This window comes from Eumetopias jubatus, unplaced genomic scaffold (genome assembly GCF_037043125.1).
Source record: "Eumetopias jubatus isolate StellerSeaLion01/CBP00866 unplaced genomic scaffold, mEumJub1_p1.0 scaffold_16, whole genome shotgun sequence".
Classification (NCBI taxonomy): Eukaryota; Metazoa; Chordata; class Mammalia; order Carnivora; family Otariidae; genus Eumetopias; species Eumetopias jubatus.
The window spans coordinates 47,632,566-48,104,371 of NW_028274822.1; the positions used below are offsets into that span (position 1 = coordinate 47,632,566).

General features: G+C 43.2%; 6 protein-coding genes, 1 long non-coding RNA gene, 1 other non-coding gene and 1 pseudogene across 14 annotated transcripts; 3 read left to right on the forward strand and 6 right to left on the reverse strand.

The window, feature by feature from the left end:
* Nucleotides 1-787: 787 nt before the first annotated feature.
* Nucleotides 788-257,126, reverse strand: LAMA3 (laminin subunit alpha 3). 2 transcript variants are annotated; one of them, XM_028098310.2, is made up of 76 exons: nt 256,845-257,126; nt 231,504-231,656; nt 198,997-199,114; nt 198,157-198,275; nt 196,519-196,689; nt 193,703-193,794; nt 189,139-189,254; nt 186,179-186,297; nt 172,479-172,569; nt 170,267-170,398; nt 168,851-168,913; nt 162,549-162,683; nt 147,666-147,803; nt 146,027-146,073; nt 145,204-145,303; nt 143,836-143,888; nt 143,502-143,607; nt 142,688-142,787; nt 136,027-136,183; nt 131,332-131,464; nt 129,340-129,482; nt 126,948-127,045; nt 126,089-126,242; nt 115,799-115,959; nt 112,587-112,695; nt 110,497-110,594; nt 109,445-109,589; nt 107,671-107,797; nt 107,444-107,583; nt 105,785-105,900; nt 104,383-104,594; nt 103,182-103,386; nt 90,212-90,356; nt 89,402-89,542; nt 87,962-88,123; nt 85,406-85,504; nt 83,119-83,202; nt 77,586-77,816; nt 76,210-76,263; nt 73,565-73,678; nt 68,657-68,766; nt 66,217-66,297; nt 59,703-59,809; nt 56,684-56,734; nt 55,639-55,790; nt 51,559-51,669; nt 51,341-51,452; nt 50,952-51,119; nt 49,588-49,784; nt 48,258-48,374; nt 47,483-47,637; nt 47,059-47,200; nt 46,169-46,271; nt 44,325-44,441; nt 44,061-44,240; nt 43,402-43,544; nt 39,834-40,004; nt 36,971-37,122; nt 36,665-36,827; nt 36,099-36,232; nt 35,125-35,269; nt 32,349-32,468; nt 31,837-31,970; nt 25,670-25,787; nt 25,141-25,281; nt 22,790-22,929; nt 21,889-22,020; nt 20,635-20,788; nt 16,159-16,328; nt 12,239-12,422; nt 10,498-10,638; nt 5,715-5,874; nt 5,488-5,618; nt 3,059-3,152; nt 1,681-1,800; nt 788-933 (listed from the first exon to the last, which is right to left on the reverse strand). In XM_028098310.2, exons 1-76 carry the CDS (start codon nt 257,124-257,126, stop codon nt 788-790), a joined length of 10,059 nt encoding a protein of 3,352 aa, XP_027954111.2. The 2 variants fall into 2 exon arrangements, with proteins under 2 accessions (XP_027954111.2, XP_087875782.1); XM_088019656.1 differs by lacking the exon at nt 76,210-76,263.
* Nucleotides 247,219-247,776, reverse strand: LOC114204973 (selenoprotein S pseudogene; annotated as a pseudogene).
* Nucleotides 257,127-287,191: 30,065 nt separating the features above from the next.
* ANKRD29 (ankyrin repeat domain 29) lies at nt 287,192-338,261 on the forward strand. Its single transcript, XM_088019489.1, has 10 exons — nt 287,192-287,306; nt 298,088-298,198; nt 310,376-310,474; nt 314,211-314,309; nt 317,624-317,722; nt 320,632-320,730; nt 328,204-328,302; nt 329,882-329,977; nt 332,429-332,527; nt 338,178-338,261. The coding sequence occupies exons 1-10, from the start codon at nt 287,286-287,288 to the stop codon at nt 338,259-338,261; spliced, it is 906 nt and encodes a 301-aa protein (XP_087875615.1). The 5' UTR covers nt 287,192-287,285.
* On the reverse strand, nt 304,415-305,777 carry LOC114205109 (Y-box-binding protein 1-like). The gene is given in 2 exon segments (XM_088019500.1): nt 304,415-304,909; nt 304,911-305,777. Coding segments are annotated over 2 exon segments (963 nt in total). The 3' UTR covers nt 304,415-304,813.
* Nucleotides 338,262-353,541: 15,280 nt separating the features above from the next.
* On the forward strand, nt 353,542-402,202 carry NPC1 (NPC intracellular cholesterol transporter 1). The gene is made up of 25 exons (XM_028098151.2): nt 353,542-353,719; nt 367,950-368,072; nt 368,704-368,810; nt 370,810-370,985; nt 373,838-374,005; nt 374,580-374,829; nt 377,243-377,316; nt 377,857-378,227; nt 379,086-379,312; nt 382,276-382,376; nt 384,916-385,018; nt 387,951-388,140; nt 388,768-388,950; nt 390,082-390,196; nt 392,191-392,318; nt 392,412-392,552; nt 393,967-394,056; nt 394,499-394,686; nt 395,453-395,568; nt 396,213-396,342; nt 397,620-397,820; nt 398,784-399,015; nt 399,748-399,861; nt 400,472-400,634; nt 401,416-402,202. The coding sequence occupies exons 1-25, from the start codon at nt 353,663-353,665 to the stop codon at nt 401,496-401,498; spliced, it is 3,831 nt and encodes a 1,276-aa protein (XP_027953952.1). The 5' UTR covers nt 353,542-353,662; the 3' UTR covers nt 401,499-402,202.
* LOC114205127 (U6 spliceosomal RNA) lies at nt 387,610-387,716 on the reverse strand. The gene has a single exon (XR_003608327.1). It is a non-coding gene; the product is annotated as a U6 spliceosomal RNA (small nuclear RNA).
* Nucleotides 399,180-422,285, reverse strand: RMC1 (regulator of MON1-CCZ1). 3 transcript variants are annotated; one of them, XM_028098153.2, is made up of 20 exons: nt 422,052-422,285; nt 421,242-421,318; nt 419,046-419,130; nt 417,619-417,675; nt 416,451-416,537; nt 413,986-414,126; nt 413,553-413,656; nt 412,287-412,376; nt 412,093-412,198; nt 411,193-411,304; nt 408,056-408,100; nt 407,739-407,792; nt 406,423-406,551; nt 405,564-405,670; nt 403,980-404,096; nt 403,637-403,714; nt 403,258-403,362; nt 403,093-403,161; nt 402,779-403,004; nt 399,180-400,226 (listed from the first exon to the last, which is right to left on the reverse strand). In XM_028098153.2, the coding sequence occupies exons 1-20, from the start codon at nt 422,151-422,153 to the stop codon at nt 400,177-400,179; spliced, it is 1,941 nt and encodes a 646-aa protein (XP_027953954.1). In that variant the 5' UTR covers nt 422,154-422,285; the 3' UTR covers nt 399,180-400,176. The 3 variants fall into 3 exon arrangements, with proteins under 3 accessions (XP_027953954.1, XP_027953953.1, XP_027953955.1); XM_028098152.2 differs by lacking the exon at nt 399,180-400,226 and adding an exon at nt 401,908-402,070 and having other exon boundaries at nt 422,052-422,284; XM_028098154.2 differs by lacking the exon at nt 399,180-400,226 and having other exon boundaries at nt 402,902-403,004; nt 403,258-403,450.
* Nucleotides 422,286-422,507: 222 nt separating this feature from the next.
* Nucleotides 422,508-425,105, forward strand: LOC114205107 (uncharacterized). Its single transcript, XR_003608313.1, has 2 exons — nt 422,508-423,275; nt 424,040-425,105. It is a non-coding gene; the product is annotated as an uncharacterized LOC114205107 (long non-coding RNA).
* An 11,981-nt stretch (nt 425,106-437,086) lies between these two features.
* Nucleotides 437,087-461,784, reverse strand: RIOK3 (RIO kinase 3). 4 transcript variants are annotated; one of them, XM_028098307.2, is made up of 14 exons: nt 461,540-461,784; nt 460,789-460,906; nt 454,440-454,555; nt 453,689-453,834; nt 453,488-453,595; nt 453,168-453,277; nt 451,031-451,174; nt 450,347-450,474; nt 444,376-444,573; nt 443,012-443,171; nt 441,259-441,339; nt 441,078-441,167; nt 439,987-440,094; nt 437,087-438,776 (listed from the first exon to the last, which is right to left on the reverse strand). In XM_028098307.2, the coding sequence occupies exons 3-14, from the start codon at nt 454,502-454,504 to the stop codon at nt 438,669-438,671; spliced, it is 1,446 nt and encodes a 481-aa protein (XP_027954108.1). In that variant the 5' UTR covers nt 454,505-454,555; nt 460,789-460,906; nt 461,540-461,784; the 3' UTR covers nt 437,087-438,668. The 4 variants fall into 4 exon arrangements, with proteins under 4 accessions (XP_027954108.1, XP_027954109.1, XP_027954107.1 ...); XM_028098308.2 differs by lacking the exon at nt 461,540-461,784 and adding an exon at nt 461,070-461,248; XM_028098306.2 differs by lacking the exon at nt 460,789-460,906.
* Between the last annotated feature and the right edge of the window lie 10,022 nt (nt 461,785-471,806).

Consider the following 471,806-nt stretch of genomic DNA (forward strand, 5'->3'; position numbering starts at 1 on the left):
TATAGGATGTATGGCCATCTCAGCTCCCCTCCTAGATAGTCTTTGCCCTCAAGGAATTGATAATCATAACTGAGACTTGGTTGGTAGCAGACTGTACGTGGGAAACCAAAGGGAAATAGAGGTTCATTAATTCGGTTTGTTAGTTATTTACTATTTTATGAATATTGTGTGTCTCCCCAATAGGACTGCATATTCCTTCAGGGCAGGAATTACTTTTTCTGCCTGATTGTGTGTCCAACATTGAGCACACACAGTACCTTGCCAGTATGTGCGTAATGATTATCTGCAGAAAACTGTGTTGTAGGTAGCACACTGAACACATGCGGAAGAATTAGTATGATTAACAATGCCCATCAAGCCATCGGTTTAATGCTAATAAAACATCATCATTTAAAGAGTACACTGCCTTTATTTAACCCCATAAGTTATAACCCCTTAACACATGTACAATTTTTGTGTTTTTAAAGTGCTTTAAAAGATATTTTTTTAACAGGTGGAAGACAATGTTCTTTAAAAGACATTTCATTTTTAGTGGGAAAGGAGATTACCAAAAGCGTGTAACAATTTGTTCATCATCTTCAAGAAATGGGATTTCTATATAAAATACACATGGAGCACTGAGTGCCAAGATGATGAGTTATGTGTGGTCAGAATTCAAAATGAGACTTGCTAGCAACCCGGTCTACAGGGTGTCTTAAGTCAAGAATGATCCTGCAGGGAGAGAGGGAGGTGTGTTGGGGAACTGGGCTCTTGGAGGTGACTTCCCTTGCTGTGTGATGGGTTTGAGTTAGTGGTCAGGACAGCCATTCAGACTGACAGTGCCCTGGGTGTCCACGGCTTCTGTGACAGGGATGGGAACGTGGTTGACTTGAATGTTCTTCAGACAGCCAAAATATGATTTCCACACCGGGAGCTTCAGTGTCTTCAAACCAGCTTCAAGAGAAAAGGAGAGGCATTCAGTGGATAATTCATACTGTCAAGTCAATGTACCCAGTTTAAAAAATAGTCTTCTTTGAGCTCAAGGGACAGAGGGTCTCAGGCTACCCGATCACCTCCTCCTTTGAGCTGGCCCCCCACACCCCGGCCTGCTGTGATAAATCAGCAACAAGGCTACTCTTCAAGTTCTTTGAAGGAGCCAATTCCACAGCCCAAATCAATAAATAATAACTCTGAACTCTTGTGCTTTTTATGGGTCATGGAAGACCCATAAAATTAACAAATCATTTGGAGGAACGTAAAAGAAGGAAGAATGACAAGGCTCCTTCCAGGCAAAATTCCAGAACCTGCATGATCCTCCCATTCTGATCCCCTAAAGCTTAATAACTCACCAGTAAAACGAAACACCTGGAGGGGAGAGACCAGTTTCTCGGCCCCTCTCCTGACTCTTTGCTGATATCAGGCTTCTAGGTTAATGCAGCCTCTTAAGAGGGGCTTATAAATGATAGGCTTGGGACAGAAGAAGCAGCAGTAAGATGGCCTGGGCTATACAATGTGCCCATTGCTAGCAATTGGGTTTTCCCATGTGTTGGAGCAAAGGGCCTCTCTGTCTCCATCATCCAGCCAACCGCTGCCTAGCTAATCACCCATGGGCAGGGGCACTGGGTTTGCTGGGTTAAGATGGACATGTTAAGAGCTGACGTGGGGCAACACACAGGTGTAGAAGAAGCCAAGACAAGTTACCTGGGACACCTCCAATGTGTAGTGGCTCAGGAGCGCTGCCAGGCGGGAAGGGGAGCTGTCCAGCTGTGTAGCTATTCTCTGCGTCCAGCTCCAGGTGTAGAATGTGTTGTTTCATGGTGACTGGGGGAAAAGGAAGCCCGTCAGGTCAGTCCCCCAAGGAGAGCCCTGCCCAATGGTTAACGTCTATACTAGGGTGTCACCACGGGCTTCCGCTCAACTCATTCCCACGAGAGCGCTGTTGGCAGGAATTCAGTCAGCCTAGACTCAAATTCAACTGATTTCTCAACACCAAGTGGTATTTAGGTGTTCCACATACATTACAGAACTTAATCCTTAAAATGAATCTGTGAGGAAGATATGATTACTCTTCTTTCCCAGAGAATACACTACGACTCTCAAGCACTGAGGAGCCTGACGAGACAGCTTGGTTATAAGTTGAATGAGTTGGGAATTCCGACCCTCTGCTCCAGAGGCCATGTTTATTTCATGCGATCTTAGCTTCTTTCCAGGGAGATGCTGACTTCTAAAAACTGAGTCGCTTTTGACCCTCCACATAAAATTCCTCCAATATTAACAATCGTAACTAATCGCCATGGATTTAGCATTCCAATTAGACAGGGAGAGACTAGCTTTTTTATAAAAGGTATTTTAGCCAATGTGGTTTAATGTATCTCCAAACTACCGTGCCCAGGTTATTCATCAAACAGCAGATTCGGTTTGGGAGGCTATGCCTGTTTTCCGCCCACTGGTGTATCTACATCGCTCGCTGTAATATTAAGTGGTGGTTGAAAAAAATAGCCCAACAATGAACTTGAACAATTAAGAGCAAATACTTACTGGGCACTTACTACATATTGGAACCTGCTGTGCACTTTACATACATTATCCCATTTGATTTTCACCCTGGGAGGTGGATGCTACTTTCACCTCCATTGTGCGGAGAAGGAAACTGAAGATAAAGAGCAATTAAGTGGCTTTTGCCCAAGGTCACTTAGGTAAGGGCTGGAACTGAGATTTGACCTTTGTTCTTCTTGATTTCAGAGCCAAAATCTAAATCATAATGTTGTACTGCCTTGAAAACAAATAGAGCTTATCAGTTTTCTGAGCTAAAAAAGAAAGAGAGAGAGAAAGAAAAGGAAAGAAAAGAAAAGAAAAGAAATTCTCTGTAGGCGATGGAGGATGGGCGGCAGCAACCCCGAATGGCATCGATACAGCTGGAGCTGACCATGGACATGTGCTCACCATTGTTAACCCGCGGGGGCTGAGTCTGGTCAGACACTAATGGATTGAGGAGCTGAGGCTGCCTTTGGGACATTCAAGTCCAGAAGGAAAGGGAGACTGTTTCAGGGTGTGAACAACAGGTCACCGGACATCATACCTGTCACGGAGTGCCACCGTCCGTCACACAGAGACCGCTTTGGTGTGACCGATGTCAAGATCCCACCTGCCTCACTGTCCACAGAGGCCGTGACCTGGAACACACATGCATTTTCCCTTCAGAAGGGCTGGTAGAGCCAACTTCCCTGGCTTCTTCCCTTCCCAAGCCCTGTCACCGCGCCAGCCCCGAAGCACTTTAGACATAAGCCCCCTCCCATACCAGGTGATCATACGGGGGCCAGTGTTTGCAAGAATCTCTCGGCTGCATCCCTCCTAGGCAAGCAAGCTGCAAACCCAGGGCCCAGCCTGAAGTTGCTGCCAAAGGCCATGTCCTCCCAATGCAAACCCCTCCTCTGTCAGGCTCTACTCAAAGGGCACTGATTAGCATTGAAGATCCTCCTCAGCTATTAATACGTGACGGTGGCTCTGTTTAGAAGGATGTGAAATTTGGAAGGCAAAAATGCTGGCTGAGGCGTACACCCTGCTGCAAGGCCCAGACAATTATAATAATTCCATGAATGCATGCCTTCACAGGGTTCTTGTTCAAGGAATTTAGCAAGCTCATGGATGGCATTTGACTGGGCACACAGCAGGGGTCAGGCACTCATGCTAGGGTGTAGAATTCTGCATTCCCACTCTGGGCCAGGGCCAAGGGCTGAAGCAAGGTGAACGAATGCGAGGACTAAAATAAGCGAGTTGGTAACTAATTTGCATTTAATTTGCATGTAGCTAGCCAGTGCGGCCAATTCTCTGGCAGTTTTCCAGCTAAACAATGTCACAGCCGTTATGAAGGTTATCAGGTCTCGATTTTTGTGTGCATGATTATTTCCTCTCCAGAAGCCCTCCCGGAGCCCCTCCCCTCCCCTGAAAAGCCAGCCTTCTCTCAAGGCCGGCAAGCCGCTCCTGCCTCTAGCCTATCTGAGGCCTTCTTAAAGGCTGCATCTCAAATACAAAGAGTTCTAGGAGTTTGGGCTATTTTATCTTCTTCTGGGAGTTTTCCTCTCACCGTTAATAAGCTGTGGAAGGGTAGAGGTAAAGGAAAACTGCATATTATGGCTAAATAGAAAAACAAAAGCCCAGAATGGAGCCACTTAAGGCAAGTCACCAAACCAGTGCGGAAGACCTAACCTAAGTAACGTCTCAACCTCCCCCAGAAATGTAGTCTTAATAGATCAGTCAGGAATTTTCTGAACAGCACCCACGACATTGTAATCTGTCACATGGGCCTTCTCCAGCACCAACCCCCCAACCCACCCCGAAAGTTAGGTGAGGTAATCCACCTACTAAGACCCCCCTGCCCTTCCCCTAATGGAATGTGACCTTGCCTGGAAGAATCCTTTCTTTTCCTTTTCTAATGACTTCCCGCCCCACCCTCATTCCTATAAAACCCTTCTATTTTGTACAACTCAGAGCCCTCCTCTACTTGCTAGATGGGATGCTGCCTGATTCATGACTAGATTAACGTCAATGAGATCTTCAAATTTACTCAGTTGAATTTTTGCTCCTTAACATTATCATGATTTGCTCTTTGCCTTAAGGCCTTCCTGGAAGGATTTGGTTTTTAAAAGAGGTTTTGAAAAGGAAAGAGACAGGACCCCAGTGGTGAGAGTAGGGTATTGACCAGGCCCATGAGGAATGGGCAGAAGGCCGCAGAAGCCTACACTAAAAGAGGATTCCATGCCAAGCCAAAGGAAGCCTGGGGAGCAGACCAAGGGGCCAGCCTGGCTGCAGAGGCCAGAGATGCTGGTGGGTGGTATAGGGACAATAAGGGAAATCTGAAACTGACTCAGTGGACACCAAGCCATGGGCATAGAGCTGGTGTAGACAGCTGTTGGGCATAGAGCTGGTGTAGACAGCTGTTGGGCATAGACCTGGCGTAGACAGCTGCTGGGCAAAGACCTGGTGTAGACAGCTGTTGGGCATAGACCTGGTGTAGACAGCTGCTGGGCAAAGACCTGGTGTAGACAGCTGTTGAGAACATCTACCCCACAACTCCAGGAACCGCCCTTATGAATAAAAGTAGAGATGTGACGAGGGTGAAGGGGAAGAGAGAAAAATGAACATTTATTGAGTATACCACAGTTTCTATTCTCTTGACAAAAGCCCTAAGATATAAGCATTATGATCCACATTTTAAAGATAAAGAAAATGAGTCTGAAGTAGGTTAAGTAGCTTCCCTAGGGCCATATAACTAAGTGGTGCAGGTAGAATTCAGCCCGCCTTGTTTGAATTTTCCCAGTTGTAAAGATGATGAACAGGAAACATGATGACGAACTGACTTGCTTAAGGAAAACACTAAGTCAGCCCTGAAATCAGGTCTCTTAAAACAAGATGGGATCCCACTCCTTCACAACGCCCCCTGCTGTGGTCTCCGGAAATGAAGGTGGTTCTAACGGAAACCCACAGACCCTGTCATCACACGGTACACACCTTTCCGGCCTCCATATAAACACATAAGTGCCTCCCCGGCTGACTCCCGACGTGTATTAGGATGCCAGTGAGGCTTCTTGGGCGAATGCTGAAGACCAGCTTAAATTTGGGCCCCAACAGCACAGAGTTAGCTTTCAAAAGAAAAAAAAATTAGAACATCATAATTCAAGAAAAAGGACCCAGTTCTTCAGACTCTAAGACATAAACTCTTCCAAACTGCCCCTTACCTAGGATGACATGACCTCCTTCCTGGGAGAAATAAATGCCTTTCTCCAAAGAGCCATCCACGCAGGGGGACACACCAACGCTCACAGAAGGGGTGTCCAGGGGTTTCAGATCCAGCTGAAAGTTCCTCAGGCATCCCACAAAGCTGTTTTGGGGGAGGCTCTGCAACCAAGCGGAAGAGAAAGCAAACTTCATTAAGTCACACCTCCCAGACACACAGGGGCAGCCAAGGTTAAGGGCAGGGCAGTTGTCTGCAAAAGCAGGCAGGTAGGGGGATTCAACCATCCTGCCCGAGTCAGGTGGGCCTGACGGTTGTATTTGGCTCCCTGCCCACACTGCCAAGAAAAACCTGCATACCAGATGTCCGGTGGGTGGCTGAAGTTTGAGGGGGCCACCAAACCAAGCGGTGTGTGTGCAGAGGGCAGGGGCGGCGGAGGCTGCTGGCCAGTGCTGGTCAGGGACCTGACCCTGGTCTGCACAGACAGGGCTGTAACGGGAAATTTCCGCCTTACACTGTACATAGCTCACTGTCTCTTTGCAGGTACAAACCACTTCTGAAGTTTTCATGAGCCTATGTGATTGCTTAATGCAGGGCAGCTGACTGAAAAAGAGGCCAAAACATTCCAAAAATAATAAAGTGTAAAAAAGCTTCCTACATTGTTGGGCTCAGTGCACCACCAACAAATCACGAATGCCGTGGAGTTAAAATAAGACCCAATGCCCAGCCTCGGGCGCATGCGCAGAGCACCTCCAGGCACCTGGAACGACGACCCAAGGATGCACCTCAGGATTCTGTGATCCCTGAAATTATATACCAATGTTCTCTGTATGTGCATTTTTCTGGGAAGCAAGACTGTAACTTTTAAGAAACTTTCAAAAAAAAAATGAAAGAATCACTGAATAAAATCCTTAAACTCCCTTCCAGAATAAATGCTTTTAGGACCCTGGAATCCTACACAACAGACACAGTATATGATAATTTTAAGACATGGTGACATTAGAGATGCATATTATCGACAATAAACTACCAACTGGACTCAGCGACGAAATTTTTAGTTTCTTAAGATTTACCATCTAATACAATGAAGAGCCTGTATCCAAAACCGAGTTCAGACGGTCCAGGGAAGGTCATCACCTAACACTGGATCCCTAATGGCAGACTGCAGATTTTGGTATTCAGAGGCAGACGCTGATTGGATGTTGCCTGCCCTCTGAGAAGATATGGAGGAGAGTAGTCCATGGTTTGCACCCTCAAGGGGGAGGAATGCAGCAAAAAGAAGCTTGGTTTGTAAGAGTGATATACATGGAGTACTATGGGTTGTCCCGTATATTACGATGCTGAGTGTGACTTACTCAGGTCAAAAGAATACCCATATTGTGCTCTTGAATAGCTACCCCATCCTATGATTTCTCTGAGAGGGAAACAGGTACAGAGGTTACAGAAAAGCAAACATTAACATTGAGGATTCTCTCTGGCAATTAATGTTATCTATTATATAAGTATTATACCTTATATCACATAGATATTACACAATATTATATAATATTCATTACATATAATACGTATGTATTATTATGTACAGTATTAATATATACTGATTATATATAACTATATTATATATTATAAATATATGTATATTATATGTATAATATAAACTAAAGCAAAACAATACTTTCTGACTTGCTGGGGCTTCGGCCCAAACCCCAGTGCAAAACTCAGGTGGGCCAGGCTGAGCCTCTGCCCAGGCTGAGACATAGCGGCCGAGGCTAGGTCAGCCTGACCGCCTAGAATCCAAGTTGGCTGAAATTTCCTCTTCTAATTATGTCCATTTCCAGGCCCAGATTTGAGTCTTGGCCCTTCCTCCCTCACTGCAAGCAAACATCACAGCAGGACGGGCCAGCAGCCCCGAGGAAAGGGGCAAGAGGGGCTGAGTGTGGGGCAGCACATTCTGGCGAGGGCGGTCCTAGGACTGAACTGTCGACAGGACCCTCTTCCTTCACTGTGTGGGAGCGAAAGGCAAATCAGGGAGAAGACAGACAGCTGCGTGTGGTGCCCCATGTAAGGCAGGTGTGGTGGGGCCTCTGCTGGCATCGGAGTGGGGAGGAGGGACAGGGCACTCACGGAGCCCAGGCTTGGAGCCATGGCCACATCAAAACCTTTGCACTTTCCTAAGTTTGGTTCTTGAGATAATCTTATTTCAGACACCAAATAACATTAAAACACATATTCACTTATTAAGTTAGTCCTTTTCCACTTCCCTTTCTAACTTTCTGATTAGGACAAGGAACGCACTCTAGTTTTGCGTTAATATGTCTTAACTGCCACTTATAATTACATAATATAGCGATCACTTGTCAAACTTTTTTTCTTCCAAATGGAGTATAACCACACTATCTGACCAGACTTTAATAACACTGTTTTGTTTACATATATTTATATTTATGGTTACCTACTCTTTATGGTAAAAAATACTGGGTTTCCATTTATGGGGAGACAAAAACATCCTTTAAAAATAAACTTAAATTTGGGCGCCTGGGTGGCTCAGATGGTTAAGCGTCTGCCTTCGGCTCAGGTCATGATCCCAGGGTCCTGGGATCGAGTCCCGCATCAGGCTCCCTGCTCCTTGGGAGCCTGCTTCTCCCTCTCTCTCTCTCTCTCTCTCTCATGAATAAATAAATAAAATCTTTAAAAAAAATAAAAAAATAAACTTCAATTTGGGGCGCCTGAGTGGCTCAGCTGATTAAGTGTCCCACTGTTGACTTTGGCTAGGTTGTGACCTCAGGGTTGTGAGATCGAGCCCTGCCTCTGGTTCTGCGCTGGGTGTGGAGCCTGCTGAAGATCCTCTCTTTGCCCCTCTCCCCCCAACAAGCACATCAAAAACAAAACAAAACAACCCAACAAAACAAAACAAAAAAACAACAAAACTTAGTGAGTTGACCAAGAGCAAGCTATTAAGTAATTTTTTTACCTGTGTTTGGCAAAGATGATGAAGGTGACACAAATTGCTAAAGTTTGGAAAACATTATCTTAAACAGAAGTCTCCATCTACAACCTAAAACCTACGTTTCTGCATTCCCTGGAAGAGAAACTAACAGATTCCTATCTATAAAGACATGGAGAAGCCTTAGATTCATTCCTCCAGGCCTGTGTGTCAAGCTGAACCTTAAAGGTGAAGGGTTGGGGGGGTGCCTGGGTGGCTCATTGGGTTAAGCATCTGCCTTCCCAGGGTTCTGGGATCGAGCCCCACATCAGGCTCCCTGCTTAGCAGGGAGCCTGCTTTTCCCCCTCCATCTCCTCTGCCTGCCCCCCTCCCCTGCTTGTGCTCTCTCTCTTGCTATCTCTCTCTCTGTGTCAAATACATAAATAAAATCTTAAAAAAAAAAAAGTGAAGGGTTAGGAATGGGGATTATTTCTGTGGGCTTTGGGACATTAATTAGGTATTTTAAAAAATTATTTACAGTATTTTGAGATTCTTGAATATCTTGTATCTTATATAATTATAATGATTATATATTAAAATGTTTTTAATTGAGATATAATTGACACATAACATTATTTTCAGGTATACAACATAGTGATTCTCTCTCTCTCTCTCTCTCTCTACATATATATATATTTATGTATACGTATATAGTGGTATGATTACCACAATAAGTCTAGTTAACATCCATTGCTACACATAGTTACAAATCTTTTTCTTCTTGTGATAAGAACTTTTATGATTTACTATCTTAGCAACTTTCAAATATGTAATACAGTATTATTAACTATGGTCACCATGTTGTACATTATATCCCCAGGACTTAATTATTTTATAACTGAAGTTTGTACCTTTTGACCACCTTCATAATTATATCATAAGGTGAATTATTTTTATTTATGGTTTTAAAACATAACTATTTTTTTTGCACCAAATGCTCACCATGCTAAGTGTACTCACCGTCCATCACCAAAGTTATTACAATATTATTGACCATAAACCTGCTGTACTTTTCATACCCATGACTTATTTATTATATAACTGGAAGTATGATCTCTTAATCCCTTTCTCCTATTTGGCCCATCCCCAACTCCCCTTCTGCCAACCACCAGTTTGTTCTCTGTATTTATGAGTCTATTTCTTTTTTGTTTGTTTGTTCACATGTTTTGTTTTTTAGATTCTACATATAAGTGAAATCATATGGTATTTGTCTGATTTATTTCATTTGGCAAGATAGCCTCTAGGTCCAGCTCTGTTGTTATGAATGGCAAGACTTCATTCTTTTTTATGGCTAATATTCCAGTGTGTGTGTGTGTGTGTGTGTGTGTGTGTGTGTGTGTGTGTGTGTGTGTGTGTGTGTGTGTGTGTGTATGTATCACATCTTCTTTATCCATTCATCTATCTGTGGACACTTGCATTGCTTTCATATCTTGGCTATTGTGAATAATGCTACAATAAATGTAGGGTTGTATATTTCTTTTTGAATTAGAGTCTTTCTTCATTTTCTTTGGGTAAATACTCATCAGTAGAATTTCTGGGTTGTACAGAATTCCTATTCTTAATGTTCTGAGGAAACCTCCATACTGTTTTCCAGAGTGGTTGCACCAGTTTGCATTCCCACCAACAGTGCAGGAGGGTTCCCTTTTCCCCACATCCTCACCAACACTCGTTATTTCTTGTCTTTTTGATAACAGCCATTCTGACAGGGGTGAGGTGATATCTCATTGTGCTTTAGATTTGCATTTGTCTCATGATTAGTGATGCTGAGCATCTTTTCATGTGTTGATGAAGCATAACTATTTACCTTTGGCTTCCCTGAGGGAGAGGATCCCAGGTAAACTGGTGCTCTGAGGCTGATGGTGGAATTTCCAGGCAAACTTCCCTCCTGGGCCCTCAGACCATCCACAACCAAGTGCCCCTTCTCTCCATCTTGCCCAAACACCACCTTAAGAGTAAAAAAATATATATTAATCATGTTTTACCTCTGACAATTGGTGATGTATTTTATTACTGGTCACAGGATATTTTTTAAAACAATGTTTTTCTGTTTCTTCAAGGAGCTTTAAAAAATCAGAAATTTTTCTCCCTAGTATTATCATCATCATCACCATTTTGTGAGATTATGTTAGATACTAAACAGAGTAAGCTAGAAAAGTGAGCTTTATAAGAAGGATTCCTTAGTGTGCCTGGGTGGCTCAGTCGGTTGAGCGTCGGACTGTGGGTTTCGGCTCAGGTCATGATCTCAGGGTCCTGGGATCGAGCCCCACTTTGGGCTCCATGCTCAGTGCGGAGTCTGCTTGTCCCTTTCCCTCCCCCTCTCCTCCTTCCCCCCTCATGTTCTCTCTCTTATAAATGGATAAAACCTTAAAAAAATAAAAAATAAAAGTCCTTTGGCAGGGCTCCTGGAGCAAGGGGCCATGGCTACTTCTTTACTAACAAGGGAGGACACATTTTCACCGCTTTGCTAAAAGGCAAGATCCCTGGGCTCTAGGGTGGACTCCGCCATCTCACGGCTATGAGACTGTTCACTAATGCCTCCCCAACTTATATTGCCAGCTGTGACCTCTGGCCTTTACTATCTAGAATGGTGGGCTTGAATGTCTGACAGGCCACTCCACCCTAGGAGGTTCACAGCAGAACCCTGGCTCTTCCCCAGCTCTAAATTGCTCCTTCCCTGGCCACACGCCCCTTCTCCTCATTTTCTGCGTCTCAGTAGCAGTCCCTCTGGCGTCCCGACGGCTGGTCCCAAACCACAGGACTTGATACGGACCCCTCTTTCTCTCACTCTCTACATGTGACCCCTCAGCGAGCCCTCTCAGTTTTCGGAGCACATGCTAGACAGTGTACTTCTGTCCATGTTCCCCACCGCCTCTTGAGGCGAAGGCAGCGGCATCCACCTGGCCGCTCTTACCCCCATTTCATCTCTTCAGCTAAAGACAGCTTTGAAAATATCCATCTGTTCATGCAATGCTCCTTATTTAGTTGAAGATTCTTCCGAAGCTTCAGAGACACTCAGAATAAAATCCGAATCCTCACCTTGGCTTCAATGCTCCCATGATCTGGGCCCTGCCCGCCCCTTGAATCCCAGCTCTTCTCCTTTCTTATACTGTATCTCTTGTAATCTGGGATGCCTTCAGGCAAGATCTGGAAAGCTAGGGATGTGGGTCTTTAATTAAGCTCGTGTTATGCAGAAGGCATTCCCGGCTCAGAGAGGGGCCCCGGAGACCTGGACAGTGTCTTGACCGGGAGAAATGGTCCAGGCAGCGGGGGTGGGAGGGGAAGGGGACAGAGCCCAGGGAGGCATGGCGGGGGCTGAAGAAGCAGTGAATAGAGCCCATCTTGGCACCGACACATCACGCCCGACCTCCTTGCCCGGTGTGCGGAGCAATCTCCGCTGCCAAAGCGCTGGGGTGCTCGGTGCCTCTGAGCACACAAGCTCGGCCAGTGGTGGGCTCCGTGGCAGGCAGGAGGCTGCGACCCCTCTCCAGGTTAGTCCGGGGGGACTCTGCGGCAGTGGCAGCTTCTCACGCAGCCCCGGCTCTCACCGTGTGCCACTGCCCGTCGTTGCACTTCTCTTTGCTTTTGAGCCTCAGCTTCTTCCCTCCTGCCCCCAAGGCAAAGACGAGCCGTCCCTTGGAGAGATACAGCGCCATGTAGGAGTTCTGAGAGCCCGAGTAGAACACAAGGCCTCTGGAGGAAGCCGTCCGCACGTCCACAGCAAACCGTGACCTGTCAGGAAAAGAAAGCAACAGGCAAAGAAGGAAAATAGAGGTTTTTAGTGTTTTTAGTGTTTTTCTGAGTCCCCGAAGCCGGAAGAGAGGGTGAGGCGCAGACACCCCAACCCCCGTCATTCAAATGAATAAACTAAGGCATGTACTGATTAAATGACCCATCTCTTTGGGAATTTTTAAAAGCTATTAGAGTCCAGCTATTAAAAGTTGTGCATACGATTTTCTTACACTGTTGGGGAATAATGAGGAAGCTCTACGGCAAACCTAGCTGCTGGTATAAGGGCTGGCACATGGCATGAAAAAAGGTGCCTTACTGTTTAAAAAACATCCACATTTTAAAAAATCATGGCAAAGTATATACATAACATAAATTTTGCCATTTTAACCCTTTGAAAGTGTATAGTAGGGTTGAGTACACTCACATTGCTGTGCATCCAGTCTCCAGAACTCTTTCCACCTTGCAAAACAGAAATTCTGTACGCATCAAACAACACCTCTGCATTCCCTGTGCCCCAGCCCCCCGTGTCCACCATTTTCCTTCCTGTCTCTCTGAATTTGATTACTCTAGGTCCCACATATAAGTGCAGTTATATAGTATTCGCCTGTCCATGACTAATGGCTTATTTCACTTAGCGGCCTGTATCTTTTTAACCCAGTGAATATGCATTCTATTTTGTACACACGCAAGGAGAGGAAAGTTGCAAGGGGAAGTGCGTGGGGGCGGGGTGCGAATGGAATAACAAGGATTTGATTTAAGCAACAGGTAAGCATTTTCTTTCTGCAAGACATAGGCAGAGGCAGAAAAGTACAGATCTACCTTCTCCCACCCGCTTTTATGTTTCTTGGACCTTAATTAAGACCCCACTGATGATGGAACAGGAATTAAGCGAGCACCATGCTGGGAAAGAAGAAAAGGAAAGTTAATAACTCCTTTGCATGGTGGTTACATATCATATGCACATCTGGCTGAACAAGATTTACTTTGCATGAGAATTTACATTCACTCCTTTACCCACCCACCCGTGCATCCAACAAATATTTAATGAGTGTGTAGCATGCGTAAGGCACTGTGGTGAGCCCTGGGAATGCAGCGATGGGTGTTTCACTCTCGAACTGTTTCTGGTGCACACGTGCACTGACAAGGATCCCTAAAAGGACAGCGTGCAAAGGTGATGGGGGGTCCAGGTATCAGCAGGCTGTCATCACCCCCTCCTTGGGTGACAGAGGCAGAACCTAGGTCTCTCCTGTTTAAAGCTGCATCCCCACGGGGTGCCTCATACACAGCAGGCACTCGACAAATAGTTGAGTTGAATTAAGCAGTTAATTGAATAGTTGAATGAAATGGTAAATGGAAAACTTGGAGGCAGAATCAGGAAATGAAAGAGAAAATGGCACTGTTACTTCTCTTTGCTTTTTAATATCGTGAGGCTGAGCAAACACCGAGAAAGTTGAATCTTTTAGATTAGGGAGTTTCCTTGAGGGTGATGTTCTTCAAAACAAAAGGGAAATCTATATATGTTAAATTAAACCAACCAGATGGTGACACCGCTCAATATTTCTCTTGGTGTAGCTGTGTGCGGAGGTTTGGAGAATGAGGGTTAGCCAATTTAAGGAGGATATTCGAACTTGCTACAGAATTAAAGTACTTTACATATGTGGGCTTGGTTATCAGGCTTGACATTTGCTTTCCAGAGTTATTTCTTAAAGCAGCTTTCTTTCATAAAAGGCTAACTGACTAACACCCAAAAAAGACGCCAGTAGATTCAAATCCCAGCATATGATACAGCAGCTCAGACTCTTCATTGCTGCTGGATGGGAGAATAAGGCAGAGAGTGAAGTGGCATTTTTATACATTCACCAAAACGATAAAATAGTGGTGCAGCATTTTAAAGGAGAGGCAACGAATTGCTAGAATATAAATTAGAATGAGAACAACGGAATAGCCCATATTCTGGACTTGCCTCATCCTGAAAATATACTCTTGATGGCTACAGTATTTGAGACTTCAATAATTTAAAAATTATATCTACTAGTGATTGCTTTTTACCACTTCCCCGTTAAAACGTTCCTTTTCCCATTTATTATGTATACATTAGTGCTGCAAGGGAAGGTGCTGGGGTTGAATCATCAGAAGAAGCCAGAGAACTCACCATACTGAGTGTGCTCTGAGAGGAGATGCAAGACAGGAAGGGGCTTTGCAGGGTGGGGGGAGGGAAGCGCTGGTGGGGGAGCGCCAGAGCCCAGGCAGGAGGGCGGGGAGGCTGGGCAGCATCTGCACAGAGACTTGATCTTGACCAAGAGCACGGTGATGGGGAGTGGGCCTTCCTCCCGAGAGGTAGCCCCAGGAAGGGCAAATAACTGAGGGGGACCTCACTTCTCAGTCTCCGTTGGCAAATCAGGGATCCCCAGCCTTTCTGTGGCACAAATGGAGATGGGGGGCTGCTGGCATAGGGTTCTCCTTCCGAACGCCACCCTTCCCTTTTCCGGCCTTCACATCTGCCTGTGAATCGTGCACTTGGCTCATTGAGTGGGCCTCCCAGGGCCAGCTCCTTGCAAGCTACTGCATCCCTCCCTGCAGGGAAAGCATTATCAGCTCCATTTAACTGATGAGAAAACTGAGGTTCAAAGAGATGTAGCAACTTGGGAAAACATCGATGATGCCAAGTTCATAGAGAGAAAGCTGAGGCTTAAAAAAGTTAAACAACAGCCTGTGGTATCCATCGACTTGCTGCTCCAAACCCCTTTTGAGTGAACTGGCTGCGGGACACCATGGGTGGCAGCCCCCAGCCCCCGTGCCCTCAGATCTGCAATGGCATATGGGTGACTCCCAGCCAAGGACTGAGCTCAACAGCAAAACTAGAGCCAGGCCATTGATGCCCAACACTGGACTCTTCTAAGGGGTGACCTTTGCTTGCGGCGGCCCCATCATTCGCAGGTGCTGGGCCCCTGTCTCCGCGGAAGGCTCTTCCCACCAGCCCCTGCTGCCTCCGCCTTTATCTCCCACAGGAACAACACATCTCTTGCAACATCTAATCCTATCTTCACGTCTGCATCCCAGAAGACCGATCTGGCAAATGGCCTGAGGTCACAGAGCCAGCAAGTGGCTGAGTGGGGATTGAAAGCTTGGTCTTAAAGCCAGGCCATTCTGACCCTGGGAAATTCTGCTTCTGTACATAAATCATAAAGGAATTTTGGCACCTTGTTATTTATGTCTCCAAATCACATGAAAATGACAAGCCTTGTTTTCCTACCTTTTTTCTGACATAATTAATATCTCTGTTCACTCCCTCCTCCCCAGAAGAGAGGCAACTTGTTAGCACAAGAAGTCCAAAAGTGCTCTCTAAAAATGATCTATCTGGCACTGAGTCTACTTACAAGAATTATTTTTCTCTGACTATAGAATGTAGAGAAGAAAGGTGATTTATCATAGAAATAAATAGCAGCTTTGAAAGGAAGTATCAGTGGTATTTTTAGAACGCCGTCAATTCTACACCAGAGCCCAGCGGATTGTTTCAGCCTCTGAGCAGCGCACGTGTGCCTTCTGGCAGCGGAGACGGAGCACGCTTGGGGCAGTCACGCACCATGTCCTGTGCAGGCCAGCACCTCTTTCCACAAAAGTGATGTTGCCACTTCATTAGTGACAGGTGTGTGGTGTCCTGCCAGCTGGCCTGCTCTGGGATACAATTGTGGAGTCAGGTTCTGAGTCGGTGTGGGGGCAGGAATATTCAAAATACCTGGGTTTCACCAACTCCTGGGGAATCGTGAATAGCAAGTGGCTGGTGGGCCTGTCCCCAAACCTGAGGGCTCCATGACTGGCCTGGGCCCGGGGAGGTGGTAGGCAAGACTGAGCCTCTCGCCACATGTCCATGCTCCGTGGAAAGGCCACTGGCGTGTCCTGCAATGGCTGCAAGGCAGAGAAGCACAAACTTAGGACAGCTCATTATCAGAGAAGAGTAAAGAATACTTATCTTGCTAAGAGCCTTGCTCAGTTTTTACTTCGATCCTAGGAGATTAATTCAATAGAGATGAATTCATCCTTGGGGAGGATGCATGTTCTTCCCATCTGACACAAGTCTGGTCTCTTTCCTGACAGCTGCCGCACCTGGGATGAGTGGGTACCCAGAGCCCCTCCCCACCATGGAGCTGTGGAATAATCATAGTGTCTCTTGGGAGAGCCAGCATTGGGCCCGCAGCCTGAGCGTGCACAGCCAGTCCCCAGGCCATGCAGCCGCCAACACGCCACCTCTCCTGGAGCCATTCACCTGGGTTTCTGCAGCAGGGCAGTGCAAAAACAGACAGCAGGAACCAGAAGGGGTGTGTGTGGCAGGGCGGGTATGTGTGTGTGTTGGAGGGGAACCCCGGCCTGTCTCCACTTTAATTAGAATTGATCCATACACAGAAGTGTGTCCTGAGCTTAGACGATGTGTTGAACTTTTGAACAGAACAAAGTTTTAATGCTGAAAAACAACTGTGATAAATATCAAGTAGGACTAGCAAAATTGTTGTTAGAAACTGAGACTCTCCAGCCATTCCTCCCTTTTTCTTGGCTAGGAAGAACCCAGATTTTGATCCCATGTCCACAACTCCCACAAGACCAGAGCTCAGCTGGGATCTCTATTTGTCGAAGGGACGAGCAGGGATTCACTGTGCCAGGGATTGGATGAGAGAGGAACATGTGACCTCCCTCTTGGCCAATGAACCTGGAGGGGACGTGGTGGTGGAGCGGGGGGGGGGGGCCTCTGAGAAATAATATCTTTACTAATAAAGCCGAGCTGATCCGTGGCTCTGGTGCTGGGCATTGTCCCGTCAGTATATGAAGCTCCAAACTACGCAGGGTGGAGCTGAGGTGAGCTGAGACCAGCCAGGCCTTAAGCCTACCTGTCCTCAAGCTGTCTGTTATGTGACTTTATAGATCCTCTTATTGTTTAAGTCATTTTACACTTGGAGCTAATAGCTAAAGGATCCCCAACAGATTTAAATTCCTTCAAGATCAGGTTTTCCTCCCGGGCCCAATTCCTGGACAGGGTGCTCAGAATGGAAACCTGATACCAGTTATTTAAAACATCCTGTGCTTACACATTGCTGAGTGGAGATGAGCAATCATGGCCACCAGAAAGTTAGATGAATTGCTTAAAACCACTTCAAATCCAGTCAAACCTGGAGGCTAGTGGAGCTTCCTGCCTGGGGCTCGCAAGAGTGGGTCCTCACTCCCTCCCTGAAAGATTCTTCTTTGTGTATCAAGAGCAGTAACATCAAGATGAGCAGATTTCATAAATAACTTTTGTCACCACCTCTTCCTTCTCATAATGGCCCCCACGTGTTCCGGAGCATCCAGGCCCTACATCCTGGCCATGGTGGACACCCACCTACCTCCCTTGCCTCTTCCCCGAGTTTAGCTTCCGTGTCCTCCTTTATCTCTGTGACACGATTGCCACTCCTTCCTTTTCAGCCCTAATCCCCCTGCCCTGAAAGGCTCTGACTCTCTTGCCTGGACTTTGTAGTACTTCGCCAGCTTGACTCCTTGTCTCTAGAACTTTCCCTCACCAAACCATCCCACAGGCTCCTGCCAGTTTATTTAAACATGGCTTAAAGCAGGCCTTTCAATGGCTTCATGCTGCCTATAGAAAAATGTCAAAATTATGTCAGGCCATCCTCTGCCTGATGTGGCTCAAACGTGGAATTCTGAGTTGACCTTGTCACTCCCCACCCTTTCTCCACCCAATTTCCCCTGTTCACCAAGCTTTCCAAGCCAAAGAAGCCACAGGACGTAGTCTGAAGAGAACATTTGAGATCTACAGCCCTAAGTCTGAATTCTGAGTCTACCATTTACTGACTGGGTGCTCTTGGGCTAGTTGGTTTTGTTTTTTTTGTTTTGTTTTGTTTTTGTTTTAGCCTCCCTGAGACTCAGTTACCTACCTATAGAGTTGGTAGTTTATTCTGCTCTCAGAGGGGTGTGGTGAGAACTGAAAGAGAGAGACTGCAAACTACTGAAGATCAGAGAGAATGCATGGAATGGGTCTTGTACCTGAGGTGCACCCACATCCCGCCTCTGGGCTTTGGGCTTCTGCTCACGTAGCAGCGACACTCACTTGTCTAAATCCAACCCATCCTCCGGGCCCAGCTCGTGTGTCACCTCCTGATCTCTGGGGCAGGAAAACTCCTGCCACCCCAGGTCTGTTGCATGTTTCGTGCCTTTCACTTAGGTTATTAGGGTATATAATGATCACAGCTATGCTTACCATGTGCCAGGCACTTTGCTACGTGTTTTGTGTTTATTACCTCATTTAACTCTCACAACACCACTACAAGATATTACTTTATATATCCCCATTATGTTGCAGGAAATAGACCCACAGAGACGTTATATAATCACTCAAGGTCACACACCTAGTAAGCCTGATGCAAACCCAGTAAGTCTTACCCCAAAGTCTAGTCCTTAACCACAAAGCTTTGTGGCTTGTTTGCTTTCTTTCCGTCAGTGAGCTTTTGGAGGCAGAATTAATGTCTTATTCTACCTAATCTGGGGGCTTGCACAGAACAGGGGCACAATTAAATACAGTGTGTTCATGGCGGCTCCCACAGGGATAACTCCAGCCCCTGCGCCCGCCATCCGCTGAGGCCCACTCAGCGACATCTGACAGGCCCCCGCCAGCTTTCTCCCTGTAGATGTCCTGCGGGCACCTGTCACTCAATATAAAACACACTCCACTCAGTCTCTTCCTCTGAATACTTGTTCTTCTCCTATCTCCATGAACGGCACCTCCATCCATCCAATAACCTGGACCAGATGCTTCGGAATTGTATTAACTCCTGCCTCTCCCTTACACCCACCGTCAATCATTATCTGGGTCCTGTACATTCTATCTTCTAAACAGCTTTGAATCCATTTCCTTCTCTCCATCTCTACCATCGCTGTGTTAATTTAGTCTCTCCGTAACTTTCAGCCTTCTGATGAAAAAAGTGAATTCATGTGATTTCATTCCTGATGGAGCCATCCTAAAGATGTTCTCCTAACAGTAAAATGACTACCCTCTCTGAACTATACTTCTTCTTAATAGCGTAGAACATTTCTGATTATGTGCTATCTATTCAACTCCTCCAAATCACTGTGCCGCAGGGAAAATATTGGCAGGCAAGTGGCATGGGGTTGATGGTGAGCGAAAAGTGTGCTGAACAGAAGTGCGTTGCTTTTAAGAGGCACAGGCTGCGGGAGGAGGCTGTCGGGTTTTGAATTCCAACTCCACCTTCTATCTGTGGGAGCTTGGGCCAATTGCTGACCTTTCTACACTGCAGCATCTTGTTCTGGAACATGTGGCTGGTCATATACTCACTTGCTACTATTACTTTAGTATGGTGACATGAAAGTACAGAAGGATAGTAATGCTACTTCCTTCACAAGGTTACTTGCAGATTTAGTAAGAAAAGCCACTTGGCTAGCACATAGGTAGGTGCTCAGCCTTATCCATTAATCGTTTTAATTGTAACCTCCAGATATGGGGAGGTCAGACTGTTGACTTCGGGCACAGCAAGGAATTCTTTAAGTCCTAACGCTGTGTCCAATTCATTATGATGCTTCTGCTCCTTCAAATCAGAAACTGTTCTTCCTTTCAGCCTCTCTTAGTGCTGCACATTAGGATCCCCTGGAAGCTTTATAAACTCCTGCCGCTTGGACCCACTGCAAGAGCATCTGACCTAATTGGGTGGGATGCAACCCGAGCATTAGGCTTTTAAAAGCTCCCCAGCTGTTTCTAATGTGCAGTCAAGGTCAAACCGCACTGGTCTTGGCAAGGCCTGGGTGCGTGCATGCGTGCTGTCATAAGGGGCAGGGTGGAGGGGTGTCTGTGGGCAGGGGAAGGGGCATGATTCCTATATTCTAGAGAAACTCATTGTGCCTGTTGGAGACACAACAGAAGTGTCAAAAGAGCAAGACCTCATCTATAGGACTTGAGAAACCTAGGATTTAATTTGTTCTGCCTGCAAAAATTGCTGAATTTTCACCAAGATACAAAGTAAAAGATTTTTTACCTTTGGTATAATGCAACTGTTGCTGACCCATCGATCCCACTTCCTGGAGGCACCGACCACCAAGAGATCAGGCGATCTACACCCCTCCCTCCACTCCCACCCCTTCCCCAACATCTCACATGAAGTAGGATTCACTTCTGAGAATCCCCAAGGGAGAAGCAAAAGCCAGTGTTGGGTACACTTACCTGATTGATATTCAAAGTGTGGGATTTGTTAAACCTCATAGAACCTCTGAGCAACAGGAGGAAAGGTGGTGGGTTTAAACTGCAGCCTCCCAGGGACACATCTCTCTTGAAAGTTTTACTGGCCAAGTCCAGGACCGCAGGGCTCCCTGATTGCCTGGAAGGAGGGTGAAGAGGCAAACCACTGTCCAACTCTGAAATCTCAAGGAAGATGCACTGGCAGAGAGAGCTTCAAAACTATGCATTCTTACTGTCAGGCTTTAGGTGAACTTTCATCTCCTACCTGCACATTATATCTAGAGGAGACACCAGGCTCAGAGAGGAGGATGGGCTGTGACCCACTTCTGCATTCCCTATAATACCCAGCACCATGCCTTGCCAGCAGGAAGGCTCAAAAAATTTCATTGACTTGAATGGTTAGGGCTGGGGCAAAGCCAGAGTATGATAGTGGTCTCTTTGGAACAAGTGTCATTTAGAAATGTGAAAATGAACTATGCAGAGAGGAGAAAAGTGGGCACTGATGACCTAGAATGATGGTGAACACCAGGAAACCTTAGAGGTGAGTTTGCAGAAGGGTTGATCTTGCTGCATTTGAGCAGGAGAGTCTCACAGATAAATAATCTGCTTATCTCATGATTGTTGTCTGAGCCTTGATGGACAGCAGGAGCCCCAAGCTCCCCATAGGTTGCCGAGGTTCCTGACCAGTCCTGGGCCCTCCTTCTGCCTTGGGGAGGGTTTTGGCTTTTATCTAAAAAGCGATCATTTTGAATCAAAAGGAAAGAACATCTAAACATTTGTGTGCAAGGACCAGGCTTCTCTCTCTATGAAAAGTCCCGGTCGGGTTCGACACGGTGGTGATTTGGCTTCCCAGCAGTGCCGGCCCATGCAAGTCCCCAGCCCCCCAAAACAGGGGAGCACTGATGAAATCAAATTGCATGACCTTGATTAAAATGAAGTAAAATTTCAGTATGGAAAATCTTCAGGGCCATAATCTGAAAGTTAACTTTCACTAGACCTTTCCCAAGGTTATGTGCCAAAGCTGCTCCTACAAAGGGAGGCCGGGCCCAGGTGAGGTGTTCCTGGGAGGTGGTTTGTTTCTAATGTGCGTATCTTGTCTAAGAAGTTGTTTGAAAGTTGGTGGAATGAGAGCCTCAGGCAGCACGTGCTGACAAATCCAACTCCACTACCAGAGCAAGGGGCTGCCCTCCCTGAGGCAGACCACGCTCAGCAGCCGCACCCCCGCAACAGGGCACGCACCTCCGGATGAAGATGTTGCTGATGCAACCCTCAAAGTGACTCCCGCCCAGATACAGGGGATGCTGGGAACCCGACAAGTCCTGTAGCCTTTGGTTACTTTTCAGAGTCTGGTCATCAATGAGAAGCCGGAGGCTGGACGAAGAGGAAGGCAAAACAAGAGTGAGAACGGCAGGGAAGACAAGTTTCTCACCATGTGGCCCACTGAGGCTCTTCTATTCGGACTCCACGTCTTTAACCTAAAGGAAATTGTTAAACTAGATTTATTTTTAAAGAGCATTTAAATTTTTAAAAAATTTTTTTCATGTATTTCTTTATTATATTTTTATTAAAGCAGTCTATATGTACAGAAAGTGAACATACCCTGTGTGCTCAGTGAATTTTTTGCAGTGTGAATACACCAACGACACCAGCACCCAGCCACAGAAGCAGAACTGACCAGCACCCAGGAACCCTGCCTTGTGCCCCCTTTTCCCTGTCTGAGAGTATAACCCCCGAGCCCTGAATCTGACAGAAGAAATTAATTTTGCCTGTTTTTGAATTTTATATAAATGAAATCATAGGAGATGAATTCTTTTATGCGTGACCTCTTTCACTCAGCAGGACGCTGTGAGGTTCATCCATGGCATTCTATACGGTTGTAGATCTTTTGTGCTCATTACTCCGGTTTCATTCCCACATTTTGAATAAACCACAGTTGGTTTATCCATCCACCTTTTGGCTGACTGATTTTTTTATTATTTTTTTTTAATGAGGACATTGATACAGAACCAGGAAGAAGGCTAAGACTTACTAGTAAAATAGCGTTAGCATCAAGGACACATACTTCACAAAAAAATACTAGAAAATTCCATTAAGCTAAACAAAAGTCTTAGAGCTCTGGCGAAAGTGCCGTCGCACTCACCCAGAGTTGTCACTTATGACAGATACATAATGCAGTGAACCATCCGTGTACGTCTGCGGAGATCTAAAAATTGGACTGTTGCTATCCCTGGTGTTCAGTTCAATGTGACCATCTTCCAGGGAGACCTGCAGGTTCCGTGTCTGAAACCACCACAGAACATACCCATCAATGTCATTAACTTCCAATGAAAGATTATGACGGTGTCAATACTGAAGTTATGATCAACACTACAGATAAGACAGGATGTTTTGGCCCAAATGTTTTGACTTCACTATTTCAATCTAAAGATTATTTTTGAATATTCTGACCCTGTGTTTATGAATATAAAAGTCTTATGCAAAGTATTTTTACACTTGAATCTGTCAAAAGCATCTTATGGATCTACATCCATAAACCAAATTTTTTTAAAGATTTTATTTATTTGACAGAGAGAGACAGAGAGAGCACAAGCAGGAGGAAGGGCAGAGAGAGAGGGAGAAGCAGACTCCCTGCTGAGCAGGCAGCCCCATGTAGGGCTCCATCCCAGGACCCTGAGATCATGACCTGAGCTGAAGGCAGATGCCTAACCGACTGAGCCACGCAGGCACCTCCCCTTTTTTTTCTTTTTTTTTCCCCATAAACCAATTTAACTTCTCCATCAATGATACGCCAATCTGTTGAAGTTATTTTCATCAGGATCAATTCTTTTCTGAATCAATTTTGTGATGAAGACTTGATTCATCCATTTTTTAAAATATATGATTATAGCAATGATATCTTCTCTTTAGTCATTATGAATTTTTTATTTTCTGGTCATAATTCCTAGGAAGTTCAATTTTCTGATGTCAAACTCTGCAGATCTAAATTTTGGCATGATGATTCAGTTCTGTTATTTCTTAATAAATGTGTGTAGTTTTTGCAGTTGTCATTTTAATTTTGATTTTTTTTCTACCAAGTACAATTTTTGCAATTTTCAACAAGATGTGATCATTCAGTGAGCTTTTAGTCTAAAACAACTTTTATATGGCTGCCTGGGTGGCTCAGTCGGTTAAGTGGCTGACTTGATTTTGGCTCAGGTCATGATCTCAGGGTCCTGGGATCGAGCCCCACGTTGGGCTCTGCACTCAGAGGGAGTCTGCTTGGGGATTCTCTCTCTCTTCTTCTGCCTCTGCTCCTCCCCCACTCATGCTCCCTCTCTCTCAAATAAATAAATCTTTAAAAAAACTAAATAAAACTATTTTTACAGTGTGTGGTTGTAGCCACTGTCAGTTTTATTTTGATTTTTTTCAGTTGGCAATATTCATTATGAGTTGGGTAAAGGAATGCCAATTTATATGTATGACTTAGCTAACCCATTATGAAGTTGAGGGCAGTGTTCCTGGGGTATTTCTAGGATCCCTCCATTGTCTAGGAGTGATCCCCTCTTTTGCTCAGTCAACTCTTCTGCCAGTTTTTAATCATTCTGTATATTGTGTACTCTGTGTCCCTACCCTTGGCAGGGGAAACAAGCACTGGGTGTCAAAAGAACTAGGTCGAAACATCCTACTTTGATAGAAAAGGCACTCTTGTAGCCAAATGCTGGCACATGTTTCTTCAGGAGGTAGTTTAAAAAAAAAAAGATCTCTAAAGGCTGATGAGGAAATATATATCAAGAGAGACAAGGCCTTCTAGTATGACATTGCCACAGACTCAGCTACTGTTGTTTCTTTCAACAAATACTAAATGTCTGTTGTGCTGGCAATCCTAAAGAAACAAATCCAAGAATGTCAGTATTCTACTTCTACTTCTACGTTAAAATCCCCCTCATTCTACAAGGGGATTTCTAAATATTCGTTGACCTCTATACCTATATAACCACACAAATGAAATCCTATGAAGCTATAAAGGGTACCTTGTCGCTCTGTTGTACATGAACAAAGAGCCAAGGACCCTATTTCCTCTCATTCCCCAGATGTAAATATTGTCTAACCAGCTACTGCTGCAAAAAAGGAATCTGAAGAGCTATCTTTTGTGGAATCAAAAAGGAACAGTGGGGACACATTCGGATTTTTTTCTTAGATCTAAAACTTTAGGCTACATTATTACTTATAACAGTTATAATTCACCTTAACTCGTGAAATAAACCCAAGAAGAATGAAAATAAGTCCATGAATACATATGAATTCAACTCTGTAAACTCTAATGTACTTTCTTATTTTAGGACTTGCCTCAGGATGAAGAGTAACCTCCACGGCTGAAATACGCAATGTCATTTACCGTGTGATGATGGATAAAATGCCCAACTAGTTTACCATCAAAAATCTCTATTGTTTTTGACATCAAACTTTGAGTCAGGTTTAAGTCTTGTTCAGTATTCATGCAATATTTCATACCTGTGCCTGGAGATTAAATAACATGCCACCCGGTTGAAAGGTCTGAAACCCAAAGGAGGCCTGGAATTCGTTGGGCAAAGGGAGGTCCAAATTGGTGAACCTCAATTGTCCACCCCTGGAGAATGAGGCAGATCGCACGAGCTGAAATGCAAACGTGGAATAAATTACTGGCATTGGAATGATTTGATGGCTGAAATCCAGGATCTTATCCTGTATCGCTTCACCTGAGCTGATTAATGTGGTTTGTGTTGCCTCAGGAAGAAACTGTTTTTCTGCATGAGTTTTTGTGTGTAGAGTTGGTATTTCTTTCTTCTTACAAATGTAATATGCAAACCTGAAGGGGTTGTGTGTCTTGCAAATATGTGGGAAGTGGAAATGAACCAGTTCGTGCAAATATGTGGGAAGGAGAAATGAACCAGTTCGCCATAATACTGTGTGCTACCAGAAAAACTCTAGAGCTGGTCTATAAATGACTATAAGATAGGTTGGCTGGGGAACAGCACTGCTCTGGAAGGTTTTGAATTCTTACCTTCCAGTCTTCTGAGCATTTTTTTGTGACTCCCACAGTATCATTCAACCTAACAACACCGCTGGTTTTCTTCAGATTTTTCATGCAGCCTCGGAAACCAGGTGTAGAAATGTTAAACCTGATTTGGGGTACAAAAAAGGAAGAGATGTACCAGACCCGGCTTGTCTGAGAATTGGAGCTGAAAACTCTGCACTGTCTGGTTCTTCTCACCCATAAACGAGTATGTATTTTATGGGTATCTGTTCTCATGGGATTTCTATAACTCTATTTTGTGAAGCTGAGAAAATTGACTTCCTTTCTCTGTGATTCAGCATTCTCAGCTTTAAAAATTAACATAATAGTGTTGACAGAAGAATGGCCAGTGACAAAAAGTACAGCGACAGAAAATGTACAATATCCAGAATTGCTCCCCACCCTCCTTCCAGAGTCATGGTAATACGTGGTGAATAGGAAGTGTATTAACAAATTAATATACCATAAATATTATATCAATACATATTAATAAGTACATTATTTATTAGAGCCAAGAATGCCCTAGAAAACACTTTGCTTTTTCTCCTGTCCACTTTTAAGTTAGTTACTGTTAACTCAGTAGAAACAATCAGTTGCATTCTGGTTCTAGTCAGCGATGAAAAATGTGGCTTGGTATTTAATCAATGCCAGGCTGGAACAATGGAAAGCACTGTGAGGATTAAACAAGTTAATGCACAGGAATTGCTTGGTACCATGTGTGGCCTGCAATCGTGACCACTCAGGAGCTGTTTCTTTCTTTTCTTTTCTTTTCTTTTTTAAGATTTTATTGATTTATTTGACAGAGAGAGACAGCGAAAGGGATCACAAGCAGGGGGAATGGGAGAGGGAGAAGCAGGCTTCCTTCCCGTCGAGCAGGGAGCCCGCCGATGCGGGGCTCGATCCCAGGACCCTGGGATCATGACCTGAGCTGAAGGCAGATGCTTAACGATTGAGCCACCCAGGCGCCCCCTCAGGAGCTATTTCTGAGAGCTGAGCGCTCTGCACCCACATTGCCAGGGTTCAAGCCGTATCCCTGCTGCTTGAGCAAGCGACATAACTATTCTGTGACTCTGTTTCCTCCTTTCTACAATGGGAATGTGTTAATCTGTTTTATGGGGTTGTCACGAATTTAAATGAGTTAGTATGTGCGACGCACTCACATGGTGCCTGTAACAGAGTGAGGACTCCATGTGAGGTGGTGGGGTTAGTAACTCTCCCATGATGAGGAGAGTCCTGATAATGAGAGCAATTTCTTTCTACAGCAGCTCTGCCTTCGTGGCTACCTTGGCATTCCGCCCCTACCCTTTCTTCTTCTTCTTCTTTTTTTTTTTGGCCTTTCCCCTTTGATTTGACTTTTGGGTCTGTCTGAAGCTGACTTCCCATAAAACATTAACACAGATGAACTGACTGGAGTCCAGGCAAATATTTGTGTTTCTTAAACAAGTGACGTACGAAGGAAAACACAAAGCTGATTTCCTTACAAATCCCTAAGGCGGCTCACCTTTCTAAATGGAAAGGTATCTGCATCCATTTTTATTCAAATCATTATAAATAGTTGAGCTACAGGTAATGCGCATGAAATTAAATTTCATTAGAAGGAAAAGGAAGAAATGAATCCTCACTGGCATGGCAGCTTGAGCTTAATTATTTTATAAAGATGGCTTTTTGCCTCAGAAAAGAAGGAAAGTTCGTATTAATTCCTGGCATTTGTCTGTTTACACATATTTTAAAATCCATTCTCTCTTGGGTTTCCGCATGGTTCGGACCCATTGCCATCCCCCGATGTCCTTCTTTCCATATAGGCTAGGTCAAAGTTAAAAGAAAAGCAGAGGGGGAGGAAAGGCATTAGGCAGATAGATATGGAGCCCTGTGCTGTGGAAGGCACTGTTATTCTAGCCTCACCATGACCTTTTGAGGGAGGTATTTTGCTCTCTAACGTTCACCAAGCTCTTACTGCACGCCTGGTGCTCGCTAATTCCTTGACTCGCTTTGAATCCTCACACAGCCCTGAGAGATGGGTAGCTACTCTGACCCTGTCCCAGAGGTTGCACGGGGAGGCGTGGGGGTGGTTAAGCAACTGGTCTAAGGTCATGTGGCAAGGAAGTGGCAGCTCTGGGATCTGAGTGGTCAGTGTGTCCCACGAACTAGTGTGACTCAAAGTCCCTGCTCTTTACACTTACACAGTCTGTGTACCCATAGTGCTCGGAAGAATTAGGACCCTTTCCTACAGAAGAACAGTCATCGCCAGCAGAGATGTTAAGATGGAAAATTTATTTCCACTCTTCTTTGGGGTGTTCTGGTTACTCTGGCTCATCAGAGGGCCTAGACTTCCACGTTTGCTCCAGGATGCAAGGGCTGAACACACTTGCTGGAGGAATGTGATCGTGCAGGGGTGCAGGCAGCCGTATGGAAGGATTAGCACACTGGGGTGTGTATGCGCACCGGGGGCCGGGCCATTCACAAAGGCCTAACCGGTCCAAGCCTGTGGTAGGCAGATTTCAGAGCCATAGGAGCCAAAGGTAATCCTAAACTGTGTAAATGTCCAATAGATCCTTGACTGATTTTTACTTTTTGAATTATTTTCATTTTAATGGTTTATTGTTACACTGACACAATGGGATAGGTCCTCAGCAAAGGTGTCCTGTTGGCTTGAGAGCCTCTGGCATTATCGGGCTGATTTTCTCTTCTCATGGGAAGCAGATAGGATTAACAGATTGTGATTTCTGACTGGAATCCTGAAAAAGTCATTCCCAGAGCTGGGCCCCCCTGCCTAGAAGACACACTGTAGTGAAAGAGGAGAAAACAAGGCATCCACAACATCTCTTGTTCAGAGCTGCTTTAGAGATGATGCTGGCTTGCTTTGCTCCAGACTAGGCTTAAGTGCTACTGTCTGTAAGAGCCTTCTCCTCATGCCGGGTCAGAACACCTGCCTCCTTTAGGAGAACTGCTTGCTTGCCCCTCAGACCTTGGTCAGGAGTGATCAGGAGTCCTAACTCCTCTCTGCCCACCCACCCCCCGGTGACCCACATCAGAGGGAGTTTCAGAACTCTCTGGACCATCAAAGATGTCACCAGAAGGATGCAGCCCGGCCAGAAACAGCCATTGTTTAGCATTTTATTTGCAAGGGACTAAAAGGCCAGTGAAATCTTTTGACTGGCTTCTACCTCCTACATTTTCCATGTTCTTGTGATTTTAATAAAAAACCTCAAGGTATAAACTTGCCCAGAAAAAGGAGTAATCCCTTGTTTGGAAGACTCTAGGACAGATTACTAGGAAAATTCTGTATGTACATCTATCTGTATATGCATAACTAGATCCATGTATGTATTTCTTAAATGGATAGGGATGAGAAGGGAAAGAAAGGCTGAGTGCTGACTTAACTCAAGGTCACATTGCTCTTTGGTGGCTGAGCCAAAACTAGAATGACTTCTTTTGGTTCTCACCCACTACCCTTTGTTAGGAAACCCTGGCTGACCGGCACCCGCCTTGTTATCTGGGGGTCTTGTGCTAACACTGCACAAATTCAAACCACTGGCCAGTGACTTCCTTGTTGCCTCCGGAAATTCCTCAGCCCACCTGCCCTAGAACCCTGACAAGCACCTCTACCTGAGCTGCATTCACCCTTTCTCCAGCTCAGACTTCTCTGAGGAGGGCCAGACCTTTCGACCCACCGCTCTCCCTCATCTCCACCTGCTATCTCTCAGGCTCCAGGAACTCAGCCTGTCTCAGCCTGAACCCGTCCCCCTGCCCCTCTGCTGGTGCTGTCCACCTGCCCAAGCACTGGAGCAAACCCCCGGTGTCATCCTTGAGCACTTTCTACTTTCCTCCCCAAACCTAAGAAATCGCTCAGTAGTACCCAGCCACTGTCCTAAATATATTGAGAATCCGTTCCTTTTGCCTTATCTGCACCGCCATTTCCCTGCGGCTGCCTTCATCTCTCGCCTCTGTGAAGATGTTCATCTTCTAACCGCTCGACCTGCCTCTGCCTTTTCCTCTCGAATCCAATCTCTGCCCTGCACCAGTTGAATCTGATAATGTCCTTTCTTTGTGTCCCCCGAGTGATGGCTTACTGTGACTTTCAAGATCCTCTGTGTTCAGGCCCCTGCTTCCCACACCAGCCCCATGTGGTATCCCCGGCCTGCTTCACTGGTGTTCTGCAGTTCCTTGGAAGGTGACACTTTCTTCAGCTCTTGGTGCTTCCCATATGTTGATTGCTCCTGTTTTTCAGGTCCAAACCAGAGGCCACGCTCCCGATGCCCCAACTGGATTAAATTCCCTCCCTGGGCCCCAGAGGACCTTGAGCTTCCCCTCTTGCGGCACCTGCCACACTCTATGGTCTCCCTCCTGCTATGCTTGAGGTTCTGGCCTGTTCACCATCACCTTCCCCACACCTGCCACACTGGCTGATGTCCCTAGACACTCAATGAGTATTTGTGTAATGAGTAAATAAACGGGAACCTCAGATGGACACAGTAGTGCCGACTTCCTTAAGTTAATCTATTTTATCACATTTAATTGAATAAAATCAAGATTATTGCTCATTCATAACAGCAATTCATGGTTGAGTGGATATGATATTGATGATATTAAATATGAATACCACCTCTTTGGTTCTCGATTTCTTCATCTATCAAGGTCAGCGGTTATGTCCCATGCAAGGTCCTTTCTAGTTCAAAAAAAATCTAAGGAATTCACTCCCAAACTCTATTAAAGTGCTGAGCTTTCCCATCTGCATTTTTGTGTTTGAGGGCAACCTTAAGAACTTTAAAACAAATATTAGTTCGTCTTTACTATAGATGGACAGATGCCCAAATACATAAGGATTCTTGAAGACAGACTACCTTTGCACAACACCTTATAAATCACATCTAGTACTCCTTCCAACTGATTTATAAATTAGGAAAAGAGTTAACTGGCCTGAGATCTCATATAAGAATAATCACAATCGGGCACCTGGGTGGCTCAATCATTAAGCGTCTGCCTTCGGCTCTGGTCATGATCCCAGGGTCCTGGGATCGAGCCCTGCATTGAGCCCCGCATCGGGCTCCCTGCTCCACGGGAAGCCTGCTTCTCCCTCTCCCACTCCCCCAGCTTGTGTTCCCTCTCTCACTGTGTCTCTCTCTGTCAAATAAATAAATAAAATCTTTAAAAAAAAAAAAGAAGAATCACAATCAAACATGGACGTGCTCTTCACTCAGTCACAAGTCTGTACTAACCCTTCCAGAAAATCTTCTTTCCACACATTATCATCAAGCTGTTAAAAAGCCTTTTTGGAGGATTCAAACACATTTAAATGTAAAAGTTATTTTTAAGTGCATTCTTGAAGTGGTGCTGTTTTTTTCTCATTCAGATTAGGCTTCACTTCCTTTCCAATTAACTTAATTCATCCGTGTATTCATTATCCAAGAAGCAGTTATGCACCTGTTCCTTACTTGATAACACGTAAGGGGCAGGTAATACAAACACACCTTACATTCTAGAGACACTTCCTAAAGGCAGCAACCCCAGCTTTCAGTGCCCAGTGCTGCTTGTCAGGCCACAGAACTGCCTGCGCTCTCCTATGCTACCGTTAGGGGCCCCAGGGCCACAGCCTCCCTTCTTATCAGCAGCATTGTCAACACTAACCATATTCCCTATAGTTTCTCTCTTCCCGAGAATGACACTCAGGGGTGACCCACGGTTCCCTCACTCTTCTTCTTTCAGTGGCCAGTCCCATAATCCAGTGTTTACAACATGACTGACTCTGTTGGCTATCACTGTGAATACTGAAAAGTTAAACTTTTTGTGTTTGTTTCTTGCTAAATTTTATTTTTTTAAGATTTTTTTATTTATTTATTTGACACAGAGAGAATGAGAGAGAGAGAGAGAGAGAGAGAGAGAGACAGAGACAGAGAGCAAGCACAAGCAGGGGGAACAGCAGGAAGGGGAGAAGCAGGCTCCCGGCTGAGCAAGGAGCCCGATGCGGACCTGAGCCCAGGACCCCGGATCATGACCTGAGCCGAAGGCAGACGCTTAACTGACTGAGCCACCCAGGCACCCTTTTTGCTGGATTTTAAAAAGTCAAACTAATCAGTAGCAATCGTAACCATAATCACTCAGAGAGGTAATCTGCTTCTTTGTTTGTTTGTTTGTTTTTAAAAAAAACATCATCTTACCTTTCCCTGATTGAAACTGGAATTCCTCCCAGATAATATGTGCTGAAATCAAATATGTCACCAGCAATTATGCTGTTATACAAATCCACATTTATCCTCATAAGTTTTTGGGTTTTTCCGATTATGATCTGTATCTAGAATAAATGAGAGATGAGTCAGTAAGCAATGGGGAATTAAAGAATCCTATTCAGCATGGGTCAGGGCTGTTATGTTTTTATTTCCTTCAGACTGATTATATACGTGGTAGGAAGACTTTGTGCAGTAGCACTTCTGGATAAAAATATAATATTGAAACATTTTAATAGAAACGTTTGCATTTGAAATTAATCATGTTTTATATATGCCATATATATATATTTCATGCCCAGGTACTCAGATTTTGAAAGGAGGTATCCCTCCTCCTTTAATAACTGTAAGTTCGTCTGGTAATAGAAAAATGTTCTGGGCACTGACTTAATTTTAAAGAACTGAGGATATTTAATAATTCACATGAACAGACTGAAAGGACATACCGAATGGTCTTTTCCATTGTTGACAACCTGTGTAACTTCTTTTTCTTTCGGTGGCTCTGAATTCAGTTTGTATCGCACCAGGAGCTTGCCATCTTCTATATTTAGAGATATGAAGCGATCCTAAGGCATGGAAACAATGTAGATTTATCAGGAGATTCCACTGAAGAAGACCTAGAGGCCTGGAACTCAAAATACTCTCAAGTCACAAACTGCTCTCAGCTGCAGCCCCCTCCTCAGTTAACAGGGACAACAGTGCTGTAATATCCACCTGCCAGGTTGGGCATGATGTGTAAATATTCTAAGTCGTGTTCAACATCATGCTCAGTGGCCGGCATGCTGGAAAGACGCAATAAATGCAGCTATGATCATGATTTTGTTTCATATGATCCATAACCAGCATGCACAAATGGGAAGGGAAAAGATACAGGTCATTAACACCATTTGAAAAGATGACTGCCAACTTTCGGAGAGCGGTATGGTCTTCGTGAAACCCCCGACATTTGCCCCCCTCTGCTTACCAACTGCTTGCTCTCTCAGCCTCATTTGCTGGCTCATCCCCTCCAGTCCCCCTCCTTCCATTCGAACGTGGAGGGTTCCCCGAGGGCCCGCAAAGACCTCTTCTTCCCTCCCACCCTCTCTTTGCTTCAAAGTCAAGGTCACTTTTGTAGCCCCAATGCAGGTGTGTGCCCACGAAGCCCAGATGCTTCTCTCTAGCCTAGACATGTCTTCTCGGGGCCAGGTCCGCACATCCGGTAACCTTATTGTTACTGCAGGTGACTCGTGGATCCCTCAAATTTGAATACCACAAGCAGGGCTTGAGATCTACATCCCCTCAGCTGCCAAGCCTGTCTCTCTGCCCTTCCCATCGCTCTCCCTCCTCCTTTCTCTCTCTCACCAGTAAGCACCTTGCTGAGCCAGCCACAAACCTACTAGGAGTCACTCTGAAACGTTCCCTCCTCTCCCTTCCTATCAAATCTTGTCAGTTCCCCCACTTTTTAACTCTGTTTCATGCCACCCAGGGTCAGCCACGCTTGTTTAGCCAGACTACACAGCAATAATGCCCCGTCCCCCCCTACTCTGTCCCTTCCTGAACCCACTTGCCACTCTGCAGCCAGAGTGCTCTGTGGGAAAGGCCATTGAGAGCTCATTACCCTCCTTTGCTCTCAGGGGGAAGCCCCAGCTCCCCCGTACATGCTGTGGGGCTCTGATCATCCCTTCAGCTTCTTCTGCCTCTCCTTGCCCCAGCCACACGGGCCACCATTTTGTCCCTGAGCGCTCCCTGCCCTTCCCACCTCCAGGCCGTCTTTATGCCCCTCTCCCCACAGCGATCACCCCTCTGCCCTGTTGCCTCCAAATGCTGTCTTCTACTTTCCTCCCGATCTCAGATTACCCAGACTTTGCTCAAGTCTTTTATACATCTTCATTCACCCCAAACTTTCCCTCTATACCACTCATGGCCATTGTGATGAATTAATTAACCAATTAATGAGTATAGCTTTGTGAAATATTTGTCTTCCCCTCTAGACTAGAAGGTCCTTGAGGGCAGCAACGGCTTGTAACTGCATCCCTATCCCTGTGTAAAGCACATACTTGAAGCAGGCCTTTCCTTAGTTGAAAGATACACTGAGGAATTTCTGATGTAGGGCTTAAAGGCTTATTCTTCCACAGTTCCGTAATGACAAGAAGACCTCTCTTTGACATCTATGAACAGAACCCTTACTTAAAAGTAACATCAGTCCTTATCTGGATCCTAAATCTTGTCCTTGGGAGGCAGTTAGGGTTCATCACACTCAACAACAGCCAAGTCACATCAGCTCACTGAATCATGAGCCACTCTGCCTAAACAGCATTTCTGGTTCTTGGTCTCCAAAATGTAGTACAAGGAAGACCTTATTTTGGAAACAACCCCCTTGCCCTGAAGATGCTGTGTGACTTCTTGGCTCCTTGCATTCTATCGGCAGGTCAGGACCTTCCCAAATCCTCAGAACTGGTTCAGCCTTGGAATCTGCCAGAGGGTCAAGACCAGCCCCAGAGAAGAGAGTTGGATCAGGTCTCTCTGTCCCCACCCTGCAGGTAGAAGGGGTTGGTCAAATCCCAAGCTCCGTATCATTCCCATGTTCTCAGACAGAGATCCCATGAGCTGATCCACACTTCTCCTGTAGAGCAACCACAGAAGGCCCCACGCCTAGCAGTCACTCCAGGCCCATCACCCAGAAGGCCCTACACCTAGGAGCAGTCACTCCAGGCCCATCTCCCAGCAGATGGCGCTGACCATTACTTGCAGAGTCACTTTGGATTTCTCCAAACTAGACTTAAGAATGGCCTCCAGAAACTTCAGCGGCTTGAAAACTCAGAAGCTTCCAGGCCTTGGAAAGCCAAGGATCAGACTGAAAAGACATACTTCCACAGAGCCTGGCAAAAGTTGGACCAAGATGCAAACAGCAGGAAGTCAAACAGTCTGACTCTCAGAGACCCTGGGAGGTTGTCAAGTGATTTCAGGCAGACTAAGTATATTATCAGGCAAACCATGGTTTTCAAAGAATAAAACTGACAATGACATGTTTGAGTGGCATGTTCTCAAATTCCCAATTACTTGCCTCATTAAAACACACATTCCCATAGCCAAAGAAAGCAGAATTGGGCCAAGAGAAAAGACGTAGGTAACATTTGCACACTTTTTCAGATCTAGTTAACTGTTTATAATAACCCAGTTACCCCAAAGTTGCTTAACTGAATGGACGTACTTGGTACTATTTGGATGTTTGTTATAGAATACCTTGTTTTCTGCAAAGAACAGCAGTCCTCTATCCACAGTGGTCTGAATCGTCTGTCCAAAGGTTGGGATGGGAGCATTTGGTTGAGTTGGAATTCGAGCGTAGCCTGTACCTTCAAAATAATTTTTGTCTGACTCTTCCTTTCTCCTGTCAACATCAATGATCACACGTGAGAACACGGCAGCAAATGACCACCGCTCAAGTGTGCTTATTAATACAAGATGCTGCTATCCGAAAAACAGAGCAAAGCCAATGCAATGTAGCTGTCATGATTTTGTTCAAGAAAAGGAAACATCTTTAGAAGGTTAAAAGAGCCAACCATTTCTCCTGGATGTGCTCTTATGCTCTCTGATAATCAAACCCTAGCTCAAAAAAGATAATAGTTAAGAGTCAGCCTTTGGAAATATCTACTTAGGAAGACATGGCCTAGCTGAAGACCTGAAATGTAAAAAAATTATTAACTTGAAATATAGTTTTATTCTGAGTAATAGTATGTCCAAATCCTTTTAACTACAGGGAAGGTCAGGAGCTTAAGACAGCAATTTCCAAATAGGTCCAGCTGCCAGAGTACCTTGAAAGTTATGGTATGTTTCATGGACTAATATTTTTTTTTTGAAACTTACAGTAAATACGTAATTTTGTGCCTGAATCAGGTACCATCTAATATTGAATATTTTGGGGTAGTAAGCACCAAAAATTTAAGAAGGATTCATTTTTTTCAGAATTGAGAAAACTCTATCAATCTAATATTTTATACAAATGAGGAACTTTTAGGGGTGGACTAGCAGTATTGCATGCAATCATAATTTAAGATCTACTGGCCCAAAGCTATCAGTGACACCAAAATCACATCTCATCGGCTCATCCCTTTATTATATGTAATATAACAGCAAGTTACCAAAAATCACAGTTACAGAGACACTGGTCCCTGGTTGTTTGGTTGTTGTTGTTGTTGTTTGTTTTGTTTTGTTTTTACCTTCTACAAGGCTCTACTTCAGTTGTGTTGAGATTGAAAGTTTTTTTGAAGTTGTACAAGCTCAGGACATTTTCATTGAGGTCATCTAATTCAATACAACCTTTGTATGAAGGCAACCTCAGTCTAGCAGGAAGCTGAAAAAATGAAACAAAAAATCTAATTCAACAAAGGACACTGATCAGGCTGGGCAAAAAATAGTATGAATCCATCACTTTCAACTGTCATTGTAGCATAGGGATTAAGAATGTGGACCCTGGAGCCAGAGACCCTGGCTTTGCTATTTACCAGCTGTCTGACTTTGGACAAGTTATTAAACTGCTCTGTCTCAGTTTCTTCATCCATGAAATGGGAATGGTAATGATGCCTATTTAGATTCATATACTTAAGTCTAGATCACTGCACATAGGAAGTACTCAAAAACTGTTAGTTTTTATCACTGGATATGCTTTAAGAATATATAGTTAAATCCATCTTATATATAATGGATAATTGAAAAGAGACCTGAGGTTCTTATGCCAAATTCAAACGTAAATATTTTCACTCAATGAAATGACATTTACACTTACTCTAAAGTCAGGTGGGTAACCTCCAACATAAAATACAACATTTTCAGGATCCAGATTGAGAAGCGTGTGGCTGCTTCCACCATCCATTTCATGGAATTGGGGTGTTCCTGGTTTACTGGATGTGGCTTTTTTGGTGTAATTTAGAGTTGCAAACTGATAAACTCTGTTTAAAAATAAATTAAAGTTATATTTAAAAATTATACAAACATTGAAGAAGTCAAAGCCAAGATACTGAAAATGGGGTTTAGCAGCACATACACTGGGGAGTTTGGTAATATTATCAGATTAAGAAAGAGGGACTTGTACCTCTGAAATTTCACCCGGTCCATTACTGCCTCCTGAGTTTCGCTCTTGGTCACGCTCTGGTCCACTTGGAGTTCAGACTCCTGTTCTCCCAGGTTGTAAACACACGTGAGCTTGCCGTCTACAACTGCCATGCCGATGTAGTCCCTGGAGGCCTGGAGACATCAAGGCCACCTCAGAGCACTTCGCACACACCCTGGTCCTCTCAACTTCCCATCCCAAGAGAGTGCATTTCAAATAACTAATGGGTTTTACACAATAACCCTTGGGCAGACTGAATAAATGAGGTACCTCCTTGTACAGAACAATAGAGACAGAACACTTAATAATGTCTGCACTGTCCTCTCCCAGATCATTGCACTCACGGATTCACTCCCCCATTCGCTCAATCTGCAAATATTTGCCAAGCACTTGCCATAAAGATGAACCAGATACAGACTCAGGTCTCCATTGGATTTTAGTCTGGAAATAAGCCATTTTTGTTCTCCCTGTACCATACAATGATCTCTTAACACTTTGCACATGCCTCTGTTATAATACCTAGAACCCTCTGTTACAATACATAGAACCCTCTGTTACCATGGTCAGCTACATATATATCTTTTTTTGTTAGCATATCAGCACCTGAAGATACATATGAAGTTTTAAAATTGTGGTAAAATATACATAACATGAAATTCACATTCAAGAAACAAATTTTTGTGTATCATACAGTGTTGGTACCTTGTAGGTAGATGGTATAAAATTGTTGAAGGAATAATGTGCATTTTGTCACAATACAAAGCAGAAAGTCATGTCATAAGAAAGCTACAAATAAAGTACCAACACTTTAAAGCATTAGAGAGTGATTAATAATAGTGTCAATTTTAGGAATCTTTAAACACCCACACACACTAATCACAGCCAATTACTTTCTAATTGACCAGAATTTTCCAGAACCATGTTTCAGACATTTTTTTTCCAGCAATTATATCCTAACCCAGCCAGCGATTACTTTTTCCTCTGACACTTAAGTTGAAAAAAATGTATTTTAAGAGGAGGGACTAAAGGCTAAAATGAACTGTTCAATGGGTGCCTGGGTGGCTCAGTCGGTTGAGCACTGGACTCTTGGTTTCAGCTCAGGTCGTGATCTCAGGGTTGTGAGATCAAGCCCTGTGCCAGGCTCTGCGCTGGGCATGGAGCCTGCTTAAGATTCTCTCTCGGGGAAGAATGAAGGGGAGTAAGTCAGAGGGGGAGACGAACCAGGAGAGATGATGGACTCTGAAAAACAAACTGAGGTTTCTGGAGGGGAAGAGGGTGGGGGGATGGGTTAGCCTGGTGATGGGTATTGAGGAGGGCACATTCTGCATGGAGCACTGGGTGTTATGAACAAACAATGAATCATGGAACAGTACACCAAAACAAATTATGTAATATATGGTGATTAACATAACAATAAAAAATTTAAAAAAAAAAAGATTCTCTCTCGGGGCACCTGGGTGGCTCAGTCAGTTACGCGGCTGCCTTCAGCTCAGGTCATGAGCCTGGGGTCCTGGGATTGAGCCCCATGTCCAGCTCCCTGCTCAGCAGAGAGCCTGCTTCTCCCTCTCCCTCTGCCTGCCACTCTGCCTACTTATGCTCTCTATCTGTCAAATAAATACATAAAATCTTAAAATAAAAAAAAATTATCTCTCTCCCTCTTTCTCTGCCCCACTCCACTGCTTGCTAAGAAAAAAGAAAAAAAAAAAAGAAAATGAACTGTTCAAAATGCCTGTAACAGTAGTGGTTTAAAGAATTTAGAATTAGAAAGAGATAGGGCAACTGCATGCCTTATTAATTAGGCAGGAGAGGCTTCATTTCACTCCAGTCCTCACCCACAGATGGTGCCATCCCTGCCGACTTGAGGAAGGTTCTGCAGCTGGGCATTCTGAGGAGGAGGGCAGGGTCACGATTTTGTGAGAAAGAACCACTGATGATTTCCATGAAGCCTTGATATTGCTGCCCTGGTTGTTTAGGGAGGGGTGCTGAACTTCAACCCCCGGTGTGCATGTGCTCACATGTGTCATGTGCTGAGCCCACTGGGCAAGGCCTCTCCATCAGATAAGACCAACAAATAACAATTTGCAAATGATGGGTGGCCCCTTGGGATGCCATCAGAGGGGGTGGAGTCTGCTGACATATTGGTGGGATTTCTTCCTGCTGTGCCAATGGCAATGGCACACTTGTGACATGTATCTCAAAAACCATATTCTTTTGGGCCACAATTCAACCCACAAATAGTGGAATTCCCCAAGGTGATGGTAGCATGATCACCCCAACAGCGTTCCAGGGGAACTTTCAGACATTTTTTTTCCAGCAATTATATCCTAACCCAGCCAGCGATTACTTTTTCCTCTGACACTTAAGTTGAAAAAAATGTATTTTAAGAGGAGGGACTAAAGGCTAAAATGAACTGTTCAAAGGATGCCTGGGTGGCTCAGTCGGTTGAGCACTGGACTTGTGTCATGAGGACACTTAACAGCCCTATGGAGAGGACCTGTGGCATGAAAAATGCCTCCTACCAACAACCAGCACTAACTTACAAGGCGTGTGAGTGAACCAAACTGAGAGCAAATCTTCAGCCCCAGTCGAGCCTTCAGATGACTGCAGCCCCAGCCAACATCTTGACAGACAGCTCATGAGATCCCCTGAATCAGAACCATCTGGCTAAGCCACTCTTGAACACTGCACCATAGAAACAGTGTGAAATAATAAACATTTACTGTTGCTTTGGGCCACTAAGTTTGGTGGTCATGCAGCTAATACAAAACCAATATTCAAAAAAAAAAAAAAGATCCCCAAACCATATTATTTTTAAAAACAAGAGAAATGTCAAAGCGATACCTACATCTTTATTTCCAAGGTACATCACAAACATATTCTCAGTCCTCCCATATTCTCTTGATTCAGGTCTTTGGAGAAACAAAGAAAGAGATGTGTATCCTTTCAAATCTTCTAGGTCATTCGGCAGCCGGACTTCAACTCCAGATTTACCATTGAACCTCATGGGGACAGCAACCTGTAAAGGAAAAGATCTAGGTCATTAAAGATTCTTCTGTGAGGAAAAGGGGTGTGCTCAGAGGGACAGCCTGGGACTGTGCCACAACTCCTTTCATCTCTATGTCATCATTTCCCAGTTGTTATGATAAAGAGCAAAGGAGTGTGTGTGTCTACTAGGTCTGGGTTATAAACTCATGAAGCTGTTTCAGGAGCTGAGTAATAAAGCTTTCATATTCTTTCTGTTTACCAGCCAGGGGTCTTTGAGAAGTGCATCTAATTCTCTGTACCAGAAATGATAATCATTATTATAATCATAGCTGCAACCCTAGGAGGTTTTTGTACAGATGACCTAACATGTATGGAAGCACTTAGCATGGTGCCTGACGTGTTGTACATATATAATACATCAAAAATATTTTTTAAATAAATTCTTTAAGGAACCATTCCCCATTAATATATTACATGTTATGGTTGTTTTTATTATAGGCATTCAGTCCTTAAAAACAAGTGCATCAGGGCTCTCTAAAACAGTGCTTCTTAAACTCAGTGGGTGAAGGACCATTTTTTCCCCTCTCTAATCTGCCCTGGACCAATACTTTTGTAAATATATTAAAAATCAAATTATTAGAAAAATGAAATAAATAAGGTGTGCAAAATACATGCCTACTATCCCATGCTTGAATTTTGAGGCAATTCGAATTATTGAAAGTTTTTAGACATATACATTCAACTTTATATTTACATATAATGGACCAGTAACAAAATTTCTCTGACTAGTGCTGGTCTGTGGACCAACTTGGGTAGATGGCATTCAAACACAGAAAATAAATGTTCCTTAATAATCTAAAGAATAACACTCCTGGAATGATACTTACACCAACTATATTTTATCTATCAAGCATTTAAATATTTATGGAAAACCTGGTTTATGCAAGGTATTATGTTGGAGTGGGGTACTTAGCGATGGTGTAGGCTGTCATTTCTCGAACGTGCTTGTGACTGAGCACCCCTCACCCATTTTACAGGCTCATTTTATGCCTCTTTCTCTACACCCCTCCACCCTCCAGTCTACCCAATCACATCCTGAGTCTTTCTTGGCATGCCCTTTGTCACCTGGAAAACTCTCAGTCTTTTTAATTTTTTTAATTAAGAAGCCATCTCATGGGGGCGCCTGGGTGGCTCAGTTGGTTAAGTGACTGCCTTCAGCTCAGGTCATGATCCTGGAGTCCCTGGATCGAGTCCCACATCGGGCTCCCTGCTCAGCGAGGAGCCTGCTTCTCCCTCTAACCCTCTCCCTTCTCATATACTCTCTCTCTCTCTCTTGCTCTCTCAAATAAATAAATCTTAAAAAAAAAAAAAAGAAGCCATCTCATGTATACATAAAAAGAATGGAGAATATACCTGTATATTCATTACATTCTTAAGAAATTAAACATGAGTGGTATAATAGAAACTCCTTGCATATCTCACCTTGTCCTCATTCTTCTCTCCCATCTCAGAGGCCACCACTACCCTGGATTTAGATTCCCATGCACGGTCCACGCATGTTGCAATATTTTTACTAAAATGCATCTAACTATAAACTGTAATCAGTTTTATTACTCATGTTTTAAATACTTTAATATAAATGGTATCTCCACATATCCATCTGCAACTTGCTTTCTTGGCCTCACTCTGTTTGTAGATTTATCTGTATTGACACACCTGCTGGCTCCAGCTCATTTATATTTATTGTGGTGTGGTCTTTCATTGTATACATTTATCACAATTTTATCCATCTCCTATTGATGGACATTTGGCTTTTTTCCAATTATCTTTGTGATGACAAGCTGTGTCGCATTGAACATTCTTCTACACGTCCTTTAGTACCATTCTGAGCCTCTCCAGGTAGAAATGAGTGTTGTCAAGACATGCTTAACACAGTTTTATCCAGCTTCTTAGTGTAGTCTGCTTACCAGTTGCCACATTGAAGCAGCTAGTGAGTAACCCGAGGTCAAGACTATGGCTTACTAATCTCTGTGTCCTGGGCACCCAGGAGAGCGCCGCACAACCCAGGAACTCCAAAGCGCTGGCTTATTTTTAAGTTATATTTTATTATTTTCCACTTACATGGCACTATTAGCCAAGAACTATTTTACATTACCTAGTTTAATCCTAAAAATCTCATGGGGACAGTCTTATTATGGACCCTGCTCTACAGATGAACAAAGTGAGGCACAGAGAGGTGAAGTGGCTGGCCCAAAGTCCCACAGCTCAGAAGTGACAGAGCTAGGATCAAAACCAAGACAATCTGGTTTGGTTAACAAGCTCTTGACCATGGTGTTATTATATGCTTCAAATTTTGTTGGATAAATTAGTGAATGAACTTCTATAGAAGGGCAAAAGCTAGAAACATAATAGTTTTCATTTGGTTTATATAAAGCATGAGTCGGTGTGAAAAAGTAGTGTCTTCCAACTGTGCCTTATGCTCTTTGTTTTCCTGTTAAAGGTTTTTTTTTTTTTTTTTAAGATTTTATTTATTTATTTGACACACACAGAGAGAGAGAGCACAAGCAGGAGGAGTGGCAGGCAGAGGGAGAGGAAGAGGGAGAAGCAGGGTCCCTGTGGAGTGCAGAGCCCGATGCAGGGCTCCATCCCAGGACCCTGGGATCATGACCTGAGCTGAAAGCAGACGCTTAACTGACTGAGCCACCCAGACGCCCCACTGTTAAAGGTTTTACGTTGGGAGTATTCCTCTTTCCCAGATGTAAGGGCTCAAAAGAAGTAATAGTGAGCCTTGGAATCAACCACAGTGTCCTTAGGGCAGTGATACTCTGACTTGGTTTCCCAACCCTCTGTCTCTGAATATCTCCCAGGGGGTAGATGAAAAATGGAAGATGTTTCATTAATATTATTTTAGGACAAAACAAATTCTTGAGAGAGAAGTGTCAGGAATTCAGGTAAACACTGTCAGGTGAAAATGAGAAAGGCTGATGAATTTGTGTTCCAATGAAGAAAATCTGCTATAATCCTCTGTCCTTAGTAAAGGTGGATTCTACAACTTTCAAGCTGTAATAAGAAACTAGGGCCTGTGCAATATCACATCAGCACATTCTGATGATAGAACCCTTACTCGAACTTGCAATAACACTTCCCAACGAGGGTCTGGAGGAGACCCCTTCTTCCCGCCTGCATAAACTCAATGGGGAGGAAACTGCTTCAGGTCTCTGACATACCAGATCATTTACGGCATGAAGGTAACGTGCACTTTTGAAGGTTGACAGGAGGAAGTCAACTTTCGCATTCCAAACAACCAAAAAATTAGAGCAAGAAGGACGACGAGTTCATGTGTAAACAAATGCCTTCCCTTTCTTGATGAATGTAGTGACTTCTCAAAGACGGAGCCTTAGTGCCTAGCAATGTGGGGACATGCCTACCTTATTTGCAGCATCTCTGGCCTGCTGAATTAGCTCCCGGATACGGTCCACATTATCAGAGATGTTGCCCAGTGGCAACAGCTGTTGGTTGATACTTTCAATCTTGCTCAAAAGATCGGGCAGTTTGTTGGTTAATTTATTTACTGTGGGTGAGATTACAAACAAATTTATAATTGCGAGTTGAGAAAAGGTTAAATACAGATTTTCTCATTGACACTATTTGTCAAGTGTTATGTTTGGTTCCTAAATATTGGATAGGATGGCTCAGAGTCAGGTAATACCTTTCCTAAATACATCATGGATTTTAGCTTGCTATCTAGTTATCAGATCATCTTTCTTGACCACTACAGAAGAAAATAAATCTTTGTTTTTTGATCCTTAATATCAATTATAATTTAACACCTCATGATTAAGGGATCTGTATCTCCACTCTATAAAAGAAAAAATCAATAGCAATGTTAATGGGTTAAAAAAAAATCCTACCTAGTCTTTCCAATTAATAGAATGCCCATATTCTTTGAATGTATTACGTGAAGCTGCTTTCTAATATTTTAATTTCTAATTTTGGGCTTTACAAGGGAAGAATTTAAATAAATCAACCAAAGCACATAACAATGCAGAAACTGGATAAGATGTCCTGGCCAAAAGATGCCTGATACCTGAGTTATCCACGTCGGTGAGAGCCTTGTTGAAGTCTTCACTTTGTGTTCTCCCATAGGTATCCTTAATTCTTGTCACATCTGTCTGAATGGGGCCGAGCCCGTCGAGCACCTCATTTGTGATGTCGTTGGCATTTCTGACCATGCTCTTTGCGCTACTGATCATACCACTGATGTCATCTAATGCACACACACAGAGGGAGGTGTAAGTATCTGAAATGCTCGACAAAAGAAGCCAGGTCTGGTGGGTAGGGAGATGCTGACCTCTCTGTATCCCACGAAGGTCGTCGCGGATGGCAGTGAGATTGGTGTCAATTAGCCCTTTCTGAACTGTCAGAACTTTCAGAGTCTGCTGTAGGTTGTTGAGAGCTGGGCTGATTTCTACAATAAAGCATCATGAGGCAATTACCTATGGATTTTGACCTTCCATTGGTATTGGTGGCGCCTGAAGTAGCCAGCAACGGCAGACCACTGAGCAGACCTGCATCTCAGAGATGCCCGCTGTGTGTGCCTAGACCCACAGCTCCACTGGACTCTGGTTACAGAGGCCAGGAGCATTCCCAAGCCTGTGGTCCCAGACTCCTCAGAAATGCCCATGAAGAGAGGGAGAGGTTTAACTTCCACATATCATTTAGGGGAGGTTTAACTTCCACTCTGCTCAGGGCAATTGTCTCTGCTTAGGGAAGGAAAGGGAGGCGATTGTCTTATTCACTGCTGTGTCACAGTGCATTGTCTGGCACTAGTCTGGGCTTAATATTAGTACATACTTACTGAATGAATGAATAATGCAGAAAGGATGCCTCTTCAGTCGGAATATAATAAAGAAGTGCTGTTGAGAGAACCTTATCCAAGCAAATAGACATACAAAGTAGGCATTGTTTCTGTTCATTTCCAGACTGTCACATTTAAGGCGATTCAGTGAAAGGGAGGGAGTTCACAGGCATTCCTAGCTGATAATATTGCCACTTCGGGGTCATGCAAAATGACCAGTGAATGCTTTAAGACCCAAGTGATGATATATGGCTTAAATTATGATTCCAGGACTGATTTAAATAACAATGTAGACAAATACCATACGATCTCTCTTACATGTGGAATCTACAAACATGCCCAAAATGAAAACAACAAGCTCATAGATACAGGGAACATATTAGTGGCTGCCTGAACCCGGGGGTGGGGGTGGGAAAAATGGGTGAAGGGGATCAAAAGGTAAAAAGAAGCAAGCAAGCTGGTAGAAAACAAAAGAAAAAAATACCAGTGTAGTTAGCATCCTTAACCCTATCTAAAACACCAATCCTCACCTCTTAGCTCAGATTCTGTAAAGGGAATAGATGTTATACCAGGAAATTTTAATTCCTGCAACTTGCTAAGCAAATCATTCTATGTCACTACACATTTTTTTGGATGTAATTTTTCATGCATTGAATTTTTTTAAATGAAAAAAAGATAAATACATTTATTTACTGTCAGAAGGCATCTAACCACTAAAGGGCCTAAGATGATTTCTTGGCCATGAAGGAACAGGAGAGACCAGAGAAAAACCAAGAGATAGCATTTTCAGAACACTAGAATTTCGTGAGGTTGAGATGGTTTAATTGTTTTGTAAAAAATTAAATAAATGGGAAATTTTCAAAGATAAAATTTATGATTCAAAAATTCTCATGCTTCACAGTGGTAGTGATTTTGGTACTTTTACTTACTAAGGTTCTAGGACTTAAGAAATTTTAAAGCACCAATGACCTGGAACTATTATCTGGGCCTTCAAAGAGAAACCAGACCTGCACACACCTCTATGCTGTGTGGGTCTCCAATGCCATGGTCACATGTGGATTAAATGAAACAGGCCCCCAGGTCCAGGCCCAAACAGGTCTGTCGCCCTCAAGATTTATGTATACTCATGAAGTTCTAGTTAATTTAGTATATGTGAGAATGTTGGGTGGCAACAATAAATCTATAAAATAGACCATGAATTTCCAGAGTGTCATCTGCATTGACACTGAGATTCAAGAAGAGCATTAGCTGCTAAAATTTGCTGCTTCTCCTGGTCTTACCGGTCGTTTTCAGGCCCTTGGCTATCCCAGCCACCCCCTACCCACCAACTCTAATACCTTGCCGGAGCTGCTTCTGTGTTATCTTGGCTTGCTTTAAGAGTTTATCACTGTCGGAACTCAGAGTTTTCGCTTTTCTTGGAAGATCTTCCTTTATCACTGTCTGAAAGCAAAGCATTTATCAGCCTTGAGCATGTGGCACGCCTTAGGAAATGTGGAGTGAGATTTTCATCCTACTCTGAAAACCCTATCTTCCGCCTTTAAAGGATGAGGTTCAAAGGTGGGGAGGAGCCTTAAGACTGTTTCTTAAAAGATACAGTTAGGGCTGTAGGTAGATACTTGTCTCTTGGGGAGGTGGACCCTTCCCTGGTGACAGACTGACAAATTATGTGACACCTGTCTCATTTTTCTGCCTGTTGTCTGCACAATACCCTCTACAATAACTGAGACAGAACTGAATTACTTTTAGGTTTTCAATATTTGGGAGAGAAACATCTTTAACCTTCCAAGAAGGCCTGTCCCATAATTCTTTGATGTCTACTATTTTGTTCTTTATTTTTAGGTATAGGACTATTACATGGTGCAGAGAAGATCCCATAGGACTCCAAGACATGCCTAGGTGTTATGACAAATGACAGGAAATAAATGTTTACCAAACTGTATATAAAATCTCTTTTTTGGGAAATGTCAATACTTAATCACAGCCTATATCATTCCTAGAAAGGGGCAGGATATACTACTCATCATTGATAATCAGTGTCATTTCCATTTGGTTTTACAAATTGTTCTTTTAACTGTGCTACACATATCAAAACAGTCAAGTGAATACAGAAATGGTCCACATCTAGAGCAAGTTCAAGTCTATTCAATACAGGTTCTGATTTAAAATAATGCTTGGTTATCTTCCTCAGTGCATACAAAAAAGAAAAGGTGCCAGTGCATGTGCCCACCTGGAGGGCTGCCTCGGACGCGCTGGTGGCCTTGTTGGCAGCATCCTCAGCCACTTTGATTGCGTTGAGGATGTTCTCATAGGCGGTGGCGGCATCCACCGCACAGCGCACCAGCTCATTCCCACTGGTGTTCCTCTTGATCCTGGAAGACCGTATGGGTGAAGGGCTCCAGCAGCCCCCACAGCTTGCAGCTGAGGCCCCTTCCATCACCGCCCCTGCCCCGCCCCAGCCTCTCGGATTCAGTGGGCAAATGGGAGACCAGAGGTGGCAAGGACGCATCTGGGAATCAAACCCCTGTTGCAGGTGGGGCTGGGCCCTGGGCCCTGGGTCCCACCCTCTACCCTGTTCTGGAGATCCAGCTGTCGGGGAGGCTTTCACGCTAGGCTCCAGCTACCCGTTCAGTTAGACCTCGGGGGTAACTCACTCCTCCAGCTGCTTTGCCAACGCTTGTAAGGACTGTGCATGCGCTTCTGCCTCCGCCACCAGGGACGCTTTGCTGGTGGACTGGGAAAGTTCTCTCACTTTGCCACTTAGCCCATGTCTTTCTTCATTTAAAGTGGCAGCTAACTTTTCATATTCCTATGTTTTCAGGTAAACAGAGACAGTGTCAATTTAAGCAAAGAATGTACATGCCGTTTTCTTAAACTCTGTCATAAACTTCAGGCTCCCAGGATGCATTACTTCAGTAGTGGTGCTGATAATATTTTTCTAAGTTTTCCCACCATTTGAACATTTTTCTTATGATGGGTAGCCCCTTTGATAAATTTTATAAAAGCACACAGTTATCATTAGTGTAAAGTTGTTTTTTCTGGCTTAGAAGTTTTTTTCTGATTTAAAAACAGCTATTATAAAAGGTATTTTCCAAATACCCGTTGGGCTGCTAATGTGGTCAATCTTTGATCAGTCCTAAATAGGTTCCGCTAATAAAAGTAGGCTTGATATTTTAAAAACAGCATTCCAATTTTGTTTTGTTATCACAAAAGCAACATTTGCTCACTGTGGGCTAATTAGGTGGCACGAATAGACATAGGGAGGACACTTCATTTGCACCCCTGCACCCCAAGGGTAAACACTTTGGTTTATTTCCTTCCATCTAAAAGACATATGTTGCAGAAAAAACACAGGTCAGTCTATCTCCTGGTTTCCTCGGATATGATCTGAATGTTTTTTCAATTTTCTGGAGAACGAGTTTCGTCTACCTCCTGGCTTTTCCCTATCCGCTGCAAAAGCATGTTGGTCTGCAGTAAGGAAGAGTCCGCGGTGGCTAGGTACTTGGAGAAATCACTCTGCAGGGAATTCATTTCTTGAACTTGCGTCTGGAGAGAATAAAAAGAATATCTGCTTGAACTGCATGGTATGTTATCAGAAGGCAGAGGCATAACTAGACCACAGCATAGAAGTAATTTCAGAGCCAGAACGTTCTCTTGAACTTAAAGATCATCTAGGCAACTACAGAGTGAGGGGAAATCAGTTCACTTTGCTGTGTGGGTGTGTTGTCATGGTTTCATGGTTTCCTCAAACTCCATGCCCGGGAAACAATAGTTAGCACTGTAGAAGAAGCTTTCTATACCAGTGCGACTCAGCCAGTGAGGTGAGTCAGCTCTGGTTTGTGAAGCAGAATGAGGGATTGTCACTAAACAAATCAGCACCAACCACCACCATGCTCTACGTGCCAGGCCCCACGAGGACACAGAAGCGCTTCAATGTCCTCAACAAGAGAGCACACAGGACCTGGGAAGGCCAGGCGAGGAGCCGCTAAAGCTCCGAGACCTACAAAATTGGATCACACTCCCATCATCACCAGTGACTTCCAACAGCAGAGTTGCTGTCTAAAGAGGCTTCGGTAGTTAAGGGTATTGCCATCTACTAAGATATTATTTATTTTCTTTTACCAAATTCTTCCTGTTGGGGGCCAGTCCTGTGTTATTCCACTCTGACCTTACTGCCATTTTATAACGCCTCACACTCGTGTTGCTATCTCAGCATACAATGTGCACCACTGGAAAAATATATATACTATGAAATCTCGAGCCCTAAACCCTGTCTCTGCAGCTCCTGCATGAGGCCCGTATTTTAATCTACTTCCTGTAAGGCAGATAAAGGCTTAAAATGCCTTTGCTGGTGACTATGATAATGATGTTTACCCAGCTGACACAAAAAGTCAGTTATTTAAAACATATATTATATACATGGATTTAATTATAGCAATATTGATTTCATTTCTCGTCTACTTGGCAACATTATTCCTCCAGTACTCCATTAGCCCGGGGCAGGGGTAAAGCAATTTGTTCCACTTTCTCTGTGGTTTAAGTTCACAATCTTTTCTGGTGACTGAGGAGGAGTAAGAATGACTTTGGTGTTGCCTTTAATTCCTGATTCCTGTTCGATGAGCATCTGTTGGATGGACAGGTGAGCACAGACTCAATGTACAGACGGGCCCCCGGCCAGGCCACTTTGTTAATGATAAAGATCCCTGCTTCCTCAGCCTTGTCATTAATGAAAGCGTGCAGATGCTGACCGTGGACCCACCTTGATGGACTCCAAAGCCTTCTCATTCTCTCGGTTGAGGCCAGTGGCCTGCTTTGCTTGCGCAGCTGCCTTCTGTAGCACGGCACGCAGGTCACTGAGTTTGGCTTCATAGTCATGTAAAGAATCCCGTATATTCTTAACAAGTGCCCTGTTCTCCCCTTGGTGGTCTTCCAGCCAGCTCTTTATCCGAGTCAGCACTGGAATACATCACGTTTTTTCAATTGAGAGATGAGTACCTTGAAGCTCAACTATAAAGACTACAGAAGAATTGAGTTTCCACTCATTTTCATGGTTTTCCTTGAACTTGCAAGTGAACAGGAAAGGAAACTAACATTGATGCGGTGGCTGCTGTGTGCGTGTCTGTGTGTGCACACATAACCCACATGAAAACAGTCACATCAGTCTTAGGTTTCGGATACGGAAAGGACAGCCCGCGAAACTCAGTTGTATGGCCAGTCCGTCTTGGCATCTGAATAAGACCTGCAGAGTATAAAGCACATGCTCCTAACACTACTACTAACACTACCAACTAACTACTACTACTAACTACTACTAACTACTACTAACTACTACTAACTACTACTAACTGCAAACTAACACTGTCTCCTCAGTCAAAAGCAAAGACTAAGATTAAATTTGACCACAAATGCTAAAAGAAAACTGTTACCTTCTGTATATTAACCATTGACATACCATTTTACTAGAGAAGAAAGATCAGTACTTGAAAATCTATGCAACAGACTTATTATTTCTCACAGTTTTGAACTAATGAAGCATTTTCCCTAAGCAGAACCTTTAGATATATTCAGGATCTACACCCAGTGTTTGGTTTCTGCAATAGTAGTGTTAATATCAATTTGTGATTCCAAACCCCAATGGTGGTGAGGTGACCATTAAAAAATGATATCATGAGAAAGTTGGGTAGAGCTGAGTGAAGGAAGAATAAAGACGTAGTTAAAAAGGAAAAGAAGGTCTCAGTATCTAATGTCTTAGGAGAAGAATCTTTTTTTCTTGCATAATGGTAAGATGTTATATTCTTACCACCTCTTGGAAGTGTGGAAGGGCTACCCATTCTCACATGATGCTCTAAAAGTCGTGTATGCTGGGGCACATGGGTGGCTCAGTCAGGTGAGCGTCCAACTCTTGATTTTGGTTCAGCACAGAGTCTGCTTGAGATTGTCTCCCTCTCTCTGTGCCCCCCCCACCTCTAAAATAAATACATAAATCTTTAAAATAAAAAGAATCCTGCACGGTGAAATGACGAGCCTCTCCACCTGTACCCAGGGACCTGACATTGTACTTAGCACGCTGTATTTCAAGCCCATTAGAACGGACTGCAAGCAAGGATTTGGGAATGTCCTTACAGAGCCGAGCCTCTGTTTTTTCAGCTTCTGCTTCTTTCAGGTGCTTTCCAAAGTTGCGGTTCCGTAGCTCTGTCATCATGCGCTCTGCTTCAGCCCACTCTCTGGAAAAATCCCCTGAAGGCAGGTTGTTTCCTTCCCCACTTGTCCCAGAGATCTGCTTCAAGAGAACTAGAAAACATTGAGTAGTTTATTAAACTGGGAATTCTGGACTCCAGTCGACTACTAAAAAACAAAAAAATACAGATTTTTATGGAGGGTTCATATCAGTTTTTTAGTGTCACTACAGGATCTTTTTCATAATGTTGAACTCTTAAGGAGAAATTCTTTCAGGGCACAGAACAGGCTATGTAATAAAAAAACATATTTAATTGGACTGAGTAACTCCTTACTGTGCACATTCTGGATGACATTTTTAATCTTTGTGTCCAGCTCTTTCGCGCTTTGGGTTGTCCGATCAACATTGTTGTGTAATGCTTGTGCTTTTCTAGAATTTACTTGAACCTATATGAAAAATACATTGATTAGCAACAAACCATGTTGATGGGGGAATACAAACAATATTTTGGGGACAACAACAACAGTTAACATTATTGAGTTAACACATTACCTTTTCTTGCAAAGTTTCAAATTCGCGATTCAAACTACCCAGTTCCTTTCCTAGACCATCCATTTTTAATCCATGATTTGAAATGGCAGAACGGTAGGTGAGCAACTGATTCTGAAAGTAACATGCAAAGTTATTCTCACACTAGAGCAGAAATTTGGCATAAGTCCTATCCACTTGGTAATCCTGGTAACGATACAGAAAGATTCATTTAGCAAGCCCAGTGCTGGTCCACAGGAAAAAACTGGATTCTTTGAAATCAGCTACTTGAAGAATCTACTTTTTTTTTTAAGATTTTATTTATGTATGTATTTATCTATTTATGAATTTAGAGATAGAGGGTGTGGGGAAGGGGCAGAGGGAGAGGGAGAGAGAGAATCTTAAGCAGAGTTGGTGCTAAGTGCAGAGCCCGACACGGGGCTCCATCTCACGACCCTGAGATCATGACCTGAGCCAAAATCAAGAGTCAGATGCCCAACTGACTGAGCCAAACAGGTGTCCCAAGAATCTACTTTATGACGCAAGTTGTGACAAGGTTCTAAAATAAACTTAAAAACATAAGGAGACAAGAGATACTTTACTTGAGTTAGTGACCTAACCTTAAAGAAATGAGGGTGGTACCACTGGTACCACCACCAGTCTGGATGTATTACTTTCCAGACTATAATACATTCCATTGCTTTTAACCTATATTCAACTTTATGAAACTAAAAGCAGTGCCTAAGGCTACTCTAATAAAGGACCCATTCGATTCAAAGAACCTAATGGCAGGAAGGGAACTGAGAGCTCATTTAATCAAATGCTCTCATATCACAAATGAGAAAATGGAAGCCCAAAGAAATTGGGTGACTTGTTCATGCCACAGCTGTAGGGCTGATCAGTGATTGCTTAGGGACCAGAATCCAGGTTCCCTGTCATTTTGTGCATTATTGCACATAATATCTAGAGTAGTGATTGTTTTCATTTTTTTGGAAAAAAAAACTCGTTAATACCTTGAAGAAATGCACAGGAAAAAGCAATACTATTACCACCACTTGCATGTGAGAGAGCCAGTGTTGGGGGGAAAACACAGGTTTTACAGCTTAGGTCCAAACCCGAGGTCTGCCGCTTTGTAGATAAGCCTCACTGAGTTTTAGCTCCTTCATCAGTAAATTGGGGAGTATAATATTAAGCTGCGGGGTTGTTTTGATGATATTGTAAAGGGTCACGTACACATGAACATTCAAAAATGTTATTCCCCTTCTCACACTTATTCTTAGGGAATTTTCACAGTGTATGTGTGATCTAGCAAGAAGATAGTTCTATTTTAATTCTACTATGGGAAAGCTGAGGCATATCATTATATATACCTGGATAAGTACAGTGGGTAAAGCGTGGTCTTTGGAATTTGACCTTGGCTCGAATTCTAGAACCACCTTGTACTAGCTGTGTGATGGTGGGCAAGTTACTTAGCTTTAACATGCCTGGTAAATGAAGATAACACTATTTTCCTCATAGGACATTGTGAGAATTCAATAAAGCACTTATCACAGAGTCTGGCTCATCAGGCCGGTACTAAAATGCTGGTTCCCTGTCCTTCACTGAAGAAGTGCAGGGTTATATTGATGACATCAAAGTGACTCCAGTGACTTCTTTTTCTCTCAAAACAAAATGGCCTTTTTCCTCTCTATATTAAGCCTGTAAATCATGGGCTAAAATTTACCCTGATGGGATGGAAAAGAGCCATTTTTCTAGCATGATTTTTTGCCATATAAAGTTCACCCTTGAACAACATAGGTTTGAACTGCATATGTCCACTTACAACTGGATTTTTTTTTCAATAAATATTTTGGAAAATTTTTCGGAGATTTGTAACAATTTGAAAAAACTCAAAGATGAACCATGTAGCCTAGAAACAACAAAAAAAATTAGAATAAGTTAGGTATTATTATAAGAATACAGTATATAATACTGTATTGTGTTAATGTGGTAACTATTTTTGCTATTGCTAAGGCTTCTGGTCATCAGTAGCTTACTAATAGTTAAGCTTTTGAGGAATCAGAATTTATATGCAGATTTTCAACTGTGCAGGGGGTCAGGGCCTCAAACCTCCACATTGTTCAAGGGTCAACTGTATACTCAGTTATAAGCACTAATGGGTTTAGAATCAGCCATTTCAAGAGCACTTATTAAACTTTCCCCAAAGCCTCTTTCACTATGTCTGGTTTAGGGTTTATCTCCTCCACTGAATTCTTTCACTTCAATGAGTAAATTTTTTTTTTCATTTCCATGATTTTTAACTGGATCTTTTCATATCTACCCCTCTTGTTTGGTTTCTAGTGTTTTTAACAATTTTCTAATTTCTGTTCTTTCGACTGAATTGTTATTCTTCAAAGTAATTTTCAGATTGTCTTAGGATTTTCATTTTATCTAGAGGGAACTCATCTCTTAATGGTTGCTTCTGTTGGATGTCTTTTGTGTTGATATTTGTCTATTCCAATGTCTGCGGTAAATATTGTCTCCCTTTCTCTCTGCGCTCTCTGTGCCCTGACCAGTGACCTTAAGGTCATCACCACTCCCACCCATGATCCCCAAGGCCAGAACCAGGTCTTACATTGGCAGCTTCGGACTTGTACACTATGGTGATGTTGAGGATGTCACATTCCAGTACAGACCCTGGTTTGTGAATCATGTCCAGGTCTGTAGCTTTTCTAGTTTCTCATATACTCATTGCTCAACAATGAACACTGGGCATTTCAAGGTTTTTTGTTTTTTTTTTTTTAAGGTTCCATTCATAGGAGAAGTGCCCTCAGTTTCCCCCAGAGAGCCTGACTCTGGCTCTGTGGGGCACTTCAGGCCCTATTGCTTCTCCTCTTGGGTATCCTCTGGGCCACCTTCTTTCCAAGTGCACATAGAATATTGTCCCAGAGGAACCATATCCTGGGCTATGAAACAAACCTCAACATATTTTTAAAAACTGGAATCATATAAAGTATGTTCTTTGAACACAATAGAATTAAATTAGAAATCAATAACAAGAAGTTACCTGGAAAATGCCCAGTTTGGAAATTAACCAACACATTTCCAAATAATTCAGGGGTCAAAGATATGTCATAAGGAAATTAGAAAATCTTTCGAATTGAACAAAAATGAAAACACAACACTTCAAAATGTGTGGAATATAGCTGAGGTAGTGCTTTGGGGGAAATTCATAACATTAAATGCTTATATTAGAAACAAGAAAGGTTTGAATCAGTAAGATAAGATTCATCTCAAGAAATTAGAAAATGAATAGCCAATTAAACCCCCAAGCAAGCAGGAGGAAGAAAAAATATAAAAAAACAGCAGAAATCAATGAAATCAAAAACAGAAAAATAATGGGGAAAGTCAATGAAATAAGATCATTAAAACTGATAAACCTCTAGCCAGAATAATCAAGAAAAAGAGCTAAGACATAAATTATCAATATCAGGAATGCATGAGAGGATATTACTACAGGATTTTGCAGATATTAAAAGGATAAGATGGAAAAACTATGAACAGTTTTATGTCAATACATTTGATAATTTAGATGAAATGAAAAAATTATTTGAAAGGCACAAATTACCAAATATCACTCTAGAAGAAATAGATAACCCCAACAGTCCCATATCTATTTTTTTAAAGATTGGACTTATGGTTTATTGAAAAAAAAAAACTCAAAAAACAAAAAAAATCTTCCAACAAAGAAAATCCCAGGCCCACAGGCTTTCATTGGAAAATTCCAATCAAACATTTAAAGAATGAATACCAATGTAATACAAATCTGTTTTCGATTCTTCTGAATGCAAGATACTTAGCTAAGGGTTCTAGAAGAAAAATTAGCCCAGAAACATGCAGTAAGTAAAGAATGTTCACTTAGAAGCATCAGTTTTGTGTGTTCACTAGTACTTTCCAGCAGTAAAAATCTAGTCATCATTTGGATCAAAGGAACGAAAGCCCCCTGAGCCTTAAACAGTCAACATCTCCCCATCTCCTGCTTGAGGGGTACTCATGCATGCAGCATCTATCCACCAAGGAGCTATTCTGGGCCTGGCATTTGTGCTGGGTGCCCAGGGTATTTACCCTCAGGTCCTTGATCTGGGTCTCCAAGTGTTTCATCTGCTCCAGAGAGCCAGTACTGGCACTCAGGCCGTGCAGCTGAGACTTGACCAGGTGTAGTTCATCACCCATGGTGGCCAGGTCGTTCAAGAGTGTCATCACACAGCTGTCACAATCTGTAGGGGCCACAATCAAAGGCAAACGTGCTGCAGGCTGGTGCCCCAGGAATGCTAACAGAACACAAAAGCTGTACAGCCCAGTCAATATGCACAGAGGACATGACAGGCAAAAATCACAATCCTGGACGTCTTGGTAGGGATGCAGATTCTGCAAAAGAGAGATCTCTAGACGGGGAGCATTTTAAAAAGAAGTGGTGGAGTGGGGGAAATGGGTAAAGGGAGTCAAAAGGCACAAACTTCCAGTTATAAGATAAATAAGTCCTGGGGATGTAATAATGTACAACAGGGTGACTATAATTAACAACACTGTATTGTATATTTGGAAGTTGCTAAGACAGTGTGTCTTAAAAAGTTCTTATCACTAGAAAAAAAATTTGTTTAACTATGTGAGGCTATTAACTAAACTTATTGTGATAAATCATTTCACAATATATACAGATATCAAATCATTATGTGGCACACTTTAACACATGTTGCACGTCAATTATATCTCAATAAAATTGGGAACCATGGTGATTCTATGCAACATGTTACTGATTTTGTATGTGGAAAAATAATAATAAATAGCTTTTATTTGTCAAGAGCTTGCCATTTACCAGGCACTGGGATAAGAGATTTATCAGCATTTTCCCAGCAAATCTGTGAGGTACGTATAGTTATTATGTCCCTTTTACAAATGATGAAACTGAGGCTTGGAGAAATCAGGTCACTTTGCCCAGGGTCATACAGCTATGAGTTGACAGAGGCCGGACTTGACCCTAAGAAGTCCTCCCCCCACTTCCCCCCACCATTGCTTTCCCAGCCCGGAAATTGCACATCCCAGCACGAGGCTCACATATCTTAAACTAAACCCCACAAGTCAGAAAGGAGAGGGGGCTTTCTTTTCTCACCATTACATTCTTCTCCAGGGCCGCTGTCTTTGGGCTCTTGGTTTATACAGTCTGCAAAGAGGGATAACCAAAGAAGATATTATTATTAAATTTCCGCTTCATCTGCTTTTTAACTTGGCTTTCAGAAAAGCTAGTTTGGGAAGATTCGTCACCCAACTATCCAGCATCGCTCGCTCTTCCCTTTTCCCTTCTTTAACCATAACATTGTTCTGGGAGCTTTCCCATCTCCCACCAGTCTTGCTGCAGGAACTTCTCTCGTGATCTCCCTGACCGACCATATATTCAGTTTCTTCTCTAAAGGGTCATGATATTTTTACCTCATTAAAACCCTTAATCATTAGTGTTAAGGCTTTATTTGATAGCTTCCCATATAACTGTTGACATCTCTCCCAGTGGCATTCAAGAACATTCAATAAACATTGACTGAGCACCTTTGGGCGTCCACGGTGTGCCATGGTGTTGTGCCACATACAGGAAATACAAAGCTACTACGACAAAAATCCCTGCTGTCGTGTAGTTCCCTGGTCCCATGGGAGAGGCAGAAAAATCACACAACAGTATGACAGATACTGAGAGAGAGACATATGCACACAATGTTAGTGGACCCACACGGCTAATTACCAGAGATCTAAGCTAGATTTGAGGTTCTCAACTGTAGTCAGGAAAGTCTACTGGTCATCCTTGGACACTCTTTATTCTTTCCATTTCTACTCTTTCTCCCATACCAGGCACCGTTACAATGAACGGTCCTCTCCCCTCCCTCTAGAAAAATAATCTTAACTTCACCACAGGAAATCTCAAAGCTCGAAATTTTCCTAGACACGCTACAAGGAGACTTTCATGTTTTGTCTTCTCAGCAGCAGGCAATAATCCACACTTTGTGTGTATATACATATATTTTAAACCACATTTATTTTTAATTGTAAAATAAATAATGTAAGTTCACCATGGAAAATTTGGGAAAATCAGAAAAATAATATAAAGACATCACCTTTGATCCCACCACTCAAAGACAATGTCTCCCTTCTATATATTTGTAGACTTTTAAATTTATTATATATGTAATCATAGGTTTTTCTTACTCATCCTTTTTTTAAACTCATTATTATGTGTATGTATTGTTACGTCACTTCCATTTTCTCGATTAGACTATAAATGCCTTAGGGCCAGGAAACATGATTTTATTTTCTTCACAATCTCCCACAGCATCTCGAATAGTCTAGGGGGGACTTGGCTCATGCAGAGGATTGATTTATCAGTGCAATTTTATCAACAAGTTTGAGTTTTTAGGTTATTAATTAAAATATGAGTTTTAGGTTATTAATTAAAAGAAAAAGAAAGAATGAAAAAGAGAAAGACAAAAAGCTCGCAGGAACAAAAAGTCTCATGTTGCAAGCATTTTGTTCCATTTGGGAAACACAGAGTTATCCTCACTTCAGGCTGCTTTCGTTGTTGTTGTTGCTGTTGTTGTTGTTGTTGTTGTTGTTGTTGTTACAGTAGGAAACAAAGAGGGTTGAAAAGATACTAATCTCATGAATATGCTGTGTGTGATGTGGAAGCTTCTCTTTGAATAACTCCAGTCACAGTAGAAACTCATTTTTTCTAAAACAGTCCTTTTCATCTTTAAACCCCTGACACGTCTTCCTTAGGATGATTTAAAGTAGATCTCCCTCTAGCTTCCACTCCTTGGGTTCTACCTCTTATGCCACATGAACAAAACCAACCCTTCTCCCACACATCAGCCTTTCAAATACGTCCTTTCCAAGTCTTCACGGTCCCGGTTTGTTGATCCTTCATGTGACATGGCTCTGAGTTTTTTCAAAGTCTTACCCTCTTTCTGAACAAACTGTAGCTTGTCTACTGTCTCCTAGAGACATAAGCCTCAAATGAGGACTTAACATGAGCAGCACACCAGGGAACGGCAGACCACCTGGTTTTAGACTAAGATCATATGAGGCGTCCGTCCTAGGGGCCACCTTACTCTCCTGAGCCATATTGAACTTGGGGCCAATTAAGACCTCAGTCTTTTTCACCTTTTGCCACTAAGCCACATCTCCCTTATCACACACTTATTTTTATGCCATTCAATTATAGGACCACGTGCTTATCCCTAACATAATGGTATCTTGTTAGCACTGGCCCATCGTTCCAGACTGTTGAGTCCCTTGAGTATTCTAAATGTGCCATAGGAGGCATTTTCTGTCTCTCCCAACTTTGTGTCACCTGATAACTGGATGAGCATGCCTTTTATATTTCCATTTAGGTCAACAGTGTTGAACAAGATGGAGCCAAGAATTAAGTCCCAGTGCATGTCAACAGATAACTCATTCTAGACTGATAATAATCCATTTACTCTACATTCCTTTGGAACAGTCACTTGAACAGATCTAATCCACACATTCTGCGTTTAGTTCTTCATCCTGTCCATAACCATAAAATAAGATGTTTAATCTAAGGTTTGGCATTAGATATATCCATGATATTTTCTTGGTAAATCATGTTAATATTCTCTGTCAAAGAAAGAAGAAAACCATCTTCCTTTTTCTTCCAAGTTGTTCCTAATGAACCCATACTAACTCCTAGTAATTGTCTTTTCCTTGGCATGTGAAATCCATCCCAGCTATACCACCCACATCCCAGACATTTACTGCTATCTGAGAAAGAATGTGTTGACTTCTTTAGTTACACACATGAAGAAAACTGATGTGATGATAAGCTTATGATGCCAAGGGAGATCTTAGCAAAATCACCAAAGTAGGAGTTGAGGTTAGTTTGGCTATAATTAGTTGAGTTTTAAAACAATTTATCTTTTTTAAAAAAGCTGACTTGAAGTAAGTTATTTACCAAACTGTAAATACTACCTAAGCATTCCCAAGGTTGTCAAAACAAGGAGACAATTGACAATTTGTTCACTGGACTTGTGTATTATGCCTCCTGGAAATCTGTGCCAGGGTTCCTCGCCTGCTATTTTACACCACACTGATAAACGCAGGGTAACAAAGGTGTCAGTCCATCTTACCTCCAGTCAGGGGGTGACAACTGCCCGACTGGCCATTGCTGTTACAATTGCATGGTTGGCAGCTACCTCCAAGCTTCTGGGGATTCCCAAAATATCCTGGTGCACACCTAACCCAAAATAAAGAAGAAGTGGAGAAACACCCAAAGAACGCATCATTTGTTCCATCCAATTTTCTTCACCTTCTAACTCCCTGTTTGGGACACTGTAACCCCATGACAGAACGGCTGACACTGCCTTGCAGGAACGAATGTGTCTCAATACAGAGATACTTATGACTTGAATGAGAACAGAGAAAGTGGAAGGAGGGCAGAGCTTGGTCCCTCCTCCTTGATATCAGGACAACAAAATCCTCAATTACCCCTAGAGTTGAAGGGCAAATGAACAAAATACACACAGGATCCAGTGGTTTGACCAATATGGAAATCAGGGGTGGATGAATTTTATGCAAGAGTTATGTTCCTGAGGATATCACACAATGAAATATTGCTTACTTTATGGCTAATTTCCTCAAAGAAAAATTTAAAGTAAAATTCATATAATTTCAAAATTTGTTCCAAAGGGGATTTTATTAATATTTCCTACTGGACTATTTCAAGCCTGCATAATCCATATTTGCACTAATTAATTGCTGTGGTGCTGTATTTAACCACCTTAAACAACTGAGAGCAGTTACAGTGCCTACCCTTGGCTTGGAGCCTTTATTATTCTAGATAATTTAGTGATGAGAACTCAGTTCCATATCTAAGTTAAAAGACATTTCCTTGATTCTGAGTTTCTATTTAAAAAAAAAATGACAAACAGGGGCGCCTAGGTGGCACAGTCGGTTAAGCATCTGCCTTTGGCTCGGGTCATGATCTCAGGGTCCTGGGATAAAGCCCTGCAGCAGGCTGCCTCCTCAGTGGGGAATCTGCTTCTCCATCTCCCTCTGCCCCTCCCCACGCTCGTGCTCTCTCTCTCATAAATAAGCAAAATCTTAAAAAAACAAAAGACACATGTTAATCTTCTGGAATTGGGATGGAAACTAAAATATTTCCGTCTATTAGCAAAGTTCCACACCCACTCTATCCCCCACAAATTGTCATTAACTCGATGTGTGTATGGTATCTTATCATCAATGGAATTGACAGAATCAAAAGAATATGGTATTTGACTCTCTTCCCCAAATTTAAGCTTTGCATCAAAGAACTGTTAGGTAATTTACACAGGCTTCACCAATGGGGACACTGGTGATACAGAGCAAAGGGCACAGGCTCTCAGTCTGGGAGATCTGGCTGGACCCCCACCTCCACCATGTGCTGTGTAGCCGTGGGCTGTCATCTTCACCCTTCAAGCTTTGGTTGCCTTCATCTACTCCTGTCATGAAAATGTGAACTCCACAGGGGCATGGATTCTCTGGCTGATACATCGCTAGCACCTGGGAAAGTGCCTGCGCCCGGATTAGGTGCCAGGTAAGTATATGCAGAAGGAATAAGTGAATAATTGCACTAACAGTACCTGTTCTGATGGATGAATATGAGATAAAAATGTAGTGAAGAATCTAATACAATGCCTGCCCATAATAGACACTCAATAAAAAGTAGCTACCATTTTAAGACATGATGAAATATTCATGTATATATGCATCTATATATAATTAGTATCATTTGGAATTATTACATTTCAGAAAGTAGACCAGAAGCAGAAAACCCATGTATTCCCTAATTACCAAGAAGGTAACTATGCAGAGACGGCTTATCTAAGTCTACTGAGCAAGTTGGCGTAAGGCTTTCCTTTGTGTGACAGGCCCCGTATTCTACTTAACAAACCTTCCTATGCAAAAGATCTATTTTTTTTTTTAAGATTTTATTTATTTATTTGAGAAAGAGGTAGTGAAAGCGACAGAGATGACATGAGTGGTGGGGGGGAGAGGCAGAGGAAGAAGGAGAAGCAGACTCCCTGCGGAGCAGAGAGCCTGACACGGGGCTCCAGCCCAGGACCCTGGGATCATGACCTGAGCCGAAGGCAGACACTTAACCGACTGAGCCACCGAGGCGCCCAAAGATCTGTGTTTTAAATACTTTATTTTTAGATGGCTCACCTATATCTAAACTTTCCACGTAAAAGATACATAATTACAAAATCCTTCATATTAAAGTCACATAAATACTCAGGAAGTTTGATTCCAACTTTTCCTTACTCTTGCCAAAAGCGTTAATTACCCATTACAGAAATAACTGGTTCCCTTATTCTCATTTTAAGGGAGTGTCCAAACGCAATGGACTGAAGTGAAACTTCCTGATTTCCTAGATGGCGTTGGGACAACAAATAAAGAGCAGAGAACATATTTGTCGTCTCTGGCTCTGAGGGGCCGAGGGAGAAACGTGCCCCAGAGGACAGTGTGAGCTGGGAAGCCCTTCCTACCCCAGTCCTCGAGTGGCTGCTCCCTCCTCTGCCCCGCCGGCTCCTGCTTATACTTTCCCTTTCACCCTATCCTGTCCTGGTACCTACTGTGGCATCGCTAACGACTAGTGCCAGGATGCTGCCTGGCACAGAGCAGGTCCTCAAGAGATGTTTAACAAATGAAAAAATTTGACATTAATAGGGCATTTACCTGCGGAAAAGTTTTTTTTTTTTTTTAAATTAGGAAGCACTCGTTTGCTTTCCTGAGACAGCAAATGTAACAAACATAAGCCGTGAGAACCGTTAATTACGAATTTCTCTTCTCAAATCTGTGGCCTGCCAAACGGATGTCTCAGCCAGTCTGTTGCCGCTTTCTGCTTCGTTGTTTGTGAAGGACCGTAAGGAGGATTACACTAGGATGCCTCTCCCCGGGGGGAGTCTCACAGCTTTTCAACCGCAGAGCCTGGAAGAAACTGCCCATCGTCTATCCTACCCACCATCCTTCCTGCCTCAGTAGAGCCGCCCCTTCCGGCCCTCAACCTCACCCCTCGAGGCTGGTTGGAGACCCCTCCCACAGCAGCCCCACCCAGCCCGGTCACGGTCCTGTTCTTGGTCACTGTTTCAGCAGCTGGTTTGTGTACCTGCCCGCCTCGGGACTGTACAACCTGGAGGGCAGAGTCTCTGCCCCAGCTGCTACCCTCTCTCTAGTGCTTAGTCCAGTGCCAGGCATATACTAGGATCTCCATACATTTTTCACTGAAAGAAAGAATGAATAATAGACGTGAGGCAATTGTGGGCAATGTTCCTCCTGCGGAAATGGAAACTAGAACCTTGAAATTGCTTCTTTTTATCACAGGACAGTGCCCAGCCCCGAAGCTGACGCTCAGGGATCCCCATGATAAGGCAGTCTGCCCCTTCCTCCCATGCCAAGTACCCTAGAGGCCCTTGGGTTTTCTTGCCGTACTTCACTGACTCGAGCCACCTTCCAGCCCCACCAGGCTCTTGTTATCCCTTAGATCTACCTAGGTCCCACGCTGTCCATCAAATGTCTCAAATAACCCGAGTCTAGAGTGGCCCTGCCTTCTTCCTATGAAATCCAGCTGAATACGTTTCCTGGTTATTGAAATTAGGTAAAACTCTTCTAAAGTTTACCCAGGAAAATAACATGCCAGAATGGCCGAGGAAAACATTTTAAATAAGGGTTATGGGGGAAGCCTTGCTCAACCAAATATCGAAAGGCATTTTATACTTTCAGAAATGACATGGAAATGATGATGGCACAAAGATCAAATAAAATGTACAGAAACGAGTCTGAGTTCATGTTGAAATTTTGTAAATGCACATTGACCTTTAGTGAATTCAACTACATGTACTTGACAAAAGAGAGAGAGGCGGGGGAGAGAACAAGAGGGCGACAACGTGAGAGGAAGAGAGGGGAAAGCTGCCCCATTTACTCCGTGCGCACACATCCTGCAATGAGTGTGACATGAGGGCTGGGAGTCTGCCAGGCCCCTAACTGGCCTACTTTCCTTGTGCCTCCCCTAGTGTGAACATCTCACCCTACTGAGTTCGGTCCTGGGATGCAGCCGATTGCTATGTGTATTTCATGCAGCCTGGGCCCCGGGTCATGGTGATGGGATCCTGGGATAGTCAGAGTTACTTGGACCCTGGCCCATTCTGGCTGTACATGTCGACCCTAACTCTACCTGCCATGTGAGATGCCATGACACCACCAAAAGGCCAGCTTCCAAATTTTTACCAACATGAAGAAATAAAACCCTCAAAGTACTAAAAAACTGCATAAACATTTTTATAACCTCCCTAAGCATAACTCCAATGACTGACTGCCTGAAGAATACAAGGATACATATAACAAAACAGAAAGCCAAAAAAAAAAAAAAATCATACAAACAAAAAACAAACTGAGAAAAATATCTGCAACATATAGTATGAAAGGTTCATCTCTTTCCAAAGAATTTGTACAAACCAATAAAAAAAAATTCCACTAGGGAAAAAAAATAAAATGAGTTAAAAGACCCAGAAAGCGATCCAAAAAATAAGAACTACAAATGGTCAATAAGCACATGAAAAAAATCCAATCTAATTATTAAAAAAAGAAATGCAAATTAAAATGATACACACTTGCCCCCAACAAACTGGCAAATATTTTAAAATTTGATCATTTTGGGCACCTGGGTGGCTCAGTTGTTAAACGTCTGCCTTCGGCTCAGGTCATGATCCCAGGGTCCAGGGATCGAGCCCCGCATTGGGCTCCCTGCTCCGCGGGGAGCCTGCTTCTCCCTCTCCCACTCCCCCTGCTTGTATTCCTGCTCTCGCTGTCTCTCTCTCTCTGTCAAATAAATAAATAAAATCTTTAATAAAAAATAAAATTTGATCATTTCTAGTGTCACTGGCAGCAGCGCTTGCTCCTTTGCTACTGGTAGGAATAGAAACAAGGATGACTTTTCTGGAGGGCAATTTGGCAAAATGTATCAAAAGCCTGAAAAACGCACCTATCCTTTGATCCAAGGGACCCACTTCTGTTAATTATATCTTGAGGATTTATGCACACAAATAATTCGCTGCAAGGATTTACTTTTAGCGCTGCTTTGAATGGAAAACAGTAAAAGTATCTCAAAGACCAGCAGTAGATTCCAGAACTTCTTGGTTCTGACACAATGTTATCAGTGAATACACTGATATGGAAAGACAGTGCTACCCTTCCACTAGATGAAAAAGCAAGTCGAAACAGAAAGTAAAACGACAATCTACTCTTGTTTTTAAGAAAACATCTGTGCACACAGATTGATTAGTAAGAATATACAAGTTTTAACTGGGGTTTTCCGTAAATAAAATGACTATAAGTAGGATTATGTAAGCATGCACAAGTATATAGGGCTACAGAGAGGTGTAGTGGGCCTCCCATCCAAGTACTAACCAGGCCCGACCCTCGTTGGTTCTTTGCTCACCTGTATTATATCATTTTTATAAGTATGTATTGATTTTATGATAAAGTTATTTTAAATTTAATATGTTGTCCATATGATTCAAATGCTATACTGTTACTTTTTCAAATATGTATGTGCTATCTTCCCCAGGTAGACTGTGAATACCTTTTATAGCCCTTATGATGCTTGGCAGTGCCCTATGTATGGTAGCTATTCATGAAAATTTATTCCTGAATAACTAAAGCTTGGCTCCACGGCCCTTCATAATTAAGTTCATAGTTTCCATTTTGCAACATTTATTCTTTTGTTTCATTACTGAACACCTGTAACATGAACAGTGCCACAGTAGGCAGTCGTGATTCAGAAATGAATGCCACAGACTGTCCTGCAGGTGTTCATAATGGGTGGGGATAGAGAAGAGATGATGTGTAGGGATAGGTGTGTGTGTGTGTGTGTGTGTGTGTGTGTGTGTGTGTGTGTGTGTGAATATTTAGGGCTGTGGATATGTGTGTGCATATAGGAGTATGACGAGTTGTGTGTGTGTGTCCAGGCAAGTAGGGATGTATGTGGGGTAGGGGTGTCCAGGCAAGTAGGGATGTATGTGGGGTAGGGGTACGTAGGGATGCATCTGTAGGGCAAGGAGTATGTAGGGATGAGTTTCTATGAAGCTAGGGCTAGGTAGGGATATGTGTGCCAGGAAGGGATATATAAGGACACGTGTGTGGTGGGTGGGGATATGTAGGGATGTGTATAGTGGGGTAGGAGTATGTAAGGAAGAATTTCTATGAAGGTAGGGGTAAGTAAGGACACGTAGGGGGTAAAAGTCTGTAGGGATGTGGAGGGGGAGGGGTACGAGGGAGTGTGCAGGGGGATAAGAGTATGTAGGGATGTGTGTTAGGGGTATATAGGGCTATGATATGTTGGGCCTCATTCTCAAATTTCTGAAACATGTGAAAAGAAAGAGAAGGAAGTTAATGATTTATTAAGCAAGCAGTCTTGTATTTTTCCCTAGGGACCTTTTTCCAGCCTCAGTGAACCAAGAGCCCCACCCAGCTCCAAGCCCCGACCCAGCAGGGCCCCACCCACAGCCCGAGCCTGCTGCAGCCTGACTGCAGAGCCCACCCGCCCTGGGGGCTGGGGGGATGAGGGAGGCGAGGGGTGGGAGTGGGGGGAGCGGCCGTACCCACCTTTCGCACTGTGTGCCTGTGTAACCGGGTTTGCAGAAGCACCTCATGTTTCCCCCATTCACAACACAGCCAGTGGCAAAACTTGAAGGAAGACAGAAAAAAGCCTCAGTAAAAACATAAATCGATATGCTTCCTGCTCATTATTTTTTTGCCACAAAGCACTGACTTGCGTTAAGTGGAAATAGACATCAAGAGTCTGGTTGCTTTTTATGTGAAGAAAACTGTGTCCATTAAGACTCGTATAGATAATGATGTACTATTTCAGCTCACATCGGGCGTATCTTGGTAAATACGGACTGAAGGCATTATCTGGTTTTATTTTTGGTTTAGAGAAATACATTCCTTCACTTGAGACAAAGCAAGGTAACTCACTTTGGAAGAGATGATTAAACAGCATTTTTTCCAGGAATAACAAGGAAGGAATAAAACAAGTCTAGGCAGAAAAAAAGAACAGAGAGTTCTGATTCTTCAAAAAATTTTCCTCGTTTGTTCTAGTTCCTTCATATTGGGCATATTATCTCCCAGAAAGAAAAAGGGCCAGGCCAGAGGGACCAAGGTACAGAGCAGGCTTGCCCCTCTAGGTATTTCTGTGGGCACAATCATTGGTGATTTTTACATTTTCCAAATCAAGTTGTGGCATTCTGATTCTCTCTTTTCATCCTAAACTAGTGCATATTTGAGAAGCTTTCTTTTTTTTAAATTAAGTGAGATCATGAAAAAACTGTTGCCTTGGGAAATGTCTATGAACATTACACTGAGTAAATCTGAGGGAAAATAACTCCATTTATCATTTGCTGATAAGAGAATTTTTATCTAGGAAGCTTCTCTTGGCCAAATAGATGGATAGAGTTATACCTCTAAAGGGACAGTTAGAAATTCGTCAACAGTACGAATATCGCTGGAGGGAAAATTAGATAGTGTTTCATTGATAAATCTGAGGAACTGTGCGTTACTTCGACTTCATGAAAGCCAGAAGCTGGCCTTCGTGATAACAATACGTTTTGCAACCAAAGATGAAAAGCTTTCGCCGAGTTTTGCAACCAAAGATGAAAAGCTTTCGCCGAGCACCCCATGAAAATCTTGTTTCTAATCCCTCTGGCTTCTGTTCCAACAAGTCTAGGCAAGTATCAAGTGATAAATCCCTTTGCAAATAAAGCCACAGGACTGGGCAGGTTTAAGGAGTATCAAATACACAGAGAGCAAAGCAGGGTGCACATTTCAAATACACATCTTCAGAAAAGCCACAGCTGGGCAGTGACTTCTGGCAATGTTGCCAATTTGTCGGATACTGGCCTGATATTAATCAGCCTCGTGGTCTGCACTTGTTCCTGAGCCAGTGTGCTGCTGATACTCTTTGAGGTAGCTTCCTGACTTTCAAATCAACTCTGGCTTCGTTTAGTTACATGTTATATTTTGCTTGGACCCACCGCGAACGTTTCACAATGAGCAAGAATAGGACAAGGTACCAAGCCCAGAAAGAATATGAGTTACCATGAAATGTAAGTGGCAGGTTGCAAGCTACGTAATGTATCTGCCGTGCTGGAGTCTGAATGACAACTCAGGTCACATCACTCTGTGGCTCAGGACTGGCCTGTGGCTTCCATCACACTGAGGTTAAATCCGGTGTCTTACTAGAGCCTGCGAGGTCCTATGGGGTCTGAACCCTGGGTGCCTTGGCCCCCTTGCCTCCTGGCCCTCTCTCCCACACAGCGCTCCAGCCACCTCCTTACTCCACGAACACATCATCACAGGGGCTGTCTCTTGTCTTTTCCTTGCCTCAGATCCTCATTGCTGAGATATTGCCCAGTTTATTCCATTTCATTGTTCCCTGGTCCTTGCCCAGGGAACCCTCCTACTCCTCTGTAAAGAGTCTGCTCACTCGCTACCAATCACATAACCCTGTTATCAACCGCATAGCCCATCTCTATCTCAAATTATGCTTATTTATTTGTGCATTTACTTCCTGAGTGTGACAACTGCCTCCACCCACATTCTCCAGGTGAATCCTCATGAGATCAGAGACTTTGCCAGTCTTCTTTACTTTAGTTGCCCCAGCACCTAGAGAAGGCTAACTCCCAGCCCTGTATTGGGTGCTCAGTAAATAATGTTTAGCCATTGAATGAAGAGTGAAAGGAAAGAAGAAAAGGAAAAACGCACAAATGTACACTTGAAAAAACTGTTCTTGTTGGTTTTGCTTTTGTTTTGCATTTTTGTATGTTCTTTTTAAAATATAACTGCTTTATTGAGCTATAATTCACATACCATGCCACTCGCCCATTTTGAGTGTACAATTTGATGGCGTTTAGTAGATTCACAGAGTTGTACAAACTGTCAGCATGATCAATTTTAGAACATTTTCATCACCCCAAAAAGAGATCCCACACCTTAACCACCAAACTACTTCCTGTCTCTACTGATCATTTTCAAGCTCCCATAGTACCTGTTTGAATGAGGACACAGGCAGACGCTACAGGACCCCTGGATGGCATTCCCATAGTGACCCTCTCTGCAGCGCTCACAGTGTTCTCCCGCAGTGTTGTGCTGGCAGTTCTTGGGACAGATGAACATACAATTAATAGCAGCCGATTACATTTATTATTATTAACATCATTATCACCTTCATTACTCACACAATTATAACTCAAATCCTCTGACTTGGTACGGTGATATCAGTCCATGAATGGTATATTTTTCCTGTCTATCCAATTATTGTTGGTGCTAAAAAAAAATGTAAGTAAGTGCCCTTCCATCAGCTATTTGGTGCTTGCATTGGGAGGATGAAATGGAGGTAGACCAGCTGGATCCAAACTCAACACCAATGTTTCATAGCTGTGCCGTCTTGGGCAAGAATCTTCACCTCTCTGAGCCTCCATGTTTTTTACAAATCAGTTTTATAGATGTATGATTTACATACATCTATAAAATGATGGCAAAGGATGAAGGGCAAAGAATTCTAATTCTCTTAAGATGTATAGTTGAAATAATACCCATGTTCTAAGGTTGCTGGGAGCATTTTAAAAAGTATACTAGAGCCTCAGCAAAATGTAAACCCCCTTCCTCTCCCCCTAAGAATAGCTTCTATGGAAATTAACTTGATATTGCTTTGTAATTCACTTAATGGTGATATACTAAAGAGGAATATAATTGCAGTAAGTTTTTAACATGTGGAATTTGTTAAAACAATGAAAAGCTGCACCGTATCTGAAGAAAGCCCTCAGTTTAATTCCAGTGTCTCAAACAAGCAAGATAAGTTTATCTACGTTGTGTGTTTACATAAATCCAATTATTTTCATGTCAGAGTCAAAATCTGTTGGAAGTTGTTCCATAAAGCATTGAGATGAGACAACTTTTCAACTGAACAGTCCAATGGGACAAATCCTAGCAAATTGTATCAAATTTATTTTGTGGAATTTTTAGCCCTGTGTGACATTTCTTGGTTTTACTCTAGTGATAAATATCTAAATGAACAAAACTATCCAGGAAAACTCCCCTTACTATGGGCGTTCGAAAATGCGGAGATACTCTGTGTTAATTATATGGCCTGGAATAAGTATAATATTTTAAAAATTGCTCATAAATCTTACCTCTGTATGTAGAGATGGGGCTTGGTAGGAAACCTTAATGGATGTGAGTTTTCAATAATATCTGAAGCCAGGTTGCGAGAAACAACCCACATGTATATCCTAAGTGGGTGTGGTCCCGCTCAGAATGTGAAGCTGCCCTTTCTCATCATGTCATCAGTTTCTTTATCTTAAACAGATCCATCTTTCACAAACCTTTGAATAACGGCCAATTACACAAGCCACTAAGATGTTAAGAGATCTTTTCATATCTTCTCTAGATATGAAATCGTGCTGTACACACAAGGGAGGCTGCTCACCGATTAACATGGGATCATCACCAGAAAGCTCATCCCCGCCCGGAATCCTTCCCTCTTTCCCCAAATGTCCCCACCATGGAGGTTTCTCCTATAGGCCTGGAGGATAGGAACAAATCCACGCTGCAAGTGCAGATCCACAGAGGGGTCTCTCCTTCACCTTGCTCCACTGTCCTCATTTGCTCACAAAACAGTCATTCTTTTGAACCAATTATTTACCTCTCCACTTTAGTTTCCTTTCTTTTTAACTCTAAATGGCAATCTTAAGGAAGAATATAGCTGCTGAATAGATATATGTTAATCCTATATCATTTAGTTCTGAGCTGACAACACTGGGACCCAGCAAGGACGTGGAGAAACAAGAATTGAGATGTGGCCATCTGTGACCTACCGGAAACGCCCTGAACTCTGGTCCTCCTCAGGACTGGGGAGATGACTGTAGAAAGGGGTGAGAACCTGTGTTGCTTGATAAGGTCCCATAAGAATGTCTGAAATAGGGTGCCTGGGTGGCTCAGTTGGTTAAGCAACTGCCTTCAGCTCAGGTCATGATCCCGGAGTCCCAGGATCGAGTCCTGCATAGGGCTCCCTGCTGAGCAGGGAGTCTGCCTCTCCCTCCGACCCTCCCCTCTCTCATGCTCTATCTCATTCTTTCTCTCAAATAAATAAATAAATAAAATATTAAAAAAAAAAGAATGTCTGAAATGCCCCCACCCTCAGTTGAGAGCATCTACCCTGGAAGATGTCTTTCTCAGTCCTGCAAAATTGAGACATCTGCCTATCAAGTTTCCTTGTGGTTTACTGTGAATGAATGAATGGAAGAATTAATGAATGAGTCTACATCCACTCCCACAGCATGTGCTCTCCTAGCTCCATCTGACACCAAACATCCATTGGGCATTTACTATGTGTCCACCCCTGCTAAGTACCATGATGCAAAGATGGATCAGCACCCCGACCAGGGGGCAGACAAACCCTGCGAGTGGACACGTTCAATATAATGTGGAAAATATGATGACCAACGTGTGCCGGCACGTCATAAGAGCAAGAGGAACCTCCGGGAAGAGCTTCTGGAGGTGATGATGCCTCCTGCGTGGAGGAGAAAAGGAGAGGAATTGGCTGGGTAGAGAAGGGAGGGGAGGGCCCACCAGACATGGGGAACAGTGTGCATAGCAGCTCAGTCTTGCAGGAGCCTAGCAGTGTATGTAGGCAACGTGAAGCAACTGTTATCCTGGAGGGTGAAGGGCAAAGCGGGGCTGGATGCAGCTGGATGCAGCCCGCACCAGGGAGTGTGGACATCTGGCCGTGAGCCTCAGGGGAGCCCTGTGTCGGCTGTGAGCCTCAGATAAGTCATGCTGTGGGCTCAAGGGGAAGGGAGTAAAAAATGAAGGAAAACCAAAGGCAGAGGAAGGGACACGGGAATACAGAAGTAGATGAGGGGTGACAGAGACAGTGGAAGGTGAAGGGAGTAGGGGAGAGGTGGAGATATGGGGAGAAAGCTGGCAAGGAGAAGAGGGAGAGGCAGGGCCTCGGCGAAGAGAAGAGGCCTGTCCCTGCAGGTCCTCAGGGCCGACAGCGCCCACGCAGCACATGACCTGCTGCTCCTGGACGCACACAGCTTTGCTGGCAAGGACCCAGGCGACTTTCTTTCCAACTTCAAAGTTTGTTCTTGAAACAACATGGAGATTTGTGCATGTGTGAAGGTCCCAGATTTCAGAAATTGACTTTGGACGTTGAGCAGTGAAAGCCAGTCTGCAGAGGACCCAGCCCACTCGATGGTGACAAGTACTTGGTCTCGTCATTCCTGTTCTTTGAGAATGAGGGCTGCATCCTTGGCTGCCATGCAGTGGGCACCTCCCCCCCCTCCCCCGCCACGAGAGTAATGGCAGCACTCAGGGCCTGCCGCTGAGCTGAGCAGTTAAGTGAGTGCAGGCAGGGGCTCCGTGCCTGTGTGTGTGTGTGTGTGTGTGTGTGTGTGTGTGTGTGCACATGCACAGACACATTCCCCACTGGACAGCAGGCCTCTGAGAGTGGGGATTATGTCGAATGGTTTTAACCACAGCATTTAGCTCAGTACCTCCCACAACAGCAAATGCTCAGTAAGGGTTTCCTGAATGAATTCTTTCTAGAGGCCATATGGCCATTAGGGACAAGTAAAGACAGAGCTACAAAGAAAGGAAATGGGAAAGAAAATCTTCCTGTTTGATTAAAACAGATGAATTATGACTCACCAGTGATCCTTTCACTGGGTGAATGGACTGCAGAGAATGCCTACTTTGTTCTTTGGCAGCTTTTGTAAAATGGACTCGACATCTAACAATAGGTCGGTGACAAGATAAATATGTATTTTAAATGAAAGCATCTACCTGTGTTACACACAACATACAGTACGAAGCATAAACTATCATATAAGAATACTTATGAGCTGAAAAATCGTCTGTCCCAATGTCTTTTACTCCTTTTGAATTTACAAGGCTAAAGTCCTACAGAATATTCTATCAGGCTCTGTACAACAATGTTCTGTCCTGGCCTGTCCCATCTTGCAGAGGAAACAGTTCCCTGGGACATGCTGAACTTGGCTTAATACAGTCTAGGAACTCAAAGAGTTGAAACACACTCTCGATGCATTACACAATGCACAGGAAATCTGTGCCAGAAGAATGTATTTCCAAATAGCACCGCATAAGTAGGGGCTTGTGTTTCTGGGGGGTACTGAGGCTCTCTCCTTTTCTCTGTCACTGTCCATTCTCCTTCAAGGTAGGGAGGCCCTGGTTCCCAGGGATGAAAGAGAGGAAGGCAGAATAAAAAATGTCCAAAAAGGATACAAAAGCAAAGTTTCCTGAAAATCTAATTTTCTATGGGAAATATTTTTTTAAATATTGTTAAAGAAGATTGTTTTCCAGGGGATAAGCCATAGACAGCAAGGACTCACTTCAGCTGTCTTCCTATAAGCCCACTTTGTCTCAGTAGCCATGGAAGATTGGTGTTTGAGTGATTGAGAACACCCCTTAAGTCTTTCTTAGCATCTTCTCCCCCATTACTTGCTTAAGTCTATGGCTCATCTAACAGCTACAATGCTCCCCTCCTGCAACTTCCTGCCACTCCAACAAAATGGGGGCCCAAAGTGGTGATTCTGATTTGCCTATCTTCCAGCAAGAATTAAGTCCCAGGATGCACCCACTAGCAATATTCAGTGAAGCAGAGATTTAGCAGCTAATGTGTAATTTCATTGTTCACAGACAGAACTTCTCCAATGGCACATGTTAAAATGGAGGAAAAAGAAGAATGTAAAATATTTCAGCCTGATCATCACACTGGAGCCTCCTACGTTTACATAGCAACCTCTATTTAGGGTTTGGTTGGAAATGTGACATTTGATGTCTCAGGACCCAGGGGAGAGGGGGTGGGCAGGGGGAGGGGACAGAGACACAGACAGATTGCCTGCTAGCAGCACTAGAGTATCAATTTACTCACGATACATATTCCCGAGCCATCCTGACATCGATTGGAATGTCCGTTGCAATTGCAGGGAACACATCGTCCGGTATACGGGCCTTTGTTATCGCGATAGTACCCAGGGCTACAACCCTATTTTTCAAACAAAGCATTTAGTCGATATAAAGAAAGAATTATTATCCAAAGCATGTGACAATTCTGACTGTCAAGCATTCACTTGTTCAATCTTTTCTCCTTTAGTTGGTATGTGGATTTCTACTTTCAAACACTAGCCAGTCCACTGGCTCTTTTTTGTCAGGTTCTACCTTGTTTCCACACCACGGCAGGAATGTGTGCTTGTGCCAGAGCAGTAGATGTGTGGGGGGACATCAGAGAAAGGGGAGGAGTGGAAATGGCTTCCTCTCCTTCGACTGATTTAGGGCAAGTGGAGGGCTGGATATCAGTCTTTAGTGGGGAGGGTCTCTAGGCAAATCCCTTCAAGTTCTCTTTGGGCTGGGTAGGCATTTCATCTCCCAGGGTCGGTTTGGACTGGAGGGCGAGGCGGTATGGGAAGAAGGAGGACTAAAGAGTCTTCACTGGGATCGATGTAATAACGGCAGAAGCAGAGGAATCATGTCACGGCCACTCACTGGTCTATGGACAACAGGGAACCCCGGGGAGGGGAACATGCTTGCATTCTCTACAGAACCCTGCAGGGGTGTTCGGTTCCGCTGGGACACCCAGAGACCCAGCTGGAGGGAATCTCACTGGGCGTGGACTTCTTCTCTAGTTCAATACTGCTTTGATTATTTCTATCTCTAGCACATTGTCTCTTTCCAGTATGAGCAATTATTTTTCATATGGATGAAAGGAATTACAGTTTTCTTTTGATGAACTGATATTTAAAAAAAAAAGAGTCTAGTTAAGAATGCTGCCCAAAAGAAAAAGAAACAATTCTTCCAACACCAGCCATTAAAAATTATTTAGATATTTTTCTGTCTTTAAAGAGAATCACAGACATTTTGCTTATTTTGGCAGAGTGCATCAGTGCACTGATCAACACCAAATGCTGCCCCCAGTTTCTTTAACTGACCTCCTCACATGCCCTATCTAAAATATCCAGAAAAAAATAATATTTCAAGATAAAAAATCATCTTTTATTTAATCCTCTTTAAACGGTACTATGTCTGTAAGACTCTGAAGCTAAAATCAAGGGAAATTTTTAAATGAACAGTCCATTGTAATTTATTCAAAGGCTCTACCTGATCACATGGGAAAGAAGAAGCAGCCAACCTGATAGGGCTGGAGAGAGAAGCCTCGTGTACTCCCCAGAGTAGAATATCCCAGTTTCTGATTGGAGCTTCTCCCCAAATTACCAATTACTACATACTGTACACAATAACAAGATTATCATTTCCACTATATTTTTCCCTTCAGCTATTAGAAGCCATGTTTAGGCAAAAGAAGCTATTGCAAAAAATGAGATTGCTTTATGTGTTATATGAATAGGCTTGTCTACAGGAGAATCAAAGTATGAAAGGAATGTTCTTTAATTGAAAACATGACTGAGAGATACGTTCGAACAAAATTGAGCCACTGGTGGTGATATCTACAAGCAAATACTCTCTACTTCTAAGAGGTACTACTAAGTACCTCTTAATTACCACCATATATCATGTTACATGCTTATGAAACAATCATATTTGGTAAAGGACAAATTACCCAAATAAATATATGTGGTTCATTTATGACAACGTGCCTGAGTAAAAAGCCTCAATTAAACATGCTTTGGAGGGAAGATAGTCCAACCTGATTAAAATGAAACCACCCACCCTAATTTGCTTTTGATTAGAAACAGAAAAAGTCCCCTGCAAGAGTTATGTACCTATCACGTGACTCTTAGGTAGACCGTTTGTCAGTTACTGAAATATAATCATTCTCTCACCTCTGTAAAGCGCACAGATTGTACTGAAGACTTACCCTACATGAAAATGAATGTATCCTAGTATACAATTTCAGTAAAGTGGTTTAGCAACTAACCATTTTTTTAAGTGACAATTTTTCAGGATAACTTTTCCAATAAACTTTTGTAGTACAAATGAGAAAATTATGTCCCTATCATATTTTCAGGGCTATTTCAGGAGCCATAGGATCTATTTCTCTGAGTATACATGTAAATATCCAGAAAGTTGAGAGACAGAGAGAGAGAGCGAGAGAGATCGAGTGCACAGAATTTATGAGTGTTTAATGCCTGGCAAATTGAAGCATGTCTTGTTAGGTGTTCCACAAACTTGATCTCATCACTTTTCTTAAACACGGATTTCACTGATTCTCGTTGTTTACTCTATAGGTAAATTTTCTTCTAAGCGGAATTTGGAGGTCTACTGGGGCTTGGATTACTCTCCAAAGGGCACAAAGTTTCATAGTGTACTAACATCCCACAAACATTCAAACTCTGGCCTGTCTGGGCATTTCTAGGTGGGCTGATGTTTATAGGGTTTGTGGTTAACAGCTCAGGAGAGCAATCTGTCAGACACCTTAATAAACCCTGCCAGTCAACGGGACAAGGAGGCTCCGGGCCCCTCCCCCAGCCCACCCATAACTCATTCATCCCCTTAACTTCCAAATGTCACAAAGCTCGGAACCCTTCCCCATCCCAAACCAGAACGTAAAAGGGATGTTACCTGGCTGGGTTTAAAGTCCACATAAGTTGCTTGCAGATGGCTTTGACCGGGAAGCTGAAGAAACGCTAACTTCTGCTGCTGTGAATTATATCCCAGACACTGCCCCAGGGCTGCCCCCAAGATCCACAGCCATCCGGCGCTCCTGGCTGACCACCTCACTGCTGGGGGCATCCTGGTCCCTGGGCGTCCTGCTGGCTGCGCGCAAACCTCTGCCTCTTCCTCTTATACCTGCCCTTCCTGCTCGGTGCCCAGGCCCGCCTGACTCAGGTGAGGCAGGCCGTCTGCGGCAGGAGGCCCCACCTGTAAACTTCACCCATGAGTCAGCCTGTGAGAGAGCACACATAACAGTCCCACAGGGAAGCATGCCGCTCTGTAATTCCTGCGAGGTGGGGCAGGCATCACCCTTCTACCCACCTTACCCCACAGACGGCACTAGCCGATTAGAGCCGCTGTAAATCACAGGCTGAGTCATGCGCAAAGAACACGCCCTGGGCAGGAGGCTGGTAATGGAGAGCTTCCACTCCTTCCCTGGGGCTAGGATTTTATTTAGGCAGGCTGGAAAAGAGATAGAAGGAAGGGGGAAAGAAGAAGGAAGGCACCTGTGGACTAAAGGTTACAAGACGGAAGTCTCTAGAAAACCAGAACAGGTCATCTATGTGCAGGTTAAAAAAGGAACTTGCACACAGATCCCCTGGAGGCTTCCTGCTACGGAGGGATTAGGAGAGAAAGGGAAGGATGTTGCTGAGTGTACACACACCAGGTGTAGGGAATACGCTGAGTGACAATGTTTGCTATTTCCTAATAACCGCACTAAACGTTGTGCTTTCTTTCCCTCCCGTTAGGAAGAGAACATACTTACAGCTTGAGATATGAAACGGTTTCATTTTATGGCACATTTTAATCATCTGAGGCCAAGTCAGCCTGGCTGAGCCTCACATGAAGGTCTGCTGGGAGCAAGGAAATTGGGCCGCAACTTCCCCTGGAAGGATCAGGACAATCTCTGGGCTCTGAGTCTAGCAGCGGCAGGTGTCAGAGGGACCCTCCATTCGAGAACAGCCTGAGAACCCCAGGTCACCTAATGGGAAGGCAGTGGCTCAAATCCTGGGATGCCCACTGGCGGGCTCCTTCCTACTTCCTGGAAAGTCCCGATTTCAACAACCCCCAGAACCCATCATCAGGTGCCTGTGGCCTTCCTGTGGAATTTGAGATGTTTGTCATTTCTTTTTCCTATGTAAGACCTGGAGGTGGTCCAGGGACGATAGAGGCTAGAGCCCAGTAGACACCGGTCCGGCGGGCAAAGTGTTGCAGACCATCCAGCAGTGCCGGGTGCCACACAAGCCCCAGGGCATATTTTACAGGCGAGGAGAATTTCCTACCTGGCATGAGTCACCAGTGTAGTCAGGGGGGCAGGCACACATCTCGACGTTATGTGATCTGCGTCCACTTCCTGTGTCAGAGGCCTCCTCCAGCCCCACCCCGCTCAGAGAGAGCCTCTGGGTCTCAGTGAAGTAGAGGCCTCGGAGGCGCACATCTTCCAGTCTAGACAGTACCATCATCAGCTCTTCCCGGGACACCGGGGCACCGCTGCTGGCGTGTCGGAAGTTTCCCTACATGTGAAAACAGAGAGGCACGGTTTCCCTTCGGCAAGCTCACTTCTGGGGGTTTCAGAGAGGCAGACACCCAGCACAAGTCAAAGGAAAGACATTTACAATGCATATGGAAGAACGGAACAGAACAGAATAGAATGGAGTAAGAAGACAGTGGATTTGTATTCAGAAGTCAGGTGTCCCGCGTTATTCCCAAGAAGAGAGTGCCATATGAAAGGGGAAAAATGAAGTCAGGAAATAAGGAACAGTAAAATGAAATGAGATTTCCCAGTGTTATACTTATTTTAAAATGTACTTTTGTGGGTGCAAGCACACACTGAGTGAGAATGAAATGGGAGAGAGGCACACGGAAACCCCTGGGTCATGCAGTTAGATCATCCATTAAATGTAAATAATTGGGACAGAAAGCACAATCTTTTCTTGCACATACACACTTATATTATTTTATTTTACTTTTACAGTAGTAAAAAAACACATAATGTAATATTTACAATCTCAACCATTTTTAAGTGTACAGTATAATAGTGTTAATTTTATTCACATTGTTGTGCAACAGATGTCTAGAACTTTATCACCTGGCAAAAGAGAAACTCTGTACCTATTAAGCAATAACTCCCATTTCCTGCCCCCCCCATTCCTGGCAACCACCATTCTACTTTCTGATTTTAAGAATTTGACTACTTTAAATACCTCATATAAGTGGAATCATGCAGTATTTGTCTTTTTGTGACTGGCTTATTTCGCTTAGCATAATGTCATCACATTATTCTCCAGCATCTACCTAACTAGAACTGTCATATTCTAGCAAGTGACAAGATTATAGAATATTCCAATATATGTGTATATCATATTTGCTTTATTCATTAATAGACATTTCAGTTGTTTCCACCTCTGATCTACTGTGAACAGTGCTGCAATGAATATGGGTATGCAAATAGCTCTTCAAAACCCTGTTTTCAATTCTTTTGGATATATACCCAGAAGCGGGATTCTTGGACCATATAGTCATTCTATCTTTAAATTTTTGAGGAGCCTGAATACTGTTTTCCACAGTGGTTACACTGTCTTATAGTCTCACCAACAGTACACAGATGTTCCAATTTCTGCACATCCTCCCTAACCCCTGTTATTCTTTTTATTTTTATTTTTTTTTAAGATTTTATTTATTTATTTGACAGAGAGAGACACAGCAAGAGAGGGAACACAAGCAGGGGGAGTGGGAGAGGGAGAAGCAGGCCTCCCTTGGAGCAGGGAGCCCGATGTGGGGCTCGATCCCAGGACCCTGAGATGATGACCTGAGCCGGAGGCAGACGCTTAACGACTAAGCCACCCAGGCGCCTCTGTTTTTTATTTTTTTAATAGTAGCCATTTCAATGACTATAAGGTAGTATCTCATTGTGGTTTTAATTTGCATTTCTCTTATGATTAGTGATGTTGAGATCTTTTCATATATAACTTTATATTCTGCTGCCTCCTTTAAACTTGGTTTCCACATCTCTTAAATGGGCATAGTAATACCTAATCTCTCAGAACTATGATGAATATTAAAGCAAATTAAATAATATAATGTATATAAAGTGTTCAGCACAGTGCCTAGCACATAGTCACCATTCAATAAATGGTAACTACTGTTATTTACATATAAATATGATAGTAATATGATTTTAGTTTAAATTTTTAACAGCTTGAGGTATGATTTACATACAGTAATAGTCCCTTATTTTAAGTATACAATTTTTAGTAAATTTATAGAAGTATACAACCATCACCACAATATAGTTTTACATTTTCATCCCCCAGAAAAAGAACCTTTGTGCCCATTTGTATTTACTACCTAGTCCCACTCAGAGCCCCAGGCAACCACTAATCTATATTCTGCCTTTATAGATTTGCCCATGCTGGGCCATTTATGTAAATATGAACCGGATTTCAATAGTCCACAAAAACTTTGCTTCTATTCACTTCATTTCCTCCCCCTCTCTATTGTGCCATTATTGTCATATACATCATGTCTTTATAAATTGTATGCCGATCCACACAGAACAATAATTATTGCTTTAAGCCGTTACCTTTTAAATCAGAAGAAAAAAAAGTTACAAACAAAAGATATATTTTTACTACCTTTTATATTTACTTATATAGTTACCTTTACTAGCACTCTTCATTTCTAATACGTATTGAAGCTATTGTCTATAGTGTCCTTTCATTTCAGTCTAAAAGATTCCCATTATTATTTCTTACAAGGAGGGTTGGTTAGCACTGAATTCTCTCGGTTTTGTTTATAATGTAATGTCTTCCTTTCTCCTCCATTTTGGAAGGACATTCTGCTGTTTATGTAATTCTTTGTTGACGGTGTGTTTCTTTCAGCACATTGAATGCCACCCCATGGTCTTCCAATTTCCATGGTTTCCGGTGAATAGTCAGATGTCAACCTTATTGAGAACCCTTGGATGTGAAGTGCTTCTCTCCCACTGCTTTTAAGATTCTTTGTCTTTGTCTTTCAGAATCTTTACTATGATGTTTCTGTGTGTGGATCTCTCGCATTTATCCTAGTTGGAGATGGTTGAGCTTGGATGTGTAGATTAATGATTTTCATCAAATCTGAGAAGTTTTCAGCCATTATTTCTTCAAATATTGTTTCTCTCCCTTTCTCTCCTCTCCTTCTGTTACTCCAATTATGCATATGTTGTACAGTTGATTGGGTCTCACATGTCTTTGAGGGTCTTTGTTTTCCTTCATTCTTTGTACTTTCTGTTCTTCAGACTGGATAATCTCAGTTGATCTTCAAATTTGCTGCTCCTTTCTTTTGCCTGCTCAACTCTGTTGCTGAGCCCTTGTCTTAGCTCTGGCTGCCATAAGAAAGTACTATAGACTCAATGGCTTAAATAAGAGAAATATATTTTCTCACGGTTCTGGAGGCTAGAAATCCCAGATCAAGATGCCAGCCAGTTTGGTCCCTGGTGAGAACTCTCTTGCTAGCTCACAGATGCTTGCCTTCTCACTGGGACCTTAGTTGGTGGACAGAGAGAGTTTTCTGGGATCTCTTATAAGGACATTAATTCTATCAGATCACATCTCTACCCTCATGATCTTATTTAACCTTAATTACTTCTTTGTTCCAAATACACTCAAACTAGAGATCAGGGCTTCAACACATAATTTTGGAGAGGACACAATTCAGTCCATAGCAGCTCTTCTAGTGAATTCTTCATTTTGGTTATTGTAATTTTCAACCCCAAAATTTCTATTTGGTTCTTTTTAATAATTTCTATTTCATTATTGGTATTTTCTATTTGGTGAGATATTATTCTCATATTTTCCTTAAGTTCTTTAGACATGGTGTTCTTTAGTTCTTTGATGTATGTTGATTTAAAGTCTTTGTGTAGTAAGTCCAATGTCTGGGCTTCCTCAGGGACAGTTATATTTATTGCCTTTCTCCCCTGTGTATGGACCAGGCTCTCCTGTTTCTTTTTCAAGTCTCAAAAAAATTTTTATTGTTTGTTTGTTTATTTATTTACTTATGACAACTGGACATTTAACATAATGTAATGTGGCAATTCAGGAAATCATATTTCTTCCCCTCCCCAGAATTTGTTGCTGTAACTGTTTACTGTTGTTGTTTGTGTCTTTGTTTAATGACTTTTCTGAACTAATTCTGTAAAATCTGTATTCTTTATCATGTATGGCCACTAAAGTCTCTGCTTGGTTAGCTTAGTGGTCAGCTAGTGACTGGACAGAGATTTCTTTAAATGCCTAAAACCAAAGTCTCCTAGTCATTGCAAAAGTGTTCTGTGGGTATGTTGAGGGACCCCTCAACACTCAGCCAGGCAGCTAACAACTCTACTTTAGCCTTCACTTCCTGCTTGCTCAGAGCCTCAAGGTGAGTCAGAGGTGAAGGCTTAGGGTCTTGTCAGGTGAGTCAGAGGTATATGGCCTTCTACCTTTCCACGATTGTGTTGGAGCTTTTCAAAGCCCCTAGATGTATACCTCATTCCCAGATTTTTATTTTAAGCTTTGTGATTAGCCTATTATTAGCCCCAACTATTATCTGTCACCTCAGCCAGCTACGAAGTTAAGCAACTACCTCTAAAGGTTTTCAGTGACACCCCTACTAGGGAAAAGGCTTTTAATTTTGGGGAAGCTCCAAGTCAGGTCAAACAAAGGCAGTCTTGGAAGTAGCATCTTCCAGAAAACCTCCAGGCAGGTCAACTCATGACAGTTCTCTGGGAGTGAGGCTTTGCATAAGTTCCAGTACCATTCTGTCTCCCTTCGTGGCCACTGGGCTACTGGCTTTCACCTTGCTGGTGGGCTATTGCTTTTTAAGGCTACTGTGGAGGTATGGGTGAGGAATGGGAACAGAGTAAGCCGACTGCCACAGGGCCTGAGCTTCTTACCAAGATTCAGCCAGTTTTCTTGATTAAACACTTTTCAGATTGCTGCAAGCCTATGGTCAATTTCCAGAGTTCTAAACAGTCGATTCTGACCATTTTTGCCAGTTTTCTCATTGCTTTAATGAAAGAGAATTTCTGGGGGTTCCTACCCCACCATTTCTGCTGGCATGGCTACTCTCATATAAATAGAATCACACACTATGTGGTCTATGTCTTGCTTCTTTCACTTAGTATGTTGCTTTGGGGGTTCATCCATGTTGTCCTAGGTATCAATACTTTGTTTCATTTATCACCAAATAGGTTGTATGGATGGTCCATCCATTGTATGGATGGACCTGTGCAGAAATGTTAAAATAGGTCTACAAGTTCAAAGTACTTGAAAAGTATCACCTTGAGGTATTGGACATATTTAATAATACAAACGGAATGCTATTTTAAAGAAGTTCTCATAACCAAGTAAATGTAATATAATGTTTTATGATTTGATAAGCTTTCCTTTATTTATCTATGTTAGTCCTACTTCTTTTGGTGTTAGACGTTTCTGTGGCTTTTCTATCCGTTCATCCCAAGCATTTCTTGGCCACTGAGGAAGGCATGAGGATGAGAGAGAGGAACATAATAGCATTTACAAGCTCACAGGGTTTATAAGACAAGGATAATTACCTCTAAGACAGGGGAGGGGAGACTACGTTAAGTGCCATACAGATAATATAAACAAAGCCCTGTGAGGATGAAACTCTGTATATTTTATATAATTTATATTTTAAATTTATATATATGAATTATATGTATATAAATATAATTAACATTTTAAATTCATAAAATAAGTAAAAAATCATAATTGCTTGAAAGAACTAAGGCGTAGAACAAGAGGATCATCAAGAACGATTTTATGTACATTTTTCCTTTACCTCCACCACCTGCACACGCACATGAAACAGCCGGTCTGGTCGTGGGTTACTTGGTTCCTCATAGATGATGGACATGTGCTGACCCTGTGTAAAGAAAAACATCAATGCCATGGTTGAGATATTTTGAGCTTTATAACTGATAAGAACAAATTTCTATGGATCTGCATTATATGGAATGCCTGATTCTAATAAATAGTGAAATGAACAGACTGGCAAAAGGATTAGTGAATGGAAACAGAAAAATAATACCTAATACAGTGCATGTTCACAAATAGGAAAATCCCCTTGACTGAAAGTGGCCAAAAAGATGGATGATGATGATTTACAAAAACCATGCTTGGCAGTCAATGTATGAGGTGCATTCCATTACAGCTGATAGAACCACACTTTGGTAGCAAGAAACTGCTTCGGTGGCTGAGTTTGTGAGGAGGGTGGGGTGGGAGGAAGGGCTGTGTAGACAGGGAGCCACAAAGAGGCCACGTGCAAGAGGGAGAGCCCTGCAGCCCACTCCCTGTGGGATCCAGCCTTGCTCACTCTCAGCCTCTGAACTCCCCCTCTCCATAGCAGGGGTTCTTTAGGGATTCGTAACAGGGCATAATGGGAAGGTCAGCCCACACCATCAGCACCTCCACCCCAAACCCACACAAAAAAACCCCGGCTTTTCTGCTGTAGCCCCAAACCCAAAAGGGTTCCATACACTAGTGCTGGTGTTTCAGAAAGAAGACCATTATCTGCCATCACAAATCACTGAAAACCTTCATTTAAGAAACATGCCCCATAGGCTTTTAATTACAGTGGTTTGGAACACAGCAGCAGAGTGAATGTTTCATGAGCCTATATTATTTTCCATGTTCAGAGTTAAAATTAAGGAGAAATTCTGGTCATTGCTCTTCCATGAATTCCAACTGTTTGTGTAATAAACTCTTTGGCAATAAATATACTGGTATACTAATGGCTGGAGCTTGAGATATTCTGAGAAAAATAGGAAACTGAAATACAGCACTGCCAGGATGGTATCTTTATGGTGGAGCTATCTTTCCTCTAAAATCTCTGGTGCTTCATTTTCAAGATGTTTTACGAAGGTTCCTTGTAGTTTTTAAAACAACAGTTCAACAAATTTGGGTGCCAGTAACAACAAAACACAACACAGCAGTGCCTAAACATGAAAATCTACCAGAATGCAAGGCTCTCAGCTGTGACAAGATGTGTGAGACTTGCTAGTCCCTATCCTACGGTGAAGGACACACAAACAGGAACGTTCAGGAAGCTGTAATTGCACTGCATTAACCACAGCACTTAAGCCAGAGACAGAATCAAGTTCAGGCTTGGGCACTTCAACCTGTGTTCAAGACACTGGGCTCTGGACTGTTGGAGATTCAAAGCAGAATATGACATGGACACGGAATGTGACAAGGAATTTTCTAGATTGCAGTTCTAGATTGTGTAGCTGGTACATAGTGTATAGATGTCACTTCTCTTCTCAAAAAACCAAAGTGGCTCCCTGCTGTCTACATGAACTCAAATTCCTTAGCATAGCATTAGACATCCTCTTTTGTACCCTTCCAGGCTTGTTTTCTATGACTCGGGAATCAGTGACTTCCGAGTCATAGTCACAGCCAAGTTGGACAGGTCACCCCTTGGGCACTGCCCCCTCTGCCGTGGTTTATCTTCTTCTTTGCCCCTGGGAGGGCGCTTCTCCTGTCATGCCCATGCTGAAAGGTCTGGCTCAAGATTAACCCTTTCCACGAAGCCTTCTGAGGGTTTCTCAACTACATAAGACCGCACTTGGACCCCAGCTCCAACAGAGCCTTGGCTGAACCGCACCTCAAATACATACTGTTCAGTGGATCATAGCTATATGCATATTTCTTCCATCACCTCTCTTAGCTCACACTTTAGTGAAGAACAGGGATCACCTGTCCTTTATGAGCCCAGCAATGTGGCCTTGCCAACAGGAGGTCTCAAAAACACTGGTGAGACTAAATTGAAAGATAGAGACATTACATGAAGCAATAACTTAGGAGAAGCAAGCATGAGATACAGGTATGCTCTTTGGGAAGGGGAGACAAGAGAAACCATGGAGGCTGGATGGGCAGGGGAAGCAGAATCTTGAGGAGGGGTTTACCTGCTCTCAGCGTCCCTTTCAACTTCTACAAAATATTGGAAATGACTTAATCCAATCTTTTTATAGGCCATTTAACAAAATGTCCTAAAGTTGGATCAGCAACCAACTACCACTGCCCCTTCCAGCCCCTTCCAGGCACTCAGGCTGCGTTCCAACACCTACAACAAGCTGCACATCCGGCATCTTCTCCAGAAGAACCATGTCCCCAGGAAGGCCAAAGGACTTGATTTGGTAGGTGAGGTAGCCACCATATGAAGAAACCTAAAATTGAAATTACAGGATCAGAGCACAAGCATTAGAAGAGCCTATGGCAACATCAACCCGCATAAAAAGCACACAGGCACGTAAGATCTGGAAAGATATCATCAACCTGTTCGTAGTCATCTTGGGAGCAAGGAATTGAAGATGGTACTTTAACTTTCTACTTTGTACCATTTTATATTATTTAAAATGTTTCGCGTGAACATGATGGTTTTACAAGCAAGAAGACGCTTCTCTTAAAAAGAAAAAAACTAGTCACACAGAAAGAAGTAAGATCCTTCTATTCTCGATGACTACTAAACCAGTGTTCGTTTAACCTACAGCTATCCTAAGAAATCTAGGTCATTTGTTTCTTATTTCACTGAGAGAATTAGTTAATATCTATCTGTTACAAAATGAACCTCTAGAAATAAATTTTTTTTAAAAACTTCCCCTGAGAGCAGATGGTGTTTCCTACGTGATCATACGTAAGCCATATCCGACTGCTCCAGCAGTTACGGGACCCTTTCTCAATGCCACCTTCATGGCATGATCATGGTGGAGGCCTAAGGTTATAGTTTTGTGACAGCTACTTCACCTCCGGTCCTGACCCTTCCCACCCTCAAGGTAAAAACCAGTCAAGAGAAGCGTAATTGAGAGATGGAGGCAATATCACCTCAGGGTGGGGCAGGACAGAATGCCCTTCTTGAAAAACACAAATAACTTGGAGCAGGGCAAAGGGAGTAGCATTTCTGGGCCCCCAATTTACTGAAGTCCCCTAGAAACTGGAACCTGACAAAGTCGCAGTTATGATCTTAGAGTCTGGAAGTATTCCAGGATAACATCTTAAATCATCCTATGGAGATTAAATATTGCCTTTCTGATGGGCTAAGGTGGTTTTTAAAATATGTCCATAAATTCTTTGATACTCTTGCCTTCAGGAGGTGGAGCTTCATTCTCCTCCTCGAGTATGGACCGGACTTAGTGACTGGCTTCTAATGAATAGAATATGGCAGAAGTGAGGGTATGTTATTTCTGAAATTAGGTCATAAAAAGACTGTGGTTTCTATTTTGAGTTTCTTTCTTTTTTTTTAAAGATTTTATTTATTTATTTGAGAGAGAGAGAGACAGCAAGAGAGAGAGAGAGCACAAGCAGGGGGAGTGGGAGAGGGAGAAGCCGACTCCCCACCGAGCAGGGAGCCCAATGTGGGACTCGATCCCAGGACTCCAGGATCATGACCTGAGCCAAAGGCAGTTGCTTAACCAACTGAGCCACACAGGTGCCCCTATTTTGAGTTTCTTTCTTTCTCTCTCTCTCTCTTTCTATTGGTTATTTTAAGGTAAGCCAGGTGTCCTGTCAGGAGGACCCTCAGGCACCACCTGGGGGCCTCAGGTGATGAGGCCCTGAGACCTTGGCTCAGCAACCAGCAAGGAGCAGAAGCCTATGACAACCACATGACTGAGCTTGGAAGTGGACCCTCCAGTTCTGGTGACTCCAGCCCTGGCTGACATCTTGCCCACGACCCTAGGAGAGACCTTGAGCCATCCACTCCGGAATTCCTGATCCACAGAAACTGGGCAAGAGGACTATTGCTTTAAGCTGCACCATTTTGGGTCAATTGTTTGCATAGTGATAGATGAGCTATATGTGGGCTCGCATGTGGAGGTGAAGATGGGCATTAAGTGAGGGGAGGAGAGGGGTTATATAAGAGGAGCAACGTTGCTCACACTCAAAGGTCAAAACCCAAAGTCCTTCAACCAGAAGATAGAATTACAGACCTCAGGCTGACAAGGCCCTAATATTTAGTGATTCTAAGAGAATATGGTGCCTCCTGCGCTGGGCCCTGTGAAATCTACACCTTCTAGAACACTCTACCCTCTGCTACCCAGATGCATATGTTACCTGATAATGTTTCTACAGGAAGCCCACACGTCTGTCCTCCAAAATGAGTGTAGGGGGCCAGGCTATGCCAATTTATGCAGCAAAGGAAGAGTAACTCGTTTATAAGCTCCCCGAGGAGTGTCTCGCTAACTGCATGTGATTCGGCTAATGACAGCCAAGCTGCCTGCAGATCCCGCGCTTCTTTTAATAAGCTCGTGAGTCACTTTTCAGCTTTTGTTTTCCTGACAAGGAGCCTTTCTTCTGCTTTAAAACAAAGAATTCTTAGCACTGACATTTAAAAGCACACATGTCCCATTTGCAACAGATATTATTTAAATGGTTAAGTAAAAATGGAGAAAAACATTATGCATGATTTCCTTCACTGGCGGAGCTAACGCATGTTGGGTACATGAGGCTCCTAGGCCCTCAGCCCCTCCCAGGGGAGGGCAGCATCTTTTCTGCATTTGTAGCTCATCTAATTTCTTCAGTTTTAGTAACCCGAACTTCCTGATGCTTCCTTCCAAACAGGAAATGATGCTCACGCCATGACGGAGGAGGCGCAGTGAGGGCTCAGGAGAACAAAAGGATGTCCTTACCTTGTCTCCCAGGTAGGAGAGAGGTGCAACCCAGGATGCACTGTGGACTGTGGAGGGCAGCTCCTGGAGGTCTGCAACCACGCTTCTGCTGCCCGGGTTGAAGGAGACAGGGATGTTGGCTCTGTCTGCCGTCTCCAGGCACCAACCTATCATGTCCACAAACTGGAACACAAGAGCAAATGATGGAAACATGTGTGTGCCTGCAGCATCTCTGGTGATGGCTGAATTACGCAGAATAGAAAGAACCTTGGGGCAGCCATCTTGTTCCAGAGGTTTCCTTTATATGCCTCCTCCTGAGCTTGCACAGAACTCTCAGCCAGCACTGCCTCCCGCTGACGCATGACAACTAGGAGTTCTCAGACAGCGGTGACCATACATATGTGGGATTTATCTTTGTATCCCAGCACCCATCCTGGTTCTTGACATTTAGTAGGTGTTCAATAAATGTCCGAGCAATAGATATAAATAAGTGTGGGAATAATAACTAGGACTGTGGGCACATTTTAATGGTGAGCTCCTTAGGGAGCAAATGTGAGGGGGAATACAATGGCCTGTTATCATTACTTTTCTCAAAATAAATCCTCATAACTAAATATTTCCCTGATCATCAAGGAAGCCAAGAGTTAAATAATGGGGGAAATAAAAGGAACTGACAGGACATTGATTAGGAATAATGCTTCCAGGTTCCTCTGTGGGTAGAAGACTTCTGTGGATTTACAAACTAATTGCTTTTCCTTAACTACAAGCCTACATTCCTTTTGGGAATGGAATATATAAAATAATCTTTCCTTGACTATCTGTTGGACATAAGACATTACTCATACAAAGAAAGCGAGCACGAGACTGCTGGTTCATGGAATAATGGAGGCAACAAAAGTTTTAGTTTTGTGGAGTTAATTTAAAAACACATAAATAATTTAAAAATTTAACTTAAATATTCATGTAAAGTAGGTGAGACAGAAAGAAAACAAGCAGATAAGAAGAAGCGAGGGGGAAGATCAATTAACTCTATTTAGCTGATGAGTGTTTATTGAGCACCTACTATATTCTGGATCCTGCTGTAGGCACCGGGAACGTATCAGGAGCTTACATGCTAGTGTTGGAGGAAGCTACATAATAAACAAATTTTATAACTAAATGTATAGTATGTCAGGGAGGGATAAATGCTAGAGTACACTAAGAAGGGTGAGCTTCATAGGGAGTGGTGAGGGAAGGCCCCTCTAAGCCGGGGACGCTTGAGCCCACCAGACAAACTGAGGCACTGAGCATGAGAACATCTGAGGGAAGAACACCGCAAACCAAGGAACGGCGTGGGCAAAGCTTAACCCTTTAACAAAGTAACATATAAAATCTCCACAAGCCCTTCATGCTTCATGACAATCCACTTCTTCCCCATTCGGAAGTACTAACTAAAAACAAAACTTCTAATCCCTTGCATACCTTAGCTCTTCTTTTATGTGTACTGTGACAATGATTATTTATTCCAAAGCAAAAGCAGCTGGTACAACCCTTGGGATTTGCTGGGTCCAAGTAGAACGATCCTTCTCGACACACATTACATTCTGTACCCTCCACATTCTCCTATTGAAATAAAACATGAAACGAGAGATCATTTCCTCTGAAGTTTCCCTGATTGCAGCTAGCTTAAGTGCCAATTCAGATGTTAGAACGTGGATGCTAACAAAATATGAATAGTTACATCATTGTTAAGCTTTTCTGTCACATTAATTTTTTAAACTCTTCTACCACACTCAAGTGAAAAGAGAGAATTTTCTAGATCTCACAAGATGCCCCTTGGAATCTTGAAGGTAGAGAAATAGCAGCATGAGGATTCACAATATGGGGGTCTTGGTTCACCCCACTTACTACCACCTCAAAACATCTGCTGGGACTTAGAAGCTCTCCTACCACCTGACAGAACACCCTGGAGCAGATTATTAACCTGGAGTCTACGAGCTGGGAATAAGCTTCCCGGGAATCTATGAACCTCTTAAAATTGTAGACTAAGGTTTGTGTCAGTTTTTCTGGAAAGGGTCCATACCTGTCTTGTGATTCTCCAAAGGATAAGAGGGGTCTTCCCTTCTAACTATTTCTATCAAATGAGCTAAGAACTCTTAAATGCTACATGCATTTTGGAAATCAATTACAGGTCAGTCCCACTTCCCATATATTTTTATATGTTGACTCAACACGAAGAACTTCCTCACTGACCAGTGGCTGACGTCCCTGATATTGCATGTTCTGTCTTACCTTGCAGAGGCAAGCTCCAGTACCTGGGTCACAGACTCCTGGCTCAGTCCCATCCCTGTTGCAATGGCAAGGAAGGCACTCGGGGAAGCGGTGAAACCCGGAAGCACACCGGTCACACTGTCGCCCTGTGACTCTGGGCTTGCACCTATATTCGAGGCAAAGGAGGCAAAAGCTTTCATCATCTTTCCCACACAGTTCTGAGGTCCACCTGCGCTGTAGCAGAGCAGCTCTGACTCTGCTTCCCTGGGGGAGGTGATGCCTGAGCTGAGCCTAGAAGGACAAGTGTCGTGGGGGTGGGTGTCCCAGACAGAAAGAACAGAGGGTGGATGAGCGGAAAAAGCTGACCCATGAACTGAAGAGGGAGGTCCAGGAGGCAGCTCATGTGGATGGACGGAGATGCTGGCCCTTCTGACACAGTCCATTGGCAATGGAGCGAGGTAGTTGAGCCCTGGGCACTGAAGGCCCTCTGGCCGGAGTAATGAGCAGCTCTGGCACACAACAGCTACAGTATCTTAATAACTTGCTAAGGCCTCAGATCCTCATCTGTGAAAGGGGAAAATTGCTAGCTGCTGCCTCGCAGGACCCCTGTGGAGTCAGATGAGGCTGTGCCTGGCACATGGAGAGCTCTTGGACAAGGAATCGCCATCTTGAAAAGTTTTAAGTAGGAAAGAGTGTGGCTGGAGTCTAGAGGGAGCGGGGGCGAACTAGGGCAAAGACACTTGGCATGGAGAGGAGGGGTGGGTTCCAAGCCATTTTGGGATGAGGTTGCTGGGGCTTATAATGTTCTGGACGAGGGAACAGAAGAGGGGAAGGCAAAGAAGACCCTCGGTTGTCCAGCCTGAGCACCAGAGTGGATGCTGGAGTGGGCAGGGCTGTGCCTGGGCTCCAAGGAAGGCTCTGTGGGGAGCAAGGAGCCATCCACACATCTGTGCACTAAACCACAAGAGTGGAGGGGAAAGCACAGAAGCTGACAGAGGGAGAAAAGCGGCGGGCTGCTAGCAGAACAGAGAAGCTCACCACCCCGTGGGGTGAGGACAGAAAGAGGAAGTGGGGGCCAGCCTTCCGAAGCTCAACCACAGAGCTCCACGGCTGATGTCTGGTGGGACCCACATGCTGATCTTTTCTTTTGTAGGTCTAAAGAAAGTACTAGGAAATGTGCTTTATATCGGAACGTTGGGAGTATATTCTTTTTTTAAGAGATCTTTTTTTAAAGATTTTATTTATTTATTTGACAGAGAGATAGAGAGAGAACACAAGTAGGCCGAATGGCAGGCAGAGGGAGAGGGAGAAGCAGCCTCTCTGCCGAGCAGGGAGCCGGATGCAGGGCTCCATCCCAAGACCCCAGGATCATGACCTGAGCCGAAGGCAGCTGCTTAACCGACTGAGCCACCCAGGTGCCCCGGGAGTATATTCTGATATGAAATATTTTATCATCAACTTCTACAATACCTGTTAAAATATCTTACCCAAGGGACCATCCTGAAAAAGAAATCTAACTTGATTTCCCACTAAGTTTGTCTTTGGCAAATATCTGCTTATAACGAGTACAGAATTTTGTGTTTGATTAAGAACACGCACTGGAGACCAGGCAGCCTACCTTTGAATCCCAGCTTTGCTACTTACTGGATATAGAACCTTGAGCAAATGAACTTCTTTACAGCTGAATTTACTTATCTGTAAACATGGAGACAATAATATCGACTTTGTAAGATTATTGTGAAAATTAAATAAAATAATATATGGAAAAGCCTTAGAGCAGGGCCATGCACACATATAAGAATTTGCTATTATTACTCTTGCAATGGCATTGGCTAAGGGAGTGAATGGGACTCCCTTTATCCCACTTTGCACACCTAAAAAGACACAGTGTTTTACCTGCAAGGCCTGTTGGCTGGCCAAATGTCATTTCAGGTCCAGGCCCATCCCCTTGTCTTCCTCCCCACCTGATACCTGTAGAAATTATTTTTGTAAGGAAGCAAATGGTCTCCAAATCATACATATGGCAATATAGATAGAAAGGGTCAACTTTCTGCTTGAAGTGATCACTCCAGTGTGGTGGATGGAAACTTTGGAAGAGGGTCAGAGACTCTTCTGGGAAGCTGGATAAATTATGGGCCACTCACAGATTTCCTTCCTTCCTTCCTTCTCTTCCTTCTCTTCCTTCTCTTCCTTCTCTTCCTCTCTCTCTAATACACACAAATTTGCATTCACTCTCAGAGTGTTCCTAGGCCCTGATTGATAATACCTGCTCTCTTCTTGTGAATCTCGGACTAAATGCAATCAGACAGTCCAGCAAAAAAAAAAAAAAAAAAAAAAGACTGTTGCCAGATGACTATTTCTGGAGGGAGTAGTGAGGGTGGAGCACAAGACTCTGGTGGTCTAGAGATGGGAAAGAAGAGAGCACGGACAGCCCCAGCCCACCAAAATTGTCAGAAAGAGGAACCTTCGACCAGGAGAGGAACCTGGAGATGGCCTGACTTAGCCTGAGCAGGCTCCACTCCTCTCACCTGGCTGGCAGGAAAGGATGCTGTGCAGGCTCTGCTATTGTCACAAACCGCCAACTGTGCAGCTTGTCGAACCAAAGTCCATGTTTCTTTTAGCAAACACGCAGGGCTTCTGGCTTACAGGTGCCTTAACTGAGTGCTGGTGCCAAGGGAGCCACTCACATACTGAATGCCCTGGGTGGACAAGGCCGAGAGGGGCCCCTGAAGCAAATGACCTGGACCCGGGCCTTGAAGGCGAGGACAGGCATAGAGGAGCCTATTTTTTATATCTTCACTTGAGTGGAAAAGAAAGGAATTGGAGTGTTTTGCAGGGAGGGCAGCATGGAAGCTGCTTGTTGAGACGAGGAGAAATGGAAGCAAAATCATTCCTTGCCTCTGTATTTCAGCATGCTGTGAGATGGTGTTGGCGAGGACAGGTGGGCTGAGGCCATGTGGCCACATCAGTGACATAAGCTAAAGCTCTGGACCTCACTCCACACCCAAGTAGCAACTGAGCGCATAGGAGTGGGTGAGAAAAAGCAAAAAGCCGAGCAGAGTGAGGAGAGTGGGGACCTATGAGTTGACCCTGAGGACCCCAGATGGCACTGACAGGGAAGGGTTAACCAAAACACAGAGAATATAACCTCAGGATTCCTGAGCACTGAGCATATGAATCCTGGGCAAAAAACAAGCAACCAAAGGACTTTTTGGTGGTACCATGACAACAGGGAATAAAACTGTAAAGTCTGGCTGAACATCTCTTAGAAACTACCTAAAGTCAGCCTGACCTTGACACATTTCTCTAGAGAGATGCTGCCCAAGGAGCTGCCCTTAGTGCAAAGACAAGAAGTTTCCATCAGAAGCTGCCTCTAGGTGCGGAGTGGCAGAGCTGGGGGTACGGGTCAAGTGGATTCATCTCCAAGGCAATGGGCTCATGGCCAAACCTTATGTAACAACATCTGTGCATATGTGGGCGCTCTCCATGTGCACAGACAACTAGAAAATCAGGTGTTAGAATGAACTCTACCCTTTGCTCATTAAGTACAGTGGATCTCTTAATATCACACTCCCATCAACTCCAGTCATAATCTAGAATCCAAAGTCTACTTCTGCATTCATCGATTCATTCAATAATCACCGGGTGCTTCCTACACACATACCCTTGTGTTAGGGGATGCAGGAGGGAGGGGAAAAGTAGAGTAAGTCTGTCTTGACCTTGGCACATTCTCATTGAGAACGCAGGACAGAGATGCAGGAAGTGAGGTAATCATGTGAGAAATGGGAAGATTAGCTTGAGGCACTGAAATGAGGAGGATGTCCCTGTGGCTCACAGAAGGCTTCACGCCTTCCGGAGTTTGTGCTTTTCACACATAATCCTTGAAGGATATGCAGAATTTGGGGTAACAGTAGAGGGGGGAGGAGAACTGATACCTGGAGAACTGAACATCTGTAAAGTGTTTAAAGAAAGTAAGAAAACCAAGCCAGAGAAGAAAGCTGAAAAAAGGCTTAAGTTAGGGAAGGTGGGGGCCATATTACCATGAAAGCTCATCTTTATTCTACCAGGGAGTTGAGACAGGTTCTTGTGCAGAGAGATGTGATGGAAGTGGCACCTGGCAGACCCAGGTGCCCCCAAGGCAGCCCGCACACAATATGGCGCTCGCCATGCCACACTGCCATTAGTGGCTAGTACAACTTCCCCTGCCAGACCATGCCCTCTGATGCATGAGGCACAGCACCCAAACTGGAGCAGGTGCTAGATATAGTTTGAGCAATAAAACATGCTGGTATAACATAGAATTTAAGGCAAAAATACATAAGTATAACACAACATAGAATTTAAGGCAAAAAACAAATATCACAGTAACTGAGAAAAATGTTTCACCCTAGTTAAATAAAAATACTGAGAAGATAAAATCATAAACCTATATGCATTTATCAACATTGCCTCCAGTTCTGTAGACTAGATTAACAGTTCTATGTATTAGTGCCAAAGTTATGGGGAAAAGAGATTTTTAAATCCCAGGATAACTGTGTACTTGGCATATTCCCTTTCAATTAAGGGGTCAAAAAAAAAAAAAAAGGAATGAATGAGTGCATGAGTAAACCAGGAAAAGGAAGGTCAATTAGGAGACCACCAATATCATTCGAAGATGAGGGGGTCAAAGAACTTAACCAAGGTGGCAGCAGAGAGCAGAGAGCCATGGAAAGAAAAGGGATAATACATACTTTGCCAGAAGTTGACACCTGATCAACTGTAGGGAAAAGGGGTTGATTCTAAGATGGTACTGGGATTTCAGGCTTTGGGGACTGGGAAGAGACTGTCACCAATAAGTAGAATTAAAAAAAAAAAGTCAAAGAGAGAAATGGTTTGAAAGGCAAGACAATGACATGGGTTTCTGCTATGGAATCAGAGTTGGAAGAATTTTGCAGTTGTGAGGGCCCTACAAGGTCATCTAATACTTCATCATACATGTGAGGGGACAGGTGCTCAAAGAGTTTAGGGGACTTGTCCAAGGTCCCCTAGGTAAAGCCTATAAAAGAACCCAGGTTGAACTGATTTGCAATGAAGGTGGGATAAGCTAGCCATCGAGGGTCGGGACGAGAGCTCTGGATCTGGAATCATCCAGGAGTGGGGGTGGTTGAAGCCAGGAGAATGGTCGTGGTTTCAGGGGGACAAAGTATAGAGGGAAGAAGGCAGACAGCCAAGTACTTGGCAAATAGTAATAATAGCTAATACATACTGGGTGCTAGTGAGTCAGATACTGTTCTAAGGTCTCCTGCACAGCATAATCTTCTAAAGAACTTTATGAGATAGGTGCCTCTAGCACCTCTATTTTATAGATGAAGAAATAAGGCAGAGAGAGAAGAACTGTACTCAGATTATCCAGACAGTGAGAGGCTGTGACAGATGCAACCTTGTGCAAACTCACACCACTCATCCTCCCAGTCGTCAGGAGACTGAACCAGGGACATAGCCACAGAGAGACATGGAGAAAGACACTGGTAGTTCAGAAGATGAAGGAAGACACAGAAAATGTAGGTAAGAACTCTGAGCTCCATCCCTGTGGCAGGAGCCCCATCCGCCCTGCTCACCACCATGGCCCCATGGCCCCCCGACACTGCCTGGAATTTACCATTCCTATTAATCGATGAAGTGCATCAAAGGAATTGCTTCTCCACGTTGGTGGGGCTGACGGAACAATGCCTATAGCTGGAAGCACTTCGTCCCAAGAATGCCAGTTCTATGACCTTTTCGGGTATTTTATTTTTACATCTAACACAAACATTTAGTAAATCTATGAGGATTCTCGGAGATAGAGGTCCCCCCCAAAAGGCATTCCTTTTGCTACTGCTCTTCTGAAAAGGTGTATTTGTACATACGGCTTCACTGAAAGATCCAGGTGGATCACCATCTCCTTTAGTTGATCTCAAAATAGCCTGAAAGTGGTCGGTATCATGCTAGTTTTTAAAGCAGTGATTCCCAGCTTCTGGTATCTGTCAGTGATTGAGGAAATCTTCAGAGGATATTCTAGCCCTTTTGTTTGTTCACAGAACCCGATGACATAATCTTCCATTATTAAAAGCGAGGCAAAATACTTTTTCCATTGGCCTTCTATCAGATTGGATTAGTGTTGCTATTAAAAACAAAGTCTTGATCAATATAAGCAACTTTAGGTCCTCAGTCTAGCATTGACCAAAATGGACTCTTTGGCATTTGTACAATTTTGCAATATTTTGCGTGTTACAATCAGAGATTGAAGAGGAAATAGAACAGAATTTTAAATGTAGGTAGGAAGGTAGAGATAATTTTACCAAATGTTTAATGGCTTAGGAAACTGAGACCCAGGAAGGCAGAATAACTTGCCCAGTCTTCTAGCTAGTTTATGACAAAGGTGAGTCAAGGACTCAGTTTTACAGCCCCAACTTAAGTTATTCCCAGTTGCCTCTAAAATTACACCAGTTTTAATTAGGTAGAGATTGAATATTGTGGATTGCTACAATTATTTTTCTAACATTTTAAAGTAGATTAATATTTGTAACAGTTTCATTTTCTTTTAAGTATGATAAACTTGAACACTTATAAACAGTGAAATAGAATATGAAAATTCCAATTTTGAAGCTTTGTGATCTGTGACAATTTGTACAACTGCAAGAGAGTCTGTTGTATCTGAGAAAGGATGTGTTTTTCTTCTTGTTGCAAGTTCCAGGTAGCTTTGAACATTTCTTTCCCATGAACTTTAGTTTCCTCTAAACACATTCTTCATTTTCATTAGGAAATTTCCTTTGGGGGTGGGGAAAGAACATTCTTTCTTCTAATTTTTTTTTTTTGCATTTTTGCCCAAAGGGTTTTCTTAATTTTATTTCTTTTATTTTTATTTTTTTAAGATTTTGTGTATTTATTTGACAGATAAAGAGACATAGCGAGAGAGGGAACACAAGCAGGGAGGAGTGGGAGAGGGAAAAGCAGGCTTCCCGCCGAGCAGGGAGCCCGATGTGGGGCTCAATCCCAGCACCCTGGGATCATGACCTGAGCCGAAGGCAGACGTTTAACCGACTGAGCCACCCAGGCGCCCCCCTTAATTTTATATTTTAAAATACCATATGGTAAAATTGACGTTTTCTTTTGTTGTAGAGTTCTATGAATTTTAACACACACAGAAATTCATGTAACCACCACCATACTTTAGGATACAAAATAGTTCCATGACTTCAAAAATCTCTCTTCATAGTCAGATCCTCCCTCTACCTCTTACCCCTGGCAATCTCATATCTGTTCTCCGTATAAATCTGTCTTTCTGGTATTTCCTAAAGAACTAACCCTTTGGGTAATCAAAAGCTTTTTCAGCATCAACAGTGGAATTAACACGAGCAATCTGTGTAATTTATAGTCATAATAAACTGAAAGTTTTTCTTACATTATCTGCTAAGGGCCTTTTCATGACAAATCTACTTTGATCATAGAGAGAGAATTATGTCATCCCATCAGGTTAGTATAGTCTCCTTGGTAATTTCAAGATAAACAATTTCACCTCTTGGTGTAGGTGTGGTACAGGATAATGAGATTCCATTCCTGTTGATGTTTCCTTGGGTTTGGGCAAAACTATGCAGCATGCCTTGATCCTGAGTTAGGACTTTTCCAGTCTACTGAACTGTCATTGTTATTTGCAACTAATGAATCACTGAACACTACACAAAAAAACTAATGATATACTATATGTTGGCTAATTGAATTTAAATTTTTAAAAAATGAAAAACAAATTGTCATTGGCTAGTGAAAGTTTGTTAAACACCCCTTATGATTTCTACCTCAGATACTATAGTAAATCTATGTATCTATCACAGACGGCACCCCAATGCATTTTTACAATTTTTAATGCATTCTTGATTTCCTTTTTCTGTGGCAGCAGAATTCAGAAACAATGTGTGAGGTTGTGTTTGCAGCAATTTATTCTGTTGGCCAGTTTTTCCTTCTTAAAATTCTCCCATTATTTCTGAGACAGAGAATTCCTCTCTGTCTCCTGCCTGAAAACTCTTTCTCCATCTCCTTGGTTCCTTTGCCTCCTACAGTTAAACAAAGGTACCCCCGCAGAACACACACCTGCTGTTTCCTCCTGCGTGTCCACACCTACTCCTGGGGTCCTCATCAGTCTAACCTATTCCCAAACTTCCATTCCAGCCCCAAGCTCTTCACTTGTATGTTCTGCTTTCAAAAGAAAAACCGAAGTAGTCATTATGGAAAAACAGCACTCTGTTGGTCTGCCTTACACTTCTTTTTGTGGCTTCGTTTTTATTTTAATTATATATGGGAGTACTGTAATGTGTTCAGGATTTAGGGCCTTAAGTTTCTTCCTGCAGATGTGATGGAGTCCACTACAGAACCCTGGGCTCCATCCCCTGCCAGGACTCCCACTCCCTCAGAACCGTTCCATGCACACTTGTTGATCTTCCTCTCCTGCTCCTCCCAGAGTTTTTCGTCCTCCAGGTTAGGCATTGCTTATTCCGCTGTTCAAATGGAACCTGTTCTTTGGCCCTTTTTTTTTTTTTTAAGGTTTTACTTATTGATTTGAGAGAGAGCATGCGCATGAGTGGGGCGGGGCAGAAAGAGAGGGAGAAGCAGACTCCCCGCTGAGCAGGGAGCCCCATGCCAATATGGGGCTCGATCCCAGAACCTGAGATCATGACCTGAGCCAAAGGTGGACACTTAAACGACTGAGCCACCCAGCTGCCCCTCTTTCAGCCTTTCTATACCCAGATTCCTGCTATGATACCTCTTGAATGAGCAGAGGATTTTAATGGTAAGGCCTCCCCTTCTGTTCATCCTGCATCTTCATCAGACTATTCTTTATGCTGAAGGATTCACACAAATCAATTCCACATAAAGACACTGAATTATTTCCTCTGATTTGTTCTTCAAATATATTAAAATGAAAACAGTTATTCCTAATTCAATCTGTTTGCCTTTTTAGTAACACCTTGGATTTCCTTTTCTGAAGCCAGTTCTAATTCCACGGTTTCCTTTGGTCTGCTAGATGTACTAGGGGAGCTCTCAGGATGTTTGTGTTTTTTTATTTATATTTTATTATGTGTGTGTGTGTGTGTGTGTGTATTTTAGGGGGGAGGGGCAGGGGGAGAGGGAGAAAGAGAATTTTTTTTTAATGTTATATTAGTCACCATACATTACATCATTAGTTTTTGATGTAGTGTTCTATGATTCATTGTTTGCGTGTAACACCCAGTGCTTCTTTCAGTACGTGCCCTCCTTAATACCCACCACCAGGCTAACTCATCCCCCCACCCCCCTCCCCTCTAGAACCCTCAGTTTGTTTCTCAGAGCCCATAGTCTCTCATGGTTCGTCTCCCCCTCCCATTTCCCCCCTTCATTTTTCCCTTCCTACTTTTTTTTTAAACATATAATGTATTATTTGTTTCAGAGGTACAGGTCTGTGATTCATCAGTCTTACACAATTCACAGCACTCACCATAGCACATACCCTCCCCAATGTCTACCACCCAGCCACCCCATCCCTCCCATCCCCCACCACTCCAGCAATCCTCAGTTTGTTTCCTGAGATTAAGGATTCCTCATATCAGTGAGATCATATGATATTTGTCTTTCTCTGACTGACTTATTTCGCTCAGCATAATACCCTCTAGTTCCATCCACGTCATTGCAAATGGCAAGATTTCATTCCTTTTGATGGCTGCATAATATTCCATTGTGTGTGTGTGTGTGTGTGTGTGTGTGTGTGTGTGTGTGTGTGTGTGTGCCACATCTTCTTTATCCATTCATCTGTTGATAGACATCTTGGCTCTTTTTGTAGTTTGGCTACTGTGGACATTGCTGCTATAAACATTGGGGTGCATGTACCCCTTCGGATCCTACATTTGTATCTTTGGGGTAAATACCAGTAGTTCAATTGCTGGGTTGTAGGGCAGCTCTATTTTCAACTTTTTGAGGAACCTCCGTACTGTTTTCCAGAGTGGCTGCACCAACTTGCATTCCCACCAACAGTGTAGGAGGGTTCCGAGAGAAAGAATCTTAAGCAGGCTCCACACCCAGGGCTGAGCCCAACGCGGGGCTTGGTCTCATGACCCTGAGATCATGACCTGGGCCAAAATCAAGGGTTGGACACTTAACTGACTGAGCCACCCAGGCGCCCCATGTTTGTGTGTGTTTTAGACAGAGGTACTGCTGACATGTTTCAACAGCAACAGACCGGCTTGGCTGACTAATCTTTCAACTGTTGTTCTAACTCTCCCTTGACCACCTTTTCATAGTGGGGTTGGAAGACTTTGTTGATGTTGCTCTCTTGGCTTCCTGGAGAGAAATATTCCATCCTCCTTAACTTGTGTCTGTTTCCATTGAGAGCCACACATTTTATTTACAAATACTCTGGAGCTCTGGTGTCAAATGTTTATGACTGGTTATCAGCTTGCTGTCTCTAAGAGAGTACTGATTTTCAAGAAAGGGAGATTGGTACCCCTGGGAACATGAAAAGGGAGAGGTCAGTGGTAAGGGAGTGATGGAAAATAATAGTGCACGTTCGCCATTTGAGGGAAGAAGACCCTGGTAGAGACAGAAAAGAACAAGAAGAAAAGCATAGTGGGGCTGATAGCCTCCGACGGAAAGTGATACCCATTCCTGAAAGAACAGAAGAATAAAAAGATAGCTCTGTGAAATGAAGAGGTCAGGAGAGATGTCAAGAGGAGTACCAAACAGCCCCGCTAAAATGAGGCAGCATGGCCATGTGATAGACCAAATTTACGAGATTCTGGCATTCGTCCAGCTACTGTTTTGGACCAAGGGCTCAAAGAGAGGGAATGGAGGCAATTGTCCCTGGGGAGGCAAATCTAGGTCAGTAATGAAGTCACAGGATCACACACATCTTGTCTTCCTCTCTCCCTTCCATACAGTTGATTGCATCATGATCAGCACAGCCAGGTTCTCCTAGCCTCCCAATCCTGTACCCTCTGCAGCCACAAGCCCGCAAGCATCTCCTGGGCACGGTGCATCTCTGCTCCTAAGCATTCCGGCAGGTCTGTGCTTCCAGCCCAGGTGCCATTGTCTTTCTCCATCAGTTACTAACTGAAAATAAGCTAGATGTTTTCATGAGCCCATGGGTACATTCGAGACCCAACGTAGCATCTTCAGTAATGAGCTCTAAGAGCCTGACTTCCGTCGGAGAATTGCTTAAGCACTGGAGGGAACAGAACCTGATATATGTTAACTAATGGTGATGAAACAATTCTGGATATCACCTCAAAATCCTTTGTGCAAATTGCCTTCAGTGTAGGCTCACAGTTTGAGAAGGATGAGCAACTGAGTCGACTCAGGGTGGACTCACACCTGTGGTTTTAAAGACTCGGAAGGTTTCATGACTCAAGTTGTCACTCAGCTTCCTTTCTTGTAGCACAAAGGGGCTGTGAGGCCCCCAGGCAACAATTAAAGGTGTGGTGAAGTGTCCTTCCTTAGGAAAAGTGAACGTCGCTGTTACGGAGAGTTGGATTTTGTCCCCAAAAAGATATGTTCAAGTTCTAATCTCCAGTACCTGAGAAGGTGATCTTATTTGGAAAGAGGGTGTTTGCAGATATAATCAGGTTAAGATGAGGTCATGCTGGAGTAAGGTGGGCCCTAATCCAATATAGCTGGTGTCCTAAGAAGAGACACACAAAGAGAGGAGAATGCCATGTAAGGACAGAGACACACCAGGAGGATCCATGTGATGGCGGAGCAGAGATTGGAGTGACACGTCTATGAGCCAAGCAACTGCAAGGATTGCTGGCAGCACTAGAAGGTAAGAGAAAAGCATGGAACAGATTGTCTCCCAGGGACTTTAGAAAGGGCACGGCACTGTCAACACCTTGATTTCAGGCTTTTAGCCTTTAGGACTATGAGCAAATAAATTTCTATTGCTTTAAGTCACCCTGTTTGTGGTAATCTGTTAGAGCAGCCACAGGAAATGAACACAGCCGCCCTTGAACTGGAGTCGTGGATGCCTGCCACCAGCAGCAACGGCCTCCCCACCCCCCCCCACCCCGGCTGTCACACCCAGATCACCCACACAGACCCCATAATGTCTACTCCCCCATAGGTGGGGGGAGGAGTGTAGGGCAGGTGGTGAGCCTCACACTTGCTCCTGCACACTGCCATACTGGCCCAGATGCCAAAGCCCTGGCTCAGTTTCCCCCCGACTTAACACCCTTGTCGACTCCTTCCAGCCTCTTTTCCTAGAAGACTGGATCCATTCTGCATCCCCGGGGCCATTCTCCAGTCCTGCTGAGATCAGGCTGATCACCTGCAATCGTGTGACATTGGCCTCTAGTTCCCCACGTAGAGCTCAACCCACAGAGCCAAACCTCTTAGCGACACAGCATCTGTGGGAGCCCACCTTTGCCACTGTCCCTCACCAGCCGTGCACTGGGCCTCTCAGTCAGCCCAATGGCAGCCCCACTCTCAGGTAGGGCTCTTCAGCGCATACCTTCTTCCCTTGCCTGCCCACCGCCAGCCAAGGCCCACTGTGGACGCTCTAGCACCCCTTCGAGTTGCCTAAGAGCGGCAGGCCTGAGGCCTGCGGACTTTGTCACTCACTGTCCTCAACAAAAACGCCATGAAGACTTGGAGCCCAAACCTAAACACCGATAGATAGGTGCTCACCACACAGTGACACAGTCAAAGAAAGGATAACTTAATTATGCATACATATGGGCCACCCCGAGAACAATGCTGCAGGGCATGGGCAAGGCGGCTTATGACCCCAGGTGCCTGGCCATCCACCTGCCGGAGCTCTGCCAGGCTACCCTGAGCCTGAGGGGCCCAGTTACTCCACACACCACAGAGCCCATCCAGGGTGGGGAGCTCCACCCTGAGGTGAGCACAGTGCTGTCCTTGGACCCATGAGACACAGGAAGGAATGGTGACTGGTGTGTGCAGAGGACATCTTCCCTTCCAATAAGACGACCTAACAGCTTAATCCTCCCGGGCTCACCTGCACTGCCCGTGGTCCCTGTCGCACTCCGGGGTGGCGGCCCCAACGGTGCCCCTCCTGGAACAGTTGCAGCCTTCGCAGCCAGCCAGGGGGTGGAAGCTGAAGGAATGCGTGTCACACACCTCACACTGGGGCCTGACCGTGTGGGGAGGGCAGAGGCACTTCCCCGTCATCTCTTCACAAAGGCGTGGGCCACAGTTGCATGCTGGCCAGGGAATCAAGAGACACGGTGTAAGGGAGAGATGCCACCTGGCCTCCAGCAGGATTTCACCAACTGCCAACATTTCCAGAAGCTTCCAAGGGGTCTGGGAGAAACGTCTTGCTATTTCTTCATTATGCCATTATTGAGTGTGGCTGATCTGAAAAGTACCTCTCTTGGGGCCCAGGCCAACTATACCAAACGCTCACGGCAGACACAGCGTGTGAACGCCGACCGAGGTACAGCTGGACCCACTGGCACCAAGACAGGAACTCAAAAGGAAGTCACCCAGCTGTAGTTACAGGCCATTCTAATGAGCCGCCTCTCATCTGTCAGAGGAGCTTCTTCTTACAGGGCCCCTGCAGGGGCTCCACGTCACCTTAGCACAACGGAGCTCAAGGTCAGGGCATTAACGCAGCAGCAGGACCCTCATTAGACAAAGGCTAGTCTCCAGGTAAAGACTCTGTTTGCACCACATGTGCACCCCTCGCTACCACCCCACGGCCTGTGCTGACCCTTTGTCTCAGGCCACAGGATGGTTCTTCGATAAAAGTCCCTAGGCTTCCCATTCAGAAAGCACTATGCTCCCGTGACCCTGGCTCTCCTCCTATTTCAACTGAGTTTTGGTTAGGCTGCACAAATTGAAGGGGCTTCCATGAGGAAGAGGGATGGAGGGGTCCAATAGTTTGATCCTTAAGGCTCTTTAAATTCACCTGCTCTGCCAAGCACATGGGTCACATAGCACGGGAAACACAAATTTTATCTTCTGGAACCTACCTACTCAGACTGTGGTCCATAGACCACTGGCATGGGCATCATCTGAGTGACCAAAAGAAATGCAGACTCTCGGGCCCCAGCCCAGGCCTCCTGAATCAGAATCTGCTCTTTCACAAGACCCCTGGGTAAGTCTCCAGCACAGTGAAATTCAAGAAGGTCTGCCCTAGATGAGCGGCACCCACCTGGGACCAGAGACGACTTTGGATGCCCTGAACGTGCACTTACGCTTGCAGTGTGGGAATCCGTAGTAGCCCATTTGACAGCGGGTGCACTGCCGCCCAATGACACTGGGCCGGCATGGGCACTGCCCCCCCTCTGGGTTGCAGTGACGGCCAACGGCCCCGGTAGGATGGCACTCACAAGGCAGTGCGCCCTTGTGGTAAAGGGCCACCAGGGACCTGGCGGAGTTCTTGCAGAATCCAGAGGCCGTCTGGGGGCTACGAAAACAAAAACAGCTCGTGGCATTATCCCGGGAGGCATGCCCCACAGTAAAAGTCCCAAACTTCTCCTTCCCACTTGCTCCACCAACTGGTGTTTTAGGGGAGGGACTCTGGCTGTGGAGTCTGGGAAGAAATGAGAGACTACCCCACCCCTGGATTCACAGCCAGTGACAGCCAGCCATCCTTCCACCCATCCACTCCAGAACACATCCCAGGACTGGTGGGTGGGAACTTTTGGTGGCTGAAATAAAAGGGTGAAAATTCACCTATAGGATGAATTCTATGGTATGTGAATTATGTCTCAATTAAGCAGTTACAAAAAAATTGTACCTAGATGTGTATGCACCAATAACAGTAACAATGGGAGGGGGAGGCAGCAAGGTGTCTACTTTTATTGAATGTTGTGTATTAGAAGTTTTGCCTACATCTCACTGAACCTCACAACCATCCAACCAGTAAGGCCTAAGCCTCATCTCATAGATAAGACAACTGAGGCTTCTAGAAGTTAAACAACACATCCAAGGCCACAGAGCTACAGAGTGGCCAAGCAGACATTCAAACCCCCTAGCTACTGGACTTCAGAGCTTTTACTCTTAATGTTTTCTCTACAGGAGACTTCTGCCCACCAGGGCCCCCTGGAGTTCCTGGGTCCCTCAGGAAATCTGCAAGGGGACAGGGTGGGTCTGCAGAAGAGAAGAGCAGGTGCCCATACTCAGGGCTGTCCTAGGCTCTTGGCATTCAAGGATCCAGGGAGAGGGGACAGGGAGGTCCGCCTCTCTGTGACACTCCCCACTCAATCAGATGGCAAAGGAGAGGGAGAATCCAGGCTGATGTGCTTCCCAGAGGAGGGTACCCCACATGGTATCTTTTAGGAATCTGAGTTGGACAACAGGACGCAGCAAAGAGGCCAAGAAACTCCTAAGCAGCCCGTGGATCCCAGCTCAGAGAGTGAACATCTGGAGGGATCAAAGTTGAGGACAGTAATCTTGCCCAAATGGGCAGCACAAGGTCTGGTGTAGGATGGTGTATGCAGAGGAAAAGCATCTCCCTCCCCGGACCCAGGACGCACTGCCACTCCCATGGGCCCTAGGAGGAAGAAGACAGACCCAAGGGCCAACCCCACCGTGGGCCTTGTGCTGAACGTGAATGTGGGAGAGGCTGAGGAAGCTCCATAAAGTGATACTTACTCAATATAAAAACTGTTTCCTCCACAATTGGTGATAAACTCAAATGACTTGTCCACTGATTTTTTGTGAAGTATTTGGTAGTCGTAATCCTCCACAGGCACCACTAGAACACGGACCTAAAGGAAACCTGTCAGCATGGCTTTCGATTTCCAACAGCAGGGCACACCTATGGCTATTTATTATATTTTCTCTTCACTATGACCAGCGTTCTTTATTGTGAAGCCCAAGACCACATGAAACAGGATTTATGAGAAAAGAATCGCAAGAACAACCCTAAGCCAGTGTTAAAGGTTCAACCCACGTTCCTATGTTAGAAATGGCGTGTGCTGGGGCAGATCCCTCAGAGCACCTGCTCAGAGAAGCAGCAGCCTCCAGTGCTCGGTGGGGACAGGACATCTAAGGGGTCATCAGGGGCCTGTTAGGAGGGCTAGGGCCCCATGTGATCTATGCCAGGGATGACGCTGGAGAGCCAAAGGTCACATTTTGTATTTTTAAAGGTGAACAAACCAAAATGGCAGAACCAAGGGGGAAACTCACACCATGGCTTGCCCTCAAGCTTATATCATGTCAGATATTCTGTTATGAATAACTGTAGCCCTAGTCTTTAAAAGTGCTGCTCGGCTCTCTGTGCCAGTTTCAATCAGACTATTCCAGTAACAAATGCTATAGGAAATTTCCAATGTCTTTGTCAAATAGTCACCAACTTATAGCTTACAGAGAGCTTGCTGCTCTCGTGTTATTCAATCAGTAAGCATTTGCCAAGCACCGTGTGCCAGGTGGTATCCTAGGCACAGGGGATACAAAATGCATAAAGTCAGGCCCCTCTCTCTAGGAAGATGGCCTCCTCACAGACAGAAGGGAGCATGAGCAAGAAACTACAGGGTCACACAGCAGGGCCTGGACAATGTTACCTGGCTCTCTGGAAGGCTTTACAGGCATTGAGTGACCTTGATTCCATCAACCAAGGTAATGAACAGGGTAGAGGATACCTGGGGTTGTGCAGGTAACAGGCTTAAGTTTGATGGACTCATGAGGTCCCCAGCTAGGCAGATATGCAGTAGATGGTCCCATACTGGGCCCGGAGCTCAGGAAATATCAGAGATGAATTCAGAGATGTGGTGTCATTCCCCCTCCACAAGAGAGAACAGAATCAACAGATACAGATGATGTTATCCAAAGAGCAATGACAGAACAAGGGGCCTCAACATCACACCCAAGGGAACGCCACCGTATGTGGACAAAAGGAAAGAGAAATCACTGAAGGAGCACTAGAGAAAGTGGGAACAAAATGAGAGAAAGCAGCTATGGAAGCTCAAAAAAGAAAGTTTCGAGAACAAAGGAAGATTAAATGCTTCAGAAAGAAACCAGTCAGGTGAGGTGTGAGGAGGGACTGATGCAGAGTGAGACCCTGGTTCACCAGAGCTTCCTGCCAGGAAGTTTTTTCTTCCTAAACACTTACCCATTGTTCCAACTTCCCTTGACCTTAATTGTCACCAGCTTTTTTTTTTTTTTTTTTCAAAAGGTAGCTATAAAATTTAAACATTTTTCTATAAGACTTCAATTCCTTGGAGGAATTATTGTCACAAGCCAAACAGACACACAGAACGGCTGGCCAAGGCAAGCACATGAAGAGCAAGGTGAGGGAGAAGCAGACCATACCAATACTAAGGACTTTCCTTCTGGAACCTTCACAGTCACAGCCACCTCTGGCTCTGAGATGTCAAACTCAACTTGATCTTCAGCAATGACTTGGTCCCGGCAGCCAAGTGCATGGGGGCAAAAAGAGGCACGGAAGACACCTGGAGGCAGAGCAAGAGGAGTTCCGGTCATGGTCCCGCAAGGCCCAGCTGGGCACGTAGCTATGGTGCCTGCTCCCCGATGCTCACCTGGCCACAGCCGCCCTCCGTCCACAAAGACCTGTGTGGGAAATGTTGGGTGTGCTGCTTGATAAAAATGGATGACAATGACATACCGGCCTAGACGTGGTACAAGTCCTCGCAGGGTCACTTGGTTCTAAGTAGAAAAAAAGAGGATAAAATAACTCCCCAAGTTGCAGAGTTATGAACATTTAGAGTTTAAAAACCAAAACCATCTAGATATTTAACCAGGTGAAATGAAAACCTATGGTCACACAAAACTTTCACTTGAATGTTTACAGCTGCACTCTTTGTAATCAGAAATCCTGGAAACAAACCAAATGACCTTCAACTCAGAATGTATGAACCAACAGTGTGGTCAGCCATAAGTGATGTTGGAGGGAATGTAATTTGGTACAATTACTTTGGAAAACTGTCTGGCAGCTTTTACCAAAGTCAAACATATCGCTGAGCAATTGCACTATTAGGTACACACCCAGTAGAAATGCATAATGTTTGCCAAAAGGCTGTGCGAGAATGTTCCCAGCATTCACATACCGCTTGGAATAACCCAGTAAGAAAGAGTCAGGCTCCATCTTGGATGTTTGACTGACAGGTGTCAAGCTCCATCACTCATTTTAATCTTTTGCCCCACACCTGCACAAGCCAAAAAGAAGGCCCAGGTGCACATCCCTTGGCACAGGCAGGAAGTTCAAACCACACTAATTCTAGCACATGGGAGGGGGGTCCTTACCTTGCACTCCTCCACCTTCCCCTCACCCCTGTCCAACCACAGGGAAAACCAGAGTCATGCTCCCACTTTTGATCTAGCTTGAGTGTGAGTCCTGCTCTCTCTAGAAAATCTCACTCCGTGAGGTGTCTTTTCAAACCCTCAAAAAAACAGGAAAAACAGCAGCAATAAAAGATTATCTTCAGTTTTCAGTTGAGAACCGTGACTTGAAGCAAGCAAATAATTTGATAAACGTCATACTCTAATTTAAGAGCAAAACCAGGACTAGAACTCCCTTGTCATGATTTCAAATTCATCGCCCCCTATGATTCTGGGTGGACTTCCCCATACAGGCTCTTATTAAATTTTCTCTCTCAGATCCTGTTCATTTTCTAACTTGATGCAATGTGAATGGACATGAGCCATCTCTAGGATTAAAAAGATATAATATCATCAGGGCAAATGGTAAGTCCTGCAATTTCATAGTTTACAGTGAAAAAAAATACAGTCCCTTACTATATTTCATCTTTATGCTATTGACTATTAATCAATAAATGTTTATTGAGAATTTCCTGCCTGCAAAGCATTTTGCTGATATAGTTGGGGATGCAAAAACTCTGTTAGCCAGAGCAGCTTTTGCAAGTGCTTACATTCCAACTTGGGAAGACAAGTGATCATCTCAACAATATTACATAGCAGTAGTCCATGAAAATACGACCTATCACAAAATGGGCCACGAAAAGTTGCCAAATGACTGTGTAGGTAGAGATACAGAAAGAAAAGAGAACATCAGGATGGGGTGGTCATAGACAGGATTAGCCAGATGCCTCACATCCAGGATTCTCCACAGTTGAGAGCAGAGGACCTCAAACTTCAGGGGCATCCAAATCCCCTGGAGGGTTTATTAAAACACAGATTCCTGGGCCCCACCTCCAGAGTTTCTGATTCCGTAATTCTGGAGTGGGCTTGTAAACATGCATTTCTAACATGTTCCCAGGTGATGCCGATGCTTCTAGTGAGGGCCATGCTTTGAGAACCGTAATTTAGAAACAACACCCTTGAGAGGAGTCCCACCTGTGGTGCCTTCAGGGTGACTCCAGTAACAACATCTGCAGAAGGCGAAGGATCCTGGGGCAGGAAAGGAGAAGACTCACCACTCGGGACATCCAAAATTAATGCTGTTGGAGGAGTTTCAGGGACCAGGGAGACACAAGAGGCACTGAAAAAAAAGAATATTAAAAAACAACCAAAAATGGAAGAACCATCCATTGGTGAAGATAGCGACTGTGAGCAAAAGACTGTGTGACACCAAAAGGATCTAGTCTCGAGAGAACCACAGGACTGTGGAGGGATCTTTATACAAAGATTCTCAGTGTAGTCAATTGGACAAGTGTATTGCAGCAAACCTGGTCAATACAATGAGCTAAAACAGAAAGAAAATCTTAATTTTGAAAAATAGTAACCAGACAGAAACTCATAGAAACTTTCCCTTCTAGAACTAAAATTCATGTTAAATGGGGTCAATGCAATGAAACATTATTATTCACCTCCAAACATAAATGTCGACATAAAATCATATAAAAACAAAAAAGACAAATGCACATCATTTCTTTCAGGCACAGGCAGATTTCACTGTCTTGGTGGCTTCTATAGTCCTAACCATATGCCCAAGATTTCACAACTGTGTCTATAAGTTATTTTTGAATCTACAACAAAACAACCCTCCTGAAAACCTGATAATCACTGGTTAGCTAATCCTCATAACATAGTGATGACATGGGTCATTATTTTCACGGTTTTTTAAATAAGGAGCCTCAGACACAGAGATTAAAGGATTGGAACAAAGTGAGTCTTTGGGAGGGCTCAGAACAGCACTCAGTAACTGCCATTGAGGGCAAAGCTTAACCATTCCCCCCAGTTGGTACTGTGTCAGCTTCCTGATATTATGGAATACTGGAAAGACTGCTGGGGGAAATGATTTAACTGATTTTTTATTTTAACCCATCATCAGCCTTTAGTACCTTGGCCTATGATCCCTTCTGAAGTTAAGCATGAAGTTGCAGCCTTACAAGCATTATAGTACCACTCAGAGCACAAACAAAGGAGAAAGGAAGGAAACCCATTACCTTGGATTAACATAACCCCCGTAACTGGCAATGCATTTGACTTGAGGTCTCAAATATTCAGTTGAGAATTCTTCAATGGGTATGATACAAATTTGATGCTGTTGAGCAAATACAATGCAAAAAGGTAACATCACGGTTATCGGCAAAGCCAATGGTATGGTCAAACATACTCTTAAAAAAGTTGTTAAGTAAAGAAATTACAATAGCTATTTTAAAGCAGAAAAAACTGCAGAACGGCACTCCCTATTGCATCATTATGTGCAACAAATCCTTTTTACTGTTACACAGAATCACTGTTTAAATGTTCTTGGAATAGTCACAGGAATAAATAAAATCATGAAATTCAAAAACAACTCTTTGTCAGTGACTTTTAGTGCCTGTTTTTCTCTCCTACGCTGGGCTGATGCTGGCTTTTCAAACCCCTTGGGAGGGAGAGGGGGTACATGGTAGGCAGCTAGGGAGCCTGCTTTTCAGAGCCTGTTGTCTGTAGCTCCTGCTACAAACACTCTTTCTTAATAGAGGATAACCTGAATCTCAGGTACATTTAGACTTCATTGAAGGAAGGGTCTCCAGAGCTAGTTTTTGAGTCACACAAGAAACTGTTATTAACTTATCAATACATTTTATTTTAATCAAAACTATATTACCAGGGCGCCTGGGTGGCTCAGTTGTTTAAGTGACTGCCTTCGGCTCGGGTCATGATCCTAGAGTCCCAGGATTGCCTCCTGCATCAGGCTCCCTGCTCAGCAGGGAGCCTGCTTCTCCCTCTGACTCTTCCCCCTCTCATGCTCTCTCTCTATCATTATCTCTCTCAATAAATAAAAATCTTTAAAAAAAAAAACTATATTACCAGCTTGATCACAAACCTATTCAGTAACAACAAAACTTTTTATTGAACACCTACTCTATGCCAGGCACTAAGACTAAGGGATCCTATAAGACCAGGATGGAAAACACCCCTGCCCTCATTAGCTTATATTCTAGTTAGACATCCGAATGATATTAGACTATTTCAAAAAGGGCAAACTTATGCTTAAAAGATGAAAACTGGGTCACTACATCAAAAACTAATGATGTATTGTTTGGTGACTAACATAATATAATAAAATAAAATAAAATAAAAAAAGATAAAGACTCAGCGCTGTTATAATTCCCAAAGATGAAGAGGTTAGATTCACTCGGATTGTTATCTCTAAAAAGAGAGTCACAATTTTTAAAAGAACGTCTTAAGTTATTATATAATTTATGTAATAACTTTTAAAAACTCAATTCCAGATAATTCTTAAGAGAAGGCTCAAAGTTTTTAATACTGTCAAGAACGAATATTTAAAACACATTAGAACAAGCTGGCCTAGCATTTCTCAGAGTGTGATACATGCTTAATATTAACAGTGACAGGAAGTTGCTTCATACGTAGATAATCTTCTGTTCTCTGAGACATTTATTATAAATCTGGCCACCCCTTCCTAGCCCAGTCCCACTGCCTGGGTTTATCACAATTCTCAATATTTAAGTTGCGTTATTAAAAGGGAGGCATGCAGATATTTAATCTGCCAAACTTGGTATTTTTAACTCTTAATGGTATATATCTAATTAACTGAAAAATATACTTTTTGAGATAGAGTAACAGTAGTCTGGAAAAGAAATACCAGGTGATTGCAACCTTGAAAATTCTGAAGGAGTCTGCCAAGAAGCTAATAGACATAATAAAATAGTAAAATGGGCAAGAAAATAAACAGTAACTAATGGCATTTCTATACACCAGCATAAAAATAAACTAGGAACTATAATGACAAAAGAGATTTCACTCATAATAGTAACAATGAATAAACATTAATGAAATAGAGTTCTGTGAGATGTGTTCAAACTTAATGAGCAAACTTTACTGGGTGCTATAAAAAAAAGGCTCAAACAAATGAAGAGACAAGACAGAGTTCTAGATGGGAAGAAAACACATCATTAAACTGGCAATTCTTCACAGGTTCATTTTATAGATGAAATACAAATCCACTCAAAGTTTTCATAAGTTGTAAAATATAGAGATATCACCAAAATGCTTCTAAAATTCAAAGGGCAAAAGAGAAGCATACCAGAAGGAACCGGGCCCTGTGCGCTTTGAGCCGAATGCCTGCATCTGCTAACAGCTCAAACACAGCGAGGCGACTCCTGCCATCAGTCACAACACTCCGGCAGAGGACACTGTAAGAGGAAAGAGTGTGCTTAGCCTGACTCCGTGCCTCCTTGTGCGGTAGCTGATTGCTCTTCTGTTTCTCCTGTTTATAACCAGGCCACTGACAGTGCATCTTCCAGCACAATGAGTTTAAGAGAGATGCAGTCCACAATCAGTACAAGAAAAAAAACCTTCTGACTGGGGCACATCTCAGGGCTAAAGGCCTTGCTCACTTTTTCCACCTGGCTTTATGCAATACTTGGTCTAATCACTGGGAGAAAAAGCCCCAGGGTCAATAATGTCTGATCTCCAAGACACAACCTTCTTGGAAATTTATCAATATTCTTGGTACCGTCAGTGATTAAAGTTGCCTATTGGCCTCAAAATGATCAATGATATACCACACCACATCAGCACTGGGGCTGGCCTTACTCCAGTCATGAGAAACCAGAGTTTGCCATTGGAAGCTCAGTCTGCTCCTCCCATCCCTCCTTCCTTGTTGTACCAGCTGCGCTCCTTCCTTCCACCCTATCAGGTGAAATAGGGAGTTCAGAAAAAAAGAAAAAAGAAAAGAAAAGAAAAGAAAAGAAAGAGGAAGGAAGGAAGGAAGGAAGGAAGGAAGGAAGGAAGGAAGGAAGGAAGGAAGGAAGGAAGGAAGAAAGAAAGAAAAAAAGAAAGAAAGAAAGAAAGAAAGAAAGAAAGAAAGAAAGAAAGAAAGAAAGAAAGAAAGAAAGAAAGAAAGAAAGACGGAGTTCAGGAACATTTAAAAGGCCACGGTTTGAAACCAAAGAATACACTCTAACCCATTAAGGAAGTATTTTTTGAGGAATGTTTCTGATTTCATATCCTGTAGCAACTTTTCTGTCTGTAAATATAATATGGAAACTAGTTCAGAGGCAAACTAAAAGAAATGACCATCTCTGGGAAATATTTGAAATAATTTATGCAATGACTTTTGGGTAAGGATTAAAATGAGATGGTATATAAAGAGCCACAGTCAGAAACTCAAAGAACAGCTGTTTTCTTTTCCCTTTTGAGCACATGAGTGTGCACGTGTGTGTGTGTGTGTGTGAAATTAAATGCATTCCTTTTGGTTCAAGCATAATCCTGGGAGTTAAATATATTAGGTGATTCACTAAGATTTAGTTTTATCCATATCCTTTTCAAATTCTTACTAAGAATAGACTAATGATAATAACTGGATTGATTTAATCATGAGTGAACATCTCTTACAGAAGGGTGATCAGATTTATCACAACACTGTTTTGAAAAGTGGTATTTTAATTAGCACCACTACTCTTCTGTTGGGATATTTTTTTAAATAACACCATTAGAACTCACTTGAGAAACGCTAAGAAAGGTTCAACCCTCAGCAGGAGAAGCTGCAATTGCTGAAAGGGCCTGTCATTTGAAATAGGCTTTTATGGGTCAAATATTTTCCAATTGCACCATATTTTTGGACTACAGTACTTAGAGCCTGTTCATTTTCACTTGTCCACATGACAGCCAAAGTAGAGAAGGAAGAAATATTTTAGACTAGTGAAACAGTATCACGGCACATTCCTGGAAATAGTTAAAACACAATAAAAGGGAGTCCTAGTCTAATACAACCCTGTCTTGGAATTCTAATGTCCCTGGTAAAGAAGAACTTGGTGCTGTCATGCCCAGAGACAAAGTGATCTACAGAATACCGCACAGTTGTCTGCCTCAAAGCCATTCAGACAGAGGTCATGAAACCAAGCTCGTGGCTTATGGAATCCTGGAAGGGCGCCCTTTCTTTCTTTAGCTTTGAAACCACTCCTCCGCTTGGTCTAGATGTTCTCAGACTCTTCTGAGATGGGTCAGAGAGCCACCAGGGACATTAGGAGTGTTTCCTCCTGGGTCCTTAGCCATCGCCACCTTGTATCCTGCGGAGCAGGGATCAAGCGACATAATCTGGAAGGTGGAAGGAGTCAGACGGCTGAACCAGAGGGTGGACAGGGTCTGGAGAAGCCCTGCACCAGCCCTGTGGCCAACAGTCTCCAGGACTTGGGTGGTGAGGTGACCCACCCACCCGGGAGTGTACATTCCAGTGGTTGCTGATGTCATCCACAGATGAAACTAACATTTTCAGGTAATGAAAGAACATTCTGGGGAACTTTTTTGCCCCATTAAAAGTCCAAATGCAATTATATTCTTTGTTTTTTTTTTTTAAATCACCACCCCAGAAAAAAGGGCTGATTAGATTTTTTTAAAGATTCTTAAATGAAGCCCTCACAGTTTCCTTTTTAAGGTTGCTGAGAGCATGATGTTAATGCAATAACCATTTCATTAAGTCTCATAAAAGTTTCCATTCTGAGCTCCTAAAAGTAACTCTTTTCATAAGTTCTTTTATTCGCAAAACAGGAAAAATGTCCAACTACTTCAGGTCATTTGGAGCTTGACAAAAAGTCATAGGCAAGTCGTGGTAACAAAATTGTTTAAGGCCTTGGCCAAGAACTGGGTGGGTTCACTGCAGTTCTCCACCTGCTGTCTGAAGAGACTGACTCCCAGTGCCATTTATTACACAATTAATTTCATGTTGAAAACACCCCTTGCATATTCTGGGCATTTGCATAGATCTTGAAATAGTATAAAAAGAAAACAATTTTTAATAAATCTTTGTCAAAGTTCTTAGAAAAGAGTAACTGAATCAGGGTGAATTTTTAAATACAGCAATCAGGGTTAATTATTTTTCACCTGATGATCATCAAACATTAAGTATTCCCAGTCTCCAAAGGGCGTGTTGTGAAGGCAGTTGTGACAGAGTCTTTTCTCCTTTCCCATGTGCCCATGTGCTCTACCCAGCATTTGAGGTGAGACCACTGAGTTCCCTGAATGACCCAGGATTGTGGTTGCTTCATGGGAATCTGAGCCAAAGTGGTGAGTGGAACACACAGCTTTTCAAGAAAATGCAACAATTTCAAGATGTCCACAGAGAAGCCTTCCAATACTACACTGGGGGTGACACCCGAGAGCATAGTCTCCTGCTTGTTTTCAAGATCGGCCTCAAAAAGGACACAACTTCCCAATCCAGATAAAAAACCAAAGGTCCCAAGGCTGACCTCCGGATTGTTCCAGTACAAAGGAATCCCCCATGACAGGACTGATTACCTGTACTTGCAGCTGTAGATGTTCACCTGGCTGACCAGGACAGACCCAGGGCTCTCCATGTGCACATCAACCACAGACAGCTGGTCTACCTCCGTGGCATACTCGACCACGACCACGTAGTTACCAACCTGCGGGACCTGCAGCCGCAGGTGCAGGTCCACCTGTGAGAGAACCCGAGCACATGGACATGAAATGTACTGGATGCATTTACATAGGCGACAGTGAAACCAGGGCTAAGCAGACACCAGGAAATAGTTTTATATGTTATCATAGTAAGGAATATGGTCCTCTAGCTAGGAATGCCAGATAAAATACAGGATGTGTCATTAAATTTGAAATGCAGTAAGCAACACATAACTATTATTTATCTGCAATTCAAATTTAAATGGAGCATTCGTAGTTTTATTTTCTAAATCTGGCAACCCTAATTATAGGGGCTTCTACTCCTTTCACCCATATATTTTCCTTGTTTCTCAAGGCAAAAGACACTCTTAAAACTTGAGGTAAAAAAGAATCTCCAATGGGTGATAAGAGGAATAGAAGTATGCCTTGAGGCTCTTCTGCTGTTCTTCAATTTAAAAAATGAACTTAAAATTTTGTGTATGCAGATAATGAGAAGTGATACATGCACCCCACTCCTGGGACAATAACTAATAATAGTTTGGTTTTCATACTTCCAAACCATTGTCCATGTCTGAAAATGTACACGAATGTATTTTTTTTTTTTTTTAGAAAACTCACAATAAGCAATCATGGATGCTTTTGTGCCATCATGGCAGAGCTGAGTAGCTCCAACAGAGTCCATACGACTCTCAAAGCCAAAAATATTTACTATCTGGCCTTTTACCAAAAAAAAAAAAAAAAAAAAAAAATGCCCACCCCTGGTTAGGAGCTTGGAGTCTGGAATCATACTGCCTCCAGCTGTGTGACTTTGAGCAAGTTACTTAATGTCTATATGCCTCAGTATCCTCCAGTGTCCAAATGAAGATAACAACAGTATCCACCTCTTAAAGTTATTATGAGGATTAAATGAATTAATATATGAAGGACTCTTAGAAGTGTATTTGGCATGCCACAAACACTACATAAACACTACATACTCCGATGATTGTAATTGTGATTATTGCCTTTTGCCATGACTTGTTTTTTTTTACTCAACAATATTTTCTGTTTATAGCAGCACAAGCAGATAAACTTCATTTTCCTAATGGCTTCCTACCGTTCCATATATTATGAGCATAAAATGATTTAACTAATCCCCAACTGATGGACACTTAGGATGTCCCTAATTTTTCCTATAACATATAAAGCTATATGATATATATATGTATATATATATCATCATATATATGCACATCCTTAGGCTAGTATTTCTGTAAGATTCCTAGAAGTAGAATTGCTGAGTCAAAGTATATGTGCATATTGAATGTCTGAGCCAATATTACAACTACATTCGGTAGCAGTTTAACCCCCTTCAGTCTGTAAGCTCAGGCTCAGCCAAGCTTTACCACACTTAATTAAAATCTTCCTGCCCCTTGCCTTCAGGAAATTCACATTTACTGTTCTCTCTGCACAGCCCTGAGCCACACAACTAATATTTTCCACAGTGATTTTTCTATCACTTATATAATAGAAAGACTTCCCTCAGGGATAAAAAAAAAAAATGGATTATCCACACCACTTTTCCACTCTGTTACAAAGTGAAATATTGGTCCATGTGTGGAGGTTATTACCAGCATTTCTCCCCTGGGCATCTCCAAACAACGGTTTGTCTGTCTTCACCCACCATAAAGCCCACACAGGCCAATGATGTATTCACTTCTCTTCCAGAAGTTATTATTGGCTGCCAGTTTTATCACAGCACTCTATTATAAATTTCTATTGTTCTTTCCACTCTGAGTCCTATAGATTGATTTTTTGGAAGACTTGTAGGAAGGCTTTTGAATACATCTGTTGGTAAAAGTAGGTTTTGGGAAACTCAGATAAAAGACAAATCATGGCAAGTAGAAATTTTATTATTTGCTGTTTGTTATAAGTGATTTATCTTAGTAAAAGGAAACTTCATCAGAACCAGTGTCAAACTGGAAGGATCCTTCCAGTTTTATGGCATAGAACAGCCCTCACCTAGTTATGAGTGTTTCAAATGAAGACATAAAAGGTGGGCATATCAAATCTGATGCTTACACAAAGCTAAGAGGGCTGGTGAACATATCTGATGTCAAAATGAGTCTTCAAAATGATTTGGTCAACCTATACTTATTAAACACCTACCCTATGCCAGCTCACCTGATGGGCATACAATGGGAAACAATACAGACCTGGTCTCTATCCTCAGACAGACTTTAATCAAATACTTAGAAAATTAGACCAACACAATGTGAAATTATATGTATGACGAATGTTCTGACTAGGTGCTCAGGGGGCTGCCTGAGCTGGTCAGGAAGACTACGGAAGGGGGGAGACTTCCTGAAGAAGCAACAACTTAGTTGAGTGCTTGAGGACAAGGAACAGATAGCCAGGCCCCAAGGGGAGGGAGGACCATTCAGGCAGAGGGAACATCCTGCAGGAGGAGGTTACCCTATGACATACGGTGCTGGAGGGTAGCAATATGTAAGACCAAGAGACTGAAGGCAGGCCACAGTGGCGAGGAACAGAGAGCAAGAAGAGCTATGATAAAACCGGGAGGTAAGAGGGGTAGCCTTAGAGACCATTAAAATCTTTTGTCTCTCTTCTAACAGCAATAATATGTTATTGAAATTTTCCAATTATGTATGAATTAGATGGAGTGAGAGGGTCAGTGATGATTAGATATTTCTACCAACATGAGTATGCTGACAATTGTATGGAGTCAAGATTGTGAGATTCAGTGGGCAAGAGCCAGTGTGAATGAGCTAATTAAGAGGTTACTACAGAGATCCTTATGAAAGATGATCATTTATTAGGCAAGAAAGATACATGGAGAGAAGTAGAGACATTTAAGAAAAGTTTGGGATGTAGATTCAGAGATGGGTTGCCTTTGGTGAGGGAGGGAACAGAAGAAGTCATGGATGACCCTAAGGATTCTGATTTATACAATTTGATGGATGGTGGTAGCATTTACTTAGGTAGGGACACTGAAATGTAATTTGAGATCCCTCTGAGACACCTAAGAGGTAATGTCAGGAAGGAAGTTGGCTATGCTGTTCTGCATCTGAAAGGACAAGTATGACTAGACACACCAATTTGGTAGTTATCTATGTAGAGTTGGTATCTAACCCAACAGGCACGGAGGAGGCTGCTTAGGGAGAGAATATAAGGTAAAAAGACAAAGGCTAAGACTAAGCCTGAACAAATTCCAATATTCAATGGCTAAACAGAGGTTGAGCCTGTAAATGATATTCTGAGGAAGAAGCCAGAGAGGTAGGAAGAGATCCAGACCACTCTTAAATTATGGAAAACAAAGTAAAAGAGTATTTTAAGATGTAAGGGGTATTCAACAAGTATTGAAAGCTGCTGAGAAGTTGAGTAGATGAATAGGTGAGGAATGAAAAATATCCACTGGATTTAGTGACAAGAACATCACTGGAAACCCTGGGAAAGAAAGAAAAGATGGAAGGAGGGAGGGAGGGAGGGAGGGAGGGAGGGAGGGAAGGAGGGAAGGAAAGAAGGAAGGAAGGAAGGAAGGAAGGAAGGAAGGAAGGAAGGAAGGAAGGAAGGAAGGGAGGGAGGGAGGGGGGGAAGGTGGGAGGGTGGGAGGAAGCAAGCCAGCCAGACTGGTGTGGGTTGAGGTGTGAATGGAAGTGAAAGAATTAGAAACAGTATAGAACTATCTAATTCTTTGGAGAAGTCTGGTTGTGAAGGAGGGAAGCGTTATGGCTGAGGGAATGTGGGAAGGGAAAGGAGGGTTTTATTAAAAAAGAGAATAGAATTTAACATCTTTAAAAGGTGACAGTGACTTCCAGGTCAGATGGCACAGTGAATTCACTTTTTTGGCACCCCTTCTGCTCCAAGAGACAGCAACTATGGATAAAATGTTTTAAAAAGAAAACAAAAAGATATGTTTGAGATTAAAAGTGATGGAATATAAGTAAAAGAAAAACTCAAAACGTATGGGGGCTGAAGTCAGGGGCCTGTTGTCCTCCAAGTCTGGAAGCACACTGTTTTGGTCAGCAGTTCAGCTCATGCAGAGTAAAGAAAACTAGAGATGACTCATATGAGACAGTGGTCAGATCCAGGCTCATTTTTTTAAGACAAAGATAAGTGTTCCCTCAAATCATGAAAAGCTGAAAAAGTTGCTGACAATCTGCCACTTAGATTTCAGCGTTATAAGAAGCTGCAGAATTTGGGAATCAAATATCAAAGATGTAGTCTCATGACCAAGAACTGATTTAAGCCACTCACTGACTCAGCATCTGAATCTGTGCTAACACTAATATCACAACAGTAGAAGTGGCACGTTTTAATGCTTGCCTCTGAGCTAATGGTCCAGAGGACTGTTAAGACATTGCAAAACTACAAGGCTGAGATGGGTATAAAGAAAAAGGGAGAGGATAAAAACCTTCCATTCAAAATAAGCCAGTAAGCCTGCAAACAAGATAAGCCTCTAAAACACATGAAGAAATCTAATGTTAGAAACAGGCAACAATATCAGCAATCAGAAGATGAGTTTACTTCAGATAAAATGAATTTTATGGGACAGTCTGATAAAGACTTTAAAATGATTATACTGGTCCCTAACCTGAAATCTTCAAACTTGGGAAAGGAAATTATTTTGGATCTTCTCTGGTGGCAAAACCTAATCTCACCTAACCAATTATCACTTGGTGGCAAAATGTGACTTGAATTAAGTCCATGTACACAGTCTTCATGTATTTCTCTTGCAGCACCTACTCATGCTTTTCATTGGGGAAATATTAACATGTTTGGTTATAGCGTGTTGGCCAGGACCCCCCTGGAGATGGTGTGTGTGTGTGTGTGTGTGTGTGTGTGTGTGTGTACAGAATCTTAAAAATTCTGAATTCTGAAACATACCTGTCTCCAAGGGCATTAAGATACTCAAAAATATAAATGAAAGAGGAATGTCTTTAAAAAGTAAATAAAGTTATGAAACTAAATTGACAAAAAAAAACAAGGAAAAGTAAATATGAGTAAGAGCCAATTAGAAATCTTTGAGATTAACAGTATAAATTAAACTGAATCAATAGGCTAGATAAAATCTAGACTGGAGATACTGAAATATTCATGCATCCTAAGGAAGTCTTGAGGAATTCACCCACAAAGTAGCACAAAGATCCAAAGAGATATAAAAATATGAAAGAGCAGTTTGGAGATTGTGAGGCTCCAACATTCATCCAGTCTGATTTCCAGAAAAGAAGAATGTAAGGAATGGCAGCAAAATTATACTTGAAATGATAACATAATGAGAATTTCCCAGGGTGAAAGATATGAATCTTCATTCTGAAAGTGTACCTGAGGACTAAATAAATAAATAAAAATAAATCTACACCTAAGCATATCATAATGAAACTTTAGAATGTCACAAATAAAAGTCCATCTTAGGATTTCTGGTTAAACATAATGGATTAAACACTTATATTTATTGATCTTCCCTCTCAGAACTCTGAAAAAATTAGAGTCAGTTTTTTTTAAATCATAAACCCACAAAGAAGAAGAGAATAGGAAAGAGGAATAAAAACCCAATAGACCAGAGAAATCAACAAAATTTTGGAAGCTGGAAAGCAGATGAATGTCAACTAATTAGACCAGAGAAAGCTGAAACCTAAGTGTCTGTATGAGCAGAGCTGGGGTGAGGATTGGAAGAAAAGATTGAAGAAATCTCCCAAAGCATAAAACAAGATCAAGAGATTGTAAATATTGATTAAAGATAAAGAAATAAATTATCAAAGAAATAACTCAAGAAAGTTTCCCAGAATGATGGATAGAAGGTTCCAGGCTAAAAGGCTGAGAGCCCAGCACACTGGCCAAAACATTATCTATATCAAGGCACATCCTTGTGAAATTTCAGAACACAAGAAATAAAGAAATGACCTCAAAAGCTTTGAGAAAGGAAAACCAGATTGCAGTCAAAGCATTGGGAACCACAATGTAACTTCTCAGGAACAGGACTTGAAGCTAGAAGTCAATGAGGAAACATTATCAAATTCTGGGGAGAAATGATTTCTAATCTAAAATCCTATATCTAACCAAGTAAAAAATCAAGATTGAGAGTAAAATAAAGATAGTTTCAGATATGCAAGTTCTCAACAACAACAGAAAGTAGCTCCTATGTGACCTTTCACAGGAAGCCTCTGGAGGATATAATCTCCAAATCTACCAAAATGAGGAAGGAAAAAAAAAAAAAGAAAGTTCCAATAGTCAGAAAAAAGAAGATTCAATACAACAAAGGTTAAAAAGAGAATATTTAAGATGGTGGGTGTGGTGGTGAAAAATTTCAGGAAATGGCTGTACCTCAAGCCCAGAGACTATATTCCAGGGTAGAGAAGAGAGATGAAAGATTCCAGGAGGGACATCTCCATGAAGAAGTGGAGAAGAGAAAAAGGAAGAAAGGAAAGGAGAAGAGAGGGAGGGACGGTATGTGGTGTATTTGAATTAAGATGAAACTTACAATCTATCTGAAAGTCTGGGGAAAGGGAAAAAATTAAATTTCTGGACAACAAGTTGGAGATTGGTTTACAATTGGTAAGTAAGAATTCTAAAGTCTGCTTTTTGTAAAAGAAGAGATCAGAATTACTGAATAACTTTAGACTTTTCTGGAAAATATATATTTAAGAGCATATGTTAAAATATTAAGGGTAACCACTAAAATATCAGAAAACAATCTATACCTATCAAACAAGGAAAAGACAGAGAAAACTGTCTCAATCAAACAGAAGTAGGGGCACCTGGCTGGCTCAGTCAGTAGTGCATGCTACTCTTGATCTCAGGTTCATGAGTTCAAGCCCCATGTTGGGCCTACAGCTTATTTAAAAAAAAAAAAACAAAAACACAACAACAACAACAACAAAACAGAAGCAGGAAAATTAGTTTTAAGAAGGTAAATTAAAAGCAAGTAAACAGGTATAGCCACTTTGGAAAACAGTATGGAGTTTCCTCAAAAAGTTAAAAATAGAGCTACTCTACAAACTGGCAATTGCACTACTAGGTATTTATCCAAAGGATATAAACATATGATTCGAAGGGGCACATGCACCCCAGTGTTTATAACAGCAATGTCCACAATAGCCTAAATATGGAAGAAGCCCAAATGTCTATCAACAGATGAATGAATAAAGAAGATGTGGGGTGGGTGGGTGTGTGTGTGTGTGTGTGTGTGTGTGTGTGTGTGTGTGTGTGTAATGGAATATTACTCAGAATATTACTTCAAAAAGAATGAAATCTTGCCATTTGTAACGACATGGATGGAACTAGAGAGTATTATGTTAAGCAAAATAAGTCAGTCAGAGAAAGACAAATACCGTATGATTTCACTCATATGTGGAATTTAAGAAACAGATGAACATAGGGGAAGGGAAGGAAAAATAAAATAAGATGAAAACGGAGGCAAACTATAAGAGACTCTAAACAATAGGAAAACAGGGTTGCTGGAGGGGGTGGGGTGAGGGATGGGATCACGGGGTGATGGGCATTAAGGAGGGCACTTGATGGAATGAGCACTGGGTGTTGCATGCAACTGATGAATCACTAAATTCTACCTCTGAAACTAATAATACAGTATATGTTAATTAAATTGAATTTTAAAAAGCTAATAAAATAAATAAGATGATAAAAATAAGTCCAAATATGTCTGAAAACACAATAAATATAAATGGATTAAAATCACATTGTAAAACAGAGATGATAAAATTGAAATATAAAAAAATATATAGCTATAAATTTGTTTACGAGAGACAGAGGCTTCCCTGGTGTACAACAGTGTGATCTGACTTTAAAAGATGAGCTGTCTCTTTCTCAGAAATGATCTTTCTCTTTCTCAGAAAGAGAAAAGAAGGGAGACTCAGGTGGCAGTAAGTGCCAGAGCTAGGAGTTAACAAAGAAATGGGACCAGAGCAGCCTTCATGGTATATGTGTGAGACAAAGAGCTATGAGTAAACAAAGGAGGCCATTTAATAGAAGGAGAGGGGAACAGGCAAACACATGGAGAGAAGGGAAGGCTGTGAGAGCCAGGTGGCTCTGTCCCTCGAAGATTCCTAGGAGACCTGAATGTACTCAGTTCCTGCCCTTGAAATTCTGCCAGACCTCCCTGTATCCTAGAAAAGGAAAAACTGTTCATATGAGCTAGACTTAGTGGGTTGCTCTTTCAGCCCATGGTGTGACTAGAACACATAATAGCAGTATGGCTAATGGTTAGTAAGTGATCACTTGATCACAACAAGAGCCCCTCATGGATTATTTATTTAATAGTACCCATGGGGTAGCTACTTTTGTATACCCCCATTTATATATCCCCAGTTTGTATTCTAGTAAATTCAGACCTAGAGAGATTTTACAGCTAGTTACTGATGACCCAAGACACGAAGGCAGGCAGTTTCACTCCAGAACTCTCTTGACCATCACACCACACATGGTTTCCAGAGGAGGGATTACTCTGCATTGCTCCAGGTGGCTAATGATGACCAAAAGTTAGTCTACCTCTAGAAGAAGTGACTCCTCCATCAATTTAAGTATTCAGTAGAGGCTAAATTAATGTTTAATAAGGATAATTTAGAAAGGATTCCTAAACAGGAAGGGAAATCAAATGATTTCTAAGACCTCTTCTAAAGCCATTAGTCTTTGAATTTTAGCACAATGATCTATTATAGCACTGTCCAATAGAACTTTCTGTGATAGCAAAAAAAAAAAAAAATCCTATAATCTGTGTTTTCCAATAAGGTGGCCACTAGACATATGTGATTACTGAGCACTTGAAATGTGGCTAGTGCAATTGAGGAACTGGATGTTTAGCTCTACTTAGCTTTAATTAATTTAAATTTATATATAGGCACATGGGCTAGTCACTGCTGTACTAGACAGCACAAGTCTGTAAGCATTTAGATAAAATGGTAAAACAGACTGTTAAATAAAACTGGACAGCTCAGGGCTTAGTTTTATGCATCATGCAAATATGGCCCTGCCCAACAACTCAGTGCTGTGGCTCTGGGCTAAATCAGAGGCAAGGACACTTCCTGATGAGTCATCAGCATCATTCCCTGGAGGTTGGCCCTTCTCAACAGCACCCCCCTGCTATCTGGGGAACACACACACACTGTATGTGTGTGTGCATATTTATGTATGTAGATGCATGTGTGTGTGTATATACACAGCATGGGTTGGGAGGGATACAGAAGACTGTTAGAATGGAGTGGAAATGAGGTCATTAGTTTTTCTTTATGCATATCTGTATTGCTTCACTTGTTACAACAAGTATACATATGCATATTTTTTTGCAAAACAAAAACTCAAATAAAAAAATGAAATGAAGACTAAAGAAATATCCTTAAAATCCTATAATAGCTACCCTGGAAATGTGAGTAATAAAGTTTACAAAAAGGTACACATCTATTCAGTGAGAATTAATACCATATATGTTATCAGCCTACACATTTAAGCATGAACATTGGCCTCAAAGGTACAAAACAGAGAATGCTGTAAAAAGTCAGGAATGGAAATATAGTAAAGGAAGTTTTTTTTTCGGTGTCTTTTTTTTTGAGGTGTTGCACTGTGTGTTCTTAGTGTTGATACACAGGATTTCTAACCCAAATCTTAAGTCAGTAGAGTCTTAGATTGTTTTGAGGCTTACAAAACTCAGGGAAGAAAAGCAATGTCCAAACCTGTAGTAACCTGTCCTCTAAGCTACGAGGGAGGTGCATTGGGATGCAGCAGTTCCAGATTCTGAGCTCCAAGAAATCAGCCCTTACAAACTGCTTGCCTGAGGGGATGAACAGTCAGTGAGCATTGCATCCTTTTAGGGTAAGCTGTGTAGTTTCTGGAGGCCATTTAGAAAGATCTTGCCCCAGATCAGGTAGAGCAAGACAGACCCTTATAAGTCTAGGGAATAAAAAGGAGAGGCTTTTGTGATTGCCCACATTCCCTGCCCTGTCTAGGAAGTGTTCAAAGATGAACCTTACTATGCTCCGTGTGGCGTACCGCCCAGCCACAACCTGGATCAGAGAACTCAGTACACCTATAATTAACACCTCTGAGAAATTCTTCCAGGTTCCCCTGAATTTGAGAAGCAACTGCAGCCAAGGGTTTTCAGCAGACACAGACGGGGAGGTAGTAATAGCTTTGACAGTAAATAAAAGGCTGCCCCACCTCTCTCCCACTGAGGTCCACCAGGACTGGGTGTGCGGGGGTGGGCTGCTTCACTGCCAAGGGTCTTGGCTCCCCGTCAAGCAGGAAGTGTCTGGCCTCACAAGCCAGGGCACAGGGGAATCGGGTCACTGGCAAATGCTGGTAAAGCAAGCAACTTCAACAACAACAACAACAAAATACAACAGTTACAACTGAGAACAAAACACAACATCAAAGTGCAATCCCCAAAGGACTCTTTCCATTCCATTCACTCCTCACTCCTTCCACAAATTCCTACCATGTGCCTACTGGAGGAATCAGGTAGTAAATTGTCATCTGCATGAAGAATAAGAAAATGAAAGGTCCATAAACCCAGATTCTATGTTAAGCCCTTCCCCTCAGCAGATGCACGACCTTGAGGGTATTACTTGGTCAAGCATCAGTATTTCCACATACTAGAGGGTGGACTTCACTCTAAATGCCAACCACAGGGTGCAAAGTGCTCTGTGATTCTTGTATATAAGACAGTTGACGGCCTCGGGCGCCTGGGTGGCTCAGTCGGTTGGGTGACTGCCTTCGGCTCAGGTCATGATCCTGGAGTCCTGGGATCGAGTCCCGCATCGGGCTCCCCGCTCAGCAGGGAGTCTGCTTCTCCCTCCGACCCTCCCCCCTCTCATGCTCTATCTCATTCCCTCTCTCAAATAAATAAAATCTTTAAAAAAAAAAAAAAAAGACAGTTGACGGCCTCAGAGAAAGACCACAATTAAATAATCATCCAACGCATCTTGCTGCAGCTGTGATGCTGAGGCCTCTCTCAAATCCTTGCACCAAAGGTTCCTAATTCAGAGGATCCAGATGACGCCCCACTGCCCATACTAACTTCTCTTGGGGAGGTCCTGAGTCGGCACACGGCTGGGTGACTGGCAGCTGTAGGGAGGGGGCCTCATAGTAGTCTCTGGGAAGCAGCACCAGGTAGTCCTAGGAAATGGAGACCAAGAGGTCAATCACTCAGATGACGGTGGCCCTTCTTGAGTAATAAAACAGTCAAGCACGCCAGCTCAGTTACTAATAACCAGGTGAAGCTCGCTAAGTTAAACTCTCCCCAGCAGCTGCTATGTTCTGCCCCCTGACTCACCAAAACACACAAAGCAACCTGTCCCAGGCGGGCTCCAAGCATCTGAGAGAAGCGTCTCAAGGTGGACATATTTGTATTCACAACTCGGGGAAATTTTACCCTCCCTTCTGGACTGTGTATAAATTCAAAAATAAACAAAGATAATAAACTATCAGCTGATAATCTGGTCCTTTGAAATACCTGTTGCTTTCATCACCACACATCAGAACTCTGAATTGTGGGTTGGGCATTTCGGCTTTTTTATTCCCACACCAAAGCAACGCTCGCCTGGCATGGTATAAAAAATGATGTTTTGTGATCCTGGTGAATCACAGGCTGAGACTGGCTGACTGCCTGTCCTAGGAGACGAGCAGAAGAATGTGTTCCATGGAGTGTGCCAAATGAAGCCCACAGCGTAAATCCAGCTAAACAGCTCTTCAGGAAAGAGCAGAGCTCCAGGTTTCTGAGACGCTGATGGTTTGACAGCTTCAGAGGAATGTTGGCACCATTGGCTGTGTGCGGAGGGAAGGAGGGGGGATGTCTGCCACAACTGTGAAGAGACTCAGACACCGGCCATAAGGCTTTTTCTCTTGTGAGGGCCCTTAATTTGTCTATAATGGAGAAGAAGAGAAATGCATGGAGAGGAAAGGTAGCAGATGGTGGCCCAGGGGGCTCCGTGGTCTACCACGGGGGTCTCACTACCTACCTCAGTGGGCTTTAATTTAACAGTGGTGATTGTTCGCTTACTGAGTTTCCTTAGGTTGGGACCATAGCTCTTCATTGCTTTATGGTTCCATAGATCTTAGAACAGTAAAGGTTGATAGTAGGTGTTCAATAAAATATCTCTAGAGAAAACGGGATCATAACATGGAAGCATATATATGAGTCGCTATACAACTGCACTAAATGTCATCAAGCATCTTCCATGCCTGTGGAGTAACATAATGACCTTCTTCCCATTAATCCAACTTTGTACTCATTATTGGCACCAATGGGATTTTCCTTGTCCTCATTTCTAATGTCTATGAAAAATTCTAAAATTTTTGTAAAGCAACAAAGTTTGCTACCAAGAAGACGCAAGAAAAATAGGGACTGGATCAACAGGATAAACTGTCACATTATCCTCATAAGATCCCAGATTTGGAAAGGACCTATCTGGATAAACATTGTCCCTATTTACAAGGAAGAGGCAACTGAGGCAGGCTTGGAGTTAAAGAACTTGCGTAAGATTTGCTAACATAGCCAATCAAAAGGATTGTGCCAGAAGGAAAAGCTTGCTGTTTTCCACTCTGGCCAAAACCAAGCTTTTGCCAAAGACTTCATTTTCAGAAGACTTTTTGTAAGATATCAATATCTCAGAGAGCAGTTTTCATCTCTTAATTCCCCACAGTTTCTCTGGCTATTCTATTAGTGTGCAGGGACAGAGCTTTGCCCCGATGCGGGATTCTTTGTCCAAGTTCATCTTTGTGGAGACTATTGCCTATATTTGAGGTAGAAGGAAGGAATGTCAGAGAAGCACGGGCTCTCCCTTCCCTTTCCGCCACCACCAACTTCACTGATATTAGGATCTGCTCTTCTCGTAGCTTCTTCTGATTCATTCCGCACAATTCCCAGAGAGGCTGATTTTCAAAGAAGTCCTTCTGATTCATAATGAAAAATCCCAAAGAAACTTTTGAAGGGTGGGGATACATGCACATTAAGGTTTTGCATTTATTCTGCTATCTTTGAGTCATTATGAGTTATGGTTGGTTTGGTTTTTTTTGTCTGGGATGAGCTGGCTGAAGAATACAAAAGATATTTTAGGGGCGCCTGGGTGGCTCAGTCGGTTAAGCGTCTGCCTTCAGCTCCGGTCATGAACCTGGGGTCCTGGGATTGAGCCCTGCCTCGGGGTCCCTACTCAGCGGGAAGCCTGCTTCTCCCTCCCCCACGCCTTTGTGCTCTTTCTCGCGCTCTCTCTCTCAAATACTTAAAAAAAAAAAAGATATTTTAAGTCAGCCTCTCTGTCATTTGAGGGCAAATGTCACCATAGTTTCTTACATCTAAAAGGGAGCTGCCTGTGATTTTGATATCTTATGGTCACTGTGGGTCACTGTGGGTGGGACCATGCTAAGTAGGGGGGAAGAATCCCACAGAACTCTCCACGCAGGAGGTCTCTTACCAGAAGGACTCCCTCTGATTTGATACAAGCAATCCATGTCCCTGGTACAATTGAAAATGGGTCTGCCAAACCATTTCTGGGGACGGTGACAAAGGCTGGCTCCTTACTCGGCGGGAAGATGACTTCTTTGCTTTGAGCAGCACCTATCAGAAATAAAAGAACTGCCTAAGGCACCTGTCTAGCAGTCACTGTTAGGATTTTGGATATTCAGTTTTAAACATTCAATTTACATCTGAAAAAGTTCAAGGTGGTTACTCATCATACTTACTGATCAGATTTATTGATTTTATATTTTTTAATTGTATACTTGCATCGCATATGTGTAAAATAGACCAGAAAGATATTGATGTTAGCAGTGATTATGTATCCTGGGATTGTGAGTACTTCTTAAATTTGTTAAGTGATTAAGTATATTAATACATGTAAACTGCCTAGAGAAATTCATTGCACATAGTAAGTGTTCAATTCATTACATTTGATATTAAATTATTTTATTCTTTTAATTTCTATTGAAGAATACGTGTTCGTTCTGACATAAGAAAAAGTTCTGGTTTTCTGTTTGTTTGTTTTCAGGATGCAAAGGTTTTCTTCTGCATGAAACACAGAGAGGACCTCCTACAGAATGTTCAGAAACAAACCAAACGGCTGTATCTGAGCCCACCTGAGCCTTTTCCTTCAGAAGAAACATTTGCTCCAAATCCTTGCATTTTCTCTAGAAACATTCATGAGATCTAGGTTCAGGACAGGAGGCCAGGCACATAGCCAGCACGGCCTTTGCTCCCAGATGGTGGGACAGGAACGGTGAGGGATTACAGGCCAGCCAACAGGAGAATGCAGCAGAGCGTGAATAGTCATATTTGGAGGCATAGGTTACCACAGGAATACACAACGAAGGCCCCCGACTCAGATGTGGGGGCTTAGGAAAGATGTCCCAGGGGACGGGAAAACAAACCACAATGTCCTCCACCTGTTTGAGTTAACAGAGAGCAAACTGCTGACGAAACTGTCATCTAGGAGGGACTGGTGCCTATGAGAAAGAGTTTGGGGTCAGAAGATTCCAACTTGTCTACAAAGACCAGCTGTGCACTTAGGCAATTTACTAAACTTCTCGGCTGTTTCCTCTTCAACCCTCCTCAGTTCACAAACTTGTCTTGTGAGTAAATCAATGCCAAAATACTTTGTATATGATAAGGCAAGCTTGCTAGTTCTTCATATCATTCATCATCGTCCAGCCTCACGACCTGGCTGACACAACTCAGGAGCATCATCGCTGCCCCCAATGACTTTGCCATGGATGCTGAACAAAGATGCTTGTATTTTGATCTTATATTAGATTTCTACGGGCACCATTTTGTGTCCATGTGGGACTCCTAGTGCTTCCTGGAATCTGTTGCCAGGAATGGTAGAAGCTCTAATTCTTGCAGAACAGACTTCCAGGCCTCAGCTCTGATGAGATCTGCCCTCTAACAGGTTTCTCTCCTCTGCCCTCAGGAATACTTCACCCCTCAGTGAAGTTTGCATGTTCCTCTCCGGAGCTCTTTTGGGCTTCATGCTTTACAGCATTCACCTTAAAAATTCCTCTCCTCACCCATTTCTCCTTGACCTATTTGGGGTGCCTGAAAACAATGGGAAAATTTAGGGCAGTAGGCCAAGCTCCATCCGATACCACCCCAAAGGTGACACCCACTCTACCATGAATTAGTGATAAATTAGCTTTACCTTGTGGGGATATCATAACCCCTGGGGTTCAGCCAAGACACACCGGTTGTTGTATCAATTTTTTAAAAAGAGTTAGTGATAAACTTCACAGCAAAATGTGAATAAGCAGAATGTTTACAGATTGAAAAGGTAGCAAAGACAGTGCACCTAGGGCACCACCCTCATCAGATTATGCATCAGACTTCAACTTTCCTCAGAAGGTAACTCTGGAAATTGGAGAAAATATTTCACTAATTATTTCTTAATCCAAAAGAGGCTTGAAAATTTACCTACCTGCCTCAGCCCAGGATGGATAAAGAGACACACGGCCAGATACGGCTTCAGTTCCAGGGTTAATGTATTTCAGAATAACACAAAACAAAGAGAGACTTGACTTCCCCACATTCAACATGATCCTCACTTCATTCTGAAAAATACCAAAAAGTCATACAGTATAAGAGACAACTGGCTAAAAGAAATGCTAGCCAAACAGTGAGTATACTCCATTCAGGTTTCACTAGTGGACTTGTAATGTGTACACACACTCACTCTCTCTCCCTCTCTCTCACTCACTCACTCTCTCACACTCAGCAAGCACCAAATAACTACCTCTATGGAAGATGGAAATAGGCAGGCCTAACGATAGATTAAAGACACTTATAATTAAAGTTACAGTGAAAACCTGTGCCCTCAGCAACTGAGATCTTCTTTGGGCTCTTCTGGAATCAGGCAGACAGAGTGAATAGTAGCTGGACTAGTTTAAGGAAAGCAATAGTGACCGGGGCAACCACCATGGGCTGGGAGAAACAAAAAGGCAGAAGAGAAGGAAAGGACAGTATTATTGGACACCACCACCCCTGTAGAAGGACCTCTCCAGGGCCCAATTCACATACCTAAAATTCTAATTTGTCACAGAAACCTATGTTGGCTAAACAAAAGTTAAAATACCCCAAACACATTAGTGATAAAATCTGGATGTAACTACAATATGCTTAAGTCATATGCAATTGTTCTCAGTATCTATCCAAAGAGAATGTGGGCTGTTTAAAAAAAATTATTTTATTTTTTTTATTGTGATGAGTGTACTCTTTCAACCCCATCACCTACTTCCCCCATCCCCCTCACCCACCTCCCCTCTGGTAACCACCAGTTTGTTCTCCATAGTTAAGAGCCTGCTTCTTAGTTTGTCTCTCTCTCTCTTTTCCTTCGCTTGTTTGTTTTGTTTCTTAAATTCCACATGTAAGTGAAATCATATGGTATTTATCATTCTCTGTCTTATTTTGCTTAGCATTATACTCTCTAGATCCATCCACGTCGTTACAAATGGCAAGATTTCATTCTTTTTATGGCTGAATAATATTCCATTCCAATAATAAAGGGGACAATCCAACAAAAGGATATAACAATTATAAATACTTATGCACCCAACATGGGGGTACCCAAATAAATAAAAGTTATTAACAAGCATAAAGGAAATAATCAATAAGAACACAATAATAGGGGACTTTAACACCCCACTTACACTGACGGACAGATCTCTCAAACAGAAAATCAACAAGGAAACAGCGGCTTTGAATGACACACTGGATTGGATGGATTTAATAGACATGTTCAGAACATTCCATCCTAAAACAACAGAATACACATTCTTTTCAAGTGCACACAGAACAGTCTCCAGAATAGATCACATATCAGGCCACAAAACAAGCCTGAACAAATTAAAAAAGATCGAAGGGATACCATGCATCTTTTCTGACCACAACACTATAAAACTAGAAATCAACCACAAGAAAAATATCTGGAAAGAACACAAATACATGGAGGTTAAATAACATGCTACTAAACAATGAATGGGTCACTCAAGAAATCAAAGAAGAAATACTGTGTGAAGACAAAGGAAAGTGAAAATACAAAGGTCCAAAATCTCTGGGATGCAGCAAAAGCTGTTCTAAGAAGGAAGTTTAGAGAAACACAGGCCTACCTCAAGAAGCAAGAAAAATCTTGAATAACCTAACCTTACACCTCAAGATGCTAAAATAAGAACAAACAAAATCCAAACCCAGCAAAAAGAAGGAAATAATAAAGGTCAGAGCAGAAATAAATGATACAGAAACTAAACAAACAAAAAAGCCCCCCAAAAACAATTGAACAGATTAATGAAACAAGGAGCTGGTTTTTTGAAAAGATCAACAAAATTGATTAACTCTCTAGCCAAACTCTTCAAAAAATATGAGAGAGAGAGAACAAAATTACTAATAAAAGCGGAGAAATAACAACAAACACCACAGAAATACAAACAGTTGTAACAGAATATTATGAAAACCTGTAAGCCAACAAATTGGACAGCTTAGAAGAAATGGATAAATTCCTAGAAACATATAACTTACCAAAATGAAAGTAGGAATAGAAATTTTGAACAAATTACCAGCAATAAAACTGAATCGGTAATAAATAAACTCCCCAAAAACAAAAGTCTAGAACCAGACGGCTTCACAGGCGAATTCTACCAAACATTTCAAGAAGAGTTAATACCCATTCTTCTCAAACTATTCCAAAAAACAGAAGAGTAAGGAAAGCTTCCAAATTCATTCTATGAAGCCAGCATTACCCTGATGCCAAAACCAGGTAAAGAAACTAGACACACACACACACACACACACACACACACACACACACACATACACAACTGCAGGCCAATATCTCTGACGAACATAGATGCAAAAATCCTCAATAAAATATTAGCAAACAGAATCCAACAATACATTAAAATAGCTATTCATCACAATCAAGTGGGATTTATTCCTGGGATGTAAAGGTGGTTCAGTATTTGCGAATCAATCAATGTGATATATCACATCAATAAGAGAAAGGATAAAAACCATATGATCGTTTCAATAGGTCCAGAAAAAGCATGTGACAAAGTACAACATCCATTCATGATAAAAACCTTTACCAAGGTAGGTTTACAGGGAACATACCTCAACATAATAAAGGCCTTATATGAAAAACAAACAGTTAACATCATATTCACTGGTGAAAAACTGAGAGCTTTTCCCCTTAGGTCAGAATAAGACAAGGATGTCCATTCTCACCACTTTTATTCAACATAGTACTAGACATCTTAGCCACAGTAATCAGACAAGAAAAGGGAATAAAAGGCATCCAAATCAGCAAGGAAGAAGTAAAATTCGCACTATTTGCAAATGACATGATACCATATATAGAAAACCCTAAGATTCCACTCAATGTGGGCTTTTTAACTTGACAGAATCTATCTCTAAGTGTTAGTTCCATATTGGAAAATAAAAATGCAAAAGTGTATAAGGAACAAAGTTAGAGGTGATTTGACAGACACCACCAAGTTCTGTTGTTGAAAAATACTTAGAGAAACTCCATCATTTGAAATTCATTTCCTTTGCAGGACACCTGGGTGGCTCAGTTGGTTGAGTGTCTGCCTCTGGCTCAGGTCATAATCTCAGGGTCCTGGGATCAAGCCCCGTGTCAGGCTCCCTCCTCAGCGGAGAGCCTGCTTCTCCCCTCTCCCTTTGCCCCTCCCCACCACTCGTTCTCTCTCTCTCTGTCAAATAAATAAATAAAATCTTTAAAAAAGAAATTCATTTCCTTTATGTTAACTAGTCATTCTTTCAAACTGTAAACACCTGTGAGAAGGTATCCACCTTGACTGGACTCTCATTCACATCCTATTATGACTTAATGGACTCCACTGCCCCTTTTCTGAATCATGAAGGTTGGAATGCTAAAGAAACTGAATTTTATATTGGGGAGAAGGAGAAAGCAGTGAGGTCTTAAGATCCTAGGTACTGTTGGGGCGACAGGGTGGCTCAGTCAGTTAAGTATCTGACTCAGTTTCAGCTCAGGACTTGATCTCAGGGTCGTGAGATTGAGCCCTGCGTTGGGTTCCATGCTTAGCGGGGAATCTGCTTGAGATTCCCTCTCCCTCATCCTCTGCTCCTCCCCCTGCTCACACTCTCCCTCTCTCTCTCTCTCTCTCTCTCTCTCAAATAAATAAGTATATTAAAAAAAAAAAAAAGATCCCAGGTACTGTTTGAGAAAGCAGCCTGATGGGGGACCCTGGTCAGGCAAGAAGCAACATTAGAACCAATAATGGCTCCAAGAGAACTGTGACCCTGTCCCTGTTTCTCTAAGGGGTGACTTAAAGGAAACATAACAAGTATTAGTCCTGGGTCTGCTACGGACAAATATTGGGTTACCCTGGTCATCAATTTACCTCTTTTGTTCTGAATTTCTCCACTGAGAAACACAGTTTGAAGAGACCAACCTCAAAGAGAAATCCTGAGAACAAAATTTCTCAATGGCTATACAGAAATTGTTGGTTAGTAAATATTGCATAAGTTCTAAAGGTAACGAGAAAATGTGTAAATTCCATTACTATTTCAACACAAAGCCAAGAGAGATGGATATAGTAGAGAAGAAGGAAGGAAGGGAGAAATACAGGAAAGAAAAATTAAATAGCACTAAAATTCCTCATTTACCTTAGTTTCTATTCATAGAGAAGTTCAGGGTTTAAAAAAGCAAAAAAACAAAAAACAAAAAACCAGCACTGGTCAAATATCAACAACACACACACCATTGGAATTATTTAATTTTACTCATTCTTATTCTCTACAAATGTCTTTAAAGAAAAGTGTCTCTTGTTTTAAAATTTAGACTAATCCCACTTGGGAAACAACTTCTTATAACAAGTCTCTAGAGATAAATACTAGTTTTCTTTAACCCCTTCTTTGTTTGATTTGGTGACCAAATTAAATTAACAATAAACTGTGAAACTGATACATATACTAATTAGTTAAAATCCAATCCTACCCCAAACCCCGTCCATAGTCTGGAGAAAAAGAATCCTGGAGTCAGTTCTGGGGACAGTTCACCTTTTGGGGGGACTCACTGAGAGTGTTGTGGGTCAGTATATGCCCTACCCTGCCATGAAGCAATTTCTTGCTGGCTACATACCTGTACCGAGGTCATCCGAGCATATCCTCTCCAGCTAAACTCAGGGAACTCCAGTGGATCAAATCCAAACCGAAGTTCTCTTCCATTAGGTGTGGTGCCATCTTCAATCTCATACTTCATATGATGCAAATCCGGGAAATAGTAGTTGTTTTCAGGTCTTTTGTAAGTAAAAAGTAAACATGGATACAGCAAGTTAGGTTCACTGATAATCCAAATATTCAATCTCAATAGCTACTTCTAGAAGAACTCCTACCCAATCAACAGAATACAATAAGAGAAGAAATGAAAGAGCCACCCCCCTGCTTTTTCTTTAAATTATTGCTTTCATTCATGTAAACATTCACATAAAACATACCCAACACCTATCAGTCTAAGCAATTAAAATGAGAAAATCACTTAGCACAACCCATAGCAGTAGCATCTTTTAATTCTAAATGTTCTAAACGGTTGCCAACAACTTAACAAAATCAGATCAGGTTATTTACTATAAATCCATTCATTCATTTATTCATTCATTCATTTATGTACTCATATTCACTCATTATACAAATATTAATATATATGTGCCAGGCACTGTTGCTAAGTACCATATATGCAGTAGTGAATGTGACATAAAATATTTCACATGCTAAGTTTACAAGTTAGAGACATTTTTCTCTATATATATATTTTTTAATCATTAGAATGACTTTTTTATGCCTTGTATTTTTTTAATTTTTTTAAAGATTTTATTTATTTATTTGACAGAGAGAGAAAGACAGTGAGAGAAGGAACACAAGCAGGGAGAGTGTGATAGGGAGAAGCAGGCTTCCTGCCGAGCAGGGAGCCTGATGCAGGACTCGATTCCAGGACCCTGGGATCATGACCTGAGCCCAAGGCAGATGCTTAACGACTGAGCCACCCAGGGCCCCTGCCTTGTATTTTCTTAAACTATAAGTCTATAGATGGATTCCTTTCAAGAGTCTAATAATGGCAATCACAGAGAAGGATCAAAAATACGATACACCGCTTGTGTGACATCTCATATTCAAAGAATCTGAAGTTCTTCAAAATGACAAATTTGACAATCCAGTCACAAACTAATAGCAGCTAGTGGATTTAAAGCCATAAAGATCATTTAGTCAAAGGAAATAAACGGTCATGGCCCAATACTGCAAGCAGAATTACAAAGGCTTACAATTTCTCTGGAAGTGATATATAAAGGTCCTTAAAAATGTTCATACCCTTTGACCAGAACTTCCAGGAATACATTCTAAAGAACAATTTTATATATAGTATAAAAAAATTAACATAAAAGAATGTTTATAATAGTGAAACCTTAGAAACAATCTAAAAGTACAATTATGAAATAATTTTTAAAATAAGAACTATTATGCAACCATTAATATTTCTGAAGACTAATGATAATGGAAAATGTATGCAATATCATGTGAAGAAATGGATACAAATTTTATGAAGAAAATATACTAATTTGTATTCATAGAAAAAGCCTAGAAAAAATATACAAACAAATATTAAAAGGGGTTATCTCTGGGTGGTGGAATAGGTCGGTCTTTTTTTCCTTTTACTTTTCAGTACTTATTAAAACTTTACGATGGACATATGTTACATTTATTATCACAAAAATTATTTAGAAAACAAAGTGAATGCCTTCTAAACTTGTAAGAAAAATGAACAATGCTCAGATAATATCATAAACAGACATTTGGCAGGAATTGAGTATAAAAGGACAAAAGGTTTGCCAACCCGGAGAAAAGGCGATATGGCATCTTTGATGCTGGTTTGCTATCTTTGTATCCTCGTTACAATTTACCACTAAATCAAAGGACATGTTCTAAATTTCCTATGTACGTAATGGCTGTAATGTCAAAAATCAGTATTTCTGCCTCAGGCTGGGTAATTTAATTCCTATTTGGTTGCATTATTTTTACCTGAAAAATAGCCAATTGCCCTACATAGGTGGAAGGAAAAAAACTTAGCTGGTTAAGTGGGGGAAAGCTCACTTTATCCACAGGAAGGTGGAAAGAGATAAAACATGGGTGGAAAATATTTCTGAACCTATATACAAAATTCCTCTGGTCCATCATGTGCCTTTTTAGTCTGCAGGAAAATATACCCACAGATGGGTCCTCCTTCACAGACCCTTTATTATGTGGCCCAGCAGTGACTGACATTTAGAAATGACTGAAGAGAGCTCAGCTGGGTTGCTGACTTTTAGAATTCAAATGCTGAAAATATCAAGGGAAAGGGGAGAAGTGCCATGCTAACTAAATACAGACAATTTACTTTAACTACACTAAAGATTTCTTTATTACTCTGTTGATAATGCAGAAGTAGTGAAGATACTTGCAATTTAGAAGCTGCACTTCACAGTTTCCAGTCTATGATTAAAAGCCAGAATATTAAAAATTAGCTTTTTCTTCCCTGAGAGAAAATTATGATGGATCATGGTTTCAAGAAAAAATCTATATTGATCTAACAGACATATTCAGAACATTCCACCCTAAAACAACAGAATACACATTCTTTTCGAGTGCACACAGAACAGTCTCCAGAATAGATCACATATCAGGCCACAAAACTAGTCTCAACAAATTCAAAAAGATTGAAGTCATACCACGCACCCTTTCTGACCACAACACTATGAAACTAGAAATCAACCACAAGAAAAAATCTGGAAAGAACACAAATACATGGAGGTTAAATAACATGCTACTAAACAATGAATGGGTCACTCAAGAAATCAAAGAAGAAATAAAATATTACATGGAGACAAAGGAAAATGAAAACACAAAAGGCCCAAAATCTTTGGGATGCAGCAAAAGTTGTTCTAAGAGGGAAGTTTATAGCAACACAGGCCTACCTCAGGAAGCAAGAAAAATCTCAAATAAACAACCTAACATTACACCTAAAGAAGCTAGAAAAAGAAGAAAAAACAAAATCCAAACCCAGCAAAAGGAAGGAAATACTAAAGACCAGAGCAGAAATAAATGAAATAGAAACAAAAAAACAATAGAACAGATCAATGAAACCAGGAGCTGGTTCTGTGAAAAGATCAATGAAACTGATAAACCTTAACCAGAATCATCGAAGAAAGAGAGAGAAGTCAAAATCAGAAATAAAAGAGGAGAAAAAACAACCAACACCACTGAAATACAAAGGATTATATGAGAATATTGTGAAAAATTTTATGCCAACAAATTGGGCAACCTAGAAGAAGTGGATAAATTCCTAGAAATACATAACCTCTTAAAACAGAATCAGGAAGAAATAGAAAATTTGAACAGACTGATTACCAGCCATGAAATTGAATCAGTAATCAAAATAAACTCCCAACAAACAAAAGCCCAGGACCAGATGGATTCACAGATGAATTCTACCAAACATTTAAAGAAGAGTTAATACCCATTCTTCTCAAACTATTCCAAAAAACAGAAGAGGAAGGAAAGCTTCCAAATTCATTCTATGAAGCCAGCATTACCCTGATGCCAAAACCAGGTAAAGAAACTAGACACACACACACACACACACACACACACACACACACACACACACACACACACAACTGCAGGCCAATATCTCTGATGAACATAGATGCAAAAATCCTCAATAAAATATTAGCAAACAGAATCCAACAATGCATTAAAATAGCCATTCAGCACAATCAAGTGGGATTTATTCCTGGGATGCAAAGGTGGTTCAATATTTGCAAATCAATCAATGTGATATATCACATCAATAAGAGAAAGGATAAAAACCATATGATCATTTCAATAGGTCCAGAAAAAAGCATTTGACAAAGTACAACATCCATTCATGATAAAAACCTTTAACAAAGTAGGTTTACAGGGAATATACCTCAACATAATAAGGCCTTATATATATATATAAAAGAAAAAACCCACAGCAAACATCATTCAATGGGTAAAAACGCTTTCCCCCTAAGATTGGGAACAAGACAACGATGTGCACTCTCACCACTTTTATTCAACATAGTACTGGAAGTCCTAGCCACAACAATCAGACAACAAAAATGGACTAAAAGTCATCCAAATTGGTAAGGAAGAGGTAAAAACTTTCACTATTTGCAGATGACATGATACTATACATAGAAACCCCTAAAAATTCCACCAAAAAACTACTGGAACTAATAAATGAATGAATTCAGTAAAGTTGCATTGCATTTCTGTACACTAATAATAAAGTAGCAGAAATAGAAATTAAGAAAACAGTCCCATTTACAATTACACCAAAAATAATAAAATATGTAGGAATAACCTTAACCAAAGAGATAAAGACCTGTGCTCTGAAAACTATAAAACATTAATGAAAGAAATTGAAGAGGATACAAAGAAATGAAAAGACATTCCATGCCCATGGATAGAAAAAACAAATATTGTTAAAATGTCCATATTATCCAAAGCAATCTACACATTTAATGCAATCCCTATCAAAATACCAACAGCATCTTTCACAAAACTAAAACAAATAATCCTAAAATGTGTAGGGAACCACAAAAGACCCCAAATTGCCAAAACAATCTTGAAAAAGAACAAAGCTGGAGGTATCACAATCCCAGATTTCAACATACACTACAAAGCTGTAGTAATCAAAAACACTGTGGTACCTGCCCAAAAATAGACACATAGTTCAATAGAACATAATAGAGAACTAGAAATAAAACCACAATTATATGGCCAATTAATCTTCAACAAAGGAGTCAAGAATATGCAATGGGAAAAAAAAAACAGTCTCTGACAAATGGTGTTGGGAAAACTGGACATCTACATGCAAAAGAATGAAACTGGACCACTTTCTTACACCATATACAAGAATAAACTCAAAATGGATTAAGGACCTAAATGTGAGACCTGAAACCATAAAAATCCTTGAAGAGAGCACAAGACTGTAATTTCTCTGACATTGGCCATAGCAATTTGTCTAGTTATGTCTCCTGAGGCAGGGGAAACAAAAGCAAAAATAAACTACTAGGACTACATCAAAATAAAAAGCTTCTGCACAGCAGAGGAAGCAATCAACAAAGCTAAAATACAACCTGTGGAATGGGAGAAGATATTTGAAAATGACATATCTGATCAATGGATAGTATCCAAAATTTATAAATAACTTATACAACTCAACACCAAAAAACACATAATCCAACTTAAAAATAGGAAGAAGACATGAAGAGGCATTTCTCCAAAGAAGACCTGCAGACAGCCAACAGACACATGAAAAGATGCTCAACATCACTCATCATCAGGAAAATGCAAATCAAAACCACAATAAGACTCATACCTGTCAGAATGGCTAAAATCAACAACACAAGAAACAACAGGTGTTGGCAAGTATGTGGAGAAAGGAGAACCCTTATGCACTGTTGGTGGGAATGTAAACTGGAGCAGCCAATGTGGAAAACAGTATGGAGGTTCCTCGAAAAATTAAAAATAGAACTACCATATAATCCAGTAATTCCACTTCTGGATATTTATCCAAAAAATAGGAAAACGTTAACTTGAAAAGACACATGCACCCCTATGTTTATAGCAGCATTACTTAAAATAGCCAAATTATGGAAGCAGCCCAAGTGTACCTCAATAGAAAAATAGATAAAGAAGATGCGTTGTGTGTGTATAAATACAGCAATATTATTCAGGCATAAAAAAGAATGAAATCTTGCCATTTGCAACAACGTGGATAGATCTAGAGAATAAGATATAACACTAAGTGAAATAAGTCAGTCAGAAAAAGACAAATACCATATGATGTTACACATATGTGGAATTTAAGAAACAAAACAAATAAATAAAGGAAAAAGAGACAAATTAAAACAAAAACAACAACAGACTTAACTACAGAGGAGAAACTGGTGGTGACCAGAGAGGAGATGGGTGGGGGGGATGGGTAAAACAGGTGAAGGAGATTAAGAGTACACTTATCATGATGAGCAGAGTAATGTATAAAATTGTTCAATCACTATACTTTACATCTGAAACTCATATAACATTGTATGTTAATTATACTGGAATTAAATTTTTTTTTAAATCTAGAAATTGTTAAATATGACAGGACACGGAGACAGGATGCTGCTGTACCCGTAACAGCCCCTCTGGGAGCTCAGTCTCCACTCGCTCCCTTGTTCCTATAGTTCATTTTAATTAGCTTCTGCATAAGAGGAGGGACTTCGTCCCGCTTCTAGAGTTTTCTTCCCCTTCCCTCCCACCACACCCAGTATAATGCACGCATCCTCTCCAAGCCTTCCATCATGGGTCCCAAGGGAGAAGCTGGACCTGCATCTCCTGGGCCCAGGAACCTGCCCATGTGCTGGGTCCCCCCGAGCTGCAACTTTGACATGGAGGTTCAGCCATGGGAACCCACCTCAAGCACCCAGCTCTTGTCCTGTCCACCTGGCTTTTTGTACCTGTGGGAACTTTCCAGTGAGGCGGCTCTGTGACCTCCAAAGTGGATGTCTTTAGGGCAACCTTACCTCCTGCTTTAATTGGGGCCCCTGACAAGCATCCAGATTTCAAATAACAGTACAGCTTCATCTGCCTTCTCTCCTTAGGACGGCCTGTCTCCTCACCGGGACTGTCGGCACAGACAGGACTCTCCGAGAATCTCCCACCACATCAGTACGGGAGGAGACCTCCCGGAGACTCACTGTTGGCACGCCTTCCCCACGACATGCTCTTGGCAATAGCATGTTCCCGAGGGCCCGCCGCACAGGGGGGTGACGGCTCCACCGATGTCACACTGACACCCTGCAGGTCAAGGAACAGTAGCAGTGACCCATCACAGCATCTCCACGCTAAAGCTTTCCCTCCTTCTCTGAGAAGCAGAAATCAGTAAGGACAGGGCTGCTTCTTAGCCCTGCCACATCTCATAGCCCGCAGATGTTAGAAACATGTAGGGAGATGGGAGGTGCCCCCCAAAGCCCACTTGTAAGCTGGGGGTACGCCTGGACGTCAGCCCCAACACTGCTGTCCAGCGTCAGGGGCCAGGAGCCTGGGAGCTAAACACGATGTAGCAGCACAATGCTCTTGTAACCAACTCTGCTACTGAGAGTCTGTGGGAGAGATCCAACAGAAGCCTTGTGGGGCCACACGCCTGCAGGTGTATTTAACACAGTATTACCTCTAAAATCGGGTGCAAGCTGTTCAGATAATACAAAATACATCCTCCAAATGACCAAATCTTGATGCTATCTATGAAATTAACAGACGCCTCCCCCTCCGTCCCAATGACGTTTTCTCTAATTAAACCAACAACGTGCTGGGAGAAGAGAAATAGAAGCAGCCCCAACTGCAATTTACCACTCGTCTCGACTGAGTATTTGGCCAAATTCCCTGGAACAGAATTTTTTAGCCCCATCCCATCAGAAAGACTGCAGGAAGAAAAAACTGAGACGAGAGATAATCCCAGCAGTCTTTGCCCGTCAACACTGGCTTTCCTTGGGAGCCACTGGAACTATTTACCTTGACACCCAAAGTAATTGCTCTTTTCCAAAGCAAAATATCCATCTTCACACGTATCACAGGAATCGCCACTGACATGGGACTTGCAGTGACAGTCACCATCTCGCTGCAGAATAAGCCAGATGACACAATTTGGTAAGATCGCACAATTTGCTCATCTTCAAGATTTAAAAGTGACTCACTGTGTAACATGAGCAGTTAGCAAGGATCTGAAAACATCCAGAGAGATTAGCACCCCCCCGTACAATCACACAGGCACTAATCCCCTCCCACAGACACCCCACCATCCACTGCTCTAACGTTGCCCTGGTTTACAGACGATGGGCTGCGTTACCTGCCCACACTCCCCGATTCCGCTCACTGTTCCCGCCACGTGGCACTGGCATTCTGTGAAGAGAAGAGAGCGTTCTTGGACCAAGGCCGCCCAGAGGACAGCCCTTGGCTCTGAAAACATGACACAGCAGCTACGTGACATGTGGGGTCACTGTCAGGCACACCTCAGCAGAATTCCCGTTGGCTCCACTGAAGCCTAAAATGGAACTGCTTTTTGGGGTCAGCAGAACCACCAGATCAATACCATCCACCTACAAGGAGTAATGGCTAGTTGATGACCGCTCTAAGACAAAGGCTGCAAAATCATGGGATTTTTAAATGATTCTAATGTCAAGGTCATTACTGATATGCTTACATGAAAACATACTCTAGGGGTCCCTGGGGTGCTCATTTGGTTAAGTGTCTGCCTTAGGCTCAGGTCATGATCCAGGGGTCCTGGGATCGAGCCCCACGCCCCAGTGGGGCTCCCTGCTCAGCGGGGAGTCTGCTTCTCCCTCTGCCTCTGCCCCTCCCCCCTGCTTGTGCACTCGCACTTTCTCTCTCTCAAATAAATAAATAAAATCTTTATTAAAAAAAAAAAGAGGGGCGCCTGGGTGGCTCAGTCGTTAAGCATCTGCCTTCGGCTCAGGTCATGATCCCAGGGGCCTGGGATCGAACCCCGCATCAGGCTCCCTGCTCCGCGGGAAGCCTGCTTCTCCCTCTCCCACTCCCCCTGCTTGTGTTCCCTCTCTCGCTGTGTCTCTCTCTGTCAAATAAATAAATAAAATCTTAGAAAGAAAGAAAGAAAGAGAGAGAGAGAGAGAGAGAGAAAGAAAGAAAGAAAGAAAGAAAGAAAGAAAGAAAGAAAGAAAGAAAGAAAGAAAGAAAAAGAAAGAAAGAAAGAAAGAAAGAAAGAAAGAAAGAAAGAAAGAAAGAAAGAAAGAAAGAAAGAAAGAAAGAAAGAAAGAAAAGAAAGAAAAAGAAAGACAGACAAAAACATACTCTATTTAAGGACATATCCACTCCACTTAACCACCTTTAGCTTGGTGTTTTTAAGTTCCTGTCCTGGCTTCAATAAGCATAAAATGAAAATAAAACCAAACCCAAAAGAGGGGTTATAAAAAACAAGGCGGTATAAACAATTTATCAAGTAGCTGCCTTTGCAAACAACAAAATGCATATGGAAATGGGATATAAATCCCTTGCTGAGATTTTCAAAATGACAGAAGTTCTGCCAAAAGCAGAGGAAAAAATATCAAAACATTTACACGAGATTTCAGACAAATTGAACTTATTAAATAAATAGCTCTTTTGTGGGTTTAGTCACTGAAGTAGAGAAAATTAGGAGGAATTTGCAATATAGTAAATTATTATGTATAAAAAACCTCACCTGAACATCCATTGGGGTTTTCTTTGGCCAGATTCCAATATAATGGTTTGCAGATGCTACAAGAAGGACTTTCAACATGAGCCTTGCATTGGCAATATCCCTTTAAAAGAAAATCAAATTAACACTTGACATCTCAAAATTAAGACATGTTTTCAAACATATGTTCTGAACAAAGCTTGCCACAGAATTATATTTTGGCCGTGAAAAGTAAATTAAGTGTACCCAGAGGGGGAGAAAAAGTACTCTGTTGATTTCAACAGACTGCCCATGGCTTTAGTTTTATTCTTCATTTATTTTTTTCTACACATAGTCCATATTTGTGGTTAAAACAAAATTGGAAAGTACAGAAAAAGAAACATTTAAAAATCACTTTTATTGTTAACTTTGTCATTATCTGTTGATTCTGGGACAGCAAGAACTACTCCTTTAAATGGAAAAGTATCTGAATATTTAACATGTTGAGGATCAGTAGAGAATGATGTTTATCTAAAAGTACTTTTGTAAGATGCACTGCCTCATTGTAAGGACGCAGAACCTCTCTTCCTCAGTCCCTCGAATGCTTGGAGGTCCACCATCTCCAGGCTTTGAAGCTAAGAAGACAAACCATTTCTAAAGCACTTAGAAACCTCCTCGGAATACCACGGTATTCACAATATCACATATGCACTTTGAACAAGAACAATGAATGACCTCTTTTGCAGTTTGGCTTCGGGTCTTATTTTAATTGACTTTTTATTTCGGGAAGCTCCCAAATGTGTTAGTCTGTAATATGTATCCAAATACATCAGTTAGAATTGCAACCCTTTTATAATCCTCTACTTACCGAACTGGAGTCCAGGGTACCGGCTGGGTCACAGGCACTGCTGGAACCTGCACATGATTTAGAAATATGGCTTGTTTTGGTGTTTTCAAGTTTTAAAAGTTTTATTTGTTTTTAAAAACAATGCACCTACATTTGTATTTCTTGATAGATGGGTGGCAAGGACTTTGCATGCAATTCAGAAAAAGGCACACCCCGAATAACCTTTAGGGTCCTTAATTCCCAAAACACCCCTTTTGCCACTTACCTCCATCCCCCTGCATACTACTCATTTCTGACTGATGATGAAGGAGATTGGGGAAAAGAGATTCCAGAATTTTGAACGTCTTTAGGATTGTCCAGAAGAGGGCAATATTGTACCAAGAGACTTTTTCATTGTCCGCTAAATAGAAGCTACAGATTTGTTTAAGTACATATTTTGGTCAACCAAGACGTAATTCTTTAATTATCACAATCCCCTTGTTACCCACCTGTACTACAATTATTCCTAAAACGAATTAGCTTGTTTTCCTGCCTTAGTCAATACAGTATCACAAGCCCAATAGAATCTCTCTTCAATAAAGGGGGATCTTGCAAAGTCTCAGCATTACTATTATACAGCAGTATGGCTATTAGAAGGAAGAGGGTTTGGGTAAGAATGCCCTAGCCTTCTCGAAAGCAAAATGTCCGCTCTGACTACTGGCTACAGTTTCTACCGGCAAGAAAACCCAGTCTCTTGAGGATTCTTGTGAGTGAGGTTCTGTGGAATCAGGTTGGCGCTGGGGCCCTGTCTTCAGACAGCTCGGAATGCAGAGCTCAGAGCACTACCAAGAGCAGGAAGGAGTCAGAGAAAGCCGTAATCGCCAAGTGGAAAGTCTGGTGCAGCCTTCCTCAAATACCTCTTCTCAACAGGGAAAGGGGCCTCTAAAGTCGTTGCCAGAGCTCCTTGCCCCTGGAGGCTGCATGCCCCCGAGAGCACAGGGAAATGTGACGGGCATCTTATTTCTGTGCCTCCTGCCACAGAGTACGGCAGACTCTCAACGTCTCCTGGCGGGGTGGGGGGGGGGAGGGTATTAAGTAGTGAGGATGGCCCAAGGCAGTGACAATGTTTCCCTCTTGGCTCACTCTTTCCAAACCAGACTCTAGGTCACCCCCCTCCCCTTGCACCTGTGCTGTGTGAGGACAATGCCCCCAGGAGGCGGGGCAGCGACACAGCATAGGTCCTGCTCTGCCTGCTAGCAAGGGGACCTGCTAGAGTCACCCCCTCAGGGGATTACAGAACAGCCAGCATCAGTGCTGCGAGCCTGGAACCAGAGAGAAGCCAGGGTGCCTTGGGAAGGGGTCAAGGAACACTTGGTGTAGCTCAAAGGAGTCACCTTGGCCACACTGTTATACACAGGAATTGACATGCAAATCAAGAAATATAAATTTATAATGGGGAGAATTTAAAAAATTTTTTAGGAATAAATCATTTCCGATTTCCTTTGAGGACGCGTTATCGGATACGTGCATTTTCAACAGACACAAACTGGGGAGGAACCAGGAAGATGAGGGTCAAATGTGTAAAGGCGACCAGTGGTGGGTCCCCCAGGCGTGTCTGGGAGTCTGGCTGCACACATTTCAGAAAGGAACCCGCCCTCTGGCATTCTGATGTCTTCCCTACCTTGGCAGTGAGGGAAATCATAGGCTCCTGAGAGACACCTGTCACACCGCTGTCCTGTAATCCCTGGAAGGCATTCACATTGTCCCGTCACCGGGTTGCAGGGCGTCTGGTAGGAGCCAAGGACTGAACACTGGCAGGCTGGATGAAAAGACATCTGTCAGACCCAGGGCAGCGGGGTGTGGGGCCTGGATAGAGCACGGCAGTGGGCCAGAGAGACCCAAATGCAAGTTCTCGCTATGGGATTGGTTCAGAGAGGCACAGCTAGGTAGTGACAGACCCAGAGCATTTACCACCACTCCACCCTCCCACTTTATATTCCTCCATCCAGCAGACTTGGATCAAAGGCCTACTACGCTCAGTGGCACCAGGACTAGATGTGGGGGTGGAGGTAATTAGGAAAAACACACATTCCCTGACTCAGAGAGCTCAAAACCCAGAAGAGGGGCCAGGGAGTTATTGACATAGTATGAAGCACCTCCCCCGCCCCCACCACTGCCAAGAAGCTGTAAGAGAAATGAAGACTCATGCCCAATGCCACTCAGCCGGCTCTTGGCAAATAGCAGGACAAGGCCTCCGATCTCCTACTGCCTTCTGGGTCAGAGTTCTTTCACAGCCCCTTGTTACCCACCACCCCCCCACCGGGGCCTATCTGCAGAGATCATGTCCCCACCAAGGGGCACATTATTGAGGAAGCGTTCTTGGGTGCTGTGATAGTTAATTTTCATAATGCCAACTTGGCTACACTATGAGGCTCAGATGTGTGGCCAGCATCAATCTAGATATTGCTGTGAACATTGTTTCTTCTTTTAAGATATAATTAATATTTCAATCAGTTGACCTTGAGTCAAGCAGATCACCTTCCACAATGAGGGTAAGACCTCATCCAATCAGCCGAAAGCCTTAAGAGAAAGACAGAGGGTCCCAAGGAAGAAGGAACTCTGCCCTCAGATTTGAACTTGCAACATCAGTTCTTCCCTGGGTCTTCAGCCCACCAGCGTGCCCTGCAGATTTTAGACTCGCCAGCCCCCACAATCATGTAAGCCAATTCCTTAAAATAAATCTCTCCCCATACACACACACACACACACCTACATCCTATTGGTTCTGTTTCTCTGGAGAGCCCTGATTAACATAAGCTCTTTCTGCTATTTCTGTCTTAAAGTAAAGTGAATACAAAAACACTGGCCCAGTGCCCTAAACAGCCCAGCCGTGGCAGCTCCAACCAGCATAATGTGGGGGACATGGTCCCTGGCTCCTCGGGCCACAGACGTTGTCCTCAGGAAACACAGTTACCCTCCAGAGGTGAAAACAAAGACCCAGCCTTAAAGGCCCGCACATTGTTTTAAATCACAAATTCCTCAGTCTGGCATCACACGTCTCACTTCAATCCAGCTAGCAGGGACAGCTGCCAAATTCCAAACCCAAACTTCAACACTGGTAGCCCCTCCTCCCTCTTGGAAATGCTATAATGTCTTACAAACACTCTCATGCTGCTCTTTGTGTCAGTCCAGGTCCTTTAAAGTTTCTGGAGTATTTTTACCTCTCGCCACCTCCTCATTGTTTCAGCTTTAAGACATTTTTACCCCCAAAGAGTATACAAACTAAGGACAGTCAAGCTCCAAAGGGACAAGGAGTGTGTCTGTTATGCTCCCCAATGTCTTCCAGCATCACATGCAGCCCTGGTCCCAGTATATGTTCCTATTTGTTCACTGAAAGAACACGTAACTACTGAAACCTTCCCCAGGTCCACCCTGTGCGGGCATGCATTCCTTTACTGAATCCTGCAGCACTGCCAAGAGACAGGTATTCTATGAGTAATGCCGTCCTCTTCTCCATCAGTAAAGAAGCTCATCGGATGAGATGAGGCTCCACAGACACCATGTAAATCACAAGGTAAACATTGCTCCTTATTGCTTCCGGGATGCAGATGCTACCCAGGACTTTGGAGCTTTTCCTTCTGTTGGAAAAGCAGGCTGGCACCTTCTCCAGTCAAAGCCACAAAGCCGGCAGCTGGTAACACAGCACCTACTACCACCCACCTTTCTGGTTACCTGGGCATCGGGCAGATTCAATCTACAGAAAATTGTCAGGTTTCTTCCAACCAACCACCTCGATGTTCTCCTAGACAAAAACTGAATTACAAAGTGAAGGACCAGTTCAAGACCCAATGGCACTGAACATGGCTTCAGACTTCTCCCCACACCCAGCCCTAGGGTTTTGTCTCCCTTCTTGGGAAAGTGGGGAGGGGTCTCCCGGGAGCATCCTGAGCCATAAACCTTCCCTGCAGCAGCATCCATCATTAGCTGGGCCCATCTGGCCTCTTCTCTTGTTTGGTTTGTCTGATTCATGGGACTATGCTGACAGGTAGGAGGTTAGTCTTGCACTGGCAACCTATTTATAGTTTTCTAAGGAAAGATCTGTCACCACAACCCAAGGACTACAGCAAACTCCAATAGGGACAGTTCCTGGCCCCGGGTCAGGTCAGTGTGGTTGAGGTTTGGGGGCAGCTCCACTTAGCACCCCTTCGGTTCCAAGGCATGGGAGAACCACTTGTTTCCACAACCCACACCCTCCTAGCCTCTGTTCTCAGTGCTGACTAGTTCCTGCCAGCAAAGTGCACCAGGAAAGGAAGGGAGAGGGAGGAGAAGCATGAGGGAGAGGAAAACAGGAATGAGGGATGGAGGGGAGAGGAAAAGCTGGGGGTGTGGTGGGAGGAGGAAAAGGGGGGAGCAAACCCCCCAAATGACCAAGTTAACTGAGAGAATTATAGTTGTATGCTGTAATTGAAGATAAAGAGGTGAACCAGATATCAACGTAAACACAAGTTTTAAATACATATAGACAATTCTCCAATGGGGTCTCCTATCTATGATTTGACTTTCCCCTATGAAAAAGAAAACTGCAGGGCACTTGCATGAGTTGAAATTAAAATAAGAATATGGCACTGTATTTAGAGAGGTCTGGAGCAAATTAAGTTAATGCGAAACATGAATGCAGAACTGCTGTTGGCAAGAACAACTTAGAAGGGTTTTAAAATTCCTCCTCAAGATTTTTTAAATCTTTGAAACAATATAGAGCAAAGCCATAAGAACATTTTTTTGGCTAGAATATACTGGACCATCTGATGTAGCATTTGGGGTCATGTTGATTTTATTCTAAAATTCAGTGGCCAATCAGTTTTGTCTTAAGAAAAAAAAAAAACAGATTAAAAATACTGTGTTGGACCTCACTGTTAGACTAAGCTCAGATTTCAGTGAGTCTGAGTCTCGGGCACTAGCCTCAAAGCCGCCCCCAAGGGAAAATTGTAAAAGATCACAAAAGTTGTTAGAAAAAGGAAAGAGCAAGAGAAGAGAGACTATCACAGACAGAATTCTTCCAGAACCTAGCGGTCCAAATGGAACCACAAGCTTCAAGGTACACGCTTACACCATGCCAGGGATACGGTGGATGATGCATTTCCTGCAAAACTTGGCAAACAGGGGTGGTAGGCTCCTCTGAGGCTGGATGTGCTCTGGCAGGGTCCACTGAGACAGGACTTGAGGTGATCTGCTCCCCCCTCATCCCCCTGCTGGAGTTCCAAAGCCTGAACAACACTTTCTCCCGCAAGGGCATGGGACTAGTGTACACAATGAACCTGCCCCTCTGCCTCATTATGTGAGCCTTTCCTTCCACTTGAGCCATGACTTTGAACCACAGCCAGAACCCAAAAGAGACCGGCCGCACACAGTCACCCAGGGAGCCAGGGAGTACCTGCTGCTCTCCCCCGGCCCCACTCTGCAGCCCTTGGCACACCTTCTCAGTCTTGTGTTTCCCTGGCCTGCCTTTTGGCCAGTGAGCTCAGATGACTTTGGTTGACCTTTGGAAGCAGAGCTCCAAACCAGCTGTACCAAAAATATAAATGAGAAGATACATTCTTATTTTTCTTAAATCCAGACTCTATCATTTAAACAAGGAATGTGGCATTATGCACAGTGGCTGATCGAAGAGTTTTCTTATCAGGTGTCATCTTCTTAGGAAAGAAAGATGCTACAGTTAAACCTCATAGGTATTCCTAATCTCTTATAGGACTGGTCACTTTGGGGAACTAGGTTTTCTCCGATTGCTGATGATTTTAGCAACACACAGTTCTGCCACCCTGTTTTGGTTACGGCATCCTGATTTTGCAGTGGCGGGATGGCGGTGAGGGTGGAGCAGTTCTTCTCCTTCCTCCACCGTACTGTTCAGACTATGGACGTCACTGTGGTTCCCTGGATGTGGGGAGACTCGGGCTTGGCCAGTCAGAGCACAGAATGCCACGGCCATGGGCTTGGTTCAGGAATGGGCACATGATCCAGTCAGAACAGACTTGGCCTGGAGGAATGCATGCTCTTTTTCCCTAGACTTGAACCTGGAAGGATGAATGTCAGTCTGGTCAGGCTGCTGTAATAAAATACCATAGGCTTGAACATTCTCACTGTTCCAGAGGTTGGGAAGTCCAAGAGCAAGGTACCAGCTGCCAGCAGATTCGGTTCCTGGGCACTCTCTTCCCAGCTTTTGGACAACCGCCTTCCTCCTGTGCCCTCACATGGCAGAGAGAGTGTCTGTAAAACTCACTGGTGTCTCTTCTTAGAACGACACTAACCCTGTCAGATCAATGGTCCAACCTTTGACCTCATGTAACCTTAATTACTTCCTTACTCCAAATACAGTCCCCTTGGAGGTTAGGGCTTCAACATATGAATTTGAAGGGGACACAATTCAGTCCATAGCGACGTATGTCTAGTATGTCTAAGAAGTGTCAGCTACCATCTTACCACCACCTGGGACCTCAAAATGAAGCCAATCTACAAGACAGCAGGCTTGAGAGATGGAGAAAAACAGACCCTGCCAACATCTTCTGAGGATCAACCTGTTCCTGAAACCAAATATGCCCAGAACTATTCAATTACAACAAATAAATTCTTTTTGCCTTAAGCCAGGTTAGGTTACATTTTCTGTCACATGAAACTATGGAGTCAAAATTGACTCATCAATCACCAAAATATTCTCATTTTAAAAGTACTCTTACCAAATTGTGCTCTTACCAAAATGTATGATGTATCTTCCTTCCTCCTGAAACACATATTCAGACGTAATTTCACTACTACACCATGATCCAGAGCCATTATTATGGTATTCATTTCCTTATTCTAACAGTGACATCCTCTGTACCTCCTGAGTTGAGGAGGATTATCTGCTCTTCACCAAATGGTCCCAAGCTGCTATACTGCTTCAGTTTCATGTCTGCTTTGGTTTCCTCCCTTACTGTCAGTGTGTTGCCTTAGCAATTTTCCCCTCCCTTCTAATTTTATGTTTCTAATTCACCATGGGTGTGGCTTAGAAAACAACCAAACTTAGCACAATTATTTAAAAAAAGAGAGAGAGAAAGAGAGAGAGACATAGGTAGAGAGGGCCTATGAGACTCTTCTAGTAGTGAAATGCATGGATTTTAGTGCGGATCTTTGGAAGTGTCCTTTTTCACTTTACAGAGGCAATTGGGGGCTGAGGGGTCTTATTGCCCCGTTCTCTCATTTTAGCTCCAGATGCATGAGCAAGATAAACAAATTCCATCTAGATGGAATAATACTGTACTGCAGTTCAAAGAATGAGGGCATATATTTAAAAAGTCATCTTTTTTTTAAGTGGAAAAAAAAAAATGACCAGGGACGCCTCGGTGGCTCAGTTGGTTAAGCGACTGCCTTCGGCTCAGGTCATGATCCTGGAGTCCCGGGAATGAGTCACGCATCGGGCTCCCTGCTTGGCGGGGAGTCTGCTTCTCCCTCTGATCCTCCCCCTCTCATGCTTTCTCTCTCTCTCTCAAATAAATAAATAAATAAGAAAAAAAAATGACCAGAGTTTGAGGTTTATTATAGAAATCCATGTTTCAATAGGCAGAGCATTAAAAATAATCACAGCTCCTATAAGCAAATCAGAATCATGGCGTCCCTTTAAAGAAACTGCAGATTAAGCCATATTAAGGTGCAACTGAATGTCATATAATTCATGTATTGAAAAAGCACAGCTGCTGTAACTAAACCCGTGGCTCTTTTCTACTTCACTCAGTGCTGATGATTGTCCCCCTGCACCTACATGAATACGCTAGCAAGTTCTAGAGCTTTTCAGCACTCTCTTAGGTAAGGGAGCAATCATTAAGTCAAAACCCAGTTTAAGGTCAAATCTCAGGACATTAACATTTATATTCTCCCTCCTTCTTCCTGGGTTTAAGGCAAAAGAGTAAAGAAAGACTATGGATTAAAGATGAAACAGGGGATGCATCTCAGATGAGTTCCTCATGCCCTTTGGTCCTTACTCCTGTCCTATAGAGAAAGTATAAAAAATAAGACAGAGTGGTTGCTTGCGCCCTGAACAGGTTTAGGAAGGAATTATGCAATGTAAACTGGCCCAAGTGAAACGTAATCAGATGATTGCTGCAATCTACTGAGCAACAGTTTCCAGGTGAAAGAGGAATCCTAAATTCACCCAAATACTCCATGATTTTCAGACAGTAACTATTTGAAAGTCTGAAGCCACAAAACCAAAGAGTAGAATTAAAGAAAAGTGACCAACTACTCAGAATCATAGACAAAATCCTCCAGGATTACATAACACGGTAGCTTTCAAATTTTTTTTTAGCTACATCCACAGTAAGAAATTTTATGATGTACTGTATGGTGACTAAAATAACATAATTTAAAAAAATAAAAATAAATTTAAAAAATTTTTAAAAAGAAATAAATTTTACACTGTAACCCAATAAACATACACAGAGATTGACAGATGATAAAGATGTAGAAACAATGATATTTATTATTATAGGAGATAACTATGAACAACAAGAAATTTGCAAAACAGTTCTTTACTGCTTAGAATGCATATTCTATTCTATTCTATTTTATTCCATTCTATTCTATTCCATTTTAATGCTGGTCCATACTCACTGAATTGATTTCTCCGTGCACTGATGGTGACCTGCAGTGTGAAAAATGCCGTCTGAGAAGCATAGTCTTCATGCTTTTTGAGGTCCTGGGACCTCTAGCTGCTGCAGATGTGAAGGAAGAGAATATAATTCCTAAAGGTACACCGGGGTGAGGGTCAAGAAATGTGGTGTTACTCATCACCCTGCAACTACCTAGCTTTCCCTGCATCTCAGGTTAGTAAAATAGGTAATTTCAATTTCTTTTAACTCCAAAATTCTAATGCATATCATTTTATCACTGTTGTAAATAAGATACCAGGAGAGATGGGTGCAAATTTCCAGAGAGATAAGGCTGATGTGTGTCTGGAGAGGCAATACCCTGCTTTCATGTGCTGGATTCCCCCACCCTTATCTTTTTGAAAAAGAGGTTTATTGAGATACTATTCATATACCATACAATTTATCCATTTAAAATGTACAATGTTTTTTAATGTATTCAAAAGATTCAGCATGATCTAATTTTAGAATCATTTTTGTCCCCCCCAAAAGAAACCCCATACTCATTATCAGTCAATCCCCATTGCCCCATCCCCACCACCCCACCCACCTCCATCCCAGCCCCAAGCAACCACTAATCTACTTCCTGTCTCTATGAATTTGTCTGTTCTTGACATTTCATATAATGGAATCATGCAATATGTGGTCTTCTGTGACTAGCTTCTTTCACTTAGCATCATGTTTTCAAGGTTCATCCAAGTTGTGGCATGTATCCATACTTCTTTCTTTTTTTTCCCAATAATATTCCATAATATGGAGAAACTACATTTTATTTATCCATTCATCAGCTCATGAACATGTAGTTTGTTTCCCCTTCTTGGCTACTCTGACTAATGCTGCTACAGACATTGGTATACAAGCTACTGTGTGGTTGTGTATTCTCATTGCCTTTGGATATATACCTAGGAGTAGATTTCTGGATCATACGGTAACCCTAGGCTTAACATTTTGAGAAATAGCAAAACTGTTTGCAAAATGGCTGTATCGTCGTGCATTCCCACTAGCACTGTAGGAGGGCTCAAATTTCCCCACATCCTTGCCAACCTTTGTTACAGCCTGCCTTTATAGTGGATAGGAAATGATATTTCATTGTGCTTTTAATTTGCATTTACCTAATACCTAATAACTGATGATGTGGAACATCTTTTCATGTGCTTATTGGTCCACTGTAGATCTTCTTTGGAGAACTATTTATTCAAATATTCTGTCCATTTTTTAATTAGGTTGTCTTTTAATTAGAATGTTGTAAGAGCTCTTTAGATATTCTTGATACTATATATCTGTGCCTTATCAGACACATGATTTGCACATACTTTCCTTCATTCAATGGGTTGTTTTTTCACTTTCTTGATAGTGTCCTTTGAAACACAAAGGTTTTTAAAGTCCACTATCTGTTTTTTTCTTTTGTTGCCTGTGCTTTTGGTGTCAAATCTAAAAAATTATTGCCTAACCTAAAGTCACAAAGATTTACATCTATGCTTTCTTCTAGGAGCTTTACAGGCTAATAAGCTCATATATCTGGGCTTTTGATCCACTGGGCTTAATATTGGTATATGGTATGCTGTAGAATCCACTCACATTTAATGTTGTTATTGATACAGTTGGGTTTACTTCTGCCATTTTGCATTTTGTTTTCTACATGTTTCATATCTTTTTGTTTTGCTATTCCCCTTTTATTGCCTTCTTTTGTATTAAATGAATATTTTCTAGCATCACATTTTACTTCAACGTTTTTAATTTTTTGTTATTGTCTTAGTGGTTGCTCTAAAAGTTGCAAAATACATCTTCAAAGCATCAACTTCAGATTTATACTAACTTAGTTCCAGTGACAATATAGACCTTACTCCTACATAACTCCATTCTTTCTGTTTTTGTGCTGTTACTGCTAGACGTATTACGTCTAAATACGTCAAAACCCAACAATACATTGTTATACTTATTTATATAATCTATATCTTCTAAAGAAACCAATAGAAGAAAAGAGAGAACATACATATGTATAGAGTATCTTAATAAACTTTCTTATTTATCCCTTCTGGTTCTCTTCATTTCCTGCCATAGATGTGATGTCACTTCCTTATTCCAATCCGTAACTTCATTCTCACCCATCTCCTCTGTGCTATTACTGTTAAACATATTACATTTCTGTATGGGATAGGCATACACACACACACGTGTGTTTATGTATATATATGCTATGTATGTTATAGGCCCACCTAACAGACATACGTGTATGTGTGTGTGTGTACAGTCTTGTGCAATTTCTTTTAAAATCAATCAAGACAAGAAAGGATAAAAAATATGCAATTATACTATATTTTCTAATACTTACTATTATGGATTGAATTATGTGCCTCCCAAATTCATATGTTGAAGCTCTAACTGCTGATGTGACTGTAATTGGATATAGGACCTTTAAGGGGGTAATTAAGGTTAAATGAGATCATAAAGGTGGGGTCCTAATCCTACAGGACCGCTATTCTTTTAAGAAAGGCAGAAATAACAGAGATTTCTCTCTCTCTTTCTTTCTGCCCACACAGAGAGGAAAGAACATGTGACAATACAAGGAGAAGGCAGCTGTCTGCAAGCCAGGAAGAGTACTCACCAGAAATCAATTTTCTTTCTTTCTTTCTTTCTTTTTTTTTTTTTAGAGAGAGAGAGCGAGCATGCACCCACACACAAGAGTATGGGGAGGGGCAGAGGGAGAGGGAGAGAGACTCTCAAGCAGACTTCATGCTGAGCTCGGAGCTGGAGGTGGGACTCGATCCCACAACCCTGAGATCACAACTGGAGCTGAAATCAAGAGTCCTCGGCTCCACCCACTGAGCCACACTGGTGCCCCCCCCCCCCAGAAATCAATTTTCTAGCACCCTGATCTTAGAATTCTAGCCTCCAAAACCATGAGAAAATGAATGACTGTTGTTTGGGCCACACAGTCTGTAGTACCCTGTTATGGAAGTCCAAGCAGACCACTACACCTACCTCATTACCTTTACCAACACTCTATATTTGCAGGTGGACTCCAACTACTGTCTGGCATCACCTGCTTTCAGCCTTGAAGAACCTCCTTTACTATTTCTTATAAGGCAAGTAGGCTACCCTCAAATTCTCTCTTTTTGTTCATCTGGGAATATCTTTATTTGGATTTCATTTTGAAAGATAATTTTGATGGATATAAAATTCTTGGTTGACCAAATTTTCCTTTCAGTTCTTAGACTGTATGGCCCCACTGCCTTGTAGGCTGCATTGTTTCAGATGAGAAATCGGGTAGCATTCTAACAGATTCCCTGGCGTGGACTGAGTCATTTTTCTTTTGCTCTTGTAAGACTTTTTTCTGTCTTCCAACATTTAAACCATGAAGTCTGAGTATGGCTCTCTTTGCAGATATTCTGCTTGGAATTCATTAAACTTCTTCAGTGTGTAGATTGTTTTTCATTAGATTTGGGGAGTTTTCTGCCATTATTTCTTAGACTATGTTTTCTGGCCCTTCCTCCATCCTCTCCTTCCAGTACTCCCATTACATGGATGTTAGTGCACTTTGGTGTCTCCTGTTTCTCTGAGGCTCTGTCCATTTATCTTCATTCTTCTTTTCTCCGTTTTTCAGACTGAATAATCTCTATTGATCTGTCATCAAGTTTGCTGATTCTTCTGCTGGCTCAAATCTACTACCGAATCACTTTGGTGAATTCTTCATTTCAATTTTACTTTTCAACTCCAGAATTTCCATTTGGTTCTTTTATATAGTGTCTATCTCTTCATTGATATTCTCCATTTGATTAGACATTATCATTATACTTTCCTTTAATTCATTAAGCATCGTTTCCATTACCTCTTTGTACATATTTATAACAGCTATTTTGGTCACAGCTAAATCTACCATCTGAGCCTATTCAAAAGCTGTTTCTATTGCCTGCTTTTCACCTGTGTATGGGTCATACTTCCCTGATTCTTTGCATATCTCTCTTTTTATTTTTGAAAACTGGACATTCTAGGTGACATATAAAACACTGGCTACCACAGGAATTGTTCTTTGTTTGCTTAGTTGGTTGGTTGTTTAATGATGTGGATGAATTAGTTTTGCAAGTTCTGCTTCCCCTCCAATGTCCAGCCTCTGATGTTCCCACTCAGACATTCCCCCTTGTGTTTATCTGCTGGCCTGGCTACCCCAGCGGCACCCCTGGATCCACACAAGCAACTGATTGGTTGAACGTTGTGCTTGAACCTGCTTGGCCGGTCAGATTTTTACCCTTTCCCATTACATATGTGTATAGCTTGGAGGCTGCTACCACAGTGTGGAGAATTCACATTTTTCCCTTACATTCAGCCAGGGACTACTAGTTTCGATTTTTCCTCTCTGGTCACTCCTGAGAGGGCACAGCCTTGAGCACCACACAGTTCTAGATAACCATCGATGACTAAGTTAGCCTTTTTAAGCCTGACTCCTTAGGAGTTACCCTGTGTCAGAGCAGCTTATTTGGTCAATGTTTGGTTAGAGGTTGTGCTTAAACCCCTTCTGCCAGTGTGACTACGACCCTAAGGTAATGGATTTGTGCGCAGCATGGGGATGTTTCTGAGTCTTCCCCCGTCTGATTGGACTCCTCCTGAAGAGGTGCAATCTAGCACATGCACACAACCTTCCCAACCTGCAGACTTATCTGTGACATCAGAAGGGCTCTTCTTGGCTGAACTTCCTCTGATTCTCTCTACTAAACTTCCCGCTGCTCTGCCATCCTGCTTATACCAGAGCTACCAGCCTCCTCGTAATTGCTCCACACCAGGATCTACAATGTTTTCTTCAACACCCTCTGGCCCCTTCTATTAAAATAATTCCCTCAGACAGAGCTTCCGAACTCTTTATCATTATGACTTCCCTGTCCTCCAGGCTGTGCCGAGCCCCTGGACCACCAGACTTGAAGCTGAGGACCCGCTTTTCCTGGCATGACACCCGTGCTCTACGAGCAGGCATCGGGCATAGGAGTGGTAGCTCCTGGTCATCTCAGCTTGCCTCTCCTAGCTTGGGACCTCCACTCTATGAGCTAGCTGGGGTGCAGATGATCGGGTTCTAGTATTTTCAGCCTGCAGGGCTTGGTGTAGAGTCTCCACCACACAGGTGGGGCTGGGTGGAGAAAGAGAAGACATGGTCCTCTCTGCTGAGCCTACCTGGAATAGAGCTTCTATAACACAAGCCAGGGGGCAATGAGAAATGCCAGCAGCCTGCCCCTCCTTGGGTGAAACTGTAGCCCCAGAACAGAAATTTAGAAGAAAGTGAACCCCCATCTTCTTGGCTGTCCATGCCCACGGTAGAGCTTCTACAACACACAGTTGGGGTGGAGTGGGTAACGGAGCTCAAATGTCAGACTTGACCTTACTGATATTTAGATTTTCTTAAATAAATGTTTCTTCATTTGCTCTTAGGACAATTTCCAGAGATTTTAAATGATTATTAAAAATTATTTCCCAGCTAAAGTTTTGTTTTGTTGGAGAGAGAGTCCCACTGAGCTCCCTACTCTGCCATTCTGGAAGTCTCACCTTCCTCTGCTCTGTCATGAATACACCTTTGTATTTTCTACCTGTCTTAAAATGAATTAGTTCTAGTAGTGAAGAAGTGTGGAAAAAAGAGCATTCTTAAAATTAATGTATTACTCCTCACCTTTATATCCATAGACACAAAAGCACAATGTGACAGCCTTGCTCAAGGGAATGACTAGGTTGGAATATTTGGAATTCATTCTAGCAGAATGAGGCTGGAGTTGGGGCTGGTAAGGAGGAGGAAAAAAGATAACCTTTGGGATACTTTCAGTCACAAGCATGGCAGCTGAAGCAGAACTAACCTGAACGTCAGCAGATTATTAGAAAATTAACGAGACATTCTGTCCATGCCTTGCCCCCAAACAGCTTACGTCTACAATATAATTGGGGGAGTGGTCGACAAAACAAAAAGCAGCTAGAAAATGCTTGCCTCGATGAATCATGGAACACTACATCAAAAACTAATGATGTAATGTATGGTGATTAACATAACAATAAAAAAATTTAAAGAAAATGCTTGCCTGTTACAGGAGGTGAGTGAGATAAACTACCTGGCTGCCCCAACCCTTCTCCAGCTTTTGGTGAAAAGACCTCATTTTCACTGCTCATCATCTTGCCTTCTCCCACCATGAGCTCCTCTGGGCTTGGCCCTCATGGACATCTGAAATGGAGAGTCTCCACTCCCTCTCCCTCCCACTGGTTCCTCACGTGGGGTCTCCAGCTTAAAACAGAAATGTAATCATCCCCAACTTGTGCGCAAAACTTCATGATTTGGAATATCTTTCCGCAGAAATAATACCAGGAGCAAGGACGAGGTTACCATGCAACACTGTGGAGCCAGTTGAACAGAATTTGCCTCTAGTGGGATTCACACAATTTGAACATGAGCATCACCCGTACTGATTATTTCCATGGGAAACGTATTGGGCGCTCCAACCACTAATAGTGAATTTCTCTGGTTGAGGGAGAGTTTCTGTGGCTCCCAGTGGCAAAGGCTGAGACAGCGGGAGCAGAGGATAGAGGTCTGTGGACAGAGTGTGACAGGGGACCAAGAGGAGAAGGGAGCCGTTTCCTTTTCCATACAAATGAGTTCTTCCGAGGCACTAAGAGCTTCACAGTCAGTGTGTCTGTAATCTGCACGATTACGACGCAATTGAGAAACAGAGGGGCTAAGCAACTTGCCCCAAGGGACACCTAGTATGAACCTGGTGTTTCATCACTTTAGCCTCCAGCTCCAGGATTGGGGTTGGGTCGGCCCTGCCTGCACCTGCCTCCCTGGTTTTCTAGTGACTGACGTGGCAGATGAGATTGCTCAATACTGACTGTAGCCTCCAACTGTGCTCAGGGGCTGGCAAGCTCCAAACAGCACTTTCCAGATTCTCCTGGAGTTGGGTTCTGGATGTCTGGATGCCAACTTGGTTTTGCAAATAATTAGTACTCGAATAAGATTAGAAAGGTGGAAGTGAAGAGAAGGCTGCCTTCTGCACCTACTGAGCATTTCCGCAGCTGAGCCCCAACTAGCTTCCCCGGGACCAAGCGATGGCTGTGGAGGCAGCAGGACTGGTCCTTCTGTCCTGGAGCTGTGCTGCTGCAATCCGGGCATAATGCTCAGCCTTTCTATTGGGAGCCTCCTTGAAAGCCCCGCCTGGAGACTGCCCTCCAGCCCTTAATGACTGAGCTGAGCACCTAAGGACCGATTGCAAGTCCCTGTCTGTTTATAACACCTAGAGGAGTATTCAGTTCCTGCCTTGAGCCCTGACTGGTAATCCTCTCTTCTTCTCTTCCCTCCCTTTCACTGCTGGGGTAAGAACAATGGCAGGCTGTGGATCAGGAGGCAGAGGAACACTTGGGCAAGTTCATTCATTCATTTGCTCATTCACCCAACACTCACTACATTCCTCTTTTGCTCTAGGGACTGGGTCAGACACCTCCTCTTCCCACCCTCCATCTCCTTTGGCGACTCTTACCAGGACACAGAACAAGTAGTGGGGAGAAATGAGTGGTTTCATGCTTGCTGGTCCCTCTCCCTGGAATCCTGCCTCCTCTCCTCCTCTGCCCATCAGGCTCCTAAACACTGCTCAGCTACCACATCCCTTCCAGAGTCAGGATTCCCACCCAGGGAAGCTCCAGAGCCCATGTGCTTACCACCGAGCAGGAGGAGGGGTAGGGTGGGAAAGACAAAAGAAGGGAGGTGACATGGCCCAGGTAGGGGGACAGTCACCTGTAACACGCATATATAAGCCAGGGGCTCCCTGGCTAACCTGCAGGCCACACAGCTGTGCCAGCAAGTGCTTCCGCATTTCCTCAAGAGGAAACTGATCTCAAGGGACAGATGATCACTGTGCTGTGTGCTGCCCCCTTACCTTGGCAAATAGGGAATGAGTAGAAACCCAAGCGGCAGGCATCACACCGAGGGCCCTCGACCCCAGGGCGGCAAAAGCACCTTCCGTAGGCATCACATATTTGGGGGAGAACACCTTCCAAGTCACAGTCACACCCTGCAAGGAGAAAGGACTCTCAGAAGGGGGCCTCCAGTCTCCTTCCTTTCTCAGTTCCTGCCTTCCCTCGGGTGTCTGTCATGTAAACATAGATAATGAGTCATCTATGGCTTCTAGACATTCTTGACCAAGAACACTACACGTTAAAGGGAAATAAACAAACATGAAGGAAAGGTCTGGGATGCCATTAAGAAACATCTAGGGTGGGCACTCCTTTGCAAAGCAGCTACAATCTTTCAACATCTACCCCTGGGGAAACACTTTGCTTTTTTTTTCCAAATCAGAGCCTTATGCAGTAAAACTTCAATTTAATAGATTCCTATCTCACGACCATAATTAACATATTTCTACCTTCCACCATTTTTTAGAAGAAAAGAAACTAACATAAATTCAGCCCTACTATGTGCCAGCCGTGGCTTTCGGGGGGCTACGCTTGGGTTGTCTTGCTTAACCCTCCAGGCACAAGGCCTTCCCAGCAGCCAGGCTGCTTCCTATCCCTCCAACCAGCACTTCCCTGCCTCAGGACCTTTGCTCTGGCTGTTCCCTCCACCTGTAATGCGCTCTCCTGGTTCTTTCTTGTCCCTTAGGTCTTAGTTCAGAGTCAGCTCCTGGGAACACCTTCCCCAACCCATCTGCATGAGCAGGCTCCCTCCTTCCTTCTCCTCTATCTTAACTACGCTGGTCTTTCACAACACTTTTTTTTTTTTTATTTTATTTATTTATTTTGAGAGAGAGAGAGCATAAGCGGAGGCCGGGGGGGCAGGGGGAGAATCTCAAGCAGACTCCACGCTCTGTGCAGAGCCCGGCATGGGGCTCCATCCCAGGACCCTGAGATCATGACCTGAGCTGAAACCAAGAGTTGGACTCTTAGCAGATTGAGCCAACACTTTAATTACTGAAATCACTCAATGGCCTCATGACTTGTGCTCTGACCCATAGAAGCAAGTGAAAATGCTCTGGTGCGACTTCTGAGCCCAGGTCACAACAGGTTTTGCGGTTTCCATTCTCACCCTCCAGGAACCCTGAGACCACCATGTGAGTCCACAGGAAAGAGAAAATTTGACTGTCAGGTACAGTCTGGGCATTAAAACCAAGCATTGGAATTCAATAAGATACTTGAACTTTATGTTGGCTTCAAGGCCCGAAGAATCCTGATTTACAACCACCTATAAACAGAAAAGAAAGCATCTAGTACCTATGCATTTTTTTAAGTTGTTTCTGAAATTCACTTTTCAACATTTCTTCTTCCTTACGTAGCAAATCATCCCACACAGAGTCAGAAACCTGGAGGCCCCCCTCACGACTCCCTGACCCTCACTTCCCCACACCTCACCATCAGGTCATAGTGATTATAGCTCAGGAAAGTCTCTGGAATCTTCCCCTGCTTCCAGAGTTCTAGAGCCTTCGTTCAGGGCCTCATCCTCATTCGCCTAGATTATTTTGAGAGCCTCCTAACCAGGCTGACTGCTTCCCATCTTGCCCCTTCCAATCCATTCTCCCTAACGGTGTCAAGACTGATCTTTCTAAAACACCAACCTTCTCATACCATTTTCCAGTTTAAATTCCTCAAAGGTGAGACAATGCCTTCAGGACACAACCCAACGTCTGACATGCGTGACATCGTAAGCCTAGGAAAAGCGTCCCTTCTCAAGATGCTTTTCTGACACTTGCCGTACAATGGTCACCGTAAAGATACAAATCTTTGGCGTCCTCCATGGATACGGCGCCCCTGTAGATGGGGTGCAGCTGCGCCCTGCAACCCACACAGCTGAGCCTGGCTGCCGGCTCTTGTCTTTCCCTAATTCTCTCCTCTTCCTGAACTTCTCCCCCCACCACTGACTCAGCCCCAGTGACCTACCTGCCGTCCCACTCCTGTCCCCATGCCTTCTCTCAGCTGTCCCTCTGCCTGGATAACTCCGTCATGCCCCACGACTCAGAGCCTTCTCCCGCTCTGGGGAAGCTCCCCCACAGCTCCCACCCTCCTCCTTCCTGCCTGCCTCCCTCCCTCCCTTCATTCTGTAAGGACACCCCTCCTGCTGGCTTCCCCCCTTTGTGTTCTCGCCCAGACTTAGCATTAGCTCCTGCTGTTTTAACAGTTTACCTGCCTGTGTCTTCCCTAGGAAGGAGCGTCCAGGGAGCAGGGAGTGTACCTAGTACAGAGGAGGCACTTAGGGAATGTTTAATGAATGAAAAACACACTAAATATACTCTTGAATACCTTCAATTCTTTTTAGTAAACACCATCCCTTGAATTCTATTGTATAGGCATCCACACAGAGCCTCCAACAGAGATACCAGGATTTGCCTGTCCGTCTTTAAGCCTTATCTGACAGGTCTCTGCAACAACAGCGACTGGCCCACCTGCCAAGCAGATGACATGCCTGGCCCCGGGGAAGGACACAGCCAGGAAAGCATGTCCTAACGGCTGTGGCCCCCACCTCTGAGTTCCCATAGTGAACATGTCCTCCAGCCCCAACCACACTGACCTCAAAGCTCTGGCAAAGGCAAGTAGCTAATTATAAAGTGACTGGAGGGACTCAAACCCTTTTCATGATATTTGTCAACAAACCTCCTGGGCACCCATGTCTTCAGGCCCCATGGGCATAATCGTCCCCAGATCGCCTCGATCTCCTAGGTCAAGTTTCTGCAGCTGCTGTTTTGCTGGTCCCCGCTCTTTGAACTTGGAGGCATAAACATGTGCATGTGCCTAGAGTGTATGTTTTGCATACGCTATCATTTTCAAAGGGAGCCCTTGAAGATGTGTCCATGATACACTGACTTCCTAGAAATAAATCTTAAGTGGATATAAATGATCCCTTGGACCCAGAAAACCTCAGTGATATCCAAGGTCATGAAATATAATAAAAACAACCTGAAAACATTCTGATCTGCAAAACTGCTCTGTTCTTTTGCTTCACGTCATCCTGTCTGGAACTGAGCATATGGATTTTCCAGTGACGTGGTTCTCAATCTTGGCTGCACTTCGGAATCTCCTGGTAAAATACAATTGCCTGGGTACAGAATCCTAAACCCTGAAATTCTGATATAATCTCACAATCTGTAAAGTATGGTCTGAGAACCAAATCCATCCTGTTTTAGTAAATAAAATTTTACCGGGACACAGCCTAGATCTTTCATGTACATGCTGTCTACAGTCGCTTTCCTGGTACAACAGCAACATCGAGTATTTGCAACTTCACCTACAAATCCAAAAACATTTATCATCTGACCATTTGGGGGTAACGGTTTGTCAACCCCTAAATGGGATTTCCAGTAACGAGAGCAGTGGTTCCTAACAAGAGACATACATCAGTATCATCTGGAAAACTTGTTCAAAATACAATCCTGGACTTCATTCTGGAAAACTAGATTAGGATCTGGGGTGCTACAGAGGAATTTCTACTTTGTAAAAGCAAGGGATTCTAAAACACAGTCCTGTTTAAGAACCACTGTACTAGGGGTGCCTAGGTGGCTCAGTCGGTTAAGCATCTGTCTTCAGCTCAGGTCGTGATCTCAGGGTCCTGGGATCAAGCCCCATGTTGGGCTCCATGCTCAGCGGGGAGCCTGCTTCTCCCTCTCCCTCTGCCTGCTTCTCCCCCTGCTTGTGTTCTCTCTCTCTCTGTCAAATAAATAAATAACCTCTTAAAAAAAAAAAAAAAAAAAAACCACTGTACTAGAAAACATGGAAACATGAAACACCAATGGGCCTTAATGAATTAAAATGCTCAGGGGTAGGAGGGTGCTCAGTATTAGCCAGTGTTCTGCATCTTCTGATGTTTGAGCTTCTTTTTGTTTTGTTTTTAAGATTTATTTATTTTAGAGAGAGAGAGCGAGCATGAGTAAGAAGGGCAGAGGGAGAAAGAGGGAATTCTCAAGCAGACTCCCTGCTGAGCAGGGAGCCCGAGGTGGGGCTCGATCCCAGGATCCTGAGATCACGACCTGAGCTGAAACCAAGAGTCAGATCTTCAACCAACTGAGCCACCCAGGTGCCCCAAGATGTTTGAGCTTCTCATGTTCACTGCTGGGAGTCAGGCCCCAAAGTGTATGTTTTTAAAATGCAATAACAAAAGACCAAATTGAAGTGATATGTGTGCATTCAAATTCCCAAACAGATCTTACTGCACTCGTTGAAACTTCTTTTCCCTGAGGTGGTGTTCTAAGACTTCCCTTGTATTTTGTAACAGATGTCTGAACATCCCTTCAAATTCAATTAGATTTCTTCCCCCCTGCCCCCAAGTCACTGCCAGTCTTACCTGGGGAGGAAAAGGAATTGAATAACAAAAGGATTACTGGAAACAGTAAATGGGAGATCTAAGACATTCTTGTGGAAGAAAACCCAAGATGCGTGGTGTAATCAAGGCTCAAAAGCTGAGTTCCACTCTAGTCAATGAAGAAACATTAAGGAAACATTTGGAGACAGCCACTATGGTCAGGATCCCACCCGCTACGGGCAGGGTAGATACCGCAGGAATTAGAAGCATAGCTGCTGTCCTCAGGTGACCAAGTGTCTGGTGAAGGCTTACGGAAATAACTCCGCGTAACAACACAGAGCACCATGGTTTGGCCAGAGGAGCTGGCTATGCGCACGTAAGCCCTCTGCGCTGCCCCCAAATCCTACAACATTCCCCAAGCCCATGCTCTCCCCCATATCCCAGGATGACACTTTCATACCTTCTATATCTTCAACGCTACAGCTTCCTCCCCAACCTCACCTCCTGCCCTGACCTTGAAACTTATTTCACAGAGAGAAAAAAGGAACAGCCAGAAGAGAGGGTCTCACAGCATCCGCCTGTCCCTCCCCCAGCCCTGCACTTCGCCTTGTCTTCTGCAGCCTTGAGCTGCTATATTGTTACAAAAGAAATGGAAGTCTTCTGTGGAAAAGAACTCTCTAGAGACCATCTTCTTGTCTGGTCCCAAGTGCCCCTTCTCTGCCCACCCACACACTGGACACACCAGGAGGAGGGGCAGGTGTACTCACACACCCCTGGTACTCACTCCCTTCCCTCGTCATGTGACCATCAGGCTGCTACTGGTGCCCTGGAGGGGGTGAGAAGCTCAGTGGGTGAGGTCAACATGGTCCAGATGGGGCACAGTCATGGGCTGTGTGCGTGTGCTGTGCCTGGATGTTGGAGCAGTGTGCCTTCCTGAGTGGGTGTGTCCTTGCGTGTGCTATTGTGGGCTTACCTAGAACACTGCCCCCAGCTCCAGAATCAAATCTCAAGATCTAGAATATTCCTCGTATGGGTTAGTTTATATCTACAATGTGAAAGGCTCCCCCGCCCCTTAAAAGTAGCACCCTTGTGCAGGGCGCAACCCTGCATATCATAATCTAACATATCAGAGATTTCATTTTTTAGTGGTTTGTATATATTTTTGTTATTGTATGAGTCCCTCCACTGGAATATAAGCTATAGGAGAGCTGGGGACTTTTCTCTATTCTGTTCACTGCTAAGTCCCCAGCAGCCAGAATGGTGCTGGGCACGTGACAGGTGATCCTAATACCTGCAGAATGAATGATGAGGTAAGTGTAGCACCCACACCCTCCCAGTACTCACCACCCTACCCCAAAGGCTGCTCCCTGCACACTTCTGCCCAGGGGAACCTGTCTGGCTGCAGGAGCTCCTCAGCCTCCCAGCACACCAAGCCCCAGAAGCAGCCCTCCGTCGGCGGCAGGTAACTGAAGTTATCCTGTCAGCTGGGATAATGCCGAGCGAATTCTATGTTGTCTCCTAGAGATGCCTAGAGGGATGGAGCTCCAGGTGCTATGAGGACCTTGCTTGCTAATGCATCTTCATACTGGATCCCTTTACTCCCTGACTCACCCCCTTACTGATGTCTCCTGGGATCACCTCCAGGATCGACTGCTTGGGCTCAAATCCTTTCTCAGGGTCTCTGTTTGTAGACCCCAAACAAGGCAGCAGGCAACTGATTGCCACTGGAAGTTTCTGAGGAAGCAAGTGACATACAATCCAAGCTCTGTTTAGTCTCCTTAATCAGGGAACATCATGCAAAAGACAGACTGGCATAGAGAATGATACCTGCAAGGCACCTGCCAGGCTCCAGTAAGGAACACTTGAACTTGGGCGTAGTAGCAGGCATAGGAAGTAAAAAAATAATATGGAGCACAACATTTCCATTGAAGTTAAACCAAAAGAGAGGGTACTCGCCTTTTATATCTCCAGCTACTGGATCTTCTGGACTTGGAGTAGAAATAGGGAAAATGGGAATTCCTAGAAAAATCGTTTTTAAAAAAATACAGAGAAAGATTAAAGAGACGATAAAGTAAAATATTAAATTGCATGAACTAGAAAGAAGCCCTTCTAACTTCGTGAAAAGTAGCATGTGGAGCCTAATTTAGAGAAAGGCAATACTGCTATATATGTATATATACATGCAGCTGAAACCAGACTGGTCAGACATTCTGATTTGTCTATTAAACTAACAGAAATGGGTATTTTGTGCTCACAATAGCTATGTCTCAGGCTAAGCAGGGACGAGCTTGGTTTCTTTAGCATCTTTATTGGTTTTTTTAATGTAAAATTGAGAACAGTTTTTTTTTATTTTTTTCAAGTTTTTTTCCCCATAAAATTTGGTTAATGCCATAAAATTGTTTCAGGTTTCTTTTTGTCACTAAAAAGGCAAGTGCAGTTTCTGCTCAGGCTGTATCTAAATAGTTACAGATTCTAAGTGGATTGAGCCTCAATTCAGTGTTAACTGAATACCGCTGCTTAAAAACTTAGTTTCTTTAAATATAAGATGATCATGTAATTCATCCTCCAAACTAGGCTACTGGATGGTGAAAGTGGGAGCTAGTTTAACGATTCCCCTGGGACAGCAGGTGTGAGCCAGGACATAAAATCACCCCATTCACATGTGTCCTGCCCCCATGTCCTACAACACATGATGCTTTCCCTGCCCCGCCAAGCTGGGAATGCAAGAACGAATTCAGCAAGGGGGGGTGGGGGGGGGGCGTTGAGACAGCGTTTCTTTGTCCTAACACAAAAGAGCAGTTTTTACACTTTAGCGGAACAAACAGAATCATGGCTCTTGTTACAATTTGCAGAGCTGATTTCAGACTCTCCTGTTTCATATTCTATGGTGTTTCTACCAGATACCTATATTCTCTCTCTCAGATGCTGAGACATTCCCTCCGATCACTGCAGTAGGGGAGGTGGGAGCCCATGGTAACCTGGCCAATGCTACAGTGGGCAAGGGGCAACACATCCCCCAGACACCCAAAACACTGACACACACTATGTGTGTGCACACGGACATTTGGCACCCTTGACACTTCTTCCAAGTTCTTTTGTGAAGAGAAATCACACACACGGATCACTGTTTTCTGACCTCCTGGGATGGCAGTCTCTATGGCACAACCTAACCTAATCATCGGGCATAAATAAGACTAGAAAGTGCAGTCATATAAATGTTACGCTCTGAACTTCTGCAAACACTTTCATGGGAATACAGCCTATGTGGCCCCGTGTCTGTGGTGCCACCACCCTGCCCGCTGTGCCCTCGGGTGTGAATGCACCAGCTACGTGCCAGGAACGGACGCCTCTCCACCTGCCGGGGCTACTTACTCAGGCAAAAGGGGAAGTGATAGTATCCAACTGCACACTTCTCACAGTTGTCTCCGCGGAAATTCGGCTTGCAGGTGCAGCGGCCTGAGCCCGGCTCACAGGCTTCCGCATGCTCGGGGTTACAGCTGCAAGCTAGGAGAGGCGCAGCCATCAGTGCACTCAGGAAGGTGGCCCTGTCCCCAGCACCTCTCACGCAGTGTGTACTACTTTCCTGTTGGCCCCGGTTATTCTTGAAAGGGCACAACCTGTTCTCCACTTCATACCTGCTTAATCGTTTGCATCGACCAAACCCCAGGGACCCTCAGAGATAAGCTTTAAAAGGCATCCGCACTGAGTTCTCGAGAATACAGTTTATTACGCTGAGCACTGTCTGGCTCATGCATTGGAGGCAAGGTGTGCACAGACTCCAGTCAGAGGGGCTGGGGGGGGTGGGGGCGGTGCTGCAGCCCCTGGTAGGTCTGTTGGGCACAGTCCCCCTCTCCCCCTCCCCCGGGCCACAAGCCAACTGCGAATGTCCACGTGGTGGTCAACATCACCTAGGTGCAATGTGGTCACGAGTGCAGGATGCGTCGACATTGATATATAACATGTGGACAGCACAGCAAGATTGTGCCCATAACCCAAATGTTAGATTCCAGTGACGGGACTTACTGAAGGCAGTTTGGCAACCAACACGACTGTTAGGTTTGCATTCCAGATAGACATACTTGGGGTACAAGAGGCTTGGTAACCCCTCCCTTGGGAGCTTCCCCTGACCTGGCAAGTCCTGACCTTGGACAGCAAAAATACTATCAGAACACAGCGAAGTACAAGCCCCGTGAGGAACTGGGAAGCTAGGGAAGCTGTGGGCAGCAAGTACCACCCCAGGCTAGCTTCTTCTGGTGTCCTTTGCTTAACTTGCTTAGAACTGATGCATCCTGTGGATTCTCTATGCTACGTCTGTAACATCTTTGCAAGACTGCGAGACCACTTCAGTGATGAAGAAAGAACCTAGAACAGTCATGGAGAGCCGAGAATCACCAAGAACAGTGATTCCGGGAAAGGGATTCAGGATGCATTTGCGATGTCCTGGTCTCCTTCGCTAAGGCCTGTTCTTCGCGGGCCCAAGAAAAGTGATGGACATACCTCGTGGGATGATGTGGGAGAGGGAGGGAAAAGAGGAACACTCTTTGAGCAAGGATGAATGCCCAACAGAGAGGCAAATCAGAGTTCACACATTCTTTGGACTTTGATGCCCTCCAATGTTAATGATATGATGAGTGAATCTGGGGGGACAGTGGGCACAGCAGCCAACTTCAGGCCTGAACTGTTTCCAACGGTGACAGCCAGAGAGCATAAAACGGATGACACAGGTAAGGCAAAGTCCATAGTCTGACCTGTGACTGATAATTCCCCAGGGAAAACCTGGTGGCATTCTGCTATATCATGGATGCGGTATGGTACAGAGCCATCAGACAGACAGGACCTGGATCCTGGAGCTACCAGTTAGTAGTTTGGGCAACTGGGCCAACATAGCGAACTACTCAGAGCCTTTGGTTTCCCTGTATCTAAAAATGAAACTAATAATACAGTGTCCTAAGTTGGTTGTGATAATTACACATCTGTGAAATTACTTCAAAATACCTTGCATATAGCAAGTGCCCAAAAAATCACAACTGTTTTAGATAACATGACCATTATTAAATCCTTGTGAAATCATTACTATATTGTCTGGATGCTAATGCAGACAAAAATTTGAAATTATTGGAGATCACAGAAACATGTCAAAATGACAGAAAACAGAAGAACTACCATTTGTTAGATGGCCGGTGTGTGACAAGCCCAAAGCTTAGTGTTCCCCAGGTGCTTCTGCCAGCATGTCATTCATTACATCTTAGAGAATATGCAGGCACACCTCGTTTTATTTTCTTCATTGTGCTTTGCAGATATTATGGGTTTTTTTATGAATTGAAGGTTGGTGCCATCCCTGCGTCGAGCAAGCCTATCGGCACACTTTTTCCAACAGCATTTGCTCACTTTGTGTCCCTGTCACATTTTGATAATTCTCACACTATTTCAAACTTCTTCACTACCACATTTGGAGCAGAATCAACAATGTGAAGAAAGAGGGAAGGAAGGAAACGACTATCCCATCAGAGTTCAGCCCAATGAGCGCCCTGAAACAGTACAGTACAGACCGTCCAAGACATTCCAAGTCAAAAATGAAACTTACGGATGCAGCCGTGAGGGGCGTCGACTGGAACACCATAGGGGCGGTAGAAACCTTCAGCACAGTTTTCACAGTTTATACCAGCTGTGTTATGCTAGAAAGAAATGCGAGAAACTTAGAAAGAAGAGTCCTGGAAAAGTCCATACTTTGTGCTATTCATCCAGTGAAACCATTCTGTCATACACTATTGTAATTTCAAAGTCAAAAAACTAAGCGTTGATCTTGACCTTGAGTCTCCAAGATTTACCACAGGGCACTGGCTTACAGGTGGCTCTGGATTTTTTTTTCCCCATTGAAAGAGGAAACGAGGGTCAGTTCCATGAACTAGACAGCCCGGGTTTTCCCCTCTACCCCAGAATCTGCTCCATGAAGCACCTGACATTTCAGTGAGGAAAAAATTCAAGAGCACTACCCTTCCCAGTTTCTATCAGAAGGAGTGAGTGGATAACAAATCATCCTTAGGTTTAACCAGGGAATAAAGGGCCATGTGTGTATTTTTATCTTCCCTGATTTTGGAAGAGATCGCACACACAGATTTTATTTGTGCTTTAGTCCTGAAACCATTACCAACACTTCTGTTACGTGAACGGGAAATGTAGGTGCGAGTCTCATGCGCAGAGCTCATTTTAAAGTACAATACTAGGCGGGTTTTTATATTTCATGGTTAATCCTTGTAATTGTCACAAATCAAATTGCCTAACGTGCATCATCAGTTTCCAAGAACTGCACACCATGGATCTAACTCAAGTCTGCCTCTCTTGCTCTTTAACTTGGAAGCAATTAGAAGGCCAGTGTTCTCTCAATGTAAAGGAAAGCAATAGGAAGGTGAAAAGAAAACACAAATATAACACACTTTGATCCAAAAGGAGTCTGCATAGAATCAGAGTGGAGAACAAAGACCCTTTTCTGAATGCTCTCCCCCATTTTAGATGGTTTTATTAATTACAGATTTTTATTTATTACCACTCCTTGTCCTGTGGGCTAAAATCTGAATTCACTTTAACATTCAGGTCTAAAACCGCACTGGCCACTTCTCTGACTTAATATTCGCATGCATAAACATTTGGGCAAATAAGGAACAGCTGTAGTCCACCTCTCTTCGATCAAGAGCCAATTGCTTGCCACTGTGACTCATCATAGGACATCAGGTTGACCTTGGCTCCCAATTTTTCCCCATTGAAGAAGGAAAGTTTCTCTGAAGTGGGCAGCCCCACCTCTCCCTTCTACCACAAATTTTGGTTAATAAAGCACCTGCCACAGAGAACTTATATTTTTAAGATGCAAAGAACAGCAACAAATGACCAAAAGAGAGCCGCAAATCACCGTGCGGATGGCATAGTGCCTGTAGTTTGCCTCCAAATCTTGAGTATTCTCTAGGACCCTCACCTTGCCTGAGGGCAATGACATACCACTTTACCCATGGATACTATTGCCATGGCTGGACCAAGGCCAGATGGAGCCCCGAGGACAGTGGTGGCTCCGGATTTCTATACAGGGGCTGCTGGAGAAGCAACCTCACTGGGAGGAACGGGGGCCTGAATTTGCATTTGCCTGACACTTCACACAAGATGAGAAAACCTCAAACCAAGGAGTGAGGTGGGGGCTGATGGAATCTATGCAGGAAATAAGTCTACCCCCACCCCACTTACCCCTTCCTTTGGTACCACCTAGAGAGGCTTTCTACAGAAGGCTCACCTAAAAACCCCAGGCTCTGATCATTGACAATAATCTAATTCCTCCAAGCATAACATTTCCAAGATGCTTTTCCATCTTCAGGTAAACCCCATCTCTCCCTTTTCCTCTCAATTCCTTGACCACATCTACAACACTGTCGCTGGCTTCCATTTCTGTGAACCTCAAGTCCACATGGAGACGATTAGGCTACTCAATGGCCACACTGTCCCAGGAAGCCCCCTACCTGATTTTTCTTCCAAAGGCCAACATGATCTGGCCTCTGTGACGTCTCCAACCTATCTATGCCTGCTCACTCCCCTCCAGCCACATGGCCCCCTTTCTCCTTCTCAGGGCCTTTGCCCTGCCATCCCCTCTGCCTGGAACGCCCTCCCCCACACAGACGCCTGACTCATTCTCTGGCTTCTTTTGGGTCTTTACTCTAATACAACATCCTAGGGAACTGGTCACCCTAATTTAAACTTCACATACCCCAAAACCAATACTTAAAATAGTAAACTCAAGAAATAAAAATAAAATCAACACATATGAGAATGTGGCCATCTTTGACAACTGCTTGCCCTGCAGGATAATGACCTGGCTCTCTTACGGGCTCTCTGATTGGCCACCTGAGCGTCTCCAGGCGCAGCCCAGAGCTGCTGTTGGATATTTCTCATTCTGCCATTACCGGCACTCCTTAGAAAAGGTGGGAGATGGCCAGGTTAGGTGGTACCATGGGCTGAATGCTGGTGTCCCCCCTCCCCAAAATGCATATGCTGAAACCTAATCTCCAATATCATGGTATTTGAAGATGAAGCCTTTGGGAGACAATCAGATCACAAGGGTGGAGACCTGATGATGGAACGGGTGCCCTTAAAAGAAGAGAGATGATCTCTCTCCACCACGTGAGGATACAATGAGAAGGCAATCATTTGTGAACCAGAAAGTGGGCTTTTACCAGATATTGGATCTGCCAGCACCTTGATCTTAGACTTCCCAGCCTCCAAAACTGTGAGAGGTAACTGTTTATTGTTTAAGCCACCTATGCTACGGTACATCTGTGATAGCAGCCTGAACAGCTGGGTTTCTGATAGGCATACCTTGCCATAGGGCATGTGTATTCTACAAGTAAATTCAAACTTCATCTTGAAGCATCACCTTGCAGCTCACCAAGCCAAATGACTCCGCTATGGCAGCACCCCCCCTTCCCTTCCTAGTTAAGACTCCCCATATCCCTCTATATATGACATAGGATAGGCTACATTTTTTACCTCAAATGAAGAGCCAATTGTCCCAACATCATTTATGTAACATCCATCTTTCGTTTCCACTAGAAACGCCAATTTTACTGTAAACCAAATTTAAACATCTACATGAATGTGTTCCTAGATTCTCTATTAGAGAATGTTTTGCTATCTTGGGAGACAAATTCCCTCATAACTCTTCATCTGTTGTCTATCCTCTCATGTTCTTTTATTGATAAGAACTTTAGAATCACTCTGTCAATTTTCATTAAAAAAATCCTATAGGAATTCTGATAACAACTGTACTTAATTTATAGGTTGATTTTGAAGAAATGGTATATTTATGTATTGAGTCTGGAAACACATGATGCCTCTCCCTATAGGTCTTTTAATAAACTCCAATAAGGTTTCATAGATTTGGACGCAGCCCCATAGTTAATTCTTCTGTTGTTTCTTGGAGTACTTCCAAACCATTCCATCCGTTTGTAGCTATGCTCTCCTGCATGGATGTGTTTCTACTTTGCATCTTTCTGGAATCTCCTGAAATCCCTGGTCTGTTGGTGACACTTTTTCTTACTTTTCATGCTATTGTAGATTCCGGAAGGAGAGGCTATTTTGCTTGTTTACCATCTTTTCTGTCATATTGTGGGGATTTGGTGCAGGAGGGAATGTGGCTGCATGTGCAGTTCTTGGTGCCATCTCTTAGCTTTATGGGGTATATGTATGTGGAGGAGACAAACAATTTGGAAATAGGACAACCAACACATCAAGAACAACAGCTAGGGAGTAAGCTCAAGACTTAGATCATAATTTGGGGAGAATTGATATCTTAACAATATTGAGAATATGTTACAACTTTCCATTTATTTAAGTTTTTCTAAATTTCTCTCAGCAGTGTTTTTTTAGCTTTAGTATAAAAGTCTTGCATGCCTTTTGTTAAATATATTCCTAAGCATTTTATGCTGTTGACATAATTTTATTTTTTTTAAGATTTTATTTATTTATTTGACAGAGAGACACAGCGAGAAAGGGAACACAAGCAGGGGGAGTGGGAGAGGGAGAAGCAGGCTTCCCGCTGAGCAGGGAGCCCGATGCGGGGCTCGATCCCAGGACCCTGGGATCATGACCTGAGCCGAAGGCAGAAGCTTAACGACTGAGCCCCCCAGGCGCCCCAACATGATTTTATTTTTTTTTAAGATTTTATTTATTTATTTGACACAGAGAGAGACAGAGAGAGAGAGCACAAGCAGGGGGAGCGGCAGGCAGAGGGAGAGGGAGAAGCAGACTCCCCACTGAGCAGGAAGCCCCATGTGAGGCTCGATCCCAGGACCCTGGGATCATGACCTGAGCCAAAGGCAGACGCTTAACCAACTGAGCCACCCAGGGGCCCCTGACATGATTTTAAATTGAGTTTTTATTCCATTTTCCTATTGATTGCTGCTAGAATATAAAAATACAATTAATTCTTATATATCACCCTGTATCCCACAACCTTACTAAATTCACTTATTAGTTCTAGTAGTTGTTTTGTACATTGTTTAAGATTTTTTACATAAATAGTTATGTCATCTGCAAATACAGACAGTACTACTTTTTCTTTCCAATAGTAATGCATTTTATTTCTTTTTGATTAAGGCATGCAACGGTTAGGACCTCCAGGGCACTGTTTAATAGAATTGGTGAAAAGCAAGCAACCTTGCCTTATTCCTAATCTTTAGAAGGAAAGAGTTTAATATTTCACCACTAATATTTTGTTAGTTGCATGTTTTTCATAAATGCCATTTATCAGCTTGCACAGTTTCACTTCTATTTCTAGTTTGTTAAGAGCTTTTATTGTAAAATGGGAATTGGTTTTGTCTAATGGTATTTCACATGATCCTTCTCTTTTATTGTTAATATGATTAATTATGCAGATTGATTTAATTTATTAAGTTTTTATTTTATTTCCAGTATAGTTAACATACAGTGTCATATTAGTTTCAGGTGTACAATACAGGGATGCAACACTTCCGTACATCACCCAGCGCTCATCACAACGTGTGCCCTCCTTCATCCCCACCCCCTATTATACCCATCCCCCCACTCACGTCACTTCTGGTAACCATCAGTTTGTTCTCTATAGTTAAGAGTCTGTTTCCTGGTTTGTCTCTCTTTTTTTTCTTCTTTACTCATTTATTTTGTTTCTTAAATTCCACATGAGTGAAATCATATGATACTTGTCTTTCTCTGACTATTTTGCTCAGCATAATACCCTCTAGTTCCATTCACCTCATTGCAAATGGCAAGATTTCATTCTTTTTGATGGCTGAGTAATATTCCAGTGTGAATATATACCACATCTTCCTTATCCTTAATTTGCCTATTGTAATGCTGCTATAAACATCAGGGTCATGTATCTCCTTGAATTACTGTTTTTGTATTTTGGGGGGGTAAATACCCAGCAGTGAGATTACTGGATTGTAGGGTAGTTCCATTTTTAACTTTTTGAGGAACCTCTGTACTGTCTTCCACAGTAGCTGCACCAGTTTGCATTCCCACCAACAATGTAAGAGAGTTCCTTTTTTTCCACATCTTCACCAACACTTGTTTCTCATGTTTTTTATTTTAGCCGTTCTGACAGGTGTGAGATAATATCTCATTGTACTTTTGATTTGCATTTCCCTGATGATGAGTGATAGTGAGCATGTTTTCATGTGTCTATTGGCCATCTGTAGGTCTGAAATGTCTGTTCATGTCTTCTGCCCATTTTTCAATTGTATTACTTTTTTTTTGGGTGTTGATGTATTTTGGATACTAACCCTTTATCAGGTATGTCCTTTGCAAACACCTTCTCCCATTCTGTAGGCTGTTTTTAGTTTTGTTGATTATTTCCTTTGCTGTGCAGAAGCTTTTTATTTTCATATACTCTGAATACTTTTTTGCCTTTATTTCCCTTGCCTCAGGAGACACATCTATAAAAATGTTGCTACCAGGGGCACCTGGGTGCCTCGGTTAAACATCTGACTCTTGATTTCAGTTCAGGTCGTGACCTCAGGGTCACGAGATCAAGCCCCACATCAGACTCCACGCTGGGCATGGAGCCTGCTTAGGATTCTCTCTCCCTCTCCCTCTGCTTCTCCCCCCACTTGTATTCTCTCTCTCTCTCTCTCTCTCTCTCACACACACACACACACACACACACACAAATTGTTGCTATAGTCAACATCAAAGAAATTACTACCTGTGCTCTCTTCTAGGGTTTTTATTGGTTTCAGGTCTCACATTTAGGTTTTTAATCCACTTTGAGTCTATTTTTGTGTATGGTGTAAAGGTGTCCAGTTTCATTCTTTTACGTGTAGCCATCCAGTTTTCCCAACATCATTTGTGAAAGATAAATTCTGTGGTGTTGCTTGTTATTTCTCCTCTCTCATTTGTGATTTTGTTTATGTGAGTCCTTTTCTTTTTTTCTTTCTTTTTTTTTTTCTGATGAGTCCGGGTAGAGGTTTATCAATTTTGATTTTTTTCAAAGAACCAGTTCCTGGTCGCATTGATCTGTTCTGTTTGTTTGTTTTAGTTTCTATATCATTTAGTTCTTCTCCAATCTTTATTATTTCCTTCCTTCTTCTGCTTTTGGATTTTGTTTGTTCTTTTTCTAGTTCCATTAGGTATAAGGTTAAGTTGTTTATTTGAAATTTTTCTTGCTTCTTAAAGTAGGCCTCCCTTTTAGGACAGCTTTTGCTGCATCCCAAAGATTTTGGACCTTTGTGTTTTCATTTTCATTTGCTTCTACATAATTTTTATTTATTCTTTGATTTCTTAGTTGACCCATTCATTGTTTAGTAGCATATTATTTAACTTCTATGTATTTGTGCTTTTTCCAGATTTTTGATTTCTAGTTTCATAGTGTTGTGGTCAGAAAAGATGTATAGCATGACTTCAATCTTTTTTAATTTGTTGAGACTTGTTTTTGTGGCCTACCATGTGATCTATCTAGAGTCTGTTCCATGTGCACTCGAAAAGATTGTGTATTCTGCCATTTTAAGATGGAATGTTCTGAATATATCTGTTAAATCAATTTGGGCCAGCATGTCATTCCTTGTTGATTTTCTGTTTGGATGATCTGTCCATTGAGGTAAGTAGGGTGGTAAAGTCTCCCCTACTCTTATTGTATTATTATCAATTAGTTCCTTAATGTTTGTTATTACCTGTTTTATGTATTTGAGTGCTCCCATGTTGGGTGCATAAATATTTACAATTAGTATACCTTCTTATTGGATTGTCCCTTTATTATTATATAGTGGCCTTCTTTGTCTCTTGTTATAGTCTATTTTTTTAAGTCTATTTTGTCTGATATAAGTATTGCTACAAAAGGCTTTCTTTTAACATCTATTTGCCATGATAAATGGTTCTCCGTCTCCTCACTTTCAATCTGCAGGTGTCTTTTGATCTGAAATCAGTCTTATGTAAGAAGCATATGGATGGGTCCTGGTTTTTTATCCACTCTGTCACCCTTTGTCTTTTGACTGGATCATTAGTCCCTTTATATTCAAAGTAATTACTGATAGGTATATATTTGTTGCCATTTTGTTACTTGTTTTGTGGTTATTTCTACAGTTTTTCTCTGATCCTTTTTTCTCTTGCTCTTTTTCATGGTTTGCTGACTTTCTTTAGTGACCTACCTGAATTCCTTTCTCTTTATTCTTTGCATATCTATTCCTGGTTTTTAATTTGTCATTACCATTAGGTTTTTTTTTTAAGATTTTATTTATTTATTTGAGAGAGAGAGATAGTGAGAGCAGGAACAACAAGCAGGGGGAGTGGGAGAAGGAGAAGCAGGCTTCCAGCCGAGCAGGGAGCCCGATGTGGGGCTCGATCCCAGGACCCTGGGATCATGACCTGAGCTGAAGGCAGATGCTTAACAACTGAGCCACCCAGGTGTCCCACCTTTAGGTTTGTATATAACATCCTCTGCATCTAGTAGTCTACATGAAGTTGATGGTCCTTAAATTTGAACCCATTATTTACTCCTCTCCCACACTTCACATTTTAGATATATGGAATCATATTTTACATCCTTTTAATCTGTGAATCCCCTGACTAATTTTTAAAAATGTACTTATTTTTCATATTCTAATTTATGGTCTTTCCTTTCTACTCAAATAGCCTCTTCCTTTAATATTTCTTGTAAGTTATGAACTCCTTTAGTTTTTGTTTGACTGAGAAACTATCTTTCCTTCTATTCTGAATGATAGGCTTGAGGGCTGCAGATTTATCTCTTTCAGCACTTTGAATATATCATGCCACTCTCTTCTGGCCTGCAAGGTTTCTGCTGAAAAATCCACTGATAGCCTTATGGGATTTCTCTTGTATGTAACTGTCTTCCTTTGTCTTGCTACTTTTAAAATTCTTGTCACTATTTTTTTTCCAATTTAATTACCATGTGTCTTGGCGTGGACCTCCTTGGGTTGATTTTGTTGGGGGATCTCTGTGTCTCTTGGATATGGATATCTGTTTCCTTACCAAGATTTGGGAACTTTTCAGCTATTGTTTCTTCAGATAAATTTTATGCCCTCTTTTCTGTCTCTTCTTCTGGGATCCCTATAATGCAAATGTTACTATGCCTGGTGGAGTCACTGAGTTCCCTAAGTCTATTCTGTTTTTTGCTTTTTTTTTTTATTCATTTGACAGAGAGAGACAGAGTGAGAGAGGGAACACAAGCAGGGGGAGTGGGAGAGGGAGAAGCAGGCTTCCTGCTGTGCAGGGAGCCCGATGCAGGGCTCGATCCCAGGACCCTGTTATCATAACCTGAGCCGAAAGCAGACGCCCAACAACTGAGCTACTTAGGTGCCCCAAGTCTATTCTCATTTTGCATAATTCTTGTTTTTCTCATTTGCTCAGCTTGATTGATTTCCATTACTCTGTCTTCCAGGTCATTAATTCATTCCTCTGCTTCCTCTAGCCTGCTATTTGTTCCATGTAGTGTATTTTTAATTTTATTTATTATGTTCTTCATCTCTGATTGGTTCTTTTTTATTTCTTCCGTCTCTTTCTTAAGTGTCCCACTAATGTCCTCCACTCTTTTCTCAAGTCCTGTGAGCATCTTCATGATCATTGCTTTAAATTCTCTATCCACCATATTACTCATATCCATTTTGCTTAGGTCTCTTGCTATGGTTTTGTCCTGCTCTTTCATTTAGCACATATTCCTCTGTCTCTTCATTTTGTCGAACTCTCTCTATTTCTGTGTGTTAGGAAAGTCAGCTACTTCTGCACTTGAAGTAATGGCCTTATGAAGAAGAGGTTCTGTAGTGCCCTGCAATGCAGTGTCCCCCCTTTCACCTGAACCTGGCGCTGCATGGGTATCTCCTATGTGTGATGCATGCACCCTGCTATTGTGGCTGAGTTGCTTTTTCCTTCAGCCCAGGCATCTGCAGTGGCTCTCTTTGCTCTTTTGGGCAGTGCTTTGTCTTAGTGGGTTAGGGGGTCAGTCTGGGGCCACCCTGACCTTGAGTTTAGTCAGACTAGGCATTTGCCAGAGATGCAGTAGCACCAAACTGCAGGGTGCCTTCCCTGTATTGTCCCCTGAGAAGCTTTCATTGGTGGGCAGGGCCTGCAATCAGAGCAGGTGTCTGCCCTCGGCCAACTGTTGGGGCCTCCATCTGACTGGTCTGTGCAGTTATCTTTCCCCCTCTCCAGGGCAAGAATCACTTCAGAGTGGTGCTGGCCATTGTAGGGGCTGCTTACATACTGCCAAGCCTACAGCACCATCCTGTACGGCCTCTGGCCAAAAGCATATTGGAGGAGGTGGGTCCCCCAAAGCACAGTGTGGAGGCAGTGCTAGCAAGCTTTGCATGCCATGAGAGGGACCCTGCAGCATCGGGACTAAAGCAGCCCGTCTGGCTCCATGGAAGCCAAGTGTGGGGTTGGGGGTGCAGGGGTTATAGTGCCAGTAAGCTTTGTGCCCCTCTGTCCTCTACAGGAGGGGCCCAGCAGCACTGAAACTGAGCCACCATCCAAAGGAGTGGATCCTTGGAAGCACAGTACAGGGTGGGTGTGGCAGCCAGGTGGTGGTGCCAGCAAGCCTTGCGTCCACATCTGGTGCAAGAGGGGCCCTGCCATGCCAGACTGAGGTGGGCTATCCAGAGGGGTGGATTGGTGGAAGCACAGTGAATGCGGGTGGGGCAACAGTGCTCGCAAGATTGGTAGCCAGTCCCTCTGGTGCCCATGTGTTTACACTGGGGGGCAAGGGAGAAAAATGGCGTCTGCCAATTTCTTTGTTCATGGAGGATTTCCCCAGTGATTTCTGTTGCCTCCTGGACAGGCTCTGAGATGAGTAAATCACTCTCCCTCCCATGTCCCCCAGGCTCCTTTCAAACTGCTGCTTCTCTGCTGTATCTCCACAGACTGTTTGTTGTGCTGTCTCTTTAAGGGCAGGGATTCGGTTTCCTGTTGCCCCTGGCACTCCCAGAACAGAGCCTACTGGGCGATTTTTTTTAAAGTCCAGGCTTTAAGCCCTGCTGATTGTAAGAACTCATGAAATCCAGCCTCTCTGGTTTTCAAAGCCAAACGTTAAAGGGGATTCAGGTGTCCCTATGCCCCTCCCCCAACTGACAGTCCTGTGAGTCCATTTAGCTCCCTATCTCTGCCCTTCCTACCCTTTTGAGTGTGACCTCTTCTCTACACTGAGTTGTGGAGTTTATTCTGCCAGTCTTCAGGTTGTTTTCTGAGTTATTTACGCCGCCGTGAGTGTTCTCTAGTTATATCCATGGGTTGAGGTGAGGCTAGGGTCCTCCTACTCCACCATCTTCCTCAGCCTGCAGATTGATTTTTGAATGTTCAATCAACCTTGCTTTCCTGGGATAAATCTTACTCATCTTAATATACTACCCTTAGGCTATATTGCTGAAGATCTGAGTTTCCATCTGGTATCATTTCTCTATAACCTGAAGAATTCCCTTTACCATTTCTGATAGTGCTAATCTCTCAAGTAACAAATTCTTTCAGTTTTATTTTATCAGAAATATTTGCCCTTTTGCTTTTCTTGTTGAAGAACATTTTTGTTAAATATAGAAATCTTGGTTAACAGTTCCTTCTTTTTTTGGTTAGCACATTTAAGGTATTTTCCACTGTCTTGTGGCCTCCACATTTCTAATAAGAACTTCACAGTCATTGTGATGTGTTGTTTTTCTCTACTTTCAAGATTTTCACTTTTTCTTTGGTGTTCAGCAGTTTGACTCTGCTAGGCCCAGGAGTGGTTTTCCTTGTATTTATCTGGCTTGGGAGTCACTAAGTTTCTTGAATCCTAATCTACTGAAAAATTTGAGAAATTTCTTGCCATTCCTGCTACCATCACCACTGCTGATGCTGCTTCTGCTGCTTCTTCTCCTGCTCCTCCTCCTCTCTTTCTTCCTTTTCTTCCTTTTTTGCTACATTCTCTCTCCTCTCTTCTGGGACTCCAATTACATATATGTTAGATCTGATATTGTCCCACAAGTCTGTAAGTTTCTGTTAATTAATTTTTTTAAAAAATCTTTTTCTTTCTTTTCTTAAGACTGGATAATATCTATTGATATATCTTCAAATTTACGGAATCTTTCTTCTATTACATCCATTCTGATATTAGCCCCATCCATAATCTAACATATTCTATGTTTTAGTTCTAGAATTTTCATTAAGTTCCTTTTATAGTTTCTAGTTCTCTCCTGATACTTCTTATCTTTTCATTCATTGTGAACATATTTTTATATATATTCTTAAGCAAAGTTATAATAGCAGCTCTAAAATCTTTAACTGCTCATTTCAACATCTGGATCATTTCAGGATTGTCTCTATTGAATATTTTTTTTCCTGAGAATGGGTCACAATTTTTGGTTCTTCAAGTGTCAAAAAATTTTGGCTTGTATCCTGGACATAATAAATATTACATTGTAGAGACTCTGGGTTCTGTAATATTTCTCTAAAGAATATTGAATTTGTTTTGTTTTGTGACATAATTAACTTGACTTTTCCCAAACTGAAAACTGTAACTCTTTGTGTGCTAATTCAAATCTCAAATAAATTATGTTACTCTTAGCTGAAAGCCTTTCTGTGCATAGATGGCTCAGGGGTCAGTGAGAAACTTGGGATGATTCTATACACAGAATCAGAGATTCTTTTCTCTCTTGATTTCTTTTTTCCTGGACTCCCCAGTCACTTTCCAAAAATTGTCGTTGTTCCATCCAAGGTCTGCACTCTTGTATGTACTTCAGGGCAGAAGGACTCTAGATTTTCTAGAGGAATTTTAGCTACACCACAAGGCACCAACTTCGGTCTGTCCTCTGGCTAAATGTCAAAAATATATGTAGCTCACCCTACACTGATCCTTTTTGCCAAGCAGCAGCTTCCCTCCAGTACCTTCCTGCTCATATGTACTCCCCAGTGTCTTCAGATCACTGGTTGGGGGAAAAGGACTTCCTGTTTTTTTGTTTTTGTATTTTGTCTATAGTTTATAGTTATTATCTGTGGAAACTTTGGGTCCTGTTGGAGGTACTAATCCATAACAAAGGCAGAATTCTCTACTTGTTCATGGATTATAAATATAAAAGTTAATTATGCAGAGATATATACTTACAATGGCTAAAATGGTAGATTTTATGTTATGTATATTTCACAATAAAAAAATTTAAGTTACTTATGCTAAGTATCTAACTTAAACAAGGCATTTTAAGTTTAAGTTGGAAAAAAATGCAACGAACCTAAGCAAATTTCAATAATTTCTTACGCAAAAGAAAAATGCTTTCACAGAGCCACTATGAAAAAAAGGTCTATACTGATGGTTTTCTGGAACAGCAAGGTACAAAACAGAGTATCTCTGAGAGAAGGAAGAGGAAGAACAAGGTGTTCTAAAGACATATGGAAGTGGCATACTCCTTCATCTGGAGAAAGGATTCTACCTACACATCCCAGTCCAGTGCTTCTGCAACTTTAATGTGCCAGTGAATCACCTGAGGGTCTTAAAGAGCACAGTCTTAAGAAGATCCTGGGATCTTTCATTTGTGCAAAAAATCTATCATTTGTAAGAAACTTATGACTTATATTTTACTTGTAGTTAATTACCTGCATTGACAAATGATACAAAATGGAGTGGGAGAAAGGTGCAGGATGGTGGGTCCCTAAGGAGTTGTGGCCCTGGTTCCATATAAATGGACATCTCATGAAAAGAGTACCTTTTTAAAGGCAACATTAACAAAACATCACTTTAAAAGCACACAACACAAAGTGATAATATGGACCAAATTCATGAACATTATATCTTCCTCTACCACATGTTCCTCTTGGCTAATTTCTAGTGAACCCAACTGTCCTACAGAAGGGATGAAAAATCAATGTTTCTTATTAAGTGTCAATGGCAGACTTCATTAATTGATCATGATGTACTTCCTCATGGTGTCTAGATTCAGAATCTGTCTGAAAACAGGATTTAGGATCAGCACAGAAGTTGACACCTATTTGCCCTACTATCTCAGACCTTCCTACCACAAGATGGATAGCATCCATGGTGACAGCCAGCAATTCTCCTCCCTATTTAGGCAAAGACCTAAATGAAGAATCTAATCAATAAAATTTGGACAAACCTGTCTCAGTCCATTTTCCGTATAACCCCAAAATTATATCCAGCTAACAAGGACTTTTGTGTATAAAAGTAGAGAAATGTTTATAGAAAATACTTTCAGTTGCATATCACTTTATTGATATCTCTCTGGGAGCCTGGCTTAATGGATGCTCCTTTCCTACAGTGACATATCCACTTTAACCTAAATTGTGACTCACCTGACAATTAATGCAGACCCCTCCACCTGCATAGATGCCGTGGCTATTCAAGCTGGCCTGCTGCCTCTCAACATCTGGATCATAGTAACAGTCGAGGGCGTGACCATGGCAGTTGCATGCTGAAAAAGTCATTCTAAGTTAGTATTCCATCATTACTATGAGACATTTCGTAAATTCCCCTAGATAGTATTACCACTCATCGCACCACTTTACTAAGTCTATTCTGGACCACCATATTCTCAGTGGAAAATTTTAGGGATTTTTTACACAAAGATTCACCTATAACAATATGTGATTAACAGCTTCTTTCATTGGGTATTAAGTGGGAGAGGCTTTCTCTCTCTCTCTCTCTCTCTCTCTCGCTATATATACATTTACAACAAATTAAGATAAACCAAAATGCCAACTAGGCTTCATGCACACTGCTATTACTACTATTACCAAGAATAACTGAGCTCTTGGTACCCCGTGAAAAGTGTTTTACATGCATTATTTCATTTAATCTATGCAACAAGTCTCCAACGTAGATACTATTATCCCCAGAGACCAGATGGGGAGGCTGAGGCTGAGGCTCTGAGAGGCTAAAGCATGTCTCCAATAAGAGAGGCAGAATCCTGACTTGTATTTGACTCCAAAACCTATTCTCTTAGCCAATATTCTAAGTTTCTCATCTCAGCACTATTTACAGTAGCAATAAACTGGAAATAATCTTAATGTCTAATTCTAGGGAAATGGTAAGCAAACAATAGTATCTTTGCTTGACTGTCATTTCTATGAAGGCAGGGACCCCTTGTGTTTTGTTTGCAATAGAACCCAGTCTGCAGCACATAGTGAATACTCAGCAAACACTTGCTGGATACGCTTGACTCCACAGAATGACAACACTGTGTGCCATCAAGAAGGATGCTGAAGGGTTTTTAATAAAACGGGAAAATATCTAAAAGTATAAAGTGAAAAAGAGTTGGACATAAAATTATATAAATAATTGTATAAGTAATTACATAAATAATCTAATATATATTAAATAATAATATTAAAGTATGCATGAAGAAAACACTAAAATGCCTAACAAAATGTTAATAGTGGTTCTCTTTGGGTAACAAAATAATTGGTGATTCTGTTTTTTTATAATGTCCAAGTTATCTACAAGTAATGTATAATACTTCTAAAATTTAAGAACAAAATCTAAAAGCCATCTAGGATTTTCATCGTTGACAAGATGAAAAAGATCTAACATGAGTAAAATTCTTACTCTCTTTTAGAGAGAATATATATTCACTGCATTCCACGTAGATCAAATTTTCCAGGTCTTTCTAGTAATTTGTGTTTTAATCAAGTTTCCAGATAAATCTATTAGGGAAGAAGAGTGAGTTAGAATTTCAAGTCACCTTGTTTGTAACAGGCTGAGTACCTTCTTATTTTCATTTCTCCAGTGGTGCCATGATTTAAAAAATTCAAGGCATTTATATTAATTAAATCAGTTATTTCTCAAGAAATCCGTTCATTTTGAATTGCACTAATTCAAATGGAATTGAGAAAGCACCTATAACGAATGGATCTTAACTGGTCCGATTTCCTTATGCTATTTTTTTTGTAATTTGTAATCCCTTTGACAAGTTTACAAAGCTTAAACTCTTATGAAAGGAAATTTTAAAAGTTTTCCTGTGTGCTGGAGTTAAGCATGTCATTCACTGAAAGGTTCCATTAACCTGGAAAACTAACTAATTTGTTAATGTTGGAGTTCATGTGATAACACTCATTCAATCAAAATAGCCGAAACCGGTACTCGAAAGCACTGGAAGACATAATTCCTGATTATTAGCTTTCCTTCTTTCTGGTCCCATTCTCCAGGGAGAGGGATGAGGAAGTCACTGAGAAGAAACCTATTAGATATGACTATAAAGAGAAAACGGCCAACCAGCTAACACCCCTGGACCTAGAGATGCACCTGACCGTTCAGCTTGGGCAGCATCAACACCTCACAACAGTGTTAGAATCTCTCAAAGTGCCCTCAGAACTCCTCAGTAAAAATCCTTTTGAGTGTTTGCTAGTCATAGAGATCATATCAGTCTTATCCCTTAGTTACAAAAACCATTTGGCCAAAAAGTATAAAGTACAGATTCTTTCTTACCCACCTAGTTCATCAAACCTGAATCCAAATATCTTTTGGTCATTTAAAAAAAGCAAATCCCTCTCCAAATGCTAAAACTATTCAAAAAAATCAATCGATAAAATAAAAATATTCAGAAAAAAATAGGCCACAGTCTCCAAAGCCAATAACTAAAACTTACAAAAGTGTTTTCAGCAACTGGAATAAATGTGTGGCTTCCTAAGAAGATCAGTTTACAAGGGAATCTTCAGTTGGATGTCTGAGGGCTTATTTGTTAAAAATAACAGTTTTCTTACTTTATATTACACCATAATTAAAAACAGCCTCTCATCTTTGTTCCTTCCTTCCCTGGTCCCCTCCACCCTGCAGCTGCCCCAATCCTACTGCAGTTTTACCACACACACACCCCCACCCCGCCTCTGGTCATTGCTTCCAGCTCTCTGTTCAGACACCAATCTCAAAACCTTCTCCCGACCTCCGTCCTCACAAGAGTTAGGATTCATCACAAGGGTATCACATCCTAAGAAATGGAAAGGGTTTACAGTTTAATAGTGGCTACATGATATTTTAGACTACTAAAAAGAGAGGCCAGCATTAAGTGAACGCTTAATACATATTAGTAATTATTACTAGCTGTTATTTTTGTTCTCCTGTTTATATCTGAATTTAGAATGGCGCACTTTTACCCCCAGGCTGTGTGTTTTTCATTACAATAGACAGACCTGAGTCCCTAAGACTAACACAACACCACCCTCTTCAGAAGCACAGGGAAAACCTAGCATCAGGGAGAAATGGGGGGAAAGCGTGGGCGGGGCCTCGCTCCCCAGTACCCCCTCCCCACCGCGCTCACCTTCACACTCATTGCTCTGCTCCCACGTGGCGGGTCGCCAGCGCCTCTGGTTGTACCCAGCACAACAGCGATCACACGTCCTCCCACAGGTGTGGTGCTGGCATTCACACCGAAACCTGGGCATGTGGCCAAGCACATCTCAGTTATTCAAAAGTTTTGATTAAGATCAGTTGTTCCTGTGTGAGAAACTGACAGTCATGGTGGTTACCCAAGGCACCATTCATGGAGTAAGTATGAGAACAAAGCACTTTGCATACATTATTAGTTCAAGTCTGCTTATTGTCTCTACTTTGTAGATGGTGACACTGAGATTCTGAGATACTAAAACACTTGCCAAAGGTCAAGCGATGATAAATGGAGAGCCAGACTTCAAACCTAAGTTTGTCTTGACTCCAAAGTTCCAGCTTTCTTCTCTACCACCTTCCAGAACAGGAAATGAACACAGGAGTAAGCAAGTGCCGAGTTTACTGGGAGGTGTTGAGTATCACATCTTCAGGAAGATCTGGAGCAGTCCCATGAGAAAGGTCTGCTCAGGTGCCTTTGCTCTCACCTGGGGTCATGCACAGAGATTCACCAAACCCAAGAGCCAGTCCCTAACAAGATCTCAGAGGACCCTGCTCCAGAAGGCTGCCCCAACTCTAACAAACAGCTCCTTGCAAGGCCAAAAACAGATTACTCAGCAAGGCAGAGGGGTAACAATCTAAAAATCTACCTGCAAAGAATTATACATCTGCACTAAAACCATTCCAGGGTATAATGAAATTGTTGCCACGGCACTGGATTAGAACTCCTAAGCTCTTAGTTCTCACTCCTCTGTGCTTAAAAGAGGATTCAAAACAGTTGTCTAAGGCTGTGCCTGTGGAGATTCGCTCAACTCTTCTGGGGGGGGTGGGGGGTGGCATATATTCAGTTACATTCCGGAGGGAAGGTACCATCCCTCTAGCAGCTCAGCTGCCTGTTACAGCAAAAGGACACAGATTTTACTGAGAACACAAAACAGCTGGTATCCAAATGGACTTTTGTCAGAGAGACAATTTCACCTCATTGCCAATAAAGTATATGCATAAGCTGAATTGAAAGAAGTATTTAGGGTATATTGCTTGAAGAACATATAGTCCAGCTACTCTCATAGAAAGATTAAAATTGAAAGCAGAAAAAAAGATGGGTACTAGTCTGAATTATATTGGTATCACCCACAAATAATTGCTTTTTCTGATTCTTTCTCAGCCTAGGCTGATGGTTGTTGATATAGAAAACTCATCCTTGCCTCTGCTGTAAGGATGTTATTGAAGAGGTTGCTGACTAGAGAATCCTCTTCATGATGATCACCCCACACCACTTCCAGAGAAATTTCTTATCTGATCCTAGTGTCAACATTCATGCTTCTCCTAAACAACGGATCACTTCTTAGATTATGATCATAGTGAGAAACTAGGCAGTTTCCCCTTTTGAGCTGACTGCTAGGAAGCTCAGAATTAAATTTGTGATCCACCCACATTTCCATGAACCAAGTCATCACGGTAGACATGCTTAATTCAAGCCCTCTTCTGCCTCTTCATGGGTTCTACTTGATTAACAACTAAATTTTCTGATTGCCAGGCTTTACATCACCTTAAATATGTTATAAGATTTCTTCCTTTGACCTTAGCCCAACAACTTCTTGCTAGATGTGTCTCCAAAGGCAAGAGAAACAAAAGCAAAAATGAACTATTGGGACCTCATCAAAATAAAAAGATTTTGCACAGCAAAGGAAACAGTCAACAAAACTAAAAGGCAACCTACAGAATGGGAGAAGATATTTGCAAATATCTTATCAGATAAAGGGCTAGTATCCAAAACCTATAAAGAATTTATCAAACTCAACACCCCAAAAAACAAAAAATCCAGTTATGAAATGGGCAGAAGACATGAACAGACATTTCTCCAAAGAAGACGTACAAATGGTCAACAGACACATGAAAAAATACTCAGTACCACTTGGCATCAGGGAAATACCTATCAAAAGCACAATGAGATACCACCTCACACTAGTCAGAATGGCTAAAATTAACAAGTCAGGAAACAACGGATGTCGGTGAGGCTGCGGAGAAAGGGGAACCCTCCTGCACTGTTGGTGGGAATGCAAGCTGGTGCAGCCACTCTGGAAAACAGTATGGAGGGTCCTCAGAAAGTCAAAAATAGAGCTACCCTACAATCCAGCTCTTGCACTACTGGGTATTTATCCAAAGGATTTGAACATAGTGAATCGAAGGGGCACATGCACCCCAACGTTTATAGCAGCAATGTCAACAATAGCCTAAATATGGAAAGAGCCCAGATGTCCATCAACAGATGAATGGATAAAGAAGATGTGGTGTATACACACACACACACACACACACACACACACACACACACACACAGTGGAATATTACTCAGCCATCAAAAAGAATGAAATCTTGCCACTTACAATGAGGTGGATGGAACTAGAGGGTATTATGCTAAGCGAAATAAGTCAGTCAGAGAAAGATAAATACCATATGATTTCACTCATATGTGGAATTTAAGAAACAAAACAGATCAACAGGGGAAGGGAAGGAAAAATAAAATAAGATGAAAATTGGGAGGGAGGCAAACCATAAGAAAGGCTGAACTCTAGAAAACAAACTGAGGGTTGATGGAGCAGAGAGGGGTAGGAGATGAGATAACTGGGTGATGGGCATTAAGGAGGGCACTTGATGTAATGACCACTGGGTGTTATATGCAACTGATGAATCACTAAATTCTACCTCTGAAACTAATTTAAAAAACATTTTTAAAAGATTTTTTTCCTATTTGTGGGTGTGGATTTCCTCAGCATTTACATTAATAAGCCTGCTGGGCAGAAGCAAACCAGCAAGCAGTGGGAGACAAGGCTGTTGTGTTGGCATAAACTGAGGCAAGGGGAAACAGTTTGTCTACTCACCTTGGTTTCTCACTCTGTACTACCCAGGATAGAAGCCCTCCAGGTCTGCCAAGGTCAACAGGGCTTGGCAACCCTTCCAAGCAGGAAGCTCAGACCTTCTCCAATGACTTCAACTCCTCTCCCACGTGGTGCCATTTTGTCTCAGGCTAAGGGATATTAGACCGACCTCTTTTCTCCCCTCTCTCTCCAACTCAGGACTTCTCTGATCTGACTGCCAATGTCTTAGGTCCCTACCCTCCAGGAGGCAATGGATTAATCATTAATAAACTAGTGCTTGCCAATTAAAGGCTAGTCAGGTGATGGATTCGTGTCGCTATCTCAGCACCGCCTGATCTCCGAGGAGGGCTGACAACATTCGGGATTGCTGCTGGTCAGGGACAGGGCTCCACACTACATAAGCTGGTAGCTGGCACCTGTGCCTGAGCATGAAGCCTAATAATGTACAAACCTCATCTGACTAAAAGTAAAACATCTCTGGTAAATGTTGCTCATGGGGAATCATAGACTCTAAACAAAACATTGAGAGAAAATTACTGCTATATCTCGCGTCCAGTCATTTCCAGCCACAATAGCATCCCTCTTGTGTTGCTAACATGAGTGTATACAGTTGCTGAACACTTACGAGTTAATATCCACGCATCTTATTGTATGTAAAATAGACCTCAATAAAAAAAAAAAATGGGTACACCCATGTTCATAGCAGCATCCTTCACTATAACCAGTAACCTAAACGTCCAACAACAGATGAATGGATAAGCAAAATATGGTATATGCATAAAAAAATATTATTCAGCCTTAAAAAAGAAGGAGATTCTGACACATGCTACAACATAGATGAACCTTGAGAACATTATGTTAGGTGAAAGAAACCAGTTGCAAAAAGACAAATATCAGGTGATTCCACTTATATGAAATACCTAGTCAATTTTTTTAAATTTTATTCTATTATGTTATGTTAGTCACCATACATTACATCATTAGTTTCTGATGTATAGAGTAGTCAAACTGATAGAGAAAAGAGGATGGTGGTTGCCAGGAGCTGGGGAAGGAAGGAGTGGGGAGCTGTTGTTCAACAGGAATAGAGTTTCAATTTTGCAAGATGAAATGAGTTCTGGAGATTGTTTGCACAACAGTGAGAATGTACTTAATCCTACTGAATTTAAACCACTACCACTTAAAGATGGTTAAGATAGTAAACTTTATATCACGTGTATTTTACCACAATGAAAAAAAATATTTGAAAATGTATACCCTCTGCTATCATTAGACCAGGAATAACAAACAAGTTTTTTTTTTTTTCTCTTGCTAACTCTAATCAATTATTCATGGATGCCTGGGGCACTGTCTGGGGATGGGGGGTCGGGAGGATTTGGTGGCTTCATCCTAGATCATCCACAGAGCACTGTGATTGATTAGCCATGCCTGCTATGGGCTGGTTGGGGCATCTAGAAGCAAGTGCAGGGCCAGAGGAGGGGAGAAATATACACACCATTTTTTTGTTGACAATGAAACATTCCTATGGAGGGCAAGAACTTAGAAACATTTAATGGGATGCAAACATTTACTGAAACAATGAGACTTATTCACAGCAAGGCGAAAAAATGGGTACAGTGTACTCACAATTTTTCAGGATTGTTTGCATTGCATTCTTGGGCATGGCCATTGCAAACACATCGCCCACCAATGCTGATATCCTTTATGCTGTAATAATACTATATAACAGAAGACACAAGTGTCAGTTTTACTGAAGAGCAACAAACTTTGCTTTACTAATCTGTAACTCACATCTGTATTGACCGTCTTCCTTTTCATCCTGTATTCTTGAGCCTACCTTAACACAAAAGGGAGCAGCGTCTGGATGTAACTTCTCTTACAAAATAAATGCATTCCTCAACCAAATGTAATAGCATACTGCCAAATTTGTGCATTTTAAAAAAGTCAAATGCTTTAAATGCATGGAAGGAAATTGCCTTGGAAAACAGGCATGCCCTATAGCCTTTTGGAATAGGATTAAGTGATTCCCAGATTACTTTTTTTATGTAAGTCTGGGTTTCATAAGTCGAACATATCTATTTACCAAAAATAAATTTTTATATCAAATTTTGCCTACTACGTGCAGGCTCCAGGAAGGGAGAAAATATTTACAATGACAGAGCAAATACAGTGCCGAGACTGGCAGGGTCCACCAGCAGTTGTAGAAGCCTTGCTAACCCAAGGTTAATAAGGCCAAAGGCAGAGTTCAAGCTCCAAAGGGCCAGAGAGAGCAAGCTTCAGACTCAGCTGAGGAACAGCCCCTACACCAGGCCACAGCTATGGGAAACCAAGTCATCCACCAGGCACATCTCCAGTCCTCTGGAGACCTCCCCACTAGCAACGACAGGTGGCAGTGTCCACCAGCTCCCTTACTTCTCAGACTTGGCAGGGGAAGCGCAGAACCCAGAGAGAAATTTGGGGGGTGTAGAAGGATCTTTCTCATGAGGTCATGCTGCCAGTGAGAATACCTGTCAGCGAGGAAGTCTTTGAACTGACAAGGACAAGAAGATTTTTGTATCTTGTTGTGGTTGCTGTTGCATCAGTCACCTTAAAGCACTCTAGTCCCTCAATGTAAGCGCTCTGTTCTGATTTCCACACTAAAAACTGCTAGAGTCTAAGCGTCCTGACAACATCTTACTTAGTCTGAAGACATTAACAACCCCTCTTGTTAAAGATTTTATTTATTTATTTGAGAGAGAAAGAGAGTGAGCACAAGCAGGGGGGAGGGGCAGGCAGAGGGAGAAGCAGACTCCCCACTGAGCAGGGAGCCCAACATGGGGCTCGATCCCAGGACCCTGGGATCATGACCTGAGCTGAAGGTAGATGTTTAACCAACTGAGCCACCCAGCACCCAACAACCCCTCTTGTTAATATGGATAAATTCAGTATTAGAGGACTTTGTATAACAAGTTAACCCTAGAAGCTCTCGTGCTGATCACCACAGAAGTTTCTCCCTGCGCATTTTATCAAGGACAGCAGTGGCAGAAAGAGAGAAAGAGCACTCAGACCTCATCCCAGCAGCACATGAGGGTGTGACAGGACAGCTAGTATGCTGTTCCTTCACTTAAAGAAGCCACCTAGATTGGGATGAGGGGTCTCCTGATTATATGTGAGATGAGCCCCATAAAAACGTACTTCATAGAGAAGACTACGTTCACCTAAGTGAAAAATATACATACATACAAGTACAAATCTTGTAAACTCCCCCCCAAAAAAAACAATGAAAGGAAAAAAAAAGATGGTGAGGTACATTTGTGGCAAGGCTCCAAAAATACCTGGGGAATGGAAACCCAGTCTGGCTACAGTTTACCAGAAAGCCCAGCACTCCCCTGTAAATTTCATTCAAGGTAGTCACCACCTACAGTAGCTCAGAGAGAGCTAAAGGGGCAGAAAATGCAGAAGACAAGCCACCTACACCCAAGACGACTGGCCTTTCTGGAAAATGCTCAAAACTGTAGTAAAACCTGCTTTTCTCTTTGCCTTCCTCTTGCAGCTCTCTGATATCACCTACAGAAGCCAAACTCTATAAGGTACACTGGGCATCTTCTATTTACCCTTCCAGGTCCACTCTCCAGGACCCCCTTTCTCTTTCTCTTTCTGACCTTTGCTCAGGGGCTGAACTTTATGGGCTGCAATAGGATCTCTTGCCCACTGGCTTCCCATTGGGTTTGGCCAAATGGGAGTCACCAGCAGGAGATTAGAGGGTAGGAGAAGAGTGAGATTAAGACATTTATTCTGCTGGCTCCCCCTCTGCCCAGGAGACAGGATCTCCTGTCAGACTGTCCTGATACTGAGAGTGACAGATGTTCACCCAATGCAGTACACAGCACTGGTGCTCCCCAATGCCTATGTGTCCTCCACTGTGGTGACATTACATTACCCAGCCTCCTGCACATAGGTGGGCCTACACCGCCAATTCCTGCCAATGGAGGTGACCTGTGTGGTCAGGAGCAGGCAGGTATTCTCTAGGCTCTCGTTCTTTCCTCATCTACTGACCGTGTACAGGGGATACAGAGGAGAACTCTGAGGTCCTACAGGATGGCTGCACCTCTAGATAGAAAGAGCCTGGTCCCCTGAATGACCACATAGAACTGATCCCACCTGCTGACCCACACTGGACCGCGACATGAGCAAGAAATCAACCTTTTATTTTGTTAAGCCTCTAAAACTTGGGGATTATTTGTTATAATAGCAGTAATATAATAACACATCTTTGCCTTTCATCCTCTGAATATCATAACTTTTCTTCAACAAACTTCAAAATTACATCTAGTATTTCATACAAGAACAACTCCTATGCCTACACCATTACTGGCCATAAAGATTACTTGAAAGGCAATTAGTTTGATAAGCAAAAATAAGTTTAAAAAGCTGCTCTGTAGGCATGTAAAAACATTACTCACCCGCCGAGTGACAGTTGGATCTCTCTGTGCTTTGGAGATGAGGTGTCCAAGAAGGGTATTGGTTCGGAGAAAACATAGGCGGATGTTTGTAGCTTTGGTGAACTCCCTCAGGGTGTGAGAGAAAGTAAAATTTTTTGCACCTGGTCGACCATTTATCAAGGACACCACAACCTAAAATAACCACACAACACACACAGGAGAAAAAAGTCCCTTCATGAAAATATAGCCAAAAGTAACTAAAAATAACTCATATGCCCCAAAGCACTTGGTTTCTTTGAGCCATTAGATGTTTGTAGGTGGTCTTGGATCTTGTTTATGTCTAAAAATATCATTGCTAGTTCTGTCTTCCCTTCTTGTTCCTAGTTCCAAATTCTGGCAATCTCTCCGTAAGACCTGGGCTCTCCAAAAATGTTATCATTTCGTTTTCAAACCCTTTGTTCTATCAGTGTAGTTATGGTGTTGTAATACTATGAAATGTTGAAAATATAATGTTAAAATCTATAAACAGAAGAAGGGCGCCTGGGTGGCTCAGTCGTTAAGCGTCTGCCTTCAGCTCAGGTCATGATCCCAGGGTCCTGGGATCGAGCCCCACATCGGGCTCCCTGCTCCACGGGAAGCCTGCTTCTCCCTCTCCCCACTCCCCCTGCTTGTGTTCCCTCTCTCGCTGTGTCTCGCTCTGTCAAATAAATAAATAAAATATTTAAAAAAAAAAAAAAGAAAACAACTTTTGGTTACATCAAAGGAACAAAGCTAAAGTTATCTAAAAACCTAAATGAGGTTGAAGAAAAGAAGTCTCTGGATAGAGTTGACTGTGGAGAGGACAAAAAAAGATCTATACAAAAGCCAGGTTTTAATGCTTTAAGTGATGAAGTCCACGTGACAACAATTAGAGACACTCATCAATCACTGAAAGGTACTGGATAGAGCTGCTCAAGAAAGTTCTCTCCACCTAAAACAGGGAGACTGACACCCTTAAAGAAGGTCATTTGAAACTCACTTCATGCTCATGATGGCCTCACAACTTCCATGGAATTCTTCTCCGATTTTCCCCATTCTGTTTTCCCATGTCCCAAAACCACAGCCTAGCTGATTGTACCAGGACCAAATGCAACCCCAAAGGGACAGCCATTCTTTCCTCCCTTACAGATGATGCCCACCCTGCCCAGAGGGACCAGGGATTTGTGCTATCACCTTACCCCTCATCTCCTCATCCTTATGGGGGATATGTATTTGTGAAGCAGTGAGGGGAATCCTCACTTCAATCACCAGCAGCCCACATTCTAAACATTCCACCAGAAAAGACAGTTCAAGACCTGTGGGCCTTGAATCCAGAATCCTGACTTCCAGAAAAGAAGTTGAGACCTCAAATAGAATTTCTGATGTCAATTATGCCTCAATTTAAAAATAAATAAATAAATAAAAATTAATTAATTAATTAATTAAAAATTTAAAAGAATTTCCAACCCAACTCGTTCTGGGAGTCTTCGATGTGATTCCCTCACTAGTTAGTTCCAAGTTCTGGTTTCTATTGTGATCTATCTTAGATCTTGAAAGTGCAAGTTTCACAATTATGCAAAATTTTATATCCTCGTGTTGATTTCTGAGTCTCATCTCTCCCTTCCCCCCACATCAGCTTACCTCACCATTTTCCAAAGGTACAATCCGGGAATATTCAGTAGTACAAAGTACATCGTCATCTCGGGTGATAGCCATATTTGCCTCCTGCCCAAATTGTTCCAAACAATCTACTTTAGAGTCTAGGAAGAAAACATTTTAATACTATAAAGTAAAATATTATCATCTTGTCATAAAACTTTTAAGGAACCTTATGTTTCCTTAAGGAAACACATCAGAAGGAAAGAACAGAGATGCATTTAAGATTTTTAGACAAAAGCTAAGAATAAAGTTTTAATTCATGAAAGAAAATATCAAGCCATTTTAGGCCACTTACTTTCAATAGCAATGTTTGGAGATGTGGTTCTAACTCCTCACCCCTCATTAGGCAAATTTACCCTCTAAGGAGCATTTATGGAAAGCCCAGTGCCTTTGTAAGCAAAACTCCCATCACCTCAATTCATCATAGGGTTCAGAGACACCGACATTCTTCATTAGTTGAAGATGACAGGGTCAAGGTAAATAATGTGAAATGCAGGATCCATAAAGATGGAACTTAGTCCCTAATTCTAAATAAAAGGAAAAGGACTGGAGCTATGGCCCAGTTACAGGTACCCCGCTTCTTCCTAAATAGTGGCAAAAACTGTTAACATAAAAGGCATTTCAACTTCAGTTCTGCATGTGTATCCTTGGAATTAACGCACACATGCTTGAGAAATAGGGATGTTTGAGAGTAACCTAGAGAGTTAAAATTGGCCAGCCCTTAATTAGCCAAACTGAGAGACTAACTTTCCAGTTAAACCCAGTGTTGATCTGTTGCAAATAATTAAAGCCCTGCATAACATGGTAAGCAAGATTACTTACGAGCAAAATATTGCCAAGGTGAGTAGGTGCTTCCAAAGTCTACAGATCTTTCTAAGACCCAAAGATCAGGGCGAGGAGAATTTGCAAATTTGATGATAAGATAGGCCACATGGAAAAGCTGTTAAAGCAAAGGAGATACAGTTATTAAAGTCACCTCGTCTATCTGCAACCTTGACCATCTTTACATGATGCTGATCCGAAGACACTATCCACCCCTCTCCCAAGATCCAGATTCTATTTCTAACTGCCTATTGGACAACTCTCTCTGGGTGCAGACTCTCAAGCCTACCATGTTCAAAACCAAATAATCACTTTTCTTTCTCCTCCAGATCTACTCATTAACCTTTGTCACATCTTAATCATTATACCCTTGATTTTTAACCAACCTACAGAGCATCTTAAAGTCTGTATCTTTGAGAAATCTGATTTTGAGCAACAAGCATCACGCGCTAAACCTTCCCAGGATCAAGAGCCAAGAGTGTCTCCCGGGAGTGTCATGACCTTTGGTTGGCTCCAGGTCTTAGAGAGCTCACAGCTGCAGAACTGAGAGCAGAGCAGCTATTTGGTAGCGTGATAGCACCTCCTTCCCCTGCACCATCTCCACTGTCTCCTTTTATCCTGATTATTCTCCCTTTTTAATTTTCTCGTTCATCCTGATCACTCTTTTGCCCATGGCCAAGACAGTACGGAAGTATGGAAGAGACAAGTGGAGATTTTGTTCCTTTCTTTACCTCCCACTCATGAATCCCAGCATGTCTCCCACAGTGGACCCCAGGAGCTCCTACCCCTTCCCCCAAAACTTATCTGGCTTGGATTTTGAACCCCGAGAGTCTATATATTTCCCAATGATCCTGGTATGACAACAAATACAGGTGTTAAATGTGTTAATGTGTTAATGAGTGAGGATTATCTGTACCCCCACATTCTCTCCACCTCCCACATTCCCTGACCCCAAGTAACAGATCCAACCATGACTTTCAGAAGAGGACTCCCCCACCTTATTAACTAGCCCAGGAGAGCCATTTGGACGATGAGCACATCCAGTTAGAGACAGAGGCAGTACTCAGATTCTGTGAGATCCTTTCATTTCTTGGGGAAAAAATAAGGGAGTTTCCTCTTCATATTTTTTACATACCATAATATGGTAAGAGTCATATATTTAAAAAAATAAATTCTGAGAACTAGTAGCTGCTTGTAAATGTTCCAAACCTGGTACTAGAAGCCAAAATCTCTGGGACAATGATTCTCCAATCTTAGTCTTAGGACCCCTTCACACTTGTAATAGTCATTGAGAACCTCTAAAAGCTTCTGTTTATGTGGATTATATCTGTTGGTATGTGTCTATATTAAATATAAAAGTTGAGAAAATTTAAAAATATGTATCACTAATTCACTTAAAATAATAAGAAACCCACATGTTTAAACATAAACACATTTTTGTGAAAAATTACTGTATTTTCCAAAACTTAAAAATTGTACAAAGAATAGTGGCTTTACATCTTTAAAGTTTCTTTAAAAGTGTGCATTGATAGAGACAGCTGGATTCTCCTATCTGCTTCTGCATTTAATTTGTTGTGACATATTGTTTTGGTTGAAGTATTTAAAGAAAATCTGGCATCACATAGATCTGTTATGGGGAAAAGGAGGATCTCAACGCTTGTGGACCTCCTGAAAGGTCTTGGGGACCTCAATGGGTTCTCAACCACACTTTGAGAACCAGTACTCTTGGCCACAAAGGTTCCTCTTTGCTCTAAGAAGCCCCTTGGCTTACTCTCTGCAGAAGGACGAATTGTCACACCAATTACTGAAAAAGTTCAGCCAGTTCTATCCCAAACACTGGCTCTTTGATCTTGAAAAAAAAAAAACCTCTCCCTGGGCTCAGATTAATGTTCCCAGATTGTTTACCAATCCTTGGAAAAAATGATCCAACCTCATGGAGAACAACCAACTAGGAATTGTAAGGTAGTCTAAAAACCATAAGGCAATACCTAAAGGTAGGAGAAATAATTTCCAAAAGACACATACCATTATCACATAGTGAAGGAACTCATAGGAAATCCCAGAACTCCAAATTTGGAAAAATCAGAACAAATGTATTTCCCTGAAAACTGTTTGCATATCTGTCTTAGACCGCATCAAAGTAAGGCCACCTTTAGATATGAGTAAGATAGAACACAAAGGAAACATTTTTGGATACAGGAATCGTTCAAAGCAGTCTTAACCTCTTCCATCAAAATTCTACAATCATAGCATACACACACCCCAAAAAACCTATTTATCTAATAGTTTATGATTTAGGGGCACCTGGGTGGCTCAGCTGGTTAAGCGACTGCCTTCGGCTCAGGTCATGATCTTGGAGTCCCAGGATCGAGTCCCCCATCGGGCTGCCTGCTCAGCAGGGAGTTTGCTTCTCGCTCTGACCCTCCCCCCTCTCATGTGCTCTCTCTCTCTCATTCTTGCTCTCTTAATAAATAAATAAATAAATAATAAAACCTTTTAAAAAATAGTTTATGATCTAATGGTTACTATGTTCTAGGTACTGTTAGACAAGTCACAAACATTCTCTCTCAAGAGGTTAATTAACATGTCCAAGTATTCTAGGCATAAAAACCCTGAGCCTGCGTGTATTCTACTCGCTGATCATTAGCTAGGCCACAGAACCTACGAGATACTTGATATTTGACCTGTTTTATCCCAGGGGAAATAAATTGTCAGAAAACTTCCAAACACCATTATTTCTAAATATACTATGATTGCACTACAGGGAGCCTGGAGATGGGGAGCTATATTATAGTACATCTTGAGGATTATTTGAGTGCATTGATTTTCCAAAGTTACACTTTCTGCTACTGAAAAATCCAAATACATGAAATAGCCTCGGTGGCTCAGAAGGGATACTCTTTTTGTTTCACTTCAACCTGTTCCAAGGTAATATGTGATTCTTTTGAGGCAGGCACAGCAGTTAAAAATTCCAACTCTAGGCACAGGTGCAGACAGGCCTGTGTGCCTCCCTCCCCACCACCTATGTGAGCCTGCCACCCGGTCTAATTTAATAAGCCCGCTGATTCCACCAACTCATCTTCCAGGGCTCCTTGGGATGGGACATTCCAGCAAAATGCTTCCCTCCTTTTCGTCATTGGGAATTTGTTTCTGATGTTCCTCAACACACATCTGAGTGCCCTGACTATTGCTAGGGTGCACTTCCTTTCTTCTGACTCCAGACCCTATGGATTCTCCATCACCTCCACTGCTATGTAACTTGCAGCCGATTCTTGCCGAGTACTCCAGCTGAGACCTGCAGATTCAAAATGTTGCTGCAGGGCAGAGTGAGTGGTCCCCAAAGTGGATTTGCAGCCTGGCTCATGCAAGTCAAACCAATAGGTATGAATTTATTCTTTTCTACTTGATCATTTAAAATTATGCACCTTTTAAATGGCTCCTTCTATTAAACTCCCATTATCAGTTATTTATGTTTGCTTTTTGATCACTCAAAATTCTTCAAAGCACTCATGAATGACGCATGAGATTCACCAATCTAAACGAGGGCCCTTCATGAGGCTAGAAAGTGCCAGACCATGGAATCACTAGAAGCAGAAAAGCAAAGGCAGAGTTGTGCATTTTCAGAAAAATAACATTTGGGAATCAAAGATAAGGAGGAAGAAATGCCCAGGAAGGAATGAGTTGTCATCTTCTCTCCACGTGCTTTTGGACTGAGCCGAAGATGGCTTGAACTTTGTTCATGATCAATCAGGTAGAAATACAAAGTAATCTTTCAAATAATGTTTTAAGAAGCAGATAATAATCATAATAGGTGGAATGTGAGGCCCTCTGACTTCAAAAGCCTTCAAGGTGAGCAGGTGAGATGAGATGGCATCAGGTGACCCGGGCTTCTCTGCCAAGGCTCACCATTCTGAAACCTCTGAGATTCCAGCCCATCATTTCAGGGCTTTCCCAGATGGCATAGTATGTGTTCAGTAAATGTCATGGATGGATGGACAGACGGACGGACAGACGGACGGACAGATGGATGGATGGACGGACGGATGGATGGATGGACAGACGGATGGATGAATGGATGGACGGATGAGTGGATGGATGAATATTAAAGTTGTGCAGTTGCCTCCAAGTTCAGGAGGCAGAGATGAACCCCCAAGTCGTCCTGTCTGGTGCCCAGGCTTGGTGGGGCACTTTTAAGGCTGTAGGAGAACCAATCCCCTGTAGTAAATCCTTGCCCTGCCACCCACCAGGCATGTGACTCTAAGTGTCTCACTGAACCACTTTGAGATATTATTTCCTTGCCCACAACATAAAATGATCATAAAAATTATTTGTTACGTAAATACAAAGTTTATATTCTCCATCTCAAAGAGTACCTATCATGCTCTGTGGCACATATTCATTTTCATCTGTCGTTCCCACATTTGTATCTTAATCACTCCTGTATCCTCAGAGTAGGAGCTTAATAAATGTTGTTGAATTGAAATGAAATTAATAAATGGAACACATGAAATTGCAAAATGTTATGCAAATGTATTTAAAGTCATATCCAGAATAAGCTTCTCACTCAACTAAATAATATACCCTCCACCAAAAAGTCTTAACTTTATGATGTGAGATTAGTCTGCTTTATAATTTGAATAACATATCGTTCCACAAAGTGGTATTTTCTAATTTACTTTTTCCAACATTTTATTTTGCATCATTTTCAAACCTACAGGAGAGCTCAAACAGCAGTACAATGAATATCCATATACTTTTCATTAGATTCACCAAACATTAACATTTTGCCACATTTGTGCACTCTCTCATGCATGCTCTCTCTGCTCGCACATGCACACGCACGCACACGCACACACACCTTTTTTTTTGAGTTTTTGAAAGTAAGTTTCAGACATCATTATGCTTCAATTCTGAATATTTCAGCAGGTATATCCCAAGAACATGGGCTTTTCTACAGAAACCCAACATTTTGATGCTTAAGAAATTTTACCATTTGTACAAAAATATTATCTAACACACCGTCCATATTCAAATTTCCTTGATTCTCCTAATAATGCCCATTGGGTTCCAATCCAAGATTACATGGACCATTTACTTGTCAAGTTACGAGTCTCCTATAACCTAGAGCAGCCCCCGCCCGTGGTTTTTGTCTTTCCTGATACTGACATTTAGAAGAGTCCAGGTTTAGAAGAGTCCATCTTTCTATCACAGAATGTTCCCCTATCTGAATTTGTCTGATTATTTTTTCATGATCTGATTCAGAATAAGCATTCTGGCAAGATTACTTTCTGTGTGACCCCTTCTTCCCATGGCATCATGCTGGATGTCAGGTGGTCCTATTATCAGTGATGCTATGTTTGATCCTATGTCTATAAAGTTGTCCACCAGATTTCCCCATTATTAAGTTACCTTTTACCTCGGTCATTAATCAGTAACCTGTGGAGAGGCACTCTGAAACATTTTTATTAACTAAATTATAAACATTCCCACTATCCATGTAAAAATACAAATACAAGTTATGAAAAATAAGTCCCCAAATATGGAACCAAACAAACTTCTTCTGTGCCTGGTGCCCATTTGAAAAACTTACTAAGGAGCTAATTTTATCACAAAAATTTTAATTGAGAAAGAAAAATGCAGATCGAGTGAAATTAAACTCTATTTTAGTAACCTTGTTTGAAAACTTTTTACAAAATGAAATACAATCCTCATAAAACAATCAAGGCACAGTGATGAAAATACAACTCAACTGGCCTGAAAAAGGATCCTTTTAATCCTGGCCCGAAGAGCACATCTGCCAATGGCATAGCAAAGGCCCATCTTTCTTATAGGTTTATCATCACCTGGGCTGAAAAACCCAGTCCCTGGCACCATCAAAAAAGACTGTGCTCAGGAGGAAAGTCACTTTGTCCCTCAGTGTGTCTTACTGTGTCCTGGAAGCACCTGCTCACCTGTGAGGAGGGAAGATGGATCATTCCAGAAACTTACAGGAAGGGACTCAAGAGGTCCCTAGGTCAACCTCTCACCCAGGTTAAGAACCTTTACCCAAGAATCTTTTTTTTGAGAGGAAACCCCCTGCATTGCTGACAAGTTGTGGCCATTATGTTGCCTTGGTGTTTTGTCAAAAACTGTCTCTCACAGGTCCACCTCCCCTACCTCAGAGAAGCACACATTTCTACTCTTTATTCCCCGTGACAACCTGCCCAGGATTTAAATACCAACACCACTCCCTAGGTTTCCTTTAAGGAATTAAGATTCAAGTCAGCAGGAGGCCAAGATTAGGGTAGAAAGTGGAAAGGAGAGGAGAATTAGAGTCTCTTGCTTCCTCATTAAAAATAACTACAATAGTCTGAGAAATAAAAACCCTAAAGCAAAAATGAGTCTAAAGATTTGGATCACTCCAATAGCCTGGAAAATGACAAGCCTGCTATTTTTTTTTAATGGACGATTTCAAGAAAAAAAAATTGAAAGAGAAAAGGTGAAACACTTGAATCTATATTTTATTATTGATGAATTCTTAACTCTGGAGGAAAAAATGATTAATGACATAAAGTGTGATTTTCGGTCCTTGTGGACTTTAATCATTATTCCCTAAGTAGACTCAAAGTGCAGAATTTGAGACTAGCATATGTTACTCAATAGCATTTCATCTACAATTAACAATTTACAAATAGATTTGGTGATGGTTTTAAAATAAGCTAAAGCCCACTGGAATCCAAGAACTCTTGAGTAAAATTTCCTAACGAAGTCTTATATTTTATCTTACTCTGTGTGATTGCTCTGTCTGAGAATTTTTTTGTCTAGGCCCTGATTCTCCCTGTAACACTCACTTTTTCTCATTCACACTTTTTTTGCTAATTTGTAAGAAAATTGCCTATGACATTTGGTTCACTCACTGAACTGAAAAGTCGCCTAAGAATTTGTCTGACAAACTGTACAGAACAAGGGAAATTATATAGTCATGCTCTTTCGAGGCAAAGAGGCTTCACTAACCCAACTTTAAGAACCAGCAACTAAGTTATGTAAATCCTCCTTGAATCGATCTAAAATTGTTTTGACTCAATGATTCCCAAAAATAGATTGATTTCTATAAATGGCTTACACCAGGCTTTAACAAAATCTTTCTCAGTGATGGTGATTGGTCCTAAATCAGATTCCAAATGGTGTGACTGCCATTTCTCATTAATAGGACCACACCCTCCATAATGTTCCAGACTCCTCCTCTTGACCAGTATCTTTCGACCGAAACAGTTGTAACATTTCTGGCCTGAGTTCCTAAGAGTCCTTTCCTACTTTTATTTTTTTTAACTTTTTTTTAAAGATTTTATTTATTTATTTGACAGAGGGAGAGAGAGATAGCAAGAGCTGGAACACAAGCAGGGGGAGTGGGAGAGGGAGAAGCAGGCTTCCCGCGGAGCAGGGAGCCCGATGTGGGGCTCGATCCCAGGACTCTGGGATCATGACCCGAGCTGAAGGCAGACGCCTAATGACTGAGCCACCCAGGCGCCCCACCTTTCCTACTATTAATTGGCATATCTATTTTCCTTTTTCTTCTGTTACCTCTTTCTTAAGTTCACCAACCATGGCTAAATCGGAGTTTTACCTAAGGCTAAAATGATCCTTTTGGCTGTGTATCCAATGCCCTTACCAATGACAGGCACTTCAGAGACCTTCTCAACAACAGCTGTGCACATCTGCAGGGCATAATGGTGGTCACTTAAATTTTATTAGTCAGCATATTCTTTTTTTTTTATAATGAACTTTAAGCTGATGTGTCATTTCAGATCAGCTGGGCGGCATATTAAATATTCTTGGAATTTATCCTTTGGCCAAAAGCGGTCTTCCCCTCCTGAACACTAAATCCTCTAGTGTGGTTCTCCAAAGGAATGGCCCCACCACCTGGGGTGTTCGGAAAATTTAAGAAGACATTTAATTGGTTGTCACAATAACACACCCAAATAAGGAAAGAGACCATGCATCTGCAGCAGTATCATCTCCACCCTGAGAAAGATCCCAGGCAGCTCCGGGTAAGGAGCTGGCCTCCAGGTGTTTGGATCTGCCATCCAGAGTATGGCTGGACAGGGGGCCATGTCGCAGAGGTGTCTGTCTTTTGTTTATTGGACTTTCGAGGGCCTGAATGCCCTTCCCACCTTATGAATCTTGCTGGGAACAGAATGCCTCTTCCAACTTTAGCAGCTGAAAATGCCAGCTTCCTGGCTCCTGTGGCAGGTAAGGCAACGTGAGTACATGACCTGGGCTCAGCAAATCAGATGTCTCCTTCCAAGATTTTGCTTCCAGAGCAGGTGATACAAAAAAGTAGGAACACGGACACTGAAGAATTCTTTCTAGAAGCAACAAAGATGGCAGCAGCATCTGGCTTCTTGGGGCAGCAGCCGACCCCAGCAGGGCTGTACCGAGTCCAGAGTCCAGGCTCGGAGCTGACTGTGTCACCGGTTCCTGCAGCTGTGTCCTTGCAGACCAGCCTATGGTCTGGACTGTACACAACCTTTGCTTCCGCCCTTTTTCTGAGCCCGACTCTCCACGCTCCTCAAACCCCCTCCCACTACCCTACCTCTGCCCCTTCCACCCTCAGAGTTGACTTTCTCTCTTTCACCAGAACAACCAGAAAGGAACTGCCTCCCCTTCCCTTTGCAGATCTATGAGCCATTTGCAACTACACATCCTCTCCTTCTTCCCCTGGACTGATGGAGCGAGGAGCCTCGTCTTGTCAAAAGTCAATCCCTCCCTTAGCACTCTGGGTCCCCTCCTGCCTTCTGTTGGATCCTTCCCATCAGCTTTGAAAGTCCCTTCCTTCCCAAAGACAAGAAGAGCCTCTCCTCCATCCAAACCCCCTCCTCCCCTCACAGACTTGTTTCTTCCAAGAGTGTGCACTGGCCCGTGCCCCCCCACCTCTCCCTCACCCCTAGTTCCCCCAGAGTTCAGTTCTCAGCCTTTCCTCACCACGTGCCACGCTCTCCCCACCTTCCACCGTAACTCCCAATTTATCTCTGTCGCCCAGACGTTCACAGAAGCTTCGACCCACATGACAGCTATCTGCTTCATCACCTGAAATACCTCACATCCTTCTCAACTTGACAGGACCCAGGGAAGCCTCATCCCAGCCCCCGGAGCCTGCTAACTCCTGTTTAATCCCTGGGGCTCAGCGAAGCCTTCTCTCTGGTTAGTCCTCTGGATTCTGTGCTTTCTGGAGCGTCGTGCTTTTCCTTTAAAATACTCCCCATGGAATCATTACATAAATACTCACAGCTGGAGTGCTCTGACCTCGTGGATACAGACGTGCGCCTGACTATCCTGCCCACTCATGAGCTGCAACAGGGATCCCCTGGCTACATGTAGCTGGAGGCCAGGGCAGCGCCCGCACTCTGCCTGGATGAGGGCGAGGCTGGGAGGCAGCCAAAACATAAGGATTGCACTTACTTGGCATTAAACAGGACAGCTCAAAGTCACTTTCACCGTAATGAAAAGGTGCCTCCGGGCTGAGCTCTCAGACCTGGACAGGAGGTGGTCTCTAGTGTCCCAAATGCTCCCACTCTAATGCCCTGGCTCTTGAGGACCCTAGCAGGCACCTTCGTAGTCAGACAAATGTAGGCAAAATGGTGAAGCCATAGGGTAGGCGGAGGCCTGGGTCTGAAGGGTCAGAGTGGAATGGGGTGAAGGGAGGTGGTGGGCAGCAGATGCCGTGTGGACGGGCTCCACGCCTGATGGCTATCAGGAAGAGTCGGTTCCGTGCGCATCTCAGCATCTGCCAGAGTCAGGTGACCTGGGGTCAGTTTCCTGAAATCCAGCCCCAGGCAAAACACTGTCAGGAATGAGAGCAGGGATTCAAGGCTGCCCCAGGCAGGATGCGGCGTGGAACCTGAGGGGAGTGTGCAGGGTGACCACACACAGCCACTGCAGCGGATGCCGGTTAAACCGAGAACCTGGGGGCAGTGGCTCCAGGTGGATGGGGGAGCAGCAACAGTCCACCCTGCCTGCTGGCAGAGAAGGGACTGTGGTGGGGAAGGGGGACAGCTTCTATGCCCATGGGAACCCTGCCACCAAATGCCATCCACCACCTTGAGGGAATGAGGTCTGGGTCTGAAGATGGTAGATGAGACACAAGTGGCTAGGCATTCTAGAAAGGTGGGTCTGGGGTTGGAGGGTGGGGGGAGCCCCAAGTTCCATCATCCAACCTCCACACAATGACCCACCCCCTCTCTCACTTCCCTTGAACCCATCTCTACCCTCCCCCATTCCCTTACTTCCTGGTCTTCCCGAAGCCTCTCCCCAGTGCAGGGCACCTTTTGTACTTTGTACCCCAAAAGCTACACAGAAAGGGAGGATTATACCATAATGTTTATGCCATTCCATCCTGCAACTGTGGCATATGATAGCTGTTATAGCTTCTCAAGGTACTACAGGGGCTTTTAAGACCTAGCTTAGGAAGTCCTTCCTTCTATAACAGTTTTCTGGGAGAAAATGCAATAGGAGTTCTAAATATCTGATGCAATTTTTGGCACACACCTCATTTATACCTATATATGACTTCTCCCAAGGCAATATTCCATTAAATAAATCAATGTGAAAGATCACCTCACTAACAACCATACAAATACCTCATGGTGGTCAGAAGCAAGGAAATAGATACATCTACGGTATCAATGATCTTTCCTAACATAAAGTACATGAATATGGCAGACATCAAATCAGAGGTTACAGCACATTTATATAAAGTATATGTACATATTGATATAAATATATATTCATACACATGTATGCCATACATGTGTATGATAGCCATACTCATTAGGATAGACTGGCTGCACTGCAGTTAACAATCAACACAAAATCTCAGGGATTAAATTTGTTTGTATCTCAATCACACTACAGGTCTATTGACAGTGGGCTCTGCTCTGAATCCTCCTAACACAGCGACACAAACTGATGGAACACCAACTCTCTGGAAACATCACTGAAGCAGGGAAGGAATGTGGTGCCTCATACACCAAATCAGGTCCCAGGGCCGGGCTTTCCTTCAAAGGCATGACCAAGTGCAGCCCTACTTTGAGCCTGGAAAGAGAAGAACCTGGAATCCTGGTGAGCTAGAAATGCAGAGGTGCTGATGCTTACAGGACCCCATTTCATCCCAGTTTAGACCCACTGCCCCTGCTAAGTTGGAAATCAATGGTAGAAGTTGAAATTTCAGAGGAGTTGACTTCTCTTTTTTCACCCACACTGCCCATGGTGGGCACAGAACACAACCGAGGCAGAGAGAAGATGTATTCAACTCTGCGCACTCAGCCAAGCTAGGGCACAGAAGGACCCTGCAGCGCTCTCAAACTTAGGGGTGCATTTGAGGCAGCTGGGGAGCATGTTGAAGTGCAGATTCCCAGGCTACGATTCTAGAAACTCAAATTCAACGGCGAGGCCTAGAAACAGGGACAACTAAATTTGCAGCGCTTAGAGCAAAATGAAAACACAGGGACCCTCGTATAAAATGCACTTTTTCCTTCCCTTCCATAGTTTCTTTCTTGGCCAATCATGATGTTTTTTATTTGCTCCTTAATGTTGTACTCCCTTGGGCCAGAGGATTCTCCGTGGATGAGTGCAGACCCTCACGGGCCCCAGGGGACTTGACCCTGCTACCAGCTGTGTACGTGCCAGGACCCTCCTCCCTAAAGCTGCTGGGTTGATGCAACACACCACACTGTGCCCTGGTCAGGGACAAAAGGTCCATCTCCCCTTCCTATGGACCCACCACCTCAACCCACACAGCCAGGTGACCCCTGAGGGGTTAGAATCTCCACACAGAAACGTGCTTGGTACCTGGATGTGGGATGAGTGAGAGGCTCATTCTTGTCAGGCTGCCCATGGCTCCACTAGCTTGAGATGGGGGTGGCACTACCATGTCCCTCCTCAGCATGGTGTGCATGCCACCAAACCTCCAGGCACCTGCTCTCACAGCCCAGCCAGGGGCAAAGGATGGCAGGGTGGAGGCAGGGAGGAAGGGGAGGGTGGATGGATTGAGGCACCAGGGCTTAGGGGAGCAGATGGCCGAGAACCTGTCCAGGCAGGAGGAGGACTCATGAGCTGGCGTATGCTCCATTGTCCCCAATTACAAAACACAAACTCAAACATGACATTATTAAGACTTTCAAGATGGCATTAAGCCCCAAGCATGGGTCCCTCTTCTGAGCACAGGGATTCAAGGACTAACTTTGGGAAACACTGACCTAAAGATAGGCTCATCCAGGAGAAGAAGGTAATCAAGAAAGGTCCCAACATCAAAGAGTAGAATGAAAATGTGGAGACTCTGGCAGCCAGCGTTACTCCAGGCAGGGAGACCCTCCATGTTCTACAATTTGACATCAGGGTCCCAGCCACAGACTACAGGTCTCATATAACTGGTAAGAGAAAACAAGACTCTAAGATCCAGACAGAAGATCATGGTGGACTGGTAGGGATGACCAACCATTCGGGTTTGTCTGGGACTGTCCTTCAGTTTCCCTCCGTCTATATCTGCTCTCTCTATTATCTTCAGTAAACTCTACTCTCACTTCCTGCTGGGTCGAGTTTGATTCCATCCTACTCAAGGCCAAGGACCCTCTTGGCTGGTCCTGCAGGACCCCTTCTGGGTCCCCAGACCCAGCCTGCCGGCACCACCTCTGCAGTAGTTATATTTATCAGGATGCACACTGTTTCTTTAAAAAAAAAAAGAGGGGCGCCTGGGTGGCTCAGCCGGTTAAGCGTCTGCCTTCGGCTCAGGTCATGATCCCAGGGTCCTAGGATTGAGCCCCTCATCGGGCTCCCTGCTCAGCAGGGAGCCTGCTTCTCCCTCTCCCTCTGCCCGCCACTCTGCCTACTTGTTCTCTCTCTCTCTCTCTGTCAAATAAATAAATAAAATCTTTAAAAAATAAATAAATAAAAATATTTTATTTATTTATTTGACAGAGAGAGAGAGAGAGACAGTGAGAGAGAGAACACAAGCAGGGGGAGTGGGAGAGGGAGAAAGCAGGCCTCCCGTGGAGCAGGGAGCCCGATGCAGGGGCTCGATCCCAGGACCCTGGGATCATGACCTGAGCCGAAGGCAGACGCTTAACGACTGAGCCACCCAGGCACCCCTGCACACTGATTCTTTACTCATGCATTTGACTCCCCAAGAAGAATGTGAAGTCCCAGAAGACAAGGAGGGATCCTATGGTATTGTCATTTATAAGAAATATATATTTGGTCTTGTCCCATTTCTGGCACACAGCTCTGAAAACCCTTGGAGTTTCCTAAATGATAAGAGTGCTAAATGTGCCTTTTGTTATATTAATGAGATTTCTCGGAAAGCCCCTCGGTCACCTAAGGGTGGGGGCCAGCTGCCAGAGCCACCAACCCCAGTGCTTATAGGGTTGGAACTTTAAGTCCCAGCCCCTGACCTTCCTAGAGGGAAAAGGGGCTGGAGGTTGAATCAATCACCAATGGCCAATGATTTAATCAATCATGCCTGTGTAATAGAGCTTCCATAAACAGCCAAAAGGACAGAGTTCAGAGAGCTTCGGGGTGGGTGAGCACATGAGGATTTGGGGAGAGCGGCGCGCCCCGAGAGGGCAGGGAAGCTCCAGGTCCTTTCCCACACACCTGGTCCAAGGCATCCCTTTCATCCAGCTGTTCCTGAGTTCGACCCTTTTATAATAAACTGGTCGTCTAGCAAATAAAATGTTTCTCTGAGTTCTGTGAGCCACTCTGGCAAATTAATCGAACCAGAGGAGGAACTTGCAGGGACTTCCAATCTATCACTGGGTAGGTCAGAAGCACAGGGGACAGCCCGGACTGGCCCCTGGGGTCTGAAATGAGGGTGGGGCGGAGTCTGGCAGGACAGAGCTCTTAATCTGTGGGATCTGATGCTATTTCCAGGTAGACTATGTCAAAATTGAGCTGAATTGTAGGACACCCAGCTAGTGTCCAAGAGTTGCTTGGATGTGTGGGGGAAACCGCACACATTGGAACTGGCGTCAGAATCGGAGATCCCATCCCAAATGCCCGGGAAGGAGAAGGGGGACAGAGAGGCCCCAGCTGCTAAGGTATGATGCAGGGGCCTGACGGCAGTGGGGCACCAGGCCAGTTCAAAGCCAGCCAAGTGCCGCTCACTGAGCTGGAAGCCCCAGGCTCCTTTGCTCTGCTCCCTGAGCTGCGGCTTAGTCCCAGAACCCGAAGGTCTATCCCTGCTGGGATTAGTGCCCTGAGCATGAGGAAATGCAGGGTCAAGAAATAGAAGAACCGGGCAAGTGGTTGCAGCAGCAAGTGAAAGGACAAAAAGGTGCCACCTTCAAGAAGGATGAGGCGAGTAGAATCACGAAGATAATAGTAAGAAGGAGAAGGAGAGGAAAAATCCTAGCATTTACTGAGGATTTAGATGTGCTTATATGTTTCAGCAGCTGTTACCACACATAACCCTGGCCTATTGGTACTAATATTATCTCTGCTTCATAGATGCAGAAACCGAAGTTTGGAGAAGATGAAGAACATGTCTATAGTCACACAGTGAGTAAGTAACAAAGCACAGACCAGAGCCCACGCCTGTCTGATTCCAAAAACCTGGACTTTCATACAATTGGTGACCCTGCTGTTGGGGACAGTTAAGGGCCCAAGAGGGCTAAAGCTGAGGGGGCTTGGTCCTTTGTTGGAGGAGGCTCTCCTCCTTGGTGGTTCTGCCTGTGTCAGAAGTTGCTGCACAGCCTGATTTTCCAGCCCCTGTGTGTACCACGCTCTAGAAGGCCAGGAATGACAGGAATATAATGAGTTACTTGGCTGCCAGGATGCTTTGCCCTAATCCCTGGGTCAGTGTGTCCCTAGCATCGTGTGCCTTTGGGAGGTTTTGCCTACTCCTCCTAGACTTCATCTTGCATTTTCTCCACCGCCCGCCCTGCTTCCAGCTCATGCTAGCCTTGCTCTTCGCCTCCCAGGGAGGCCTGATGACAAGCAGGGTGTCCTCCAGCCCCCTGCTGCTCAGAGCGTGGCCCGCGGGCCAGCAACTGGGACATCACGGGAGCGCATCTCAGAAATACAGAATCTAAGGGCACGCCTGCAGCCTTCTGAGTCAGAAATGTTATTTGAATAGATGACTCAGATGTCCATTAAAGTTTGAGAAGCCCTGGCCCCGCCCATAATATACATCCTTTTTCCCATCAGGAGTGCATTGCCAGTGTTCCTGTTTCTCCTATGGAAACCTGATCTCAAGCGAATTGTATGTCAGTGTTTGTTTCCTCTCTCATCATTAGCCTTTTAACAGCTTTATTCTCAGCTAAAGGAATTCCAGGCTTGGTGAACAGCCTGCTCCACATCCGGAAATGACACCATGCCCACAGCTGCCAGACCATTGCTACAGAAAGCTGAGCGTGTTTCTCTTGCAACGGACTCTACGTCTTCTCCATGCCGTGGTTACAGACCAGTTGGGGGGCAAAATAAGTATCTTCAAGAAGCCAAATTACAATCTATTTGTGCAAGCCTATCTTCTATGGGATAACATGTCGAGTAAGAAAATTCAGCATAGAACATACTCTATTAAGCCCCAAATGTTCTCCAAAGTAAGCAATAACTCTTAACAAAAACGGAAATAATGGCTAGGAAGAGGTACAACGTGGGTGGCAAGGGGTCTCTGGAAAGAATGCCTTGAGGAGACAGTATGAGTCATGATCTGACTGCTTAGGATGAATCCCTATGTATTTAGAAATGAACCCACTCTCTGCTATCAACACACCCATTATTTTTCCTACTGTCACTGGAAACATTTAAGAATAAAAAAAAAAAAATCTGGGAGTGAAACAATACAATAGCTAGTGAGGCCTTATAATTAAAAGATATATTTGCCCTAAAGGGGGGAGGTGCAAATCAGTAATAAAAGAAAATAGCTGAGTAAGAGCAGGCTCTTTGTCCATTATGTATTATCAAAGGAAAATTATAACCTGGCATGCTTGCCACAGGCCTTGGTGCTTGGTCATTCAGCTTGACGTTGCATATTACTGGAACAATTCACTTAGAAAGAAACAAAATTCAAAACTGAGCCACACCAGCTAACAAAGCTTGAATGGTTTCTACAGAATTACAGTGTGCTTCCCGAAATGACTCAAAAATATCATTTAACACTATAAAATAAGAAACATTTCTATATGAATATACAAATATACAATGTTTCAGACTTTGGAGAATCATTAAGTAAGGTAAAATATGTCTTGACAGTTTATTCTAAGTGGCAACCAAATGTATGACTAGAATGAAAACAGAGATTTTATTTTATTGTTTCATTAATCTATTGCATGTACTCATCTACAGCCTTTTTGTTTAAGAAAAAAAAAAAAGGTGGAGGGGCGCCTGGGTGGCTCAGTCAGTTTAGATATCTGACTCTTGATTTCAGCTCTGGTCATGATCTCAGGGTAGTGAGATCGAGCCCAGAGTCGGGTTCCATGATCATCATGGAGTCTGCTTGAGATTCCCTCTCTCTCTCTCTCTCTCTCTCTCTCTAACAAATAAATAAATAAAATCTTTTAGAAAGAAAAGATAGGGAGGGTTATAAAGCTCTAAATCCTAAAGGATGTAAAGAAATTAATAAAAATGAAAAACAAACAAACATAAATGAGTAAAAGGAAAATTATTGGTAGGGATGAACTGTTAAGCCCATAATGCAGTTGGCACACAAAATGCAGGTCATGATGCTCTATGGACTCGCATGGTAGAGCCAGAAATTTGCCTCTAGTAGCCAATATAAAGAAGGAAACTGGACCCCAGGATCCATATACTTCGTTTAGGGGGTTTTTTTGTTTGTTTGTTTCAGTTTTTTTTTTTTTTAAGATTTTATTTATTTATTTGAGAGAGAGAATGAGATAGAGAGAGAGAGCATGAGACAGGGGAGGGTCAGAGGGAGAAGCAGACTCCCTGCTGAGCAGGGAGCCCGATGCGGGACTCGATCCCGGGACTCCAGGATCATGACCTGAGCCGAAGGCAGTCGCTTAACCAACTGAGCCACCCAGGCGCCCCTGTTTGTTTCAGTTTTTAATGCCACTTAGAAGTACAACTATTTGGGGGAATCTCAAACGGATCCTCACAAGGGAACTCTGCGGAAAGTGATGGACAACATTCTGAGCAAGAGATAGCAGTTACAAGCAAACACGGAAAATGACCAAAAGCCCAACTTTTCATTATGTCTTCAATATGCTTCAAGTTATAAGTGATACATGTTTTAGTATCTATTTCATATGTATTGCTTTTGGTATGTGAGGGACATCTGCAAATCGGGCAGATAGTAGAAAGGGACTCTCTGCATCCCTAATTCATTCACACATTAAACATATATTCACTGAATTATTTCAATGCACCAGGCATCCTCCATAGCAAGGAACAGAACGCCATTCCTTATTTCATAGTCATAATTCAGTTAAGCTTGGGAGCTTCCTCTCTCTCTCTCACTCTCTCTCACACACATACACATTATATGTACTTTTTAAAAACTTCCGCTTAGTCACCTCCTCAGTAATTCCCTTTCATTCTTTCAGAGATGACAATTGAGGTATTTTGGTAAATTTCAGTCACTTGAAAAGCCGCCTTCACAAGTCAGAGTGCTGGGTGTCACTCAGAGCTCAGCGGGAGACAGAGGACTCTACTAGAATGAAGTCACTGGGGAGAGTTTAATCAATCAGCTGGTTTGCAAAGGAGTGGGCAGGGGTGATGGTGAAGCCCCTTGGAGTTAACGACATCTGAGAGCTCTCCCCACCATGGATTTCAAGGGCAAGGAGAAGAAGCAGAGCCTGGAGCCAAGACAGGGCTGTTGCTGTAAGACCAAGTTGCCGGCCGGGAGCCAAGAGCCTCAATAGAAGACCTGCGATCCTGCAATGGTGGGGCTGGGGGGCGGAGGTGGCGGTAGGGAGGAAAGGGGACCATCTAGGTCACAAGAGGGCTCGGGGCCACATCTTAAATAATTAATAAATGTATCTGGAACAGCATGACCAAATTCAAGCCAGGGAAGAGTCTTAAGGTCACAGAAATGAGAGGCAGACTTTTCAGGAGGGGACACAATGGGCGTTAATATCGTTGAAGAAAAATTGCAGTCCGGGGTCTAGAGTGTGGCCCGTGGGCTGTTTGGTACTCGTCTACAATGAAACAAGGACAGAAATGTGGAGGAAGCATGTCGAAGCCTTTCTAACAATTTGGAAGAATAAGTTGTTTTGTATCTAGGTTTTTTTAAGATTTTATTTATTTATTTGGGAGAGAGAGAGCACGTGCCCTCTTGAGCAGGGGAAGGGGCAGAGGGAGAATCTCAAGCAGACTCAGTGCTCTGAGCTCAGAGCCCAGGGCTGCAGGGCTCAATCTCAGGACCCTGAGATCATGACCTGAGCCGAAATCAAGAGTCGGGAGGCTCAACGGAGCGGCAAGGGTGGGAGCTGCCCAGGCTGAAAATGAGCAGGATTTTCAGGGATGGGAATGTGATCAGGCCGTGGGCTGGGTGGTGGTTTGTGTAGCTGTGCGGACAGTGGGGGTGGGGAGGCATGCATGGACAAAGGTGGGCAGGAAAGCAGCGTCCAGGACTGTGTGGATGGCTGGCCAGGAGAGTAAGGAAATGAGTTTAAACGGGCATGTGTGCAAGCCATAGCAACCCCACTAACCGGGGCAAGCTGGGGCAGCCCGGGGAAGGTGTCAGACCCACCTGTCCTAAACACCAGGACTTTCAGGTCCAGCCTTGCCCAGGCCTGAGCAGTGTGAGGGAGATCCAGATCTCAGATTTCCCCAACCGGAAAGAGCGCTACCGCCTCTCCCAGTCCCTGGGGCGCCCTGGCCAGGGCCGCCCCCTCCATCTCTCCAGGGGGCTCAGGACACTGTGTGCTTGTAACAGGCCCTGTGGGAGGGATGAGGGACGAGAGTCTGCTGAGCTAGGAGAACTGTGAGAGGCAGGTGAAAGAACCAAATGTTCCACACCAGTTATTCTATGAGGTTGAGAAACGACAGAGGTAAACATACCATCTCATTGCTCAGGATGCTTGAAACCTATGGAACAGAGCACGTCACGGAGGATGGACTGAGTTGGGAATTCCTCACCTGTAGAATGTTCACAAGGGTGGTTTGAGAGTCAAAGAGAGAAGTGCAAATAGCCCAGGAGCTTGCTGTTGAGTCAGAGAGACCGGAGCCTGAAGCATCCTTGTCTGCAGGCTACACAGCCAAGGAATCCACCTGTGCAAGCGCAGCAGGAACTGCAGGATCACTGGGACCTGGGGAAACGGGACCGGCCCCTCTGGTCTGGAGGGCACTGCAGGAGTCCTGGGGAGGCACGCCGTCCACACTGCCTGCACCAGGAGGCCACCCATAGGTCCGGCCGTGGCCAGGCAGACAGCCTGGTCTTTGTGGAACCGAGCCACCTTGGGGACACCTGACCTTCCCAACCAGCTCCATGGGACACCACTCTGGGGCTGGGCGGGGACAGCCAGGGACACACACGCACAGCACCCCTCCTGAAGGCCGGTAGTGACACGAGAAGAGGTGCTGGTTTGATTCGGCTTAAGTTTTTCCCTAAAGGAAAGAAACACATGGGGCGCCTGGGTGGCTCAGATGGTTAAGCATCTGCCTTCGGCTCAGGTCATGATCTCCAGGTTCTGGGATCGAGCCCCAAGTCAGGCTCCCAGCTCAGCGGGGAGTCTGCTTCTCCCTCTCCCTCTGCTTGTGCTCTGTCTCTCTCTCTCTCTCTCTCTCAAATTAATAAAATCTTTAAAAACAAAAAAAGGGGGGGCACCTGGGTGGCTCAGTCGTTAAGCGTCTGCCTTCAACTCAGGTCATGGTCCCAAGGTCCTGGGATCAAGCCCCGCATCGGGCTCCCTGCTCCGCGGGAAGCCTGCTTCTCCCTCTCCCACTCCCCCTGCTTGTGCTCTCTCTCTCTCTCGCTGTGTCTCTCTCTGCCAAATAAATGAATAAAATCTTTAAAGAACAACAACAACAACAACAAAAAAAAACGAGAGAGAATGTAAAGTGAAAAAGCAAAAGTGAAGCGAAACATAGAAATTGGAATAGGGAAAGAAGGGCCTTCAGGAAGACAAGAGTAAGGAAGGTCGTTTGGTTGCATATGGAGGCTCCAGGGTCACTGAGTGGAGGCGGGACCCGGGCTCTATGGGGCCAGAAGTCAGCTGGCAGAGGGAGGGGGCATTGGGCCCAAGGACTCCCCCGAGACATTGTATTTAACTTGAGCTTTCACTGGAACCATGGTGAAGAATTTGTGAAATTCAGTTTTTCCCTAAATATGCTTGCTAATAATAGTAATAGGAAAACTGCTATGATTTAAGCCAAATATGCCTGAAATCACAGAAGGTTCACAAGGGAAGAAACATAAAATAGTTTTCAAGATTAGCTGAGGAATAAAATAGGCTCTTTAAAAAAAATCAATTTCCATTTACTGGGCATTTTTCTGGTTCTGTTGACTTTTAAAGATCTCTAGCAGGCCGACCTCACTCAGGATGAAGTGGTCAGAAGTTTGTATTGGGGGATGGAGGGCATCAAGAAAATGCCAAGTAAGCTTTTTCATCAATACCTCAAATCTCACCAGGAATAATTGTTCCTTTTGTCTTCTCTATACCAAACTCTTCTTTTTTTTCCCAAAAGGGAAATATCTTCCTAATTAGCTTTATTATCTTTATGTACAAGCTCATTGAAAAAAATACAGACATAATAACTAATATGGACTGAGCTCTTACAGCATGTGAGGCAAAAAGATTTTTCTATATTACCTTCTTAATTCCTCCTGATAACCCTACGGGGGTGGTACTAGGTTCATCCCCAAATTTCAGATGAAGACATTAGAGAAGCCCTGGAGACAGTAACTAGAGGGTCTAGTGTTACACAGCTTGAAAGGTGTGAAGCCAGATTTGTACCTGAGAAATAATCCACAGCATCAGTATGAACTACACTGTAAATGGGATTTACAGAGGAAAGTAAAAATCACCAAATAATCCCACCATCCAGAGAAAAGCATTCTTAGCATTTTAGATTCTCTCTTTTCTGAGTTTTTTCTGTGCTTACATACACAAAGAAAATGAAACCATACCACACTATATACGCAGCTTACATAACAGTTTGATTTCTCTTCTTCACGACTTAGCACAGACATAGCGTGTCAGTAAAAATCCTGTCAGTGGCATCATTCTGATGGCTGACAATCCACTGCATGAATCAGTCCCTTTTTATTGGACCTGAGATTCTTTCCCAGTTATGTTATATGAACAATGCTCCTGAGAACACCCTTGCTCAAATATTTTGAGCATTTATCTCATTGTTTCCTTAGGATAAACTCCTAGCAGTCCATGACAAAAATAGAGAGTAATTTTTTTAAAATGCAAACATTCTCGGATGATACAACATCAGCACAGAGTTTCCAGAACTTTAGTGTGAATATATTTATATACTTCACTCGCTTAGAAGAGATAAAGCAGTGTAAGCTTATTGGAAGCACAGAAAAGGAGAGAAGGAAGTGTGTCGATAATGATTTCTCTAAGTAGTAATAATAATAATATTCCACGTTTGTCTCATGCTTTTTGAGGGTCAGAGCACATTTACATACATCATTCATAAGCATCTCTAACCATAGGTTTCACTCAGGGGTGAAGGCCTGATTTCCCAGACATTGTTTCCTCTAATAGTGTTTAAATATCTTGGAACCTATTGACTTACATATATTATCAATGCTATTTGAGATAGTGATCCACAGAGCTAAACAAAGTTGGCACCTCAGGGATTCCAATCTATTGCTCTGGATCCACGCAGCTTCCTTGAATTTAAGGAATTAATTTAATATAAAGAGAAAATTCCAGATTGCAAGCCTCTTCTTAATGTATAAATCCCTTAAAAGGCACTTTAAAGGCAATTAACATTGTTTAGGTTACTAGGCAATTAACATTTTTAGGTTACTACATAAAGAATAAAGAATTAGCATAAAGAATAAAATTGAAAAAAATTAAAAAATTGAGAAAAAGAATAAAATTGCCTCCCCGGTAGCCCAGGAGATTTTGTTGCTCCCTATTCTATCCACTAACAAATTATTTGCTTTCAAAGGTTGAGTCTCATGATTATATATGTCTGTTAATAGGATATTTAAAAATTACAAATTTGTTCTGAGTAAAATCTGTATCTTCTAATGATGTTACAGCTGTAAAACACTTAAATGGTGTTGCAAAGAGACCCAAATGTCGTAAGTGGAACCAACCACGTAGTTAATTACAGAGCCAAGGCTGGTCTACCCTATCCTAGAGATTTGGTCTCACGGCAACATACTTCCACTAGTACTATACTCTGGGAAGTTCAGACTAACCCTGAGTCATCCTTGTTTCATTCTACATTCACTTGGTATATTTACTGAGCATCTACTATGTGCTGAAAATTGTGCAAGATACTGGCAGCAGGACACCATATAGTGAATAAAACAAGACACAGTCCCTGTCTTTCTGAAGCTCATAGTCTAGACAATCCCTGGAATCTAGAAGTTCGGGTCAAATCTAAGAGTCATCCATTTTCTGGATGGAACTACATCCACCCAGAGACCCAATTGAGTCAGACTTTTAGTGACCTCGTCTGCCTGGCATCCCTAGAACCAATTTAATCTCCAAAACGCCTTAGCCCAAGAAGAGGCAGAAACCAACCCAGGCCTTCCTCCCATCTGAGTCAGAACTGACAAGGGCTACAAAGAATGTTTTGGATTCATCCGCCGAAGTCTCATAAAAGTTAAAAAGAAGGCAAGAGGGAAAAAAAGATCCTAGGCCTTCTACATACTAAATTCACTCTCAGATGGTTGGATACTGTATTTGCCCTTGGCCCCTGGGGAATTCACTAAGTTCATGAAAAACGAGAGTAATGGCACATTTCTGTGTGACCTATTTTTTCTTTAAAAGTTATAATGCTTTTTCCTTTGTTACTCTTAATCTGAGAGCATTAGAACCATTTTCTGAATTTTCTACTTACTGCATTCTAAATACCTATTTCCTAGTGTTTGCTTGTGCAGACACCTATAGGGTGCTCAGAGTCTTGGCCTAAGCCCCCTTTCGTCCCTGCCTTCATTTGGGTCCTCTCTAAACCCAGCTTTGAGACAAAGACTGGGTAGTTTATTTGGGAGTAGATCTCAAGAAGCATAAATGGGAAGCGAGGGGGACACAGAGGAGGGAGAAAAGCCAGTGGCTGGTAATTCTAGTGGAGATTCTCTGAAGAACTGTCCCTTGGAGAGGCAGGGAAATGGGGAATTTTTCCACCAATTCCTCTTCCTCCTGGGTTGAGGGATGCCCCTGGGGACATTAAATCCTGTACTTCCCAGCTGGTCTGTACGCAGGCTCAGAAGCTGAACTCATTATATTTGGCCAGATGAGATGAAAGTTTCCTATAAAACACTGTGTTCTGATTCTAAAACTGATGACTACAGCACCATTGAATGAACCTGAACAGCCTGAGAAAATATAACTGTCTCTAGTGAATCACAGAAACTTCCTACATTTGCCTCCTTGTAAGGGGGACACTGTCCTTCAAGACTGAGTCCGGAAAGTGATGCTTTTATTTGCGAAACAGTGTTGTCCAAGAAAAACGACCAGGAAAACCACCAACTAGTCCAAAAGGACACGGAGAAAAGTGACAAGAGAAGCTGCCAAATTGACTACAGCACATTGAAATCAAATGTCAGCTCTCAGTAGCTGGGAAAAAAAAAAAAGTGACATGGTAATAACAAGTTTAGGGCCTATAGTTTATGTCCCAACCATGCATCAAAATTCACACTTCCAAAAAAAATATTCACACTTCCCTCCATCTAAGGTCTGTAGGTCACTATTCAGTTATTCAGTGACACTTTCGTGGCTAATTTCAGCAAAAAGAAGAAAATACAGATCCCGCCCAGAGGGAATACATTATGAATCTTACTAGACCAAACCTACTTGTTAGAACCTACTTGCTTCGACACCAAGAGGAAAGAAACGTCTTCAGTCTGACATCATTGATGTTGCTCTTCCTGTTTCTGGGCTTTTCTAGAGTATTTTCTACAGTACTGTATATAGTGTTTTCTAGAGCGGCGAAGTAATGAGGCTGCTTAATAATGAGTGTTTATTGAAATTCACTTTATGTTACTAAATAAAAATTTATTTCAAAACCACTGGCCTAAAGAGGTTTAAAAGTGAAGCAGCTCACTCGTTCAAACCTCAGAGCAATCCCATGGGATAAGTATAATTATTATCTCCCTTTTAAAGGAGGAAACTGCAGCACAGAGCGCACAAGCATGTTGCTCAGGGTCACACAGCGAGTAAGGGGGGCACCAGAGCGCAAACCAGCACAGGCTGACTCCAGGATCCACCATCAACCCCCACTCAGAGCAGCCTCCCCAGTCTGCTGACCCAGTCGGTCAGGCGTTGGGTGAACACCATCTTCATGCAGAAGGAGGCATGGCTAATGTCTGTCAGCAACCAGAAAGTTACTGAATTGTTCCCACGTTGATATTTTTTTTAATTCAACTGTCTTAATTAGAGATTTTTCAGTATATCAAAAGGGTGCTTTTAAAAGGTAAGTTTTTAAAAGAAAATAGCTTTAGGGGAGAAAAAGTAAATCCAATAGGCATTGGTATGATAACTACACATCATTTTGATGGGTTAAAATTCCCAGCTAACTACAGAAATCTTCAGTTAAATAACTGGTATAATAGGTAAATTCTGGTCATTATAGGCGAAATCTCTAATGAATTAAGGACAGAGGTGAGTTATTAGAGGAAGAAGACTAATTCATAGTTGAAATTGGACTCAGATGAAAATTGTTGGTGAGGGCGCCTGGGTGGCTCAGTCGGTTGGGCGACTGCCTTCGGCTCAGGTCATGATCCTGGAGTCCTGGGATTGAGTCCCGCATCGGGCTCCCTGCTCACCAGGGAGTCTGCTTCTCCCTCTGACCATCTTCCCTCTCATGCTCTCTATCTCTCATTCTCTCTCTCTCAAATAAATAAATAAAATCTTTAAAAAAAAAAAAGAAAAGAAAATTGTTGGTGAAAATATTCTTAGAAGAGGGCTAATCTCGCATAACATATGAGTTGAAGAGGTGGACCGCCCTTCTATCACCAAACTATCCCCAACCAAAATGAAGATAACACACTCATTGGAAGAAATCTCACTATCATTCAATTTCCAGTCCTTGGGATGCATTGCCTTTTTGATTGCTTTCAAGCAATACTGTTTTGGAAGAAATTTTTTCTTTCTTTTCAATTGAAGTATAGTTAACATACAATGTTATATCAGTTTCAGGTGTACAACATAATGATTCAACAATTCAATACATGACTCAGTGCTCGTCACGGTAAGTGTATTCTTAATCCCCTTCATCTATTTTACCCATCCCCCCCACCTCCCCTCTGGTAACCATCAGTGTGTTGTTCCCTCTAGTTAAGAGTCCTTTTTTTGGTTTGTCGCTTTTTTTCTTTGTTCATTTGTTTCGTTTCTTAAATTCCACGTATGAGTGAAATCATATGGTATTTGTCTTTCTCTGACTTATTGCACTTAGCATAATATCCTCTAACTCTATCCATGTTGTTTCAAATGGCGAGATTTCATTCTTGTTATGGCTGAGTAATATTCCATCGTATATATATATACCACATCTTCTTTATCCCATCATGGATCAGTGGACACTTAGGTTGCTCCCATAATTTGGCTATTGTAAATAATGCTGCGATAAACCTAGGGGTGCATATAGGTTTTCAAATTCGTGTTTTCATTTTCTTTGGGTAAATACCCAGAAGTGGAATTACTGGATCATATGGTGATTCTATTTTTCATTTCTTGAGGCACCTCCATACTGTTTTCCAGAGTGGCTGCACCAGTCTGCATTCCCACCCACGGTGCATGAGGCTTCTTGCAGCCCCACCCACCAACAAAAGCCTCTCAAGAAAATCACCCTGCAGGTCGATGTGACTACAGCCACAGGAGACAGGCTGAGGGCAGGCATCTGGTCAAGCAGTATTTCCTATATGAACGGTACTCTGTGCACCACTATGGCCAGCAGAAAGATTGGCTTAAACATCAGTATTAGTACTATTATCAGCATCAGTGTTAGTGTTGTTGTATATCTCCTATTATGAATCAGTTACTAGTCTCTTCTTTACCCGACTTTCAATAGCTCTTTCCCCATTTCTTCTCTCCTCGTTGCTTAGGAACTCTCCAAATTAGATTTCTGTACTCCAAGCTTCATTTCCTTTCACCTTCTCTCTTAATCTCCCTGCAGTCAGGTTTTTAATCAAAGCCACCAGGAACCTCCATATGAGCAAATCCAATGGCGAATTATCAGTCGTTACCTGTCCTATGTGACTTGACCCTGTACTTGACACAGTCACTCTCTTTTTTTTCCTTGAAACACTCTCTTTCCATGAACTCTTTGTTGATGTGTTAGAGTTCTACTGAGGTGTATCTCACACACCATTCAATTCACTCATCTAAATGTACAGTCCAAAGGTTTTTAGTATGTTCACAAAGTTGTCCAATCGATCACATTCAATTTTCATCTGTCTCCCCCAAAACAAGCCATACCTCCCAGGAGTCATCCCTCACTTCCCTCCAAAACCCCCAGCCCTAGGCAGCCTCTAAGCTACTATTGTTCTGCATCTACAGAGTTGCCTATCTGTACATTTCATATCCGTAAAATCATATGATGCATGCTCTTTTGTGACTGGCTTCTTTCAAGCATCATGTTTGCAAGGCTCACCCATGTTGTAGCATTCATCAGAAATTCACTCCTTTTTATTGTTGAATAATATTCCATTGTGTGGATATCAATATTTGGCTTATTTATTCATAAACTGATGGACATTTGAGTTGATCCCACTTTTTGGCTATTACGAATAATGATATAATGTACATTGATGAACAAGTTTTTCTGTGTCTGTTTTCATTTTTCTTGAAAATATAACTAGGAGTGGAATTGCTGGGTCATATAATAACTCTGTGTTTAAACTTTTTTTTTAAAAAAAAAGACTTTATTTATTTGAGAGAGAAAGGAGAGAGAGCATGTGCATGCATGTGCATAAGAGCCAGGGGAAGGGTAGAGAGGGAGAAGCAGATTCCCTGCTGAGCAGGGAGCCTGACGCAGAGCTTAATCCCCGGACCCTGGGATCATGACCTGAGCCGAAGGCAGACACTTAACCGACTGAGCCACCCAGGAACTACCGAACTGTTTTCCAAAGCAACTATGCCACTTTATTTTGACCCTATGTATTAGAGTTCCAATCTCTCCAGAGCCTCACCAATACTTGTATTACCTATCTCTTTGATTACAGCCACCCAACTGAGTGTAAAGTGGTATCTCATTGTGGTTTAAACTTACATTTCCCTGATGGCTAATGATGTTGAGCATCTTTTCATATGCTTTTTGGCCATTCGTGTATCTTCTTTAGAGAACCATCTATCCAGATCCTTTGACCATTTTTTTAAATTAGACTCTTTGTCTTTGTATTACAGAGCTATAAGACAGCCTCCCTTTTGATACACTTTCTTCACCTACCTTTAGGACACCACACTCTCTTAGTTGTCTTCTTCCCACCTGTCATTCCACACCAGTCTTCTTTACTGGTTCCTTCTCTTTTCCAGGACTTCTTAATATTGGAGAGCCTATGGCTCAGCCCTAGATCCTCTTCTCTTCTCACTCTCATGCAGTCTCGTAGGTTAACACAATCTATACGCCATTGATTTCCAAATGTCTATTTCAGTAGGAGCTTCACCTGCATGAGGCAGCCTCGGATAATGCACTGGGGAAGCACTCTCTGCCCTGAAGGTCCAGTGTGCCTCAACCCCTACTAAGTGTCACTGGATAAGGAGAAGTTCATTATGGCTCCAGAGGCAACAGCACTAATGGGAACCAAGCAGGAGCCCAGAAACCAGATGAACACAGCAGACTAGTAGTATGCACCAGCTCTGAAAACAAAATTGTCATTGGAACAACAAGCTGCAAAAGCAGGCCAGAACCTACATATTAAACCTAAATGGGGTGACCATCTGCTAAGCTGGGAGATTTAAATAGGATTTAGAGTCTCCTAATATAATATCTAAAATGTCCAGAACACAACTGGAAATCACTCATCATACCAAAAACCAGGGGAAAATAACAACTTGAATGAGAAAAGACAATCAACAGACCCCAATATGAGAGGATGAAACAGATGACAGAATTATCTGACAAAAACTTTAAAGTAGCAAAATGTTTCAGTAAGTATACATATTCTTGAAGTAAATTAAATTATATAAAATCTCAGCCAAGGAATAGAAGATTAAAAAAAAAAAAACCAAGTGGGAATTATATAACTGAAAAAAATACAATAACTAAAATTTAAAACTCACTAAATGGGCTAGATAGGAGAACAAATATGAAAGAGAAAGGAATCAGGGAATTTCAGGATAGAACAATACAGTTACCTAATCTGAAAAACAGAAAAGCGACTGAAAAAAACAAATGAACAGAGCCTCAGGGACCTGTGGAACAATAATAAAAGATCTAACAGTATCATCAACATTCCAAAAAGAGAGAAGTTGAACTCGTGGAAACAGAGGGTAGATTGGTGGTTAGCAGGGGCTAGGGAGTGGGAGAAATGAGGAGATACTGCTCAAAGGGTACAAGCCTTCAGTTATAAGATGACTAAGTTCTGGGTTTCTAATGTACAACATGGTATCTATAGTTAATAATACTGTATTGTATGCCTGACGTTTACTAAGAGACTAGATCTTACGTGTTCTCACCACACACTCACAAAAAAGTATGTGAGGTGATGAATGTGTTAATTAACCTCATCATGGTAATCATTTCACAAAGTATATGCTTACTGAATCATCACATGATATACTTTAAAACATATATAATTTATTTGTCAATGATACCTCAGTAAAGCTGGAAAAGGAAGAAATGAGGTTCGTTTGAAAATATCCCAAAGATGATGAAAGGTATAAATATACAGATCCAAGAAGCTGAGCGATCCTGAATATGATAAATCCTACAGAAATCCTTGACAAGCATCCCTTCCAGCCCAGCCAGCTTCCCAGTCTCATATCTCCCAGTGTGTAGGCCACACCTCCACTGGGACATCCAAACAGTATTTCAGTGCTTGCATACCCACAGTAACTCTTCCCCCCACCCAGAGAGCCTCCAACATCTCTGCAAACAGCAGTTCCAGTTGCTCAGACCAAAAGTCTTAGGAATCATCTGGAATCCTCTCTTCTCACACTTCACATTCAACCCATTCAGAAATCATGGCAGCTCTAGTCTCAAAATATATCTAGGACACAATCACCCCTTCCACTGCCCCTAATGGCATCTTTCTTGTGGATTACGATGACAGTCTCCTAACTGGCTTCTACCCTTGCCCCCTGATAGTTCTCAACAGAACAGCCAGAGAAATACTTTCTTAAATTTAAATCAGATTAGATAATTCCTCTGCTTGAAACTCTGTAATGACTCTCATTTCACATTGGAGTCCAAGTCCTTATTATGGCCTAGGAGCCCTACTTGATCTGGCCCTGTCTGTTCTCTCTCTGGCCTTTTCTCTCACCACTGCCCTCTCCCTGACTCTGCTCCAGCCATCCTGGCCTCCATGCAGCTCCTTACACCTTCCAGACAAGCTCCCACCTTAGAGACTTTGCAGGGCTGTTCCCTTGTCTGGGTGACTGATATCTGCATGATGAATGCCTTAACCGGTTCTAGTCTTTGTTCAAAAAGCTCTCGCCTGACCATCCTACCTAAAACTGCAAACCCCCCTTGTCCTGGGCCTCATGATCCTCTTACCCTGATCTACTTTTTCATTTTTTCCATAGCTGTTATCAGCTTCTAACATATTGTATTTACTGATATATATTTTTGTTGGCTGTCTCCCATGAGGGAAGGAATCTCCATCCCTTTGTTCTTTTATGTAACACAAATACCTAGAACAGTGCCTGATATACAATAGTCAACAAATAAATACTTGTTGAAGGAATAGGGTGAAACAGATAGGAGGCACTCCCTAGTCTGAAACAGGAAAGAAGGTGCATTTGTTTTTCTATTGCTGCTTAACGAACACAAATTTAGTGGCTTAAAACAAAGCCATTTATGATCTTTCCGTTCTGTATTTCAGGAGTCTGGGCATGGTGGCTGCAATCAGGCATTCGCCAGATGCCTGGAAAGACCCACTTCCACGTTTGCATGTGTTGTTGGCAGAATCCAGTTTCTTATGGTTGTAGGATTGAGGTTCCTGCTTTATTCCTGGCTGTTGGCTGAGGCCGCTCTCAGCTTCTAGAACCCATTCTTAGATCCTTGCCATGTGGCCATCTCCATAGGTAGTTTATAATATGGTAGTTTTCCCCTTCAAGGTCAGCAGGAAATTTTCTCATGCTTCAGATCTTTTCCTTCTGGTAGGGCCCAGTCCCTTTTAAGAGCTCCCCTAATTAGGGAGAAATCCTCCAAGATAATCTCCCTTTTGATCAACTGACTTGAGACCTTAAACACATGTGCAAAATCTCCTCATTTTTGTCATGTAATGCCACCTTACAAAGGGAGTGACTTCCATCATAGTCCCACCACACTGGAAACAGAGGGGATAACACTGGGCATGTACACTAAGAGGAAGGCATCCCAGGGGCCATTTTAGCATACCACAGAAGGATAGGTCTGAAGCTGGGTTTTCTTGTGCACCAGCTGGCCAAATAAAGCCAAAATAAAGGTAGTCAGTGTTCATAGAATCAGGATTTCTGGGAAAGAGAATGCTAGAAAAATATCTTAGTCATACCCATGTTCACAGCAGCATTACTCACAAGAGCCAAAACATGGAAGCAACTCAAGTGTCACTTGACAGATGACTAGATAAATAAATGTGAGGCATACATACAATGGAATGTTATTTAGGCTTAAAAAGGAAGGAAATTCAGACACATGCTGCGACACAGAGGAACCCAGGAGACAGTACGCTAAGTGAAGTAAGCCAGTCACAAAGGACAGATACTGTAGGATTCCACTTCTATGAGGTGACTAGTGTTGCCCAATTCAGAGAGAGTAGAATGATGGTTGCCTGGGGCTGGGGACAAAGGAGAATAAGGAGTTGTCGTTTAATGGGCACAGAGTGCCAGTTTTACAAGATGAAAAAGAGTTCTGGTGACTGGCTGCACAACAATGTGAACTTAAGGCTACCGAACTGTACACTGAAACATGTGTAAGATGGGGAGCGCCTGGGTGACTCAGTCGGTTAAGCGTCCGACTCTTGATTTCAGCTCAGGTCATGATCACAGGCTCATGGGATCAAACCCCGTGTCGGGCTCCACGTTCAGTATGGAGTCGGCTTGAGATTCTCTCTCCCTCTGCCCCTCCCCCCGACTCATGCGTTCTTTAAATAACTAAATAAATAAATAAAATCTTTTTAAAAAATAAAATGTCTAAGATGGTACTTTTTTTAAATTTTATTTTATTATGTTACGTTAGTCACCATACAGTACATCATTAGTTTTTGATGTAGTGATCCACGATTCATTGTTTGCGTATAACACCCAGTGCTCCGTGCAGTACGTGTCCTCCTTAATACCCATCACCGGGCTAACCCATCACTCCCCCACCAAAACCCTCAGTTTGTTTCTCAGAGCCCATAGTCTCTCATGGTTCGTCTCCCCCTCCGATTTCCCCCCTTCATTTTTCCCTTCCTACTATCTTCTCTTTTTTTAACATATAATGTATTATTTGTTTCAGAGGTACTGGTCTGTGATTCATCAGTCTTACACAATTCACAGTGCTCACCATAGCACATACCCTCCCCAATGTCCATCACCCAGGGAACCCATCCCTCCCAACCCCTTCCACTCCAGCAACCCTCAGTCTGTTTTCTGAGATTAAGAGTCTCTTATGGTTTGTCTCCCTCTCTGGTTTCATCTTGTTTCATTTTTTCCTCCCTTCCCCTATGGTCCTGTCTTATTTCTCAAATCCCTCATATCAGTGAGATCATATGATACTTGTCTTTCTCTAATTGACTTATTTCGCTCAGCATAATAACCCTCTAGTTCCAAGACGGTACATTTTATGTCATGTGTACTTTATCATAATCAAAAATAATATTAATAGGGGCACCTGGGTGATTCAGTCGTTAAGCATCTGCCTTCGGCTCAGATCATGATCCCAGAGTGCTGGGATGGAGCCCCACATCGGGCTCCCTGCTCTGTGGGAAGCCTGCTTCTCCCTCTCCACTCCACCTGCTTATGTTCCCTCTCTGGCTGTGTCTCTCTCTGTCAAATAAATAAAATCTAAATAATAATAATATCTTTGCCAATAAAACTATTTTTGACTATTTTTAACTCTTGATAAACAGGTATGGGTGTATGCATCATGACAGGCTGAGCGTGGAGGAATGCAAATATTAATGTAACAGGCTTCACAATGATTAGAGAATTAAAACTGATGTTTGGTTTTTAATATAATTATTATTATTTCAGAAATAACCAAAGAAACAATGATCCAAATTAACTTCCCCCTTTCCAGTTGGAAGCATCACTCACCTGCCCTAGATCCAAGGTGACATTGACTTTGTTGTACTGTGTGCCCGAGGAGAGAGGGGGACTTTGCCACCATCGCTCGGATCCATCAATTGCGTTGGTGACTGGATGTGCTTTCCTGGGGTCCTCAGAATTGCAATAGTCACAGAACTGGCCCTGGGGAGAAAAAAAACTTTTTATTTTCAAGTAATTTTTTCTATCAATTTAGTAAAGAGCTAACGAAAACAGAGACCACTTTACACAGCTTAGCGATGTCAGCTGCTGAGATTGATCATAATGTATTCTGAAGACAGTAGTAAGGCTTTTTCTTTTTCACTTAATCTTAAACTGTATCACCTGCTTATACCTCTGTTTATAATGTTTCTAGGACACATATCATATTTATCTTCCATGTGTAACAGCTATGTTTTCCTCGTCCTATATGACATTTTAAGAAGAACCTGTTGTACCTGAGATGCAAAGATGTCTTCCTTCAGCAAATCCTTTGTACTCTTTACATTTTCCTCTGCAATTTCTGGGTCAGGCACTAGGATATACAAAGAGACTCCCTGTCTGCAGTCCCAGTGGAGGCGATAAGGAGACAAATAACAACAGTAAGGGAAGTAGGATATGGCAAGAGTATAGAGGTCCGGTCTCAGGTGATACGTATGCCATGGGCTCAGGAAACGGGGTGCAAGACGTGGGATTAAGTCGCCGGTGAGGATGGACAGGGCTCTGGTAAGTGTCAGTGACCAGCAAACAGGGAAGGGGTTCCAGGGGGCGGAACGGGCATGAGCAAAGGCACGGAGGCCAGTTGGTCCAGCTTAACAACAGCATAAGTAATCGAAGACAGGGCTTGAAAGGTAAGTGGGGAGATCATATCTTGGCTGAGGATACCAAAGTGAGAAGTTGAGAGTTAACCCCATAGATAAATGAGAATCCATTTTCACCTGGAGTGATATCTATTTGGTATTATCATCTTTACTAAATTCTGATGCTACTGATATCATCTCATCTTCTTACTGAATTATTCTTCTTGGTAGGCAAATTCTTGATTCTGTTTTGTTTTGTTTGCGATGCAGAATTTTACAGCCATTACCACCTAAAAAGCCTTACCTACATATTGATTACATTTTAACTGGGTCAAAAGATCATGCTTAACCAGCAGTGGGCTTCACACACTGAACTGCTTTGCTCCCCAATTAAATTACCTCAGAGCATCACCACCATCTAGGAGGGCGTTTAAAGAAGCAAATTTAGAGCCACAGTCTTCCCAGGAATGTTCTGTGACACAATGGTGGCTCTGTCCCTGGTGAGCCTCTTGAAAGTTAATTAAGTGTTCAAAGATAAATTTGATCCTGGTGTGTAACCAAATGTGCAACCAAATGTTTTCATCGAGTGTGTAACTGAGAAGTCTCTCGTATGTGGAGACATATTATGTACAACTTTCTCTCTTGACATTCTATAAAGAGACTTATGTAACTCAAAAGCGGCACATTGGGCTAAGCAGCCCCCTGAGTTCCTGAGATCAGAGACCGTGTGCGTCCAGCTTGTCACTACACTTCAGCCAGCACATTGCCTCACACCTCCTAGAAGCCCAATAAAACAATGATCCCACAGCAATTCTTAAAAAAAAAGGGAGGGGTTCTTTCTATAAAAATTTTATCATAATAAAAAGTGTAATTAATAACTAAGCTAGGACATCTAAACATTTATGAATATTTTTCCTTTCAATGATCGTTATTTTTCCCATTCTTTCCCAGAGGGAATTTTACCAATTTAATTATTTGATAAGGGAATTATGTTATTGCTCCTCCAAGGTTAGAAGATTTACATGTAGTTAGAAGCAAATCTCTTCCAAGGATGTGGATGCTTATGATCTACATTTATCTCCATTTCTATAATGAAGATATAAGGAATAGAGATGATGCTTTTTGTGTTGTTTTGGTGATTCTCAATTTTCAAATAATTACATTAACAAATAAAGTGAGCATTTATAGAGCACCTATTATGCACCGGGCACCATGTACTTCACATTTGCACCCTAAGGCCATCACCTCTATTTTACAGTTGAGGAAACACAGTGAATAAGTTAAGTAATTTTCCCAAGAATCACCCAACTGTAAATAGTAAGGACCAGGATTCAAGCCTAGGGCCCCAGAAATAGTATGTCAACCACCACCCTATAACTCTCCTCCCCATCTAGCAGCTACTAACTACTCCAGTTTATTAGACATTGTGGATAATCAGTAACATACATTCTTTCCTGCCACTGGTCTAAGAAGAAGAGGTCCCGTGGTGCCCTCTAGTGCAATACCCCCATTCACCAGAACCAGGTGCTACAGGGGTGTTTCCTACGGGGGGCTACATGCAGCTTCCTGTTGTGGCTGAACCACATCTGTCTTCAGTCCAAGTCAGCTACAATGGCCCACTTTGCCTGTTGGGGGCATGCCGGGCAGGGCTTGGTCCCTGTACTGGTAGGAGCCCTATCTGGGGATGCTGCAGGCTCCTAGTTGGGCAGTGTCAGCCGTCAGACCAGATGTCTGCTGTCAGTCCATCTGCCGGGATTGCAATCACACCGAACTGCAGGGCATGCTTCCTGTGATGTCCCCTGAGAGGTTTTTGTTGGTGGGCAGCGCACAGTCACACCAGCTGCCTGCCCCTGGTCTGTCTGTGAGGCCGTGGTCACACTGATGGCCAGGGTGCTCTGTCTCTGCTGCTAGTTATAAGGAGCGGCTGCTGGGACTGCAGATGCATCATTGTGTGTGGTTATCTTCCCCCCTCCCCAGGGCAGGAGTCACTTTGGAGTGGTGCTGGTCCCTCCTCAGGTTGTTTGCAGGGTATGTCAGGGCAGAACTGGCTTTGGAGGGACACATGCCAAATGGGGTGGTGTGGATGGGACAGATCTGCAGGGGAACACAAGGGTGGGGCACACGGTGTTAGCAAGATAAGTGGAGAGTGTTCCCACTAGTTCCCAAAAGTGCCTGGCTATCTAGCGTGGGAGGGGAGGGGGTGAAGAGAAATGTCACCACCAGCACCCCTGTCAGAATGGTTAGACTCAAAAAGACTAGAAATCCAAGTGTTGGCGAGGATGTGGAGAAAAAGGGACCCTTGTGCACTGTTGGTGGGAATGCAAATTGGTGCAGCCGCTTTGGAAAACAGTATGGAAAACAGTGTGGCGGTTCCTCAAGAAATTAAAAATAGAATTACCATATGATTCAGTAATTCCACTACTGGGTATCTACCCAAAGGAAAAAAAACACTAATGTGAAAAGATATATATGCACTGCTAAGCTTATTATAGCATTATTTACAATAGCCAAGATATGGAAGCCACTCAAATGTCCATCAATAGATGAATGGATAAAGAAGATGTGGTATGTATATACAATGGAATGTTTCTCAGCCATAAAAAAATAACAAGATCTTGTCATTTGCAACAACATGGATGGACCAACAGGGTATTATGCTAAGTGAAATATGTCAGACAGAGAAAGACAAATACCATATGATTTCACTCATATAGGGCATTTAAGAAATAAAATTAATTAAAAGAATTTCTAAAATCTAAATAAATGAAATGACTGTTTTCTTGGGTAGGATAATATAAAAAACTTATCAATTCTCCCTCAAAGTTGATCTATAAAGTCAATACAAGTCCAATAAAAATCTCAATAGAGATTTTCTTGGAGCACGATAATTCTAAAAGTTATATGGACTAGCAAAGAACCAAGAAAAGCCAGGATACTGCTGAACAGGAAGATCAGGAAGGAGGAAACTTGCCCTTCAAGGTATTAGGGCTTATTATGAAGCTGTCATAAATAAAACAGAGCAAGATGAGAGAAACAGCCCTACAGGATAAAAAAGAGCCCCAAACAGACCCACGCATTTTGGAAACCTTAGTATATAACAGAGGTGGTACATCAGATCAGTGGGAAAAGCTCCATATCCAATAGAAAACAATAAAATCAAATTCCTACTCAAACCACAGACAAAAATCAGCTTCAGATGAATTAAGGACTTAATGTCAGAAATAAACTTTAAAACCAATTAGTGCAAAATATCAGGGAGTATCTTTTAGGATTTGGAGCAAGGAAAGATTTCTTAAACAAGAAAGCACTGGTTACAAAAGAAGAGATAGATTAAAACTAAGAATGCTGGTTCACCTTAGGGGAATATGGGTGGCTCAGTTGGTTAAGTGTTCGACTCCTGATTTTGGCTCAGGTCATGATCTCAGGGTTGTGAGATCAAGCCCCACATTGGGCTCCATGCTGGGCTTGGAGCCTGCTTAAGATTCTCTCTCTCTCCCTCTGCCCCTCCCCACCCTCCTTCTCTCTCTGATATAAAATAAAATAATATAAAATTTTAAAAGAATAAAAATTTAAAAGAAAGAATATTGGTTCACCTTAAAGAAGTAGAAAGAAAAGTTACAAACTGGAAGATATTCACAGTATACAAGTGGCAGACAGCGTCTCATGATGGCTGCCATCAATTCCTTCTCCGTGTATGCGTCCGCCACCTCACATATCAAGAAGTGGAGGCTATTTTCCCTGGAGGTTATTCTCTCCTCTTGAATCCAGACTGGCTTTATTATTTGCAGACGTATCATTCTGGAGTTTTTGAGCAGAGGCTTTAAAAGGACTGGCAGATTCTGCTTCTTGCAAGCCAGCCTCCAGGTAAAAAGTCCAGCTACCCCCAAATCACCATGCTATGAGAAAACCCGTGCTAACCAAATGGTGTGGATGCATGGAAGAGCACCAGACACATTAGTGAAGCCTTCTTGGACCCCCCAGTCCTACCTAGGCACCTACTGAATACAACTGAGTTATTCCAGCTGACACCACATGGAGCAGAAAAACCACCCAGCTGAGCCCAATCAGCCCAAGATTTGAGGTGGTGTTACACAAGAATCAATACCTAAACAAATAACATAAAATCAACAAAGAATTCTCATCAGAAATACATACCAAACTTCTGCAAATCAATAAGGAAAGTATAAACAGATCAATAGAAAAAAGGGTAAAAGTAGGAATGGGCATTTTACAGAAGAGGAAACACATACATCCATAAACATTCAAAGAAATGTTCACTCTCACCATCATTAGTGATCAGGGTAGACCACAGTGTAATACTCTTTTATACCCATTCAAAAGGCCCAAGTTCAAAATTTGAGGATAACTAGCATTGGAAAGGATGTGGTAGGAGTATGAACTGGTGTAGAGACTTTGGAAACTATTTTGGCATTATCTTATAACGTTGAAAATTCACATTTCCTATGACCCAGTAATTCTACCTTCAAGCTCATAACCCATAAACTCTTGCACAACTTGATGACATCATGTTCAAGAATATTCATAGATGCACTGTTCACAAGAGAAAAATCCTGGGAATAACCTAACGACCCAGCCACATCAGTGTGAATGAATCATGGCAGTATATTCATGCAATGAATGAATAAATGACCAATAATGAATAAATGAATATATTTGACAACATGAAAGAATATGGATGAATCTTCGCAATATAACAAATGGGGGGAGCATGATATAAAGTTAAGAGCAATCAAAATGGGAAACACTTTTTAGGAAGATAAATAGATAGATATAATAAAACTATATAAAAAGGAAAGCAAAGGAAAAATTAATAAAGGATTCAGGATGATGGTTACCCCAGACTGTAAAAAAGAGGGAAGGAAAGTGAGGAAACCATATGGTTAGACATAAGTTATTATCAAGGCCCTAATCTGGCTTTGGTGGCAAGTACATGGGTGCTTGTTATATTATTTAAAATCCATCCATCCACACATACATTAAAGCAGACGACGCAAGGACCAGTGATAAAAGCATGTCATAAACTGAGGGTTGTGAATAATCTATAATCCACCTCTGCACCTGAGGTCCAATATTTTAAAAATAGCCATAAATAAATAAAACAGGACCAAAACTGAGAGAAGTCAGAGAACAGGAGGACAGAGAGAACAGAGGATTCTTTCAAGCTTGTGTTCAATTATTCACCCATCCGTGCGACACACCTGTGCTGGTCACCTACTCCGTATTCCAGACAGAGATGAGAATACTAAAAGACAAGGACAAGGGACCTATCTTGGAAATAAGGACAAGGGACGCATGCTCTGAATTGTGTCAAGACTATTATTAGCCTAGCCATATGGGAAATAGCAAATAACCCAGGAGGGGCTAGAAGGAAAGAGGACAGAACTGTTCAAATAAATAACAAGACAGAGTTGAGATCTAAGGTTGGAAGGCCCTGGAAGATAAGCCAATCTTTCAGAGACCCACGAAAGAACCTATGCTTTTTCAGAAGGATGGAAAAAAGTCTCTCCCGGTTCTTAACATTGTTGATGATTCTCCTTAACTGAAAACCTCTCATATACAGTGCTTCGCCTCTCAATCCACAGTATAACACTGTATTGTTCTAAGAAACCAGAGGTTGATTACAGCACTGCTCCCTAATATAATTTTATTGTGTGAACCCTCATTCATTTATTCAACTTCTTAGAATTGCTTACAATGTGTAGAGCACTAATTTGGATTCGGAGATAGAAACAAGCAAACAAACACTAAGAGTTGGCCCCTGGCCCTAAAGAAATGTAGCAAGAGAGAAGAGAAGTAGCTCAAACACCACATAATACCAAAAGGTGCTAGAACCAAGCTAGCCCGGGGATATTTAAACCCAGGAGAGGCATGCCATGCTTTACTTTGCTTAATCTTCATGACACTCTCAGGCTTATATCAAGGTATTCAAAACTTAAAGGAGAAGAGAAGGCTCAGAGAGGTGAAGTGCCTCACCTCAAACCGTACAGCCAGGACAGGCCGGAACCAGGACCCGTGTGTGGGTCTGGTGATGTTTCTCCCAGCCAGAACGCCTTCCATCCTGATCCAGCTGCAAGCTCCATCAAAAAGCTCCGTCTTACACTTGGATGGAAGGTGAGGCTGCACTGAAACAGCACTTACGTAACTTTCCACACACCTGTCCACAACCTGGGAAAGAGACCCAGCTCGGGAAAACACCCTGTCATGTCTGACAGATGCGTGGATGCACACCCTCATGGCAGGCTCAGAAAACCCAGCAATGGCAGCCTCGAACCACACTCAGCTGCTAACAGCCCCATGATGTATTGGCACATTCACGCCACCCCGAACCTTCCTCCCAGCCATCACTTGCCAAGGTTCCTGAGGCCATGTGCCTTAAAGGCACCGTCTCAATTGCCCCAACCCAAGCCAGCTGGAGCCCTGATGTGGAGAACATTCTGGAGTGCACCCATTCCAAACTTAAGATTGCTCCTTCCCAGACCTTGTTGAGAACATCGTCCCTTCTGAGAGGCCCACAAGCACATCAGCATGGTCACCAATGATTAAGATAGGCAGTTCCGCCTGTTTCCTGCAGACCTATACATCTGACAGATGGGTGAAGGGCCATTACACAGCCCAGGAGAGTGCCCAGCTCTCTGGAGCCCCCAACAGATTTCACCCCACAGTGGGTGGAGCACGCATCTCTAGTGTGCGGGGCTCCTGGAGGCAAGGATTGGAGAGATCTATCTATAGGACTTGAGATTGATTCCAGGTATTTTTTTTTTTAAGGCAAATAAGAAAATGTCTGCAAAATTTACACTTATTACTAAAAAGATGTGTCCCTCCAAGCCAAATTCTGGAGGTTTTTTTGCTTTTAACTCATATCAAAGAGATACATTTTGGAGTAAAATCTTGGGGTTTAAAGCCTACTTCCATAGATAGATAGATAGATAGATAGATAGATAGATAGATAGATACCTTTATATATTGGTCGAATTATTTAGCCTCCCTTTAGCTCCTTTTTCCCCTTGTTAAAATGGGGAAATCCTCCAATTGTATGTAGTGGCTGTGAAAATTCAATGAGATCATCATCCATAAAGGGATCACATTGCCATCTGACCCCCAGGGTGTTTGTTTAAAATGCAGATTTCAGGTCCTGAATCCCTATATCAAGGCTGTGTCTCTGGTGGGGGGAAGAACTGGAATTTTTAGCAAGCCCCTCAGCTGATTCTTCGGGCCCCTGCAGTCGGGGACCACAGAGGCAGTGGTGACAGGCACAGGCAGAGTGCGCCACTAGGGACCCATCTTGCAGCCACAGTCACAGAAGAAGTTACATTGATGGTGGTGATGACAAAAACATCCACCTGCCAGACAGAGCACCTTGCACTTGGCACATGGTGACTGGACTTTCATGATAAATCTATTAAGATGAGTCCAATCATTTGGCCCTTTTACGGATAAGGAGACAGAGGCTCAAAGAGGTTGAGCAGCTTGCCTAAGTGGTGTAGCCAAGACAGGAAAACAGGGAGGGATGCTGGGGGGTGGGAGGTGGGGGCGGGAAGGAGGAGTCTGGGGGAGGGGCAGCAGCTGTCCTGCAGCAGCAAGAAGCCGAGAATCTGCGGGCACCTCAGAGATTTGGCCTTCGCTAGAGAAACGTGTTCCGCTGGCTCACGCCTGCCTGTGAGTCAGGTGTGACCAGGTAAAGGAAGATGCTTCTCTCCACCCCCAGACAACTGAGAATTGTGTTTTTTCTACATTGGCACAGTGTTTCACTGTATTCCCTCTTTTACTCTCCTAGGAATTATTTCACACATTCTTGATGATCCTCAAACCTCCTCCTTCCTCTTCCCTTCTCTGGATGAATTCACTGAATTTGCTCCTCTTCCTAATCCACAAACCTCCCTGCATGTGCGCCCACACACCTGCCTTGCCTCCCATTGCTGTGGAGAAGCTGTCTGTGCTCCAAAGTCTGCCCCTGCCCACCCCCCTCCTCCCCAACACTGAATCTGCCCCTCCTGCCTGTTCAAGGGCTTTGTGTCTGCCATTTCACCCCGTAAACACACACACTCTCCTGCATCTCTACATAGCCCTCTACTGGATCACTCCCAGCAGGAGACAAACAGCCCTCCACTTTCCCCTCACTCACTCCCCTCGACCCACACTGATGCTCTTGCTGTTCCTCATTCACACCAAGCACGGTCCTGCCTCAGGGTCTTTGCACTTGCTCTTCCCTCTCCTGATAATATGCTTTGCCTGGACTTAAGTCCCTTTTCCGAGAGGCCTTCCCTGTCCTCTCCATCAAAAGCCGTGCTGCACTCTGCCATCTCTTTCTACTGTCTTTGCTTTCTCTTCTGAGCAGGAAGCACTTATTTGCCGGCTTTGCTGTCTATCATCCTTATTGCATTGCAAGTGCTTGAGTGCAGGGACTTGTTCACCACCTAGAACACAAGGTTCTGGCACAAGGTAGGCACTTAATATTTGTTCATTTAGTTAATAAATAAAAATGGCATAAACTATTTTATTACTCACTTCAGGAAATATACTAGAAAGTGATAAATGAGTTAATTAGTGATAAGGAGGAATGGTATTATATCCCCATTTTACAGAAGATGACACCAAGGCTCACAGAGGTAACATAACTCATTCAGGATCACATCCTGAGGAAGAGATGCTTTCAAAGCAAGCTCTATTAGTTCCAAAGCCCGTGCTCTTAATTCTGACACCATACAGTCTACTTTTGGGGATTCTAGGACCAACTGGTTCCTTCTTGAAAGAACCCAAGAAATTCCTTCTGGAAGTCTTTAAACTCATATTTTAATGGTCTCCATACATTCCTCCTCTTTCTACTTCTCCCTCTATTCTCTTGTTCTCTGTACGCTGTGTTGGCATTTCACTGGCAATAAGGGGTCCCTCGGTACCTGTACTTGCATGTAAGTTGCCTGCTCTAACACAAGTTCAGGTTTACAAAGTAGGCCAGGTCACATTTACGCCTGCCCCCTCGAGGCCCCAAACCCAAAGTACTTCCTCCTGAGAGTTTCATGCCAAAGCCTAGATTTATGAGAACACATCTACGCTCATAGTGTATTCATTCAACCACCAACTACTGACCTGCTAAGAGCCAGATACTGCCCTTGGGGGAAACAGTCTGACCCTGACCGGATTCATTCCTCAAGCTGAGCTTTTCCCTTTCAATTCCCTTTCAGTTATTGATCTCCTTCCGAAGTAATTATACTCTTCATGGCTTTATTTTCCCATTGTCCCATTCCCTCCACTCTTTTGTTCAAAGTTTTTAAATTTCATCAGTCCCCTAAATTCTTTTGAGGACCGGAAAGGTTATAAATACACACAAAAATAAAACGAAGCATTTATAAATTCTGGAAAGGCTACAGAGATCTCACTCGGGCATAACATTCAAAATACGCAACGACGAGGGCAGCCAGCTTTCTGAATTCTTAGAACACGCGTGCATTTTCCCACCTCACGGCCCCTGTACCTGTTGGTCCCTCTGAATGGAACACATTTTCCCACCGTCTTCATGGGGCTGATTTCTTCTCAACCCCCAGTTGCTGTATCAATAACACCTCCTTAGAAAAGCTTCTCCAACTACCAAACCTAGAGAAGCTTCCCTTCATCAATCACTTTAACAAAATCCTGCTTATTCTTTCCAAGACACAACCACAATCCGTAATTATTGTGTATATTTATTCACTGGTTCCAGTCTCCCCATAGAATGTCACCTCCATGTAGATAGAGACCTTTCTTGCCTTGTTTGGATTTGTATTCCCAGTCTCCTCTGTGCCCGGCACATACAAGTCAATAATATTTGTTCAATACAGGAGTGGATGAATATCACACACAAGTGTGTGTACACACACATCCCCAGGTAGCAGATCTCGCCTTTGTTGATAAGAATCTACATTAAGAATCATTCAGGGGCGCCTGGGTGGCTCAGTCAGTGAAGCATCTGACTCTTGATTTTGGCTCAGGTCGTGATCTCAGGGTCGTGGGATCGAGCCCTGCATCAGGCTCCGTGCTCAATGGGGAGTCAGCTTGAGGATTCTCTCTCCCTCTCCCTCTCCCTCTCCCTCTGCTCCTCCCCAAACCTGCACTTGCTCCCTCTCTCTCTTTCCCTCTCTCAAATAAATAAATCTTTTAAAAATAACATCCACAAAAGTTCTACCAACTCCAGCTGAGCTTCCAGGTGCTGAGATGGTCAATGAGGACAACAAGCCAATCTGAAAGTAACACTCGAGACCTTATTCATTCACTGCAACGGTGAAGGCAAGAGGCGAAGATGCCAGCGTCCCAGTGTTCCACTCTTCCCCCATGGAACAGCACCAGGCAGGGGTCAGATGACAGGAGAAGTATCCCACTACCCAAACAAAAGGCTCCTGCCTTTTTATGAGCCCAGAGAATTGAGGGTAAGGAGGAGAGAGTGGGAGTAGAAAAATACCCAGTCAGCGTGGGGAAAAGGTCCTCAGCCAGAGCAGCCCGTAAGTCTCAGGGCAGGCACCTGGGAAGTACCAGGTACCTCCACTGGAGGCCTCGGACTCAAGGCTCCTGGGCTGGGAATGCAGAGATGCCTAGGAGCATGGATGGTCCAGGGGGACCTGAACCCTTGGTTCTAACTCCCTGCAGAAAAGTGCAACGTACTCGCTGTGTACAGGTCCAGTGTGGGGAGGGCAGCTTCCGCCAGTAGGCCTTCCAGTCAAAGCCTTCTAATTATCTGCGGATGGGCCTAAAAATGACACACAGGATTTTGACCTAGTAAAGGACTCTCATCCCCTCTTCTTTAAAAGCCCTTTCAGGGCACCTGGGTGGCTCAGTTGGTTGCGCAACTGCCTTCAGCTCAGGTCATGATCCTGGAGTCCCGGGATCGAGTCCCACATCGGGCTCCCTGCTCAGCAGGGAGTCTGCTTCTCCCTCTGACCCTCTCCCCTCTCATGCTCTCTCTCTATCTCATTCTCTCTCTCAAATAAATAAATAAAATCTTTAAAAAAAATCATTCTATTAAAAAAAATAAAAAATAAAAAAATAAAAGCCCTTTCAGTGATGCAGTACACTCTGCATAGGCAGTTCTTCCCACAGCTGATCCCGATCCTTTGTGCTGCAACATTACACATCCCCTTCTATTTGTCTTCAGTGAAGTTGGAGAACCACTGGCTACAAACATCTCTGTCTTGATTCTGAAGGCCCCCGGCTTCATCTTCCTGGTGGTTGGTCGAGCAGTTCTAAATGTGATTTATTTCAGCTCCAATCCTCCTAAGCTAGAGTGACAATCATCGTACGTAACAGCCAGAGAAAACAACACCCAGAACCGAGGCCAGCAAGTGATCAAAGAAAATGGAGGCTGCAGTAACACCAAGTGTATGGGAGGTACAAAGTGTTACATGGCACTCAGAGAGAGGGAACGAAGATTTTATTACTATTAGAAAGAGTGACCTCAATATTTTTATATTTGTACTCAGATAAAAGTCTACTAAGTTAACATAAAAGATAATGAAAGAAAACAAAAGAAAAAAGAAACTTCAACTAGTTTATGGCAATCTTACTAAGAGATTTTCCTAATGAGGTCTCCCACCATTTTCTGCTAATTTTTCTGGTTCATTGAAAACATTCAAGATCACATTAAAGATACATTTAAGTGATCAGTTGTCACCATGAAATAGGAAAGCCACATGGAAACAGAGAAGACAACAGGAAAATTTGAAAGTCTGAAATTTTTGTTCTCTTCAAATCACTATGCAAACGACCTTGATTAGAATCTTTGCCACCGATGTCTTCTGTGCACGCAAATCCTCAGCAATATTTAGTCTCTGCAGAGCAAATCCCAGGACATGGGGAATTGGGCCTTTCATTTCACAATCCCACCCCATCCTTCCCCTGACATAGCCCCTCAGCCCTCACTAGTGGTGAAGGAATCATCCAACCAACCAGGCTCCGTGCAAAAGGGATCCAAGGCTCACGGTATCCATATATCCATTGTTCCCAAACTCCCAGAGTCTCACCTGCGTTAGTCAATCCTTACTTTATGCCTTTCTGATACGTTCTTCATATTTAAAGATGCCTCAGGGCACCTGGGTGGCTCAGTCCTTAAGCACCTACCTTCAGCTCAGGTCATGATCCCAGGATACTGGGATCGAGCCCCACATAGGGCTCCCTGCTCTGCAGGAAGCCTGCTTCTCCCTCTCCCACTCCCCCTGCTTGTGTTCCCTCTCTAGCTGTGTCTCTCTCTGTCAAATAAATAAAATCTTTAAATAAATAAATAAATAAGCCTCAGGGTGGGTGATCCCTAAATACTTGTTCAGCCAAGAGCAATCCTCATTCTATTTAGAGACTACACTTTGAGTTGCCAGATTGTGAAGTCTCAAGAACAGAGAGCCTAGAACTACCCAGGGGGCCTCATACAGTGCCCTTCATCCTTAGTCTCCCACACACAGATAACTCACACACTGAATAGTCAGTAAGTACAGCTGACTGATTAAGAGACTGGTTATCTGATTTAAAGTTAAATGACTGCAATGGACTTCATATTTGTGTGTCCCCCTTCCCCCAAGATGGGATGAGCTGAATGGGATGAGTGCCTTTATAAGAGAGGACCCAGAGAGATCGCTCACCTCTCCTACCATGTGAGGACACAGTGAAAAAACATGAACTAGAAGTGGGTCTTCACCAGACACTGAACCTGCCCACACCTTGACCTTGGATTTCCCAGCCTCCAGAACTGTGAGAAATAAATTTCTGTTGTTTCTAAGTGACTCGATCTATAGTACTTTGTTATGGCAGCCCAAAAGACGAGCAGTTACTGTATTAGTCTCCCAGGGCTGCCATAGCAAAGTACCATAAACTGGGGGGCTGAGAACAACAGAAATGTCTTGTCTCGATTCTGGAAGCTAGAAGTCTGAAATCGAGGTGTTGGCAGGGCCCTGCTTCCTCTGAAATCTGTAGAGGAAGGATCCTTTCCTGTCTCTTGTAGCTTCTTGGTCTTGGCCCCTGTATCAGATACCTCTACTTTGAAATTCAACACATCAGGGCCACCCCTGCCTTCCAAAGGCAGGTTGTTGAAATTCAGGTATTTTTTTTGTCAAACGGCACTTCTATCCAGGTGTTGCTCCAATGGGAAAATTCTATGATGGTGTTGTCCTTTGAAAGTTTCTTCAAAAAGCATCCATGGCATATCCGTGACATGCTGCCACAGGGAAGACAGACATGGGCAGGAAACTGTGGCCCCGCCCTCAGAGAGCTCAAGATCTAGCAAATAAGGACATCAGACATGAAGATAAATGGTTCCAAGATAATAAATAAAATTAACAAGATGGTGCACTGTTTGGCTGCAACTCTGAGGAAGGAATAGTTAGTAGAGTGGGTATGAGCATGAACTCTGCAGCTGGAGTCCCTGGCCATACCACGTAGTAGTTTTCTGATCTTAAACAAATCACTTAACCTCTCTGTGCTTCAGTTTTCTCATCTGTAAAATGAGCACACTAAGAGTACCCCCTTCATAAGTGGTTGTGAGGATGAAGAAGTCAGTACATGTAAGGTGCTTTAGAACAGTGCCAAGCATCAGTAAGTGTTATATAAGTGTGTGTTAAATTAATACCTTGCACTGAGCAGGGGAGTAAGTCCCCTGATCATTAGGCTGTTCTCCCTGCTCACCCTTCTGCCTCTTTATTTGGTATCATTTCTGTACACAGTATATGCAGTAGATGGCATAACTTGAAAGTAGTGGAGAATTCTTTTTCCCACTTCTCACAGTTAAGCTCTGCATAAATAATCTCATTAAAACCCATATTTCTCTCTAGCTAATGTTCATTTATTAATTTCACATGTGTTTTCTGAGCATCTAGGATGGGAAAACCACTAAGAAAATACAATGACATTGAAAAAAAATGGCAGGACACATGAGATTCAATGAGTTGGCTTTCCCCAGGGCATTTTCCACCCTGTTGGCATGAGGGATCTAATCAAAGCCCTGCTAGCTCATGCAAAAAGCTTTTTTTTTTTTTTTTTTTTTTTTTATGAAGAAGAAAAAAGGCTCACTGCCTCTGAGCAGATACAGCCTTGCCCAGGCTGGATTTCAGCCCCCACATGTCCCTTGGCCAGGAGCCCATGTATACAGTCAATTCCATTGACTAAGACCACTGAGGTACCATTTAACGAAACTTTTTCCTCACTAGGCAAATGGTTCCACAATGTTGAGCAAGGGTTAATGCAGGTTTCATAAAAGCCTAAATCACAACCAGAAAAAAAAATTTATGATCTGGGAGAATATATTATTGCCACCAAAATTAACCTTAACAAATGAATACCTCCCTCCAAAATGTTACTTTTTTTGGAATGCTAAAAAGTTGTTTAATGTTTGATAGACAAATTCAAGTTCATAAAGAATTTCCTTGAATTTAATAAAGATGCTAAAAATGTTCTTTGCATTTTTTAAATATTTACCGTTTCTTTTTTCCAAAGTTCTGTACATAACAATAAATATGTAGAAACAACCCCATCATCTGTCTGCATCAGAAATCCTCACTGGTGGGCTCACCATTTACAAGAAAGACATCATTCAGCACAACCTGTCACAGAGACTCTTGTACCAGCTGGGGCTTCTAACTTGAAGAACCATTACTAGATCTCTTTTACCAAGACTGTTAATCACCCAGAGGCCTTTATCTACCAACTAGCAATTACCTATGAAATCAGTGAATGCAGTCACTGGCTTTAGTGAAGTGTGACCAACTGCCCCTACTGCTGGTGGTGATGTCTATGTCCTATGCTGACATCAACCACTAAAGGTACAGGTGTAGTAAAGAAAAGAAATAAACCTACCCCCATGGCTAATTACTGTGAAAAGCGTGCGTAAGGCAACTGAATTGAGGGTTAAGAATTCATCTTGCTAACGTCAAAGGCGTCACTAACAAGATTCTCAGCCTCATCTACCAGATGATGTGCCTCTGCCCAGGTTTCCAGGAGCAGGCTCCACCTCCTTCCCCAGACAGAGGGTGGTAATCACCTCCCTGCAAAGGCTTTCTGTCAGATTTTCGTATCACAATGACTGATGAGATAGAAAGCCCAGCACTGTCTTCTTCTGGGGGGTTTCTTACATTTCCCTTGTACCTTTTTCCTTCTTGCATGCTGTCCCACATTTCAATCTTCTGTCTCCTTTTTTTGTTCTTCGAATTGTCTTAGTTTGTCCTTATACTTTTCACCCTGTGCCTTTAATTCCTCTTGCATTTTCAAACAAGCCCCTGCTACAGCCTCTTGTCTTTTAATGACATCAGGTTCCACGGCAGTCCGGTTGCCTCTGCCTCAAGGCCCTCAGCTGGGTGGAAAGCTTCTGAAACACCACACAGAGAAGGATGCAGCTGAACATCTTCAGCGGGTGATGTGCCAGCCATAGGGACTAGCCAGGGACTCACTGTGACCTGCAGGAAGTGCAACCCCTCGGTCTCCAAGACTGGCTGTGTGGACAGCTGTTCCTCGTCCAATTCCATGGCTGCCCTCCCCCCAAAATATCTCTTTAATTGCCATAAAAATGTGTCCCTGTGTAAACAAATAATATCTAAATTAGTTATTAACACAGTACCAAAACAATTTAACATTGTTATCCCAGAAGAGTCACTTTGCCTGTGGATAATTTAGCATGCCAAATATGTTCAGTATATAATGCACTGTACACTTCATTATCAAAATAATATTTTAGGGGTGCCTGGATGGCTCACTCAGTTAAGTGTCCGACTCTTGATTTTGGCTCAGGTCATGGTCTCAGGGTCCTGAGATTGAGGCCTGTGTAGGGCTCCATGCTCAGTGAGGAGTCTGCTTGGGATTCTCCCTCCCTCTCCCTTTGCTCCTCCCCCCACTTATTCACATTCTCTCTCTAAATAAATAAGATCTTAAAAAAAAGAAAAAGGGCACCTGGGTGGCTCAGGCATTAAGCATCTGCCTTTGGCTCAGGTCATGATCCCAGGGTCCTGAGATTCAGCCCCATATCGGGCTCCCTGCTCAGCAGGAAGCCTGCTTCTCCCTCTCCCACTCCGCCTGCTTGTGTTCCCTCTCTCGTTGTCTCTGTCAAATAAATAAATAAAATCTTAAAAAAAAAAGAATTTTTTACTCAAAAACTTTAAATGACTATTGTGGAAAATCATTGTTGTAGTTCACCACTTTAGAAATCTTACCTAATAATTTTTTCATGCCATGAAAAAACACATTTACTGAGCACTATGTGCCACAATATATGCTGAGTGCTTTTTATCCTCCCAATACGTGTGTGAGATAGACACTATTATTAATTCAGTTTTATATGTGGGGAAACTGAGATTATGCAATTTTCCAAGGTCAAAGAGCTTTAGAGTTAGAATTCAAATTCAGGTCTACATGATTGTAGAGCCAGAGTTATTCACCTCTAAATGAGAGTAATTTGAAGATACATACAATGAGATGATATCCTATTTTCCCTCATAGGAGTTTCCCTGGTCTTTTAAGAAAATTAGGCCATAAAAACAGTAGTCATCTACAGAAAGATCATGTCTGGATCATTTTTGCATCCTCAGCATCAAGCATGATGCCTGGCATGTAAGACCCACTTAATAAGTGTTTGTGATGAATGAATGAGCTTAAAAAAAAAGAAAGTAAAGGCATACAGATTGGAAGGGAAAAAATAAAACACACGTAATTCTGTATGTAGAAAATACTGAAGAGTCTACAAAAAAACTACAGCAAGGTCATAGGATACAAGATCCATATGCAAAAATCAATTGCATCTCCAGTGTAGATGTGTGTGTATATATAAATTAGTAGATATGCATATATTTCCTAGCTCTATCCACTGAAAGGGTCTAAAAGCAATGATACACTAGTAACAATGAGCATTTACCTGATACCCACATCTTGGTTTCTAAATACCACACCCATAATACACAAACAATAATAATAATAAATAATAATAATAAATAAACAAACAATGCTCCTTGAAAGACCAGTTGGTTCCAAGGCAGGAGCGAAAAAAAATTTAAAATGGCCCTGGAACATGTTATGGTACCAGAAAGCAAGGAAGCACTCAAAAAGATGTAAGGATGTCACCAAAAATGGCAGAGGAGAGAGCTTCAAGGATCTGTTCCTCCACTAAAGCAACAATTAATCTCACAAAAAAAAAGCTGTCAAAATGAACATTTTCAGAACTCTGGAGTCTATTCAAAAACCTACAACTTATAATCAGTGAGCTTAAAGATAAGTTGATTAAAAATATCTAGCCTGAGAATAAGAAAAAAGAATGAACAAAAATAAACAAAACTCAAAGCACCTGTAGGACCTTGACCTATGGACCAATATACACATTATGGGAGTCCCACAGAAGAACAAGAAAGAGGCAGCAAGGATATTGGAAGAAATAATGGTTGAAACTTCCCAAATTTGATTAAAGACATGAATCTACACAACCAAGAAACTTAACAAACTCCAAGCAGGACAAACTCAAAGAGATCCACACGAAGACACATTATAATAAAACTGTCAAAAGACAAAGAGAAAATCTTGAAAGCAGAAAAAGAAGCAATTTATCACATACAAGGGATCCTCAATAAGATTAACAGCCTATTTTTCATCAGAAACCATGGAAGACAGAAGGCATTGAGATGATATATTTAAAATGTTGAAAGGAAAAAACTGTCATCCAGAATGCCATACCTAGTAAAATTATCCTTCAAAAATGAGGGAGAAATTAGGACATTCCCAAATAAACAAAAGCTGAAGGAGTTTGTTGCTGGTAAACCTGCCCTACTGAAGGCTAAAAGGCTGGAGATGCTAAAGGAGTCCTTTAGCTGAGATGAAAGGATACTAGACAATAACTCAAAGCCATACAAAGAAATAAAAAACACCAGTATAGTTAACTACATAGATAAATACAAAAGCCAGCATTATTGGATTTATGGGTTTTCCCATATGATTTACAAAACAAATGCACAGAACACTAATTATATATTTATGTCAATGGGCAACAATGTGTAAAGATCTAATTTGTGACAATAACATCATAAAGAGGGGGGACAGACCTGTATAGAAGCAGAGTTTTAGATGCTACTGAAGCTAATCTGATATCAACTCAAACTGGACTGTTATAAAGTTAGGATGTTAATTGTAATCCCCAGAGTAACCACTATGAAAATAATTTTAAAATATATAGAAAAGTAAATGAGGAGGAAATGAAAATCGTTCATTAGAAAAAGAAATTAGGGGCACCTGCGTGGCTCAGTCGTTAAGCATCTGCCTTCAGCTCAGGTCATGATCTCAGGGTCCTGGGATCAAGCCCCACATCAGGCTCCCTGCTCAGCGGGAAGCCTGCTTCTCCCTCTCTCACTCCCCTTGCTTGTGTTCCTGCTCTCGCTGTGTCTCTGTCACATAAATAAAGAAAATCTTAAAAAAAAAAGAAATTAAACACAAAAGAAGGTAGTAACAGAGGAATTGAGGAACCAAAAAATATAAGACATATAGAAAACAAATAGCAAAATAGCAGAAGTAAGGCCCTCCTTATAGTAATCACTTTAAATGTAAATGGATTAGACTTACCAACGAAAGGCAAAAATTTGCAGAATGGATTAAAAAAAAAAAGCCACAATACAGATCTACAAAAGATTCACTTTAGATCCAAAGACACAAATAAGTTGAAAACTGAAGGACAGAAAAAGATATTCTATGCAAATGATAATCCAGAGAGATGGGGTGGTTATACTAATATCAGACAAAATAAACTTTAAGTCAAAAATTGTTACAAAAGATAAAGACACACATGACACATTGACAGAAGCCAATCCTTCAAGAAGATATAACAATGTAAATATATCTATACCAAACAAAAAAAGCCTCAAATACACATGAAGCAAAAACTGACAGAACCGAAAGGAGAAATAGTTCCATAACATTAATTGGAGACATCAGTACTCCATTTCAATAATTGGTAGTTTCTCAAAAACTTAAACATAAATTTACTATGTGATCCAGCAATTCCACTCCTAGGAATCAACCCAAGAAAACTGAAAACTTATGTCCACACAAAGATTTGTTTGTGAATGTTCATAGCAGCATTACTTATAGTAGCCAAAACCTAAAAACAGTCCAAACGTCCATGATTTGGATAAAGAAAATGAGGTATAGCTATACAATGGCATACTATTTTCTGCACTAAAAAGAAGCAAACTACTAAATCATACAACAATATTAACAACCTCAAAATCATTATGCCTAGTGAAAGAAGTAGACCCAAAAGGGGCGCTCAGGTGGCTCAGTCAGTAAAGCATCTGACTCTTGATTTCGTCTCAGGTCTTGGTCTCAGGGTCATGAGATCAAGCCCCACGTCCAGCTCCTCGCTGGGTGTGGAGTCTGCTTAAGACTCTCTCTCTCCCTCTCCCTCTGCCCCTACACCCTCCTCCCCCTCTTAAAAAAAAAGTTAGACACAAAAGACCTCATGTTGTATGATTTCATTTATATGAAATTTACAGAAATGAGAAATGTTTAGGGACAGAAATCATAGTAGTGGAAATAGATGCAGAAATTGAGTGTGTAGACACAAGAGAAAATTTGGAGCTGATGGAAATGTTCTAAAATTGGATTCTAGTGATAGTTGCACAACTCTATACGTTTATTTTAAAATATTTAATTCACACCTACAATGGATGCATGTTATAGTATTTAAATTATGCCTCAATAAAACTGTTAAAAATGACTCATACTTCAATCTAGTTTTGGTAAAAAAAAACATGAAGAAAATGTGTAGTTTTCACATTCATATATGCATTAAAGATGTAAAATGCACACAGCTAACTTTCTGTAATGGGCTAAGTATAGTTTTCTCATAAGTGAGGGGCTGAAATTAATAACCTTTTGTCTTTCTCTTTCCCTATGCCTATTTACTTCTTTTTCTCAGATTAAATGATCCATGTTCTCAATGGCACAGGTAATTCAGAGCATGAAGTAAAATCCTGCAATTCAAAGACTGAACATCCCCATTTCCAACTATTCACCTTCCACAACCCTGAAGATCCATGAGTTCCCATAATCTGTGATTTGTTGAAGCAAAAATTTAAATTGCTGACATTCTGGTGTGTGGAACCACGTTCCTTTGCTGGTGAGTGAACATGGCCCTCCAAAGGAAAACATTTATGTCTGTCTTCTTTGAATGATTTGCACATAAACTTTCATTGCTAAACTTTGGCTAATATTCACACGGAACTATTAGGAAAATCATTTTTAAAAAGAATCATTCATCTTTAAACTGCTGACTGTAGTCATTTGTCTGAAGTCTCAAAATAACTCTTACCACTAAGAATTGTTACAAATATATCAATGGAATAGTAAATGTCTTTGATTTCTCAGCCCTTGCTCAAGACTTTCCTATCAGTTTCACAAAGGAAAAGGTCCTTGTTGAAGCTAACAAATGGTTTCTCTTTCACAATGGTTCTATAAACAGCCTTAGTGAAATTGAGTTTCCTGTTTATGGCTATTAGTCCAAGTTACACAAACACACAACCTAGACTGCTTTGTGGCAAGCATTCCTGCTCTTGGCTGTAATTCACATGTGTGCACTTCTCTACCACTTTCATTCAGCCTAGATACACATTCCTGTGCATAAATTATAATGTAAAGAAGGAACATAACGAAAGATGTGTTGAACAAAATCGACACCGTATGTTTGGTAAATATGTTCACGTCACTCCTTGTGAGTGTAGTGTTTCTGCCAAGCTAAACCAAACACAAGGTTATATTTTCAATACAGCCTTCCACTTACATTTTACCATCATCTTTATCAGATGTCAGTAAATAATAATCATACCTATGATTCCATAGATAAGGAAACATTTAAAATTGAAGCATAAAGTGTGACAGATTTCAGTCATACTTAACTTCTTAGCAGAACAGAATTAAGTTATGCATTTTTCTTGTCTATTCTTTACATTAACTTCTTTATAGTCCTTAGCTGTGTCTTCATTACACTGTCTTTTCCTTCAGTATTTTCTAAGCACATATACTGTTCCAGGCTTTGTGCTAAGCACAGGATACAGCTATGAACCAGACAGACAAAATCCCTGAATCAAAGAACTCTCAAACACCAAAAACTTGCAGTAACAAGTATATAAAATCTTATTTAAAGAATTTTAAATCCAGAGAAACCACAGTGAACATTTTTCACACAATAAACAAAATTCAGACTTCTAAAATGCCCTACCTATTGACACATGCTACCAGTCAAGAATCAGCATTATTATTATTATAGAGTCAGGACCATAAACCCAGGCTTTATTCTAAGATGTGATTTTTATTCGTTTTTTTTACATCGTTTTGCAAAATCCTTCCGGCCTGAAATTCTGAATCCCGGCTGGCCCTAAAGATTTATTTTTAGAAAGCTCAAAGAAACAGAACTGTTTTAGTTACCTCTTCTCCATTTCCCAACTTGAGCATAAACAGATTCAAGATAATCATTCGGGTATAACGAACTGATCAATCATAACCTCCCACCCTTCTCCTATCACCCCTCAGTTTCCTGAAAGGTGGGTCTGCACCAGTGGCTGCCAACACTGGGCTAGAGCGAGCATCTAATAGCCCAGCTTCTAGAACTCCCTTTCCCTGTCTCATCTCCAACACACTTCTGTCCTCATGAGGCAAGAGTCTCTCACATGAGCAATCAGTACATCTTTTCAAGCCCTCAGCTGTGAAAGCAGAAAGCACTATTTAGCAGAGCTCTTGTTCACCCTTTATTTTTAGGGAAGAATAAGGTATAACACCAGATGGCATCCTTTTTCCACAGGCTATAGCTTGGCCTAGAAATACAGTCTGCTGAATGACCTCAGAAAAGCCACTTCCTACTCTATCTAGGACTGTGAACCAAGGTTTGAGGACCTATCCTGGAAATTCAATCAGAACAGAAAATATGACTTTTCTGCACCTCCAAGATGGTAGCACCAACCTATGAGCACTCAAAAGAAAATGCAAGTTGCAGAGAATGAAGTTTGGCCCATTCCTGGGCAAATCTAGGGGAGAGGAGACAGTTGAAAATTTCTTCCCCTTGCATTTACTCTTCCCATAGTCAGAATAGCTCTCTCCAAAGTTGGATGTGCCAGGCAATCCAATGCAGTGCCGGAAGGGACTATAAAAACACGTTTATTTTACTTAAAAATGAAGAAATTCAGTTTGACTAGTATTTAATGTGCAGACTGCTTAGGGCCTTTACCCCATCCACAAGTCAGCTGGTCACAATGGTCCTGAGTGTCTGTCTGCCCAAGGGAAGAGGAGGAGGGGTTCCATCAGGCTCTCATCTGACCATGACACAGCGAAGCTTATGTGGGCCTGGTTAAGTGGACATGGGGATTCTATTCCCCTAGACAGCAGAACAGTTCCAATCTTGTACTAAAATGAGGAGTGACAAAGAAATTCTTTTGATGACACAGATCTACTGCTTATCTCATGGTAAAGTACTTAAAAGACTTTGAAATTTAAAGATGAGTCACAATTTTTTTCACAAAAAATTCCAAATTTGCTTTTTTCTGGGATGACAAGTAGCTGCCAGTAATACACCACCTGATAAATATTTGCCAAAAAATAAAGGTACCTACCAAAGTAAAGGTGTTGTTTCAACAATGTGTGAAAAAGCAAATACTATTCTAAAGAAATGTATGCTTTTGAAAAGAGCGTTTTGGAAAATAGATGTTTGGAAATGTTTCACCTTTTTGTTGCTGAAAAGACAGAACTGGGTTACTCTAAAAGTTCTCCTATTTGCACAGTTTAAAAACCTGGACACATAATTTTGTAATGTATTTTAATATTTTCCAGAAAACTACTTGCAGTGAGTTTTGAATCTATTTTTTTAAACCATTAAAACACAATACCTTCCCACCAGGAAGTACTGAATGCCACCTGAAAAGCAAACATTGACTGGTCAAGTGTCTACTTTAAAAAATTTTTAGAATGATTGAAGGATAGGGCAGAAATATGAGTACCATGACTTAGTGAATTCAGACAGTATCAGACCTGTGAAGTTACACAGAATCCCATGCTCTGAAAGTCCCCTCACTTAATTTGACGCTCTGCTATCACCATCTTGAAATTCATAATCTTTGAACAAGGGGCTCAGATTTTCCTTTTGCACTGGGCTCTGTGAATTATGTAGCTGGTTCTGGAGCTCACGGATCAATGCAGTGGTCCTCCTCGAATCTACAGATTTTTGAGGTATCTTTTCAGCTATGACAACTACTAATTTCAATTATTAATGTAAAACCAACCTTGAATTGCCAGATCGTAAGTGCTTAACTTGTCAAAAATAATGATATAATTACATTTGTATATTTATAAATAGTTAAACACAATCAGAAATTAAATATTTAGAGAAGGCAAAATTATTTGGCACTGTTAATAAAGAAAATTAAAAAGTATTTTCATCATTGTTATTTTATCTTTTTATTTCTATTCTTGTCTTCTAGTACACACAATATATTAATAAAGCAATACATGCATATAATTTATAAGTAAATAAGCACTTACTGGCATTGCATGTTCAACAATTTGTCGTTTATGGAAGTGCACAACCAAGAGTTTCTAAAACCATGACCTAGATTCTCAATGACAATCTTTTGCTTTTGGAGCCGAAGCTCCAAAATTACTCCCTCTTCCGGCAGCACTTTCCCATTCCTCAGCAATAGTTCCCAGTAGAACGAGGGAGGCAATTATGAATCACGGCTCAGTGTAAAGAGGATTTCCAGTCAGGACTAGGTTCAAATCCCGCTGCCCTACGTTAAGTAAGACTCAGGCACGCTTCTTAACCTGCTCACCTGCTCCGGTTCCCAGCGCTGTTGTGAGGGGCCGTGTGTAAAGACCTGGCACACCTCCAGATGCTGATTAAGCACCAGCAACACTATCATTTACACCCGGTGTTCGCGGGATGAGTCTGATGGCCCCTGAGCGCCGTGTCCATCTCTGCCCATTTCAAGTCTCATTCGCCCCAGTGACCCTGAGCGGTGGCGCTTCGGGCAGTGCGGTGAGGGGCACCATCGGAGTGATGCTGCAGATAAAACCTGAAAGTTCTCTCCAAACACGCCACGGAAACCCACTGCTACCAACTCCTCCGAATAAGGTCGGGGAGACAGAAGGGCCTGGAAGGAGGCGCGCCAGTGAAGCTGGTGGCGGGGGGCGGGGGGGCACTCATGGCCTGGTCGGGCGCTACCTGAGTGACGGAGGCAGGATGGGGCGACGGTTCCATACACCCCGGAGCGCATGTTGGGACTTTCTCTGCTGCGCCCGCAAACTTAACCTCAGCCTTCTCTTAGCTCGCGCGCTCTACTGATCCCGGCCTAGGGCGGCGAATTGGCAAGGGCGGAGCTGCCGCAGGATCGCCCCGGGGCACCGAGCCCACCTCCCAGGGTCGCCGGCCCGCGCGGGGCCTTGGGGAGCCCTTCCCGGTCGCCTGGGATCCCTAGCGCGCGCGGGGAAAGGGCCCCCTCGTTCTGCTCCGGGTTGCTGGCCAGCGCGGGAAGGGAGCCCGCCCCTCGCCCCCCGCCCCCTTCGCTCGCTCCCAGGACCGTACCTGGATGGTGTGGCCGCTGCCCGGGGCGGTGGGGCCCCCCACCAACTTGCAGTAGAGCTCGGGCCGGGGCCGGGGCCGCGCGCCGCCCGGTTCCCGCTCTCCGCAGGTGGCGGTGGCCCAAATCCTCGCCGCCTCGGCCAGGTTGAAGTAGGGCGGGTGCAGGCTGAGCCGGGCCGCGGCGCGGGGCTCCCGAACGGGGCTCACGGCGGGCGGCGGCAGCAGCAGCAGGAGCAGCAGGACTAGCCTGGATGTCCAGCCTGGAGCCCGCGCGGCCGCCGCCATCCTGCAGCGCACGATCCTCCCGGGAGGAGCGAGCTCAGCTCCGGGCGTGGGCGGCGGCCAATGCGCGCCCCCGCCCCACGCGCCGGGAGCCCGCGGCGTGCAGGCGGCTTCCCTGGTGTGGAACCTGCCGCGGCTGGAGCAGGAACTGACAGCGTTCAGCCTCGAGCCGGCAGGCCAGTTCTCCGCAGCGCTCTGCGCCCTGCAAACTTTGCGGGCGGGGAGAGCGAAAGGCGTTCCCGGGCTCTCACCCTGGCGGCTGAGGCGGGGGCCGGGACCGCCCCACCTTCCCACGCCCCGCTCAGAAATCAGAGTTCTCCTCTCCAGCTACTCACGGTCTCAGACGAGTTATGAAAGCCGGCTCTGGACCTCGGACAAGGGGGAAGGTTTGGGTGAGAGAGACGTCAGAGCAAATTGGCACTGCCTGCAGAGCTTACATCAAAGGCATTGTGGTTTCCCGGACGTCTCAATTGTCAAAAGACAGGTCCTGTCAATTTCTCCAACACTGTGCGCCAGTAATATCTGTGGCACTACAACCACATTCGGAGTCAGGGGTCGAAGGAGCTCACGCGGAATGGGGAGTGGCGGAACGTGCACATGTAAAAGACAACCAGTAGCGCAGGTTGTAGTTTGCCAAGCTGCGAAGACATCTTGGAGGAAAGTCTTTAGATGCCCGATCTGCTAAATTTTACAGATAAACTGAGAGATATTGAGCGAATTAACTAGAGTTGTCGCGCTGGCGTCTGAGCAGAGGATACGCGCATCCCGGGGCCGAGATCTGGTCTTCTTTGCAGGATGTCTCCCCCAAACCGAGCCCTGTTAAGGGGCTTTAAGCAATTCAGGGAGAGTGTCCCTGCGGCCGTCCAGGACTGACCGGAGTGCCTCTGAGAAGTAGGGTTGGAGCTGTCGAGGAAGGAGAAGGGGAAAAGAGGGAGGGTGTGAGAACATTGCTTGAGCAAAGATTGAGATAGCCATAAAAGATGGTACAGTTGAAAGGAGTGAGAAGTGCCCAGCATATTTATTAACTACTGGGATATGTGCTAGGAAGAAGGCAGTGTACCTACTTAATCTTCTGTTTGTTCTTCAAAAATAAAAAGAGGGGGAAAGGAATTTGTGAGTATAACACCAAAAGGAGAAACCACAAGGACTGGTAAGTTGACAGAGAAACTGAAAGTTTTGTATATCCAAAAGCACCATAACTAAACAAAAATGGCAAACACATGAGGAGAGAATGTTTCCCAGAAAGGACATAGGATTAATAACTTTAATATACAAATTGCTTTCACAAAACTATAAACAGTGGAATACTCAAGGCTAGGAAACCTGAGATAGTTAACAGGGGGAATAAACATATGAAAATTTTTTTGACCTTCCTGGGAATTGAAATGCAAGCAAAGCACCAATGAGACTCATCTTTCATCTATGGGACTAGGAAAGCTTTTCTAAAAATAAATAAATAAATAAAACAGAATTAAGGGAATCAAATATCACAGCCTTGGTTGAAAACAAAAAAAAACAAAAAAAAGTATAACTTTTCAGGTGGGCAATGTTTGCAGTACTTAGCAAATGACTTCAATGTGCATATATTTTGCCCTAACAACTCCACTTGTGGACATTTATATCCAGGAAATAATTAAGAAAGTTTGCAAAAATTTAGTGGCAAGTATGTATCAGAGTTATTTTAGGGTTTTTTTTTATTTAAAATAACCTAAATGTCTAATAGTAAAGAGCTGGTTAAATAAAACATTACCGTGGATTTCTATTAAATATTTTTATTAAATAAAATATTAAAGTGAAATATTACAGGGTCACTAAAATGACATTATAGAACTATATTTTCTGACATAGAAAGATGTTCACAATATTTTAACAGAAAAAATGGATATAAAATAATACATGTACAAGAATCAATTGTATTTCTAAACACTAGCAATGAGCAATCCAAAAATTAAATTAAGAGCAATTCCATTTACTATAGAATCAGAAAGAATAGTATCTTAAGAATAAATTTAACAAAAGAAGTGCAAGACTTATACAATGAAAACTAAAAAAATCTTGGAAAGAATTTAAAGAAGATCTAAAGAAATGGAAAAACATCCCATGTTTACGGATTGAGAGACAATATTGTTAAGATGGCGGTATTCCCTAAAGCAGTCTATAGATTCAACAGAATCCTTACCAAAATCCCAGGCAATATTTTTGCAGATCACATTGACAAGGTGATCTTAAAATTCATGTGGAAATGTGAAGAATCCAGAATAGCCAAAACAATCCTGAAAAAGATGAAAGAAATTGGAGGACTCACACTTTCCCAATTTCAAAACTTAACACAAACCTACAGTAATCAAGAGAGTGTGGTACTAGCATGAGGATAAACATATAGATCAATGGAATGGAAGTGGGAGTCCAGAAATAAACCTTTACATTTACGGTCACTCAATTTTCACCATTTTCATAGTGCCAAGACCACTCAATGGGGAAAGAGTAATCTTTTCAATGAATGGTGCTAGGACAGCTGGCTATCCACATGCAAATGAATCAAGTTGGATGCCTACCTCACAGCATATACAAAAATTAACTCAAAATGGATCAAAGACCTAAATGTAAGAGCTAACACTATAAAACTCTTAGACAAAAACATAAGAGTAAATCTTTGTGGTGGATTAGATAATGGTTTCTTAGATATGAAATCAAAAGCACATGCAACAAAAGAAAAAAATAATTGAACCTCATCAGATTTTAAAACTTTTGTACTTCAAAGGACACCATCAAAAGAAGTATAGAGACAACCCAAAGGTGGAAGAAAATATTTGCAAATAACATATCTGATAAGAGAGTCATATCCAGAATAAAGTACTCTACTAAGTCATTAAAAAAAAATTAGATAACGGAAAAAAATTTTTTGAATAGACAGTTCTTCAAAGAAGATATAAAAATTGACCAATAAGCACATGGAAAGATGCTCAACATCATTAGTCATCAAAGAAATGCAAATCAAAACCACAATGAAGTACCACTTCACACCCACTAGGATGACTGTAATCAAAAAGACAAATAATAACAAGTGTTGGGGAGGATATGGAGAAATTGGAACCCTCATACATTGCTGAGGGGATGTAACATGGTGCAGACACTTTAGAAAACAGTTGGGCAGTTGCTCAAAAATTTAAACATGGGGCGCCTGGGTGGATCAGTTGTTAAGCCTTTGCCTTCAGCTCAGGTCATGATCCCAGAATCCTGGGCTCGAGCTCCACATCGGGCTCCCTGCTCGGCTGGAAGCCTGCTTCTCCCTCTCCCACTCCCCCTGCTTGTGTTCCCTTTCTCGCTGTGTCTCTCTCTGTCAAATAAATAAATAAAATCTTTTTTAAAAAAAATCTAAACATAATGTTACCATGTGACCCAGCAAGTCCATTCCTAAGTATTTACTCAAGAGAACTAAACATCCACACAAAAACTTGTGCATTAATGTTCACAGCAGTGTTTATAATAGCCAAAAGTGAAAACAACACAATGTTCACCAACTGATGAATGAATTAACAAATGTGGTATATCCATACAATGGAATATCATCCTGTCATAAAAATGAATGAAGTTCCCATATATGCTATAATGTAGGTGTACCTTGAAAACATTACACTAGGTGAAAGAAGTCAGACACGAAAGGCTACATACTGTATGGGGAGTAACTGCTAAGGGATTTGGGATTTCCTTTTGTAATGATAAAAATGTTCTGAATTAGGGGCGCCTGGGTGGCTCAGTTGGTTAAGCATCTGCCTTCGGCTCCGGTCATGATCCTGGAGTCCCCAGATCAAGCCCCATGTGGGGCTCCCTGCTCAGCAGGGAGTCTGCCTCTCCCTCTCCATCTGCCTATGCTCTCTTTCGTGCTCTCTCTCTCAAATAAATAAATAAAACCTTAAAAACAGCAACAACAACATATAAAAAAAAGTTCTGGATAGTGCTGATGGATGTACAACCTTGTGAATATGCTATAAAACCACTGAATTGTGCACTTTAAAAGTGAACTTATGGTATGTGAATTATATCTTAATGCAGCTGTTATTTAAAAAGAATTTTACAGAACTGAAATATATCTTAAATATAAAAAGTACATATGAACGTGTGCCTACGTGTGCACGTGCACTTGCATGTGTGAAAGCAGACTCAAAGAGATTTTGAAAATTATACAACGGAATGTTCAAGAGTGGATAGATGGGATGGAGAGAAGGGAATTTTTGTTTATATTCTTCTTTTTGCTTGTCTGTATTTTTTTTTATTTTTCCAATAATGAACTTGTATTGCTTTGCTCTAATAAGAACTTACATATTTTAATAAATCAACCGAATAAATGCCCAGTACTACCTGGAGTGGTCCAGCCCAAGGTGGTATGGCCCTACCTTAGTTGACAAAAGAAGACAGAAAGTGAGAAAGTTTGCATCCTTTCATGAAGTCCTTCCATACACAAGATTATTTGAAGGAAAATATCCAACAAATGACTAAAATTCCAAAATTATTTTATTAACATGCAAATGTAAAGCAAAATTTAAATTAAAGGAGCTCTTCTCCACCCAGCCAGAAACTCTTCCACAATGCCAGGCCATTTCACTAAGATGTTCTGCCATCAGAATCCTCAGCATCAGAACTGACCAACTGTGAATTCAAATCAAGGCTTCTTCCTCACAGAACTTCACATTTTGCTGTAAAAGGCAACAATGAAGAGCATGACTTGCAAATTTTCTTTATTGTACAGGGACAGCAGTTCTCCTTGATGTTTTATTACATTCCTTAGTCAAAAGATACATATCATTGACTTTACATTGTCAGTCACACTGTTTAAAAAAAATAACTTTGTAACATCAGAGTACAAGTGCGTTTGCCCCCTGAGAAGAGCTTTGAGTATGACCAAATAAAAACTGCACATCTGAAGTTCGTATTTGTTAGTTATCTTTCTAGAGATTATGTATCCGGGGTGCCTGGGAGGCCCAGTCGGTTAAGTGTCTGCCGTCGGCTCAGGTCATGATCTTAGGGTCCTGGGATCGAGTCCCACGTGGGGTTCCCTGCTCAGCGGGGAGTCTCCTTCTCCCTCTTCTTCTGCCCCTCCCCCTGCTTGTGCACCTGAGCACTCTCTCTCTCTCTCTCTCTTTGTCAAATAAATAAAAAAAAAAATCTTTAAAAAAAAGACTATGTATTCAAAATGAACATCTCAGGAGCACCTACCCTCACAGTCCCAGATATTGGAGATATGATGAGATTAATGACACTTTGGTTGGGGGAGGGGAGAGAGGCTGCTCTGGAGTTTAAATGAAGGCGTATATGAGCAAAGTGCTTGTAAACACGAAAGCAGCAGATTTAAGGCACACTTGTGTTTTTACGGCAAGATGGGACTGTTCTGTTCTAATGGGGAAAGATGATGCTTGAGGAAATTAAAAGTCTTGTTCATGTTTTAAGAAAAGTAAGAATAGGGCGCCTGGGTGGCTCAGTTGGTTACGCGTCTGCCCTCAGCTCAGGTCATGATCCCAGCGTCCTGGGATCGAACCCCGCGTTGGGCTCCCTGCTCAGTGGGGTGTCTGCTTCTCCCTCTCCGTCTCTCCCCTCTCATGCTCTCTCTCTCCCTCACTTACTCTCTCTCTCAAATAAGTAAATAAAATCATAAAGGAGGGAAGGAAGGAAGGAAGGAAGGAAGGAAGGAAGGAAGGAAGGAAGGAAGGAAGGAAGGAAGGAAAGTAGAAGCGATGAGCAGGATATAGGACTGCTGATGCCCAGTTCCAGCTCCTAGAAGGACTCTGGGAGGACAGAGGAAAAAGCTCCCAGTAGAGGCCCATGTGAGGTGTGAAGGCTACAGAAGGCTAGTACACAAGGGGAGCCGCTGGGTTACTTAGTCCTGCAGGGGTGGGTGCGACAGACATGCATAGTTGGTTATGAACAAACCCAAACGAACACAAGTGAATTCGGGGTTTGGCTGGCCTCCCAATACTTCAGAAGTGATTCATGCATAGTTACGTCTTCAGATTTTAAGTTGGAAATGCAACTCACCATACCACTGTTGAAAAGAATTTCCCCAGAGTCAAGAACCTAAACATGCAAGGGTGATAAACTCACCACGTCTTGCAAGGCGGAATCAAACTCAGTCATGTCTCTTTAGCACAGGGATTGGCCTAACGTCAGATTCAGGCTGATGCTCCCATAAGCAAAGCATAGGTTTTCTCCTTCTCCTTCCTTTTACCGCCTCCCCCCCATGGCAACCTTGTCCTTCTGTCCTCCCAAGCCCTTCTAGGAATATGAACTGGGAGCAGAAATCTTGGATCATCCTTATTATTGCCATTCTTCTTTGAAGTGTATTGTTAAATACAACAACTTGCCTTTGGCTCTGCTTAAGGAGCAGGTTGCAGTTTTCCTTTTCATCATCACTTCATAGAGAAAACAGTGTTGTTGTTCCAGGCCAATAGTGGTGTATGTTTGCCAATAGCAATGAAAAGAATACAAACAAAGCAGAAAAACAAAGGCATTTCTTACTTCTTGTACTACCACACACCTGGTGAGGCCTCCCCCCTTAAAAGCCAGAGGCAACTAGATAATGAAGAAAGTTCTGCCATCCAACTGGTTGGCTTCGTTGCAAACCCTAAGATAGAAAGTGTCTTTTGGAACCCAACTATCCCATCATTTATTTTTTTTTTTTACTTTTTTTAAAGATTTTGTTTATTTATTTGACAGAGAGAGACACAGCGAGTGAGGGAACACAAGCAGGGGGAGTGGGAGAGGGAGAAGCAGGCTTCCCGCGGAGCAGGGAGCCCGATGCGGGGCTCGATCCCAGGACCCCGGGATCATGACCTGAGCCGAAGGCAGACGCTTAACGACTGAGCCGCCCAGGCGCCCCTATCCCAACATTTAAAACAGAAATTACATATACATGTAGATGTGTCTGTGTGCATGCATGTGAGTGTGTGTGTGCCCTTCTGTTGTGCTTCTCTCATGACCTCCTGCTTTGAAAGAATTTCACTAACTGTATTTCTGTTATTTTTACTTCTCTTTGTATTTTTATTTTTAATTGAAGTACCTTTAACATACAACAGTATATAGTTTCAGGTGTACAACATAGTGATTTGACAACTACATACATTATGAAATGCTCACCACAGTAAGTATTGTTGGGGCCCTGGGTGGCTCCGTTGTCAAGCGTCTGCCTTCAGCTCAGGTCATGATCCCAGGGTCCTGCGATCAAGCCCCGCATCGGGCTCCCTGCTCAGCGGGAGGCCTGCTTCTCCCTCTCCCACCCCCCTGCTTGTGTTCCCTCGCTCGCTGTGTCTCTCTCTGTCAAAATAAATATATAAAATCTTAAAAAAAATAAGTATTGTTACCATCTGTCACCATATGAAGTTATTAAAATATTATTGACAGCATTTCCTATGCTGTACCACTGCCCATTTTTATTTGTAGATAGGAAGCCAAGGATAAAGGAGTGGCCCACGTCTTCATTACCATGAAATGGTCTCCAGAACCCAGCTGTCTGCCTGTGTAGGATTCCAGCACATCTCACCCCCATTTCCCTTCACTGTGGGCCTGCCTGCTCCAGGCCGGTAGATCTAAGAGCTCCTTGGAAAACAGTCATGCTCCCTTGGCACATGGCTGGTGTCTGGCTCATCTTCTGAGCTCAGAATCCCCAGCGTTAAGCAAACCAGAGTAGAAATTTCAGTATCCAGTTTTTCTGCTCACTGCAGGCAGATTCCAGCTTTGGTTGGAGCCCTGACACTGGTACCTCCCATTAGGGCACTCCCTGGTAGTTAGTTGTGCCAAAGACCCTATGAAGAATTCACATTCCAATCGCATGAATTTCCTCTCTAGCCCTTGCTTCACACACTCCAGTTTGGCCTTTATGTGAAATATGCAGTTGGGCAGAGCCAGTAATTTTATACATTTGTTATTAAGGAAGATGCCTTCTTTCCACCCCAGGGGTATGTTATTACAAGCAGTAGTGCTAGGATAAAAGAACTAGTGCCTCCTCTTTATAATGAAATTTGTTCCTACCAGCCCAGAGCTAACCCTGAAAGGTAAGCAGGAAACCATTATTCTTATTTGATGATGAGTAAAAATAAGCTATTGGGTAATTAAACCATCTTGCTCAGCCTTAGTGAAGATTTAAGGAATGGAAACTTCATTCTCTTGACATGAGGTTTAGCAATTTATCTGGCAGAGATTTTGAGTGAAAATCAGAAAGTAGACTCTACATACTCTCTTGGATCATTTTTACGTTGTTTTAGGATTTGAATAGTCTCTCCGACAGCAAGAAATATCACTACTGGCAGGTTTAAAATATGTCACCAGCTAGTGTTTGACCTCATTACACTTTGTTTCTGTGTTCAAAATACATCACTTCAGAGACGTGCATTTGGTTAGAACTTGCCCAACAGACCCAGTAAATGGGCTATTTAACAATACAGAAGGAAAACGCTTAAGGACAAAGGCTAACCCAAGGATTTTTTTTCCTTTGTGTCTTTTAAGATCTCTATAGAAGTGCCTTATATAGAGCAGCAGGTTGATAAATATTTGTCCCAATTCTGATTGAATTCATTTCACATGAGCCCTAGAACATAGGTCTAATAAACAATTTTTAAACCAAATCTCTGGTCATGTAATACTTCTTTAAAAAGATTTATTTATTGATTTGAGAGAGAGAGAGAGAGAGAGAGCGCGCAAGCGGGAAGGGCAAAGGGAGAGAGAATCTCAGGCAGACTCCTGCTGAGGACAAAACCAGATGTGGGGCTCCATCTCATGACCCTGAGGTCACAACCTGAGCTGAAACCAAGAGTCGGTCGCCTGACTGTGCCACCCAGGTGCCCCATATGATCACTTAATACTTTTTAGCAACCCTCTTAATGCTGGGCAGTTCACAGAACAAATGGAGTGTGAACTTCAATACTTACTTCTTAAGGCAATGTGAATCCAACTTGCTCATTTCTTTCTTTTTTTCTTTTTTAGATTTTATTTATTTATTTAAGAGAGAATGAGAGAGAGAGAGAGAATGAAAGGGGGGAGGGTCAGAAGGAGAAGCAGACTCCCTGCTGAGCAGGGAGCCCGATGCAGGACTCAATCTCAGGATTCCAGGATCATGACCTGAGCTGAAGGCAGTCGCTTAACCAACTGAGCCACCCAGGCGCCCCAACTTGCTCATTTCTGTAAAGGTTTACTGTAGATTTGTACAGTATCTAGTTTTGTTTATGGGACTTAACCAGTTATTTCCTTATCTCATGCAGTGTTTTTCATAGAAGTAAATTCCAAAGAGGATTCCGAGAATGGCTAGATAGCCAGGCCTATAAAACAACTGGAAAATATGAGTAAATTACATGTGTAGCCCTGAGGAGGTAGGAGGAGATGCGAGAGGGACAGAGTCAGTGGTATGTAAATAATATGAAGAGATGGAGATAAGAAATACCAAAGAGTCATGAGGACTATCAACATAATCTATTCTGTCGTGATGGAAACGACTAGCTTCCTTCCAAGGATCGGTGCTCCCCTTCCATAGTGTAGAGTCATTCTAAGAAGTGGCCCCTGCTCTACGAATACATTTCCCATGCTACATGCATCTAAGTGGGGTCATATGGTGGATTTTGAGCCAATGAAAAGTGAGGATAAATGGCCCAACCTCTTGTGTGATTTTTTTTATGTTTTATCTCTTCCTGCCTAGAGGCAAAGGACTCCAAGGCCCTAGGAGATGGAAATCCACAACATGGAAAGAGCCTGTGTCCTCTCGGGAAGGTTGCACTCCACACACCTGCATTGGATTGTTATGTAAATAAGAAATAGACTTTCATTAAACTAAGCCACCAAGGTTGGGGAGATTATCTGTTAAAGTAGTTAGTATTATCTTAACTAGTACCTTTGATTGAATTATTATTGTTGTAATATTTTTACTATATAGGGGAACAAAAAGAAGACCCTCATAATCAAGTGTTCAATGAGAAATTAAAAGCTAACCCAGGCCCTAAAACCAAGCTATTACTTGAGCCATAAATCTTGACAAACCTCCAGTTTTCTCGCCTCACAACCTAAGAAAGATTATTGTTTTATTTTAAAGTTATGTTGGGATATTCAGGTGGGTTTATTTGGGTTTAGCTGGACTAATAATATTAGGCACTTGTTTTGCTGAGCTGTTGTTTGCCGCTTGTACTTTTCTATGCTTAACATTCTTTAAAGTATTTTCCTATTGACTTTGAAGGACAAAGTCCTTTTAGCTATTAAAATAATAGCTAACTAAAATAATATCAGATCCTGAGAGGACAAAGCATCAGGCCAAAGAGGATCATTCTAAAGCCTTAAAACTGAATAGAATTTGCCTTGCTAGGTTTCAGATATATTTGGGACCCGTGACCCTTGTTTTCCATCCAATTTCTCCCTTTTAGAATAGGAATGTCTATTCTATGTTTGTTCTATCACTGTACTTTAGAAGCAGATAACTTGTCTGAGTTCACAGATGGAAAAGAGTTTTCCCCAGGATGAATCATATGCCCCGTCTCATCCATTCCTGATAGAGATGAGATTTTGGGTTTAGAGTTGATGCTGGAATGAGATAAGACTTTGGGGAGTATTGGGATGGGGTGAATATATTTTCATGTGAGAGGACAAGAGGGAAGACTGTTATTGGTTAAACTGTGTGCTCCCCCAAAATTCATAGGTTGAAGTCCTAATCCCCAGCACCTCAGAATGTGGAAGTGGGGTCATTGCAGACATAATTAGCTAAGATGATGCCCTGCTGGGGTAAAATGACCCCTTAATCCAATATTACTCATATCCTCATAAAAGAGAGAAAGTTGGACACAGACACACACAGGAAGAACACCCTGTGAACATGAAATTAGAGATCAGAATGATGTATCTGTCAGCCAACGTATGCCAAAATTGGCCAGCAAACCACCAGAAACAGACAAAGGCATGGAACAGATTCTTTCTCACATCCTTCAGACACAAGCAACCCTGCTGACCCCTTGATTTCAGTGTCTAGCCTCCAGAACTCTAAGGCAATGTCCTTTGTTTAAGCCAAGAAAATAATAATATCAGATCTATTACCATGAAACTACCCATTAACAAAATCTCTTAAAAATGTTCATTAATCAAATAAACTATGTAAATAGGAAGTAGGTGTATTTTTTAAAATCCCACTGCCTATACATCCTTAATTCTCTTTTCTCACCTCCTCAACACAAATACATATAAAAAAGTAGATCTTCCACTTAAGATACAAGTCACATTCAAAATCTATGCAGTGGAACAATACGAACTATGCCCTTTTCTTGGCCAGTACATTTCCATCAGTGACAACACCAGTTTGTCTAGCATCCCACAGAGAAGGTTTTTGTGAAATTATCTAGCATAGGGCTTAATCCATACGTGCTTAAGAATCATGAATTCATTTTTCACTTTCCTTTTCCCTGTCAGACTGGAAAACATGGATTTCTCATTGACTGTTCTCTTTCTGTTATGGTCAAATGATGCTGGGGCATCTGGGTGGCTCGTGGGTTAAGCATCTGCCTTCGGCTCAGGTCATGATCCCAGGGTCCTGGGATGGAGTCCCACACTGGGCTCCCTGCTCATCGGGGAGCCTGCTTCTCCCTCTCCCACTGCAGCTCCCCCTGCTTGTGCGCTTGCTCGCTCTCTCTCTCTCTCTGTCAAATAAATAAGTAAAATCTTAAAACTAACTAAATAAATAAATGACGCTGGTTATCATTAGCCTGAGTTCACCCATTCATCCACCTTCCCACTATCTCCACCTTGTCCAGACCACTCTCAACCACGGCAAGGTCAACTTCCCAGCTGTTCTCTCTGCCTGCAGTCTCTCTCACTTACAACCTATCCTGCATAGTAATGGAAGACCAGCGTTATATGCCAGATCAAGGTGGTGTCACAACTTCCTACCATATCAATCCCAGTTCTGCTACTCCACAGCCTCTGGACTTGGCTTCATGCTCTTAAGTATACTTATTTGTCCTTAACTCCTTAGTATCCACCTTGTTCTCGTGATCAGGGCTGCTCCCTCATGTCAGATAGGATCCCAAATTCTACCCATTTCATTTCCTAAGTAGTTCTCAAGTTGGTCACCTCCATCCATTCCCATGGCCCCAGCCTTAATTTGGGGTCACATTATTTCACACCTGAATTGTTACAGCGTCTTCCAAGTCCCTCCAGTCATGCCCTCATCCAATTCATTCTCCACGCCACTGCTCTGGGGATTTTTCTAGAGCTGAGCCGTCCAATATGACAGCCAAGAGCCACATGTGGCTATCTAAATTCAAATTAAAAAATTAAAAATTTAGTTCCTCAGTCACACTGGCTGCCATTTCAAGTGCGCAGCAGCCACATCCGGTTAGCAGTTATCACACTGAACAGAGGGACGATAGAACACTTTTGTCATCTGGGCAGTGCCATTTCTAAGATGTGAATGTGATCATGTGTCTACTCTGCTCAACATCACTTAATGTTTCTTAGTGCTTAGGATAAAAATCTGAACTCCTTAGTAGGGCAGTTTACAAGTTGGCCTTAGCTTTCCTTTCTGCCCTATCTCCTTCACCTGCCTGCACGGTACCTTATTCTCCAGGCTACTCGAATGATTTCCTATTCCTGAGTGTGTCTCCATGCCTTTGTTCATGGCTATATCTTCTGTCAGGACTGCCCTTTCCCATCTTAGCAACCTAACTCCAATTTCTTCTTCAAAATTCACCTCGGGCATCACCTTATTTGGCAGGCTTTCCCTACTGCCAACTCTTCTGTTCCTCTCCCAGCCAGCCACGCCTGTCCCTGCGCTTGCACGCTGTAGTATTCATGCCCCTATTGTAGCATTTGGACCTGCCTACTTATTAGACTGTGGGATTTGGGGAGGCAGGCATCAGGTTTAGTTCATTTTTATCCCCAGAGTCTGAACAGAGTATCCGGAATACAAGTTGGTGCTAGAATCGAATCTCTGTTTTTTCTTCTGGTTCTTCCATATCTCATATCTGGAATAATTTGCGGCTCCCAATGCCATCACATTCCTCACCATTCAGCACAACTACTCAGCTGCCATCCCTTCCCAGTGCAGCTGAATGTAGCACCACGGACAGACAGTAGATTACTAACAAAAGGAGAACCAGGCAGATGCTGACAAATTGTCTTGCGAGCCATTTGCTTTCTCAAAAGAAGGACAAAGACTCAAGTTTGAGAAAGTTTAATCACCTTTCTTTAAGTGGCTGATTTCCCTTGTTCTCTGCATTCACCAAGCCATGTTCTTCGAGCCCTGAGAGGAGGATCAGTAGAGTCAGGCAGTTTAGTCAAGTCTACACGCCCAGACTTGGATTATTAATGGATTATTATGACTCTTAGACCATGTCTCTGTGTTGAAAGCCTCATCAGAACAAGGCATAACTAAAAGTCTGGAATTCTTTACTTCTTAATGTTCTATATGGCACAATTTGGCACTGCGTTGTATTCTGTCTTACATTGTTTGCAACATTGTTACATTACTATTACTATTTGTATTCTCCAACTCTGTTACAAGGACCCTGAATGCAAGAAAAATGTATCTTCCATACCACTTTGCAGAGTGATAATGGTTTGATAGGTGCTTGATAGATATTTATGAATTGATCAGCTGGATTGGGTGATCTAATCTGGTGAGGTTTTATAGCCCTACAAGTCATTAAGAGCATGCCCAAATACCAGTGCCATCTTACAAAGCTCTAGAATGTGAGCTGGATTTTACAAGTAACTTAATTCTGTCTTATTAAGAAAAACAGATTTTACATTTATATAATTTCAAAAAAAATTTTAACTTTATGATGGACCATTACATTAGTGGCCCTCAATGAACCATGCCTCTGAGAACTCCTGCCCTTGTGTTGCTCCTTCTTACACTGAGTCTGAGTTTGGTCATGTGACTTGCTTTGGCAAATGAGATGTTAGCAAGCGTGATGCAAACAGAGATTTGAAAAGCACTTGTCATCTTAGAATTCTCCCTCTTGGAACCCAGATTCCATGCCACAAGGAAGTCCAACTGCCCTGCTGGAGAAAGAAAGGATGTAGAAAGAGATCCTGTGAGACCATGCAAGGCACATTGTGAAGCTAGCTTAGTTATTACAGCCCATCAGATAATGACACCTGCATAAGAGACCCCAGGCAACACCAGCAGAACTGCCCAGCTGATCCCAGCCCAGATTGCTGAATCATGAATAAAGCAATACAGATCCTCCTTGGCTTACAATGTGACTGCATCCCAATAAACCCATCATAAATTGGAAGTATCATAAGTCTAAAAGGCATTTAATATACTTAAACTACTGAACACCGCGGCTTAGCCTAGCCTACATCAAACGTGCTCAGAACATTTACATTAGCCAATAGTTGGGCAAAATCAGCTGACATAGAGCCTGTTTTATAATAAAGCATTGAATAGCTCATGTAATTTATTGAATGCTGTACTGAAAGTAAGAAACAGAATGGTTGTGCAGAACGGTTGCGAGTGTATCAGTTGTTTACCCACACGATGGTGTGGCTGACTGCGCGGATGCAGCTGTCACTGCCCAGCATCACGCAGGAGGATGGTACTTGCACATTGCTAGCCCTGGAAAAGATCAAAATTCCAAATTCCAAATGCAGGTCCTACTGAATGCGTATCACTTTCACACCATCATAAAGTCAAAAAATCGTAAGTCAAAACATTTTAAGTCAGGGACCGTCTGTAGTTGTTTTAAGCCACTGGATTTTAAGGTGGTCTATTAGGCATCAACAAACAACCACAACACCCAGAATCTTGTCTCTTCTTATTCATCAATATGACTGATAAATATCACCTACTATTTGCATGTTCCATTCTTAAATGCCTTGAGTGAGCGTTAGAAGTGAAATACAGAAAACACTCTTTCCAATTAGGGTGAGGAAGTTTTTACTTCAGGACACTTCTAGGAAATTAAGATTTTGAGAAAGTGACTTTTGTATTTCGAATATTTTTCTATGAAGTTAATGTCTTTAAGATAAATTAAGTCAATCTCTTCTTACTTTTCCTTTTCTGGTTTTTCTCATGGGTAAGTATCTAGGGAAAAGAAAAATTTGATCTCGTGAGTTTCATGCCCTGTTTTTCGCTCTTGCCAAAATTCTCTGTCAACTTCATTCCAAGTGAAAAAAAGAAAAAAAAAGTTCTTGTGAATATGCCTTCTGCCACGGCATCAAGAGCAGTGCCAGAAAGAACAATTCTATAAAAATAGATTTCTGCATTCTGTATCTATGTGAATCCACACAGTTAGATACTCTTTTTGTTGCTATCTTGTGAGTCATAGTTTTCCTCTGAAAGCAACTTTTTGACCATTTGTGATCCTCCTTTGCAAGCATAGCCTTAGCCTCATTTTCCCCCCTCAGCTTGGTGTTATATTTTATATTTCTTTCTTTCATTCTTTATGTACTTTTTATAGGTCAGTCTTTGAAGGAAGCTTTCTCCCTTATCTCTCAGGCGGGGAAAGTGTGGTTTACCTTGAAACAAAGAGTTTCTTTAAAAATTATCAACCATTGGAAATTCCACTAATGTGATAAGCAAAAAGAAAAAAAATGGAAAGAAACAGCAACAAAAACTAGTTTTTCAGTTGTTGAGATGGCTGCAGAGTGGTCAAGCCTTGTTTAAACCAGTGCTACTCAAACTGTGGTCTGTGGATCAATGCCATTCCACGAACTGTTTGTATGAAAAAGTACAAAAATTGAGAGTGTTTATAAACTTTTTAGCAATTTGATATTGCCATGACATCCAACTATGCGATCATTTTTCTTATAACCCAGTTTTATTGTACATTATGAAATATTGGTCAACAATGGATTTAAAAAAATTTTAATGGTCTTTCTTCACAGATAGCTAAAGATGCACTAGTCTAAATGACCTCTCCAAATGACCTTACAACCTAATGCCTAAAACAGTGCAGGACCCAAAGTGGGCAGTCAAAAAACATTTGTTGATTGGTTGATTGTTACTTGATGGATAATTTCTAAGCCTCTGATTCTCCAATATTATGTTGTCTTTACCCTTCTCTCAACTGTACATACAACAAATATAAAGAATCAAATTTTCACAATCTTTTTTAAAAGGGCATGAAAGAACCTGCCTAATTCTCTTCCTTGGTATGAGGAACAACTGCACCCAGGTTTAGAGAACTCAAAAGAAATGACACATAGCTGAAGTTAAAATTAGCTTTTACTTATTCTATAATAGCACCTACCTGGTTTAGCCACCTTTGAGCAGAGAGATGAGTGTAAGGTTTGAACTCGGTGTAAGGACTAAATCCATGACTCATTTGTTCTGGAGACGAACTGCATCATTGGGTTATATCAGGTGAAACCCACTCCTTACACTTAGAACAGGAAGTCAGACTCCTTGAAGTTAGGTAGGTTCGCAACTGCTCTCTACCCTAGAGAACCTTTAGGAGCTCAGCCTTCGGATTAAGGAGGCCTGGATGTGTAGCAGGTACTACATCCTGAATTCCTTCCCTGTGGCCGGTCAGCCTCAGGGCAGTCTTGCTGCTGCTGGCTTCGCAGTCCCATTAATTGGGCTGTTGCCTTTTTCCTGTGTGGTTTTAGGCCAGCCAGTTTGTCTTCATGCGTTTGGATCCCTCGTCTGGAAAACAAAAACGAAACGAGGACAAGGACATCATAAAGGTTAAAGGACACAATGTATGTGAACACGTCTGCGGCAGGGTTGGAATGAGCCCCAGCTCGTGCTCGTTATCATTGCCCTTCACTTTGTCCCTGCTCCCTGACCAAGCTTCTACCATGCAGTGTACTAGCATTAAACCCGTAGGCCACAGAGTTACAGACCTGGGGTCAAGTCCCAGGTCCCCCATCTACTACCTTCTGTGACCTTGTGACTTTGGGAAAATTAAATAACCTCTCTCAGTCTCAGTTTCTTCATCTGAAAAATTTTACCCCTGTTGTGAGCTTTGTTGAATGAAGTCATCATTATAAAGGGTCTAATGCAATGCCAGCTCATAGTATGCCTCTAATTTAGCTAGTTATTGTTATTTTTATGCCCTATTTTAGAAATAGTCTTGACGCGTTGTGTCTGAATCTCTGTCCAGGGTCCGTCCTGGTATCCTGGTTTCTCAGAACCTGGAAACCTTCCTTGTTCTTGCCATCAAATGCCAGTCCTGACCAATTGCATTTCTGCTTCTACCTGCTGCCTACTTTTTACCTTGCCGGAGCCCCAGGGTCTTAGAGGGTCTTTTCAGGACTTCTGTAGAAGCTCTCACTGCCCTAAGATTCTCTAGTTAGCTGGTCTACCTTGCCCACCACCTACTCTCTTCCCCCAGCCCTGCAGGACACCATACCAGCCTCCAGGCTTCTTTGTTTTCTGTAGAGACCTCGATGGATCCCAACCCCTCAGTGAGCCTGACGAGCCCCAGGAATGAGCCAGAGTAGACTCTGGACCACCTGCTGAGCCCCAGCTCTGACAGGACTTACTATGGAAAAACTCAGGGCATTGATCCCATCCTGGGCTGGGCATATCACTGTGGTATTATAATGCCGGTACCAGATGAAAGGCAGATGTTCTAAGAACAGCTTTGTCTAGAAATTGTGTTTGATTGTGACTCTTCCCAGTGCTTCTGCTTACATTTCTCTTTCTAATGAAATCACTTGGATTTCTCCCCCATACCCTTCCACTTTCTGCTTGTGGTTCCTTCTTCAGCCCCATTTCATTTGTTGTGGGAACTGAGAATCCTACACTTACACAAAATGCCCCAAACCTGGAAGTGCCCAATGAAGGGCCGTGATCTAAGCTTAGCTTGATCTGCACCTCTTGGGGAGTGGGAAGTGGGAAGGGACATTGTATGTACAAGGACAAGGTCCCTCATCCAACATCATAATTCCAGAGCACCCCACACACACACACATTCACACATATACATACATGGAGCACCAGCTAATTTAAAATACATACAAACAAACACACAGATGGAGTCACAGACCCTTAGCAGTAATTTTCAGGACCCTCAGGTTTCTTCCAGCCCCATGTTGGGACCAGTGATGAGAGGTCTTTGGGGGGTGGGTGGGGAGGCTCTGCTTTTGGTGAAGCCCTGATGGTGGCCCTCATGGGACAATAGGATAATGTCCTTTATTGTTGCTGGTTCAGTGGCCTCCCTTACAAACTAGTAGCACGTGCCTTAGATTCGTGAATAAAAGAACCACACAAACATAGACTCCAAATCTCATGAGAAAAGAGCAGCAGAAGCTTTGGTTCTATATCTGAGAAGCTTGTGGATCCTCAGATAATCTGTGACCATTCATCCATTCATTCATTCATTCAAAACTATTCAGTGAGTACCTACTATGTGCTAGGCACTGGACGTGACATGACTGGGAAGAGAATGAGGCAAACACGGTTTCTGATTCCATGTGGCTCCCGCTCTAATGTTCAGTCTCACTGAAGTTCCTGTAAGCCATCCCACCTCTCAGCTGTAAGAAACCCACCAAGGAACTCTTGCTGAAATAATGAACCTCCTGCCACACTTAAGATTTGCACAATTTTTAAGATACAGTTGGGCACATGACGTCTAATGGCCAAACAAGGGCCCCCAAAGCCAAATGTGAATAAAAACATTATATTCTGCATTTTTCAACCGTGGAGGGAGGGAATCTGTTTTTCTCTGCAAACTAAATTAAATTTGAAGTCCATTCTCACTCCCCTGTAAGGCTGTGAGAGAATGTCCATAGCATGGGAGCTTTGTAGTCCATTTTCCCTACGGACTGAACTCAGCTTTTTTTGGCTTCTCTTAATGGCTTTGGTGCAATTAAAGATTAAGCGAAACAAGTGCCAACTTTGCAAATAATTTGGAACTAAGTCTGTGTGTATGTGTCTGCTACACTTTTGCCCTTTATGGGTTTAGTAAGTGGGTAATAAAATGTAAGGAGTCAGCGTAGGTACATTAAAAGATAATGCTCTCACACGACCCCTCCACAACCCCAGTGGAATGCTAAAAGCAGCTCCAGTTAGGATGCACCTCTTCTGGGCGCATCCATAATAGAAGCTTTTACTCCCCAGGGCCAGATCAGTGAGACGGTACTTCCAGTTATTAACCCAACTGTCTTTAAATAAATGTTAGATGCCGAGGAAGCTGGGAGAGACACAATCACGCTAAGCTTCCAAATGAAAATCCAACACTTCAGGCAAAAATCTAGGCATCTGGCTAGGAGGTGAAAGCTGCGGGGCTGGCCTTTCTACCACAGTGCTTGGTCCACTGAGACCCCCCATGAAATCCCGCCAGGTAGAGCTCACGGTTCACCACGAATTTTAACTAATGCAACTGCAAGTATTTGATGGAACTGTGCCAAAGACAACTGGCCCCCAAGAAAGCATCATCAAACCCTATCGTGGAAGTGCGGGAAACCTAACATTTTGTTACATCACTACAATGAATAATAAATGCAAAATTACTAGAGTATACGAAAAAGCAAAGTATAAAAAAGGTCTGGGTGACTGTCGGTTTCTCGGGGGAAAGTGGGGCCATTTTGCGAAGTTCCTCTATGTCAGCATGGCCCTCCTCTCTTTGGGGAAAAGAAGTACAGTGGAATCTTCTTTTTTTTTTTTTTTAAAGATTTTATTTATTTATTTGAGAGAGAGAGAGCACATGAGAGGGGGGAGGGTCAGAGGGAGAAGCAGACTCCCTGCCAAGCAGGAACCCTGATGCGGGACTCGATCCAGGGACTCCAGGATCATGACCTGAGCCGAAGGCAGTCGCTTAACCAACTGAGCCACCCAGGGGCCCTGGAATCTTCATACAAAGACAAGCCAGGACCAGGACTCCAAGCTCCACTTGACCTGAGGCAACATTCAGATGCCCTACGCAGAAGGAGAGAGAGCTTGCTTCAGCAAGCATGCAGAACAGAACTTTATTAATTCATCAATGAACACTAGAAAAATTTTAGCAAATGAGATCCCAAAGAACATTCTTTTCAAAAAATATGATAAAGAACAATAGATTGTTAAAGGAGGAATCTCTTAAGAAGTGGATTCAGAGGAAATATAGTTAAATCAACAGCATTATCTACAATATGCTAATTACAATGAAAAGACCCTGCAAAGTAGATACAGCATACCAACAGCATCCCTGGCATCCTTTAATATCAGACTCAACTTTTTTTTTAAAGATTTATTTACTTATTTTAGAGGGAGAGAGAGTGAGTGAGCAGGGGAGAGGGGCAGAAGGAGGCGGGGAGAGGCCCAAGGAGACTCTGAGCTAAGCCCAGAGCCCAATGCAGGGCTTGATTTCAAGACCCTGAGATCACGACCTGAGCTGAAACCAAGAGCTGGTCATTTAACCAACTGAGCACCCAGGCACCCCCAGACTCAACATTTTAAAAATTATTTTCACCAGTAAGAACGGCATTAATTTTTCCCTTTTTTTATTAAGCTATAATTGACATAACAGTATATTAATTTCAGGCGTTCAATGTCATGAATCAATATTTGTATATATTGCAAAATGATTACCACATCTGTCCAGTTAACCTTCATCACCATACATAGTTACAAATCTTTTTTCTCCTGATGAGAACTTTGAAGATCCACTTTCCTAGCCACTTTCAAAAATGCAGTACAGTATTATTAACTAGAGCCATTGCACTGTACATTACATCCCCATGACTTACTCATTTTATAACTGGAAATTTGTACCTTTTGACCTGCCTCATCCATTTTACCCACCCCCACCTCAGGCAACCACCAATCTGTTCTCTGTGTCTATGAGCTTGGGTCTTGCTTGTTTGCTTTGGTTTGGTTAGGTTTTAGGTGTCACATATAAGTGGGATCATACAGTATTTATCTTTTCCTGCCTGATTTATTTCACTTAGAACAATGCCCTCAAGCTTCATTCATGTTGTTACAAATGGCAAGATTTCATTCTTCTTTAAGGATGAGTAATAGTCCAGTGTGTGTGTACGTGTGTTTGTGTGTGTGTGTGTGTGTCATATGTTCTTTAACCATTCACCCACTGATGGACATTTAGGTGGTCTCCATGTCTTGGCTATTATAAATAATGCTGCAATGAACGTGGGGGTGCATGTACGTTTCCAACTTAGCGTTTTGATTTCCTTCAGATGAATACCAGAAGTGGAATTGCTGGAGCATATGGTAGTTCTATTTTTAATTTTTTGATGAACCACCATATTGTTTCTCACAGCGGCTTCTCCAATTTACATTCCCACCAACAGTGCACAAGGGTTTTCTTTCTTCCACATCCTCACTAACACTTATTATTTCTTGTCTTTTTGATCATAGCCATTCTAATAGGTGTGAAGTGATATCTCATTGTGGTTTTCACTTGCATTTCCCTGATGATTAGTGATGTTGAGCATCTTCTCATGTACTTGTTAGCCATCTCTATGTCTTTGGAAAAATGTCTATTCAGATGTTCAGCCCATTTTTTAACCAGATTATTTGTTTTTTGCTTTGAGTTGTGTGAGTTCTTTATATATTTTGGATATTAACCCCTTGTCAGATATATGACTTGCAAATATTTTCTCCCATTCAGTAGGCTGAAGAATGGCATTGATTTTAGATTATTTTCCATTCACACATTCACTGATTCAGTCAACTAATATTTTTTACATAATAATAGTAATAGCAATAACACCTAGAACTTAATGGGCAAATGCTATGTACTTTATATGCATTAATTTAATTGTCACAGCAATCCAATGAGGAAGATTATATTATTATCTCCATTTTACAAATGAGAAAACCAAAGTTCAGATAGATTAGTATTAGGGTAAAGCATATTAAACTGCTGATATTTGCCAAATTTGCCCTGCTAACTGGCAATTTCACAAGATTTTGACCTGGAAAATTGGTGATTTCTTATAGCTCAACCCAAAAACTTTCCCAAGATTAGGAAGTTAGTAGGAGATCCAAACTCCTGCTCTTAACAACTCATCAGTACTGCTTATTATGTGCCAGAAACCATGAGAGGTTCTAGGAATACAAGTGTGAGTGGATTTATTTTGATGGATGTTAGCCATCTATACATTATGCTTTTAAGACATGCCTAGTAACATTTTATAATTCTTTCTGTTTATTCTCCCTTCTCCTAGTCTCCATGTCAAATAAGACAAGCTAATGTGTTCTGTTATAATCGTCATTCAATTTAGAGTAACAATGCACCACAATGTTCAGAAATCACTTTGTTTTTTTGCAGGTTGGTTTTTATTGTTGTCACTACTGATGGTGTCATTCTAATTTCCCTTGGTCTTCTCTGAAACACACCCAGCTCAAGCCCAGGACAAGCACCATGGTCTTAGGCACATCCCACCTGGGTGTGTTGGGACAAAAATTGTGTACTTATGTCTTGGAGTAATTCTGCTTTTCCCTTCCCGGTGTTCATAAGCGGAAACTTCAAGAACATAAAATTCATAAAGCCAACTATGGGCAGTACTTGGGTTCCACAAATATTCTCCCTGCCCCACTGTGTAACAATGTCTCCCTCCTCCTGATGACCAAGGTCAATTACCTTGATCACTGCCAAGATGGTGACTCATCTTTTCACCTGCTGCTCCTAGACACATGCACCCATCATGCCAGCACTGGGGAGGCCAATGATAGAGGATGGTTGATGTCAACTGGTTAAGTCATTTTGTCTATTTGGTCATTTAGTGCCTCTCTTATGGTGAATGCTCTTTACTGAGAATTAGGATGCAATACAAAACTCTTCACATTTTCTGCCTACTCCAATACGTTCACCCACAGGTCTCTTCCCCAGAGCTGCTTCTCCCCCATCTTCCAATCTAACTCCTTCCTAGGACCTGAGCACAGGTCAAGCCATTCTCCTCTGCCCATGAGTCATATATAGTCTAACCTCTTGTCACTTCTCTCCATACAAAGTGGATGACCACATCTTCCAGCTGGAGTTCTGTTTTTCCAGCCACCATCAAGTCTTAAGTGGGACTGTTGTGCAGCCACCATCCAGTTTCAACTTACACCCATATCCATCCCCCCATTGTAAAGGCAAGCCACTAACCAAGTCCCAGCTTTTCCCTTCTCCATCAGGTTGTCCTAAGGGCTTGCCACAAAGAGCAAGTGCGAACTGGAAGAGAGGTGCTGGTGACCTGCTTATGCAGGCTTGCTTGTGCCCTCTGACCCTGCTCAGACTTGACCCCACAGAGGCCACTCCCTTCTCACGGTGAATTGTTTCTGGGTCCACTAGCCTTATGACAGAACCTTATTCAGAGTGGGAAGTTCTGGCCATGTGGCCACTTGATGTCCACAGTCAAGCACTCTGTCTACCAGGGCTCAGTAGCATCCTGCCATGGGTTCTTCCTGGGCTCTATCTACCCCTGGCTATGTGCGTAGTCTCCCATTTAAGTTCATGTCAGGCTTCCAAACTATTATAAGAGGAGAGTTCTAATTCCTAATTCTACTGTAGTCTACATGATTTAACCTCACACTCAAGCTAACTCTGCTCCAGGTACCCGCTGGAGAATAAACCTCAAACTGAGCCACTTGATGACTCAAGGAGAACGGTACTTATACAGGACCACCCAAGGGTCAGGAATCTACCCATTCTCCTGAAAGCCAGCCCAGCAGATGTTGTCCATAAACTGCATTATTCTGAGTTTTCCTGAAGTCCTTTCATGTTAGGTTGTCAGTTTACATGAAGGAATGTCCCCAAAACAGCTCCATGAAATTCACCAATGCATTTGCCATTAAGATGTTATTGAGGAGCAGAAAGTTAAAAATAGAACTACCCTATGATCCAGTAATTGCACTACTAGGTATTTACCCAAAGGATACAAAAATACAGATTCAAAGGGGTTTATGCACCCCTGTTTGTAGCAGCAATGTCCACAATAGCCAAACTATGGAAAGAGCCCCAGTGTCCATCGACTGATGAATAGATAAAGAAGATGTGATCTATATACACAATGGAATATTACTCAGCCATCAAAAAAAAAACGAAATCTTGCCATTTGCAGTGTGGTGGATGGAGCTAGAGTACATTATGTTAAGCAAAACAAGTCAGTCAGAGAAAGACAAATACCATACGATTTCACTCACATATGGAATTTAAGAAACAAAACAGATGAACATGGGGGAGGGGGAAAGAGAGAGAGAGAGAGAAGGAGGGAAACAAACCATAAGAGGCTCTTAAAGATAGAGAACAAACTGAGGGTTGCTAGAGGGTGGTGGGTGGGTGGATGGACTAGATGGGGGATGGGCATTAATGAGGGCACTTGTTATGATGAGCACTGGATCTTATACATAAGTGACAAATCACTGAATTCTACTCCTGAAACCAATATTGCACTATGTTAACTAACTAGAATTTAAATAAAAATTTGAAGGAAAAAAAAAGATTATTGAGGAAACTGTGCATTGTTCTATATGGTTTCATTTTTCTCTACTGTAGCGGGCCTTCTGTCATGCAACCGGAGAGTTTTGATCTTAGGGACACTGGTGATGCTGTCCCTCTCCTGCACTGGTTGCTAAAAAGCTTAGAGCCAAGTGTATGTCCTTCCTGCTTCCATTTTTATGTTTTCCCTTATTCGTGGCTTTCTATTATCTTTCCTATTTTCAATTTTCTCCATTCCATTTTTAAATTTCTTATTTTATTTTTACCGTTCTATTCTATATATTTATTTAAGAGAATTTAAATATTGTCTGGCAAGGGTATAAAAAAGCAAACAGATACATAGAAAGCTTAGTGCCTATAAAGTCTGCTTACACAGAGTCATTGGGAGCTTTGAGAAAAATCTCAAACAATAATTTAACCAGCCTGAATGGAAGTATAAAATTGGCATAGCATTTCTGAAAAGGAATTTGTACTTAGGAATTAGCAGCTTTCACAATTATTTCATATGTTATGGCTCTGGAATTCCAGAAATGTGTCCTAAGGAAATAATTAAAAAAGTGGATAAAACTTAGGTACAAAATAATTATTAGCATTATTTTTAATAACAAAAACTAAAAGGAATTTATACCAAGAGAAAGGTCATAACAGGAGAAAAGGCTTAAAGGTGTTATAATAGGAGAAAAGCTAAATAAACCACAGTATAGCCAATTTTAAATGCAGGATTTTCAAAGACTTTTTAATGCCAGAGGAAAATGCTCACATGATCACGTTTAATAATTTTTTAAAAAAGCAGAGTACACATAATTCCAGTTATGTTACTACATGCTTAAGAAAAGATCAGGGGTGTATTTAACCCCGATGACTCTGGGAAATTGTATTACAGGTCATTGTTGTCTTTTGCTTTTTTCTCTTCTTTTTGTATTCTGGATTGATAATCAGAAAAAAAATTCATCGGGGCGCCTGGGTGGCTCAGTGGGTTAAGAAAAAAAATTCATCTGACTAGGCTAAAATTTCCACCTCAAGAATATTTATTGAGTAGACAGGCAAGGATATTGTCTATCGATGGCAATAATCAAAATCTATGTCTATCATTTGGATTTAATTATAGGTTGGGATATTGCCTATCAACAGCAGGGAAAATGCCTATCAAAAGTAATCATCAAAATCTATGTGTATCACTTGGATACAGTGCTCCAGCCCCTTCTCACAACACTCTGTCAGCAACTCATTTATTTTGAGGGATATTATCTGTAACCTTAAGGTTGTAAAATGCAGAACCGGAAATTTCATTCCGACATTTACTCAAATATTTGCGTACAAACCCAGTAAGACAGCATGGTGGAAAGAGTTCTATTCCCTTTGCCTGGGTTCAAATACCACTTTCCTACTTCCAGTCCTTGTGATCACGAACAAGTTTTGCATCCACCCCGAGTCGCAATTTCATCATCAATAATAGCTTTCACAGGAGGTTGGAATAAGAATAAATTGGTGACACATTCAAAATGCTAGCACATAATGAGCATTAATCAACGTGGGTGAAGTTCTTGACCCCTTGTCCCCCACTCCTTGTTTCCATTCTCAACCTGTATCAGAATACTTGCAACAACAACAACAAAAAAGAATACTTGCCACAGAAAGTGGCTTACAATCCTAAAAACAAACAAACAACAAAACAATATAGAGGCACACAGGCATGTCTATACTACATGATGTAATGATGTAATCAGATGCTTGCATCTACTTACAATGGTTTTACAGAATATAATATTAAATGTTTTTCTCATTTACATTTGGCATTTCAATATAAGGACTAAGTATATTGGGCATAAATATATATCATGAAGGCATATATATGATAAATGCACATACCTAATATGATATATATGCCATGGGTGGAGACTAATAAAAATGTATTGATGACTCAAAAACAAAAAACAAACCCAAAACAAAACAACAACAACAAAAGAAAATGTCTTACACAGCAAGAAGTCCAGGGGCAGGGCAGCCCCCTTTTGTCAACATAGACCTTAGTGACACCATCTGTTTGCCCTGCTACCCTCAGGGAATAGCTTCCCTCATGGTCACAAGGTGGCTGCAGCATTCCAGGCATCATATCCATACAGAACAGTGTCCCAAGGAAGAGAGGACCTTCTCCAGGGTATCTCTCTTGGAAGTAAGGAAATCTTTCTTAGCAGCCCCCAGCACACCTCCTCTCATGTCTCAGAGGTCAGGATTTGTCACATGCCCACACCTAATCCGGGCACTACCACCAGCTTAGATCAGAGAGCTTTGGACAGAAAAGGGGGCTGGACTCCCCTGAAGCATATCGTAAGGTGGAGTCTGGTAGATGCCTGAGCAAAATTAGTGTTCTGATAGGGAAAAGAAAAGGGGCCATGGGTGCTGGGGCACATTATTCAACGCTCTGCTACACTCTGCACTGCATGAAGCCTCGTCTAGTGTAAATTCCAAGAGATGAGACTGAGCTAACCAGCTGGGAGATGGGGGCGGGGGACAGAGGGAATGTAGAAAGCCAGTTGTCCAGAGCAGACTCCATCGGGGTGAAGCGGCCTGATCACAAAAGAAAGGAGGGAGAGGGCTCAGGAGACCTGTCTAACCTACTTCACGGTTCTGTCTAGAGCAAGTTCTGCTGGCGCATAAACTGGGACAGGTGCCACATCAAGAGCAAATGCAGGACAGTCTGCAATGGCGTGAGCAGAAGGTGACAACAAATATGGCCTCACTGGAGATGAACACTGATGTCTGAGCGTGTGAATCACGGAGGCCTGTGGAGAGGAGTGGTACGACTTCTGAGCGTGGAGATATGGAGAACATAATCCCTTGAATCTTCTATTGAACAATTCCTAAACGTTGGCCACCTACTGTGAACTAGCCCCTGAAGAAAATAAAAGATATAGTAGAAGACCCTGGTCGGGAGCGGGGGCGGGGCGGGGGGGGTCTGGCTTTGAAGAATTTAAACTCTGCTGGAGGAGTCAAAAGGAACCAAAGTGGAGTCTAGAGCAACATGGGATGCTACAGGAGCTCAGCAAAGCTGGAAGAGAGTTGGCTGAGGGGCTGGGCACCGGAGGGGGGCTTGAGCTGGGAGCAACCCCGGGAGGGTCAGGGTCTGAGTTAGGGCAGACAGAAGTGGAGCGAGAGAAGAGAGCCATAGGGATGGGAGGGAGGTAACAAGGAGAATCTCTGACAAGTATGATTTCTCTACCCACTCTAGTGGGTTATGAGAAATTCTTTGGATAGAGAGAGTAGGGCCATGGAGATTTAATTTCACATGTTAGGCCTGTTAAGTTTTGGAGGGGGCCTCTTTCAATGGAGTCACCTGGTGGTGATTATGAGGGTGTTGTTCTGCTCGGGGGCTTTATTGTGAAAATGAACTTAGCCAGGCACGTGAGCTGATCTACAGGCACATTCTTTCCTGTGACTTCGACAAGAATCCCATCAGCAGCCTTGCCAGGGACTCACTGCCAAAACCGTCTTTGAGCAGTAAGTGCAGTAGTGGAAAGGAAACAGGCTTTGGAGCCAGACAGACTTCACGAAAGGTCTAGTGCTATCACTCATTAGCAAATTACTTCATCTCTCAGAACCTTAGTTTTTACAGCTGTGCAATGGGCATAATACCTACCCCACAGACAGGACTCAAAATACATTCTGTTCCCTCCTTTTGCTTAACAAAACTATTAAAGCAAAACCTCCTGTGCTCAATCTTACATAATAGTGTTGCATGGCAACCTCAAAACTGTCTCATCCATAAACACCTAAGGCAGGGAAAAGTTTTGAGTCTTTCTTGATTTAAACCTTCAAATTTTCTATCAAATTCTTGGAATGTTTTTATTTTAAAATTAAGCAGAAAGCGGGGCACCTGGGTGGCTCAGTCGGTTAAGTGGCCAACTCTTGGTTTCAGCTTAGGTCATGGTCTCAGGGTGGTGAGATGGAGCCCCATGTTGGGCTCCGTGCTCAGTGCAGAGTCTGCTTGAGGTTCTCTGCCTCTACTTCTCCCTCTGCCCCTCCCCCTGCTTGTGAGCTCTCTCTCTCAAATAAATAAATAAATAAATAAATAAATAAATAAATAAATAAAATCTTTAAAACTAATTAAGCACAAAGTAATATGATTTATCTATAACAGATAAACATTTTTATTTCATCCTGAACTTTTATTTGTTTTATTTTTCTACTTTTGAATTAAATATTCATTACCAATTGAACTGAGAAGAGAGAAGGAGGCACAGAGGTGAGGGGAGAATGAGTAGACTCTTACAGTGTGAGCGTGTGAGACATCTACTTTTACTTTAGCATTTGAATTTTCTAAAAAGGCTATTATTGCCTTTTATACTTTAAAAACAGTATTTTTTTAAAGGCTTTATTTATTTATTTGACAGAAACACAGCTAGAGAGGGAACACAATGGGGGGGAGTGGGAGAGGAAGAAGCAGGCCTCCCACTGAGCAAGGAGCCTGATGTGGGGCTCTATCCCAGGACCCTGGGATCATGACCTGAGCCAAAGGCAGACGTTTAACGACTGAACCACCCAGGCGCCCCTAAAAATAATGTATTTTTTAACTTAAAAAAATGTGATTCTCCCACTTTTACCTCCCCCAAACCAACCCTGGGCAAGAAGCAAGGCAGTATGCATGAGGGAGTGAACAGCTCCTGAGATACTCCAGCTGTTCAGCAAAAGGCCCAAAAGGAATGGTGACTGGTGTAACCAAAAGGAGGGGGCCATGAGTAACATTCCCAATTTTGCCCTTCACCTTCAAAAAGGAAAATACCACATATCACTCATTCAATCAAAAGGCTTGTTTCCCAGCTCTTTGCCAGGAGGAAAACAAAACCAAAAATACATTATTAGAAAAGAAAAGGAAGGGCGCCTGGGTGGCTCAGTTGGTTAAGTGACTGCCTTCGGCTCAGGTCATGATCCTGGAGTCCTGGGATCGAGTCCCACATCGGGCTTCCTGCTCAGCGGGGAGTCTGCTTCTCCCTCTGACCCTCTTCCCTCTCGTGCTTTCTATCTCTCATTCTCTCTCTCTCTCTCAAATAAATAAATAAAATCTTTAAAAAAAAAAGAAAAGAAAAGGAAGAGAAAGAAAAGAAAACCTAAAACAACAGAAATAAAAATGAAAACTATTTGGAAGGGTGGTGGGAGGATGGGTGAATTTTTTTCTCCTGTTTCATCTACATCATCAATGTCTGTGCTGTAATGAAGGCTGGGAGTCCTCTGATGCAGACCATGCTCTTTTGGAAGATGTGTGAGGTGCGCGATGGGGGTAGGTGTGTAGTGTGTATACGGGGATGTGAGTGTGGGAGTATTATGTGTGAATCTTGTGCTCTGGAGTGTATGTGTAACAGGAATGCAGATGTGCATGGAATGTGTGTACGAGAAAGCGTGGGTGCGTGCTCGGGAGTGTGGACCGCTTGTGTACTGAACGTGGAGAATATGCGCAGTGTGGCGTGTACCCTGGTGTGTGTGAGACTGCGGATGTGGATGTGCGAGCAGTGTCCGGTGTTTGTGTGTGCGTGCAGAGTGCGCGCAGTGCCAGCGGAGATAGAGCGTGTGCGGGCTGGGGCGGGGCGGGCGCGGGCGGGTGTGTGCGCCCCGCGCAACCGGCCCTCGCCCCAGCGCCCCCGGCGGCCCCGCCTCTGCCCCGCGCCCGCCCAGCCCCCGGTGGTCCCGCCCCCGCCTCCCCGCGTGGCCCCGTCTGAGGCGGGAGCGCGCGGCGCGGGAGGCCGCCCCACTGCGGAACCCGGCGGGGAGGGGAGGGCGGGCTGGGGCGGGCGCCCCGCGCCGGAAGCGTGCCGGTTGCGCTGGGGTGGCCGCGGACATGTGCAGGATGTCCTTCAAGGTGAGCGCCGCGGGCTCCGGGAGGGAATGCCGGGCGGGGCGGCAGACACGCGGCGGCGGGCCCGCACCTGCGGAGCTCCCGGGGTCACCGGCGCCGCGGGGCCCGCAGGGCGGAGTGAGAGCCGCCCTGGGTGCTGGCGGGGGACGGGAGGAAGCGACCGGGCTGGGATGGCTCCTGTGGTTTGTGGTTAGGTTGTGTGGGCTTTGCTTGAAAGGCTTTCGGTACTTTCGGCCGCAGGTCCGGGGAGCCCGGCCGCGGGGCGAAGGGGTGGCGGAGACTGTCGCCGGGGTAACGGGCGGGGGCGGGGCGGGGAAGAAGCCCGCGGTCAGCGCTGTCCTGCGGCCGCGCCCCGGGAGAGAGACCCGGGCTGCGGCACCGATTCCCGATTCTGCGTCCTCGTTTCGGAATGCTAGCGGCACCACTGTCGCCTCCTCTCCAGAGCACTTTTCGGACGCCGAAGCTGAGTGCCCAGCAGAGTGCAGCTGCAGCTGATTACCAGGCTTCAGGGTCCAAAGGAGTCTTGTCTTAAAATTTTGAGTTTAAAGTCATCCCATTGAATCCTCACATTTCAGGATGAAAGTGATGATCCTTGATTTGCCTCTATTGGAAGGTCTTAATACAAATAATTAAAATGTATTGAGCACTTAAAATGTGCCTGACTCTGAGCCAAGGGCAACTGGGCGCATCTTCTGAATCCTCAGGAAGATCCATGAAATGGTACTTTCGTGTGTCTCTCCTTTTTTTTTTTTATTTTTATTTTTTAAAGCAAGAAGACGAAAACATGGTGAAGTTAAGTAACTCATCACGGTCTTGCAGCGAGTGCGTGAATGGTGTTAACATTGAAACCCTAATGTGTCTGGTTTCCATCTCTTACAGTAGCTCATGTAAACAGAGGGATGATATGTTGAGATTTGCATGTTAGAAAGATCTCTGGCCACAGTTTGGAGAAGGCAGTGGAACTGGGGTCATCTTGTTAAGTGGTAGGGACTAGGGAACAGGTGTCTAGAATGGAAGGAAGTAAACAAATCTGAGTGACTTAAAAAATTTTTAGTCTATGGAATTCTGTAACTGGATGTTATTCCCTGAGTTAAGGAAAGCTAGAGAGGTAAAGATAAAATGTTTGGTTTGGGACATGTAAAGTTCAAGGATGGATGGAAGTCCAGGTAGAGATGTTGATTAGACAGATCTACAAACTGGGAACCCCGGGAGTATAGTCTAGGCAGGAGATAGAGATGAGATGTAGGAGTGAGCAGTGTTAAGTGGTAATTAAACCCATGAGAATGAATGCAGTTGCCCTGTGAGACTGTGTAAAAGTGGAAAACAGAGGACTGAAGGCAAAATCTTGAGAATGAGCAGAATAAGAGAAGCCCATTGAGAAAACTGAAGAGCAGCCAGCGATGTATGAGAACAATCTGAAGCGTGTGCTGATATTTAAGCCAAGGATCTCTAATCCTTTGATAAAGATGGGGAGGAACTCAAAGATAAATACTACAGAGAAATCAAGCTGGGAATTGAAAAGTGTCCATTGTATTTAGCAACAAATGGCCACTGCTGACCTTGCTCAGAGCAGTTTCAGTGAAGTGCTGGCTTCAGGAGCCCGACTGCAACAGCTTCAAAAGAGAGTGGGTGGGAACCACGAGTGTCCAGAGCTGTTTCAAAAACTTCTGCAAGAAACAGTGGCTGCAGCAGGGATTTGGAGCAGGCCAACGGTTTGTTTGCTTTAAAATGGTAGAGACTTGACCATCTTTAAATGATGACAAATATCTCAGCAATAAAAAGACAAATAACCCAATTTTAAAAAATGGGCAAAGGAGATGAATAGACATTTCTCCCAAGAAAATAGACAAATGGCCAACAAGCATCTGCAAATATGGTCAACACCTTTAGTCATCAGGGAAAGGCAAATCAAAACCCTAATGAGACACCACTTCACACCCACTAGGATGACTATAATCAAGACAGACCGTGTCAGGTGTTGGCAAGGATGTGAAGAAATTCAAGTCTTCCTACCTGGTTGTTTAGGAATGTAAAATAACGCAATCATATTAGGAAACAGTCTGGTGGTTACGATATGACCCAGCAATTCCACTCCTACATATATACCCAGAAGAAATGAAAACACCTGTTTACACAAAAACTTGTGCACAAATGTTCATTTTGTTATTCATAATAGCCAAAAAGTAGAAACAACCCGAGTGTCCATCATTTGTATATCATTGATAATAAACAAAATGTATGTATTAGCTTGAGCTGCCATAACAAAATACTATAGACTGGGCAGCTTAAACAGCAGGTATTTAATTTCTCACAGTTCTAGAGCCTGGGAAGTCCAAGATCAAGGTGCCAGCAGATTCAGTCTGGTGAGAGCTCACTTCCTGGCTTGTAAACAGCCACATTCTTACTAGATCTTCATAAGGAGAGAGGAATCTCTGGTGTCTCTTCCTTTTCTTGTAAGAACACCGATCCCGTCATGGGGACTGTACCCTCTTGATCTCATCTAACCCAGTTACCTCCCAAAGACCTCACATCCAGATACTATCACATTAGGAATTAGGGCTTCAACATGAGTTTGGGGTAGGGGGAAACAGAGATCTTCAGTCCATACCATGGTGTATCCACACAATGGAATATCATTCAAAAGAAGGAAGCTCTGAAACATGCTACAATGTGGATGAACCTTGATAATATTATGTTGAGTAAAAGAAGCCAGACCCAAATGATGCCATTTATATGAAATGTTCAGAATAGGCAAATCCATAGAGATAGAAAGCAGATTCTTGGTTGCCTAGAGCTAGGGAAGAATCCGGGGATGGGGAGCAATTGTTAATAGGTATGAGATGATGAAAATGTTTTGGAATTGTGACAGTTATGCAGCCTTAGGAATACACTAAAAACCACTGAGTTATATGCTTTAAAAGGATGAACTTTAGGGCGCCTGGGTGGCTCAGTTGGTTAAGCGACTGCCTTCGGCTCAGGTCATGATCCTGGAGTCCCGGGATCGAGTCCCGCATCGGGCTCCCTGCTCAGCAGGAAGTCTGCTTCTCCCTCTGACCCTTTCCCCTCTCATGCTCTCTCTCTACCTCATTCTCTCTCTCAAATAAATAAATAAAATCTTTAAAAAAAAAAAGGATGAACTTTATATGTAAATCAGAATCTCAATAAATATTTGAAATGATAGTCTTGATAGAGGGGATGACTGAGCTGAGTGAGGAAGCATGGAGGAGGTGGGTGAGGCAGAGGGTGTGAGCAGGGTTTCATTAGTTGTAGGGGTTCCCACTAGACAGGTGGGGAGGAAACCCTCTTTCATTGGGGTTAGAGGAAAGGAGGTGCAGTTGAGCAACAGTATCTATGTTTTATAAAAGTGAAGGCCAGGATGAGATCAGAATTTGGGATGGGTAGGAAGGAAGGTGTCAGAATTTGCCATCAAGAAGGGAGAATGACCAGGAGGTGACAGCTACTAGGTGAGGTGAGGCACAGGACAAGCAGGTGGGATGGCCTGAGTCGTGAAGGAGCCGAGATTTGTGTACTTGACCGGAAGGGCAGCGTCTCGAAGGCAAGTGAGGAGAGCCTAACCATATTTTCCACTCCAGGGCTGGTGTGGGAGAAGGTCCAGCCCCCACCAGCTGGGACGTGCCGGGGAGCTCACAGCAGGGAGACAGAAGAAGTGCTCTGAGCCAGGTTAAGGACGGGGAGTTGATGTTCCATGAAGTGGACTTCCAAACAGCACACAGGGAAGGCCTGAGGACAAAAGGAGCAGAGACGCGGGCCCGTTGACTGAGCCTCCACTAACCCTAGCTAGCATACTATCAAACATATTGAAAGGTACCCACAGCCCAAGATAATAGACTTTTTATTGTACATTTTTGGAAAGGTTTTTAACTATATTGCTATTAAAACGATTTTAGCCATGAATAACATTTAATTTATATTGGCCCATGATTTTTCTGCAACTTTCATATATAGTAATTCTTGTGCAGGGAGAAAAATCAGACCTACAAATTATTTTCAAGTGCCATTGATATTTTATGAATATCAAATTTAGCAGTGAATAGAGTTGACAGAGATACATTTTGTAACTATTTTATTCATTCACTTTGATTTTAGAGCTATAGATTAACTGTTTATTTTCACAGGCCTCTGAAAGTCTCATAGGCCCTCTCACCTGGTACCAAAGCCATTTTTAAATATTTTTTTTTAAAGACTTCATTTATTTATTTGACAGAGAGCTAGAGAGAGAGCACAAGTAGGCAGAGTGGCAGGCAGAGGGAGAGGGAGAAGCAGGCTCTCCGCTGAGCAGGGAGCCGGACATGGGGCTCGATCCCAGGACCCTGGGATCACGACCCAAACCGAAGGCAGCCGCTTAACTGACTGAGCCACCCAGGCGCCCCCCAAAGCCGTTTTTAAAAAGCCCTGGCATTGTTGGCTGAGTCTGTGGGAGAATAAACGGAGCATCGAAAGTCACAAGTTAGCCTCTTATTGTTGACTTAGAGTCACCGCATGTAGAGCTGTTTGCTTCTGAGCCACACGGACCCCTTTGTAGCTACTTCTCCTTGCTCCATTGAGCTATCAGCCATCACTGGTATGCCTCCAGTAAACCAGTGAACTTCCTCTTCCAAAATTGGCAAGTCCTCATTTGTTCTGGTTGGGAAAACAGACACGTTTGTTAGAATTATTTTTAAAGTAAAAGCAAACTCAGTAAAAGCAGACGCAGGTCTGAGCCTTTTTGTGGAATAAAGGTCACGGGTTTCAGTACACTGACTTGTGACTCTCTTAACAGCTGTTTCAGGACTTACTCTTCAGGCCTGAAGCCTAACACAATGAGGAAGGAGACTCTTAACGTGGTGAAGGAGGTCACCACAGTAGAGGAAACATTGCTAGAAGAAGAACAATGCCTGTATCTTTCTTGAGCACATTTTCCCCAAGAGGACAAAGGGTCTCAATACCATGTTTCACCTTGGTGATAGAAACTGCTCATGGCTGGGCTAAAAGTAGGAGAACTTGTATTTTCCATCCTTGCTCTGAAAGTGCATAAATTATCTCATAATTGGCTTCAATTCACCAGTCAGCTAAAATTATTTGAATTACAGGAAAATAAATTTACAAAGCCACATATGTTTTTCAACAGCTTTATTGAAATACAGATCACATACCATATAACTCACCCATGGAAAATGTTCATTTCAGTGGTTTTTGGTATATTCAGAGTTGTGCAACCATCAGCACAATCAATTTAGGATATTTTAATCATCCCCCCAAATAAATCACATAGCCATTAGCAGTCACTCTCTATCCCCCACCCAGCTTTAGATAACTGCTATTCTACTTTCTATCTCTATAGATATGCCAATTTTTTTTTTTTTTTATTTGAGAGAATGAGTGAGAGAGCACAAGACGGGGGAGGGTCCGAGGGAGAAGCAGACTCCCCGCCGAGCAGAGAACCCAATGCAGGACTCGATCCCAGGACTCCAGGACCAAGACCCAAGCCGAAGGCAGTCGTCCAACCAACTGAGCCACCCCGGAGCCCCTAGATATGCCTATTCTTGACGTATATATCTTAAACAGACTTTCCACATGGTCTCAAGTTCTGAGTTTCGAAATGCTGCTCTTAAATGATCCTACCTCTAAGGCAGAATGCTTGGGGCAAATCACTTACTTTTTCAGTTTCCTATCACCTTCAGAAGTGTAACAATACTGACAACATAGGGTTAGGCTTCTCTAATGTTTATCAAGCATTCTGAAAATTTCAAGTACTTAGCATGAAGGGGACAATGGATTAGAATAGCCAGTGACAGGGCTCCTGGATGGCTCAGGTGGTTAAGCATCCGACTCTTAGTTTCGGCTCATGTCATGGTCTCAGGGTCCTGAGATCAAGTCCCATGTCGGGCTCCGCACTCAGCACAGAGTCTGCTTGTCCCTCTCCCTCTGCTCCTACCCCTGCTCTCACTCACTCTCTCAAATAAATAAATTTAAAAATCTTAAAAAAAAAAAAAAAAAGAATAGCCAGTGACATCTCAAAAGTGTCCTGCACATGACTTCTCAGTCCTGTATTCTATCCTTATTTAATGTGGCTTCTAACATCAAAGAAATTCATGACTAATGTTCTCTTGATTGAATTAATAAGTACACAATCAAAACCCACAGTATTCTAAACCCTTTTTAAACTAATGGTTTAAATCTCTACCTCCTCTTAGCTTTTAATCAGAATTCCAGTACTATACAAGTAACAGTTTACCTTCTGTGTTTCCTCTCCCCTTCCTTCCTGTAACTAATTGCTGGTAGTGTAATAATGAGCAGTGTATGAGCCAAAATCCTGGCAGTAAAGGGGAGAAAAAGAGAAGAAAATATGGCATTTGTAGAAGTTTACACTCAGTTTTTCTCCCAAGATATGAGACATAAGACCTCAGACTCTGGACTCGGAGTTGGGTTTCAACGCTGGTTCTATTACTTCCTAACTCTATGACCTTGAGTGATTCATTTCTGTGCCTCAGTTACCTCATCTTAAGAATGGGAATAATATGGGTGCTTGGGTGGCTCAGTCGGTTAAACATCTGCCTTCAGCTCAGGTCATGAAACCAGGGTCCTGGGGTTGAACCCCACGTCGGGCTCCCTGCTCTGCGGGAAGCCTGCTTCTCCCTCTCCCTCTAACCCTTCCCCTGCTTGTGCTCTTGATCTCTCTCTCTCAAATAAATAAAATCTTAAAAATGGGAATAATAAAAACACCTATGTCGTGAGGCTGTTCTGGGAATTAATGCATCAGAGCAATGAAAGTGCGTAGCACGCCTGATTCAGAGCAAGATCTCAGCGTTGGCTGGTGTTGCTGTTTCTCCTAATATCGCGACCAACAAGCCTGCCTGAGGGAGGCTCACTGGCCTCATTTTAGAGATCAGAAAAATCAAGAAAGAAGTTAAATAGTAAAGCATTTCCATGTACATCATCTCCTTCAAAGGCTAAAGGGCTTGCCTCTATTTCACTCTTAGCACTTATGATGATGTGCGAATCGTACCCGGAAGAGGATTGGAAGTTATCCAGGCAACATGGTGTGTATCAACCCCAAAGAGAAGGAAGGTCAGGGGCCTTTCTGTCTTGGCAGGAGCTGAGCTTGGAATGAGGATAGGAAGGAGGCCATTGGGGTCAGTGCTGCCTTATTCCTTGGTGTCTACAGAATTCCTCCAGAGGCCGAACAGTGGGATGACTCCGAGGGCAGCCCCGAACACCAGACTGTCTGGGTCTGAAGCCTGCCTATCCTCTGTCCCTTACCTCACCTGTGCAGCAGCATAGTGACAGTGCCCACCTCACTGAGCTCTGATGGGGATTCAGTGAGGTAGTATGCAGAGCAGATACCAAGTGGTACAGAACAAGCACTTAGTGTTAGCGCAAGATACCTGCCCTAACTGTGTCCACCGCAGCGTGATGGGAGAAATTACCCATGTTTAGTGATAGTCGTTTCCCCCTGGAAGAAACCCCTTAGGCACTGAAAGTCCTTGCGTTCACAGCCAAACTCATCATTTCTTCCCAAAGCCTGCCCCTCTTACAGTTTCCCACTCTCAGGAATGGCACCACCTCAACCAGGCACTCAAACCAGAAACCCGGGAGTCAGTCCAGGCTCCTTCTCCCACCTTCTCCTGCATATACGGTTGCAGACCAAAACTGTTTAGTTTGGTTCCTTAAAATTTCTCCAGTCTGTCTCATCCTCCAGCCCCACAATTGTTGCTTGAGCTCGGGCCCTCATCCTCTCTTGCCCTGTGAATGCGATAGTCCCCTAACCCTTGTAGACACCGACCTTAGTCCAGCTCCAGGTATCAATCCATTCTCCCTGAGGCTGCCACAGGGACCTTTCTAAAACACAAAACCAATAGTATCTCCCCACCTTATAACCCTGCCTTGGCTCCGCAGTGCCCAAGCAAACCCCATAGCATGGCACAGCAGATCCTTTGGGATCTGGCCCTGCCTGGTTTCAGCCCCACAGTGTCCCTTGACCTCTCTCTCCACTCCCATCCTTCAATCCAGCCCTTCCGAGCTCATGACAGTTCCCAGAATGCTGTGACAAGCCTCCATGTCTTTGCTTCACTGCCCCGTCTGCCTGGGATGCTCCTTACCCCGTTTCCTGCTCATCTTTTGAGACTCTTCTCGAGAATTCCTTATCTTTGAAGCCATTCCTGGCTACACCGCCACCCCCCCATATAGGCTCGGCCATTCTCTGCTCTCACAAGTAATCTGCATTCCTGTTCTAGCACCTGTAATTAACTTCCGATGCCTATTGGCATGACTTGCTTTCCTATTGGGCCATAAAGCCGTTAGAGCAGAGATCAAGGTTGACTCGTACCTCTTGTCCTAGGCCCTGGCCAGTACCACTGTCCCTATTACAGACCAGTGACCAGCAAATGAATTTCCAAGAGCTGTGAGGACTGCACATTTATAGCTAGCATTTCTTGAGTGTTCACCATCAAACTGAGTTGACATGTATTCTGTCCTTTAATTTTCTAACAACATATGGCGGAGGTACTACTCCTGGCATTATTATGCCCATTTTACTGGAACAGAGAGCAGTTAACCTGCCAGAGTCACAGAGCTGAGAAGTAGCAAGCTTAGGACTGGAACTCAGCTCTTTCTTACCCCAAATCGACTCTCTTGCCTCCACCTCCCAGTAAATCAGGCACTTGAGGGAGAATGAAATCTGTGCGTCTTTTCACAAAGTTCAGTTTCTAAAACCTTGTGGGAAACTAGGAAATCTAGCCCTGACAGGAGAGAAAGCCCCGAAGCCATCCTCAAGGCAGGAGAGATTATGACAATACAAGTCTGTGGTTTCCAGATGGTTTCTGAAAATAATTTGGGGTTAAAGAGAAACAACAAAATCACTAAAAATGATTTACAATTTATTATTCTCAAGTCTTCATGTTTCAGGAAAAGCCAACAGAGCTGTTCCCTGGTGATATTAAGTTCTCTTCCTAATTCACCCTCCAGACTTCATTTTGGCCTTGTGCAATCTCCCTACTGAAAGGGCGTTGTTTCGTGATTTCTGATACAAGTCAGACCTGCCTGGCCGTCGCTTCAGCCAGTCACCAACAGCTGTAACGGGGGACCCAGCCTGGGACAAATCCGCCAACCCTGGGTGTGAACATAACCATTGCATTTTGGCCTGAAAACTCCTGGGACCATAACATTTACGCCTTTGGGGAAAGCAAATTGTTCATCTGGAGTTTGAGGGGATTTTTGTTTTCCTCCTACCTGAGCCAGGAAACTATTCAAAGTATGTTTGCAACCTGCTTAGCACTCCCCACTTGGCCACGCTCTCCTCCAAGAACACAAGAGAGCACTAAGCCGTGGGTGAACCGAAGGGCGGCAGAAAAGAAATCCTCATACCAACAGATGCCCCCTTCACTCTCCCTGAGCTTTCACTTTAGATGGCTCTGTGGAAAGGCGCCTGGCTGGCTCAGTGAGTAAAGCATGAGACTCTTGATCTCGGGATTGTGAATTTGAGCCCTGCACTGGGTGTGGACATTACTTAAAAATTTTAAAAAAAAATGTTAATCCTCAGATGGCTTCTTGTTGTGGGTGACATTGTTTTGTTTTCTTTTTAACTTAGCATAGATAGGTAAGACATTGAATTTAATACCTTATTGGTATACTTAAAAGATATATCGTTTAAAAGGGCCTTGGGGTCAGATCGGTGTTTTAAGCCCACCCAAAACATGCTTTTGTTAAACAGTTTGAATGCTAGAAATTTCCTGAGACCAGCAAAATTCTTTATAGTACCAATACTCAATTTAATTTTGCCTACTCATTCTAACTTTGTAAAGAAAAGTGGACAAAGGGGGAAAAACTAGCATCTGTAAGCATTTATGATGTGTTGGGTACCGTATTTGCCAATTAACTTACATCATTTAATCCTTACCAAGAACTTCAAGGCAGGTAGTATAAGACTCACCAAAGCCGAGTCATTTGCCCCGGGCTGGGGTTGAAACCCAGAGCTGTCTGGTTCCAGAGCCTCCTCTCCACCCCCGCCCTCCCCTGTCACGGACTGTTCTCTATAGATCCAAATTGATGTGTTTTAGGAAAGGCAACTTTACTGCAGTCAATTCTGCCACTCTGATTCTTGAAGAACTGTTTGCCAGCTCTATTCCTTCCATAGGATGGTTCCAGCGTTAACTTTGCAACTTTAAAAATGACGCAGCAGTGGAAAGAAGGATCCAGATGAGGGCATGTTAACAGTGTTTTCTGTCCAGAGTTCCTCATTCTTAACTGAATGCTCTGGCAAGTTTCCAGCAAAGAAAATTAGGTGGAGGGGAGGGGAGGCCTTGACCCAGAAAGCTGGAATCAGGTAGAAAGTTGAGGGCATAGAAAAAATGTGCATTGGGGAGGTCAGAATCGGGAGAGATTTCTCTCTGCTTAGAGGTGAAGAGGGATTTGGGAATGTTTCAGGGAGGAAATAGCATTTAAGCAGAGCCTTGACCTTGAAGGATGGGGGAGCACTCCTTTCAAGCAAAAAGGAAACTGTGAACAAAGACACGGAGGCAGGAAAGGGAGAACATTGGTGGAAAATAAGGTATTAATAGTGCTATATTATCAACAGCACTGCTTTTCGTAATGGCACTCCGGTGTCTGGTATAAAACAGAATGTGTTCCATGACCAAGTATATCACAATCATCTGCTGCTGGAGGAGCAGTCTTTCCATGCTACAACACATCTGGAAATTTTGCTCTTTGAATGGCATATATTTGCGTAGAGGGGGTCACATTAACTGATGTCAAGTTTAAGATCCTGTCTCATTTTGCTTCTGCAGAAGGAAACTCCACTTGCCAACGCTGCATTCTGGGCAGCAAGAAGAGGAAACCTGGCTCTGCTCAGGCTGTTGTTGAACAGCGGTCGGGTGGATGTGGACTGCAGGGACAGTGTACGGATGGATTCTTTCGGTATATGCATGCCAACGGCACGCCATTTCCCCTGCTGGCATGAGAGCAGCTCCTGAATACGTTTCCCTGTACAGTGCTCATCTACTCTTTCTGTATGCCTGCTTTATCCTTTTAAAAAGTCCAAGGTACCCTGGTGAATGTAAAAACTTTTGGGGGGCTGGAGGGGGCGCCTGGGTGGCTCAGTTGGTCAAGGGTCCCACTCTTGATTTCTGCTCAGGTTGTGATTTCACCGTGTGAGATCGACCCCCAAGTCAGGCTCTGTGCTCAGTGGGGAGTCTGCTTGGGATTCTTTCCCTCTGCCTCTCCCCCTCCACTCACACGCGCTTGTACACGCATGCACACTGTCTCCTCTCTCAAATAAATATTTTAAAAAAATTAAAAACATACCAGGGAAACCATTACATGCATAAAACGGAAGGCAGCCACAATAAGGAAAGAGGCACTTCACTGGGAATTACAATTAGCAAATTCCAAGAAGGAAAGCGTTTTTAGTCAGAGAATTCAAACCAACTGCTTCTGTGGAAAGTGGAGATAATTCAGAGCAGAAGAGGATTGCCATGAATGTGTAAGTTGGGTTTTCCTATAAGGACACGAGAACTGAGAACGGAAGGCACCACCCAGCCTCTTACCTTTCACTATTGTTGCAAACATCAATACACGCACTGGCAAGTAAGGGGTTTAAAAATAGATACTCCTGCCCACTGGCAGGCATCCTTTGGGGAGCCCTCCCCCCGCAGAGAGAATCAGTGATTTCTCTGTACTCAGCAGGATGATGCATCTCTGGGGATCAGGAAGACCTCAAATGAGAGAGAGAGACAACAGAAATATTTTGATTTTAGGAATAAAAATGTTTTCAAGGGAGCCTTATTTTCCAGAAAGCAGGATGTGCCATTTCCAGCTTTTATTGCACAAATTTGGTAAGTGAGATCAGCCGCCCGTCTGAGATATCCCGGTTTGTTCGCTTTGCCCACTGGGGGCATCGGTGAGCAGTGTGTTGGGTTTGCACCTCCAGATCCACCCAGACCCTTCTTCAATTTGCTCTGTGTCACAGAGCCCTGCTGCTGCCAACTCCCAGTCCAACATTGCTCTTGTAATGGCACAGCTTTATACATCACCACACTTTCTTCCAGCCATCCAGTGTGACTATGCCATCTGCTCCTTTCGCTGGGGCCCAGGCTGATAGGTGGTCAGGCATCTATGAACTGGCCATCCCAGTCTTACGTGGGTCTCCTCAGCAGCCCTGGGCCACACTGGAGCAGCAGTGCTGGTTTTCCCTGTGGCCTCACCCCCTGATCGCACTGATGACCATTTTTCCTCTTTTTCTTGAAGTCACCCTTTCTCAGCCACGCCTGTAACTCTTTCCTGACTTTCAGTTTCCTAGGGGCCACCTCACAGTGCCACACACACCTGCCCCCCAGATAGTAAGTACCCCGTATGCTCAGCCTTCCCAGCGCCCTTTCCTCCTCAATGTGACGTGTCCTGCTACCTCCTTTCCCCTCAGAGCTCATCCTCTGTCTCTCTTGGTCTGCTCTCTCAACCAGAAATTTTACTTCTATGAACAGATACTAATATGTTTACTTCTCCTCACTTAAACTAAAAACTCATTTTATTAGCAGCTCTCTGGAGAAATGGTTCCTTAAGCCAAAGAAGGGAGTCTAATTGCTGGGTGGTAGGGTAGCTCTATTTTTAACTTTTTGAGGAACCTCCATACTGTTCTGCAGAGTGGCTGCACCAGCTTGCATTCCCGCCAACTGTAGGAGGGTGCCCCTTTCTTTGCATCCTTGACAACATCTGTTATTTCCTGTGTTGTTAATTTTAGCCATTCTGACAGGTGTGAGGTGGTATCTCCACCATGGTTTTGATTTGTATTTCCCTGGTGATGAGTGGTGTTGAGCATTTTCTCATGCACTACTAGGTATTTACCCAAAGGATACAAAAATACAGATTCGAAGGGACACATGCATCCTGACGTTGATAGCATTATCAACAATAACCAAACTGTGGAGAGAGCTCAAATGTCCATCGACTGATGAATGGATAAAGAAGATGTGGCGGGGTGTGTGTGTGTGTGTGTGTGTGTAATGGAATATTACTCAGCCATCAAAAAAATGAAGTCTTGCCGTATGCAACAACATGGATGGAGCTAGAGTGTATTTTGCTAAGTGAAATAAGTCAGAGATAGACAAATACCATCTTCATCTCACTCATATCTGGAATTCAAGAAAGAAAACTGATGAACATATGGGAAGGGGAAAAAGAGAAAAAGGAGAGAGGGAAACAAGCCATAAGATGCTTTTTAAGATTTTATTTATTTATTTGAGAGAGAGAGAGCACAAGTGGAGAGGAGGGGCAGAGGGAGAGGGAGAAGCAGGCTCCATGCTGAGCAGGGAGCCTGATGCAGACTCGATCACAGGGCCCTAGGATCATGACCTGAGCTGAAGGCAGACACTTAACCAACTGAGCCACCCCGGTGCCCCAAGAGAGTCTTAGCAGTAAAGAACAAACTGAGGGTTGTTGGAGGGAGGAGGGTGGGGGATGGACTAGCTGGGCGATGGGTATTAAGGAGGGCACTTGTTACCATGAGCACTGAGTGTTATATGTAAGTGATGAATCACTGAATTCTACTCCAGAAACCAATATTGCACTATACGTTAACTACCTAAAATTTAAATTAAAAAATTAATTAAAAAATTGAAAAACAAAGCAAGTCTAAATGTTGGTAAGACGGCTTGTTGATTTTGAAAGCGTCTCTAAAATTGGTGGTAACAGAGACAGATGTTTGGGAATAGTACAGGTCTTAGTTCCCCTCAAAATTTTACTGGGAGGATTTCCACCTCCTTCGGGTGCCACCTGAACATGGAGTCTGGGTTCCAGGATGACTCTGGTGGTGAATGACCTCTGACCAGTCCTACCCTGGCCGATGGGGCCCAGCCTCTGGTTCACCTGGAACTCCTAGGAGAGCTGATGGAATGCATGGAGAGGCCCTGGGGCTCTCTTGGGAACTGCTCTCAACCTTGAGTTCATGACCGTGTTCTAACTTCCAACAAATAGCATTTAAAGAATGAATACGTTATCTCTAGGCTACCCACCACACAGCAAAGCTTTGATTTGCTAACATTCACCTTCTTTCCTAGATTAATGTTGTCTTCACATGATATTTACATTCTTTGCTTTCTTCATCTCTCTGATGCACATTTACCACCTCATCCCCCCACGCCCACCTCCCCTCTGGTAACCATCAATTTGTTCTTTATAGTTAAGAGTCTGTTTCTTGCTTTGTCTCTTTTTCCCCCCTTTGTTTTGTTTCTTAAATTCCACATATGAGTGAAATCATATCGTATTTGTCTTTCTCTGACTGCCTTATTTCACTTAACGTTATACTCTCTAGATCCATCCATGTTGTTGCAAATGGCAAGATTTCATTTTTTATGGCTGAATAATATTCCTGTGTGTGTGTGTGTGTGTGTGTGTGTGTGTGTGTGTGTGTGTGTGTGTGTAGATAGACAGACAGATAGGTAGATATCTTCTATCTTTATCCATTCATCTGTTGATCAACACTTGGGCTGCTTGCATATCTTGGCTATTGTAAATAATGCTGCAATAAACATAGAGGTGCACGTATCCCTTCAAATTAGTGTTTTCGTATTCTTAGGGCAAATGCCCTGTAGTGCAATTACTGGATCATAGGGTCTTTCTAGGGGCGCCTGGGTGGCTCAGTCGTTAAGCGTCTGCCTTTGGCTCAGGTCATGATCCCAGGGTCCTGGGATCTAGCCCCACATCGGGCTCCCTGCTCAGCAGGAAGCCTGCTTCTCCCTCTCCCACTCCCCCTGCTTGTGTTCCCTCTTTCGCCATGTCTCTCTGTCAAATAAATGAATAAAATCTTAAAAAAAAAATAGGGTCTTTCTATTTTTAATTTCTTGAGGAACCTGCATACTGTCTTCTACAGTGGCTGCACCAATTTGCATTTCCACCAACAGTGCACGAGGGTTCCTTTTTCTCCACATCCTCACCAGTACTTGTTTCTTGTGGTTTTGATTTTAGCCATTCTGACAAGAGTGAGGTGATATCTCATTGTGGTTTTCATTTGCATTTCCCTGAGGATGAATGATGTTGAGCATCTTTTCATGTGTCTGTTGGCCATCTGGATATCTTCTTTGGAAAAATATCTGTTCATGTCTTCTGCCTATTTTCAAATTGGATTATTTGGTTTTTTGGTGTTGAGTTGTATAACTTCTTTATATATTTGGATACTAACCCTTTATCAGACTTGTCATTTGCAAATATCTTCTCCAATTCAGTAGGCTTTTAGTTTTGTTGGTTGTTTCCTTTGCTGTGCAGAAACATTTTATTTTGATGTAGTCCCACTACTTTATTTTTGCTTTTGTTTCCCTTGCCTCAGGAGACATATGTAGAAAGATGTTATGGCTGATGTCACAGAAATTACTGTCTGTGCTCTCTTCTAGAACTTTTGTGGTTTGAAGTCTCAATTTAGGTTCTTAATCCATTTTGAGTTTATTTCCGTGTATGATGTAAGAAGGTGGTCCAGTTTCATTCTTTTGCATATAGCTGTCTGGTTTTCCCAACATCATTTGTTGAAGAGACTGCCTTTTTCCCATTGCATATTCTTGACTCCTTTGTCAAAGATTAATTGACCATAACATCATGGGTTTATTTCTGGACTCTCTATTCTGTTCCATTGACCTATGTGTCTATTTTTGTGCTAGTACCATTACTGTTTTGATTCTTACAACTTTGTAATATAACTTAAAATCCAGAATTGTGATACCTCTAGCTTTTTTTTTTTTTTTTTAAGATTTGTTGGGCTATTCTGGGTCTTTTGAGATTCCATACAAATTTTAGGATTATTTGTTCTAGTTCTATGAAAAATGCTCTTGATGTTTTGATAGGGATTACATTCGAACTGTAGATTGTTTTGGGAAGTATGGGCATTTTAACAATATTTTTTCTTCCAATCCATGACCATGGAATGTCTTTCTATTTGTTTGTGTCCTCTTCAGTATCTTTCATCAGTGCTTTATAGTTTTCAGAGTACAGGTCTTTCACCTCCTTGGTTAAGTTTATTCCTAGGTATTTTATTATTTTTGGTGCAATTGTAAATGGGACTATTTTCTTAATTTCTCCTTCTGCTACTTCATTATTAGTGTATAGCAATGCAAGGGGGTTCTGTATATTGATTTTGTATCCTGCAAATTTACTGAATTCATTTATCAGTTCTAGTAGTTTTTCACTGGAGTCTTTAGGGTTTTCTATGCATAGTAGTATGTCATCTGCAAATAGTGAAAGTTTTATTGCTTCCTTACCAATTTGATGCCTTTTTATTTCCTTTTCTTGTCTGATTGCTGTGGCCAAGATGTCTAATACTATGTTGAATAAAAGTTATGAGAGTGGACATCCTTGTGTTGTTCCTGATCTTAGGGGAAAAGCTCTTAGTTTTCCCCATTGAGTATGATGTGCACTGTGGGTTTTTCATATATGGCCTTGATTATGTTGAATATGTTCCCCCTGTTCCTACTTTGCAGAAGGTTTTTATCATGAATGGATGTTGTACTCATCAAATGCTTTTTCTGCATCTATTAAAATGATCATATGGTTTTTATCCTTTCTCTTATTGATGTGACATATCACACTGATTGATTTGCAAATATTGAACCACCCTTGCATCTAGGAATAAAGCCCACTTGATTGTAGTGAATGATTGTTTACTGTATTATTGAGTTCTGTTTGCTAGTATTTTGTTGAAGATTTTTGCATCTATGTTCATCAGACATATTGGCCTGTAGTTCTCTTTTTCTATGGTGTCTTTATCTGGTTTTGGTACCAGGGTAATGCTGGCCTCACCAAATGAATTTGAAAGTTTTCCTTCCTCTTATATTTTTTTGGAATAATTTGAGAATAGGTATTAATGCATCTTGAAATGTTTAGTAGAATTCACCTGTGAAGCCGTCTGGTCTTGGATTTTTATTTGTTGGGAGTTTTTTGATTACCAATTTAATTTCATTCCTAGTAACTGGTTTGTTCAAATTTTCTATTCCTGATTCGGTTTTGGTAGGTTATATATTTCTAGGAATTTAAAGAATTATTTGTATTTCAGTGCTGTTCATTGTTATCTCTCCTCTTTCATTTCTGATTTTGTTTACTTGAATCCTCTCTCTTTTTTTTTTTTTATTATTTAAGACCTTTATTAACGGGTGCTTGCCGTTTGTTGATTTTTTTGAAAAAATCAAGTTGTAAACTTTTTATTACAAATTAAAAATGAGGTTCTTAAAAATCTCAACTTGACCAGATATGAAACAATTTAAAAACCTTTAAAGGTGTATTGAGAAAAACCAGGTTTTTTTTTTTTTAAAAAACACGTTTGTCATTACCAAAAAGAGGCGTCTTTAGGTAAAAATAATAAAAACCCCATGCTGCATAGATAATGCAGATAGTTCTATTTATCTGGCCAGTGGGCAAAAAGCAAGCACTTAAGGTCTTCAGCTCCAATCTTTTGTTCATTTCTTATTGCTGGAATTTCATCTTCATTTCTTGGTGTTGGATGACTAAACCGGATGATGGTAGAGATGGTAAGCCGGCATTTACTCAGCGCCGCCCTGCTCAGCCTCGGGAGCGGACGAATTCTCAGCTGGTGGATCGGCTGCTTTTGTCTCTTTGCCATCTTGTGGTTTAGGGTTTATCTGGGCGTCTGCGTCGGTAATTGAAGTTGCAGCGGTACCGACGTTGAGGTGGCTGCTGACCTTGGGTCTCATCTCCTTGATTTTCCTTATCTTCCTCATTACCATCCTCTCTAGGCTGTCTTTGGCGAGGAGGACCCCTGCGGAATCGTGGTCTATAACCCCGATACATATTCTGTCTCACTGGTCTGCCTTGTTCTCCTGCACCCTGGTTGTCAGCACCTTCCATCACTTCTCCCTGCACAGGAGGGTTAGAATACTGTGGTCGACGCCCATAGGGTCTCCGCATGTAGTATGGTGGGAACCGTCGCCTGCGGTAGGGCCGGCGCTGTTGGGCCTGGCCTTCGGGAGCACTTTCCGATCCCTCGTTCTTTTCCCCACTCTCACTATTCTGGTAATTCTGCTGGTAATTGCGTGGAGGACCCCTGCGACGTGGATAGCGTCTATAATGGTTACGATCTGCTGCATGTTTACTGCCTTGCCCTGGAACTCCACCAGGGCCTGTCACATTTGCTGCCTCCGCACCCTTTTCTCCTTCAACAACATCAAACTCCACAGTCTCTCCATCTCCTACACTGCGAAGGTACTTCCTGGGGTTATTCTTCTTTATGGCAGTCTGGTGTACAAATACATCTTCCTTGGTGTCATTCCTGTTGATGAAACCATATCCGTTTCTTACATTGAACCATTTTACTGTTCCCAAAACCTTCGTTGTGATGACCTTCTTGTCCCCGCCGGCAGGCGCCGCCGATGTGAGGCCGCCCGGGCCGCCGCTCCCTGCGCCGCTGCCCGTGGTGCCGGGCTTGGTGTCGGCAGCGCTGAGGGCGGGGGCGGCGGGCGGCTGCTGGGTCTCGGCCTCGCTGCTCATGGTTGTGGTGATGGTGACTGGGGCCGGCTGCGGCAGCTGCGGTTCCTCCCGGGGTGTGATGGTAACTAGGCCGGCGGCGGCGGTGGGGCTGCTCAGGGCTCTCTGGGGTCCGCTCTCCGCTCCCGCTACCGATCGAACTTCTCTTTTCTTTTTGATGAGTCTGGCTGAAAATGTATCGATTTTGTTGATCTTTTCAAAGAAGCAGCTCCTGGTTTCATTGATCTGTTCTATTGTTTTTTTAGTTTCTATATCATCTATTTCTGCTCTAATCTTTATGATTTTCTTCCTTCTACTGGTTTTGGGTGTTTTTTTTTTTTTTCCTAGCTCCTTTAGATGTTAGGTTAGGTTGTTTATTTGAGATTTTTCTTCTCAAGATAGGTGTATATTGCTGTATACTCACTTTTTAGAACCACTTTTGCTGCATCCCAAAGATTTTGGACCTTTGTGTTTTCATTTTCATTTGTCTCCATGTATTTTTTTTAATTTCTTCTTTGATTTCTTCATTGACCCATTCATTTTTTAGTAGCATGTTATTAACTTCCATGTATTTGTGCTCTTTCCAGATTTCTTTTCTTATGGTTGATTTCTAGTTTCATAGCATTTTGGTCAGAAAAGATGCATAATATGACTACAGTCTTTTTCAATTTGTTGATACTTGTTTTGTGGTGTAATATGTGATCTATTCTGGAGAATGTTCCATGTGCACTTGAAAAGAATGTGTATTCTGCTGTTTTAGCATGGAATATTCAGACTATATCTGTTAAACCCAACTGGTCCAATGTGTCATTCAAAGCCATCATTTCTTTGTTGATTTTCTGTTTTTATAATCTGTCCATGATGTAAGTGGGCTGTTAAAGTCCCCTCCTCTTACTGTATTACTATCAGTTAGTTCCTTTATGTTTGTTACTATCTTATATATTTGGGTGCTCCCATGTTGGGTGCATATTTACAATTATTATATCTTCTTGTTGGATTGTCTCATTATTATATGGTATCCTTCTTTGTTTCTTGTTATAGTCTTTTTTTCAAAGTCTACTTTGTCTGATAGAAGAATTGCTCCCCAGGCTTTGTTTTGACATCCACTTGCATGATAAATGTTTCCCCATCCCCTCAATTTCAATCTGCAGTCGTCTTTTGGTCTGAAATGAGTCTTGTAGGCACTAGATAGATGGGTCTTGTTGTTTGGGTTTTTGTTGTTAAGATTTATTCGTTCATTTGAGAGAGAGAAAGAGAGAGAGAGCACAAGTGGGAGGGGGAGAGGGAGAAAGAGAATTTTAAGTAGGTTCCATGCCCAGTGCAGAGCCTGACACAGGGCTCGATCTCATGATCCTGAGATTCTCAAGTCCAGTGAGTATCTTTATGACCATTATTTTAAATTCTCTATCAGGCATATGACTTATATCCATTTTGCTTAGATCTCTTGCTGTGGTTTTGTCCCATTCTTCCATTTGGGACATATTCCTCTGTCTCCTCATTTTGTCTAATTCTCTATGTTTCTGTGTTAGGTAGGAAAGTCAGCTACGTCTCCCACTCTTGAAAGTAGTGGCCTTGTGAAGAAGAGGTCTTGTGCCCTGTGTTGCAGTGTCCCCTGTTCCCCAGAACCTGGTGCTTTAGGGGGGGTCTCCCATATGTGTTGTGTGCCCTGCTGTTGTGGCTAAGCCACTTTTCCCTTCAGTTCAGGCACCTGCAGTGGCTCTCCTTGCTGTTTTGGACAGTGTTTGGTCCTGGTGGTTTTAGTGGGCCAGTCTGGGGCCACCCTGGGCTTGAGTTGAGTCAGACCAGGTGTTTGCCAGAGATGCAGTAGCACCAAACTGCAGGGTGCTTTCTCTGTGTTGTCCTTTGAGAAGCTTTCATTGGCAGGCGGGGCCTGCAATCAGACCAGCTGTCTGCACTGCTGGGGCCACAGTATGATTGCTTGTGTGGTTATCTTTCCTTCTCTCCAAGGCAGGAGTCACTTTGGAGTGGTGCTGACCCTTGTTGGGGCTGCCTGCACACTACCAGGCTTATGGCCCTGGTTTGAATGAGCTCCAGCCAAGAGCACATTGGAGGGGGCAGAGCCACAACATGCACAGGTGTTAAGTAAGGGGGGAGTGGTGTTAGCCAGTTAGGTAGGGAATATCAGTGCTGCGCTGGTTCCTGCAGGTGGTCGTATGTTTTTGCTGGGGGGCAGGGGAAGGAAATGGTACCTACCAGCTCCTTTGTTCCTAGAGAAGTCTTCCAATGATCTGGGCTCCTCCAGCACATCTCTGAGACTAGTAAACAAATCTCCCTCCCATATACCCCAGGCATTTTTTAAACTGCTGCTTCTATGCTGTATCTCTGTGGGCTGTTTGTGGTGCTGTCTCTTTAAGGGTAAGGACTCAGGTTCCTCTTGTCCTCCATCCTCTCCCAGAGCTGAGCCACTGATTTTTAAAATTCCAGGGACACCTGTCTGGGTCAGTCAGTAGAGCATGTTTAACTCTTGATCTTGGTGTTGTGAGTTCGAGCCCCACGCTGGGTGTGGAAATTACTTAAAATAAAAATCTTAGGGGCTCCTGGGTGGCTCAGTCGGCTAACCATCAAACTCTTGATTTCAGCTCAGGTCATGATCTCAGGATCTTAAGAGGGAGAAGCAGGCCTCCTGCAGAGCAGGGAGCCTGATGCAGGGGCTCCATCCCAGGGCCCTGAGATCATGACCTGAGCGAAGGCAGAGGCTTTACTGACTGAGCCACCCAGGCGCCCCTCTCTCCCTATCCCTCTGCTCCTCCTCCCCTGTCCCCCACCACACACACACATGCTCTCTCGCTCTCTCTCAAAATAATAATAATAATAAAATTTAAAAATAAAATAAAATCTTAAAAAATAAATAAAAAATAAAATTCCAGGCTTTAAGTCCTGCTGGTTGTAAGAACTCATGAAATTTGGCTCCTCTGGTTTTCAGAACCAAATATAATGGGGATTCATCTGCCCCCCTGCAGGCTCTCTGGTGTAATAATCTGTTTCCCTCCCTTCTCCACAGCTCCCTCCCCACCCAACCCGCCTCTCACTGCATACAGCAGTGGTCTGTTCACCTCCCCACTGCATCTCTGCCCTTCCTACCCTCTTCAGTGTGACCTCTTCTCTACCTTTAGTTATGGAGTTTGTTCTTCCAGTCTTCAGGTCGTTTTCTGGGTTATTTAACATCGGTGAGAGTATCATCTATTGTAACTCCCATTGTATATCTATTGATACTCCCGTTGTATCTATCAGACAAGGTGAGCTTAGGGTCCTCCTACTTTGCTATCTTCCCAGCAATCTTCCAGATTGGTTTTTTAATCAAAGATTCTTCTATCTGCAATCTGAATAAAAATTGTTCACATTCGGGAGGAAGTTAGTAATACCAGCTTCCACATGCCATTCTAATCCTGGAAAATACAGAGGAAGATGTTCAACTTAATAATGGTTGGTACAGCCTAATGAATGTCCAACATTCAAATACCAAATGCGGTCACATGGAAGTAGAGAAAATATCATAGAACACTTCTATGAAGCCATTAGTTTTTTTGTTTATTGTTTTTTTTACTCTACCTGTACTTTTCATACATAGCAAACAAGACTTTCCCAAAATTAGTATTGAGATTCACAAAAATCAACAAAAGCCAGATGATAACCTAACATTTACTGAAGTATCATAATATTTCCATATCTAACACTTAATGAATATCTAACATTACTATGCTAAGCACATTGCCTGCATTATCTCGTTTACCCATTTGATTTAATCCAGCAGATGCTTTTATTATTCCCTGTTTTGCGGATGAGGAGGGTGAGCCTTGGAAAGGTTCCATAACTAGCCCAAGATCATAATGTCAGTGACCACTCAACTCTACTGCCTTCCTACAAAATGCCACCAGTGAAATTAAAACGAGGCTTGTAAGACTCACTTATTACCCTGTACCTAGCAAGCCTTCCTCCTATGCAGAACCATGTCTCTCTCTCGTCCACGCTAGAAAGCCAGGCTGCTGCATATGCAGGGGTAGTGGTCAAGATCACAATTCCAAGCCCTCAAAAACAACTGTAAATTAAACTCTAAACCCCAGGAATTATAAGCAACCTGCCCCCAGGTGACACAGTTGATTGATGATAGAGACCGACGTGAACCCCTGGGCTCCTGACTGACTACTCTGATTTCCCATTTCATTGAGGTACCTTGCATCTTTACCTGAATCAGTTTTAAGATAAAGACTTCTAAACTCAGAAAACCAACAGGTACCACTTAACCCATTTTTTACATGAAAAACAGTGTTTGGGCTCAGGAATCATTTAATATGAATCATAAAATGAGACCATTATATCCCTACTGGTTTAAAATGCAGTAATCATAGTTCACTTGGACTGCATTTCTGAGGGTAATGGAATCAAGTGAGTTTTTAGGTTGAAAACTCCACCCTCAGTAATCTGTCGCTTTGCTTTTTCCTTGTCTACTCTGCGTTATAAGGTTATTCATGAGACACTTACTACAGTGGGAAATTTTGCACTTGGCCGTGTCTTGAGTGGACCTGAGAGCCCTTCAGCCTCTTCTCCAGGACCCTCTCTGACATATGATAAGCCTAACCGTTGTCTGTCTGTCCTCCATCTAGCATGGCACCACGCTCCTCATGGTCGCCTCCTATGCCGGTCACATAGACTGTGTGAGGGAACTCGTTCTGCAAGGAGCAGACATCAATCTCCAGAGAGAGGTAGGTCAGGTTTACACTTGAATAAGAATGACCCAGGTGACAGTTGAAATTTTTACAGTAGTGAATTGGTTAGGAAGACAAGAGTAATCATTGCTTTTTTCCTACATGACATTGAAGCCCAGATTGCAGACTTTACTGTGCCTAAAATAAGGCCCAGAAATGGACCACTGGTTGTACTTGAATTGAATGAATGTTCTCAAGCATGTGTTGTAGTCTGAGGTAACCAAACCTCTAACCACATTCCCTAAGCACTCCTACATTTCCTCCCAAGCTTAAATCAGGTCTTCCTTCTTCCCTTGGGATGAGGTGCTATAGAAGTTATAGGATTTTCACAGAGATCATTGTATTTTTAGGAGGATTGGGTCACCAACCTATTCTGAATGAGGCTCACTTGCTAGACTCTCTTCAGCCTTCTTCATCAAACCATGATTTCAAAGGACTTCTCTGATTGGCCACGTATTAGATAAGCTCTCCCCAAAAAGGCCATGTAGTGAACACTGAACTAAAATGTGAGCCTGTCCGCATGCTTCATTCAAAAGCCATCTTGGGAGTTCAGTCTGGCTAGAGGATTCATTCTTGGTCCAGTGAAGAAGAGTGGTGGGAGGCTGGGCCTTTTAACATACTTTGGGAGTCTGATCTGAGGGGGATCCATTTATTTCCAAGCTGATCTAGGGCCTCTAGGTCATCCCTAAAGTGAATCTGACCTCTCAGTCCACACTAACTCAGACCCAAGATGGCATCCTGGGGCAAGCTCCAAACCAAACTGGAGCTCTTGATTTTCCTTGATCCAGTCTTATTCAGGGGCCTGCCCTACAGTTGTTTCAGAAAAAATGAGTCATCAACCAAACTTTCATCAATCAGTACACCCCATCTTCCAGGCTAGACTGCTCCCTCTGAGTGGAACAAATTAGGAAACCCCAGGTGTGAGGGCTGGATGTTCCGTGGGGCATGTAAAGTCCCTCCCCTCTCCCCTCTGGGTGTCACCTTGGCTGTGGACCATGGAAGAGTGACACTTGATGGATAGAATCTGGAGTCTGGTTCTCCATAGCCCTGGACCAGCAAGCCTGATCTATCAAGAGGAGCCATACAGACTATAGCAAATCCAATCTCACAGACAGATTCTTCTGAGCAATTTTCACAACACTGGAGCATTGTTTTAGGCCCTTTTTCACATCAGCAGCTAATTTCCTTCTGGGAGGAAAATGTTCGGGCCCATTTAGAATTACAGTTTGAAATTACCCTAATCTTTTTGTTTTTCCTTTATGCTTCACAGTCTTGGTTTATTATAACTTTAAAGAATAGACAGATTTTTTTCTAATAAAAACAATATGATTCAGATCTGCTTACTCAAAAAACTTTATCCTGAAGGGCGAGTTCAACACACACAAAAATATCTTCAGAACAACTGTGAAAAGCTGAAAGAAAAGAAACATTTGTTTGCTTTCCAGCCAATGTATGGTTTATATGGCTTTATATTTATCTGTTTGGTTCCAACTGCTCAACTCATATTCTTGGATATGAAAACTATTGTGCATTGAACAAAATGGCCCTCAAGGACTTACCAAAGTGCACCCAATTTAGAGGTAACCTTGTGGCTCAAATAATGATGCTATGTGAGTTCCCAGTGGTCTCCTGAATTTCCCGAGGCCACGTCAGCCTCCAGTGACAGAGCTGCCAAAGAGAGGCCCCAGCCTCACCTCATCTGTTTTGCAATCAGAGAGTACCTAGCCGTGCTATGGAAGTTACTCATATAGCAGGCTTCTACCTGGGTTCATTCTTAATCCACTTTTCCAATTAACCCATATCAAAATACTTTGTTTCCTTAAAAAAAAATACTTTGTTTCCTGAAAAAGTACCTGTCATTGTTTTCTTTGGATGGCCATCTAGGTACACAGCTTGCAAGAACAGGAGGCTAATGATCCAGAGAGACCATTGCTCTAAAGAACCAGCAATATTGGCTAAAATTCTCAGGGATAGGAACTGTGTGTGCAGTTGTCATGAAGCCCTGGGTTACAATAGTAAAGCACATGCTTTTAAGACTTCTATTCACGTTCCAGACTGAAGTCTCGTTCTTTTGTCCACAGATTGCCACATTCATGTGCACAATGATTAATGGTATGTGTATGTTCCAAAATTGACTCAAACTGCTCTGATATGATTTTTAATTAATATATTACAAAACCTTAGTGAAAAATCCTTTTTCTTAGTGAAGAAACAATTTCTAGAAATTATCTCTGGTAGTGTCTAAAATTTAATGTCTATTAAGAAGATGAGAGTTTTCCTATGCTAGCCACGTTTCTTCATCCAGACCTGTTTACATCTTCAGGTTTCTGGATCTCAGCATTTTCCACTGTAAGAAAGCAATAAGAGGATACTTCCCACTTGTTTCTGTGGGAACCAAGGAGAAAAATTACTCCTGCGTGGCAGGCTGAAAGGCTCTGGGAATGGTCACATGCCCTGTGCCTCCCCAGGGCAGCGTCTGGTTGGGGGCATAACCTGAGATAGAAGGTCATGACTGGGAAGGTATTGGCTTGTGTTCTGCCACAGTGGTTGGGCTCATTGTTCCCTGTCTCATACACACGCACACATGCATACACATGTACACACACACTTAAGAACAAGCTTCAGAGTCATCAGTAATCCTTAGGGCCTGATCCTCCTGGCTTCTCCCACCAGGGTGAGAACCTACCACTTTAAGACTTCTGGGTAAGCCATGGAAGGTGTTTCTCCTCACTGTGCCTGGCAAAGTGTAATGTTAGCTTCATCCCTGCTCAAAGCACTGGAGTGAAGAGCATCTTTATATGAAAAATATATATTGCCCACAAGAGCAGTATGATGAATTCGCTCCTATCACACAACGATTTGGCTACCAATCTTTGAGTAGGCTTGTAAAAATGGCTGGGAAGAGAGGATGCTAAAACTTGCATCTCCGGGTAACACTGATCCAGTTTAAGATTTGGAACCAGGCTGTTTCTTGTTCCTGTGTCCTCTTTTGAGAAATATTTTGAGTCCATTTGAGTGAATTACTTAGATTCATTCTACTCTGGGGTGCTTAACTTTGTAACCAGAACTCTGCTGGAATTCTTTCCTGTATGAAGGAATGCCCATGTTAGCAAGCATGATGGTTAGTTCCCTGTGGCCACTGTAACAAATTACCACCAACTAGGTGGCTTCGAAGATCAGAAATTTATACTTTTAGGATTCTGGAGGCCAGAAAATTCAAGGTGTTTCCCTTTGGAGGCCCCAGGAGAGAACCCATTCTTTACCTCTTTCAACTTCTGGTAGCTGCAGGCATTCCTTGACTTACGGCCGCAACTCCCTAATGTCCGCCTCTGTGGTCACATTGCTTCTTCCTCTCTTCTGTGTCAAATGGGTCTCTACCTCACTGTTATAAAGACAGTTGTCACTGGATTGAGGTCGCACCAGGATAAGCCAGGATAAGTGCCTCTTCCCAAAATCCTTAATCACATCATATGCCACAGAAGGTAATATTCACAAGTTCCAAAAATTAGGACAAGGACATATCTTTTGGGTCCACCATTCATCCCGTTATACAAACAGTAAAGTTCTCCTTTCATATTCTCACTTCTCTGAACAAGGAATAATATCAGTTCAAATGTAGCTCCCTCCTATGTTAGAAGGCTTACATACAAGGATATTTTGTTTAGTTTGCAAATGTATAAATCAAATGTAATGTAACTAAATGTCTTAAAACCAGCTGCTTGTTCTCTCCTAGTCAGGTACAACTGCCCTGTTCTTTGCTGCCCAGCAAGGACATAATGATGTTGTGAGATTTCTCTTTGAATTTGGAGCATCCACTGAATTTAGGACCAAAGTAAGAGAACTTTCTTGATTTCATACCCTGTTGAAAAACGTTAGCAATCATGAGTATTCATGTCTCTCCATCCATAGTGTGAATTTGTGCTTCTCTTTTTTTTCTAAAGATTTTATTTATTTATTAGAGAGAAAGAGAGAGAGAGCACAAGCAGGGGGAGGTGCAGAGGGAGAGGGAGAAGCAAGTTCCCCGCTGAGCAAGGAGCCCGACACGGGACTCAATTCCAGGACCCTGGGATCATGATCTGAGCCAAAGGCAGATGCTTAACTGACTGAGCCACCCAGGTGGCCCACTCTTTTTATAAGATTTTCAAGCCTAAGAAGGTGGGTTTCACAAAGTTACTTGTAATGGCTCAGAGGTAGTCCTAGGGAGTCAATTCAAAACATGACATTTTTTGATGAATCACAGACCTCTACCCCTGAAACAAATAATATATCATATGTTAATAAAAGTAAAAAAAAATGACACTTTTACTCTGGGCTCATAATTTTATGGGGAATTATTTAGAGTCTGTCTTGCACTGGTAGCTTTGGGACACTAATTTTTGGGACACTAATTTTTGTTATCAGGATGGATACAGTAGCAGGTGTTTTGTAACTCCCTGTTTTCATGGGCTTTTTTTTTACTTCAAGGTTAATCCCAGTGCTCTGATAGGAACTGTCAAAGTATTTAAGCCACTCTTAGTGAATCTGAGAGATTTCTAAGGAGGGCGATTTGACAGGCAGTTTACTTTCTGAGATGTCCTCACTGAACTATGTAATACATGATTACACTTTATATAGTTGGGCAAGGAAATGTGATTCTTCCTTTAAAGAAGTCATTGATTCTTCATGTTTGACACACAGATAAGAAAACTTAGGTTGCAGAAAGTTCAATTTTGTGTTCATGATATCATTTTACATGATAACGGTTTATAGTAGGAGAATTTGAACTGCTTTAACATTTTTGGAATTATCAACTTATTTCCAGCCTAATCACAAACAAAAAAATTCCTAGAAATTTGCCTTACTTGGAATCTTTTAGGCTTTCTTAATCCTTTGTATGTGATATTTGGATATCAGGGGAGTTTCCAGTGTTCTTTTTTTTCTTTTCCTGTTAAGATGCTATTAAGTAGATCTGAATTTCAGATAGGATCAGTCTGTTCTGAACGTGCCATTGCATGGTGCACATGCCTCTGTAAATGCTGAATATAATGTACAATAGTCCAAAATATATGTGTGTGTATATTTTTATATTATTTTATTTGTCATTATAAAAGTAATACAACTAAAAATAGAAAGTAAAGTTCGACAAATGTAAATCTCAACTCTTTGAACTAAGTCAGAATGATCATGCATCACCATATGGCTGCTTCAGTCTTCTTGGTTAACAAGTTAATGCTGGCTTTAAAGCCTTTGTCCCTGCACCAGGGGGCCCAGAGCGCAATTCCAAATGTTTCCATTAGGTCAACTGCAGGTGTCCGAGAACTTTCCATGGGAAGAAGAGAGTGTCGAGAGGTGTTGAGTTTTCATATGATCCTGACATCAAAACTGCCTTTGTTTCAACAATTGTTCTCAACGTTATTAAAGCTATATCCCACAAAATGTGTTTTTAAAAATAAAAAGTACAAAGACACCTGGGTGGCTCAGTCGGTAAAGCGTCTGCCTTTGGCTCAGATCATGATCTCAGGGTCCTGGGATCGAGCCCCACATCGGGCTCTCTGCTCAGCGGGGAGGCTGCTTCTCCCTCTGCCTGCCCCTCCCCCTGCTTGTACACACACACACACACACACGCACGCACACACACACGCATGCATGCAGGCACGTGCACTCTCTCTCAAATAAATAAAATCTTTAAAAATAAGTAAATAAGTAAAAGGTACAGGGGCACCTGGGTGGCTCGGTTGGTTAAGTGTCTGACTCTGGACCTCAGCTCAGGTCATGATCTCAGTGTCATGAGTTCAAGCCCCACATTGGGCTCCACGCTGGGTATGGAGCCTACTTAAAAAATAAATAAACAATAAAAATAAAAGGTACCAGCTCTTCTATGACAATCACCATATTTTATCTACTCTCTTACCTCATTAGGCAAAGAGAAAAATCGACAGAACGGAAGTTGGAAATGGTGGTGCTCATTGCTACTATTGCAGTTTTTGTTGCCCCACACCCCACCCACACTGGCCCCCACCACCAGCCTCAGCCCTCACAGCTCAAGTGCCCCCTTGCCACAGCCTGTGAACAAGGGAGCTCTTACGACAGCGTTTCTCCAAGTGAGGCCCACCTGCCACCTTCACACCACAGCCCCCTCACGTGACTGGTCAGAAAGCCTGTTTCTGGGCCTCACCAGAATCAGACCCTGTGAGGGTGGGAGTCAGAGGGCAGGCATTTTGGATAAACACTCTATACCCCAGATGTAGACACCACACTATCCTAGAGTTATGATTTGTATTTTAGAACCAAATGACATGTTCCTGCATTATTTACAATGAGCACAGATGTCCACAGACCAATTCACAGAGCCAAACAAACAGCTCCCCAGTTGTAGATGGGAAAAGATAATGCCTTGGCTGCAGCACCTGAGAAAAACCATCAAGGTTTTCAGTTGACCACAGACTCAGTGAGTCAGTAGTGTGATGTGGTTGACATAAAAGCTAATTCTAATTTAGGCTGTCGAGATAAAAGTAGAGTAGTAGACGGAAAAAAGGAATGTCCCATTCCCCATCAGACCACATCTACTGTTCTGGGCTCCGATCCGTTCTAGGGCCCACATTTTAAAAGAGATCTGGACAAACTGGCACATGTTCAAAGGAAAATGCTAAGTAGGATGGTGAGAGGCTCACAGTGCAAAAGTTATCCACTCTTAATGGACACAAACCTTGTCCCTTGAAGATAATGGCCCCAGACGGTTAATCCATAAATCACCTTAATCTCAGAGGCCTGCAGCTGGGGGGGAAACCACAGGGAGAAGCCAGCCTTTGTCAAGCGGGTCTCTAGCCAAAAGACACAGGAGACTATGTGGGTAATTCCAAGACAGAACTGACTGGCACAGACTTTCTCTGCTTCATTTCCTTTATTGAGAGGCAAATAGATGATTCTGCATTTGACCTGGGGAATTACTCACAATAACATAGTCCAGTAACTGCAATGTATCCCAAGCAAGTCATACATGCCTTTAGGAGGAACCCTGTCATGAATATAAAGAGAAAGAGATGAAAAAGGAAAAGTGAGTTTGTTGTTATCTATGGGGAAAGTCTTTTCCAAAGCTCTCCCTCTGTAAGGAGCATCTGCTTGGTAAACGTGTGCCTGCACACTTTCTAACGTGTTGCCACTTTGCAGGATGGGGGCACGGCCCTGTTGGCTGCCAGTCAGTATGGGCACATGCAGGTGGTGGAGACGCTGCTGAAGCATGGAGCCAACATCCACGACCAACTCTACGTGAGTGCGTTTTCAAGGGCATATTAGGTGGACCCTTGCCTATCCCCTTCTCCCACACAGCACTGCAGTCTAAATTCAGAGGCCAGAAATGCCACCTTCAAAAATGTTTTAATGAACAGTAGGACTTTAATCTGAGACATCAAAGAAAAAGGTAGATTTAACCAGATGAGCTTTTTCTGTGGAGAAACACATAATCTTGTTTACCCATCTTTGTTCTACCCTCTTAAAACTCTTGTACATATGAAATATTCATAGATTGTATGTAGTTAGGATCTTCAAAAATCATGTGACACGTACTTACCCATAAGATAACCAGCCCAGCATATGGACTTGCTGAAAAGCAAAATAATGCTCCTGTCATAGAGTTATCCAGGAGGAAGAGCACACATGAAGGAGAAATCAAGTTATTTGGAAGAGAAGTGAGGTTGGGGTGGTGAACTGTGAGGTACATGCACACCATCGGCCTTCAAGAGGCATCTACCGCAAGTGTGGGTCTGTTGTAGTTAATTGGCAATTAGCTCGTTGCCTAAAGGCTCTTTTAATTGTCACCGTCATTCCAAAGGATTTATGGCAGATGTTATTCTGGTTTTGGACAACAACAACAACAAAAATAAAACAGGAGATGAAGTGACTTGATAGAGTATCTTCATGAGGAGGGAAAGAACCTACTACCAGTTATGTAGGAATCATATTTTAGGCTATCCTACCACCAGATATTTAGCACTATGGCACCATACTTTCACAGACAAGTAGAGAGATGTGTCCATGTGAACTTTTCCATTTGCACACCCTTCCCTGAGTTTACACGATTGACTGCCACATCAGAGACCTCTTTGAAGTGCATAGCAACGAGCATCACCCTTTTGCACTTCAAAATCTACAACACCCTTTGAACATGTGGCTTTCCCATTGAATGACTGAATTACTTGATTTGTGTCTGAAAGAGTGATTCTCAGCTCTGGCTGCCATTAGAATCACGTAGGGAACTGGAAAAAAAAAAGGGGGGGGGGCGGTCTTCCAGGCCCATTCCAGACTAATCCGGAATCTCTGAGGGCACAACTGGGCAGCAGATGGTTCTGATGGGTGGCCAAGGCCAAGGGAACAGAGGTCTACAGCTTTGGCTATTTCTTTGGCTGCATATAATGAAGTATAGCTGAGAGCATGAATGAGTCTGTGTGTGTGTACATACATATATGTGTGGTTGAACAGGAAGAGCCCAAGTCTTTGGAAAAGGAAAATGAATTGTGATTTTCATCCCATGACCACTGATAGTCAACAATCCAGATTGACTGGCATAGTTGTACTGTTAGTACATTCCATCCAAAAGGCTCACCCAGGGTGGCACATCATCTTAGAAATGCAGAGTTTGGGGAGAGCCCATTCCTGTACTAAATTCCTCTGTTATGAAGTGACTCAAGAAATTTCATGCACTGAAACTTCCATTTTATGTTAAGACGTTTACTCTTACCCACAGCATCCAAATATAATTGTTTCCACTAAAAACAATTGAAACATGGAGGATCCCCAAGTCAATGACTCCTGAAATCTTCTAGGAACAGAAGAAATGTGTCGTGTGCAGTAAAAACTGCAGTGCTTGGATATCCATCTTAGAAAATTTCTGAGAGTTAACGGCTGCTAAGAGCACGGTGGATTTTCTGTGACAACACAGTAAGGAGCAGCTGAACATTTCATCCCCATATCAAATATCTGCTTAAAGATCTATACAAGCTGAGTAATTTTTTAATGATTGCCTTAAGAGGAGTCTGGCAACTCAGCAGACACCCACCAGAAATCCAGCACCCTCCACCTGGTTGGACTTGCAGGGAAAAGCGCTTTGTATTTTAACTTGTGGTTAATGTTCCTGATGGGAGGGGTGGTAATTAACTGGGTTAGTGAGGTGTTTTCCACTAGTATGTGCTCGGGTTTTCCACTGTGGTCTAAAAATAATGAAGCTCAGTGAATGCTGTCTACGTGAAGTGAACATCTGGGGAGGATGCATGCTCTGAGCTGATTGCTGTCTTTGCTGCCATTACCAATGACATGTCTTTAAGAAAGAAATGCCCTGAAGACATAGACACTCATTTAAAAAGAAAAAAAAAAAAAAAAACCACTAAAGAAAACTGGAAGCAAGCGCTTGCTTTGAGCTTTTCTGCAGAACTGCTTCGTTGTTTATAGGTCTAGGTGCTGTCTATTGGGCTGTCAGGGAGCAAGCTCATGGATAGTCTCACCAGGGCAGTTTTTCTAGAAGTGTCTTTTGTTTCAAAGCTTGGAAAAATGGCATGTTGGGGGGAACGTGGATAAAGGGGCAATAAAGAGAAAGGGGTAGGAAAGATCTAATTAAAAGGACACTTTTATTTCTGATTCATAAAACATACCAAACAGGTTTGGGGGACTTGTTTGTTGTTTTTATTAATAGATTTTATGGTGTTTGTTTTTAAACTAACACTGAGTCCTTACTTGACAAAAGAAGTGGAAAACCGTATTAAATGTACGTATTTGTTAAACTAATCAAAAGGGGGATAACCCCGAGATCCCACAACGAAAGCAGGCGGCTGCTAACGAGAAGCCTGTGCAGACGAGAGAAAAATGATGACTGGCTATTTGGACAAGCCTGGAGGCTGCTGCCAAGGGGGTGGATCATAAGCTCCATGATTAAGATTGTGTAGAGTGAACAGTCATTACATTTATTATAACTTATCCTTATAAGACTCTTTGAAATGTTACCTTTCCACCTGACTTACTGTGATATTTTAGAACTATTCTTCAAAGAATAAAACACTAACCATGAATATGAAAACAAAGTGGGGGACAGAAATGGAAAGTTGTATTAAATGGATGCATTTTTAATTGGAGTCTTTTAAAATAAATGTGAAAGATGATTCGAACCCTTTCATTTTGACCTCTCTCAGGATGGAGCCACTTCTCTCTTCCTCGCTGCCCAAGGTGGCTACTTGGATGTGATTCGATTGTTGTTGTCTTCAGGAGCAAAAGTCAACCAGCCAAGGCAGGTAATGTCCGAGTGCACAGAGCGGTGGGGCAGGGAGGGCCTGCCATCCTGCAGCAGCTCCTGAGATAACTGGTCAATTCTGGGCGTCATTCAACCCTTTCGCCTTGGAGATGAAGTTAATCTTGGATTAGGGCTTCTCCTGTCCTTAGCTTTGGGCTCACCTGCAAGCCTGTGATACCACGCTGACTTCACCATTTACTGTTTTGGAAACGTGGGTGTTTGGTGTCTGAGGTCAAGTACATACTCGGCCACCTCCTGTTCAAATAAATTATGGCTGCGCTGAGGTCAGGAGAGTGGGCTAGCCTGGGACATAGGTAAATAGAGGTGAGTCAGGTAGCCTTGCCCCTGCCCCGTCTCTCCGCTGATATGCTGCCTCATCTCTTACCCCCGTTTCTTCTTTGACCACACCAAAGAGGAGCCCATTACCCACTGGGAATCATTAGTAGGTTCCACACCTTTCATCTCTCACAATTATAACACCACTGAGAATTAATTTACCAACAGCAAGCCAACATCTAGCAAATCAGTTGATACTTAAAGGAACAGAACTACCAGGTAATATAGGTCATACTTTATGAATAGTAAAGAACCATCCAAATCTAAGGCATTGTAATTAGCTTCTCTTATATTGGAATGATTTCTGCACTAATTAATTTGTTTTTAACAAAACATTTCAGATTAAAGTAACATTACTTTAAAGGTAGTTTTCTCGGGAAAAGCCAAGCTGATTTCTTCCCAGTAAATGACACCCAGGCAGATCCCCACTGTAATGTAACCTAATACATAATGTAACATATGCCTATATGTTCACATAGGGAAGGTTGGTCTGAGCTCTTGGCTGCAGGCTTCTTCAGTCTTTAGAAGTCCAAGCACATAGGAAGCTGAAAAACCCACTTTCCCTTTTGGGCAAAGTGGGTTTGAGGTCAGGAATCCTGAGTTCTAGATCCAGCTCTGCCAATAACTAGCTGTGTGGCTTGAAACTAGTGGATCAACCTCTCTGGACTTCTCTTCCTTCATCTGAAAATTAGGAGGTTGGACAGGATGATCCTGACAATCTCTTCAAGATCCCCCTTTTTAATAACTGTTTTATTCATTATTCAGAATTCTTAAGCACTTAGCATATGCCAGATACTGCTATAAATGTGAGATTAAATTTTTAGAATTTTAAAGATATTCTTAGATTTAGATGGCCCCAGGAATACTCTTGGGAAAGGAAAGCTTTTAGAAGAAGTTGCACTTCTATACCTACCAGAGTTGACATTTGGGGATTGGAGCTTAATATTTTCTTGTTGGTCCTTCTTATTTTGAAAGTATTGATTGGTTCTGAATCAGACGCTTCACTTTGCTGAAGTTAATAAACAGAGCTGGTCATTTTTAGATTGCAGAAGTTTGACTTGGAGGCCATTATTGAGGGTACCACCGTGAATTTAGAAATGAAAGATTATCAAGACTATCAGACCTCTCCGTCTGTACATCTTTCTGAAATAAACCCTGGCACTTTGACAAATCTATTTGTAAAATAAATTGTATTAACCATATGCCTAAGGTACTATTCATAAAAAAAGACAAGTTGATATAAGAGATTATATTTCAAATAGTGCATGGATTGTGACCACTCGAACCCATGTTGAGTCATAGGATGACGCCGAAGCCAAGAAATTAAAGAGTGTGCTAACAGTACCATGGTAGCCACACCCCCACGGCGGTTTTCATTCCTCACAATGAGGATGACCTGGTCAAAGCAGATGACCTAGTCCAGCCGTGGGAGGACCCCTCCCTCGGATCAAAGAGCAAGTGACATGCCCTTCAAAGACTGCATCTAATGCAATTGTTTGGAATTACGAATCCAACTCTGAAAAGATGGTTATTCAGAAAAACAGTGTTTTATAAAAGAATAGCTTTGAAGGAAAACAATGGAATTTTTCCTTTTTATAGGGTACATTCACCCCACTCTACCTTCAAGCCATAATCTTTTTATTACCTGCCATGAGCTAATAATGAAAGGTTGTCTAGCCGGGTCAGACTAGCCCAAGTTCTGTCTTCTTTGAACTGTAAACTCTGCAAAAAAAAAAAAACAACAACAACAGTAAACTCTGCATATTTAATTCCCTTCCTAGAAAACAAGCAGTGTCATAAATATGGCAAAAGTGATAGTAGTCCTGGCTGACTTTGTCACAAGTTAGGAGGAGGTTAAAAAAAAAGTATAATTAAAAGTTTCCATTAAAATGGCCCGTGAATGGTAGAATATGACATCGGCAGGGCATTTGGACACCAGCATATTCTGAAATCTCAGCTGACACACGGAGTCCCTGTCAGAAAATTCTTGAATTTATAAAACAAAGACAAGGATGTTTGCCCGATTTCATTTCTTAATGTTTTTAGAAAAATCTGATTTATGATTTTTTTTCCTTGCCATTCTCTGGGGTCCCTACATTTTATGGTACCCTGGACAACATGTTATCGGAGTTGCACTGAAATTATTCGGCTGACCTTTGATCTGAGCTGCAGGGAATCCGAACAGTAGTAGTCCTTGTAACTATCATGGATGAACTAACTGAAAACCTCTCTAGGGCTTTTGTGAGAAGGAATCAGAATCTCAAATCCATAGGGAGACTTTGGAAAGACTAAGCTCTTGATTTGAAACTTGAAAAATATTTCCTCCTTGTTCATCCTAAAGAGGTCAAGAGTCACCGAGATCATTGTACTCTATAGTCAAGCTAAAAACTCATCTTCAGTCTTTCTATGTGACTGCAGCATGTAGAGTTGATACACACGTCAAGCCCTTTTAATCACGAGCTAAGATGGCTAGTCTGTTTTTCTATCAACAAAATTCTTTGATATATACTTTTCCCAGTGCAATTCATCCAGCTTATTAGACAGTACTTTCATAGTGTGGCAAAGGTCTGAGTGTTTACCCAGGGCTGAGTTTGGCCTGTCATCGCTCATCTCTAACTTGTCCTCTCAATGTGCTAATCAGGCTCTCTTTGAAGCCTGACAGAAAGGTCATGTCATAAAACGTCTTCTTTAGCCTTGGTTTGCACTGTATGCAGAGATGCTGGGGCCCAGATAGTGCTGGTCCTCCCAGGTTGCAAGCTTGGAGGGGCAGACCCAGTGGTGGGCAATGGGAGAAAGTAGGGCTAATTGATTGATGTAATGTCCTGAGGGCTTGGGGGGGGAAGCAGACAGCAACAGGGAGGCCCCATTGCTTGCATGCCCTCTGCACATGGTAGGCACTCTGAAAAGGTATATTGACTCCAGAAGATACCCCATGGTTTGAGCAGAGCTCCAGTGAGGCTTAGAAGGCCAAAAACATAGTGATCGGTGGCTGCAAACTAGAACAAGGCTCAGATGCAGGGTCTGGGCTCATGGCCAGGACACCAGTCCCAGGAAGACTGTGAGAGCCAGCTAGGGAACCACAGCCACGTCTCTGGGTGGGGAGCAGCTTGTGAGTTATGGGGATATGGATAACTTAAGGAAATGAAACACAGTCCATTTTGCTTATTAACTGCATGACCTTAAGCAAGTCACTAACACTCCCTGAATTCCAGGGATTCTTCGGAGGTTTCTCTTATTATTACTTTAATTCCAGTACAGTTAACATACAGTGTTATATTAGTTTCAGGTATATCATATAGTGATTCAAAGTTCTATATATGTGTTTCATATAGGACTAGAAGCAGCAGAAACAAAGAACTAGTACCACTAAATATATTCATTCCCATGGAACAAAATGGTTTTAATACTTTTTCTAAATAATCTTTAGGACCCTAACTAAAATGATCCAGCATTTAGTTTTCTAATACAAATCATGTCATAGGCTCCATCTCATGATATGATCTATCTATAAAAATGTATTAGAGGATACTTGAAATTATCTCAGATGGAAGGAGGGGATAACCCAGTCAGAAGGAACTGTACAAGTCACCTGTGTAACCATCTGTCAGTACATAAATCCTCTCTCTAACAATCCTGCTGAGTGGTAATCAGCCACTGTTGAACCCCTCCAGGCGTGGGGGACTCATTACTACTATTGAGTCTTTAACCAGCCTTCATCACCACCTCTGTCTTACTACACTGAGCCAAAGTTTTGCATAGCTTTTACTCAGCAGCCCTCTTTGTGCCACTTGGTATGTGAAATTGGTCTAAATCCCTTTCTGTTTGGTTTGCACACAAATAGTAAATGACAGCGGTCATAACCCTGTGAATCTCGTGTTCTTCAAGCTAAGTGTCCTATTTCCTTTTCTTAAAAAGGTACCAGGGAGGTCCTAACTTCCTGTGATTTAACATATTTTAAAACTATATATTTTTGTCAGGAAGTATTCAAAAACATAAATTTTTAAATGTTTTTCCTACTCCAATTCTCTCAAAACTCAACAAAAAGGAGCCAAGTTGACTTAATTTCTATCATTTTCATAGGAAAAAATAAGAGAAAACAGGAACTGAGGTGTACAGAAGAAGGGAAAAACCTCTCTCCACAAACCAGATAATCAAGTAATCAGTACTTTGATTTGACCGTAATGCTCCAACTCACATTCAAGTTCCTGGGTTTAACCACAAATCTCATTTTACCAATCATTCCCATCTGTTCAGTCAGTTATCTCACAGGAAAACTGGGAAAATCAAATAAAGCATGTGGAGTGTTTTATAAACCAAAGTACAAATTAAGGTGCTTACTGTTTTTCATGATAAATACACAGATTCAGTGACTGTATTTTCTAAGCACGCTCTCGCCAGTCCTGTGCTCAGCACCTTCCTACATGTTTCCTTGAGTATCTCTGGGGGGCTAACATTTTTGCTGAAGAGAACAGAGGCTCAGGGTGATTTGCCTAAGGTCTCATAACCCGAAAGTGGCAGCTTCTTTTTCCACCTACCATGACTATTGCACTTAAAGTGATAAAAGTTCAGTGTTGGCATTACTGTTATGAATTGATGCTATTAATATTTGTTCCCAATATACCACCTCAACACTTTTCCACATGTTAGTATCAATTAAGATCATTTTACTAACAAGCAAGCTCTTGGAAGGCACATTGAACAAGCCACCGGCTGGCCTCTTTGTGGCCAGCTGCCTTTCCTTGCCTGCCCTCTAGTGGAGATAGTGACAAAGAACAAGTGAGCCCAGAGCAGGCAAGGAGTGGGAAGAGATTCCAGCACCCGCCTCCCTCTCCTGCCCCCTACCCCGCACCCCGCCCCGCCCCTGTTCCAGCGCACACCTCTTGGGCTGCAGTCCGCTGGATTTCCCACCCTGCCTGAACCAACCACATCTGTCCAAGCCGCTGCGACTGCAAATGCTCTTCCTTCTACATGGAATGTCCTCCCCCACCCCCCACCTAGCAAAATTCTAGTCCTCCTTTAAGGCCCAGCTCAGATATCACCCCAACTGACCTCCATAACCCCCACACAGTAAGCAGGCCCCTCTCCTGGCTCATCTTGGGCACTTTTGTCCATACTTTATTATAACACTGTAGTCATCCTGAAATGTCCATGTCTCTTCTCCACTAGACTGAGTTCCTTTGAGACCAGAGACCATACCATGTCTTCCTTAGTATTCTGCCGGAGACTTAGAAGATACTTAATAATTGTTGGTTGGTTGAGTGAATGAAGGAATGAATGATTCTAAATTGGGAGAATCAATGCTTTGTAAACGAAAGTACAAAGTAAGGTATTTCTATTGCTAAAAATAAATCTTCAGATTCAAGAATATTCCTCCAAAGCCCTTGTAAAAGCGTAAAGTGGCTCCAGGTGTTTGTCCTTCTTCCACCCTGTTTCATTCAGCACCTCTCCCCCATCTCTCCCAAGACACAGGAGTGCCCATGTCCTCCTACCATCCCTCAGCACCCCTGGATCCTTCCAGGCTCCTGATTTGCCATCCCCCACCGCCCCACTCAGGCCTCTGTCCTCTGTCCCTTTGCCAGGACAGCAATGGGCAAGAATCCTGTGTCTGCTGTGGCTAGTAGACTGGAGTTGAAATTATATACTGCAGCAGAAAATGAAACTTTATGTTCTCTAATGAATCATCCTTCAGCCCCCATTCCCACTGATGAGTAAATTCAGCCTTAGCTGACCGAAACAGTCCCAGGGGGCCATATTACCTTCATTACCTCAGAGCCCAAGTTTAGTGAGTTATGGTTCCTCCGCCTTCCTCCTTGCCCTTCCCTCCAAAGTGGCCTAAGTCCTCAGAGGTCAGACTACCACCCGGGCATTAAGGTGGGGTGGGGACACTCATGTCTGGTCCTTGGGCTGGTTTGTCCAGCCTTTCCTGTCTGTGAGTATCCTGCACTGGTACCTTGTTGGCCCGTCATCATGAAATCATGACCTTCTATAGCCTTATCTTCCCACCCCCAGGCTGACTCCAGGCCACTGTTTACCCAGCACTTCCAGTTTCTCCTAGGTGCACAGATGTCTCATTGATGAGGACCAGGGGTACTGGGGGATGTCTCGGGCCCATTGGCCCAGACTCCTTCACCCATTTCTGTTCTCTCTCTCAGGCACCAGCCAGGAGCAGAGCTTCTCTAAGAGGCTTTCAGTTTTCCTGGGTTTCATCCCAAGAACAGGAGAAAATCCTTTTCCGTCTGGAATTCACCATAATTTACCTGGGCGCTTACCTAACCCAGATTCAAGCCAGGAGGAAAACGCATACACAGACGTCTCACCTCCATCTCCCCCACGCCCTCTCTAGAGCTTCCTTCCAGCACTAGAAGGGTTTTCTGTTTTCCTTTCTGTCTGGCAGGAACCACCCTCCTATCAAATCCTTCTCCCTCCCTTGGATGTTTCACTTTTTCTTCTCTGGAGCAACACCTCTTTGCTTCATGGCCTCGTGCTCACAAAACAGGCTCTTTGGGGGCACAATACTCAGGAAATATTACCAATAAATGTCACCCTGCTATGACTCGCTAGTGTGCATCCCATCCCAGAAGAAATCATATCACATCCTGCATAAAACTAAAGTCCCTAAAAATGACTGGCTGTGGGGGATTCTAGACACCAGAATAGAAGAGTGGGAGAAATGTCTTTAGTTCTCTGACCCTCACACATCATCCCCAAGAAAACTGCCCTCTCTCCTGTGGGAACGAGGGCCCCCACTAAGCAGGGTGTGTTGTGTGAACCCACCAGTAAAGCAAACAAACTGACAGAATCTGGGGGAAATAAACACATGCTGGCCTCTCCTCCCTGGGTTTGTCAAATCTGGCTCTGCCTTGGTGAGCAACTCCACCACTTTCCCACTCTGTGTTCCCTGAAGTCCGGCACCAAACTATGGGCTAAAAGATCCTGCCATAAAATGGCTGTATTATAAGCCCAAACCCGAATATTGGCAATCACGCAGGTGTTCCAGGCACTACCAAATGCCCGTCTGTGTAAATGCGTTAAAATCTCCGTCCTCATGTGTCGTCGGGAGGCTGTTTGTGGGTGCTACCTTGCTGCTCGGCGGCTGCTGGGTGGCCCGGTGGGAGCAAGCGTGTCCCCTCGCCGGCAGGACGGGACGGCGCCGCTGTGGATCGCGTCGCAGATGGGCCACAGCGAGGTGGTGAGGGTGATGCTGCTGCGCGGAGCCGACCGGGACGCCGCCCGCAACGTGAGTCTGAGCCTCAGCTGCAGCACGTGGGGGGCTGGGGGAGGGGGTGGCGCGGGTAGTGCATGCACCGACGAAGCTCCAAAATTCAACCCTGGACGTGCGGAGAAAATGCGCCTTTATTTGATCTGTATCTCCCCTGGGTTTTCTCCCAACGTCCACCGGCTCTTCAGCAGGAAAACAAAGTAAATGTCCGAGTCAGCTGAAACTTAGCAAGTGCTACCCAGTCTCCCTAAGGGAAAGATGTTTCGTCCTCAGAGATCCTCCTCCACCTGAGCTGACTCCTGGATGAACCCGGGAGGATGCGGGTGGTGGGAGCCTGGGCCTCGGGCTGTCCTTCGGGTTGTCCCTTGCAGTTGCGCGTGCGCCTGCGCTACGCCTCCTGCTGGCCCTGGACCGCAGTGCAGGTCGGGGCGCAGCCTCTGTGTTTTGGGGTCCTGCAGTGCTCCTGGGGCTCCACCTCATCTGGCTTCCCCAGCTGCAGACCCCTGCACCACATCCGCCATTGGCCTCCACCTAATAATGCTAATATCAGCTAAGTCTGCGTCGATGGGCCCCACAGCAGGCCCTGTGGCCCGTAGAAACTAAGGGCAGCTTAGGGAGACCCTGTGCTGCCTGACCACACTATGCCATTTGCGTTTTGGGTTTGCTTTGGTTTGGTTCTTACAGTGTCTGGCCTTTCTCCCCTTAGTATTACCCTTGCTTATGTGACCCACCTCCCTTCTTCATGTCTGAGCCCAGAAAGGGGTAAAGACACATTCCTGCCTACTTTACTGTCCTCTCTCCCGCTCCATCTCTTCTTCCCACATCTCTGAAACCAGAAAAGAAGAACCCTCTAATCTCATTTTCTTTCTTCCTGATTCCAGTTAAACCTTTAGAGCAGGCTGGGATATTTCCTTTCCTACAGAATTCTGTGAGCTGAATCCTCCAAATACAGCAATTGATATGTAAAAGCAGGGGGGAAAAATGGAATTTGGAAAATCTCTTCCCAGGCCAAAAAGTGATGACAGAAACTGACTATAAATTTTTGCCTTTTTGCATTTCTTTTTAACAGATTTCAGTCTATCCCTTTCCTACTCACCACCTACCCACCCCAACCCCCACAGACAGATACCTAGGGCACACTAGAGCAAGGTTGTATATAAGACAGAGCAAACAGAAAAGCAGATGCAAAATGTAAAACAGTAAATATAGTTCGGTAATTATTTAAGTCATTAAAAATACTTTAACATTAATTTCCACTAAGTCACGAACTGCAGACAATGCCTCTTTGGTCCATCTGTGTCCTAAAATATACTCTTGATATTCCCCTCGCCCCTTACGCAGTGTCCTAAGGGACTGGAAGAGTCTGAGTTCCTAAATGGCAGGGTTCTAAGATAATAAGTCACGTATTTTGTCTAGCATTCTTTCATGCAGAACTGAATAGGCTCTAAAATAGCTCCTAGATTAAGAGACGTGGCCTGCTTATACTTTGGTTTACTCCTTTCACCTGTTCTGATAAGCATATTCCCGGTTCTCAACTAACGTTTAGTTCTTAGCCAACACACGTTAATAGGCAACTTTTCTTTTCCTCTCTGTTAAGGATGGTACAACAGCATTACTCAAAGCAGCCAACAAAGGCTATAATGATGTTATAGAAGAGTTGCTGAAATTCTCACCCAGCCTTGGCATTTTGAAGGTAAGACTTAAAGAGAAATCTTACCAATCTGTAAAAGAGAGGCTAAAAATTAAGAAGCCCATACCTGAGCACTGCAGAAGCTGAGTGTAATCCACATAGTTAGTTGCATTCTTGAAAGAACTTACCTACAACTTCTTAATGTTGGAGATTCATGGGCACTGGTTGAAATGGCAGGGTGGTAAGAAGAGTGAACCAGAGTCTGTTGCTACTTAGTTTTCCAGAAAAAAAAAAAATTAGTAGTAATTAAATCGCTACCTTGGAAAGTAAACTATCTTGATATATATATATCTCATTGGACTAAAATCTTCCACCACTCATGAAACACATGATTTGTGGGGTGCCTGGGTGGCTCAGTTGGTTAAGCAACTGCCTTCGGCTCAGGTCATGATCCTGGAGTCCAGGGATCGAGTCCCGCATCGGGCTCCCTGCTCAGCAGGAAGTCTGCTTCTCCCTCTGACCCTCCCCCCTCTCATGCTCTATCTCATCCTCTCTCTCAAATAAATAAATAAAATCTTTTTTAAAAAAAGAACTTAAAAAAAAGAAACACATGATTTGTGTTCCATGAAATATGGAGGACACGTGCTCATGTTTCTTCCCTTCGTTATCTGCAGCAAAGAACCACATTGTTATCTTAGGTGAAAGAAAATAAGCCTCACGTATCTGGACACCTCACAGAATGTGTCATTCTGGAGAGCTGGGTCTGCCAGGAAACAGAGCCCCAAAACCCTTTTTTAAATTTTAACCATTTGAGACTAGGATATTTCTCAATTACAGTGTATACCAGGGGTTGGCAATCTTTTTTAATAAAGGGCCAGGGAGTAAATATTTCAGGCTTCATGGGCCATAGAGTCTCTGTTGGAACTGTTCAACTCTACTCTTGTAGCATGAAAGCAGCCATGGGGGCAAAGGATGGCTGCATTCCACTAACACACTATTTATGGACATTGGATTTCTGGAATTTCATATTTTCATGTAGTGTTCTTTATTTATTTATTTTAAATCTTAGCTTGTTAGGACATAGAAAAACAGGCGGCAGGCTCGATTTGGCCCATAGGCTGTAGTTTGCAGACCCCTAGTTTACACTACTGTTTTCTTAAACGGAGAACAGGAAACCTGTTCTAAACTTGGAACAGTGGCTTAGCATTTGGAGGGATGTTTCCTTGGGCTTTATTGATGTATAAAAAGTCAATGTGTCCTTGAATGATCCCAGAGGCTTTTTGGACACCCTGTATCTGATCTTTATATATTTAGGTTCTAGTCTTGTGATCAGCTGATACAGGACTGCTGTTGTCGGAATGCTGGTCCCTCTCTCTGTCTCAGTGAGCAACTTCTAATCTTCCATGAGCTTGGAAGCGGGAAACCTACATTCATTAACACTGTTTGTAAAGTAAGAATAAGTGGTCTATGAAAGGGAACTCTCTATGAATAAAAGAAATGAGCTTCAGAAATGGACTTTGTAATACCTGTCTAGTTTCAAAGAGCTCTTTTTCGGCTTGGTATTTTATTCTTAGCCGTGTTGCAAACAGATGAAGTTGACAAGTTGGTGAAAATTTAGATGGGTGAAATGACAAGTGAGTTGTCATACATGTTAAAAAGCAAACATGCTGCTTTGGAAAGGAAAATGCTACTTTGCTGGAATTTTTTTACGGGTATTATATTTTAGTCTTTTATAAAATAAAGTAGCTTATTATTATTATAAAGCTAATGTGGAAAATAAGCTTGCATTTAGATGCTTTTGTAGACATATGCATGTCTACAGAACAGATGTCATGTGACTGCCCATCATTCTTATATCAGGCTTGTTATATTCTCTTCCTCTCCCCTCCCAGAATCTGGCTACGTGCTGCACATAGATGCTTCCTTAGTTCAATAAATATTTGCAGTACATTTCATAAAATGTCAGCAACCCATCCAGTGGGCCCTTCTGTGCTCAAAAATGCTCCATCTCAGGGCTTGGGGGTTTCCTCACCCCACATGCTCATGCCCTGTAACCCCACAGTGGTGCTCCCACCCACCTGAGTGAGTGGCGTGCAGGTAGCTGGGCTGACAGGTCGGCCTGTTGGCTTGCCAGCTATTTCTCCAGCCTCGCTGGAAGCTCAAAAACTATATATGTTGTCCTTGAAGAAAAAGACAAAATGTTTGACATAGCATTACTGCTTTTGCTGCAGCAAATTCTAATATATTTAAAACTGATTGACTGATCCTGAAGTCACGTGCACACTGGGCCAGATTTCTGGCTTCACTTGCCAAAGGACGTTGGCAGTATGTGTACTGACCGTATGCTGTGGACCTGAGGACACTATCAGATGCCGATGTGCCTTGGAAAGGGACTGTGAGGAAGAGCAAAGCTCCAACCTGAGTCTCCTCACTCAGGCTGGTTTATGATGAAAGCCAGGCTCGGTGCTGATGGCTGTGAGCCCACTCCTGACACACACTGTCGTTTTCTCTTAGAATGGGACATCGGCCCTCCACGCGGCAGTACTCAGTGGGAATATTAAAACAGTCGCGCTGCTCCTAGAAGCAGGGGCGGACCCAGCCCTGAGAAACAAGGTACCAGCCTTTCCCTCCCTATCTTTTAACTCCTCTGGGCACCTGTGCAAAGAGATAGACAGTTTCTACCTAAGTCAGGATAACCTGTCCTGTGCACCCTGGGCCAGATTTCTTGTTTCACTTGGAAAAAAAACATTGGCAGTACTTAGACTGACCGCCTGCTGTGTGCTGTGGACCTGAGGACACTCTATTAGATGCTGACATGCCTTTGAAAGGGACTAGGAGGAAGAGCAAAGCTCAGACAGGAGTCTCAACCCTCAGGCTGGCCCCAGCCCCTCTCTTCAGACCTCGGCATGGTGAGGGCATGCAGGCCGTCAGTAGGAGGAATGAGCGGTGCATCTGGATCCAGAGAATTATGCTAAAAACCCTGTATCTATCATCCGTGGCCGTGAGCTAACAATGGTGCAGCCTCCCAAGACAGGGTGGGGAGTAGTAGTTGCGGGGAGTAGAGTTATGGGGTTCTATCATCAGAGAAGTGTCCTAAAAAATTCAAAGCCCTGGTAGTTTATTGCTATCCTATATACGTCAGATGTGCATATCTTGACAAGTGCTTGAGCTTTCTTTGCAGAGTAGAAGAGAAAGGGGGAAATGTTGCTCTTATACTATTTTTTTGTTTTGTTTTGTTTTTAAGATTTTATTTATTTATTTGTCAGAGAGAAAGAGTGAGTACAGGCAGGGGATGAGGCAGAGGGAGGAGAAGACTCCCCACCGAGCAGAGAGCCCGACGCGGGACTCGATCCCAGGACCCCGGGATCATGACCTGAGCCGAAGGCAGCCATTTTAACCGACTGAGCCACCCAGGCGTCCCTGCTCTTATACTGTTAACAGGACTTGGCGCCGCTGTTCCGAATCAACCCCTATTTTTATACGCCAAAATCCTTAGTTTACAATTAGGTCAAACGTGGAGGTGGGAAGATGCCCAATATCCATTTTTTCCTATTTGACATCTACATTAGCAGTCAAGTGTAGAACCTGGAGGAGGAGGGCAGCATCTCTGGGGGAGGGTAGGTCTTGAGAGAACACTAAAATATGAACTTTTAAAGGAGGGAGTAGGGGCACCTCGGTGGCTCAGTCGTTAAGCGTCTGTCTTCGGCTCAGGTCATGATCCCAGGGTCCTGGGATCGAGCCCCGCATCGGGCGCCCTGCTCCGCGGGAAGCCTGCTTCTCCCTCTCCCACTCCCTCTGCTTGTGTTCCCTCTCTCACTGTCAAATAAATAAATAAAATCTTAAAAAAAAAAATAAAGGAGGAAGTAGGAGCGGTGCTTATCAATAAAGGAAGGTATGAAAAGCAATTTTCACTTTGTACTTATATGCTATTTGAGCTTTTATAAGTATCTATTGCTGTGTTAATTTCTTTAATAATAAAAGCAAACACATAGAACCTTTTTCATGACATTTGGAAAAGGAACAACCATTAAGAGGTGCAATTAGACAACATGCCAAGAGTCTTTTTTATTTTCATTTTACTTAGCATGTGGAGTTATTATTTCCTTGTTCTTACTATTAGAGTGCTTGAAGACAACACTTCTGCTTATCTCTTCCTGAGATATTCCGATTTGTTTTCCATTAGCTGGCCTGGCTGTGTGATAAGGCAGCTGAAATCAGACTTGTACTCTTATCTTTAGACCCTAGACACAGACTTCCTGAAGAGATTGATCTCTCTTGCTTAGCCATCCAGTAGCTATGGAAACTAAACAACATGCAATTCTTTGTCTCCTGGGATTTCAGCAATAAGGTTTATGGGGAATTTCCAGTGACCAAAATGCCGGACTTTGGATTGTCCCTAATAAAGCTACTTGCATATATAGAGCTATAGAGAGACTGCTCACGCCGGAGTTTCATACACCCTTAGAGAGCTGGGAGTTGTTGCCAGGGAACCCCACCCCCATCCCACCCACCACCGGCCACCCCAAAGAAGCCAGCCACTTAGAGGCAGCTCTAGAAGCAAGGGTGCTGGGATTCGGGCAGCCACCCAGGACTGTTGAAGGGGGTATTCTTTGCCTTCATTCATTCAGTGCATCCTGAGTACCTACTAGATACCATACACGGTGCTGTATACTGGGGAGACAGTGGTGAATGGAGTTCCCATTGTCTCTGCCTTCAAAGAGCTCAGAGTTTACTGAGGAATAAAGACAATTAAACAAGAATCTGCAATACAGGGCGCCTGGGCGGCTCAGTCGGTGAAGTGTCTGCCTTCAGCTCAGGTCATGATCTCAGGGTCCTGGGATCGAGTTCCGCATCGGGCTCCCTGCTCAGCAGAGAGCCTGCTTCTCCCTCTCCCTCTGCTGCTCCCCCTGCTTGTGCTCTCTGGCTCTCTCTATCTCTCTCTATCAAATAAGTAAAATCTTAAAAAAAAAAAAAAAGAAATTGCAATACAGTCACAAGCTATCAGCAGGGAGTAATGGATGCTACCGGAGGCTTCCCAGAGGAAATGACTTCTAAGCTAATACAGAAGCAATCTTCTGCTCCAGGGGTGGAGTTCTGCTCTGGGACTGCGACGCTGATGCCTCAGGAGAGGGTAACCAGCAGCCCCAATGGCCACTCCTCACACTGTAGCTGTCCCCATGGGTGCCAGCCCTGTGTTCCCGATACTCCCAACTGAGGACTCAGAACACAGCTTCTCCCAGGAGCAGTGGGGAAAGAGAGTGTTTTGATGCTGTGGTATCATGAACACGGGCCTTTGGTCCTGCTCCATAATGAATAAGATGGCCTTTGGGGGCTAGCCTCGGGCACTAGCCATCATTAATAGTCCATACAACTTCAGCAACCTGAGAATTCAGTGGGGACCAACCTGGAGAGAGGAGGCATGAGACCAGGTTTTTAGAACTACATGGATGACACATGGAGCAGCAGTGCGATGGACCAAACCTTGACAACAGGGTTTGAGGATATAAAGCCTTTTTCGGTGGTAGAGGTTACACACAGGAGCTGTAACTCAGCAAGTGTGTAGATAAAGTACAGCTTCTTGGATCTCCTCTTCCTCCTGACCACAGAGGATCCTCTGGCTACCTGCCAACCTGCTCACCAAGGTTCACCCACGTGAAACAGCTCTGTTGTTCCTGAATATACTCCAAGACTAGATGGAGCTTACGTCTATCTACCAGGCGCATTTCTGTGCTGGCCCAGGCATGAGGCCTGTACAATGTCTGTTCCTACAGGAACTAATAATAGAATCTGAAGCCTCTAGAGAGGCCTCTGGTCTATAGCAACATAGCATAGTCATTTCCTGCTCAATTCAGTCGAGCATCAGCATCAACGGTCCCTTGTGGTGGGCTGGGGTGTAGCCACAGGACATGCTGTGCAGCAGACCTTTTGTGGCAAACAGAATTCTCAGCAACTCTGTGCATAATTCCCAACAAGTGAGGGCCCAGCTAGCAGGTGGGGGGTCAAAGAGCAGGACCCAACCTAGAAGGTAGGGAATTCAGGGGTTTCACCTAGGATCGGAGTCCCAGATAAAGCAGGGGTGTTTCCAGGTGTGGCCATGGGAGGAAAAAATATGTGAGACAGGTAACATCTGCATCTAAGACCTCTCCCCTATTCAGGGTGCCTTTCTACCCTTTAACTGCCTCCCCTGAAATCCCAAGAACATCCCGTGATTCATCTATAACAACAGTTCTCAAAGTATGGTCTGTGGACCCCTGAGGGTCTGGAAGACCCTTTCAAGAGGTCTAAGAAGTCAAAACAGCACACTTAATAATACAAAGATGTTATTTGCCCTTTTCACTGCACTGGTGTTTGCTTTAATGGCGTAAAAGCAATGGTGGGTGAAACTATTGGCACCTTGCACATCAAAGCAGGGGTATAAACCATACCAGCAAATGATTTTACAAAACTCTGTGGGTTATTTTACAGATTTTGTAAATTATTTTACACAAATACGAGACTTACTTAAGAACATCTTTGATGAAGCAGTAAACCGTTTCAGTTTTATTAAATCTGGACCGTTGTTATACATCTTTTTAATATTCTATGTAACGAAATGAGAAGTATGCATCCGGCCCTTCTGCCGTATTACTGAGGTGCAGTGGTTGTCTCAGGGAAAAGCACTCACGCCATTGTCTGAATAGCAAAGTGGGCCAGTTGCTTTTTCATACAGCGCCATTTTTTCTTCAAAGAACAACTGGTATCCACCACGTGAGTCTGATGGCTTCTTAACACAGGCTTTTCTGATGAATCAGTGCTAATATTAATGAAGGTGATCTTTTGAGATTGTATAATACAATGTGTCAACATTTGGCATAATTCATTGAACTAATATTTTCCAAATGGCCAGTGTGTGATGTTATAAATCATACATGGGGAAAGATTCTATTAGATCTGTGGATTTTTAATGTAAAAACCTCATTGATAAGGCTTCAGATTCTGCACTGCAGTTACCTTTAAGAAACTACCCCTTGGGTGCCTGGGTGGCTCAGTTGGTTAAGCGACTGCCTTTGGCTCAGGTCATGGTCCTGGAGTCCCGGGATCGAGTCCCGCATCGGGCTCCCTGCTCGGCAGGGAGTCTGCTTCTCCCTCTGACCCTCTTTCCTCTCGTGGTCTCTATCTCTCATTCTCTCTCTCTCAAATAAATAAATAAAATCTTTAAAAAAAAAAAAGAAACTACCCCTTGTTTAGTATGGGTGTAGCATCAAAGGAGGATATCTACAATGATCTGAAGAGGCTGTTAAAATGTTTCTCTCTTTTCCAACTACCTATCTGTGCAAAGCTGAATTTTCTTCATATGCTTTAACCAAAACAACGTATCACAATAGATTGGATACAGAAGCAGATAAGAAAATCCAAATGTCTTCAATTAAGCTACACATTCAGGAAATATGCAAATCTGTTAAACAATGCTATTCTTGTCACTAGCTTTTTTGTCTTTGAAAATGTGGTTTTTTGTAAGTATTATTTATGTTACCCCAGTGCATTTACAATTTTTAATGAATTATGGTATTTTTAAATGTTCTTCTTTTCATCTCTAAGAAGTTAAAAGCAAAAGCTCATTGGGATCCTCAATAATTTTTAAGAGTGTAAAAAGGTCCTGAGAACAGAAAGTTTGAGAACCACTGCCCCATAACGTCGATTGCATGGGGTAAGGACCCACTCATGAAATAAATGCATAAAGAATGTGTCTCAGCAGCATGATGAGAAGAAAGGACATTCAGTGAAACCCAGGGTCGGGGGGAAGTGGTGACCACAGAAGCTGCTCTTAACCAGGTATCTCTTATTCTCTGAATGCCTCCTAACTCTGTTTTCTCAACAGATACCTGTCCTGAATCTCAGGTCCCTAGTGGACACACTGACCCATACTAATTAAATATAAAGTATCAAATTTAACATTACCAGTATTTACTGAGGACATACTAGAGGCACCAGGCATTGTGCTGGAAATGAGGATACCATGATTAATCATACATGGACCCTGGCCTCCAGGGAATCACGATGTACTAGAGATATGGCTTAGAAAAATAACTCTAACGATGAGATAAGAAAATAACAAATGATATTTATATGATTAAAGGAGACCTTTAGGGCCTTAAAACAAGAGTGAGTCCAGTGGGGTTTTTCACCAGTAGAGGAGCAAGTTTGGGTCAGGGGCCCCTCTGTGGAGTCCCTAAAACCATCCCAACTGTGAGAATTCACCAATGCCTGTCTTGTCTTCTTTCAGGCCAATGAACTTCCGGCAGAACTAACCAAAAATGAACGTATACTGCGTCTCCTCCGAAGTAAAGAAGGACACAGGAAGAACTAACTTAGTTCCATATTTGACTGAAAGATAGAAACCCCATTGCCCAAAAAGAAATTGCTTTTCAAATAGTGTTGGAAATTCCTTTAAGCAAGGAAATGGCCAGAATGCCCACCCTGGGTCCCTGACCAAGAAGAGCTGGGCTCTGTGCCCCGAGTCAAGAACAGAAAGACTCAGGGACCCCTTGCCCTCACTTACATGGGCTTCTCATGCTGGCCAGTGACCCCAATGCTGTGGGGCCTGCCAGATTCGTGGAGTCCACAGAAACTCATTTTAAACCACACTAAGTTGGGTCTCTCCGTTAAACTCTAAGAGTTAAACCCCGGAAGAGGTTTAAGCAAGATGATGAAAGCCTTTAAAAGACTGAAAGTGTGATCTTCAGTGAATCAAAGCACTTCTGCTTTTGTGTTAATTCTAAGTGTGCTAAGAAATATAGCTCCCTCATATTTTACACATAGATGTCTGTCCTTCCAGTGTAAAATGTTTTCTTCTACCCAAAGATCGTAACCACAATTCTGAAGCAATGACGTGTAAATTTACATTAAAGAGCCACTTCTGACATTCCAGCATGTGATTTTCCAAGATGGACTGTTGAACTATAAAAAAGAGAAATTGTTTATTTGTGAGGTGATCCTCGTCTCATTCCTAACACGGAAAAAAATCATTTTTACCTAGAATCAATATGGTGGGTACGGGAGGATGCGAGTGGCAAATTTGGAAACTCAGAAAATTACAAACCACAGGAAATTTAGGCTTGTCTCTTTGAACTTTTACTTTGGTTCTATTGCTGGGAATCCGCTTCCCATGCCATAACTAAGTAACTTAATATGCTATGTAATCCTGTTGCTTGACCCAATGACTTTGAGGTCCTTGGATAAAATGTGACATATGCAAGTACAATATGTTGCTATTCTATTGCAGGAGTATAAGTAATAAAAGACTGTTATTAGTATTTAATAAGTGTTCATCTATGCATGTTCTTGAGCTGATTGATTCCAAGAAAGAAACCTGAGTTTTTTTTAATTATTCCTTGGAGGGAAGTCAAAATTTATGTTCAATGCACTTCATAATCAATGGTGTCTAAATGCCTCAGTCAGTGCCTAATTGCACACACAAATTAGACCATCTTTCTATAATCTACCATAATAAACGCTGATGGTATTTCCGTTATTTAAATACTTCCTTAGTTTTCTTTTCATGTTCTGTTCTGGTTTCCAGCCAATGTTCTGTGTAAAGACATGTTAAGATGGAAGGAAATGCAGTCCCCAAAGTTGTTTTTTTTTTTAACCAACTTGCAGTGGTTCTAAAAGCATTATCTTTAAGTCAGTAAGTGATGGAATATAATTTTTGAAATTAGAATATATTCTCTTAAAGTTTGTTATGATCAATAAAATAATCAATCAATAAAAATCAGCTTATTTTAGTCAATAAAGGCAGTAATGAGCAAGCCACAGAGGCCCCAGAGATGTCTACAGCCTGACTAACTATGCAACAAGTCTGCAATCTAATGTCTGGATAAAAAAATTAAAGAAAGTTCTGTCTATATTGCTAAAATACCCAGACAGAAACCTTTTAGTAGTTAAAAAGCAGTGCCAGTTTCTTCACTGACTTTCTTTTACTTAGCAAAGTAGTACAAATACACTTCCCCCACAGGAATTTCATAAAACTATGTTCATTTTGAAAAGGAAATAGTGTGGTCTTAAATGTTTTCCATTTTTCCCCCTTTGTTAGCCCTTAGGCCAAAACTGGTTGCTCATCCCTGATATAAATCAAAACGGTATTATGGACACTGATAACAAAGTTCTAAAAGACAAAATGGGATGAAATCACAAACTTAATGTTTTCACTAAGATATGTGGTCCTTGGCGTATTGTTTTAAGCGGAAAATGTTGATCAATTCTAAGACCATAAAAATGAATCCAGTAGCTTTAACAATACTTAATGGAGGTTTTCTTACTAGAGGTAGGAGGTCTCTAGCTTAGAAGGATCACATTCGGTCTGGGTGAGATTATGACATTATCCATAGCAGGGAAGATGATTATATTAACCACTCACCAAAGACTGAACAAAAATCTGCTATTTGAAGTAAAATTGCGTTTATTTGGCACACAGGTAAATGGTTATTTTTTTATTCTTGTTTTATGTTCATCTAATTCACAATTCAATGAGCTCTGCATCCTAAGACAGAACTAGCAATTCCTATGCAAATCATTTGTTAATTGAACTAAAAAAGTCTTCATTACATCCATTTGTTTGATGACATATTCCATGTTTTAATTCAAAATAAAGTTAATGTACTACCCAACTTGCCTTTGATCTTTTTTCCTGTTTGTTTTTAATCGGAAGTGAGTTATTTCTATGTGATTTTTTAATAGCATGGAATTTTAGAGTAATTCAGCTTTGTTGGTAAATATATTGATACTTGGAAGCCTGAGTAGATCTTTAAGCTTTATGATTTCATTATTTCAACTATGGAGAACTTTTGTAATGATCCCACAAGGTTTCTCATTCAGACAAAAATTCCTGGGAGGGTCACGGAAGACACTGAAAACAGAAACTTTGAAAACAGAAATGTACACTGTGATGATTCGTTATCCATAGACATTGTGGAAGGATTCCCCCCTTCTAGTTAACACATCCATCACCGTATACTGATCTGTGTGTGTCTTAATTTCTATTTTTATTCTATTTCTATTTTATTGCCCGTGGTGCTGCTGGCCCTTCAGTCCCATGCAGTAGCTTTGTTGTCTGCAATAACTGTAAATATTTGCATCGGTAACATCAGGTATCTGGAGAACTCCATGACCACTCTGGCTTCCCCCCTCCCCTGCTGCCACAAGAAAGTTTTGTCTCATCATTCTCCCGCACAGGAGACCTAGTCAGAGGACAAGAGCACTCCCCGAAATGGCAGGCTACCTGGGATCCCACAGAGATGCACTTTGGGGTGGGCCTGCACTGCAGATTAGAGGGTAAGAAACTGAGGTCCTAATTGCACAAAGTGGTTTCGATGCTAGAACTGGGCTGAGCCTCAGGGGTAGTGACCAGTGCAGTCTGCGGATCATGAATAACATCAACAGAAACAGAAGGATTGTTATGTGCTAAACACTTTACATAGTCTCATAAAAGTTCCTATGCATTTTCTCATTTTCCCCTGACAGCCACGCTATGAAAAAGGCATTATCATTATCCACATCTTACACCTGAGGAAACTGGCTTTGAAAGAGACCCTCCTCATAACGTTGGCCTGGTGCCGTTCTCCAATCTTGGGGTTTTGCTTTCTGTAGTGGAGGAAAGCGAGGGGAGTAATGCCCAGATGCAGTCACAGTTGTAGCCTCAAGGCAATGAGGGTGGTGAACACAGGATATATTTTAAATATTTAGAGGCAGAGGGATGCCTGCCTGGCTCAGTTCATAGAGCATGTGACTCTTGACCTCAGGGTTGAGTTTGAGCCCCACATTTGGTGTAGAGATTACTTTAAAAACAAAAAAAATTTGGGCGCCTGGGTGGCTCAGTTGGTTAAGTGACTGCCTTCGGCTCAGGTCATGATCCTGGAGTCCCGGGATCGAGTCCCACATCAGGCTCCCCGCTCAGCGGGGAGTCTGCTTCTCCCTCTGACCCTCTTCCCTCTCGTGCTCTCTATCTCTCATCCTCTCTCTCTCAAATAAATAAAATTTTAAAATAAAAATAAAAATAAAAATTTGGGGGGGTGCCTGGGTGGGTCAGTCATTAAGCGGCTGCCTTCGGCTCAGGTCATGATCCCGGGGTCCTGGGATGGAGCCCCGCATCGGGCTCCCTGCTCGGCGGGAAGCCTGCTTCTCCCTCTCCCACTCCCCCTGCTTGTGTTCCCTCTCTCGCTGTGTCTCTCTCTGTCAAATAAATAAAATCTTTAAAAAATAAAAAATAAATTAAAAAATTTTTTAATTAAAATTTAAAATTTAGAGGTAGCTCTAATGATAATTGGTGATTAATTGAACATAGCAAGGAAAAGAGGGTTAGGATTATACTAAGATGTGTCAGGGGATCCTAGGACCTTCCCCAGGTTGGGTGATTGCTGGAAAGACTCCCAGGGCTCATCATGTGGTCATATCCATGGTTAAGTTTACAACAAAAGGATAGATAGCAAAACCAGCAAAGGGAAAGAGAAATGGAGAGAAGATGGAGGAACCAAGCTTCCAGTGGATTCACACAGGAGGAGCTCAATTCCTCTTGCAATGAGATGTGGCAACATTGACAAGTATTGTCTACTGAGGGAAGCTCATTAGAGACTCTCCCACGCTTTCAACTGGGAGCTGGTCACATAGGTACCCTCTGCCTAGCATTTACCAAAATTCCAGGCTTCCAGAAGGAAAACAGGCATTCAGCATAAACCACATTGTTGGGTACAAACAGGTCAGACACAGTGAGCCATTGTCATTTCAGGAAGGCTTTAGATCAGTGTAGGGAACGGTTTACTAGCCAGGTCCCCAGATGCCAGCCAATGGTAGATCTTGTAAGCAAAACTTTCTAACGTTAGTAGTCTCGGGTCTGCTAGGTTAATTCTTTTCCACACCCAAGGTTTACGTGGTGGATGGTGACAAGAACTGTGTTAGAAAGAAGGAAGCAGAACTGGAGTGGGGACAGAGAGAGAGGGCGCGTCTGGACAGGTTCAGTTTAAAGAATGTGTGAAATAGATTCCAGAAGGCAGTTGGAAACTGCAGCTTGATGTTTAGGACAAGACTGTTGCTACTGATTCAGGCATCACGTATGTAGAAGTGATGGGTCAAAGTCATGGGTGAATGAGGTCCCCAGGGAGACTCTGGGGAGAGAGGAAAAAACTGAGAAGTGATTTTGAAGGATAAAGTGAAATCAGCCAAGGAGGTGAGATGACAGAGACAGGAGCAGGAAGTGAAACACATATCAAGGGACGAGAAAGTCAAGGGAGGCGAGGAGGGTGGGCAGCAAACCTTATGAAGCGTGACCACGTAACACAAGGGCTGACAAATTCCAGACTTCCGCTCCACAGCTTTGCCTCTGGTGAGCTTGTTCAGCCATCAAAGAACTCTAGCCCTGAGTTGGAAGGGACAAGGGTGGTGACTGGTCAGGACCCGGAGCCAATGTTAAATGAAAAGAAATGGTTGTCTAGAAATGATTCTAGTTGTGATCGGTAGAATTGTATTTGTGACGCCAATCCTAACATTTTCTAGGAAGTGCTGGCATCAGAAAGCACTGCCTCTGCTTTGCCACCGAGAAAGAAAGTACAGGCAACATCAGAGATATTTAGACCCGGTTCCGACTGCGGCAATAAAGTGAATATCACAATTAAGTGAGTCACGTGAATTGTTTTATTTCCCAATGCATATAAAAGCTATGTTTACATTATACGGTGGTCTATTAAGTGTGCAATAGCATTATAACCTTAAAAACGATGTACATGCCTTAAATTAAAAATACTCTTGCTGGGGTGCGTGGGTGGCTCAGTGGGTTAGAGTCTGCCTTCTGCTCAGGTCATGATCCCAGGGTCCTGGGATCGAGCCCCGCATCGGGCTCCCTGCTCCACAGGAAGCCTGCTTCTCCCTCTCCCACTCCCCCTGCTTGTGTTCCCTCTCTCACTGTGTCTCTCTGTCAAATGAGTAAATAAAGTCTTTAAAAAAATAAAATAAAAATACTCTTGCTAAAAAAAATGCTAACCAGCATCTGAGCTTTTGCTGAGGTCTTGCCTCCATGTTTCTGGCTGCTGACTGATCAGGGTGGTGGTTGCTGAAGGTTGGGGTGTCTGTGGCGATTTCTTAAAGTAAGACAACAGTGAAGTTTGCTGCACCAGTTGACTCTTCCTTTCACAAACGATTTCTTTTTTTTTTAAAAGATTTTTTTTTTTTTATTTGAGAGAGAGAGAATGAGAGATAGAGAGCACGAGAGGGAAGAGGGTCAGAGGGAGAAGCAGACTCCCTGCCAAGCAGGGAGCCCGATGCGGGACTTGATCCCGGGACTCCAGGATCATGACCTGAGCCGAAGGCAGTCGCTTAACCAACTGAGCCACCCAGGCGCCCTCACAAATGATTTCTATGTAGCATGTGATGCTGTTTGATAGCGTTTTACCAACGGAATTTCTTTCAAAATTGGAGTCAAATCTTCTCAAACCCTGCTGCCATTTGATCAACTAAGTTCGTGTAATATTCCAAATCCTTTGTTGTCCTTTCAACAATCATCCCAGCATCTCCACCAGGATTGTAGATTCCATCTCAAGAAAGGACTTTCCTTGCTCATCCATAAGAAGCAACTCCTCAGCTGTTCAAGTTTGATCGTGAGCTTGCAGCAAAGCAGTGCCATCCTCAGGCTCCGCTCCCAGTTCCAGTTCTCTTGCCGTTTCCACCACATCTGCAGGGATTCCTCCACTGAAGTCTGGAACCCCTCAAAGTCATCCATGAGGCTGGAATCAACTTCTTACTTTAACTCCTGTTAATGTTGATATTTTGACCTCTTCCCATGAATCACAAATGTTCTTAATGCCATCTACAATTGGTGAATCCTTTCCAGAAGATTTTCAATATACTTTGCCCAGATCCATCAGAATCACTATCTTGGCAGCTATGGCCTTATGAAATGTATTTCTTCAACAATAAGACTTAAAAGTCAAAATGACTCCTTGATCCATGGGCTGCAGAATGGATGTTGTGTTAGCAGACATGAAAACCACATTCATCTTGTTACAGAACCAATGTGTGTCCGCTCTTTGGTGAGTTATAGACAGAAACTGCGCCCGGTGGGGTTCCCTCACAAAGTCATCTTTATTTGTACAAACGAGGAGATCATGTGGAATGACTCTCCAAACAGAGGTGAGCAGACTCATTTTATGAGGGTGGGGAGGGGGGTGGGGTGGAATACTCAGAGGAGATTTTAACATTAAAATAAAGATGACAAAGCGAGGTAACTTGGTAGGGCACTTTCTGATTCATCTGAGCAGGCATGGTCCTGGGATCTATTCAAGTGTTTCTCTTCCTGTTCCAACCATTTGTTGGTTAGTTTCTAAAAGATGAAATTGATATTTAGAAGCTTCTAGGAGTTTCCTGAGTCCAGGGGGGTCAGGGGTCACACCGGTGACAACCTCATAGTCCATCAGAGCTCTTGGCTGACCAGGTGCATTGCCGATGAACAGTAATATTTTTAAAGGTATCTTTTTTTATTCCCCCCCCCCCCCGGAGTAGTAGGTCTCAACATCAGGCTTAAAATATACAGTAAACTATGTTGTAAACAAACAGGCTGTCATCCAGGACTTGCTGTTCCATGTAGCATAATTCTTCAGAGCCCTAGGATTTTCAGAATGGTCAGTGACATTGCCTTCAACTTAAAGTCACCAGCTGCAGTAGCCCCTAACAAGACAGTCAGCCTGTCCTTTGAAGCTTTGAAGCCAGGCATTGACTTCTCTCTAACTGTGAAAGTCCTAGATGGCATCTTCTTCCATAGAAGGCTGTTCCATCTACATTGAAAATCTGTTCTTCAGTTAGCCACTTCATTATTCTGGTTCAATCTCCTGGATCACTGGCTGCAGCTTCTCCATCAGCACTTGCTGTTTCACCTTGCACTTTGATGTCATGGAGGCGGCTTCTTTCCTTAAACCTCATGAACCACACTCTGCTAGCTTCAGACTTTTCTCCTGCAGCTTCCTCACCTCTCTCAGCCTTCCCAGAATTGAAGAGAGTCAAGGCCTAGCTCTGGATTCGGCTTTGGCTTAAGGGAATGTTGTGGCTGGTTTGATCTTCTATCCAGACCACTCAACCTTTCTCTGTATCAGCAGTAAGGCTGTTTTGGCTTTCTTATCATTCATTTGTTCATGGAAATAGTACTTTTCATTTCCTTCAAGAACTTTACCTTTGCATTCACAACTTGGCTAACTGGCCCAAGAGGCCTCGCTTTCAGCCTGCCTCAGTTTTCAACATCTCTTCCTCGCTAAATTCAATCATTTCTAGCTTTTTGATTTGAAGTGAGAGACTTGCGACTCTTTCTTTCACGTGAACACTTAGAGGCCATTATAGGATTACGAATTGGCCTAATTTCGATATTGTTGTGTCTCAGGGGCTAGGGAGGCCCGAGGAGAGGGAGTGGGACGGTAATGGCCAGTGGGTGGGGCAGTCAGAGTACACATCTATCAGTTAAGTTCATTGCCTCGAAGGAGAGCAATTCGTGGTGCCCCCAAGCAATGACAATAGCATCACCGAGATCACTGATGGCAAATTACCATAACAGATAGAATAACAATGCAAAAGTTTGAACTATTGCAAGCATTTATTATCAAATTGTGACACACGAACTGAGCAAATGCTGGAAAAATCATGCCAGTAGACTTGCTCAGTGCAGGGTTGCCACAGACCTTCATTTTGTAAAAAAAAAAAAAAAAAAAAAAAAGCAGTATCTGCAAAGCACAATAAAGCAAAGCACAATCAAATGAGGTGTCCCTGAACTTGGTGCCACACTATAGAGATTCAAGATCTGTGTGGCACAGTGTCAATGGGCCTGTGAGTTAATGTTTTATTACCTTCCTGGGAAAATGAGAGAAACTGCATTTATCTCTGCTGGTCAATTGGTTTAGTGAGTGTTATTTCACTGTGATGAGATGCTAAAAAATCAGTGCAGAGAACTATGTGGTGGCCCAGGGCAATTGGGTGGCTCAGTCGTTAAGCGTCTGCCTTCAGCTCAGGTCATGATCCCAAGGTCCTGGGATGGAGCCCCGCATCGGGCTCCCTGCTCCGCAGGAAGCCTGCTTCTCCCTCTCCCACTCCCCCTGCTTGTGTTCCCTCTCTCGCTGTGTCTCTCTCTGTCAAATAAATAAATAAAATCTTTAAAAAAGAAGAAGAAGAACTATGTGGGGCCCCACAGTAACAGAGCCAGCCATATTGGGATTTCACATGCCTTTCACAGCTCAGGCTCTTGTACTTACCTGTGCTTCAAAATATGAAGAAAAACAGACAAAAAAAAAAGTGATGTGCTCTCTAGAAAAAATTAGAATACTTTATTTCATATTCCACTGGCTGACAGCCCAGCTTGTGTCTTTAGGCTGCTTGACATACCAAACACAGTGAGATAAACCAAGACAAGAGAGGTGTTTCTCCAGACTCTCCGACTAGACTTAGCCCTCAGTTACATAACTGATGCATTAGTGGGTCTGGAAAGTCTTAGAATCTTTTCCTGGTGCCCTCACCCTTATTTTTAGTAAAACTTTAAGATGATTTTAAAATCTGAATAAAGTCATGCTTTTATCAACTGAAGGAAGCTAATTAAAGATCTTCGAGTCTTGGATGCCTTGTCAGCTTTGTCTCTGCGAACAGAAAGAGTCGTTGTCCACCCCCCCCACCCCACCACCCCCGCTGTCGTCTGTCCTCCCTTCATTAGGATTTCACCCTTTGATTTTTAATAAGGGAAAGGCTGCTATTGTGCTATTGCTCTCACTTTCCCATAGTTGAACTTTTAAGAATAGCCATAGAAAGAAAGTCTTCAGGGCACCTGCGTGGCTCAGTTGGTTAAGTGACCGCCTTCAGTTCAGGTCATGATCCCGGGGTCCCGGGATGGTGTCCCGAATCAGGCTGAGCCTGCTTCTCCCTCTGACCCTCCCCTCTCTCATGCTCTCTCTCTCTCTCATTCTCTCTCAAATAAATAAATAAAATCTTAAAAAGAAAGAAAGTCCTCGTTGGACTCCCTATTTTAGGGAAGATCAGACCCCAAACACCTCAGGCAAAGGAAATGGTGTCATGTGACCGAATCTTACAGCGAAGGGAATGCCAGTGTGAGACACTGACGGCCAAGTTTCAAGTGATTCCCACTTTGGTAGCATCCTCTCTGAGCGGAAGTCACAGGCAACCCACAGCTGGATGAATCAGCAACTCAAGTGTCCTTACTAGGGAGAATGTTTTACCATAAGTCTGACCAACGAACCCCCATTTCTGAGTCAGTCCTAACCACTGGCACCAAAGTCATGAGTGATAGCTGTCAGCTATTTTAAATGAGGATGTCTATGAAATTCGGCTTGCTTAAGTATGGAGTCTTAAAAGTCTATTGCAGAATCCAAAAGAACTGAGTGCCTATTTCAAACAAAGGCATGTTCGTAGCAAGTTTATTTATAAAAGCTTAAACTGGGAACAACCCAAATGTTTGCCATGGTATTTTTATACCATGGAATACGACTCAGCAATAAAAAGGGTGAATTAGTGCTCTGAGCAATGTGGATGAGTCTCACACCCACACATCTGACAAGGCTGAGTGAAAGAAACCAGACACAGAGACTGTGGTTCCACGTACATGAAGTTCAAGAGCTGGCAAAACCAATTTATAGCGAGAGAAGTCAGAATTGTGGCTATGTTTTGGTTGGAGGGGGGTGATGGTGTTGACTGGCAAAAGGCCTGAAGAAGCCTTTGCAGGGCTAAAAATGTTCTATAGCATTCCTCTGCGTAGTGGCTACATGGATCTGTGGCAACTAGCCTCTGAGAAGGCCCCCTAAGCTCTCCTCCCCTGGTGTTCCTGTACTTACGCTCTTCTCCTCCTGTACGGGATCAGGACTGGTCTGTGTGATCAGGAGACTATGGCAAAGCATAGTCCAACAGAAGAGTGTTGTGAGGGGCTTACCTGCTCCTATTATCTGTGTTCAGCTAGGTAACCTCCTACTATCTACAGGGGCTTCTTTTAGGGCCAGCACTTGCTGGCCCTGGACCTCTTTTTTTTTTTAGGCAGTCCATCAGCAAAACTTACAATGTCTGTGAATGCTGCAGGGAGTTCTATGACATTAGCAACGGGCCAACTTCTCCATCAGGCACAGTAAACACAGTGCATCGGGCCCCTGATACTTCTAAATTCACACAAAAATGTTTTAATTTCTATTTTAAAATTAGAAGAAAAATAAGAATGTAATAATGAATATGCAATAATGAAGGCTGCCTGTATTATATTCATTTTTATACCCATGCAGTTGTAAAATGTACTTTTAAGTGGTTGTTTTGGGAGGAAGGGGCACCCAAAACAAAGGTGCCTAGGGCCCACAAAAGTCATAATGCAGCCCTGAGCAAAAGGTGGGGTGCTATGGACTGAATCGTGCACCCCAGATCCATAAGTGTTTAAGCAACCCAGTCTATGGTATTTTGTTCTGGCGGCCTGAGCTACTACAAAGGGAAAAAGTGAAAAAAGTAAGCAAAGAAGGACTGGGTCCATCAGCACGGGCTCAGATATCACCGGGTGAACTCAGTTGCATCCTAGTACCCCAAAGGCCCGGCTCTGTCTTCATTTCCTATTATTGAACTTCAGCCTTCAAATTAGAAACCAGGCAAGTTCACAACCTGTGCCGAAGTTAGGCATTCTTTTTTCTTTGCCCGCTTGTATCACGGCCTGTTTTGAAGTTTCCAAGTCAGCAGGAAAAAAAAAAGCTTCTATATCGGAAGGATTCAAAGGCATTTTGTTGTAATAAAATTTTATTAACATGAATATACTGCTCAACGTGCATCCCGAGTCTAGAAGATGAGGTACAATGTTTAGTCAATGAGGTAACCCACGAGAGGGTTAAAGAACCTGTTTTATGGAGGACAGTATGATCATCTGGGTTGAATACACTAAGAGGTCAAGTGAGATGACAGGAAAGGGGTTGTCATTAGATTGGGCAACACAAGAACCAATGATAACTTTAACGAGAGTAGGTATCCCTGTGATTATCCAGGCTTTGTGAGGAGGAGGGGAGCTGGACCCTTACATCACTCCTTGCAGCAAAATAATTCCAGATCATGATTTCCATGGAATCGTTAAAACTGTAGAGGAAAATATGGGATATTTTTTTATTACCCTGCAAACTACTGTAAATTAGTTAAAGTATCTGCAACATATATGCTAGACAAATGAGTTCATTTTCTTAGTAAATAGAGAACTTTTACAAGTCAATATGAAAAAGAAAATAATAGAAAATAAAAAACACAGAAAAAGAAATAAATCATTTATAAATGTATGAAGATGCTTAATCTCACTTATAATTAATCTCACTTATAATTAATAAAATACAAATTAAAGCGTCACCATTTAAAAAAAATAAGAAATAAAATAAGTAGGGGCGCCTGGGTGGCTCATCAGTTAAGCATCTGCCTTCAGCTCAGGTCATGATCCCAGGGTCCTGGGATTGAGCCCCACATCCCTGAGCAGGGTGTCTGCTTCTCCCTCTGCCCCTCCCCCCAGGTCCTGCATGCTCTCTCTCTCTCTCTCTCTCCCCCTCTCTCCGTTTCTTTCTGTCTCAAATAAATATTTTTTTAAAAAAGAGAAATAAAATAAGTAAAATCACAGATGCCATTTTTCACCTATCAGAATGGCAAACAAAGTGTTGTTAAGGAGGTGAGAATCAGGCACTTCCACATGTTGTTAGCAAAGGAGTAAATTGCAATCTCTTTGGAGGGCAATTTAGCCAGAATGAAAATTAAAATGAACATTTCCTTTGAGCCAATGATAATTTTTTCCAACAGTTCTACTTGTACACAATCGCACGGATTTAGGCACAAGGATGTTCATTGCATTATTGTTTCCAGTAACCAAAGTGACAAACCAAATGTCCAAAAGGATATTGATTAGGTAATGGATCAAAACTATTAACATGAGTATTTCTAGATTTCCCCTTCCATCTGCAAGGTAAAGAGAATTTTGTTTTGGGTCAACTTTCCCATCTCCCTCCCTACAGTAAATGTTCAATAGCTTTCAGACTTTTGTGATACGATATCACGAGGAAAGCAGAGGACACAGAAAGATGTAAAGCTTTGTGGAATCCAGACAAGCTCAGGAATGTGAGGAAGCATATGGAAGAAAAAAGGTGAATTTTTGCAGTATTACTGGAACCATACAAACCCTTCATATTACCAGAAATGCAATCTGAGACGAGTAATTTGGAAGTATTGCCGGATGGTGAACTATATTTTATTGACTTAGGTACTGCCCTGAGACTGGCCTCTATCACTCCGGCTTCAGGAATGTTATATACACATAATGAAATCCCATAGAGCTAGCAGAAGTAGTGAGGTGGAAAAAAACATATTGCTTAATGTAAAAAAAAAAAAAAAGCAAGCTTCAAACTGTGTTCAGTATGTCCCACTTATTTTAAAAGTCCATATATTATATCACATATATGCTTTCAAATGCAGAGTCTTCCAAGGATGTTTCTGCATATTTATAAAGATGTGTATTTAATAATTTCATTTTCCCTCTTATTTTCTCCTTTATTATTATGCAGTCAATGTTCAATGGTGTTTATAATGATAGTGGTATTAAATATTACCTAAACTAACAAAAAGTCTCTCCTAGGATCTCAACCATGTTAAAACAATTTTTATAGAAAGAAAAAATATACCACAGTGTGACTGATTAAGGATGGAATTATAAATGGTTTTTTATTCTGTCCCTAACTTTTGTGTATTTTCAAAGTTTCTACTGTAAATATGAGTTACTTTATCAGAGAAAAAAACAATACACATTTCTCTTAGAAATATGATAGTTTATTTTAAAAATATTTCCTAGGCATTTGGGTATTATTGAAGTCGTACAAAAGAACTAGGAAAAAAATAGCTAAAGGTCTTTTTGTTATCCTTTTGGTGAATAGTGAACATAATGTGTGGGGCATCAAAATTTCTGCCCATCCCAGACATTTCTCATACTTCCTTTACTCAAGTTAATTATTTAGTAAAGGCTTTTTTTTTTCCCTTTTTTCCATTGGGACTTTGCTAAAATTGGAAGGGTAACTAATCTACCACAATCCCAGGAATCCATTAGAACAGTTAAGTTTAGAATTTGAGAGTGCATTGGAACCACCTGGAGGGCTTATTAAAACTCAAAGAGCTGGCTCATCCCGAATTTTTGTTTCAGTGGGTCTAGGGTGGAACCTCCCTCCAATTTGCAGTTCTAACAAGTTCCCAGGTGATGCCGATACTGCTGGTTCAGTGACAACAGTTTGAGTCTCTATGAGTCTCTGTGGAACTAAGGCACACTACTTGATCGCAAATGAATCACCAGAGCGGGAGAGCGCACAGTTGCAGGAGGGCCCGGACGCCTTCACGTAAGATCTGGGACTGAAGGTCTAGAGGAAATCCATATAGTTTCAACGCCCAGCCAGCCTGGTGGACATCCCAGGGCTGAGGAGGTGGGGAGGCAAGACAGTAACCAAAGCAGACGCTTTGTAAGCGACGCTGGGAATATCACCTGCATCATGGTCCTACCTGGGTTTGATCATTGCTACAGACGGATATTTAGTCTTTTCATTGTAAATTGGCTTCCCCGTTGGGAAAAGAGATCCTTACTTACATTTCCTTAACTTCAAAATGATAATGACTGATGCTTTTGAGCGGTCTCAACAATTGAAATCTGAGGGAAAATATTACTAGAAATGCATATAATAAAAATAAATGCAAGAGCAAAAAAGATAGTATGTGCAAGGCTCAAAAATGGAAGACGCTTCTTTGTCTTACCTGACTTCACCTAGAAATTAAAAATGGACTCTGGTCCCACCTCTGGGTCAACCTTGCGAGGGAGGGAGGTTAGGTTGGGGGGAGGGGGTCTTCTCCCGCGGACCGGTCCAAAGTCACGCTACGCGCAGCTCCGCCAGCGGGTGTTAGTTCTAGAGCTTTTCCTAACGTGGGCCGAGAGGCCACCAAGCGGAGATTGGCTGGCTCGGGAGTATCGCCCACCACCGCGCTCCGCCCCTCGCGCTCCCGGATCACAACACGGTCAGGCCACCGCGCGGCACCGCCCCGGGCGTCGCTGAAGCCCGGGCACCGATTCCTTTTTGGTGGCTGAGTCTGGGGCCCTGAATTTGCTCGGAGTACTAATCGGGGCTGAAATAAATACTTATTCCGCTGAGGAGTGGGATCGGAATTGGGAAAACAGTCTCCAAGCGCTCCCATTTACTAAAACCTTCTCGCTCACCGTCCCCAATTCAGGAAAGACAAAAAGGGGGAAGAGTTAAAACATCAAAACCACACACTTTCGGCATAACTGCAGAAATATCCTCCCCAGCCGGGTTCCAGAAGTTCGGCTGCCCGAGTCTGGGATCCCTACCCTATGCCGCACCCCCACGGCCACAGGGCAACGAAACGCACAGCTGACACCACAGAGGAAGCCCAGCCAAAGCAGCGCTGCCCAGTCAGGCCCCGCCCCCGCTCCGGCTGGGGCCCGCCCCGGCCCCGCCCTCCCAGGGTCGGCCCCGCCCCAGAACGGGTCTCGGGCGACCCGGCAGCGGCCCCGCCCAGAAAGGGGAGGAGTCGACGACGCCTTCCTCTTTCCTGACCTGCGCTCACCGCCCACCGCCGGCGTTTGCTCCCTCCCTCGGCTGGCACGGGATCCTGAGCCCGCCCAGCGCGCCGAGCCTGGGCAAACCGAGCCGAGCCGAGCCGAGCCGAGTCCCGCTGTTGTGCGCAGCCCGGCACCGCGGCAGCATGACCGCGCGCGGCCCAGCCCTCGGCCTCCTCCTGCTGCTGCTCTGTCCCGCGCAGGTAAGCGAACGTCCGCGACCCGGGAGGGCGCTGGGTGGGGGGACGAGGCAAGGCGGCGAGGCGCCCGGTTCCCCGAACCGGCGTGGGTCCAGCCGGTCCTGGGGAAGTTGCTTCCGCGCTGGAGTCCCGGGCGTCCGCCGCCCGCTCCGGTTTCTTTCCCTGGCCACGCATTCTTCTCTGTGGTCTGGAAGAGGTGGCAACTGGAAGCAGCTCGCTTGACCTCTCTTGAGCTCATTTCAGCTGTGGTCACCTAATTTCTGGGTTTAGGATGTGCAATCAGAGGGAAGGACGAAAGTGGGTAGAGAGGGGGCGGGATCTTATTTATTTAACCTGCCTTTAAAAAAAAAAATCCGGCCACATGCGCACGAACTCTATGAATTTGTTTAGAATATCCTACCACTTTATTTCCCCTTCTCCCGAAGGTGGAGGTGGGAGGGGAGGTAAAGAAAGGAAACAAATTGCCAAGCGCCAAATTGAAACCGTCCTCAGTCAGCTTGGTCTTCTCGAAGAGTGCAAGTTACTTGTTGTTAACTCTCTTTTACATCTTTAGAAACTGAGACCCAGCAGGGGATCATTGAGTTTCTCCTTGCCGCAATATTAGCTAGCTACAGAGTGGGGCCTGGAACTCGGTGGCCTAACTCCCTGGGTCAGCTTTTCTTTGGTTCAGTAGCCTAGGGCATGAATGCCTCACTGCTGTTTATTATTGTTATTACATAAGTTTCAGGTGCACAGCTTTATAATTTAAACATCTGTACACTACAAAATGATCACCACAAGTCTACTTACTATTCATCACCATACAGTTGACCCTTCACCCATTTTGCCCAATCCCCAACCTCCTTCCCCTCTGGTAACTACTAGTCTGTTATCTGTCGGTTTGGTTTGGTTTGTTAGATTCCATGTATCAGTGAAATCACCCGTATTTGTCTTTCTCCATCTGACTTATTTTACTTAGTTAGCATAATCCCCTCAAAAGTCCATCTATGTTGTCACAAATAGCAAGATCTCATTCTTTTTTATAGCTGAGTAATATTCCACTGTATAAATATATCACATCTTTATTCATTCATCTGTCAGTGAACATTTAGATTGTTTACATACCTTTATTGTGAGTAAGGCTTTTGTGAATGTAGGGGTGCATATATCTTTTTGAATTAGTGTTTTCATTTTCTTCGTGTAACTATTCAGAGGTAGAATAGCTGGGTCATATGGTATTTCTATTCTCAATTTTTTGCGGAATCACATAGTGTTTTCCACAATGGTTGTACCAATTTACAGTGCCACCATCAGTGTGCAGGTGTTTCCCTGTCTCCATACCCTCATCAACACTTGTGTTTTCTTGTCTCTTTGATAATATCCACTGTAACAGGTTTGAGGTGATCCCTACTGTAACAGGTTTGAGGTGATCCCTCATTGTGATTTTGATTTGCATTTCCCTAATAGTGATCTTGAGCATCTTTTCATGTAGCTATTGTATGTCTTGTGTGCTGTCTGTATGTCTTTGAGGAAATGTCTGTTCAGATTTTCTGCCCACGGGCGCCTGGGTAGCTCAGATGGTTAAGCGTCTGCCTTCCGCTCAGGTCATGATCCCAGGGTCCTGGGATCGAGTACATAGGGCTCCGTGCTCAGCGGGGAGCCTGCTTCTCCCTCTGCCTCTCTCTCTCTCTCTGTCTCTTATGAATAAATAAATAAAATCTTAAAAAAAACAACAGATTTTCTGCCCATTTTTTAATTGGGTTGTTTTTTGTTGGTGTTGAGTTGTACGGTTCTTTATATATTTTGGTTATTAACTCTTTATCGGGTGTATGGTTTGCAAATATATTCTCTTCAGTAGGTTGCCTTTTCATTTTGATGTTTCCTTTGCTGTGCGGAAGCTTTTTAGTTTGGTGTAGTCCCACTTCTTTATTTTCTTTTCATTTCTCTTGTTTTTGGAGTCAGTTCCACAAAGACCTCACTAAGACTGGTGTCCAGATTACCAACTATGTTTTCTTCTAGGAACTTTATGGTTTCAGGTCTTCTATTCAGGTCTTTAATACATTCTGAGATAATTTTTGTGAATGGTGTAAGATAGTGGTCTAGTTTCATGCTTTTGTATGTAGTTGTCCAGTTTCCCCAACACCAGTTATTGAAGAGACTATCCTTTCTCTATTGAATGTTCTTGGCTCATTTGTTGTAGATTAATTGTCCATACCTGTGTGGGTTTATTTCTGGGCTCTCAATTCTGTTCGACTGATCTGTGTGTCTTTTCTTATACCAATAGTGCTACTTTGATTACTACAGCTTTGTAACATAGTTTGAAATGAGGGAGTGTGAGATCTCTGGCCTTGTTCTTCTTTATTAAGATTGCTTTGGCTTTTCAGTATCTTTTGTGGTTCCATATAAATTTTAGAATTATTTGTTCCTGTTCTGTGAAGTGTGCCATTGGAATTTTGATAGGTATTTCACTGAATCTGTAGATTGCTTTAGGTGGTATGGACATTTTAACGATATTCTTCCAATTCATGAGCACAGATTATCTTTCCATTTCTTTGTGTCTTCTTCAATTTATTTCATCAGTGTCTTATGGTTTTCACCTCCTTGGTTAAATTTATTCCTAGATATTTTATTCTTTTTGATGTAATTGTAAATGGAATTGTTTTCTTAATTTCTTTTTATGATGTTTCATTGTTAGTGTGTAGAAATGCCACAGATTTCTGTGTACTGATTTTGTATCCTGCAGTTTTACTGAATTCATGTATCATGCCATCTGCAAATAGTGACTGTTTTACTTTTCCCTTTCTGATTTGGATGCCTTTTATTTATTTTGCCTGATTGCCGTGGCTGGGACTTCCAATACTATGTTGAACAAAAGTGACAAGAATAGGCATCCTGTCTTAGATGAAGAACTTTCAGCTTTTCCCCACTGAGTGCGATATTAGCTGTAGGATTGTCATGATGGCTTTTATTACGTTGAGGTATGTTCCTTCTGTATCCACTTTGTTGAGAGTGGGTATATCTTTCATAAGTGGATGTTGAATTTTGTCAGCTGCTTTTCCTGCATTTATCGAGATGATCATATGATTTTTATCTGTCATCTTGTTGATGTGATAGATCACATTGATCTACAGATGTTGAACCATCCTTGAATCCATAAGTAAATCCCACTTGATCATGGTATATGATCCTGTTATTGTATTATTGGATTTGGTGTGCTAATATTTTATTGATGATTTTTGCATCTGTGTTCATCAAGGATATTGGACTAATTTTTTTTTAATAGCACCCTGGTCTGGTTTTAGTACAAGGGTAATGCTGGCCTCATAAAATGTGTTTGAAAGTTTTTCCTCCTCTTCGATTTTTTGGAAGACTTTTGAGTGTAGGTATTAAATCTTCTTTTAATGTTTGGTGGAATTTGCCAGTGAATCCATCTGGTTGGTCCCTGAACTTTTGTTTGTTGGGAGATTTTTGATTACTGTTTCAATCTCCTTACTAGTAATCGGTGTATTCACATTTCCTATTTCTTCATCATTCAGTCTTGCAAGATTGTGTGTTTCTAGGAATTTATCCATTTCTTCTAGGTTGTCCAGTTGGTTTGTAATTTTTCATAGTAGTCTCTTAATGATCCTTTGTATTTCTGTGGAATTAGTTGTAACTTCTCTTTCATTTCTGATTTTGAGCTGTCTCTCTTTTTTCCTAGCCACAGACTGAAAGTAAAGAGATAGAAAAAAATAGTCCATACAAATGGAAATGGAAAGAATACTGAAGTAACTATACTCATATCAGACAAAATAGACTTTTAAAACAAAGATTGTAATAAAAGACAAAGGAGGGCATTCATTACATGATGATAAAGAGGTTGATCCAACAAGAAGACAGAACATTTTTAAAGATATATGCACCCAACATTGGAGCATCAAAATCTGTAACACAAATATTAACAGACCTAAAGGGAGAAATTGAAAGCAATACAGTAGTAGTAGGAGATTTTATTTATTTTATTTTTTAAATTTTTTAAATTTTTTTTTGTAGTAGATTTTAATAGCCAGCTTTCATCAGTGGATTAAAAATCAATAAGGAAACATCAGCCTTAAATGACGCAGTAGACCAGGTGGACTTAATGGATATAGACAGAGCACTCCCTCTAAAAGCAGCAGAGTACACATTCTTCTCAAGTGTTCATGGAACGTTCTGTAGGATAAATCACATGGGGTCACAAAATAAGTTTCAATAACTTCAAGAAGGTTGAAATCATACCAAGCATTTTTTCCCATCACTTTAGTATGAAACTAGAAATTAATTACAAGAGGAAACCCCACAAAAATGAGATTAAATAACATGCTGCTGATCAACCAGTGGGTCACTGAAGAAAATCAAAGGAGAAATTAAAAAATACCTGGAGACAAATTAAAACAGAAATATGACCTACTGATATCTATGGGATGTAGCAAAAGCAGTTCTTAGAGCAAAGTTCATAGCAATACAGGCCTACTTCAAGGAAGAAGAAAAATCTCAAACAATGTAACTGTAACTTTATACCTAATAAAGGACCTAGAAAAAGTAAAAACAAAGCCCCAAGTAAGGAAGAGAATAATAAAGACCAGAGCAGAAATAAATGAATTAGAGAAACTAAAAAGACAAGAGAAAGGATCAGTGAAATTAAGAGCTGGCTGTTTGAACAGAGAAAATTGACAAACCCTTAGCTGCATTCACTGCTCTTTCTGCATCTATGGTTTTCTCTTTTAAAACCAGGGGTTGGGGGAGAAAGTTTAAGGTTATAGTGCTGATTAAATCAGATGAGGGTGCAAGAGTGGAGCTCTGGGATCCTGTGCCCTTGTGCCCACTCATGCACATGTTAGTAACGAGGAGGTAGTAAATCAGAGGGGAAAGCAGATGCGGGTGCTTCCCTGGATTAGGAAAACTCTCCTTAAATTTCTGGGTAGTTGTTAGAAGCAGGTAGGTTTTGCTGACCCAGAAAGGGTCCAAGAGCCAGGAGAAGAGCTGTGGCTCCCTCCTTCTATGTATGTAAAGAGGATTCTCAGCCTTGTGGGCTTGTGGGAGACCACACCTCTGGTGCCTGGTTGGGAGGGGAGACAGAGGAGAGCAGGGAGGTGGTTTGGAATGGGGTCAGTGGGTGTGGGCATGTTACTCTGTCAAGCCTCAAGGGTTTTTTTTTTTTGAAGACACAATATCTTGTAGGATTATTGGGGTTATTAGGTAACATGATATATGGAGAAACCTTACCACTGTAGTAAAAACTCAAGAAACAGGAGTAATTCTGTGCCTTAAAGAAAATACAGCTATTCAATTTGCCTCGAGTTTTAGGTCAGGATCTGGTAGACAGGATTTAACACTGGTAAGTAGCTTTAACTTACCTCTGAAATCCTTTCACCTCAAGGTAATATCCAAGACTGATGGCCAATGAGTGCCTCTCTTCCAAAGACTTTTGAGATAGGTCAGAGGTTCATCATGAGTGTCTTGCAAAATGCTTGGAAAGGTCTGAAATATGTCTTTGTTATTTTACAAATTGACTCCCTCGCATAGGCAGAGGCTTCCAGTACCCCTGAACACACTGGGGGGAAAGAGAGGGTCTGCTTTTAGAATTCTTACCAGTGATAGCACCTTGTCTGGGTTTAGCCTGAGCACTCAGGAAATTCTGTCACAGAATTGACAGACCTAACTGTCCTTTATAAGGTCTGATAGACATTTGGGGGGGATTTTTGCCTTTCTTAATTTTTAGTTTTTACAGATGATGAAATATCACTATCCTGCCTGGCTTGTAAACCTGTGGTCATCCAAATAATGTGTGCGGTTTTGAGAAATCATACGTCTCTCTCCTATCTGTAATTTTTACAAGCTTTTTCTTGAGGAATTTGGAACATAGTAAGGTCTGGGTAGGAATTAAGCCATTAAAATGTTTTTTTCCTGAAGAGATCAGCAGTAGTTTAATCTTCTGACCTGAGGGCATTGAAGAAAACCCACATTTGCCCCAATTTCGGATGGTTAATATTTCCCAGTCTCTCCTACTCCTTGACTGATGCTGCGCTCAGATATCTTATTAACATAAGTAATCAAGGGAAAATGAGGATTTTATTTTAGCGAGTGGGCAGAAAGAAAACGACTTGCTGAATAGGTCTTTGTATTGCTTCAGTGTTTGTCATGTTACCCAGAACAAAGAATCCCTTTGGTCTGAAGACAGTATGATCTCTCTTTCTTGGGTAACCCTTCCCCACCCTGCACTACTCCCAAAAGGGAGGCTTTTCAGGGTGTTTTAAGGATGACACATTATCTACTGCAGAAGCCAGGGTTAGACCAATCTCTAATCTGATTGTGGGTGCCCCTTTCTGCCTTGTCACCCATAGCTCTATGAAGGGCATCCGCTCTCCAGCCAAATAAACTACTAGCTATCAAAACCCTTCCCATCTTCCAAGGCCCAGTTCAAATACAGCATTATCCATGGTATTTGTTATCCTGTTCCCCAACTAGAATGCCTTCTCTCCAAGGCTCTAAATCCGTGTTTATACTGTAGTAGCAGTCTTATCCTGGGTGTGGGTCTGGACTCTCCTTCTCACCAAGAGTGATCTCGGGTAAGCCAGTGATCCCCTAGAGCCTCTGTCTCTTCCTCTGTAAAATTGGGTTAACATATATGCCTACTTCTCACGGTTCTCATGGAAAGAGAAGTATTGCTTGAAGTAGTAGATTGTAGGCTCCTTGAGGGCAAGAACTGTATTTTACCATTTCCAATATGGCCAGGACTCTCTTTTCTGAGTCACCAGATCATTGGCCTTCGTGGGTTTAGGTGTGGGGATAAGATGGAAGGATGCAGAGGCTGGTAGAAACCAGAATTGCATTGCTTTCTGGGTGATAATAACCAACTCTGGCGCAACAAGTTTTTCTTTGCTTGGACTATGCCTCTTATTTTCAGTCTCTGGAATATTTGCTTTGGCAAGAAAACTTAGGGAGAAAAAAGAAAAACTTTATCGTTTATTTTTTACATCATACCCAAACCTGTTTCTGATGCAAGTGTACTGTTGGGGGATTTGAGAGGGAAGTTTCAAAATTTGTTCTTTGGGGCACCTGGGTGGCTCAGTTGGTTAAGCGACTGCCTTCGGCTCAGGTCATGATCCTGGAGTCCCGGGATCGAGTCCCACATCGGGCTCCCTGCTCAACAGGTAGTCTGCTTCTCTCTCTGACCCTCCCCCCTCTTATGTGCTCTCTCTCCATTCTCACTCTCTCAAATAAATAAATAAAATTAAAAAAAAATAAAAATAAAATTTGTTCTTTGTCTTGTTTTTGTCCCTTAGGCCACAGAGGAACTCAAAGTTCCTGTCATTCACTAGTTTCATAAATATAAAGTGGTTGCTATGGGCACAGTGTAGATACAAAAGTAGACCAGAAGAATTACCTGTACAGAAAGCATTCTATAAACTGTAAATGTTAGTAGTCTCTGTCCCTGGCTTGTTCATAGTGACGGGGAGAAGGGGCAATACATAAAATTACCATGCAATGCAAAATGTGCTCTAACAAACAAAATGTTATGGGGAGTCAGTTTTTGAACTGACCTTTGGAGGGTGAATTAATGCTTACCAGGTAGACAAGAGGAAAACTGGAGAAAGTAGGGGGGAGTTACCTAGTTGTTAGGAAAACCATTCAACTGTATACTTGAAAAGGGAGAATTGTATGGTATGTAAGTTAACTCAAAAGTTTTTTGAAGTGATGTTCGAGATTACAAGAAACCAAAAAAAGAGTTACCTAATTTGTGTGTAGTACTCCATTGCTAGGATACATCTGGTCTCATTTTAACATCACAGGACCCCTCTAGGGTACATGGGATGCTGTGTTTCCTGTTTTGCAGGAAATTAAGCGTACTAAGGCTCAAGTGTGTCCCAAAGTCACACAGCTAGTAAATGGCAGGCTGGAGGCTTGAACCATGGGCTTCTGATTTGTGCTCTAATGTATTCAAATTCAAAATCTTGCTACCAGATTCTGCATGTTTAGGAAGTGAAATTGAATGAGTGTTCAGCAGCTGTTCCAGATGGCCAGTAGGGCATCTCCTTCCGGACTTGCTCCTAGCTTCAGTCCATCCCATCCTGCGTTGTCCTGACTCGCCAGGCCAGCCCCTCTGCTCCCTGCAGAGGCCTCTCCCTACCCCCTACCCGACCCACCTTGCTGGAGCTTGAGCTGGTGTGGCTCCAGGTTCTGCCATGAGCTCTACCCATCCAGGACAGTGGCAGAGGTGAGAGGACCTGGCCCTGCACTCCATGTGCCGTGGGGTGGCCAGTGCAGGCCTGGAGCTGAGGATGGTCAGTGGTCACTAATGTGATTTGACAGCTGCCTGGAGACATCTGTAAGAAGATGTAAATGGTAGCCATTATTTCCACAGGTGAACATGTTTGTGTAGAAAGAGGGATTCCCTGTATGATGCTCTGGGGATACATCTGTACAAATGGAGCTGGAGTTTGAGCAGTCCAGCAGCTAGGGAGTGGGGACTGGGGAGAGGATGGAGAATGTTTAATTCACTTGGCCTTCAAAATCTTCATTCTCCGTACTGGTTTTGTCACTTAGGAGCCATGTGACCTCAGAGAGTCTTCCCTGAGCCTTAGTTTCCTTACCTGTAAAATGCTGCCTACCACTCTAGAGGGTATCTGAGAAGTACGTGAGGCAGGAAGGAAGAAATCACTTAACTTCGTGCCCAGCACACAGTTGATGTCCACGAAGCATTTTATGATGAGTTAGTTGAGATTTACTGCCGGCAGCCCGGAGTGTAGGACTCTGTTGCTGATATGCAGAGCCTCCGCCATATGGTCAGATGTGCTTTTATAGAGTTCCCCATTAGGGTCTGTTTAGCAGTTGCTATAGTTGCTGACATATAGCAGAAGGGGCATTTCTTTTTTAACTTGCTGAACTATTATTATTGGAAGAAACTTCCCTGTCTAGTCATATACCCGATCATTAAGCTCTGGAGCATGTTGTGAAATAGCCATATGACCTAACCTTTAAAAGCAGACACGCTGTAGCCTTGTAACTCCTAAATTCTGGTGGAAAGCCAAAACAAGCAGTATTTCTCATTTCTAACTTCTAACATAATCCATTTGAACTCCTTCAACACATGGAGAGATTTGATGGTTTCTGAATCAGTGAACACTGGGTCAGGTACTGCAGAGACTTTCAGAGGAAATAGAACAGCTGGGCTCTGCGCTTGATGATTTTGCGGTCTTCCTAGGGAGTCAAGACAATAGCCAAAAACTACCCCTGGAACCTCTTCCCACATACCCAACTTTGTGATTCTCGTAAATTCTGCTTTGATCCACAGATCATGGCCTGGCCAGAGCCTGTCATTGTGAATAAAGTTTTCTCCCTCACCCCTAACACCCATCACGTACCTGTTGTCTGTGGTTGCTTTTGAGCTACAACAGGCTAGTTGCGTGTATTCCACAAAGACCTTATGGCCCATAAGCCTACAGTATTTCATATGTGGCCCTCTACGGAAAAGACCTGGATGAATTTAGTGAAGGGCAGTTCAAGTTGAGCTGAAAGCCAGTCTGTGCAGGGTTGTTGAGACTTATTTGTGAAAAAGCTATTTAAAGGTTACTGCACTTGTTCGTCCCTACAGGTTACCTGTTGGGAGGAATTAAAAGCCTAGAAAACCCAGATCTAATACAGTAGCATTGGTTAAATCTGAGAAGAGGGGTGGTTACTTCACATATACCTGTGATGTTTGCAGATTTGTGATGAGTGGGTATGGAATCTGTAATTAGAGGACATAAATCCTACAGTCATTTTTTTTTAACGTTTTAGGAATCAGTAAAATTTTAAAATGCTCCAATAAGATGGTTCTTGTGGTTATAAATAGCTCTGTATGACTGGTCAGGGTCCACGAGACCTGCTGTTAAGAATGGTTATCCTTTAGATTCGGATCTGTGGGACTGGAGCACAGCTTTAACGAGACATGTCTCGCGGCTCGCACACCTGCAGCTTCTGATTCTGGTCGGTCTGAATGTGATGACTGACAACGTGCTCGCTCTCTGCAGGCCTTGCCATTGGGCTTTTCTCTCAAATGAAGGGCGTCTGAGCTCATGTCTCATGGTAAAACAGAGGGTATAAAACTGACAGCTTTTCGGTGTGCAGCTCAGTGACCTGAAGGACAGCTGGTTCTGTGCAGCCACCTTCCGTCTCCAGCCCTGAGCTCAGGTTTGGTCAGACCGAAGACATTGCTAGGTTTTATTTCCGCGTGGTTGTTACTGATGTAAAGTCAGCAGCAGGCCTTCTGGTATCCCAGTAAAGGCAGCATCTGACCACACCTTATATTTTGGAAAGCAGGTGCTTTGCTTAGAAAGGAAGCGAGTGCCCTGTGTGCGGGCTGTTGGTTGCATGGCGCACCCTTGGTCTTGGCGTCAGCTCATGCTGCCCTGACGTCCCAGGGACCCTAAGGTGCACCTGTCTTCTTTGTCCAGAAAGTCCTGACCACCTGCTGTGCTGCGGTGATTTGGAGACCCGCAGGCCAGTCATTCCAATGCCAGCTAGGTTCTTGGTGGGATACAGAGATGAGCATGGCCCAGCCAGGAGTGACCCTCAGTGTAGCCTGGGGAGTAAGGAGCTCTGGCTTCCGAACCAGCTAGGAAGCAGCCAGGCCTCGGATGGGGTCTGGCTCTGCCGTTTTTAGGTGTGGCCTCAGATGAGTCACTCTACCTGTGTAACCGGCAGTTTCCTCCTCTGTAGAATGGTGTTTTGCCGGTACCAGCCTCCCAGATCTGAGGATTGAGAGATTCAGTGCCTGGATGCTGGGAGAGGTGGCCGCATACCCTCAGGGGAGCCGCTGGAATGATGGAGCTCAGGGCTGGGAGAGGCTGTGCTTGCCCGCTCCGGCAAGCCCACGGGGGAGATGGTGGTTGAAGAGTGGCCTTGCCAGGTAGCAGGAGTGTAGGGGAGGGAGGCATGAACAGCAGGGTGGCAGGCAGGTCCCACTCAGTGTGGGACAGAAGGTAAGGAGGGATGGGAGATGAGGGTACATACCGGAGCCAGGTGAGGCATCTGGAGCTTGCCTCACCGGCAGCGGGAAGGTGGATTGTAGGGTTCTGAGCACCGGAAAGCTTTGGAGCCCCAGCTCAGGAAGAGCCCAGCCTGCCGCTGTGTAGGAGACTTTCTGGGTCTGCAGGAGAGGTGGCCGGGCCGCCTCTAGGGGAGTAGTGCCCAGGGGAACAAAGGATGGCAGTGGGCTCTGCAGGAAAGGGATGCAAGGAAGGAAGGGGCAGCAGAAAGTGCACCTGCACTGGGAGCTTCCCCAGGAGGAGAGATCAGTGGTGGAGGAAGGATGGGTTTCCTTTGGAGCACTTGGGATTGTGGGGCAGGTAACTGGAATGCAGCTGGAGAGAAATTGGGGTCGTTTGACCAAAGGGAGATGAAATCGGAGAGTGTTTATTGATAGGAGCAGGTGAAGGGATGCACAAAGAGATGAGGTTAAGAAGGTAGAGGAGAGGGGTCGGGTGGTGGAGGTCCCTGCACCAGCTGCACCAGCCCGGCCAGCTCCATGGCGTTTTCAGCTAAGGGTCATCAGAGGGAGGTGAGCCGAAAGAGAGCTGAGGTGGAAAAGAGTGCACACATGCCCATGCCTCGTGCAGGGTGGGGGGGGGGTGTGTGGTGCTAGAGTGAGGACCTTACAGTTGATTATACTTGATTCAGAGTCTGTTTCTGGAACTGGAATTTCTGGTTTGAATCCTGGCTCTGCCACTCTTGGACAAATTAGCCTCTCTATGCCTCCCATTTCCTCATCTGTAAAATTGGTATAATAGCACCTTCCTCATCAACTTGTTGTGAGGATTAATTGGATTAATATATGAAGAGCAGTGAAACCGTGCCTAGCACATAAGTTAAATGGCTTGTAAGTGCCTTTGGGCCCCACTGGGTTGGGGCTGCTTCTAGAGGCAGGATGACCTTGGGAAGCAAACCTACAAGCATTGAGTCAGGCACAGTTTTCTTGGACCCAAAGAAATTTCAGGTGTTTTACTTCAGGTCTTTGGGACCTCTTTGCTAAGGTCCCAACAGTTGGAAGACAATAGTAATTCTTTGCATTTGATTGCATAGTGCTTTACAGTTTACTAAATACTTCCACATAATATTCCCGTATCTGATCTTCACAGCAAACCTGTAAGATTGTTGACGGTTATTCATTCACAGAGAGCAGAACTCCTCAGCACAGTTAAGGAACCTGCTGCACGTGCAGTCAGGCTCAGTGTGCACATTGATTGAGAGCCTTGTGAGTTCTGAGGATCAGAACCCGGGATTCCTGACCTTCCTCCCCACACCCCATCCCACCTCTATTCTACCTGACTGAACCCGGGACTCCTGACCCCCCCCCCACCCCGTCCCACCTCTATTCTACCTGACTGCGGAAACTTGGCATTGAAGTAAGAGATGTGGGTTATAAAGGATGAACGCGAACCACACTGCGTTGGGCCTTTACTTTCTATCATAGTGCTGAGGGCTAAGGAAAGGGAACTGAGACTCCAGACCCCGTCCTGTTAGTCATGCTGGAGTTGTGGTTGTTGACTGGGTTTCTGTTACTCCAGTGGGTGGCTTGCCAGGGTGCCCCAGGCCTGGACCTGCTTGCTCTTTGGGTCTGTTGAGCATTCTGGGTGGGGTCACTTGTATTTAAATGACATGTCGTATCAGCAATTATGCCCCCTTCTTAGCAAAAAAGTCAAAAAAGCCTTTTCAAACATCAGTAGATGAATAATTCCTTTTAGTTGGAAAACTGGAGTTTTGGAAAGAGCAGTACTTTCCCTGGAATCACTAGGTTCATGGCATGATTGCTGCAATTCTTTGTAAATAAAAATGGTGGTGGAATTTTGCATTCTTGCCAACGGTTTGATATGTGGCATTGTTGACTACTTGTCACTTCCTCCTTTGTATAATTTCCTTCCTTGTGACCTAAACATATGACTTTTAATGAGTCCAGATAGGAGTAAGTCATAGTTTCTGTTTTAAAATATCTGAAGAATGAGGGGTGGCTCAGTTGGCTAGGCATCTGACTCTTGGTTTCAGCTCGGGTCGTGATCTCAGGGTTGTGGGATAGAGCCCCATGGCAGGCTCCACAGTCAGCGCAGAGTTTGCTTGGGATTCTCTCCCTCTCCCCCTGACCTTCCTGCTCTCTCTCTCTCTCTCAAATAAATAAATAATCAATCAATCAATCAATCAATCAATCAATCTTAAAGTATCTGAAGAATGAATTTGAAGTAATCCTGACCCCTTCAGTTCCCCGCACATACACACCCCAGCCTCCTGCGACTGTTTTTTCGCATTTCAGGGGCCTGTGGTGAGATTTGTATCTTGATGCTGGGGACCAGCAGACAGACTGACCTCCTCGCATATGTGTTGGTCATGTGCCACTATGCTGGAGAGAATTCACTCTGTTGTTTCTGTTCAGATTTCTTTTTAATGGCTTTTCCATGAGGTGCCTTGGGAGTCCTGATTGCATCTTGATAGCTTTTGTTTCCCTGTGGGACAGAGGATTGCAAGCCCCTGCCGGCCTGTGGCCCTGGCCAGCGTGGCCGGGCTCACCGACGTACTGATTCACACTGCACCCTCCTCCCCTTCTGAACTTTCTGACAGCCTTGTGACTCTCATGTGGGAAATATGAGTGGCTCTTGAGAAACCTCTACCGAAGAGTTGAACATTTTTCTTTGGAGATTGCTGAGATGGTTTTCCTTAAAGTTAGCACATGCCTTGCTTTCTACTTAAATCTTGAGGACGAGGTGTTTATTCTTGAATAGTTCCTTCTTAGGGTTTGTTGGTGTTTCGGGTTTTGCTTTTCATGTTACTCATGATGTGCTGATATTAGTAACCTAAATATACATGGAAATGTTCCTTCGTTATTTGGAGCTTATATAGTTTCTTATGCATATGTACAAAAATAGTGCCTTAATAATTGCAGATTCACATACTATCTTGCTTTCTTTCCTCTACACTGATTCTTAGTGGTCCCTACAGGGAGCTTCCTTTTATCAGCAAATTAGCAGGAAGTAGAAATCATGTAAATAATTTTAGGACCTCTTTTCACTCACTGACTTGACAAGCCCATTTTGGGCATCTGGTCTATTTTAATTAATATTTTTTTAAAACGTTAACTACCTCGTGCCTCTTGTTGCCACTTCATTTTGCGGGTAATGTTGGAAGGTCCTGTACTGGTGCTTTCACTGTTGAAATTTCCCTTAGCCTTTGAGGCCCTGATGGATGGCATTTTGTGTCGGCTCTGTAGGTGTTGGCATGGTCCTGCGTGTGGTATGGAGAGTGTGGAATTGCATCTGGAGACAAGAGGTACAACTGCCAGTACTCGGGGCCACCAAAACCCTTGCCAAAGGACGGGTATGACTTAATGCAGGTAAGTTTGTTGTCCCAGGCACTGGGAACACAAAATGCTAATCCAAGATCCTCTGTAATTATCCCATAAATATCTCGGTGGGGTGGGGCTGAAACTAACAGGCTTAAGTCTTATCCCAAATGCTTAGCTGGGGCACACAGTGGCACAGAAGATAACATAACTCTGGGGCTGGAATTTCTCTGGGGCTGACTTTTTGCCTTTCTCATAGTTCCCTCATAGCAGGTTACAATTTAGGGACTGATCTTGGTACCTCAAATGTTGCTCTTTGCAACTTTTTTTTTTTTAAGATTTTATTATCTGACAGACACAGCGAGAGAGGGAACACAAGCAGGGGGAGTGGGAGAGGGAGGAGCAGACTCCCTGCTGAGCAGGGAGCCTGCCACGGGCTCAATCTCAGGACCCTGAAGGTCATGACTTGAGCCCAAGACAGACACTTAACTGACTGAGCCACCCAGGGGCCCCCAAATTTGGAAAACCTTTTACAAGAATCCTGCAAGAACTTTGCAAACACGTTTCTTACCTTTGCATACCTAAAAAAGGACTGTGTGAATAAAATTGCCTTATTTCATTGAGGGAATGTGTGTCCTTATTTGACTTTCTGCTGTGATAACCATGCTTTCTCACCCAAAAGGAGCTCTGCCCAGGACTCTTCTTTGACAACGTCAGTGTGTGCTGTGACGTGCAGCAGCTGCGGACCCTGAAAGACAGCCTGCAGCTGCCCCTGCAGTTTCTGTCCAGGTAGGCTGGCTGCCCAGCACGCACACAAAAACGGATTTGGAGCACTTGTTAACCAGGGACATTCTGATTTCCTCCTAAAAGTTAGTTTTCATGTTATGTCAAGAAAGCAATCTTAGGACTTCTCAGAAATCACGATAAAGTAGTAAGTTGGCTGACATCGTTTTCTTCCCAGCTCCATGCAGAGCTGAGGCGTGGACTTCCTCTAGGTCGCCCCCCGCCCCAAGGGTGTCTGCACTGTGGAGTGGGTCCTTTCACTCTCGAGCCTCTGGGTGCTGTGCAGAGGAGGAGAGGTTGTTCTGGTGGTCCTGTCATGTCTGTGACCCAAGACCCTCCTCCGAGAGGTCCTCTGTGTGGCCGTTCTCCCTTCCCCACCCCTGGCTAGCACGGGGTTCTCTCCCCGTGCAGTGAGATGAGATGCTAGAGTCCCAGTCGTCCTTAGAGCTGGCCTTCGGTAGCTGTTAACAAGATTGTTCTGGTAGAGGTGGCTGGGTTTGTCAAAATTAGTCCACCGTCCAGGCCATTCTCTACGACCAGGGTTGTGAAAAGGGTTGCATGATAGGTGTTCTTCTTGAAGCTTACTCAGCAATTCTAAGATGTGCAGAACAAGCTGGTGGGGGTCTGTAGAATAGCACCTCATGGTATCTTTCTAAATTTTTCACACTGAAGCATCCTGATAAAGGTGGGTGGGCGGGACATGGGAAGAGGAGAAGCCCTTCTCTGTGCACATACGATGGCGGGTGACAGGATAGTCGGCATCCACTAAGGAAACCCTGCTTCTTCCCAAAAGTTTAAATTGGCAATACAGGGTGGAAACCACCCCTAAACTGTCCTTTCAGGACAGCATACCATATAGGAGATCAAAAAGTTGAGAATCTAATCAGTCTAGATTAACCATGGGGTTAATCTAATCTAACCCCATGGAGGGCTAGTGGATATTGATGGAACCATCATTCAGTCAGAATACATTGATTTAGCACCCACTCTAGATGAGGCATTATGGACATAAAGATAACCAAGATCAGAAGATAACCAGATTTTCCCCATGTCATCCACTCTATTTTTAATAGCAAATAATGAGAAGCTAAGGAATATTGTGCAGCTGTCGAAATTGATGATTGCGGAGATTAAACGCATAAACATGGCAAGAGTTTGTAATCTGTAGAATGTGGTAGAAATCTGCACCCCAGGAGCAGTTTCCATTAGGATGGTGTGATTGTGGTTCCTGTGCTTGTCATGGTAAAGCACGGGACTCCTGAAAGCGGGTCAGTGTGCATGTCTGCTCCCTCACCAGACCAGGGGCATTGAAGGCTGGGACCACCTTGCCTGGCACCTGCACGGGGTCAGAGTCAAGAGTGACTGCGATTTGGTTGTGCTGCGGGAATGCAGGTCTAATGAAGCAGCAGCTTTTGCAGATAATAGTGAACCCAACTGGGGAGACAGTTCTGCCACCCATTAAGTCAACATTAGGAGCTTCAGCCATGAACCTGAAGGAGACCGTACAGCTTGTAGTGTGCTTCTGTAGTGCGTACGGCCGGAGAACACTACCGCTGTCCTTTAGCCTCTCAAGCCCTGGGGAAATCCTCTTGTGTTTAGAGAGGGCCAAGGGATTACCTGGGGCTTGAAGAAAGCCCTTCAGTAGGAAGGTGAACATTCGAATGTGTGAATCTCATTTTTCCCTTGTTTTTCTTCTTCATCAGAATTGTCAGCGTGACGGTCCTTAGTCCCTTTAGCTTCAACACAAAACATGTCCATAAATTACAAAGCACAGAATTCAGAAAAGCATTTTTCTCTTTCTGAAATTACACCTTGACAACATATGTGTAGTAATTAGGGCAGTTTTTTAAAGAGATCTCTGATTTTAGGTTTAGAATGGCTGGGTTAAAGATGTCTGTAGGTAATTTGTCACTTTATAATAAATTTTAAATGTTCTTTATTGTAAATCATGTTTTGCTGGCCCTGTTTGTGAGATCAGACAAAATACAGTTTACTTTTTCTTTAGATGTCCATCCTGTTTTTATAACCTAATGAACCTGTTTTGCGAGCTGACGTGTAGCCCCCGGCAAAGTCAGTTTCTGAATGTTACAGAAACTGAAGATTATGTTGATCCTGTTACAAACCAGACGAAAACAAACGTAAAAGAATTACAGTACTATGTCGGAGAGAGTTTTGCCAATGGTGAGTAAACTTCTAATTATTTCTTTTTTTGTAGTTGGTATCACAACAGTGGATTCAGTTGTTCCTTTCAGTTGTCAGCTGTATGAAAATGATAATTTTTAATTCTGTTGGCCATGAAACACAAGTTGTTGCTTCATGTGTATCTAGGACTTGGGCTACAGCCCATAAAACAATCTCTTTAAAGTATTTGCTTAGCTCCTTCCTAACTTTAAGTTCCCACATAGAAATTTTTAGTGCGTGCGAGTTTATTTCTGTACATTTTGGAAGCCATTAGAACTTTGTTTCTAGTGGAGGTGAATTGTGTAACTTCACGAGTTTTTGCAAAACCTGAGAAGAGGGTGTGGAAGGGTAAAGTAGAGGAGGGGAGATTTGACTCTGAAGGAACACATTACCATAAGGGAGAAAGGGAAGAGAAGAAACACATTACCAGCAGGAAGAAGAGATCTATAACACCTAGAAATCCTAGGACAATCTGAGAAAGACCATCTAGCATTTGTTGAAAATGACTGAAATGAAAGAGTTCTGATGTTAAGGATGTTAAGGGCAGTGAGGCTTGTTTTATACTGTAATGGTGGGTTCAAGTCATAATACATTTACCAAAACTCATTGAATGTACTACACCTAGTGTGAACCCTAAAATAGACTATGGGCTTCGGGTGACAGTGTTGTGTTATCATAGGTTCTTCATTTGTAACAAATGCACCGCTCAGGTGCTGTTGATGGTGGGGAGGTTGTGCTTGTGTTGAGGCAGGAGTTATAGGAGATTGCTTGATTTTACTGTGAATCTAAAACAATTCTTTAAGAATTGTTAAAAAAGAAATCCATTAAAAAATAAAGAAATAGGGGCACCTGGGTGGCTCATCAGTTGAGCGTCTGCCTTGGGCTCAGGTCCTGATCCCCGGGTCCTGGGATTGAGCCCTGCCTCAGGCTCCGCACTCAGAGGGGAGTCCGCTTCTCCCTCTGCCCCTCCCCCAACTCATGCTCGCTTGCTCTCTTTCTCAAATAAATAAATAAAATCTTTAAAAAATAAAAAATAAGTAATTGGAGGCACTAAATGCTAAGAGGAGAATGGATAAATACAATGGAGCATATAGTCACAGTCTGTAATAGAATACTTAAAACTTAAAATGTATGAATTATGTCACTCACTTGAATGACTTAAATTGAAGTTGCAGGATATATGTAGCATGTTGTTTACATTAAATAGTACTGCGTATCTGTGGATACAACATATCATGAAAGTATACACACCTGCGTAGGAAAGATTAAACATCAAATTCAGGTTGTGGCTTACCTTCAGGAAGGGTGAGTATTCACAGGGAAGGGTATTCAGGGGACTTCAAATAGGTGAATTGTAGGTGAATTATATTTCAGTAAAGTTGTTAAAAAAAAATCCATATGTAAATATAGCATGGAAAAACTGTAAAAACTCCAAAGACAAGTATCTTAAAAAGAAGTAGATAAAAGATAGAAATCGTTTTAAAAGAATGTCATTTGGAGATTTTCTTACCAGCAGTGACAGAGGCCAGAAGGCAATGGAATCATCATAGTTCTAAGTCACTCTACCCAAACTGCGTTTCAAGAGTGAGAGTAAAACACAGTGAATTTATTAAGTATCTCCTTAAAGTTTAGGGAGGAAGATCCTGGGAAGTTTCTAACAAGTAGGTGTGGTGTCTAAATGGGGTGTCTCTTGATCGGATGGGGGCCCTCAAATGTAGTACAAGCTGGAAGCTGGTGGCACGGGCAGTGAAAAAAAAATCACCTGAGGCAGAGCAAAGGGGATAGAAGTCTGTTGAATACACCTGGGGGTGGGGGAGGGAAGGCGGGCTGGACAGCCGAGGAGAGGCTGTCTGCAATGAGGCAGTGAGTGGGGGCCGTTTTTAAAGGGGAAGATGAGGAGGTATGGCGAGTATGGAATTCTCCCTTTTTTGGTTACTGTGCCTGGTTGTAAGTAGCCCATTGGTCAGTTAGGGTTTATGGATATTTGGAGGTGGGTCACCTGATGGGCCCTTTCTAGTTGCCACTGCTCAAGCCTGTGTGCCTGAAGGCGGCCTCTGCAGTAGGGACTGGTAAATGAATGTTAATACAGGACCCATTACTGCTACTTTTTTATGTGCAAAAGGTCATTGACATTGTCCATATGTTGTGTGTTGTCTTTATGTGTACTAAAATGGAGCCAAAAGAGAGGGTCATATTAGGTCATTCACATGTGGCCTCTGCCCTAAAACCAGTTTCCTCCGCCACAGGGCTTCCTGCCTCAGATTTCTGGAACCAATTTCACTGACTGAAAAGGCACCAAGGGTCTTATTTCTCCTTTCTCAGCCTTAGTACATTCATCTCTGCAGTGGTGATAAGACTTCTCTGAGGGCGCCTGGGTGGCTCAGTTGGTTAAGCGACTGCCTTTGGCTCAGGTCACGATCCTGGAGTCCTAGGATCGAGTCCTGCATTGGACTCCCCGCTCGGCGGAGCGTCTGCTTCTCCCTCTGACCCTCCCCCCTCTCAATCTCTCTCTCATTCTTTCTCTCTCAAATAAATCTTTTTTTAAAAGATTTTATTTATTTATAAAAAAAAATTCTCTGAGCTACGTGGGATGATGTAAAGCCTTTCCTGTGTATTTTCTATGTTTAAGTTACTTGGAATCTAGCCCCGCATATTACGGGCAGGGTGTTAAGTCTGTGTCAGGGGTAATCTCCACTCCTGCCCCGAGTGTTTACTGTGTCTCGCCCACCAGCCCATGACTTGTGAGCACGGTGCAGATGGCCGCACCCGCATTTAAGGAACCTTTTGTAAGCTCTCCCCCAGTGACTAAAGCAATGTGGTGTTTCAGCCGTTTTCCCTCCTTCCTCTGCCAGCCATGTACAACGCCTGCAGGGACGTGGAGGCCCCCTCCAGTAATGACAAAGCCCTGGGGCTCCTGTGTGGGAAGGACGCCGAAGCCTGCAATGCTACCAACTGGATCGAGTACATGTTCAATAAGGACAACGGCCAGGCGCCTTTCACCATCACACCCATTTTCTCAGGTAGACTTCCAAGTTTGGCGCATTTATGATGTGGCTTTCAAGCCCAGGAACCTTAATCTGCAACAGGAAGATAAACAAATTCAGATAACTAGTTCCTGGACTTTGCCTCCAGTGAGAGAGGTAACTAGAACATTCTCTCCCCAACCCCTGGTTAATTTAGGGGTTGGCAGTGAGCACGGAGGAGGAGGAATTGCCTTCAGGTGCTGCTACCCAATTGAAAGAATGAGCCTGGGTTTTTGTTTTGTATTTTTTAAAAAAGGCCAGAGCATTAGGCCTTTTAATTAAGGAGCCCCACAATCCTGTTAGACTCACTCCTCGATGGAGGTTTACCATGGAATGTGGGGTACTCCAATCTCAGGGACTTGTGCCCGAAGTTATTGGAAGGAACTCAGACTTTTACAGGACAAGGCAGCAAAACATCTTGTGATCAAATGGAAGCCTCTGATCCTTTTTGCTCTGACGGTGGTGGTCCGTGTGTCATCAGTGTGCTCTGTCACTGGGTTTCAATATCATTGAATGCAAACTGTGTCATTTGTTTTACTGAGCTATTCACTCAAGCCCATCCTCCCTGCAGATCTTCCGGCCCATGGGATGGAGCCCATGAACAATGCCACCAAGGGCTGTGATGAGTCTGTGGACGAAGTCACGGGGCCGTGCAGCTGCCAGGACTGCTCAGCCGTGTGTGGCCCCAAGCCCCAGCCACCGCCCACTCCGGCTCCCTGGAGACTCTTGGGCCTGGACGCCATGTACGTCGTCATGTGGACCACCTACATGGTGTTCTTGCTCGTGTTTTTTGGAGCATTTTTTGCCGTGTGGTGCTACAGGTGAGCAGTTATGTGATCCCCAGGGTGAGAAGAGCAAGGTGATCCAAGTGGCACTTCCAGCTTTTGCCTGGCAGTCCTTGATTAATTAAATCAAGAAACAAGCATCACGTGAATACGCTCCATGATTGCTTATGTCCTATAGTTAATTAGTAAGCAGTCAAAGACCTGGTTAGACATTTGAACATTTGAAGTTGGTTTCATTGATTTATTCAAAACGAGTGAGTTTTATTTTTTTTAAGGTTTTATTTATTTATTTGACAGAGAGACACAGTGAGAGAGGGAACACAAGCAGAGGGAGTGGGAGAGGGAGAAGCAGGCTTCCTGCGAGCAGGGAGCCCGCTGCGGGGCTCGATCCCAGGGCCCCGGGATCATGACCTGAGCCGAAGGCAGACGTTTAACCGACTGAGCCACCCAGGCACCCGCGATAAGTGATTTTTAAAGCACTGTGCATAACCCACCCATTCTTTAACAGAAAGTCTTCAGAGCTGAATCTGATTCAAAGCTAATTAAATGCAGTACTGTCTGCAGTCCTTTTAGATATTCGCATCTTGATTAGGAAGTACATTTGCTTTAACTTTTTGTTTTGAAATAATGTTAGACTTACCAGGAAGGTGCAAAAATAGAATTTATATGCATCCTTTATGCAGCTTCCCCTAATGTTAGGAACTTACGTCACTCGCAGTATGTAATTACCAGAAACACAAAAATGACGGTGTAGTAGTATTAGCTAAAGCACACACTTTGTTCAGATATCACCAGGAAAACCTTCCTCTGCTGCCCTTGTTCTCTTTAGGACCCCTCTCCACATTCACCTGTTCATTACTTTCCCCCAGTGCGTGACGGATTTTCTGGAATTTTTTTATGACCTTGACACTTTTGCTGAGTACTGGGCAGTTATTTTGTAGAATGTCCCTCAGGCTTTATCTGATCAGATCTTTATCTGATCTCATGATCAGATTGAGGTTCTGTGTTTGTGACAAGAGTATCAGAGAAGTGATGCGTCTCTGTCAGCGTCTCGTTTCGTGGCTACACAATCTCGGTAGGTCTCTGCACTGGTGATACTAACTTTGGTTACTGGGGGACGAGGGTGTCTGCTGGGTTTTTCTCCTGTAGAACTGCGGCTTCTCCCTTTGGAGTTGATCAATATCTTAAGGGAGATAGGTTAAAACTGGGCTGATACCTTGTTTCTCCTAAAACTGTCCACTGATTGTAGCATCCACTGGTGGCTCTTTTTTTTTTTTTTTTTATTCATTTGCGAGAGAGACAGAGAACAAGCAGGGGGAGAGGCAGAGGGAGAGGGAGAAGCAGACTCCCTGCTGAGCAAGGAGCCCGATGCGGGACTCGATCCCAGGACCCTGGGATCATGACCTGAGCCGAAGGCAGAGGCTTAACCATCTGAGCCACCCAGGCGCCCTCCACTGGTGGCTCTTGTCTGCAGTGGTTACTACTGTGGTGTTTGCGTGATGGTGGTTTGGTGGTTTGGTTGTATTTCTTCTACCTTTACGAGTTGGACTTACTCTGTACACACAGTTATCCTTCCTGCTCTACTTCATTATTGATTCAATTATATTTATATCATGGACTTTTTTTTTTTTTTTAGTTTTGTCGGCTCTACGCAACACTGTCCTTTGTTTTGTTGCTCAGATTTTTCCAGTTTTAACCATTGAGAGCGCCTTCTGGTTGACTCCTGTGTTTTGTTTTGTTTTGTTTTTAACATGCCCCACCTTTCTCAAGCGTGTACTTAGTTTCTGGAATCACAAGATGTTCCAGACTCATCTTGTATTTTCCCTGCCCCAGCCCTGGAATCCACCTCTTCCACAGGGAGCCATGGTTCCCTGTGTTGTAGACTGATGCAGACTGATGTTATACTCTAGGCACTAGGTATGCAAATTGCCGCTGCAGCGTAGTGTTCGCTGCTTTTAAAGGACCTAAAGTTTTAAACCTAAATGAAGGCTACAAGGTGAAACTATCCTTTATTAATCTGTTTTTTAAAATACCTTCTTCGGTACGCCTGGGTGGTGCAGTCGGTTAAGCATCTGACTCTTGATTTTGGCTCAGGTCGTGATCCTCAGGGTCGTGAAATCAAGCCCCGCATCGGGCTCCGCCCTCAGTGTGGAGTCTGCTTAAGTTTCTCTCCCTCTGCCCCTCCCCCGTCTCTGTGCTCACGCTTTCTCTTGCACTTTCTCTCTCAGATAAATAAATCCTCCCAAAAAAAATACCTTCTTAAATTTTCTCCTGAGACTGGTGAGCAGGACAAGAGCAAGGGAACCTGTGGGTAGTGGGGAGGCAGCGGCTCAGGGGGAAGAGGACCGAATGAGGAAGTAAGCTTTTAATGGGGTTGCAGGACTGTTAGAAAAACAGCCTCATTATGTCGGAGGTCCACTGATACTACTTACGTGCTTTTATTTTTCAGAAAGCACTATTTTGTCTCCGAGTACACGCCCATTGATAGCAACATCGCTTTCTCTGTAAATGCCAGTGACAAAGGTAGGTGCATCTGTACTTACACGGTTAGGAGTGTGTGGGCTCGAGTGTTGGTTTCCTCCACAAGTGTCTGTGCCCCGGTTCTGGGCCAGGCAGTGTGCTCATGTCAAGGACACGGTTGTGATCCAGACAGACTGGTCCTGGCTGGGCTGGCACACAGAAACAAGTACTGAGTAACCATAGTAGGATACTTAGGCACGGGGGTTAAGAGCTGGGGTGTTGGGGGGCTGGTGGAACAAGCAGAGAACAGGTGTAGCCACAAAGCTGGATGGGAACCGCTGTGGACAGAGTGCTCAGAGCACTGTGCCCCTGAGCGAGCATCGTTCCTTGGGCGGGTGGGGACGGCTGTCACAGTGGGCAGGCAAGCAGGGTGGCTTCCTGAGCAGGTAGGTGCTGAGGGTCGGGGTGGGGGGGATCCCGTGCCACCCCCGCTGCAGGCACAGTGCCTGCGCATGTGGCAGTAGCTAACGCTTTCCCTGTTCCGACTTTCAGGAATGGCTTGGCTCTTAACCTCCATCCTCCCTTCCTCTCCCGCTCTTCCAGGGGAGGCGTCCTGCTGCGACGCACTCGGTGCGGCATTCGAGGGCTATCTGAGGCGGCTCTTCTCCCAGTGGGGCTCTTTCTGCATCCGAAACCCAGACTGCATCATCATCTTCTCCCTGGCCTTCATTGCCGCCTGTTCGTCAGGCCTGGTGTTTGTCCGGGTCACCACCAACCCAGTGGACCTGTGGTCCGCCCCCGGCAGCCAGGCGCGCCTGGAGAAAGAATACTTTGACACACACTTTGGGCCCTTCTTCCGCACGGAGCAGCTCATCATCCAGGCCCCCAACACCAGTGTGCACACTTACCAGCCGTACCCCTCAGGATCCGATGTGCCCTTCGGGCCCCCGCTCGACATAGGGATCTTGCACCAGGTAATGTGCTCTTAGCAGAAATCAGTCCCAGGAGCCCAAGGGTGTGCTAACTGGCTTTTCCATGTGGACCAGTTCTACCTGATGTCAGAATGAGGCTGAACGTAGTGGGAAAGCTTGAAAATCTCAACAGTGAAAAAGGAAAGGTGTTTTTCGTTTACTTTTTCAAGAAAGTAAACAGTGGATTTTGAACTTAATGAGAAATTGACTGTAGGCTGCTTGTGTATTTACTTCATATAGCAGGGCTGGCTTCTTTCTTGAAATTGAGACGAACATTTCTCTATTGAAGCAGAATGTATAATTTACCTTAGTAAATTTTTCCCTTGGTAATTGAAAAGTAATGTGCCAGGACCCCAAGGAATGAAGCCTCTTATGCTGTGCTGGGGGTCCAGGAAGGAGCTACTGCTGACCCCCCTGCAGGAATGAATTTATCATTGCCTGAATGTGGGCCCCAGCCTGCCTTTGGTAAGATGTGCATTCGGAATGAGATCCATCCCGTTCTCTTACAGAGGCCTTGAAGCTTTCCCATTTTCCCTGGTCACACTTGCCCTGGAGAACTCTATCTATGGAGGGAAGGGGGGATGTTTGTGTGTCCTGCACTGAGTTCTGTCCTGGTGACAGACAGTGTCCCCTCCCACCTCTCGGACGCCTCTCAGCAGGGTCTCTCTCCCAGCTAGCTGTCTCTAAGAAGGGGGCTCCTGGTGCTGTCAGACATGTTACCACAGCACGTCTTAGTCCTCTCCCTTGCGTGAGGAAGCATTTTCCCCAAATACTTTTTATCTTCTGACCTGTCAGGGCAATAATTAGTCACAATCTGAGAGAAATCTGATGTGTTTCTGGATTTGTTTTTAAAATCTTCAGGTCCTGGACTTACAAACCACCATTGAAAACATCACTGCATTTTATAACAACGAGACCGTGACACTTGAAGACATCTGCGTGGCCCCCCTCTCACCCTATAACAAGAACTGCACCATTATGAGCGTGTTAAATTACTTCCAGAACAGCCATTCCATGCTGGACCACAAAATAGGCGATGACTTCTTTGTGTATGCCGATTACCACACGCACTTGCTATACTGTGTACGGTACGTGGCGGGAGATGTTCATTCATTCATCCCACTGACCTGGGAGCACTTGCTGTCGCTACACACTGTTGTTGGTGCCAGAGACCCGGCAGCAAGCACACAGCATGTCCATGCTCCGCGAAGCACACGTTTGAATGCAGGGAGACTGACACTGAATAAATAGATGCATGCTCGTGCCAGGTAGAGATGAGAGCTTTGGAGAAGTTAAGCCCGGCAAGGAGATGAGTGCAGTGGGGGTGTGCCGCTTTAGATGGAGTGGACACCTGCTCACACGGAAAGGAGAGGAGGGAACCTGTGAATATTGGAGGGAAAAGTGTTCCAAGTACACAGGCAGCAAGTACAAAGGTCCTGGGGTGGGAGTGTTCATAGTGTATAAACTGAGCCTTTAACTCATGCCTGGAATGATAACACATAGATGCATCTGCCATACCACCAGTGGTATCATAGTACAAAAACAGAAGCCTGTAGTGCTTTTTCTTGTCTTAAAAATATGAATTTATACCATGATATCAAATTGTTTTTAAAATGTTGGGGCACCTGGGTGGCTCAGTCTGTTAAGCTTCCGGCTCTTGGTTTAGGTCAGGTCATGATCTTGGGGTTGTGAGAACAAGCCTCACGTCAGGCTCCACATTCAGCGTGGAGTCTGCTGGAGATTCTCTTCCTTTCCCTCCGCCCCTCTTACGCATTCATGTACACACTCTCTCTCTCTCTCTCTCTCTCTCTCTCTCTCAAAAATAACGAAAATGTGCAGTGTCCCCTTGAGAAGTGAGGGTAGGATTGGTGTGCAGTTCAGACTGGAGGATGCTGAAGCGGCTTCGCATTGGAGGCCCATCTAGCTGGGCAGGCTGCGGTTATCATTTGCATTAGTCACAGTGCTTGGTGACTGTGACGTGATGTTTAGGTCTGTGCCCGTGGCGGGGAGAGCAGCCTGCACTTGATAGGCCTGCTGTCGCTGAGTGCCCTCACGTGGCCTGGAGACATTTGTTCAGCCAGTCAAACAGCCACTATGGCTGTTGGGTCACTTTGGGGACAGAGAAATTATTACTTGTCATTTTTTTGAAAAAGATTTTTTGTTTATTTTAGAGAGGACAAGAGTGTACACGCGAGTCAGGGGAGGTGCAGAGAGAGAGACTCTTTCGAGCAGACTCCCCGCTGAGCGTGGAGCCAGACATTGGGCTCGATCCCACAACCCTGAGATCATGACCTGAGCCAAAGCCAGGAGTTGGATGCTCAGCCGACTGAGCCATCCAGTGCCCCTATTCCTTGTCATTTTTGAGTGTGCTGTCAACTAACCACATCTCTGGAGCCAGCCACTCTGACATCTCGTCTGATCTGGTGGCCTTAAGCTCTGTTCTGTTTTTGTTACTGGGATGTGATCTTGAGGTACTTAGGCTGCATTTGCTCTATTTCATAAAACAGTAACGGTATGCCCGTATACGCTAAACCAGCGTTCTCCACAGGATAGATGGTACAGGGCGGCCATGGGCAGTTTGAAAATTGAAAAATTAATATTCTTCAATTTTTATATTTAAAGGGAAAAGCTGTTTACTTCCTGTCTTACAAAATGGAAGTCAACAAAATTTTGGCAGAGAGGATGATGCAGGAGACTAGTGTTTTATCTGAGGGGAGATGGGTTCAGGTCGGTGCAGAAATGCTGCTGTGGGCCACTTCGCTCCCACCGGCAGATCTTTGTTTGCTCTTCTGTGTCTCTGGCTCTCACCTCCCTCCCCAGCTTTTCGTCGGCTTTTCCCCCAGAGGTCCTGCGGGCCTGGCAAACCCGCACCCAGAACCAAGCACGGACCTCCTTCTTCCCCCGTATCCCCTGTATTGTGTGATGGCACCAACATCTACCAGTAACTCCAACTCGAGGCTGTATCTCTGCATCCTTCCTCATCCTCACCTCCCTTTATGTAATTCTTATGGATTTTAGCCTCTGGATGAGCTCTCAAATCCATGATGTGGTGGCAGGGCCCCATGTGTGGGCTGATGGGACTTGGCTTCTGGTTGCGGCCCTGCAGCCTGTTTGCCCCACGCGGGTGGCCTGACCTCCAGTCGGAGCCCATCAGCCACGGGCTCTGAAGGGCCAAGCTTCGGGTCATCTGTGAGAACCGTCCTGAGTGCCCAGCAGAGGTCTGGCTCAGGATGTGCTCTGGAATGCTGGTCCCCCCACTGGCTGTCTTCATGGCACCACCCTTGCCTGGACCCTTGCACGAACCTGACTGGTCTGTGGGCTTTTGCTTCCCTTTCCGCCCCACTCCTAGACCTTCTTCCATTTTACCACCTGAGTTATCTGTGTAAAACAGCTCATGACACCCTTTTCCCCCAGGTCTCTAATTGCTCCCCAGTGTCTGAAGGGTAATAATCCAAGCCATGCAGCAGGGCACTTAATCCTTTTGTTCATTGTCTGTCCCTCACCCTTTCCAGCCCTGTCCCTTCCCTCAGAAGTCCTCCCCTTCGTAGGCGCCCCGTGCTCTAGACAGGACTTGGTGTGGCTCCTCACACGGCCATCTTGTTGCTCTCTTCTCCCACGTCCCTGTTCTCGTTCTTTCTTCTCTTCCCATGTTGCGGTTGTAAGAGCACCCTCACCCCCCCCCCTGCCCGGGTGAAGCCCCCCCAGCCTTAGAGACCTGCTTCCATACAGCCTCCCCTTTTTGGTGGCAGTCTTCTGTGTGTGTTAGCTGCTGCCTCGTCTGCGCCGTGCACCGCGTGAGCTCTGTTCCCGTGTGCGCCGTGCGCTGTGCCATACCGACCGCATCGTGCTGGGTTGGCCTGCCTCTGGCTCAGTGAGTCTGGCTCCCAGAGTCAAGTGCTGGACCGCATTACTCACCTAAGGAACCACAGGGCCCACGTGGTGCTTAGGATATCATCGGCGTCTTTAACTGTTTGTTGTGTAAATGTTTAGGTCTCTGTGATGTCTTGAGGCTTGTTTCTAACTGGGAGGTGTTTTCTAAACCACTTCGCAGGGCTCCTGCCTCTCTGAATGATACCAGTTTGCTCCATGATCCTTGCCTGGGTACGTTTGGTGGGCCAGTGTTCCCGTGGCTTGTGTTAGGAGGCTATGACGGTAAGTAAGAGAAGCTTCTGCTTTTCCTATTAGATAAAGTAGTCTTGGTTCTGTCACTAAGAGTCAAGTGGTAATTACCCCAAGTGTAGGCTTGCTTTGGGCTTTGGCTTTGGATTTTCTTCTGGGTTTAAAAGAAGTAGATGATGCACACTTTGGGAAGCTGTCAAAAGCCAAGGATTTTTCACCAGAATATTGCAATTGTGCACCTCCACATAACTCATTGTTCAATTTCAAGGAGTTCAGGGAACCCTTAGGGAGTCCGTGGACCTCAGGTTAAGAACATCTGTGGGGCACGTGGGTGCCTCAGTCAGTTAAGTGTCTGCCTTCGGGATTGAGCCCCGTGTCAGGCTCCCTACTCAGAGAGCCTGCTTCTCCCTTTTTCTCTGCCTGCCAGTCACCCTGCTTGTGCTCTCACGCTCTCAAATAAAATCTTAAAAAACAACAACAACAAAAAACTGTGATGGGAGTGATATAATAAGGTGAGATATGGGAAAAAAGAAACAAAGTTGTTCTGTGTTTTCTTCCTAAACCAGTTGGTTAAGAATTGAGACACTTCTGTAGGGGGCGGGGGGGCAGTGGGTTTGCTCTTTGCTGGTTGATTCCTGTAGCACCTAGAACAGACTGTACCAGGTATGGTGGGGCCGTGATTCAGGTGACACCTTTGGCATCAGAAGCCTAATTAGAGGCAGCTCAACAGGTTTTTCTCCAGCTCAAGGAAGAGGCCAATTAGATGTTGTTCTCCTCACCCAGTAGGAGGGGATAAGTCCTATCTATATTTAAATTTTACTCTGCCTCATAAAATGCCACTTCTGATCCGTGGGGAAAAGATGGTGTCACCAACTGGTGAGCCACAACCATCAAAATTAAATTTGATCTCTACCTTATTCCATCCACATAAACTCCAGATGTGTCAAAAACAGATGTATAAGAAGTGAAGCTGTTAAAGATCTAGAAGAAAATACAGGAGGAATTTTCAGAAATAATTTTAAAATGGAGAAGGCATTTTCTAAGTGAGGCACAAAAAACCCAGAAGCCACAAAAGGAAACATTGATGAATTTGACTACATAAGAATTTAAAATTCCTATGTGGAAATGAAGCATCATAAACTTTAAAAAAAAGGGGGGGGCAACTAAACCAGAGGGGGACTAAAAACAGTACACATAATGGATAGCGTGTCCTTAATATATAAAGGGCTCTTGTGAAGAAAAGACAAGACCAGCAACCCAGAAGAAAAGTAGGCAAAGCCATATGAAAGTTAACAAAAGAACAAATACACAGGGCTATTCATTATATGGGGGAAATGCCTAACCTCACTCCTAGATAGTGAAATGCACCTCACTTCAGTCTTTGTACCTAACACAGGGGCAAAGACCTAAGAGTTTGATAAACCCTCTGTGGGCGAACGTGATAGGGACCCCATCGTTGGCAGGAGTGTAAATGGTTCCTAGAATGTAAGCTCCAGGAAGGCAGGGATTTTCCTCTTTTGTTCACTGATACATATCCAGAGTACCTAACGTAATTAATGCCTGGCACGAAGCAAGACCTCAGTAAATGTCTTGCTGAATAAAGAAATGAAAAAGAGGATAGCCTCTTTGAAGGGCAGTTTGGGGGAATTTATCAAAATTACAATTGCACATACCTTTTGATTCAGTGCTTGTACTTACAAGAATTGATTCTCCAAATACGTACTTTACACATGAAAAGTATTTCCCAGGTTATTCTTTGTAGTACTTTTGTGTATAATTTTAAAAATTGCAAAAATGTCCATCATCTGGAGATTGGTTAAATTATACTAGAAAATAAGATACAGCAGGAAAAAAGAAGCTCTTTATGTCCTAAAATGGAACCATCTCCAAGATACAAATTAAAAAACGTAATGTGCAGAACAGCGTGTGGCTAGTCAGTTGGGCGTCTGCCTTCGGCTCAGGTCATGATCCCGGGGTCCTGGGATCGAGTCCCGCATCGGGCTCCCTGCTCCGCGGGGAGCCTGCTTCTCCCTCTGCCTGCCGCTCCCCCTGCTTGTGCACGTGCGTGCGTGCTCTCTCTCACAAATAAATGAATGAAATCTTTAAAACTGTATGTGTATATTAAACTATATAAATATTTATAGAAAACTGTATATTTAAAAAAAAACAAAGGAAAGGTCAAGAATATGTGTGTTTGCTTGAGCATGCATGGAGTGTTTCTGGAAATAGTTCAGATGGTGGGGAAGAGAACTAAGCGTAGAACGGACTGGGGAAGGGGAGTCTACAGGGATCGCCCTCCTGCTTGAAGTCTTTACCATGCGCAGGCTACATGGTTAAAAAAAGAAGTTACTCATCCTGAGTGAAACTGCCCATGTCAGATTCTAGAACATCCTTTCTATTCCGTAGCTGAGCTGCACAGACACTGCGTCAGTGAACAGGTTTTTGTTCTTAGAGCATAGACTGCAGCCCCCATGAGAAACCAGTCACCTCGTGGTCTCGGGCTTTTCCGTCATGTTTATCTAATTTTCTGCCTGCTTCTCATCTTCTGGATGTCCCGTTTTTCCCATTCTAGATCAAAACTACAATAATGCCACAGCGCTTGTGATTACCTTTCCTGTCAATAATTACTACAACGATACAGAGAAGCTCCAGAGGGCCCAGGCCTGGGAGAAAGAGTGAGTTGCTGTCTTTGTTCTGTGGGAAGCTGGGCGCTAACAGCATGCACTGAAACTTCGTTCAGCTAAATTAACCAACAGCAGATCTGAGTCATTTTTTTCCCACTTGGTACTAATGATGCTAAGAAAAAAGTCTGTAAGACAGTTCATCCATAAACGTTGTGTGACTAGATAATCCCTGCACAGGAATGCGAAAGTCTACCTCGCGTGCACCACCCCTCTCTCACAGCAAGCCGCCGGGAGCAAGCTGGGTGCACATTAGTAAGGGACACGCACGGTAGGAAATCCTGCGGTCACTAAAGATAGGTGAATAGATGATTCCAGATGAAGGACATAAAAGCTGCATTCAGCGTGTCTAGGGAAATATATGTCCATCCCTAGAAAAATCTCAAGCACGGGCCCCGGGAAATCGTTAATCGTTAACCCTGGAACCCCTAGAGCATAGGACAGAGAGCTGAGGAGGACAGAACACTTTGACCCTTTATACCTTGCAGTGCTTTTTGTTTTAACAGCTTTGTTGGAATATGAATCCCATACCAGACATTTCACCCAATTAAAGAGTGATCCAGTAGCTTTTAGTGTATTCATTGATATGCACACATATCACAGTGAATTTGAGAACTTTTTTGTTTTTTAATCTCAAGAAGAAACCCCATCTTCTTTAGCTCCCACCCCCCATCCTCACCCTCCCACCTCCCAGCCCTGCGCACCCATTGATCTGCTTTCCGTCTCCGTATGATACTGTATTCTGGACATTTACATGAATGGAAGCATATACGTGGACTCCTGTGTCTGGCTTCTTTCACGTAGCGTGTTTCCAAGGTTCACCCAAGTTACAGCATGTATCAGTACCTCATTCCTTTTTATGGCTGCATAATGTTTCATCCTGGGGATATGCCTCATTTTTATCCATCATTAGCTGATGCACATTTGGGTGGTTCCTACCTTTTGGCCATTATGAATAATGTCTCTGTAAGACATTCATATACACGTTTTTGTGTGAACTTTAATACGTTTCCATTTCTCTTGGATATATACCTAGGAGTAGAATTGCTGGGTCATATGGTAACTCTTTGAAGAATTGCCAGATTATTTTCCACTGTGGCTGCACCGTTTTACACTCACAGCAGCCTGTGTGAGGGGCCCTGTTTCTCCACATCCTCGTGAACACTTTTTATGTGACCCTTTGGTTCTGGCCATCCTAGTGGGTGTGAGGTGGTATCTCAGTGTGGTTTTCATTTGCATTTCCCTGATGGCTCCTGATTTCAAGCATCTTTTCTTGTGCTTGCTGGCCATCCATAGAACTCTTCCTATCCTTTGTCCATTTTTAACTGAACTATCTGTATTTTTACTGTTAAATTATAAGAGTTCTTATATGTTCTACAAGTCTACTGTCACTTATATGATTTCCAGGCATTTGTTCCCAGTTTCTTTGTTTTGTTCTGTTTTCTCACTGGTGCCCACTGAAGCACAAGTTTTTAGTTTTAAAGTCCCATTTTTTAGTTTTTTCTTTCGTCGCTCAAACTTTTGGTGACCTATCTGAGAAACTATGGCTCGATCCAAGGACATGGCAACTTATGCCTGTGTCTGCGGAGGATTTTAGAGTCCTAGCTATCACATTTAGGTCTTTGATCCACGTGAGTTCATTTTTTCATGTAGTGTGCTACCCACATGATCCCGGGCCATTTGTTGAGCAGATGACTCTTTCTGTCATTGGATAGTCTTGCCGCCTTGTCGACAATTAGGTGACCACAGACCCATGGTTCCTTTTGAGACTCTTAGTTGTGTTCCTTTGATCTGTTTGCCGATCCTTACGCTGGTACCACACTGTCCTGATTACTGTCATTTTGTAGAAAGTGTGGAATCGAGAAGTGTGTGTCCTCCTCCTTTGTTCTTCTTGAAAAAGAAGGGTTTGGGGCGCCTGGGTGGCTCAGTCGGTTGGGCGACTGCCTTCGGCTCAGGTCATGACCCTGGAGTCCCGGGATCACGTCCCGCATCGGGCTCCCTGCTCGGCCGGGAGTCTGCTTCTCTCTCTGACCCTCTTCCCTCTCGTGCGCTCTCTCTCTCATTCTCTGTCTCTCAAATAAAATCTTTAAAAAAAAAGAGAAAGAAAAAGAAGGGTTTGGCTCTTCTGGGCCCCTTTCAATTCCAAATGTGAATTTCAGAATTAGCGTATCTTTCTATGAAGAAGTCAGCTGGGTTTCTGATAGGGATTGCGCTGAATTTGTAAATCAGCTTTTAAAAGTTTGTTCCACGAGTATATATCTTTATTATATGCTTCATTTAGAAATACTTTTTATTTATTTTTTTGAAAGATTTTATTTTTATTTATTTGACAGAGAGACCCAGCGAGAGAGGGAACACAAGCAGGGGGAGTGGGAGAGGGAGAAGCAGGCTTCCCGCGGAGCAGGGAGCCCGATGCGGGGCTCGATCCCAGGACCCTGGGATCATGACCTGAGCCGAGGGCAGATGCTTAACAACTGAGCCACCCAGGCGCCCCTAGAAATCCTTTTTAGTAAAAAAGAAATGAGACCATGAACGAACTTTTTTTTTCTTTAAATTTTTTTTTATTGTTATGTCAACTTTTTTTCTTTTTAATGGAATGCTTCATGAATTTGCTTGTCATCTTTACGCAGGACCCATGCTAATCTTCTCTGTATCGTTCCAATTTTAGTATATGTGTTGCCAAAGCCAGCACCACGAGCCAATTTTTAAACTTGTCCTCAACTGGTTTCAAGTGATAGAAACTTCAGCATGTCTGGAACTTTGTAATCTGGGGTTGTCTCACCTTCTGGTCTCTAGTGTCAAAAATCCTAATACAGGGTACAGGTTAAGTAAGCATGGCTTTTGTGTCCTAGAGGTTGGGAAGACGTTTCTCACTTAGCTGTCACTAAGTTTTAACTAAGAATATAAAATTTGTTGACTCTTCTAGGTTTATTAATTTTGTGAAAAACTACAAGAATCCAAATCTGACCATTTCTTTCACTACTGAGCGAAGTATTGAGGATGAACTGAATCGTGAGAGTAACGGTGATGTCTTCACGGTTCTGATCAGCTATGCCGTCATGTTTCTGTACATTTCCATAGCCTTGGGCCACATCAAAAGCTGTAGCAGGTTTCTAGTAAGTGGTGTGTGTGTGTGTGTGTGTGTGTAGGAGAAAAATGGCAATGCACAGCATGATATCATATTTTTGCCTCTACTTTTTTGCGGGGGTGGAGTGGGTGGAAGGGCAGAGAGAGAGAGAAAAAAGAAAATCCTGAGCAGGCTCTACGCCCAGCTGGAGCCTGACATTCGATCTCATGACCCTGAGATCATGACCTGAGCCAAAAATCAAGAGTCAGATGCTTAACCAACCGAGCCACCCAGGCACCCCTGCCTCTACTTAGTTAATACTAAATCATTAGGTTCAAAACTGGTTTACATTCCCCTGTTTTCATTGTATGTAATATTTTCTATTTCCTGCATGTGTTTTCTTCAGTTCCAAATTTTTGGTTTATTTTAAACTTAAAATTTATTCCCCACAATCCAGTTTTTCCTAATTTGGCTACATCATCACCTAAGAATTGAAACCCATAAAACATGTTGCTTGCTAGGGAAGACCTAGAACACTTTTCATAGCTTTTCTCAAACTCGGAGAGGACGTTTTTTTTTAACTCAAATCGGCTACACCCAAAAAAAGGTAAAATGAGGACCTTTTAGTCATAGGACAGATGACAGTCTGACGATTTGTCTTTGTTTCATGTCTTAGGTGGATTCTAAAATCTCCCTTGGCGTCGCCGGGATCCTCATTGTGTTGAGTTCAGTGGCGTGCTCATTGGGGATCTTCAGCTACATTGGGATCCCCCTCACCCTCATTGTGATCGAAGTCATCCCATTCCTGGTGCTGGCTGTCGGGGTGGACAACATCTTCATTTTGGTCCAGACCTACCAGGTATGTTTTCACAGTCTCGCAGAGCTTGCCATCGGCCCAAGTAGTGGGCTCTATTAATGGCTGTCGCGCTCCACGCAGAGTACTTGTGAGTGTGGACGGTGAGACAGCTTTGTTTCCTATTCTCTATGTTGCTGATTGGTGTCCATAACTTGTTTGGGACATTCTGAGACCAAGAAGTTCATCCTTCTCTTTGTTTGGAGAAATAGGTATAAAGTGAGAATTGTGTTTTTAAAGATTTTTTTTTTTTTTTTTAATTCAAGAGAGAGAGAGAGAGTGCAGAGACAAGCAGGCTCCATGCCCGACTCAGCTCAGTCCCAGGACCCTGAGATCATGACCTGAGCTGAAACCAGGAGTCAGACACTTTACTGACTGAGCCACCCTGGTGCCCTGAGAATTCAGTTTTAAGTATGTGTGCAAGAAGGGCTTGCATGCTTGTGAAAAATATTTTGGATACAGCAGTTATTAAAATGAGTCTCCAATAGTGTAGAAGAATCAAAGATCTGTCAGAGATGCCACTAAAAAGATAGGGCAGCATAGGACCTGCTGATGTAGAAAATGGTCTCAATCATGATTTTTTCTCCCCTGGTCGCCTTACTTGGAGACTCAGTGGCACAGAAGAGTGTCACTTAATGGTCCAGCCACCTGCAGCCTGCGTTCTGTGTATTTTCCTGATAAGATGATCCAGGCTTCCCTTGAGCCTCTCACCTGTTTCCTATCTTGGGGAGGGGGGAGGGGGAAGGGATTAGTGATTACCCTGGATGGGTTATCATGACAAGTTTCAGTCCCGCATCAAAGTTTATCTACGATAAGTAGAAGCTCCTAATCATTTTTCATTACCATTGAGTTAACACAAAGCAACAAAGAAGCAAAGAGATGGCATTGTCATTTAGAAATGTTAATGGCCCAGGGCGCCTAGGTGACTCAGTCCTTAAGCATCTGCCTTCCGGCTCAGGTCGTGATCCCAGGGTCCTGGTGCTAGGAGGGAAGCCGGCTTCTCCTCCTCCTTCCTCTCCCGCGGCTTGTGTTCCTTCTGTCACTGTCTCTCTCTCTTCAAATAAATCTTTAAAAAAAAAAAAAAAAGAAATGTTAATGGATGTTAATGGCCCGTGTTTTGTTTTTTGTTTTTTTAAGCGCGATGAACGTCTTCAAGGAGAAACTCTGGATCAACAGCTGGGCAGGGTCCTGGGCGAAGTGGCTCCTAGTATGCTCCTGTCATCCTTTTCAGAGGCTGTAGCGTTTTTCTTAGGTAATTACTCTCCGAATTCCACCAATCCCACCGTTTTCTGGGCCTGGGGGTAGAAGGATCTGTATGGGTATCTGAATATGTCCCTTTGTGTTGCTTCCTTGTTTGAGCTTTGATCTGTAATCAGAAAATATCAGAATGGACCACAAGAAAAATTAGTGGCAGTATCTGGGGTATCATTTTGGAAGTGTCCGCTTTTCTTTTTTCTTAGAGCGGGGAGGAGCAGAGGGGGAGAGAGGCTCTTAAGCAGGCTCTCCGCCCAGCGCAGAGCCTGATGCGGCGCCCCATCTCACGACCCCGAGATCATGACCTGAGCTGAAATCAGGAGTCGGCTGCCCGACTAACTGAGGCCACCCAGTGGCCCTCGTCTTTCTCATGTTGTTTCATGACAGTGTGGATGTTGGGGTCCGGGCTGACAGAGAACCTAGAACTCCTCTGCCGCTTCCCCTTTTTGGCACCCGTGGCAAATGGGGGTCTTTGAAAACGGCATTCCCACATCCCCACAGGAGCCTTGCCAACACCGCACTCTGAGCGGAGTCCACAGGCAGAGACAGTCTTCCTCAGTCCACACAAGTCCTCGGGGAAGCAGCCTCATTAACGAGCCCAGGTCCTTGGACCTCACCTCACTACAAGGAGCCAGAATAAGCTGGAACAAAACCCAGCGCTTCCTCTCCTTGCTCTGGAGAAATCACCACGCCGCCTCCCTAGTAGGGCTGTCTGCCCCCGGCTGCGGTGTGGCAACAGTAGGCCGAGAAAGCCGAGTGCGTCTCCGGAGCGGGAGGCCGGGTCAGAGACGCTGGCGGTGGGCTGCCGGCTCTCACAGGGCCGCTCGGCAGAGGCGGCGGGCTTTCAGAACAGGCGCGTGCCCGGCGGAGGGTCCGCCTTTGCACAAAGCAGCGCGCTTTCACCTGTGGTCCTTACACTTCCTCTTGATGGATACAGTGCAGAAAAAGTTATTTTCTCTCGTTTTCTCATCAGAAAATGTGTTGATACTAGCAACCCATACTGTGCCTCAAGCCTGGAGTGACTGAAGGGGGACCGGAGGAGCAGGGAGCTCAGGTCTAAAAAAGGCAGTTACATGTTACTGGCCAGGTGCTGCTAGGTTCAGTTTGTTGTGTGTGTGTGTGTGTGTGTTTTTTTAAGTGAAGCTGTGAATCTAGATTTTTGTGTTGAGTCTCCTTGTTAAGTATTGGCTACATTTTTTTTTTTTTAAAGATTTTAAAGAGAAAGAACGAGTGGTAGGGAGCGGCAGAAGCGGGGGTAGAGAGAGAAGCAGGCTTCCCGCCGAGCAGGGAGCCCGATGCGGGGCTCGATCCCAGGACCCTGGGATCATGACCTGAGCCAAAGGCAGCCGCTTAACCAACTGAGCCACCCAGGCGCCCTAATATTGGCTACCTTTTTAAGAAATGTTTTTTTCATCCTAAATGTGGACCATACAGGATACATCTGGCCTGTGGGCTGCTAGTTTGCAGTTTCTGGGTGTTAACCCGGTACTTCTGACTGGGAGCACCCTCATCTGATTGTAATGGAAGTGGGAGACTAATACTGTTGATCTAATAGCAGATGGAAAATACTGCTCTCCAGAGCAAAGCATAGAAGGTGCAAGAAGAAATGACCGATACTGATGGTGCTGAAAGTTTAATGTGCATAGATTTGTCTTGGAGAGCCTGTTATATACAGTTGAATTGGGTGTGAATTCCCACTGTACTGATGAAGTAGGCTAAGGGGAGAGCTCAGGAACCTACGTTTTTACCTCCCCAAGTGGTTCCGGTGCTGATACCATTTTGCAAAACACCGGGTGTATGGGCTCTTTGAGTTCTGGTGTGACACCCCCAGACTTGGGCGGCATTCCTCTGTGGGGGTGTGGGAAGCGCGGGTCTTCTCGTGGCTTCAGTCCATTCTGGCTCCTTGCGTTGCTGTGTACACATGAGTGTAAGACTCGCACAGGGTCCCCTGCTGTAAGTGGAAGTGACCGGGCAGCTTCTCTCCCCCTGCAGGAGCCTTGTCAAAGATGCCAGCCGTTCACACTTTCTCCCTGTTTGCCGGGATGGCCGTCCTCATTGACTTCCTGCTTCAGATTACCTGTTTCGTGAGTCTCTTGGGGTTAGACATTAAGCGTCAAGAGGTAAGTTGTTGTCAGGATGACAGTCTGTTTACAGTCTGGAATCAAAGTGAGGCGGCAGGAGGGTGTCACCTTTGTTCCTCTTTGTCCTCTCAGAAAAATCGCCTGGACATCCTTTGCTGTGTCAGAGGCTCTGAAGATGGAACTGGCATCCAGGCCTCAGAAAGCTGCTTGTTTCGGTTCTTCAGAAACTCCTATTCTCCTCTTCTACTTAAGGATTGGATGCGACCAATTGTGGTCTGAGTTTGTGGTTCTCCTCATTTTTCTCCCAAAAACAGATTTGTCACATGCCTTCTAAGAAATCAGCTTGGGTGGGGCACCTGGGTGGCTCAGTCGGTTAAACTTCTGACTCGATGATTTCAGCTCAGGTCATGATCTCAGGGTCCTGGGATCGAGCCCCTTGTCAGGCTCAGTGTGGATTCTGCTTGTCCCTCTCCCTCTGCCTTCCCCCCTGCTCGCCCACATACTTCTTTCTAAAATAAATAAATAAAATCTTGAAAAAAGAAAGTGTGGGAAGGAGATTCTGACAGCTGTTAAGTATATATATGAAATGCAAAAGCAAATATGTACAAGTATATAAAATATTTTTCCAGCTAGCTTTTAGCAGTCAATATAAGCAAGTTTTTATTTTGAAGTAATTACAGATTCATAGAAAGTCAGGAAGATAGTACAGAGAGGACCCAGGTGCCCCTTACCCAGCTTCTTCCTGTGGTCTTACACAATTGTAGTTGAGCGTCAAAACCAGGGATTTGACGTGGGCACAGTGTGTGTGTCTAGTTCCGAGTCCCTTTATCACATGTGCAAGCTGCAGGAACCACCACTGCAGTGGATATACAGAACCGTCCTGTCACAACACTCTCCTTACGCTGCCCGTCTATAGTGCCATGAGCCCCCCCAACACGCACACACCACCCACCGTCCCGAGTCCCCAGCAGCCGTGCAGGAGCTTTTTGTAGTTGATACACTGCATGTAGCCACCAGTGATAACCTATCACTTCTCAGTGACTAAAAGAAGATGTATTAGTCTCCAGTAGTGGTAAAGTAATAGTAATACATAACATCTCATGAACACTTAATATTGGGTATTGTGCTAAATATTGGGTACAATGCTGAATCTGGATTATCCCCAGATTTTCTCGTGTAATCCACAAAACTTCTGTTACACATCTTTTATTTTTCCTGTTTTACTGATGAGGAAGTAGAAGCTGAGAGAGGTTTAGTGACTTCTCAGGGTCACTCAAATCCTGGAGGCAGGATTTGAACCCAGGCTGTTTGACTAGATACTATGATCTCAGCCACTATCCCCTACTCTCTAACATGGAGTGTAAACTTTTCAATTGCGAAAAGTCCTGTTTGTTTTTTTTAAAGATTTTTATTTATTTATTTATTTGAGAGAGAGAGAGAGAGACAGCATGAGAGGGGATAGGGTCAGAGGGAGAAGCAGGCTCCCCGCTGAGCCGGGAGCCTGATGTGGGACTCGATCCCAGGACTCCGGGATCATGACCTGAGCCGAAGGCAGTCGCTTAACCAACTGAGCCACCCAGGTGCCCAGAAAAGTCCTGTTTTTAACGTGTGGAAGATCTTATCTATGTTCTTAAGCTCTAATACACGCAGTGTAGACACTGTCTTTACAACTCACTTTTCATTCCAGATAGCGGTATTTGTGGGTGTCCTGTCATTCAGTATCGCGGTCCTGAACAAAGTGGAAATTGGATTGGATCAGTCTCTTTCAATGCCCGATGTAAGCTGCTTTCTCTTTGATCTTGTGTAGCCAATGGTGTGAATAAATTTTCCCAATCTTGCATGCAGTTATTCCAGGCCAATGCCTGCTTCTAATTGCACATGCTGCAGGTTCCCCCAGGTGACAAGAACCGCCACAGAGCTCAGCAGTGGGGGCCGTCTTTGCATTTGGGACTCTCGTGGGGCGGGGGGCAGCTGGAGAAATAGAACAGCAAGCCTTCTACCTCGTAGGGTGCCCTCCTGATGGTGGGCCAGCCAGAGAAGCACCTTGGGTGCAGGGAGGGTGAGGAGCAGGGAACCGGCTGGGGAGGGGATCCGTATCTGGGCTGGGGCCGTCTCGACCAGCAGCATCCCAGTGCGGTCTTCATCCTTAGCCATTTTCCCCTCACTTTGACATCGGCAGCACGTTCCTACCTTGTCCTGTTCTCTGATCATTCTTTCAGGACTCCTACATGCTGGATTACTTCAGGTCCCTCAAATACCTGCATGCGGGTCCACCTGTGTACTTCGTCCTGGAGGAGGGGCACGACTACACCTCTCTGAGAGGGCAGAACATGGTGTGCGGGGGCATGGGCTGCAATAACGACTCCCTGGTGCAGCAGATCTTCACCGCGGCCCAGCTGGACAACTAGTCAGTACCGCCTGGCGTTCTTGTCCTGTAGCGGAGGCTGCCGGAAGGGGCCCTCGGCCACCGTCCGCGTGGGCCTGTTTCTCACTAAAAATAGATTTGCTAGAAAATGTGTTGCTCAAAATCATGCTAACTCTAGCTTTACCTCAGCAAAAGCTTTAAAAGGACTAACTGAGGGTGGGGGGATGGGTTAGCCTGGGGATGGGTATTAAAGAGGGCACATTCTGAATGGAGCACTGAGTATCATATGCAAACATGAATCATGGAACACTACCTCAAAAACTGATGTATGGTGATTCACATAACAATAAAAATTATTTAAAAAAAAATAAAAGGACTAACTGACCAGCTCCCATCTTGAAGGGTTTTCCCTTTTTTTTTTTTTTTTTTAGATTTTATTTATTTATTTGACACACACAGAGAGATAGCGAGAGAGAGAGCGAGCGAGAGAGCACAAGTAGGGGGAGCGGCCGGCAGAGGGAGAAGCAGGCTTCCTGCATGAGCAGGGAGCCCGATGTGGGGCTCGATCCCAGGACCCTAGGATCATGACCTGAGCTGAAGGCAGCGGTTTAACCAACCGAGCCACCCAGGCGCCCCGATCTTGAAGGGTTTTCCATTAAGTGGTGATGAAATCTGTCCTTTGCGCAGCAGTGTAACATCTAGAAAAAGCAGTTAGGTTTCGAGAAAAAGGACTGAATCTGGAAACATCCCCCCCCGCCCCCCCCGCCACCGTGGAGCAACTCAGTAACTTCTCCCTCCTTCTTGCTAGTACCCGAATAGGCTTTGCGCCCTCGTCCTGGATCGATGATTATTTTGATTGGGTCAAGCCTCAGTCTTCTTGCTGTAGAGTCTACAACAGCACAGATCGTTTCTGCAACGCTTCAGGTACTTTCATCTCCTTTTCCAGATCTTTCCCTTTTCTCTGAAGACTTGTGACATTATAATTTAAAACTGATTGGCATTTCACCTGTTTCTACCGGCACCGGTCCCGTTTCCTTGGTCACCATCCCTCTCCTCAGCCGTGCTCTCTGAAGGGTGTCGTGGTGTTCTGTCTCCCTCCACCCCCCACCACAAGGCTGCAGGCCAAACACAGTCCTGGTCAGGGGACTCTGGTTTTCAGAGTCTTCGGGGTTCTCCCAACACCACTAATGGAGTCCCTTGGTTAGGGTCTGGCTGCAGCATCTCACAGGGGTCCTTCCCTTTGTTAATCACTATTGCCCTACAGTTTTGTTAGGAGTGTTGAGGTTGTCCTCGAATTTTCTCGATAAAAACACGGAAGCCTTGGACTCCGATAATACCAGCTGAGGTCATCCCCCAGGGAAGGCAGCCTACTTCAGGGAAGAAAGTTTGTACAGCCTGCCTCAGATGAAGATGGACTCTCAGATGTATTAGACTGTGAAAATCACGTGTGTTGGAAGCTTTGGCGTCAGGAAAAAGATTAGGGAAATTTCCCTCAGATCTTTAAATGTTTGAAAATAAAATCTGGAGCCTCGTTCTTCTCACCTCGGCCCCTCCTGTGTCTTTGCTAGTGGTTGACCCTGCCTGCATCCGCTGCAGACCTCTGACCCCGGAGGGCAAACAGAGGCCTCAAGGTGAAGACTTCATGAGATTCCTGCCCATGTTCCTTTCTGATAACCCAAACCCCAAGTGCGGCAAAGGGTAAGTGCCATTGAGCTGTGCGGAGAGGCGCCCCGTTGCGGTTATTTTGCGCAGGACGGCTAGCAGAGGGCTGGGGTGGCGGCAGCTGTCTGGGAGAGGTCCCTCTCTTCCCCTCCCCACCCTGCCCCGATCTTCTGTGGGAGCAGAAAAACTTCAAACACCCATGAGGAGAGCGTCTCCTCATCTCACGCTGGTTTCACCCTGGCTCGAGCGTGTGTCCCGCCCTCGGGGCTCCGGGTCCTGGCCCCCGGCCACGTGAATGGCTGCGGAGCGCTGTGCCGGCGTCTAGCAGGGCAGGAGGGGAGCAGGGATGCGCGGCGTCTCAGAACGCGTTCACGTCCGTCTCAGGGACGGCTCCTCGGCTCGGTCACGTCACCCCGGATCGAGGTTTGGGTTCTTGCAGCCCCGCCGTTCTTACCAGCCTGTCTGGCTGTGAGGTTATGGGCTGTGTCACGCCCTCACCCCATCGAGCCGGGCAGCCAGTTAGCCAGGGACACAGGACGTCTGGGCCCAGAAATAGGGAAGATGCCTGGAGGCCTGGGGTGGGATGATTCAGAACCTCTGGTAGGAGGAAGCGTGTCCACACGTATGTTAGGTAAAGCCTGGACTTGCCCGTTTTCCCTAAGAGTATAGAACTCGACCAGAATCCCATCAGTCAGTCATGTATATCCTGGCCGTGCTTGGAGACCCACACTTGGTACCGAGGAAGGACAGTGCCTAAAAATAAAAATGAATCTTGCAGCTTGGTCTGCTTGTTGACTGAACGCTTTGGCCTACATAAAACAAATCCAAGTACATTCAGCTTTTAGGAAAACAACAGCCACCACTTACAGGAAGCCTCCTACGTGCCCACCTCATCACTCTTGCCACACAGCCCCTGAGGAGGTGGCAAAGGACACCGCAGCCCAGATGCAGTCCCTTTGCCCAGGGTTCCGTGGCCAGTACGTGGCAGGGCCGAGACCCGTCTCACAGCCATGGACTCGGGGCCCTTGTCCTTTCCCTCCTGTGACACAACAGTGCTGAGCAGTCACTGTAGGAAGACACAGATATGGGAACGAGCACCTGTGCACGCAAACAACCAAAAGCACTATAGAAAAGCCAGCGTGAGAGAGGATGAGCCAGAACCCCACCGTCCCCTCTCGGGGGGCCTTCCCTGTCCCTGAAATCTAGAGCTCGTGTGCCTCTGAGCCCGGGGTCGGGTGATTCCACTTGGCCTTGCGTGCCCGGGTTCTGCGGGGACTTTCTGAGGCCTCTGACACCACCGAGTCTTCCCGTAGGGGACATGCTGCTTACAGTTCAGCCGTTAACATCCTCGGCAACGACACAGGTGTCGGAGCCACGTACTTCATGACCTACCACACTGTGCTTCAGACCTCTGCTGACTTCACTGACGCCATGAGCAAAGCCATCCTCATCACCAGGAACATCACCACAACCATGGGCCTCGAAGGAAGTGGTTACCGTGTGTTCCCGTACAGGTAGTGTGAATTTTATAAGCGAGGTGTCCTGGGTTAGGGCCCACATCCCGCCCCTGGTGGGATGCTGACCCTTGGCTTTCGTTCTGACACCTTCTCCATCATGAGCACGAGCAAAGAATATCAAGGGAAGTAGCATCTGGGTGAAGGAAGGCCAGGGTCTGGAGCACCCACCAAGGTCTGAGTGCCGGACCCACAAAATTTGGTCTCTGGGCTGAAGCTCACAATCTGAAGAAGACACGCACCGAAACAGCCCTGGGGCGGGAGGGCGCAGTACCGGGGGACCGGGCTTCACTGAGCGGGCGGAGCGGACATTCCCGCCCGGTAGGCACCGGCTGCCCCTGACTGCAGATTAGCTGGGACCAGTGTCTTTATGGAGGTTTTTCAGTTTTGTTTGTTGGGGTTTTCTCCTATAAAGTATTTTAAGAGATACGAAATTTGGAAACTATTAAAAAGTAGAAGAAACAGGTGGTTTTTTCCCCACCCCTGTGATCTTGCTTAAAGGGGTTCAGACCCATTCTTGACAGGAGGACAGCCTGTTTTTCTGTGGAAGAAGTTCTCAGAATGGGTGTCCTAATTCCAGAGAAGAGCTGACTGACTTTGCCAAAAAAGCATTTTCTCCTCAGGCCCCACACAGAGCCCATTTGGCCTGAGGTAATTCTCAGGATAGATCAGGACTTGTGTTTTCAACATACCATGACATACTCTGTAAATGCCTATGAAGTGAAAAGGTTGGGCTTATGAACAAAAACTTTTATCTGAAATACACCTTTTGGATCATTAGGCCCTTCTTTGGGCATCAGTGGTCAGAGGTTCTGTAGAGGAGTTTTGCAAACAAAACAGGGAGTTTTTATGCAAGGGATGTCTCTGAGTAGTTTCAGTTTTGCAGTACCGGCAGGATGAAAAAAAGTAGAGCTTCCAGAAGCAAGCACAAGCTGTAACAGAACCTTCTCCTCTCTTCTCCAGTGTGTTCTATGTCTTCTACGAACAGTACCTGACCATTATTGATGACACGATCTTTAACCTCAGCGTGTCCCTGGGAGCCATCTTCTTGGTGACCTTGGTTCTCCTGGGCTGTGAACTGTGGTCTGCAGTGATCATGTGTGTCACCATCGCCGTGATTGTGGTCAACATGTTTGGCGTCATGTGGCTGTGGGGCATCAGTCTGAACGCAGTTTCCTTGGTCAACTTGGTTATGGTGAGTCCTGGCCTGGTTTGTCCCTCCCTCCTGTGTCCCTTCCATGAACTGTTTCTTGGGGTAAAAGACCGAGGCCAGGTCTTGCTCTTGGACAGGTGGGATGGGTGCTAATGGAATGGGGACATGGGTGGTGCGTAGAACAACGAAAATGTGACTGTGTGGTGTCGTGGGGGTGTTTTGCCTGGAACTTCTATCCTGACGGGTTTGCAAAAACACGTAGCCTAATGACAAGACGTTCACTTTTTATTTAGAAAAAATGCTCCTTCCCAGTGGAATTCTGTACCAGCACTTCTGCTTCCCATGCAGTTGCCAGGTGCTTTCTGATAGTCTTGAAGATACGAGCGTTTGGGAGAGTATTAAGATGCAGCATGTCTGTACTTAGGATACGAACGCTGCAGGGGGAGTGGCAGGGAGGCCCAGCTAAAGTAAATCTGAGGGGTGCTGGCTCTTGAGGGGTGGGGGTAACCTTACGAGGGTTCCACAGGTGCCCCTACAACAGGCAGGTCTACTGTAGAGAAGCGGAGCTCTGGGTGCTGTGCCCCCAGGGTCCCACGAGTCGCCTGGTACACCTGCAGTTGGTGTGGTGGGGGCTGAGTGTCACAAGGTAGAGAGGATGCGCAGGGCTCCTGGGCCCCTGGGGCGCCCCACACGCCGGCTCCTGGGAGAGGAGTACGTGCCTGCTTAGGACTTTCAGCTGCAAGAGGGCAGTCTGACGGGAGCACTGTTTTTCAGAGCTGTGGCATTTCCGTGGAGTTCTGCAGCCACCTGACGAGAGCGTTCACAGTGAGCACGAAGGGCGGCCGCGTGGAACGGGCCGAGGAGGCGCTCTCTCACATGGGCAGTTCTGTAAGTAGCCGGGCCGGAGATCTCCACACACACGGCCCAGCCCATCAGCAGTGCTTCTCAGGAACCGGGAAAGTCAGTAGGGAAAACAGAATTTGAATTACTTAGCCACTCCCAAGGATGACAGGTCTTCGGGCATTTCACGAAACAGCTATATCCCGACGTTATTCAGAACTGTTTCCTTTGGTGAATCCTTTATAGACCATGGAGCAGGAAGAGAACAGAGAGGTCTGAGCATGCGTGTTGACCGCAAGGGAGCTGCGGCCCTCAGAGCCTGGAGAATCTTCTTAGTTTAACTCCATAGCCTGCTTCCACCTTTCAGCCAGTCACTTTGCCACTCCAGAAAATAGTTGAGTTCTCATCTAAAACTACAAGGAAATCTGTTTAAAGACAGAGTCCAGTGTCTATGCAGAATACACAGCTTTTGCCCTTACACCCTTTTTTTTCAGGTCTATAAGCAGCAAATCACACAATTTTAGGAAGAGCAGTACTGCTTGTAACTGAAAGCTGGGTTCACCCCGTTGTTTTGGGCCTTGCCCATCAAGAAATCACCGTAAGTGCTGAATTAGAGTAGGTTGGTTTAAGAGCTTTCCAACCCTGTCTCTTTTTTCAGGTGTTCAGTGGAATCACACTAACAAAATTTGCAGGGATTGTGGTGTTGGCGTTTGCCAAATCTCAGATCTTCCAGATATTTTACTTCAGGATGTATCTGGCTATGGTCTTACTGGGAGCCACCCATGGCTTGATATTCCTCCCTGTCTTACTCAGCTACATAGGTAAGCATTCTTGTTCCTGATTTTATTTATTTATTTGAGAGAGAGAATGAGATAGAGAGCATGAGAGGGGAGAGGGTCAGAGGGAGAAGCAGACTCCCCGCTGAGCAGGGAGCCCGATGCGGGACTCGATCCCGGGACTCCAGGATCATGACCTGAGCCGAAGGCAGTCGCCCAACCGACTGAGCCACCCAGGCACCCAGCATTCTTGTTCCTAAGCAGGTGGTTGGAGGAAGCGTGCTACTAAAGGAAAAGAGATCTGGAAGCATTCTTAAATGGTACTTAAAAAAATTGTGAGAGGAAAACCATCCAGTCTAGAGGTTTCATGGATGGTCCGGACGGCTTCCTTAGTAAACTGCTGATGCTTTTCCTGGAGGCCCCGCCCGGCTGCCGCACAGGGCCCCGCAGTCAGCCGGTGAAGGGTGAAGGCGCTTGTATGGCAGCGCCGCGCCCCGAGAGGAGAGGCCGGAGTGGCTCAGGTGCCAGGCCAGCCCAGCGGTGCTGCAGAGCGCGCTTACTCCCCGCCTCACCGCCCGCCCCGAGAGCCGCCTCTGCTTCTCTCATTTCGAGACTGTCCTCAAGATCTTTCTACTTCTGTGGCCACTTCAGCTTCCATAAATGACGTGTGGTTGGAAGGGGAGGATGGGACCAGCCTGCTTGCTCTGGAGCTAAGGCGGTGGGGGGCGGGGGGGTAGAAAGTTGGTACTGTAATAGAACTACCCTATCGCCTTTTCTCCTGAAGAAATGATCCAGGAGTTGTATTTTTTTTTCCTCTCTCTCACAGGCCCATCAATAAATAAAGCCAAAAGTTCGGCCACTCAAGAGCGATACAGAGGTACAGAGCGCGAACAGCTCCTCAATTTCTAGCCTCTCGCGAGGTTTGGGGACTTCGAACTGTGTGTGGGTCGGTCGGTTTGCTGCTCGACAGTCGCCGTGTTGTCCGGGCAGAGCCGGACGGTAGCGACACCAGGCTCGAACAGCGGCGACTGCAGCCCTAGTGCTTTCGGATCCAGGACCGCCAACCTGACGTGTGAAGCAGTATTACCTAATCGGAAGGCAGCTCCAGGACGCCCAGGGGCCTTCCACATTCTCCGGGAACGAGACCTAACTCGGGCAGGCGGAAGGGGACACGAGCGAAGCTGAGTGGGATCTGCTCCCTGACCCCTTCTAAAGGCCAATCAATGCAATGTTTTTTGTTTGTTTTTGGAGTAAGCCATCACACGAGTTCTATACCATATTTTTAGTAACACTTGAGGATGTTGTAGATACTTTAACATTTTGTAGTTTAAAGAGCTTTATTAATGCAATAAATTAACTTTGTACACATTTTTATATATATAAAAAAACTAGCAAGTGATTTCAGAATGTTGTAGGCCTCATTAGAGCTTGGTCTCCAAAAACCTGTTTGAAAAAAGCAACATGTTCTTCACAGTGTTCTCCTATAAAGGAAATAGATTTCGTCAGAGGTGGCACAAAAAAGAGGAAAACAAGAGAATAAACACTTTACAGCTCATAGATATGTACGGTGGGGGTTTTAACATTTTCCTTCATAAAATACTTTGTTTTCCTAAGCTTTTGAGTTGTCCTTTCTATTTATACAGCTCCTGCCAGGGCTGCTGGGCACCTTCACGATTCACACCCCAGCAAACCGCGTTTGGGACAGGGCTACAGCAGCTCGCCTGTCCTGGCAGCGTCGCCCCGCACGGGTCCCTAAGCTACAGAAAAGCCGAGGGCCTGTAGCAGAGCGTCACGTGCTCCTTCCCCACCCTGAAGAAGCTGGCTGCCTTAGGTTTCATAACTTGGGAGACTTGGCCTAGGTTTCCTAAGACCCCGGGTCATCTGACACACCTTAGTCACCATTTCCAGTCACCATTTCCTGTCTTGTCCCTGATTTCCTCAGAAAGCAGCATTCCCAGATCAGTGGCAGGCCAGACCTGGACCCACACCGCCGCCCTGGCCAGAACTGCATTCGTGCGATTCCCTCTGAGCACCATCACAGAATTTTGTTTCTAAAAAAGCTAACCCAGGAGTTCTTAGGAGAGCTCCCAAAAAGGCTTCTCGCCCCCCCAGCCTGCCTGCCTGCCTGTGTTCTCTTGCTACTGTGAGTCTGTTCACCCCTGCTCTCTCCAGTGCCGCCACATCCTCACCTGGTGTGAAGTTAGGGTTCCCTCGCAAACGCTGGTTTCGCTGTTCAAAAAACCGAAATATAGTATAGAAAAGCATGTTGTCTTCAGTCTGCTTCGCAGCATCTAAAAATTTTCGTGCAGAAATGTTGTCATGGCCGCCAATGCCCCGGATGAACCGTAAGGCCGCTAACACTTGGTGTTTGGAAAGCAGCACTTCCACGATCTCATCATTTGCAGTCGAGAGTCGCTGGGAGGGAGGGAGGAAAGTCCGGTAAGTGCCAGCGATAGGAACAGAACTGGAATGCAGTTTAGAACGCCGCTGTAGCAAAAGTTACCTTCAGCATATCCAGAGACAGCTGGTGGGCAGGAGGGTAAAAACTTTCTAGGGATAAGAGCAAACAAGCCTGAAAGACACATTTTCAAACTGGCTTCAGCATAAGATGTTAGAGGATTAAAGGTGAAGTCTTGAATCCCACAAGCACAGACCTGGGGCCACATACCAAAGGCTTGGAGTCGCTGAGAACATGGTACTGCAAGAACTGATGCAGCATATAGAAGAGATTGTGCTGGACCAGCGTCTTGATGACGAGCTCGTGTAAGTAGTGCTGAGGACAGAGACGGAAGGAGAGCCCGTTTCCCAATCACCCACCTACACCAGAGGAGAGGCCACGGGGGTCCAGGACCGGAGCTGTTCTGAGGGATGGGTACGTGTTTCCACGACGACGGGGAGAGGTTTCTGTCACCCGCGCGTCGACAGGACACGTGACACCACATCCCTCATCCCACCACAGAACAACACGGTAGTGTCGGGAAAGTCAGAATGCCGAGTGAGGCCCCTGCTTCTCTAACTCAGGACAACACATGCTGACTGGAAGGTACCTGTACTGTGATCTGAAACTGGTTGAGAGAGCGAATATACTCCATAAGAACGGCGATCACAAATTTATGAGGCATGTCCTACGGAGGAAAAGGAAAAAAAAGTCTTAATACTAAAGACGCGTGAGGAGGCCCCTTGTTTCCACATGAATCTGGCCTAGTGTTCTATTTCGCCGGTTTTGCACAGATCCCAAGAACCTCCCCTGTCCACGGTCACGTTTTGGCTGAGTATTATAGGTCAAACTATTAGCACTAGCTCTCCACCCAAGATAGCTCCAGTCAGACTAATCACATTCTGAGTTCTACCCCGCAAACACGCTGTGTGTGTGGAGGAGCCGTCACCCACCTTCTCCGTGAACACCGACAGGACGTGCGTGTACATGTCGGACTGATCGATCACCGCCTGGGTCCGCACCGGCCTCTTGAGAAGCGGACTGCTCCGGCTCTGCCCGGCTTCCAGTGCCTGACAACACATCACAAACGTGACCTCACCCATCTTCTCGATAAGCCCAGAAGGCTCGATTCCTAGACCCTGTGAGCCTCAGACAGGCGCACAGGGTGGCACTTCCTACTCGGACAGAACGATTTCTCCCGTGCAGGCTGGGGCAGGGTTTAGGAAGCCAGAGTTGGTCATCTGGAAAACAGGCTAACGTTCATGAATGGGAATTACAGAACAATTTCTCCCGTGCAGGCTGGGGCAGAGTTTAGGAAGCCAGAGTTGGTCATCTTGAAAATAGGCTCACGTTCATGAATGGGAACTAAAAGGCGTAAATCCGTTTCCTCTTGAGACACATTTTCTTAACCTTAAAATCCCTAATTTACTTAATCACGGACTTTCTGGTGTTTGTTACCTAATAAATACAGAACGGCGTCCTGCATCTTTATGAAGCCCTGATCCTACAGTAAGTAAATACCATGATTAAGACTCCATGTCTGGATGTCCGAGTGGTAAATAAGCCTCCCCAAATACTACAGGCTGGGAAAGCCTTGTGAGAAGATGGACTCCTTCAGCTGGCTCTGTAAGGCAGTCTGCCACAGTGCACACCGTGCAGGAGCTGTGGCGGGGGCCTGAGGGGCTCTGACTAGCAAGGGCAAGGGCTGAGGAAGCCTTGGAGCCAGAGCAGGGATGCACAGAAGCCCACGGGGATCAGCCCTCCTGCTTCCCACAGCCTCATACACCAGCGGCAAGGCCGGGAAGGCTCTGGAAGAGCTCAGCCCTCCTCTGCCCCCTTCACGTCTAACAGGACAGGGACAGGAGTGCTCCAAGGTCACTTGGCCTTTAGCAGCCTGCGTCAGTCCTGTCACCCTGAGGAGCTGAAAGGAAAGGCAACTCTGGGTTTCTCATTGCTTAAAACCACTTCCACTTTAAGCCTTAGGATCATCAGATCCTTGAAGTGAACTACTTCATTCCACTCATCCTAACGGCATAGCAGAACGTGGTTCTGAGCCATGTTAATGTCTCCAGCCCTTCGCGACAAACACTTGAGCCTGCCACGTGAAAGCACAGCGCTAATACTTAATCGCTATCCTGACAGGACGCTGACTGCCGACATGAGCCTTTCCCTTTGGGCTGGGAGAGCGATAAAAGTAAGAGGATGTGACAAAATGATTATCCTTCTAATTTATTAGGTCTAGGCTCTAACTCAGCAGGAGGTATAAAATAACACAAAGCTGAAACCAATTTTCTTATCCTTAAAACAGGTAAGACCAAGGATCTACGACCCCGTGTGAGACCTGACACAGACGAAAAAGAGCAGAGCGTGCAGGCAGTGTTGGGCTGGTGGGCCGCCCACACTGAAGCTGCTGCTCCCCGACTCCGGCCACCGTGCCCCCTGCCCGCAAGCCTCGGTGGCGTCATGCCTCCAGAACCCTGCATCCTAATTAGGAAACACGGGGGCGGGGAGAGTGGAGAGGAGCCCACACAGCTTACCGTCGTGTAGCTCTGCTCCGCGTCCAGGTATTTCTTATACTCGTGATTGAGTTTGTCAAAAACCGTGGCGATCACAGGTAAAGTTGCTCTGTCTGACTCACTCAGCACTGGAAAGAACGTTCACACAGATGAACCGAGTGTACGTCTGTTCAGAACGCAAACATGCTGCTAGGATAGAAAGAGCTAACCCCAAAGGGCTCCCAGGGCAAACCTACCTCCAACAGGCATCCAGAGAAATGGAATCATTTGGAGATCTGGAGCCTAGAATTCACTCCCCAGCCCTTCCTGAGGACTAGAAAAAGTAGCTACGGAGGGTTTCAGCAGGAAGTGCTCAAAGTAGAGATCTATGTAGTGAGTGACTTGGATTCTGGAAAATGTCTGTTTTCAGGCTGGGGACGCCCTACCCTCAGATGCACCAGCTGTGTCTAGGTTGCTCTCACCTGGAACCATCCTATTTAGCTTTTCTCCCCAAGTCACCACAAGTCATTTTGATAGTTCATCACCTTTCCAGAGGATTAAATAATCCACCCTTCAAGTGAAGGATGAGGCCACAGGCTGTGCACAAAGCAGAAAAATATGGCCCAGCTCCCAAGAAAGGGTTTGGGCGGGGTGCCTGAGTGGCTCAGTCGTTAAGCGTCTGCCTTCGGCTCAGGTCATGATCCCAGGGTCCTGGGATTGAGCCCCACATCGGGCTCCCTGCTCTGCCGGAAGCCTGCTTCTCCCTCTCCCACTCCCCCTGCTTGTGTTCCCTCTCTCGCTGTGCCTCTGTCAAATAAATAAAATCTTAAAATAAAAAGGATGTGGGCAGCACAGGCCCAACCCCGGAATCAGACTGAGTTGGGAGGACTGGTCCACTTACTCTGCGAACAGACAGACAGGATGACCATCTTGCACTCCTTTCTCTGGAGGAGAAAGTCCATCAGTCTTCCTTTATCTGGCAAGAGGTTTACGATGGGCTGAAGCTTCACTTGGAGGTTCCAGAGGTAGCCTAGATGGAGGAGGCAGCAAATTTCATACAGGATGCAAATCAGAACAAAAGCCCAAAAGGTGGTTCCCTGAAACATTCATGGGGGGGTGCGCAATCCTGCAAAGCACTGATACAATCCTGATCTTACTAAGCCAAGCGCAGCCTAGGACACACAGGCCGTACCTGACGATGGTTGGACAGCACAGTACAACTATGTGCTCACCGGCTCCTGACGACAAGGTGACCCTCTCCGATCACAGGGGCATCGGCAGTGGAGCTCCCGAAACGGGGGGGGGGGGGGTGACTCAGAGCAGTTCCTTCCCTATACCTAGCCCCCTTTTAAGCCTTGAAGGTTGAACAAGATGCTAACGTGTGGTATGAACTTGGGTCCTATACTCTGATTTCTCCTGCAATGGCTCTTCAGTCAAAAGGTAACTCCGCAGTCTCCTAAGGGAATTTCATAGTTCATCCATTCATCAATCCATGACTTTCCCAAACACCTACACTGCCAGGGAGTGCCTTTCTCAATCGGGGTTCCACAAGAGAATTCAACACTGCATTAAACATGATCTGAGTGATCCCCTTCTCGACTCTCCCACAGCTGGTCCAGAGCTAGTGCCGTTCTAGATGGAGACGAGAGAACTCCACGTGCAGTGGATCCCACAGGTACCACGGCTGATTCTCCCCCTGAGAATTCGCCTTGAGAATCCCAGGGGCCGAGGCGGGAGAACGCACGGATGACTGAAGACAGATGTAGGAAGTCCTCTAACGGGAAGATAAAGGGGCTAGGGGGTTACCAGGAAAACAACCAGCATCCCAAGGGAGCTTTCCCCAGCACCGTGGGAAGCAAAAGCACGCTTCCCTGCACAGACGGACCAGAAAAGGGCTCGGGCGCACACGGGTGTGGCCCTGGGGTAAGGACAGGGCAGGGCCTGGCACACCGTGCTATGGGGTCTGGCTTTTTAGAACGGACAGAGTTGAATGGGCCAAAAGCAGGGGAATGGCCATTCTTAGTTGTTAATTTTAAAAATAACATAGGCTCAGGATAAAACACAGAATAATAGAGAACAAAGTGAAAAATTTCCCATTCTGGGGTTGCAGGGAGTGATCATCTCTCAGGTTCACCTTGGGAACGGCACTGGCTACTCCTGCCACCCCCAGACAACAAGTACTACTGTCTAACTTGACGATCATCCCCTCTGACCCACCTTGGCTTGCACTGATAATGATATCAGGTTGAAAGACAATCCAGGATGAAGAATCTGCATGTTATAGGAAGTGGTAAAGCAGGAAGAGATGAAAACAAAAGACAAACCCAGCTCTGACTGGCACCGCCCGCCCCCTACTTGCAGAGGCTCCTCGGCTCTGGGCGGTGAGAAAAGTTCCCCCAGGGACTCCCCAAGACCTTCTTCAGATCATTTGCAGCTGGCAAGGCCAAGGCCACAGGACCACTCTCAGACACCAGTATAAAAGGGGACAACAGCCTCCCTTCGGTGCACAGCGGCAAGGCCTTTGTAAAGGATACAGAGTTTGCACGGGACAGGAGACTGGCTGGTCACAGGAGCGGGACCTGCAAATGGAAAAAACACAAGTGTGCAAAGACAATGCCGTCAGAAAACACTGCCAATACCAGTGCTTAGGATGGGAAATGCAGTACTTTTTAAAGCCTTTGGTAAATGTTTATTCAAGTGTAGTTAAATGAGAAGGGAGTCAACAGTCTTGTTCCACTGATAACACATATAAAGAGGAAGGGGTAAGTCAAGAACAATCCATGAAAATGTCCTCCCAAGAAGGGGAAAAGTATCAAGAATTCATTCAGAGTTGTTAATTCTCCTGTATTAACCGAAGATGATTCGTCATCATCAAAGAACTGAGAAACGTCCCTGGATGATTCAAAATTAAATCCCCAAGTAAGTAGCTGATATTTTTCAAACTATAGAGATGATCCCTCAAAGTATACTCTTTGCTGATATTTCAAATAAAAGTGTTTTGTGGTTTCATTGTCTAAATAATTGGCTCAATTCTCCACTGCACAGAGCAGGTCCAGGCACAGAGCTCTCATCTAGGAAAGAGACCCCAAAAAAACCTCACATGACAAGGACTCATAATGACCAGTTACACTGCCCGTGTGTCAGGCGGGCAGCCTTCAGTGAACCTGAGACACACAGCCCTGCAAACTAAACGTCATTCCCTGTTCTGTTCCCATCACCCAGGGACAATCAGAAGATAGGTTTTAATCAGCGTGTTGGAAAAGACCACCCAAAAGAGGAAAGGGCCCAGGGGTCAGACAAGCTACAGCAAAGAACACTTGCATTTAGCACCTGAGGGTGAAGGTCTTGCACATGGGCCTCAACTCTGGCTGCCAAGCACGTGGACTTAACTGCTCTCGGTGAGAGCCAGATGCCCTTGGTTTTTAAAGCCCCCCAGGTGATGCTAATGTGTAGTCAGCTCCAGAAACACTGGTTGAACAGACCAAAAACAGAAGGGGAAATGAGAGCAGCTGCCTCATCCCAAATTTGCCGGTGTCATCTTGCAAAACAGCCTAAAAGCTCTTCCTGACGGTATGCCCTGCAACCTGCACAGGGCAGGCAAGATGCAAAGATGCTACAAGCCTGCAAGGGGCTTACAATCTAGCAGGGAAAACAAGACAAACAGTCATTAACTGTAAAAAATGCTTTACCAACCCACACTCTGGAAGCCAGATATTCAATGGACCACTGAATCATTAACCTTTATCTAGACTATTATTTTGATCACACCTGGCATTTGATTTATTATAACTAGCCAATTAGAACCCGACTGCCTTCTGACTAGTCCCAAACCAACGGAACAGAGCAGATTTTTAATGTCTAGAGTTGGTTTTCCCTCCAATTCACCAGCAGTTACCTTCATACCAAGTAAGCCTCAGATACAAGATAAGCACTTGACACAACCCTCTTTTTTTTTTTTTGAGAGCGCGCGCATGGGGGTGGGTGGGTGGGGGGTGATCTTAAGCAGGCTTCATACCCAGCGCAGAGCCCGATGCAGGATGGATCTCATGACCCTGAGAGCACGACCTGAATCAAAATCAAGAGTGGGACAGGGGTGCCTGGGTGGCTCAGTTGTTAAGCGTCTGCCTTCGGCTCAGGACATGGTCCCAGGGTCCTGGGATCGAGCCCCGCGTCGGGCTTCCTGCTCCGCGGGAAGCCTGCTTCTCCCTCTCCCACTCCCCCTGCTTGTGTTTCCTCTTTCGCTGTCAAATAAATAAATAAAATCTTTAAAAAAAAAAAAAGAGTGGGATACTTAACCAACTGAGCCACCCAGGGGCCAGACACAACCTATTCTTTTAATGCTAACATTATTAACCCAAGAAAAAGATGCTGGAAGGAACACAGGAAGCCAAAAGACTTTAACAACTAGCTCCTTCCTCCCCCAATGCTGCCAGAGTCATTAAGCCTCTGGCTGATCCCCACAACTCGAGGCAGGCAGACTGGAGGCAGTGCTCTTGCTAAACTCTCAGCCACAGCCCGCCTGGAATCTTCCAACAGGTGCAAGCACCTCCTGACTGCAGGCGGGGCCCAAGCCCGCAATACCATATGACAGGGATCCCTTTTAAGAAGAAAATGTTGCTACCGAAGCTCCAAACGTGTGCCCAGAAAGGTACTAGCTAGCTGTACGCACTGAAATTTCAACTAGCTCACCCTAGACCCCTATCTCCTTCAAAAGAGAGCTGAATGTTATTCCATGAGCTCTAGCCTGAAATCAATTCCACTGGGAAGAGGCAAAAACAAAAGCCCAATGCTTTCTTTCTCCTTCCCTGAAATCCTGACCTCCTCTCTTCTCGGAGGAAGGACTTTTTCCTCCCACCTCGTGTAGGGCAGATTTCGAATAACCAAAGCAGCACAGCCTTAAGCTCTTACGGTGCCCACCAGTGAGAAGAAAATGCAGTATTTACTAAGTAAAGCTATGACACAGAATGTGTGAGAAAGACAAGGAAAAGTGATCCCAGGTTCAAATAACAGCCAGAAGCAGCCACGTTTAATCTCAGGGTTACAGAGCTTGGGCAAACAGAAAATGGAGGGCATATTCAATAATTAAACAACTAAAAAATCTCTCAGCTTCAGTGGGTAATCCCGACTCTCTTTTATTTATTTTTATTGTCTTTTAAGTAGGCTCTACACCCAAAGTGGGGCTCAAACTCACGACTCCGAAGAGTCACATGCTCTACCAACTAAGCCAGCCAGGCTCCCCTCCCAACTTTCCATTTTATTTTATTTTTAAGATTTTTTTTATTTATTTGACAGAGAGACACAGCGAGAGAGGGAACACAAGCAGGGGGAGCGGGAGAGGGAGAAGCAGGCTTCCCGCGGAGCAGGGAGCCCGACGCGGGGCTCGACCCTAAGACCCTGGGACCATGTCCTGAGCCGAAGGCAGACGCTTATCAACTGAGCCACCCAGGTGCCCCCAAACTTTCCACTTTAAAGCTCAGAGAAATCGTTCCATTTTCTTCAAAAGAAGATTCATGTATCTTATGCTTTTCACAACAGCACAATTTTACTAATATGATCAGAACTTTCATTAAAAAAAAAAAAAATCCCCCCTCCCCAGAGCACCTGGACCCAGTAACCCCTGTCATTCCATGACGCCCTCGTCATTCCAACCGCCAGGCGGGGGTCCCCTTACCTGCCATGGGGATCTGGTAGGGCTGAATGGAGCGCGCTGGGAGCACCGGGTGATGGAAGGTGACGGTGCCGTCAAACTCTCCCCTTAACTTGATGTCAAATATCACCGATGTCTAAAGTGGAGAAAAGGAAAACTCGGATGCCAAAACAGGCCACGCTGGCCTCGGCTAGGCCCGCCCCTTCCATTCTCTCGCATCCTGCCGTTCCTGTCAGCTTACAGAGTCTGTGCACACCGCACCCCCGCAGGCTGGTTCTAAGTGGGGAGGAGTGTGCTGGGGTGGGGTACCACAACTCTGTGACACTGTTCCCCACACTCACGCAGACACGCACACTCCTGGCACTGATGTTGGGCAGACCCTGAAGAGCTCGAAGTGATTCCAGCAGATCTTTTTCACTTTAACTCACAACACCTTCACTAGTCAAGATAAGGGTGTCACCACCCTGCAGGAGGCGTGGGACAGAAGAGCCTATGACCAGATACCCAGCTTACCGCACAGAAAACAGGAACCACTCTCGTCTTTCTCTTGGGCCGCAGAGCCTCAAAATCATTATCATTCAGCATTATCATCTATCCTCACAGAGGAAGCACCAAGCTCACGTGCTCATGTAAGACTGTGGTTCTGCAGTAAATTCCCAGCTTAGCTGATTAAACCAAATAATTGGGCCAGACTCAAATATCCTCATGTGCTACTTTCTGGAATAGTCTTTAATTCACTGTAATCAACAGAGAGGGATTCACTCTTTTTTTTCCTAAACCATCTAGAATACCAAACCTATTTGCATCCAGAAGACCAAAGTTTTAGCACGAAAAGCACTTTCTAGTCTTTGTCCTGAATGTTTTGTCAATTTTCACATCTCACCAGCAACCCCGACAGACCAGACGTGCACACACAACTCTTACCTCTGTATCCTGATGGTGAACGACCACCAGGTTATCCACCACATTGAGGGCAAACTTCCCCGTCCGATTTAACTTTAATATGTGCATCTTTTTACAGGCACCTTCTCTGTGGAATAACACAAAGGTCAAAAAATAGATCGACGAGCTTTAGTTCGTATTTTAAGATTGGAGAAAGAGGAGAGCATTAAGTATACCGTGGCAGATGATACAGGACCACCTCCGCGCCTGTACTACTGGAGGTCCGAGAGTGATGCCTCAAGAATAGCACGTAAAGCTGTCCGTATCTAGAGAACAGAGAGACAGACGTCACGGCGGGCCACTTGAAACTCCTCCATTCTAAATGCTGTATGGGGCCATCAGAATTATTTATGACACATTCACTAACAGAATATTTCACAGCCAACAAAAATATTTACGAAATGTAGTTTAAAAAAAAAAGCCAATTACAACGTGAAAAAAAGGGGGATGCAAAACTAAACATAGCTCCATCATAACGCTTTAAAAGGAAAGCACAAATACATTGTCCAAAGCTACTAGAAAAAAATATGTGTTAATAGCTATTGTGGAGTAACATTCATTTTCTCTTTCTGTATCTTCCAAGTTTTATGTAATAAGTATATTCCCTGATATTAGGGAAATACAATCATCTTCATTTGTAAGCTTCGTGAGGCATGAACACTGCTAGGAGCAGTCCCCGCGTGCGCACTGCTCTTCGGTGGCTGAGACCGGAGGGGAGGGGGTGGGTCCCTGCTGCCAGTGGCCAGGACTGTTTTCATTGTACCTATCCTCTAAACCAGGACGACACAGAAGACTGCCTTTAAAAAAAAAAAAAAAAAGCATTCTACATTCTAACTGCTAAAAATGTTACACTTCAAAACCACTGTTTTAGGCCAAAGAAGAATCAGAAGTAATCTAGGAACAAAATTTTGACATTTTTGAATAGGGTTGGGGTACACAGGGTATTCTTTGTATGTTTCTATTACTGTGTGTTTAAAACTTCCATAACGAAGTATGAAAATTGAGATAATCTGCGTTTACAAATGAAGATATACCTTTCTACATAAGTAATTCAGTTCCATGTTAGTTAAAAATCTTATGTTCTTTAGGGCAAGTAGGATATATTTTAGCTAAAAGTAGTCCTTGATAAGCTTCAACTACTCACAGAAAAAAAAAATTCTAGAACTACGACACCTAAAAAATAGACTAGTCCAGTGTTTTCATTTTATCAGGCGAGAATGGTAAAAAAACAACTTCCCTAAGGTCACAAAGCTAGTAAAATCAGCAAAGAATGCCAGGCCGACAGCAGGTTTCCTGTATTCATAAAATCTAGACACTGAAAGGGCAAGGGGGTGTCTTGATCATGTGCCAAAGGGCAGCCCTGCAGCGCTTCTGATGCAATTCTACTACTTCTAACACCAAAAGCAATTTCAAGCAGGAATTCTCTCAAAAGACGGACATACATGGTTGCCATCGCAATGTCTCTCTCAGAAAGGTTCAGCTTAGTTGACTTGGGCACAGATGGTAATTCAATCTCAAACTTGGGCAGCTTCGACATAGTGCCAGCCTGTTTGGGTGATAAAAGTATTAGGAAAAGCCGATTAAGCCCCTCAGATGCTTCAGCATTCCCTACATAAAACCACTGAGGATGTGCACACACTATGTGTTTCCATCCTTTCCAAAGTCCCATCCACTATGGCCCTTACTCCCTGGGGTCTGTCCCCACACAAGGAGTCGCTCTTGGAGGTGACGGGAGGATAGTGTGTGCCCTCTAGTGGTCAGAAGTGGTGAGCTCATTGGTTGGAGGAACTTGCCCCCTTGAAGTACTTGACACCTCAGGAGGTTAGAGGAAGGGGCCGGGAGAGGGACTTTTCCTAAAGAGAGGCTCACTCTTACCCGAAAATAAAAGGGCTGCAGCACATTGCCAAGGACTGTGGTAGAGAGCAGAATCACAGCACCCTCAGGGCAGTACATGTACCAATTCACATTGATATTCTGGCTCTTCAGGAGTTTCAGATTTCGTTTCTCTGGTAACACCTGAAGCAAAGTTCAAGAAACAATATTTTAAAACAGTAAAATGGAAGACAACTGACAGGAAATTAAGAAAACAATAAAAAATGGGCGCCTGGGTGGCTCAGTCGGTTGAGCATCCAACTCTTGGTTTCCACTCAAGTCGTGATCTCAGGATCTTGAGATCTAGCCCCAGGTGGTAGAGCTCCACACTCTGTGGGGAGTCTGCTTCTCCTCCCCCTCTGCCACTCCCCCCACGCAAGCACACGCTCTAAAATAAATAAATCTTTAAAAGAAAAAAAAAAACAATAAAAAGCAGGAGAAAATCCACCAAATAAAACTGAAAATTTTTTGTTTGTTACAGCTACTGATCCCCGTGCTCAGTGCTTGGCGAATCCTGGCTCGTTTACTCACACCACGACCCTGAGACGTGGGCACCATGGACACCTGACCGAGGAGAAAACAAGGCTCAGACACCAGTTAATGCAGTTACAGCCCAGGCAGGCCAGGTCACCGCAAAACCCGGTCCGAGCCTCCACACTCTCGGGGACCATCCACCATTCCATGTGGAGCCCCACGCATGGAATCCGCCACCGCCCGGCCTACAGCACAGGCCTTCCTCCTGCCCTCCATCTCGACCCCCGTTAGCACTAAGCCCAGCAGGAGCTCCCTTCTACTAACAATCGTGTGCGTGAGACACTGCATGCAAACCTAGTATTTTATAGTCAAGGCATGTATTAAATATACTGTAAATATTCTGATACATTAAAGAACACGGTGTAGAGCCCCAAGACATTAATGCTCATCGAACACTGTGCTTAAGAACTGGCATGGAAGTCAGGGTCAGGAGGTGCAGGTATCTGGACAATTTGGGTATAATAAAATAAGGACGTGCTAGCATCCTTTCTTTTTAACTTATTTCTTGAAGAGCTGAGGACCATCCAGATGACGTGAATGTACACTTTTCCATTACAGAGAACAGAAAGCTATATGATTGCCACTGAAGGAACCCTTCAGTAAAGCAAGTGATCCTCTCTACACTACCAAATATACAAAACTCCCTGTGTACGAGATGTGTGCAGTTTCTTTCAGGTGGCCATTACACGGGTTTTGATGAGAGCCCACAGCAAAGCACCATGGCATGAACATCTCACATTTTGCTTACACGGGTGTATTTTCTCCATCCCTACATTCTAAATCTTCCTGCTTTCATTAGGTCAACAAAAGTAAGCCCTGAGAGAATCCTAACACCCTCTAGATTAGCTCCACTGAAAGCTCTCAGATGCATTTCTCAAGGTCAGGCAGTTGGAACATATTACAAGCTGATGAGGCAGGTGCAAAGTCAAGTCAACAGAGTGAAAAGGAATGGGAAATATTTGCAAACCATCTATCCGATAAAGGGTTAATACCCAGAACATATGTCTATGGACTGATAATAGGAAGTTCCTGCAAAAATGTGGAAAATGGAGATTCCTACATTGAAAATGAAAGTGTGGGGGTACCTGGCTGTCTCAGAGGAGCAAGTGACTCTTGATCTCGGGATCGTGAGTTCAAGCCCCACAGTGGGTGTGGGGCCTACTTAAAGTAAAGACTAAAAAAAGATTTTTTTAATAAAAAAGAAAAGAAAAAGAAATTTAGCGATATCTGTTCAGCTTTTTGGATGTTCATGCCTATGCTGTAATCCCAAGAACATAAAGAAATGTTTGCAAGCATGTTCACTACAGAACTGTTTATAATCACAAAAACATGACAACAAGCCAGAGGTTCATCAACAGGGAATAAGTTAAACTGTATGACACCCACACAATACTGTTCAGTCAGAATAAAATACAGACAGGGGCGCCTGGCTGGCTCAGTGTGGGGAGCGTGTGACTCTTGATCTCAAGATCATGAGTTCAAGTCCCATGCTGGGTGTAGAGATCATGTAAATAAAATCTTAAAAATAAAAAAAAAATTAATTTTAAAAATTAAAAATAAAACATGGACACATGACCAAGACATACTGCTATGCAAAAAAAGCCAGCCACAATAGTTTATATGCAACATTCCTGTTTTTGTTTAAAAAAAAAAGTTTGTATGTATGTATGAAAATAAAGAAATATGTACTAAATTTTTCATACTAGTTACTTCTAGGGATTACGGGGGGGACTTTTACCTTCCACATATCCTGGTAATGTTTAATTGTTTTATTAAAAAAAACACCTATTTCTTGTAATTAGAAAAAAAGAAAAACCTAAGCAAGAGACTAAAACTCTCGAATCTCAAAATATCTATTTAGAACTGAATTCAAAAGGCTGCCAAATTGCCATCAGAGACCTTTCTCCCGCGAACATAAGTGATTAACATAATACCTGGTAAAATTCAATTCCTTGATCTGTTATGAAGACAATTTCAGTAGAACTGGTCCAACAGAATCCTAGTATGTTGGCGTTCTTGGTCTGAAAAGAATTACAAAAAATTTTCTTCATAAAAAAATGTATAACCTTCTTCAAAAGCTTAAAATACTCTATCACTCTTTACTAAAAGTTACCCGGATTTGACTACTTATTAACAAATCAAACTTTCTTTTAAATACAACGTTCCCAGATTTCCACCTGAAACATCTCACTGAAGCCCCTGACTCTTGATTCCTTCTGCTCAAGAACAGAGGGAAAAGCCTAAATTTCGGAGAACGGTAACTGATGGGTGCTTGCAAATACCAACTTCTACCTTAAGGAATCAAAGGACAGCCGGCTTTCTCTTAGGCAGCCATAATAGGCACTATGAAAGAATAAAGGCCTAAAGGTTCTCAGTGAGCGCTGAGCAACCCGGGCTCGGGGCCATGAGCGCACACCTCCGCCTCGCCCGGTGCCCTGCAGCGCGCCAAGCCCGAGGGCACACGGGCTACGACAGGGGCTCTGCCGCACACACAGGATCAGGAGGTCTGCGAGGGGCACAGTTCCTGGGCCCAGGGGCCTTTCCTCGTCGCAGAGCCCACCCTGAACTCCATTTAGCAAAACGATGACAAAGCTGCTAAAAGCCACACCCAGCTACTAGCACCTTCTGCTAGTTTCCACGGTGCCACCCTGCGGCTTTTCGCTGAGCCCCCCCCCCACCTCGTTCATTAGGCCCAGGAAATCTAATTAAAACAGATTAGAATCTACACTTTGGGAAAAAAGCGGAAGGACACACAACAGGGACAACAAATCAAGAAAAGGAAACATCATCAGGAGAGGAGGAAAAAAACCCCTCTTCCCAAAACCTCCAAAGAGGAGGCTCCGAAAGGAACCCAGGGTCTGAGCCAGAGGCGCAGCCCGCACAGGGAGAAGGGCGGGCACCACACCCAGTCACCCACTGAATCCTCCCTACTCCATCTTGTAGAAGAAACAGGCTTTTAGCACTTTTAAAACCGTCCAGAGTCCCAGAGCCCACACGCAGCAGACCTCAGCGCAACGCACAGCCTGGATCCAAGTGTGTGCTGGCAATCCGCCCGCCACACAGGGAAATGGCCAGCAGCTGCGAAAGGACCTGGGCCCATACCTTGCACTCTTGAGTGTATTCCAGCTGAGAACTATCCGGGATAAAATTAGAAAAATCCTGAAAAGGAAAAAAAGAAAGAAAACACGAGGAGAAAATTTAGATCAAGCAGCATACTGCCAACCTACAAGACAAAAGACAAATTTATTTTTATTTTTTTCAAAAGACAAATTTAAAAAGTGATCAGGAAAGGGGCGCTTGGGGGGCTCAGTCAGTTAAGTGTCTTCCTTCCGCTCCGGTTGTGATCCCAGGTTCCCTGCTGGGGACTGGGGTGGGAGGGGACACCTGCTCTCCCTCTCCTTCTGCTGCTCCCCCTGCTTGTTCTCTCTCATTCTCTCTCTCGCTCTGTCATGTAAATAAATAAGATCTTTAAAAAAAAAGTGATCAGAAAAAAACTGATAAAAGACAAGAAAACTAAAGGACCAATGTGGACAATCCATCTCCTTACAACTCAACTAAAAAAAAAGTTAATCTAAATATCCGGTTAGAGTTTAGAAACTGATACTGAAAATCAACTGATTTCATTTTTTTTTTTTTTAAGATTTTATTTATTTATTTGAGAGAGAGAGAATGAGAGACAGAGAGCAACTAGAGGGAAGAGGGTCAGAGGGAGAAGCAGACTCCCTGCTCAGCAGGGAGCCCGATGCGGGACTCGATCCCGGGACTCCAGGATCATGACCTGAGCCGAAGGCAGTTGCTTAACCAACTGAGCCACCCAGGTGCCCCTGAAAATCAACTGATTTCAGAGAAATGTGTTGCTGCATCTTGTAAGAGGCTTTCCAAAACTTTTAGTAACGAATACTGACAGAAGGAAATCAGATTCTGCCTCTTCCCAACAGCTTTCACTCTACTTTACCAATGACGACGGTGAATACTTATAACGGCAAAATGGCCAAACAGTGCTCCAACTTTGAACGTCTGTTCCTAGGGAGTCAAGCATTCAAAGATGCAAGAAGTGAGTAAATGGAGCTATTCCAGGTAAAGCTAATTCACCAAGTTGCCAAGAATGCACCTCACATAATCTATGCTGCTAGCTGTCAATCAATACAAAAAATGCCTGAGGCTCCAAATACTTTAAAAAAAAATTTTTTTAAGTCAAAAATGACAAACTAAGGTCACAAGTATTTATCCCTTGAAACGTCTTTCTCCAAGAATTCCAAAGGCTCAAATACAACAGAACCATAACTTTCATGGCATTAAAATAATAAAAGCTTCCTTTAACGCTGTTTTTTTGCAATTCATTCTCTTCTAAATATACTTCTAATGTACTTTTCTTTATGCTATCTTTAAAGATAGGTCCTGGGGCACCTTGCTGATTCATTTGGAAAAGCATGTGACTCTTGATGGGGGGGTCATGGCTTCGAGCCCCACGTTGTGTGTAGAGATTGCTTAAATAAATAAAACTTGAAATAAATAAAGATACGTCTTACCACAGTCTTTGAGGTCCTCTGGACAGCCAATATCTTATTTTCTAAGGAAAACTTAATGCACTTCACTTCTCCTTTGTCTTCCATTCTTTAAGGGGGAAAAAAGTATATTATGAGTTAAAGTTAATAACCGAATACTAGCATCTAGCATTTTGTGAGAAAAGTTATATACTCAGGAAGCAGCAAATCTTAGTTGAAAATTGTTTCTAAAACTATCAGGACTTCTTTTCAAACAACAAAATCCAACTGGCAACAAGTTGCTGATGAAATTTACAGTTTTGTGGTTAAGTGACTGACGAATTAAGAACACGTGCATTTTCCCTTGAGAATCAGACATAAATAAGCAATACCCACACAGCAACCTTCTCCAGAAACTACCCTCTTTCCTCCCTCATCGCTCTCACAGCAGAGTGCGTGAAGGAGTGTAAGCTTTCCTGTTTACTTCCCAACCTACAGGACCCCCAACAGACGTTACAAAGGGAAGTCAACGGATGGATTACAGGGCAGCACCAGCAAACTTTTGATTGTGGTGACAGTTAACACATGTCAAAACTCATCAACTGTACATGTTAAATATATGCAGTTAATTCTACCACAATAAAACTGTTAAAAATACACAAAATTGCTAAAATTTTTACCAATAAATTTAAAATTTAAAAGAGGGTAAATCCAGTATCTTCCTCCTCAAACCCTACTAAGCCCCCAAATCTGGATCATCACGGGCTCACTCTCATTTTCCACGCCCAAATGACCACCAAAACTTACCCAAGAGCTTCCTAGGCACCTCCTGAGTGCCTGTGTGATACCAGTCTACTCTGCCTTCGGTCTGGTCTTTAGTATGCCTGGCTCAGACCATCGCAATCACTGCTCAGTGGTATCCCTGACATTGATATGCTCTCAACTAACGCAGCTTCAACTAACAAAGCTTCAACTAACACAGCTTCAATGTGGTGAACAGCATGATCTTTCCAAGCACTGATAAGATCATGCTATGCCCCATCTTACCAATTTTCAATAAGAAGGTAAAACCCTAATTCCATCGTAGAATACATAAGGTTCAAGCTGACTCCTGCCAGTGGCCAGACTACCACCACCTCCCCTTCCCTGCAAGGACACCCGATGTCAGTTACACAGACCTGGAAGTCCCCCAAACACCATGCTTGCTCGCCTTTACACTCCGTGTTCTCTCCATCTGAAAGGCCTGCTCTCTTCCCCATGTAGAATCATCCCATTCAAGCTTTAAAGTTTTGCTCAAAGGCTCCCTCCTCTCTGAGGCCTTCCCCATCCTGGGCAGTGGTGTTTCCTGGCCTACCCCAAGATAAATGTCTCATCTCTTTTGTTTGCCCAAATTCTGAAGACAGTGCTATTACAGCACTTTTCACAATCAACAGAATGTGTCCACACACTTGTCTCCCATACTAAATTTATGAGCTCTGCAAAAGGGTGCCAGGCTGATTCATAACCTTCCCATGCCTGGTGCCTCGCACAGGGGCTACAATCAGTGTTTGTCCAACAAATGAGTGATTTGTTTCCTATGTCAAAAACTGTTTCCTATTAGCACAGGCCACCTGCAAAAAAAACTTAAGTCACCACTGAACTGAGGGCCCACATTGTACTTTCCCCTTCTGTAATCACAGGAGTTAAAGACCAGATAATTTATCAACCAAATTGAGATACTTCTGAAAGTGAAAGGAAGTGCTATTCATAATTATACTGGTTCAACTTGCATAAACTGGGACATCCAGTCACCTTTAGTGGAAGCTGGGATTTTCTTAAAATGCATTATTATATAGGAAACACTAACCAGGAATCTCCTTCACCTACCACACAGCCTGAAAAGACCAGGGCCAGATGAGGAAATGAAGGCCCTCCTCAGTCAGGATGCCCGAAACGGGCACATCAGTAAACTGACTTGCTAATTTCAAGTGCCAGGAAGTGGGTTCCCTATATCTGAGCATTTGATTCCCAAATCAAGAGAGAACCACTCTACACATTTCACTCTAAGTACTGATCTGTGCCACAACACTGCGCAGCAGGTGTCTGCTTCCCTCTCCCTACACACAGGGATTGGCAAGTGAGTATACACTTCAGGCCTCTTACAGCCAAAGGACAAACTTTTAAAACCACCTTCTGAATGAGAAACAGAAACACATCATTTTGTTTACATGTGACAATTATTCTGTGAATGTCAATAGTTACCGAAATGAGATGGGATTCCTATCATCTGGGCCTTTAACTACCACCCCGGTAGCTCCACCTGAGCGAACTGCAAAAACCTGGGAGGGGAAAGAAGCAACGTTAATGGTCTGAACTTTGAAAGACTTCAGACACACAGACCAGCCCACAAGCGATTATTTCTACTACATCCCACTCCTGGTTCAGCTGAACTAACGTGGCATCTATCAATCTGCAGATGCTTGGTGTTCACATCAATTTTAAGGGACAAAAGCTAGAGACCGAAAAGATTATGCCATTCCGGGTGTAGCCCACTGGGCAAGACCCGGCCGGGGTCCCCACGGCTACACATTTTAATCGGGTAAGGCAAAGGCGCCCCTGATGCACTTGAGCACATCCTGCTACTCCTCACACTGCTTTTCCCCCCTTTCCAAAATCCCGAGAGTAAGGGCAATCTCAACGTCTAAATCCTCGACTGCAAGGGTAACTAATGACAAATAAAGACAACAAAGGCACCGGGAAAGGGCTGGCGAGCTAACAGCTGACCACACCGGCCAAAGGGTGCTGCTGGGTGGGCGGCGCAGGTTCGGGGTCCACCTAGCTATCACTTTGGAGAAGAAAGCCCCCGCCGAGGTGGCTCCCGGTACCTCGGCCCACCCAAGAGCCCGGAGCTGGCGCCACTCCGGCGCCGGGACCGGAGGGGAGGCCCCAGGCCTGGCCCCCCCTCCGCCGGCACCCGGCCTGGGTGAGCGCGGGACGCCCCTGGGGCGCCGGGGACGGCGGGCGGGGCGCGTCCGGCCGCGCGGGGGGAGGAGGGCGCGGACCGGCCCGGACCTGCTTGTTGGCCTCATCGAAGAAGACGCAGTTGACCGGGTTCGCCTTCTCGAAGTGCACCGGTCGGTCGCACAGCTCCAGGTAGTAGTCCTCCTCACCCATAGCGGGCGCCGCCACTGCGGCGGGGAGTCCGGGGGCGGCCGCCAGCGTGGAGCGGGGCGAGCGGCGCCCGGCACAGGAACGCGACGAGTCGGGCCGGGCGGTGGCGACGGCGATCCCAGCGGGCGCGGAGGCCGCTTCCTAGTGCCACGCCCCCACCCCGTCCGGCACGTGACCCGCCGGCCTCCCTGCTTAAACCGGCGACCGCGGACCGGCTGCGGTGGGGCCTAGCTACAGCGACCGCACCCTGGTTGGCGCGAGAGGCTCCGCCCCTTTCTTGGAGGGCGGAGTCCCAGCGCGGCTCGCGGGGCGAGGGCGTGCCCCGGAAGCCGCGCGGAGCCGAAGGCGGGTGTTGGCACCGCCACTCCCGCCTGCGCCTTCCCCGGCGAGTGCAGGTCCTGGCTCCCTCCCAGTCCATCCCGGGAGGTCTGCGCCCGGCGCGCGCCCGCCTGGGGCAGGGCTGCCCCTGGTCTAGGGAAGGCTTACGCTGTCTCTCCCGCGGGCTTATTGAGCCTGTCTCTGGGAACTTAGTAAGTAAAGGAGGGGAGAGCTGTGGCCAGCGCCTGGATGCTGTGAGCATGTAACAGGGAAACCCAGTTTAGATTGCAGTCAGAAAGGCTGTTTTGAATGGCTTTGACATTTGAGGGAGGGTGGGGGAAACTCCTCACTCAACGGAGATGGAAGGGATCACGGATGACCCCGAGGTGGCCATTCTCCAACAACCGGATGGATTTGAGCACCGTTCTCTAAGATAAAGAGGCTTGAGAAGTTTGGCAGGGAAGTGGTGAAGATCAAGACGCTTTGGCATCTTCTCTGTCCAAGGCGCTTTGGACATGTGAATCCGAGGAGAAATGACATCTACATAGATGGGTATGTGGGGCTGAAGCTCACCAAGAGTGACAAGGCTGGAGATAGTGATCGGTATTGGAATACTGATGGTATTTGAAGCCGTGGAATTGGATGGCATTGCCTCACATAGTGAAAAAAAATGAAAAAACCAACCTGCAGAGGCTGGGAAGAGGAATCAGTAAGGGACAACAAGCAGAGCCAGCCAGAGAAGTACACAGAAACCTACGGGTGGGGGAGGCCTCTGGGGCTGAGTGAAGAACTGCTTCAGGAGATGGGGTAAGTCCACTTTGACAAAGGCTGTTGAGAAGTCAGAGAAAGTGCTGAAAAGTGTCCCCCACTTTTACCCCAAGGAAGACACTGATACTTGCATGGGAGGACCGTCACTGCAGGGACTGGGAAGCAGAGCCACAGGGCAGGCAGCGGGTTGGAAGTGAGAATGGGAAGTGAGGAAGAGGTGATAGGCAGCAGATCCTAGTAACCGATCTGGAGAAGCTTGTCCCTGAGAGGAGCAGAGGAATGGACATGGAGGTGGCCCAGGGTGGGAGGAAGTTAGGAATGAGTTAGGTTTTTCAAGTGATAGCCGCAGCAAGGCCGTGCATACTGTACTGACATAAGAACATTCCAAGTCTCTTGTGGAGCCCAGGAATCTGTAGAGGCCAGGGACCTCTGAGACAGAGTTGGAGGATTATATTTATGAACAGCGGACTGTGGCATCTTTGTGTGAGTGAGAATGGTTCAGCAGAGAGATAACGATGGAATATACAGAGAAGACGAGATAGCCAAGTGAGTTGAGATGGGGCAGGACCCAGAGTGCATATGGAGCAGTTGGTGGTTTCTGTAAGCACAGGATAGAAGGAGGCTGGGAGATTTATGGGTAGGAAAATGAGGGCCTTCCTTCCTCTCCTTTCTCTGGTAAAAAGAAAGAAAGAATGGGGAAGGAGGGAGGGAGGAAGGAAGATGAAAACGAAGGAAAAAACCTATTCCTGTAAGGCTCCTACCATTGACCATACCTGTCCTTATCTCTGTCATCTACTAACCAGGATCACAGAATCCTTCCACCCACGTCCTGCCGTCACCTATCTGCATACCTGCGGAAGACCCATCCCACCCGTGCTGTCCCCCCAACTGCTCCCCTGCGACCATTCTTCACCACCTCCAGGACCCTCCTTTGTCCTACCTTTTCTGCCCAGTCTATTGCCCCCTCCTTCCCTTCCCTCCTCATCCAGCTGCAATTCCGTGTTCCTCCACGACAGTACTGGTTTTGCCCTTACCCTCAACATCCTTGCTCCTCGGTCCTTGTCGCACTCGCCTGACAGATTCTGAGCCCAGATGCACCCCACCTGCGTTCTCTGCAGCTGCCCCTGCAGGAGGAGCCACACAGCCTGCAGCGGCACTGGTAGGAGCGCAAGCGGCCCTCGGCCCTGCCTGGCTCTCCTCCATTCCCTGCGAAGACACTGCCAAGCCTTCTCCGCTCTCCTCAGCCTGCCTGCAGCCCTTCCCAGACACCTACCTGGCCTCTGCTTATGGAGAAAAGTGAAGTCCTCAGATGGTAGCGCATGGTCCAGCCCACCATTGCTGCCCCTCCGCCCTTCCTAGCCTCCATGGAGCCAGAAAAATGCCTGTCCTGCCCAAGAAAGTTTTCAGATCCCATTTTGCACTTTCTCGGAAAACTTAAGGTGTTGATTATCACACCTCTCCTCACATCCTGGCTCCTAGAAACAGTCTTTCACTTTGCTGCTCTCTTCTTAAAAACACAACTGAGCTGAAGACAAACACAAAAAAACTTTCCTGAAACCCTTATGTGTCTCCAGCTATAACTCCCTTTTTCTCCTTCACAGCACACTTCTCCGAAGAATTGTGATGCTCTGCCCCCACTTCCCCAACCTTACCCTACTCATCTGGCTTCGGCCCCATCACTGGAAACAGAAGAGCTCTCATGAAGGTCCCCAGGGAGCTCCAGGTCACTATGTTCATGACAATTTTTCAGTCATTTTATGGATTTCCCAGACGGACTCCGTACCTTTTAATCACTCCCTCATTCTCATGAGACTTTGTTGATACTTATGTTGGTCATTACTTGAGTAAATCTGTTCCTGTTGTACACGAGATCCATGAGGGAAGGGCTGTGTGTCCTTACTGCAGTCTGTCCCTCAGCCCTTACATCCAGTTGCCTACTTCTCACCTCCACTAGGGTGCCTCAGAGCACTTGGAAACCAGCATCTCTAAAACAACCCTCCTGACCTTCGCCACCAGGGTCCTCTCTCAGAGTCCCATATCCCTGTCAGTGGCACCTCCGCCCATGCAAGTGCACAAATCAAGAAGCTGGAGTCATCCTGGACACTTCTCACCCTCTTACCATCCCCCATGCCAAAAGGCCAATAGACCATCGATAAGGAAAGTCTGGAGATTGAGGAACCCCCAGGGTTCACTACTCCAACCTTCCCTACAGAAGAGCATATTTGGAACAAGAGCCCCACAGGAATGTTGGCCAAGAGCAGGGAGGAAGTAGTGCAGTTGGTGGCGGGGGGTGGGAGGGGACGAGGTGCTCAGAAAAGACTTGCCTTCCTTCGATGCTGGGCATCTTATCCCTCTTCCCAGAGAGTTAGATTCAGTCAACTATGGCAGAGTTTTGTTCCCAACAGAGCCAGGCTTAATTTTTGTGCACCTCGCCTTAGGTCTGCTAGCAGCACTGAGAACTGCCAGGTGATGGGTGAGAGGTCCCCGAACACAGTGGTCTTGACAGTGGCTGTGGCCCAGGAAATGCAGAGCATCTGGTAAGCCACTGCAGGCCACGCAGAATCCAGAGGATCTGGAACTACCTTGGCAAACCAAATCTTTGCCTCTCCATGGTCCATTTCTTTCAGTCACAAATGTATTTGTTTCTGTATAGTTGAGCATTAAAGACATTGATTGGTTGCCCCATGCCCATATAGAATTCCCTATTCTTCCCAGATTTAAAAAATTATCTTCTCCTTGGTAAACATTAAGACTCTGAAACTAGCCCATAAAAATAGATCAACAGTCATTTCTAGAATTTTGAGTTTGCACATATTACCAGGACTCAAATTCATAAGTGCCTGATACCAGCTTGGGAATCACCATAAATGACAGACCAGAATTAGAATTAGGTGAGAATGTTCTTTCCATTGTATCCCCATACAGTCTGATAATTCCTTCATTTATCAGAAGGTTCTTTTTGTGGGTTTCCTTTGTTACTTAGGCAGATGTTTCCTTCCTCATTTCAGTTATTTTTGTTCATATTTCCTATTTCTGCTCCTTTAAATTGACAAAAGGTTGCAAAGGTATATCTCTGTTTTAGTGTCTTTTTATTGCTGCCACACTTTTTGTCAGCTCTAGATTTGATTTTCAGAGACAAAAGTTTATATGCAAACCAGAATAATGCAAATGTTTTATATTCAAAATTCACTTTTATTGGGAATAAAAAGTTTCATTTTTTAAATGATTCATTATGGGTGCCTGGGTGGCTCAGTTGGTTAAATGATTCATTAAACAATCTCAAAACATTGTTCTTTTAACTGAATTTCGTTGTTTTGGAAGATAATTTGAGCAAAATTTTTCTAAAAGCCTGTTTTTACATTGAAACCCGTGGAAGTACCAGTAGGCACCTTGCCCATCCCTTCCCATGACTACATTGGAGTAAAAGTTCACAGGGGTGTTTGAACTCAGACATTTCCCAAGATTCAATGGCTCCACAAACCAGTTGGTTGTCAGCATCAAAAGGTTTTATTTTTTTTTAAGATTTTATTTATTTATTTGACAGAGAGAGACACAGTGAGAGAGGGAACACAAGCAGGGGGAGTGGGAGAGGGAGAAGCAGGCTTCCCGTGGAGCGGGGAGCCCAATGTGGGGCTCGATCCCAGGACCCTGGGACCATGACCTGAGCCGAAGGCAGACGCCCAATGACTGAGTCACCCAGGTGCCCCAGAATCAAAAGGTTTTAAAAATAAAAACATGCTATATTGTAATTATGAAAAGAATGCACACATGGAAATCAATATAATTTCAATAGTACAGGAAGATACCAAGTGCAAAAAAGCTCTCTTCTCTCTCCTCCCCCAAAATCCTCAAGGCCATAACCCAGAGGAAGCCAGTGTTACCGGGTTCTATTTTTAGCTGTGACGATAACACTATAACTCATATACTTACCTCTTTATGAGCTTCAGGTAGTACATGTTACTCTGCTATGAAAAGATAGGGAATTTAGCACAATGATCTGCCTCTCACCTCCCTTGCCCAATACTTCTCAATTTTTGTTGCTTTTATTTTTAGTTCTTCTAGTATTTACTCACATAACTTCATATGATATACCCAGACCTCCATTTTTGATCCAGCAATGTTAGGAAGTTTCCAGGGACTCTACACTATATATGATAGGAAGGGGCACCTGGGTGGCTCAGTAGTTAAGCGTCTGCCTTTGGCTCAGGTCATGATCCCAGGGATCGGCTCAGGTCATGATCCTGGGGTCCTGGGATCGAGCCCCACATGTGGCTCCCTGCTCAGCAAGGAACCTGCTTCTCCCTCTCCCATTCCCCCTGCTTGTGTTCCCTCTCTCTCGCTGTGTCTCTCTCTGTCAGATAAATAAAATCTTAAAAAAAAAAAAAAGATGGGGAGATGAGGGCGCTTATACCAACCCCTCTCCTCTGCTTCCCCCTCCCTAGTCCAAACTTATATTGTCAAGGTTTGGGGCATTTACATTCCATAAATATAAATTCAGTTCCTTGTCTATGGACTGTATCTAAATGTTGAAAAGTAATAGTATTAAAATATTACCGTTATTTCTTAAAATATTATGATATTCACCATAGAACCATGTGGAATTATTGGGTGTATAGAAAAGTAAGTGTTATTGTTGGTCCCTACACTTGACCACTTAAAAAGAATGTCCCGGGGGGGCGCCTGGGTGGCTCAGTCAGTTAAACATCTGCCTTCAGCTCAAGTCATGATCCCGGGGTCCTGGGATTGAGCCCCACGTCAGGGAGTCTCCTTCTCCCTCTGACCTCCCCCCTGCTTGTGCTCTCTCTCTCTCTCTAATGAATAAGTAAAAAATCTTTAAAAAAAAAATAATGTCCCAAATATCAAGGTCAAAATTCTCCACCATTTGCTCAAAAAATCATGGCATGTTTTTGTTTACTTCAACAAAAGTTGACTTTGTTATATAGTTTTATGTTTTTTCTGGAGCTTTTGCTTGCTTTTCTTTTTGTTGTTGTTGACAGAGGAGAGTGTGTTCATTGTATCTTTTAGCTCTCCCTGGCTTTTGTTCATTATCCGGTTTGTGTGATGGGTGTGATAGACTCCATGTTGTTCTTTCACAGGTCCTACATGGAGCCCTCTCATTTCTTAATTGTTTTAATTGTATAACTATTATATCAGTTGGAATTGCATTTGCCCAAGTAACAGAAAACCCAACTTATAGTAGCTTACCCAAATAGGACTTGAATTTTTCTTAAGGAATAAGAAATCTGGAAGTAAGCCATTCAGGCCTGGTACTAGGGTTCCATGATGCTTCAGAGAGCCACATTCCTTCTTTTTCTCATGTAGCCCATTCATCCTCAGTGTGTGGCTTTCATCCTCATGCTCATCACCTGATAGCTGCAGGATGGATGCTTACTTCTAACACCAGTTCTACAGTCTCCAGGCAGGAAGAAGGGGAAAGGCAGAAGGCAAAGAGCTGGTGCTGGCTGAGTTTGATCATCTTTTAAGAGTTTTCCCAGAGTGCTTGCTTCGGCAGCACATATACTAAAAAAAGAGTTTTCCCAGAGGTGGGGTGCCTGGGTGGCTCAGTCAGTTGGGCATCCAACTCTTGATTTTGGCTAGGGTGGTGATCTCAGGGTCGTGACACTGGGCCCTGAGTCAGGTTCTGTGCTCATTGCGGAGTCTGCTTGGGACTCTCTCTCTCTCTCCCCCTCTCCTTCTGCCCCTCCCCTCCCCCGCTTGTACTCTCTCTCTCTCTCAAATTAATGAAATCTTAAAAAAAAAATTTCCCAGAGGATCACACCCAGCGACCTCTACTTATATCCTATCAGTCAAAGTTGTCTGATGGCCACTCTAGCTGCAAGTCTGGGAAATGTAGTTTGTAGCGAGGTACATTATGCCCTATAGAAAACAAGTTTTTAGGGGCGCCTGGGTAGATCAGTCATTAAGTGTCTGCCTTCAGCTCAGGTCATGATCCCAGGGTTCTGGGATCGAGCCCCACATTGGGCTCCCTGCTCCACGGGAAGCCTGCTTCTCCCTCTCCCACTCCTCCTGCTTGTGTTCCCTCTCTTGCTGTGTCTCTGTCAAATAAATAAAATCTTAGAAAAAGAAAAAAAGAAAAGAAAACAAGTTTTTAGTAAGGGGGGTGTAAATAGATAGTGGATTAGCAATTAGCAATGAGCTTTTTCTCATTGCATTTCAGTTAGTTGTGCAGTTTCTTAAAATTCGGATTCCCAGGTCCTATCATTCCCCCCCACCCCTCCCTTAGGAATGTTACTCTGCTGTTAGTAAACTCCTCAAATGAACATTTGCATGCAGATTTTCACCTATTCACAAACATGTGGGGACCACTGTTTAGTTGTGAAGGTCAAAGCTGTATATGAACTCTTTTTTCCCTATAGGGATTATTTAATCATCACATATTTCTAACGCTCCCACTTTGTATCAGCATTTCCTTAAGCTCTTTGGAGAACATGAACATGTCAAGTACTTATTACCCTGGCTCCAAAAAGTGCATTATAATGCCGCATACGTGATACACAAAACTCTAAGGAATATAATATTGTAATAGAGCTAAGAAGAGCTACAGGGGCTTATCGGCCTCGCCATGCTTTGAAGACCAGTGTGGTCAAACACGGGAGGGGGCCAGTTGGAGGATGCAGAGGCAGGTGAAGAAGGCAGGAAGAACATGTGACAACAGGTACACCATAACACTAGGGGCAGAAGAAATAGTCTACCCAATGCAGTTTAGAGTAACAGCATACGATTTAGGGGTAATGGGAAAGGACTTCTACGTTATTACCATGTCATAACTTTTTGTGACTTAAAAGCTTTGCATAAAATAGTATCTGATCTCTTCAGAGCTAACATTTGAGTCAAAATTTTCTTATATTAAAACTGCTATGGGTGTCCAATAGCATTTTAAAAATAAAATACTGGGGGGCATCTGGGTGGCTCAGTTGGTTAAGGGTCTGCCTTCGGCTCAGGTCATGATGCTCAGGTCATGATCCTGGAGGCCTGCTCAATGGGGCGTCTGCCTCTCCCTCTGCCCCTCCCCCACTCATGCTCTCTCAAATAAATAAAATCTAAATACTAAAATAAAATAGCGGGAGCAAGTTGTGCCCTAGAATTCACTCAGTTTTAGAGTGTTTAGGTAAAATAACGCTTGCATGCTTGTTGTTTTTATTAATGTGACATATTGGGTGATGGCTGGGCCTAGCAGCTGTCTCGGTGTGTGTAAGATTTGTATAAGAGCAAACTTAGAAAACTCTGCAGATTCCAGGTGGACGGGAACCCTCCTTGGCTATTTTCTGCATGTCATAGATAAAAGAGCTACTGCATAGTCAGGCTGTTTTAGCAACGTGTGTGCCACTTCTAGAACATCCCACAGCTGAGTCATGTGTGCTCTTAGGAGGCAGAGGACAATGAGTGTGTCAGCTGGTCATGCTGTGTAGATGTGGTGGCAGAGCCTGCCACATGGCCCCCTGGGTCTTACACGGGAAGATCAAGTCATGCATGGTATTGGTATTGCTGTCTGAATATGAACTCTTAACAAATTGTTAAAGATTTTCTTATGGTTCCTCAACAATTTTTGGTTCGTCTAGAAACTGGAAACACTAAAAATTGGAACAATTAGCAAAAAAAAAAAAAAGGGATCTTTGTTTTCATTACTTTGTGAAAGCAGTTTTTATACCTTTCATTAAAGTGCTGGTGAGCTACCAAGGCAGCTGGAACTGGAGAAGCCACGATCCTCAAGAGCAGGGAAGGCCCAGAGAACAAAGTCTGACATTTGCTGTCACTTTGTTCCACAATGAATTTGCTGCTTTGAAAGTGATGGCTGAGGAGATGAGGCACTGAGCAGAAAAGGGAAAGATCAGAGACGCTGAAAAGCTGAGCAAAATGTTTAGATACACTCAGGACTGCTGTGGGAGAGCAGTCCTGGTAACCACCAGGCCATCAGGGGTTCCTTAAGGGCACCCCTACCGGGAGTAGGTAAACTAAAAAAGGAAGTGCGGCCTCCAGCCAGTCTGCCCTGACTGCCCCTGGCTGTTAGAGAGTCAGTAGTAAGTTCATTAATTGGTTTGTTTTCTTCTTTCTTGTTTGATTATGGACCTGTATTTTCCAGAGCCACCAAAGCTCAGGGTAACTCCTGTTGTTTTAGATAAGCAACTTCACGGGCGTGTTTTCCTCCTACAGTGGCTGAGAAAGTGTTTCTGGCAGTTTCTAAAACCTAAGCACAACACACAGGCTTTTATGGTTTTGTGTGTGTGTGTGTGTGTGTGTGTGTGTGTTTAATTCTTTTTCAGACTTTATAACATGTCTGGAAGGACAGGTACCAACATTTTTATAGTGGCTCTCACTGGTTGGCAGGTTTTCATGTGACTTTCACTTTCTTCTTTGAACTTTTAAAATTCCTTTTGGTTTTTAAAATGGATCAATACTCCTCTCCTTTTAGAAGTCAGCCATTTGGTCCTAAACCTTTTCTAGGCCAAGCAAGCACCTTCAAATTCTTTGGCTAATCCACATACAACATGATTTCGAGTCTAATTCTAATTGCTTTCTCGTGCCTGTATGCGGTAGAGCAGTAGTTCTCTAAGTTTTGGGCCTCAGCACACCTTTTCACCATCAAAAATTATTGAGGCCTCAATGAGCTTCTGTTTATGGGTTTCATTGGTATTTTACCATATTAAAAACTAAAACAGAAAAAATTTTGGTCACTTACAAATAACAAAACCCATTACAAGTTAATATAAAGAACATTTGTAAGTGAAAAATAACTATTTTCTAAAACCTCAGTGAGAAAAATAGCATTTTTATATTTTTGCAAATTCTTTATAATGTCTGACTTAAAACAGCTGAATTCTCGTCTCTGCTTCTGTATTCTCTGTGTTGGGATATCTTGTTTTAGTTGAAGTATATGGGGGAGGCTGGCCTCATATAGGTAGGTAATTGGAGAAGGAAAGAGCGTATGAATCACCTTTTCAGATAATGTAGATTAGATATTTTTTATTAGCTATTCTTTAATACTACACTAGTACTCGACAAGTGGTAGTTTCTTCTTTTTTTTTATGATTTTATTTATTTATTTGCCAGAGAAAGAGAGAGCGAGTGAGCACAAGCAGGGGGAGCGGCCGACAGAGGGAGAGGGAGAAGCAGGCTCCATCCCAGCAGGACCTGAGCTGAAGGCAGACGCTTAACCGACTTATGCACCCAGGCGCCCCCAAGTGGTAGTTTCTTAAAGGTTAGTTGCAATGTGGCATCTGAAACTATCAATAAATTTTTTGTACTCTGTTACATTAAAACCCATTAGTCTTTCTCGAGCTTTGAATGGATCTCTTGCTATCTATTGCTCTAATACAAATTACCCCCCCCAACTGGATTGCTTAAAATCACAAACATTTCTTTTTTAACAGTTTCTGTGCATCAGAATGTGAGCATGACTTCCCTGGGTAGTTCTGATTCGGGGTCTCTCATGAGCTGCCGTTTTGATGTTGGCCAGGGCTGCCATTCTCTGAAGGTTTGAAGATAGAGGATCTGCCTCTAACCTCATTCATATGGCTGTTGTCAGGCCTTCATTCCCCATATGAACGAGTCTCTCTATAGGCTTCTTGAGTGTCCTCAACACATAGCAGCTAGCTTCCCCCAGAGCGAGGGATCCCAGAGAGAACAAGGCAGAGCCACAATGTCTTTTATGAACTAAACAGAAGTCACACACCACTTCTGCTACATTCTATTCATTAGAGTCACTGAATAGAGTCCACACTCAAGGGGGAAGGGAATTAGCTTCCATCTTTTGAAAGAGAGGTATCAAAGAATTTGTGGACATATTTTAAAACCAGAATACTCATGATTTTGTAATATCATGCATTGGTCATTGGGAAAATACTTGTTCACTAAATTGTAAGGATCTTTTAAATGTTGATAATTTCATTGTATTTTCCAAAAAAACCCACGTCAATATTACTACTGATCTCATTAGGTATCACTACATACCTATTAGAATGGCTAAAATTAAAAGAAAAACAGTGATTATACAACATGCTGGAGAGAATGTGGAGAAACTCATATATCGAAGGTGGGAGTGTAAAATGATATGACCACTCTAGAAAACAGTTTGAGTTTCTTAGCATACAACCCAGCAATTGCACTATTTTCTTCCTGCAAAACCGTGTAAACAGATGTTCATGGAAGCTTTATTCATAACAACCTGATACTAGAAACAACCACCCAAATGTCTTTCAATGGGTGAATGGTTGAACAAACTCTGGGTAGTTCACTTGCAGATTCCTGTCATTTCACAAATCTGATAACTGGATCCTTTATATCATCAACCAAGTCATTGTCAAAAGCACTGAAACAAGTAGGGTTGATATGGATGTCTTGAGTCTCCTGAATCTGCTTTGAAAATGATTGGCTACTAGGTTGCTCAACAGCTAACCTTTTTTTAAAAATTTTTTATTGTTATGTTAATCACCATACATTACATCATTAGTTTTTGATGTAGGGTTCCATGATTCATTGTTTGTGCATAACACCCAATGCTCCACGCAGAATGTGCCCTCTTTAATACCCATCACCAGGCTAACCCATCCCCCCACCCCCCTCCCCTCTAGAACCCTCAGTTTGTTTTTCAGAGTCCATCGTCTCTCATGGTTCGTCTCCCCCTCCGACTTACTCCCCTTCATTCTTCCCCTCCTGCTATCTTTTTTTTTCTTAACATATGTTGCATTATTTGTTTCAGAGGTACAGATCTGTGATTCAACAGTCTTGCACAATTCACAGCGCTCACCATAGCACATACCCTCCCCAATATCTATCACCCAGCCACCCCCTCTCTCCCACCCCCCACCATTCCGGCAACCCTCAGTTTGTTTCCTGAGATTAAGAATTCCTCATATCAGTGAGGTCATATGATACATGTCTTTCTGATTGACTTATTTCACTCAGCATAACACCCTCCAGTTCCATCCACGTCGTTGCAAATGGCAAGATCTCATTCTTTTTGATGGCTGCATAATATTCCATTGTGTATATATACCACATCTTCTTTATCCATTCATCTGTCGATGGACATCTTGGCTCTTTCCACAGTTGCTCAACAGCTAATCCTAACGAAAGTTACCCCAACTGTCTACATTCTTCTAGTTTATTGGGTGGGGGTGGAAGGGAACAACATGAGTCCAAAATCCTACCTCTTATATTTCCCTATTCTTAATAAGCCTGATTATAGGTTTTTAGAAATTCATGCATGCTTAAGTGATAGTAACATTTTAATAATAAATTCTGTATGTGCAACTCACTATTATCTTCTTCCTTTTAAAGGGGTCCTAGAGTGGCTCCTGCAGATTTCCAGTAGCTTCCCATTCTCCATCATTCCTCCTCGATCATGGGCAATGTTCCCACAGTCTCACCTGAAATTTTCCTAAATTGGGAATATTTATCATCCAAGCAAAATTCTTACATTAAGTAGGATGCCCACCAAAAAAATCTTTGTATCTACCTTAGGTTTGTATCAGCCTATTTGCACTATCATAACAAAATACTGTCACAGACTGGATGATTTCAAAAACAGAAATGAATTTTCTCACAGTTCTGGAGGATGGAAATCCAAGATCAAAGTGCCAGCACAGCGGGGTGTCTGATGAGGCTTCTCTCCTTGGGGTGCAGACAGCTGCCTTCTCAGTGTCCTCACATGGCTTTTCCTCTGTTCTTGTATAGGGAGAAATCTCTGGTGCTTCTCCCTTCTTCTAAGGAGACCAGTCCTATAGGATTAAAGCCCCACCCTGATGACTTAACTGTTATTAAAAGCCTCCTTAAACCTCCTCACTTAATCTCCTGAAAAGCCCTATTTCTAAATACAGTTGTCACATTAGGGGTTAAGGAGGCAACATATGAACTGGGGGGTAGGGAAGGCTTCAATTCCTCTGTCCCATGCTTGTTTTACCATTTTCCAAATATGATACAATTAAAAAAATGAAATTGATGAGTAGTTGTTTTTGTTACTTAATAACAACATACTCATACTATGAGCAATGGACTTGTTTCTTCTTCACATTCAACTTTCAAACCCTTTTTGATGTTTTCCAGATTTTTCATAGATTTTTACTCATTTGATGCTTTACCCAGATACTGTTCTTGATTTTGTCAAGTACTATTTGATTATGTGTTCTGTCCCAGAAGGCATTAGAAAGATAAAAGTTCAAAGGTATAAGTAGTAGCTCATTCTTTATTCTGTGATGAATACCCTACCTTCCCCTCCATCTGCTACTTTCTTATCTTTCTACTATATTTGATCTTAACTCCCCAAAGGCTACCTATGTTTGGGGAAAAGTTGTAAAGCCCAGGACAGCAAAAGTAATGCTGTTCCCAATGTACCCTTTTAATATTTCTGCATTGAGAAATAGGAAATCAAAAAATAAAAACAAGGGATACCTGGGTGGCTCAGTTGGTTAAGCATCTGCCTTCGGCTCAGGTCATGATCCCGGGGTCCTGGGATCGAGTCCCACATTGGGCTCCGTGCTCAGTGGGGAGCCTGCTTCTCCCTCTGCCCCTCTCCCCTGCTTGTGCACTCTCTAGCAAATAAATATTTTTTTAAAAAATTAAAAATTAAAAAAAAGGCTTTCAAATGGGTAAACTGAGGTTTCCAAGCATAAAATAAACTTTGAAAACTTAAATCATTCTTTAATTTTTATGTAATCCATACAGAGCTCCAACAGAATAGCTATCCTCAAAATACTAAGTATTGAGGTGAAAATACAATTAGATGAGTTTTCACCCCCAATTTTTTAAAGTTTATTTAAGCAATCTATTTGTTAAAGAACTCACAACCCGGAGATTAAGGGCCACATACTCTACCAACTGAGCCAGCCAGGTGCTCCTCTCCCCTAATTTCTAAAGTGCTGGAAAACTGCTCAGAATCTCAGAAGGTACAGATACCAATCTCTTCTGATGCCCGTAGCCTAAATGAGCAGCAAAAAATATCCTGCCTCTAACATACCTTAAGGACTGCATGTCCTTCATCTTCCTTAGAGGTCTACCATGACCAACATTTCACCATAAGCTGCGTCACTGCATCCTGCTTTCTCTTCAGATATTTTAAAATAACATATACTGAAGGAGAAAAAATTGGCAGGGATGCATGCCACACTATAAACAATGGTTTCTGAAATACAAGGGACTTTTACTTTAGCATTTCTGAATTCCTGTAATATTTAAATTCAAATGAGCATGCATGTCTTTTTTTTTTTTTAGCAGATAAGTTGATTTTTTATAAGGAAATGCGAAGACTTATTTTGTTGATACAAAAATCCTCTACAGGGGCGCCTGGGTGGCTCAGTTGTTAAGCGTCTGCCTTCAGCTCAGGTCATGATCCCAGGGGTCCTGGGATAGAGCCCCGCATCGGGCTCCCTGCTCAGCAGGAAGACTGCTTCTCCCTCTCCCACTTCCCCTGCTTGTGATCCCTCTCTATGTCTCTGTCAAATAAATAATCTTTAAAAAAATAAAATTAAAAATCCTCTACAATCATCCTTATTTCTGTAACTTAAGAGATATTCATGTATCTACTTCCAATAAAGTGAAACAATAAATCCTTATTTCCAAATTGTGGTTTTGTCTCATTCCTATATGAGTCGTTCACTTAGCAAACCAACACTTCACACTTCCTTTTTCCCCTAAGTGAAATATTTACTGATACACAAGAGAAAAACCTATTTGTAATGTGAAGTAGGTCATTTACTGAAATATAAATATGAGAAGTTGAATGGGGGAAAAATTGCTTAAGGTAGCACTACTTAATTTTATACAGAAGGGGTAACTTGGTGCCAGGACATAAGTTAATGTAAAGAACAATAAGAAACCACACAAAGAACCAAATCTAAAACGCTCTCTTCATATTTAATATTTTAAAAAGCATGTTCACAGCACACTCCAAAAATGCCACACAGCAACGGTTTGCTGCTCTTTGTCAAACAGAGTATGTCAGAAAACAAAACTTTTAAATGGTTCATGGTTTTTAAAATTAGTTCTCTGAAATTTCTGTAAAGCCAATAATCACCAGTCATCTAAATCCTTGTTTGAGTAGTAAACATTTCAGAAATGTAATGAGTGATCTATCCAAAATCACATTTCTCTGAAATGCAGTTAAAAGTTATATAGCAGAAACAAAAATAAATATTTTTCTAGGAAGAACATATTTGACATTTTAAAATAATGTTAAAGAAGCTTTCAAGTGTAAATGATGTTTAGACTGTTACTTTCCAGTACCAGACAGGAAGTTTGGGTTATTAGTAGCAGAAAGTCTGGGTCTCTAAAGTCAATCTGACTTCAGTAATAAGAGGAATGATTACATTGTCGTTAATGAACTTCAACCCTAATAAAGCCAATGTACTTTTCCACTACAGTGCTTGCTTTAAGAACTGACATCCAGCCAGTACTAAAAATTATGGAGAGAGGCCAGTAGTTCAAATTACTTTGTTAATTTGGTACCCAGGTTGTTTTATACATACTTTTCATCATGTGATTATTTAATATTTCTAATTAGCTTGCTCTATTTCTCTCAAAATCAATTAAGTATATAGTATGAATGACATGTAAACTGAACTTTGTTTCACCAACTTCATTAAAATATGTCAAACATGGTTAATTATTATACTCCACCCTTCCAGATAATTTACATTTTCATCATAAATGCAAAGCAGCTGCACCAGGAGGTCTATCCTACCACTTCACCTAAATGTAGAAAAACTGAAAGTTAAATTTAAAGACTTTGAATAGTTAAGAAATTCTTACACATTTTTCTCTTTCAGAGATCTGCGATGCCCTGTCTTGGATATGAGTACGGAAAAGAAAAATTCAGTTCATATTCATGATGTACCAATAACCTTCTATTTCTGTCAGTCATTTTAAAACCAAATTTCCATTTATGTCACCTACTAAAGAGAAGAGATTTTCCTTTAGAATCATGGTCACAATCTGGAAAAAAAAAAAAAAAAAACCTAAGAAGGGCTAATTTTAGGCACATAAAATATCTGAGGAAAGATGTAACACAAAACAAGGAGGTGAAAAATGCAAGTATGTTGTAATGAAAGCCTTCCTTGTAAACACACCTGTCCTTTCCTCTCATGTTTGGCAATGTTACCTAAGTTTTAAAAATTCTCATCAAAACATTTTATACCACGAATCCTGTAAAATCAGGTTGATTTCAGCTAGATAACCTATAGCTGTTAAAGAATTATATTATCCTGTTTGTAAGATGAGAGGTAGTAACATTTTATTCTCCCAACGCTGAGCTACAAATTCCACACATCTGGCATATGGATTACAAGGGGGGGAAAAAAGCACAGAAGCACCATTGTACACTCCTTCATGTTTTGGTATTTCAGGCCACCCATAACTTCATTTGCCCTTGGCAGCTGACAATCACCACTGTGTTAACAATGAAAGCAGTGGGGGTTGGTGCTATTCATCATATAGGACTGGCGGACCTCCATCATCTTTCAAAAATGAAGCAGCTTTCCTTCCATTCTTCTGAACATGATCTTCGTTCATTTTCTCCAAAGCTTCTATCTACAAAATTAATACATTGAATTCATTTGTCAAAATCTTACTTCACAAAAACCATACTTTAGATTGAACCAGCATTTTTACTCTTTTAAAACTAGGTCATTCCTAAGGACACTGGCCTTGAATTAGAATTACAGTGTGTGACACACATGACAGTGTCTCACAGACATGCATTACAGGGTGACATATACGTGTATGTTTTTTACTTGACTGTATTATCAAGGTCAATATTTAGTGTCTTTATCAATCTAGGAACTAGGATCGCATGTCTTACTATGTACTCCATAAAGCTTTCAGGAAACAAGAAAAAGGAGATTCTAATATTGTTTCAACAACAGTAGCAACACCTACTTACTGAGCAACTGTACTGTGCTAGAAGTCAGATTTACCATCTTCCTGTGACTTCTCTGCCTTTAGGTTCCACCACAGCCTGGCCAAATTCAAATCATACTGAGGAGTTCTGGAACAGACTCTATACATTCTCTGCTTTGGTATACTGTTGGAATAATTAGCTGCTATTTCCCTTTTTGGTTTTTGTTCAATTTTAAGAGAACTTTTCTGTTGGAAGATTTTTTTTTTTTTAATGGTTCTGTAGATCCATATTATAATGACTAGGCATTTCTAAGGATGACCACGGCCAACTTTCCCTATTCAGTTAAAGGCAGGGACCATGTGTGACGGCTTTCTGTATCACCCAGAGTGTTCACCAGCCCACTCCCTCATTCATAAATAGAGGCAACAGGAGTATACTGGTAGTGGTGTTATTTGTCCATCTTAACCGAACTGTGAATTCCTTGAAGAAGTGTTCTGCTGTAAGTCTATCCTAGGTTTTCTCTGGGAAGGACCAAAAACATCTCAAGGAAAGAAAAATCTCTACTTTTGCTTTTGAGGGGATAAAAGGATAAAATGAGGGGCGCCTGGGTGGCTCAGTTGGTCAAGCATCCAACTCTGGGTTTTGGCTGCGGTCATGATCTCAGAGTCGTGGGATCGAGCCCCACGTCAGGCTCTGCACTGGATGTGGAGTCTGCTAGAGATTCTCCCTCTCCCTCTGCCTCACCCCACCCCTTGCACTTTTCTCTAAAAATAAATAAAAATAAATAAATAAATAACAAAACCTTAAAAGAAGATGAAGAAGAAAATGAGCTCTGGGTTTCAGCTATCTACTCCATCCAGCTCTCTATTAGCAGGGTGAAAAACAGGCACACAGAATTACCTCCGCTAAGAAATCAGCCTCATTATCTGCTGAAATGTTTAAGCCTGAAACAGCATTAAAGAGTTCTCGTTCACCAAGGGCTTCTTTTACTCCTCCTTTCTGGAAAAACTAGTAAAGAAATATAAGTCAGTAGAAGATATTATAGCAAGGTTCTCTTGAAAACAAAAAACAGAGTATGTAAGACACACTATATCTTATAATATATAATATATATGTGTATACGTATAATAGTATATAAGATATACTGTATCTTGTAAGATACACCATATCTCATAAGATACCAGTGAATTCATACCAGTGAATTCCTTCCATAATTTTTTAAACCACAGGTTTTCTCATTTCGAATTTAACTATGCTGCTCAGTTTCTACTTGCTATTTGTCCTCTTGAACACATCCGTGCTGCCTTCTGGATTTGTCACAATGCACCTTCTATAGCTATAAATGAGTGGTATATATAAAATTGGGTGGCACTGCTTTGAATGTGTTGACTCAAAATATTCACTAAATCCCGTGAATTACAATCTTTAAGTAGGTTCAGAAATTATTTCCAATACGAAGTTATTCGATCATTTAGAAAGACCATTCTTACCTGAATCTATTGCTAACAATTAATTTCCTTTAGAAATAGCAAATAAATGTGCCCCAACTCTGTGATTATTGAGTTTTACCGTCCCTAATGTGTTTCCTCTACCTCACAGAAATCAGTGATCAGACACCGTACCGCCAGGAAGACTATTCTCCTTTTAATGGTAAGAACAATGGCAGTAAGCACGTAGGCTTGCTAATACCAGCTTCACTTGAAGCACCGTGCATGTTAAATGTCTACCTGACTGCTTAAATATCTGCAGTCGAAATAAAAACTCACTCCCTTGCAAATTAAATTCAACAGCCCGAATGTGAGTCATGCAATCATATTGTTGAAAATTAAATATGACAAATTGATCTCTGTTATCTTTATCTCAAAAGCAGTTGATAACCTAACCCTTCCTTCAGTTTCTAAGAATATGATCATCTTATTTTTCTTAGGGATGAGAAAAATATTTGAATCTGTTATATCCTATAAAAAAGATGTATTAGCTTACATGCCCACCTGTGAGACATTCCTGCAGTCACGGAACAAGAACTCCAGGCCATGAGGATGGGTTGGTTCTACAGACTGACTGACGTCAATCAACCAGACCTATTTAAAGGCAGAGCATACGTTCAGTATACAATCAGTAATTCACATCAAGTCATTTTGTGTGAACATTAACAAAAAACGTGCTCCTCACCTTCCCGGCATGCCACAGCATGTTATACTCACTGAGGTCAGCATGGACAAGTGTACATTCATTATATAACTGCTGCATCAACTGTGGGAGGCAAGGCAGACATTTAGGACGTGAGCAACAATTCTAATTTACCTATGCAACTAAAATGTCTATGCCAACCAATTACTTTCCAGAAAAAGCAAAACTCGGTTAAAGAACTTATTTCCTCTTTATTTTGTACAGTCTAACACTGAGCTTTGTTTTTTTGTTTTTAGGTAGGGCAGGGGAACACTGAGACAATGGAGGGAATGAGTATGACACTCTTATTTCTTTGTCTGTGTGACAGCAATGAGGTCAGGAGACCAAATGGCAGACCTGGTTCCCCACAGAGAAAGAAAGCAGCCATATTATGGTCACTAGCCAGAAGATCTAAAAGCCACTTCCCTTTGGGCGCCTGGGTGGCTCAGTCGTTAAGCGTCTGCCTTTGGCTCAGGTCATCATCCCAGGGTCCTGGGATCGAGCCCTGCATCGGGCTCCCTGCTCAGCGGGAAGCCTGCTTCTCCCTCTCCCACTCCCCGCTTGTGTTCCTGCTCTCACTGTCTCTGTCAAATAAATAAAAATAAATAAAAATAAAAAATAAAAGCCACTTCCCTTCAAGAAAAGTGGGTGAAAGATTTTTTTCACCTTTTTATATAAAGTAAAAAGTACTTCCTGCCAGACACAGTGGGGAAGAGATAGTCTTACAAATTAAGTGGCATTATATATTCATTATTGATTTCTTATGGCAGAAATCAGCATTAATGTTTTATTTCTCAGCCTTAATAGAATCAAGTAGGAAAAGCCTATCACTACTTCATCTCTTTCCCAGTTACCCCACCGCCCAATGAAGCCAGAAAAATGAACTTGATTTTCCTCTGTTTTTTGGAAGCAGAGAAAGTTGGATTATCTCCCTAGCTCTGTCTTAAAAAATTATTTGGATAACACTTTCATATTCACATAAGCTGCTGCAGGACGTGAACGCTTTATGCAGAGACCACATAAAAAGCACAGAGGCTTCTCTGCTATTCAATCAAAACAACTATAGAGGCAGGGCGCCTGGCCGGCTCACTTGGTAGAACATGTGACCCTTGATCTTGGGTTCATGAGTTCAAGCCCCATGTTGGGGGTACAGTTTACTTAAAAACAAAACAAAAACAAAACTGGAGAAGAATGACAGTTTTAGTAACATTTTCTTAAGCTGGAAGGATCTCAGATGGAATTCAGTTGCTGTTCCAAAGCATAAACGGCTTCAAGATTCCTGACGTGCTCTAAGACCTGTGCACATATGAGAGACCACTCCCTCCCATCACTCTTATAACGAGACTACATCTGCTCCCCGCCAACTTCCCAACGACAGGCATTTTCTTAGCTGTTAAGAGCTAGGACATTCAAGAAGGCATACAAACTAATGCGGCATGACATCTGTCTGCCAAATGTAGAAATGTCAACTTTTATTTAATAGATTGTTTTGTGAATAAGAGCTTTATGCTTCCATGTCACTAATGCTAACCAAGGAGGCTTCATGAGCTCCTTAGCTCTATGATTTTTCTTCAGTGACTCAAGACAGCAGCATATTGATTTAAAGACAATTCTTCAATGTTAATATTCCGTCACAAACTTCAGTTTGTCCTTGTTACATGAACTTAAAATAGTATTATTTTAGGAAATTTTTTAAGGTTTAGACAAAATATTTTAAAAGTTGGTATGTGAACGCTTTATAAAAAGCACAACTTACATGAAGAGTTTGGTAGTAGGCTTCTTTCATTTCTTCACTACTGAGCTTTACTTCTTTTAATTTAGGGGCTGGAACTTGATCATGGCCAATAAAAGACATAACTAAAACGTGTTTCTTGAGTAGTACAACTGTTGGACAAGGAATTCCAGCTCTCTGCATTCTACACAGAAAGAAATAATTAAGAATGTAAAAATCAGAAGAAGAGAATATTTCACTTATTCAACAAATATCTAACAAGGGCCTGCAATGAGCTGGCACTATGTTCTGCCCAGGGGTTGGGGGAGGCAGAGACGGTAAAACCTAGCCTCTGCCCTTACAGAGCCATAGGCTGCTGGCAGGCACAGATAGATGAGGAGACAAGCATGGTGTCGTGTGGCACACGGTGTGGGTAGGAGCTACGGGAGCACGCAGCATCAAGGAAGCCTTAGTATAAGAAGTGGGTGAACAGGAATTAGTCAAATTAAGACAGTGTGGGGGAAATGCTGGTCTAGGGCTGGAAGCAGCTTGTGGAAATGCAGAGGCATTCAACAGTGTCCATTTGGGGAAAGTGTGTCAATCAACATAGCTGGATCTTGAGTCGGAAGAAGGGCAATGTGGGTTGAAGTTACAGAGACAGGTGGGCTCCACATCAGAGAAGGCCTTTGAACTTTACACTAAAGACTACAGAAACAGTTGGAGAATTTTAAGAATGGCAGGGATGAGATCTCAAAAGTATAAAAAAGAGATTGAAGAGCAGCAAGACCTTTTAGAAAATTATTCTATTTACAAGTCTTACTATTTAGAAGAATTTTGCAACTAATAAATATGGATAATTACATTTGAAAGCAAATATCTTCAGAACAAATAAAGGTTAAGCATTTAATAGATTAAGATATGGAAGTTTTATTGAGAAAGATTATTACTACATTACTTGGTTGATAAATTCCTTGATAAATTCTGCTTAGAGAATTGAGAACCAAGTCTAATAAAGCAAATTACAATTTGGTCAGACTGCCTCCAACAAATTAACATTAGACGTAATAACAAAAAAACCCCATTATTTATAATAAGCCTAACTGAAAGCTGAACATTGACAGCATGTAGACATATACAAAATGTCTTAGGCAGAAAATGACTTTGCTTCCCTCAAACTTTACTGAGGAAAGAAAAAAGAAAATGACTTACTCATCCCAAAAGTATGAATTCAGGTTATAGCCAGGAAATATTTTCTTACAGAAAGCCTCAATGAACACTAGAATTTCGAGGCCTTCCACAAATTCCACAAATGAATTCAAAAGAAAGCATGGATTTTTTTGCCTGGCTAGTAGGCCTAATAAAAAAAAGTAATTACCCTAGGTAACTTCTAGCACAATGGTTTTCTTTACCTTGTGAGATTGTGCATTTCTTTTTCTGCCCACATGCGGATGATCTTACGTGGATTTAGTTTACTGAAGCGATCTTTAAACCTGAAATCATCTTTAATATATTTGTCACGATTCTTAAACTCATTAAGGGTTGTTTTAAATACCTTGATGGCACATTCTGTAGGTATAATTTTACTATCTTCCTTTTCATCCTCCATGCTAAGTGGAAGGAAAAAAATTAAGTCAGTGTAAGTTGCCAGCTCATAAGTAAAACAATTTCAAAATCAAAATTCTATGATACAAAAGTAGATCTATCTTCTCTAAGAATGTCAAGCTTTGGTGGTTTTTTTAAGCTTTTAAGTTTTGGGTCTTAATAAAACCTTAGGACTTGGTTTTTTATTTTTTATTCATTTATTTAATTTTTAGGATTTGGTTTTTTAAATAAAACACTTTCAAATAAATTGTCAACCAGTTTTCAACAATCCATAATATAATCTTCACTTAATGACTATCAAATCAAACTTGAGGAACAATGAAGACATACAGGCTACAATCAACCTGGGATGGTTTATGGGCAAAATTCAATAAAAGCAACACAATAGAAGAGCTTTTTAAAATGTCTCTTTTACTTCTAACAGATAAAAAGGTGAGTAAAGGGGTCCCTGCCCTATGGATATGCAAGGAGGGGCAGGAGAGAATAAAAGTACATGAATAGAACAGGTCCCTTTGGATTAGGAAGGCCGGACAAGGCTTCATGATATAGGTGGCAACTGAACCAGAACCATGGGTAGGCTATGAACAAGTATAGGCTCAGTATTAACAAAAGTAGAGTTGGAAACTACAGGACACATCTGAGGAATAGGAAACACTATAGTTGAGACTTGGCTAGAAACGGGAAATGAAAGAAATCAGAGCTGAGGGTCAGGATGGAGGCAGATGTGTAAAGAGAAGCCTGGATGTAGGAATCATCAAGGGTTTGACAGACTTCACGAAGATCAAGTCAATGATACTATCAGGATAGAGGTGTGGAGCCTACTTAGGATGCTAATGTAATGTTCCCTCAATAGTGAGCCACTGAAAGGCCTGAAACATGGTGGTGGCAGTGTGAACAAGTATTTACCTTTAAATATGTGAAGGGATGTTAGTGTGGAAAAGAAGGGAACTCTATTTCCACAAGATAGAATAGGACTCAAACCCCCAGCCCTTTCCTTCTGTACCATATTTTCCCAGCTAAGTCCTTTTCTGCCAGTTCATCTCAGGTTACCTGAGTATTCCAACCTATTCTCTTTCTGTCTTCTCTACCTGGGAAATTTCATTTAGTTCCAAGGCTTTATTTATTTACTTCTTTTAAAGAATTTATTTGAGAGAGAGAGCAAGAAAGAGCACGAGAAGGTGGGGAGAGGGAGAAGCAGGCTCCCTGTTGAGCAAGGAGCCCAAAGTGGGGCTTGATCCCAGGACTCAGGGATCATGACCTGAGCTGAAGGCAGACATTCAACCAATTGAGCCACCCAGGTGTCCCATAGTCCCATGGCTTTAAATATCTATATACCGGGGCACCTGGGTGGCTCAGTCGGTTAAATGTCTGCCTTCGGCTCAGGTCATGATCCCAGGATTCTGGGATCAAACCCTGCATTAGGCTCCCTGCTCAAGTGGGGAGCCTGCTTCTCCGTCTCCCTCTGCTACTCCCCCCACCCCCAACTCGTGCTCTCTCTCAAATAAATAGAATCTTAAAAAAAAAAATCATCTATATACAGATAACACCTACATTTCTACCCTCAGTTTCAATTCTCCAGAACTTCAGGCCCATTTACCTGATCCCTACTTGACATCACTTGGATGTCCAGCAGGCATCTCAAACTTAACATGCCCAAAACAAAATTCTTATTAATTGCACCCTAAACCTGCCTTTCTTCACACTCTCATCTCAGTAAATGGCACCACCCAGCTGCTCTAGCCAAGAATGTATCCTCTTACACCCATCCAATCCAACAGCACACACTGTTGACTCTTACTTTCAAAGCGCATCTCTATGGTCTCTTCTATTCTTCATTTTCACTACACCCCCTTGGTCCAAGCCACTGTTCTCTCTTATTTAAACTACTACAATAACTTTTTAACTGACCTTACTGCTTCTTCTCTTACCCCTCCTATAATTCATTTTTCACACAGCAGTCTTAGTAATCTTTCAAAACAAAAATCAAATCACAGCTTTGGTTCCCACTACAGTTAAAGAGCAGGCTCCTTACCCTGGCTAACAGAGTCCTACCTGATCTAAGCTCTGCTTACTTCTCCAGCTCCTCTCTCCCCTTCACAACTGTTCTCCCAGTGTACTGGCTTTCTTATAGGCTCTCAGGGATACCAAGTTTGTGCCTGTCTTAAAGCATTAACACTAGCTGTTCTCTAGTCTGGAATGTTCTTCCACTTGATCTTTACACAGTACCCTGTACTGTGTCATTCAAATCTTAGTTTAAATGTCACTTTCTCAGAGAACTTTTCCTGACCTACTAATAAAAAGTAGTGAACCAGTTGCTATGACATCACCATATTTTAACTACCATAACACATATCTGATGTTTTTTGCTTATTTATTACTGTCTTGAAAGGGGGTTGGGGTGGGGAGGAAGTACATTCTATGAGCTCAGGGATAAAGCACAAGTTACTATTCCAATAATGGTTGATTACTTGGCCAACCTGAAAGTGATAGAAACCAGACAGCTTTATGGTGGGCAGAGTCCCAAGATGGCCCCTAAGATCCCATCCCTGGTGTACACACTCTGTACAGTTCCCTCCCCTCAAGTGCAGGGGGAGCAGACACTCTCTCGATTAGCTGACACTGTACGGCAAAGGTGATGGTACAGTCATTCCCAGGACTATACTCCATTGTCTCAGTCTTAGCAGACTGGAGGGAGAGATTCTCCTGCCAGCTTTGAAGAAGTGATCTGTTGTGTGAAAGGGCAGCATGACAAGCACCTGCAGGGCCCTCTAGAAGTTGAGAGCAGCGCTCCCAACAGCCAACAAAAAAGTAGAGACAGTCCTACAGTGGCAGTGAACTGAACGACAGGGAAGAGGACCCCAAGCTCCATAAGTAATGCAACCAAGCCGACACCCAGATGACAGCCGTATGACCCTGAGCAGAGAGCCAAGCTAAACCATGCCCACTACAACTTCCGATCAACAGAAACTATGAAATAATAAGTGAGTGTTATTTTAAGCTAAGTCTGTGGTAATTTGTTACATATCATAGAAAACTAGCAAACTTTTAAAAGCATTTACTTTTAGAAAGCTTGTAGAAAACCTAATGCTCTCTAGTTTTGCTAAATTACAAATGCCCAAGTACAGAATACCAATTCCACCAGAGAGAAAGACAGATCATTCATTATATCAAAGTATCATTAAGCATAATGGGAAACAAAGGATAAACAAAGCAGTTGACAAGACAAAGGAATACAAATGGCCAATAAAGCACTTGGAAAAAATGTACAACCTTAATCACAAATACACACCAAATATCAAAATGGTACTTTTCATCTTTTACACTGACAAAAATATTAAGTTTGATAATACTAATAAGCATTAATAAGGATGAGGGAAACAGATTCATACTGCTGCATAAATTAGTTAACCTTCTCACAGGGCAATCTGTCAATATCTACTAACATTTATAGAGTGTACTACCAACTGTAGATCTGACTAGCTCCTCAGGAAATTGCATTTGCCCTATTAAAATTAAAAGATAAACACAAATTAAAGATTTTTGACCTTTGGTGTGACATGTAAGAATTTTTTAAAATTTTTAATAAATAAAAGCAAGATATGCTGCTTGCTACAAAAGCCAGCTGGTACTCTCCATTCATTGAGGCCTTCCACTATTCAACAAAAAGGAAAAAGAGTGTATACAGTCTGTGCCCAGTAATTTCAAAGCTAGAATTCAGTTTAAGGATATATTTGCAAAAGCACACCAAAGCAGATGTACAAGGATATTCCTATAGATGTACAAGGATATTCCTATCTGTGTACTCTATTATGTAATTATCTTTTATCAACTATAACAGTCATTGCTATAATGTTCTCCTCCTGGCTATGCCATAAGCCCATTAACATAATGGAATGTGCTACTCTAAAAATGGGATGTTATAAGCTTGGAAAGATCTATTAACTGAAAAACTAAGATCCTGAACAGAGAGTATAATCTCTTTTGTATAAACAAATTTAGGGGTATGTGCATAAAAATTTCTGGGAGACTAAACTAAAAACTGTTAACAGTGGTTATCTTTGAAGAAAAGATCTGTGAGATGAGAGTTGATAAGATGATGGCTACTTTCCATTTTAATCCTTTCTATAGAGTTTTAATTTCTACCATGAGTAATCTCTCATTTTAATTTGTGCCACTAAGTTATATCTGCCTGGTCTTAGGGAACCCTTAAAGGAAATTTAGGAAGAGGGCAACAAAGCTTAAAGTAAGGAAAAAATAAATATTTATTAAGATTTCCTTATACCAGTCATTATCAAATATGATCTCATTTATCACCACAAAATCCTATGAGGTAATAAGGGTCAGTTTTTAAAAAATGTTTAGTAAATTGCTCCAGATCACATAGCTTAAAAAATGTTGAGCTATTTTATCCTAACATTCATTTTTATCCTTTTCATTTTGAAACTTAACAGTATAATTCGATATATGATTACACATGTATGTCTCATACAGAAAGGGAGACTAGTGGGACGCCTGGGTGGCTCAGTAGTTAAGTGTCTGCCTTCGGCATGATCCCAGGGTCCTGGGATTGAGCCCCGCATTGGGATCCCTGCTCCACAGGAGGCCTGCTTCTCCCTCTCCCACTCCCCCTGCTTGTGTTCCCTCTCTCACTGTGTCTCTGTTAAATAAATAAATAAAATCTTTAAAAAAAAAAAAGAAAGAAAGAAAAGAAAGGGACACTAGTTCAATAGTTAAGAAAACCAAAGGCATAAAAAAAAGAAAAAGAAAACCAAAGGCAAGGACTTAACCAATAATTGTTTGAATCCCCTAAGTACACAGTAAATACCTTCTGAACCTAAAAAGAGCTAGAATAATTCTGGAATCTATTTTAACATTTTTGTCTGTAAACATCATTGAGGCAAAGGAATCTCTGAGGTAGTAAGCCTTGCTGGTTGACCTCAGTAGTAAGTGACCAGATGATTTCACATTCCTGGCTTAAGCACGTTCTCTAAACAGGCTCCACTTTAAAAAAATGTCTCCCTTGGGGCGCTTGGGTGGCTCAGTTGTTAAGCATCTGCCTTCGGCTCAGGTCATGGTCCCAGGGTCCTGGGATCGGGCTCCCTTTTCCATGGGAAGCCTGCTTCTCCCTCTCCCACTCCCTCTGCTTGTGTTCCCTCTCTCACTGTGTCTCTGTCAAATAAATAAAATCTTAAAAAAAATAAAAATAAAAATAAAATGTCTCCCTTCCTCATGCCATTCTTTACTCATCTAAGCCCTTGTAACAAAAGTGAAGCAGGTAAGATCTAAATAGCCTAAGATCTTTACAAGATGTTTCCTTAAACGATGCAAGCACTATTTAGTTGGTATTTCTTAAAGGATCAAGAGTTATAAGGGCAAGAATCAGTAACTGATCTAAGCATACCCCCCTCAACCTGGGGCTAAAGGACCCCATAGTGTAAAGACCCTGGGTTTTGAGACAAACCCAACTGCAAATTTTGCTCTGTCACTTACAGCAGCCTGTATGATACAGTATTACAATAATGTAGAAAATAATATATGCATAGAAAAAAGACTGAAGGAGTCTACACAAATTGATTACTGGTTATCTCTAGATGGTGGGATTAGGATGATTATTTTTCTTTGTATGTCCTTATATTGTCTAGTCTTTCTAGACACTTTTTAAACACTTCTTAAATTACTCTGCTTGCCAGATAGCACTAATTTTGCGTAAATCTATTTATATAGGGAGAAGGGGTTAAGATTTTATTGACACAATGGTACTGCATTTTGCTCATTTACCTCCCGCCATATGCATGAAAGACAACAGATTCCTTTCCTGTACTAATACAGCCAGTGATTGTCTCCAGCATTCCAGAGTTGACCATTTTATACATAAGTAAACGTGTCTTAGGATCAACTGCTTTTTCCTGAAAAAGATAAAGCACTATAAATGGAAATGACTGATAATAACAAAACAGTTTTTGAGCCATTTCTAGTATCTAGTATATTCAAAATATATGCTTCTTTTTACCTTTATGATTTAATTTACCTAGATGTACATATAACAGGCTCTTAAAAAAGAGTGCTGTCAAAATACATTTCATTTCCATAACTAACTCCAATGCCTATGAAAGTGAATAGCTAAAAGAACTTAAAAATCAGACTCTTGCTTAGTCAAAATCTTATTTTATCTTCAAAGTTTAAATAGCTCTGTTAGTGTAGTTACTATTAGTTTTTTTCTAAAGTTTTAAAAATTACTTTATTCTCAAGATATTAGATTCTATCTTCACTAACGTAAGACATTAGAAAATTATGAATGTCAGTGTAACAAGAAACGATTTTTTAAAATCTCAAAACATTCATATTCTAATTATGACCACTAAAATGTCAGTTTTGACATGAAGTTTTGTTTTGTTTCTTCCCCAAATATGACATTTTCTAATATGAACTTTCTATCAAAGAAAAAAATGTAAGAACACTAACTGCAGTAGAATGCTCCTTTTTCTCATGGAGGCGGGCACTTCGACGTTCTTCTGAGTAGGCATGTTGTTTTAAAGCATTGAAAACATGGTTTGATAGTTTTAAATCCATTCCAATTCCATCTCCTACCTGAAACTCAGGTGCAAACTGCCAAAAAGAAGAAAAAAATTAACATCTAAGTACTTTAAAATGGGGATGGTAATGACAAAAAAACAAGATCAGTCTTTACTTGGAACAGGTTTCTTACTCAGTCGATGATTAGGCTATAAAAGCAGAACCCATAGGTATTAGAGAGAAAAAAAAATAACTCACTAAAAACCCAACAGAAAGGAGAGCAAGGCTATTTAAGGAAAGCACAGACAATACTGAATCACATCTAAAAACTAAGGTATTTCAGCATATGCTCTGCACCGTGCTTTTACATTAGACAAAGGACACACTGAATTTTTAAGGCTACCCCAAATCTTACCAAAGAAATACAATCTTATAACTAATGATTTTCAAGGAGTGGGTTAATATAGCAAGGTATGCCCACACCATGACAATTATGTTCTAGAGCTGACTGGCCAATATGGTAGCCACTAGCCACATGTAGGTATTTAAAGTTAAATAAATTAAAATTAAATTAAAAATTCAACTCCTTGGTTGCATCACTCAAATTTCAAGTGCTCAATTGCCAAATACGGTTACTATTAGTTAATACGGATATAGAACATTTCTATTATCACACAAAGCTCTATTGGAGAGGGTTGTTCTAGAGTCAGATCTGGACTATTTCTAGAATTTAATAATAAGTTTACGGGGCGCCTGGCTGGCTCAGTCAGTGGAGCATGTGACTCTTGATTGCAGGGGTCATGAGTTCGAGCCCCACACTGGGTGCAGAGATTACTTTAAAAAATAAAGCATTGGGACGCCTGGGTGGCTCAGTCAGTTAAGAGACTGCCTTCAGCTCAGGTCATGATCCCAGAGTCCTGGGATCGAGTCCTGAATCGGGCTCCTTGTTCAGTGGGGAGCCTGCTTCTCCCTCTGCCTTCTAATCCCCCTGCTTGTGCTCTCTCTCTCTCTGACAAATAAATAAAATCTAAAATAAATAAATAAAGCATTAAAAAAATTATAAATAAGTTTACTTAAGTATTTGTGTTCTAAAGTCTAAATGTTGGGCGCCTGGGTGGCTCAGTTGGTTAAGCGACTGCCTTCGGCTCAGGTCATGATCCTGGAGTCCCGGGATCGAGTCCCACATCAGGCTCCCTGCTCAGCAGGGAGTCTGCTTCTCCCTCTGACCCTCTTCCCTCTCGTGCTATCTCTCATTCTCTCTCTCTCAAATAAATAAATAAAATCTTTAAAAAAAAAAATAAAAAAAAATAAAGTCTAAATGTTTTCTATTAACCACAAGATTCATAAAGGAGGAAAAATGTTAATTTTTCTTTTTTAATTTTTTTTAAATTACATTTTATTTCTGATTTTGCAGGGGTAGTTGAGGCACAAGATTAAACAATTCAACAAATTAGGGGTGCCTGGGTGGCTCAGTCGTTGGGCGTCTGCCTTTGGCTCAGGTCATGATCCCAGGCTCCTGTGATCGAGCCCCGCATCAGGCTCCCTGCTCCACAGGGAGCCTGCTTCTCCCTCTCCCACTCCCCCTGCTTGTGTTCCCTCTCGTGCTGTGTCTCTCTCTGTCAAATAAATAAATAAAATCTTTAAAAAAATTCAACAAATATAAAAGGGAGTTTCTCTCTCCCATTCCTATCCCCCACTGGTCTCTGTTTCTTGGGTAGGGGTGCTATTGGAAAATAATATGCTGAAAAATAAATATGCTACTTTTATAAGAACTATTTCTTAATTTTAGAATCCATGCAAATAAAACCAGTTTTCTTAATATTGTTGTAGAATTTTATTCTGAGGTTCAGTCTCATTAGTGGCTCAGTTTCATGATATTGCTATATTATCATCTACAACATCTTTAGATCCGTCCTTATGAGGTATATTTTTAGAAATTTAAGATACTATATTTTTTAATTAGTTGATTAATTTAAAAAAATTTTTTATAGAAGTAGAGTTGAAGAGATATCGTATTTAGAATCCCATGTTTTTAACTTATACCAATAAAACTCTTGATTCAGAGATAATACTTCCTGTAACTTACATTTTCCATTCTGGCTGTATTCTTTCTCCCACATACTACTTCATCATGTTTGGTGGTGATGTCTTTTCCTTTTCCAATAAAACCCTTTTTGGGAGTAGGAACTGGTTTTGCTAAAGGCGATTAAGACAAGTCAAGTTTATGTAAAAGTAGCAAAGACTGAATTGTTGCAGTCAATATTGTCTGAAAAGATATTTGAATCTAACAGTAACTTACCAAATGAGATTCAAAGATAAATATAAAATACAAGGATCCATTGAAAAACTTAAGTCTTCCTCTGTCCCTGTCCTACCCCAACCCCCAGAAAATAAAAGTACTGATACCTGGTATGTAGGGATCATCACAAGTGTCTTGCCAGTCAACCTCATCCTCAGAGCTATCACTGTCTTCATAAGGATGCACTTTTCGGTAATTTTCAAAGGAAATGGAAACTTAAAAGGCAAAAATAGGTGAAGATTTACTTAGGAGCATGTTACAAGCACTTTCTGCCACCCAGTGGAGGTGTCATAATAAGGTCACAGTACCTTTGCTATCTCCATTGAATTTTTTTTCTTCACGCCTAAGCTGTGCATCATATTCTCTGTCAAATTCCATCTGTAGCATCTGAGCGAGCATTAGGTCGCTGGAAGTGTCAATGTTTTCTCCAGTAATAAATGGTCCTTCAGTGACACTATTCAAAATAAGGCAACATAAACTAATGTGCTTGCATAAACAGATGCTACCTATCATGAGAGAAGAGTGCCTTTTCACTGTTACAAACTGTACTGAAGAAGCGATGGGAAAAACTTGATCACATCATTTACCTCCTGTCCAGCTGCCCTCTGACCAATGTCAGGCACTTGTGAGAGCACCAACTAGGATTAAGAGAGCTGCAAGAGAAAGCTAAAGGGGCTATAATAAAATCTAAACCGAGACTCAAACCTCATTTGTTCTGTGTTCTGGAGAAAGAACATGGATGAAAAGATAAAATCTAAGCCATTTCATCAAAACTGTATCCTCCTTCACCATTTGCTAATTTGGAGATCATGTGGCTCAACTGCTGTAATAACTAAAACCCAGAGAAACAGAGTGGTTTGCCCAAGATAGTACTGACAACTAATCATAGAATCAGGATCAAAACTCAAATATCAGTGAACTCCCAGTATGGTACTCTTTCTACTGCATTGCTTTTCAAAATGTGTTTCTTAATCACTGGCCAGGACAATCACTAATGAAATCCTAAAACTTTAATAAAAAGCTCCTAGACAACATAGATTCTTTATGAATTTTACTTACGTGACTTCAGGAAAAGCGGCAGCTTCTTCTTCTAACTGCAATTCTTTAGCCAGCTGTTCACTCATTACGTCAGCCAAGGAACAAGATACTGTATTTTGAGGGGTAGCCCATGGACACTATTTAAAGAAAAGAGAGGGGTTAATTCATAATCATGAAATTAAAGTACCTTCCAAACTTGAAAATAGGGTTATCTTTTGAGAATTAAAAAAATCAACCCAAAATAAATAATTACCTACTTAGAGAAATCATCTAAAAAGTAAAAATAATGGGGCGCCTGGGTAGCTCAGTCAGTTAAGCATCTGACTCTGGATTTTGGCTCGAATTATGACCTCAGTGTCGTGGGACTGAGCCCCACATCAGGCTCTACGCTGAGCAAGGGAGTCTGCTTGAGATTTCTCTCCCTGTCCCTCTGCCCATCCCCCCCCCGCCCCAGTTCACAGGGGTGCTCTCGTGCTCTTTCTCTCTCAAATAAATAAATCTCTAAAAAAGTAAAAATATCTCCCAGCTCAAATCTAATCAAAGATAAATGTAAACTAGATCTGTCAAAAGCACTTTCTAACCTGTTTGGTAGGTATGTCCTTTTAGTTGAGGAGGAACATCAGGCTCATGCATATATAGCATCACCCCACTACCTGATGAGTTCACGCAACTACCCTGTTCTGATTCCATGCTCACAAAATAATCTGCTTTTAATCTGGCTTCCCATGTAGACTGTCTCCCTCTCTTTTTTTTTTTTTTTTCAAATATTTTATTTTTAAGTAATCTCTATACCCAAGATGGCACTGGAACTCACAACCCTGAGACCAAGAGTTGCATGCTCTACCAACTGAGCCAGCCAAATGCCCCCGAAGACTCTCTTTTAGGACAGACTACACCAACTAGCACAATTCAAAACCCACTAAGAAGTTAGACCTCATTCTAATTCAAGGAGTAAATCTTCTACATGTGTAAAGTGTATGTCAGCCCCTCTCAAGACATCTGGGATATGTTAAAACGAAAATAACAATGACAAACAATAAAAACTACATTTCTGAACTTTAGAAACTGAGAAACAGTCTTGAAACAATGCCACTACAACAAAGCAATATTCTGTGAGACTCTTCTTGGACAATCAGCCAGTTAGCCTTCCTCAATGACATCACTATCTCAGCCCTTTTGAAATACAAACCGTAAGCTTATTTCACAATTCCTAATTTTTGAGGGGGCAAGCTTTACTTAGCAGCAGAAAATGATTACATTTGATACTCTAGTGATTAAGACCACTAATATTGAATAATATGTCTAAATCTCTCTTGAACTGACCCAGCTTTCTCCATCTCCCTTCTGAGATTCTACTCCAAGGTTATCACCCTCCCATCACCAGGCTACTCTAAGAGAGTCCTAATTCCAGTCCTGCTTGTTTCCATTTTTCACACCATAGCACAACGCCTTTTCTAAAACGCAGATTTGATTAGTTCGGTTTCCTTACTTACAGCTCTTGACTGTTTTAAGGTTTCCCACTGCCTTTAGGATAAAGTCCAAACTCATTCCTTAACTACTGCTGAGTGTCTAATTTAGAATTTAGAATATAGCATATGATGATATCTGTTTTAGCCAAAAACTTTTAAGTCAAGTTTAGGTCCTCTAGCTGGCCTACCACCCTTGCTCAGGTTCCATAGCATTGAGGCTCAGGAATTTACTTGGTTCAGGTTGTTAGGATGAAGCTCTTAAAGGTGATAAATGATAACTGTATTTATGCCTAAGTGAATTAGAATCAAGTTTTATCTAGTCTCATCCTGAGATTAATGAGATGCACCCAGCACATACCTATACTAGCCTACTGCACAATTATTCCAGCCTCACATAAACCCAGATGTGGAGAAAATAAGGAAGGTTTTCTCAAGGTCTGGTGTGACTTTCATTCACTCATATCTTCAAGTGCAATTGAGTAGTCTCCTGGTGAGGCTTTTGAGGTCTAGAATCCTGAAGTTCTCTGTAATCTGGAGAATATAGCTATCTCTTGGCCAATGACTCCTGCTGACTTCCTTCTGAATCCTCTAGGTAGAATACATGATGCTGCCCCCTCACCTAGAAATGTCTGGTCTGATCAGTTTCAAAGTCCAGGCTCCAAAAGGCAAATGGCTGTATTCTCTAACTCAGATCTGTCAACCACACTTTGCAATGACAATAGAATAACAGACAACACTAGAATATTCACTATATTTGAATCACTTGCCTAATATACATAATTTGCGTAATTATTTGAGACCTACAACCACTGCGTAGTTACCGTTATCATCCCCACTTTATAGACTTACAAACTGAAACACAGAAAGGTTTTTTAACTCAAGATAACACTGTAGATTTGAACCAAGGCAGTAAGTAGAACTTAAGGGGCTGCCCCAGCATTTTGCTATACTGCTTCCCTAACCACCTTGTCCTGGAACGTGAGAAGCAAACCTCTGTACCGCCTGCACTATGAAATCCAAATTCCTCAACAATGAATGCCTTTCACAATTTGACCTACTTTATCTTTCCAGTCTCAGCCCTTACGTACCCTCTGCTCTAATAATAACAATTATATGCTAATATAATTAGCCCCCCCCATGCCTTCACACATGCTCTTCTCTCAGTGGATTTTCTTCCTCCTCTATTTCCTCCAATTAAGTAAGCATCACCAACTCCGTAAGGCTCTCTCAATTTCATCAGATGAAATCAGATCCTTGTCTCTGTGCTCCCATACCACTGTGCAAATACATTTAAGTGCAGGACCAGTGACTGTATTAGAGTTAATCTATCAGCCACAATACAACATGAGCCCCTTGAAGGGCAGGGTCTTCTTATTCTCAGAGCCCAGCATAAAGCTTCAGACGTAAAGAGGCACTGAAGTATTCACTGAATAACATGTGCCAAAAAGAAACACTGGAAATATTTCAAGGAACTGCCAGGCTGTCCCCAAGTTGCAGAGGTCTGATGCCTTTCTACACCCCTACTATTCGAACATCCCTTTCTCCATCTTGAAGTTGACCCCTTTGGCCAGCCACTCTGGTGCTTCTAGTTGTTTGCCAGCAGTCAATTAATTTTACTAAGATGTTAAATAAAGTATTAGCTGACAATTTCTCAGAAGAGGCAAAATTGACAAGCAGGGACTATTATTTTGAGGCAGAGACTGACCTAAATCCAAGATAGACTGAACCAGAAAGGGAAACACATACAGACCACCAGAGAGCACCAAGATATCCGAATCACCTGCTCCTACTGATATTGCTCCTTGGAGCCTTGTACTCCAGAGCTGTACTTCCCCTCCTTATACCTCTGCTAACCAGCTCAGCTGGGCAGACTCACACTGGGGCAACTTGCACGGGTAAAGGTAAATAAGGTAACAAAGGCTGCCAACTTCCACACTCTTAAATACAAATTCCTCAAACCAGCAGTCAAAAACCCTCCATAAAAATTCTTGGGCTGTATGAGAGACAGCTGCCAGACAGGGGGCAATGTGCCATGGGCACAAGGGGTTCAGAAAATTTATTGGGACCTCCTCCTATGAATGGGCACCGAGGATGTATATAGAGGAATCATCTGTCATCACCTTGTATCTCCTCAATAAATCGAAAACACTTTGTGAATAGAGAAACTTTATTAAATGTTAAAAATAATAATAAATTTAAGGAGATAGAGAAAAAAAGCCCTCTATAATCTTGCTCTGCCTTCACTATCCAATGTCATTTCCCACTATTCCCTTCATCAGCATAAACTCCCCACAGCATCAAGATCTGATGGGAAACCCCAAACAATCCTTCCCAGTTAGTTATTCTGCTTTAAATGACATCTATTAAGCCCATAACCAGCTCCCTGATTGTTTCGTTCCTGTTTGCTTAAGACCTCTGAGACCTGACCTGTTTTCCTCTCCTCTGGAAAACCCACCACTGAACTCTGGTCCTTGGAGTTCTTTACTACTACCACGTTCTTCAACACCAGGGTGGCTGCAGGTTAGAGGGAAATTATCTCTCTTTCCTTACATCTCCTAGAGATGCACACCTAGCTACTCATCCTGCAGACAACTGTGGGGAAGAATCAAGTAAATAAAAAACAGTAAATATGAAGGAGGCACATAACAACAAAAATTCAGTCCTCAACTTGAAGCAACTCAAGAGAATCATAGCCCACAGGAAGGTCTCTTTTCTGTCCATGCAACTGAAAGATGTAATTTGGGTAGAATATTTAAGTGGGTAATTTTACTTCTCAAGACAAGGGCCTCTGGAAAACATCACTTGGGGTCTTTACAACACTAATCTTTTTTTTTTTTTTTAACTTTTAATGTTAGAGTAGTTTTAGAATTATAGAAAAATTGCAAAGATAGCAGAGTTCCCAAATATCCCATACTCAGTTTCCCCTATGTTGGTATTGTACATTTGCCATTAATTAATGAACCAATATTGTATATTATTATTAACTAAAGTCCATACTTTATTCAGATTTCCTTAGTTTTTCTGTAACGTCCTTTCCCTACTTCTGGATCGTATCTATCCAGCATACCATATAACATTTAGTCATCATGCCACTTTAGGACCCTTTTGGCTGTGAGTTTCTCAGACTTTGTTTTTGATGACCCTGACAGTTCTGAGTACCATGAATTCATTTTTTACAGTTCTCTTTCCAACAGAACTACTCCAACATTTCCTCACTTCTGCCTACAGTTTGCCAATCCTCCATTCTTGGAGTATCTACTAAAATTCTTTGTCCATAATAGCAGTTTGGCATTTTATAACTGGCACCCCATGACCCTGGGGGAGGGGTCCCCAAAACCCTTTCAGGGTGTCTGTGAGATCAAAATTATTTTGTACTAAGACATTCTCTGTCTTTTCCAGTCTTATTCTCTCAAGAGTGCACAGTGGAGTTTTCCAGTCTACAACAGATCTGGTAACAGTACTCTGATGGCTTGTGAAGTATGTCCTTGAATATTCTCGCATTTCCCAAAAATATCTAAGGTAGTAAGTTTAGGATATAAATGTGCATTTTTAGAGATGAGTTCAGTTTGTTCTCAGTACATCTACTATGCTTTTATTAGCCATCTTTGATTATATCAGCTATAATCTACGCATCTATGAGGATGGATTTTCTTCATATATTTCAAATAAAACGTCCCACAACAGACTAAAAAAGGTCTTCTATTAAATCAGACATTAGAGGTGACTGGGTGGCTCAGTCGGTTAAGCGTTTGCCTTTGGCTCAGGTCATGATCCTGGGCTCCTGGGATGGAGCCCTGAGCCTGCTTCTCCCTCCCTCTCTGTCCCTCCCCCAGCTCATGCTCACTATCGCTCTCTCTCTCTAGTCTTTCTCAAAAAAATAAATTCTTTAAAAAAAAATCAGACATTAAAGAGATTTGCAAAAATACAAAACAATACTATACCACTAATTTTTTTTGTTTTGGAAAATGGAGGGTTACATATAGAAATGTTATTTATATTAACACATAATGACTTTTAAATCACTTAATAAAAATTTTTCAATATCTGTTTTAATTTCCGATATGACAAGTATCAACAGATGTAACCAATATAAACAATTTGGGGTCCTCAATGATTTTTTTAGAGTATAAATTAGTCCTGACCAAAAAGTTTTGAGAATCGCTGGTCTTTGACATTCTTTACATTTTTCAAGACCTTCCTCAAATCTCCACCTCATCCACAAAGCCTTTGATAATCACTTAGGTCTTCCAAGAGGTTAGAGGAGGAAAGGATTAAGAGATACTTGTAGCATCTAACTGGGCTGTGAAAATGCTGTCTTCCTAGTAGAATATCAATAAATCCCAGTATTATTTTTTTGTTGAATGATGAAAATGAAATTTTATATTTCTGATGATGCATACTTAAATGAAAATATGACTGATAACAAATATTTTATTACTGAATTAGCTTTGTAAGTGAAATTTGTTCTGACATTAGGTATCCTGACCAACGTTTGTCTCATTTGACAGTTTTATCAGCCTTTGGGTGCTTAACTGAAGGAATTTAACATGTAAAGCATATATTTATTAGTATCTAGCTACTGATTTTGTCTTTTTATGTCTACTGATCTTGGCCTTGTAAACAAGGCTTAATAGATGAAATAACACAAAATAACATGTAGATGTAACCACATTTGCCAAAGGATTATCTTAAATTCTCCCTACAGTTGTATGAGAACGTTCATAAAATTAACTTTAATTAAACTTTCATAAATTCTTTTTAATAGCCAATTATTTCTCTTTTCTCTGTTAAGGCCTAACCTAGAGATTTAATAAAACGAGGGACCCTTTAAACGGAACCGATATTCCGTGACAGCATGTGAAAAACAATTAGGAAGCTATAAAAGTTGGATTCTTTCCAACCTTAATTTGAGGAACACAACATCCCAACTGAAGCACTCTTGCTTTCAAGCAAACCCTCAATACAGCGGCAGAGGAGTCTTTTCATCCTTCTGATGAAAGTATCATGCAAAGGAGCAGTCTGAAAACCAGAAACCAAACGTGAAATAAACGTAACAGTTGGTCATTACAGGAAAATGCTTAAACGTTAAAGCCCAAGCAGATGAGAATTCATAACCGTTTTTTACAGTATATAGTGTACACCCGAGTATTAGCCTGGGGGAGGGAGGTGAGCCTGGACTTACCTTTTACTCCTTAAAAAAACAAGAAACGGTCTCAGTCGGATAATCGCATTTGTCAAGTTAAGGAAACAGCTGCCAAAATGACCTTTCCGTCGGGTTTTTTATGTGTTATTCGGCTGACTCACTTGGCCCGTGAAAAACAAGACCGTGCTTGATATTCCTCAAACGTCAGAGTCTCTAAGCCAGCCCTGCCCAAATATCTGCTACGGACGTTCAGAAATCAAGGCGCAGAACTAGCGAGAGAGCCCAGACCGCCGAGAGTCCACTGGCAGCCGCGGCCGCCCTCCCCACCTCTCCCATCCCACCCCGGCAGCCCCGCCACCCGTCCCCACCTTCCGAGGTCGCCAGAGTCCCGCTCAGAACTTCCCGAGTCGCCTGCGGAAACGCCTCGGCGCCTGCCACATTCTCCGCGCCTCCCGGGAGGGCCAGCCCGGGTGACCAAGGCAGGTGCGTCAGCTCCGACCGCCACTCACCTTGCTGGGTCCCCAGGGTGCTGCGGGCCCGGGCTTAGGCGCCGCCACTCCGACCAGATCCATGTTGGAAGAGAAGCCAGTGACGAGAACAAGGCAGAAAGGTGACAGGACCGGGAAGCAGCCTCCGCGCAGGAGACAGGCGGCGGGGCTGGAGCGACGGGCTGCTGGTGCCGGAGCTGAGGTGACAGATGGCGGCGCGGCCGCGTCCGGAACTACATCTCTTCTCTTCCGCCCGCTCCGCTGGGACCGTCGCTTCTGATAGGCCGCCCGCGGGGGGCTCCGGGTTTTGCCTCCTTTCCCCGCCCCCGGCGGCCCGCACTTCCGGCCGCTGCCCCGAGCCCGGGCTGCCCTTGCTGCTGGCTCTGACTTGTGGTCGTGGTCGCCCGGTGCGGGACGGAGCCGGCGTCGGGTGTGGCTTCCTCTGGCCAGGCTGTACCCTGTTGCCGCACCGCCTACCCCTTCCTTCCCCACCTGGGGGCCCGAGACACCATCTGGATCTAGTTAAGCTGAATTAAGCTGCGTGTTACTCAGTTCATGATAACAAACAAACGAGGCTGCTTCTGTTCATTATTTTCTGGGTTAATTCTTTTTTTTTTTTTTAAAGATTTTATTTATTTATTTGAGAGAGAGAGAGAATGAGAGATAGAGAGCACGAGAGGGAAGAGGGTCAGAGGGAGAAGCAGACTCCCCGCCGAGCAGGGAGCCTGATGGGGGACTCGATCCCGGGACTCCAGGATCATGACCTGGGCCGAAAGTAGTTGCTTAACCAACTGAGCCACCCAGGCTCCTTTCTGGGTTAATTCTGAACTGGGATGGTGTGGGGGACAGAAAATAGCTGATGTGGAGAGGTCGGATTTTGTTGCTACTGCAGTTTGTCGTTAGGAAGTGGGGCATAAAAAGTGAAAATTTGTAAAATGTGTTACAGAACATTGAGCAAAAATGGACTGCATAATAAAAGTTTTCATTAGATGTTTTGTAGATTCTTGTAAAGTGACCAGATAAAAATAGCTAAGCATTATATTTCACTTACTATATTCATGCATTGTCCAAAGTACTGTATTAACTCTCAGTCCTCAAAATAATCATGAGAGGTGCATTCTATTTCTAGCATGATCTCGATTTTACTGATAATGGAATGTAGGCACACGGAGTTGAAGTAACCTGCTGGAGGTCATAGAGCTAATGAGTGTCAGAGCTAAGGAGTGGTGAACCCAGGCATCCTAGGCTAGGGGACTGGCTCTATATGTGTACATGTTGACTTTTCAGACATTCTAGAAATAAACACTGAATAGCGATGTTCTCCCAAATTGCGGTTCTGAGCCAGGATCCCTGACCGGCTACGCTGAGATCCCTGGGATACCCACCTTGATGGTTTCCCTTAGCACACAATTTTTGCTATTCCAGGTCAGAACATGTTCTGAATCTTCCCAAAACCCCAAATTAAAATAAGGCGAAATTATAACTGTATGATAGGATACAGACCTATGCTTGGCAAATGTTGCGCCTATATGTGAATGTGTGTGGAAATTACATTCCCTCTTAAGGCTCAAAGGGTTATAATTGGGGTATAGATAGTTGAGGAAAAATGGATGGAACCAGAAATTAAATGGATCTCTCAATTCAGGATAAGAAAGAAACAGGAGAGAGAGTCAACCAAGAGAAGTTATTGGAGTTCCTATTAAATTAGCCAAGAATTTCTAAAGAAAAAAATGAAAGGGAAAAGAGCAGATGAAAGGGAAAAGAGCAGAAAGGGAAAAGAAAGGCTGAGGCACAGTGCATGACAAAAATGTGCAGTGAGGGGCTTATTGGGGGACGTATAAGAAAAAGACAGGAAGTCAAAAGTAGAACTAAGAATCTGGTTATTTGTTTTAGATCATTTTATTCAACACATTTTGTTGATGCGACAAATATGAATAAAAATAGGTGCGCATCCTTATGGACCTTGAAGTCATAAACACAGTACAATTAAGTTAAAGATGCTATGATAGGGCGCCTGGGTGGCTCAGTTGGTTAAGCGACTGCCTTCGGCTCAGGTCATGATCCTGGCGTCCCGGGATCGAGTCCCGCATCGGGCTCCCTGCTCGGCGGGGGGTCTGCTTCTCCCTCTGACCCTCTTCCCTCTCATGCTTTCTATCTCTCATTCTCTCTGTCTCTGAAATAAATAAAATCTTTAAAAAAAAAGATGCTATGATAAAAGTATACGCAGGGATGACATAAAGGAAAGAGGTCAGATCTACGTAGACGTTCAGGAATGATTTCTTAGAGTTGATGACACTGAACTCAGTCTTGAAAGATAAGCAGGCATCACTAAGAAAGCCTGTAGGGCAAGTGGTGGCTTCCACAGAAGGTAAGGAGGAACTGTATACAACAAGAGGTGGAAAAGGGCAAGTGGTTTGACATAGCCTGAACCCAGAGTTCAAAAGGGACAAAGTAAAAGATTGGGTTGAAGAATGCAGGGAAGGGCCAGGTCTAAGAGATTTTAATGCTAAGAACTTCAGAGTTTAGACAATAGTCATTAAAAGATTTTAAATGGGAAGAATAATGTTTTTAGATTTGCTTACTAGGAAGATAATTCTGACTGCTGTCTGATGGGCGTACTGGGGAGAGGTGAGGCTGGAGACTGGAAAGCCTGCCAGGCAATTAATGACGAGGGTTGCCTGGACTTCCACTGACACATTCTTTAAATGTGTTAATATTTTGAGACTAATTTCAAGTCTCAGAAATTTCTTTTATTTCTATAAGGTGACTTTGAATATCCCAACTCTTATCTCATTTCTCTTATTTCCAAAATTTTATTTTTGGGTTTTGGTGCCTGATGTTTGTAGTTACCAAGTAGGGGTAGTGGTGGAATGGGAGGTAAGGCATCTCAATGAAGTTCAAAGAGCTGAAATAACTTCTGATTTTTCAACTAGTTTGGGTAGATGGCGGTATCTGAAGATCTGCTTTGGAGGGAAGATAATGTTAATTTTGGATATGTTAAACTTAAGTTTCCTATGAAAATAGCAGCTATCAAAAGGTATAAATACACATTTATTTGCCTATTTTCTTTTTACTCTCTGAGAGCAGGGACCATGTTCATTCTGCTCACTGTTGAAATCAATGCCTAGTATGGTGCCTCAATAAATATCTGTGAATGGGGTGCCTGGGTGGCTCAGACAGTTAAGCGTCTGCCTTCAGCTCGGGTCATGATCCTGGGGTCCTAGGATCGAACCCCATATCGGGCTCCCTGCTCAGTGGGGAGCCTGCTTTTCCTTCTCCCTCTGCTGCTCCCCCTGCTTGTACTCTCTCTGTGTCTAATAAAAAAATTAAAACAAATTTTTTTAAATAAATAAATATGTGTGAATGAATGAACTGAGTGGATGCAGTGGAAAATGACCAATGGCAGCCTGGAGTTTATGAGAAAAAGTAAGGGCTAAAATTAGAAGTCTGATAGTCACTATCATAGCTACCATTTAGTGAACGCTTACTATGTGTTGAACTAAACACTTCAAGCAGATTAGCTCATTTGGTTCTTTTTTTAATATATATTTACTTATTTGAGAGAGAGAAAGGGCACAAGTGGGGGAGGGGCAGAAGGAGAGGGGGAGAGAGAGAGAGAGAGAATCTCCAGCAGACTCCCCCCGCTTATCATGGAGACCAACGCAGGGCTTGATCTCACGACCCTGAGATCATGACCTGAACTGAAATCAAGAGTCAGACGCTTAACCGATGAGCCACCCAGGTGCCCCATAGCTCATTTGGTTCTTCAAACAATTCTGAGGGATATTGTTATCCCCATTTTATAGATTGGAAAACTGACACTTGGGGAGTCAGTGTCACACATAATGAATTATGTGGTTTATATTAGCTATGGAAAGAAATGAAAAAGGAGATAGCTTTTAGGGGGAATGTAAGGAGTTAAGGGACAAGAGATTTTGATGAAGTTGAGTGAAGAAATTCAGTGGGAGAAATGCCCTAACGGAGTTGAAGAGTGAAGAGGTAGTGAGCTCAATAGCAAGAGTTGGTGAAGATGTGGAGAACCCTCCTACATGGCTGGTGGGAATGTAAAATGGTGCTGTTGCTGTGGAAAACAATCTGGCAGTTCCTCAAAAAGTTAAACATAGAATTATATGACCCAGCAATTCCACTCCTAGGTATGTACCCAGGAGAATCGAAAACAGGTACTAAACAAATACTTGTACCTGAATGTTCATGAAACCATTATTCACCATAGCCAAAAGGTGGAAACAACCCAAATGTCCATCAGTGGATGAATGGATAAAAATACCGTGTATACATACAATAGAATATTATTTAGCCATGAAAATCAACTTTTATGGATCGAATCATGTCCCCCAAAATTCATATTGAAGTCTCAACCCCCAGTATCTCAGAATGTAAGAATATGCGGAGATAAGGTCTCACAGAGGTGACTAAGTTAAAATAATGACGCTAAGGTGGGGCCCTAATCTGGTATGACTGGTGTTCTTATAAGAAAAGAAAGAGACATCTAGGGCACCCGCTCACAGAGGGACATCCATGTGAAGGGGCAGCAAGAGAGCAGCCATTTATAAGCCAAAAAGAGCAGCCTTTAAAGGAAACCAAATGGGTGCCTGGGTGGTTCACTCAGTTAGGCATCTGCCTTTGGCTCAGGTCATGATCCCGGAGAGATTCTCTCTCCCTCTGCCCCTCCACTCCCCCAGGCACTTGCTCGCTCTCTCTCTCTCTCTCTCTCCCTCTTTCTCTCTCCAAAATAAATACATGAATCTTAATTTTATGTTATGTGAATTTCACCTCAGAGAAGGAGAGAGAGAGAGAGAGAGAGAGAGCACAGTGAGAGAGAGTGCTATTTAAGAGTTTTAGAGGTAGAGCAGAGGCAGGTTATTCCCAAGTCAGAGGAAGTCATGGAGAAGAAATGGTGAGGATGAGGTTTGGAGGCTTAAAAAGTCAGGATGTTGGATCCACATGGACCTTAAAATCATCCAGCAGGATGGCAGGGCTTGGGGTGGAGTGCAATGAGTATGAGCAGGTGCCAGAGTCTTTCAAATATGTGCAGATTGTACCCCAGAGATTTGTAGACGATGCTGGTAAGGAAGCTTAGACAGAGTGAGAGAGGGATGGTCAGAGATGCCAGAGGAGAGTCATTTTCCTGACGGGTTGGACGCAGGATTAATGCTTTGGGAGTTGATCTGGAGATAGCAAAGAATGCTGACCCTTATTCCTTGCCCTGGACCCAGTCTCAGAGGGTGCTCAAGTTTTAGAGAAGGTAGGCTGTGGGAATATGGGAAGTTCTTTCACCATGGGATGGAGTTCCAGGTTAGAATAGAGCTTGTGGGTTAACAATTTTAATGGTTATAATGATTTAAGGTATATCCCTGATGCCACCAACCATCTACTTCTTAAATAGGAAGATAGAATGAAATTTACAATATTGAAAAAGTTTACAGTTCACATTTATAAATAGTATTAATATAAAAAGTGTGGTTTACGAACAATGGCATATAGTCCTATGTAATTTAAGAGTGAGTCCTTGAATGGTATAATGGCCATGTCTCTGTGAAATGGAATAAGCACAATGTTTAAAGGATTTAGCTCCAGATTTACTCCCTATCACCTCTTGATAAACTCACTGGTGCTCAGCAGAGACAAAGCTATTCTAGAATTTGCACTGCCTAAACACATGGAATCAGCAGATTCTTGGTCTCTAAAGAGAACAGGGGCATCTGGCTGGCTCAGTTGGTAGAGCATGTGACTCTCAAGGTCGTGAGTTCAAGCCCCACATTGGGCATGGAGCCTACTTAAAAAAAAATTAAAAAATAAAGAGAACAGATATAAAACTCTTTAGTCTTTAATACTGAAACTAATTGAGTCTATTTCGCAAGTAGTTGTTTCAGGCAATCAACAAATATTTATTAACTGCCTAGGATACTCCTGAAGCCCTGTGGGAGAAACAAAGAACTATCAGATATAGTTGGAGAGATAATATATTCACACATTACATAATAACACAACACTTCTATCTCAAAAGAGTGCATGATTAATTGCCAAAGAACATCTATAGAGAGTGGATGTTTCAGGATTTACTGTGAGTTAATGAGATGTGGAAAGGCTACATGGAGGAGTAAGGTGCCACCAAACTACGCCATGAAGGTTGGAGAGAAGCTATAAAGCTAGTTTCAGGGGGAAAGAATGCTGTAAGACAAGGCATAGGGGCAGGAAAGTCTGTGGTGTATTTAGCAACGACTCAGCATTTTCATAAGTTTGCTTGGGGCACATGACTGGCTCAGTCAGTAGAGCATGAGACTCTTGATCTAGGAGTTGTGAGTTTGAGCTCCACGTCGAGTATAGAGATTACTTAAAAATAAAATCTTAAAAAAAAATGTTGCTAGAGTGCAATGTTATGGAGATGGTTCAGTTGGGTTCAGTTGGGACTTAATGGTTCTGAACCTTATGCAACCCACTGCCATTTTTTAATAACAGGTATTTTGTTTTGCTTCCTTTACTGCACGATATATAAAAAATTGATATAACAATCTGGCTATAAATGATAAATAAAAGGAGAATAATATTTAATAAAAAAATACGTATTTGATTCTACTTACAAGAGGTGTCTAAGGTAGTCAAACTTTTATTTATTTATTTTTTAAAGATTTATTTATTTATTTATTTATTTGGCAGAGAGAGAGACAGCGAGAGAGGGAACACAAGCAGGGGGAGTGGGAGAGGGAGAAGCAGGCTTCCCGCCGAGCAGGGAGCCCGATGCGGGGCTCGATCCCAGGACTCCGGGATCATGACCCGAGCCGAAGGCAGACGCTTAATGACTGAGTCACCCAGGCGCCCCTAAGGTAGTCAAACTTTTAGACCCAGAAAGTAGAATGGTGGTTGTTGGGGGCTTGGGGGTAAACAGGAAGAGGAGTCATTCAATAGACCTAGAGTTTCAGGTTTAACTTGCTGAACCCCTGTTTAGCAAGATGCGAAGTTCTACAGATATGTTGCACAACAATGTGTATATACTTAACACGACTGTAGTGTGCATTTAAAAATGGTTAAGATAGTGGGGTGTCTGGGTGGCATAGCTTGTTAAGCATCTGACTCCTGGTTTCGGCTCAGGAGCCCCCCGAGTCTGGCTCCACACTCAGCGAGGAGTCTGCTTGAGATTATCTCTCCCTCTCCCTCTGTCCCTCCCACTTGTGCTCTCTCTCTCTCTCTAAAATAAATAAGTAAATCGTAAAAAAAAAGTTAAGATAGTGAATTATGTGGGTTTTTTTACTATAATCAAAATATGAATTTAAATATGAAAATATGGCTAAGTGGATTTCTTTTCATGTAGTTTGCTTGGGATTCGTTGTCTAAACTATATCTGAAGGGGCGCCTGGGTGGCTCAGTGAGTTAGGCGTCTGCCTTCGGCTTGGGTCATGGTCCCAGGGTCCTGGGATCGAGCCCCGCATCGGGCTCCCTGCTCAGCAGGAGCCTGCCTATCCCTCTCCCTACTTCTCCCCCTGCTTCTGCTCTCTCTCTCTGTCAAATAAATAAAATCTTTATAAACAAACAAACACACACACAAACTGTATCTGAAGATTCACTCTTTATATTAGTTCTGGAAAAAATGCCAATTTCACATACTCTGTATTTTTTTTTAAGATTTATTTATTTATTTATTTATTTGACAGAGACAGACACAGAGAGAGGGAACACAAGCAGGGGGAGTGGGAGAGGGAGAAGCAGGCTTCCCGCTGAGCAGGGAGCCCAGTGTGGGACTCGATCCCAGGACCCTGGGATCATGACCTGAGCCGAAGGCAGACGCTTAACGACTGAGCCACCCAGGTGCCCCGTATTCTTTTTAGACAGAACTCATATTAAATGTATATTAGACCATATCACCCTCAATGACTCTTTTTAAGATTTTATTTTTAGGTAATTTCTATTCCCAACATAGGGCTCAAACTTAACAACCCCAAGATTGAGAGTAGCATGCCCCACCAACTGAGCCAGCCCGGTGTCCCAGGGGTTTTTATATTCAAAATCTTGTCATCTATGGTAGAGATCGTTTTTTGTTTCTTTGTGTGTGTGTTTTTTAAGATTTATTTATTTGAGAGAGAGTGTGCCTGGGGCTCAAGGGCAGAGGGAGAGGGAGAGACAGTCTTAAGCAGACTCCCCGCTACGTGCAGAGCCCTACTTGGGGCTGAACTCAAGACCCTGAGATCATGACTTGAGCCAAAACCAAAAGTTGGATGCTTAATCAACTGAGCCATCCAGGCCCCTCTGTTTCTTTGGGTTTTTGTTTGTATGTTCATTTTTGCAATAGATCTCGCCTTTTATTTTATTTTCTTGCCTTATTGTCCTGGCTAGAACTTCCAATATTATGTAAAATAGAAGTGGCAAGAATGGTCACCCTTGTCTTCTTCCTGATTTTAGGAAGGAAAGCATTGTCTTTCACCATTAAGTATAATGCTAGCTGTGGGGTTTTCACAGATGCTTTCTATCATATTGAGGAAATTCCCTTCTATTCCTCATTTTGTTAAATGTTTTTAATCATGAAGAGGTGTTGAATTTTGTCAAATGCCTTCTCTGTTTCTACTGAGATGATCATGTGGTTTTTGTTCTTTATTTTATTGATATGGTGTATTACATGAATTGATTTTTGAATGTTAAACCAATCTTGCATTCCTGGGAAAAATTATACTTGGTCTTGGTGTGAATTCCTTCCACATGTTGCTGGATTCCTTTCCCTAGTGTTTTGTTGAGGATTTTTGTATCTATATTCATAAGAAATCTTGATGTTTGTTTTTAATTTAGTTATTTTTTTTTAGAGAGGGAGAGAGAAAGAGAGAGAGGGCAGAGGGAGGGGCAGAGAGAACCTTAAACAGGCCCCAGGCCTAGCACTGAGCCCAATGAGGGGCTCAATCCCACAACCCTGAGATCATGACCTGAGCTGAAATTGAGTCAGTCGCTCAACCAATTGAGCCAGCTAGGTGACTGCTTTTAACGTGGGATTTATGGTGTTTCCAAAAGTATGCTGCTGCTTCTGCCATCTTTTGAGAATTTTCCATGTGTGCTGTCAAAAAAATTCAGTATTAAAAAGATTTGTTGGGGGAAGACCCCCAAAGGCATTGTTTTATCTGAGCTCCCCTCTTTTTTTTTTAATTCAACAAACATTTATTGAGCACTTATGGATCCATTATCAAAAAAACAAATTAGTAACTATGAGCCTTTCGGTCTCAAAATCTCAATTAACAATACGAGTAGTTAAATCTTTTTGTGTGTTTAGGTCTAACTCAATCTCGTATACACCAGATTGTTTGACAATGTTAAGACCTGACGATTTTATTTTCATTCAGTCTTAGTTTAGTTTGTTTTGTGAAACAATAATACAGCTTTGGAAAAATCGATGGCTCTGGCGCGATCTATCAGCACTTTTGCTACAAATGTCAGCTTCTATTTGCATGGTTCTTTACTGTTCTTGTTGTTCCTGCTTGTTAAGCAAATTCTGTCAAAAAATAAGTTAAGTAGTAACTAGGAAATAACAGGGCCCAAACTTGTTCATATACTAAAAGTGCTCAGAGAATATCAAGTTAAGTATCAGCTATTGATTTCGAAGAAATTCTGCTGGGCAAAACTTTTCTTTGTAAGGACTATTTAGCTCTGAAGTAGGTTTCATAAAATAATGTCAAGGGAAAACTACTTTTTAGTTTATCTTTTATGTAGATACAATACATCTAGTGTTTGCTTGGATAATATAGTTTGATAAACATTTTTACACAGGGAATACAAATTTTAAAAAAGTGAAGTTTTCCTGGTATGTGGGGCATTTCCAAAATCTGTGTTTCTGCACGTGGGGAACACTTGTACCTCTAGTTTCTGACAAAGTCCATCAACATGTTTTGGGTATGTTAACTCCTATTTGCCAGAAGCCTTACTAGGTAAAATTTCCACCCTATATACTAGGAATAGGGGCAGTGCTTGAAACTCTACTTTTGGGAGGATTTCTCATTTTCTGTAAATTTCAACAAAATGGAATGACTTAGGAAAAAAACTATACTCATTCTAGCTCCTCCGTGTTCCTTCTTTTAAAATAGTAGTTTTCATTAACTTTCTGGTGTCTTTTGCAAAAGTAATACAGACTCAGTGTAGAATATGGGGAAAATTCAGTAAAGCAACAACATTTTGGTCCCATCCTTCAGAAACAGCGATGGGCAGTTTTCTTTAAACGGTAATGGAGTGTCGTAAATTGTTTTGTAAACTGCAATTTTTCCTCGTCTACCATTTTCGCCTTTTTTACAGCGACTAC

Coding starts and splice junctions, on each gene's coding strand:
- LAMA3 (XM_028098310.2), bottom strand. CDS start 257,126: ATGGCGGCGGCCGCGCGGGCTCCAGGCTGGACATCCAGGCTAGTCCTG. Junction 36,233..36,664: donor GTTACCCACCTGACTTTAGA/GTAAGTGTAAAT, acceptor TCATTTTTTCAG/CTTCCTGCTAGACTGAGGTT. Junction 10,639..12,238: donor ACGACGGGCAGTGGCACACG/GTGAGAGCCGGG, acceptor TTTACTCTTAAG/GTGGTGTTTGGGCAAGATGG.
- ANKRD29 (XM_088019489.1), top strand. CDS start 287,286: ATGTGCAGGATGTCCTTCAAG. Junction 328,303..329,881: donor ACCGGGACGCCGCCCGCAAC/GTGAGTCTGAGC, acceptor CTCTCTGTTAAG/GATGGTACAACAGCATTACT. Junction 332,528..338,177: donor ACCCAGCCCTGAGAAACAAG/GTACCAGCCTTT, acceptor GTCTTCTTTCAG/GCCAATGAACTTCCGGCAGA.
- NPC1 (XM_028098151.2), top strand. CDS start 353,663: ATGACCGCGCGCGGCCCAGCCCTCGGCCTCCTCCTGCTGCTGCTCTGT. Junction 390,197..392,190: donor GGCTGTAGCGTTTTTCTTAG/GTAATTACTCTC, acceptor CTCCCCCTGCAG/GAGCCTTGTCAAAGATGCCA. Junction 395,569..396,212: donor TCGTTTCTGCAACGCTTCAG/GTACTTTCATCT, acceptor TGTCTTTGCTAG/TGGTTGACCCTGCCTGCATC.
- RMC1 (XM_028098152.2), bottom strand. CDS start 422,153: ATGGGTGAGGAGGACTACTACCTGGAGCTGTGCGACCGACCGGTGCAC. Junction 403,363..403,636: donor AGTTTCAGATCACAGTACAG/GTACCTTCCAGT, acceptor CTCTGTCCTCAG/CACTACTTACACGAGCTCGT. Junction 403,162..403,257: donor TCAGCGACTCCAAGCCTTTG/GTATGTGGCCCC, acceptor TGTGTCTTTCAG/GCTTGTTTGCTCTTATCCCT.
- RIOK3 (XM_028098306.2), bottom strand. CDS start 461,602: ATGGATCTGGTCGGAGTGGCGGCGCCTAAGCCCGGGCCCGCAGCACCC. Junction 453,278..453,487: donor TGATGATCCCTACATACCAG/GTATCAGTACTT, acceptor AATCGCCTTTAG/CAAAACCAGTTCCTACTCCC. Junction 450,475..451,030: donor AAAAGGAGCATTCTACTGCA/GTTAGTGTTCTT, acceptor TATCTTTTTCAG/GAAAAAGCAGTTGATCCTAA.